The 525319-nt window shown below is 45.5% G+C and overlaps 1 protein-coding gene across 3 annotated transcripts; it reads left to right on the top strand.

Moving 5' to 3' along the window:
* Window positions 1–182689: 182689 nt before the first annotated feature.
* Window positions 182690–519457, top strand: CFAP92 (cilia and flagella associated protein 92 (putative)). Of its 3 annotated transcripts, none has more exons than XM_085624842.1 (18): window positions 182690–182818; window positions 214854–215342; window positions 244094–244281; window positions 265144–265351; window positions 331339–331470; window positions 336108–336267; window positions 351798–351979; window positions 352190–352321; window positions 371203–371387; window positions 375089–375981; window positions 390018–390212; window positions 420039–420333; window positions 421825–421989; window positions 422117–422329; window positions 459373–459526; window positions 461096–461319; window positions 477665–477828; window positions 518086–519457. In XM_085624842.1, exons 2-18 carry the CDS (start codon window positions 214901–214903, stop codon window positions 518276–518278), a joined length of 4125 nt encoding a protein of 1374 aa, XP_085480968.1. In that variant the 5' UTR covers window positions 182690–182818; window positions 214854–214900; the 3' UTR covers window positions 518279–519457. The 3 variants fall into 3 exon arrangements, with proteins under 3 accessions (XP_085480968.1, XP_085480967.1, XP_085480969.1); XM_085624841.1 differs by having other exon boundaries at window positions 336105–336267; XM_085624843.1 differs by lacking the exon at window positions 214854–215342 and having other exon boundaries at window positions 182711–182818; window positions 336105–336267.
* Window positions 519458–525319: the final 5862 nt, after the last annotated feature.

The raw sequence follows: 525319 nt of genomic DNA, 5'->3' as shown, positions 1-525319 counted from the left end.
AAAGCAGTACTGAAATGAGGAGAGCAGTATTGGTGCGGCACACAATATTATTAAAAGCGGGACAGGAATAGTGATGAAGGAGAGGTGTGCTGGCAAGGCAAGATAGTGTATCAAAAGTAGCGCTGAAATGATGAGAGCAGTGTTGGTGCGGCACACAATAGTGTCAAAAGCAGGATAGTAATGGTGATGGAGAGGTGTGCTGGCAAGGCACGATGGTGTATCAAAAGCAGTACTGAAATGAGGAGAGCAGTATTGGTGCGGCACACAATATTATTAAAAGCGGGACAGGAATAGTGATGAAGGAGAGGTGTGCTGGCAAGGCAAGATAGTGTATCAAAAGTAGCGCTGAAATGATGAGAGCAGTATTAGCGCGGCACACAATAGTGTCAAAAGCAGGACAGGAATGGTGATGAAGGAGAGTTGTGCTGACAAGGCACGATAGTGTATCAAAAGTAGGGCTGAAATGATGAGAGCAGTATTGGCGCAGCACACAATAGTGTCAAAAGCAGGATAGTAATGGTGATGGAGAGGTGTGCTGGCAAGGCACGATGGTGTATCAAAAGCAGTACTGAAATGAGGAGAGCAGTATTGGTGCGGCACACAATATTATTAAAAGCGGGACAGGAATAGTGATGAAGGAGAGGTGTGCTGGCAAGGCAAGATAGTGTATCAAAAGTAGCGCTGAAATGATGAGAGCAGTGTTGGTGCGGCACACAATAGTGTCAAAAGCAGGATAGTAATGGTGATGGAGAGGTGTGCTGGCAAGGCACGATGGTGTATCAAAAGCAGTACTGAAATGAGGAGAGCAGTATTGGTGCGGCACACAATATTATTAAAAGCGGGACAGGAATAGTGATGAAGGAGAGGTGTGCTGGCAAGGCAAGATAGTGTATCAAAAGTAGCGCTGAAATGATGAGAGCAGTGTTGGTGCGGCACACAATAGTGTCAAAAGCAGGATAGTAATGGTGATGGAGAGGTGTGCTGGCAAGGCACGATAGTGTATCAAAAGTAGCGCTGAAATGATGAGAGCAGTATTAACGCGGCACACAATAGTGTCAAAAGCAGGACAGGAATGGTGATGAAGGAGAGTTGTGCTGACAAGGCACGATAGTGTGTCAAAAGTAGCGCTGAAATGATGAGAGCAGTATTGGCGCAGCACACAATAGTGTCAAAAGCAGGATAGTAATGGTGATGGAGAGGTGTGCTGGCAAGGCACGATGGTGTATCAAAAGTAGCGCTGAAATGATGAGAGCAGTATTGGCGCAGCACACAATATTATTAAAAGCGGGACAGGAATGGTGATGAAGGAGAGGTGTGCTGGCAAGGCAAGATAGTGTATCAAAAGTAGCGCTGAAATGATGAGAGCAGTATTAGCGCGGCACACAATAGTGTCAAAAGCAGGACAGGAATGGTGATGAAGGAGAGTTGTGCTGACAAGGCACGATAGTGTATCAAAAGTAGGGCTGAAATGATGAGAGCAGTATTGGCGCAGCACACAATAGTGTCAAAAGCAGGATAGTAATGGTGATGGAGAGGTGTGCTGGCAAGGCACGATGGTGTATCAAAAGTAGCGCTGAAATGATGAGAGCAGTATTGGCGCAGCACACAATAGTGTCAAAAGCAGGACAGGAATGGTGATGAAGGATAGTGTGTCAAAAGTAGCGCTGAAATGATGAGAGCAGTGTTGGCGTGGCAACAGTAGTGTCAAAAGCAGGACAGGAATGGTGATGAAGGATAGTGTGCCAAAAGCAGTGCTGAAATGATGCTGATGAAGAAGGCGAAAGCAGTAATGGCATGATGCACCGCCGTTTCAGGAGCAGTTCTGGGATGAGGAAGATGTAGAGAGCAGTACTTACAAAGCACGATAATGATGAAAGTGGCTCTAGTCTTGAGCAGCACCTTGATGATGCTCAAAGTACCAATGACATGCCTGACATGACTTGCCACCTTCACTACTTGCAGAGATGCCTCATCAGAACAAGATCCTGTGAGCCATGATTTAACATAAGCAGGCCCTGACCACAGCAGAACAGCGTCATCCTTCGCCCATCCGCGAGCTTCGATCTCAGGGCACGCGAGCACTGCCTAAGTACTGTTAAACTCTCTAATAACAGAGTGACTATGTCTCCAAGTCTGTGGATCAGGTTATAATACCTGTTTGTTTATAAATCACATGCGACCACAGTGTTGCACTTTCAAAGCACTGTAAATAGTAGGGGTGGATCAAGTAACCAGTTTTGTGTCAGTGGTGTAGGAATTTGTCAGTAATATTGGTCACATATTTGTGTGGGTCCTGAAATTATCTGTAAAAGCTCCAGCAGCTTTTTAATTAGTTGGTGGTATCCTGTGCGTGCATACCACTGGCCCCATACACTACACTTTGCATTGTTGCTCGTTGTATTTTTAAAATATATTAATTTGCTACTCTAAATTCAATCTTTTACCAGTAGCAAATTCCAATAATGGCGACAAAATCTGTTCATGTACTGCTGCAGAGATCCAACCTACAGACATAACAGTAACTTGTTTTTTTAAGTCTTATGTCTAAGCTCTGTAATTTAGTTGTATTTAGTTTAACTGATGACCTTTAGATCACCACATTTCTCAGTAGAAAATGTTTAACCAACTAGGTGCTCATTACTAGTAGCCAGTATGGGTTGTAACTTGTGCCTTCGCACATTTTGGAATAGTGAGTTTTGCATTTTTACTAAAACACGGATTCCTGGTTACATTTCAGCAGGTCAAACCAGCCAATATTTATTGGTGGAAAAAAAGCCCAGTAAGTATCGGAACATGCAGATTTTGGCGCAGTAAGCGGCTTGTTGGGTCACATTTAAGACAGGGTCACTGGAATTATGTGATTCTGCATTTGTGGCATTTTCACAGAATGAGGGAATTGCTGCATTTACCACATAATCCACTATTTGTTATACAATTTGCAGGGTTCAACATAAAAATGTTTCTAGCTCAAACGGATCAAAAGTTGCTGTGTGTCCATGTCAGGCTGGTACAAATGAGGCGAAACGTTTGCCCAGATAGTGTTAACGTGTAAAAATAGCAAAATAATACTAGCACAAAATGTGTCATATTATGCAGCATAATTTGCCTTTTCTTGTTGCATAATTTAGTAAAACCCCCTATTACATACTTTGGTCCTACCCACCGCATAATTCTGGTGGCCCGCTTCGCTTTATGAAGTTTTCAATCCAGCTATAAAGAAGGGCAACATATATCAGCCTGGATTGTACCCACATGATCTACAACCTAGTACATAAGCATCATTCGGTCCTCCCGTGCTGCATCATTCTAGTGGCCCTAGTTATAGGGACAAAACTCGGGAAAGGCAATCATTGCAGCACACGATTAATTCCGTGCAAATCACTATCGTTTTTTAACCTGAGTAATAATAATCACACATAAAGCTGTGCCACTTGTAAAGAGTGCCTAATCCACCCCTTGTAGCTACATTCTGACCTCAGAAGGATGAAAGATTGAGCCAGTCCTGTCCAAACAAGATCCCCTGACTGCAGACTTAGTAAGGGGACACAGAATTCAGGAGCAAGCGTTTAAACCAATAAGCTATTTCACAACAGATCATGTACTAACAGCTGTTTTCCAAACCACTTCCCAGCTGGAATTCGTCAAGAACGAAGGGCAAACTTGAGCACTGTTTCATTGACCCCCAGCACGCCAGTGTTTCAGGACATGACAATTTAGACGTGTGAAACCACAAACCTCAAAGAGTGTCACATTCAAGGAAAGACACTACAGCCTTTTTTTCAAACATTAGCCCCCACAGATCTTAACTGGTCAACGTTTTAAGGATTTTCAACTATAAAACCTAGTGATATGGTAAAATAATGACAATGTTTTGTGTATCACAAAGCATGCACTCTACGTGAACAGCGTCAAATGAAGTAAGCGCCACCATTTATGTTTCTGGGCGCTGCATCATTCAAAACAACGAAATGACAGCCCATAAATCAACAGGCAGCAGGGTCGAGGAAGCCCTCCCATCTGTTTGTTAATTCCCAAATAAAAAAAAATAACAAAAGGCCCCTCTGGCCTGTCTGCTTCAATAACACCCCACTGGCAAAACTGGTGCAGCTGCCCCTATTGTGCTGGTGCATAAAGGTACCTTTTGCAGAGCGGCCTGGTCTCAAAGCTTCAAAGCGCCTGTCTTTCGTGAAGGCATTTCCCATGGCAAGCCTTGGTTTTGTGACGTTGATACTGAAGCATGGATTGTTCTTCCAGAGATATATGTTTTTTAGTCCCTTCACCGATGCTGCTTTGCAGGGAAGGGGGAGGGGCACATGCAAAATCTCAAATAGCAGTTTTCATGTTAGAGAAACTGTGTTAGTGCAGTGGCAGAGTTTATGTTCTCCATTATATTCTTTTAAGAAATATGGGTACATTTATATGGGTTGGTACATGTCAGCCACCACTACCATTGCTCCCACCCACCACTGTAACTGTTCCCCACCCGCCAGTTCCATTTCCACCACTCATCACTCCACTTTATTCCTCCCACCACTTCAAATGCCCCCACTCACCATTGTATTGTAATTTGAGGTCAGTGAGCCACCGAAAGCTCGAGTCAGGCTCGAACCAGGTGCCTGGCTCTGCCTCAGCTCGAGGATCTATTGGGACCTCGAACCCAAAATGAGGGCTCGAGGTTCCAACGAGGGCTTCTGTCTGGCACTGTGCTCTAACCTCATGCACCAATAATTAAAGACAAAGCATTAACATTTGATGTCAAAGGAGAGACAAAGAGAAATCCATTAAGTGGCTGAATTCTACAAAGTGAAACTAGAAAACCTAAGATCAATCCCAGCTTCCCTGCTTCACTAAACTGTGTGATCTTAGGAAAATATTTCATTTCACTGAGCCTCCTTTCATTATCAGATATGAAAGCAGAATGCAAGCTGTACACAAATGTCTTGTGGTTTATTTATTAGAACATAATGGTGTATGTTCACAATAAGACATCTAACTTTCTTCCCAGTTCACTAATGGCATTTTCCTCAGGGTGGTGGCAGAAAGGTTTCTAAGTTCATGTTTAAAATCTGTTCCTTTCAATGAGTACCTCTCATTGTTGTAATATCATGTGATGTACTAAGGTGAAATGCTTCTGCATGTTAATGAAATACACATTTTGAATTTCTAAGAGACTTTCTCATATTTTACATGTTGCTTTCTGCATGAGTTACAGGTCAAACATTTTCAGGGATGGGCTCATACTTGTGCTCTACACTCCCACCCGCCAGCTCCGCTCCGCCAGCCTCGCCCTCGCCACCGTCCCACGGATTCGCAGAACCACCGCCGGAGGAAGATCGTTCTCCTACCTGGCAGCCAAGACATGGAACTCCCTCCCCGCACACCTACGAATGACCCAGGACCATCTCACCTTCAGGAAACACTCCCCGCCCCCCACCCCCCTCAGCGCCTTGAGACCCGCACGGGTGAGTAGCGCGCTCTATAAATGCTTTGATTGATTGATTGATTGTGCTCATAGAGCCAAGCCAGACTCATGGCATCGCTCTGACTCTGGTCTCCCTGTTAATGTGTTGGCTCGCCCTCCTCGTATTGTAATTTCATTTATATGGTGCTCACTACTCTTGATGCCGTTGAAGTGCTTATGACGTCATTTGCATCTGTAACCATCAAGGGAACAAACTTTACCTATCAAGCTTGGTTCAATTACACATCAGTTTATGCCGAAAAACTTAAGACACTGGAATAAATCGGAAAACAAAATTACCAGTCACTCTTTATTTGAGGAATAAATCAAGATCCAAATATTATTTGATTAAAATATCCGCATTTAAAGTCCATAAGAATGTCTCAACAGGGTGACAGGAGGGGCTAACGCAGAAAAAAAGAATAGAAAAAAACACCCTAAAACAAAAACAGAACATTTTTCCTACTGTAAAATTTCGGGAAATTCTGAAACGTTAATAAAATTACACTTTTGTGGTTCACTGGTATTTTGCGTAACTTTCGTAAGCGCATGTGCTCCTCGCATAAAAAGTCTGGAGATACAGTCACGAGACTAGTAGGTGAAATTGTGTAATGCGCAATTTGTGAATTTCATAGGCGTAATTACACTTTATCAGGGCTCGAGTCGGGGTACCACGCGGGTGGACGGCGTCCCCCCACGTATTTTACCGGGAGCTCGATAGCTGGAGCCACACATTCACTCTTTGGCCTCTCTGGGGCGAGATGGGAGCTCATTCAGAACGCTGCTCACGCGCTGGCTTCTCTGATGCAATCGCATCTAAGGGGTGAGCGAGGGGAGGCAATGAGTGTGATGGTGCAAGCCACCTTTCGTGACGTCACTTCGTGACGTCAGCGTCCCCCCACTTCTTTTTTTAGGACTTGTGCCCTGCACTTTATAGAATGCAATCCAAGAAGTGATTCAGAAAAAAATCTAGTTTCGGCTCAAAAATAGAAGGCTGAATTTTCTTCAAGCAATGACATTGTAGTATTTGCATTTCTGTAAGAGGATTAAAGCTGCCCTCTTGCTGCATACTGTGTCTCGGCTGGAAAAAGACTTACAAATAGCTTTTGTTTCCTTGAAACAATAACGAGTCCTTAAATTTAAACCACACGAGTAACGTGCTTGATACAATATACTGAACCCCGCACTCGAGTTTGTAAACATACAAAATCAGGCACAATATGCTCAGAGAGTCTGAGAGCCTTTTTTCTCAAAATTATATAAAAAGCTGCTACGCCAAAGCTCGACAGAGACCGTTCGGGAGTGAAACTTCTAGAAAGTTCTTTAGAGGTGCGTGCCTGAGGAAAGAAAGGCTTGTAAACCGAGCGCGGCTTCGCCATTTTAATTGCAAGCAGCCCTCTGAGTGGGCATAATTGATTTAGGGACTGGCGGGGCCCTTACCAGACCATAAACATGTCAGCCGGCGCTTTACTGCAACACCTGCACTCTCCCGCTCGGCTGCTATTGATTGGCGGGCCCTGGGGCATAGCCACCCAGAGCAGGAGGTTAGAAGACGCTTGCTCCTTTGTGAAGCCGCCCAGAGCCCATCTGCCGTCCCTCCGTTTACAAAGAAAGGGGCGCGAATGCAGAAATAATATAACTCTTATACTGTTCAAAGTAAAGTGATGGAGTTGTTGATGTCACGCCAAGTTCACCGAGGCAGCATCTGTGAAAAGGACCGGCCTGAGTATCCGTATACAGATGCTGCACTGCCATTGGCTGGTTCATTATCTCCATTTCCCACAGGGCAGGGGGCAGGTCCCATGCCTCGACTGCATGATTTTTACAAGGACTTAGTAGCCAGATGATGGAGAAGCTGATGAGGTAATTGTGGTAGGTATATGTAGGCTTCCTCCCTCACACATCTCTCTGCCTCGTGTCACTGATACAAGTTCGAAGTGCAGTATTCACTTTAAGCGATGGTTGAAGGTGGAGAGCGACGGCACTTATTTTGGGAACCGGCACTTACTGTTATTCTTCATTGTCACACTTTGAGGCAGAGCAAGAGAGAGAAAGGGGAGACAAAGACGAAGCAGTTGGAGGAGAAAGTTAGGAAAACAGCTAGAAAGGGATGAAATCGGACCTGCAAGTCTGACATACAGGGAGAGGAAGTGCAGAGAAGTAGAAGGAGGGAGCATGAGGTGAAATCAAGACTAGGCAGAAAAAACACTGTAGGCCACTGCACACCATTTTAGAAAATGAAGCCCTGGCACCTAGACTCACGCATGTCACTGACATTCTGTCCAATGAAAACAACACTCCACCATCCATGCACAATTAATGGAGAAGTCTCTTGCTCTCCCGCCAAAAGCACGTTGGGGCCTCATCAGTGGTAGTAAAGTCACATACAAATGCTTTACTGCAATTAAAGATATTCAACTTACTGCAGAACAAGCTCCAGGCGAATGGAAACCTTTGCCTATCAATGTGCTTATTAGTGCGTTATGCTATTGTATTGGGTTGTGTTACCTTACCTTATACCCAGCTATATGATAGCACTCCACCAAGAGAAACAGATCTTCTTACAGTCAAAGAATCAATCTAGTGACACAATCACACATTTCCGTCTATCTTGGTACTTGTGCATCAATCGTTTTTGATGTTTTTGGTCACTCAACATTCCCCTTGTTTCTGGGGATCTCAGTCAATGCCCTAGCTTGGTTTATTTCTTGTCTTTTTGGTGTTTGTTTTCTGTTTCTTTCACGTCTTTTTTCTGTTCGAAGTCTCTAACATTTGGTAGCCCACAAGGACAAAGCAAAAATTTAATTCGATAAATATGGTAGATAGACCTCGGTAGTATCTGAAAGTCCCTTACTCTGGCCCGCAGACTCAAGCAGACCATGTCCTTTTCCAGCCTTGAACATCAGCACTGTCGGAATCCTCTTCAGCCGAAGCCTGGATGAGAGTCCTTAGTGATTGCAATTTTAAAGCCTGGTCCCTTTCACATGGGTCCCTTGTAAGCTATTACCACATGTTTCACACTCAAAGAGGTGAAGTGCAGTTATCTGCAGTTAACTGAATGTATTTGTATAAGCTACAGCTTTAAACGTCAACTTTAAATACTGCAGGACTCTGCAGCCAGTGTTCTACTACTAACGTATGATTCTGAGCGACAGGGGATACAGTCGCCTTGCTTTTCTCATTGCACTGCCTGCTAGTGACAGAGCAATTTTTATTTATTTTATTCATTTACTTGAGTTTTATTTAGCGGTGGCTAGACCCGGAGGTATCAGAGCGCTTTACATGAGGAGAGTTACATAGGTTACAAGTTACAACATAGTTACAGAAGGTACATCAATTACAAGTTACATCCGTTGGTTCATGGTGTGTAGAAGGGTAAGGGAGTAATGTAAAAGGACGACGGGGAGGGAGATTAAGCGGAGCATAGGCACAAGGATAAACAAAGCAGGCAGGGGGAGAGAGATTCAGGGGAGAGAGGAAAGGAATAGGGGAGGCAAGCAAAGAATGAAGGAGGGAAGAGGTGAGGGAGGGGGTAGGAGACACAGCGAGGAGAGGAGAAAGTAACTGTGTCTGATGTCCGGCTGGGTGGGAGATGGCTCCCCGCGGTAAAGGGATCTTTCCCAGTCTTCCATTTTGTGTGATTCCCTTGTTGCGGTGGACTCTCTCAGCGGGGATGCTGAGACTCCAGGGCATAGATGCTGGATCCCTCCCCAACAAGGGGATAGGAGTGCTTTGGTCACGGGTACACTTAGAAGAATGAAGGAGGGAAGAGGTGGGGGAGGGGGTAGGCGACACAGCGAGGAGACGAGGAAGAAACTGTGTCTGAAGTCCGGCTGGGTGGGAGATGGCTCCCCGCGGTAAAGGGATAATTCCCAGTCTTCCATTATGTGTGATTCCCTTGTCACGGTGGACTCTCTCAGTGGGGTCACTGAGACTCCAGAAAATTGACTTTAGCATCTTTTTGTATGATTCAGCATATTTTCTATGTTTAAGAACCACTATTCTTGAAATGCAAATTCATTCATTATACTCAAGAGTGTGATGTTCCTGAACTTCCCTCCATCTAAAAGTTAATGGCACCAGGAAAATCCACCCGGTGGCCAGTAATTTACTGCGCTAGCACCACAGCTGGGAAATGCATTTCCCCTCTCAATTGGAGCCATCAGTGCCGGCTTTATGACTGGTAGCGCTCGAGCGACAATCATTTTTGGTGCCCCTATGACCACCTCCTCGGATCCTCTCACTACCACCTGGCAAAGGTGCCCCTCATCTCTCCAATCATAAAATATATCTAATCACAGCAGCACCCCCCTCCCCCGAGGTCAGCAACCCCTCCACAGGTCAGCACCCAGTGGGGCTGCACCGATCGCACTGCCCTGAAGCTGACACTGGGGGCCATCACTCACAAAATGTCCTTCAAGAAGGCCTGAGTTGAGCCAGAGCTTCCATGAGGTGAGCTAATGCAGCAACTCTAGGGCGCTACCTAGTGGTGATTCAGAATTACGTTAAAACGCATATAAATAGCCTTTTTGAAAGTGGACTGGAAGGGTTACAGAAGGCATGTCTCTATTTTATTCCGGAGCACTGAAATCTTTGCACCTTTCCTAGTGTTGAAAACAAATGTGTTCAACATAACATCTGCCCTTCCAAAGCAACAGTATGATGTGAGTTGCCTCCTTGCTTCTAAGATCCTCTCTGCACCAAGAGGCTGATCTGCGTATGTGAGTTTCCAAATACCATTACAACACGATCAGTTCTTGGTCCACTTCTGCTCTCTCTCTGTATTATCCCCTTGTCATTGGCTATTTTTCTCTTTGGAGTTAATCCTCACTTTTATGCCAAATCTTTTATTTTCTCTGTTCCTTCCGCTTCTGTTCATACACAACTATCTGCTTCTGGCTGTGAAGGGGAACCATTATTGCTGTCTCAATTTCTCAGCAAATGAAGTATTTTTGTTCTTGCACCACATGAGATTAGTGCCTCCTCTTTCATCTTCTTCCCTCTGTCTTCTATAACTGTTATTTCCGCTAATTTTAACTTAAACAGTTCTACTCGTCGTGTATTTCTTATTTATTTAGGCAGATCCATATTTATGTACACCCAGGCTCTAACTGCAAGGGCGACACGGTGCTTTAGAGACCTTTGGAGCTTGACAGAGTTACAAAAAGCTAAACAGGATATTGAAGCGCCTTTAAACTATAATATAATAATAGTTTAAAGGATCAGAGGGCTTGCTCGCAAGTTAATCATGAACACAAATTGGTCTCAGGTGTTGAAGTTGGAGCGAACATGCTTATCAAAAGCAATTCCAATCTTTCACTGAGGTTTGCCTGGTGAAGCTGGATAGAAAGTCAAGAAAATGCCCACTTTCCAGTTTTTCAGCTAACTAGTTACTCCAAACTATTGTTGTATTCTCTGTAATAGGTTGATGTTCACTTCTCTTTGGTCTCCCTAGTTTAACACTACTTTCCTTCTAGTCTTTCTTCCACTGTTCATATTTCACTTTCCCTTAATTTCTAAGCACACTTTTCCCTGCATCTGTTTAGTCTTCATTGACTCCCTTATCTCATCCTTTCAGCTTTAGCTTTGGTCCATTGTGTTCAAGTGTTTGCTCTCCTCGCTCCTCTATCTCTCTGGCCTTCTGGTATGTTATCAAACTGTTCCTAATCTTAACACACAGCCTCTCTAGATCTTCTGGACACTCTACAGCATGGCGCTCTATAATTAGATTATATTATTTTTTTCCTCGTTTGGCTACCTCGTTATGAACCACTACTCTACTTTTAATCTTCACAAGATGTTCTTTGACCTTGTGTAAAAGTCATTAATCTATGTTATCCTGTTTTTGCTGTCCTCCTGTGCGGTTTTTATAACCAATTTCCAGGGTCGGGCTGGCCTACAGGGCAATCAGGCAGTGCCTGTGGGGCTGACCTGACAGATCAGTGTGTGGGCCAGTATTTCAGCATTTGTGGGCCAGTTCTATGGCCAGGTAGGCCTTTTGTTTTACTTTTGAGTTCCCTGATAGTTCCACTTTTTTTCAGCTATCTGGTTCCTTAACAGGGGCCACTTTTATTTAGGTGCCCAGGCCCATTTTTTGTTCCAGTCCGACCCTGGCAGTGTCCGTCTTACCTGTAACAAAATGTACATTTATCATTTTCGTGGTTGTTTGTAAAACTTATACCACACAGAAATTTAAATTTCTAATGTTCAGTCTAAAACATTGTATCATCAATGTCAACTTTGTAATTAACACAAACGTGAAACCCCAAAATAATAAAACTAAAAACAACACTGTATGTGCCATTACGCCCCTAAAGAAATAAGACTTTTAAATCCACTCCCGCTCCTTTTTTAAATGAACTCTAAAATAAATAATTATCATTTAGTTAAATCTGCAAAACAAATGAAGTAATTATAATACCCACAAGAAATGTAACCTTTTAGCATTAATAAAACAAAATTAGAGCGGGAGACCTCATACCTTCCTTCTCCCAAATACACCCCTATTTAAAAAACACTTTTGTAATATAAACCAATCTAAATGCCGTAATTGCTTATTGGTAATTCCATTACTTTGAGTCTGTTCTTCCTTGTTTCACTCATGACACTGTGAGGCGTGTCCGTCTTGAACAGTGAGGTCCTGTCAAGCTGACACACTCTGTTGCCACACATATTGCAATTATGAATTTGTGATAAATTTGTCAGGTTTAAGCTCACGATATATATGGGGGTGAGGGGGTCAAAATGCCTGTTATCATCACTAACATGCCGGTTTTGGTGCGGGAAACATCAAAATGAGCATGTTATCTCAAAAAACCTTTGTTTGGGTGGTGTTTAGTACACCTGATGAATTCTGACTTAGTAGTGTCGGATGTTATCAGATGTGTTTACTATCACACCAATTACCAAGACAGTTCTAATGACTTTCCTCGGGTACATAACAGGATCGCCTATCAGGTTACAAGCTGATATAATTCAGCTTCATTCATGTGTGCCCTAAACTCCAAGTAGAAATGGCTAACCAGACCACAAGGGAATGGGCAATAATGATTGAAATTAGGAAGCATGGACACAGAGTAAGTTAATTTACCAGTAAGTAATTAAAGCATTTCCTCTTTGTTCCCTTTCTTGTACTAGTCATGGCACGATGAGGAATAGCTTAGCTCAAAAGCCACGACAAACTGGAAAATAATTCAACAACTCCACACAAACATTGAACATGCAAATATTCTCAGTCATACTACTTCATAGGAGAGAGAGAACAATTGCACCAACATTTTCAGCAGGTTGTGTCTCACACTGAAAGGTAAAGGTTAAACGAGAGGCCCAGGCAGCTGCTCTGCAGACTGGATTTAAAGAGGTACACAGTGTACCTCTTTAACAACCCCCCACCCTGCTCCACCGCCCCACCGCACTCCCTCCACGGGCCGCTACTGGGTACACAGAAACTTTGCACAAGAAGCATCCAAATCCCTTGTTCATTGGCAGCTCCTCTGCTAAGGCGGAGGCGCATCGCCCCACTGCTATTTCAGCAGTGCATAAAATAAAAATAAAATTATAATAACAGGACATTATGCTGTGTGACTCCAGAGCGCGGGAGGAGTAGTTTGCACTCCTGTAAGGGCGCATGGCAAGCAGCATGTTCTCCACTTGGCCGTGTTGCACATCCCAGAGGAGAACATGCCCAGCCTCCCAGGCACTGACTGAGCAGCCAAACAGGCCGCTCAGACCAATCACGACACTGCCCATGCAGCGTCGTGATTGGCTGGGAGAGTCCGGAAGCCTGGACACTTATTGTGCTTGTAGTAGATCTGAAGAGGATGGAGGAGAGTCATGCGGCGCCGCGGCTCAGCTGAGAAGATAAGTTTACTATTTTATTTTAATCCATTCCCTCTGCCCCCCGCCACCCCCGTTCGAAGGCACCCGCCACTGCCCTTGGCAGCCTTCTCTGAATACCCAAAGGATAGAGGACTTTCTGAATCTGAAAAGAACAGAAAATCAAAAACGTAACTCAGCAACTCAAAGTCTAGGTGGAAGGCCAATGCCTCTTCTTAGCAGAACTTACATTAACAAAAAGTGTATCTTATGATCAAAAAGGACACATTCTTTGAATGTAAAATAAAAAGTCATCTTTTGACATAAAAGTATGGAAACCACCTCAGGAGTACGAGAAGTACAAAATACAGCCTTAATGATCTCCTGGTTCAAGCAAAAAAGAGACGAAACCTTAGGAAAAAAGAAGACCCCAACATTAGGACTGTCCTGTTTGGAAAAATCCCAAGAAATTGATGCTTGACTCTGGTAATTGTCACCAGAAAATAACTTATGTGTTACATGTTTTACACCAGAGAATTGCAAGGCTTCAAATGGAGATATATTAAAAAATGTGAACATTAATAATAAATCCCAGGTAGGCAGAACAGGTCTATAAGAAGGATGGTAACTGGAAAACGGTTTGCGTTGATGTAAAGCAAAGAGTTCACAATCTTTAACTCCACCCCAAAATTCCCTAAAAGCCTTAATCGAGGCCCCTCGAACCATAAGGGTAGATACTTTGAGTCCCACTTGAAAACCCTCCTGAAGAAAAGGCACAATATTCACACGTCGCCCCATAAATGTTCAATACCCCTAGCTTCACACCAAGCCTGAAATAATTCCAGGTGACGTGAATGCAATTTATGGGTTGTTTGCCTCCTAGAGGTTAACTCTCATGACACGCCAATCTCATATAAACCGCCCATTCAACCTTCAGGTGGGTGAGCGGAGTTAAACCAGAGTCACCTGGACAGGGCTAGAAACCCCAGGGGAGAGAGAGATGTAGGGGATATTCATTCTGGATAAGTTTACAGAAAGTCAGAAAAGGCAACCAGGAGAGGCGGGGCCAAGCTGGAGAAATCAGAATAACTGAGGCTCTCTCTCGTCTTATCCGTCTCACCACCTTCAAGATGGAAGGGGATGGGGAGATGCATACAGTAGAGCCTGTGACCCTGTGGCCATTGCCAAGAAAAGGCATCTATTCCCCAAGCCCCTTCCTACTGCTTCCTCAAGCAAAATCTAGCTAGAAGGGTACTTTCTTGAATTGCAACAAATCCAACTCCATAGGTATACCCAACAGTAGCGCACCATAGACCCAATAGGGTAGGGATATCAACTATTAACATACAGCATTGTCGCAATGAGTGTCATTCAACATTAACCTTAGAAGATTTGTACACTACTTAAGTAATGTATTGTGATACACCTAAAGTTGCTAAGTAAGGATACAACCACTAACCACAATCTGGATAAATATATCTATTCATACATGTATATTTAAATGAAGCAAAAACAGAGTCAGTAAAAATGTGTCATAAACATACGTGCTTAGTTTAGTTGGAGCACAATTGTGAGGGAGACGTGAAAAAACGCTCCCAATAAAAATGTATAAAAATTATGAAAGGAACTCAAGGTGTTATTGTACCTCATTGTCCAGGAGTTGGGCCTGCATTTCATGTGGTTCTAGAATGATCCCATGGTAATGTGCCCAGCACCCCCACACCTTCGCTTTTTTCCCTGAAGTGAAGGGGAATCTTTCAATTTCCCTTGTCTGGCGATATCTTGTTTTGCCAGCACCAATCCTATCCACAGAAGGGCCCTTTTGTATCTGTTACCGTTGAGACCGTCTGATATATGTAGCAGTGTGAATTTGGGGTCTGAGGTCAGCGACCATCCCAGGACCTTGCCCTGGCAGTCCAAATCTCTTCTTTAGATTTCTTAAAATCACTTTCAATTACTTTATTTCCAGGCTCGAATGGAGTGCAATCCTCTGAATTTACCAATGCTTGACCAATCAAGGTGACCAAAATTCTATCAGAACCTATGGCATGATGGAAGCTCTTTTCTGAATTCTCTGGGATGTACATCTTTTGCATGAAATCTTTTTTCTCATATGATCCAAATTTCTACATTATCTTAAAATCAAGACATTGATTGCATCATGTAAAGGTAAAGTCAATCACATTGTGGAAAAAGCCCTGGCAGTCTCCTTCTGTGGGTACTTCTGGAACACCCAGGTTCTCTCTGACATGATCCCAAATCTAGCTCACTTCCTCTCATCAAACGTGCTAATGAAATGGAAGTACTAAGTTTGGCTTCTGACATTTTGGATAAGGAATCATCCATGTCATGGCCCCCAGATGAACTATGATGTTTCTGTCTCAATTTTAATTTCTCCGAGACCAAAGCTTTGTCCACCACAGTTTCAATGATCCTCTTGACCTTCTGGATCTCTCTGGCTGACACTACTATGGAACTAAACCCTAGCATTACCCTTAAATCCCTTTACCTCCACCCACTCCTCAATACGTAAGTCATCCTTACTATGCTTTACCTCTCCCCCATCCAAACCCTGAAATCAACCTCACCTCTCTTTACCTATACCCTCTCTTGAAACCCTAAAATCACTCAACTCGTATGACCACTACCTGCACCATTACCCCCTTTTTAAAAATAACATTAAAAAATTATGCTATTTAGAAAAAGATACTTACCTGCTTGGTAAAGTACTGCATGATAAATGATTAGTAGTAAAAGTTAAAAGCTATACTAAGTTCTTACTTGCCTGGTACTTATCTGTGTGGTAAAGACTACTTGGTAACGGTCCTGCATGGTAAAGACTAGGGGGGATATGTACTAGGAAGTGGCAGAGCGTGTCGTTAGCCTCTTTGGCTTAACGACACTCTCCGCCACTTCCGAAACACAAGGCTGCACCATATTTACAAGACTGTGGTGCAGCCTTGCATTTCCCCCTGCGATAGTGCTAAGTTTAACAACTTAGCGCCATCGCAGGCATCCTTGCACCAGAGTGCAAGGGTGTCTGTGTGCAGGGGAGGATTGGTTATGTGTAGGAAGGTGTCCCTTCTTGCACATAAACAATCCTAAAATGCCATTTTGTAACTTTCATGTTTATGTACAGGAAGGGATATGTTCCTATACATAAACAAACCATGGCATTTTGCTTTTTCCATGTGTGCTGCACAAGGCAGCACACATGGAAAAAGCAACAAGCATTTACAATGCACTGGTCTTGGCATTGTTAAAGTTTGAGATATTGGCATTGCTCCTGACATTATTTTTGTTTATGTTTTTGTTTTTAAAGGTGGGGAGGAAATAGGGGGAGAAATAGGGGGAAAAGGAAGGATCTAAAAAGCACTTTTCTGGTGAGCGGGGAGGCTCGCAGGGTAGGTGGGTAACTCTTGCTCCCCTCTTCGCCTCGCCTCAGCATTACCTCCTCTCAGTTTTTCTCCCTAATCTTTTTTGTTGTTGTTGCATTTCTCTATAGCGCTTACTCGACCCGAAGGTATTGGAGCGCTTTACATGAGCACCGGTTACAGTATACAAGGACACAATCCTTCTGTTCGCGGTAGCTCCCGCCCACCCTCTCTTCCATGTTGTGTGCTGTGCGCTTTCTGAAGCTGTGTTTTCTCTCTCTCTGTTTTCCTCTCTGAACTCCCTCCAAAGTTCCACCTTCTCCCTCTCCCCTCCTCGACCCTTCCCTCCCAGCCCAGCCTCTCCACAGCACCTTGGGCTCGGCTGTGGTGTGATTCGCATCCCATGACGAGGAACCGACCAATCAGCGGCGAGGAGGGGGCAGGGTGACCTTGGCGCCGGTTCCATTCATGGTAAGTAACTTGTTACCGGGGTAACTGTCGGTCACAGACGGAGCACACAGGCATACCGTGCCCCAGCGCTCGCACAGTACCCCCAAAGCGCCCGAGCCCGGCTCACACCACAGACCCTTGTGTAAACACGCGCACAGACCAGATCGGACCACCTCCGAAACCCCCTGGGGAAAGTTGGGCGTTTGCAGAAAACATTCAACATTCTTAGTAAAACAATTGAATGTGTTTGAGCAGGAGACCTCGAATAACAAAACCGTGTTTATTTTAAAAAAAATGTGAGTCTCCTTAAAAATCCTGATCACGAAACAGTGGAACCTGCAAGATTCACTGGCTGAGATCTGCTCAGAAGGCGCAGGCACCCCAAATGCACCCCCCCACCCCTCTCCCCCACACACCAGGAAACTGACGATCAGTTCTAACAAAAATTGAAACTCACTTGAACTTTTACTTGAAAACTTAATTGGGGGAAATGTATGAACGGTCACAGCAGCGAAATGGCAATTGTACTGAAATGAATCATGGGCGCGTGTTCCAAATGAGAGTTGTGTGTAGCCCCAGTCATAAATACCACCAAGTGAATTTGTGTACAAACACAAACAGGTCGCCTAGAGTCGCAGATGTCTTGTCTCGGACCAAATCCGGGACACTCCCCTCACACATGGCTCCTCCCAGCTGAGCACTCGGAAGATGCGCTGTCTCATACATAATCACGACTTGTACACTTCCCTGACAGCCTCATACATGTATCCAATTCGGGCGTCCCCTCTCATAGACGCCCCCAAATGTCAACCATGTTTGTCTGAACTGGGTGGGTTTTAAAGCACTGAGGCATGTTTGACCACTCTGGGGGAAGAGGCTACCACTTTTGAGCTGAGAGCAGGGGGAGAGGACAAGCACACCACTGCCTTTCTCCGAGGTCAAGCAGAAATGCCTCGGAGAAAGGAAGCGACGTTTTCGGATTCAGGGGCGTGTTTTTCTTTCTCTCCTCTTGCCATTGGCTGGAATGTTTACATTCCAGAGGAGAGAAAGAATCGCAAAAAACACGTCCTCAAATCCGAAAAGGACAGGGCTTGTTTGGAGAGACAAACCTCTTCTCCAATGGCTGACCAGCATTTAAGAGGCCAGCCAATGGAGAAGAGGAGAGAAGAGAGGCGGGTTCAAGCCCCTCTTCTCCAAATCATTACATTTCGCGAGCGAGACTGCGCAAGCGCAGCCTTCGCTAGCCGAGACCTAAAAACGAGGAGAAATTATGAATTTCTCCTCGTTTCACCAACTTAAGACCAGGATTTTCATGGTCTTAGTTTAGGTGCTGCCTCCTATGTATGTCACCCTTATACGCAGGGGGCAGCGTCAAATACAATGGGTGTTGCGGTGGAACGCCCACCACAACACCCACTGCACGCCCCTTTCACGCTAACCATAGCGTGAAAGGGTGACTTAAGTACAAGGTAGCGTTAAGCCACGTTAAGGCGCAGTCCCTATTGCCACCACAACGTCACTATAGGTGACGTTATGGTGGTGATAGGGGCTTGTTCATATGCCCCTGAGTTGTAAAGGCTGATTCCCCATGATATGTGTGTCTGTCTCCTGAACGTGCCGGAGAAATATGCTCCCTCTTAGTAGCTCTTTTCCTTTCCATGATGTGACAAGGAATAACAATTTTTGCAAACGAAAGGCCTAAATAGATAGACTATAAAAACGGTTTGGCCATTGATCTCTATTAAGCACAATTTCAATCTTTTTTTTAACCAATGACAAAAAGTGCCATGCTAAGCCTTAGAATTACAATTAAAAGGTAAATTAGCCATATTCCTCTGATTGTGCACCAACGCTCTTCCATTCACCACAGAGTCAGTGATTGATTACTGATGGTCACATGTTCCTCCTCTCTTCCACACAACCGAGCATGTATCGAATGAACACCCCTAGAAGCAGACACCTCCATTACCTCTTCGTCTGTCCCAGCCGTCACAAAGTGAGCAGATCCTCGCTCCATAAAAATATATTACCTAGCAAGTATAAAAAGTTCCGCTAAGATGGCCGCAACATCTCGGAATGCAGAAAAGGAAGAACGTGAAATGATCACTTCCTGTTTTTTCCTATCTACAAAGCAAAGCTGTTACCTAGCAAGTCTTCAGATAAGTAACATTACTCTTTTTGCAATTGTTTTAACTTATTTTCTTTACTTTAGCGACTTGCTATAGCAGTTGTAGTGTCGTATGATCATGTGAAGTAGGACCCTTGTGGTCTTTGGCAGACTTCTTTCAAAATTAGGTAATCAGTTGGGAGGTAACCGGGTGTGGTCAATAAAGTTTATGACGTAGTGCGTTCAGGTAATGGTTGCATGCTGAAGAATAAATACTTGTGTTACAGAGCTCCGTAGGTGGTGTGGTTATTTGCATGCTCCAGAGCTGGGGAGGACGTGACGAGTAGGGGATTTGTGTCCGCAAACTGCTCATACTTGCCTCGTGCGCACCAAGAAGCAGTCTACAGTTGGCGTAAGTGGAGTCAAAGCTCGCTCTAGCTCTTAAAAAGCGCTCAAAGAAGATGAAAGCCCTACAGAGGAGCACAGTCAGAGAGCTCATCAGAAGCCTACTGGTAGGGCCGAAAGAAAAGATTCTGCGCTACAGTGTAACACAGAGTCTTCGTCCATTTAAAGCAGAAACGCTAAAGGCAGCAACAGCCAGGTACAAAGAAGCACCAAAAGCAGTGACAGCCAGGAGCAAGAAAGCACTGAAGGCAGAAAAAAACAGGTGCAAAGAAACATAAAAGTGAGTGACAACCAGGTACAGAGAGTACAAGTGCACTTACCAGCGCAAATGAAGGAAGTGTCATCTGACCTCGGATCAGGCCTGGTCGGAGGCTGGTGCATCCAAAGTTGCTGGTGGCATTCAATTTGACGACAACCCAGTTGGAATAGTGACATTTTTCACTGGCTGCAGAAAGGAGGGCCAAATACAGCACAGCTGCATTGTATAAACCACCACTTCCATTCGATACCACCAAAATGCAGAATATTGGTGCCAGTTAGACTGCATGGATCTAAACATCCAATGACTTCATAGATGCTGTAGAAGAAGTAGATGACAGAAAGATCATCAAATACTTAAAGAACCTTGCAGAGGATGGAGTGAAAGAAGTGATAAAGAAAATGTCACCAATTGGTGAAGTATCATATCGTTCAATCAAAGAAAACGTTGGAAGCCAAGTTCAATCCAATGCCGTATGTCGACTATGAAAGGTAAATTTTCAGACAGGGAAGACAGCAAGCCTGTGAAACAATGGATGAGTTTGTCAAAAAACTTGATACTCTCATCATGCACTGCAATTTCAGTGAATGCAATGCAAAGAAGAATTCACTGAGTCATTGTTAGACCTGGCACCATTGGCGTGGGTCACCCTTCCATTTTTGTCTGTGCCTCAATGTGTTTTTGTGTTGGTGTTAGCCGCTCAGGGCACTGTGCCACTGCCATCCAGTGCCACAGTGCAAGTGCTCCCTATGGTAAAATGTATTATGTGAATTGACTTCCACGTTTGGCATATTTGGTTTACTGTCAGTCCCTTGTAGAGTGCACCAGGGGTGCCAAGGGCTTGTATATCCAAATGCTGCTAGTGGGCTTGCAGCACTGATTGTGCCACCCACCGATGCAGCGGGGTAAAATGTGTCTAGGATCTGCCACTGCAGAACCTGCGCGCGGTCTGGTACCGTCGCGCTGACTGAGCAAGTGTCCCCACTTGCCAGTCCCTAAACCTTCCCTTAACTACATGTTAGTCACCCCTCTGGTAGGCCCAAGCGCAGGGTGCATTGTAGGCATAAGGTAGGACATGCCCTGATGTGTGTAGCATGTCTTAATAGTGAATTACAGCCATTGTCGTTTTTCACTATTGAAGGCTACCTGCTCTCCATAGGCCAGATTGGGCTGTTGGGATCGCTACACGCTGTGACCCCAGTGGACTCAGAGAGCATGGTAGAAAGTCATGTTTAGTATGCCTGAACTCGGGATAATAAAATACATCTTTTAGTAAAGGTTATTTTAAGATCCTGGGTTTGCAAATGCTACTTTTAGAAAGTTAGCCTTTGCGTGCCTGACCATCTCAGTCCGCCTCTGCTGTGGGTGTGGGTTCTGCCTAGCAACAGTACAGGAGCAGGGCTGGGGGATTCCAGGAGACAGGTTGGCTGCCAGGTGGTGGGTAGAGAGATCGCACCAGGATGGGTGGGAGGGGTACACCCTGACTCTTGAATAGACCTGTGCTCTGCCACCACAAAGCCGGCTCCGCCCCCTGTGGAGCGGCTGATGTCTCTGCCCTGCTGCTGAAAGGAAAGAGCAGAGTCACCAAAACAAAGTACTCCAGAACTGGACTGAGCCAGGCCCAGTCCCCCTGGCGCTAAAGAACAAAAGAATCACTGTATAAAAGTAGGAGCCTGGCTCCTAAGAAATCAGATCCAGATTGAACCACGAAGGAACTCTGCCCGACTAGAAGGACCTGGAAGAAGCTGAAGGAGGAGTAACTTTCCCTGACCTGAGGGATTGGCCTGCAGTAGGTGCCTTGCTGAGGAAGGAGAGGAAAAAGACTGAAAGAGACTTTTGCACTTTGTTCTTCAACTATCTCCAAGGGCTTGGAAGGAGAGCTTGCCCCCTGAACTGAACCCCAGGACCAGTGGGTTCACCGTGTCTCCGCTCGTCTGAGAACTCCAGCCGTGTGCTTTCACCCGCCGGAGTGCTCTGCGCACCTTGCCACCCCTCCTAGGGCCGTGACACCCAGAAGCCTGGCCGCTTCCCCTCGCCGAGAGCCCCGCTCTACCTGAGTCGCTCTGGACCCATCGAGGCTGGCCGCCCCGCTTCCCTGTCACCTGCCTGCCACTGGAGCGTGCCTGGTGCCCTCTCGCCCTCCCGCCGGATTTCTAATTGGGAAGTGAAATCAAGCCTCGGACGGCCGCCCGTACGTCGTAACGTATCCGGCCGCCCCGCTTCACCTCCCAGCCTGAGTCTGACCGTGCCGCCCCCCGCAGTGACCTCCCGCACAGTCCGTGTCGGAGGCCCTGGGCCGTACCTGTCTACCGAGAGCCGCCCGCTGAATTCTTGATCCGGAGACCCGCGAGGTGCAGAACCTGCATCTCCCCCGAAGACTCGTCCAAGCACATCGCACGTTCCCAGGTACAGTGAACTCTCTATCGGACTCGGGGTCCGCAACGTTCTGATTTCCCCGTATCACTGTACCCCGGGTGCCCTGCGCATCATCGTGACTGGACCGACTCAACCGAGCCCTGTGAGCGCTCGTGATCGAATAAGTTACCAAAGAAAAGAACAGTGCCTAATTATCATCTCGTGGCTTCCATTTCGCAACCGTTATTTATGGTCTTGTACATGCCTGCGTAACAAAGAATCTTTTATATAAAGCATCCGTATTTTTGATACAACTTACGCCTGGTGTCCGTTTGTGGGGGATCGTTGTGATTTACTGTGTGTTATTATAAAGGCTTAACCGACAGCGCCCTGAAGTTTAGCCCTGACTGCTCGCGCCACACTACCTATAGGGTGAGCAGGGGTTGTTCTGAAGGGGTAATTCTCTCGCCCTGAATAGAAGAAGGGACCGCTGCTTGTCACAAGTACCTACCTGTGCCAACCAGAGGTTCCCCATTCTAACAGTCATCAAAGGTTGCCTCTCCGAATCATTCAGATGGCGCATGCTAAGAGACACACTTAGTGTAGAAAAGGTACTCATGGCTGAGAGAGCTGAGGAACATCTAGATCAACAGGCTGCTGATATGGAAGCTGGATCAGTCCAAAACAAATCAGTGTTGATCATGAAAAGTAAGCAGAAACAAAAAGTGAAGGCCTATAAGACGATGTCCTTGAAGAAATAGAAATTGTGTTTCCGATGTGGATTCTTGTTTCCATACAAAATTAAATGTACCACCATTGGACAGATATGCAAAGGCTGTGAGAAAGAAAAGAATTTCATAACGGTCTGCAAGGTGAAAAAGCAACTAAGTGCATCACGACGAGCAGAGAAAATGGATGCCAGAAAGTTCCAGAAGCATTCTACCCATGCCTATAAGCCCAAACTGCATCATCAATTGAGGCAAGTACAGACTAAAAGAAGTTGATCATCATCAAATTCATCTTCCAAAGGCTCTTCAACATCACCATTGTGTGACAGTGAAAAAGATGGATGTGCAATGGTGATGTTGACCGCAGAACGACGTGCACATGAAGGTTTGGCTGCTTGCAAAGAACACAAGTCAAAGCGAGGTCACTACGCGAAGCTACCAAACTCATTTGGACAGTACCCCAAGATCACGCTAAAGGTGAATGGCTGCCCTACAGCTTTTATTATAGACAGTGGCGCATTGATCATCCCTTCAGAAAAATACAACAAACTGTCTCCGATACCACGTCTAACTCCATCTAAAACAAAGGTATACTCATGGGCTGCTTCTACGCCATTGCAAAGTCAAGGGTAATTTGCAGTGACCATGAGGCATAAGAGAATGACAGCACAAGCACCAATTCATGTCCTCAAAAAGTACTTTGTCGAGTGTATGTCTACTCAGTTTCAGCACTGCTGCTGACATGGGACTGATATCCATCAACTACAACCTCAATGTACATTCTGAAATAGTAAGGCAATTACCATAGTAGTTTCATCGACTGGGGAAACTCAAGTCAATGAAGGTAAAATTTCACATTAATGAGGACATTTGTCCAGTTGCTCAGTGACACAGTCGGATTGCTTTTCATTTACTGGAGGCCGTGGAGAAAAGAAATAGACACACTATTAAAGAATGACATAATTTAGCACTCTACTGGTACGATGCCATTGTTTTCACCCATAGTGGTAGTGCCAAAAAAAGGCAGTGGAGGTGCAGTGCGTATTTGTGCTGATATGTGCCAAGCTAACAAAGAAATCAAGAGCGAAAGACATCCATGTCCACACATATCGGACATGATTGCACAGTTGAATCGCATCAAAGTCTTCTCCCATCTTGATTTGAAGAAAGGATACAATCAATTCGAGCTGGAAGAGAAATGTAGGTACATTACGACTTTTTAAACTCATGTAAAAGACACACATGCCTGTAACTACAGTGATGATATACTAGTGTTTGGGGCCTCGCAAAAAGAGAATTACAAAGTTCTTGGTCAAGTTTGACGTCTGCTCGCTGATGCAGGTCTCACATTAAGTGCAGAAAAGTGTGTGTTTCACAAAACCAAAGTCAGATTCCTTGGCCATATTTTCTCTGATGGGGGAATGATTCCTGACCCTGAAAAAGTTCAAGCATTGTCATCCACTTGTCCCTGACACGATGTAACCATGCTGCGATCCTTCTTAGCCATGGCCAGCTATTGCTTCAGATACATTTGTGACTTTTCCACAGTGAGTGCCCCATTAAGAGATTTGACAAAGAAGAATATTCTCTTCCAGTGGTCCTCTGAATATGACCAAAGTTGCAAGAAAATCAAACACACAAGTGAAAATACAACTGAATGGCTTATTTTGATCCAAAGTTATACACTGAGATCATAGTGGACGTAATCCCGGTGGGGTTGGGCGCGATCCTTGCTCAACACAATGGACATCAAATGCTCAGAGACAAATTATGGCCTATGCTAGCAGAAGGCTATCTCAGACTGAACATGCCCAGTCTCTGCCAGAAAAAGAGAGCCTGGCTATAGCGTGGGCTTGTGAAAATATTCATTTGATTCTGTACCTAAAACATTTCACCCTTGTCATGGACCACCAGGCATTGCTCACCATTTTTGGAAATCTGAAAGATAAGATACCCCCTCATCGAGAGGTGGGGGTTGTGATTGCAAGAGTATGATTACACTATTGTGCATAAGCAGTGGAAGGATCAAAACCCCACAGATTACTTCTCACAGGTGCCTTTACAGCATCACAATGCAACTTCTAAAGCGGCTGAAGAGTATATCATTTTCATAGTAACGTCTAGCACCCCTGCAGGTCTATCCATTGAACAGATCATTGCTGCTACCAACAATCAATCAATCAATCAATCAATCAATCAATCAATCAGGGGAATTTTAGGTGCGCTACTCTCCCATGAGGGTCTCAAGGCGCTGGGAGATGCAGAGACATGCTCACACTCAAGGATATCATTGCAATGCAATCATGAAGAGAACCTTTCACAGATGACGTTGAATATCAAAATTTAACAAAGTGCAGGAAGAACTTTCTGTCACTCATGAAGGCATTGTACTAAGAGGTTCGAGAATTGTCATACCTGAGAGATTGAGGCAACAAGTCATTGAACTGGCACACAAAGTATATTGTGGCACTACAGTCAGCAAGAGAGCCCTCAGAGCCCGAGTGTGGTTTCCTCGCCTCGATGAAAGAGGCAAGAAGGAACTGAAGGCATTTCACCTGTGTAACTGCTTATCTCCCAAGACAACATAGCATCCACTGAACATGTCTGACCTTTCTAAAGAAGCATGTAAGAAAGTTGCAATTTATTTCTTTGGACCATTAAACAATGGACATCACCTCATGGTAATTATTGATGAGTACTCACGTTTTTCCTTAGTGGAAGGTTTATCATCAATCACCCATGACAAAGTCATCGAAGTGCTGGATGATATTTTCACAGCATGGAGTGTTCCCTACATTCTCAAATCTGACAATGGTCCACCCTTCAGTATCAGAGAGTTTTTGGACTTTCTTAGGGGCATATCGACAACAACCGGCGATAATTATCTCTAAGCGCACTTAGCGCTAGGATAATTATCGCCGGCTAGCGTGAATTTTTATCACTGAGATAGCGTGCTATTAGCAACGCTTATCTCAATAGCGATAAAAATCCTCACGCTAACAGGCTAACGTGAGATTATCGCTGGAAACCCAGCAATAATCTCACGTTACCTTGTTGATAGGGACAGGCAAACTTAGCCATGATATCCTCCTTCCATAGGATATCATGGCTAAGTCAGAAAAATACCAGACGTAAAAAAGCAGCGTTAACCGCGGTTAGCGCTGCTTTTTTTGTCTCTAACAGGGTTAGCGACATTCTTGACAATAGGAGAAATGTCGCTTAGCGACATTTCTCCTTTTATTGTACTCTGGAACGCCCCCTTTGCATCTCATTAGAGATGCAAGGGGAAGCGTAGAGTAAAAGGGTGCTAACATGCAAATTTGCATGTTAGTACCTGTTAGATCTGGGGGTCTCTAGTTGGCAGAGGTAAGCACCTTAGACCAAATAGGGACCCTTGCTTCTAGTCAGGGTGAAGGGACACACACGGTAGATAACCCCTGCTCACCCTCTAGGTAGCTTGGCTCGAGCACACAGGCTTATCCCCAAGGCAATGTGTAAAGTATTTGCACGTAACAACTACAATGACCCCCCTAGTACACCACAAACGTAGACCACACAGGTAAGTATATCAAAAATATAACTTTATCTAGTTTCAGCAGTGGCAATCAAGTATCAAAGGGTTTGCACATTACTCGCTTTCTTGCGTTGTCAAGATCGTAAGAAGATAGTCTCTAGTCTCTTGTGTGATTCAGTACTCAAGAAAAAGAATCAGGTTGTAGGCTCTTGGTGTTTAGATAGCCACGCTACCCTCTGGCGGTGCCTCTGCGCTTATTATTAAAGCGCTCCTCTCAGGCTGTTCGGTGCGGGGCTTCCCCAGCTCCCGAGCGATGGACCAATCCAGTCGCGGCTCCCTCGACGAGCCTCCAGTGACGACGGCGGACGTCACCGGGTGTCAGCCAATCGCAGTGCAGCTCCTCCGGCCAAGCCTCGACCGCCAACCAATCAGGTCGCGGCCTTCTCACTCCTTTCTCCGCGGCTTTGCGGAACGGGGAGACACAGCTTCGAAGCGATTTCGGGCCCCGGGCCGTGGCGGTGAATTGTGGGCAGGATGTCTCGAGGCACCCCGAGTCAGCGGGTCGATCGAGACACCGCCAAGCTTCGCAGCAGCTCAGGGGACGCCCACGATCTCTTGGCCACCGCAATCCACGTGCCGATAAGCACGTCGATCTTTTCCTCACGGCAGTCGATTTCAGGCAAGGATCAGCGCGGCGCTCTCAAGCAAAACAGAGAGCAGCTAGCGCACTCCCCGGGGCAGATGTTTAGAAACTTGGCAGAAACAGCCCACGGTCCTTGCAGCACACAGCAGCACAGAGGGGACACAGCAGAGTCTTAAAGTCTTGGCAACCTTTCTGTCCCTGGGTTGCAAAACAGGAGGCCAGCTCTTCTCAGGCCCTTGGAGATTCAGAGTTGAAGACACAGCACACAGCAAAGTCTTGTCAGGTCAAGTAGGCAGGGCCACAGCACATAGCAAGGCCCCTTCTCCTCCTCAGCTTCAGTTGCACAGCAGAACAGGTCAGCCCTTAGAGCACACAGCAAGGCAATCTTCCTTCAGTCCTTCAGCAGTCCGTCTTTCAGCAGAGGTTCCTCTTGATTGTAGAATCTAAAAATCTGTTGTCAGGGGTCTTGTACTTATACCCCCAAAAGTCTTTGAAGTCTTTGTGCAAGTGGATCCTGAGCCCGGTCTGATCCAGTTCTGGGTGTTGCTGGAGCACTTTGTTTTCCTGGCTTCTGCTTTCTTTTCAGAGTGAGGGGCAGAGTCGTCAGCCGCCCAGCAGGAGGTGGAGCCAGCAGTGTGGCAGGCAGGCACAGCCCTATTCACTCCCAGGTGCTATCTCCTCCCTCCACTCTACTTGCAAATGTCGCCGTTCAGCAAAGGGCTGACTCAGCCAACCTCCTGGGGGATCCCCAGCCCCTGTCACTCTCAAGCCAGACAGTCAATCCACAAGCATGCCCAGGCACACAGAAGGGTCAGACAAGAGAACAGCTACTCTCTAAAAAGTACTATTCTCCAACTCAGGATTTAAAAATAACCTCTCCTAAAAGATGTGTTATTAAATGCTGAGCTCAGGGATATCAAACACTCATGTCTTATCTTGTTCCTATGAGAAGATAGGCAGATAGCCATTGGCACCAGCCTCCCCCATGTTAGCCTATGGAGCAAGATAACCTTGCAGCAGTGAACACACAAAATGGCCGCTGTTCACTACCAGAGCATGATACCTGCACTAGTACATGCTCTACCTTTTACATACACTGCACCCTGCCCAGGGGGGTACCTTGGGCCTTCCATAGGGTTGACTGACGTGTATAAAAAGGGAAGGGTTAGGCCCGGTCAGTGTGGACACTGGCCAGGAGGACATGGCAGTCCGGGGACTGCAGGCAGGCCTGCGGTGGCAGGCCTGAGACACCATTTTAGGGCTACACAGGTGGGTGGCGCAATCAGCGCTGCAGACCCACTAGTAGCATCTGTCATCACCAGCCCTGGCACACACAGTGCACTTTACTAGGGACTTCATGGTGATACAGATATGCCAATCAGGTATATCCAATCAATATGATATTTTACACAGGGAGCACTTACACTCTGGCACTGATTAGCAGTGGCAGAGTGTCCAAAGCATCTAAACCAGCAAAAACGAAATCCAGCACAGCATCAAAAATCCAGGTAGCAGAGGCAAAAGATAGGGGAAAAACCCACGCCAAGGATGTCAGGTCTAACACGTGTCCCCTCCAGCTGAAAGTGGGGAGAACTACCCACCCTCTTGGGAGTTCTCATCACTAAGGCGGAAAAACCTGGACAGACCATCAGCATTGGCGTGTTCTGTACCGGGACGGTGTTCCATCGTGAAGTCCATTCCCTGTAGGGAGATGGACCACCTCAACAGTTTTGGATTCTCACCCCTCATCCGCATTAACCATCTGAGGGGCCTGTGGTCGGTCTGAACACGGAAGTGAGTCCCAAACAGGTAGGGCCTCAGCTTCTTCAGGGCCCAGACCACAGCAAAGGTTTCCCTTTCAATAGCACTCCACCTCTGTTCCCTGGGGAGTAGCCTCCTACTAATGAAAGCTACAGGTTGGTCCCCGCACTCGTCGTCCATCTGTGAGAGTACTGCTCCCACGCCTTAGTCTGAAGTGTCTGTTTGCACTATGAACTCACTGGAAAAGTCAGGTGCCTTAAGCACGGGTGCTGTGCACATTGCAGTTTTCAGGGCATCCAAAGCAGTTTGACAGGCCTCGGTCCAATTCACTTTCCTGGGCTGATTTCTAGAGGTTAGTTCTGTCAAGGGGGCAACAATGGTGCCGTATCCCTTAATGAACCGTCTGTAATACCCTGTGAGTCCTAGAAAGGCTCTCACCTCTGTCTGGGTCTTGGGGGGTTCCCAAGCCAGAATGATATCAATCTTCGCCTGTAGGGGCGCCACCTGGCCGCTCCCTACCTGGTGTCCCAAATACACCACTGATCCCTGCCCTATCTGGCACTTGCTGGCCTTGATAGTGAGGCCTGCCTTCTGCAGAGCCTTCAACACTTCACAGAGGTGTTGCAAGTGTTCCTCCCAAGTGGAGCTGAACACAGCAATGTCATCCAAGTATGCGGCGCTGAATTGCTCCAGCCCGGTCAGTACCCGGTTGACCAGTCTCTGGAAGGTGGCAGGGGCATTTTTCAATCCAAAGGGCATGACGCAAAACTGGAAATGCCCCTCTGGTGTTGAAAATGCCGACCTCTCCTTTGCCCCCTCAGTTAAGGCAATCTGCCAGTATCCCGAAGTCAAATCAAAGGTGCTGAGATACCTGGCAGCTCCCAACCGATCCACGAGCTCATCAGCTCTGGGGATGGGGTGCGCGTCAGTCTTGGTGACCGCATTGAGCCCACGGTAGTCCATGCAAAACCGAAGTTCTGGCGGGTCACCGGGTGTAGCAGCTTTCTTGGGAACTAGGACCACTGGGCTAGCCCAGGGACTGCTGGAGGGCTCAATTACCCCTAACGCCAACATCTTGGAAACTTCTTCCTTGATGCTGGCCCTGACCTTGTCTGCTACTCTGTAAAACTTCTGTATAACAGGTAGACTATCTCCAGTGTCCACATCATGGACGCACCAATTGGTGACACCTGGGGTCAGGGAGAACAGGGAGGCGAACTGACCCAACACCTGGCGACAGTCTCTCTGCTGTTCTGGGGTCAGGGTGGGCGAGAGGACCACATCATCCACTGACCTGTCTTGCTCCTTGGTTGCCAGGAGGTCAGGGAGAGGATCACTATCCTCTTCCCCACCATCATCTGTAGCCATGAGCATTGTCACTTCAGACCTCTCAAAGTGGGGCTTGAGGCGGTTCACATGCAAGACTCTCAGGGGCTGCCTAGGAGTTTTCATGTTGATCAGGTAGGTCACCTCACTCTTGCGCTCTACCACCTCGTATGGCCCGGTCCACTTGTCACGGAGCGCACAAGGCTCCACCGGGGCCATCACCCACACTTTCTGCCCAGGATGCAACTCTACCTGAGTGGTATTCTGGTCGTACCATTTTTTCATCTCCTCCTGGCTGGCTTCTAGGTTCTCTTGAGCGAGCTTCCTGAAGCGCTGTGTCTGGTTGCGGATGGCCAGCACATAGCTGAACACATCCTGGGGGGTTTTTCCACGGGATTTCTCCCACCCCTCCTTCACCAGTGTGAGAGGTCCTCTAACAGGGTGGCCATAGAGCAGCTCAAAGGGGCTGAACCCTAAGGACTTCTGCAGCACCTCCCTGTAGGCAAACAGCAGGCATGGTAACAAGACGTCCCACTTCCGTCTCATGGGCTCCGCTAGGCCCATAATCATACCTTTCAGGGTGCGGTTGAACCTTTCAACCAACCCATTTCCTTGAGGGTGGTAAGGAGTGGTGAACTTATAAGTTACCCCACACTCCTCCCACAGAGACTTCATGTACCTAGAGATGAAGTTGGTACCCTGGTCGGAGACCACCTCTCTGGGGAACCCCACGCGGGAAAAGATCCCCATCAACGCACGGCCCACCACGGGGGCTGTGATTGTCCTGAGAGGGACTGCTTCCAGGTACCGGGTGGCGTGGTCCACCAAGACCAGGATGAACCTGTTGCCTAAGGCAGTCTTGGGGTCCAGGGGCCCTACGATATCAATGCCCACCCGCTCAAAAGGGGTGCTCACCACAGGAAAAGGTTGGAGGGGTGCCACGCACTTTCCTCTGCTCTTACCACTAGCTTGGCATGTTTGGCAAGACTTACAAAAGGTACTGACGTGCTTCTTCATCTGGGGCCAGTAAAAGTGGGTGACAAGCCTGTGATAGGTCTTGTCTTGCCCCAGATGTCCTGCGAGAGGCACGTCATGAGCCAGACCCAGTAAGAAGTTCCTGAAGCGCTCGGGTACCACCAGCACACGGGCTGCACCGGGCTCAGCAAACTTAGGCTCACTATAAAGTAAGTCATCCTCCCAGTAAATCAAATGTTCCTTGGACCCTAGGCCCGCTGCCTGGTCTGCAGCCTGCTGCCGCACACCACTGAGAGAAGGGCACTCCTTCTGAGCCTGGCAGAATTCCTCCCGGGAGGGACCACCCTCTTGCTGCCAATGGGTCAGCTCAGGCAATTCCCCCAGTTCGGCCACCTGTTCCCCTGTAGGTTCCAGGGCATCCCCCTCAGGTTCTGCTTCCTCCTGGACCGTGGGAACAGTGGGGGCCGGTTTCCCGCGCCCTCTGCCTCTTCCTCTCCTGGCAGGTTCCTGGGCCATTGTTCCAGGCTCCAGTTCTACTAATCCACCCTTACTGGCTGTCATGGCACGTGTGGATACACAGATCCACGCTGGCAGTCCTAACATTTCCAAGTGAGTTCTGTGCTCTACGTCCTTCCATGGAGAACTCTCCAGGTCGTTACCCAACAGACAATCTACCGGCAAGGCATCACTGACACAGACTTCCAAGGTACCAGAGACTCCCCCCCATGTAAAGGGAACACGCGCCATCTTGCAGAGGCGCACTGAAGTGTCAGCTGCCACTACTGGGCGGAGCACATTGGGAATGACTTGCTCTTCAGACACCCACTGACACCCGACAGATGTCACACTAGCCCCGGTGTCTCTCAGAGCCTCTATCTCCCTCCCATTGATGGTCACCTTTTGCCCGTATTTTTTAGTGTTAGCGGGTATCAAGGTATCCTGGACCATCTCTTGGTCTCCTAAAGAGACAAGGGTCATCATAGCTAAACCCTCCTCCCCACTGGAAATCAAATCCCCTCCCAAAGCTACACTAGCTAACCCTGGGACTGGAGCAGCAGCTGGTGCTGGGGGTTTCTTGGGACATTTAGGGGCGATGTGCCCCACTTCCCTACAAGCATAGCAAGTAGGCGGTGGTCTCTTACCTTGTCTGCCCTTATGGGGCCAAGACTTATAAGGCTTGGGGGCTTGGGACTCCTTTTCCTGGGAACTGTTTTGGGGCCCTTTAGAGAACTCCTTATTGTTACCCTTGTCCTCTCCACCTTTCTGCTGGGGACCCTGTCCACCCTTGGCTGGGATACTTACCACCCCTTTGTTGACCCTGGTGCTAGTCCAGCGGTCTGCCTCCTTAGCAAGCTCACTGGGATCAGTTAACTTGCTGTCTAAAAGAAGCTGGCGCAGCTCTGGAACACATAGACTACTCAAGTGCTCCCAACTAATCAAGTGACACAACCCCACATAATCAGTTACTTTGCTGCCCTTTATCCAACCTTCCAGTGCACGTGTGTACATACTCACACACTCCACCCAAGTACTTGAATCAAGTTTCTTGAAGTTCCTAAACTTCTGGCGATACTGTTCCGGTGTAAGCCCATACCTGAGGCATAAGGCCTCCTTCATAGTGGGGTAGGTTAAGGTACCTGCTGCTTCTAAGGGTGCTAAGACATCCCTCCCAGAGGCCTCAAAATGCTTCCACAGAACTGCCCCCCAACTCTTTTCAGGCACTACATTCATCTTCAAGGCAAGCTCATAGGATGTAAACCATGCATAGATATCCTCACCCCTCTGATAATTCTGCACCAAATCTTTCGGTATGTATACTTTACCCGCCTGTACTGGTTGTGCGCTGCCACCATTCGGACTGGACTCCACCTGTTTAGCTTTAATGTCCAGCTCCCTCATACTCAACTCATGAGCCAACTGGAGTTTTCTCTCTTCCAAAGCGAGAGCATTCCTCCTCTCTTCCGCCTTCTTCTCACTGTCAAGGCGCAATTTTCTTTCCTCTGCTTGAGCTTTGAGCTTCAATCTCATGGGCCCTAATCCTCTGATTCTCCTCCAGCTCCTCTGGAGAGAGGCCCCGACTGGAAGGGGTGCTGCCAGCCCTAGATGCTGGCAAATCACTGGATCCAAATCCATGCTCCTGTGCACCGTCCTCTCCAGTCAAATCCTCTGGCGTAACATGTTTGGCCTCCCACCAGGCCCTTAGAGCTTTCTGTAGCTCTTCTTTGTTAGTGCTGCCCTTCACTGGGCATCCTAGCTGCTTGCAGAATTGCTTCAGCTGCTCCTTTTTGTATGTGAGCAACTCCTTTACTTCAAATTGCAATTCCATCTCCTCGCCTACTCCATTCAGAGACATGATGTTTCCTAGGTCTTCCAAAAATAGGTTTCAAAAACTTTGTGCAATGCAACTGCTAACTAGACTAGTGATGTACAAAGAATCACTGCAGGTCAAGTGCAAATACTGGTTCTAATCCGCACCGCTGACCACCAATGTTAGATCTGGGGGTCTCTAGTTGGCAGAGGTAAGCACCTTAGACCAAATAGGGACCCTTATTTCTAGTCAGGGTGCAGGGACACACACGGTAGATAACCCCTGCTCACCCTCTAGGTAGCTTGGCTCGAGCAGACAGGCTTATCCCCAAGGCAATGTGTAAAGTATTTGCACGTAACAACTACAATGACCCCCCTAGTACACCTCAACCGTAGACCACACAGGTAAGTATATCTAAAATATAACTTTATCTAGTTTCAGCAGTGGCAATCAAGTATCAAAGGGTTTGTACATTACTCGCTTTCTTGCGTTGTCAAGATCGTAAGAAGATAGTCTCTAGTCTCTTGTGTGATTCAGTACTCACGAAAAAGAATCAGGTTGTAGGCTCTTTAGATAGGTGTTTAGATAGCCACGCTACCCTCTCACGGTGCCTCTGCGCTCTGCGCTTATTATTAAAGCGCTCCTCTCAGGCTGTTCGGTGCGGGGCTTCCCCAGCTCCCGAGCGATGGACCAATCCGGTCGCGGCTCCCTCGACGAGCCTCCAGTGACGACGGCGGACATCACCGGGTGTCAGCCAATCGCAGTGCGGCTCCTCCGGCCAAGCCTCCACCGCCAACCAATCAGGTCGCGGCCTTCTCGCTCCTTTCTCCGCGGCTTTGCGGAACGGGGAGACACAGCTTCGAAGCGATTTCGGGCCCCGGACCGTGGCGGTGAATTGCAGGCAGGATGTCTCGAGGCACCCCGAGTCAGCGGGTCGATCGAGACACCGCCAAGCTTCGCAGCAGCTCAGGGGACGCCCACGATCTCTTGGCTACCGCAATCCACGTGCCGATAAGCACTTCGATCTTTTCCTCACGGCAGTCGATGTCAGGCAAGGATCAGCGCGGCGCTCTCAAGCAAAACAGAGAGCAGCTAGCGCACTCCCCGGGGCAGATGTTTAGAAACTTGGCAGAAACAGCCCACGGTCCTTGCAGCACACAGCAGCACAGAGGGGACACAGCAGAGTCTTAAAGTCTTGGCAACCTTTCTGTCCCTGGGTTGCAAAACAGGAGGCCAGCTCTTCTCAGGCCCTTGGAGATTCAGAGTTGAAGACACAGCACACAGCAAAGTCTTGTCAGGTCAAGTAGGCAGGGCCACAGCACACAGCAAGGCCCCTTCTCCTCCTCAGCTTCAGTTGCACAGCAGAACAGGTCAGCCCTTAGAGTACACAGCAAGGCAATCTTCCTTCAGTCCTTCAGCAGTCCGTCTTTCAGCAGAGGTTCCTCTTGATTGTAGAATCTAAAAATCTGTTGTCAGGGGTCTTGTACTTATACCCCTAAAAGTCTTTGAAGTCTTTGTGCAAGTGGGTCCTGAGCCCGGTCTGATCCAGTTCTGGGTGTTGCTGGAGCACTTTGTTTTCCCGGCTTCTGCTATCTTTTCAGAGTGAGGGGCAGAGTCGTCAGCCACCCAGCAGGAGGTGGAGCCAGCAGTGTGGCAGGCAGGCACAGCCCTATTCACTCCCAGGTGCTATCTCCTCCCTCCACTCTACTTGCAAATGTCGCCGTTCAGCAAAGGGCTGACTCAGCCAACCTCCTGGGGGATCCCCAGCCCCTGTCACTCTCAAGCCAGACAGTCAATCCACAAGCATGCCCAGGCACACAGAAGGGTCAGACAAGAGAACAGCTACTCTCTAAAAAGTACTATTCTCCAACTCAGGATTTAAAAACAACCTCTCCTAAAAGATGTGTTATTAAATGCTGAGCTCAGGGATATCAAACACTCATGTCTTATCTTGTTCCTATGAGAAGATAGGCGGATAGCCATTGGCACCAGCCTCCCCCATGTTAGCCTATGGAGCAAGATAACCTTGCAGCAGTGAACACACAAAATGGCCGCTGTTCACTACCAGAGCATGATACCTGCACTAGTACATGCTCTACCTTTTACATACACTGCACCCTGCCCAGGGGGGTACCTTGGGCCTTCCATAGGGATGACTGACGTGTATAAAAAGGGAAGGGTTAGGCCCGGTCAGTGTGGACACTGGCCAGGAGGACATGGCAGTCCGGGGACTGCAGGCAGGCCTGCGGTGGCAGGCCGGAGACACCATTTTAGGGCTACACAGGTGGGTGGCGCAATCAGCGCTGCAGACCCACTAGTAGCATCTGTCATCACCAGCCCTGGCACACACAGTGCACTTTACTAGGGACTTCATGGTGATACAGATATGCCAATCAGGTATATCAAATCAATATGATATTTTACACAGGGAGCACTTACACTCTGGCACTGATTAGCAGTGGCAGAGTGTCCAAAGCATCTAAACCAGCAAAAACGAAATCCAGCGCAGCATCAAAAATCCAGGTAGCAGAGGCAAAAGATAGGGGAAAAACCCACGCCAAGGATGTCAGGTCTAACAGTACCCTGTTGTTGATAGGGTGCTAGTTTTATCTCTGCTTTTTTGGCTTTTAAAGCCAAAAAAGCAGAGATAAAGCCCTTGTTGATATGCCCCGTAGTCGCTTGAACATCAAGCATCAGAAAAGCACACTTCTTTGGTCACAGGCAAATGGCATTGTTGAACTATTTATGGGCACCCTGAAGAAAGTAGTTTGGTGTGCTGCGCTTAAGGGAATCAATCTCAGGTCGGTCTTAAGTCCTGCCCTCCGTGCCTATTGGTCAACTACCCATTCTACAACAGGTAAAAGCCCTGCCACCTTCCTGTTTGGGAGTGCCATTAGGATCAACCTACCACAATGAACCACAAGCCAAGTAATAGACAAAATGAGATTTGTGTCAAAAACACTTCTCCTAAAAGCAAAATGAAGACTTCTGCAGATAGGCGCTGATGCACTTGGGACACGGTTTCCGGAATAAGAGACCTGATCCTAGTCAAACAAAAAACAGAAATGCAAGACTGATGCTCCATTTGATGCTGATCTATTGAAAGTTGTGCCCATTAAAGGATATATGGTGACTGCTCAACATCCTGGAATGTTCATTACAAGAGAGTGGTCACATTTCAAACATCTGCCTCGATGTTCATCCGCTCCAGACATGACGAGTGAGACAAGTCGACCTGAGTGCCCAAGTCAAGCATCTGAGTCTACATCTACGATGCCAGATGACAGTGCAACTCCTTTACCTTATATGACTTGATCTGTAAGATTGGGGTGAGCACCTTGACGACTCATTGAGGAACTCTAATGTATATATGTTGGCTGTACTTTTTATTTAACAAAGGGGAGATGTAGTGTTGTGTGATCATGTGCAGTAGGACCCTTGTGGTCCTCGCTGGACTCCTTACAAAGCTACATAAACAGTTGACAGGTATCGGGTGTGTCTGGGTATGGTCAATAAAGTTTATGACGCAGTGCGTTCAGTTAATGGTTGCATGCCGAAGAAAAAAGACATGTTACAGAGCTCCATGTGTGGTGTGATAATATGCATGCTCCAGAGCTGGGGAGGAAGTGGAAACAGTCTCTTTATTCAGTTTGGTCGTTCCACCCTAGTGAACAGGCATGGACCAAAAGCAACGTTTGTGGGGTTAAGTGCCATGCACTTCCCGTGTCTTTATTGTTGTATTCCCAGTAATTCAAATTGTTTGTTTGTTTTGCCAATGGTATCCCTGCGAAGAATGCTACTATTGGGATACTGCCTAAGTCTAAAATGGTGGCTCTCGCATAAATCCAGGAGCCGCTTGACTTAGTTTCCTTAGAACCAAGATTAATGAGGAATTACTGGTGTCTTTGATCAGCATGTTCTCACTTGCTGTGCCGTCATTATGGAGGAAAAACTGGGTACTCCTGCAGTCCCTTCAGTTTCAACCTTTCAGCAGATGATTGAAGCAGCTGTTGAAGCCACCAGAGAAGGAGCCAATCCTCCACCTCCAAAGGTTCAGAGGGTTCAAATGGAGGCTGTTCAGAATGATGACCCTGGCCCTGATGAAGAAAATAAGAGTGGTCCCTCAGTTAGACATCTCCCAATCAAAAAACCTCCACCTTAGGATAGTACCTCAACCGGCTTATTTTTTAAGGACTACTAATTGGGTGCAGATATAAATAAGAATAACAGCAAGTTGGTTAATCTGAAAACACTTAAGACAAATGTATTTTTGAATAGTACATTTATTCACTAAACCAAAGTAAAAGGAAATAAATCATTCATGTGGGGAACAATGCCAGAGGTACGTTTGTTGGATTGCTTTGGTGGTTTTATCCAATATGTTCTTCATGTTTTTTCAGTGACTGTGCTCAGATGGATCAAGCAGCGGTTGTCACAAAGCTCATATGTCTGCAGAAGCTTAATGTGGAGGGCGTGCTTTGAGAATCAAATATACCAAGCTGGCAATGCAGTTGCTCTGATGAAGTTTAAATAGTAACATATTCTAGTGGCATTTTTCACAACACAAAGGGTTGTGTAGGCTTTTGATCCGCAAAAAGAGCAGTAAAAAAGTTCATCTTAAGACATTTAATTTATGCGCCAAATTCCACTCTTCCTGAACCTGAAATGTGCCTACTAGATCCAGGGAAGCTGCTCCGTTGAGTGTGCCTCTGGTTCTGCAACTTCTTACTGTGGCACTCACCAACCGTTTCAGTAGGATCCACGGCTACTAGATACATCTTCAAAGCAGGACCTATGTCTTCAAGACTAGCAGAGTGTTCAAATAACCTATGGGACACAGACATACCAGCCCTGGTAAACACTCATAATATTAGTTAACAAGCAGGAAAGCAGGGCGGCAAGTTGAATGATACAGAGCTGGACACCACACAACAGAAACTGTCTGTGTGGCTGTTGTAATTTTCTAGCCTTTGACTGGCCAATCCTGGCAATTATGTCCATCCTGCTTCACCACAGAATAACAACTGAAACTTAGAAGGTTTGGTGATTGGACTTTAAATCTGATCAGTGATTTTCTGTGCAGCCAATATTGGCTTATAGATCTTGATGCGTAAGAGCCATCTCTGGGCTGTTGTTCAAAAGTAGCAGGATTAAAAGATTCTTGCTATAGGCTCACTAGACAGCATTTTGGAGGATGTCTCTTGTGTGACAACAGAGCTCCTTGGTTGTTGGATGAGTATTAAATATCCATCAGAGGAGAAGTATCTTTCACTCAGCAAAGACAAAAAGAATTGGCCAATCTCGATGTTCTCATGAGAACCTAAGTTAAGTTTAGTATAATTGAATACACAAATACCAAAAGACATTTACTTATCGAAACAATAGGTTGATTTATATAAAGTCCAACACAATTCACATAGGAAAATAAGTGTAAAAGCTACAACACATAGTTATAATCTCTTTAGTATAGCGAAGAAGAGAAAACACTTGCATGAAGTGTTGGCAGCTTAACAGCCTTGTTGAAAAAATAGGATTCATAATCTACAGAAAATAAAGACCACAGTTAGTCCAATAATGTGGTTAATGGAAGAAAATACAAATAAAACATTTGGAATTATTATTATCTAGGAAAATTTGTAAATGCTATATCAGCTAATGACTCCATTAGTTTAGCTCCACAAATATTGTATTACCTGGCTATTCCTTACAGGTTCTTTCATGTGGTGTAATGTTTTCTATATTTTTGGGGACTCCTTTAATGTTTTAGCTTGTATGCCATACAACAAACAAAATAATACAAAAACAAAATAAATGAAGTATCACATTGCAAGCAGTGAAAAAGTAGTATGTTAATGTAGCCCACAAATATTACACACAAATATTGTTTAAGGAAAGAATGCTGTGTTTAGTACAGAGGACCTGTTTACAAGTGAAGCTGCTATATCGCACCTAGTAAATAACAATAGCCTGGGGTTAATTATCTATTTAAATAAAACCAAACTTGTAATTCCATCCCGTGCATTAACAGGGGTTTAATCACTGGATGGATTTAACCTCCCATCTTGTAATCAGGGCCTAAGACTCTGTATCAACTTACCAACACCATATATGAGCACAGTGTCTCCTTCTTCCATTTTCTGTGAAATGGACACTCTTACATAAGTCAGTGGGAAGAATGCATCACTTACTTGAGGAGTGGTTTGGCTAAGTCCAAAGTCCTGAAGTTTGTTATATTTTATGCTTATATGGATGTACGACAATGCCTGCCATAATACATGCACCTTTACCACACGTTTTTTTACAATGCATGCCTTTACCACAAATGTGCCTTTACCATGCAGGTAAGTATAACTAAGGTACATACGTACATATAGCTAGGACCATGTTTCAATAGTAAAAGCACTTTTTGACATGCCTATAACTTTGACGCCGGTTGACAAATCTTCATGAAATTTTCCCAAAAAAGTGTGCCAGTTATGATTGTTGTGCATTGAAAGTTTACAGGTGATCGGTGAGGTGGGGGGCAACAAAAAGAGGGCTAAACAAGATATGCGTTTCCCATGTTGATTTCCATAGGATTCAACACGCCTACAGCCCGAGCAGCTGGACAGAATTACATAAAAGTTAGCAGAAAGGTAGATTTGGTTAAGCAGATTCTGCTTTTTCTTATTTGGTGTAAATCCATCCAGTAGTTGTTCAGAAATTTAAGAAAACAGAGTTACTGAAAACAGTGGCTGCGACGACTTAATGAAAAGTAACAAGCTTGTGCAGAGAAATGCAGAGCTCTGATTGGCTGCCAAGCCTTTAACCAGGAAGTGTTGGTAGACAACTTGGGACTCGGCTTCAGCCAGTCCCAAAAAGAAAAGAAACCTAGTTTCTATAGGAAAAGTGTTTTTTGACTTGCTTATAAATGTGGTACAGTTTGACAAATCTTCCCGGATTTTCCCCAAAAAGTGACCTCCTGTTTCTAGTTGTGCGTGGAAAGTTTTGGGATTCGTCAAGTGGGATTTAAGAGAAGGGGGAGTCAAAAAAGTGCCTTTCCCATGTTAATTCCCATAGAGATTTTAGAAACGACTACAGCCCGAACCGCTGAACAGAATACACCAAATTTGGCAGAAAGCTAGATATTGTTCCAGAAAGCTGCTTTTTATGATTTGGTGTAAATCCATTCAGTAGTTTTTGAGATATTAAAGGAAAACAAATTTGCATATCTGGGGCGAGGACCCCTTAAAATCCTTTGTGGGACTTCGCGAATCCATGTTCCACAAGCACTGATATGATTGGCTGGCCGCAACCTGAGCAGAAAGTTGTTACCGCCATTTTAGAAATCAGAGAACAGACGCCAGCTGCAAACAAGCATTGGCATAGCCAATAAGTCTAGCTTTTGGGACCTTCTAAGTATTTAGTTATGCAGCACAATATCCTTGGTGCAACCACATCAACTGTTGCGTGGCTAAACACTTATAAGGTCCCAAAGGCGAGACCTATTGGCTATGCCAATGTTTGGTGTGGTTGTGTGTGTGGTTGTATGTGGTTTTGTGTGGTTGTGTATGTGTGTGGTTGTGTGTGTGTGTGTGTGTGGTTGTGTGTGTGTGTGGTTGTGTGTGTGTGGTTGTGTGTGTGTGTGTGGTTGTGTGTGTGTGTGTGTGGTTGTGTGTGTGGTTGTGGGTGCAGTTGTGGGTACAGGTACGGTTGTGGGTGGGTGTGGATGTGTGGTTGTGTGTGGTTGTGTGGGTGGTTGTGTGTGTGTGGTTGTGTGTGTGTGGTTGTGCGTGGTTATGTGTGTGTGGTTATGTGTGTGGTTGTGTGTGGTTATGTGTGTGTGTGACTGTGTGGTTGTATGTGTGTGGTTGTGGGTGTGGTTGTGTGTGTGTGTGTGGTTGTGCATGGTTGTGTGTGTGTGGTTATGTGTGTGGTTGTGTGTGGTTATGTGTGTGTGTGGTTGTGGGTGTGGTTGTGTGTGGGTGTGGTTGTGTGTGTGTGGTTGTGGTGTGTGTGGTTGTGTGTGTGGTTGTGTGGTTGTGGTTGTGTGGTTGTGGTTGTGTGTGTGTGGTTGGGTGTGGTTGTGGCTGTGTGTGTGTGTGGTTGTAGGTGTGGTTGTGTGTGTGTTGTTGTGGTTGTGTATGGTTGTGTGTGTGGTTGTGTGGTTGGGTGTGGTTGTGTGTGTGTGGTTGTGTGTGTGTGTGTGGTTGTGTGTGTGTGTGTGGTTGTGCGTGTGGTTGTGGGTGTGGTTGTTTGTGTAGTTGTGTGTGTGGTTGTGTGTGTGGTTGTGTGTGTGTGTGTGGTTGTGTGTGTGGTTGTGTGTGTGGTTGTGTGTGTGTGGTTGTGTGTGTATGGTTGTTGTGGGTGTGGTTGTGTGTGTGGTTGTGTGTGTGGTTGTGTATGTGTGTGTGGTTGTGTGTGTGTGTGTGTGGTTGTGTGTGTGTGTGGTTGTATGTGTGGTTGTGTGTGTGTGGTTTTGTGTGTGGTTGTGTGTGTGGTTGTGGTTATGTGTGTGGTTGTGTGTGTGGTTGTGTGTGTGGTTGTGGTTGTGTGTGTGACAGTAATACTAAAAGCATCTCAAAATAAAGGAACACAAACATCAAGTTTGTGGAAAGAGAAAGCACATTGTAAGTCAAACGGGCGCTGCAAAGCATTAACACAACAACAAAACAAACAAGATCACTTAGCGAAGACTGAGTGCTGATAATGGATACACACAGCCCATCATCTTAAGAGTTCGATTGCAGCCAATGTGCACTCAAACCTGCCCCCTCCTTGTGAGTTGCACCCCATATTTCATGAGCTGTAACTGCTGCACCCACCATAGCGCTTTGAGATCTAAAGCGCTACATAGGTCTAATCGATTAACCAGTCGCCAACATGCTGTTCTTTTAAAGAGAATGTGCCAAAAGGTGCCAGCTTCCTCATCATGTACTCATGAAAGCACCAACAAAAGGACTCCCTGAATGGTGCAACGGACACGAAGCAGCAGCTGCGTTCAGAAATGAACACTGTGAACGTTGTCCAGTTTCACAGTAACATTTCCTTAATTTTCTTTAAGTCACAAAACAGTAATACTAAAAGCATCTCAAAATAAAGGAACACAAACATCAAGTTTGTGGAAAGAGAAAGCACATTGTAAGTCAAACAGGCACAGCAAAGCATTACCACAAACAACATGTTCTTTGATGTTTGATGTTCTTTGAACGAGAACATCAAAGGGGCGCCGCGAAAGTGATCGCGGGCGAAAGTGATCGCGGGCGAAAGTGAAAGTGATCGCGGGTGCATAATGAGCATGACGAGCTTTGCCATATGGTGCCTCTGCTCCTAAGCGCGCTCCCGCGCACATGCACTGTAGCTCTAGGCTGGCCATGGTAGCACTTTTTTGAGCCCTCACAAAAAGTCTCGCCAGACCAGTGCATGCGCTGGGTCAGGCGAGACCTAAAAATGACATGAAATGTAGTAGAAGGGGCAAGGGTAGAGGTAGTCTGGGTGCAATTTAGGGATCTATGAGAGACCCCTGATGGGTTAGAAAATACCCCGAATAATTTTTTCCCATGTGCGAGTATTCATGAATCCAACGAGATGCTCACTGAGATCCCCGTGTAACTTCGTGATGAATTCTTCAAATTCTGCAATGTAAAATATATACACTCACATGCTTACTCAGACACTAATGCACCCACTCACAAACCCACTCAGAAACTCACACACCTACTTGCAGACCCACTCAGACACTCATGCACCCACTCACAGACCCATAAAGCCACTCACACAGCCACTCACACACCCACTTACCCACCCATACAGCCACTTATACAACCATTCACAAACTCACTCACAGACACATACTGCCACTCACACACCCACTCACTGACCTAAACAGCCACTCACACACTAACTATCAAAAGTTACAGGTTACAGTTAGGAAATAATATTTTTTTTAAACCTTCGAAATTTACTAAAAAAACAAAAGTTACAGGGACGTTATAGTTAGGAAATAACATTAAAAAACATAGAAATTAATAAAAAAAAAACAAAGGTTATAGGGATGTTAGAGTTAGGAAATAGAATTTGAAAACCTTAGAAATTCACTGAAAAAAACCAATGGTTACATGGACGTCATAGTTAGGCTCAGATTATACACGCACAAAACCATAGAAATTAAGCAGTTATAGTTACCTGAGATAAATTAAACCCCAGCAACTCAATGCTTATGACCTCACATATTCCATCACTCATGACATGGTCAGTGACAAGTTCCTAAAAATACAGAATGTCTGTTCCAAAACAAATTCTCTACTATGGACAGCTTTTATCAGTATCAAAACCCTGACACTCTTCGAACCTACAATGAGAAATCAAGTTGATCTCAGTAGAGAAGTGAGTACTGTGAACAATGTTTATTCTATGGAAAGAGCTTACTCTATACCACACTGTTACCAAATAGTGAAACTCTCATGAGAAGTACAACCTAGAGTATTAAACAAGGGGCCTATTTATGAAGTTGTTCGCGTAGCTCTTGTATCACGCAATGTGATGCAAGAGCGATGCAAACCTTAAGACAGATTTTTAAAGCTACGCAAAGCCACTTTGCGTGGCTCTGAGTGGCTCCAAAAATCTGAAGCAACGCAATGCAACTCTGTGTTGCATTGCTCTAACCTGGGAAGGCATTCCATGGGCGTTGTGTGGGTGTTCCCACGCAACGCCCAAGGATTTTGACGCATCCCCCAGACTTAAAAGAACTGGTAAACCTGGGGATGTGACAAAATGGTACACCTTCCCAGGGGAGGCACAACGAGGAGAAATATCTATATTTCTCTGTGTTTCTTCCTCTTTCTATGCATGCTGTACTCTGCAGCACACAGAGAAAGGGGAATACACCTCCCAGGATTGTTTTCGGGCAGGAAGGAGTCCCACCAAGCACAAAAACATTCCTGCATGCAATGCAGGCATCCTTGTACCATTGTGCGAGGGTGCCTGCATTAGCACTAGGGAGCCCATTGTGTTCCTGCGCATGGAAAAGAACGGAAATGCATACTATTCCATTAATACAGTGCATTCCTGCCCTTTCCCTGTCACACAATGCAGCACAGCAAGGTGACTTTCTGCGCTGCACTGCGTCACAAAGCTATTAAATGAGCCCCAAAGCATCTACTAAGAACAATGTACACTCTATAAAACAGTTGTCAAAAAAGACACTATTTGCTAAACATAACCAAGATCTGAAGGTGCTAAAGATCATACTACCTGCAACCTTCATACTGTGGTGAAAACATTACAGATAGCCCACCTTCTGAAGCAAAATCGCACATGTAAATAGGTTAGTACTTGGTGCACCAAGGTTTCTATGTTATGTAGAAGTTGACATGCTGACATGATTCTTTTTTTTTTTTTTTTTTTTTTTTTTTTTTATTGTCCTCATTTTGCCCTTGGAAAATCGCATAGAAGCTCTAGGAGAGAAGAGAAAGGTAAGATACACTGTCACAGGTAAACTGGTAGTGCTATCACAGGCAGAGCCAGCACTCAGTGTTATTCAAACAACTCTCCAGAGGATGCACCGCGAGATATTGATCCATACAGGGGCAATGTTGCTGCTATTGAATACCCATGATCGGTTTATGAAAACCGTACTGTGAGTATATCCATATCTAGGAGGGAGAGCAGACCAAGCAGCGTTAATCATCGGACGATGGGGAAAAAAAAAAAAAAAAAAAAACCCCAACACACACCTAGGACCAATTCAGAAGGTGCCAAAAATGTCGTTTTTCGGGGTTACCGGGTCTTACTAAGTCCATTTTTGATGTTCGCAGTACTGATGAACGCCAGTCTATCAAGGTGGGTGGCAGTGGATCCTTCCATTTCCTGCAGATCTCTCTTCTTGCAAGTAGGATACAATAAAACAAGAGTTTTTTAACAGGACCATGAATTTCCAATGATGTTCCAAAAATTACAAGCAAGATGTTGATTGCAATTGGATGTCCCACTGATGTTGTCAACAAAGAGCTGATGGCGTCCCAATAAGGTAACACCAATGGGCAGTCAAAAAACATATGTAAATCAGAAGCTTCTAACAATCCACACTTAGGGCATGCCACAGTGGATTCAGTGGAAAATTTGGATAACCTTTGTGGGGAATAATAAGCCCTGTGTAGCGTAAAAAGATGATTCCTACGCAACCACGATGGCTTCACTATATCCCATAAGATTTTAAAGGAGGAATACCAAATGTTCTCAAGATCTATCCCAGGGAAAGAGGAAATCCACAACATCTCAGGTAAGACGAACTCCCCATCAACCTCATCTAGTAACAAGTTATACCAGAACGAAATCTCTTTAGATGCAGGAGGTCTGTCCATCATCAGGGTCACTATACTACTCTCACCACCTATTTGAAATCTACCCTTGGCAGAGCTCTGAGTACGGGCCCCACTTGCCATCTGTAAATATTTGAATTTAGAGAGACCCGACCCCACTCTAGCCAATAGGTGATCCCAAGATAGCAAAACTCCATCAAAAAAGAGATCTCCCCAAGTTTCCAGACCAGCCTCTCTCAAAGGTGTTGCCAGACTATCAAGAAGCCATGCCGGGGAACCGGGAGAGTTCCATAATGGTGACCTACCTGAAAAATAGCCCACCTTTATTGCACCTCTTAGTTTGACCCATGTTTTTATAAAACCCAACAAAATCTTCAACTTAATCTTTTTAAAAAACTTAGGATCCCCAAATTTAAACAGAAAACCCTGCTGGTCTACACCCCCTCCCCTCAATAATGCAGCAAGCATGCTTCCTATACCCACATTAATCGGCATCTTAAGCAGCATCCTAGCATGGGAAAGTTGGAAAGCCCAAGCATATAGTTGTAAGTCGGGTGCTGCTAGTCCCCCCTTTTCTCTACGGCGCCTAATCTTTTTCCATGCTATCCGAGGTATACGCTTGTTCCAAATAAAAGAACTAATAAGACCTTGCAACTTTTGTAGAATAGAAGGTTCAAAATACAACGGGATATTATTAAACAGAAAAGAAATCTTGGGCAAAATAAACATTTTCACCAAATTAGCTCTACCCAAGATGGAAAGGGAGAGCAGAGACCACGACCTCATAAGCTTTCTACAATCCCTCATGACTATATCTAGGTTCAGCGGTACGATTTTATCTATGTCCCTAACGATAGTAAGTCCGAGATACCGCATGGAACAACTTGGCTGGACCCCTGCCACTGGCTCAGCCTCATTCCATGTCATCATCTCTGTTTTAGATGCATTAATCTGGTATCCTGACACCCCCCCGTAGTCATTAGCCTGTGCAATGACCGCAGGTAGTGCTGTACACAGATCGGAGGAAAAGATGAGAATGTCATCTGCATACAGGGCTACCTTCCTCTCCCATCCCCTATAGATAAAAGGCTTGATATCCACATCATCCCTCAGTCGTTGGGCAAAGGGCTCGATGTATAGATCAAATAGGAGAGGGGAGAGTGGGCAGCCCTGTCTGGTACCCCGGGTTATATTAAAGGGGTCTGACAACTCCCCATTGACCAACAAGGAAGCTGTAGGGTTCCGATACAGCAAACTGACCGCTCCACGGAAAGCCTCCCCAATGTTAAACTTCACCAAGACCCCCGACAGGAATGTCCAATTCACCCTGTCGAAGGCCTTGGTGGCATCCAACGTGATGACAGCTAAAGGCAAGGAATCCGCAGTCGCCATGTCGATAGCACCCATCAGATCATAAGTCAGCTCAAAGAGCTGGCGACCCTTCACAAAACCTCGCTGATCCTGATGTAAAATACAAGGTGCCACCACCCCCAGTCTTTTGGCCAGGACAGATGTAAAAAGCTTATAATCTGAGTTTAAGATGGAAATTGGTCTATATGACCCACAACTATCAGCCTGTTTACCAGGCTTTAATAACAACGTAATAGAGGCATCATTCCAAGATGGGGGAGGGTGCACTCCCTCCAAGAAAATCTGATTAAACAGCTGGGTTAAGAAGGGAACTATTGCCGGTAATAAAACCTGATAAACCTCCGAAGGGAGGCCATCCGGACCTGATGCCTTACCCTTCTTACTACCTAGGATAGCTCCAGTTACCTCTTCTTTTGTGATAGGTCTATCCAAGGCATTTTTCTGAACAGAAGAAAGAGAAGGAAGAGATACTCCATTCAGCCAGTCCTCGACTTGTTGTGCATCAATGCTTTTATCCTCGTGATATATGTTCTCAAAATAATCACGAAAGGCATTTCTGATATCCTTATCCGCTGAATGGACCGTACCTTCTACCGAAATTTGATCTATATTATTTCTAATACGATCTGTTTTCGCTTTCCAAGCCAAAAGCTTCCCTGCACTTTCTCCATATTCAAAATGGGCCATCTTACCGGCCTCCCATCTCTGAAGAACTCGTAAATTCAAGATGGAGCTCAGTTCCCCCTTTAATACAGATAATTTATTTTGCCAGTCTTCCAATATCTCTGGTGGAGTGTCAGAATGTAGCAGAATATTCTCCTGCACCTTAGCCATATCAGCTTCCAACGAGGTGACCGTGTCTCTATAAATTTTTCTTTTATACGAGACCTTGTTAGTAATTAGCCCCCGCAAAAAAGCCTTAAACGCGTCCCATACAAAACCGGAGGAAACTGAGCCAGTATTGTTATCAAAAAAATACTGTGATTCGGTTCTTAAAAAAGAGATATCGTCTGGAGCATGGAGGAATGAGCGGTCAAATGACCAAGTTCTAACTGTGGTCTCTGACAACCCAGCAAATTCAAGGCATAGAGCAGCATGGTCAGAGAGATGAAAGGGAAGATAATAAACCTTTTGTACCAGTTTAACTAGTTCCTGACTGACCAATGCTAAGTCTATCCTTGACTGATGTTGATATTTATAATTACGAAATGAGACGCCCTGTCTTAGACCAGACTTAAGTCTCCATATATCCACATATCCGAACTCCTTCATTTTATCAAGTAAAAAAGACCTAGTTTTAGATGGAGATATAGGTCTGTTAGATGAAGATTTATCGAGAAGAGGGTCCAAGACCACATTAAAATCTCCAGCCAGGATAATCGGTTCTGGATAAAGAAGCAGATGGGAGAACACAGTACCCAGAACTGATGGGTCATCCTGGTTAGGCCCATAGTAACCTACTATGGTAACTCGGACCCCAGCTATAATTACCGAAACAATGAGCCACCTCCCACTAGAGTCAGTAAGTTTGTCAACTAGCCTTGCTTTTAATGATTTTTTAAAAATAATTACAACACCTCTAGTATTAGAGTTTTGTGTGGTAGATACGCAGAAATCAACCCATCTATTTTTCTTAACTAAAGAAAGAATCTCTTTTTCTGTAAGATGAGTTTCCTGTAATATAAGTATTTGAGCATCGAAATCTCGAAGATACTGCATAATCTTCCATTTTCTTGGACTGGAGCGCAAGCCATTAACGTTCCATGAAAGAACTCTAAACTTATCCATAACAGCAAATTCCACTCCCCAGCCAGGTGTTCACCTCATGGTCACAAAAAGAAAAACCTCTACCTCTACTAACAGTACTACCTTTCCCCTGCAAAACTATGATTCTCCATACCAGTGAAAGATAACACTGGGCAAGAAAAGAGGACTTTTTTAAAATTTTAACTTGCACCAACCCCTCGTGCCCCCCCAAACCTCCCCCCACCCCATGGAAAACCCTTGCTTTATCTATCTGGATAAACCAGTAGATAGCACTCTTACTAAGCTCCTGTCCTGTCCTGACCTATCTTTGCTGATATATTTACGCCCTCAAGATGTGAAGAAAAGAAGAAGAAAAAGATTAGAAAAAATAGGAAAAAATAGGAAAAGCCAATATATTATATTATATTATAAATCCTGCAGTGTACAAAAGAAATTCCTCTATTTTTTTTTTTTTTTTTTTTTTATAGCCTTCCCTATAGCAATGAATGGACCCATTTTTACAAAACCATACTCTACTCTGCTCTGCTCTTAACTTGAGGCCCCCTTATCTTTATTCTTATCTCTACTCTTCCCCAGAGAAATTAGGAGTTCATCAGCCGCCTGCACAGATCGAATATTGTGCATAGTGTTATTATGCATAACCTTCAGGGCGGCTGGGAATACTAGTTGGGCCACTGCGCCAAGGCTCCTAAATGCCTCCAACCTCCTCCCGAACTCCCACTGCTTATCCAGAGTGGCCCTTGATAGGTCTGATCTAACCTGAAAGTTGAACCCCTTCCCACTCAATGACTTCTGCTTTAGGGCCAAACTCAGGATAGATTCCTTCAGAGTGTAAGTGCGGAAGTTCACCAGTATTTTCCTTGGTTTTTCCCTTTGAGGGTTCCTCCTGAAGGGGTCTCTATGGATACGCTGGATGTCAAGAGATAGATCCTCAACCGACTGATCTAATCTCAGGGATTCTTTTAGCAGTTGGGTGATATATTGCTTAATATCTGACCCCTCACTACCTTCCGGAATGTTGAGAATACGGAGGTTATTACGGCGTGCATTATTCTCTAAAGACTCCATCCTCTCAGCCAACATCAGATCCTCCTTTTTAAGCTTACCAATATCTAATTTGGCGTCATCCAAATGCAAAGACATGACTGTCATATTATCCTCCAATCTTTCCGTTCTTGTAGCGAGGCTGACTAGTTTACTATCTAGAGACTCGCAAAAATTCCGAATTTCAGATTGGATAGTTGCCGAGGCCTCGAAGCCTTTTTTAATGTCTGCTGATAAAGATGAAAACATCGTCTGGAGGTATGAAGCCAAAGATGGATCAACCCCGCCAGCTGAGTACGTATCTGAAGCAGAGACAGAAGCTGTACCCCCTCGACCATCTGAAGCAGAGGCAGAAGCTGTACCCCCTCGACCATCTTCCTGTGGTAAATCGATACTATGTGATGACCCTAATAACGAAGACTCAGGGATATTCATCGTTGGTAAAAGCTCCATAGCCGAATGCTTTGAGGATGACAAGGAGGAAAAAGGCTCTGTGGAGCATGGAAGATCTATTTGGTTTTGTAGTAAGGTAGTCGATGGTATGACACTCGGTAAACCCATCGAATTTGACCCATCATTAGTACTTTGGAGCAAGACACCGGGCGAGATATTGGACGAGAGGGCTGACGGTTGTCCCAAAGCACTGAGACTCACAACAGGGGGTGTGGAACTTTGAGTAGGGAGGACTAAAAGAGTACCGGTATTATCCCCAGCCTCAACATCCTCCTCTAAATTCGTATCTGTCTTTCCAACCGGGAACAGTGAGACGCTTGTTTTAGCAGGCCCTGAAAGAATAATCGGGTCTGTAGTCAATACTGAAGATTCAAGATTGTTCTGCAACGCCATCATGGAAGAAGTATTTTCAAGTAGTTGCTGATCGGGAAGACGCAGGACTTGTGGAGTAGCCTTAAAGTAGGACCGCAAGGACGGCGTTATCCTAGATTCTATACTTTTAGGAGTATTCTTAGCTGTATTTTTAGCTACCTTGATATTTTTAACGATCTTAGGGTTTTTTACTGTTTTTACTGTTTTTTTAGAAAAAACACGTTTTGCCTTAACCTCACCTGAGAGATATGAGGAGACTCTTGTTTTAAAGAGGGCCCCTTGAGTCTTTTGAGTTGTCTGGTTCAAGTTCAAAGACACCTCTGAATTCAGACCCCCCTCGATCGATTCAACGGTCACACCAACAGTTTTAACCTTTATATTTAAAGCACCTTCCCCCGCTCTCGTTACCCCCTGCTCCAAGTTTACAGGGGAAATACTAGCTTTAACGACGTCCTGCGGGGGAGGCAGCAACCTGAAAACAGAGTTAATGTCAGGGGCCTCTAAACAAGCAGGCACAAATTCCACTGGTTCCTCTGGGCTCCTCGACCTGCCCGAACCCCCTTGCACCAACTCTATCTCCCCCCGAGATTCCACATACCTCGACACATCTCTTGCGCGCTTAGCCCTCTCTCTCTCCTCCACACCCCCCCCTTCCCTCCTACCAAGCTCAGAGGCGATATCCGTATGAAATTCCTCCCTGCGAGGTCCCTGAAGAAGGCTACGGGCCCTCCTGCTGACATGATTCTGTCTAATAACTTAAGAGGCTGCTTTCAAAAGTCAGTATCTACAAAGTAGAATCTTTCTCCTATTGCAATCTTTTTCTGCAGAACCAAAAACTTGTGTGGAACATAATTGTTAGACCTGGCATCCTTGGCGTGGTTTTCCCTGACCTTTTGCCTCTACCTCATGTATTTTTGATGCTGTGCTGGATTTTGTTTTTGCTGGCTTAGATGCTTTGGGCACTTTGCCCCTGCTGATCAGTGTCAAAGTGCAAGTGCTCCCTAGGTAAACTGTGAATATGATTGGTTCTTCCTGATTGACATATTTGGTTTACTAGTAGGTCCCTAGTAAAGTGCACTACGTGTGCCTGGGCTGGTAAATCAAATGCTACCAGTGGGCCTGCAGCGCTGATTGCGCCACCCACATGAGCCCGGAAAAGGTGTCTCAGGCCTGCCAACGCTGTGCCTGTGCGCAGTTTGTTAACTGCCATGTCGACTTGGCAATTGCAACCACTTGCCAGGCCCTAAACCTCCCTTTTCTTACACATAGGACCCCCTATGGTAGGCCCAAGGTACCCTCCTGGGCAGAATGCAGTGTATGTGAAATGTAGGACATGTACTAATATGTGTAACATGTCCTGATAGTTAATTACTGCCAATTTCGTTTTTCACTATTGAAAGGATATCTAGCCCAAAAGTCAGAATGGGGAATGCTTTGTGACATTTTACAAGCATATCTTCCCATAGGGATAAGATGGAAAAATGGAGTTTAGTATACCTGAACTCAGAATTTAATAACACATCTTTTAGTGAAGATGGTTTTTAAATTATGTGTTTGACAATACCACTTTTAGTGGCTATTTTCTTGTTCAACCTTACTGTGTGCCTCTGCCTGTTTGTGGATTGACTGTCTGGCTTTGGAATGATAGAGGCTGGGGTGGCTCCAGGAGTCTGAATGAGTCAGCACTAGGCTGAATAGGCCTGATCTGCATTTGGAGTGGTGGGAAAAGTAATACCTGCACCTGAATAGGGCTGTGCCTGCCTTCCACAATGCTGGCTCCTCCCCCTGCTGTGTGTCTGGAGCCAAGGCCCACACTAACAAAGGATGTTGTAGTGCACTGGCAGAGTGTCCCCAAAACTGGTTTGAACCGGGCTTAGAGCCCCTTGCTCAAAGAGAACAAAGACATTTTGGGGTATAAGTATTAGACCTAAAACCCCTGAACTTTAGATCATTCCTGGAATTCAAGAGGAACCTTTGCCACGGAGAAGAGCTGGAGAAACTGACGAGAAGAGAACCTTGCTGTGTATCTGCGTTTGGCCTGCAGTTGCTGTTTCTGCGAAGGAATGGTGAAGGACTTTGCTGTGTGCTGTGTCCAGGACTTTGCTGTGTGCTGTGTCCCCTGCTTGAAAAAGATCTCCAAGGGCCTGTGTGAACTGACCTTCTGTTCTGAAGTCTCAGGGACACAAAGACTTCACCCCCAGCTCCCCTGAACTCTGCTGTGTGAGTTCTGAACTGCCTAGAGGGGCCTGTGTCCGTTTTGGGGCCTCTCGAGGTTGTTGCTACTGTTTTTTGAGCTGGAAGAAAGAAGAAGCGTTAAGAAACCGACGCATCGCTCTTCTTGCGGCACGTTTCACCAATGCATCTCGACTAGGGCCTGGGCAGAGCTGGCGGAGCGGAACTACACGGAGGTCCATGGAGTTGGGGACCAACTCCGTTGAAACTCAGCTCCACTGAGTTGGTCCCCAACTCCACTGCCCGCCTCCACACCCCTAGGAAGAATTACATTAAATATACTTTAAAGGTTAAAATAATCAACACTTACTTAACTGCGGCATCCCCGGGCTGCCGTCCTCCTCTTCCTCGGTTTCACAATGATCTGCGCATGCGCGCACGCAGGCACATTTCTCGCAAGGAATGCGCATGCGCGAGTGCACGCGCCTGTGCAGATCATCGTGAAAACAAGGAAGAGGTAGACAGCAGCCTGGTGACGCCGCAGTTAAGGTAAGTGTTTCTTTTTTTAACCTATAGAGTATATTTGATGTAATTCTCCTGGGGGGGTGGAGGCGGGGGCTGGGCAACTCCACTCCGCCACGGAGTGTGCTGAGTTGTGCCTACTCCGTGTTCTCCACGGAACGCGGAGTAGGCACAACTCCGCACACTCCATGGGCGGAGCGGAGCTCTCCACCCACGGTTAATCTCGACGGCACAAGAAGATTTTCATCACATCGCCGTGCCACTGCGAAGACCGTCGCAGCGCCTGTCGCCGCTGCAAGAACCGATGCATCGAGGGATCGCGGCATAAGAGGACCAACGCCGCTGCATCGATCGCCGACGCATCCCGAAGATCCATGCATTGTACCTGTGTGAGACGTTTTCCCGACTCATCACCTGCGGACAGGGACCAGCACGAAGACTCGAAGCATCACTCCACCTACAGACTGGACTTGACGCAACCCGTCAGCTGTCGCATCTCCGCCTCCGGGTCTCAGGAGTGTCGCATCTCTTTGTTTTCCGATGCTGCAGTTGTTTGGCTTGGGAACTTTTGTCGCATCTACAGGTACTTTGGTGAAAAGTTCCACATCCATAGATTTCTATGGTACAAGTTCTTGAACCCTTTTTGAAAGTCATATTTTTAACTGTGTATGTTGGAGTTTTGTCGTTCTGGCCTTGCTAAGTTTAGATAAAGATACTTTATTTTTCTAAACTTGTGTGGTGTCCATTTGTGGTGTTTTCACTGTGTTGATGTGAGTGATGGTACAAATACTTTACACATTGCCTTTGGGATAAGCCTGTCTGATCGTGCCAAGCTACCAAGGGGGTGAGCAGGGGTAATCTAAAGTGTGTATCCCCCTTACCCTGACTAGAAGCAAGGGTCTCTATTTGGATAAAGGTACCTACCTCTGCCAACTAGAGACCCCCATTTCTAACAATAATGAACAGAAGTCAACTGTCACCTTGTTAGAAACAGGGGGGGGGGCATATTTACAAGCCCCTATCGCCACAGGAGCATTTCTTTTAACCACGCTCCTGTGGCAATGGGGGCTTCGCCTTATTTACGTGTCTTAATGCCACCTCATAAATAAGGCACCCTTTCACGCTATACTTAGGATGAAAGGGTTGGGCAAAGAGTGTTGTGGTGGGTGTTAGCCGCAACACCCATTGGTTTTGATGTTGCCCCCTATTTACAAGGGTGGTGTAAATGGGAGGCAGCGCCAATATTAAGACCAAGGAAAACCTGGTCTTAACATGATGAAACGAGGAGAAATGCTTTATTTCTCCTTGTTTTTGCTATTTCTATGTTGCATTGTGCATCACACATAGAAACAGCAAAATGCCATGAATGATTGTTTATGTGCAGGAAGGTGTCCCTTCCTGCACATAAACAATCATTAAAAAAAATTACAATTTGCAACTTCTATGTGTGCACACATAGACGTTTCAAATCAACGTTTATGTGCAGGAAGGGATACCTTTCCGCACATTAACGATCATTCCCTCAATGCAGGTACCCTTGCACTATGGTTCATGGGTGCCTTCATTGGCGCTAGGCAGCTTAATTTAGCGCCAATGCTAGGGAAAACACAGGGATGTGCTGTATCTTTGTAAATATGACTCATCCCTGCGTGGTGCTAGCATTTTGTGCTTAACGCCACGCTCCGCCATTCCCTTGTACATATGCCCCTGGGTTTCTGGTTGGCAAAGGTATACACCGGGTCCAAGCAGGAACTACAATTCTAGTCAGGGTAAGTCAGATACACACTCTAAATTAACCTGTCCTCACCCTCTGGTAGCTTGGTACAGAGCAGTCAAGCTTAACTTAAAAGGCAATGTGAAAAGTATTTGTGCAGCACTTCTTAGTGCTGAATTTAATGAACTAAAACATGAACAAAATTTAAAAAATGCAATAAGTACAACCGGAGATATGAATTTTTAAAGAATATTTCAAAATATAGTGCTTAAAAGCATAAAGTGCCATTCAGGGCTATCTGGTCACGCTTTACCAGAACAAAGTCAAACATTTAGGCCGACCACGATGGAGCGCGGACCGGCTATAGGGTCCAGGTTTGAACCGCAGCAAAGTACCTTAGTTGTGTCATCAACGGAGCTGAGATGCGAGAAGAAAATAAGCGATGCGTTGTCATCAAACCGCAGGATGTAGGCAATACGTCATCAGCGAGCCACACAAGTCGAGGATGCATGGGGAATGGAGGTGATGTACCATGCAGTCGGCGAAACAATGTACTCGATCCTTGCGGTGCGTCACTGTCGGAGCAGATGCGCCAGTTCTGAGCAGCACAGCTGTGTTGGTGCATGAATTTAGTATGGATCAGCACTTTATACCCTCTTCCAAGGGACCAGGACTGGATTGGCACCACATGGCAGGGCAAGACTCTCAGATGGCAGAGTCCAGGTGCTGTTGTGGAGTTGTTGAAAGTATTTTATGTCCCTGAGACTTCAAACAGGAGGCAAGCAGACAAGCCCTTGGAGTCACTCTGGGTTAAAGTGGTGCAGGGTCCAGTCCTCACCTAGGCAAGGAGGGCAGCAGGCAGGTCAGCACAGCAGAAAAACAGTTTTTACAGAGAAGCAGTCCAGCAGAGTGACCGTACTTTAGCAGCACAGCTGTCCTTTTTCCTGGCAGAGCATCCACAGGTCCAGAAGTGTATTGAAGTGGTAGAGTCAGAGGTCGAGTTCTTATATCCAATGGTGCTTTTGAAATGGGGGAGACTTTAAAGAAGGGCTTTGAAGTGCACAGAGATCCTCTTTTCCTGCCCTGGCTCCAGACTCACTACAGGGGATTAAGCAGGCCTTTGTGTTGGGACAGGTCACAGCCTATTCAGGTGTAAGTGTGAGGCTGTGCCCAGCCCCTTCCTTCCATGCTGCTCAGGATGGCCCTTCATGATGTGGATGGCCCATCAGTCACACCTAAGCTCCCTATGTGTGTGGCTGTCTAGAGGGAAGGCACAAGACCCAGCTGTCAACCATCCCAGATGTGTTTAAGAGACAGGCTGCAGGCAAAAAGGGCTAAGAGAAGAAAATGCCATCTTTCTAAAAGTATACGAACAGAGAAGACCCCTGCATTATAGATTCTTAAAGATTATCGGCTGGTTGTGTTGTGTTGGACTTGGAGAAGGCTTTAGACACAGTTGAGTGGCCCTTCTTGTTTGCGGTGCTTAATAAATTTGGATTTGGACTATGCATATTAAGCCTTATTACACTGCTGTACGGGGCTCTCATGGTCCGGGTACTGCTGGGGACTCTCTTTTCTGAACCTATACTTATCAAACGGGGGACTCTCCAGGGGTGCCTCCTTTTCCCATTGACTTTTGCCTGGGTGATAGAACCACTAGCAATGGCATTATGGAGATCAGCATCGGACTGGGGATAAACCTGGGGGATGGCATACATGCGATATCGCTGTATGCGGACGACATCTTGCTGTATGTTCAAGATATCCTGGCGATTCCTCAGGTCAATCCTGACACGTTGAGATCCTTTGCACCTCTGTCTGGGCTGGGGGGGCACTGGGGTAAGTCTTGCTTATACCCCTTTAATCCCACTACAAGGGATCAGGGTTGGGATGTGGACTGGACAGTAGTGCACTGGCAATCGCTGGCGTTCAGATATCTGGGCATACGCATTTATCACAACGATCGAGATCTTATGGACGGCAACATCACTAGGGCGGTTACAGCACTGAAGTCACAGATTCTGTTCTGGAAGACGCTTCACCTCTCGGTTATAGGTCGGGTGGAATTAATCAAAATGGTTATGCTGCCGCGTCTCATTTATTATTTTTCCAATTTACCGCTTTACCTACCGGTGTCCTTTTTTCGCTCCCTGGAGGGGATTGTTAGAGATTTCCTTTGGAGTAACTCGCGGTGCAGGGTGGCTTTGGCGAAGCTGTCCTTACCAAGGTCGAGGGGTGGACTGGATCTACCCAATTTGGAGCATTATTTCCTGGCTTCTCAAATACTGTGGGTGGCAAAATAGGTGGAGGAACTGCATTTGTCGGACTCGGCAGAGCGGTATCCTCTGTAGTCACTGGACAGGATTCCTTATTCCACCCTTACAATGGATCAAATGAGCCTCTTCCTTTACTGGTTCGGATTGCGCAGAAATGTTTCCGCAGGGCACAGCGCCTTACTAAACACGTTGCACCGTATGCACCCGTTATACCCTTATTGGGTATGCCGACGGCGAGGGGGCGGGTACTGTGTACTGATCTTACTGAGTGGGTGGGGGCAGGCATAGCTTCCTTAGGGGACATTGTGGTCATTCCTTACCATCACCGAGGAAGATGGAGCCCCCTGGGCCAATTCCTGAACCACACCTCCTGGATGGCTACAATGAGGCGCTGGTGGGGTGACATTGCGCAGGAGCCTCCAGCACATCTCCTCATGCAATACATGCACGTTATGGGTACGGGACGTCATCTGGTGAAGTGGTTTGTGGAGTTGAACAGAGAACATACTCTAGCGGGCTTAACACCGCTGTGAGTTAAATGTGAGGCAGATCGGGGGAGGCCTTATTCTGAGAAGGAGTGGCCCGCTGTCCTGGAAAGCCCTAAACAGATCTCCAGGAATGCCCGTTTTAGATTAATCCAATTCTACATTGTCCACAGGGTGTATCTTTCCCCAGACAAGATCAATAGATATTTTAACAGACTGTGTGCATCCTGCCCACGCGGCCGGTTGGTTGATGCAAAACTTATACAGATGCTCTGGTTGTGCCCCAATCTGCATTCATACTGAAGCAGGGTAATTAGAGTGTTGGCCACTAGCAATGACAGGGGAGTGCCGCGGACATGGGAGGCATGCATTACATGCGTTTTTCCTAGGAGCAAGACAAATAAGGCATCCTCTAGGTTTCTAGATCTGGGTCTTATTGTGGCCAGAAGATTGAATACACGCCAGTGGAAGTCGGAGGAGCCACCATTGCAGAAGGCCTGGTCTCTCTCAATGCTGAACTGGGCGAAGGCGGAGGCAGTTTCTTTAGTGCGTGAAGACGTGCTGGGTCTCCGTAAATTCCCTATTTCTGCTGCGTGGAATGCAATGCTGTGTACTTTTCATGGGCTGTTGGCATCAGATGACCCACCGGACATTCCTACCCTTAACTGAAGGTGTGCCATCAATGTGCTGACGTTTGACCGAACTATACCCTGAGTTGTAGAGAACGGCCCTTATACCCCATAATGTGATGTCTATTATCTCAGCAGTCCTGAAGTGCACTGGTGTGAACATTGATGGGATTTCGTCTCATAGCACCTGAGATTTATGTTTCCTCACCTATCCTTATAGGTCCCCTGCTTCCCCTCCTATCCCCCTGCCCGATGGTGTTTTTCATTTGATGTTATTAGTATTAAGACTGTTTGACTGAATAAATAAATTGTTGTGATATGGTGGAGTGACGCCATTCGAGTCGTATATATGTAACTGTTCATACACGCATAATAGGGTTATACTGTATTGCAACGGGATTAAAAGTTTATGTTGTAGGCGGGAAGAGGCTTAGTGCTCGGTGAGATATGTCAAAAATTGTTGCTGTTAGTGACTACTAATGATGATGTACTCATGTCATTGAGATACTGCCTTACAAGTTAGAATTGTTAATCTGCCTACTGGTTCCATATGAAAAGTTTTATGTACGCATCCTGTTTTTCTATTCAGATACAAAAAGCTTTAATAAACAGATCAAACAGAAAATTATAGATTCTTAGAGATTTGTATTCGCTACGTAATTACTCCGAACCTACGCTTATCAACAATGCAATTTATTACAAGATTATCACACACCTGTGAACGAGCCTAAACTGTACTGAAAACATTTATTTGAAAAACACAATTTAGCATAGTGGAAAGAAACATTATGCACAATTATAAATAAAGCACATACACACAAAATGCTTGTGGAGCATATACATGAAAGTGTAATATGTTTAAAAGAAAGGAGCACACTTTTAACATAAAATCACACAACTAACATTAATAAATCTACATATATTATTAAACAAGGATAAGTGTCCAACATGAATTTCCTAAACATAGGAGATGCACTTGCCCTGCTTATGTTTGTTTTATGTCCGAGAATAACCAGATGTGGTTGGGACACAATGATTCAACCTTGGTTGTTTTGCTTTAAGTGGCTTAAATTTTCATAATTTCAACCCACTTGCTTCTATTAGCCTTTTAAAGGCTAATAGAAGCCAGTGGATTGAAAAGCATTGTTTATAAGCGTAGGCTCAGACTAATTACATAGCCAATACAAATCTCTAAGAATCTATGGTGTAGAGGGTTGACTCTGTTTTTATAATGTGTGGATCCCTCCCTCTATATTCCCTTTACAGGATCACTCCCCATGTGTGCCATATGTTTCTAAAAGTGGCATTTTTAAAATTCTAATGATAAATTCGACTTAACCATTAACTACTTCCTGCCAATGGGGAATTACACTTATTAGTTGTAACAATGAATCCCTAATTATAACCTATAGGAGGGATAGGCTCACAGTGGTGAAAAACAAATTTGAGAGTTTTTCTCTACCAGGACATGTAAAACTTAAGAGTACATGTCCCACCTTTTAATTGCACAGCACCCTGCCCTGTGGGCTACCTAGGGCCTAGCTTAGGGGTGACGTATATGTAATAAAAGGAGAGTTAAGGATTGGCAATGGATTTTAAATGCCGAGTTGACATGGCAGTGTAAACTACACACATAGACACTGCAGTGGCAGTCCTGAGACATGTTGTAACGAGCTACTTAAGTGGGTGACACAATCAGTGCTACAGATTCACTAGTAGCATTTAATTTACTGTCCCTGGGCACATATCGTGCAGTTTACTAGGCACTTATAAGTAAATTTAATATGGCAATTGTGGATGAGTCAATCAAACCAGGTTTAGTGAGAAAGCATGTCCACGTTAGCACTGTTTAGCACTGGTAAAGTGCCCAGAGTCCTAAAACCAACAAAAACAGATCAGCACAATTGGAAGCAAACAGGCAAAAAGTTTGGGGGAACACCACCCTAAGGCTGACAGGTCTAACACACCTGCACACAGAGTTACTCTTAAATACAAAGATTTATAATGTATTTAATACCTCTACACACCTATGGTGCATTAGGAGCACATTTTCGGAAACAGTTACATCCATTAGCTGGAACCGGGCTGTACAAAATTAGGTAGAGAAGCAATATGGTAGTCACTCGCCACTATATAAACTATAAAACAAAGTAACACACTCAGATGATGATATCATCCATGATGTCATCAATGATGTCATTTGAGATGTTATCAGTGATGTCATAAATGATGTCATAGAGCATGTCATGAGTGATGTAATATGCGGATCATAAGCAGTGCATGGCAGGTGAGCAAGTTATAGTTAGCGTTGCTATCATCCATGTCTAGCTAGAGAGTGACAGACTTTTTCAATGTTTACAGCAAAGCCTTTAAGCACAGATTACCAAGTGCTATCCATGCCAAGCTAAAAAAAACAAAAGTCTTTTACCACTCCAGACACAGTATTACAACTTTGGGTTTGAAAAAAAACACCCAAGACAGCCTGGAATGAATAAAAGCAACAACCCCTGACATATGTTTCACTCTAGTTAGATCTCTATAGAGAGGTATAGTTTTGCCCAGACACAACAGCGCACCCAGTATAAGTCAAGACAATTCTTCACTGGCTCCCGATTATAAAGAGATTATCCTTAAAAGCTCTCTGCTTTTGTCACAAGACCCTGAAACAACAAAGGCCCTCACTAGCTTCATGCCTTAATCAAGCACTAAAAACCTAGCAGGTGCCTCAGATCTGCTGAAGCTGGGCTCTCTGTACTCCCAAGGGCAAATAAAGCATGGATAGGTGATCGCTCTTTCAAATTCTTGGCCCCCAAACTCTGGAATAACCTTCCGTTGGACCTAAGGCAGGAACGATCAGAACTGATCTTTCGAAAAAAAAATAAGACTTGGGGGGGGGGATATTACCAAGAAATTGCGATAATTATCGCAAAGCGCTCTTAGCGCTGTTTTTTTTATCACCGGCTATCGCTGGATTTCATTGCGGAGATAACATGTTTTTATCAACGCTTAACTCCAAGGCGATAGAAAATCCAGCGATAGCGGCGAAACCCAGCAATAGCGCGAGAAATCCAGTGATAAATCCAACGCACTAATGATAAGCTTGCTAATAGGCAGGTGAGGACTTAACCTTACAATCCATCTCCCATTGACTAGAATGGTTAAGCCAGGTTTTTAGCAGGTGTTAGATTCCAGCGATATTCGCGGTTAGCGCAAATGTTTTTATCGCTTCGCAGGCATTGCTAGGGGATAGCTGGGTTTGCGACTGTTTTCAGTCGCTTTAAGTTGGGAACGCCTACTTTGCATGTCGTTAGCGATATATATCGCTGACATGCAAAGCGGCACCAAAACGGTCACTTTCGCCATAAAGCTGTCGCTAACAGCTGTTAGCAACAGCTTGCTAATAGGGCGATAGAAATAACGCCGCTTTAGCGGCAAAAGTGCCGCTAAAGCCGCAATAAGGCCCTTGCTAATATCCCCCTTGGTTCTTTAAAGAAATCTAATTAGCCATTATCTCACAACAGGACCTGTCAAGGTGACCACTTTACAAATGTCCTTATTATTAGGGAGCACACAATATAAGTCAAGACAATACCCTTTCGGGATTAGCGTGCCGCATTAGTAAGGCAAAAAAGGAAGTAGCAAACTCTGAATCTGCTCACCTCAAATGTTTGTTTCTCTAGCAGAGTTTTTAAGCATAGGATTAGCAGGTGCCAACCATGCCAAGCTGTAAAAATGACAAAAGCCTTTTACTACTCCAGGCACAGGATTACAGCTTTGAAATTATAAAATACCATCCAAGCTAACCTGTAATTAATTAAGGCAATTACTGACACGTGTTTTGTTCTAGTTGGAGCTCTTCAGAGAAGTATAGCTTTGTCCAGACGCAAGGGAGCACCCAGCATAAATCAAGACAATGCCCTTTCAGGCTTAGAGTGCTGCATACATTATGCAAAAAAGGAAGCAGGGAACTCTGGGTATTGTCCATGGTTAGATGGAGAGCAGCTCTTTTATATGGACTATCCTGAAACACCACTGACACTCTGAATATTCTCCCCTCAAATGTCGGTTTCCCTAATAGAGTTTTTAGGATTAGCACAGTGCCATCCATGCCGAGACAGAGAGTGACAAAGACTTTTGCCATTTTTACAGCAAAGTCATTAGGCATAGGATTAGCAAGTGCAATCCCTGCCAAGCTTAAACATGACAAAAGCCTTTTACATATAGGCACAGTGTTTCAGCTTTGGATTGATAAAGTACCATCCAAGCCAAAATGGAAAGGAATAGAAGTGACCGCTGACATGTGTCTGCTAGAGAAACATCAAATACACAAAGAGGGTCCCTGAGTAGCTAAATATATTTGGAGAAGATTCAAGGGAAGGATACAAGTAGCAAAATTACACAAAAACCTCTCCAAAATCTGCATATAGAAACAATGCGCTTATGATATAAAGATACCATACATCAGACCAGTTGAGTTTATAATTTATTAGTCTTAGATACAAAACTTTCTTTTTTTGTTTTTAACATATAAAATAGTGTTTTTTAATCAACATATATACATAAGGTTTGTGAGCAACACATGCATTGAGAAACAAATAATTCATGTAAGTACAATGAAAACAGAGACAAAATTACTGACTACATAAAAGTTAGAGAGAAAAACAATCACACACAATAAAACTTACAGAAAAATATACGTATAAAAGACATCAGCAAAAGAAAACATCAAAAGGTTCTACAAATGATTAAACATTGTAATAACAGTTATAATACAATAATGAAAATACTGCAACAATATTTTATGAAAAAAGAAAAGATAGATGGACAGAACTGCACCGACGCGCATTTCGGAAGTTACGAATCGATGAAAACATGTAACACAACCTTCATCAGGGCGCTGTCTGTGTTTTTAAATCGGCAGCAACTGCCTTCCAGTCGTAACTTATTCAATTGAAAATTGCAAATAAAGAGGGGCTCACAACAATCTTTGATAATTTCATATTATTTCATATTTCAGAACAGTTTTTCGAAGATTGTTGTGAATCCCCCTTTATCTGCAATTTTCAATTGAATAAATCCTGACTGGATGGCAGTTGCCACCGATTTAAAAACACAGACAGCGCACTGATGAAGGTTGTGTTACATGTTTTCATCTATTTGTAACTTCCGAAACGCATGTCGGAGCACTTCTGTCCATCTATTTTTTTTCCATAAAATATTATTGCTATATTTTAATCATTATAACTGTTATTACAATGTGTAATAATTTTTAGAACTCTTTGATGTTTTCTTTTGTTGATGTTTTTTTAACTTATATTTTTCTGTAAGTTTTATTGTGTCTGATTGATTTTCTCTCTAACTTTTATGTAGTCAGTCATTTTTGTCTCTGTTTTTATTATACTTACATGAATTATTTGTTTGTCAGTGCATGTGGTGCTCACAAACCTTATTTATATATGTTGATTAAAAACCACTATTTTATATGTTAAAGAACAAAAAAAGAAAATGTTGTATCTAAGACTAATAAATTACAAACTCAACAGGTCTGATGTATTGTATCTTTATATCATAAACGCATTGTTTCTATATGCAGATTTTGGAGAGGTTTTTGTGTAATTTTGCTATCTGCTAGAGAAACAGACATTTGAGTTGAGCAGATTGAGAGTGTTGGTGGTGTTGTAGGGTGCTCTATATAAAAAAGCTGCTGTATTAATTACGCAGTGGCAGTCCCCACTGTGAAGTAATAGTTAGGCATTAGTTATCATAAGAAATTAATTCTTTGTTTTGCTAATTACATTGACACCGTTTGACTAATCATCCTGAAATTTTATAAAAACAAGTTTATGCTCCTCAGCTCCTTTTTGGAACATTGTGGTATGATACATCAAGCAGGGGACAAGACAAAGGGTGCCCCAAAGCTCAATTTTGCCTTGATATTTCCATAGGGATATTTTAACAGCTCTACAGTCGAAACAGCTGAACAGAATTACAAAACATTTGACAAAAAGCAAGATCTTTATCCAGAAATTATGTTTTTTCTATATGGTGTAAATCATTTCAGTAGTTTTTGAGAAATTCAGGTTAAAAATGTATAGATATCTGCACGGTTGGTTTCCTAGGACTACAGCCGGAGCCCTGTGGCCACGCAACTTAAAAAAATAGACTGATCCGATTGGCTGAGAGAGTTTTTTTCTTTTGTCGGCCACTTCACTGCCGCGGGAGCGAGAAGCTCCTGCAAGTCTCACAGGAGCTTGTGCTGTGTTTGGCTGTCCACAATCTGAACAGAAATATTGTGGCCGCCAGTACAGGACAATGAGACCTGGTCCCCGTGTCATAAAAAAATTAAAACAGGCATTATGGTGCGAAGTAGGGGTACCGTGATACCCTGGACATTGTAAGGTGGTCACAGAAGGACTCCATGTGGTAAAAAAAAATGTAAAAAATGTGGGTGCCACAATCCCATGGGAGTCTCGTGGCAGCCAGCGCAGCCCCCTGGCTTTTGCGAGAGTCCCGCTAGATTGTGAAAACATTTTTTTTTAAAAGGGTGGTTGGTGTCCATTGGTGTTGGGGTGGAGTTGACTACCCGTGGGGTGGTTGGATGCAGTTATAGTATTTTTCAAGGTAAAGTAAGATATTATTTCTATATCTAACTATAACGTCACATTAATCTTTGTTTTTTTCAACAACTATAAATGAGATTCCAATGTTCTCAGAGGAGATACTTTAGAAAGATCCAATGACCATAAAACGCAGTGCAGCCAGTATTTTGGCACAGGCTGAGAGGAGGTTGTAGGTGAGGCTAGCACCTGCTTCCAGTCAGAAACCATTTCCATTATCAAATCAGGCGAGAAGCAGTATCTGGCAATGTTAGCTTCCCTGAACATCCTAAAGATGTTGATCCTTTGCCTATAAACCCTCTCTCCTTCTCCTCAAATAATTACTCCTCAAAACAAGGGCCAAACCTACAAAGATGCTCAGCGATATAGTGAATGCAGCTAAATGTATTTGTTTTGTGAGTTAATTGCTGTTGTGTTCAGCCTGCTATGATTGACTGGTGAGGAAATGAGTCTCAGCTGGAGCTGGGAGCAATCAGTCATTTCATTAAGAGGTGTGTTGCAAGTCCTGTAATCTTTGCAATGTTTCAAGTTTATTATTATTGTACAGTTAATTATAAACCATTACAAAACAATAAAATGCCATTAAAAATGGCAATTGCAATTGAACATTAAAACGCATTAAATAATAACACAGTATAAGATACACCACAATCACAATTTGCCATTCATGCTATGCAAATGCTACAAGGCATTGTTCTTCAGAGACAAGCCTAGTGCACGTGTGCTTTTAGCACATTTTACAAATTGCGACACAGCTTGTAAATGAGTGTCTTGGTGTTCGTAATAACTTTACGCTAAAACTCTGCAATTTAAAATAGATGTGCAAAGTATTTCGGTCACGCTTTTGTGCAAGGAGTCCACAAGTAAATAGAGTTCATACCGGAACTAATCCCCCTAGCTTAGAGAGCAGGCTACGGCATCCCCAAATGCTGTGGGTTCGGAGGGGGGGAGTGGGGGGGGGGGTGTGGGTTGAGCAGGGTCTGCGCGTGTCTGCCTGAGTGCCAAGTTGTCAGGTTATTGGTTGCAGGTATCTGGGCAGTTTATTCAGTGGATGCCGGACCCTTGGCTGCGTGCAAATTCACAAGGTTTAGCAGGGAATGGTTAGTTGGATGTGCAGTTTGTTCCTGTTGAAGATAATATGCAAAAAAGTGAGGCAAAAGCAGGGCACAGGGTCTGTCTGCCCTGGTGCAAATTTAAGTTCTTTTTATGACATGAGACAGTCTGGGCAAGATGTTCAGTGGGTGACAGGCCCTGTGTCTATGTGCGTTTTTGGACACTGTGTGCAAATTCACAAAGATGGTAAGTAATGGAAAATTGGATGTGCAATTATTGGCTGGTAGGTGAAATGTGCAAAAGGGCCAGGATGTAAAACTAGCTCCACGGCAGGATCCTTTTTGTGCAATCTTAGATGCTGAGAGCAGCTGTTGTTTAAGTTAGTTAAGTGCTGGTCACCTGGAGTCATCTGTGGAGCAGAGGATACTAAGAGTGTCGGGATGCCCCGGTTGTGTTGGTAGTGCCACCATTTGCCTTTCCACAGTTCTGAGAAACTTTACTAAACTGCAATTCAGTTGCAGGTCAGCTGAGGAGAAACAGGTCAATGCAGCCTGCATTCGTGCGCAGATTCCTTTTTGATTAAAAGACACTTTTAAAAGTACTCTCCAGTCCTGTATTAGATCTTCACAGGTGCATATCAAGTGAGGCAGATCCTCTTCTCCTTTGTTGCATAATCAACACCTTACTCAGGCCTGTTTTTCTATGCGATGAGGGTAAGTTTGACTGTGATGGCAGCAGTTCAAAGTGTTTTTTTGAGAAATTTCTCTGTAGCTCTGTTACGATACCCTACGTGGAGATATGATTGAAACTAGGGCTTTATGTAAATCTCCTCCATTTGGTGTTAAGTGTACATTTCTAAAATGTGAAAACAAGCATTTCCTCAGGTCTAATCATTAAACAGCAAACAAAATTTGTAAAAGTTTTCATTTGAAATATTATTGTGAATTAAATGTACATTTTATTTTAAATGTTGAAGAAATGAAAACAAATGCTACAGAAAGATTACCTTAATTTTGAAATGCATATTCATTTCATTTTACTATATTAAATGATATTACTATATTTTTCTGAAGTGTAAATTAAAAAGGCACCTAAATTAAAAGTAATACATTTGTGTATTTATTAATAATTAATAGAAGTGATGTTTAGAATTCAAATAAATGTAACTATATTGTATTAAAATTCAATCTTACATTAACTTTTAAATAAAAAAAGGTTGTTAACATGTTTTAAACTAAAATAATTATATTTTGTTTTATTTTTTGTTAACATAAAATTATATTTATGTATATGTTTTACAATTTTAAATAATGTATTTTAATTTAACATTATTTGATATGAGGTTTTATTTTAAGTCCCTACCTCTATTATTTTCTATGGGAGGGTGTTGCAGTACCAGTAGTGGGCCATGTGTGGTGCTGGACTTACTTCAGCTCTGAGCTGGAGTAATTTACCACTATTTTGGGTCCCTTTCTGGCTGCAGTAATGTTAAAAAATACAGTTTGTGATTTGCAGTGTGCATATTCCTTTGTGGGTTGGTGCATGTCCTTCCCTAAACCCTCTCTAAACAACTCGTCACTCCTACCTTAAACTCCTCCTCTTTAGTAGTAATTTTCCCCATTTTTCAGTCATTGCTGCCTGTCCCTCCACATTTCGTACTAAAACCTATAGCTACGTGTGCAGAGATTCCGCAGTCGGAGCGAGATCTCAGCACAGAAAAAGATAGGAGAGGCAGTGGCAGAGGTGGAAACTCAGTGCATCATTTGTGAATAGTATTTTGTAGAACATTTGTAGTGCTGTTATAGTACTACAAACGTACTACAAAATGCAGTAGGTGAATAGGCACCTGAGATTGTGTCAGTGTACAATTAATCAGCATTTTAAAATAATTAGGAACACATTTTCAAATAATGTGAATAATTTGTAATGAATGAGGAAAGCTGCTGGTTACATACAAACAATATGGCACACTGCAGTTACAGTTAATAAATAGCAATGAACTTGGATTAATAAAGCCAGACAGGTTTTGTTTCATGTCACAGAATAAGCAATTGAAGTATACTACATAAACAATGCAAAGATCACTAATGAGAATGAAGGCTTAGGCCAAATAGATGTTACCTATTTTAGCTCTGGACTCATTGTCATGGACTGGGTTTCAATACTAGGTTTTAGTTTCAGCAATGCTTTCATAAAAATGGTGTACTGTGTGAGATCCATCCACTAGTATCAATGTTAATTGGTTAATGTTGACACCTATTGCTTTCGAGGGAGGCACTTACCATGGATGCCCACTCTCACCACACATTTTTGCCCTTGCACTAGACACTTTGGCTATTACTATAAGAAAATAAACTGCTTCTATTAGCATGTAAAGGGCAGGTAGGAAGGACTAGAACTCTCTATATGTAGGTAGTTGTTTTCTTTTTTTTAAAACATATCAATATCGCAATTCCATTGTTGTTAAATATATTACATACATTTGCCTAAGATTCTAGCTTGCATAGTAATGTTATTAAGATCTAGAATTTGCCATACACTTCAACATATATTGGAATATATTTTGAACTAAGCAAATATCTCACATTACATTCACAGTATCCACAGTATCTTGCTATTTTTATAAAGAAATACATGTCAGAATTGTCACTAATACATTTCCAAGTGTCGAAATATATATATTTGCTCAGATGTAACTGTTGGGTAATCTGATGCTCTCACTGTGAAAATTAATTAATTAATTAAAACATCCATATTTTTTCATCTCTAATTTCTGAATGTGTACAGAATCTGGCTATGATTCTAGCTTCATCACAATTATAGAATAAATTGATACATAAATTCCTCTAAGACAATCAACATTCACAAATTGGGAAAAATACCATATTACTATCAACAAAAGCTGGGTGCGATTACATTACTGGACATAACCATATTGGTTTATAGAACCATTGCCTTGAATTACGCAAATACAATCTTTGAGGTTTTATTATGGAAACACATTTGTGGTCCAAGAGTCTATATTTCAAAAATGGAAAAATCGCAGCTACTCCAGTTCACATTTGTGCGTGTATTTGCAAAGTATTGTTGAACCATATTGACATGTTTAACCACACAATTTTCTGAGATGACATCTTTAATACAGTATGATACCAAAAATGAATATTCCCGTTTATAAATAAAATTGCCTTAATTAGCCCAAAGTTAAGTTTGACATCTCATCATGTAAAAATAAATGTTATTTCGACACCTGGATATAGAAATCATTTTAGTGATTGAAATGAATTATACCTATGTACAATATTGAATTGTGAGAGTCTTAATTCACTTAAACTCAATTGGATATTCCCATCTTGATCATATTTATACTCTAGATGCCAACAGACCCTGATGACACAGCTCACCTTTTGGTGCTGCCTGACATTCAATCATTATTCAAGATACATGCATTGGTAATTAACGCATCTAAAACATCAGTTCCACTTTCTTTTGAATAATATACCTTCTGTTACACAGCAACAATTGTATTGGAATGACATGTGTTCATGATCCAACATTAGATCTAATGCTAAGTGCTTGGTTCCAAAGTACTTGGTTGATAAACATCGCCCAACACTTTATGAACTACTTGATAGACGTCTTTCTTTTGGGAACAATTTTGATTTGTTACATTGATTTGTTGCTGTATGCATGCTCTAGAATGTCATGTGGCTCCCTGACCCTGTACACAGAAGAGAATATGTGAATATTGTATTTTTACTTTCAAATGTGACATGGTAGGGGAAATAAATACTTTACTTTAAAGGTATGCAGTGAGATTTTAGAATTCCTAACTGCTTATTTGTATAATGATAGGAGCAATAATGTATTTGATCAATTAGCTATTGTAGCATTATTGACCATATTTCATTTAGGTAGGTTCTTTCAGTTTCACAATGAAGTGATCAGATAAATGTGTATCTGATTGAGAGCAATGACTGGATTGTGATGATAGCGTAATGTGGATGCATGATATTTATTGCTATTGCATTCTATTTACTGAGTACCTCAGTTTTATATTTTTATGGTTCATGAGTTAAAAAATAAGAAAGACATGTCCTGTGGTAAGCTGCGGTGTGTTAGGCATTTAACACAAAAGCATAATATAAGCAGTAAGGGAAGAGTTGTGGTAGTTAATTCAGGCAATGTGGGCGATGAGGTGAATGCTCTCAAAGTAACTGGGGAAAAGTCTGTAGAGGGGTGAAGAGACCACTGAACTGTTTGAATATGAATATGCTGCGTTACCCCACTTGTTTTTTTTCCAGCATGCCATTACAACATGATCAATACCACGACCACGTTGTAACAATGCATGCCATTACTCTGCAAGTCGGAACATTGACTTGCTCTAGGGGGGGCGCTGGATGTTGAAATAGTATAATTTACTATTCCAACTCCAGTCTGTGCAACAGTAGGGAAGGTGTTGGATTTTAAATCCAACACCTTCTGACCCCTAGAGCAAGTCGTTGTTCCGTCTTGCGGAGTAATGGCATGCGTTGTAACAACGCGGTCGTTGTAACAACCGCATTGTAATGGCATGTGGTCTCCCGGTTTCGTGGTAAATGATGTTTACCGTTTGAACATAGGTGGCTTTAGAGATGGGGAAGTTGGCAAATTCCTAATGAGAGACAAGCTTCATTCGAACCAGTGATCTTGCATGGTCCTGGTAGTGGAGACATAGGAGAATGCACCATGTAAATGATGCATCTGAGCATTACCCTTTAAGAACACTTAAAATTCAAAATGCTTAATTTTAACAATTTAACAAACGTATTTCCATTTCCAATTCCATTTAGTACAGTATATGATGTTATTACATTGAGTGGCATTTATTGAATGTAATAACCTCTAAATATAAACAGAGAAGAATTCAAGAAGAAAATCTCACTAGAATACCAACGGACAATTCAGTGCATGATGTGTGCTATATAAATGGCCACTCTATCCAATACATATGGAGCATCATTATAGTCTAGAAAACAATATATGAAGGAGTAAATTCTTCAAAGTGCATTACAATCTGAATTATTTCTAGGTAGTCTCAGGTAGTCTCAAACGTTGCACTAGAAACAATTGTGTTTTCAAACAAGTGTGTGTATAAAATCATACTGTTTGGGAGTGGTAGGAGGGAATTGAGGGGAACATGTACAAGGACTGGCGAAAACTATTGCTAACGTCAGTTAGTGGCGGTTTTCTTACCGCCGCGTACCGCTAAAATTTATCGCCATGTTAGCGACGTATGTACAAGCCGTCGCAACATGGCGATAGCTACAGGGATCGGCGTCGTAAACTGCAGCTAACATTAGCACGATGGTGATAGGAATTCCGGCCTTAGGGGGCGAAAACCAAATAAAGGCCCATTAGCGGCAAAAAAATGCACTTAAGTCAGCCCAACATGAGTTTTTTTTGCCTCTAATGGAAACAATAGCCTATCAGTTGACCTCCAATAGAAAAAAGGCAAAAAAACAATGAAATGCAGAATGGAGTAGCCAGGGCCAAGTGCAGCACACATCAACAACCCCCTTGTGCCACTCAACATCCACGATGACAAGGATGAGAGCCTGGATGCCTCGCTGGACCTGCGCCTGGAGCCTGGATGCCTCGCTCGACCTGCGTCTGGAGCCTGGATGGCTTGCTGGACCTGCGTCTGGAACCTGGATGCCTCGCTGGACCTGCGTCCGGAGTCTGGATGGCTTGCTGGACCTGCGTCTGGAGCCTGGATGCCTAACTGGACCTGTGCCTGGAGCCTGGATGCCTCACTGGACCTGCGTCTGGAGCCTGGATGCCTCGCTGGACCTGCGCCTGGATGCCTCGCTGGACCTGCGTCTGAAGCCTGGAGTGGGATGCGGAGGAGCTGTGGCGTCGATGAGCCATGGCAGTAGACATTGTGGCACGGCGGTCGCCGTACCTGGTGGTGATGTCTGGACGGTCGCATGGAGACACGTTGCTGACCTGTGTGAGAAGACCACCTTGCGCCCCTTGGAACTGTGAATGGTAGAGGCGCTCCTGTGCACCAACGTAGGGAGGTCTGCCTCACATACTACGATCCACCACTACACCGGGGTGCACAGAAGGGATTACCAACGGTGGGCGGCACCTCTCTGCATCACAGGCCAAATGAGGTTGCGCTGGCCGGACGTTGTGGAGGGTGAGGCCTCTGAGCTGCGCCAAACTTGTGTTGCAGGAGCGCTAAAAGTTCACGCCTAAGGGGGCCCTGCTGCATCAACTGCATCGGGAGGCTCACTAGAAGACTTGGCGGCGACTGCTGTATCCAGGCTTGTGCAATCCCAACTGGCTGAGGCTCCTGCTGGCTGAGTCCCAGATTTGGAGAGAGTTTAGCAGCTAGCGCCATGGTGTCAATGTCCAGGTAAGGAGAAGGTGGGACACGTAGTGGAGGAGTCCCGGGGGTTGAGTCACCCAGGCCTAGCACCTGTAGATGACGCACCCCCAGTGTTGGCTCATCGGCTATGGCAGAAGAGCATCACCCCACTGCTTTCAAGAAGTTCTAGAAGAGGAACACTCATCACATGATGATAACTTCCTGTTGTAAACGTGCCATGTTTCCTTTGCGAGCATGGAGGGTGGGTAGGGCTGCTCCACTTATGGAGCAGGGCAGGGGAGTAGTGGCATGCCCACTCAATTGCGCAGTGACTGTTTGGTCGGCCCTCTCAAGCCGCACAAAGCAGTCATGCGCATTGTCCTGTTCGCAATGCAGGCTGCATTACAGCCTGCATGGAGACCATGCCCACAACGCCAGCCCCTGGCTGAACACCTCGTCCCGGCGCCAATGACCAATCCCAACGCCGCATTGCAGCGTTGTGATTGGCTTAGGGTAGGGAGCCTGGCTGCCTACTTCCTGTTCCTGGAAGCAGACTCAGGAGAGCAGGAGCAACGAAGACACGGGACCCGGCCTCGAGGTAAGAATTCTCTCATTAAAATATTTACAACACCCGCTCGCACACCCACACCCCATCCAGTGTTCTTTCCGGCGTTTCCCACCTCCCAGCTGTCCAGTCCCCCCCGCAGCGCTTCTCAATGGCGGCCGCTGTGCAGCCACGCACAGCGGGCGTACCACTGGTGTGCCAAAGATATATATGGAGTTACGGTGCATACCATTATATCACATTCCATTACAATGCATACTAATACTAGGCATATTGCAACAGTAGGGAAGGTGATGGATTGCGGAGATGTAAATATTACAACTTTAGTGAGTGCAACCCTAAAACTAACCCTAGCACCCCAAAGCAAACCCTGAACCCTAAAATTCATCTTTGAACCCCCAAAACAAACCCTAAAAATCATATTTGACCCATCACTAATTGGAAAGGAGTGTTTCTCCGTATTTCAATGTCATCAATAAATTATTGAAATTTTCAAAAAGGTCCTGTCCACAGACCAATTTTCAATTCCAGAAAAGTATTCCAAATGTATTAATGAACACACATAGTAAAATTTCATTGATTCAATATCATCAAATCTTGTCAGCCTACGCGTTTCGTCCTTACCCAGACGTCATCAGGGGAGCGGTGGACCACAGGTAATTGAGGGTTTTCATTAAAATTGAAACAAAGGTCCAAGAACAGTGACTAGTGCGCACATGTGCCAAGCCCTCACCGCCTTCTGTTTAGTTACTTTTTGTCAATAAAGGGCAGTGTTGCACAGTTGAAACAAAGATTAAGTATTGAAACAAGTTATTGGAAGAAATCCCCGGATGGAGGATGACCGGGAGAAATTGGCAGCTGAATTGTTTGCACAAAGCAAAAGGACAACTACAGAAAGTAGAAAAGACCCTTCAAGTAGCAGTTTAAAGACTACATTTCTGAAACTTGAGAAAATGAAAAAAACGGAACTATCGAAATGGTGGGAAAGTATCACCCTAAGAAATTATATTGAACAGAAAAGAGTGCCTAGGTGATTAAGAATACTTATTTTCCCTACATTAAACGATTTGGGTGAGGACTTGCGTAAAGAGTGGGAGGAAAACTTGCATTCGTCATCTTTTTGCACGATGCACATATTAATAAAAAATGCTGAAAGAAAGGTAGAGAAACAGAAGCCCTACACGACCAAGGCCCGAGCTACCTCAACAGCCGAGTCAACTTCTACGCTCCCAAACGCCACCTCCGATCTGCCAGCCACGCCCTCGCCGCCGTCCACCGCATCCAAAGAGCGACCACAGGAGGAAGGTCCTTCTCCTACCTGGCCGCCAAGACCTGGAACTCCCTCCCGACCGACCTGCGCCTGACCCAAGACCACCTCTCCTTCAGGAAGAAGCTGAAGACCTGGCTGTTCGAGCAGTAGCGGCACCCCCCCCCCCAGCGCCTTGAGACCCTACGGGTATGTAGCGCGCTCTAGAAATGTCTTTGATTGATTGATTGATTGAGAAGAATCAGATAGCAGAGCTTGAAAAGGAGATCAGGGATATGAATTTAACAGAATTAACAGACAAAAATGATGTTATATTGAAGGAAGTCATTAACAAACACCTGTTAAAAATAAAGGAGAAAAAATTAAGTAAGATTAGGAGGAATGAGTGAGATTATAACCAAGGAAGAGTTTTTACCTTTGGTAGAGGCTTTGATGATTTACAGAAACCTAAGGTTACTGGGGTGGCTGAGGCACAAGGTGAGTTGAGTTCAGTGAACTATAGCAGCTCGGACATTTCGTCCAGTGAGGAATTGGGGGCAGCAAGTGCAGCAGAGCTCAGACCAGCTAAAAGCTTCTCTTTTTCCGAGGAAATCCGGAGAATAAGAAGGGGAAAGAAAAAGGTTGTACTAGAACAAGGCGGGGCAAGCGGAAGCACAGACAGTACAAGGATAGGAACCCGCAGCCAGGACAAATTCAGGAAGTAAGAGAGGGGGCAGGTGAGAATGAATTAATTGCGCAAGATCATGATTTAAAAGTTATCAATTTATCTAATAGAGTTTTGAACGTGCATGAACTATCAGTGTTACAAAGAAGCTTATTATTTTGCCCAAATAATTATTGTAATTTCACAGATATGGAAATTGATTTATATAAATTTGCAAGAAAATTAAAATTAAAAAGTTTCTTTTCAATCTATGGATTTTATTACTAGAAGTAGAGGTTCTAAATTGTCTATAGCACATTTAAGAGATGTACTAATGCTTGCTTCACTGACAGAGGGCGAGAGATATGGGGTGGAAGACGTGGCATCACTGTTAGATATCCCAGTGGATTATGACTGCACTAGTGACCTTAGACCAGCATCGATGTTTACACCCCAGGGTCCCCAGTATGCATCAATTGATTTATTTGTTAAAAGAACTATGGAATATCTACATAGACTGGAGGACCAGGGTAGATTGAGGATGAGAAATCATGGGCGCAATGAGAACTTGTCCAAAGAGGAACGCTTAGCAATTACTAGTCTTAAGAATGTCGAGAGTATAGTAATACGCGAAGCCGACAAAAGCGGAAATATTGTGCTTATGAGAAGGGCGGATTACAGTAACGAGGTGAGGAGACAACTTGGTGACACTGGGTGTTACAGGAGATTGAGTTCCAATTCAACCAAGGAAGCTGGTAGAAATATAACTGAAAGGTTATTTACATGGAAGGAGCAAGGCTTATTGGATGAGCAGGAATACAAATATCTAAATGTGACTAATCCCATCTTTCCATTTATATATATTTTGCCCAAAATGCACAAGTCTATGCAGAATCCACCAGGGAGACCAATTGCCTCCATTATAGGGAGTTTAACTGAGCATCTCTCAGAATTCGTGGATTTGTTTTTAAAACCCCTTGTTATAAATGTACCCTCTTATATAAGGGACACCATGGATGTGCTTAATAAATTTCAGGATGTTGTCTGGGAGGATGGTATGAGTTTTGTGACTCTTGATGTTGTAGGGTTATATACCTGCATAGAGAATGAGAAAGGTGAGCAAGCTTTGAATCATCTTTTGGGAAACAGGAGTGCAAGTCTGCTGGATCATTCAAAAATGATTGCAGAAATGAGTACTTTGGTGCTTAAGAATAACTTCTTATTTGAAGGGAAATGGTATCACCAAATAAGAGGTATGGTGATGGGTTCCAGGTTTGCTCCCTCTTATGCCAACCTTTTCATGGGTTGGTTTGAGAGGGAGCATGCCTGGAGCAGGAGGGCCGCAAAGTGGATGGACTCAATTTTGTTTTGGGGCCGTTCTAGTGATGATGTTTTGGGTATATGCAGAGGGACAGATTCTGAGTTAACTGAGTATTTTGAATTTCTGAATAGCAATGATTTTAATGTCACATTCAATATGTGCCGCCATAAAGAAAAGATTGAATATTTGGATGTGGAATTGTTTATAGTTGATAATAGAGTGCAAAGCAAGATATTCCATTAAAAAACAGCTACTAATTATATTCTAAGAGCAGACAGTGCCCCCCCACCTGCAGTTATAAAAGGCATCCCATACGGGAAGATGATACGCATTAGGCGAAATTTACAGTTTGGAGAAAGATTTTGAAACAAGATTGGAGGAATTACAGTATAGACTATCAAGAAGAGGATATTGGCGAGATTGTTTTGGTCAAAGCAAAAAGAAGGGTGCAATTGGTGAAGAGAGAGAAATCCTTGGTGCAGAAGGAAATAACACAAGTGAGGGATCGAGTAGCCTTCATTTCAACATACAGTATGAATCAAAATCAGATATACAAGATTTTGAACAAAAATTGGAATTTGTGTACCAGGACTATTAGATGTAATTTCTGACAAGCCTAAAGTTACCTACAGGAGATATCCTACCATCGGTAGTTTAATCACTAGGAATTATTTGGAACCTCCACGCTGACAGGGAGGAAACTGGCTCCCAGTTCCACTGAAAGGGTTTCACACATGTGGCGCATGCAATATTTGTGACATAGGTATTAATCGTATTAAGGAATTTAAGCTATAACACGATGAAAAAATACCGTATTAGTGAATTTATTAATTAAAACAGCTGCGGAGTAGTGTATGTAATCCAGTGCAAATGTCTGAAGATTTATATAGGGAGCACTAAGCGTACCTTGAAACTCAGGATTCAAGAACATATAGGAGAGCAATAGTCAATAAAGGTGTGAGATCCCCTATATACCAACACCTTTCCAATTAGTGATGTTTCATTGAGGACTGTGGCCTGGGAGCGGTGGACCACAAGGAGTTGAGCGTTGCATTTAAAAGTGAAAAAAAGGTCCAAGAACAGTGACTAGTGCGCACATGTGCCAAGCCCTCACCGCCTTGTGTTTAATCATATTTGATCCAAATGCACACACCAATTTTCATACTTGACCCAAATTCACACCCCAAATTTCAGATTGTACCGCATAATACACCCCACATTTCATCTCCAACACCCGAAACCCATACCCACCCTAAAAATTAAAAATACCCCATTACTCACCTCACAATGCGTTGTAATGGAATGCGATGTAAAGGCACCTGCGTTGTTGGATTTGCATTGTAAAGGGATTACGATGTAATGCCTGCATTTCAATGGACCTCTCCCGTGCCAAGGGCAAGCCATGGGCAAGCCTGTCTGCGCCCGTCTGCCCCTGGACCGCGCTCAGCACCAAGGACCCTTCCTCTTGGACACTTCACCCCTACGGCTCTAGCACCCTCCTCGCCATCAACCCTGGACGCCACATCGCCTGCCAGGACCAACATCTGCTCTGGACCGGACATCGCCATCGCCATCACTGACAGGTACTAAATCACCCGCAGGGACCACCACGACCATCCAGGAGGAGGCATTGCCATCACCTACAGAAGCACACTCTGACTGACCACGCACTCTAATGAACCAACAGTGACCATGGAACACCTCAACTTCCAGATCAACCCAAACACCATCCTCTGCGGCACCCTCATTTGCAGGCCCCCTGGGCATGGACACCCATTCTCCGATACCATTGTAGACCTCATTGCACACCAGGCTCCCATCCACCGATGACATCCTACTCAGCAACCTCAAGTTTCACCTGGACAACCCCAGTGACCAGAACACCACCCCCTCCTGGGGTAGCACCCCAACATCAGACTCAAGCAGCTAGTCACCGCAGCAAGCCACAAAGCATGACACACGATCAAGCACGTCTCCTCCGCCAGTGGGACCTTCAACTACAGTCACACCACCGGACTCTCCTGGATCGACCATCATTGTATACATCACTTCTTTACCATGCCCGCCGTACACAACCACCATCATCGCCCCCTCGCACCTGGATCAAGGCCCCCGAAGTACGTCTCGTCAACTCCCAAAGCACCACCACTCCACCAACGCTTACAGATGATGACACCGCAGCGAGTAACCGCCACCGATGGATCTCCAACTGCGCCGACACCCGGGCACCCCTCAAGAACGGCACTGCATCAGTACCTAATGCCTGCATTATGGCAGGCATAAGGGTGAAGCAATGCCAGAGGGATAGGCTGGCCCCATACATTGCTGGAGTTGCGTCATGGTTCTGACATGACTGCAGCAATGTGTGACTTTAGCGCAGACAGATACGTCAGGATTCCAGACATATCTATCATTACTTGCGTCATGGAGCGCTGTTCAGTGAATACAGCGCATCTGTGGTGTCACAAGAAGGGGGTAGTGAAAAGTGTTGCAACACTGTCTTGTCGCAGTGCAGTGCTGCAACACTTTTCATTAGTGAGGCCCAGGAATGTGTACTATCTTATTGATGGTGCGCAGTCCTGCCCTGTAGTTTTGTCGCAGGGCAGCGCAGCAACATTGTTTGCAGCGTGGTCCAGCACCAAATCCTGCTGAAATGAGATCCGAAGGGTTATACCCATTTTTAAGACCAGCTATTTTCTGGTCTTAAAAAGTTTTTTTGGTACTCCAAACTTAAAGAATCCCCTTGTAAATATCACGAAGTGGGGTTAGCGGCGTTTTTTGCACGGTAATGCCTCCCTTGCATGTCATTATCCCTAACAGAAGTGTCGATCTATAAAATGGACGTTTTCATCAGAAAACTGCAGCTAACAGAGGTTAGCGGCAGCTTGTACATAAGGCGATAAAAATCTCGCCGCAAAACCATCGGAAAAGTGCCGCTAATGCGGTGTTAACTCCTTGTTCATAGTGGTCTTTCAATAATCAAGCATACGATGTTCAGTGATGCTGACTTGCAACCTGCACGAATCACACAATATTGTCATCCTTGTTGGAGGAAGTTAGCCAAACCAAGGTACATTCTCAAAAGATGATGTAGCACAAAACATAATTAATTCTCCCTGTCAGACAAGGTTAGCTTGGTCAACATTATGAATTAAAACTGCACGGGCTTGAATCACAGACGACTGACCTTCACATGATCAATGTGGTTGCTTTGAGAATAGAAAGTCTAAATTTGCAATACTGAAATGTGCACTGTGGTTCACTATTATAGCAATCCCTTGCAAAACACAACGGAAAATGGACAGCAAGGTGGAGTTCCTACCACCTAGAGATTGGAAAGAGAATGCTACTTTGCAACAGTTTCTGGGTTTGCAATTTATAGAATGGATAGCACCTAAGCACTTCACAACTCTTGTGTCGAATTTCCTACTGCAGATTTCTCCAAACTAGGAATAGAAATATTTGCAGGAACATACCCATTTATAAATTTATGCCTGCCACAATTCCTTTTGTGAATTCCTGGCAGGCTTAAACTCAGGCATTTTCGCAATAAACATATATTTACGCCTGAAAATGCCTTTGTGATTTGGCCATAATGAGCTTCAAGATAATGACAATTCAAAAACATTTAGCCTGTAGTAATATAAAGGTGCTCCAGGTCCTGGTGAGGGGCTGATTGCGTTCCATTATTTTATTTCTTGCCATTCTAAAGTTTGTTTTGCTTTTCAGAGTTATAGGACTTTAAGTATCAGATGAAAATTAAAAAATAAAACTTGATGATCTAATTGCACTCAAGTTCTCCAGATATCCAAAGAGGTGTGTGTGTGCATTTCTGAATAGAATTGTATTACTCCTATTCATGAAAAACCAGTGTAAATCAGATTTTTCCCCAACGTAAAGGGAAGGTGGTTAAATGGGGATCAGAAATGCCGTTTATGCCATCAGACAGGTGAAATACTGCAGCATATCATCTTTATCTGCCCTTCTCTGGGCTAACACACAGCAAAGAAACATGTTGAAAAACGAATTTAATACATTTGGGATCAGGTCCTGTAGATCAGCTCTAATTGAGTCATTAGATCCAAGGAATAGAAGGTTGAAGATTCGATTGGTAAAGTTCTTGGACATCTTTAAATCCCTTGCCAAAGCAGATCCTCAGACTCAGACAGGGCTCAAGATGGACGGTGAAGAAGGCCCCTGATAAGAACCCTTGAAATTCACTTACTTTATGGTAGACTGCTAGGGACAAAGTAACCTTGCTGGTTCCCTATCTCTTCCAGGTTGGGATCAGTCTGACTTTCCCCAACTGTTCTTATGATCAAATGTTAGCATGGTTGCACGTTTCGCGCAATTTTGCACATTGCATAGGCTTTTGCCAGCCTCACATCTCATTAGCATTTCTACACGTTCTGCTTAATTTTGCACATTGACTAGGCCTCTGCCATTTTTGTATTAGCGCAGGTTGCTATGGGATGCTAGATTGAATTAGGGTTATTTGGCTTCACTATCTGGCTACTGACCAAATAAGAAGGAAGATCTGAACAGTTGCACTTTACGCACTATTTTGCACATGCTGGTAACATTGGAACTAGTCAAATTGCACTCGAGCATATTGCTTGCATGGGATGGATTATTTTTATCTCAATTTGTATATATTATTGTGCCTTCAACTGCGTATTTTAAATGTTTATGGTTTTGTTAGAAATGGGGGTGTCTAGTTTGCAGAGGTAGGTACCTTTGTCCAAATAGGGGCCCTTGCTTCTAGTCAGGGTAAGGGGGATACACTCCTAAAATAACCCCTGCTCACCCCCTTGGTAGCTTGGCATGAGCAGACAGGCTTATCTCAAAGGCAGTGTGTAAAGCATTTGTGAACACATACAGTAATACAGTGAAAACACTACAAATGGACACCACACCACCTTAGAAAAATGAGTAATCTTTATCTAAACCAAAACAAGACCAAACGACAAAAATCCACAAAACAGTATTAAAGATGAGGCTTTCAAATGGTAGAACTAGTCCAGTTCAATGCAAGTTGTAATTGTGACACTTTTCTCAAAAGTACCTTAGATGCGTCACGCAAAACAAACAAAATGGCCGCAGGGAAGGTGATGCGTCGGTTCCTTACACTCAGGGGAGGTGATGCGTCGGTTCCTTACTGCAGCACAGGGGAGGTGATGCGTCGATTCCTTAATGCGTGGGGACTTGATGAGTCTGTTTCTTACTGTGGCCCCCAACGATGCGACAGTCTTGGCGCCTCGATGCGATGTGTCGATCCAGTACGATGCATGGTTCCGTGCAGCCGCACAGCAGGCTTGCATCGGAATTGGTGCGGCGGTCTCGGACTTCGAAAATCATTACACACAGTACATAGTGCGGTGATTTCTCGAGCCGCGGCAGGCACTGCGATGGTTTCTTCGGCGATGCGTCGAAAAACAGGTGCGGATGCGACACGCTTCTTCGGTGTTACGTCGATTTTCCAGCTCCCAGCGACAGTCTCTAGAGGTCCGAAACAGCAGCAGGCACCTCTATGCAGGTTGGAATTCACAGCAAGGAAATTCAGGGGAGCTGGTGGTGAAGTCTTTGTGTCCCTGAGACTTCAGAACAGGAGGCAAGCTCAGTTTATTGTTTTATTTTTTATTTCAACGTATTTTCTTGATTTTTAATTAACAGATACATTAGCATTTCTGTCACGGGGTTAGCCAAACGTCGTATGTATTGCAGTGATTACAGGTACATTAGATATATGTTTAGCTGATCCCCTCTACATGGCTTGCAGAGAAATTAGGCACAGGGTGATAGAAAGAAAGAGACAGGAAAGAAAAGGGTGAAAAGAGAATACGAGAAAGGCTCGGTAGCAATGAGTCTAATTGGGGTTATAGTCATCTGACACCCCACTAGTTAACCTGTGGCGGAAATAGCAGACCATCAAGGTGGGAGCATTCCATACTCGCTCTTCCCCCTCCCCCCGAAGGGGATGGGACGAGGGAGCCGGTATGGATTCAAGGGGGTTCGTAAGAGTCTAGGTATGTGTTGAGTGACTCCCACATCCCTCTGGTTGATGGCTTCCAGGGTGAGTTCTGCAGGGCAATGTTATCCGTGCCTCTGAGGTACGTCACCCAGTTGCGCCAGGCTTTGAATGAGGTCTTAGCTGTGTCCTTCCAGTTAGTCAGGACCATTTTCACTGCAGCAGTGAGAAGCAGGTCAAGTAGGTCTTTGTCACGCTCTGATCTTAGTCCTGTGGTCATGAAAGCAGTGGCGAGGGAGGAGTATTCAGCTGTTAGAGTGCAGCCCAGTACATTATTTATGAACCCAAAGATTTTCTCCCAGAACGATTTGAGCAATGGGCAATAGTAGATAAGATGTGCTAGGTCCCCCTTTTCCTTGCTACAGTTCCAGCATAGCTCATCTTCCCTGAGGCCTAGTGTAAATAATCGCGTGGGTGTCCAGAAGGCCTTGTGGAGTAGCCAGAATTTTGTTTGTGATAGAACCGGGCTGATTTTATTACGTGAGGGAAAAGACCATAGTGTAGCAAGTTCTTGTTCATTAAGTGAGATCCTGCCTTGTTTTAACCAATAGTTAGTTGTCTTTTTTTATTTTTTTTATTTTTGTCCTCATTTGCCTTACCCCACATAGAGTGCCCGTTGAACCAGCTGTTTTGTCTGCAGCACTTCAGCCAAAGACATTCCAATTGCTCAAGGGAGGATCGTGGGTAGAAGTTTTTTTTGCTCCACCAAGGATTTTTCACATCCTGCCGGACCATTTTTTTTTTTTTTTTTTCCGGGTCCTATGATTATGCCTATATTTCTCCTCGGACTATCAACAAAAGGGCCTCCCAGCATTATGGTCCGGCAGGATGTGAAAAAAATTGTTAGTTGCCTTGTCATTAAGTTTGGTGGAGTTCGGACGTAGAAGTTTATAGAGATGTGATACCTGATGACCTAGCCTGTTGATCTTTGCCAAGTATTGTGGGATTGACGGTTGGGCAGGTGATAGTTTGGCTTTGGATAGGGCTGTTTTGATTTTCTGGAAGTTGTAGAATTCAATGTCTGTTAGGTTATGCCTAGATTTCAGTACGGCAAACGTGATGGAGTATCCCCCTTCCTCTAGTTGGGCTGGGTGGGAGATACCTTTCTCTATCCAGGTGTCGAGGGCTAGGGATTTCCCCCTGTATCTGATCTTACTATTGACCCAAAGCGACTCCCATTTCGAGTCTTTTATGCTGTTCTCCATTTTCTTGTCTATTTTTAGAAGGACAATTTTTGTGTTTTTAAAAATGGAGCTGGAGGAGTGAAGATGTTTATTAGCTGTTAACAGCACCATTGGGTTTAATTTGTTTAGTATGGCTCTCTCGACTTGTAGCCATACCAGTGTGTAACCGCGGGGAGGTGAAATCCAGTAGGCCCTTTGTTTTGCTAGGAATGCAGTTTGAAAGGTTCTAAAGTCTGCTAGATTTACCCTTCGCAGTTTTTTCGCCAGTCTTAGTTTTTTTATGCTTATACGTGCCTTCTTTCCACGCCATAAGAATTTAGTAATTAGGTTATCTGCTTTACGGTGGAAGTCATCTGTGAGCAGGAGTGGGAGCATACTGATCAAGTAGTTGATCATTGGATTGATCATCATTTTGATCGTTTTGACTCTTCCCCACCAAGTTATAAAGTTCGGGGACCAGGCCTCAAGGAGTTTCTTTATTTTTTCTAGCAGGATTTTCTCATTGTGGCCTACTGTGCTCATGCGGTCGTTGCCAAAGTGTATACCTAGATCTTTGATAAACCCTGATTGCCAGGCCAGGCCTGAACCCCCTAGGGTATCTCTAGTGCAGTGGATGTTCAGGGGTTTGCATTCGGATTTGTCCCTGTTGAGCTTATATCCTGGAGTGGCCTGAGTATATCTCTATAGTGTCTATCAGGGCCTCTTTGGTTGCTCCATTACAATTAGAATGTCGTCCGCGTATGTTGCCAATTTTATTTCAACGTCCTTAATATTGATCCCTTTTATTTTTACGTTTGCTTTGATATCGCTGATCAGGGGCTCTAATGCCAGCAGGAAGAGTGAGGGGGACAGTGGGCAGCCCTGTCTAGTGCCGCGTTGTAGCGTAAATGGTTCAGAGAGTGCCCCATTAACGAAAATGCGTGCTCTTGGGTCCCCGTACAGCGCCATCACCATCCATATATAACCTTCCCCTAAGTTGAAGGATTTCATGCACTGCTCCAGGTAGGTCCACGGTACTCTATCGAAGGCCTTCTCAGCATCAAGAGTGATAGCTACTGCTGCCTCTGTTTTCTTTGCAGTGTGCTCTAGTATGTGGCAAAGGAGTCTGGTATTGTCATTTGACATACAGGTTCTCAGGAAACCTACTTGGGAATTGCTTATTAAGTTGGGAAGGACGGGATTTAGTCTGGTTGCTAGGATTTTTGCATATATTTTGCAGTCAACAATACTTAGGGATATGGGCCTATAGTTCTTGGGTAGCAGCTGAGCCTTACCCTAATTTGGGATTACTATGTTGGCTTCGGACATGGATTATGATACCAACCCATTCTCCGAAAAATAATTGAACAACTTCTTCATGGTAGATTTTAGTTGCTCTAGAAAAGACTTGTAAAAGGTGGCTGTGTACCCATACGGGCCTGGTGCTTTGTTATCCTTCATAGACTTGACCGCCATATCAATCTCTGCGATGCTAATTTCTTGACCTAATCTCTGTGCTTCTGCACTGGTTAACTGTGGGAGGCCCAGTCTGTTAAGGTAATCTTTGCATGCCTCCAGATCCAAGATCTGGTCGTTTTTGTAGAGTTCCTGGTAAAACTCTTGAAAGGTCTTGAGGATGTCCTTGTGTCTTGCGTGGGTTTTGTTGTGTGGGTCTGTAATGGATGAGATGGTGAATTGGTTACTCTTATGTTTCAGGTAGGAGGCTAGTAGTTTCCCCGCTTTATTTGCTTTGCAGAGTTTAATGGCTTTGTATTTGTTAAACCACAGTCCAGCTCTCAGGATCTTATTGTATTCATACTTTTTTCTAGTTAGGTCCATTAAGAGTTTGTTATCATGAGTGGCCCTGCTATGTGCTGTTTCTAGGCTTTTGATGTCCTGCTCGAGCTGGGTTAGTTGTAAGTTTGCGTTTTTGTTTATTTTGCCTTTAATTTCGATTATTGTGCCCCTGATGGTAGCCTTCAGTGCGTCCCATAGGGTCGTGGTGCTAACCTCCGGTGAATCATTATGTCTAAGGTATTCCCTTATTGCCTCCTCAATTATTTTTTTTGTTCTCAGGGGCGGCTAGGATGTCGGTGTTAAACCGCCATCTCTGGGGGATGTCTTCGTTGTGGCATCCCCTCAGCTATAGGCTAATACAAGAGTGGTCTGACACTAACCTAGGGGCTATGTCAGAATGTTCTATTAGGTGTGTGTGAGGGCCTGTGATTAATATGTAATCTATCCTGCTGTACGAGTTGTGTGGGTTAGAGTAGAATGTGAGGTCTCTAGTGTCTGGGTGCTGGAGCCGCCATGGGTCCTTGAGGTTGAATTTGGAGCATATATTCTTTAGTGTAGTGTGTGCATTTGTGGGGTAATATTGGCATGGTGATTGTCTATCCAATATATGATCCAGAGGCATATTGAAGCCTCCCGCCACCACCGTGTGGTCGTTCTGCGGAAGGCTATCGAGCTTGTGCGACACCCCTTCCCAGAAGGTGGGGTCGTCTGTGTTTGGACCGTATATGTTTGCTACGTGTATTAGCTCCTCTCACCTTCTCAGGTGTCTTATCAAAAGTCTCCCTGCTTCGTCGGAGTACTGCGATTCTAGGATTAGGTTGGACCTTTTAGATACAAGTGTGATTACCCCCCACTTCTTCCCCTCTGCCGGTGAGCACTCTACCTGTGAGATCCAGTTACCTTTCACTAGTCCGACATCTCCCAGGGATAGTTTGGTTTCTTGTAGCAGGACCACGTCCCCTTTAGTTTTAGCAAGGTAATCTAGAATCTTCTTGCGTTTAATAAGATGGTTGAGCCCTTTGACGTTGAGGGATGCTATCTTTAGGTCAGCAGCCAAATTGAGATTGTTGGTGGGGGCCATTATCTATGGTGTGTCGTGTCTGGCAAGCCTAGTCTGTGTCCCCAGCTCTCGATTGTTGTAGAAACCCCCCCCCACACTCCACGGTCACGTGTTGAAGGGCGCTTGTCTGCTTTTTGTTAGCCACAGGGTTAGGACTCACTCTATCATTGTTTACAGGTGTCTGGCTGAACCTTCTCATTGAGAAACATGACAGTAAAGAGGTGAGAATAGAAAGGAAGACAGAGAAAAAAGAAAGCAACAGATTAAGTGACACCCCACTTCCCCCCCCCTCCCTCCCCCTTCACAGAAACATTGTATGTTGAGCATGCGACGACAGGGTCGCCGATCCGTCTCACTGGGAGATGTTGGTTCTTAGCTCAGTGTTTCTATGACCCCAAGAGAGTTTGCATTACGGCTTCTTAACCGTGTAAAGTCTGTTAGTGTCCCCCCCCCCCCCCTATTTTCCGTCGCCCTTGTGTCTTTATAGTAAAAAGGATATGGTGATTGTCTTGGTTACAGTGCTTGACATCAAGTATGTGGACTGTGCCAACTGCCCTCCTGCATTTTCAGTGCCTGTTGTAGGGTCCGCGGTGTGGTAGATTGCAGAGGTCTCCCCTGAGGTAGAGGATGTTGATATAGTAGGACATGGGTTTAGGCCCTTGCTCAGGGTTGAGTCAGGATCTCGGCAGGTATGAGACTTTGTTCCCCTTGCACAGACAGTGCTCTCCTCTTTGTTAACTCGAGGGCTGGGAGCCTCCATCAGCTGTCGGATGTTGGCTGTCGAGGCCGAGGTGGTGATCCGGTTGTACCCGGTTATGCGTAGTCTGCAAGGCCTTCATTGAGGTTTCATGAATATTTTGTTGTTATTTGTAATATCTTTAGGCATCTTTGAGGTAGTTAGAAAGTGTTTGTTGAAGCAGAGGTAGCTAGTGAGGTGGGTTGCATTGTTACAGTATTTCTTTACGAGTCTTTGTGAGTCTTATGCAGGCTTTGGTTCAGTAGAGAGTGATTGTTGAAGCTGAGATAACTATTGAGGTAGATCAAGTTGTTTACAATATTTCCTTATGAGTCTATGTGCAGGCTACACTTCATACCCCCCAGCTCTGGTGAGGCTCTCCTTTTACTGGTGCCTGCTTGAGAAGTCTCCATTTCTTGGGCTGATGGGCCGTCTAGGTATCTGGCAAGCTCTTTTGGGTCATCGAAGAGTTGGGAGCGTCCTCTGTCGTTTATACTGAATTTTGCAGGGCTGACAAATGAGAACTGAATGTTGTTCTTCCTCAATTTGTTCCCGTAAGGATAGGAAGCCCTTTCGAGTATCCACCGTTGGCTTAGAGTAGTCCTGCGTGAAGATAATCTTCTGCCCATTCCATGTGATCTGCTGGTTTTTCCGTGCAAAATTGAAGATGGCTTCCGTATGTTGCTTTCTCAGGGGTTTGCAGATTATAGGGCGAGGTGCGCTCCTTGTTTTTTTAATTATTTTTTTTAACACACTTTATTAGTGACTGCTGTACGTCATGTGCTTACAACATATAACCATGCAAATACAGTCTTTTTGGTTTTTTCCCCTCAGGTGTCATTCATCTCCCCAGACGTTTGTATCAATCCAATGTCTCCCATCTTGCATTAGAGGGGAGTCCTACATATTGCATTATTACCCAAAAATAGTGCGTTTATTAAATTCAACCCCCAACTTGTCCCCATCCCCCCCTCTTATCCCACCCTAGCCCTCTCCTGGTCAGTCGAACTGTTGCTGCGTCCGCAATAACAGGGAAGTCATTATGAGAGCTATTGCTTCGGGGGTATCGCGTACTGGTCCGAGTCACAACCATCCAACTCCTCAAGTCGTACCGGCCCAAATAAACTCACACTGATTGTTTTACGATGGCGTAATGTCCGGTGTGGGGGCCAGATTCATTGCTTCCAGTGCTATTAGCGTAGCCTCCCATTCTAGGGAGATATGTCGCTTCCTCAGCCCTCTCTCCTCCTCCCTCCTGATGGCCACCCCCTCCGCCCTGCCCCACTGCAGCATGTCAGCCTGCCATACCGTGACCGCTGGATCTGTGGGGGATTTCCATCTCATAGTGATCACCCTAATTGCTAAAATGAGGGCGAGATCCACATACCTGAGCTGCGCCTTCTGGACTTTAGAGCGTTTGCGAAGGCCCACCAGACAATTCAGGGCATCGTCTGGGACCGGTAGGTGTGTTGCTGTAGCTAGGGAATGCCGTACCTCTTCCCAGTATTCCCGCAGTCGAGGGCAGGACCATAGCATGTGGAGAAATCCCGCCTCATCCTCTCTGCATCTGGGGCAGCTATGGGGTGAGTCCGGGAACATACGATGGAGTCACTTCGGTGTGAGGTACGATCTGTGCAGCACCATCATCTGTATGAATTTAAGCCGCACATTGCGCGACACTTTTTTGGGATGCTCCAGAATGCATTTCCATGCATGGTCGGTGAGTTCCACCCCTGAGTCCGTCGTCCATTGCTCCCTAAGGGAGGTAAGAGCTGTTGCCGCGTGTGTAACCAACGCACTAAGTGTCTCCCAGGTCCCATATAATAGAGGAGGTGTATTAAGGCGTGCTGCGGGGGCTCTGTCCGCTGTGGGGCCCAGGTAGCTCTGATGTAGTGTGTGGTAGCTGCATGTAAGAGATACAGTCTTGGCGTCGCCCCCGTGACTTGTAGGAAGGTATCGTGGTCCATCAATGTGCCATCCCCAAAAAAGGTTCCCACCTCATCTATCCCACTGTCCGTCCATGCCTGGAGTCTAGTCTGTGTGAGTCTCCCCTGTGGTGTGGGCATGCCTAATAGGGGTATAATCCCGGCGTACGGGGTTGCTACCGACGTGTATGCCAGGGCCTTCCTCCACCATACCAGGGCAGTCCTCAATAGTGAGGTGCGCTCCTTGTTGTGGATCTGAAGGTGGGGACTCTGTAAGCTCTGTCAAGTTCGAACTGATGGTCAAATTTTAGGCTTGTAATTTTTGGTACCATATCTTCTAGAAAGGCCAAGCATGATCCCGCTTTATCATCCGCACCCTCCGGGACTCCTAGCATTCTTATGTTCCCCCGCCTGTTGCGGTCTTCCAATTCCGCAGTTTGTTTCTGGAGAGACTCTGTGATTTTAGTCAAGGTTTTCAGCTTTTTGTTTACTTCTAGGTCCGCATCTTCAATATCACTTATTCTTTGTTCCGCTGCAGTTAGCCTATTGTTAGCTGTGTGCATGTCTGCTCTGACCGCTGCCAGCTCCAGTTGTATCGCATCCGTGGTCTTGGCCAGATCATGAATGTCTGCCAATTTTTTTAGGATCAACTCCAGGGTGCCGTTGATGTCTGGTTTCTGCTTGATTGGTGAATCGGAAATTGCGGGCTCGCCCTTGTTTTTTTTTAGCTGCTGCTGGAGTCTTGCCTCACTCCCGGCCATTTTTGCTAGACCCCTCTTCTCCTGGTGTAGTTCAAATCTCCCCCTTCTTCTTGTGCCCACATCTGCACCTGGCCCCCTGTAGGATATTCTCTCGTAAGTCTGCTGTGGTTGTTTGGGCTCCACTGTTGGCTTACTGTCTGACTTCGTGCAGCCCTTACGGTGTTAGGCTTTCCTTGTGGCTTTCCTTGTGGCTACTTGTTGCATCCTGTGAGCGATTGTGTCCGTGCCTTTTGTACCTCCCAGGTATGTCTGTGTCTGTGTCTGTGGTGGGTGTGACTTTGTGGATGGCGTTTCCTTAACCCGGTCTCACTTTCCTCTGCGCTTCGGATTCTTTGTGTGTGGCTCTGTCAGTGCTCTTGAGGGAGCCTCCGGCTCAGATTATTACTCCAGCGGTCCACTGAGATGACAGTCTAGCAGGGAGCTCGACAGCTGTATCATGTGCGGGGTGTTATACAGCGCGTAGCACCTTCTGCGGGGGGGTTTGTTTGGCTGCGTTTTCCCACTGGTCTGCACTGGATTTTAAGTGTTGCCCAGATTGCTCCTTGTCCACATTTACGGCCCCGCTCTACTCCCTTGTTCCCCTCCGCTTTCTCTTGTGTGCCCTTTTGAAGACTATCGTGCTGTGGCTGAGCTTCCTAGTACGCCGCTTTCACTCTCGCCTCTAGGCCTCCTCCCACTGCGCACGTGCAACTTCCAGCATCCCGCCGGCTTCTGTCTCCTGTTTTCTTTCTCCGCTCTAGGTCGCCAATTTCGCTTGGCCGCCCCCGCCTCCTGGACAAGTTTGTCACTCTCACACTCTTCGGCACCCCTTTATGCTTCTTCTGTGGACACCTAGCCCCGCTTCTCTTACATCAGGGTTCTCACACAGCAGCTCCTTTCATGCCCCCGACAGTATGACCTCTCTATGTCCGCCCCTTATTTGTTAGGTCTGGCTGCTTACCGATTGTGCGTGTTTCCAGGGATGCCTTACTGTAGCCGCCGTTGCACACCCATTACGCCGAGGCAGAGCGTCCGACCGTGTGTCCTGCAGCATCTCCCAGCCACAGTCAGGCCCCTTCCAGCAGAGCACTAGATCGCCGCCTTCCCTCTCCGCTCACCCATCTGGTTCCTGGCAACTGTGCAACCGGTCACTGACCGGAATGATCAAAATGGCGGTGGCAGCGGCTGAATCTGTTGTTCTCGTGTGCGGTTTCAGTTTCGTTCTGTAAGCACCATCTTCTCTTAGTCCATGCAGAGTGGATGTGTGGTTGCGTCTTGTTGAGAGGTTCACCACCGCCCTTTTATCACCATATCTCAATTACAGTCTTCCTGTGATTTCGCTTGCATGCCGCTACCTGTCTGTTGTTCCGAGGCAGCGGTGGCTTCGCAGCTCTGACCTCCTGTGTCCGTTTGTACCCCCAGCACTTGCGGATAGCTGACCTCTCACCAATCTCTTCTAGCTAAATGCTGTCTCGCTGATGAACACTCTCTCATCATTCCAATCTTCTATTTGGCTCACGGCTATTTCACCCGCCCGGGTCTATCGCCTCCTGTACCGCCCAGGCTCACCGCTCACCGCCCGTTGCACACCACTCAACGTTCCACGTTCAGATGTGTCGCCACACTGTACCTCCCGTATGAGTTCTTTCCTGACTTCTGCCGCCTACTGATGTTTGGGAGATGATAGTTGTACCCCGGTAGTTGTATCAGTGAGGCGACGGGCTGGGCAGGCAGCTGGGCCAGTGAACGAGCGGCTGCAGGGCTCACATTATAGGTTTCAGTTTCGGTTTGGCCGTCATTGCTCCTTTCACCTCGCTCGGAGTCCCGGGCACCCGCTCGATTTCCTAGGTTTATCAGGGGCCACAAGAGCCAGCGTTGGTACCCTCGTCCGCAGCTAACATTCCGCTGCTCCTTGGTGCCTTTATTCCCCGTATCGGGTCGGTGAGTCTCTCGGGATCATTGATATCTCTCCCATTTTTGACGGAGCGGCAAACTTAGGCAAGCATCCTCCTTGCCGTCCAAGCCACACCCCCAGGCAAGCTCAGTTTCAAGCCCTTGGAGATCTTCCTCAAGATGACAAAGCAAACTGAAAAGTACCTTTCTCCTTTCCTTGGCAGCAAGCAGCCACTGTAGGACAACCCCAGACAGCAAACAGCACAGGGGCAGTATTCCTCCTCCGCTTATCCGGCTCTTCTCCTTGGCAAAGGTTCCTCTTGATTTCCCAGAAGTGATCTAAAAGTCGGGGGGCTGGGCCCCACTTGTTATACACACAAATCCTTTGTTCTCTAAAGGCAGAGACTGTCTGGACCCAGCCAAAACCTGTTCTGTCCTCACTGGTGCAGCTCCTGGCAGGAGGTGGAGACAACATTGTAGTCAGACCGGGCCCAATCAGGTGAAAAGGAAATCTCCTCCCTCTACTCTAAATTCAGCCAAGGTCTATTCATCCCAGCCCTGACTCATCAGATTTCTGGAGCCACAGCCCCTATCCAGCCCCTGTCATCCAAAAGTCAGACATGCAATACACAAACCTAGCAGGTACACACTGAATGGTTAGGCAAGAAAATACCTACTTTCTAAAAGTGGTATTTTCAAACATAGAATGAAAAAATCACCCTCACTAAAAGATGCATTTTAACATTCTGAGTTCAGGCATACTAAACTTTATTTTTCTACCTTGTTCCCAGGGCCAGTTATGTTTATAAGATGTTATAAACAAACTCCCAATTCTGTCCTATGGTAACAGGTAGCTTTGCAATCGTGAAAACAAAATTGGCAGTAATTCACTATCAGGACATGCCACACACATCAGGGCATGTCCTACCTTTAACATACAATGCAACTGCTCACAGGGGTACCTTGGGCCTACCTTAGGCACTATACTAGGGTCTGACACATAAATCAAATATGCCAATGATAGAATCACTAATCCATAACCACAATTTACAATGAGAGCACTTGCACGTTGGCCCCGAACAGCAGTGGTAAAGTGCCCAAAGCATCTAGACCAGCAAAACGGAGTCCAGCACACAGCAAAAACACAGGAGGCAACAGCAAAAAAATGGAAGGGAGACCCACGCCAATGGTGTCAGGTCTAACAGGTTTTTATTGACTTGTAAACTAATATTTACTACTGCCACAGTTTTCAGTTTATTGTATTATAGAGGCTCTTGCAAGATCCATCTATTAGTCTTCTTTTTGGTAAAATCATTGATCCTTTTGATCCTTCCTTGCAAATTAAACCTTTTCTTAGTTTTTAAGGTAATGGTTAATAAGCAATTTCTTAGTATCATAGCCAAAGTGTTAAATGCTTACACTCAGGTATTTAGTGTTTTTCAAGGGTTTTTCATAAGGAAATAGGGTGAGCATTTTGATTTGTACTCTACTTTTCAAAACAAAACATCTAATATTGCTGCATTAAACAAACCTTTGCAGGCAGTAGCCTCTTTTGTTTAATGTGAACAGTTGATGCTGCATGATTATTTTTTGCAGCTTGATCTTTGTGTCACTACCAATAAATATTGGCTGGTTGGTGAAACACTGAACCTTTCAATATGCACAGAAAACATTAGAGCCAGAATGGCAGCATTGGAACTTTTCTCAATAGAAACAAACTGGTACCTGTAAGATCCACTAGGTATTCTACTCATGATTAGTTGTGAATATAAAGGGTATGTGACCTGAAGTTTAACTGAAAAGGATATCAAACCAACAACCACTGGTAGTGGCTTGCTTATCACTGGATCCACTTCAGGGTGTGCGTCTGTGGGGTGTTGTCTCTGAGTGACCATTTAGGAGGATGGTGTCTTCAGTATGGAAAGCCGGAAAGCTGCCCTACTGCTGATTAGCTTGTGTACTTGAAGTGGTGTGGAAGAAAAACAACACTCTGAAAGGCCACTCAAGCATAATACAAGTTTATTGCAAAATCAAGCAAGCAGCAAAATAATATTCTAGATGCAAATTTGCAAATCAGTGGGCCAGCGCTTCACTGTCTGAGCTGATGGAACGTACAGTGCTAAATTCACTTCAATCATGACTTCCTTAAACACATTTTCTATAATAGGGCAATCACGGGATAGAACATGGAGTACAATATGAAACTCAAGAGAGCTGCTAACAAGCACGTGTCTAGCTCTTCGCCAGGGAAGAATGCAAACAGACATTGAAATGTTGATACATTGGGGCAGGTAGAAAGTTGACTTTACTAATTCAGCGTTTTTTTGCCTGTCCATGCTAACTTCAAAATGAGGTTACACATATTTAGGCAGTCAGGCTAAATGTGCAATATACAATACCAAAATAAAATATGTCAGTAAATTTAAAATGTGTGTCATTGTGTAATAATGCGAAGGCTTTGGTAGTATTTTAAGGAACTATAAAAATGATTTCAAAATCTGTTCTTTTTCTCCTTGATGTGAAAATTTACAACAAATCTATAGCATTTAATCTTGTCAATTCAGCTTGAAATTCAACGTCATTACATTCTTCCTCTTTTTCTACATAATCATTAGCATCACCAACAATATCACGTGGATAAACAGGGGCTATGTCTTTATTCCTTCCAATGCATTGAGTGGTGCACATGCAAAGATTGATCCAAACATGTAGATTTACCAGAATATGAATTACTGCTAGTATCATTTCATAAAATCATGGGGGCGTGGCCAAGCCGGCTACTATGGCGGTCGCAGTCTGCTAGGGCTCTCCAGTCGGGCCGGCCACATGACCGACTCCAGGCGTTGCTCCCCCTAGAAAATGCAACCCTGGGTGTCGGAACGGCTCTGGCGTCTGCTGCCCTGAGGAGGCACGACGTAGAGAAGGAGAAGTGCACCGGCGGCGTGGTGAGCCGCCGCACCGAGACCCAGCGACACAAGATGGCGGCGAGCGGTCCCGGAGCTTCGGGACGGTGACCCTGGGGGAGGACTGTACCGGAGCAGGCGCGTTTCCCTGAGGGTCCCAGTCGGGGTGATCCCGGTGAGGTGCCTGCGGCAAATCGAGGACTCGATCACCCCCCTACCAGCAGCGGTGCGAGAAGGCAGGGCGGCCATGACTCCAGCGGCGCGCGCTCTACGCGTTGGCCGGCCCCGCAGTTGAGCGGACGCGCCGGTGCAGACTAGAGCCGCTACATCCCCCTGGGGGCACCCGGGGGCAACGATACCTACGGTGGGAGCAGAGCAGCGGGGGAAGCCCTGGCATATGTCAACGCTGGGCCGGGACGCCTGACCTCAAAATGGCGCCCGGCGAGACATCGCTGTAGAGGAGCCTGAGACCAGCACCAGTGGCACTCGGAGTGCGAAGTGTACACCGAACCCGTGACTGCCAGCAGCGAGGGGAGAAGCGCGTGGGGACAGAGCCTGTCACTTGCTCTGACTACTGACCCCCGAGATTGACGGCCGGTGGCTCCTTGGTGGCGAAGGCAGGATAGCGAAGTGTCTCCTAGACCTATAGCAGCACTCGGAGGCTACGACCAAAGACGCGGATCGTTGGTGCGGGGTCGCTCCTGGGGAAGCCCCCCTGCCTCCCCGGGGAGAGAGGAAGCCCGCGTCTTCAGCTGACGGACGCGGCGCACGGAGGTGCTCCAGCCGCGACGATGGGGAAGCCCAGGGGGACACAACAGACGACGGTCCCCGAGACGGCCCCGGAGAGGATGCCCAGAGCCCGGACCTGGGTGGGCGCCGTGGAGACGCAGCCTGACTCCTCGGTCTCCGTCAAGCTCGACCAGGTCTTGGCTGCCATTGAGCATTCCAGAGTCGCAATGGAGGAGCGACTCGGAACGCTGGCGACGGACGTCAGCCTTATCCGTGATGACCATCGGAAACTGGTGGATAGAGTGAAGGACGGGGAGAAGAAAATGGAGGACGTACAGCCAACGCTCGACAAACACCAGCAAACTCTCCAGGAGGTGCTGCATCGCCTCACCATTATGGAGGAACGGGCGGACGATTTAGAAGGGCGCTCCCGGCGCTGCAACATTCGCGTTATAGGGCTGCCCGAAGGAATCGAAGGCACGAACCCCCTGCAATATCTGGAGACATGGGTGAAGTCCTTCACTCCGGAAAAGGATCGCTCTGCATTCTTCTCTGTGGAAAGAGCCCACAGGGTCCCGGCTCGCAGACCGCCTCCAGGGGCGCCCCCAAGGCCGCTGATAGCAAAGTTCCTCCACTTCCGGGATAGAGATGCGATACTACGCGCGGCGCGTGTGGCGGGCACCCTGCGGGTCGACAACCAACGAATAATGGTGTTCCCGGACTATGCTAGAGCAGTTCAACAACAAAGGGCCTCCTTTCTGAATGTAAAACGCAGGCTGCGTGAGAACAATATTCAATACTCTTTGCTTTTCCCAGCTCGCCTCAGGGTGGTCCACGCCGATTCTACTGTGTTTTTCGCCAACGCCGCGGAAGCCCAAGACTGGGCGGACCTGCATTGCACACGACAGTCTAGAGCGGAGATCGCAAGAGACCCATACCCTAAACCTTCACGATCCGGAAAGCGATCACAACGGCGCCCACGGGGTGGAATGAGTGGCAGAGATCGCGCACACACGCAGGACTCTCCTGACCTAGAGCAAATTGTGAAGGAACGAAGAGAGGCTCTACAAGCGGTGATCGACTTACAGGCATCCCCCCTGCCGGACGACATCGACCGGCCACCGCATATCTTTACGTCAGAGGGGGAGAATGACAGTGACGACACACTATCGGGGGAGACCTCCGTGACGCCCCCCATGGTCACTCCGCAGACAGCGGACCTCATTCTAGATGAACAATCCGACTCCCGAGCGAAATGAGAGGGGACTGCAGACACTAACATTGAGCTAAGTACACTTCCTTTCCCACAGGCCGAACTTCGACCCCAGTTTCGTTACTTGCTATAACAGGAGCAACGTCCATTTCCCCTGATCACGGCCCGATTCGCAGCCAGCCCGGCACGCATGCTCCGCCGCCCCCTTCTTATATTGTTGTACCTCCCTTAATTGGGTAAACCAGTTTGGACGCATCGTTCCTGACGATGGGCCCTAGGCATTGGGAATGTTCCCCGACCCTGTTTGTTCAGTTACATGTCCCAGTTCAACACTTTCCCACCCCTCACATGGAAGGATACAGACCCCGACATTCCCCGCTTATGCTTACACGGCGTCGGAGGACACAGACACCCGCAACCAGCTGGGGCGACCGCGCTTTGTACACTGCAATGGGCATAACTCCCGCGCATGGCGTACAGACGTGGAAACACAACACCTCATACGACACACACTGATGTTACCATCCTTACCCTGAATGTTAGGGGGCTTCATACTCCACGCAAACGGTATACGGTGTACTCCTATGCAAAACGGCACAGCGCCCCGATAGTCTTTCTACAAGAGACGCATCTCATTGCAAAAGAGGTGGGGAAACTGCAGTCGAAATGGAGGGGGCTCATCTGCGCCACAACATACTCTGCGTTTGCGCGGGGGGCGTTGATCTGGGTGCGACCGGGAACCCCCTTCCAGGAGCTTCGGAGGGTGGTCGACAAAGAAGGTAGATATGCGCTGCTGGAGGGGCTGTTGGACGGACAGGTAGTGCTTCTCGGCAGTATTTACGCCCCCAATGTGGACCAAGACAAGTTTTGGGACCATCTCACGGGGGTTCTTGCCCCATTCGCTTCCGTACCGTGGGTTCTGGGAGGAGACTATAATTGCACGCTTGACTGGAACCTTGACCGCTCCCACCTGCCCCCACTGCACTCCCCGGCATATAAGCAAACTGACCGATTCCGGGCTTGGATCGCCCACTGGGCACTCACCGATGCTTGGCGAATGCGCCACCCCCTGGTGCGATTGTACTCCTTCCACTCCATCCCCCACAATCTACGCGTCCGTCTTGACCGCTTCTTATGCTCGGCGACTATCTTGCCCACGATTACCCACACGGATTACTTGGGCAGGATCATATCCGACCACGATGCCCACATTCTCCAGTTACACTGGCGACCCCCACACCCGCCGGTCCCCACGTGGCGCTTACCACGGGACTGTCTGTCGGACCAGGTCTTCCGACACGATCAGGAGAATAGCATCCAAGACTATTTCGCACGCAACTCGGGTACGGCATCCTCCAAGTTAGTGGAATGGGATGCATTTAAGGTGGTGGCCCGGGGTGAGTGCTTGAAGCAAATAACGGGAGTTAAGCGCGTACTAGAACAGGCCCTAACCGTTGCGGAGCGCCGTCTGGCGACCCTCACGAAACAGGATGCCACATCCGCAGAGGAGGTGCGAAGTGTCACCGAGGCAAAAACTGCCTACCAAACTGCCTCCACGGACTTACGGAAGTACAACTTCCGATCTTACGCTACACGGATGCATAGGGAGAGGGATAAGACGGGCACTCTATTGGCGTGGTTAGCCAGACAGGACACGGATGTCAAACCCATCACTGAGATACTGGACCCTGGAGGGATGGTCATACGTTCTCAGGCGGGGATTCTGGGCGCCTTCCGCGATTACTATGCGGAAACTTACAGTGACCCAACTTCTACCCCGCAACCTGTAGTGGATCGATTCCTCGATCCCCTACCCCTTCCAACGATCACGAGGACAGAGAGGGAGGCTCTGGACACGGTGATAGCCTCGGCGGATGTGACACGGGCCCTGCGTGCCCTAGCCCGAAATAAGGCTCCGGGATTAGATGGGTTCCCCCTAGAATATTACACGACATTCTCCATCCACCTGGTCCCTCGATTAGTGGAGGTGTTTGCGGCAGCGCTGAAGAAGGGAGAGCTGCCGAGATCCATGCGAGAATCCGTAATTGTGACGTTCCTGAAACCGCACAGGGACCCACAACAAATGGCCTCCTATCGTCCCATATCGCTGTTGTCCGCCGATTGCAAACTCCTCGGGAAGACCCTTGCGGATAGATACGTACAAATCATACGCTCCCTGATCCACCCGGATCAATGCGGTTTTATACCAGGCAGATGCACCTCACAGAACATACGTCGGGTTTTCCACATCCAGGATCAAGTACAGGGGATATACCCTCGAGCGGCCTGTCTCATCCTAGACCTTGAAAAGGCCTTTGACTCCCTCACATGGCGGTTCTTGTTTTCGGTGCTGCAGCGAGCAGGCATTGGGCCCACCCTCCTGGCTTATACGCGCCTACTGTACACCGGGCTGACCTCGCGGGTGCGCCTGGGCCGGTACATCTCGACGGAGTTCGCGGTTCAGAGGGGCACGCGACAGGGCTGCCCATTATCCCCTCTGCTTTTTGCTCTGGCGGTGGAGCCTCTCGCCATCCGACTCCGACGGGAGGGGGAGAGCTGGGGTATCCCGATAGCGGGTACAGTGCATAGTGTATCTTTGTACGCTGATGACCTGCTGATCTATGTACGAGACATTACAGACGATCTGACCCCCCTCTGGGAAACCTTGACGGAATTTGCCGCGGCCTCGGGGCTACGGGTGAACTGGGATAAATCCACGATATATCCGCTGCATCCGGACCTACCCCCACAGGAAGTTCGCCTTGGAGCTCAGCAGGTGCCTTGGAGCGCGGAGGCCCCCCGATATCTCGGAATCCGTCTTTACCATTCCTCCACGGATATGTTCGAGGGCAACCACGGTAGGGCGTTGACGAGTCTTAGGGCCTCGGTCGGATTTTGGAAGAGCCTCCCACTGGCGCCTATTGGGAGAGTGGCATTGGCCAAGATGATCATGGTTCCAAGACTGCTGTATTTCTTTACCAATCTGCCAGTAATCCCGCCCAAGGCCTTCTTCCGGGACCTCGACTCCCTCCTCAGTGCGCTCATTTGGGGGTCTGCCAGGCACAGAATAGCCCTGACAAAACTGCAGCTGCCCACTACACAGGGTGGCTTGGGAGCCCCCTCATTTGAAGCCTACTTCCTGGCAGCACAGCTGCAATGGCTGTCCCATTGGACGGCAGACAGGTACACGGTGGAAACTTGTACTGCTGCAGGACGGATATCGATTCCGGAGATCCGTCGCCTGCTCCTCCCTGGCACTCAGCCAAAACGCACATACCCTCTACAGGTGTCAGTGGCACGTAAGTGCATGCTACGGATACACCGCATGTCCCCGGGGACCCCGTTGTATTCCCCCCTACTCACCCTGGTGGGGTGGCCCAAACAGGAACGCTACTACACAAATAATGCGCTCCGCATGTGGACGTCGTGCGGCTTAACGGAGGTGGAGTCCTTTTTCGAGGATGGGCGACTAAGACCATTCCATAGCCTGATGGAGGAGTACGATCTCCCCCCGGGACAATTTCTGCTGCACCGCCAACTCCTAGATAGCTACCGACCATATCAAGACCTAAGTAAAGGGGAACCACGCACGCACCCCGTTATCCACACGATCCTACACATGGGAGCTGGGCGCCATCTCACTACATGGCTTTATAAGGCCATACGGGAACTGGTTAGCAAGCCACTAGATTCCCTACGAGCCACCTGGGAGACTGAAATTGGGCGGGCACTCCATGACGGGGAATGGGGGAAAGCTCTGAAATACCCTAAGAAGGTCTCTAGGAACGCACGCTTTAAAAACATTCAATATCACATCCTACACAGGGCCTATCTAACCCCCGCACGCCTCCAGCGATTCTATCCTGACACTCAGTTCCTGTGCCCCAGATGTCAAGCGCGGAATGCAGACTTCCGACACATGTTCTGGAGCTGCCCCATCATAAAAATTTTCTGGCACCACATTCACACTGCTCTGGGTACTCTCACGGGGCTAACTTGTATGAACACTTGGGAGGCTAGCGCCATAGGCATCTTTCGCACAGGTAAACAGCACAGGGTGCAGACTCGTTTCCTCTCCCTAGCGGTACTCTTAGCTAAGCGCAGCATCGCTATGCATTGGCGTTCTCCCACTGGTCCACCGTTGGCGGCGTGGGTGGGAGCTACCCACAAGTGGGCGGCGGCTGAGGAGGAGACATTACGGGAGGAGGAGGTAAAGGGGACCCGCAAGCACCCTATATCGATGGAATGGGCCATGCTATTGTATCAATTTCGACAGCTTTCCCCGGGCGCTGACCCGAGTGGCAGCCCCCCTACGTCGTCAGCCCCACGCACACAGTCACAGGCCCTACCCAACTGATCTCTCGGAACCCCACCCACACAAGCCCATCGCAAGCCCTGGCGCCTGGAATGCGGTCGCAGCCCTCGGCCGCACCCACTAGGATAAGTACACACGAGTCGCAGAGGTGTCCTGCCCAAACAACGCTGTATACCATCGCTAATGTAACTGGATATATTCTTCCATACCCCTTCCTTAGTTTATGCCCGTGCTCCGCCCCAGTTTCTATGCCATATCTGGAACCCGGACAACAGGATATAAACATCATGCTCTCTCTATACCCTGTTTATGCTCCTTGTTTATGTACAAGCGATATACACAGCCATTCTGTCCCACTACTGGATGTATACTCTGCTATGTCTATCTGAGGGTTGTGTATGATGGTCAATGTCTGAAATATGTAAATGGCAATAAAAATAAGTTTAAAAAAAAAAAAAATCATTTCATAAAATCATTTGCAACGTCCCAAATAACTCAGACCCTCAAGATTAGACTTACTCTCTTTCTTTTCAAGGCCACTTTTACTTTCAACTTTAATTTCAATTAGTTCCCCAATGCTATTCTTGATGTGATCTATTTGTTCATGGATGTTAATTGAGGTATTGGGTATGTATGTACAACATTCAAACATGACTATTGCACAACCCCTACTCTGAAAGTGAGGGCAATATCAAGGATCATTCTATTTTGCTGACTCACGGTCCTCTGGGAATTTAGCAAGCACTTACAAGGACTGCAGAAATAGCTGTTGCATTAGCAGTTTCCTCTAGTACTTTTACCATTCGGTCTTGTTTCACAGATAGCCTACCCTCACCAGAATTAGGAAGCAAAATGGAGAAAATTCTGTTTGTCTCAAACACTAAAACATGTCTTTGTGGTCGTTGAAACAGATGCTGATCAGATTGTCTAAAAGCAGGGACCACATATCCAGGGTAACAAACCCTAGTCCAGTCTTGGGGTAACTTTGGATAAGCATACTTGCAGCAAATTGAAAGTAACCCTGGGCAGGTACCTCCGCTCTGCCAGCGAAGCTTGCGGAGATTTGCCTACTCCGCGCTCCATTGCGAACGGGGAGGTAGGCAAAACTCCACCTCCGGGAGTTAGCCGCTCCCTCCCTCCTCCCAAATTCTTTAAAAATTAAAAAAGAAGCCACTTACCTGTGTGTCTACCGCCTCCCCTACCTGCCCGCTTTACTTCCTGCTCCTCGCGTCCTTCTGTAATTAAAAAAAGACTACGTTGTACGTCTAAGATAAATTTAGCAAAAAATAAATATGGATAAATAGACGAAAATGCCCCAGAAATAAATACCCAAAAACCGGCAGCCCAAATAATAATGAAATTGAAAATAGCCCTCAAAAGAACTTTTTTTCATCTTCTCTGATTTGTACACTTTTTATTTCAAACTTCAGGTCAACCGGACCAACTATAAAACAAAAATACATGCACCCAACAGGGCACAAGAAAGCCTGTTGCAAAAAAAAAAAACCCTAAGGGTCTTGGGGAGGGCAATGGTGAACTATTACAAGTTCCCGGTGGATGTTCAGGTCACTCTCCTCTGCGACTATGATTGTTAATTATGGATAGTTTTTTTAACCTCCTTCTATCCATGTGTATGTGTTATCTAATGGAATTGACTATATGATTTTCCTAATGTGATACCTGTTTTTAGAATGCTTTTATGGTTGTACTTCTAAAACCGAATAAAGCTGAATTTGATTTGATTTAATTTGACTGTTAGACAATAAAAACAGTATGTCACTGTTCCTGCATAAGGCTCAACAATGTTGTGCTGCTGCATAAGGAGGTTCCAGCAACTGCCAAGCCAGGTGGTGGAATAGCAGGTGGGGCAGAAGTACTAGATGGTGGTAGTAATTGTGTGGTCACGGTCGAAGTGGACGGTCCAGCAGTTGGAATATCCCCAGTTCCTGCAGATGTTCCCTCCTCGAGTTGTGCCAAATCCAGCTCTCATCTCCTTTCTGCCCAAACCAAATGGGTGGAATGCATGGCACGAAGGTGTGTATGCATTCCTGTGGTCCCTAGTGAGTACTGCTGTCCTGTTCCACAGGATTTGACTTTGTGACATAATGAGCATGTCACATGCAGGAATAGAGAGGAACTGCCACACCACCAACTCTTTAAGTTGCTTTCGCCATTCCAGTTCTTGCTCCTTGATGGCAATGTCCTCCTTCATTGCAGCAAAAGCAACATCACTGGGTTTTCCTCCTTGAGCCATAATGCAAAATGGGACCCAAACACAGCAAAAGCAGCAGCGGAATTGTTAGACTTCAGAGCAGGTCAAAAGCGCAACAATAATGAGCTGGAATTTGATCTAGCTTTCTATAGGTTTAACTTCAAAGACCGTACCGTTGAAAAAAGAAAAAAGAAAAGAAACTACTATAGTGCAAACTACACGGCCCACCTCCTTACAAACACATTTTAAATTAAATTACAAACATAATAGTAATTAAAAATATTTTTGAACAAATATATACACATAATACATTAGGCTACACAAGTGTAGCCCAATTCTACCCACATAACACACATTCTTTAAAATATTAAACTGTAGATATATATTTCTCTGCAATTAATGAGATAGGAACAAATGTAAAATACATATCTACTTCTAAAAATGCATGAAAGTCACAAAAAAAACATATACAACGGCCCACAGCATAACATAAAATCTCAACTTCACTCATACACTCAAGCAACTATAACTTGACATATTTATATTAAATGTAAAACAAAATCGTTTCAACACTCTATCATATTGTATGCATAAATGACAAATGTATGAATATATTTCAAACGCATCATTTAATAAAAAATAATACACATGCAATGGGCGAGTTAGAGTTGCTTGAGTGTATGAGTGACGTTGAGATTTTATGTTTTACTATGGGCCATAGTATAAGTTGGACAAATAATGTTTCCATAAATACTCTAAAAAATCAGTATAACTATTCTATTTCTAATGTTTGTGTAGTTTAAATGGGCTGCGTAATAGGGTAGTATTATAATAACCCCTAACTATAACTTATTTCTAACCTTTGTTTTTTTGTGAAAATGCAGGCCCCTTAACACATTCTCCACATTCTTCTCCTGTCTGACACTTTCGCGTCAAAGAAATCAAAAGGACAGCCAGGGCTCCAATATATCAGCATGTATTTAATTTTCTTACAGGCAGCAAAAAATAACTTCCGACACGAAGGCTTCGAAACGCGTCGGGCATTATTTTTTGCTGGCTGTAAGAAAATTAAATGCATACTGAAATATTGGAGCCCTGGCTGTCCTTTCGACGAGAGCAAATCAGAAAGGAGTAGAATGTGGAGAATATATATATATATATATATTACCTACTGGCGGTCGCCAGTAGGTAGTTATAGTTAGGACTAGGCCTGGGCGGTAAATTCCGTTCCGTTCGCGGAATTTGTTAAATTTGGGTAATTTCGCGTTCCGCGGAGAACGCGAAATTGCAAAAAAAGCTACGTTCCGCAACTTCGCGAAATTTTTTGCTTGTTCGCGTTCTCAATATGCGTGTTCGCGAGATATTTCACCTCGAGCACGCAAACAGCGATCGCGAACAGGAAAAAAGTATCGCGAACAAGCAATTCCGCATGTTCGCGGAATTTCTGCATGTTCGCGGAGATTTTTTACCGTTTCGCGGAGATTTGCGTAACGCGATTACGCAAATTCCGCCCACCCCTAGTTAGGACCACGTTTCCATAGGAAAACCTCAACATTCTATTTTGAATAACTTTGGCGCCGGTCGACGAATCCTCGCGAATTTCTCAAAATAGGTGGGGCGCTACGCTCCGCTCCTACCCTGAAAGTCTCGGGGGGATTCGTCAAGCGGGGGCTGAGATAAAAGGGGGGTCCCAAAACGCGTTTTTCCCATGCATTTTTCCATAGGACCTTTAGAACGAGCTACAGCCCGAACGGCTGAACAGAATTACTAGAAATTTGGCAGAGAGGTAGTCCCTAGGTCAAGGAAGTGCCTTTTGTAGGTTTGGTGTAAATCTGTTCAGTAGATTCTGAGAAAATAGCCTTTAAATCAATATATATATCTGAGCCCGCTTACGGTACGCTTACCGTACGCTTACCGTACGCTTACCGTAAGCTTACGGTGGCGTGCGCGAGCGCGATTCTGATTGGCTCTTAGATCTTAGTAAACATTCGAATCGGCCGAAACCAGGAAGCGGCGTCCGCCATTTTGTCTCTCGCACTGAGTGTTGTTTATCAAACATGATGGCCAAAAACATGTTACGGGGCTGTTTTGACAACTCCCTCCCACATAGTCATGTTGAGGGAGTCCCCAAACATCCCCCAAGAGCAAAAACGGTTTTATTTTTTTTTCGGCAATTTCGCGGGGTACGCTTACCGTACGCTTACCGTACGCTTACCGTAAGCTTACCGTACGCTTACGGTAAAAAAATAAAAATAAAAAAAACACTATCCACACTTACCCCACCCCCTGTGCTTTTGGTGGCCGCAGGCCACCAAATGTGCAGGGCTTATTAATAGAGAAAAAAAACGTAATTTTGGCAACATGAAATTATAAAATCGAAATAAAAAAAACACTATCCACATTGACCTCACCCCCTGTGCTTTTGGTGGCCGAAGGCCACCAAATGTACAGGGCTTATTAAAGTTGATAAAAACCGTGCACGGAACGAACTGCGTTAAGTGGGCGCGCACGCCACAAATGGCGTAAAGTAACTTAGCATTTAAAAAACCGTACAAATTCACTGAAAAAACCATAGGTTTCACACACGTTATAGTTAGGAAATAGCATTTAAAAAACCTTGCTAATTCACTGAAAAAACCATAGGTTTCACACATGTTATAGTTAGCTGGACATTTTACTGATAAAAAACCAATGAAATTCCCCCGTTATAGTTACTGTAGGCAACTATAACTCACGCGACCGTAATCCTCTGCTGATGACATATGTGTCTTTATGAAAAAAAAATATTTGTAATATATGTATAGCTAAAATTTAATGGAAGAAGATATGGGCAAATAAGTGTCTAAATACAGTATTAGCATCAGCAGAGGATTGCGGTCGCGTGAGTTATAGTTGCCTACAGTAACTATAACGGGGGAATTTCATTGGTTTTTTATCAGTAAAATGTCCAGCTAACTATAACATGTGTGAAACCTATGGTTTTTTCAGTGAATATATATATATATATATATATATATATATATATATATATATATATACGGATGAAGAGTTAATAGTACACCTTTGATAGGTCCCTCGCTGCTTGTCCCGCCCCTTTTCCAGACCCTGTAAACGTTTAGGAAACACTTTTTTATTCTTGGCTAACATTTAGCCATTAGACCCTTTTTCACTCTTAAACTTAGCAACCCTTTCTTCATGACACCCTACTCTTACCGTTTACAACAGCGACCCTTCCCCGTTTTATTAATTTTAAGTTATTGCGCCTCACCCCACGCAGCATGAGTTTTATCAACATAATTAGTATTCGTTCGCCCACCATCAGCCCACTTGGGCAACTTTCTCCACTTGCATTATTTAATATAATTCTCTTTTTTATACTGATGGGAACTTAGTTTTTCCTATTAGTTTGGCAGACTCGCCTGTAGGTCGCCTCTACACGCGACCTACTTCTGCATTTGCCTCATTTGTGTAATCTAGGCCCCGGCGTTAGCCCACATTAGCAGCACGATACACACAGGCATTTGACCTGATACATATATTAGCATCACGCTTGCCAGTGTTCTAGGCTTGTCACTCACAGTACCAGCGACTCCGACGTACACAAACCTTTGTTTACGTTCGGGTGGGCTCTACACTTTAGTCTGCATCTGCGTAATACGGCAATACTCCACAACATTCCCTTCTTCAAACTCACACCAACAGGGGCGGTGGGTGAGATTTTAAAGTGGTGGGGCGCAAACGAATTAGCATACAGCACCGTAGCGAGCGAGCGCAGCGAGCAAGACCGAACCCCAAAAGGGGGGTTTGGGGGGGTTACCCCCCCCATGAAAATTTTGAAAAAAAAGAAGAAAAATCATGCATTTTCAAGCAAATTTGAGAAAGCAGAAAGGTTAATAAAGCAATTGTGAAAGTGCAGTTATTACATTAATAGATGGCATAACATAGGTAGCTGCTTATTCAGTATTACCACAGAGCTTCATACATTCTGTCCTATTATGCTCAGGTGCTGAATTCAAACTATAAGACTCATGGAAATCTCAGCTCTAAGAGTAGAAGAAGTTGCACAGCAGTGTAATGGTTGCCAGGCTCGTTCCGCAGGAGAGTCAGGAACTTGAAGAAAAGTCCACAGTCTTCCCCTACGGCCTTCCGACTCTATTAGACTCTAGAGTAACGAATGGCACGCAAGGGGAAAACAGGGAAACAAAACAAGGAAAGGCGGGGGAAGAAAAACAGTCTTACAACATACTGAATATTAGACTCTAGAGTAACAAATGGCAAGCAAGGGGAAAACAGGGAAACAAAACAAGGAAAGGCGGGGGAAGAAAAACAGTCTTACAATATACTGAATATAAAAGAGGCAGCGCAATGCGCTGTTACCGTGATTCTGGTTGAGCTGAACTTTGTACACACACTTCACATAGGTCCACGCAAGTACCCCAAATATAAATGGTATAAAGGTTTTGGCAATTTGCCAAGGGGAAAGGTTTGATAGGCAACACAAGCAACGAATCGTTCACCCTGCGGGAGACAGGTCCGGCCAGTGAACAAAGGTGAGCAAATCTGTGTAGTCTCCAAATAGAACAAACACTACAAAACTTTTAAAAACAGAGATAACAATGCATTTCTTACCTCAATCAGAATTTTTTGTATTCAAACAAGTAGCAGCATTCACTTTTTGTAAATGAAATCCGCACGTCTGTCTTTCAGTGTAGCAAATTTGTCAATTACTTTCATGTTGAAGTCCGGTATCTTTTGGACTAGCTTGCTCTCTACAGATAGCATCGCCAAAGCATTTAGTCTTTCCTCTAGCATGGTGTTCCTGAGGAATGTCTTTATGCGCTTTAAGGCTGAAAAACATCGTTCAGCTTCTACTGTTGTCATTGGAGTCGTAATCACAATTTTTAGTAAAGTCACTGTCTCTGTAAGTGAGTTTTCCATATGCAGTTTATGAATTAAACTCAGCAAAGTCAAGGCGCTTGTGGCCTTCCGGTACACAGGCATTCCGTAGAGTACAGTTAACTCAGTTCTCAGCTGCTCTTTTTTGAGCATAGGATATGCTTCCACAGCCTGATTCAGAGCACGCTCAGGGAAGGATTCATCATATTGTGCAAACTCTTTACTTTGTAATAAAGTCACACTCACCAAATGTTTTGTGAATGAAAACGTTCTTTCGCCTGCACAATTACAATGTCACATATCTCCTTTCCAATTCGAACCAGAGAGGTGATGTTTTGTCTGCGGTTTGCAAAAACAGAATGCTCCGGCAGTTTGCTCTCTAAATCTTCAACCCCATCTCTCACTTTCATAATCTGTTGTACAAATGCAGATGTATTGGCTTTCACAGAGACAGTATCTAGGTCTTTTCTTTGCAACTGATCGTATAACACATCAACAGGAATCATTATGTCATGAAATAAAAACAGTAAGAACTGAAACTCTTTGTCTTGTAGTGTTCTAATAAAGCCATGGGCTTCATTCTGACTTGTGTGATCAAAGTCTGCTCTGGATGCTATGGCGACAAAACATTTCTAGAGTAACAAATGGCAAGCAAGGGGAAAACAGGGAAACAAAACAAGGAAAGGCGGGGGAAGAAAAACAGTCTTACAATATACTGAATATAAAAGAGGCAGCGCAATGCGCTGTTACCGTGATTCTGGTTGAGCTGAACTTTGTACACACACTTCACATAGGTCCACGCAAGTACCCCAAATATAAATGGTATAAAGGTTTTGGCAATTTGCCAAGGGGAAAGGTTTGATAGGCAACACAAGCAACGAATCGTTCACCCTGCGGGAGACAGGTCCGGCCAGTGAACAAAGGTGAGCAAATCTGTGTAGTCTCCAAATAGAACAAACACTACAAAACTTTTAAAAACAGAGATAACAATGCATTTCTTACCTCAATCAGAATTTTTTGTATTCAAACAAGTAGCAGCATTCACTTTTTGTAAATGAAATCCGCACGTCTGTCTTTCAGTGTAGCAAATTTGTCAATTACTTTCATGTTGAAGTCCGGTATCTTTTGGACTAGCTTGCTCTCTACAGATAGCATCGCCAAAGCATTTAGTCTTTCCTCTAGCATGGTGTTCCTGAGGAATGTCTTTATGCGCTTTAAGGCTGAAAAACATCGTTCAGCTTCTACTGTTGTCATTGGAGTCGTAATCACAATTTTTAGTAAAGTCACTGTCTCTGTAAGTGAGTTTTCCATATGCAGTTTATGAATTAAACTCAGCAAAGTCAAGGCGCTTGTGGCCTTCCGGTACACAGGCATTCCGTAGAGTACAGTTAACTCAGTTCTCAGCTGCTCTTTTTTGAGCATAGGATATGCTTCCACAGCCTGATTCAGAGCACGCTCAGGGAAGGATTCATCATATTGTGCAAACTCTTTACTTTGTAATAAAGTCACACTCACCAAATGTTTTGTGAATGAAAACGTTCTTTCGCCTGCACAATTACAATGTCACATATCTCCTTTCCAATTCGAACCAGAGAGGTGATGTTTTGTCTGCGGTTTGCAAAAACAGAATGCTCCGGCAGTTTGCTCTCTAAATCTTCAACCCCATCTCTCACTTTCATAATCTGTTGTACAAATGCAGATGTATTGGCTTTCACAGAGACAGTATCTAGGTCTTTTCTTTGCAACTGATCGTATAACACATCAACAGGAATCATTATGTCATGAAATAAAAACAGTAAGAACTGAAACTCTTTGTCTTGTAGTGTTCTAATAAAGCCATGGGCTTCATTCTGACTTGTGTGATCAAAGTCTGCTCTGGATGCTATGGCGACAAAACATTTCTCAAGGCCCTCCCTCTGTTCAAAGATTAAGTTGACTGTACGAATGTGAAAGTTCCAACGAGTTGAGGATCCCCTTGGTACGCTTTTGTCCACAATCTCATGAAGGGCTTCTGTTCTTTTGGGGGAACGTGTGAAGAATGCTGCTATGCCTCCGATATCCTGAAAGAAAACTCGTGTCTCTCTGATCTTTGATACCGCCTGTTGCATAATAAGATTGAGTTGGTGGGCGTAACAGTGCACAAAATGAGCATTAGGGTACACATCTCGAATTCTCTTCTGAACTCCACTAAGGCTCCCACTCATTACGGATGCACCGTCATAGCTTTGTGCGATAAGTTTTTGTTTTTGAGGCAGGTCCGGGAAAATTAAGTCCAGTTGACACAGTATTGCTTCAGTGATGGTTGCTGCACTAGAGTCACTTAAATGCGTGAAGCCATAAAATCTTTTCACAATGTTTCTGTCACTGTCAAGGTACCGAAACACTAACACGGACTGTGTTTGAGTGGACACATCAGTGGTGTCATCAGCCCGAATAGCCACAAAGTCTGTGTTTCGCAACTCTTGCACAATATGGCTTCTTATAATTTCGAGCATACAGTCAAGGAGTTCATTTTGTATTGTATTAGAGGTGCCCTTAAAGACTGTAGCATGTGCTAAATGTCTTTCCAAATCCTGGTCTATGGTTGACATTAAATCCACTAGGCCTCGGAAGATCTCGGGTTTTGAGGAAGTTTCTGATTCGTCATGGCCTCGCAATGCCAGTTCGAAAGCACCACAGAAACGAATGCAATCAATGATCTTGGATAGATTTTGTCTGTTCTTATCAACAGCTTCATTGTGTTTTTGAATGGATTTGCGATACGCATCATTTATCTGCTGCACAATTGGTTCGTCTTCCCCCAACATTCCCAGTCTTGTCCGGTTTTCCAGATGATTTCTTGTGAGCGCATGCTTCTTCATTTTTTCAGCGATGTGCTTCAGGTCGACCATTCCTTGCCGTGTCCAAGAAAAGTCACCGCCAAACAGCAAGCAGGGGAAGCAGAACAGAGAATTTCTTATAGGGCACCCTGTAAGCCAATCAGCTTTTGTGTACCAGGCATTTGAGAATGTACGTTTCGACATTTTTCCTCTGTCCTGGTTGGTTTGCTGTAGGTTTATTTCAGGCTGATGAGGTCCCAATTCTTTTAACTGTAGTTTTTGTTCAAGTGGCCGTGACTGGAATGACTTTGTAATCAGCTCTTGTACTGTATTCATGATGGGGTGTTGCTGGCCTTACCAATATATATATATATATATTAAAGAAACCTGTCAATAATCAAAGTACAACGTATAAGGTGCAGTGCAATAATATGAAATTTCAGTATAAATACATTATACATATATCTTGTGCATTATCCTAATACATCTCAAATGACTGCTAAAAATAGAGCCGTACTGCCTCCTGCCTCTCTGTGCCATAGTGGTTGCTCGAGGCACTGAAAGACACTGCTTGAGGGCCTTGAGAGTGACCACATGACATACATAGCTCTAACTACGATGTAAAAAAATATATAGCATCAGTTTCCTTACCTTTAACACTGGTGTTTGCTGGGTTGTAGCCGGGGTCGGGTGAGAGAGCAGCAAAGGAGGTTGGGGTCCTCTTGTTGTTTGCTGGAAAATTGCCCCAAAATGCGGTAATGTTTCAGGTTGTCAGGTGCTGAAAATGAAAAGATAACAACAATTTATTTTTGAAACAGTAGGGTAATGAAACAAAGACTTTGGGGAAAAAACATAACGCTCCAATTTTTTCCTTGCAGTTTGCATCCAGCTCTTAGATGACAGTTAATAGCTGTCTGTTGTATGTTAGGATTTTAACTTAGAAACTGCAAGTAACAAAAGGATCTCTCTGCACAGGGCTCATTTAATACATTGATTAAACTTCTGCAGCGCCCAATTGTTTTTGTTTTAACTTCTCCCTCAGACATCACCTGGAGAAGAGTGCACTTGTTTCCAGAAGACTATGTTAGAGCAGACAGTTTAATCGAGGCCTCAACATTTGAGCACTGTCAGAATTCCCGCTCAAATGATAAATGATTCTATAATGCAACAGTCTACTGCCGGGGCTGAATTATATTAGCCATCGTTGCTCAAAGCCCATTTGAAACTTAATTGTGCTGTGATAGTGCTATCCCCCAGTCAGCAGAACAGCAGGTTTATAAAAATCATCTCCTGTGATTGTTAAATGCTTTCCTAATGAAGCTGACGATCACAACATTCCGCAATATAAACGAACGCTTCTGTCAAGATGTCACAAATGCCTGATAGCGGCCCACGCAGTGAGACCCCGCTCGAAGTGGCAGGCACTTTCAGCCCCAGAGTGTCCTCTCCAGTGTCATGGGCAAGAGCAGTGGGGAGTCCCCACTGTTATAAATTGCATTTGTGAGGCGGGGTTTCTTTAATATAATGCACGATAAATGACACGTTTCTGCTGCACACCTGTTCCAATCAAGCGGCCTTTTGCTCTTAACTGCCTTTCAGTTTGATTTCAAGTTTAGCTTTCAGTTTGGTTTATTCACTCACCTTGTCTCCTTATTCCGTCCCACACCTCTCACCGCCCCTTTCCCTTTTCAGAGCCTGCTCATACCCTGCAGCTTCGGCCTCTCCCTGCCCCGAGCTTCAGCCGCCAGCAGTGGTCCTCTCCGTCCAGTGTCCCCGAGTCGGGGACACTGGACGGAGAGGACCACTGCTGGCGGCTGAAGCTCGGGGCAGGGAGAGAGTGCAATGCTGCAGCTGCCTGGTTACCAGCCTCTTATACAAGGACACGTCACAATGTTGTTTTTTCGACGTGTCATCATACACATTCACAACTTTGTGGGTGATACCATGTGTTTTAAGATTAACGGGGGAGCAGGCAAGGCACTGGTATTGCGGTATTCGTTAAGTAAATCCAAATATTTCATGACAAAAATAACCTGCGATGAACCTGAAAAAAAATCCCCTCCTGCCCGAAACACTTCCTCAACACTGGTCTCTCCTTTCCTCTCTACTGCGGGGACGGCCTCCCCCTGCATTTGCCCTGCGCCTCGTGACATCACAGTGATGTTACATCATAAGCGTTCCATTCACAGGATTTTGCTTCTGATGCCGCTGGGAAGGCACGCGCCTTTCGAATCAATATAAAATGCAGGGTTTTTTAAGTCTTCATTTAAAATAAATGGAACTTTTTATCATAGTCCGCATTCTCATCGCTTGTTCAAACAGCGCTCCACCTTCATTGTACAAATTAAAATGATTTCTACTGGGCCACATCGCCGTATCCAAGATGGGAGAGGATGTGGTTTCACGGCTAGAGCGGCCGACCTTGAAGTTCCGGCACAAGGTTCCAGTCTGGCAGGAGGTTCAAAAGTCCTGTGATTTTGAACTCTCCCCGTGCCTTAATAATGAATGTGTTTCTCTGTCATGTAACTGGTGCTCAAGTAAAGCGCCCTGATACCTTTGGGTTGATTTAGCGCTATAAAAAACTGCAAAAACATCTCCCTGTCACTGTCAGCCCTGCTCCTCCCCTCGAGTACTGTCCAGTAATCCACTCCTTCCTGTGTTACGACAGCCGTTATACACTGCGGAGAAATTACCTATTTCAATTTTATGAACTGTTCGTAGAATACTTACATTTTACACTTTCTACTGTTTCAAATCCGTTGTCATTGTCTAGTCTATTCTATGTTGTCTCAATGTCATCCACGTTCAGCAAAGGGGGTGAAGACGATTTCAACAGGAAGTTTCCATGTGCTAATAAATTTGGCATCATTTACTGAATCCACACAAAATTAGTCACATGTTTAGAAAGGTTAGTTTTCTGTCGATTATATCAAGTCTTAAGCAAAACTCTCAGGAGCGCATGTAGTACGTCATAAAAACACATTAACTTCGCTGAAGAAATACCACAGTTAAGAATCAGTTTTGGTCCAGCGAACACAAAACTGAAAAAGCCATGAAATGTGCCAATTACAGTGTGCATGGCAGAATTTACAAAATAACTCATACCCACTGCCATGTTCAGTACTGTCCAGGAATATTTTCTTTAAAAAGCTGCCTACAAACAAAGAGCAAAATTTAGTGGAGGGATGAGTAATGGTGTGCATTGTATGTTGCACACCATAACTGGTGAATTTCAGGACGTTTTCAGTTTTGTGTTCACTGAACCGTAACTAGGCCTGGGAGAAATTTTAATAATGCTGGCAAAAGTGGTGTGATTGCCAAATGTTGATTTACGCTACATTTCTGACATTACTTGAAATTTCTCATTACACAACTTTATGTAATTTGTGCAAGAGACTTGATAAGTACATTATATTTTGCCAGACATTTTTACCAAAAATGCTTGTGAGGGAAATACCGGCAAATCCCATTCCACACACACACATATTTATATATTTATTCATTTATACATATATATGTGTGGGTGCATTATATATATGCAAATGCACAGACAGTATTATGTTATGTGTTGTCATTTTTCATAATTAACGGGTGTCTATGAAATATAGGATAAGGGTTTCATCACCATGAAGACAGCTCAAACCACTCTTCATAGCTTTACTTTTGTCCATTGTTTTATCCAAATTCTATTAATAAAAGCCAAGGTAAACAGAAACAGCTTCAACAATCTTCCCATTCTGCTAACATAATGCGCTTAACAAAGCAAAGGGCTTTTTTTAAAAACAATTCTGACATTTTCAATCACATAATGAAGTTTTTTTCTCTTATTTAAGGTACAGCAACGGATTAAAAATGCCATTCCACTCATTAACAATCAGAAGACGCATCCTACCTGTGTGTCCCCCCAGGCATGAAGAGATGGAGCAGCAGGCCCGATGCTGCAGCGTGTCCACACACCGTCCACGAGTCACGACCACGAGGCTCAGGCGACGCGCACGAGAGTGAAGTGAACCCGACCGTTACCAGATCCGAGTCATCCGACGCACGCTTACCTTACGTCACGCTCGGCTGCTGTGCTGCGCGGTGACCGGCCAATCCTGGCGCAGTGGCGCTGCATGCAGCGCCAGGATTGGCTTGGAGGGCACAGTGACTGCTCGCCCTGTCGCCCTTTTGCTGCCAGCGCTGCCGCCAGCAGGTCCTGCACCCCCTCCCCCCCTACTAGCTAATGGGGCCGGCCTGGGTGCGCATGCTCGGGCAAGTTGCTGCCCGAAGCATACATGCGGGGGAAAAAAAAACGTTTTTTTAAAGACCTGTCAATCATCATTCAAATCAATCACCACACCAGCCAGCCCGCCCCCCCCCCCTGCACACTCCCGATAAAGTCGGGTGCTGCCCGGCGCCGCCGGAATAATTTTGGTGCTGCGCTAAAGTAAATGGTAATTTGGTAAAACATTTATTTTAATTATTTAACTGTAGGGCAGCCGCGGGTCCAAGCAGCAGGGCTGGTGGGGCTACGCCCCTACGCCCCAATGGACGCACCGCGGCTGCACACCAATCTTCTTGTGATTCTATAAACATCAGGGTTTTCTGGGCACATACATGTTTTCTTTATGTCTATACATGTGATTTGAATGATGTCATACACGGGCATATGCCTGCCCCCAGTTTCATTTCTTATTTCGCTTTACCACATTACATTAAGGTGAATGTATGCCAGTAGTATATTTACATTTTGTTTGTTACTTTATATCATTTATCTTCGTTCTAGTATATACTTCACACTTTCACAACTGCTTTTCACATTGTCATGATGAAACAAACACAGTTATTCTTTATGTCTATGATCTTTCCAGTGAGGTTGCCGTGACAACCAAGTGAATAATGGTGTATATATGTGTCAACTCAGTGTAAACTAGACGTAGTGACCAAGGCAGGACTCCGCCAAAACGCGTCTAGCTTTTGTTGGATTAAAATACTTTTGTGCCACTATTTCACGGAGTCTGTGCCTGACTGTTATATATATATATAATTTTTTTTATATATACATACATATATACATACACACACACACAATGCACACATACATATATCTATTGTATATAAATATTTTAAACAATTTTTAGCAATGTTTTGGTTTGCAATATTCTCGTTTTGATTTCTTGATTTTGGTCACAGTTTTTTAATTGTCTTGATGATAGCTAGTATTTTTATATTTATGTTTTCGAGTTTTAGGTATTTTAGATTTTTTTATGACTATACTTTTGTAGTCGATATTTGTGTTTTTCAGTTTTACGTATAGCATGGCGATATTTGTGGTCTCAATATTTCTTGACATTATTTTTTATGTCAATATCATTTATCTCAATATTATGTCATAGACGCATACAGAATGCAGTGCAATTTATATAGACTATCAGAACACAACAGATTTGCAATGGAAGTGGGGCTTAAAAGAAAAGCATGATTGTCTGGTAGGGGTCCAAGAGTCATGGAAATGGGATTAAACATGTAATGTGGTACTCATTAATTTGAAAAACTGACTGCGTATGTGGACAAGCCCAAGAGAGGTAGTGAAGGAAATTCCTAGGAGAATCCACTGTTGGTTGCCCGCATCGCAGCACTTGTGTATGTTACCTCCTGGTGCGTCTTCTGTCAGACACCCCACTGGCTCTGCCTCGTTTCCAGGTGCATCCACTGGCGCGCTCTCAGCATCTTCGACTGGCATGGGAAAATGTAAAACATCCAGCAAATCCTCCCCTTGTTGTCCTCACTCTGTGGTTAAATGATCTGGAGAAATAGACAGGGAGGCGGCCTGCCAATGGTAGCACACGCCTGAACTCTGTCTCCAAGAAGGCTTACTTGGTATTCCACTCTCTCCTGAATCTGTTTCATACCACAGACTTGAGATTCAGGTTTGCATTTGTTTGCTTCTTCATATCAATTCAAAAGTGCAGCCCATTTTCCTGCATCTATTTTCTTTTCAGGATCCTTCAATTTCGTTTTCAGAATATTTAAATGATCTATGTCAAAGTACCACTATCAGGAGAGGATTTCTTCTCATCTTTGTTAGTAAAACCCAGGGAAGCTGAATCACAAAATACCAGCCCACGGAACACTCGTGGAGTGTAGGCCAGAAATCTTCAGTGGAAATACTGCTCGGGGTCTTGTCTACAAGTAGCCCAAACACAGCCTCAGGGGTCGCCAAAAAGCATATGCTGCTGCAAATGGACACGGTGCACAGGGGTACAGGTTGCACGGTCCCCGCAGGTCTCAGGATTGCTGAGAGCACTAGTCGACCTCGGGGACAATTGGGAACCCACCTCCTGTGTTGCAGAAATCTTCAGAGTCCTCAGGAGCTCGGGAGATGCAAACCGGTCAGATGCGTTTAAGGTGCCTGCCTTGCAGGGGAGTAACTCCTTTACTCCAAGGGAGATTCTTCAGTCATCCAGCATAGTGTAGATAGTCAAAGTACCTGTTTTCTGTAGCAGAAATTTGTCCAGGTAAATCTAAAGTCCTGTAGTCAGGGGTTCCTACTTTATACCCAAGGAAGGGGTGGGACAAACTCTGGGAACCCTTCTGTGGGAGGGTCAGGACAGAGGGGTGGCTACACCCATGTCCTTTGTGCAGTTTCACGCCAGAGCAGGAGCAAATGGCTCCTGCAACCGGTTTGAGCTGGACTATGCACAGGGACACCAAATGTGCCCCCAGTGCAGATATCAAGGCACTCTCAGAGTGCACCACCCAGCCCCAATACACTAAAGCCTGTCTGGGAGGTGGTCACACCTCCCTCTGACAGGAAACCTATTGTCCAGCCTTCCCCTGCTGGAGTTTTGTCCAGCAGCAGGAGGGCAGACTTGTGTCTTTTGCTGGCAGCATTCATTTTGTGATGCCAGGTTCTGTTAAGCTGGTACCGGGTGTACTGGTGTTGTCATATTTCTCCCTCTAGGAGGGTGGTATCATACCTCCCCCACCAGTTACTGGCAGAGAGGTATGATTCCAAGGTGTTTGACACCAAACACGGCATGTTTCCATGCAGCCTTTTTAAAGTTAGCATTTACCGCAAGGTTATAATGCATTAAGAGTATATGGTTGGTGGGGGCGTGGCCAAGCCGCGGGCTGAGATGGCCGCGTGGTGTTGAAGCTCCGTGGCCGACTCAGCGCCAAACCTGTCTTTCCTGACCTCCTGATGCGGGCGAAGACTGCCCGGACCCGGCGCTGACTCCCCTGCTCTCCTGCAGCGACCCGGAGTGGTGATCTGGCCCCGACTGCGCCCGGAGCGACCGAAGAACGCCAGGGCCGAGCGGACCCGATGCCCAAGATGGCGGCCTGACTCGGCGGCCGGGGAGGTGAGTGCGGCGGCGGCGGCCGATGGTGATGCGGGTGGCCGGGGGGAAACTGGGGGGGGGGATTTGAGCGCTGGGGCGCGGTCTGGTGTGGGTCCGCTTCGCCCCCTTCGCCGCCGTTGGCCTGGAGCGGACCGGGCGTTGGGCCGTTGCTCGGCCCCGCGGTCGCGTCCTCCCTCGCTGGCCCCTCTCGGGTTCCCCGCGCTGTTGCGGTCTGGGGACCTGGGGGGGCGACGGCACGGCTGACTGGCGGTGGGGGTGGGCTGGAGGGGATCTGCGCTGACCCCAGCGCCCGGGCCGCCTCTGCCCCCCTTCCCTGGGACCTTGCTCGGCTGCTCCTGAGTCGCCTGGCCGCGTCTGCTGCCGCCCCGCTGGCCGCCCGCCCGCGCTGCTTGGTCCGAGACTCGGACCCCCAGAGAGGCGCCCCCTGGTCTTTTAGCGCGAAGAGGACGCCTTGTAGCGGTGCGGCCGGTGCTGGTGCCCGGGTCTGGTGTGCCACGTGGCCGGAGCCTGCGAGGGACCGCTGCATCGCCCGCGCTGCGGGCCGAAGAAGTGGCGGAGCCGTTTCTCCTCCTGAGTCGTCGTCACAGTGCCTTGAAGCCGCCTTTTGGCCCCCTACCCGCGACTGGCAGTCTGTCCGGGTGGGGGCATGGGACGAAAGGACCCCAAGCAAAAGACTCTGCCCTTTGAAAGGCTCCACGATCAGCCGGCGGACAAGCGCCCGGACATGTCGGACCCTGCTGGGGGCCAGTCCTCTGGCCCGGCGGCTGCTGCTCCATCCCCAGAATGGCTTCAAGAGATGCGTGCTGGATTCAGGGCCCTCGATGGACGCTTTGATGCCCTGAACAAAATGTTAGAAACGATGGGGGCGAAGATCCAGGCCCACGATAAGCGTTTGGGGGAGGCTGAGGCTCGAATATCTGCGGTGGAAGATGGCGCAGTGCAGGACACCAAACGCTTAGACCGGCTGGAGCGCATACTAAAGGAAGTGGCCATCAAGAACGAGGACTTGGAATCGCGCAGTCGGCGCAATAACGTCCGAATCACTGGGGTTCCTGAATCCACGGCTACCGGCAGGCTGGATGTTTTTGTTGAGCAACTATTGTCGGACATTTTTGGGAGAGACTCCTTCACACCAGGCTTTGTGGTAGAGAGGGCGCACCGCTCACTTGGGCCGCGACCTAACCCGGGGCTCCCTCCTCGCCCCCTGATCGCCCGGATCATGAACTTCCGAGACCGGGACACGGCCCTGCGGCTGGCCAGGGAGAAGGGCGAGATCACCTGGCAGGGCTCGAGACTCTCGTTCTACCCTGATTTTACCGCCATGGTACAGGAGGCTAGGCGTAAATATGTTGGGGCGAAGCTGTGCTCCGCAACCTAGGCCTCAAGTATGGTATGCTGTATCCGGCCCGGCTGAGGGTTGACATCGATGGCCGACCGCGGATATTTGACAATCCTACTGCGGTGCAGGAGTTCTGCCGAACATATAAACCACGCAGGGGCCCTTCGGGGGGCGATGAGGATGGACACTCTCCTCCGCGCAGTGGTTCTGCGATTAGCCAAGACCTGTTCTCCGGCTCTGGGCCTGGCTGAGTCGGTGCCCGCAACGCAGCTTTAGACTTCTTTTTCTGTCTGTTTGCAATGGGGAAGTTCGAGACACTTTGCTATTTCCTTGCTTTTTCTGTGGTGCTGGGTCGGCGGCGGGTCGTTGCCATTCCCCTTTGGTTGACACCGCCGGGAGCACTTTTGGCTTACAATGCCTATTTTTTGTTCAATTGTATATCATTGGTATTGCTATTTGAAACTTCGCTTTTCTTCCACAGGTTGGGGTTTGCCTCACGTTTGCGTGATGTGGCTGGGTGGGGGGTGGGGGGACGGGATGGGGAGTTTTGATATTCTTGACATGGCTGGTCAGATTGTAACTTTGCGGATACACGGAGACGCTTCTGCTTTCCTGCTCTCATTGCTAGTGGTATGGCAGCAACGGTACACATAGGCTTACATGAAGCCCCCCTTGGCCTTTCTCTCATGTCTTGGAACGTCAGAGGCCTGAACAGTCAACGAAAATGCAAGCAGGTACTACACTATCTGAATCGACACAGGGTCGACATTGCCTTCCTGCAAGAAACGCATTTACACACCTCTGTTCCCGCTCGCTTTGCAGCTTCCTGGGGCGCCCATAGATACTTCTCCAATTTTAGCAATTACGCCCGAGGCACCGCGGTGCTGATTCACAAGAGAGTCCCGTTTCATTGCCAGCTGTTCCGGGGGGATCCGGAGGGTCGCTTCTGCATAGTACGAGGGGTGTTGATGGGTCATGCGGTCATCCTGGTATGTGTGTATGCCCCTAACACTGATTCCCCGGAATTTTTTCATGCGCTGGCTTCCCAGCTTGCGACGCTTGAACCAGCGGGCCTTATTCTTGGCGGCGACTTTAACTTATTGCTAGATGCTGATTTGGATAGCACGTCTGGGGCTGCTCCTTCCAAACCCAGGGTGCGGCGCGCTCTTTTGGACCTTTGTCACCAGTTCTCCCTAGTAGATATTTGGCGCAGGCGCAACCCAAACACCACTGACTACACACATTTCTCGGGGCAACACAACACTTGGACCAGAATTGACTATTGGCTGCTGTCCCCGGGCCTGCCCCCATGGTTTGGTGGGCTCCTTACTCTCCCTAGAACGTACTCAGACCACTCCCCTGTGTCGCTCCGCTTGGATGTCCCGCGCCCCGAGGGTTTTGAGCGACAGTGGCGATTCCCTGGGAGAGCACTGCTGGATGACTTATTTGTCCACGAGATTTCCAAGGCGATAGAGGACTACTTCACGATTAATGCAGGATCTGTAGACTCTCAGGCCGCGCTCTGGGAGGGGTTTAAGGCCTACATCAGGGGGATTTGCATAGCCAAGCACTCTGGGGTCCTGAAGGTGCTGCGCGCAACCATTAAGCAACTGGAGGCACAGCTAGAGTCGATTGATGCTGAGGCGCAGCGTGGGCAGGCTGGGGACGTGTCCGCTAGGCGGCTTCGCCTCCTGACTGACTTCCGGGAAGCTGCGGACAGGGAGATTCTGTATCTTGGGAAGTACCAGACAGCGCGTAGATACGGTGAGGGAGACAGGCCGGGACGCACACTGGCTCAGGCTTTGAGGCCTCCGTATGGTAAGTCCTTGATAGTTGAGGTGAGGGGCGTGGATGGCTCGCTCCGCACAACTCCCACAGAGATCAGAGACGAATTCCTGACCTACTTCTCCGAACTATACAAGACCAAGCTGGGGGAATCCCCAGCCTCTCGTGCTGCCTACTTGTCGGAAATCGCACTTGTGTTCCTCGATAAGGGCATGCAGGAGTTCATGGCGGAGCCTATAACTGTGGCGGAGGTGCGCGGGGCGATTAAGGTGCTTCGCGGGTCCACAGCCCCCGGCCTCGATGGCTTCTCCGGGGATTTTTATAAGGCTTTCTCTGATCAGCTGGCGCCACAACTGATAGAAGTGTATGCGGAGGCTCTGGAGCGCGGCTCCCTTCCGGCTACCCTCAGCGAGGCGGTAATAGTCCTACTTCCAAAACCAAACAAGGACCCGACGTTGTGTAGTTCCTATCGGCCCCTCTCCCTTTTAAACTTTGACTACAAGATCCTGGCAAAGATAGTGGCCAACAGGCTCTCTCAATTGATGGAATTTATCATTTCGCCCGTCCAATCGGGCTTCGTCCCGCGTCGCTCTACGTCTTTAAATCTGCGAACGCTTTTCACGGTCCTACATAGAATTAACCCTGCCACGCCTGCGGCGGCGGTCCTCCTGGATACCGAGAAGGCCTTCGACACTCTAGAATGGCCTTTCTTTCTCTCCGTCATGCAACGTATGGGCATGCCGGAGAACTTCCTTGCTACCACGCGGCTTTTGTATAGCCGCCCCACGGCCCGATTGCGTATCAATGGCACGCTGTCCTGTCCCTTCTCTTTAACGCGTGGTACGCGGCAGGGCTGTCCACTCTCACCGCTACTGTTCATTTTGGCCATGGACCCCTTGATCCGACATTTCCAGGAGCGCCATCTCCACAGGGGTCTCCAGTTCCGGACGGGTCCCTTGCTTGCGTCCCTCTACGCAGATGACACCATACTGTATGTAAGAGAACCGCAGGTCAACCTAGCCCCCCTGATACAGGAGATCCTTCGTTTCGGCGCACACTCCGGGCTGGGCATCAACTGGCATAAGTCCGTAATCTTCCCATTAACCAGCAGCACCTCCCCATGGCAGTGCGAGTACCCGTTGGAGTGGTGCTCTGACTCGGTTCGGTACCTGGGCATACAGATCCATCTTCACACGGACGAATTTATCCGCCTCAACTATGGCCGCGCTTTGGACAGGCTGGAGACACAGGTGGAGGGATGGTTGAGGCTCCCACTGTCCATGTCGGCCAGAATTGCAATCATAAAAATGATAGTTCTCCCTAGATTTTTATACCTCTTCAATAATATCCCTGTCCCTATCACCCGGGCCTTCTTCTCCACGCTGCGATCCCAGCTGATCAGGCTGGTATGGGGCGGGAGGCACCCCGGATCGGTTGGAAGACCCTCACGCTCCCTCCTGATAGGGGCGGCCTCGGGGTACCGGATCTGTATTTGTACTATCTGGTTGCGCAATGTGCGCACGCCTATGCCTGGTACCACCCTGACGCTCGTATTCCGTTCCTGCGTCCCGAGGCGGATTTCGTTCTCCCGGGCCGTTTGGCGGCTGTGTTGCCAAAGGGGGTTCCCCGGGACCCAGTTGATATTCAAACGGTGTCCACCACAAGCTGGGCGTGGCATCGTCTTACTCACTATCTAGCCCAGCCTCTCCTCTACTCCTCTTCTCTTCCACTTCCCAACCCCGGATTGCTGTCTGGCACGGGGGAGGCGCTGGTTCAGCGTACTTTGACCAAGTTTCACCTTACTAAGATCGGAGACCTCTACCCTGGGGGCCACATATTTTCGGTCTCGGAGGAGGAGCGCTTCAGTGAGGCCACGTTCATGGACAAATTTGTCCTGCGCCGGCTTTATTGTGCGGCTCATTCAGACATTGCTGGATTCCCTCTCGAGCCAGCATCCTTCGAGCCTCTAACTCTCCTCATTGACAAGGACTCGGGTGCCCATATGGTTTCTAAGCTTTATAAGGCATGCGCAGCGCTGGTTCCATGTGAGGATGGCCGATTGAGAGCGGCCTATGAGGCAGATTTGGGTAGGCCGATCACAGATGACCAATGGACCGCTTGTTGCAAAGTCACTAACGCGATATCGCTCAATAGTCGACATAAGCTCCTCCATTATAAATTTCTTCGCCGCTGCTACATGACCCCAGCTAGGCTCCACGCCATTGACCCTGCGCGCCCGCACACATGTTGGAAATGCGCTGCACCACACGCTGACTTTGCACACCTGTCCTGGACGTGCCCCAGACTGCAATCATACTGGACGCAGATACATGAGATCCTTGGCGTTATGTTGGAGCTCACGCTGGTTCCCACTCCGGAGGTTGCGTTATTGGGCTACACAGTGAACTTCCCCAAGAACGTCCGCAGGCTAGCCTCCCTGGGCCTGCTACTCGCCAAGCGTGAGGTGGCAAAACATTGGGGCGGTAGAACGGCCCCCACGGCCGGGACATGGCTCACGTCTATGGCTTATTGCAGCACAAATAGCGAGATCTACGCCAGTCTCCTCCCTGCAGTGGCGCGTCCCAAAGATATCTGGGGCCCCTACAAGACCTATATCGCTAACCTCCCGAGCTCTTCCCCACCGCGAGCCAGTTCCGGAATAGTGCCTACGGGAGTGGGGTAGCTCTGGTAGTCCTCCCTGTTGGGTATTGGGGGGATGTGCGCTCTCGGGGCGGGCTGCATTGGGGAAGCTGAGCCGAAGATGGGGGTGCCCGCTGCACATGGTTGGTGTGTCCTGACTGCGTCATTCCCCTTTGGTGGACACGGGCGGATGAGACGGGTGGGCTCTGGATGGGGGGTCTTTCTATGGTCTGCTGCCATGATGTTGAACTGCTGTTTGTATATGAGGGGGGAGTGTAATGCTGTATCTCCGCACTTGTTCCTAAATGTCTGCACAGCCGATATTCTCGCATTGTTATGTTTTTCAAAACTAAATAAAAAGATTAAAAAAAAAAAAAAGAGTATATGGTTGGCTGCATCACAAACAACCCCAGAATAGAGGTTACGAAGGCTGCAGAGGGACTCTGCTCATGCAGGTGCACCCTCTCACATAAAACCCAGCACCCTGCCTTCAGGATTGATAAGGCCTGCCATAGGGGTGACTGATAGGTTTATATGTGCAGTGATGTGAAGTAGATATAGTGAACCTATATCTAAGTAAGGGGTGCATGCACCACCTTACACAGGCTGCTGTAGCAGACCTGTTGTGTCATTTTGAATGGTCTCCCAGTGGTGGCATAATACATGCTGTAGCCCCTGAGGGGCCTCTGGGGTTCCTATGCCCTGGGTACATAGTATACCATATAGTAGGGGATTATAAGGGCACCCCAGAATCCAATCTGGAGTGTACCTAAAGTACATGCAATCAATTTAGAGGAGAAAGCAGCTAGGCTGGGGTCCTGGATAGCAGGATCCCAGCCAGTCTAAGTCAAAAACAGTGAAACATCAGCAAAAAGTGGGGGTAACTATAACAAGCAGATCCTACTCTCCTACACAACCCCCCCTCCAAACGTAAGGATATTAAACTAACCTTGATCAGTTGAGTCTTCATGTTCTTAGTGGAAATATCTGGAGAGTCCATCTGCATTTGCATGGTTACTCCCAGGTCTATGTTCCACTGTATAGTCCATCCCCTGTAGGGAAATGGACCACCTCAAAAGTTTGGGGTTTTCACCCTTCATCTGTTTTAGCCATAAGAGGGGCTTATGGTCTGTCTGAACAATGAAGTGAGTGCCAAACAAGTATGGCCTCAGCTTCTTCAGAGCCTAAGCTACAGCAAAGGCCTCCTTCTCAATAGCTGACCAACGTTTCTCTCTGGGGGTCAGCCCTCTGCTAATAAAAGCTACTGGCTGATCCTGACCCTCATCATTCAATTGTGATAACACAGCCCCTACCCTCAACTCAGATGCATCTGTATGGACAATGAATTGTTTGGAATAGTCAGGACTTTGCAGAATGGGAGCAGTGCACATTCCCTGCTTCAGGTCATCAAATGCCTTTTGACAGCTAACTGCCCACTGAACTTTCTTTGGCATTTTCTTGAAAGTTAAGTCATTCAAAGGGGTCACTATGGATCTATAACCTTTGACAAACCTCCTATAATACCCAGTCAGGCCCAAGAAGGATCTGACCTGAGTCTGGGTAGTTGGAGCAACCCAGTCCATGATGGTCTGGATTTTGCTCTGCAATGGTTGAACCTGGCCTCCACCCACAAGGTGGCCCAGGTATACAATCTGACTCTGCCCTATCTGGCACTTGGTGGCCTTGATAGTGAGGCCTGCTTTCTGCAGGGCCTCCAAAACATTTCTCAGGTGGACCAGGTGATCCTTTCAGGTGGAGCTAAAGACAACAATATCATCAAGATAAGCTGCACTATAGGCTTCCAGGCCTGTAAGGACTTTATTCACCAACCTTTGAAAAGTGGCAGGTGCATTCTTCAAACCAAAGGGCATCACCACAAATTGGTAGTGCCCACTAGGGGTAGAAAATGCTGTTTTTGGCTTTGCATCATCAGCTAGTCTGATCTGCCAGTAGGCAGATGTTAGGTCAAATGTGCTCAGAAACTTGGCTGAGGCCAAAGTATCCGTAAGCTCATCCGCCCTAGGGATTGGATGGGCATCAGTCCTAGTGACTGCATTGAGACCCCTGTAGTCAACACAAAACCTCATCTCCCTCTTACCATTCTGGGTATGAGGTTTAGATACTAAGACTACTGGACTAGCCCAAGGGCTATCTGAGGGTTCAATAACTTCCAAATCCAACATCTTTTGGATTTCAGTCCTGATGCAGTACCTCACATGGTCAGGTTGCCTGTAAATCTTATTTTTAACAGGCAGACTATCCCCAGTGTCCACTTTATGAGTGCACCAGGTAGTCTGACTTGGAGTAAGTGAAAACATATGTCTAAACTGATTAAGAACGTTTCTGCAATCAGTTTTCTACAGGACAGCAAGGCTGCCTGCCAAGGCTACACCATCAACTGGACCATCATCAGGGTTCTGTGAGAGCAGGTCAGGGAGTGGATCACTCTCTTCCTCCTGTCCCTCATCAGTAGCCATGAGCAAGCCCATGTCAGCCCTGTCACATATGGTTTGAGAATGTTAACATGGAGCCCCCTATGGGGGCTCCTGGGAGTTCCAAGGTCCACCAGGTAGGTAACCTCCTCCTTTTGCTCAATTATTGTATGAGGCCCACTCCACTTGTCTTGGAGGGCTGCTGGAGCCACAGGCTCCAACACCCATACTTTCTGCCCTGGCTGGTAAACAGTCAGCACAGCCTTTTGGTCATGCCAGGCCTTTTGCATTTCCTGGCTAGCCTCAATGTTTTTAGTTGCCTTCTTCATGTACTCAGCCATCCTGGAGCGGAGACCAATTACATAGTCCAAAATATCCTGTTTAGGGGGTTTAAAAGGTAACTCCCATCCCTCCTTCACTAGACACAATGGACCCCTAACTGGATCTCCAAACAGAAGTTCAAAAGGGCTGTAACCAAATCCCTTCTGAGGAACCTCTGTAGGCAAAGAGAAGGCAGGGCAAAAGTATGTCCCATGTGCGCCTAAGCTTTTCTGGGAGACCTTGAGGGTTTTGTTGAACCTTTCAACTAACCCATTGCATTGTGGGTGATAAGAGGTGGTAAGTTTGTAATTTACTCCACACTCCTTCCACATAGCTGTCAAATAACTAGGCACGAAGTTTTCACCTCTTTCTGATACTACCTCCTTAGGAAAACCCACCCTGGAAAAGATTCCCAGGAGGGCCCTTGCCACCACAGGTGCTGTGGCAGTTCTAAGGGGAATTGCCTTAGGATACCTAGTGGCATGGTTCACCACCACCAGTATCAATCTGTGCCCAGATGCAGTTTGAGGATCCATGGGACCAACTATATTAATCCCAACCCACTCAAAGGGAACCCCCACCACAGGTAGTGGTATCAGGGGGGCCTTTGTAGTACCACCTGCCTTACCACTGGCTTGACAGGTGACACAGTAGCGACAAAACTCCTTGGTGTCCTCAGACATGTGAGGCCAATGAAAGTGAGGGACAATTCTGTCCCAAGTCTTGTTTTGGCCCAGGTGACCTACTAAGGGGATGTCATGTGCTAGTGTCAATAGGAAGCCCCTAAACTTCAGAGGTATAACCAACCTCCTGGTGGCACCAGGCTTGGGGTCTCTACTCTCTGAGTAAAGGAGTCCTATCATCCCAGTAGATCCTATGGGACCCACTAGCCCTCCCAGCAGCCACAGCAGCAGCTTGTTATCTGAGGGGTTGAAGAGAGGGGCAGCTCAGCTGCTCCTGGCTCAGATCTGCCCTGGAAGGGCCCCCTGTCCCCAAGAACTCAACCTGATCAGGTTCAAGCTCCTCTGAGACAGTTCCTTCTTCCGGACTAAGATCATCTCCCTCAAGAGACTGATCTGAACTCTGAGTCGGGGGAAGACACTGCCGTACCCCGAATGCTCCTCCTCTTGGAAGGCGCCTAATCCAATTTTCCAGGATCCAGGGCCTGTTGAGTGGAAGACATTTTTGCCTGTGACCTAGTCATAGCAAACACATCTGCAGGGTTACCCAACATTTCTGCATGAGTCCTGAGTTCCACTTCAGCCCAAGCTGAAGTTTCTAAATCATTGCCCAACAAGCATTCAACAGGGAGGTCTGCACTTACCACAACCTTCTTAGGGTCAGTTACCCCTCCCCAGGTGCAATTAACAACTGCCAAAGAATGGTCTGTCCTGACATTGCTAGCATTGGTCACTTGGTACATCTCACCAATTATGATTTGCTCAGGAGCCACAAGATCTTTTGTCACCATGGTGACACTTGCTCCTGTGTCCCTGAATGCCAAGGCCTCTTTTCCATTTATCAAAGGCTGTTGTCCAGATTACTGGGACTGGCAAATAAGGAGGCAATATCCATGACCCCATCACAGATCAGTACAGCCTGAGTTGGAACTCTGACTAGGCCAGAGTCCACCTCAGATCCCAGGGTTAACCCTACTACACCCTTATTCTGAGTACCACTTGGAGCTGAACTGGGGGAACAGTTGCCTTAGGGGCAATGGTGGCTGGAGTTGAGTCCTTGGACTTGGTACAATCACTTGTCCAATGGGTCTTCTGTTTACAGATTTGACACCATGGCTTCTTCTTGCCTTTTCCCTTGTTGTATTGTGACTCCCCACCAGATGAAGATTTTTGGGGCCCTTGAGAAGACTTCTGGTCTTTACCCTTCTCCCCACCCTTATCAGAGTTTTTAGAATCTTGCTTCTTGGATTCACCACCTTGGTTCTGAATCATTCTGCCTCACCCTGGTTCTGACCCATTTGTCTGCCTTCTGGCCCAATTCTGAGGGAGAGGTCAGATCAGAGTCCACCATGTACTGATGCAACTGCTGCAACAACTGATTTTGACAATTATTAAGGATCTGCTCCCTCATAATTAAATTATACAATCCTTTAAAATCACACACTTTACTGCCAAGTAACCAGCCTTCCAGATCCTTAGTAGCACAATCTACAAAATCAACCCAGTCTTGAGTCTGTGTATTTTGGGTATCTCTGAACTTAATCCTGTATTGTTCAAAGGTTAAGCCAAACCCATCAATCAGAGCACTCTTCAAGACTTTGTAATTATCAGCATCCTCTTCTCTAACGGTGAGGAGCTTGTCTCTACCTTTGCCTGCAAAGGAGAGCCACAAGATTGCTGACCACTGCTCCTGAGGGACCCTCTGAACTTTACAGGCCCTCTCTAGTGCAGTTATCCATTTGTGGATGCCATCCCCACTCGGGTAGGGAGGGACAATCTTGTTCAGGTTCCTATGGTCATGAGTATGCTCTCTACCTCTAGGGACACTGTTGCTGCCACCATGGGGCTCTAGCCTTAACTTTTTGGAAGCTCTCTGAAGCTCCAGGGATTCCCTATCTAAGACCAATTGCTCTCTCTTGATTCTGACCTTAGCTCTCTCAAACTCAAGCACTTGGCACTTCTTCTCATAGGAGGACTCCATTTTATGAGAAGCAGGGGTCCTATGAGAAACAGAGGTCCTTACAGAAGCACCAGAATGATTAGACTCCTGAGAAGGAGATCTTGATCTTCTTGGTAAACTGTTAACCCTTCCAGGTGGGGTAAAGAGAGGGCCACTGAGGCCTTCTCCCTCGCCTTCAGGAAGGATTGGATTGTCCAGGTTAGGATCCTCTGGATCCTCCTGGCCAGCAACAGAGTCCAGGTCATAGAAGTTTTCACTTCCTGGCCTTTCCTTTTCTGATGTCTCACCCAACTTGCCTGCCTCATCAGACCCTGGGGTCTTTCTGAGGTCATCTAAAAGCAAAGCGTGAGGCGTTGAGTGTGGGTTTTTCCCTGTCTTCAGTTTCCTAGATGTAAACATGGTCCTCAATTCTTGGAATGGGATATGGTCATACTTAGTTGGCAGAGGCCCACTGGCCTCTGGCCTAGAAGACATACTAGTGTTATGTGGTGTGCCACCTACCTGACCTAGTGGGAGCTACTAAACTCTCTTGAGTTGGAGAAAGGATGTGCTAGACCCTTGACTTACCCAACTCTAAGTTCAGTAGAACTTACTTTATTCTAGTCTTGATTTATATGTACCTAGTACCTTTAGTGTTTTTCAGTTAGTCACTCAATGAGATTATCTGGCAAAACAATAGCAAGCTTGAATCCCAACCGCTGCACACCAATGTGAGAAGTTGTCCTGGTATATGCTGTCCACTAGTTAAAGTGGGCACCTTGCACCATTTCAAATGACCCTTATTGATGATTAGGTTAAAGACAACCTTTATTGAAAGCTAGCCTAGTGGTAGCTATGGAGAGCAGCCTTAAAGGCTAAGTCTCGAAGGAATGTAAAGCAGCTTGGATTACCAGATTGTAACCTCCTGAATGACCAAATGGAAGGATAACCACACAAGGAATATATAAAATATATGAATTTATTACTAAACACTCTCTTTATGTGATTAGACCTCTTTATGAGATTAGAGAACAAGGCACACAATATTAAAGCACTAGAACGACAGTAAATAGCACAATACACAGTGGGCTCCAGGGGGAGACCAAACGATATACTAAGAAAGTGGTATAACAACCACGACTTGACTAGACACAGTGCCTAGAGCACGTAGAATCGCTGGGACCCCAAAGAACCACCCAAAGTAGTGACACAGGGGACCCACGAAGGACGGGTGCAGTATGAGAATACAGACACGAGCGCCGTCCAACTCTATGTGAAAGTCGCGGTTGGAATTTTAAAGATTAAGGACACTTAGGAGAGGACTTCAAGCAGACCCTTTGGAACATAGAAGGTTCTAAGGCCAGCACCCTTGAGAGTACCGAGGTACCCATGTTACCTATCCCAGGAGAGCCGGGTGCATAGGGGTCAAGTGGTGTCGGAAACGCTAGTGGATTTTAATGGCGTGATGCGAAGAAATGCTGCTGCCGGGAAGATGAGAAGTGTCTGGTGTGATCCAAGCCTGGATCAGAGCTGAGAAGAACCTGAAAGCAGAGGGGACAGAGTCTGGGTCACTTCACAGTGACCAGGGGCACAGTAAACGAATGCCCCCCGATGTCGGGTGTTTCAGGTAAGAAGAGGTGAAGCTTGACTCTGCAGCCACGTGGACCAGGAGATGTCGACGATGACCAAAGTCCGGAGGTGAGCTGTCCCACAAAGGATGTCGAGTGCTGGGGGGTCAGTGTCCGGATTGAACACCAACAAGCCTTGCCAACTGCAACCCACTCGGTCAGAGGAAAGATGCTTCGGTGAGGACCAGCAAGGTCCTGGGGACTCTCCAAGCAATGGTGAGTCAGGGCACATCTGGGGAAACCAGGAAAGCCCACTTAAAGTTAAGGTTACCTTCACAGGGATCCACAGGTCGATGGACCAGGGATCAGCCTCAGGGGTCACCAAAAAGCATATGCTGCTGCAAATGGACATGGTGCACAGGGGTATGGGTTGCACGGTCCCCACGAGGGATGCGGGTCTCAGGATTGCTGAGAGCACTAGTCTACCTTGGACACTTGGGAACCCACCTCCTTTGTTCCAGAAATCTTCGGAGTCCTCAGGAGCTTGGGAGATGCAAATCGGTCAGATGAGTTTAAGGTGCCTGCTTTGCAGGGGAGTAACTCCATTACTCCAAGGTAGATTCTACAGTCATCCAGCGTAGTGTAGATAGTCAAAGTACTTGGTTTCTGTAGCAGAGTTTTGTCCAGGTAAATCTAAAGTCCTGTAGTCAGGGGTTCCTACTTTATACCCAAGGAAGGGGTGGGACAAACTCCGGGGACCAACCTATGGGAGAGTCAGGAGAGAGGGGTGGCTACACCCATGTCCTTTGTCCAGTTTTGTGCCAGAGCAGGAGCAAATGGCTCCTGCAACCGGTTTGAGCTGGACTATGCACAGGGACACCAAATGTGCCCCCAGTGCAGACATCAAAGCACTCTCAGAGTGCACCCACCCTTCCCCAATACACTAAAGCCTGTCTGGGAGGTGGTCACACCTCCCTGTGACAGGAAACCTATTATCTAGCCATCTCCTGCTGGAGTTTCGTCCAGCAGCAGGAGGGCAGACTCGTGTCTGTGGCTGGCAGCATCAATTTTGAGATGCCAGGTTCTGTTAAGCTGGTACCGGGTGTACCGGTGTTGTCATATTTCTCCCTCTAGGAGGGTGGAATCATACCTCCCCCGCCAGTAACTGGAGGGTAGGTATGACTTCAAGGTGTTTGACACCAAACACATGTTTCCATGCAGCCGTTTTAAAGTTAGCATTTACCGCAAGGTTATAATGCACTTAAGAGTACATGGTTGGCTGCATCACAAACAACCCCGGAATAGAGGTTCCAAAGGCTACAGAGGGGCTCTGCTCATGCAGGTGCACCGTCTCACATAAAACCCAGCACCCTGCCTTCAGGATTGATAAGGCCTGCCATAAAGGTGACTGATAGGTTTATATGTGCAGTGATATGGAGTAGATATAGTGAACCACCTTACACAGGCTGCAGTAGAAGACCTGTTGTGCCATTTTGAATGGTCTCCCAGGGGTGGCATAATACATGCTGCAGCCCCTGAGAGGCCTCTGGGGTACCTATGCCCTGGGTACATGGTATACCATATACTAGGGACTTATAAGGGCACCCCAGAATCCAATCTGGAGTGTACCTAAAGTACATGCAATCAATTTAGAGGAGAGAGCAGCTAGGCTGGGGTCCTGGATAGCAGGATCCCAGCCAGTCTAAATCGAAAACAGTGAAACATCAGCAAAAGGTGGGGGTAACTATAAAAAGCAGATCCTACTCTCCTACAGTCTACACTTACTTGAGCACTCGCAAAATGTGCAATGTACAATGCTGAAATTACAGTTGAATACATTTAAAAATGTGTGTTAATCTGCCATGATGCAAAGGCTTTGGTAGTACTTTAAGCAGGTTTAAAAAAGATTTCCTGTTGGCTTCTCAATCTGCCCAAATGTTTTCATCTTATAGAACCACTACAGTTCAAATTGGGTGAGGATGGGTAATAGGACTTTTATTAGAACTCCCACCACAAATCTATATCAAATGGATATGAGTTATGGGCCACAAATGTCAACAGGTGTTGACATGTTTCTAAATATGTAAGTGCCAATAAACGACAATCACATTAGGGGAGAGGAGTTGGCCCAACGGCTAGGGCGGTCGACCTCGAAACTGGGCTGCTGGGTTCGAGTCTCAGCAATGAAGCAGAACATCCTGTGATTCTGGGCAAATCACTTAATCTCCCCGTTCCTAACAAAAATGATGTGTGTCCTAATGTAACGTAACTGGTGCTATGTAAAGCACTCTGATACCCGTTAAGGGTCAGGTTCGCGCTATATAAAACTCTGCAAATAAATAAATAAATAAGGATATTGTATCTAGCATGTGTGCCATGTTTATTCTTTCTGGAACCCTGTGTTGTTCCATTTTTTTTAATCTAAGTCTTTATTCTGCTACAGTGAATTGTATCTGCCATTAAAAACCTTTATTAACAACCAAGTTTACATTTAAAATAATACATTTCAAAATGAAATTTCTTTAATAGGTAACCATACTTAATTATAGGCCTGCACGTAAATAAAGTGCTGAATTAAGTTAGCCTAACTGTCAATGCCATGTTAACCGGAATATAATGCATTAACACATTTACATTGAATAGTTGTTTGTGCAAAATGATTTTCCTCTCTTTGCTGCAGAACTTACAACTTCAGAAGCCTACTGTTAGATAGTGAATAGCCACTTGTTTTGTATTAGACAACTGATTGTGAGAGGTTCTCACCTAGGGGAGACAAAGACGACAGGAAGAATGATTCATGGGAAGAAGTATTCGGACCACAAGAAAACAACATTGTAGCTGTTCAAGGACTAATGTCTGAAAGTCTATTTTGCTCTGGTGAGAGGATGGGAAGTGAACTTGTTCCCAGGAGTCAGTTGATATTCTATTGGCTTTTGAAGAAGACGAAAACAAATACTGTTGCAACATATAATTTGTGTGTTTATATTAGTGCATGTTCCTAGAGCAGGTCAGATTGCTTTCCCGGACATTCTGCCTGGAGACTTGTCTCTGATATTCTTGACTTCTCTACATGAGAGGATACTTAGCCTGATTATAGATGTCTGCTGATTTACGACTGTAAATGATTTCCAGTATGATTTGCAAAGGCTTGTTCATTGATCTCTCACTCACCAGAACTCTTTATTGGGTTTCTGAACTGACACCTTTTTCTCTCATTAAGATTGTTTAGAATAGGGAGTTTCCTCTATGGAACATGCTTGCCGTATTATTACTATGTTGACTGTGATTCTAACTAGTATATTCTATTTTATAATCAAATATCGATCGATGGATTATATTAACTTTTAGTGCTGAATTCTAAAGATTATTGCCTAATGAATAAAAGATGAAAGACTAAAAAGATGTGGGAAATTAAAAAAACCTTTAACTTACACATACTGTTTTTATTGACTAAAACTGAAAGTCCTTTTATAATTTATTTCCATGTAGATGTTTGCTCCTCATTTCTCTTTGCCAACCATCAAATGTCCATCCAACCCGTGGCAGGGTTATTTAATGATCATACTCACAGACTGAGATATAGAAAACCCCGCTCCGTCAATTCTATTTGGAATTCCTTATTGTCAGTTAGGAAGCTGGCGGACCTAGTGAGAATTACCACTGTTTATTACTTTTGCAATAAAGTTATTCATCACTCCAACATTTCTGTGTACAATCAACATCACAACAGTTTGTCGATGGGTATACATGCCGCTGTCAGTGCATGGTAGGCAGAAACCTAGATGGTGAATTGGAGGTTCATAAAGCAGAGTCGCATGTTGATGAAAAATACTATCTAATTGTGAGGCAAAGTGGTTGGAGACTGACAGAATTTATGTGGTGCTTTGAGGGAGAGTTTCTTTCTGTAATTTTGGGGATGATTTTGTGATCTTTGAGACTTTCATGTGCAGTACTTTCAGAGTAAGCCACAGCTGTGGACATTTAAACACTGAAATATCCTTGCACGTGTTGTCCTAGCGCATGCCGCTTCCCTTATGCACACAGCACACTCCTCACTTCTGTGTCACTCACCCCTGTAGTAGATGCTAATCTACTGAGCACTGCTCCAGATAAGCATATCCATTTAGTTTCCCTTCTAGCTCCAGATCCACCCAGAGGAGGCTGGCAGGAAGCCTGGGGTGGGGGTGTAGTCTCCTTAAAGGCACAAGAGAGTGTAGTAAACTATTCGCTGTCATTCTCAAACTGATTAATATTGCAAGGCTTGAGCACCAACCAGTGGTCAAAAACTGACATTGTTCATATGTGGTTTTGACATACCACATAAAGATACAGATATTACAGTGTGTAGTGTCTTGTGAGTTAGAGATAACGGGACCCTGAGGGACTCATCGAACAGTGACGTAAGTGTATGGGTGATGTATGTGGAGTTGGAGTGCCACTCCAGCCAGTGCAAGGCCTGTAAAGAAAGGCTTTACAGAAAGTTTGTTTGTTGCTGGCTAGAAATTTGCTGGTAAAGTCGTAGCAAGAGATACTGCACCATAGCTTAACACAGAGTCATCACTCATACATTACAACAACGCTAAAGGTTGCGACAACCAGGTACAGAGAAGCACTTAAGGCAGTGATAGCCAAGTGCAAGAAAGAGCTAAAAGCAGAAAGATTTCTGACGCAAAGAAACGCTAAAGGCAGCAGAAAACAGGTATGATGCAAAGAGGTGAGAAGGGTGAAGAACCTGTGCAAGAAACAAAGCCGCTACTCACTGCCAAGGAAGTCTCACAGCCAGAGAACGGGCGCAACAACCCACGTGTCAGCACTCGGCTAGTGGTTGACAAAGGTGCTGGTACAAGTGGGCAGCAGATGCTGCTGGAGCTAGCTCTGCTACCAACGCAGAACGTTCCGCAGAAAGTTATGATCCTGCAGCATTCCTAAAACCACCGCCTCCATTCGATACCACCAAAAATCTAAATATTGGCGACAGATGGACTGCCTGGATCGAAACCTTTAATGATTTCATTGATGCGCTGGAAGAAGCAAATGACAAAAAGATCATTAAATATCTAAATAATTTAGCAGGTGAAGGAGTAAAAGAAGTGATAAAGAAAAGAAAACAGGGTGATCAAGTGACATACCGTCAAATCAAAGAGGCGTTAAACACCAAGTTCAATCCAATGTCGACTATGAAAGGTACATTTTCAGTCAGGAAAGGAAGAAAGCTGGTGAGATGATGGATGAGTTTGTAGAAAGACTTGATTCACTTATCAAGCGTTGCAAGTTCAATGAGTTCAATGATGTAGAGGCCATGCGTTTCAGAGTATTAGATGGTTGTCTCTCCGATTCCATTAGATGACGAATGCTGAAAGAGGCACTCAGCTTAGATCGAGTACTCATCACTGCTAGAGTGGAAGAAAGAGCTGACAGACAAGTGGCTAAAATGGAGGCTGGAACGGCTCAAAATGAATCAGCGCTGAGAGTGAAAAGAATTTGTGTTTTTTAAGTGGATTTTTCTTTCCACATGAAGGTAAATGTCCCTCCATTGGGCAGATATGCGAAGGCCACGGGAAAGTGAACTATTTTATAATGGTTTGCAAAGGGATAGAAAGATCAAGTGCGCCACATCGAGAAAACAAAATGAATGCCAGAATGTTCCAGACGCAACGCTCTGCGCATGCCCAGAAAGCCAAGTGACCACATCAGCTTAGGCAAGTAGAAATTGACAACTTCAATTGTTGTCAAATTCCTTGCCGTCACTGTCAAGCAACAGTGAGGAAGATGGGTGTGCAAAGTCAATGTTGACTGCTGGACGACATGCACATGTAGGATTAGATTTTTGCAAGGATGAATGCTGAAGTTAGGTCAACAAGTGAAAGTGCAAAATTCATTTGAATACTGTCCCAAGATCATACTAAAAGTGAATCAGTGCTCCATACCTTTTGTCATAGACAGTGGTGTGTCGATAAATATAATGCCAGTGGAAAGGTTCAGTGCCCCATTTAACCCTGTTGTAAACCAAAGTGTATACGTGGGCTGCTTCAACGCCACTGCAAAGTCAAGGTTCTTTCATACCAATTGTAAAACATAAAAAGACCAAAGTACAAGCACCAATTCATTTCTTGCTAGGCACCTCATCAAGTGCCTGTTTACCCAATTTCAGTACTGCGGCTGACATGGGGCTGATTTCTGTAAACTACAATGTCAATGCCTGAGATAGTGAACCAGTTTCATGGACTAGGAAGGCTTAAGACCATGAAAGTGCAACTTCACATAAATGAGAATATCTGTCCTGTTGCTCAATGACATAGTCAAATTGCATTCCATTTACAAGAGGCTGTTGAGAAAGAACTTGAGACACTCGTAAAGCACGACATCTTTGAGCGATCCACTTATCCAATGCCATGGGTATCACCTATAGTGATAGTGTCGAAAAAGGATAGTAGAGGAGCCGTACGCATCTGTGTTGATAAGCGTCAAGCGAACAAAGTGATTGAAAGAGAAGTACATCCAGGTTTGCACATTGCTGACATGATTACGCAACTGAATGGAACTAAAGTCTTTTTCCGCTTAGATTTGAACAAAGGATATCACCAGTTCACACTTGACAAGATTTACAGGTAAATTACTGCCTTTTCAACGCATGTTAGTTTATTCAGATATAAAAGGCAAAATCTCAGTGTCGTTAACTGCCAAACTTTTTCAGGATTTCATTTGTCGCATTATACAGCCAGTCACAAATGTTTTCAATTACAGTGATGACATACTAGTTTTTGGGGCCACACAAAAGGGAACTTGATAAACCTCATACACAAGTGTGTCGCATACTTGCTGATGCAGATCTCACTTTAAATGCGAAAAAGTGGGATTTTCTTAAAAACGAACTCAAGTTCTTTAGTCATATCTCTTCTGAAGGGGAAATGACTCCGGATCCATGTAAAGTACAAGCCTTGTCATCTGCTTCTCTTCCACAAGATGTAACTATGCTGCCATCCTTCCTTGGTATGACCAAATACTGTTCAAGGTATATATGTGATGTTGTCACTGTAAGTGCCCTATTCAGAGACTTAATGAAATGAAATCTCCCATTTCGATGGTCAAGTGAATGTGAACAAAGCTTAAAGAAAATTAAGCATGCATTTGAGAACACCACTGAAATGGCATACTTTGCTCTGAAATTACAGACATATGTTGTTGTTGATGCAAGCCCAGTGGGGTTGGGTGCTATCCTTGCCCAGCACACTGGACATCCCAATGCCCCAAGACACACTGAGGTTTATGCTAGCCGAAGTTTGTCATCGATGGAATGCACCTAATCACAACCTGAAAAAAGAAAGCCTCGCTGTAGTGTAGGATAGTGGGCATTTTCATGTGTTCTTGTATGGAAAGCATTTCACACTTGTCACTGACCACCAAGCATTGCTCAGCATTTTTAGCAATCCTAAAGCCAAGATGCCCCCTTGCATTGAGAGGTAAGGTTTTCAATGACAGGAGTATCATTATACAATTGTATATCATCCAGGAAAAGATCAAAAGCCTGCTGATTACTTCTCATGTGTGCCAATACAGTGTCAGGGTACTACTTTTAAAGTGGCTGATGCATATGTTAACTTCATTGTGAAATCCAGTACCCCTGCTGCCATATCGGTGGAACAGATCATTGCTGCCATGAGCACTGACAAAGATTTGCTGATACTCACAGACATTATTACACATCAATCATGACAAAAACATAGTTGACCTCTTCATGATGATCTTGAATACCAGAAATTCAAAAATGTGTAGGAAGAACTTTCAGTTACCCCAGAAGGCATCATCTTACAAGGCTCGAGAATTGTCATACCAGAGAGTCTGAGACAACAAGTTATTGAACTGACCCATGAAAGACACAGTGGAGTTGTTGCTAATAAACGAGCTCTACAGGACCGAGTGTGGTTCCCTCGTCTTGATGAAAGAGTTGAAAAAGAGTTAAGGGCCTGTCATTTGTGCAGATACTTGTCATCCAAGACAACCCGCATTCCTTAAACATGTCTGATCTTCCAAAGCATGCATGGGAAAAGACTGCAATTGATTTCTTTGGACCCCTTGACAACGGACATCATCTACTAGTAATTGCTGATGAATATTCCTGTTTTCCCGTTTGGAAGGTCTGTCGTCAACCACTTATGAGTCATTGAGAGACCAGAAAGTATTTTTGCAACATGGGGTGTTCCTTCAATATTGAAATCTGGCAATGGTCCGCCTTTCAATAGTTGAGAATTTAAAGATTTTCTCACTCATCTCAATGTGAAGCATCAGAAAAGCACACCTCGCTGGCTGTTGGCAAATCGTGTGGTCAAGAGATTTATGCGCTGGAAAAGCTAGAACTCTAATCAGTTCTTCAGTCTATGCTTCGTCCATCTAGATCAGCTCCCTATTCTATCAGGGTTGAAAGCCCTGCCACCTTAATGTTTGGCAGTGCCATAGGCACCAAATTGCCACAATGGACCACTGCAAGCTCTATTGACATTGATAAACTATGCACTACTGATACGTCTCACAAATGCAAAATGAAGATCTATGCGGATAGACGCCACTGTGCTAGGAGCACTGGGTTCAAAAGTAGAGAGAACAAGTTATTGTCAGGCAGCAATGGAAATGCAAGTGTGGTGCTCCTTTTGATGCTGACCCACTGAGAGATGTGACTAGTACAGCACACATGGTGACTGGTCACCGTTCTGGAAAGTCCATTCACATTTAAAGCACCCACCTCGACCTTTGCCAGGTCCAGATGTCAGAAGTGAGACGTATCCACCTGAGAATATTGAGAGCCCAATGACTGTACCAGTGTCTCTGTCATCAGTGGCAGTCGTGGACACTTCTCTGCAACCTCACATGACCAGATCTGGGTGATTGATTCGAGTACCGAAAGACTTATGGAAGTGTGGTGATGAATATATGTATTATTTGTACTTTTTATTTGACAAAGGAGGAGATGTAGAGTCTTGTGAGTTAGAGATGACGGGAGCCTTTTGGTTCCTGACAGACTCCGTAGAACAGTGATGTAAGTGCATGGATGTGGGTGATAGAATTCAAGATGTAGAATATTCAGTTAACCGTTACACGCTGAGGAATAAAGACATGTATTACCAAGCTCCATGTGGCATGACCATTTGCCTGTACCCGGGCTGAGGAGGAAAACCACACAATGTTTGACAAATCACTTAAGACAGATGGTTGCTAAAGGCATTGATTCTACAGAAACATGAAGACATCAGGGGCGATTACAGAACCTTCCTCTTTTCTACCAAACTCTGATCTACCACCCATTGTGTGAAAGGAGTGGATAGCGAATTTTGAAAAATGTATTAAAGTATTAGATGGTTTGGATTTTATAGCAAGTATAAATAGAGCATTATTAGGGAAAGCATTTGAATAAGAAGACAATATGTGTCCAAGTTATTAAATACTTACTTGTGGCTGTGGATGCCCAAGGAGAGGTTATACTGGATGTTTATAATGAAGCTGAAGTGAGACTAGAATTTAGATTTGCCACAACCTTAAACAGAGCAAAGACTCAGCATAAAGTTTACACACAACCTTTGTGCAACATGTTGTATCCATGCGGGAGGAGTGTGTGGCACTCTAGATTCATGAAATATGGAGTTTATGATTGCAGTTTCAGATAAGTTATGTTTTATTAGTAAAGGTTTGGCATCTAACATTGGTTTCCATGTTATACGTTGCATTCAAGTGAGGAGAGCTTGCAACACTCTAGACTCACAAAATGTGGAGTCATTATGACTGTAGTTTCAGATTAGTTTTGAGTTAATAGTAAAAGAACCCTTTAGGAATTCAATAATTGGATAACATGCACCAAAACTTAATTCATTTAAAGAGTAAGACTAATTCTGATTGTTACATTTATAAATTAAGAACCATTTTGTATTTAATAAGTAATGTAAGAAAAGAAATAGTAATTAAATGTCAGAACAAACTTCTCTGAACAAAAGTGATGATGGCGCTAAGGATTGAACCCTTACAGGGAATGGTCAGGTGAGATGTCCATTAGTAATTAGAACTATTTGTAGATAAAAACTTGTGCTTCTGTTTTGAAAGGAAAGGAGTTAACATGTGCCTGTTTTACGAAATAGAGTCTGATTAAGCACTCTAATATATTATCTACTGGCGGTCGCCAGTAGATAGTTATAGTTAGGACCGAGTTCCCATAGGAAATCTGAAAATTCTATTTTGAATAACTTTGGCACCGGTTGACTTATCTTTGTGAAATTTTCAAAACTAATGGGGCGCTCCACTCAGCTCCTACCCTGAAAGTCTCGGGGTGGTTCGTCAAGCGGGGGCTGAGAAAAAAGGGGGGTCCGAAAACGCGTTTTCCCCATGCATTTTCCCCATAGGACCTTTAGTCGAAGGTACAGCCCGAACGGCTGAACAGAATTACTTGAAATTTGGCAAAGAGGTAGTCCTCAGGTCAGGCATGTGCCTTTTGCTTAAATGGTGTAAATCAGTTCAGTAGTTCCTGAGAAAATCAAAAGTAAAATCACATATATTTCTGGGCGGAGCCTAACCACACATCTCATCGTGAGATCTGATTGGCTGTCAGCACTTCATCCAAGAAGTGTTGGCAGCCATCTTGGGACCAATATACATGATAGCACCTCATTAAAAAGCATTGCAGTTAATAGAAGGTTTTAAGACTTTAGTTACATTATAAATCATTTGTTGATGGTACCATACTCATTTTAGGAATTGTGGTGTGTTCTAAGGTGATTTTACCATGTGAAAAAGCCTTCTGATGTGATATCATGAATCATGTTTGAGAGAAAACTATTTTCTCATGCTTTTCCCACAGAGGTTTGGAAGGTGATCTATAAGCTAACTGAGAGCATATTTTCTGTAAATTCACATTATCTTTCTCAGTCATGTGAGAATGAAGTCTGACATTCTCAGTAAAACATGTACATCCAACAAGGGCAGAGACTGTCAGTTGATTCCTTTGTGTTTTACTGCAGCTTCCCAGAGTGTTCTAAAGAACAACTAGAGCGCTAACAGTCCTACTTATGACAAACGTATGGCACACCTGAAGCCATCTTGGTTGGAATAAAGTGGTAAATTTTAAAACATTTAATTTAAAAAGGAACAAAATGAGGGGGTTCATTTTGCCATAGAAAGTATGATTAGTGCTGCAGAAAGAAAAATTAGGGCACATTTTGAATAACTTCTCAAATCCTCTTCTATTTCATTAAAAAATTCTGACATGCAGACTGAAACACGCACTTTCAATACCAGCAGCAGACTTCCCTGGTGAGCAGTAGCTTTACTACAGTGATCTAATAAGCAACTAGAGTGCTAACATTCTGAATTTATGGCAAATTTGTGACACATCTGAATGCCTTCTTGATGGAATCAAAGTAAAAAACTGAAAGTATTTCCTACTGAGGAGACTGTAGTAAAAGAGGAAATTAGGAAACATCATAACAAATAAGTCTCCCAAAATGGCCACCAGAGACAAAAGAGCCCAAATGTAGCCCAAATATCACCCAGATGTAGCCCAAGTATAGCCCAATGACAGAATGTCCCAGAGTGTTCTAACGAACAACTAGAGCGCTAACAGTCTTACTTATGACAAAAGTATGGCACACCTGAAGCCATCTTGAATGGAATAAAGTGGTAACACTTAAAACATTTAATTTACAAAGGAACACAATGAGGGGATTCATTTTGCCATAGAAATTATGATTAGTGCTGCAGAAAGAAAAATTAGGGCACATTTTGACTTCTCAAATCCTCTTCTATGTCATAAAAAAATTCTGACATGCTGACTGAAACATGCACTTTGAATACCAGCAGCAGACTTCCCTGGTGAGCAGTAGATTTACTACAGTGATCTAATGAGCAACTAGAGTGCTAACATTCAGAATTTATGGCAAATGTGTGACACATCTGAATGCCTTCTTGATGGAACCAAGTAAAAAACTGAAAGTATTTCCTACTGAGGAGACTGCAATAAATGAGGAAATTAGGAAACTTCATAACAAATAAATCTCCCAAGATGGCCACCAGAGACAAAAGAGCCCAAATGTAGCCCAAATATCACCCAGATGTAGCCCAAGTATAGCCCAATGACAGAATGTCCCAGAGTGTTCTAACGAACAACTAGAGCGCTAACAGTCTTACTTATGACAAAAGTATGGCACACCTGAAGCCATCTTGATTGGAATAAAGTGGTAACACTTAAAACATTTAATTTACAAAGGAACAAAATGAGGGGGTTCATTTTGCCATAGAAATTATAATTAGTTCTGCAGAAAGAAAAATTAGGCCACATTTTGACTTCTCAAATCCTCTTCTATTTCATAAACAAATTCTGACATGCAGACTGAAACATGCACTTTGAATACCAGCAGCAGACTTCCCTGGTGAGCAGTAGTTTTACTACAGTGATCTAATGAGCAACTAGAGTGCTAACATTCAGAATTTATGGCAAATGTGTGACACATCTGAATGCCTTCTTGATGGAACCAAAATAAAAAACTGAAAGTATTCCCACTGAGGAGACTGCAGTAAATGAGGAAATTAGGAAACTTCATAACAAATACATCTCCCAAGATGGCCACCAGAGACAAAAGAGCCTAAATGCAGCACAAATATCACCCAGATGTAGCCCACATGTAGCCCAATGACAGAAGTGTGCAAAACACTTATTTTTTGTGTATTTGCAGTTTTATATAGTGCAGACTTGTCAGGCATTGGAATGCTTTACATGAGCATTGGTTACATCACACAAGATCAAATTCATTTTGGTTGTAGACATGGGGAGATTAAGTGATTTGACCACAATCACAGAATGTTGAGCTGAAGCAGAAACTCCAACCTGGTTCCCCAGTTGCAAAGTCTGCAGCTCTGGAAGTAACACCACATCCTCTCACCAAGGTGCAACATTTAATCAAGTGGTCAACTGGATAAAAAAACATAAAGATTACAAATAATTTAAAAGTTCTTTGTCGCTATTTGAAAACTCAGAAAATATGTCCTCATTTTAGTTTTTTAGAGCACTAACCATAATTTTGATGCAAATAAGACCCTCTCATATATGTAATTTCTAAAGGAAATACTCTAGGTATTACAGTTTTGATTACATCAAGATGACGTCAGGCGTTCCACACTTTTGTAATAAATATAGAATGTTAGCAATCTAGTTGTTCATTGGGATACTGTTGAGAGGCAGAGGCCAGGGGCACGGACTCTGAAAATTGAAGGCAGGTAGGAGAGTGCAGAGGCAACAATTTGACCACACTGGGCAGGCAGGAAGGGCAGTGGCAGCACAACAGACTATGGAGGGCAGTGGAAAGGGGGGCAGGGGCAACAAACCAACAATACAGGACTGGCAAGAGAGGCTGTGGCAATATAATAGACCATTGTGGGCAGAAGGAAGAGGCAGTGGTAGTACAACCATACATGCCAACAGACCCGTTTCAGCCAGGAAACGTCCAATGTTTTTAAGCTCAAATGGGCTTTATTTGATCTGGTTACTGTCTACAATCTCCTCTTTTTCAATGTAACTCAAAGGGGAAAATCAATAGCCCATTTTTTTTCCAAAATTTCCCTCTTACCAAGTTCAAAATGTTCGCAAGTATGGTACATTGAATCATGGTAGGCAGGAGGAATTGGGGTAGGGACATGGACTCGTATAACAGAGGACAGGAGGGACATGGAGAGGTGCACCAAACTGATCCTACAGGGCAGGCATCAGGGTTTGCAGCAGCACAATACACCACACAGCGCATGCGGGTCGGGAGTGCAGCACAACAATACATAGAAAGCAATAGGGAGGGGACAGGACCATGCACATGGACAACAGAGAACAGATGGGAAAGAGGCAATGGTAGCTAGCTGACCATAATGGACAGACAGGAGCGAAAGCTGCAGCATAACAGACCATAAAGGGCAGGAGGGACGGATCAGGGGCATTACAATGGAACAGACAAGCCAGGAGGGAGGGAATAGGGGGTCTGCACATGGAAACAGAGGGCTGGGGGCAAGGTGGCAGGGCAGGAGCAGCAAGATGACCATGGAGGTCAGGCAGGATGGGCACTAGAAACAAGACACACCATGGAGAGCAACAATGAGACTATGGTGGCAGACACACAGACCATGGAGGGAAGGTGGGAGGGGGTCAGGGGCAGCTAGCTGACCACACAGGGAAGGTGGGAGGGGCCATGGCAGCACAGAAGACCATGCATGGCAAGCGGGAGGGTTAGTGGCAGCACAATGGCTATGATGGGCAAGAAGGAGGGTGCAGGGGCATGCACAAAGGACCATGGAGGATAGAAGGGAGGGTCAGGACCTGGGCACAGACAAGAGAGTTCAGGGGAAGGGGCCTCACAACAGACTGCGCGGGGCAGGCAGGAGGAGTAGTTGCAGCACAACAGATCAGGGAGGGCGGAAGGGTGTGGCAGTAAAATGGACCATGGAGGACAGGAGGAAGGGCATAGGGGCATGGCATGTGGACAGGCAGGGTGGAGGTGGCAGGGACAGGTTACAGTCATCTGACAATGCTAGGCAGGTGGGAGGGGAGTGGCAGCTCAACAGAACACTCAGAGTAGATAGGAGTGGCAGGTCCATGGAACATAGTGGGCAAAAAGGATGGAGCAGGGGCATGCACAAAGACATCGGAGGGCAGGGGGAAGGAGAATAGGGGCAGCAAGCTAAGCACAGCAGGAGGTCAATGATGGGCCATAGAATTGGGCAATGGAGGGCAGGAGGAGTGGACTGGTACATCATGCTAAATAGAGGGCAGTGGCAGCACATCAGACCATGCATGGCAGGAGGGAGGAGGCTAGTCCATGGATTCAGACAACAGAGGATAGGGAGGAGGTGGATGGGGCAGCAAGCTAACTGTTCACAGAAGGTGGGTATTAAGAACTTTATTGTTTTTAAAATGTGTGTCTGTGCGAACTACTTAAAATATGAACAAGTATGCAGCATAATCTCACTTTTATTCAGGAAGAAGAGGACGTTTGTGACTGTGACTCCGGGCTCACTTGGCAGAAACACCCCCTGACCCTCCACCCCCATCGCAAAATGTAATGCCCGTGAAAAGGGTAGGTGGACGCAGTGTTATATAGAACATAGTCCTGAGAGCACGATTGAAAATGAAAACTAGATGTAGTATATGGTATAAACTATGCACCAAAAAGTGTGATATAAGATGAACCGGGGCGTGAAATATAATATGCAATACATTGTGCGCAATGACAGATTGATTGGAGAGCGCGAGATAGCACAGGCACTAGCGCGTGCTATGCGATATGCGCCTTGGAGTGTAATATGCACAGGGCAGTGTTGTGTAACCTAACTAGTCTCTAAAGTTGTAATATAAAATATGTGCTGGGGAGTGTAACGTTGCATATGCACTGTGACAAAGATATGGATCCCAGATTGTAATATGTATGGCATAGCGCTGTGCGTTATAACATACACATCGAGGAAGGCACGTTAGATGGGGCAATATAACCCGTGTGAAGGCAAGTGTGGCATGACATATTCACGGGGTGGTGTTACAGTGCACATGGGCTAGAGAGTGTCATAGCATACGCACTAGCTGGTGGAATACAACACAGAGGTGTGAGGCAATCGGCGGGCACTGGTGGGTGTAACACAGCATTGGGCTCAGCCAGGAGCACGCTGTGACTCTCAAGTGAGGTTCGTCTCCTTTCCAGAGAGTAAAATAAAAAGTATTACACATCCGGCGGTGGATGTGTTTTTTATTAACCGTGAGGGGGGTTTCTTGCATAGTTTAGTCAAATTTTTGTCGAATCCCCTTTGAATGGCTTGGTGTGCGTGTATATTAAATGTGCCCGTCAATAGCTACCCATGTTTGTATAAATAAACGACAAGGGTGTCTACTTGGAGAGTACCCACCGGCGGGGGCGCCGGGATTAGGCACGGTAGGGCGTCAGACACGTCAGAGCTTCACTAGTGGTGTAAATACATTCCATGTGGATTCATTCTATGCATAGTCGCCTTTTAATAATCGTCATGGTGATAGGTACATACGGTTTGTCCAGCATGTCCTAGGTGTTTCCATAAATATATATATTTTTAAAGTAATAAAAAACAAAGGCCGGCCCCGGGGGATGGGGTCCCCGGAGCCATAAGTGGCCTGAGGAGGGGGGCAACGCAGCCCCCTCCTAAAGAATTTAAATTAAAAAAAGGCCATGACCCGTGGGTTGGGGTCCCCGGGGCCGATTAAGGTCTTGGGAGGGCCAAATTAATTTTTTTCAACGAAAAAAATTAGGGTGCAGGCCCTTGGGGATGGGGTCCCCAGGGCCAGTAAATTAGAAAAAGAAGGGGGGCCACACAGCCCTCCTTCTTATAAAAATTAAATAAATAAAAGACCGGCATTGCGCTGGAGGCCACGCCCCCTCCTTGCAGCACTCTGCAAACGCGCCCCCTGGCCAGTTGTAAGTTGAGGAATTTATTCCCCTTCAATACTGAGGGTCCCTGAGGGCCAACTAGCCCAACAGGTATCTCCAGTGTGTGCCAGGGAGCTGCGTTGCAGACAGGTGTTCTGCGGCCACGCCCCTTTTTACACCTCTATGCAACGCAGCTCTGTGGCGCTTTCTGGAGGTACCTAGTGGGCTAGTTTGGCCCTAGGGACCCTTAGGATTCAAGGGGACTTAATCTCTCAACTTAGAACGGCCACAGGGCGCGTTTACACAGTGGTGAAGGGAGGGGACGGGGCCTGAGGTGACGTGTGCAAACACGCCCTGTGGCTCGTTTTAAGTAGTGGAAATAATTTCCTTTTCAATCCTGAGGGACCCTTTGGGGCCAACTAGCCCACCAGGTGCTTCCAGTAAGTGCCACTGCTCTGCAGAGAGGTGGTGCAGGCCGTGCCCCTTTTTACACCTCTCTGCAATGGCGCTTACTGGACGTACCTAGTGGGCTATTTTGACCCTAGGGATCCTCAGGATTCAAGGGGACTTGATCTCCCAACTTAAAAAACGGCCACAGGGCATGTTAACACAGTGGGGAAGGAAGGGGACGGGGCCTGAGGTGACGTGTGCAAACACACCCTATGGCGCTATTTAAGTTGGGGAAATAATTCCCCTTCAATCCTGAGGGCCCCTGGGGGCTAACTAGCCCACCAGGTGCTTCCAGTAAGCGCCACTGAGCTGCGTTGCAGAGAGGTGGTCCAGGCCGTGCCACTTTTTACACCTCTCTGCAACGCAGCTCTGTGGCGCATACTGGAGGTACCTAGTGGGCTAGTTGGACCCTAGGGACCCTCAGGATTCAAATTAACTTAAACTCCCAACTAAAAACGGCCACAGGGCGTGTTTACACAGTGGTGAAGGGAGGGGACGGGGCCTGAGTTAACGTGTGCAAACAAGCCCTGTGGTGCGTTTTAAGTTGGGGAAATAATTCCCCTTCAATCCTGAGGGCCCCTGGGGGCTAACTAGCCCACCAGGTGCTTCCAGTAAGCGCCACTGAGCTGCGTTGCAGAGAGGTGGTCCAGGCCGTGCCACTTTTTACACCTCTCTGCAACGCAGCTCTGTGGCGCATACTGGAGGTACCTAGTGGGCTAGTTTGACCCTAGGGACCCTCAGGATTCAAATGAACTTAATCTCCCAACTAAAAACGTCCACAGGGCGTGTTTACACAGTGGTGAAGGGAGGGGACGGGCCTGAGTTAACGTGTGCAAACAAGCCCTGTGGCGCGTTTTAAGTTGGGGAAATAATTCCCCTTCAATCCTGAGGGACCCTGGGGGCCAACTAGCCCACCAGGTGCTTCCAGTAAGCACCACTCCGCTGAGTTGCAGAGAGGTGGTCTAGGCTGTGCCCCTTTTTACCTCTCTCTGCAACGCAACTCTGTGGCGCTTACTGGAGGTACCTAGTGGTCTAGTTGGATCCTAGGGACCCTCAGGATTCAAGGGGACTTAATCTCCCAACTTAAAACGGCCACAGGGCGTGTTTTTCACAGTGGGGAAGTGAGGGGACGGGGCCTGAGGTGACGTGTGCAAACACGCCCTGTGGCGCGTTTTAAGAGTTAGTTTTAATCCCCTGCCCTCTTATATACTAGGGGCTTACAGAGGAGGTCATGCTGATCACAGGGGGACCCCAAGGCATAGTGTTCCCTAGTGTATGTAGGTGTTTTCACTGTATTCTGAGTGTCTTTTAACATAGCACTGGCTCTAGGACTGGTTAGTCAGACTCAGTTACCACCAGTATCCGTCTGAAAAAGTTGAGGGTACAGGATGATTTTGCAACAAGGTTTCTTTCTGCTCTTCTGTTTGTTCTTTCTGCCCGTTATCCTTCTTCCTGCACTTTTCTTCGTCTTTGAGGACTTCTGTTGCTTCTTTCTGCATTTCTTTTTTTTCTTTCTGTGCTTTTTTCTTCTTTCTTCACATGTCCTATCTCTGTAGGCATAATTAGAAATTAGCATTTAAAAAACCTTTGAAATTCACTGAAAAAACCACAGGTTTCAGGCACGTTATAGTTAGGAATTAGCATTTAAAAAACCTTAGAAATTCACTGAAAAAAACATAGGTTTCAGGGGCGTTATAGTTAGCTGGACTTTTCACTCGTACAAAACCATTGAAATTCCCCCGTTATAGTTAGTTCAGCTAACTATAACTCGCGCGCCCGCAATGCACTGCTGATGACGTCACATATTAAATCACTCATGACATGGTCAGTGACATCACTCATGACATCACTGATGACATCTCAAATGACATCACTAATGACATCATGGATGACATCATCCTTGTGATAGAGTGGCAGACCTCCTCTTCCCCTAATATAACCTTTGATACACACATTCAAAAATAGAAACTACAATGTTCAAAACAATGGACATACCAATACCAGTTACAACAAACTATTCAGTAATTCTAAGATCCACATACACATCCACTCATTCACCCACAGTCCTATACAGTCACTCATACATGTACTCACTCATCATATGTACTCACACACCTATACATCCTGTTACACAACGCCACTCATCCATAGAGTTACTCACACACATAGTCACTCATGCTAATAAAGAATCAAACATCCATTTACTTGCATATACAGTTATACACACACCACCACACTTACTTCTACAGAAACTTACACATACTTAGGGCCTCATGTAGGTAGCTAAATACCGGTCGGTAACGGCCGAAATTCGGTAAATATCCCGTTACCGACCGGTATTTAGGCATTTGAGATGTAGGAGGCATGATTTAAGGATTCTGTAATTTACCGAATCAGTAATGGATCGGTAAAATACCGAATCGGTAAAATACAGATTCGGTAAATTACTGAATCCTTAAATCATATGTAGGGACCACTCAAGTGAGTGAATTTCAGTAGTAAGGATTCGGTATTTAACACCAACTACAGGTTGATGTTAAATAACGAATACCTTTCAAAAATCTAAATTTGGCTGGTTTAAAAGTGCCATGTGGAAGACATACATGCCCTTAGGGCATGTATGAGCGCCACATGTGCACACATGCACGAATCAGGGGTGCAACAGGGTGTCAATGTGACACCCTGCCACCCATGATTATGCTTCCCCTATTACCGATTCGGTATTTACTGAATCGGTAATAGTAAATGCCTTCCCATTCATTCCTATGGGCCTCCAGGCCCATAGGAATGAATGGGAAGGGATGCATTATTACCGATTCGGTAAATACCGATTCATAAATACCCATATTTACCGAATCGGTAATAATTACCGATTGTTTACCTACATACTATTTACCGATTCATAAATACCGAATCGGTAAAAATCGGTATTTATGAATCGGTAAATAGTATGTTACCTACATGAGGCCCCAAGTCTTTTAAACAATCACTTATAGAAACACATACTTATTCATACAGGAACTCTTTCAATCTCTCACTCTCACATATACTCACTTATATACACCAATAGTCACATATACTAGTTTAAAACATATGTAGTTACTCATAAAGACACTATTGAGACAGTCTATCACTCAGTAACACACCCATGCACACACTCATCCACCCATACAGTCCTGCACACATGCTGTCTTCAACACATACAAACAGTGAGTCACTCATTCATGCACCTATGCACTACGTAATACCCCCACCGAACCATACAGACACTCAGACACTCATACTGATACTCAAAAAACCAACTAATAACCTATATAGACACTCATGTAGCTACTCACCAACCCATGCAGCCACTTATACACAAAGTGAGAGACTGATACAGATATTTACACATTTAAACATTACTCACTAAGCCATGTATTCACTAAGATACACTTAATCAGTCAGTTATACAATCAATTTTTCAAAAAAAAAATCATCCATTTAGACACTTATATACCCATTTATTCTTCCATCGACCTTGAGATATACATACATAAAACATATGTAATTTTCAGAAAAACACACATTCACTGGATGATGTCATCAGTGATGTCATTTGAGATGTCATCAGTGATGTCATGAGTGATGTCACTGACCATGTCATGAGTGATGTAATATGTGATGTCATCAGCAGTGCATTGCGGGCGCGCGAGTTATAGTTAGCTGAACTAACTATAACGGGGGAATTTCAATGGTTTTGTACGAGTAAAAGTCCAGCTAACTATAACGCCCCTGAAACCTATGGTTTTTTCAGTGAATATATATATATATATATATATATATATATATACAGTTCCACAGGCTCCCAAAAGCAAGGCTCACTCTCAATTCGGCGTTGTCGGGTCAGGGAAAGTTCCTCAAATGCCAGCGTCCGCAGTTTCCTGACGCGTTTCGGGCATTCGCCCTTAATCATAGGTGTACTGCTTGCTGCAAAGAGAAGAAAACCAACAAAGGACTGATCAGCGTTCTCCCTTTTAATAGGTTGATAACACTCAGGTGAGTAACATCATACGGCATTCTGGGGCTGGAAGTCCAAAATAACACCACCGTGGGCTGCTGGCTTCTTTGCTGCACAATGTCAAAAAATTATAATCAGGCAAGTCAAGACACTTTTCCCCTGTTCAGCCACTCGCCAGTTAGATCCGCTCACATAGTCTCAAATAGGACTGCAGCGGAACCGCTGAATGTGCGGCGGTGCGCCTCCCGGCCGGGACGGCCGGATATATACAGTTCCACAGGCTCCCAAAAGCAAGGCTATATATATATATATATAGAGAGAGAGAGAGAGAGAGAGAGAGATAGATATAGATTTATATCAGAGTTCAAGCTATGAAGAAAGATGAAAATAGAAGACTGAGCTAGTTAAGTGTTGATTGTAAAAATAAGAACAGAAAAACATTTATCGATTCATATTGAAGAACAACCTGAAACTATAACCCATCCACAGTTCTTACATGGTCCTATATAAGCAGTCCTTATTGGTCCCCCTTATCCATCTGTGACTATGGTGGTTTCTGACTTAACAATACAAGATTTGGTTGATGCTTAAATCATGATGTCCCTTAAAGAAAACTTGACAATTTTTCTAAATGACTCAGCTACTAACATAGACATTGCCATTGATCATGCCATTGTGAGTAGTTTAAAACTAAAATCTAGCTTTTTTCCCACAATTACCACAGGAGGACATTATTGATATTTTCGAAAGCTGTATCCTTAAAGATATTGATAATCTTACTTTTGATAAAAATCCACCAAACTTGACCAAGGATGGACCTTGGCATTAAAATCCTTGAAAAATGATATAAACATCGTCATAAGATCAGTTGATAAAGGAGGGAGCTAGTGATACTCAATTATGAAGACTAAAATAAATAATCCCTACATCAACTAAGTGATCTGACATGCTAGAAACAAGTATCACTCCATGAACTCAACCATTGCAATATAAAACTAAAAGAAATGTTTCATAGACGGAAAGACATAGGGGATGGGGATGTGTTTAGATATCTGGACATAAAACCCCCAAAATATCAGTGATGTATTTTCTATTTAAGATTAATAAAGACCTACAACAGTACCCAGGATGACCAATTGTTCCGGGAAATGATTCCTTAACAGAAAACGTTCCCAATACATAGACATTTAAATTGCACCTTTGGTGAGGGGTCTTCTTACATAAAGGACATCACAGATTTTCTCAAATCAATCCATGAAATATCCTGCAGAAGACAATATTCTATTGGATATAAAATCATTATATATTCATATTGGTCATGACATGGGTATAGAATGTATGCAACATGTTCTATATACTAAATCTGCAAATCTTGTATTACACAACAAATGCTAGTTTAATTGACTCATTTTGTACTTACAGACTGAGGGGCATATTCTCAAGAAGCTATTGCCGAGTTATCGGCACTTTATCTCAGCCAAAGTCACGATAAATTTATCGCCCCATTCACAAGCTGGTGCAAACAGCCAATATCACCTGTTTTCCGGCGATATCATTCTCAAAAAACATCGCCACAGATGAGCCCGGCAACTATCGCTAATGAGATGCAGAGTAGGCGTTCCCGAGGAAAAATTAGCGACAACACCACACCTCAACATTCTCAACGACCAGTCTGATCTGCGATGAGATCTCAAAACAGGCGATAAGGCGCGTTAGCAGCAGGAAATTAACACCTGCTCTGACCTGGTGCAAAGTCGGACAACAACCTGCACCAGAAAAGGGAGCACACCTGAAGAAAAACAGATGCCATGGATCCACTGATCATGCAGCTCGGAGCCCCAACAGGGCCATGACACCCTCTGCCACCACCCCAAGGACCCCCCCCGGACCCTCCCCATTCCCCTCCCGGAGCAACACTGAGGTAGTGCAGACAAAGACAGCTACCTCCTGAAAACGCACCAACCTCACAGACCCAACACCAGGGAATGTTATTGCCCACCACAGGCTCAAAAGGACAACCATCCCATGCATCCAGACCACCATTGCCCACAGGCTGACGGTCCCAACACAGCGGACAACCAACATCTCACCTCAGACAAAGCTGTTGGCTGTGCTGCATCTGTTGGCCTCTGGTACCTTCCAAACAACAACTGCCAGAGTCGGAGGAGTCTCACAGCCAGCCCAATCCAAGTTCCCCACAACTGTCTTTGTTTGCCATCATCAGCTTGGTACCACACTACCTATACTTCCCCCACACTGCGCAGGAACAGCTGGAGACCAAGCAATGCATCTACGCCATAGCTGGCTTCCCGCACGTGTCAGGGGGCAATTGACACACAATATCCGCTACCGAAAGCACACGTATTCCATCAAAGTGAGGGCGATAGTGGACCACCGGGAAATTTACACCAACGTCGACGCCAACCACCCAGGCAGAGTCAATCAATCAATCAGTCACTTGTAAAGCGCACTACTTACCCGTGAGGGTCTCAAGGAGCTGAGGGGAGGGGGGTGCTGCTACTGCTTAAAGAGCCAGGTCTTGAGGAGTCTTCTGAAGGTGAGCAGGTCTTGGGTCTGTCGCAGGTGGGTAGGAAGGGTGTTCCAGGTCTTGGCGGCGAGGAAGGAGAAGGATCTGCCGCCGGAGGTTGTTCGTTGGATGCGGGGGACGGCTGCGAGGGCGAGGCTGGCGGGTGGGGGTGTAGAAGCTGAGTCTGCTGTTCAGGTAGGCTGGTCCGGTGTTGTGGAGTGCTTTGTGTGCGTGGGTGAGGAGCTTGAAGGTGATCCTCTTGTTGATGGGGAGCCAGTGCAGGTCTCTCAGGTGGGGGATGATGTGGCTGCGACGAGGGATGTTGAGGATCAGTCGGGTGGAGGCGTTTTGGATGTGTTGTAGTCGTCGTAGGTGTTTGGGAGGGATTCCTGCGTAGAGTGCGTTGCCGTAGTCCAGCCTGCTGCTGACGAGGGCTTGCATCACCGTTCTTCTTGTTTTGGTCGGGATCCATTTGTAGATCCTGCGGAGCATGCAGAGGGTGTTGTAGCAGGAGGATGAGATGGCGTTGACCTGCTTCGACATGGAGAGGGAGGAGTCGAGGATGAATCCTAGGTTGCGTGCGTGGTCCGTGGGTGTCGGTGCAGTTCCCAGTTGGGTTGTTGCCGCCCCCTACCTGCCTACGCCTACGCTGACCTCACGCTACAAGCTACACGCCGCACGGGACGCAGAGGACGCCGACGGCACAGAACTCCGGACGCCCCTGGAAGCCGCGAGCTGACCTACGGGACGCGGACGTAAACACGAGGAGAATAGACGCGCTGAGGCACCCGAGTTTGATTTCGGCAGACCCAACGAGAAATATCGAGTCTTGCCCGAAACTGCAGATAAGGACATGGCGGGAGAAGAGGAGCCGCGGGTGTAGTAAAAAAAGGTCCCCATAAGGAAAGGAAAGGTGTGGTTATTGCACCTACGTGGGGCTAACCTTACACCAATCACGCCCAGACGGCCAGAGGAAGCCAACGCGTAGGAGTAGGCGGATAGATTGCCCAGAAAAAGATTTTCAGAAGTGCCCCCCACTGCGGTAGGAAAGAGGCATAGGGGGGCAATCAGTTCACCGTTTTGGGAAATAAGGAAGGAGAAGCACAAAACCTCAAAGAGCAAATTGGCAGGTATGGCGGGATAAAGGCACAACAGAGGTAAGTGTATGAATAACTGCACAAATGTTCGCTGTATCCCGATACCTGTTTTAGTATTTATTACCGGGCAGTTTCGGCTGATTAAGAGTCAAGGGAAGGGGAAAAGTAAAGAAAGTGCAAGGAAGATTTTTAAAGTTATAACGCATAGTAAAATTTGGAGTATACAAGAGCGCAATAAATACAGACTCGTTTCATCTAAGGGACAATGGCACCAAAAAGGAAGCAAAAAACCCGTAAGGAGCCTATGGAGGAAAGCCCCGGGAGGGGAGAACTCTCTGGGGAGGTAAGAACCCGAGAGGAGAGTCAGGAGAGCCCGGCCAGCCCCAGAGAAGGAACTAAGGGGGCGCTTCAAAAGAAGAAAAATAAAAAAGCCATTAAGAAGACACTGCAAGAAACTAATGGAAGTACGTCAGCAACTAAATCTATAAAGGACTTTTTAGGTAAACATTACAAAAGATTAGATTTATCTACAAAGTCGATAGATGTAGATGCGGAGCTACAGAATGGGAATGGCATGGTAGAATCCCCTGAAGAACCCTTGGCGGCATCATTCCTAATAAATCACTCCCTTCTGAGTCAAAACGATCTAGTATTAGCACCGCGTCTGTCATCATCCCCTAAACTTTTCTCGATGCAAGCACAAGAATCAGAGACCTCAGCCCAAATGGAGAACAACTGCCAAAGGTCAAGAACTGACTGGGGAGCCTCACTAAATATATCGATATCACAATCAAAAGATGTAAGAAATCAAATTCAGCAGGAAACATCGAGAACTGAAAGAATAGCTGATCCCGAGAGAACTAGCCTACAAGACCTAGACATTTCTACGACCCCTCCCTCTTCAATGATGGATTTATTATTGATGCTTCAAAAAACCCTGCAGGGGTTGTTGGAAGTTACAATGTTGAATAATGGGGTTCTGAAAACGCAAAAGCTTTATTTGAAAAAGATTGAGGAGGAGTTGCAAGTAATCAGAGGTCAAATGCCATATATGATGAGACCAGTAGTAGATACCCAGCCTATAGAACAGAAAGAAAGCACAGAAACAGTAGGAACATCACATAATGTATATATATCTAAGTGCCCGATGCTGATAAAAAGAAGATGGGAAAACCCAAGACATAGCCTCACGAACTTTAGGGGTCACCATAAAAGGAAGTTACGTAGAAAGAGAGAAACAAAGGTAGAAACAATGCGAAAAACAAAGGAAAAGGAGAAAGAGGTCAAATTAAATACTCCCACACTGGAAATGCTATCTGCCAAGACCCCAAACGCTGAGAGTAAGAGGAAGGGCCCCAAAAATCAGGTAAAGAAACAGAGTAGTAAAAGCCCTAGAAAGGATCAATTAAAAACTAACTCCACAAAAACAAAACCCATAGTAAACTCAAACTATGTGGGACACAATATAAATCATCAGAACCAAAATCAAGAGAAAGCTGTCCCACAACGAGGTAACTTAGAAGCAAAAGGTAAAATGGGGGAAAACACTGATCAGGTAGGTACAGAAGCCCCAAAGATAGGGGAAGAGGCGGGAAGCGACAAATGGCTGTACTTTGAACCTGAGCAAAACCAAAAAAAGGGAAAGAAAATAAGGAAGATTATACCTCTGAATAGGTCTCAAATCCTATTCTCATTCTCTAAATGCCCTAGCCTGAGGGGAATAGGAACAAAAGATTTGAGACAAGTGGGTTTCATAAAAAATACAAGTGGAAAGGAGATTACAAGAGTACTAGTCTACTCCGACCTAGTAAAAATGGCAATTTGGAAAGCGGCTAGCGAGATACTCCAGGAAGGTATACGGCTAATCCCAGAGAAAGAACTAAAGGGAAATAGACAATTAGGAAGTAGTTTTCTAAAATGTCATGCAGGACTAGGAAAGAGACAGGTGAGGTTACTAGAGGAAAATGAGACCGGAGGATGTACTCTGAACGTAGTAGTCAATAACTCAGTAATGGATAACTCCTGGGATAATTGGAGCCAAAGAAGCAGCCCTGCAGGACCCTCTCAGAGATATAAGGATGTAATGGATGAAGATGGAGGTTTAAGTGAGGTGGAATAGGATGAAGGGGGGTCGCATAGCCTTAAATTCTTATCATGGAATATAAATGGCCTTGGAGATGTAATAAAACAGGAATGTATAACTAAGCTAGCAAATGAAGTGGAAATTGTTTGCCTGCAAGAAACTTGGCTATGCGACGAAACCCCAACTTTCGATGGTTTCCTCCAACTCCACCGACCGGCCAAGAAAAAAAGATTCGGCCGCCCGGCAGGGGGGATCATGACTTTATTGTCTACAAAAGTAACAAACAACGTGATCCCGCTAAAAGTAAAATGTAAATGGCTCCTGGCATGTAGACTGTCTCTGTTGATTGTAGACACAAAATATGAAAATATAATCATTATAAATGTGTATATGCAATGGAAGAATGCTACTGAGTATGGAACTGAGCTGTTATATTTTAAAGATGATATAGATTCTTTATGTGAAAAGTATGACTCTGACATATTCTTTATTTTGGGGGATTTTAATCATAAACTGTACCCAAAGGAGGTAGACCTTTGGCATAGGGATATACTGGATGCATATGAAGTAAAACAAGCAATTTTTCCAGCATGTGAACTCTTAAAACAGGATAAAGATTTGGGAAATTATCTAGGGGCGAAGGGCCTTTTCTGCTTGAATGGCAGATTTGAAACAGATTGCCCAGCAGAAAAAACATTCAAAATAGGCTCACAAAATTGCCCAATAGATTATGCCTTTATGTCTGCCTGGAACTTCTCTCTTATAAGGGAATTTAAGATAGTTCAGAAAGAAGGCAGCGATCACTATCCCTTGCAGATGAAGATTCAAGGAGGTGCCCCGAAAGCCCGAGATAAAGTAATCTCACAACAAGTTGAATACCCCAAGAGAGTAACAACTAGATTAACGGAAGAGTACATAGAAAAACTAAGATCATTCCAACAAAAGGTAGCCTTGGGAGATATAGGGGGTCAAAATTTGGATTGGTATGAGGGAAAAATAGAGCAAGTGGTGCAATGCCTTCGAACTGAACTAGCAAAAGTTAAAACAAATCAGCAGTTAATCTCTGTTAGACAACCAAAATGGTTCACTGCAGATTGCCAAAAGAAAAAAAGAGAGATAAGGAAAGTAAAAAGAAGCATTAGGAAAAAGTATGATCTGAAGAGACAAAATCATCTTAACAAATTAAAAATTGAGTATAAAAAGCTAATTACAAATGCAAAAAGGGTGTATAAAGATAAATGCTGGGAAAATTTACTGGAATCTATCGAATCAAAAAATATAAGACAGTTTTGGAAGCTGGTGAAAGCAGCTGCCGATCACCCAGCGGGGAGAATGAACTGTGTGATAGTCGAGGCTGTATGGGAGAAGTACCTGAAGGAATTGTATAGCCCTCGTAGAGATCTAGAAGTGGAAGTGCCCCAGCCATGGCATAACTTAATGGAAGAATTAAAACCAGACTTCACAGAACAGAATGTAGAAAACACAATAATGAAGTTAAAATTAACAAGAGCAGCAGGTCCAGACAACCTTCCAGCGATAATAATAAAGTCTCAGATGAAGTGGTGGGCGAGATTTTTTTCTCATATGTTCCTGGAAATTTTAGCGGTAGGGAAAATACCAAAGAATTGGAAGGGAGCTATAATAAGGCCAGTTCATAAAAAAGGCAATATGAATGCACCACAAAACTATAGGCTGATCAATCTACTAGATATAGGAGAAAAAGTATTTTCAAAAATAATTCTGAATAGACTAAAGGACTGGGTAGAGGAGTTTTCAATTGTACCAGTTGAACAGGGTGGCTTTAAAGAAGGCCACTCTACGGTTGATCACTGCTTTGCCTTGTGGGCAGTAGCACGCAAGTCAATAGAACAAAATGGTAAGCTGTGCTGCTGTTTTGTTGATTTTCGAGCAGCATTTGACTCAGTTGATCGAGAATGCCTCTGGGAAACCCTTGTAAATAAAAATATCCCTAAAAGCTTACTTGCGATAATAAAAGAGCTACATTGCGGAAATTGGGCACAAGTAATTAGAGACACAGAAGGGGCATTGACGCCAAAAATAGCAATTGAGAATGGCCTTAGACAGGGCTGTGTGTTGGCCCCCATGCTATTTGCCATATTCCTAGCAGATCTACCAGCAACCCTAGAGGTTGAAAGAAGTGCTAGCCCGAGAATGGATGGAAATAAAGTGTCTTGTTTACTATACGCAGATGATCTGGTAATTTTGGACCAGACTGAATTAGGTCTCCAAAGAAAGCTAAATGCCTTTAGTGAATATTGTGAAAGGAAATTTCTAACGGTAAATATGGAAAAGACAAAAATTTTAAGCTTTGGGAAAAAGGATATTCGATTTAATTGGTTTTTAGGAGGCCTGAAACTAGAAACGGTGAACGAATACCGCTACCTCGGGATGTGGTTTGACAGGTCTCTAAAGTGGCACACTCATATAGAGGCCCAGAAGGCGAAGGCCTTTACATCGATCTGTGGCTTGAAAAAATTTAACCGAGATTATGGAAACATGTCGCACAGACCGCTGCTAAAGGCCTTCAGCGCAATGATACCCCCACAAGTACTCTATGGAGCGGAAGTTCTCCATCTGAGTGGTAAATGTGATTGGGATTTAGAGGAAGGGAAATGCCTAAAAACATTATTGTCATTACCACATTCGGCAATGATCCAAGCAATAAGAACCGAGTTAGGTACAACTGCTTGGAGGGTACAGGCACAAATGGCTTTAATTAGATTCTGGAAACGCCTGGATATAGAGATAGGCCAGAAAGTATCCCAATGGTGTAGAAAAGAAATTCAAAATAGTAATCTAAAATGGGCTAAAGAGAACAGGAAGAAAATACGATTGGCCTGTAAGAACTTAAAAGTGAAAATCTGTCAAGAATCCCTGTATGTAGAATTCATTAAAAGTGATCTTAGTAAGTATGGACAGGAAGTCTCTCGATGTGCAGATATGGAATATCTGGCAAAGAAAAAATCTGTGCAATTTATGAGAGATTCATGGTTAAATAAAAATTGGTTCCCTTACCTGGATATTCTACCAAACCTTTGGTACAGACAGGAAATCCTAAGACTGAGAATTGGTATAAATCCCTGGTTGATAAATGAAGAATTAAAAATAAAAATGTTAGGCCATGAAGGTTATTGTAAATGTACTTTGGGAACAAAAGGTGATATATTACATATTTTGTTAGATTGTGCAACATTACTAGAGCAGCGTAAATTATGTCTCCGCCCATTGTTTCTAAAATATGGCACAAAGTTACGGACACAGGCGGTGGAGCTAATCACAGAAATGCCTAACCTCGAGATCGCGATTGCATTAGGGAACTATATGAATGTAATTAAAAGTTATCTAAAAGAGATGTAGATGTAAATTCCAGAAATTTTAAACTGTTTTAAAATCTAAATAAGGCTAATATTAATCTTTTTAAAAATGGATGAATTGCATAATATTTTAAATTGAGTTTTAAATTATGTATAATTTTTATAAATGCTCCAGCTGATTTGTATAGATAAGTTACTATTGCACTCCACTCCGAAAATGTACTAAGTCTTAACGCTGAGAAGGTATACATCTGTATTGTTGAACTGTCACTTTTAACTGTCAATTTTAACTGGTTATTACTGTTTAAAGACCAAGGTCTAAATAAACATTGTATTTATCATCATCATCATCATCAGTGTGGTCGGCCACCAGGAGTCGTCCCAGGCAGAGGGGGTGGGGCCGAGGATGAGGACCTCTGTCTTGTCCGAGTTCAGTTTCAGACAGCTGCTCCTCATCCACTCGGCAACGGCCTTCATTCCCTTGTGGAGGTTGGTTTTGGCGGTGTGCGGGTCCTTGGTGAGGGAGAGGATGAGCTGAGTGTTGTTGGCGTAGGAGATGATGTTGAGGTCATGCTGGTGCGCCACTTGTGCGAGGGGGGCCATGTAGATGTTGAACAGGGTCGGGCTGAGGGATGAGCCCTGGGGTACGCCGCAGATGATGTCAGTGGCTTCAGATCGGAAGGGTGGGAGGCGGACTCTCTGGTTCTGCCGGAGAGGAAGGACGTGGTCCAGTCCAGGGCCTTCTCTTGGATTCCGGCTTCTTGGAGGCGTGTCTTTAGTGTGCGGTGGCAGACCGTGTCGAAGGCGGCTGACAGGTCCAGGAGGATGAGGGCTGATGTCTCGCCGTTGTCAAGTTGGCGCCTGATGTTGTCTGTGGCGGCGATGAGGGCTGTCTCGGTGCTGTGGTTTCGCCTGAATCCGGACTGGGACGGGTCTAAGATGTTGTTGTCCTCGAGGTGGCGGGTCTGTTGCATGTTGGCGATTTTCTCGATGACCTTCGCCGGAAGGGAAGCAGGGAGATGGGCCGGAAGTACTTGAGGTCCTTGGGGTCCGCCTTGGGCTTCTTGAGGAGGGCATTGATTTCGGCGTGCTTCCAGCTTTCCGGGAATGTCGCTGTTTCGAAGGAGATGTTGATGACCTTCCGTAGTTGGGGTGCAATGGTTGCGTCCGCTTTGTTGAATACGTGGTGTGGGCAGGGGTCCGATGGTGATCCTGAGTGGATGGAGTTCATGGCCGTGCGTGTCTCGTCGTCGTTGACCAGAAGGTCAGGTGGTTGGTGCTGGTGGTGTATGAGTTCTACATCTTCCGACAGTCCATCATCAACCGGCGCTTCCAGGCTGGCACCTACGGAAATGTGCTGCTCGTAGGCAAGTATCAAATGAACACACCATACACCTCAACTCCACAATCATGCAACTCACAACACTGGGAATGCACACATCACAAACTCACACACAACATGCCAAACAACATGCCCACTCACCAGACACAACAGCACAACTTACTGAGGCAACCTGGGCCAGCCATGCACATAAGCAATCAACGGCATGGCACCTCAGCCACGCGATAACAGATTGTGGGAAGAGGTGGTGACCAGGCATGTACGAAGGAGGCAATTGACCGATGAATGAGAATGTACACAATGCCAAGTGTGGCGTGGATGCGATGGCCAGATTGCAGTATGCAGACCACACACATATCCATGTCGACAGACACCGCTGGTGTTTGGAGTGTAGTGGACTGTGGATGCAACCATGTCACCGCAGCCGGTGGGGAAGATCCCGGGAATGTAGCTTGTCACGTCCCCCCCTGTAAGCATAAGCGTGAGAGGAGTGGGCTGGCCCGGCGTACGCCAGGCCAGCGTAGGGGTGTGAATAAAAAGCACGTAGCTCTGTGCGTGGTTCTCTTCCGGAATGCCCAACATTTCTGACAGGGCAGCACCCCACAACCCACCACGAGGCGACGCCGTCGTCGTGAGCGGTGTTGCCTGTGATCCTGTGCGCCTGCTGCACCCCGGGCCGCTGGTCCCCGTACAAGTCCTGCCAGGCCCTGCGCACCCAGGCCTCAATGCACACCTGCCGACACCGGCGTGTGTCGAAGAGGGCCCACCACATGCCGGTGCAAGCTCCAAGCCCAAGTGCCTCGAACCTGGCAACCTCCTCAGACCATCATGCCTCCGCAACACAGGCCCGCAGTACTCCCTTCTCGTCGACGTACTCCACCTGCATACACAGCGGACTAGTAGGTCACACATTTGGAACTGAGTCTTGATTACACTATGGCAGAGAACATTAATTATGGCTGCTTTTATCTCACTATACTCCCTTCGATGTGGTGCCACCAAGTCTGTATATAGCGTTCCAACCACACGTGTCTGTGTGCCCATGCGGACTACTGCCCTCAGGCCACACTGCGCTCAAGTAGGTCACACATTTCGAACTCAGTCTTGATTTGTTTATGGCAGTCACCGTCCCGTGGTGGTGTGCCTGTGCCTGCCGCAGTACATCCAGAGCCACTAACTCTGTGCTGCTCAAGACAGGGACCCTGACTCTTGAGATATTGGATGGCCTCTGAGACGATGGCCTTGGGGTCATCGATGCCATGTGTATGTGGCCCTGCCCTGTCCGCTGCCTCCGGCCTCAACTGTGTTACACCAGGGCTCACATATCAAATCGAGTCCTGACCGGCCCGGATGATGCATCACCGCAGGAGGCACACGCCACCACCGCCAGGACCACCTCCAACCGTCAACTGCAAGAGTAGAAACAGTCGTACTGGCAGACTAACGGAGTTGCTCACACCTGTGGTGGATGCCATCATCTGCCTGATACCCTGCTCGGCACTCCAGGTGCCCCACCCTCAGTGCACTGCAACTCACAGAAACTTCTGTTTGCATATTGGGTGACCTCTGTACTTGCTCCGGCTACCTCCATGATGCTCTGTTATGCTGGTGTTTGCAGTTTCCATTTTTATGGTGTTCACTGTTCAAGTTGTTGCCAGCACCAACCACTCCATGGGGGCTGGCTCACACTCACCCCACACACATCCAGCACAGGCGTCACTGTACATGTGGCCCTGCCAATAAAGGGGCCGGGCGCACTTGCCCGTGGCCAGTTCCACAAACTTTCTGCGTGTGTCCGTGTGGTCATAATGTATGCATGAGGGCCCCGGGCCCGACAACATTACACTGTGTTGTGTACAGCGGGCGCCAACATGTCACCGCAGGCAGCGTGTTAGACCTTTGACATGTAGCTTTATCGTCACCCACTCAATACGTAAGAGGAGTGGACTGGGCCATCGTACGCAGGTCCAGCGTGGGTTTGTGAACGATAATTGCGTGCCTCTGGGCGTGGTTCAGTACTCGAAACGTGCAAATGTATGTGTCTCCGTCACAGCGTGGGTCTCTTTGTGTGGTGTAGGTGGTCCCTGAGGGGAATTAGATACCCACACATGTGATCTAGTTCGTATTCCATGGGTTTGGAGCCCACCGCACCTGTTCGGTCACCTCAGTTTGGCATCCTGACACCTGGCATTGGAATGCCATGTGTGGCCTGGTGAGTTGTTGGGAGCCAGCCGTGCTGGCGGGTGCTTCCTGCTGTGTGGTCTGTGCAGGGGCTGGGTTCTCCTCTATGTAGCTTGGCTTCCCTGGTCCTTGTGGTGGGTTGCCTGGGATGTCCATGAGCTGTTGTGGGGCGTCGGTGTCGAAGGTGTGGTGGTCCTCTCCAGCATCGCTGATGAGTAGTCTGGTCTGCTCTGCTGGAGGTGTTGTTTGTCCCTCTGCAATGTGAAGGGGAGATGCATGTTGACATTGTGTTAACATGTATGTTGGCCCTTTGTTCTTGTTTACATGCAGACTGTATGACTATGTACATTGTGACTGTTTGGGAGGTGCTGGATTTTGATGCGGGACAGTGGACATTTGGACTACATGACGGATGTGAGGTTGTACACGTAAATTTCCTTCTCACAGTTTCCTGCTCTGTTAGATGTGGTTGGCCTGTTTCAGGGCATGAGCGCAGCCCGTTGTGTCCTCTGTTCTGTGGTGTCGGGTCTGCATATTGTACCACATTGTCGTCAATGTGGATGTGCTGTGATTGCTATGTGTATGTGCTGCAGTGTGCCACGGGGATCAGGGACATGATCCAGGGTCATTTTGGGTGTGTAGTGTGCTACACATCATTGTGCATGTGTGCCATTGTGCTCATCCCCCCCGTCCCCCCGAGTCCCTGGTCATTAATCACCCTGTTGATGTTGTGTCAGGTCCTCTTGAGCTGTGTACGGACTCCCACCTCCTTGCAGCGTCTCCACATTGATGACTGTGGCCCCCGTTTCCTCCTGCTCCTCCTGTGGCGCAGGACTCCCACCTCCTGTCGCCGTTGCTGCCTTCCTGTTGGCAGCGGGTTTGTGCTTGGTTTGGCTTTTCACATCATGCCAGTGCCTCGTGGCCTCCTCCATTGCCCTCCTCGACACTCTGACTGTATTCACGATGGTCTAATTGTGTGTCACTTGATGGTAGTGTTCTGTCACCTCCGTGACGCTGATCTGGTTTTCCTGCAAACTGCAACCCGTCTTCCTCTCACTCTTCTCCTTGGCATTCCCCCACCCCGTTGTTCCTTGCTGGTGGTCTCTGGGTCTTGTGGGGTTTGCGTTGGCCTCTGCACTCGGTCCGGGTGCATCCATGGTGCTACGCAGTTTCTTTTTTTCTCCCTTTTTTCCCGTTGCTTTTATAGTGCATTTTCCCACATGACGCCTGGGATTTGAAGGCCTGTGACTGGTTTTCGCTGGTTTTTGTACTGCGATTGGCCTCATCGCAACTTTTATTGAGTTCATGTTTTATATTTTTGCGGCGTTGCGTTGACTTTATCGCGGACATTTGATGCATTATTGTGGGCCTATCGCATGGTACCACCGGTTTGGGAATACCATGTTACCACGGTGTTATTTTCCCACTATAGACTGCGATGTGAAGAGTTGTGTTAAGCTACTTTTGCTGTAGTTATCACACGTTCTTGAGAATATCTCCCTATATTCTCTACTACGAGGACTGTTAACCTTGTCTGCCTTAGGGTGATCTTACCCCAAAACTTTTGCCTTTACCCTCTTATTTTTATGAATTGTTTTTGCTGGCATTAGGACTCTGTGCACTTATCACTTCTAATCAGTGCTAAAGTACTTGTGGTCACTCCATAACATGTGGCAAAATTGGCTTACAACTGATTGGCATATTTAATTTGCTTATGCGTCCCTTTGCAAAATAAACCCTTTGTCAAGCCTTACGTTTTATCACATATAAGTCCCCCCTAAGGTAGGTCGTAGGTAGCCGGTAGGGCAGGGTGCATTATAATTAAAAAGTTGGACATAACATTTTACGTTTTACAAGTCCAGGTAGTGAAAAGATCCTAAATTTGGATTTCTCTATTGTGAGACCTACCTCTCCTATAGGATAACTTTGGGCTGTCTTATTACGTTTAATAAGTGCTAACCTTTGATTGGGAACAGGTGACCATTTCATGTTTTGTGTCTGAGAAAGTGTAATTTAAAATCCTCTTTAATGGTAACATTGATTTTAAGTTACAATTTTGAAAATGGCACTTTTAGAAAATTGGCATTTTCCTGTCCTACCTATTTGGTGCCTGCAGTCTGTTCCTGGGTCTCATGAATGGGGTGTAGTTGGCAGTTGTACTTTGTTTATTTCTCCCAGACAGCCACACATTAGAGAGATAAGGTATGCCTGGATGGGCCACTACTTGCAGGATGAGGGTGCGGAGCTGGGCACAGCCCCACTTCAACTGAATAGGCAGTGCCCTTCTTTCACACGAAGGGCTTGTCAACACTGCATTGTTCATGCAGCCAGCTTGGAGCCGACGAGGGGAGGCAGGAAACTACAAGCACTTCAAAAGGAATTCTCAAGAAATGCCTTCCACTTCCTAGAAGACACCAGTTGTAAAAAAAGGACCCTCAGACCCACTCTTCAGTTCACTTTCTGCACCTGCAGAAGGACTCTCAGAGGACTGCCTGCTGCTTTTGCCTGCTGTGTACTTCAGAGAACTGCTTTTTGGCACCTGGAAAGACAGCTCTGCTGCCTGAAGCCTGCCTTCAACCCTCATATGCCTGCCCTGCTGCCTGAGCCTTGTACCACTACATGATCCCAGGACTACCAGAGTGCCTCCAAGGGCTAGTTTACTCACCTGCTGATCGGAGCCTCAGGGACAGAAAAGGCTTAAACCATCTTGAGCCTGTACCTGGACCCAGCCTGAGTGAGTCCTAATGGCCCAAGTGGTTCCCCCAGTCATGGACCCTTGGTGGTGTTGTTCAAGGTGCCCAGATCCAAAACCTGAGACTTAGAAAATGTTTGGCTAAAAACTGCTTTGGGAACCAAGAGGCAAGTGGGACCAACCTGCACTTCTATCCATCCAAGGTGGATCGCCGGTCAGCCTTACTTTGAGGCAGCTCTCGCTACGTTCTTCTCCCCAGCAGCAAATCCTGTTCAGCAGTCCTTTGCGAAAGGGGTATCCTGCTTGGTGAAACTCTAGTCGGCTACAGCCTTCAGCTTTGTTGCGCTGGAGATGTTCAACTTCCAAAGAAGAGACTAGGTTCAAACGTGGAACACTTCACCGCAACTTCGTCCAGCAGCTCCACGACGGCAACGCCTCCTCCTTAGGTGCTACCTGCTGCCTTGCCCCACTGACCTTCTGCCTTCTCAGAACATTTTCATTTAAATATCTTCTAAGTCAGAAGATAAGCGCCAACCGGGTCCAATTCAGTCTTTGTATTGGACGCACGATCCTTCGCGGTCAGACAAATCTTTTGACTTTGACCTGGTCTCGCACAACCAGATGTTTCTCGGTTGGCGCTTTGATCTTTTAGGCGCTACTTTTCACCTTAAACATTTAAAAATTCATAGCTCCGGGTCGACTGATCGGATTTTTTGCCATTTTGGTGTCAAATTATTTATTAAAATGTACTCAATTTTTCTAATTTGGATTGTGACTTTCTTGTGTTGTGTTTTCACTTTATTGTTGTTTGTGTGCTGAATAAATACTTTACATATTGCCTCTAGGTTAAGGCTTGCCGCTCTGTGGGAACCTACCAGAGGGTTAAGCAAAGGTTTATTTAATGACTTTTGTGGTACACCCTGAGAGGGGCTGTGAATATTGCTTGAGTTGGGTTAACACCCCACTAAACCAACAACCCAATTCCCCACAAGGACTCTTCATACCATCAAATGAGAGGGTCTGTGATGGGTTCACTTTTTGCACCATCTTATGTCTATCTTTTATGGGCCACTTTGAGAAAAAACAATCTATACTTCCTGACTTGCAAAAATCTGAACATCAACTTTTACTATGGTTGATGTTTATTGGTGATGTTTTATCATTTGAAATGGTGGCTATGTTTCTTTCACAGAATACCACAAAAACATAAATGAGAATGATATCAATATTGAACTGACTGTGGAGAATAGCACTGCCAATGTTACTGTTTTAGACACAGAAATGTACACATCAGGAAACAGAATTCAAAACAACTATACAGAACAGCAACATTGGTGAATAATGTTTTGCATGTAACCTCTTCACATCCAAAATACCAGATCATTGATATCCCTATGTGGAATTTGTTCAGACCTAAAGACTTTGGGGATTATTTACAAGCCCCTTGCACCTCCGGTATGTCACTTTTTCCCATATAAAAAGTGAAGCACCGGCAGAGCCAAATAAGCCCCTTTGTAGTTCTGATGAGAACCTCATTGAGGAAGCTTATAGAATTGCATAAGTTTTCATACAGAGAGGTCACGGCAAAAAGAAATACAAAAGTCAAAATTAGGGCCTCCGCAAGACATGATTTAATATACTCAAATAATAAAAACAAAACGTGCAGGGAGATTGACAAGATGTTCTGGGTCATTACCAACTTCACAGAAGCCAATCTGCAGATCCGTAAAATCTTCAGTAAACACTGTCATCTATTAAAACTTGACAACAATCTATCAAAACATATTACTGCCAAACCAGCCATTACTTTCAGGAGACGCATTACATTGAAAAAATCATTGTGTGCCAGTGACACACAAATATTGTAAACATCACAGTAAGATTAGCACTTTAGTTAATGTGAGAGGATTCTATAAATGGTGCCATTTTATATGTTGTGCCTGTCCTCTAGATTAAGAATAGTTCTTTTGGGATGCATTAAATGCACATAAATGTGAAATTGTTGACTTTTTGAACTGTAATATACCCTACTGTGTTTACACAATTTTTTCTCTTTGTTTCAAAATCTCTTTAGGCTCCAAAAAACAGTCTGTAAAAGAGTGCTGGAAAGAAACGTAAGAAATATCCAGAAATTGGACCCAAAGTATCCCATGTCAATCCACATACATAACTCGGATTGTAAATTAAAGATTGATAAGATTAGATTCTTAGTGATATGTGCTATTAAAACAAACAGAAGATGTCATAATAGAGAAGAATGGTTCAGAAAAACTGAAAGTTTTGGGATTTACAAGTTAAAATCTGTAACTTATGGCTATAATATTGATGAAGAACTTCACACATTTCTACAATAACTCAACGAGTAGTTTAATGCTGATGAAATGAAAACCTCTCATGAGTTAGACGTTGTGGTAGAATAGAATAATATCTCAACACCCACGACCATTATTCTTACTAATTATTTTTAAAATAGTTTTCCAGTTTGTAAACATTCGGCAGAGCACTCCCTGGTCTACTGGATGGACCACTTTCTTCTCCTCCTCTATCTGGCACCCCGATTTCTGAAGGGGAAGGGGCCCCTAAGCGACCGCTTCTCGTTTACGAATCAATTGCACCCTCCTTTGAGGAGTAAGTAACTGGTCAATTGTTTGAGATCAGAACTGCGATGGCAAACCAATAATACATTAAATAGTGACTCACAATTTTGAAGAAATGCCCCTTTCACACCTCTTCCAAATTGCCATTTTGTTATGGGTTGTAGAACACATTTTTACAAGTTAGACAAACTTTCCCGACTCATAAACCGAGTTTTGTACATTTGAAATGGCCCTTTTGCAGTTGAACTCCCTGTGATTTTGTGAACCACTGTGTGCAAAAGGGCATAGTGCTTCTGGTGCCATGTGTTTCTAAGGGCTTCTTGCATAGGATTGTGTTAAAAGAGGGTGGTGTTCCCTAAAGATATAAGGCTAGAAGAGTTCCTGTTGTGATCAGAGAAGAGTCTAAATGGATGCTGGAACAGATGGAGAAGTAAGGCGTAATCAAGTGTGTTGAGGCTGCAGAATGAGTGCCTTCAGTAGTTATCACTAAGAACATGGCTGAGAGTTTGCATATTTTTCCACCTTCGGAATAGGAACATAGAGGCCTATTCCCAAACTGCATTTTGTAGTCTGATTAGCAGTTGTACAATAATACTATGGAAGTACTACAAAATACTATGCAAAAACCTAGGAGGGTAAATCTCCACCTCCACCACGCCTATCTTTTCTATGGGGAGATCGTCATACATGTAAGTTTACTAATTAGGTCCGATTATGATGCGGTTAGGAAATCTTCCAGACCGAATCGGTTTGGAAATGGTTTCTGACCCACTCGGATCGGGCGAGTCCGACCGACCGAGTACGATGCATCTGGATGCTTCCAGACACAATTTGGTTGGACTCCCATTGACTTCAATGGGAGCCTATGTTCCTAACCGCATCGTAATGGGCCCTCGGTCGGGAAGACACATTCCCGATTGGATTCGGAAGAAGCAAATGCCATTAGGAGGCCTTCCTAACCACATTGTAATTGGGCCCTAGGTGGGAATGTTTTACTAACTGCATCATAATCGGGCCCTTAGTAGAAAATGTGGAAGTGACCAAGGGAGTGACTGGAAAAGTGGCATACTTAATACTAATTGGTATGGTTTAGGGAGGAGTAAGGAAGGATTTAGGCAGGATTAGGAAGTGGTTTAGGGAGAGAAATGCACCCACTGACAAAAGAGTAAGCCCATTACTAATCACAAACAGCACTCCTGAAGTTTCTACAGCCAAAAGGGACCCAAAACGCCTTCAGAACTCAGAGCTGGAGTAGGTCCAGCACCCCACATGATCACCCACTGGTAGTGCAACACCTTCCGTTGGAAAATAAAGGAGGTATGGACCTAAAGTAAAACCTCATAAGAATATTTTAAAATAGTCAAAAATATAAATGAACATAATTCAATGTAAAAAAAAAAAAATAGAACATATTTTTACTTATTTAATTCTATAATATTTTAACTGACGTTTTTGAATTTATAAACTAATGGTACATTTTGTTTTATTAAAATATAATTACATTACTTTTATTTAATTCTGCACATCACTTATTAATAATTATGAATGCCTGATAAAAGAATATTTCTTCAGGTTAGGCAGGAATTTAATTTTTAATTTAAACGTCAGAAAATATTTTAATTTAATTTATTATATTTAAATCAATTAAAGATTTATTTAAAAATGAAGTTAATAGTGCTATAGAACTTTTTATTTTATAATCTATTTGGAATAAATGTATAAAATTAAGTTAGATTAATATTTAACATAACAATATTTTAGTAATTTATGTTTATTTGAAGAAGTATTTCTACTTTTCTTCTACTTTAAGACAGGAAGAATACACAATTAGGGGAGCTGCTCGAAGTGGTGTTCATGAGAGAAATCTCTTTCTAGATTGACGATTGCAGTGCTGAGATCAGACTTTGGTTGACAGGATTTACCTGAAATTATAGCTTCAGATAATAGGAACAACTGACATCTGTGTAAATGAAAGACTTTTTGTAGGTGAATGGAGTGAAGCATGTCAGCACTGTCTTATATAACCCTCAGGCCACTGGTGTGGTGGAACATGTCAACAGGTTAATCAAAGGAATGTTGGAAATGGACATCAGGAGTGTGTGGAAAGGCCAATTTGGGCATAGTGAACTCAACCATGAGTCATATACTGTTTTCCTGAAGAGAGGAAGAGAACTGATCCAGTGTGAAACCTGATAATTCTTTGCGCAACATATAAACTTAACATGAGAATGAAATTTCACATACAGAATGCATGTGCACTTTGCACACTTTAAAGAAACATAATAAAGTGATGAGTTAATGTGTAAACCAAGCACGGCAAAAGTGTGCTTATATTTCAGAAGAGAAGAAAACTTTGCACTAAGCATCTAACATGCCTAACAGTTTAAATTCATATAAGTTCAAATCATGCTAAAAGCAAATAACTCATAAAATGTATTTTCTGCAATTACCCAATTAATCAAGAAGTTAATATAGGTTGGCATCTATTTGATCTTGGTTATAATCATGAGTACTTTCAAAAATGATTTTGAATGTATTTTGCTTCAGCAAACCATTTTCATTGCTCTCATTGTAATGCATCATTGACTTTGAAAAAGTGGTGCAACTTCTTTATGTGACCATTTATAAAGCTGAGCTTTTATGTGAGTAATCTTTATAGCATAAGTGGCTTAGATTGCCTAAAACAAACAAAATATTTTTAGTTATTAGTAAAAGTTGCATGTAGGTACTTTGAAAATGTGTCAATAGGCCATACCTACAAATGGATGATTTCATGAACGTTTTATGACCTTTAACTACTTTATTAATGTTTTATTCAACCTCTATTTAACTCATTTCTTGAGTGCACTTATACATGTGTATTGTAATTTCTGATGTAATGCTTAAAATTGGTTTACTTCTTGAAGCTTGCACGTTCTCATTACAGCGTGGGAATTTTCTTTCCTTTCTCACTCGTGTAACTTTCAATCCCTTCTCAAAGTCATGTAGCAACAAATGATACATGTTGCCATACAGAGAATTAACATAGTCACATAGGACGGACTTTGTTACTTGCATATGAAAAGTTTCTTCATGAATGATTCTTTGTGGACACACCTGTATGCACAGGATGAACAATGGATTCCCATGAATAGCATGGGAAAGAACATCAGCGTTTCTATTTTTTCATCTTGTGAGCGGATGATGGTCTAATGACCATCTGACGTTAATGGTGTGACAACCGATGTCATCTCCAGACTTGTGAAACTAAATGGACAACTCACTTAAAGGAGGTGTGGGCTTTTTACTGTGGGCTTTGCTGGCTCTTTGGGCATTTGCGAGCTTGCTGATTTTGTCCCCTTTGAGCGCAGTCGATGTTGGAGCTCACTGCCAGGGACCAACTGTTAATACTGCAGCTGGAGTATTGACTGCACCTTTCTCCTCCTTTCTACCCATGGACTCAAGTTGGCAGTCTTGCTAGCTAACCCCATACTTGTTCTCCTTGCCCATTAACTGAACACTATGCAGATGCTAACACAACTTTTTAGAACGTTCCTCTGCCCTTGCTGGTGGCAGGAACTCTTTGCTTGAATTGACTCTTCAAACTCTTTAACTGAACTAAATCATCCCAAATGTCCTTCTAGGGAATCTTCATAAACTGTTTGCTTTGAACTTGTAAAATGATTCTGATTGTATATTGATGTATATTTCTGAGACTTATGCTAAAGCTTATTGCACTATTTGCATAATGATCTAATACTGCTTAATAAAAAATTAATTTGAAACCTAATTGGCTGAGTCTTTTTAAAGTCACTAATGTCTTTCCACAGAGATTGTGCACACAAGATTTCAATTCTAATGTATAGCAGGGATAGTCATACATTATTTTCAGAGCAGCAAGTTTTACTATTGCTATTCTGTCAGCAGTAGCAGAATTACTTGCATGTATGATTTTGACCCGACTGAACTTCTTCAGGATGTTTGGACTTCCAGTTGCCAGCATAGTAATGTGAGTGGTATACTGAAACCTGATTACAAATCTGCAACTTGGTTACCTATATATGGTCCTCATTGGGTAGCCGACAGTGACACCTTAATTTCTTCACCCCTCAATGCAACACGCAAGGTACATCGTAGGACCAACCTTGAAGGGTGGTAAGAAATCCCAGTCTGAGTAAAATAGCAAATAATAAAGTAAAGGGCACAGAAATTTCCAGTAGATCAGAACCAGTTACCACAATAGTCCTCTTGTGTTTGAAAAAGATGTTGAAGCCTAACAAAGTGTTAAAGGCTAATGGAAAGCGTGATAAAAATGGGTTAACAAAAATTAAACCAGGCTGAGTCATTGCTGGACTTAAAGACCTTTGTAGAGTGAAGCGCGTGCAAAGAAATTCTGTGGAGATATATGATGGACATAAATTAAACCCAAGATGTGTGGATTTATACCAGAAGGGAGGTGAGTGTGAGAGAGTGACGCATGAAGAAGAATGTCGCAGTATCATAATGTTATTGGACAGTGAGATGATAGAAAATAACATGAACATTCAGGACGTTGGTGAGTCAAATGTTACGGCAGGAGCATAAGTCATCAAGGGAAAGGAGTGCTGGGGGTGTTACAAGGTGCAACCTGGTAGAGCAAAGAGAATTCCTGGATTGCTCTTGGACTGAGCGTAGTCTTTCAATCTCAGATGTGATTTAATCTCAGGTAGAGATTGTGATTCAATTTTAGGTAGAACCTAGATATTGTAGCCGTAAGGTTATAGGGAATACAGTCTAGGTTTATATCAAGTTTTAACTTTTCTCATTTCAATATTCCATATTTGTGTATTTTGCATGTCAGCCAAGTCCATGCCTTATTGAACACTGCGTGGTTCCATCATCCATATTATTGTTTTGTCATAATACGTATTATTGTGAAATTTCTATTTGTTCTAATATACAAAGGGAGAAGATGTTTTGAATCTATTATGATTGTCATGTTTATGTTTGTGAAACCATGGGTGGTTTAATTTTCTAAATTCTAAGTCTTAAACCTAGTGAGGATTCCATGGTGTCAGTTACAGAACTGGCTGGTTTATGGAGTACGGTTACTGGGTTACTCTTGCAATAACCTACTTTTATTCATGATCATGATTACTATGCCTTCAATCAACATCACAATGCAGGACCTCATTAAAACGTGGTTATTGATGACTATAACCCATGTAAAATGACATTATGACCACAACAATGTAGTATTGAGCAAAAGTTGAGTGCTTGTTTGACGATATCTTTGCCTGTGGTAAAATGCTAATGCTGCAGATGGTAGCAAAAATGCCACTTGTTCATAAATTCTTGATCTGGAGACATGTTAGTCATCCATCCCCGTGTGTGGCATTCCAGCCTCTCCAAGTTCCACTAAGACAGAGTCAGTAGGAAAAATGTGTTTGACTAAACCAATACTTTGTTGGGATAAATCCAATGTGAAGTTGTCCCTCATGTAATATGTGACTTTTGTGTGGTCTGACCCCCCCTTGCTACTGGTGTGGGTAGTAAAAGACGATCATAAATAGAGTCCTGTGGGCTCTTTGAAAATGGTTTCACAGCATCTGTTGCTTTACTGATGAGTACATGCATTTGTCCGTTCTTTTGGTGAGGTGCAATGCAAAGTCACACAGCAGCCATCACAAATAGATGTAACTAAATGAGTATTTAGTACAGAATGTTTGCAAGAATGTGGCTACCCCTTTTATATGCCAGTTCTCTTGCACAACCTCACAGGTCCATGCCACTTTGGAGCCAATTCACAAATTGCCTTTTGTAGCATGTCTAATAGTACTTTTCAGGTACCACTCCTTTATTACAGAATGGTATTCACATAGCTGCATGTAGAGGTCTCTGCTTTGCTTATCTTTTCTGTTCAGAGATATCCGTCTTGACTGTGGAGTGCTCTGCACAGTTATGTATATGTTTTAATACTAAATTGGGGAGACATGAGGGAACAGCTGGAAAATGAGAAACGCTTACTACTAAATCTGAGGGGTTTAGAGAGATGTAATAAGGGATTAAGGGAAGGGTCTAGGGAGGAACAGTCCTCCACCCACCAAAGAAAACGCCTGTTGTTGTTCACAAACTGAACTTCTATAGTTACTACAGACAAAAAGGACACAAAACAGAAGTCAATGTACTCAAGCTCAGACCTGGAGTAAGTCCAGCACCACACATGGCCAACCATTGGCCAACCACTGGAACTGCAACACCCTCCCATAGACAATATTGGAGACAGGGACTTAAAAAAACATACCATAGGAAATAGTGTTAAAAATTAATTAATAATTTAGACTTCTTAACATGTACATACATTTAATGTAATAATGTATATATAGTTTATTTTAAATATTCATATTTTTTAATCAACATGTTTAAGGGAAGGGTCTAGGGAGGGAAAGTCATCCACCCACCAAAGAGAAAGCCTGTTGTTGTTCACAAACTGAACTTCTATAGTTACTACAGACAAAAAGGACACAAAACAGAAGTCAATGTACTCAAGCTCAGACTTGGAGTAAGTCCAGCACCACACATGGCCAACCATTGGCCAACCACTGGAACTGCAACACCCTCCCATAGAAAATATTGGAGGCAGGGACTTAAAAAAACATACCATAGGAAAAGTGTTAAAAATTAATTAATAATTTAGACTTCTTAACATGTACATACATTTAATGTAATACTATATATATATAGTTTATTTTAAATGTTCATGTTTTTTAATCGACGAGGAACAACAGGAGAGGAAGGGAACAAAGACAGGGTACACTCCTATTCCCCTCAAATAAATCAAACAATCAACAGAGGAGTGTGTCAGTATAGTAACAAAATTAAAGAGCAAGCATGCTAGTATTTGCAGTAAGATTATTACTTTATTTTAAAAAACCATTCTTTTTTTATAAAAGCCCTCACTTACCAACCTAGTTGGTGACATGCTTCATCATTGGGCCCCACCAGGAGTGGCCGAATGCCACCCTAGTGTGCTTCGACGCCAGTTTACTGCGGAGCTGGTAAAAAAGGTATAAGGTGAAAGTGAATTTAGTGAGATTTAAAAATGCCCAATTGTGTCACAAAAAGACCTTTATTAATTTTGCCAATCAGACATGAATAAAATAATTATTGTGTGGGATAACGAACTGGGATTACAAGTTCATATATTATCCCAAAAGGTGCAGTCAACATGTTTCTGCCTCCATGAATATTTATCAGGCTTTCATCAGGACCAGGGATGTGTAGTGTGAAGAACCCGGCGGTATGGGCGCGCTAAGGCCCACCCTGACCATGGGTTCGTAAGTGTTAAAAATTTGGAATAGATTCCATCGGTTATAGAGAGGAACCGAGTTTATTCTAATCAAAAAAAGTAGTGACAAACAAAGACGTACAACATTAAGAAACATAAAAGACAAACAAGTTATGTGTCAGTATGCATCTCAAGAATGTCACAAATTCTTCTTGTTAATTCTCTGTTTCTTTTTCCTCTTGTTTAGGGTGTGCCATTTTGCCACCACCTCCCTCACGTGACCCAAGGTGCATTGAACCTTTGCACCTTTTGTAAGAAAATAATGTTTCCTCATGTAATCTCGTTTTGCCCATTAGCATTGGTGACGGTTGGCCACTTATATGACCTAGTTCACCGGCTAGTGCATAAAGTTATTTGGGCACCTGCATCCCCCCTAATTAGAGATGGATCGCTCCCTTGTTTCTTATAATAGGACCCCTTTGCTAGTCCTTTTTATCTTAGCACTAGTCCACAGATAGCAACACCAGCGTTCTTGTTACTGTTACTATAAGTGCACCCGGAATGAGCATGTATGCATGTCCACTATTTGTGACATTCTTTAGATGCATACTGACGCATAACTTGTTTGTCTTTTATGTTTCTTAATGTTGTACGTCTTTGTTTGTCACTACTTTTTTTGATTAGAATAAACTCGGTTCCTCTCTATAACCGACGGAATCTATTCCAAGTGTTTTTTGAAATTTTTAACACTTACGAACCCGTGTTCAGGGTGGGCCTTAGCGCGCCCATACCGCCGGGTTCTTCACATTACACATCCCTGGTCCTGATTACAGCCTGATAAATATTCATGGAGGCAGAAACATGTTGACCGCACCTTTTGGAATAATATATGAAATTGTAATCCCAGTTCGTTATCCCACACAATAATTATTTTATTCATGTCTGAGTGGCAAAATTAATAAAGGTCTTTTTTTGACACAATTGGGCATTTTTAAATCTCACTAAATTCACTTTCACCTTACACCTTTCTTACCAGCTCCGCAGTAAACTGGCGTCGAAGCACACTAGGGTGGCATTCGGCCACTCCTGGTGGGGCCCAGTGATGAAGCATGTCACCAACTAGGTTGGTGAGTGAGGGCTTTTATAAAAAAACGAATGGTTTTTTAAAATAAAGTAATAATCTTACTGCAATTACTAGCATGCTTGCTCTTTCATTTTGTTACTATACTGACACACTCCTCTGTTGATTGTTTCATGTTTTTTAATCAACATTTTTTATTTAAAAATAAATGTTAACTTGTATTTTTTAAAAGGTAATTAAATCATTGCAAAATATTTGTATACATAACTTTTAATCATTTTAATATATAACAAATGAATGAATATAAACATTTTACTTTAGATGGTTTTTAAAACAAATGTTAAAAACAATGCAATTTAATATATTTAAATTAAATATTTAATTTGAAATGTAGTCAATAGTGCTGCAACATTTTTTATTTTTGTCTACGTTTACAGAAAAGATAGAGAAATAATTTAAATTAATATTAAATATTAAAAATACTGTTACTATTTTTTTAAACTTTAATAAACGTTGCCATATTTCAACAATCGAGAGATCTCTGGTTTCAGGGGATGGAAATATGTAAGCCCAAACTTTGTAGTAAATTTACACTCGTAAATGGTGAATTGTCAAAAGTAGTATATTTACTACAAAGTGTAAGAGAAAATGTACATGTGCAAATGTAATCACGTGTAGGTTTACTTTTGTGAATACCCCCTTAGTGTGAGCATAAATCCCAAGCTCATGTACATTTGCATGCAAAAGATTGCTTGCGCTAAAAGCAAGACATTTCATGAAGATTTCCATAGCATTTGTTTTAGCTAATCTAAGAATAGTAGAACAGAACATTATGTTTAATGACAGAAGAAAACCTTTTCAAAGGTAGGTATTGCTCAATTTTGCTTCATGCATGCCGATAGTTTACCAAATATTCTAAAACCATCTGCCTACAAAGAAGCCTTTGAGCAGGTCACATTCGTGTTGAGATGAATCAATACTTATTAAGGATAATTAGGCTGAATTAAGCAATTTGCTTGTAGAAAAAGGCCTCTTTTGACGGAGTTAGCCCCCACTTTTTACCTGGTGCATGATGTGATTTCGAATTGAACGTGCACTGGGTCCCTGTCAACCAGGTTCCCAGTGCCAGATCTCTTTCTTAAAACTGTACCACGATTGGCACCACTTCAGCAACCCCTGTAAGTCACTAGTAAACGTCACCCCTGGTGCCTGGGGCCCAGCTCTCCCTTGCTACAGTGCAGCGCATCTAAAAGACCAGAACAGGAGGTCATTCCTTCTCCTTCCTCACGGTCAAGGCATGGAACACCCTCCCTCTCCATCTCCGACAGACACCAACACTTCCCAAGTTCATGAAGGACCGCAAGGCCTGGCTCTTCGACGAATTGCCGTGAACATCCGGGAGCTGCGCCACCCCACATCGCCTTGAGACCCTATCAGGTGAGTGTGCGCGTAACAAACCCTCATTGATTGATACTGAAGAGGGTCCTCTAGGGCTGCAGCACAAATTGTGCCATCCCAGAAACCCCTCACCAAGACCATACAAACTGCCATTGCAGGCTGCGTGTCTTGGTACACAGAAAATCGAAGAGTCTGCTTGTCACACGGCTCTGTGTCATGCCCACAGACACTGCATGAGGTATAGGTAAGTCACCTCTACTGCAGGCGTTACAGTCCTAAGGCAGGGTGCACTATATCCCATGTGAGGACATATCTGCATGAGCAGACATGCCTCTACAATATCTGAGTCCATTCTTTGATACTGCAAGTGCACAGGGAAGCTACAGAGAGTGCATGAGCTAGGTACTGGTCATTACGAGTTTCCTAGCCCCATGATGGCTTTGTATCCAAAGATGTTTGGTACCAAACATCTCGTCTAAATAAATCCTCACTGATGCCAGTGTTGGATTTATTAATAAATGCACACAGAAGACCCTTTAGCGGATCTCCTGAAAACCTACCAAGCACTGGTGTGGCCTCTGACTAGTCTTAGCCAGCCTGCCATCACCAGACATGTTTCTGACCTCATGGGGGGAGTTCCAGTGCTCTCAGAGGCCAGGAACAAAGCCTGCTCATGGCAGAGGTGCTTCACGCCTCCTCCAGGCCGGAATGGCCTTCCAGGTTGGGAATCTTCAAATGCGATACCTCCTTTGAAGTGCAAGCCAGGCATCTCCAGATGGTGGAAACTGCTCCACATTTGGCGGGAGGATAGGCGGGAAAATTTGTCAGATTAGAAGGTGTGCCCATATTCAGCCAGCACTGCCCCTAAGGTGGGGCAGGTGACGTGGACACTACTTTTGCAATTCCTCGATCTTGGGATGGCATGAATTAACCTATCAGGGCTAGGGGGGTGCCGTTCCTACAGAAAGTGGTCACTTAGAGGGTGAGGACACCTAAAGAAAGGTAGTCCATTGGCTACTACCAATCACTCCCTTTAACGCCCCTAAATTTAGTATTTAAGTGGTATCCCTGGACCTTGAACTTTAAATTAGATGGACCTAAGAAGAGAAACGGACACAGAACACTAGCTGACCCAAGACCCAAAAACCTGCTGCAGAGAATTGGCACAAACCCTGCCTACTGCTCCCAGGAATCAACAATAGTGGTGTGCTGCTCTGTCCTGCAACTGTGAGGCCTCCAAAACCATGGAGCACTCCAACCTTTGACAAATTGCCAAAGATCTGCATTGGAGTAGAGGTACTACTTCTCTGCAATCCACAGGCACAGAACATGCAGAATCCAGTTTCTCGACTTGCTGCTCCCCGGCGATGTGACGCAACACTCAAACCAAAAGTGGTACACCAGCTTCAGAGGACCAAATCTGTCTCCCCACCAAGGGCCTCATGTAGGTAGCCAAATACCGGTCGGTAACGGCCGATTTTCGGTAATTATACCGTTACCGACCGGTATTTTGGCTATTGGTATGTAGGGGGACGAATTTTGGTTTCGGAATTTACCGAATCGGTAAAATTACCGATTCGGTAATAATACCGAATCGGTAATGTTACCGAATCGGTAACTTTTCCGAATCGGTAATTTTACCGATTCGGTAAATTCCGAAACCAAAATCGAGATGTAGGGGGAGTGTGTGTGTGTGTTTAAGAGTCGGTATTTACCACCAACTTATAGTTGGTGGTAAATAATTAATGTATGTGTTAATGCATTTTTATGCGCGTAGCAGTGTGCAATGTGGCATACATACATGCCCTTAGGGCATGTATGTGTGCCACATGTGCACACATGGCCGAATCAGGGGTGCAACAGGGTGTCAATGTGACACCCTGCCACCCTTGTATGTGTTCCCCCCATTACCGAATCGGTATTTACCGATTCGGTAATGAGGCATACCTTCCCATCAATGGGAAGGTATGCCTCATTACCGAATCGGTAAATACCGATTCGGTAATTACCGAATGGTAACGAATCGGTAAAAAATACCGACTCATTACCTACATACGAGTTACCACTTCTAAAATACCGATTCGGTATCGTTCGGTATTTTAGAAGTGGTAACTGGTATGCTACCTACATGAGGCCCCAAGTGTGAAGACACCAGGATCTACTGGAGCCGAGCCGCAATAATACCAGGGTACCGGACCCTCTGCCGCATACACCGTGACAAAGAGTCCAATCCGGACTCGAACGGGCATATTATCAAGCCAGGCGATAAAATTATCGCTGCTTTAGCGGCAGAAAACTGCTGCTAAAACGGCGATAATGGGCTTGATAATATGCTCTATGGAATTCCAATTGAAGCCCATGTTAGACGTCCTTCACATTTAACATGGGCTTCAATTGGAATTCCATAGAGCATATTATCAAGCCCATTATCGCCGTTTTAGCGGCAGTTTTCTGCCGCTAAAGCGGCGATAATTTTATCGCCTGGCTTGATAATATGCCCCCAACTCTCCAGAAAACAAGCACGTGTCGAGGGACATCGAGACTCCTGTGACCCACTTCATGAGTGGCCCAGTTGTCTCGGAATCGCCTATACAACCTGCCTGCTTCTGACCGCGAGGACATCTTGATGCACGTTGCTTGGCTGACTTATCTACTCTGCACCCAGTCTGCTGGCCTGATTACCGATGAACCAGCCATGGACCTGAGGCCCTTGCGACCTACTCCCTCGAGTGGGACCCCTCTGACTTACCTTTAAGTTCTTCGTGCAGTATGTCTTCAAGTGGTCCTCTTCTTCGTAGTGCTCCACCTAACAACGACCTCAGCACCTTGTTCCTGGCTGAATCGGGAATGTCCCTGAGAATCTGCTGGCGGAACATTGGGCCAGGTCATGCTACTTACCTAAATCAAGAAGGTGAACCTTGAGATTCAACTGTACGATTTTATAGCCATTTTTTTATTTTCTCCCATTGACCAATAGTGCATATTTGCACACAAAAGTGATTTATTTTTCGAACTTTGAAAATTCATATCTTAAAAAGTAATTACTGGAGAAGCATTTCTTGGTCTGAAAAATTACATAAAAATCGATATTATTTTTGCAAATTGGTCTCAGATTTATTCTTGTGTGTGAGAATAATTTATTTCCTATGTGATTATAAAAGGCTTATCAGGACACTGCCCTCTGATAAGCCTAACTGCTATACACTATATAGAGAGCCAGCTTCCTACTCTGCTCCTCTCACCAGAGAGCGCAGGCTTAAGCCGCCCTAAAACATAACCCTTCCTACCGGGCGAGGTGGAACTGAGATTTGAAAGGAGCGCCCCGGCACTGCACCATCGGCTTGTTACCGTAACAACGAGTCGGACAACAGTGCTCTGTGGCCGCCGTCTCCCGGCTCCGGCACATACATGCACTCAACTCACTCAGCCTGCAGGCGGGCAGAATTTACTACCGGAGTTAAGTGTGATTTAAGAGAGAAATACTGAGAAACGCAGGAGGTAAGAGAAAGAAATGGTTGTCGGAATTCGAACTCTTAGCCAGTGCCGCCGCGGGACGCGAGTGTTCGATATTAGAACCCCAGAGACGTCACCGCTACGTAGTTGTTTAGTTTTGAGTTTTGGTCTTTGATACAGGGGGAGGCATCGAGAGAGGTTCGCGCCACCCCCCATACCCTTTCCTATCCTTCCGGTTTTGTTTTGTTTTCTTTATTTTTATTTATTTAATTCCTGCGTTGGTATCCCGCAAAACGTCACATTCTTTATACAGGTGGGTACTGTAGCGTCTAACTGAGAAACAAGCCAATGTTTGTGTGCCTTTCTCTTCCCTTTGATTTTGTTTTTAAACAAAAAGCTAGCTTATTTAGGGAACCAGGACATCATCCCCAATGCTTTGGTAAACGTGTACGATGTATTCTTATAATGTGAAACTGTTTTTAAGGAAAACTTTATCTTAGAGAAATGAACATTGTTTAGTTCGAATGGCAAAGAACTGTGCGTGCAAAAAAAGGGTGTTGTATGTTTTTTGTGGGACCATCTTTCATTTGGTTATTACCTAAAATGTACTTATTGCTCTATATTTTACTTTTTTTCTCAATTTTTAGAAAGGCATTCATTCTAGACAGACCAATCGATTTTACTTCCACCTAAAACTGCCCACATTTCAAATGTGCTTTTAGTTGGTTGATGTGCAATATTTGAACATCACTTGACATTAGTATGTATAAAATAAACAGAAAATTAAAATACCCCACACTGAAGTACTTCTAAGTCGGAGCGCATCAGAAGTAAATGAGTATGTTTGGGCTGTCAAGTGTATTGTACATTACTATATTGGAAATGATTTGTTGAAAAAGTACAAAATGTTGTTTGTGTATTTCAAAAGGAACACTCGTGAAAGAATTCTAAAAAAGTACCAGTGTGTTGAGGCGGACCTACAGCAAGAGTGTTAGGGGGCTTCCTTCAGTCCTTCTTCCATCTACTTGCTTCATCTCATCGTTTTTTTCCCCCTTTTTTTCTTTTTCAGCTCCATACTTTCTGTCTTTGCCTAGTGCACTCTTTCTCGCCATTGCTCTCTATCTTTCTATCATCCCTGTTGTGGCCTACTGCTAGGAAGTGCAGCTATGCACCGAAATAATGGACACACACAATGCAGCCTGGTTCATAACTGCTTCCCTGGAACAGATGTGGCCTCTGTATTATCTACCTGATGTCACTACAAAGCTAACCCATTAAACTTGTCCATGTAAATAACACCTTAACATCTTCCCCCTAACCCGTGGTACACGCACTTCACTCCAGAAGTGTATGGCATGTTACATTCCTCCCCAACCATAACTGTACCAACCATAAACAATATTTAGTCAGCGACAGCGCGGCCTCCACGTAACACCTTGAAGTGAGTCTAGGGAACGAGGTTTCTTCTCAGGTGGTATTGAGACTGCGGGCACCTGCCTCCAATCCAATGAAGACACCCGCCTTCCGCCAGTGTTTCTCGGCGTTGGGATTTCTCTTCTCCTATGTACCCAGTCCCCCTCGCCCCAATTAGACCCTCAGTTCGAGTTTCAGACCTATCTAGATCTAGAGCATTACCACTGTACCGTTTGAAGAGCAACACATTTTGGTTGACCTATCCTATCCAAGCAGTCACCATAGTACCATGTTGGCGCACTATTTGCCACGGCTCTGGTTTAAATGGCATCCTAAATTTGCTAGTTGGGTGGTGATCTTTCCCCAAGTACGATGTCTCCTTCCTTCAGTTTAGAGTGCTTAGCATACTGCTGAATGCCGACCTGGTGCTTCCTCCGCTGTTGATGCTGGAACTCCTGATGGTCATTGATGGTTCCAGGGACCTAGGTAGGGTGATGGAGAATGACACCCTGAACCACTCGGGTCATGCCCACCTACTCGGTGCCTGCCCAGAGGTAGTTTGAAAGGTCTGTCTATTACTGAAAGAAGGAATAAATGGCCACTTCACTGGTTGTGAGTTGTTGTATGCAATGCAGATTACTCTGTTCATGGTTCTTATGACACGTTCGGCTTCACTAGTCACCTGTGGCCTTTGTGGTGTCACCGTTTTATGTATGATGTTCAAAGATCTTAGGTACTCCAACATTTCTTGACTGCTGAATGGCGGCCTGTTGTCAGTTTGGAACTCTTGCAACAGCACATAAGTAGCCATGGTCCTCTTCTCTTACTTCAGCAACATAACAGTGACGGTGGTCACTATTTCTACCTCTGGATACTTGGAGTAATCATAGATCACAATCATCATTTGTTTGCCATCTAGAAGGCTGTCAAAGTCCCTACTGGCACATACCGTGGGTTAGTGTGCCTGCTCTTCCGTGATAATAGGGGTCAGGGATAAGGGCTTTTGTGGGCTAACACAGAATGCAGTTGCTTAAGGTGGTCTCCACTACTTTGTCTAAATGAGGAAACCGCATCTTGCTTCATTAATGGATTTTAGTCTTGATCTACGCTCTGATGTCCAGCATGTGCTATATGGACCATGCGAGTTATTAGGCTGTCTGGAACAACAAACGATGGCCTTGCAGGAAAAATCCATTGGCACCCACTACCAACTCATGTCGGACGGTGTACAGTGTGGTTAGCGTTCTTTCTGCCTCAGAGGTCCTCTGTGACCAATGTGATTTCAACACCTCCCACTAGCCTGTCGCCAAACCCTGAAATGCTAATTGCAGTCAATCGTCGATTTCTGAAGATTCTTTGGTGATGCTCAATGTTACCTGTAGTGGTCGGGACTTTTCTTTCATGTATCATCCATACTCCGTCTTCTCTACTTCCCACTGTTCGTCGCTGTCCGGGAATGACTGGACAGGTAATCTACGGGGTTCGCGGACCTTGATTTGTTCTCCATCCTAAATGATTAATCCTGTAGCTGCAGGACCACCTTCTCAATGCAGGTAGGGGATTGTGACTATGATCAGAGGCTTATGGTCCGTATGCACTATAAAGAGGTATATATATATTTATATTTTTCATAGAAAAAAACATAGGTTTCAGGGACGTTATAATTAGTTGGCCATTTCACTCGTACAAAACCAGAGAAATTCCGCCGTTATAGCTAGTTCAGCTAACTATAACTCACGTGTTTCTATAAAGTTTAATATGTTTTATATATATGCCAAGGTGTATTTAAGAATGAGTGGGTATATAAGTGTCTGGATGGAGGAATTAGTAGGTGCGTGACTGACTATAAGTGAGTGATTAAATGTGTCTTACTGAATGCATGGGTTAGTGACTAAACTGTGTGAATGTCTGTATCAGTCTGTCTGTTGTTGTGTAAGCTGCTGCATGGGTTGGTGAGTTACTACATGAGTGTCTATATGGGTTATTGATTGGTTGCCTGAGTATTTGTATGGGTGCCTGAGTGTGTGTGTGGGTGGGAGGTGTGTGACTCTGTGCATAGATGTGTGAGTGGTTGATTCACTGGGTTTATGGGTTCAAGAGTGCATGTGGAAACAGCTGTATGGGTGGGTGAGTGTGTGTATGGGTGTGTTGGTGAGTGAATGGATGTCTCAGTGGTACATGTCCAAGTAACTACATATGTAAAAGGCAGTTTATGTGAGAGTTGGAGTATATAAATGACTATACATGAGAGTCAGTGATTGTGAGAGTGGCTGTATGGATGAGTGTGTACTTGTATCAGTGATTGTATAAGAGATTAAGTATGCGTTAGTGTCAGTATGAATAAGTGAGGTGGTGTCTGTATAAGTGAGTAAATGGAAGTGTGATTGATTCGGGGGGGCATATGTCGATCACTGACCCCCATGAGGACTGCCTGTGGTGTCTATCATCTGAGCACGACTTCGAGGGCTGTCCTTGCTGTAGGAAAATGAACCCAAAGGCCTTGAAGGAACGAGAAGCCAAGCTGTACATGGCTAAAGTGAGAAAAGAAAAAAGGGGTCGAAAACGTTCGAAGTCGAGGTCGTCGACTTCTCATGATTCGAAGAGGAAGCACAAGAAGAAGAAGAGGCATGGATCTCAGGGGATGTGGCCACAGAGCTGATGGGGAAAGACGTGTGAGCCTGGAGCTCCACGGTGCCCCGTTGTTTATCCTGTATAGGACCAACATATCGATCTCCAGAGACCCGGCAACGGCAAAGCCAGGGATCGGGGCGCCAACGTTATTGCTGGCGAGGTTGTGTGCCCCCGCTTTCTATGGAACCGGAGAGGTGACGTGGTGCACCGAGGAGCAGCTGAAATGGCGCCGATGGGAAAGGCGAGACGCTAGAAGGCGGAGCAGAGAGGAGGAACCTGGCAAGAACGGAGGGCGAGCGGGGGTCAGCGAGCACGACCTGCCTGCGCTGCCTTTGTTAAACCTGTTGCCTTGCTGCCTTGGGAATCCCAGCAGGAGCCGGACGAAGCACCTAGGAGTAGGTTGCAGCAGGCATTTGGAGCACGATCCGCAGCTTTGAAGGGGGAGTTGCCTGCGCAGGACACGGGCGGCCGGTGACCGATAGCTCATTAACAAACTACTGTGAACTCTATGGAGGGCCCCCTGGAACGCAGATCTGAGACGGCGATCGCAGCCCACTGGCAGAGAGCGGGGCCCTGGAGGAGATGTGCCCTGACATTGTTTGTGCAAGCATGAACCACACAGCACGCACTTGTAGGTGAAGCTGCAGGCCCGCGAGACACGGACCGCCTGGGGGTGACGCGGAGCTGCTGCTGCTGGGAGATTCGGTACCATAGGCGAAATCCTGGCCTATTGACCGTGACCCCGGGTCGCTAAGGGGGTGCACGTCCTGGCGGCGACCATTTGGGTGTGCAGGCTGCTGAATTAGACACTTGGATCTGAGGGGGCACCTGTGCCATAGAACTTTGGGGCCACCGTTGGAAGCAGCCCTGAGAGAGGGTGTGGCTGACTACCCGTTACAGCCCGCAGCGGACGCCAAGGTAAGGCCTGACATGCTACCCTATTTGCACGCATTGGAAGAGCTCGGCCAGGGGGTGGAATCTTGACAGAGACCTGTGTGGTGACCCTTGACTGTCGGGGAGACCCTGCTAAGGGGGGATTTGGGTGTGCACGACGCTTGGACTGCCAGCTGTGCCCATCCACGCACCACTCCCAGCGAGAGAGCAGACGGATTGTGGCGAGGCGCTGTCTGGTGCCTGAGCTTGCCGGGGTGAGGAGACCTCTGGTCCTGGATTGTCTGACCGCACAGGGCGCATTTGGAAACAACCGGCGGCTGCACCTGGAGAGTGAGGGCCTCTGTGAATAGGGAGGTTAACCCAGGCAGCGGTAAGGAACGCGGTCGGCCGTTGCTCCCCCTCGATGTGGACCGAGCATAACGTTGGTAACCAGTGAGAAGGCCGCATTGGACCTTGAGGGTTGAGCTGCGACAGTTCATGGGGAAGCCACGGGGGAAATAGGGGGGGCGCCTCCCGAGGTGGAAGACGATACTGGGGCGCAGGACAAGCAGGGAGAGTTGACGCCACCTCTGGAGGGGATGATGCAGCAGTAGGTTGACCAAATCCTTCAGGCCATCACTGATACCAGAGCAGACCTGCAGCAGGACATTGCACAAGTGGCGCATGGGTTGGGCCTCCTTCGGGCGGACCACGCTAAACTAGTCGATAGGGTAAAGCAGACGGAGGTCACCCTTGAGGCCATAGAACCCGCCCATGAAGCACTGGAGGCTCAGAAGGCAGATGTCCAACACAGATTGCGCACACTGGGGCGGAGAGCTGAAGATGCCGAAGGGAGGAATCGCCGAAACAACGTCCGCGTGGTGGGGCTGCCGGAAGGAGTGGAGGGGTCCAGTATGGTGGACTACCTGGAGACTTGGTTGAGAATGGAAGTCGCCCCTGAGGGCCTATCCTCCTTTTACACCCTAGAAAGAGCACATAGAGTCCCGGCTCGGCCGCTGGCCTCCGGAAGACTACCCAGGCCAGTGGTGGCGAGACTGCTTCACTACAAAGACAGATATCTCTTGCTGCGTAACACCAGAACTCTGGGCCTCTACACAGTGGGCAACGGGAAGGTGACACTGTTCCCAGACTACACTGTGGATGTACAGTGCTGCCGAGCTTCGTACTTGGCAGTCAAGAAGGCACTCCGAGAGGAGGGCCTTCAATAACTGCACGACTACGGGTGGCTGTGGATGATAAGACCTTCTTCCACGACAGCCCGGAGGAAGCTTGGACTTGGCTTGAGTCATACAGGGCAGGCACGGGTGCGGCTGGGAGCAATGGCAACATGCAAGCAGAGAGGCCGCGCTTGCGCCGCTCACGGCGCACCCGGTGACACTGTCCCCCCCCCCAGCCCGGGGGCCCACAGAGACACAGACGGAGAGAGAGAGCGTACAGCTGCACTGAAGGCCGTTACGGCCATCTCACGAGAGGAGGGAGCGAGGTCGTTGGCAGCCACAGAATCGGATAAGGTCTCAGGGGGGTCGGACATGGATGTTTCAACGACAGGCAGTGGACACTTGCCGCACGTGACACCTGGGACAGCGGACAAGCTCGTGGATGCTTAAAGACTTGGAGGAAATCGTGAGGGGACTTGCATAGAAGGGGGCTTCGCTTTGCACTTTAATGTTTTCCACTATTCCTGAGGGTGCCCGCTGGATGGAGCTAGAGGGGTCTCTGGGAACAGATGAATGAGTGATAACTGTGGTTCCATTATAGTAGTTGCCTCAAGAGAGGCTGACTGCCTATCTTTGGGGGTATGGGGTGAGCCGATGGCAGGTTAGGGGGTTGATCCCTCACAGCTCTGGGCCGCCTCCCCATGTTTGAGTGGGTACATTCCCTTGGTTTTTACTGGGAGGACGTTTGTGATTTTAGTTTTGATGGGTACTGGTTTTGTAGCGCCTGTTCTGGGGTGGGGTGGTTGGGGATGTTTCGGGGGCGTGTTTGAGATTGTTAGAGCCACCGGTATATACGCCACTTGTGCACACCTATTACTAGGGCATATATTACAGCATGGGGTCATCACTTGATATACGATGCGTTACCTGGGATGTTCGGGGACTCCATACGATGGTACGACGTCAGAAAGTGCATGCTTACTTGGTTCGTAGGGGGGTTCACATAGCCTTTCTCCAGGAAACTCACATTAATCAGACTGAGAGCTTGCCGTTGAAGCGCAGATGGAGAGGACAATTATTTTGTACAACATACTCGCCCTTTGCTAGGGGGGCTTTGATATGGGTTAGAGCAGGAGTCCCATTCCAGGTGACGCAGCAGTTAGTGGATCCAGAAGGGAGATATGTGATGGTAGCGGGTCGCCTCAATGGAGTGGTTGTGACGCTATGTAGTATCTATGCCCCTAATGTTGATCACGTTTCCTTCTTTACTCACTTATCAGGGAGGTTAGCACAGCACCTGACTGGCTCTATATTGATGGGAGGGGGGGGGTACTATATCTCTATTGTGGCCCCACTTGCGAGACTAGTAAGATCCCAGGGGATGGAGGTGGTATCGTACGCAGACGACACACAGATCATGGTGTCTGTGTCACAGTCTATTAGCATCTCGGCTGCAGGTTTCAGGAGCTGCATGCAATCGATTGCCGACTGGATGACCCTTAATTCTCTGAGGTTGAATGGCGACAAGACGGAGGTCCTCATCTTTGGAAAGGATAGAGATGCCTGGTCGAATGAATGGTGGCCGCCTTCGTTGGGGGCTTGCCCAACCCCTTCTCAGTCTGCAAAAAACTTGGGGGTCATTTTTGACACTGAGCTGGCTATGAACTTGCAGATAAATAGAACTGTATCTACCTGTTGGGGAGTTTTAAAAATCCTCCGTAGAATAGTTCACTACTTATCACCACAAGCAAGAAAACAAACAGCTGTTGCACTGATCGGGTCTCGCCTAGATTATTGTAACGCATTATATACTCAGATCAACAAGGGATTGCTGCTGCGTCTACAAGCAACACAGAATGCAGCAGCAAGATTTGTCCTTGACCTTCCTATCTCAGCCTCTGTCACTCTGGCTAGGAAGAATCTTCATTGGTTGCCCATTGAACATCGTATCTCTTTTAAAATTGTTTGTCTAGTTCACAAGGCACTTATGGCAGGACCGACTGATGGATTGGGATCTCTGCTGTCTAGATATGTCCCTGGCAGATGTCTTAGATCTGCTCAACACAATCTTCTTGTTATCCCCGCTATCAAGAAGGCAAGATGGGGAGCAAGAGCCTTTGCATCGAGTGCTCCGCGTTTATGGAACGCACTCCCCTCTGAGCTCAAGGCTATCTCATCTTTGCCCCTTTTTAAGGGAGCCCTTAAGACCTGGTTCTTTAATAAAGCATATCACTAGCATCGCAGGACTATCCTTGCTATTATTTAGGCGCCTTGATGCCCTTTGGGCTAAGTTTCTGCGCATTATAAATCTTATTTCATTCATTCATTCATATTGTAAATACTGAGATGGAGAGGTCCCATCCTCCGCTGCCCGGCGCTCCCATACACAGAAATGGTAAGGCCAGGCGACTGTGGCAGGAAATTTGGGGGTTGGTAGATACCTGGTGCGCGCACCACTTAGAGGAGCAGGACTACTCTTATTATTCTGGCCTGCATGATTTGCATGTACGGATTGATGCGATATTATGCACACCTGACGTTCATGCTAAGGTAGAGCATAGTGAATATCTTGCCAGAATGATATCAGATCATAATCTGTTGTTAGCTAAGATACGATGGATCCAGGAGAGATCACTCTTACCGACCTGGCAGCTACGTCCGGAGACGCTGGAGGAACCAGTCTTCCACGACGAAATTAGGACAGGCATCACTCATTATTTTAGCGAGAACGAGGGTACAGCGACGACAGTAGCGTTGGAATGGGACGCGTTTAAGGTAGTGGTGTGGGGCCTATGTATCACTAAAACGGCGGGGGTGCGGAAGACATTATTGAATGAAATTGAGTCCGCTGAACAGCAGCTGCGAACCGCCGAGAGGGCCTGTCCGGAAAATCCGAGAGCCCAAGGGGAGGTTTTGGACGCTAGAGAGGTGGTCGCGACACAGGTGGAGAGGTTGTGCTGCTTTGCTCATCGAGCCTATACGGCGAGGATGCATGCAGAGGGGGATAGAGCGGGCACGTTGTTGGAATGGTTGGCTAACCCGAACCCCCGGTGATCGCCCATATTAGGGCTGACGGCTCCGACGGGAGAGTTGGTGTATACACAGCGGGAGATTAATGGGTTGTTTCTGGATTATTATACGGACCTCTACCGCAGCAAATTACGACCTGATGGGACGGCAACTGGGGAGTTTTTGTTGGATTTACCGTTACCCTAGTTGGAGAAAGAACAAGCTGATCTATTGGGGCAGGAAATCACACTGGGAGAAATAAGAGGGGCAATTAAACATATGGCGCGTAACAAAACACTGGGGGTAGATGGGCTTCCCATAGAATTTTACGCGGTCTATATTGACTGTTTAGCTCCACGTTTATTGGCGATGTTTCGGGAGGCGCGGAAGGTGGGGAGGTTGCCGACAACCACTCGGGAGGCCATTATTATCCCACTGCCAAAACCTGGGAGGGACCCAACTGATAAGGCGGCATACCGCCCACTTTTAATGTTAACCTCTGATTATAAGATCCTGAGTAGGATTCTTGCGACTCGACTCCTCCCGTACATGTCTCAGCTGGTTCACCAAGATCAGGCGGGATTTTTCCAGAAACGGAACACGTCAGCCAACGTACGACGTTAGTTTCGTGTATCCGAGGGGGACCACAGCTCTGTGCCATTAGCGACGGTCCTGTCGGTTGATATTGAGAAGGCTTTTGACAGCCTGGAATGGCCGTACCTGTTTCAAGTAATGCGAGTGATGGGACTAGGGGAGGGATTTGTAGGATGGACGGAGATGCTTTATAGGTCCAGTCGGGCGGGAAACGCGGCAGGGCTGCCCGCTCTCTCCCCTGCTGTTTGCCTTAGCGATTGAGCTGCTGGCCGCGCAAGCCAGGTTGGGGACGTATTATACAGGTCTGGAACTACGTGCCGACATGCAATATATATCACTTTACGCGGAGGACTTACTTATGTTCTTGGCTGATACGGGAGAGGCATTGAAGGGGGCAACATCCTTACTGCGTACGTTTGGCGCGGCTTCAGGGTTGCAGGTGAACTGGGCAAAGACTTGCCTATTCCCTGTGGACGTATCGAGGCCGGTCCCCGCTCAGGTGGAGGGTATAAGATGGGAGCCTCATTGCTTACCATACCTTGGTACTAATGTTTATCATACCCAAGAGGACCTATTAGATGGTAATGTAGGCAGGGCCCTGAGAGGGATTAAGGGCAGCTTACAGTTTTGGAGCACACTGCCGTTATCAGTGGCGGGTCGGGTGGCACTCCTGAAGATGGTGGCGCTGCAACGGTTGTTATACTTTTTTAGGATGCTGCCGATTTGGATACCGAGCTCCTTTTTCAAAGCGCTCCGATCACTGGTAGGGATCTTCCTGTGGGGGACTGGCAGGCGGCGATTGGCTTTGACCACAATGATGCGACCCCGGGCTGAGGGTGGTTGGGCGGTTCCCAATTTCAAGCTATATTATTTGGCGGCTCAGCTACAGTGGTTTACCCAGGCAGTGGCGAGAGAATTTAGAGGGCCGGATGGTCCGACGGGTCGGTAGATCCAGCGTCTTGTATTATCTTTTATTGTACTCCATCAAAGATTGCATCTTGGGTCATTAATGCATGAAGAGAGGGCGCTGCGGCTATGCTGGAATAGGACCCAAACTAGAGGTGGGATAACTCGACCGTACGCCCCGGAACTTCCTCTGGGTATGTGCACTGCCCTTCCACATGGGGGGGACTGGACAGCGTTGGCCGTGTGGGAGGAGTTGGGAGTACAAGTGCTGGGGGACCTGTACGAGGATGGCGTGCTATTGCCCTGCCAGGCACTGCAGGATAGGTATGAACTCCCCAGGGGCGACTTCCTAATGCACACTGCTTTGGTGTCTGCAATCCAACGTCACAGGGTGGAGGGTTATCGGAGCCACAGACAGCGCTGGCGTGCCAATATGTGGAGGTGGCGGCAGGAATTATTAAAGCTATAACATGCCTGTACAGACGGATGGTGAGCGAGGGGATACAACCATTGAGTAGATTACAACAGAAATGGGAGGCAGACCTAGGTAGGGAGATCCCTGAGGCGACTTGGGCGAAGGTGGTTAAGAGAGCATGGAAAAGCATTCGCAATGCTAGGTTCCAGCTGATTCATTTTTTTGTATTGCATAGACTGTATCTGACTCCGGCCAAGATTAATAGGTACTTTGGATTGAATACTGCCCAATGCCCATGTTGAAATTTGGTGGGGGCGGAGTTTCCTCACATGCTCTGGAGTTGCCCGCAATTAGGGACATATTGGGAGGAAGTGGTCGATGTGCTCTGTGAGGTTAAGGGTCGACAGGTTGAACCGGTGATGGGTACCTGCTTATTGCATTGGTTTCCCCATACATCGAAGACAAAGGTTACGAGTAAGTTCTTGGATCTAGGATTGTTGCTTGCTAAAAGAGAACTAACGACGCACTGGAAATCTAGGCAAGGACCCAGAATTGCGCGCTGGAGGGCAGAAGTACTTAAGTGGGCAACGAGCGAGAGCACTGTGCGTTTCCAGCATGCTAGGAGGTCAAATAATGATAGGGCGCTAGAACCAGCAAAGGCATAGGAGGCATTGGTAGTGACTCTACAGATCCCGGACTCAGAGTCCGATGGAGGTTCCGTGTTGGAGATGCAGGAGGATACACCCTGAGCAAGCGAATCATGGTGGGTTTCCAACAGTTCCAAGGGGTGCAGGCTTCGGACTTAGACCCTGATAGACTCGCGCAATCTGAACGGGGGGAGAGGAGCAGCATTTATAGTAATGGTTGTACTGTGTGGTTAGCTTTGTTAATATTCTACAGGAGGACACACCGGTGGCATGGGGTGGGGAGGATTTGGGGGGGAAACTGGCTTCTATATCTGTTGATACATTGATTGGTCGGATCCTGGACACAGGTGCCGAAGGAGTATAGGAAACACACCTTTCCCAAACTATGGGGCGATTAATGGAGAATGGTAAGAAAAGATAACTATGATTGGACGCCCTAGAGGGGTGATTGAACCTATACCTAAAATGGCTGGTTGAACACCTAATGTTGATATCATGTCTGGTACTGACCTGAAATGTTATAATGCGTATTGCCAGAGGTTTGATGTTGGGAGAAAATCAATAAAAATATATTTAAAAAAAAGAGGCATGGATCTCGACGCCGTTCGTCGAAGCCTGTGGCTTTGAGGTCGCCTTCTCCGGCTCCTCGACGTCGTGTTAAGGACTTCGTCTCCTTCTCCTTCAGCGTCTCCTCAGGTGACTCCGGCCCATACTCCTTCGTATAAGGGGACTCCAGAGCAGTCTCCGAAGCCGAGATTCTCTCAGGCTCCGGATGGTTCATCGAATCTGGCTGATGCTGAGACGTCTTCGGCTCCTTTGGCACCGCCTGTGGCCCTGGTGGTTCCGACTCCAGAGGCTCCTCGATCGGATCTCGAACCGACGCAGTATCCTTCATTCACGGCGCCGGGTTCGGATCCCACGCATATTTTAAATGCGATCTATGGTGTGTTTAACAGGGCCTCTTACCCTTCTGGTGCACCTTCGGGTCCCATGGGTCCTCTGGCATTTAATTTGGGTGTGCCTCACTATTATCCTCAGGCCCCCTTCATGCCATTCATGCCGATGACTCCGTCATGGCAAATTCTTGCTCAGAGGATGTCGACGCCATATGGGCAGTCCCCGGCTCCCTCCGGTGAACCTTCTTCACGGATTCGTTTGACGCAGGTTGCTGCTATGGATTCATCTTCGACGCCGCTCCCGGAGCCATCGACGCCGCGTGTGGCGCCACCGAGGCCGCAAGCGAAGATGCGCTTGAGGAGAGAAGCGCAGAGGTTGCTAGAGGAGGAACAGTACCAGGCTGAAGATATGGAGGAAGGTGAAATTTATGAGCCTGAGGATATGTTCATGGGTCTGTGTGAGGCATATGGACTTGACACCTCCCTGGAGTGGGACTTTGCTTCTCAGAAAGCTTCTCCTTCGAAGGAAGTTGCACCTTACCATACTGTAATAAGGAAGGCTGCAGAGCTCTTGGATCTGCAGCTCCCTATGGCTGAGTATAAGCCTAATTTGCTTACAGAGGTGCTTCATTCTCCGTCCTCTGTGGTTGAACCACTCTTGCCTTTCAACGATGCCCTGACGGAGCCGATCCTTGAAGTTTGGCGCAATCCTCTTTCTGCTCCTGCAGTTTCAAGATCTGTGTCCAGAAGGTACAGGCCTGCCCCAGGAGATCCTGTGTTCCTTTCTTCCCATTCTTCGCCTGAGAGTTTGTTGGTGCAGGCTTCATGTTCAAAGCAATCTACGGGTGCCTTTCCGCAAGCTCCTGCTGACAGGGATTCCAAGAAGCTTGAACAATCTGCAAAGAAGGTCTTCTCGTCAGCGAGTATGGCTTTGAAACCCACCAACGCTACCTGTTTGTTGGGTAGATACATTCATGCCCTTATGGACTCTGCCAAGAAGCTTCTTCCAAAATTATCTGAGGAAGACCAGGGTCATTTGAGTGAGGTTCTGGCAGACTCTCAGGCTGCTGCTCACCAAGTCATCAAGTCTGTCCTGGACACAGCAGATTCGGTGGCCAGGGTGATGGGCTCATCCATTGCACCTAGAAGACATGCATGGCTGATGTACAGGCTGCCCTTCTAGATCTTCCCTTTGACGGATCTAGACTTTTTGGGGAAAAAGCTGACTTTGCTTTGCAAAGGTTCAAGGACAGTAAGGTCACAGCGAAATCCTTGGGTCTACAGTCTCAGGAAAGGGGTTATGGCTATAGAAGATACCATGGCTTTGGGAAATCTTCCTTTTGTGGTTCCCGTCAGCTGCAGCAGCAACAACAGCAACAAAACCCATTGTACAAGTCCTACAGGAGTAAGGGCAGAGGTCGCCTTCATGGAGCGGGTTGTCAGCCTTCTTCCCCCTCCTCCTCCCCCACCTCCCCTACCCCTACCGGTAATGCAGAAAAGCAGCCCTAGATCCGCCATCCTGGATCATGCAGGTCCTGTGGGGGTTCGGCTTACCCATTTTCTACAGGATTGAAAATTAGTCACTTCGGACCTTTGGGTTCTAGATCTTGTGGAAAATGGGTACGCCCTTCCCTTCAGGGAATTTCCTCCTCCTTACCCTCCTTGCCAAGGGTTTTGCACAGAGGATCATTTGCTTCTTCTTCAGAAGGAGGTTCTTGTCCTGTTACAAAAAGGTGCGATAGAGGTGGTTCCGGAGCAGAAAAGGGGTCAGGGATGCTACTCCTGGTATATCCTGATTCCCAAAAAGGATGGCAGGTTACGACCCATCCTAGTTCTAAGAATTTTGAATCTGTTTCTCAAGCAGGAGAGGTTCAAGATGCTTACCCTAGCGCAAGTTCTTCAGGCGCTGCAACAAGAGGACTGGATTGTGTCCATCGACTTGTAGGATGCGTATTTTCACATCCCAATCCTGAAGTCGCACAGGAAGTATCTCCGGTTTATGGTTGGTTCTCAGCATTACCAGTTTGCGGTCTTTCCGTTTGGTCTTACTACTGCACCTCGAGGCTTCATCAAGGTGATGGCGGTGGTGGCTGCCCATCTCAGAAGGTCGGGGATCCCGGTTTTCCCCTACCTGGCAACTGGCTTCTGAAGGCAGGGTCGCCAGAGATGGTGCGTTGTCATCTGCAGGTAACAACTCAGTTGTTGTTCAGATTGGGTTTTTCGATAAATGTGCCCAAGTCTCACCTGGTGCCCTCTCGGCGCAACCTGTTCATAGGGGCAGTAGTGGATACCACTGTGTGTTAAGCTTTTCCTCCTCCGCAAAGGATTCTCAACATTCAGGAAATGATCCCTTTATTCCACAATGGAGCGGTTGTTCCAGTTGTGAAGGTCCTATGCCTGCTCGGTCTGTTCACCTCCTGCATTCTGTTGGTCAACCATGAACGCTGGCACATGAGGGTGCTCCAGTGGTGCCTCTGCAGGCAGTGGTATCAGCACAACGGAGATCTCAGGGAGTCTGGCAGGATCTCCAGAGAAGCTGCAGCGGATCTGTCCTGGTGTGGAGGGCAATCTGTCTCAAGGAAAGCCTTTTCATCTCCCTCCATCGGTGGCCACAGTGATAACGGATGCCTCTACCCTAGGGTGGGGTGCTCATCTGGGGGATCTTCAGATCAAGGGTCTTTGGTCTCCAGAGGAAAGGTTGTCTCATATCAATCTTCTGGAATTGCGGGCGATATGTTTGGCGCTCAAGGCCTTTCTCCCTTCCCTTCGCGGTCAGTCGGTTCAAGTCCTGAGGGACAACACTACCGCGTTGTGGTATGTCAACAAGCAGGGAGGAGTAGGGTCGTACCGTCTCTGCAGGGAGGCGTTGCGGCTTTGGTCCTGGGCTCAGGACCATCGGATTTGCTTGATGGCGAATCATCTGGCCGGGGTGCTAAATGTTCATGCGGAGAGTCTCAGTTGGCAGTTCTCCGCCGACCACGAGTGGAAGCTTCATCCGGAGGTAGTTTGACACATCTTCCGGATGTGGGGGACTCCTCGGGTGGACCTGTTTGCCACTCTCGAGAACACGCACTGCCTGTCATTCTGCAGTCACCAGTTTCCGAGGCAGGGGGCGTTGGGGGACGCTTTTCAGTTGAGTTGGAGCTCACAATTCCTTTATGTGTTTCCTCCCATACCCTTGATTCCTCGGGTTCTGAGGAAGATTCGCCAAGTCGGGCCCAAGTCATATTGATCGCCCCGGATTGGCCAGGAAGGGTGTGGTACACAGATCTACTTCACCTCTCATCGCACCCTCCGCTCCGTCTCCCTCTCAGGGCAGACCTCCTCTCGCAGTCAAAGGGGCAGGTTCTTCACCCCCACCTCCAGAGCCTGCACCTTCATACCCGGAGATTGAACGGGGCAACCTGAGTTCCTTCTCTCTCCCTCCTGACATGGTGGATGTTATCTTATTGGCCAGGCGACACTCCACTAAGTCCATTTACTCCTACAGGTGGTCAAGATTTGTTAAATGGTGTGGGGAGAGGTCTATTGATCCCTTAAAGGCTCATCTTTCTGATGTTCTTTGTTTTTCGCTACATTTGGCCCAGCAGGGTTGTGCTGTGGCTACTGTTAAAGTTTATTTGTCGGCTTTATCAGCATTTCTTTGTTTGCCTGATAAGCCGTCTCTTTTCAAATCTCCGGTTGTTTTAAGGTTTATTAAGGGCCTTACTAATATGTTTCCGCCTGCTCCCTACATTATGCCCCAGTGGGATTTGAATCTGGTTTTAACTTTCTTAATGGGTTCCCCATTCGAACCTATGCATACTTGTCCCTTGAGACTGCTGTCATTCAAAACGGTCTTCCTTTTGCCTATCACCTCAGCCAGGAGGGTTAGTGAGCTTCAGGCTTTGAGTTCTAAGCCTCCATTTCTGACTATTCATGCTGAAAGGATGGTTCACAGTACCAGTGCTGCTTTTCTGCCTAAGGTGGTAACTCCCTTCCATCTAGGGAAGTCCATTACCCTCCCTACTTTCTATCCTCCCCCTCACCCTTCCAAGGAGGAGGAGAGGCTGCACCACTTGGATCCTACGTTGGATGCATGAAGGGCAAGGCGGTGCACAAGCGCACTCTATCCAGGTTGATCATCTTGTGCATCAAGATCTGCTATGCTCTGGATGGTAAGGAGCCTCCTGAAGGCATTAGAGCTCATTCCACCAGGACTAAGTCATCAACTTCTGCCTTGTCCAGAGTTGTTCCTGTGCTGGATAAGTGTAAGGCCACAACTTGGGCTTCCCTCCACACTTTTGCAAAGCATTACTGCTTAGATTCCGAAGTGAGGAGAGACAGCCATTTTGCGTGCTCTGTTTTGCAGGACTTTTTGGTATAGAAGGGTGGACATCCTCCTCCGGGAGTGGGACTGCTGTGGGATTCTATTCATAAGGTGAGGAAACCAAAGGCAGATGTATCCATCAGAAGAACAAGTTACTTACCTTCGGTAACGCTTTTTCTGGTGGATACATTATCTGCCTGTGGATTCCTCACTGACCCACCCGCCTCCCCATTGTCTCCCCTTTTATACCTTAAAAGAGGTATTCGTTAATATGTTGTTTCATATTTTTATTCTGTATTGCCTCTGTTTGCCTTTCTGTAGGCTTATAGGAAATGCTTGCTTTCTTTTGCTTTCCATTTTCACTTTACACTGTGTGTTTTTGTGTGAATACTGTGTACTCTGTATGCATTGTCTATATGGTCGGTCTGCCCATTTCACCTCGGTGGCACGTAAAAAATGGGCGGAACTGACATCATCACGCCGATGTGGCCCTCTTATGGCTCCAGTGACATCACGTGGAGTCGCGTGCAGCTCCATGGCATTGTGACGACCTCGTCGGCGTGGAGAGCTAGGAAAAAAGTTTCCGCGGAATGCTGGCGCATGGGATATTCATAAGGTGAGGAATCCACAGGCAGATACTGTATCCACCAGAAAAAGCGTAAGTAACTTGTTCATCTGTATGAATAAATGAGTGTGTGTGTGTATAACTGTATAGGTGAGTAAATGGCTGTGTGATTGACTATAGGTGAGTGAGTAGGTGTGTGAATAGCTTGATGAGCGACTGACTGTGTGTGAGTGGCTACATGGGTATATGAGTGGATATATCAGTTATGTTATGTTATGTTAGGGAGACTTCTAAAGCGCATGACTCACCCTGGGGCATCTCGGCACTGCACCTAGTAGCAGACTGAGGAGGATAAGAGAAAACACGTGACAGAAGGGAGAGATGCCAAGTGATCAGTACAAAAAGGTTTTCAGTTTTTTCCTGAAAATACTAAGGGAAGGGCATCTACGAATGGAAATAGGTAGCATATTCCAATAGCGAGGAGCAAGATATGAAAAAGCCTTTCCCCTGGAGCAGGAGTGACGAATTCGGGGGATCTTCAGGAACCCAAGAGAGTTTGACCTAAGGTTGCAGGTCGAAGTCTGTTTCGTGAGCCTGCTTAACAGATATTGAGGACCTTTGCCGTTTAAGGCCTTATATGTGAGACAGCAGGTCTTGAAGTATTATCGTTTCTCGATCGAAAGCCAATGAAGGTCTAGCAACAAAGGGGCTGAAGGTGAGCCCGCCGGGCGGTTTAGAATCATACGCGCGGCGGTATTTTGAATGACCTGCAGTTTTTTTAGCAGCGTCGGGCCTAATTCTGCCAGTAGGGCATTGCCGTAGTCGAGGCGACTGATCACCATGGCCTGGACTAGGGCTCTGCGATGCTTGGTAGGAAGGTAGGGGAGGATCTTCCGTAAAAGCCGAAGGCTGAAATAGCAGGAACTGGAGATTGCTGCTATATGTTCCTTCATAGATAGGGCCTGGTCAAGTTTAAACCCCAAATTTTTCACTACTTGTTTAGGGGCGGGTGCGGGACCCAACTCTCGAGGCCACCAGTCATGGGACCAGAAAAGAGGAGCTTTCCCAATTAACATAATTTCAGTTTTGCTTGGATTTAATTGGAGATAATTTCCAGTCATTCAATTGGAAATGGCAAGCATACCAGCTGCGAAGCGTAGATGTTCTAGTTTTGCTTCAGGGTTAATTTTGAAGATAAGCTGGGTGTCGTCCGCGTATGAGACTATCTCAAATCCACATGACTCTGCTATTTTAGCTAAAGGGGACATGTACAAGTTAAACAGTGTGGGACTGAGGCACGAACCCTGGGGTACACCTTTGTCAAAACAGCACTTATCTGAGCGGAAAGACCCCAGCATGATTGTTTGGTTTCTGTCAGACAGAAAATTCTGCAGCCATTGTAGGGCTTGATCCTGGATGCCGCAAGAGAGCAGTCTCTGCGTCAGCTTGGAGTGTGCGATGGTGTCAAACACTGCGGAGAGATCCAGGAGGACCAGAATAGCTGATCTTCCGGCATCCATTTCTTGCCTCAGTGAGTCGGTCACCGCTAGGATTGTGGTTTCGGTGCTGAATCCCGGACGGAACCCTGATTGTGAAGGCTCCAAAAGATTGTTTGATTCTAGAAGTGACTCAGCTGTCTATTTATGGCCGATTCTAGCAGTTTGCCCAACAAGGGTAGCAGAGATATGGGGTGGTAGTTACTAAGTATGTGGGGTCCGCAGCCAGTTTTTTCAGGATAGGTCGGACATAGGCTTCCTTCCAAATGGAAGGAATTATGACCGAACTGATGGAGCAGTTGAAAATTCCTTGAATTTCCGGGGCGCAACATGAAGCTAAAAGGGCCATAATTCTGGGGGGGCACAGGTCACTGGGTGAGCTAGATTTAGCCGAATATTACAGATCAGTGACTTCCGTTATAGAAAGGGGTTCAAATTGTTTGAGATTGCGGAGAGTCCGCTGGTTGGTTTCTGAGGAACTTATGCCTGGGGTTAAGGTCTGGGCAAGTGGGGAGGAGAAGTTAGCATAGATCAAGGTAATTTTTTCCTGGAAGTGAGTCGCAAGAGAGTTACAGAGTTCCTGTGACTCCATTTGAGGCAATCTGCAGGCTTGGGGTGAAACAAAATCTTTAACTATGTTAAATAATGTTTTTGATGAGTTGGTGGCCTGATCAATTTGTTTTAAGATAAAAGATTTTCTTGCTATTTTTATGTTTTGATGATATTTTGATAGGGATAGTTTATAGGTCTGTCTGTCCAAAAGAGTTTTGCTGGTTCTCCAGTGTCTCTCCAGGACTTTACACCTGGATTTCTCAGCGCGAAGCTCCGCAGTAAACGAGGGAGCTGATAATCGCTGTTTGGAGGGATACATTTTTTTCTCGGGGATTATGGAGTCAAAGGCCGTCGTTAATCTGGTGTTAAAATTCTTCAGCAGCCCCGAGAGATTACGGTCGGTCAATATATCTGCCTGTGGCTGTGCGTGATAGACAGCCTCGAATGCCTCCAAAGATAGGTTGTTCCAAGGTCTGCGAGGTTGATTTGGACGTGCTACGGAGCCAAGTTGCACGTTAGTACACTGCCGTCGAGTGGAGAATGGGACCATGAAATGGTCAGACCATGTTAAGGGAAGGGGAGGAAGACAGAATAGGTGACCAATATTGGTAAAAATTAGGTCTAGGGCATGGCCTGCCCTATGCGTGGGGACCGTTGCAAGTAGGGAAAGCCCGATTTTGTTTAAACTAGTTAAGAGGTTGTTCACATCAGGGTTCAATAGATCTTCGCCGTGAAAATTAAAATCTCCAAGCAAAATAAAGTTGCTGGATGCTAGAGCTTGCATAGCGATCAGTTCGACTAATTCATTTGAAAAGTGGGTCCTGGGTCCAGGGGGCCGATAAATCAGAGCCCCATTCCAGCTGTCAGACGGTGATCTAGTAAGTTTGAAAAAGCCTAGTTCCAAACTGTCAGTACTATGCGTGGCAGTCCATTGGACGTTTAGACAATTTTGAAAAGCAATTGCGATCCCACCCCCATTTTTTTTCCTGTCTATCCAAGTGGATGAATTTGTAGCCATCAGGGATTGCTAGATTAATCTGAGGGTGGTTTGTGGGATTTAGCCAGGTTTCTGTAAAAAAGCATAGTTCAGGGGAATGGGTACTGATCATGTCCCAGATTTCGATAGGGTGTTTGGCTAGGGATCTGACGTTGCAGAGGATAAATTTAGGGCTGGGATAGCCTGGGTCAGACAGGTCTACCCTGGACGACAAGTCCGGGGTATTTAGCTTGCAGTGAAAAAGACAGGTCTTGCATGCTACTGGCCCTTCAAGATTTAAAGGAAAAGCGTTGAGGCAGCTAAACACAGGGGTGAGCTGGGCGACTTCCCTAGTTCTGATATCCAATAAGGCTTTAGAGTAGTGGCTATATTAGTGAATGAGTTGGTGTATGAGTGGCTGTATGGGTAACTGAGTGGATGTGTGTAGACATATGAATCAGTGAGTGGCTGTGTAAGCACTGGTATGGGTGTGTCAATGGTTTTGAGAATGTTAGTGTGTAAGTTGGAATGGGTGTATGAAAGGTTATTTTGGGGTGTGAGAGGGTGTGTCAGAGAGTGTGGATGATGTCATGAGTGATGTCATTTCAGAAGTCATCAGTGATGTCACTGACCATGTCATGAGTGATGTTATAAGCACTGAATTGCGGGCCGTGACTTATAGTCAGCTCAGCTAACTATAACTGCTGAATTTCCCTGGTTTTGTACAAGTGAAATGTCAGCAAAACTATAACGTCCTAGTAACCTTTTACTTTTTCAGTGTGCTTCTAAGGTTTTTTAAATTCTATTTACTAACTATAACGTCCCTGTAACCTTTAGTTTTTCCAGTGAATTTCTAAGGTTTTTTAAAAGCAAATTCCTAACTATAATGCCCTTGTAACCTTTGTTTTTTTCGGTGAATTTCAAGGTTTTTTACCTAGTAATTGCGTTTGCAGAGTGGTAAAGAAAGGAGGCTTGGCCTCCGACCAGCTTTCAGGATTACCGCTGTGTAGGACTTACAGGAGGTACTAGGAGGGTTTCTTTGCCGCCAAGGTCCCTCTGGAGTAAAGTAGGTCCCTCAACCAGTAATCAGTAGTGCACCACAAGCCGCGTTTCCAGAGTGGTGCAGAAAGGGAGCACACCCTGCAATTCAGCTGATTTGGTTATTACCTAAATTGTACTTTTTGCTCTATATTTGACATTTTCTCAATTCTTAGAAATGCATTCCAGACAGACCATTCGTTTTTATTTCCACCTAAAACTGCCCACATTTCAAATGTGCTTTTAGTAGGTTGATGTGCAATATTTGAACATCACTTGACATTCTTAGCAATCCCGCTGAGTGAGACTTACTGGAGGTAACAGATAGGGTAGTTGGTCCCCTAGTACAGCCTTGGGGGCCAACTCCCGCTCCTGTTACCTCCGGTAAGTCCCAAACAGCAGGATTGCTGAGAGGTTGTAGTAGGCCACGCCCCCTTTCTTCACAACTGTGCAAATGCACCTCCTGGCGCACTAGTAGTACCACTAAATTATCAGCCCTTTGAATGACTATGGGGAACTCTTAAATCACAGCTAGTGCCATGGTGTGGCCATGTGGGATTCACCCTGTCTGTTTCTCTTTTCTGAATCCAAACAGAATTAGTACTAAGGCCAAGACTTTGAAGACAATTTGATCAGAGAAGAGGATAGTGTTTCTTGGAATCCAGTTTAAGATGTTAGGGAGAGGCTTCTCAGGAGACAAACATCGGTCACAAAATACCACAGTTAGAGGAAATCACAAGCCTTCTTTAGCACCAGGAATTGCTCCAGAAAACTCAATGAAATGCACATATCACTCTTTCTCCACTGTTTGGTGCCCTTGTGGGAGGAACTATTTCAAACTATCCTCTAGCATGACAATTTATAACAAAATACAAGTACGGTTCTAGAAATTGTGCATAATCATTGCAAACTCAAGCTTAGAAGTCTTTGCCCAGTACCCCACTGAAAAAATATGAGATCTTACTTAATGGTCCATGCGGTGCAGGTTGTCCATTTTAAAACCCAGAAACAAGTATTGAGGTCAGTTTGTAGACGATGGAGGAAAAAAAGAAAATTAGGCTAAATAACCAGTAAAAGGTCTAAGGTAGCAGTTTTGTCCCACATTAGCTCTCACTGCAAACAAATGGGTCATGAAGGAGAGATACAGGATACTTGTGCTTCTTCAAACCTTCAAAAGAATATAACAGAGGGATTCTATTTTTGCTATAAACTTGCAGGGCTTGTTCTTCAACATTCTGATCATTGGGTAGCATAGGAGGGTTCTTCATTTCAAAATCAGTAGTTGGTACTCTTCCCTTCAGACTGAAGTTTGCCCCATGTGGCATCTCCATGTGCATAATAGCTTTTCTGAGCCATCAGGAAACATTTGCACTCTATTTGGCTGAAAGAGTGATTATTGTGAATTTTTTATACAAATGTAATATAAGGTGTGCAGTCAATTGCTTGTATAGTCTGGGGCTCTGATAAGCTACAAAAAATGACAACTATGCTATTTCAAGTTACAGTGTTGGTCCAGTTTTAAACACAAGGGTTGCAAAGTATATCTGTGCAAGAACTGACTAGCTGCACTAAAAATGTCTTTGTGTCATCCTTCAAAAAGCAGGGAGCCATGTGAGACCTCTTCACGAGTGCATAAAAAACAATGATTACATAGAAGAGGTTAGGAAAGTAGTCTCAAGCTATATCTCAGAACTCTTTAGGCATTGCCTTGATGGTGTCTGATGTGGAATATGTTGAAGGAAGTTAACTTTCAGGGATTTCCTTCCCTACATTCACTTGTGACGGTTGTATCAGCGTGATATTGGGGTGGTTGATGAAGGGGCCGTCATATGAAATAAATATATTGAAACAGAGAGAAGTTCTCCAGGTCCTGAAATTGTTCTTGGATTCAGCAACGCTATATTCCATTATGATTGATAATACCACGCAGATATGCTAACTGAACTAGTAGGGTCTTGTATGCTCAAGGATGTTGGTGCTCGCTTTTGACTCAAGACCTGCAGTTTGCCTACCAGAACGTGAGTTAGGGCTAAGCAAGCTTCTCTTGAAAACACACGAGTTAGTGCTTAATGAAGAATTGCTTGACTACATCTCCTCCAAAAAGGAAATACCAGAACTCGGTGTTGATCAAACTGAAACAACATAGAGCGATGTTTTCCCCATCATTCTGTACTGGCTGTGAAAGTGGTGATGGTATCATGGTTTTGTCTTCTCCAGGATATTTGACAAAATCCTACACCACACCATACCATCGCCTCACTTGACCACTAGGTGTAATTACCAGGAGCTCCTTTTCTACTGTATGGACATCTACAATCTTCCATGTGAACACTGTAGGGGAGGCACTCCATTTCGTGTTTAGAAAAGCACTATGGGCAAGATCTACGAATGCATTTTCTGGTTGTAAACTTTGCAACTCTTTAAATGAAAAGTTATGCAACAAAGGGGGGGGCGTGGCTAGCAGCCAATGAAGATGGCCGCTATCTAAGAACGCTGCGCTAGCCGACAGCGTCCAAGCCCACGAAACCCGGCATTATCCTAAGCCCTAAAGTCACTACTAAATGGGGAACTGAGCGGAAAACCAGTGGCTGCCCAGCGGTGCCTTCAAACCCTGAGATCGAGGAGTGCAGGGCGAGTGAGCGGCATATCGATTGAGCGGTCTGTGGAAGCAAGATGGCACCGCCCCAGAACTCCAGAGACTGAAGCGGCTTTGTAGTTCCAGTGGAGCCGCTGCGGCGCAAGATGGAAGCGCAGGAAGCAGCCGCCCGGGGCACTGCAATTGCCACCGGAGAGGAGCTGGGTCGTGGTGCAAGTGGACTGGAGCGTGAGGGGCGTTGGTCGCAGTCCAGTGGCGCGGACACCGGCAGGTTGGTGACATCGGGACCGGGGGTCCTGCCATGATCCCTGCCTTCGGCCGTGTCTCCTGTGAGCCCACGCTTCCTCATTTTGATTCCTGCCTCTCTTGTTAAGCGCAGCAGCTGGAAATCACACACTTCCCCTATCAAGACTTGTGCGACTTGGCATTCACGTATTGCAATGACCCACGACCCTGAGTGCATCCACATGGTGGGTGGCTGATGGGGAGGAGAGGTGAAGTGGCCGAATAGGAGTGCTCCGCCTCAGGGAGCGTTTGGGGCAAGTTGTGACTCTTGCCTGGGCCATGTGTAGAGGCAACATCTAAAGACTGTCAGGGATTTCAGGGGAGCACCCCCCTCCCCCACCAAACCGGCGTACTGGCGATACCCCCCAGAACTGGATAGTGGGGATGGCCGGGTATAAGGAGCAGTAGGCGCCAGACCTGTTACGCCAGTGGCGGGGGTTGTGGTCCAGAGTGTGCAGTGCCTGGATTTTGCCTGGAGAATCGACCCTTGAGTGGCACGTGCAAGTGGAAAGGGACCTGTGACCTTGCAGTGACGCCGAGGAAGGTGCTTTACACTCCTGCGAGGCGGGGTTCGGGGCCCAGGTGTGTCAGTTAACTCGGGAGCACCTCCTGTCACTTGTGACTACTGCTGGCTGCCCACAGATCGCGACCATGGGTAGGAACAGAGCCCTGGGGCCTTGACAGGCCAACCACATTGACAAATATACGGTGGCCATGCGTCGTGACGATGGTGCGACAGGAGGGGTACACAGGAGGACCCAGAGGATCAGTCCCCGGACCCATCATTGAAGGACATCATGAAGGCGATCAGGGAGGTGAAAGGGACCCTGGAGCCTAAGTTGGACTCCGTAACGGAGGGGGTGAACTTCTTGCGAGCCGACCTTCGGAAAATGTCTGAAAAGTTATCCACAGCAGAAACAGGAATTGGGGGCCTACAGTCCAAAAATAAACCTCTTGAAGACCAGGTTGCCACGCTTACTAAGAATCAATCAGACATATACGCCCGTCTCGAAGACCGGGAAGGGAGGGCCCGGCGCAATAATATTCGCATCGTGGGAGTGCCGGAGAGAATGGAGGGACCGTCCATGGACCTGTTTCTGGAAGATTTGATTGTGAACCACCTGAAGCCTAAACGCCTATCAACCTTTTTCTCAATAGAACATGCACATAGGGATCTGGGGGGGTCGGCCTTTCCCAGGAGCGCCCTCGTGTACGATTATAGCCCGCGTATTGAACTTCAGGGACAGGGATGCTATCCTACAAGTGACACGTACGCATGGTGACCTCCGTCATGAGAATGCCGTCATCCGTTTTTTGTTCGGTCTTTTCGCTCCAGGCCCAGCGTCAGAGGCGAATGTTTGACGCTGTTAAAAGAGCCCTTCGTGAACAGAATATGAAGTACATGATGCTCTTCCTGGCCAAACTCAAGATCATAGACGAAGGGAAGACATACTTCTTTGACTCACCAGCGGAGGCGAGTGACTGGATGGAGGGCTGGCGTACTGTTAATCGCAGGGAGGCAGAAATCGAACGATAGCAGAGGGTGGTCAAGTTGCTGAGGAGCAAGAAGCGGAGCGGACATCCAGTGGCCAAGCGCAACCACAACGGACAGATAAGTGATCTGCGGGACACTACCTCAGTTTTTAAACTGAACTTTTCGCTGATGTAAGTACTGCAGGGTGCAAGATGGGGCTGGGGGGTGGTGCCACGGGAGTGGGGCTCACCTGTATGTGGAAATGTGATGTGGAATGAACTTCCGTAATGTAAGGCCCTTCCTTCCCTTCCTCTTTTATCTATGAACAGACGGGCCACTCACGTGCTTCAATGAGAATGGAGGCTATGGCATGACATTGTATGGGCTTGACATTATTCATCAGCAGGCAAATTGTACTTCATGCTGGAGGCTGGCTCACAGCTTCCCACAAATGTTTTTCAGTATACAGTATGGGCGACAGGCTCTCTGCATGTTTGTGGGGTGGGAGGTTGGGGGCTCACACCGGCAGGGTTGCAGGGAGGGGGAGTTGGGTTTACTGTTTGATTTGTTTGGGGGGGGAAGCGGACCATGCTCAAGACCAGAATCATCAGCACGCACAGGAGGGAAACATGAAGGCTACCCGAGGGGTGAAGAACCACTCAACTACTATTCACCCGGCCCAAGGCCATGGGGGATCTAGCTAGTATGCAGGTATGGACCTGAAATGTGAATGGTCTGGGGAACCAGATTAAGTGCACATTAGCCCTGCAGCATGTCAAGAGGCATTCCCCGGATGTTGTACTTATCCAGGAATCACACTTAAGAGGGAGTAAATGTAAGGCATTTGAACGCTTTGGGTACAAACTGGTGGCTCACTCAGGCTACTCATCCGGGGCTCGTGGGTTGGTAATCCTGATACGCAACCCTCTGCCCCTAGCCATCACTGGCACCTGAACAGACGACGCAGGCTGGTTTGTGGCATCAGCGGGTGAATGGGAGGGGCGCATAACCGTACTGTGTTCATGCTATATACCCCCGGGCCTCCATGAAGTGTGTTCCTCCCGAGGTTCAGCTCGTTCCTGACGGGCCTGCCCTTGGGCACTCTCCTGATTGGTGGGGATACAAACGCAGTCATGAACCTGGAACTAGACCAGTCTGGCTCTCATATGGGCCGACAAGGAGAGCGTGGCCTTGCAGACTTTGCTACGGGTATGGGCATGGTGGACTTGTGGCGGGCACACCACCCACTGCTAAGGCAATATACTTACTACTTTGCATGATACGACTCCTTCTCTAGGATTGACCTTTTTTTACATGTAATGATAGGGTGGGTGGTTTCTTTAACCCTCAACATATGGCATGGGGCATTTCAGATCACTCCCCGGTATGTGTCACTATTAAAGGCCCACTTCTAGATAGAGCTGCATTCCTGAAAATTGACCCCTGGCGCCAGCGAGACCAAAAGCTTAGGGACCAAATCCGAGAGGGCTCGGAGCTCTTTTTTAATGAGAGTATGGGCTCCGTAGAGTCGCACATTACTCTGTGGGAGGCCTATAAGACAGTGCTGAGGGGACAGGCACAGTCGTTAATCAGGGCCCAGAAGAAGGAGGAATCCCTGCAAATTCGGCTACTTGAGCAAGAAATTCACCCATTGGAAGTAGATACTGCAGTAGTTACTAGTGCTGACCTGCGACATAAGCTGGCACTGAGGCAGAAGGACCTGAGGGCCCTGGCGGATAGCGAGGCATGGGCATATGCCCTGGCGACGCAACCCCGCTTGTATGATGTAGTAGACAAGGCATTGAAGCTCCTTGCGTTGCTGGAAAGACGCGACAGGGAGCGATCGTGGGTGACTGGGTCAGCAATGCTACTAGGTCACTGACGACAAAAAGTAACAAAATAACAGAAGTCTTCGCCACACATTTTGAGCGAGCTTATGCACCAGTGTGCACGAGGTTGGAAAACGACTGCGAAGAGCTATTGAGGGATTTTACCCTGCCCACGTTGTCCTCGGAAGCGTATGTAGCGCTAGAGGCTGAACTTACGGAGGAAGAGCTAGGTGGCGCCCTGGTTTCTTTAAAATCCAGGAAGGCGCCGGGCCCGAATGGGCTCCAAGGGGAGATTTATAAAGGACAGGCCTCGATCATAATAACACTGCTACGGAACATGTTGATTGAAGCGCAAGGAAATGGCCGGCTCCCTATAGACCAGAGGGTGGCTACGATAGTGGTAATCTACAAAGCTGGGAAGCCGCCAGATCAATGTAGCTCGTACTGTCCCATTTCTCTTATTAATGTGGAAGCCAAGGTACCGGCCAAGGCCCTAGCAGATAGGCTTGTGTCAGTTATCACGGAACTAGTCAACGTGGATCAATCAGGCTTTATGCCCTGTAGAAGCACCCGGCATAATATTCGGAGATTGTATGGTATACGCCACATGACGAGCGATCCTACAGCCCAACAGACGGCATTGATGGGGCTGGATGCGTCAATGGCATTTGATAGTCTCGAGTGGCCATACTTGTTTATGATACTCCAGCGGTTTGGCTTTGGTCTTACCTTTTGTGGCTGGGTCAGGTTATTGTACGAGGCACCCACAGCTCAAGTGCGAGTTAATGGGGCACTGACATGCTCCTTTCTGCTGCGGAGAGGAACTAGACAGGGGTGCCCCCTGTCTCCGCTACTGTTCGCCCTTGTGCTGGAGCCATTGGCGCACTGCATTAGGGGGGACCCGATGATCTGGGGTATAGCGGGGGTTGGGAGGAGCGAATTTCGCTCTATGATGATGACATAGTCCTATACCTTGCACAACCCTACCACTCGATGGCGTGAGCGCTCCACATTTCCGAGCTTTTTGGTAGCTACTCGGGCTACAATATCAATTGGTCCAAGTCAGTGATCTTTCCATTGTCTGGTTTCCCTCCCCCAGTGTTCCAGTGAGATGTCCAGCCCCAGTCGTGTCAGAGGGTTTCAAATATCTAGGTATTCACGTCACGCGGGATCACAAGGAGTTTTTGGAAAAGAACCTTGGGTTCCAGATAAGCCGCCTCAGTACCGATGTCTGTCATTGGCACACTCTTCCACTTTCACTTATGGGAAGGGCGGCCCTGTTAAAAATGATGGCATTGCTGCGTCTCCTCTACATTCTCCAAAACACCCCGTACCCTGTCCCTCCGACAGTTTTTAAATGAATAGCGCAGGAGCTCAGAACGTTGCTCTGGCAGGGTGGTTCTCCCTGAATTGTGCTTCACAAGTTACAGAAGGGAGTGTATGATGGGAGCCTGGTGATTCCTGAAGTCAGGCTACACTACTGGGCCTCGCAGCTCCAGGTCATAAATGACTGGGTGTATGCAGACATTGAGGAGCTGGCATACAGAGCTGATAGGGCCGTTATGCCGGGTGGAAACTGCGAGCCTCTTCTTTACTCCCGAAAACTACATTCTGAGTGGCCGGTACATACTAAAGTGGTGATACAGTGCCGAAGAGAGGCTAATGAACTGCTTGGCTGGACCGGGAAACTGACCAGCAGAACTCCGTTGTGGGTGGGCGATCCACTACGTGACGTGGCTGCCCTCACAGGCTTCAAGGGGTAGAAATTGATAGGCATTGAGTACTTAGGAGATGTCTGGAAGGGAGATACTCTCTTTACCTTTGAGGAACTTCAGTGGGAATATAATCTAAACCAGACCCAGAGATACCATTATTTGAGACTAATGCATGCACTCCACACCCACATTCACAGTGGCACTTCTGTCCCGGACTATTCCCCGTTAGAAGATAGGTTGCTATTAGACCCCATTCCCGAGAAGGCGACCTCCACGATTTATCGTAAATTGATAAACAATGTACCTGACTCCCTAACAACCCTTAGAGAGGCATGGGCTAAAGACCTGGGAAGTATAGATGACGAGGAATGGCAGGAGGCAATTCAGAGCCCAAGAGAGATCGCGATTTGATCTAGATTCAGGCTAGTACAACTCAAGATACTACACCGCACCTATTATCCTTGTACAGACCTGTGCACCTGGGGCAGGGCCTCTACAGCATTGTGCACCAGGGGATGTCATCGGGAGGGAACCTTCCTACATATTTTATGGGAATGTCCAGAAATTGCTAGGTACTGGCAGAGAGTCACCGATACTATGTCTGAGGTGGCAGGAGTGACGGTTCCAATGGACCCTAAATGGCTCTTAATAATGATTAAAGGGGATTCCAACTGGTCCAGATACTAAGCGAAACATTGCCAGGGGTTCGGGGGCATCTATTCCTCCGACACTGGAAGAGTGGGGGCGTGACCTTGACTGGTGCCAGCAGGCTGAAGAAACAGTGTACAAGAGTAGGGTGTGTGTTAAAAAATGGGAAACAATATGGGCACCCTGACAAAGGTACAGGGGGATGTGCATGAGAGAATGACATGGAACAGCCGGAATGGGGCAGAGGGGTGGTGGGCTGTGAGACCCGAGCAGTGTTACTAGCTATGCATATTTATCACGGGGTGCAGACTCACCCTGGAAAACGTGCTTAGGTTTTTCTTGTCTAATGTCTCTGCCGAGACAGTTGTCAACATGGATGTAAAGTAGCAACCCCACTGTCTGCGAATGTCAGCAATTCATGTAATGTATGGTCTATTGAGCAATGTCAATAGAAAGAGTTTAAAAAAAAAAAAGTTATGCAACAAGAAAATGTATTTTTCTAAGGTTCTAAATCCTTATTACCAAACCGCTAAAGCGGTTTAGGAAACCATTAGTTTGGACTGGCGGGTTTAGGGCGTCCCCTCCGAATAGTGATTCCTTATGGTATGTATTAATGTTTTGCAAATAATATCTGGTCACAAAGCATTAATATTTCACCAACTACTGAAAGGTAGCTGTAACTGGTTTGTAAATGGGAAGGGGTCCCAAAGTGACCCCTTTCCCTTTCTGAATGGTCAAAAAAACATTTTTGGGAGTGGGCAGTGGTCCATGGGATCAGTGCCTAATCTAAAAAAATAGTTTTAGATACTTTTCAAATGTGTCCTGTTTTCCAGTAAGAAAAATGAGCTGAATTAAAAAATATTTTATTTAAAAGCAATCACTGACATTGTGGTCTGCTGCCCTAGCAGGCTACAGTTCCTCTGATTGCAGTGAGTCATAGTTGGTTGTAATTTGTGACTACCTCATAAAAATTCCTGAGGTAGGTTTAATTTTGGCCCACTTTGATTTGATATTTTGTGAACCGACCCATTAGTACATAGGACACTTGCAAATATGTGGCGACTTTTTGCAAATCCTAGCTTAGTACATCTGGCCCACAGCTCTAAGAGCGTTATAAATGAGATGCCTTATCCTCTGCAAATATTAAATTTGGCCTTCACTTTTTCTCTGCACCTTGAGCACATGTCATTGAAGATAGCCACATTTATTAATTGTTGCACTAGCTGAAAGGGAGAGTGAGATAGACTCTGCATTTGTTCATATTCTCTGTACCTTGTTCAGTCATAAAAGTGTTCCAAAGTATGTCAGTATCTCACATTAACCACATTATTTCATTGTCATCTTTCCTCCAATTATGACCTCCCTGACAAAGAGGTTGCTTAATTCCTTAGTTTAAAAGAGCCGAAAGATATTACCTTGATATAACCAATGGCGCACACAAATGTAAACAGTGATGCCTGACATATTAGTCTGTCTATACTACTTTGGCATGTTCAGAACAATAAGTAGCTAAATAGATAGTGTCCTATTTCAGTACTCCTTGTCAAAGGGCTAATAAGACACTTCTTAGAAATGTGAGGGCCTAGACCACAAAAGGTAAAGAGGTAAATGTGCCCTCAGGCGAATTGTCCTTGTCATTGAGATTTGAAGGGTAACCACGTTGATATCAGTCCACAACTTTTCAAAGTATTATTGAATTAACGCTAGCAAGATCCAAAACCTACCTGAAATCCTAGTTCTCTCCTTCCTGGGTATTTTCTTGGAGCTTTTCAACTACCTACACTCCTCTTCTTCAAAATGGGAGTATACATGGAAACTGGTTGTTTTGCTCTTTACTCCTCCTTTTCCATCTGAATAAACTAACTTTGCTGACACAGTGGAGCTCTTGGCTCTCTTAAAGGAGCAATGTAAACATACTCATGTTTTGTGTCATTTTTTTTCCTTTTTGTAGTTGAGGTACAGTGGACTGTTCCGCCAAATGTTTTTTTTAGTGTTGAATTCTAACTATATTACACATAAATTATTGTTCTTTCAGTTTTGTCCTTTCATACAGGCTCTGTTGTTACCATCTGACTAGATGGGATGGAAAGACCTAGTACAATGGCCCAGGAGCTGCGAACACAAGTAACATCAATTCTTCCTGGGCCTTTACATGATAACCTAAAAAGAATTGACAGAGATGGCAGATCTATCACTGACGGTAGAAGTAGTGAACTACTAAAAGATCCATTACCACCACCACCACCAGCTGAATGCAAAACTCCTTCCCTGAAAAGGCTTCCCTCAGTAGAAAAAAGTCAAATAGATGAGCAGAATGATGCAAGTTATCCTTCGACAAGAGATATACCTGGCAGTCTTGGAGAAGGCAAAACAAGAGAGGCAGAGAAAAACAAGACCATGGATTATGATGGTTCTGTGACTGATCACTTGAGCACTACCTTGGATAATAAGCCACCAGACTCCTCTCACCTAGTCAACTTGACAGTGACTACATCATTTGCTATCCCAAAGCCTCCTAGTAAAGGTAAGCTTACCAACCTTACGCTGTTGCCTATAATCCACTGTCCTCTAAAATGTTAATTTATGAGAAACCTACTAGATTTACTTCATATAGTGCCTGTTCACATCACCTCTTTTCTAAGAATTTTCCAGCAAGAAAGTGCATTGGTAATACCGAAGGAGGATCTGATTTTTACCACATTCGAAGACAAACGATATTTGTTCATCAAATGTAGTGAGGAGAATATTGTTGTTGTTGCTAATGTCAAGATCCTTAATTGTATAAAGTAATCAACGGCTGTTATTTTACTGTGCTTTGGAGTGGATAACAAAACCCATTCTGAGTGTCAAAGGCTTTACTGACTTGCAAAATTGTTTTTGTACATAGAAAAAAAGCTACTTTGCTGTCGCAAATCCATCATTTTGCAAATCATAGAGTTTGCGAACAACTATTGGCTTTGCGTATTTGGCCTCAAGTAAGGGAAAGGCCTAATCCATTCCTGAACACTATTGTAACACATAATTGTTTTCTCATCCCATTGCTCCTAGAGATGCACAATATGCATCATTGAGGTTGCAAAAATGTGTGTGTGTGTATATGCTAATGGACATTTGTGTAGTGCAAACCTTGCTAGAAAACGAGAGGTTTCAAAGTTATGACAAATACGGTATGCTTAAAAATGAGAGTTCTGTTCTCTGTCTTCCATGCTGGGTAAGCATTTGAAGTGATTATTTCTGACAAAGTGCTCCTTAAAGGGAAAATTCTTCAGCTTCTTCCTGAGGTTGCGGAACAATGGTGTCCGTTGGACCTATGTTTGGATTGAATTCCAGCTCTTGTAGCATAGGAAGGGGTCTTCCGTCCAATCTTTCCTTCCTTCATTTATATTGTATCATACATAGCGATATCCTGGCTATGAATTATATGTGTGAAGCTATTTTACAAGTAACACTGTAAACCAGTTTGTTTTTCTTGAATCCTCCCACAAAGCCACAATCTGCCTCGATTTTCAAATTGAGGATGACTCATACAACTTATTGATTAGTTGTGCAGCTGCCTACAGAATGTTCTCGGTTTCCCTCAGTTCATTAACTCCAATACCAATTCACAGTCCTGTCATGTGAAATACTGCCCCCGTTTCATTAGTAGTTTCAAATCTCAGCTTAACTTTGCTGGTACCTCTTTCCATTAAGACAAATTGCCTATCTGGGCATGCTCCATAAACCTTTTAGGTGCTCTCTTTCAGAAACTGCTGGAATTCCTATGACTTGCCGGGTATCTTCCTTATAATTGGTATCAAATCTCTTCAACTTCAACAGCAGAAGCTGTACTGTGTTGGAAATGTGCATTCTAAACCAAATGATATATTCTGAAATACCTCTACTCCCAGTTGTAAACACTAAATAGAGACTATAATACATTCATTTTTGTAAGTTAATGTCTCACCACTGTTACTTGCATAATGAGAGACTTCTACCTTACCGCCATGGTGTTCCAACTGGTTTAAACAAGTGTGTGTGTGTTTTATTCCTCTAAGTCAAAATTCCTGGATAAGTCAGTGATGATGTGAGAGCTAATCTGTCCCCTTTCCGAGTTGAAAAATGCGCGCGCCTTTAAATACGCAATGAGCCTCTGAAAAGAGACTCTATGGATTTGGTTGCCATCAGTTGCACAAAAGAGAAATTGCTTACACATATATTGCAGGTTCTCCACCTACCATAAATGTGGAAGTGTTGCAGAGCTTTTTTGATCCTGAACACTGATTGCCACGTTTTGCCTTACTTCCTCTGCATAATTCACTACACACAGGGGCAAATTGCACATTATAGCCATCTATTAGCCATAGTTCTTCTCCTCCTGTGCCATGGAATTATTAATTACCTTTTCCTCCCTGCACTGATTAGCCTCCACAAGTTCATCCACACCGTGGCCATCAATCTTCACACATGAATTAGAATTCCACCCCTGCGATCTTGTAGAGCTCCAGCGATAGCAAGAGAGGAAAATAGACCTTCTTTGATCTGCTGTTTGTTTGTCCACCTTGGATTTAAACCAGAGGTTCTTTAAGTCTCTATCCCTGGCCATAAGCATCTATTGACTTCTGTACCCTCACGCTGGATCATCTGGGCTGTTACAGGCAGATGAGTGATACCACCAGCTAAGGTTCACAGCGGTATCACTTCTTGTAGATTGCATAGAATTTAGATTCTGGTCTCAGACCAACCCAACTTTTCATTTGGGGTCTCTGGCGAGCCAGTTAATGGCATTGTCTTGTTCGGTAATCCTGACAGTTGCTGACAGACTACAGCAGGCAGATTTTCCCCCAAGGAGGACATTGTACGTCCGTTTAGGGTGCCACAGCCTTACTAGCCTCTCTAAGTACAAAAGAGTCCCCTTTCTGAGTCAAAAGGGACAGGGTACGTAAATCAATCAACAAACAATTTCCCTTTTGTGCTACAACCTGTATATATATCCACTAGTAGTTTAATAAGGATGCGCTGAATACCTTACAGTATTTGACTCAATAAACTGTATTGCCAATAAACAACTCTATCCTTATATTATTAAAAAAATATTTATTCATATGAATGATTTAAAAGTTAATACAATATATGAATCAATAAATATACAATGAGAATGTAAAAATCCGGAAATATGTGGCTAGACTCTTGATGTACTAAACAGGTCGTCTAAAGATTAAGCCAGATTTGCAGAGTTTCATAAACAGATCCTCTGTTATTCATAATCACAATTTATTTTTCACAAATAAAAACACACACGCTATATAAAACAGTTTACAATTAAAAACAATAAATAACTAGTACTTTTTCTTAAAAACTCTGTTGACGCAGCATTTTGGCGGTTCTTGGAATCAATCAGAACAAATTCATATGTATGTAAACCCCATACACTATAGCAATTAAAGCTGAAGGAGACAAAAAATGTAACAAAACCTCATCAGTACACAATACAGAATATTAAAAAAAAAAAAAAAAAACTATCAATACAGTCCTTCTCTTTAATTGATTCAGTGCAAACCATTGGCTACAAAAGTGTATCACGTCTGGTATATTTATGGTGGTCATTCAAAATATACTTTACACCCACAACAATCGGGTAGTCTACATACTTTAAATTATTCACCCGAACATATTTAGTGATTTAACTGAATCCTGGTCTATTGTGCCAGTTCTATAATTTATAGATAATAACCCATCTGTTTTCTATTATTTAGAAAAAGGATAATTTTCCTGGCCCTCCTATTGTATACAGACAGTATGAAATTTGCTCTCCACACTAAGTTATGAGTAGGAAGACATATACCTTAATTATGTCTGCCTTTCACAAGAGAGGTATAATGGTGTGAGTTTCTCCCATTCCAGTCTCGTTTTATAACCTACAAGACATACATAAAAGTCACCTCATTTACTACTGCTCATGTGTCCCTTTTTTTGTATATTTACGTGTTAATTTAGACATTTTGTAACCTTCACTTACTGTAGCTCGAAGGCCAAAGTATTCTGGTCACTGATCCTTTACTTGATAGGGTTTCGTTTTCTGCTGCCCCATACCTAATAATATAAAGCATTACATATATATATATATATATATATATATATATATATATATATATATATATATATATATATATATATATATATATATATATTCACTGAAAAAACCATAGGTTTCACACATGTTATAGTTAGCTGTACATTTCACTCGTAAAAAAACAATGAAATTCCCCCGTTATAGTTAGTGCAGGCAACTATAACTCACGCGACCGCAATCCTCTGCTGATGCTAATACTGTATTTAGACACTTATTTGCCCATGTCTTCTTCCATTAAATTTTAGCTATACATATATTACAAATATTTTTTTTTCATAAAGACACATATGTCATCAGCAGAAGATTGCGGTCACGTGAGTTGTAGTTGCCTGCACTAACTATAACGGGGGAATTTCATTGGTATTTTACGAGTGAAATGTACAGCTAACTATAACATGTGTGAAACCTATGGTTTTTTCAGTGAATTTGCAAGGTTTTTTAAATGCTAATTCCTAACTATAACGTGTGTGAAACCTATGGTTTTTTCAGTGAATTTGTACGTTTTTTTAAATGCTAAGTTATTTTACGCCATTCGTGGCGTGCGCGCCCAGTTAACGCAGTTCGTTCCGTGCGCGCACGGTGCGCTTCGCGCACCGTGCGCGCACAGTGAGCACGCGGTGCGCTTCGCGCACCGCGCGCCCACTTTACGCAGTTAGTGCCGTGCATGCACGGTGGTCACGCGGTGCGCTGCGTGCCCCGAGTGCCCACGTTATGCGGGATCGGCCATGTACGCACGATGCGCTTCGCGCACCGTGCGCACATGGGGGACATATTATGCGCATCGTTGTGAAATGTATTCTTTATTATTTTCATATGTGTGATATGCCATGCACAAATGGTGCCCTTCAGGGAACCATTTGCACACGGGGTGGGGAGAGTGTGGATAATTTTTTTTTTTTTTTTAATTTTTACCGTACGCGTAATCGTCGATTTTTCGAAAAAAAAAAATTTTTTTTTTTGGCCTTGGGGGTTGTTTGGGGACCCGTATATCACTGCTGGGTGGTTATGATCTCAATATACTGCCCCTTTAGACATTTTTTGGCTTCATTTATGCTGCCCCACTCAGAGTGCGAGAGAGAAAATGGCGGCCGCCGCTTCCTGGTTTCGGCCGATTCGAATGTTTACTAAGATCTAAGAGCCAATCAGAATCGCGCTCGCGCACGTCACCGTACGCGTACGGTAAGCGCACCGTAAGCGCACCGTAAGCTGGCTCAGATATATATATTGATTTAAAGGCTATTTTCTCAGAATCTACTGAACAGATTTACACCAAACCTACAAAAGGCACTTCCTTGACCTGAGGACTACCTCTCTGCCAAATTTCATTTAATTCTGTTCAGCCGTTCGGGCTGTAGCTCTGTCTAAAGGTCCTATGGAAAAATGCATGGGAAAAACGCGTTTTGGGACCCCCCTTTTATCTCAGCCCCCGCTTGACGAATCCCCCCGAGACTTTCAGGGTAGGAGCGGAGCTCAACGCCCCACCTATTTTGAAAATTTCGCGAGGATTCGTCGACCGGCGCCAAAGTTATTCAAAATAGAATGTTGCGGATTTCCTATGGTAAGAGGATCCTAACTATAACTATCTACTGGCGAGCGCCAGTAGATAATATATATATATATATATATATATATATATTACCTACTGGCGGTCGCCAGTAGGTAGTTAAAGTTAGGATCTATTATCCATAGGAAATCTGCAACATTCTATTTGGAATAACTTTGGCGCCGGTTGACGAATCTTCGTGAAACTTTCAAAACTGGCGGGGCGCTCCGGTCCGCTCTTATCCTGAAAGTCTCGGGGTGATTCATCAAGCGGGGGCCCAGAAAAAAGGGGGGCCAAAAATGGGTTTTCCCCATGCAATTTTCAATAGGAACCGTTAACCGCAGCTGCAGCCCGAACTGCTGAACGGAATTACACGAAATAGGTAGCACTTGGTTCACACTCATGCCTTTTGGTTAAATGGTGAAAATCCGTTCAGTAGTTGCTGAGAAAATCAAAAGTAAAATCATAGATATATCTATGGCCTCGGAGGATCCGCGCACCCTATGCGCACCCAGCGCGCACCCTCCCGATCAGGAGCTGCATGCTAATTGGCTGTCAACTGGCTGTAAACACTCCAAACCAGGAAGTGTTGGCAGCCATTTTGTGCCTAGGTAGAAGCGAGGCTTAAGAAATCAGTGGATGAAGTGTGCAAAACGTATCAAGGGGGCAGGGTAGAAATACCCTGACCCTCTAGACCTGCTTAGGGGGTCCCACAAGGACCCTCAGGGCCCCCTAATTGTTTTTGTTGTTGGAAAAAACAGCAAAATGCGCGCTCGGTGCGCGGATCCTGCCGTAAAAAATAAATAAAACGAAGCGTGGGCTCCAGTGCTTCTTTTGTAATTAGCCCCGGGGGGCCAAATCCCGGGGCCAAAAAACATAAAATTTGATGGGGGGCCCAGAGTGGACCTCCCCAAGCCCCGGGGACCACCACCCTCTGGGCTTTTTTTATTGTGGGAGGGGGGCCGTGTGGCCCCCCTCCTGGAGCCGTTGATGGCCATGGGGACCGCCACCCCCCAGGGCCGGCTCCTGCAGTGTCTTGGGGTGCCCAACCCCGGGACACTGCTGTTTGCTATGGCAGGGCGTGAGCCGAGGCTCCCGCCCTGTCATAGCAAACTTGGTTTGCATTTTGAAAGAGAGAGCAGGAAACCTGCTCTCTCTTTCAAAATGCAAACCATATTGCTTTTCCACATGGGGTGCTGCATGTTAGCAGCTCCCCGTGTGGAAAAGCAATGCCAGCTCCCGAAGAACGCGGGGAGCCGGCTGGGACTGTGGGGGCATTGGGGCTCCCCCCACGGTCCCCAACGTTGTATATAGGCCCTGGTGGATGGGGTCCCCGGGGAGAATAGAAATTAGTGATAGGTGCAAATTTTTTTTTTACGGGCAAATTAGGAGTCGTGCACCCAGCACGGCGCTCAGAGCTGCCCCCTGGTGTGCACGCGCTGGGTGCACGACTCCTCTCGTGTTGGCTGCGTGACTCCAAAAAAATTTTTAAAAAAAACTCAATAAAAATGATAAATATATTTAAAAAAATATAAAATAAAATAAACAATATTAGTTTCAATATTTGTAAAAACATTTTTTTTTCAATTTGTATTAAAAATATGTAATGTAATTTAAAAAAGAAAATATGTAAAAATAAATAGTTAAAAAAATGTAGAAAAACAGTATCAAAAAACTAAATATAACAATTAATATATTTAAAAATTATCATTTAAAAAACCTTTGAAATTCACTGAAAAAACCATAGGTTTTTAGATATGTTATGGTTAGGAATTAGCATTTAAAAAACCTTTGAAATTCACTGAAAAAAACATAGGTTTCAGGGGTGTTATAGTTAGGAATTAGCATTAAAAAAACCTTTGAAATTCAATGAAAAAACCATAGGTTTTAGGGAAAGTTGTAGTTAGTTGGACATTTCACTCGTACAAAACCCGTGAAATTCCCCCATTATAGTTAGTTCGGCTAACTATAACTCGCGCCCCCGCAATGCACTGCGGATGACGTCACATATTACATCACTGATCACATGGTCAGTGACATCACTGATGACATCACTGATGACATCTCAAATGACATCACTGATGACGGACCAGCCAAACAGTCATGTGCACTTACGAGAGGGAAAACCACTCCTCACCTGCTCCTCTGTCGTCGGAGCAGCCACGCCCCAAACACAAAGCTGCAGCAGAAGGAAACATTAAAATGATGATAACGAAAGGTATTATAATTTTATGTTTCCTTTACTTCACTGCTGCGAGGCAGTGGGGTGACGCTCCTCTGCCTTAGCTTAGAAGCCACCATTGCCGGGGTTACCAGAAGTTATTACAATATCAACCCCTGCCAGTAACTCTATGAAACCAATAATTTAAGCGATAGAAAATTGATACTAAGCTGGCCGTACAAAGAAATATTATAGAAGATTGATCCGTAAAGAAGATCAATAGATGTTTGACACTGGCGAGGTACTGGTTATGTAAATAATATTGATGGGAAGGACAAGAACAGTTTAGGACATATATTGATAAATACAAAAAATGCACTAGACAAAAAAGTGATGTAAGGCTTTGATAGAAGCCAGTGAAAAGGATTATGATCCCCTGTATAGTAGGAATAGATATTAAAGCATAGCAGCTTTGCCATAATGGGATTTCGAAATCTATCAATCTATCAAATCTATTAATTTGACTTTTATCCTTAGCTTACCCTGGATTGTTAATGATCGGGAGATTTTAATAACTGCAAAAACAAGACCCATGAGGCCATTTTGTTTACTTTGAAGACCCCTTATCATTGTGAAGAAAGGGAGTTATTGTGAGGCAGATAGAAAGGTACACCATATGGAGTAATACGTTGTGAAAGAGAGACACGTATTCTACAATGACTCTATGTTTATTATATATATATATATATATATATATATATATATATATATATATATATATATATATATATATATATATATATTAAACCAATCCTGAATTCAGTGCGCATACAAATCCAGGCGCTGACTCCGTGGGATGATAAATCAAAGAAATACTTTATTTCGCAAGGATGCCAAGACGCGTTTCGACGGGAAAACCGTCTTCTTCACTACATCTGGTCCCTCTACAGTTTTAGTTTATATCTCCAAAACGAGGCACATTCCACCATGGTTGCCACAGCAACTGTATACATAGACATAAAAGAAATAACAGGTATGTCTCAACCATAAAACAAAAAATTCAATGCTGAATTAAAATACACATCGTATTTGTGACTTGTGAAACATTAAATGCATTGTTGTAAAAGGAACACTGTGGTTTAGTTTGACGTATAATTAAAAAGCATAAGTCATAATAATTCAATGATTTGTGAAATACAATTAGTCAAACACAGTATTTGCTCTTACTTTTACTTTTGATTCAAAGTCCCATGCAGCTCCATTCACCATGCTGTAACTCCAATCCGGGCTCACCCATTCCGACCGCGCCTCTATTAGACGCACCAGATCCGCTGTTGTTCGCGGCAGAGCGTTCTCGCGACCGGGGCCGGCCGCTAATATGAGCATGGTGAATGGAGCTGCATGGGACTTTGAATCAACCCACTGGGGTATGCCATGTTATGATGTTTCAAGCTACGGACTTTGCAGAACTGCTGATACCATCATGCACTCGCTCTGAAAGCCCACGTGGGGCGTGACTGTTTCAGATTAAAAGCAGGTGTGCTGCAAAGCTTCTGTTACTTGATTTTGCCTGTGAACAAGGATGGGGAGTCGGAAACCGGTCAGGCTTTGATGAATTTTGAAGCAAGGTCGAGTGCTGGTCCGTTTCTCTGACTTCAATAAAGAGAGGAATACTCACCGATGTGAGCGTTCTCATTGCAAGGGCAACCTTTTCTTCTCATATTAGCGGCCGGCCCCGGTCGCGAGAACGCTGTGCCGCGAGCAACAGCGGATCTGGTGCGTCTAATAGAGGCGCGGTCGGAATGGGTGAGCCCGGATTGGAGTTACAGCATGGTGAATGGAGCTGCATGGGACTTTGAATCAACCCACTGGGGTATGCCATGTTATGATGTTTCAAGCTACGGACTTTGCAGAACTGCTGATACCATCATGCACTTGCTATGAAAGCCCACGTGGGGCGTGACTGTTTCAGATTTAAAGCAGGTGTGCTGCAAAGCTTCTGTTACTTGATTTTGCCTGTGAACAAGGACGGGGAGTCCGAAACCGGTCAGGCTTTGATGAATTTTGAAGCAAGGTCGAGTGCTGGTCCGTTTCTCTGACTTCAATAAAGAGAGGAATACTCACCAATTTGAGCGTTCTCATTGCAAGGGCAACCTTTTCTTCTCATATTAGCGGCCGGCTCCGGTCGCGAGAACGCTCTGCCGCGAGCAACAGCGGATCTGGTGCGTCTAATAGAGGCGCGGTCGGAATGGGTGAGCCCGGATTGGAGTTACAGCATGGTGAATGGAGCTGCATGGGACTTTGAATCAACCCACTGGGGTATGCCATGTTATGATGTTTCAAGCTACGGACTTTGCAGAACTGCTGATACCATCATGCACTTGCTCTGAAAGCCCACGTGGGGCGTGACTGTTTCAGATTAAAAGCAGGTGTGCTGCAAAGCTTCTGTTACTTGATTTTGCCTGTGAACAAGGACGGGGAGTCCGAAACCGGTCAGGCTTTGATGAATTTTGGAGCAAGGTCGAGTGCTGGTCCGTTTCTCTGACTTCAATAAAGAGAGGAATACTCACCGATTTGAGCGTTCTCATTGCAAGGGCAACCTTTTCTTCTCATATTAGCGGCCGGCCCCGGTCGCGAGAACGCTCTGCCGCGAGCAACAGCGGGTCTGGTGCGTCTAATAGAGGCGCGGTCGGAATGGGTGAGCCCGGATTGGAGTTACAGCATGGTGAATGGAGCTGCATGGGACTTTGAATCAACCCACTGGGGTATGCCATGTTATGATGTTTCAAGCTACGGACTTTGCAGAACTGCTGATACCATCATGCACTTGCTCTGAAAGCCCACGTGGGGCGTGACTGTTTCAGATTAAAAGCAGGTGTGCTGCAAAGCTTCTGTTACTTGATTTTTCCTGTGAACAAGGACGGGGAGTCCGAAACCGGTCAGGCTTTGATGAATTTTGAAGCAAGGTCGAGTGCTGGTCCGTTTCTCTGACTTCAATAAAGAGAGGAATACTCACCGATTTGAGCGTTCTCATTGCAAGGGCAACCTTTTCTTCTCATATATATATATATATAGATAGATATAGATATAGATATATATAATGCTGTATATTATGTTGCAGCAGAAAACGAAACCTTATCATGTAAAGGATTAGTGACCAGAATACTTTGACCTTCGAGATACAGTAAGTGAAGGTTACAGAATGTGTCAACCAATAAATATAGAAAATAAAGGGACAGTCTGTAAGGTATTCAGTGCATCCTTATTGGAATACTAGTTGATATATAGGTTGTAGCATAAAAGGGAAATTGTTTGTTGATTGGTTTACACGCCTTTACTAGCCACAACTTCAGGATCCCCAAACCCTGTCTTCTCTTGGGATCCCTGATCCCTAGTCATCGAAGTGTGGCAGGGACATTACATACACAAACCACTTTAAATACTTGAGGGCAATATTAACCTATTTCCAGCTAGTGAGTTTGAGAACATTGAGTCTTGGGCATGGGGCAAACAGCCGGCAGGAAATCTAGCACAAGGAGCACAAGCCACAGCAGCCCACTTCTAATTCAGGAAAACACTGAACTGCATAACTCCCAGAGTAGCTTCACCCCAAGACAAAATAGCACCACTACTGTCATTTACTCATTAATGTGATACACACAGCATGCAAAATATATCTACACCTTTGCTCTGTGAAAAAGTCAGTCAATTTCAAGGGGCCTTCATACTCCTCCTGGGACAGGCAAACTGCTTGACAGTCACACAACACCCAACCAGTTAACACTGTCCAGCCTGATTAGGAACTGCACTCTGTAGTACGTTTTGTAGCATTACAAGAGAGCTGCAAAGGTACTACAACATGTTATTTGGAAACTATGTATGGAGGGCTGACCTATCTTTTTCTGTGCAGAGATCGCTGTCTGACTGCTATCTGGCAGTGCAGTGTTACCTCCATGGTCCGATGTAAAGCAGAGAGTACAGTTTCAGGTGAGGAGGGAAAGGGAAGGCACAGAGGGTGGTGGACTCAGCGACCATGGGCAGGGGAGTTATTATTCCTCTACATAGCAGTCAACAGCAGGAGCAGATGATCTTGGCATAAGTTTATTGGTGAGTAAAACTGAATAATGGGAATATTTCCACCTCAGGGTTCTGAGTGACATAACAATTGAGCTGTGCTCTCGCTTTATACTTGGTGTCACTTTGAACTACATGGTGAAAAACATCACCCTTATTTACTGTTACCCATCTATTATTCCATATTGAATCACAGCGAAGCTTGCCAATGGTTCCCCTGAATTCATTGGTGGAGACAAACCCAATTAAGAATGAGATAATTCAAATGTATACCCTAACATTTACAAATTCCTAGTAGTTGATACAATCCTTTCAAGGAATAAGAGCTGATTACTAGCTGAGTTCATGAGAAAATGGGAACAACCTCCACTAGCAACACATATGTAAACAGTCTTTTGCTGTGCAAGCTCTATCATTATTTTTACGTCTCAAGAGCCAAAATGCTAAGCGAGTAGTGTGTTGTATGTACATAAGGCTGAATTGTATTGGAATGTTGGGGGGTTGCATTCTATGTGTTAGGCATTCTCGTTCAGGGAATCAGTTCTTCCAGTTTGGCAGTTGAAGACCTTGTCCTGGTGTGAGAAGACGCTCGGCGGTGTGCTCCTTTGGAAGTTGCAAATAAAGAAAAAAGACTTAGCGTGGCCTGGCATTGCACTATACTAAGGGGACTTACACACAACAAACTGGTGACAAGGAAAAAAAAGCCACGGTTGCCATTTGGGGCTCTCCATCCAACTGCAGAGTTGAACCTCCTGCAGTGTGGAGTAATTGTGCGGTGTATAGAAGGAAACCTAGCATACGGAGAAAAAAACTTGCCGGATGTCAGTCTGGGATAAGGTGAACCACTTTGATTACCATGTAGCAGTTTACACTTCTCATCACTGGAAGGTACTTCATCACAAACGTATGCAAGGGTGTGACTGCATGCAGGCTTATTTGTGCAGTGCAAGTGATCTAGCTGGTGGAGGAAACAGTGTAGCATGTGACATCAGCGCGTATTCCGGTGGCCATCCTGCATCGCGTGACATCTGCATGTATCATGATGGTCATCTTGCATCGATTTTCTTGGTCTGGACGCTGTCTAATTGTCAGATACAAGGTAGTGTTGTGACATCATGCCAGGTGGGCAATTTTAATCCTTTACAGAAGTGCTTATCCAGAAGGATTTAACGCAGCCTAGTTGTTTTATAGATTTGTGAAAGAAGTCAACACATGACCGGCAGCGATTGTCAGATACTGTTTTTGCCGACCGATGTGCGTTGGCATCACGATCAAAGCTGGATGTACACGCTTCGACCATAGTAAAAGCTGAGAGGGCTGTGGGGAAAAGGAATGGCGACTGTTTCAGCCAGACTTTTAAGGATTTTAACAAAATTGCAGGAATATAATTTTGATGTACAATATATTCCTGAAAGTTCCAATCAAAGAGCAGATTGCTTACCCAGGTTGCCTTTGAAGGGGGAAACTGATGAGGTTGAGTGTTTTAAAGATGAATGTGTGGTGGCAGCTACTGATGTAGTTAAACAATGTCAGGACATTATTAATCAGAATGATTGGTGTTTGGCCTGTGATCAAGATAAAAATATGAAAAAAGTTTTAGACTTTCTGCAAAATAGGTGGCCATAGGTTTGAATCTAAAAGGAGAGTTGTTGAGTTTTGCCCATGTTGCCGATGAGTTGTCGGTCGAGTTAGGAGTGTTTTTAAGGACTGACAAGTTTGTTCAACCTGTAAGTTTAAGGCCAAGAATTGTATCATTAGCACCTACAGGTCATCTAGGATCCTCTTCTAGTAAGAAAGTGATTAGACATTCTTTTTGCTATTCTGTAATCTGTCCATGGAATTCTGCCATGGACAGGAATGTTAATGCTATGATGGAGATTGTGTCTATTAAGCATTGGAAGTTGAAGGACACACCTTTGAGGCCAGTACCGTTTCCACTGAAGGCATGGGAAAAATGTGCATTGTATTTTGTGAAACCTATTAATGCTTTCCGACATAAATTGCTCTACATGATCGTTGTGGTGGATTATTATTTCAAGTGGATATACTATGATTTTGTGGAGGAGATGGGCACTCAGAGAGCTATAGAATTTGTGGTCAAGAGTCTTTTCCATGGAAAGTTGCCTGCAGAGTTGCTCATAAATAATGAGGTGCAACTGATATCTGCTAAAATGGAGAGTTTCCTATGGGATAAGGCAGTGAAGCATTAAAAAAGTGGCTCTTTATAGTGCAGAAGCCAGTGGTACTGTTGAGAGAGTTAACAGGATACTTAAACCAGACCTTCAAATAGCTCTCACTTGTGGTCTTGATATAGTTGAATTTTCTTAGCCAAAAAGTATTGGCTTATCTTAATACTCCGCATTCAATTACAGAAGTGCCTCTTTTCATTTTGCTAAGAGGTATGAATGCTCGTTCGAACTTAATTCAGGACTGGTTATAGAATTTTAAAAAACTGGTGATGGTAGAATGAGGGATGATGAGGTGGTGGTTGTGGAAAGACTAAGAAGTAAAGTCAAATCTGCTCATGAGAAAATGGCAGGTCAGTACGATAAACCTCATAAACAATTCAACAAAAAACGGATGGGTAGGTTCTTGGATTATGCTGAAGAATATGAGGAACAAGTGGTTCAAGACAGATTTAAATTTCAATGATTCTTACAGGATTGCACAACTTTCATGCAAAGCTGTCAAGTTAAATGATGGACGTCGGTGGGCTAAAAGAAATCTTATACCTTTGAGTAAGTTTGAGAGGTTGGTATCAGCAGAAAATGTACTTTTGCATTCGGGATTTGTTGTAGGGTCACACTTCTACCAAACATGTTGAAAGCAAAACTGAAAGTGGCGCAATGGAAAGTAGTGTCAATGATGTGGTACTCGGGGAGATTGAGGGACAACATGTAGGAGAAAGTTGGGTGAACAATTTGTGCGATGACGTTACGACAAATCAATGTTCTATATTTACAAAGCATGGGCGGGTATCCATGAAACCTGTTTATCTTAGTGGTTTTTATTGTTAACAATTGAGTTCACAGAAAATAGTTGTATTCTGTATTAATTTAGTGTTTATTTGTTTTTTTAACTTTATTTGTTAGTTTGTTCATATATATTATTTTTGCTTTGTGGTTAAGGAGGGGAGATGTATGTGCATAAGGCTGAATTGTATTAGAATGTTGGGGATCACATGCTACACACTAGGCATTCTCGTTCTGGACTGAGGTCTTCCAGTTTGGCAGTTGAAAACCTGATCCTGGTGTGGGAAGATACTTGGGGGTGGGCTCTGTTGGAAGTTGCAATTAAATAGAAAATACTTACCTTGCTTCTAGCTTGGTGTTGTGCTATACTAAGGGGACTTACACTCAACACAGTGTTAGTCTGAGCAAAGACATAACTGGACTATATAATAACATGGAGAAGTGGCAATCTCTTTTTCCTGAATTATTTATTTGCGCAACTCAAGACACTTCAATATTTTTTAACCAAAATACATCTTAAACTGAATTAATTTTACAATATTCTAAACTGTCAAAATCACATTTCCAATCATTATAACCACTGCCATCACCGTACTTTGTCAATGGGTAAGATGGTTAAATACCCTTATCTTTGGTTGGTTTAGAATTGAGACAACAATGGCTCAGCCATGGATGTAAATCATTAAGATAAATGACCAACACAATTTTGAGAATTTTTATTCTGCATCCTCTAAACATGTTTAATTACGGTGGGTTAAATTCTCAAGGAGGGGAGATTTTTGTGCTTCATACACCAAGAACTGTAAACCATGTACACAAGAAAGAGTGTCTGAAAGAAGATTCATTTATTAAATGAAAGCCGGTGTAGCTGCACTCCAGCCTTGGTCACATGGTCAGATTTACATACTTCAGACACAGGCCAAACTGTAAATTTCTTGATCCTGAGAAGATGGATGAGGGAGGATTCTGGCAGGCTTACATAGAGGGTTTTGCAGTAATCAATCCTTGACAGAACCAAAGCCAAAACCTGAGAATGAAGAACCAAGTAAGGGAGATGTGTCCTTAAGAGCTGCAGAGTACGGAAGCAAGCCGAAGACACACCGTTAATGTGATATTTGAAGATAAGCCTAGTTCTAGCAAGACACCTGAGGTTTTGTCTTTCAAAACTGGAGATCATGGGTGGTAGGGTTCAGCTTAAGAAAGGTTTATGACATTAATCTTTGGACTTCAAGCTGGCAAGTAGACAACTAGGCAATGTAGTTAGGTGCCTGATGGTCAAGGTGCACAATTAACTGTGTATTATTGGTGTATGAAATTGCCAGACTTCCAAAAGATCTGATCAATTGGGCAAAGGCAGCACATAAATGTTAAACAGCATTGGGGTGGGAGAGGAGCCTTTTGGGAATCTGAAAGTGACAACGTGTGATAATTTGTGATACAGTGGAAGAACTAATAATTGAGTTCAGCCTTGGAGGAAGGATGAGAATCATGTTATGTTGGGTTAGACATGAGGCACTGTATTGAATGCTGTTGAAAGGTCAAGCAGGATTAAAGGGGCAGAAATTTCCTGATCTAGAATAGTCCCATGAAGATTCTTCTGCTTTAGATCTTACATGCTTATCCTTGGGAAGCTGAAGTAAAAAATACAGCAGGAGCAAAATCTGTTTAGTGGCAAGGGTACTGTTGATTTGGATATAGTAATCTGGAGGGTGTGGTTGTTGCATTCAGGAAAAATGTGCCAGAGCAGGGTCTAAGTCATTTGATAGTAGTTCCTTTCAGACAAAGGGAACTTGGATCATTGCCACAGTCCCACTTGGAGTCACTGGGTACATGGGAGCAAAGCTAGTGTCTTTGTAAATCAAGCTTTTGTTCTGCGAATTGGGGAGTAGGCTCCACATGATTGACATCTTTCAACCCATGCCCACCCCACCTGACACAGCCACACGGTCCTGTCTGTGAGATTCTGCCCGGGTGGACCTGAGGGCCTCAGCAGTTTGGGACACATGCAAAATAACATCAGATTCCGAAGGCAAAGCAACATTTTTAACAGCATAGTCAGCAAAACATTTTCTTTTGACACCTCATCCTGAGGAGATTGGTAAGCAGCACACTTAACAACAGCTACCTTCATGGGCAATTGGAGGGCATCACCAAATTTTAACATAGTACTAATTTTTCTTTGGAGTTCCTTGCTGCATCCGGGATGCCCAAATCCATGGGCTAACCAAATCTGTACTTTGCGCCATTTAAGACAGTTACAGATTTCTAAATGGCTAGAATACGAGCACATGTAGGAGTAATCATTTCAGCTACTTGAACAGAGTACACTTAGAGTAAGCAACAATTTGCAATATCATTGAGTATAGTGCAAACAGCACAACCAGCAACTAGTGCTTCTTGATTATTTCTGAAGCAAGAACCATAGATATAATATAGGAGATGACAATTTGGTAAAGGTGCATGAGTAAGATCGACTCAGGCTTTGCTCAGGTGATCGGTGGTGAGAGTGCAATAATGGAGTTCTCAAATAACGGAAGTAGGACACAGTGAAGCTGAGTTTAGCATTGGACACCGTGCCATAGTGACATAGTAGCAGAAAATAATAATAGTTTGTCTTTTGACAACCTAGACATATATAAATATGTTGTATGCCACTGTTGTATGAGGTACAACAATAGTGAAGAGTGACCCAAGTACAATATTTTCAGATGCTTCAACAAGAAGGGCTGCTGCTGCAAGACAGTGCAGACATGGAGGTTGCCATGCCGCCAGGGCATCAAGGGCAGAGTAATAATAGGCATTCGGTTTATATTTTGTCACCATGATCTTGTACCGTCACCCTTAGGACAAGCCTTCTTCTTATGACAGTATAGTGTAAAAGGCTCACCTTAATTGGGTAGACACCAAGCAGGTGTAGAGGATAACACATGCTCTAAGGACTCACAGGCTTGTTCTGCCTATTTGGAACAGGGCAGCTGTTCTGGAGTATCTCTATTGATAAAATCAAATTAAGGTCCAACATTTCAAGCATATCCTAATATCCACTGTCTAGATTAGCTAGCTATCCTCAAAACAGCCTGTACTTGGGGTATGAAAACAAGTTGAGGTAGACGGATTCTGTGCTGTTGGTGGGCAGATGCCTTTCTCCAGCAAAATGTTGTGAGATAGATATCGAATACAAGGAAAACAAAACTGCAATTTCGCTCTAGAAGCTTTATGCCATTGCTTAGCTAACCTACTCAGCAGGTACAGAGAATCACTTTTGAATTGGTTCAGTAAATGAAATGTAAACCTAATGAACCTTCGAAGGATTAGAGTGTCTGAATATTTCTTAAGTGCTTGTGAAAAGATGGAAGGCAACTGTATATGACTGTGTGGGCCAAGTCAACATTAGTTGGGTCTTAGTGAATGTGGAAAAGAACTGGATATCTGGATGTATAGGGATTGATAAAAAAGCAGAACAAAAATCAATACAGAGAATCATGAGGCTCTTATAGTAATGCATGACAAAGTAGTAGTTAGATTAGGTACAACAGAAAAACCTGTAATACAAAAGCATTTATAGCACACATCTTACAATCAGTATGTGTCTTTACCATGCTTTATGATAAGCAGGGTAGAAGTATTGCAGGTTCTTACAGTGGGTACCAAAACATTGTGCTTTAATAGAACAGCAATATCTGGGCTGATTCTAGCTTCCGCCTTGGGACATAATGGGGAATGAGGAATTCGAGCAGCTTCTTCATTGGGTTCAACCTGATTTTGACCAGTTCGACAGTTACATGCAGCTTGCATTACTAGCATGTTCAGACTGCACAGAGGATGGGACTTGTTCCAAATTATGTGACGTTGTTTGTGTATTTGAATTTACAGGATCAGGAGCATTAGAGAAAGAATCATATCCAAATAATACATCGTAGGCAGCATTTTTGCTCATAATAGGCAATTTCAAATCAGCATCATCACCAATATGTAGTACGGTACTGAGAGCAATTCAGATTAAACAACAGGTACCCACTCCAGCACGTTTGTGAAAGGTGGATCTCTGGGGAAAGATGTACTGGTCTGTGATTGGACCTAAACAAACAGATACATGACCAGCTGCAATTGATGCAGTTGGCATTTCTAACACGTGAAATATGAGGAACACATGCACTGGAAATGCCAATTACATCACTTGTTTTGCCTGAAAAAATAACAGTAGGAATTTCAGAGTTTTTTTGGGGCTGATTGACTACCACAAGTGTCATTAAGACATGAAGTGGGCTTTCCATTAATAACACATCACACATGCAGCCTTTTCTAAACTACAGGAATTAATGCATTTACAGAGTAGTCAGCTCCCCACGGGCTTTCGTAAAATACTGGCTATCAATTCTGTATGGGAGGGGAGAGGCAAGTCGTACTGTTCCGGTTGATGTATGAGCTCTAAGGTAGGTTCAGGAATTGTCTGCAATAAAAACATGAGGAACTACCAGGTGGAGCTCTTCACTGCCCTTCATTTCTTTCCACTTTCTCGTCTTCATTTCTACCCTGCTCTCTATGCTGACCCTGTCTTCCAATTCCTTCAATATTTCTTCCTCTCTCCTCTCTCTCACTGTTTGTTAAAAGGATTTCTTTTGTAAAGTCGTCACTGCTGAATCAGTGAATTCTCTCTTACACTCTTGTACTGTTACATGGTGATTCACTACAGAAACCAATTCAGACTTTTTAGGTTGAGCATTCGAGACCTCTCGTATGTACTTATATGTGTATGTACTTTGTGGGCTCTGAAGATCAGCCCTAGGACTTGTCTGCTTCCGCTTATGGACTTCTTTTTCTGTTCAATTGCCTCTATTTAACTGTCTTGATAGAAAACGACCAGTAGAGGTCACTAAACTACCAGAATTGCTTTCTGCTGGGGTACTTTTCTTTTTTTAATTTTTCTGGCAACTGCCTCTATTTAACTTTCTTGATAGAAAACGACCAGCAAAGGTCAGTAAAAAACCAGAATCACTTTAGCATTCTCTAGATTCCAGTCCATAGAAATTGTCTTCCACAAGCACCCATAGACATTAATGTTTTTTCAAATCTTGTATTTTCTGTGATAAGATCACCGAAGGCCCTGATTTTATAATAAAAACAGAGCTTTGGACTATATACCATTTCCCGCTTAAAGGCAATACTTCTCGCTATGTGTTCCCATACCTGGCGTGTCACGCAGTTTGGTGCTTACTTTCCCTCCATGTTAAAGAACAGTAGATGTTTCAGCACCCAGGGTAATGTGCTACATAGCTAAATACATATAAGGTCCCAAAGGCGAGACCGATTGCATTGCAAATGCTTGTTTTGTTATGCTAGATAATAACTCTTGAACAAAAGTGGCTCCTACTGTTTGTAAGCTGTTTTGGAAGAATTCATGATACCAGAAAAGTAATCAAATGCATCTTTCAAAAAAGCAAGAAAATCAGCAATGGCTTCCTCGTTTTGTTGACAATTATTCAGTTAGTTTGAGCGGGAAATTCACAAGTAACAGGATTCTACACAGCTTCTCTTGCAGATATTAGAGCATCACTGTTCGCAGGTGTTTGTTTTGACTTCTTGGTTTTGATGAACCCCTGGCCCTTTTCCTCCTCTGGCATGATAGTGTGAAGCAATTGATTAACATTAGCCCAGCTAGGAATATAACACTCAAAAACAGTTTGTAATTCCTTCTATTAATCTATTAATATTAATTAATATAGTAAATCTATACTTCCCTTTATGCATTTACTTTCAGTGTTTTGTCCCTCAATATTCTCATCACAATATTCTTGTAGGTTGATATTCTGGGGTTCTCAGTAGTACAACCAATCAACACAGCCTGCAATGGATACTAAAGAGTGTCATTCTGCGGTATCTGCTGATATGTTAGACGTGTTTGAGAACTCATATTAAAAAAAATAAAGAACATGCATGTGAAGCCCTTGGGTAATTCAACACAAAAAAAATATTAAATGCAGCCATGTTGGCGTGCTGTCAGGCCTAATTTTCATATAAAGCCTGTGCCACACACACCACCCTCTTAGATTGAGTGGTGCCCTATGAAAATGTGAATAAATAAATAATGGGTTTTGGAAAGTGTTAAACTGCGACCGTAAATAATTGAGTATTTTGTACGTTTTGACACTTACACGTGGTGGTATGTGTTTGGGAAGGTGATGGATTGAGAGAATTACCAGTGGAAGAATTATTTTGAGAAATTTCCATCCAAATGTCATTGTTTTTCAGCTTGCAGATATATATAGGCAAGAAAAAATCACATTAAATTCTGCAGGATATCAGCTTAGCGAACACGCATTTGTCTGGTTTTTGCTATGGCTTTGCCAAATGCATCTTCCTCTCTCCTACCCAGATGTAGAAACTAGGAGCACAACCCTTCGGAAAATTGTCCTCTGTCAGTTCTAAGAAAATCATGTAGATGTGTTTGTTATCTAGCTTTCACAGTTCTTGTGAAATATCTGAATAGTTTCCGGATTCTGTCCATACACATGTATTCTTATTATACGTATAGTATATACATATATACTATTATGCTACTGTCACCATATACATTAAGATATAGTTTTACAAGACTTCTTGGTTACCCTGACAATATCCTCTCTGCTGATCAGCTGATGCTCAGCATCCTTATCCTCAACAACCACACACCCTAATCTCCCTTTTGGTGCCCCATCATTGTCCCCATTCTGCTTCAGCACACTCACCACACCTTCCAGTTTGTTTTCTTTTTGCTTTAATACATTTTGTTTCCGAAATACTCTTTTCATGCTGTTTATGAGGATGTTATCAGATCATACTCTTAGCAGGTCTGTTTTCTGTATCTAGTAAGAGAGAATATTTGCCAAAATCCAAAAGAATTGATGGGAGAGTGGCTGTTTGTTATGTTCCATTTCACTACAGACAGAAGAACAGACAGAAGAAAACCAGGATTGCAGTGTAGATGAAATAGGAAGTATGTTTATTCCATAAGCTTCCCAATGCAGCCAGCCAGGCGTATACAGCCTCTAACTACATCATCCAACATAAGCAGATGACATAGTGACTTTCCAACATCCAGCAGATGACATGGTGACATTCCAATGTTGAGGTGTACAACAGTCTATGCAGTGAAATAGGTGCACTACACTGTTGTTAAAACCATAGGGAGAAGTATGAGAAAATGGACGATGGAAGTGAAAATGTTTCTTATCGCTCCTGTCTCTGAATTGCGGCAGTGCTTGATTTGTGAAATGAAGAGTGCAGGTGCCTGCAGTTCTGCTCAGAAACCGGTGCAATTAAACGGTGGAACTCCGAATACCAAGGCCAGTTTTCTTTAATCCACTACCAGACAATCCCTGTCCCCTTTTCCCACACTTGCATGATCCTGCTTTTTGTTAGTGATGGTTTCGCCATCTTTTTCTTCGTCTTGTCTTTCTGATCTATGTGCTTTTCCCACTCTTTCACCCGGTACACACCTGATACAGGAAGAATTAGAGCCAGTCCTCAAAAATAAGTTCTGTGCCTACCACCACAACTACCGGCTCAAATTAAGTACTAAACAGGGGATAGTTTATTCCCTGTACCAATACTGAGGTAGTTATCTAGGCCGAAACAGGGCTGTGGCCAGCTAGGGTTGTGCATGCTTTGTGAAGCATTAAAGACATGATAGGTGCCATAGGGCACAGATTAATTTTTTGTTTGGTGGAGGGGGGAGATGCCAGACACAGTAAGCCGCCACAAGCACACATGCACACAAACCTTTTATTTGAGCCAACACATCTCTTAACATTTGTTGGCATTTGTGGTGAATAAAAGCTGAGATCCACCAATGTTGCACAGATAAGCTTTTATTACTAAAGCAGAGTGCCCACAACCTCTAACACCAGTAGCGGCTGCTGCCGGACAGGGGTGGTGGGGTGGGGGTATGAACAAAAAAGAAAAACAAACACTTACCTGGGAACTGCCGGCTGCTGCCTCTCCCCCGTCCTTTTCATCTTCCTTCTTCCTGTCTCCAGTCCGGGCAGCAGGAAGCAACAGGAATCACCCGGGCTCCCAGGTTCCATTAAGCCAAACACAATGCTGCAGTGGTGTGATTGGTCTGAGCGCTGTGGTTCGGCACTCTGACGGGGACAGTGAGCCCGTGGATGTTCCTCACTAGGCTGTGTAATACAGCCTGGTGGGGAACATGCAAAGTGTGCATGACTGTTTGGCCGGGCCAAGACGGCCATCCAAACAGTCATGCACACTTAGAGAGTGCCACCACTCCCCCCCCCCACTCTGGCCAGCCCCGCCCGCATGAAACAGAGCCACTGACTGCAATAGAAAAAATAAAATTATAATAACGTGTAGGAAAAATAAAATTATAATAACGATACGTTATTATCATTTTATTTTTCCTTTTGAACAGTGGGGCACTACTCCTCCGCCACAGCGGAGGAGCCGCCACTGTCAAACACGACCTGTTCCACCAAGAGCCAGGCAACAACTATGTCACTTCTAGAACCTTAGCCAGTTCCTCTCAAGAGCTTGTGAGGTCACAATACACCCACACATGTTTAAATATACACTTCAATGCTACCTGCAAAACCTTCCCCCATATGCAAAACAAACAAAAGAAAAACAAAACAGAAAAAGACTGTTCTAATAACAATAATAATATTAATACATTACATATTCATTGTACCACTTGGCACTGTAACATTACATCAGTAACCTTCCTCAGTTCTACCTGTTATTCACCTACACATTCTTGTTGCATCACAGAATGTTGGCACCTGTCATCTTTACTCACATCTTCAGGCTGTTACCATACTGACCATTCCATACCATCACCCACAGACTTTCTTTTCTTTATTATGCCTGCTTGTTCAGGAAATAACTTAACCGGTTCCACAACCATTACCTTGAATTAAAAGAGCACTTTTGCTGACCTTCTCTACACTTATTGATAAAGAAAATTTAGATACACCTTTCCTGATTTTTCTTGTTTTTCTATCATGAACTAATCTCCAAATTTGAGCTCTTTATCATGAATACTATGTTTCTCATCAAAATACTTCATTTCCTCCTGCTTTAATGCTGCAGTGGCAGAAACATTTTATTAGTATATTGATCATTCCCATTGCGCCTTTCCCTTCTAGCTAATTTGAGCACAAGGTAGTTTGTGCTTTGTGCCCCCTTAACAATGTAAACAGAGCTTCTACTGTGGTGCTATGATTTTTTATATGAAATAACTCCATACTTTTTCCAGAAAAAAATAAAGAGACATTCTGACCTGAGGTAATGGCTGTCTGTATGCCCTCTTTCATAATTCTGATCACTCTTTCCACTAATCTATTAGAGGATGGTGAATACAAGGCAACTTTCACATGTCTTACATGTCATGTTGTTCAAAGAATGTACCTATTTGGTCAGAAACCTAATGAGTTCCATTGTCTGTGATGACTTATTTTGGGGCTCCTTCCAACTTGAATACTTTTTCCAAAAATGTAATAGTTGCATTTGTAGCGGGAGCATCAACAAATGAGAAATATTTCCATTTAGAGTGATAATTAACAGTAATACCTCATACTGCCAAGAAGTAGGGCATATAGACCAGAAAGGTCCAATCCCACTTTGTCCTAGGGAGCATCAGAGAAGCGAACTGGACACAAAGGTGTTTCTTTTGTCTACCGGTGCTGACATTTACATTTGTCAATAAATTGCTTCACATTAACTTCTAATGAAGGCCACCCAAAAAATTGTTTAAATCTCTTGGATGTTTTTGATATGCCTTGATGTCTTTGATGTGCACACCCCAACAATTCATGCCTTAAGCCCACTGGTGGTACAGATAATTAACCATGCATAGCTACATCACCTACCATTGACAACTCTTCTGTCACTTGAGCAAATGTCTTCAATTCCCCGGATAAACATCTACTTTCTGGCCACTCATTTGGTATGAAAGTCATGACTATTTGTAAATGTTCACCTTCTTAGCACTCCTCAACCCACCTGTTCTCTGAAATTCTGCTTTCACACTGACTGATGGCATCTATTACCGCAACTTCTCATTTTGTGTGGTGCCAAATCATCCATTTTATCATCCAAGGACATGGGAGATAGGCAATTTGTCTGAAAGTTCTTTACCTCAGGAAGAAGTTTAACCCAAAATGTATACTCCTGATCACTGCTCAATACCAATACCAAACTTCTGGCCAAAGTCTTGGTTAATAGGCTCCACACCATGGTGACAGATATGGTACATGCTGAACAAACAGGTTTAATGCCCTGCCGCTCAAACAGGCTTAACTTACAGCATCACCTTAATGTTATAGCACAAGCAGGCAGTGGGTATGCCCACTGGGCAGTGCTGTCCATGGATGCCAATAAGGCATTTGATTCGGTAGAATGACCAGATCTGTTTTTACTCCTCAAAAGAATGGGATTCGACCCCTGCTACATGAACTGGATTGAATTATGCCAGAGTAAAGATTAACAGGTGCGTATCTAAGAGCTTCCCTATTGGGAGGGGCACGAGGCAATGATGCCCTCTTTCCCCAATGCTCTTTGCCATCTCAGTGGAGCCATTGGTGAATCTCCTGAGGGTGGATGCCAGAATCTGGGGCTGGACAGGACCCTCGGACTGGGAAAAACGCATTTTTATTATATGCGGACAACATCCTGCTTTATCTGTTCCGCATGGATGAATCACTCACCATTATCAGTGACATATTCCAGATCTTCGGATAGATCTTAGGCTTCTCCATTAATTGGGAGAAGTCACTCCTGTTTCCTATGGGGGGATGGAAGCAGACAGGCCCGTTGCTTTTACCAACACGGGTGGAAAAGCATTGTTTTAGATACTTGGGAATGTGGATAACAAGAGATGCAGATTCCCAGTCCATTCTTATCTTGAACCATTGTTACAAGACTAGAGAGGGACATCAAACATTGGAGCACACTGTCCTTGTCGTTGGTAGACAAAGCACCCATGTTCAAAATGGTCGCTCTACCCCGCTTGCTGCATGTATTACAGAACTGTGCATATAAATTACCAAATACACTTTTCCCACGCATAGGCAACCTACTACTGACCCTACTCTGGGCAGGGGGACAACCCTGTATTGCCTTAAAAGACACAAGCTGAATATGATGGTGATATAGCATCACCAAACCCGCGGGAATATTATGAAGCAGCGCAAGTTGTGGTAGTAAACAACTGGGTATACTGGGAAAGAGATGACCCAGCTGTGCGGGTGGACAGATAGGGAATAGTAGATCATACCTATATGCATGTGCTTTATGGCGGTAGCCTACATGTCCGAGCTTGTCTGGCTATGATTATGGTGCGGGACATGTGGAACAGCCTCTTGAGAGAAACTAATTGGGATAAGAGATTTACACCAGCCACACCCCTCTGGGAAGGCACCAGATTAAAGTGGGTGTATACTCTTCGAGGCTTCTTGGGTGGGATAGAATTGGCTTTAGCACACTAGCTGAAGTATGGGACACCAATGGGGTTTTTGTATTTGAACATCTCCAGAGGGAGTGTAACACGCCCTTCACACAGTGATTAAAGTACAGACAACGTAGACTTGTCCTCACCTGCAGCATAGACTAAGATGAGGAAACCGAGGAAGATTCACCATTGGAGAAGAGGTTATTAGATGTGCGGATTCAATATAAATGAATATCATTGACGTACTACACGCTCATGTGAAATACTCAGGGACCGCTGACGTGCCTTAAAAACAGCTGGGAACGTGACCTGGGGGGAAATCAATGATGATGACTGGCAAGACAAGCTGAATTTCTTGGCAGAAGGGGTCATCAAAGCTAGCTTTAAATTAATTCAACACTACAGAACCCCTCCGACCATGTACATTTTACCCTCTTTAAGAGTGCAGCTCTTATCAATTTCCCTAACTGGGCATATCCCTGCATGAACCGTGCTTAATGTTTGCCCAAACCTAAAAAACATCTTACACTGTCTCTGTCTTTAGGTGCCTCGCTTCCCTAATGGCTTTAATAAAACAAATTGCGGTTTTAGTCCAGAAGCTGAGATATTATGACCGAGATACTACATCTCCTGTACACCAAAGTAAAACGTATTTCTCCTGATTGTCATCCCAACTTTTTCTAAAATTGTCAAAACCACTTCCAGAATTTTATATTGTATGTATTTATCCTTGGCAAAAATCAAAACATCATCATGGTAAGCAAGCACACCATGCATATCACCAAACAACCTGCTCATTATTTTCTGGAAAACACTGGCGACTGAGACCAGGCATAGGGAATTTTAAGGTATTTATAAGCTACGAAGGGTGTCACAAAGGTAGTGACATCTTGAGACTCAAATGTTAGGGGAATTTGGTGCTATGTTGAGCATAAATCAATGATAGAACACACTTTGACATCATCTAGATTGATCAATAATTCATGTATTCTAGGAATATGATGACAGTCAACCAATATACTCTTTTTCAACGTGCGTAAATCCTGACGTAATCTTATCTCATCTGTCTTTTTTTCTGGCCACCTCAATAGGTGACACCCACTGCGAAGAATCAGTATGTACAATTATCCAATCGGAATACGTATCCTTCAAAACTTTCTTCAAATCATCCTTCACACTAATTGATACATTACACACCTTGTGAACCACTGGTTGTGACCCTGGCATGAGTTTGATGTGATGTTCAAACCCCTTGACCACACCTACTAAACACGTTTGTGATATTTCAAAATATCCTCAATTTCCTGGGTTTTTTCGCCCACACTGGCTATCGGTATTGGAATCGAACAATCATCTTCTTTTGAACCTGTGGACAAATCCCCTACAACTACAGGGTTTTTGGTTCCAGGTACAAGATACCGGCCCATTCTGGCCAGATCTTGCAAACCGATTATATCTTTCCCTTTCACAGCAACATAGACTTTGTTTTTCTTCATTCTTCCCAAACATTCCACTTTAGAAATAAAATACCCCAGCATGTCAATCTCCTTCTACCCAAACCCCTTAGGATTTATATCTGTTGACATGAAATTAATACTTTCTCAAGCTCCATAGAAAGTGGAATCTCCTAAAATTGTTATAGGGGACCGAGAAGCCGCCATAACAGACAGTCTTGCCTCCCAAATTTCTTCCATCAGTGGTCCTTTGACTGATGCACCACCTAACAGAATTGAACTCAATTGCTAAAACAACATTTCTAAGTTTTTCGATACACAATTCCTCAGGTACGTCCACACTACTGAATTTTTTAGTGTTCTTCCTAAATCTACACACTGCCTGGAAATGTCAGATCTTGCAACCCATGCAGCGTTTATTAATAGCTGGACAGTTTGGACTATTAACTATGTGATTCTTCAAACCACATCTATAACATGTTAAATGTAAACTCTTTCCTCCTTTATGTTAACCAAACAAACTTTCTCTATATTTGTCTCTATGTCAGCCTGCTAGCAACCAACATTTTGATTGGCACATCAGTGTTTAGCGCTTTCGATTAAATCATAGAATGAAGAAGTTAAGGGGGATTCCTGTTACCACACTCTTTCCTTCTGAAAGTCAACCATTGCCCAATGTTTTAATAGTTGTGTTTCCTGAATGCATTTATGTCACATCCAGCAATTTCTTGGGTTTGGCATTCTGCCATTTCAAATTTTTGTGCTGGCCCTTATTTCCCAGCATATTGCTGCAGCAGAAATTCAATTTAGCATTTGACACAATATGAAACCCACGTTTTTACAACATAAATAATTTAGATAGCAGATCATGGATTCATATTATCAGTTTGCTATTTCAATGTCTCAATGTTTCTTTCCCCTGAATATAATTTAACAACATATGAGCAGAGGGGGGGACAGCTGGAGGAAAGAATGGCTGGAAGTAAGTAAACATGAATATGGAAAAGAGAGGGAGAAATCATGCAGTCAAATTAATGAGCTAATTGCATTATTGTCTTTGGAGTTAATCAATAACGCAGGGTACTTCTATACCTTATCAAAAAAAATGCACCACAACGATGAGGGTCCCGCACCCATGTGCACAGGGAGTCACTTCCTCAAAATATTTAAACTACCAGTGCTCACCTACCGAATAGTCACCGTTAAACCATCCCTACTTCTATACCTTACTTTTCTCCAAAGTGCTCCCCTCAAGATTCGGAACCATAAGTTGGTGATGTTCAACCATGTGTGGATGGACCTTATCCAATAGCAATATTAGTTTTGAAGTTGGTCAGTAATGCTAGTTATTCTACCTAGCCCTCACCTATATAGTTTGGACTCATAAATTGGTGATGGTCAACCACTTGCATTATTGACCTTCTCTGTATTCAATAATGCTACATTAGCCTATAAAATGATATTATTTGCCTACAAATATTGACACATGTAACAGCATTAATGTTTTCTTTTTCTGCAGAACCGAAGAAAGTCTCAGGAAAAGGAAGCGCTAAATCTAAAGAACCTAAAAAAGTTGTGTCAGCCCCGAAAGCCCAAGGTTACTACCACATGGAATACTTTCTATTTCCTGATGACACTGAACCCATAAAAGCTGATGTGGTGTTCTTTGGTGCTGTAGCCAAATTGTACATGGAAAATGAAACCAAGGTAAGGGCTAATTACTAATTGCTTATTGGGATGATGTATCATGTCAGCATCGCCACTTGTTGATCAAGAGGCAGATTAGCTAAACCAGTTAGCAAAATTATTGTACTAGGGAGCATATAGCACCATCCACAAGGCAGACGACTCTTGAAAAATTGCAGTATATGCCGTACAGCTCTAGATGCTTTCAGCATTTCTAGTAAGGAGGCAATATTTTTGCCATAATCGTCATGATTCCTTTTCTTGGATGCATACATTCTTTGTTTATTTTTGGAAAACAAATGTGTAGTTGGAATTTTATTTCCCTTCTTTTGGAATTGTTTGGGTTCTGCTGATTGTCTATGCATTCCCCAAATAGAATGGGAAAATGGATAACTAGATGGTTTATCAGTCTGTATTTATCATTACCGCTGCCGGAATGTAATCAATAAAAACACACTTATTTAAATTGACACTGCAAAAAATATCTCCACTGCATCCAGAGTTATTAAGGTGTAGCAGAAACAAACGTTCCATTTGGCATCCTTTGACCCCCATGACATCACAGGAAATGTCATCAAATGTCAGGGAATGAGGCAACAGGTCATTTGACTATAATGAGATCACTGGAAGCGACATCAATATTGGGGTCATCAACAAAGTGGGGGAAAGATGTCATTGTATTTATTATTTGCTGCTTGTATTAACTGGATTGATCAATAATGTGCCAGGGTTGCAGCCATCACTGGATAAAATGCAGCTATCCTAAGGATGCGACTAACACCATATAGCAAAGTACATATGTCGTACTTCCAGGTGCATTATATCCTGATCAGAGACTGCCATCATTTGTCCAACAGAGTCTTATGTAAAACGTACTAGGTCATATGCCCTGTTCCTACCTTTAAACACCCCAGCTGCCATCCCTTGTTCCTCCATAGGGCTCTCGGATGCCATTAGGATGTTGCCGAATGCACAAGTGACAGCAGCTGTGCTCTGTAAACATGATTGTTTGCAAAACTTGTCAGCTCTCTAACACGGTCACTGTAGTGTCTTGTAAATATGAATAGTGGGACCCTTCTGGTCCCAGATGGACTCCATATGAGAACGACATAATCATTTGGGTGTGGTTAATAAAGTTCATGACGCAGTGCTTACAGTTAATGGTTGAACTATGAAGAATAAAGACATGCACTACAGAGCTCCATGTGTGGCGTGGTCCTTTGTATGCTACTGGGCTGGGAAGGATGCTGTAGTCACTACCATGGCAAGCAGAAGTGATAAAAGCAATGACTGATGGCAAGGAGCACCATAAAGCTTGCACATACAACCTCTTTCAAACCATATCTGCTGCTAATGGCAACATAAGTCAAACGCACATTCCAGTCCAGAGAAATAGTTTTTATCAGCTTCAATTTTGTCTGCTTTGGATGTCCCTTGCAGTCATTTTTCTATTTCTTTTTAAGACCTGAAGTTGGTCTCTCTCTAGGCTCTGTGAATTCAAACTTGTTAAGTGAGCATAGGGCCAAATTCTATTTCCAAAATGTGTTCTTTTTTGAGTGCCAGCTATATCAAGTTAACTTTTGGACTCTAAAACATTGTTTCAGGTGTTAACGAGGGCTGCTTTTCCTAACAGTGTGCATAAGGCGAAGACAGTGAGCTACAAGAATGAATGCTGTAACGCTAAAAGGCCTGAGCCATACCCCCTCCACCACATTGATGGTATCAGATTCCGCCACCTAAAACTCCTGCTATCTAAAAATGTATTACAAGTTCTATGGGATTTAATGCACTTTTATTAAGGCAGATGAGATAGCCATCACATTTGTGATGGAGTAACCCTTTGGCCAAACTCTAAATGAGGCCCTATGTCCTCCCATCCTTTTACAGTAAATACACCTTTAGTCCACCAGTTTGATGTCTCCCATGTAGCTTCTCCAGACCTATCCACACCTTTAAACTTACTAATCTTATCAGTTTATATTTCCTGGTCATTTTTTACACTTTACCCCCATTAACAATGCTTTACCTGGATCTTTTTCTGTGTGTAAGTCTTTGGGTTTGCCAATTTGGGTGGCTCCATCTATGGATTAATTTGCATGCTTTACATTATATATCTGCTCATTTCTCTTCACAAATATTTTGTTTCCAATTTGCAACATCTATTAGACTAGAAATAAGGAGTATTTATTAGCCTTTGAAAATTCATTTAGTAGAAAAAGTTAATTCCTGTGGAAAAACCTCACTCCAAGTCGTGTCACAAGACATCACAGAAACTAATACATGTTTACATGTGTATGTTCTTGCTTTCCACAAAAATTCTTAAGCAATATAGTGATCCTAGTGAAGTCCTTCTTTAGATGCTTGGTTGATCAAACATCAAGCAACATATTTAAAAACAACATTGATATTTTGCTGGAAGGTTCTTATTTTGCAAACCATCTTCTTTAGGACAAAAACACTTCTTTCCAATGTTTCCAAAATCGTGGCACATTAGTATTTGGTTTCTGAAACGTAAGCAGAGCCATTATCAACGGTATTGTTTAACATTACTTGATTTTTTTAGGATAAGAATCCACCTCAATAGATGTCCATTTGTTCCTTTTAATCTCGTGGTCATCCAGAGGCTCCCCTACTGTTTTGGAGCATCCACTGCCTTTCAACAATGCCTTATCAGAGGCTGTCCTGACTGCTTGAGAAAAACCTATATTGGGCCTAACACAGTAAATAGCTAGAACAGCAGTTTTTAACCTGAGGTCCATGGACCCCTGGTGGTCTGTGATGTCTACTCAGGAGGTCTGTGATTGTTTATAAAATTAACAATATTAACAGGTTAAAAAAGTATGTGTATGAAAAAAGCAAAATTGAGCAATGACATATTTTAAATGTTCTATAAATATGTAGGAACTGGAAATTGTAGGCTAAAAATTAAGTTGATATCCATATCTTGGTTTCTGGGAACGAGGTAGGTACAGCAAACACAATCTCGTATGGATGATTGGTTGCCTCAATTCAAACTCTGATTTGCACTAACAAAAAGCAGCATATTTTAGAGGCAAAAATGCCAAAGCAATCTGCTAAAATCTAGTATGTTGAGTCATTATTTAGAAATAAATATACATTTTGAAATGCTTTGATTAAAATTTGAATTTCGGATTTTACATTTTTTCTGCTTGTGAATTAAGCAATATATTTTATAATTAGTTTATTTGTTTTATGTAAACTTGCTTCTGCATTTTTGGGTAGCGTTTTTAGACTCAACTCATAGAAATTGCTTGAACAGGGGTCCCAGTATTTCAGTAATGATTCAGTGGGGATCCACAGAAGTCAAAACGTTAAGCAATGCTGAACTAGACTTTATAGGCATGCCCTGTGTGATCCAAAGTTCTAGATGTCTTTTTCATCACCAGAAAATGTAACCCAAATTACTTTCCCAGGGACCCTTCAGACAGAGAGTGTACAGGACACTCTAATGGATGAAAAGTGACCACATGCTTTCCAGGCCTCATTCCACGCACTGTGGAAACTAGCAAACCTAACTTTTGTTAGTCTACCAGACCACATGAAAATCTCTTCTTTGATTTAGTAACCCATGGTTCTGATGCTTACTGATACATGCTGAAGTACAGCTTAGGTCCTGCAGATACGTGGCTTGATTCATGAGGACAGCTGTCACCCTGCACCATCACACTTGGATTCATACCACATGCTTCTCCAGATAAGTATAGTGTTTGGTGAACCTAACCTCCTGAGCCAAGCAGTTTCATTAAACTGCAAAATATGTTTGGAGCCTATTCATTAGCACAACAGTTCCAGAAGAGACAACCTTCTCAGCAAATCCAGAAGCCCAAACAAATGTACCACTCCTTTTGAACCAGGGACAGATCTAAGGGACGCCATCACCAAGAGCAGCCGATCCAGTTTTTACCATTTTCCTCAGACATTTGTACTTAAAAACCTGTTTGACTCCCCTTAAACTACTATCTTTGAGTGGGAGGAGGATCTCCTATTTTTCCACATAGATGATCATGAAAAATTACTGAGTTATCCATTTAATCCACAGGGCTACATCGTACCTTTGACCCTCTCCTAAACTTGGGCTTTATGATCAACTCCCAGAAAGTTAATCTTACCCCCATACAGAGGCTGACCTTCATATGCACAGTACTGGACATGACCTGGATGAATGCTTTTTCTTCACCACTTAGGATTGCAGACATTTGGGATATGATTCCAATGTTTCTGACTGAGACATGAATCCTGCTCTGCATCCTGTTGGTGTGTTGCACCAGATGTAGATTGTCCACCTAGCCATTACCATCTTCCTTCTCTCCATCTCAGAGAATGACATTCATATTCTTTTTGACAGACCTCTCCAAATCCTACACATCATGAAAGTGATCATTGTGGGATCCTGGACCCTCTGTTGCAAAGCAGTTCATCTGTGGCAGTGGGCTCACCAAAAAGGATTTTCCTGCTTGCAAGACATGCACTCTCCCTCAGCATACCAGACACTATGAAACGTCTGGCCTTAGAGGACCACACATTGGAACTTCATACTGAAGTGTCAGACATGATTGAGGTGTCTCTGCATGCACCTTTTTGCCATTACCCACAACAGGCAGTGTTCTCAGTTTTGTGTCATACATTTACCTCGTCATGGTCTGGAGGGATGCCTTCCAACTTAAGTAATGAATGTCCTCTTGCCTGCCAGGAAACCCACCACAAAATGAATTTATGCAGGTTGCTGGAGCAAGTTTGTTCAATGTAGCTAGCTTGAGGGTCTGAACTTCTTGCCTTTTCAGTGCTTTGAGTTTCAAGCTGTCACTTGCCCAGCAGGTTAACACTGTTACAGGGTATTTGTTTTTTGTATCAACCTTAATGTTCCTCTCTGACCAGTCTTCTATGTTTAAGTTGCCACTAGTGGCGGGTTTTGTGGAAGGTTTATTGTTTCCTCACACTGGGTTCTGCCAGGCAGACATGGTTTTCAAGTTATGGTGGGTGGTTCTCTGGTGACCTGCCAGGCTGTGGGCTGATCCCATCTTTAATTTAACTGAGAATCAGAGTTTGGATTTTCTTAACATCAGCCCATACAGTTAACTAGAAATGTGACATTATAATATTCTACCCAGTAAGTCGTTCATATGCAGATAACTAGATAGCTTTACAATCATCCATTAACCACTAGTGAATTAACAGTAGACTACACTTCTAAAAGTTTTTGCTGTGGGCAGTGAAACCTTTGTCTTGGACGTGTGTACACTGGTAAATATAATATTTTTAGATATAGTCACAAATAATTGTAGCCACTGTGTAGAGTTCACCATACCAAATAGCATATCTTTTTTGCGTGACTCCTTGCTTCTTTTTATCATCAGCATTTGTTTTTTATATCATTGATATACATGCATATTTTAATACATTATACATGTGTTAGTCAACAACACGTCTTAATCCTAGGTGTACTTCAGAAAGAATCTTAGGTCATATTTAGTTGGTAATTCGTCGCATCCCATTCTGCGTGATCCTAATAGGTACACATGTGTACATGTGGACTAAGCAACACATGTTAGATAAAGGGGTGATCACATATAATTGTAGTGCAATTGAGCAGATGTCATTGAAATTTCAACCATGTGGGATGCTATTTAACTTTTAGCTTGTATTTTATTTTGGAGAATGTTCACACCAGTGGGGCCATCTCTGTGCCTGTTTAATATTTTTTTAGATTCTTCATCGCTGTCAAACTATAATAAGTGAATAAAATGTCAGCTTGAATGTGATGCTCTTCTTATATTTTTAGAAATGGGGCCAATCCAGATGGACATCTGCACTGCATATTTTTCTTAGTGCAGCTATACATCCAGGTTATACAATGATTACATCCTCTTTCATTTCTACCCATCAAAAAAGGCTGCAATGGAATTTGGGGCCTCATGGGCTAAAATTGCATTTGGTGAAATTGGACACAATTTGTGTCCCGACTTTTACCGAATTCATTGGTATTTTGCGTAGCGCCCTATGCACTAATATGTTGTTTCGTAAAATACTGAACCGTAGTGGTTTGCAGGTCGACCTACCTCATGAATGAGGTAGGTTACAAATTGTGACCTACTACGATTTGCTGCGATCATAGGAATGGTGGCCTTCTTTGGTCAGGAGACCACCATCACTGTGTATGCTTTTAAATGAAGCATTGTTGTTTTTTTTTTTTTAACTCAGCCTGTTCTCCTTGAAGGAAAACGGGCCGCATTAAAAGAACAAATGAAAAGTTCTATCTACTTTTTTTTAGGAGTAGGCAGTGGTTCTAAAAAGTAATTTTGTCAACATTCATAAAGGGAAAATTGTCCCTTGCAGGCCCCACCAACCCTCCCCCCGTTTGCGAATATGTTACTGCCTCCTTTAAGCTGTCAGTAAAATTTTAATGTTTTGTGACCAGATTTTAGTTGCCAAACATTAATACACCATATCGAATTGACATTTAGAAAGGGCACCCTTAACATACTCGTTCCAAACATAAATTCGGTATGGTTTCCTTAACCAATTTATTGATTTGAAAAATCTTCTCTGAATACTTAAATGAGCTTCATACTTTTGAAAAAGGGTTTTGCCATTCGCACACCCACTGAATTACCGAATTACAGGGTTTGCGAATGCTAAAAACCACTGCACATCTGGTTTTAGGGGCCTCACGCACTAACAGATAATGAGATAGATTGGATTGTGACCCACTGCAAATGGTGATTTTGTGGATCATAATAATCCATAGAGTGGTTCGCAAAATCAGGATTTATTCGGTAAAAATGGATGTGCAATTTGCAATCACTTTTACCACATCAATTGTTAGTACATGAGGCCCATATGGCTCGATGCAAATTGCAACCAGTATTTTGCAACCAATGTGAACTAATAGGTTGTTTTCACAAATTCCCATTCGAAAAGAGTCACAATTCGACCTACCTCATGAATAATAATAAGCTAGTTCGCAAATCACTACTTACCCCGATTGAATGCCAATATAGGAATAGTGGCCTGCTGTGGTCTCCGGACTACCATGTCTGTGATTGCATTTAAATAAAATAAACTTTCATATAAATGTAAAATGTAGCTTGCTTTCCTTAGAGGAAACAGGGCTACTTAAAAAAAAAATACTTATTTTAAAATGTTTGTTTGACAGTCGATAGTGGTGCCCTGGACCAGTGCCAATTTCGTAAAAACTTTTTTTTTTCATTGATACGAGGAAAGGGGACACATGAGAACCCCTTCCCTTTTGCAGATGGCTTACCCCTCCAGCATGGGAGCTGGTAAATTTTCAATGTTCTGCAACCACATCTTGATTGCAAAATATTGAAGCAAATACTTAAGAATCACTTTGGCAGGGATGCTTACAGCCTGCCACGTCCAAATAATGATTCCTTATGGAGTTGCCATTTTAGGAGTCGATAATAATATACCAGCTTCTAAAATAGGGTTTGTACATTGTGAAAGAAAGCTTTTTATGATTGCAAACGTGCAAATCATTTTTTGTAAACAAAAAAAAAATGTTTTCTACAGCAGTTCCTAAAAGCTTAGTTCTGTATCCATGTCTTGCAATTCCTATACCTCTTTTTACTGCTAGGTTATTGTAGAGGGCCCTATCTTATTGTGAGAAGTGACTGACTGCCCACAAGACCCAAACCACCAAGTCAACATGTTTTCTGAACTAATCTTTGGCTCACCTTTGGTAGCATGGTTCAAACATCAAGGATCTTTTAGTATGGAAAAGTGTGGGTAGTGTGTGTGCAGCATGTTGCCAAACTACAATGTTTTCAAGACGTAAGGAAGTTAAAGTTTAATCAAAACAAATCAGCTACACACTCGGGAGAAAGGTTAAACAAGTTGAAATAGGATTGTTGTTAATAGTTTTAAAAGATATCTAAAAAATCAAAAATTGGCAAATATAATGCAATGTTTCTCTAAGTTCAAGATCAGATTGCATATATGTTATGATGATAGATTGATTGATTGATTGATTGATTGATTGATGCAGCTTAGTAGATCGAATCAAAAAATGGTTGAGGCTTGAAGAATTTGAATTGCCAGTTCAAAAGTGTTGAGTCATCTACCGGGAAACTGAAGAACAAAGGTGGTTTATGGTTTTCAAGAGTCTGACAAGAAGCGCCTCGAAAAGCTATAAAGCTCCATAATGTGGGTCATACGATGGGGTAGGTTATCCAGACAGGATTTAACCCAAATAACTTTCCCAGGGACCTTTCAGACAAAGAGTGTACAGGACACTCTAATGCATGAAAAGTGAACACCACATGCCTTCCAGGCCTCATTCCACGCACTGTGGAAACTAGCAAACCTAACTTTTATTAGTCTACAAGACCACATGAAAATCTCTTCTTTGATCTAGTAAACCATGGTTCTGATGCTTACTGATAAATGCTGAAGTACAGCTTAGGTCCTGCAGATACGTGGCTTGATTCATGAGGACAGTTGTCACCCTGCACCATCACACTTGGATTCATACCACATGCTTCTCCAGATAAGTATAGTGTTTGGTGAACTTAACCTCCTGAGCGAGGCAGTTTCATTAAACTGCAAAAGATGTTTGGAGCCTGTTCATTAGCACAACAGTTCCAGAAGAGACAACCTTCTCAGCAAATCCAGAAGCCCAAACAAATGTACCACTCCTTTTGAACCAGGGACAGATCTAAGTGACGCCATCACCAAGAGCAGCCGATCCAGTTTTCACCATTTTCCTCAGACCTTTTTGACTTAAACACCTGTTTGACTCCCCTTAAACTACTATCTTTGAGTGGGAGGAGGATCTCCTATTTTTCCACATAGCTGATCATGAAAAATTACTGAGTTATCCATCTAATCCACAGGGCTACATCATACCTTTCCTCCACTATGACCCTCTCCTAAACTTGGGCTTTATGATCAACTCCCAGAAAGATTATCTTACCCCCATACAAAGGCTGACCTTCATATGCGCAGTACTGGACATGGCCTGGATGAATGCTTTTCCTTCACCACTTAGGATTGCAGACATTTGGGATATGATTCCAATGTTTCTGACTGAGACATGAATAATCCTGCTCTGCATCCTGTTGGTGTGTTGCACCAGATGAAGATGGTCCACCTAGCCATGACAATCTTCCTTCTTTCCATCTCAGAGAATGACATTCATATTCTTTTCGACAGACCTCTCCAAATCCTGCACATCAAGAAAGTGGTCATTGTGGAATCCTGGACCCTGTGTTGCAAAGCAGTTCATCTGTGGCAGTGGGCTCACCAAAAAGGATTTTCCTGCTTGCAAGACATGCACTCTCCCTCAGCATACCAGACACTATGAAACGTCTGGCCTTAGAGGACCACAAATTGGATTGAGGTGTATCTGCATGCACCTTTTTGCCATTACCCACAACAGGCAGCGTTCTCAGTTTTGTGTCATACATTTACCTCGTCATGGTCTGGAGGGATGCCTTCCAACTTAAGTAATCAATGTCCTCTTGCCTGCCAGGAAACCCACCACAAAATGAATTTATGCAGGTTGCTGGAGCAAGTTTGTTTAATGTAGCTAGCTTGAGGGTCTGAACTTCTTGCCTCTTCAGTGCTTTGAGTTTCAAGCTGTCACTTGCCCAGCAGGTTAACACTGTTACAGGGTATTTGTATCAACCTTAATGTTCCTCTCTGATCAGTCTTCTCTGTTTAAGTTGCCACTAGTGGCGGGTTTTGTGGAAGGTTTATTGTTTCCTCACACTGTGTTCTGCCAGGCAGACATGGTTTTCAAGTTATGGTGGGTGGTTCTCTGGTGACCTGCCAGGCTGTGGGCTGATCCCATCTTAATTTAACTGAGAACCAGAGTTTGAACTTTCTTGACAGCAGCCCATACAGTTAACTAGAAATGTGACATAATAATATTTTACCCAGTAAGTCGTTCATATGCAGATAACTAGATAGCTTTACAATCATCCATTAACCACTAGTGAATTAACAGTAGACTACACTTCTTTTTATCATCAGCATTTGTTTTTTATATCATTGATATACATGCATATTTTAATACATTAAACATGTGTTAGTCAACAACACGTCTTAATCCTAGGTGTACTTCAGAAAGAATCTTAGGTCATATTTAGTTGGTAATTTGTTGCATCTCATTCTGCGTGATCCTAATAGGTAGACATGTGTACATGTGGACTAAGCAACACATGGTAGATAAAGGGGTGATCACATATAATTGTAGTGCAATTGAACAGATGTCATTGAAATTTCAACCATATGGGATGCTATTTAACTTTTAGCTTGTATTTTATTTTGGAGAATGTTCACACCAGTGAGGCCATCTCTGTGCCTGTTTAATATTTTTTTAGATTCTTCATCGCTTTCATACTATACTAAGTGAATAAAATGTCAGCTTGTATGTGATGATCTTCTTATATTTTAAGAAATGGGGCCAATCCAGATGGACATCTGCACTGCATATTTTTCTCAGTGCAGCTATACATCCAGGTTATACAATGATTACATCCTCTTTCATTTCTACCCATCAAAAAAGGCTGCAATGGAATTTGGGGCCTCATGTGCTAAAATTGCATTGGGTGAAATTGGACACAATTTGTGTTCCGACTTTTACCGAATTCATTGGTATTTTGCGTATCGCCCTATGCACTAATATGTTGTTTCATAAAATACTGAACCGTAGTGGTTTGCAGGTCGACCTACCTCATGAATGAGGTAGGTTACAAATTGTGACCTACTACGATTTGCTGCGATCATAGGAATGGTGGCCTGCTTTGGTCAGGAGACCACCATCACTGTGAATGCTTTTAAATGAAGCATTGTTTTTTTATTTCTTAAGTCAGCCTGTTCCCCTTGAAGGAAAACGGGCTGCATTAAAAGAACAAATTAAAATTTCTTTCTACTTTTTTTAGGAGTAGGCAGTGGTCCTAAAAAGTAATTTTGTCAACATTCATAAAGGGAAAATTGTCCCTTGCAGGCCCCACCAACCCTCCCCCCGTTTGCGAATATGTTACTGCCTCCTTTAAGCCCTCAGTAAAATATTAATGTTTTGTGACCAGATTTTAGTTGCCAAACATTAATACTACCATATCGAATTGACATTTAGAAAGGGCACCCTTAACATACTCCTTCCAAACATAAATTCGGTATGGTTTCCTCCACCAATTTATTGATTTGAAAAACCTTCTCTGAATACTTAAATGAGCTTTATACTTTTGAAAAAGGGTTTTGCCATTCGCACACCCACTGAATTACCGAATTACAGGGTTTGCGAATGCTAAAAACCACTGCACATCTGGTTTTAGGGGCCTCACGCACTAACAGATAATGAGATAGATTGGATTGTGACCAACCGCAAATAGTGATTTTGTGGATCATAATAATCCATAGAGTGGTTCGCAAAATCAGGATTTATTCGGTAAAAATGGATGTGCAATTTGCAATCACTTTTAGCACATCAATTGTTAGTACATGAGGCCCATATAGCTCGATGCAAATTGCAATCAGTATTTTGCAACCAATGTGAACTAATAGGTTGTTTTCACAAATTTCCATTCGAAAAGAGTCACAATTCGACCTACCTCATGAATAATAATAAGCTAGTTCGCAAATCACAACTTACCCCGATTGAATGCCAATATAGGAATAGTGGCCTGCTGTGGTCTCCGGACTACCATGTCTGTGATTGCATTTAAATAAAATAAACTTTTATATAAATGTAAAATGTAGCTTGCTTTCCTTAGAGGAAACAGGGCTACTTAAAAAAAAAAACTTATTTTAAAATGTTTGTTTGACAGTCGATAGTGGTGCCCTGGACCAGTGCCAATTTCGTAAAAACTTTTTTTTTCATTGATACGAGGAAAGGGGACACATGGGGACCCCTTCCCTTTTGCAGATGGCTTACCCCTCCAGCATGAGAGCTGGTAAATTTTCAATGTTCTGCAACCACATTTTGATCGCAAAACATTGAAGCAAATACTACACTTTGGCACGGATGCTTACCGCCTGCCACTTCCAAATAATGATTCCTTATAGTGTTGCCATTTTAGGAGTCGATAATAATATACCAACTTCTAACATAGGGTTTGTACATTGTGAAAGAAAGCTTTTTATGATTGCAAACAGTGCAAATCATTTTTTGTAACCAAAAAAAAAACGTTTTCTACAGCAGTTCCTAAAAGCTTAGTTCTGTATCCATGTCTTGCAATCCCTATACCTCTTTTTACTGCTAGGTTATTGTAGAGGGCCCTATCTTATTGTGAGATGTGACTGACTGCCCACAAGACCCAAACCACCAAGTCAACCTGGTTTCTGAACTAATCTTTGGCTCACCTTTGGTAGCATGGTTCAAACATCAAGGAGCTTTTAGTATGGAAAAGTGTGGGTAGTGTGGCTGCCAAACTACAATATTTTCAAGACGTAAGGAAGTTAAAGTTTAATCAAAACAAACCAGCTACACACTAGGGAGAAAGGTTAAACAAGTTGAAATAGGGATGTTGTTAATAGTTTTAAAAGATATCTAAAGAATCAAAAATTGGCAAATATAATGCAATGTTTCTCTAAGTTCAAGATCAGATTGCATATATGTTATGATGATTGATTGATTGATTGATGTAGCTTAGTAGATCGAATCAAAAAAATGGTTGAGGCTTGAAGAATTTGAATTGCCAGTTCAAAAGTGTTGAGTCATCTACCGGGAAACCGAAGAACAAAGGTGGTTTATGGTTGTCAAGAGTCTGACAGGAAGCACCTAGAAAAGCTATAAAGCTCCATAATGTGGGTCCTACGATGGGGTAGGTTGTCCAGACAGGATCTAACTATGGTGTGGGTGGTACAAAAGCTTTGGCTCCTGGTGATGTTGTGCTCAAATGTCCAACTGGGCACCTCTTATGCAACATGTTGATTTAAATTCCGGGATGTGCTGACAAATCAGAGTACAGTTGGATGTTGTTTCAGGAGTTGCACAAACACCAGCATCCTGTGGGCCCAGGCTCCCTACACCTCCAGGCTCCTATGGGTGAGTTCCTCCAAGACAGGGTCTTACTTAGCAGTATGCAGGCTCTTCTCAACTCTAAAAGGCCCACACTTTATGATGCAAGTTGCTGTTCTACCAGTACCAACTCCTGCTTTTGTGAGGCTGTGATGCATTTCATGTTGTAGGAATGTGTTGTTGCACACATACTATTTCACAGTTCCATGCAGCTAAACGAAGGTCAGACCATTGATTAATAATATAGAGCTCTCGTCCACCCGCCCCCCCCTCACAACACGTGATAATCTTCAAAGATAGTTTTCTTTCGAAATGGAAATTTATGGCAATTTTGCAATAAAGCTGCGTCTCCTGTGGCTGGATCTAGTGGGCAGTATGCAGCCTCAGTGAAGGTCATAGTAACAAATGTCCAAAATAAAAGAATAGGATAAATATACTAAAAAGATGGATTTCCTCCCAGGTTGAATTTCACATATATTGCTGTAACAAAAATCATTTGCATTTTTACTCTTGTTTAGCCATCAGAGTGAATGTTTTCAGGCCACTTCAGTTATACTGATGGTCAACAAGGCTGCATGATCGTCTCATACATGGTTTACCTTATTTTATTTTGAATCCACTGTTTACACTGTAATCAGTGAATTATTGCAGTTCAAAGCATTGCAATACTGTAAATAGAATATCAACCTCATTAAGTTGCTGTGATCTGTAGCCAATGAGGTGGCTGTGGTGTGAACTCCCCTACTGTTGGTGGCCATCAGACCTCACATTTTATACTGCTGCTCATGTGTGATGCAGTCCCAAGAGAGCTCTATCCTTTTATCACGTGTATTTTCAGAGAAAAGTAGAAGAGGACTTAAGCCTCAGGCAACATAGGCCCTATGGATGAGCTCATATATTTTACTTCCAAAACCATTGGCACTTTAGTTCTTGCATTTCTGCTCCTCCTAGACACTACAACTATGCTTTTCTGCGATTCTCTAGGTAGTGGTCATATATGCTCTTCTGTTAAAATCTATTAGGAACACAACCGAGCCCTCTGCAAAAAAACAAATCTCAGCCAGGGCCTTGTCATGCTAGTGGTTTTACCCTGGCAGACCCCTCAGCAATAGAAAACAAATCCATGTTGCGGCTTTGGAATGCTTGTGGTTCCTTTGACAATCCTTAAGAGGTGTGCATCCTCTTCCTCCCTGCCATAAACTAGAAGAATGTGAGAGCTGTAAGTGAACTTCTGCAAAACACAGAGGGTGGTGTGATTTTTTTTAACTGAAAGGCAGTAGCGGATACTATTAATAACACTTGGCGGGACGGGGGGTAATAATTAAAAAAATATGAAAGAACAAACCTGCCGCTGAAGCTGCCGGGTGCGGCCTCAATGCTTCTCTGCTCCTGTTCTCATCCAATCATGAGCAGAATCATGATTGGCCTGAGTGGGCTGAAATGCCGCTCAGCTAGGGCCTGGGAGCCTACGCTGGTTCTCCACCTAGCTGAGCAACACAGCCAGGTGGAGAAATGCTAAGTGCGCATGTCTGTTTGGCCAGCATAAGACTGGTAATATTGGTGCACAGGCATCAAAAATCGCTAAAGCGATTCCTTATTAGCGAAAAATAAGTAATCGCAATTAAAAAATCGCAAAATGAGATACATATACTGGATCGGTAAATTTTACAGATCCCTTAAAAATCGCTAAAAAAACACCAAAAACATGATTGGGAGTCGCTAACCCACAAACTAGCAATTTGCGATTTTCGTTATTAGCGAGTTTGCTTTTTACGATTTCGGTACTAGCGAGTTTGCTTTTTGCGATTTCGGTATTAGCGAATTTGCAAATAGCCGGTCACGTTAGAAGCAGGCTGATGACATCACAACCAGGAAGTCATTCAGCCCATGCTTCATTCACTGCCCTGAGGGGCTCAGCGGAGGAGGAGGCAGAGCACTGAAGCTGAGCAGAGACACATCACCTTCACAATCCAGCTACTGTTCACATAGCCAGGATGGACAAAAATGCTGCAGGGAACAGTGCCACACAAAGGAAGAGAAAGATGAAGTTCTCGGACAGGGAACTCGAACACCTGATAGAGGGGGTGAGCAGCAGCCACGGCAAACTGTTTGGCAAGTTGTCCCTGAATGTGCCAGAGGCGGAGAAGCGCAAAATATGGCTGTGCATCAAGGAGAGAGTGAATGCTGTTGGAGTCACCCAAAGCAGCATAGAAGACCTGAAGAAGAGGTGGTACGACCTCAAGAAGCGTGCCAAGGACCGCATTGCCGAAAGGGTGAAGGAAGCAGCTGGCACAGGAGGGGGACCATCGACAGCACCCGCCAACACAGCCCTGGATGACCTCGTTGAGGGGACGATCGAGCGCGAGGCAGTCGTGGGAGTCACCCAATTGGACACTTCCGGCGCAGGGAGTACACAACAAGGTAAGATGCATGCAAGCGCTAATACTATGCGTACTGTACATCCATGCACATACCCCCAGGCAAATCACAGTGTGCAGGGAGAAGTCCATTCCACATATTCCCTCATACACATGAAGCATCATGGGAGTTGTAGTCATGTGAGCCAAGTGGCCATGGATAGTCATCAATGCTCAATTAAACATAACAACACTTCACGTCAGACAGTTAGTTTAGATCAGTGATTTATTATGTACAAAGTAGGCCATGTGAGAAACATATTTTGGAACAAACAATACTAACACTGCACTGTTTCACACACAGATGCAGCTCAGGTGGACTCCGAGGCCAGTGACCGGCTCATCATCTCTGAGACACCTACAGAGACGGATGTAGAGACCCCTGTGGAGCCTGAATGTACACCACCCCCAGCACCAAAACGCAGGGCACATGTACCCGTACTGCCAGAAATGGAATCAGAGCCGACTCCAGCACCCACAACAGTCCCCAGCCAGCCACGGGTCCCTTCAACAGCTCCAACACCAGCACTGCTCCAACAAGGACAACGGCCCAGGCCCAGGACCCGCATTGCGGCCGATGTAGAACTGGCTCCAAATCTGTATGGAGGCGTTGAGTCGCAGATGCTTCGTGTGCAGCGCCTGCAGGGGGGACACATGGGCGCCATCAACATGCAGGTCTCCAAGCTGGCCAAAAACATTAGCACTATGTCGGACTGTGTGCGTGACCTCACTTCAGTTGTTGCAGAGGGAAACCAACAGACAAACCATAGCCTACAGGAGCTCACCCGTGCCGTTCTTGCAGGACAACGCTCTTGGCGTTGGTGGCATTGGCAGAGTTTGCTACGTACCTCATCTAATACCAGGGCCATAACCAAGCTGAGCAACACCACTGCAGTATTGGCACGGCGCTACGTGTCTTTACAGATTGATCTGGGCCATTTCTGTGGGAACGTTGCAAGGGCCTTAGCCCAAGTGACCACTGCCGTGGAACACCTCCAGTCTGGGACTGTGATTGCCAGCAACTTGGAAGGGGAGGAGGGTAGTGAGGAGGCATCGAGCCTGAGTAGTGTGTCTGTGCCAGTGAGCACTAGCAGGAGGCGCAGTTCGCGCAGCTCAACATCCACAAGCACACATCAGGCTGATGTTGCAGAGTCATGCGACAGGAGGCTGGGGGTACGTAGCAAGAGGCGCTAGCCCTGTATATCCACCAATCTGGCCATGGTGGCGTAACCATTGGCACTTTCAACATTGTGATTGCCCTCCAGTGCTGTTGAATACCTTTTTTTTTTACTTAATCATCCTATGCAATCACTGTCACAATTTTCAAAACATGAATCTTTTGTTTGACATGTGCTCATGTAAATAAAACATTCTCAATCCACGACATCTTGTGATGGCTCATTCTCACCTACCACAGAAATGATGTTGTGTGATGTGTGCACGTCTCCTCTGACCTTCGGCTGTGCTTGCCACATGTGCCTGTGGGTGTTGTGCGTGTGGTTGGTCGTCACCATCATTGTCATTCTTGTCCATCTCGATTGGTATGCCTCTACCACAATCCAGCAGCAGGTTTCGGGGTTGTACTGTAGAGCACCACCAGTCTTGTGAAGGATCCTGAAGCGACTTTTTAGTATTCCGAATGTACTTTCGACCACATTCCTTGTGCTAATGTGTGCCGCGTTGTAGCACTGTTCCTGTGGTGTTGCTGGGTTGAGGTAAGGGGTCAGGATGTATTCGCATAAGGCGTATATGCTGTCACCTACAGGGTGGGAGGCAAAGGGTTAGTCGCAGTAATGCAATCACTTTTGGTATAATGATGTCACAAATAGGTATATGTGTGTACCAAGTAGGTGTCCCTCTCCAAATTCACCGCCGAGCAGACGCCTGTGGATGCCACTGTGGAGGAATATATACGAATCATGTGTGCTTCCGGGAAATTGTGCTACGATGTCCGTTATTATATGCTTAGCATTGCACACGACCTGGACATTGATGGAGTGGTAAGACTTTCTGTTTCGGAAGATGTACTCGTTGGCTCAGGGGGGACAGATGGGGACATGCGTGCAGTCAATGCATCCAATGACATGTGGGAATTGAGCCACCTGGTAGTGCTCCATTTTGGTCTGATTCAACTCCTGTGGGGTTGTGGGGAAGGTAATGTGGGTATGGATCATTGTCAGCATGGCCTCAAGGAATTTCCGGAAGAAGCGTGAGAGTGCGCTTTGGGATACATCTCCGGCTACCGCTACGACCCCCTGGAAACTGTATGATGCCAGTAGGTACAGGCTACATAGGACCTGGACGTGTGCCGGAATGGGATTGGTCCTACGGGTCTGGTGCTGCAGTAGAGGATCCAAATCTGCTATGAGGCGCATTATCATTGCACGATTCAGACGATACTTATCATATATTTCTTCCTCATTTTGGCCCAGCAATGTAATGCGCACTCGGAATACCCTCTCCTGTATCCTCCTCCTGCGCTGAGCTGCTGCATTTATCCTCATCCTCCTTGTAAGCACATAGAGGGCTGCCATTGTGAATGGCTTACGGGGTCTCCTGATGCATTCTGAAAGGGAATCAGATTGGTTGCACCTGTGATGCAAAGTTTTTTTTTAATTTTCTTCTTTTCCGCTCAACTTTACCTCCTGGTTGAGATTCCCCTTATTCTGCTCTTGCTAAATTGCGATTTTGGTGAAAATCGCTATTAGCGAGTTTTGATGCATTGGTTTGCGATTCATTATTAGCTAATCACTATTAGCAGGAGCAGTTTTAGTTTTCGCTATTATATAATCGCAATTTTGCTAATCGCTAATTTTGCAGGAGCATTTTGTGCGATTTTCTGGGTTTTTCTCTATTGGGGTTGATGCATTGGAAAGTGTTGTTTTGCGGTCGGTTGCCAGCCATTTTACCGAATCGCAAGTTTTGCTAGGGGTATTTTGCTTTATGCACGTGCCAGATTGTCTGTTAACATAAAAAGTGATGCTATCTGGACGCTTTGAGTAAAAGATCAGCACAGTGCAACCATGACAGTTAAAGTTACAAATGGCATATCTCACATTTCTAAACCTAGTATTTGAGAAGTGTAAAGCTGATTCAAAGTGCTTTTCTGAGACCCCCCCCTACCCCCCCCCCCATAATAATGCGCGTTGGCAGCAGTACTAAATACAATGGATGTCTCGGCTTTCATTTTTTGTCAGCTTCAGATGCTGCTGTTAGCTACTGAAAAGGTTTGCTCACATGAATGTCTCTCTGCCTGGACGTTCATGCAGGGATTCTGGATATGTTGGATCAGGTATGCAATCTTTTTAGCTAAAAAATTGACTACACATTACAAAAGAGAATAGCTCGATCCATAACCAGTTGCAAACATGAAGATGTTATTACTTTTGAGGATCTAATAGAAACTATGCACAGCATTATATGGCAGGTACTATCACTACCAGCAATACACAGTCCATCAACACTCACACTATCAAGGGATTGTAGCCAGCACTATATGCGGAGTCAACAATATACCTGTCGAACCTCCAAAGGATGCAGGGCCTTTCTATCACATTTTCAAGGCTCTAGCAAGAGTTAAGGGTTCACTTAGCTTAGCAGCACTCTCATTTCCAAAAAATAATTCAGTTTGTGAGTGCTGGATATTTTACAGTATGGACACCTGCCTAAGTGTTCACAAACGCCCTGGCAGACCCCTGCAGCCCCAGCAACCAGGAATTGGAAGTGGAAATCCTTCAGCTGTTGATCAATGAAGCCATACAGAAAGTTTTGCCGGCCCAATGAGGAATTGGTTTCTATTCATTGGACTTTCTCTTGAAAAACAAAATGGAAATGGAAGCCCATTGTGGACATCAGGGAGATAAACAACTATTCAATGAAGTAGATGTTCAGGATAGGCCCTCTTCATGCCACATTCTCTCTACTGATCAAGGTAGACCTTCAAGATGTCAATTTTCTCATACTGATTGACTGCAAGCATGGAATGTGCACGAGATTTTACGGCAATGGCTATCACTTGAGGCTATCACCATTTGGCCTAAAGGCAGTATTCAGAATATTCAACAAATGCATCCCCTCAGTGCCATAGAGGCAAGAGTCCAACGTATTTATCTTTATTTTGATGTATAGGTTCTAAAAGCTTTAACATCTCTGGGAGATCGCTAAAATAGCCACCTAAAGCCGATCGCAGCAGCTCAGCTTTTATTAAGTTGGACAACTCTTCACTGATATCAAGTGCCAGCCTTCATACAAAAGAAGGGAAAGCGTATCCATCCAAAGAGCCAAGCAGCTCACTCAAAGCAAGGAAATCTGCTCACTGAGAATCTTAATCAGCATAATACTCCTAAACACCCTGCCCCCGTGCAATTCAATTCAATTCTGTTGTTTAAAAATTGCAGTCTATTCGACATCAACTGGCTATTCAGTAAAAATAGGTTGAAGGCCTTTGGAACAATCATGTATCAGAGCAATTTGCTTTTAAGGTTGCTCGGAATAGCTGAATGTGCATGCAGAGCATCTCAGTAGAGAAAACCTGTCAGGACCCAGAGACATGCTTGGTTCTGGCTGCACATGCCTGTCTGAAATGCTGAAAAGGAATCAGGTACATCTCGCTATGACAAGGGGTGTGATGAGGCTCCCCGTAAAACTCTTGAAAATAATAGAGAGAGTAGTGGCAACGCAGCCTATTTAACATACATAATCCATAATCCCTTTCTCTCTACCGTTTGCATCTAATCCTGGGTTCTTCTGACACTCATGTTTGATTCCAGTTCCCACTTCTCATTCTGTGGCTATAGTACTTCTTTCCTCTTCTCAATCATGTCAGTTTCTGCTGCATCACTCCTTCTTGTGCACATTTGCTGTTCCTTATTTTAATGTTTCAGTTTGTTTTACCTTTTCGTGTTGTGGCGTAGGCTTTGTACACTCATCCTGTTCATGGCCACACACCTATTGTGTAAAAACATATGTCTGCAGCAGTTGCAGACACTCAGGGGCTTATTTATGATGCCCTGCATTACATTCACGCCGCCATTGCGTCACTTTTTGTGACACCGCGGCGGCATACAAAATGCGCCTTGTTGCGCCATATTTACAAAGTGACGCATCTAGGCAGATGCGTCACTTCATAAACCCCTGCGCTACATTATACCTGCATCAGGTATAATGTATGCAGGGTGAGCGTTCCCCCGTATCAAAGCCTCGTAGAAGTGGCGCATTGAAATCTGTTATTTATGAGAAGTGTTGCTTTGCTGCTTTGTCGCAGCGGTGCAACACTTCTCATAAATAAGGCCCTCAGTTTAGAACAAGATCTGAAAATTAGCTAAAATTTGCTAATTTCTTTACCAACTCCATTTTTATGTACCTTTTGTGGGGTATGGACATGAAATCAAATCTTACTTAGAACATGCAGTGATTCTGTTTTATTTGTATACATTTTGATGAATCTTTGTTTATTTGTTCTAGGTCCTAAAACCATGGCAAGAAGATGACAAAATATGGCTAGCATGGACTCAAAATATTGAACTGAATGTCACAAAGGAATTTCTACACAAAATAACATCCTTTAATGCAATGTTTATGATGTGGAACACAAAGGACAAAGTGAGTTCTAGGGCTAGGTTTGACAGGCCAAAGGCTTTCAGGCTAACAAACCCAGATGAAGACACAGAAAGTAAGCTTCAAATATCTTATTTCTTGAAATTTTGATAATCAATAATTTGTTTAAAAAATGAATTCTTCTTAGCTAATTTTGTTCTTACATGTAAGATCATAAGTGCTCAGGAACTTTGGGCGTTGAATTGTAATTTGCAGAACGAATGACAGGTTACATCACTTGATGCTATGTTTATGTATTGCTTTGTTAAAAAATGTGTTCAAATCCCACTATGCTGTAAGATGGTTTTTATAGTGTAACCATATGACCTCTGTTGGAAGTCACAATTTCGCTGGAACACATCATTCTTGAGTTGCTTTCTAATGGCTGGAAGGTGGATTGATTCAAACTCTTCAGGTTGCTCATGCCAAGCAAATTTGAGAGAATGTAAAATATTTGAAAGAGAATTTGGATGTTGGCACTGTAGGAAAGTGGAGTATTATGTGGTGTAAGGGCTAGACCTCACCATGCAATATTACCATGATACCCCAAAGATGGTCCTTGAATTCACAATATTAAATCCATAGCTCAGTCCTGGTAGTGTGGCAAAGAGCAGTCAGGCTTTACTAGAGGAACATGTGTTAAGCATTTCAGAGTGCAAACATGGATGACAAGTAACTGACATGAATCAAGAGAAATCTGACACCAATTTATAAAAATAGAGTGTATTTTAATCTTAATTTAGACATCAAAATGAACATAATAGAATACATATAATCGAAGTTATAGATTTTTGAAGTAATATAAAAGCAGTGCAGAATAATACAGTGAAACCTTATACTTGCGATCAATGGGAAACACCACTAGTTACAATCAATCACCTGCAGGTCGGATTGCATGGTACCCTTGCAGGGTAAAGGTAATGCAGTCCCAGGATCCCTTTTACCTGGCCGGTGGAGCATGGGCGCAGAGTTGTCCTGGCTGTCCCTAGTGCTGAACGAAGCCACAGGAGAGCTGCTTTTACGCTGAAATGTTGCAGCGGGGAAAAAAGATGCACAACCACAACAACAGGGTGGTTGCTGGCATCGGTCCAAGATCAGGTGGAGTTTCCTCTAGATGCAGCATCGAGTAAAGGGATGGGTTGCCGGACTGGCGACCAACAAGCCTTGGCAGCGGTAAGTAGAGCAGAAAGTAACTTTGACATCTGGTGGTCCCGGGGAACGCGGCAACTGCCTGTACCTTCGTGGAAGGCAGGTCTACAGTTCCCACAGTGCACTAGACCATCTGGATTTAGGTGATCCCTCGAAGTGCCAATGGCCAGCGATTCTTCAGATCCAGAGCATTTATTTACTTGCAGTTTGCAGGGGACTAGTCACACTAGTTCTGCTTCCACACGTCCCTCTGTCTGGGGTAACTGAGAGATAGCCTAGTACATGTCTCAATAAGACAGTTCCATGAGCGTTGCCACAGGTGGAGCGTATTCCTCTTATCCAGTATTGGGGTATCTTTCATAGATTCACATGCCTGAATCATTCCCCGTCGCCGAGGCGGGAGTCCCACGGTAAATACAAAAGTAGTGCCAAGAGTAAATAATAGTAGTAGGCTAAAAGAAAAAGCCTAAGGCCTAAGGCCTAAGTCTTAGTAGCCTATCTACATCATTATGGAAAAAAGAACCAAAGATTGGTCCCAGCCAATCAGCTGCCAGCACCCTCCAGAACCTTCCCAGCAGAGGCAGTTCTCCTCAGATTTTCACCGCACGTCGTGTGTGAAGGGAGTCTCCCTGAGCTCTGCTCAGTTTCTTCAGCTATTACTACTTTTTGGATCATCCAAGATCATACTTCATTTCTCTGACCCTATTAAGGCAGTAATATGGCAGAGTGGCAGGAAACAAGGTAATAGACTACAAAATATGTCTAACCTTTCCTCAATAACTCTCACGTTCTGAGAGATGAGGCTATTATTGGGACTACAGAGACTTTCATCTGTCACTTCTGATGAGAACAACGAGGATTCCTTCATCTCATAGGAGAGGTCAAAGGGAGAAGTCGTGCCAGGAGCCTCCAGAGGGCGCGCAAAAAAGCCATAAAGACCTACCTTGAGGCTTGATAGGCACTTCTCACAGAGAGAGGCAAGTGGGAAAAACTTCCTCAGAGGCTGATCTTACAACTCCCTTTTCATCCCTACATCAGGGAAATCTGTTTAACCTGACATTCAGGAGTCTATTACAAAACTCCATGTCTAATATTACTGCCTCACCAATATTTACCTCATCTACGATGGCCTCGTCTATGATGGGCCTCCTATGATGGTCGTCTACGATGGTCATCTACGACTGCCTCATCTACTACGGTCGTCTAAGACGGCCTCATCTACGAGGGTCGTCTACGACGGCTTCATCTACGAGGGTCGTCGACGACGGCCTCATCTACGACGGTCGTCGACGACGGCCTCATCTATGACGGCCGTCGACGGCCTCATCTACGACAGTCATCGACGACGGCCTCATCTACGACAGTCGTCGATGACGGCCTCATCTACGACGGTCTTCGACGACGGCCCGTCTACGATGGTCGTCGACGACGGCCTCGTCTACGACGGTCGTCGACGACGGCCTCTTCTACGACGGTCGTCGACGACGGCCTCATCTACGACGGTCGTCGACGACTGCCTCATCTACGACGGTCGTCGACGACGGCCCCATCTACGGCGGCCGTCGACGACGGCCACATCTATGATGGTCTCACCCACGAATGGCCTCATCTACGATGGCCTCCTCTACAATGAGATTGCCCAGGACAGCCTCATCTCGAAGAAAAACTCAACATACGATTGCCTCATCTAGGACTGCCTCATTTACGGATGGCCTTACCTAGGATTACCTCATCTATGATGGTATTGTCTATGACCATCGTCTACGACAGCCTCGTCATGTATGGATGGCCTCATCTACGAATGGCCTCATCTACGAATGGCCTCATCTACGAATGGCCTCATCCACGAATGGCCATCATAGGACTGCCTCATCTATGATTGCCTCATCTACGGATGGCCTTATCTACGGATGGCCTCACCTATGATTGCCTCATCTATGATGGCATTGTCTATGACGGTCGTCTACGACAGCCTCATCTATGATGGTTGTTCAGGACGGTCATCTATGACGACGGCCTCGTCTGCAATAACCTCGCGTACATACCCATGTCTACGACAGCAAAGTCTACGATGAGATCGTCTACGATGGCCTCATTTATGACTGCATCCTGTACATAATTTAATACAGAGGGCAAGAACTAGACTTCTACTGCCAGTTAGTCGGACAGACAGAATGTTTCCTTTATGATTTCAAAAGAAGAGTCCAGGAAGATCTCGAGTGTGGTACCTATACTAGACTACATCTATTCCAGCAGTGTTTCCGCGCATAGAAAAGAAATACTGTGCACCTGCTAAAAGCCCATACTGTCTAATGGGTCACCCTCGGCCAGCTTCAATAATTTTACTGGCCGCCCAACAGTGATCCAAAATCCCGCAACGCCTGTCACCACACAAGGAAGGACGTCGTCTGGACCTTATAGGCAAAAAATTCTCTACCATGGCAGCGGCCTCTATTAGAGCTGCCAATCCTCTAGCCATAATCGGCTGTTATGACCGTCAAATGTGGTCAGACATGGCGAGTCTCATTGACCTCATTCCTGAGGACCGAAGGCAGAAAGCAAGAAAGATTCTGTTGGAAGGAGAACGTGCCGCATCGGAAACTATAGATGCGCCTTGGACATAGTGAACACCAACTTCCGTCAGCTAGCAGGGGCTGCAGTGTTTGGACACCAGGGATGGCATAAAGCCACTACTTTCAAACCTTAGGGGCAATCAAAGATTCTAGACATGGCCTATGATGAAGAGGTTTTTGGTTTGGTGAACATATTGATGAAACCCTCTTAGCTATAAAAATTAACACGGATACTGCAGGATCATTAGGCACCCTTTAATACGGGTGCAGATCTTTCGGAGGAGCGAGAGGACGTGATTTTTTCATCAAGAGGAGGATACCAAAACCAACAGAATAGGCAGTATCAATCCCAGTACAGCCTTACAGCCAGACATCATACCGTCAATAGTCTACGGCTAGTTTCTGCCATCAGGGTGGTCGAAAGAGATCGCAGTATCAAGGCCGAGACGCTAACAGGAAGCAGTGATCTCCATAGGGCACCAACCATTTTACCCTTCTTACCCGTGGGCCAGAAGATATCAGCTTTGTTCACAAGTGGCAGGAAATTACATCAGACCAATGGGTTCTAGACCTAGTAACCAATGGCCACACCCTGGAATTCATCAAACAGCCACCTATTACTCTGCCCAGGGGTCCCCCTCGTCGTCATGAGATTTTGAGTTGTTTAAACAAAGGAGATTTTATGGCTTCTCTGGATATGCAAAATGCGTATTTCCACATACCTATCCACCCCAAACATCACAAATATCTTCGCTTTCAAGTGCCTTGCGCCCATTATCAGTTCAAAGTGCTCCTGTTTGTGCTGAAATTGGCGCCAAGAACCGTCACGAAGTGCTTGGCACCAGTGGCAGCAGCATTGCGATCTCGAGGAATACAAGTGTTCCCTTATCTAGACGATTGGCTGCTCAAAGGTCCTTCAGAACATGAAACCAAGATTGCCACAGCAGAATGTATCCATCTCTTCTCTTCTCTGAGGCTGTTTCTCAACGACAGCAAATCAGTTACGTCCTCCCCAAGTCATGTTTTTCTCGGAGCAAGGTTACACACGGTCCAATGCAACGCATTCTTGTCACTTGGTCGCCAACTGCATCTTCAAAAATTGGCAAGGTTAATTTGAAAATTGGCAAGGTTTAATTTGAAAAAAAAAAAAGAGGCCAGTTTCAGTCCGAATGTTCGCTTCGCTCCTGAGGATGTGCTCTTCAACGATACATCTCATACCCTTGGTACGGCTCAAAATGCGACCTCTTCAGGAGGAACCGCAACTTCAATGGCAACAAGCCATGGATTCGTTTGACGATACCATCAAGGTCACGCCGCACATGATAAATTCTCTACATTGGTGGTCACAGACAGAGAATCTAACCCAGGGTCTCACGTTCCTACAGACCATTCCAGATTTCGTTTTAACGACTGATACCTCCATGGAAGGATGGGGAGGTCATCTGCAGGTTTTGATCTCAAAGATAAAAACAACAGCAGATCAACAGGCTGAGCGTCGCGCCGTTTTTCAGTTTTCTCCAAGCATTCCTCCCGAGGATTAAGGGTTCGTCGGTGCTAGTCCGGACTGGCAATACCATCAGCATGTATTATATCAACAAACAAGGAGGATAACAATCAGCTATGCTCTCGCAAGAAGCTTAGGAATCGTGGGAATAGGTCACTTTCCACAAGATGCCCTGAGAGCCAAACACGTCAGGGGTCTCCTCAATACCCTGACGGACACGCTGAGCACGTCTCAGTCGGACTGTTAGGAGTGGAAGCTGGAAAAGGAACAGGCGAACACAGTGTTCCAAGCTTAGGGTAAGCCAGCCCTGGACCTATTCACAACAAGAGAGAACAAAGAATGTCAATATTATGCCAGCAAGTTCCCTCAACAGGGTTCAGGGATTGGTGTGTACGCTTTTCCCCAATACCATTCATTCCGAAGGTGCCCCGCAAGATGAAGCTGGAAGGTTGCCGTCTAATTCTGATTGCACCCCGTTGGCCAAGACAATATTGCTTCCAGGAACTTCTACTATTGTCTCAAGGCAAACCCATTTGCCTACTGCTGACGCCTATGATGTTGTCAATGGTCGGAGGCCAAGTGGTTCATCCGGACCCACAGTCACTGCACTTGCATGCATGGCTCCTGATTTCTTAGAGTTCAAGGACCTCAACATTTCACAAGACTGTCGTGAAATATTGGCCAAATCTCGTGCCCAAAGCACAATCAAAACTTATCGCTTCAAATGGAACCGATTTTGCTGTTGGTGTGAGGCAAATAATATTCACTCAATTCAAGCTACTGCAGAACAAGTTCTCCATTATCTGCTTTCTCTAGCCAAGTCTGGGCTTACTTTTTCACCAGTCAAAGTACATCTTGCTGCACTTTCTAGATTCAGGAAATGCTCAAAATTCCCTTTTCTCTGCTCGCCTTTACTTATCAAACAATTTATGAAAGGAATCTTCCGAGACTTCTCTCCAGTGCGAGCACCCCTCCAGAGTGGAAACTCAACACTGTGCTAGTGCAGTTAATGAGGCGTCCATTTGAGCCTATCCATAAAGTTGATCTCAAATTCCTCACTTGGAAGGTTGCCCATTTACTGGCTCTTACCTCGTCAAGAAGGGTTAGTGAAATCCAAGCTTTCACTATAAATGAACCCCCTTTTACATTTTGCTCGGGACTATGTAACCCTTCAAACAAATCCCAGGTTCTTTCCTAAGGTACCATAAAATTTCACTTGAACAAGCCGGTAAGATTAAAAACATTCTTTCCGGATCCATCCACTCCAGCTGAAAGAACATTACACTCTCTGTATGTTACACAGTGTTTTAAACTCTACCTACAGAAAACTAAGGATATCAGACGATCCAACCAGCTGTTTGTGGCGAATGGTCAAGCAACTCTTGGAAATGCTGTAACAAGGCGGAACAATAGCCAGATGGCTGGCATCTGCTATTCATTTCTGCCATGACAAGGCTAACAGACCTTTGCAGAGGAAAGTCAAAGCTCATTCAACAAGAACAGTATCGACGTCGACAGTTTTGTTTGCTGGAGTAACTCCGGGAACTATGTCGTGCTGCGACATGTAAAAATGTCCACACGTCGACGAAGCATTACTGTCTTCAATTTTCGCATCAAGATGATGCAGCGGTTGGACAGGCTGTTCTATGCCATCTTTCATTAAGACCAGACTCAGATACTTTGCCCTTTTATGTATTATTCCATTCTTTAATATTCATGCAAATGTACAGATTTATATATCTGCAAGATTTTAAATATCTGTGTGTGTATATATATATTACCTACTGGTGGTCGCCAGTAGGTAGTTATAGTTAGGACCCTGTTTCCATAGGAAAACCGCAACATTCTATTTGGAATAACTTTGGCGCCGGTCGACGAATCCTCGCGAAATTTTCAAAACTAATGGGGCGCTACGCTCCGCTCCTACCCTGAAAGTCTCGGGGGGATTCGTCAAGCGGGGGCTGAGAAAAAAGGGGGGTCCCAAAACGCGTTTTTCCCATGCATTTTTCCATAGGACCTTTAGACACAGCTACAGCCCGAACGGCTGAACAGAGTTACTTGAAATTTGGCAGAGAGGTAGTCTACAGGTCAAGGAAGTGCCTTTTGTAGGTCTGGTGTAAATCTGTTCAGTAGTTCCTGAGAAAATAGCATTTAAATCAATATATATATCTGTGGCAGCTTACGGTGCGCTTACCGTGCGCTTACGGTAAGCTTACCGTACGCGTACGGTGCAGTGCGCGAGCGCGATTCTGATTGGCTGTTAGATCTTAGTAAACATTCAAATCGGTCGAAACCAGGAAGCGGCGGCCGCCATTTTCTCTCTCGCACTCTGAGGGGGAGAGGATAAACAAAGGTTGAACACATGTAAAGGGGCAGGTTAGACAGCTCCTCACCACCTCGCCTTGATTAAGGTGTCCCAAAAGAACCCCCAAGGCAAAAAATTCAATTTTATATTTTTTCGAAAAAACGGCGATTACGCTTACCGTACGCGTACGGTAAAAAATAATTTAAAAAAAAGAAATTATCCACATTTTCCCCCCCCCGGGTGCAAAAGGTGCCCGTAGGCACATTATTATAATGGAACATTTAATAGTTTACCTTTCTCAACGCGCATAATATGTCCTCCGTGTGCGGACGGTGCGCGAAGCGCATCGTGCGTACATGGCCCATCCAGCGTAACGTGGGCACGCAGTGCGCGTAGCGCACCGCGTGCCCACCGTGCGTGCACGGCACTAACTGCGTAAAGTGGGCGCGCGGTGCGCGAAGCGCACCGCGTGCTCACTGTGCGCGCACGGTGCGCGAAGCTCACTGTGCGCGCACGGTGAAATTCCTCCGTTATAGTTAGTGCAGGCAACTATAACTCACGCGACCGCAATCCTCTGCTGATGACATATGTGTCTTTATGAAAAAAAAATATTTGTAATATATGTATAGCTAAAATTTAATGGAAGAAGACATGGGCAAATAAGTGTCTAAATACAGTATTAGCATCAGCAGAGGATTGCGGTCGCGTGAGTTATAGTTGCCTGCACTAACTATAACGGGGAATTTCATTGGTTTTTTATGAGTAAAATGTCCAGCTAACTATAACATGTGTGAAACCTATGGTTTTTTCAGTGAATTTGCAAGGTTTTTTAAATGCTAATTCCTAACTATAACGTGTGTGAAACCTATGGTTTTTTCAGTGAATATATATATATATATATACACATATATATATATATATATATATATATATATATATATATATATATATATATATATATACATTTATATATATATATATATATATATATATATATATATATATATATATATAATAGCTAATACTTGGATATAGCTTTGCTTCCTTTAAGACTACTCTTTAAAAAAAAAAAAAGAAAGATGTGTTTTTTCAAGCACTGAGGATGCTATTTGGGAGTTTAGGAACCAGTGTCTCCCACCATCCGCACACGACAGTATATGGTTATACTGCTTACTACTCTGATTCAGGCATGTGAATCTATGAAAGATACCCCAATACTGGATAAGAAAACGAGTTACTTACCTGTAACTACAGTTATCCAGTATTGGTATCTTTCATAGATTCACATGCACCCACCCTCCTCCCCGGCTAGTCAGTTCTCTATATCTGGTATACTTACTTCTCACTTGTGCTAGGAAAATCTGAGGAGAACTGCCTCTGCTGGGAAGGTTCTGGAGGGTGCTGGCAGCTGATTGGCTGGGACCAATCTTTGGTTCTTTTTTCTATAATGATGTAGATAGGCTACTAAGACTTAGGCCTTAGGCTTTTTCTTTTAGCCTACTACTATTATTTACTCTTGGCACTACTTTTGTATTTACCGTGGGACTCCCGCCTCGGCGACGGGAAATGATTCAGGCATGTGAATCTATGAAAGATACCAATACTGGATAACTGTAGTTACAGGTAAGTAACTCGTTTTCTTTTGCTTTGTGCAAGTTCTGTTGTCACATGCACGGTTCTCTTCTGCCCTCTTTGATGCAGGTTGATCAGAACTGAGACTCTGGTATCAGGGTCATCCCTTAAATCCTAGATTTAGAGGAGTTAGGGGTTTGGGAGCAAGTATCCATTGGGCTGTTACTCCCTACAGCTAGTCCACCCCTGATGTGACCACATCCAAAGGTGTAGGTCACCTTTTCTACCCAGAACCTCTATTCTGCCACTCCTAGAGATGGCAGAAATCTTATTTTAGTGTACAGGCCAGGCAGCTCACCCTGAAGGTGTGGCTAGCTGAAATGATGTGAAGTCGCAGAGAAGAGTTTCATCCAATAGGTTTATTTAAGATCCAAGAAGAACACCTCAGCCTCAAAATTTGCCTCAGCTCACAGCCTCTTGAAACTTCTCTGCAATCCAAACCACAACATTCCAGCACCATGGAGATGAGGTCCATGAGAGCTATATTCTACTGCAATAACATTCCACCCTCAGAGACCAGTGCAGAGGTAAATGTGAAGTACACAATACACCATAGAGAGATGACCCCACACCTCTGTCTTCTTAACACAACACATAAAAACATTTTATAAAGAGAAAATCCATAACACAAAAAATAAGTACATGGAAAGCAGTCAGACATATCTCTTTTAGTATTCAGGTCTCTTCGAAACCCTCGAACTTTGCCTCACTACTTGCTCTCTAGGAATATTTCTTTGAACTATAGAATCATCAAAGTTTGTATTGTTATACCTGTTAACATCAGATTTTACAGATTCATCCCTAACTTTTACCACTCTTCCCAAGTTCCACATCTTGTGACCTTCTGTTCTAACGGCATTACCAAAGAATATGATTACTTTAAGAGGAGCTAAAAATCTTGGCTGTGATTTTGTGAATCCAAGCCGGGGATTCCAGATTTTAACTAAATCCCCAGCCTGAATCTCCACTTTTTTTTTATAGCTTTGCTACTGTCAAATAAACGTTTTCTTTTCAAATTCTCTCTTGAATTCTCTCAATTCCTTTTTTAACTCATTACCTTCAAAACTCACATACTGTCCCCCTTTATGATTTACCCAAGACAGAAAATTAATGTGATTACTTTCCTCCTCCTGAACAACTCAAACAGAGAGATACCTGTTGTTGAATGTGAAGTTAATCTGGCATTCTTAATCCTACACAGAACTGTTTTCTTCTAACACTCATTACTCGCTACACCCCTCCTTTATGATATGCTTTATCACCATGTTGAGTTTTTCCACCATTCCATTCATTTCAGGACGATAAAGGGTGGATTTCTTGTGTAAGATACTCCTGTCTCCAAGATATTTTTCCATCTCACGTGATACCAGTTGAACCCTGTTGTCAGTTCTCTTCCGAACACTTGTTCCAGAAAACATATGACATCACCTGTGATCCAGTGCAAAACCTGGAAATGGGGAATAACCTTTACCGATACCCTCCCTGCGTCGCAGACCCGATGTCACACGGATTCATTCACACACACATTCGCTGGTGGGGCCCATAACACCAACACTCATACGTCTTTCTCACGAGTCTGCACACACAGGAGGGATGAGTAATTCAAGCGCCGGAAATGTGGGGGAAGTACCTTATAACCTATAGGAAAGAAAAAGTCATTTACAAATATACATTAATGCCCTTTCACCTACAGATCCTCAATCCCAAAACAAGACACTCCTCCCACTTCAGTCAATGGACCAAATTAGTTGGATTGGTTGATGGTGATTTTAGAACCAGCTAAAACACATTTTAAGATTCAGAATCCTTTCCTCCTTAATGGAAAAACCACAAACTCATTAATTCTTGTTAATCAATAATAGTTTATCTAAATTATCATAGGAAATTTATATTTGCATTTGTCTAGTTAAAGTTCAGAATTTCTTGATTAATTCATATAAATCGCGGAACATCATATTTACCTAATCTGGCAAAGCTTAGAGTTCTTAGCTCAGCACGCTACAGTCCCAAAATATCAAAGGACCAGAAGCCGTTCAAGCATTTAGCATAGCACGTAGATTTTGGAAAGTTTGCAGTCTTCAAGAAAATCGGGCAGCATCTAGGTCATCAAGGAGGCAGGTGTCAGTTCGTCAGTCAGTCCATCAGAGAGATAGATAGAAAGAAGATTGGATTGGAATATTCTCTGTCCCACTAGCCATGTTTTATAAGAAAACTTGAACATAGAAGTAACAATTTTAAAGTAAAGGGTGGTCGTGATTGGTTGGTTGAGAACATCTGATCCGTTCCCAGGATTTTTCAGTACAGTTCAAAGGGTGAAGTCACCGGTAAAAGATGTATCGAGTTGTTCCGGTTCTCTACAAGAGTTATTGTTCCTCTTTCTTGGAAGACGTCCAATGTACCACCCTTGTTGGGGTACTGTGTTCAGAGGTCACTGCGAGGATCATGGAAGCTCTCGCGCAGGCGCTGATTACTCCGCACCACATGAGAAAATGGCCACTTCGTCGTGGTGTCTCGGCAGCTATCTTTGATTTAGGCCCAAAATGCTAATTTAAGCGAAACAAACACAAAAGAGTAATTAATATAAAGAAATAATAAATCTAATGTTTTCCTCTTACTAATTCCTTTATGTGCTTGTATTTATCTAGCGTATAGCAACATTCAAAGCATTTATATTCACCATTTCGATCATCCTTTCGGGCAACATTACAAGACATCACAAAAACAACATATATCATGCAATTTTCTAATTATCACATTTACCATTGTTAATATGCGTACATATATTAGTTATAAAAGTTATTTTAGCCATGCAATTGCAAATCCCACGTGTAATTTTATATTAATAAATGTTGATTAATAAACATGCAAACTCATTTAATAATATCATAATTAATAGATTATTTAATTAGTATTTTCATGCAGAAATGGGGGAGGTTTACAAAATTTTGTACAACCTGCTCCATCACCTGTCTCTACAGAACTGGTAGTATCCACCTCAGACCGCCTGGAGTATATGTCAATTAAGACTATAATATATTTATCCATGCTAGAGTGTCTTATCGGGCCAAGGATGTCCAAGGCTACCTCTTGCCAAAGTTCCCTTGTGTCTTTCTCTCACTACCATTTGCTGAACTCTACAAGTAAGATGTTCATCTACATTGGCACACTGTTCACACTCTCTCACACCTCTCTCAACTTGAATATCCATGCCCAGCCACCAGTACATAAGACGGAGTTGTTCCTTGATTTTTGAGATTCCAGGATGATTCTTATGTGCCAATAAGACCAATCCTTCCCTCAAAGATAACGGTGGAACCAATCTCGTCCTCCTCAACAATATGTCATCTAGCAACGACAGTTCATCCTTAACTTTCCAAAACCCACACAAAAGATCTTGATCTGTCTCCTGTCCACTTCATTTTTCTTTAATTTACAAATTACTTGTTGAATCACCTCATCCATGTTCAACTCCCTCACCTATTAATTTTCTTTAATAATGCCCTCTCTGATCACACAAACTTCAAAAATCGTCATCCTCAATTTCTATCTCCTTTTGTTCTACAGTATTATCGATCAGTCTAGAATAACAACCAGCAATACTATTTCTAGCTCCGGGTACATGCATCATTTTAAACTGAAATTCCTGTATGGCAATGACCCAACGTCTAATCCTTCCAGACACAGCATCAAAACCCTTCTCCTCAAACATTTCTCTAAGGGGCTTGAGGTCAGTCTTTATAAGAAACTTGCTGCCCAAAATAAACTTTCTCAATTTCTGTACTGCCAAAACATCACCAAGGCTTCCTTCTCTTTAACATAGTAATTCAACTCTGCTCTCTTTACCCCTCTAGAGATAAACAATATTGTCCTTGCCACACCATTGTGTCTCTGCAGAAGCATCACACCAAGCCCTTTAGTGCTGGAATCAGACATAATGATTGTCTCCAAACCCAGCTCAAAACTTTGTAAACACGACACCTTCTTAACCCCTTCAGCGCGGCGCGGATTACCGCGCTGTGCTGAAGGGTTCTTGCGCGGGCGGGGCCGTGACGGAGCGGTTCCGTCATGCGCACAGCGCGACCGACGCGCATGACGGAACCGCTCCGTCACAAGCATCGAAAGGGTTAAGTTCTTGTTTCATACCTGAGCATTCTTCTCTCCACTCAAAAGTGCTACCTTTTTTATAAGCATCCTCATGTTTCTGCAAAGTTAGACTTGATTTAATTGTAATACACTGTCATGCCAGAAACATGACTACCTCTTCCTTGGGCACAGGACTAGCTAGACAAACCAATCCAACCAATTGCTTCTTGGGTGCAATGCCCTCAGAAGTTAACTTGTGACCCAGATAGTTAATTTCATCAAGATTAAAATGACACTCTCTCAGCCTGCGCAGTATTTCAAACACTCACTCATTGTGTTGTTCCATATTTACTCCATATACCAAGATATCATCCTGATAAAGCTTTATTCCTCGCATACCTTTCAAAACGTTCTCCATCACAGTAGAAAAACCGCTGAGGTCAACCCAAACAGCATGCAGACAAATGTATATGTGACAAAAGGTGTGACAAATGCTGTGAAATCTTGAGAATCCCTTTGTAACTTGACCTATTGAGAGGCAGTGGTTAAGTCTACAGACGAAAAACACTTTGCCCCCTTCAGCATGGATAACATTTCATTAATGTTAGGCAAAGTGAAGTGATCAACTATGACACCTTTTTGAGTTCTCGTAAGTCTACACAAAGACGGATATTTCAATTTGCTTTCCTTGCTAATTTGCCACTCTCTCTCAACATTTCTAGTTCTGCTTTCATCCTGTCCTTCATCATTAATGGTACACCCCTTACTTTGCTAACAACTAGCATTATCCCTTTCTTCAACTTGATCTCGTGAACATAGTTTTTTAAGCACCCCAGTTTTTCCTGAAAAAGTCTGGAAATTCTTGCTCTTACTAGGGCCTGCCAGCACTCACTGCACCAACCTTCTCCATGTCATGGAGTCTTACAGAGGGAGTTTCATTGGGATCACGATATACTTTTAAATCCCTTTGGTGAAACCAACTAATGAGATAGTGACCTCTAAGGGATATGTACATTTTCCCAGCAGTAAACCTGCCCTTGAACTGTATGGACCCATTGAAGTAACCTAGTTATTTGATTGGTTCCCCACCGTACCCTTTCGGAAGTCAGGTTTGTGCAATTTAACTCTGCCCACTAAAGCTCTATCAAACATATCTCTTGCAATCAAAGTGATTTTTTTCTCCCAAGTCAAATAACATGGATATCTCCACCCCCTCAATCGGCACCAACTCCATAGGCCAACTAAAACAATCCTTCACTTGTAAGATAAACTCATCATACGAAGATTCACTTGTATCACACATTACATGTCCCTTTTTATCGCAACTCTTGCAAGTGGTCTTCCAACCAACATAGCCTTTATAGTTTCAAAGTGACCAACCTCCCCACACCTATAGCATTGACCCTGATTCTTTTTCACATCTTTCAAATCTTTCTCTGCTTCTTTATCCTTTTTGATCTCCATGTTTTTTTGTATTTATTAACAGTTTGTGCAGTGCTGTCCTTACTATTCATACTACCCTTCTTTATTTCCTCAACACATGCTAAACTGTGTTCATATGCAAAAACAACAGTTGATGGACAGAATGCAGAACAATGTCATACATTCACCCCAGTACAGAGATCTGGGCCTAAATCCATCACTTTTTTGCTTACCATGCCATTCCAGTTTGAACCTAGCCATATGCAAATCAGTCTTGACCCTGTGCCTCATGGGAACAGTCCAGCCCGAACTGCCAAGCCAGGTCCTCCCTGGACTAGAAACAAGCATCCTAGGACCGGTTTCGGGGTTTCACCCCTATTCAGCCAGGATAGCTTGATTCCAGTGGCATGGAGAGCATGGGACTCATGTCTGAGCATACCCGTCCCACTCGGGGTGACAAATGCAAAAACAACAGTTGATGGACAGAATGCAGAACAATGTCATACATTCACCCCAGTACAGAGATCTGGGCCTAAATCCATCGCTTTTTTGCTCACCATGCCATTCCTGTTTGAACCTAGCCATATGCAAATCAGTCTTGACCCTGTGCCTTGTGGGAACAGTCCAGCCCAAACTGCCAAGCCAGGTCCTCCCTGGACTGGAAACAAGCATCCTAGGACCGTCCATCATCTCCTTTGGTATCGCTTTGTTCGCCCTAAGTTGGCAGGGTATGCCCAGATGTGGGTCCCTTGCTCACTTTGCCACTGGATTCAAGATAGCCTAGCTGATGAGGCTTATGAACCCGAAACCGGTCCCAGGATGATTGTTTCCAGTCCAGGGAAGACATGGCTTGGCAGTTCCGGCTGGACTGTTCCCATGAGGCACAGGGTCAGACTGATTTGCATATGGCCATGTCTGAACTGGGGTGGTGGAGTGAGCTAAAGAATGATGATGGATTGAACCCACATCAGTTGACTGGGGTTGAGTGTTTGATTTGCTCAAACGCTCCGTCCGTCATCCCCTTTGGTATCACTTTGAAACTGTGTTCGTAAGTCTTAGCTCCTTGGTTAGTGAGGGATTATCCTTCTGCCAAAATGATTATTTTGCGTTTGCCAAACAGCACTCCAACATGAAGTGGTCCATCAAACGCTCTTCATTTGTCCCCACCAAAATTGCATGTAGATTTTAATTTCCACAGTCCAGTCACATACTCCTCCACTGATTCCCCAGAGCATTGCAACCTTTTGGCAAATTAGTACCTTTACAGAACTCTGGACATTTTAGTCAAATAATGTAAATCTAGTTTCTTAAGGCAGATTTCATAATCATTCAATTAACTACACTCAGTCGGCATCAGATTCAGTAAGCACTCAAAAACCTCTTGGCCCTCAGGACCCAAGCAATGCAGTAATTGTAAGTCCAGTATTTGTAAAGCACGAACAGTTACCATGGGGCATCCCGGCGCTGGGAGCCGTCGGGAAGATTAAGCAAGCTATTGCCCAGAGTCACATGGTGCTGGGCTGACCTGCCGCCGGTGATCGAACCGTGGGCCCCATATTCCAGCGTCAGTCACCCTGGCCACGGTGCCACACCTCTTCCCCTAAAAGAGACATCTTCCGCTCAGCACTTAAAGAAGTTCCACATACCCTAGCATAAAGTGCAAATACTGACTTCCTGCCACACAGAAAAAATGGGGGAGGCGTTACATCCTGCATTGTGATCAACAGTAACCACCAGTATTAGGTGCTCAAAGTAAAATACAGTGTTACCAAAACTACACCAAACGGATCACTGTAATACAAAAACCTATAAAAATAAGTCTGTGAAACTCACATCACAATTTATACATGTATTAATTACCAATGTGTGTGTGTCACTGAGCATGATAACTAAAAATGTGTAAAAATAGAGAAAACACCTAAAACTTCACACAGCTATATCTTGAAAAATTATTTATAAAACATTGTTGAACATTAAGAAAAATAAATAAAATGCAGTTTAAAGGCAAACGGAATGCAGTGCCAACAAACTAAATGCAAATTAATGGTGTGCGCGTCACCAAGCACAATGAGTTATACTGCAAGTATATGAGGTGAGCCCGTTTCCGAGCTCAACAAAACAGATGGTGGGTAATGGCAAATGCAGAGTTTCCCAAGAACTCAAAATGGCGTCTGTAGCGTGGTCACACAAACCTCCGGTTCTCTTTCTTAAGGGGGAAGGGCTTGTGATGATGCGGCGTCCAACCGGAAGAGAATGCGCCGAAAGGAAACACATCACACAGACTGAATGAAAAGACCCTCAAAACCTTGCCCGTAAGTTCCAAAGTTTGCTCGTGCCAAGTGTCTGCTTGTGCCACCTGATAGTGCACTGCTCACATGCACAATGTGATAATTCCCAAATTTCTCGATACCACCTGAGTCTGCATTGCCTGGTGAACTGCTTTGTAAAGCTTAGTGTTGCGCTACACTCACAAACCGATTTTACGAGTTGGGCTTGTGCTACCTGATAGTGCGCTGTTCACACACGCCTATGGACCACAGACTCCATTGCACTATCAGAGTCATAACCAACAGCATTGGAGCAAAAAGTGTGGGGTGACCATACAAAAAGGACACTTTCCTGCAGGCACATATGTTTATTTCTCCCAGTTGCAACCAGAAACTATTTCTTTATGCAACGCAGAACATGCCCATAAACGCTGTGATTGTGACAGATATTGAAAGGAGATTTGTACTCACACTGGGAGTAACTGTAGGTGTCTTCAGAGTGGGGTGATGCTGACTCTCCTGCTTGTTTGATGATGATCTTGGCTAAGATGCACAAATATATTTTATAGTCCAGTGATCCATTTATTCACCAGGCTTGCCTGCAGAATGCCACTGTAATCTAGTATTGCTGAAGTTACTTTGCGGACAATTGTGGCCAGGTGGGCAAAATTGATTGAATGTTTTTAGACAGCTTTTTATCAACATTGTTGTGGCAGATCTGTCAAAGTAGCAGCTTTACATCTGAAGTACTGGGTATTTTAGTCCCAGCGGTGCAGGGGCACACACCCTATGACTTCTGGGTTCACCCTGTTCCGGACCTACAGAAACACAGAGTCTTCTGGGTGAAGTCAAAGATTCGTTTATTGGCTGCAGACCAATGACAGGTATCCTAGAAGTACAACAGCGTGTATGTTCTCAGGAGACTGCTGAAAATCATGGAAACGGACTTCACTTTAAATAGGCCTTTTCTGGCCTCAAGCATACATCTCTAGGTTTTATGATACGGCCATATATGAGTGTACATTACAAAGAAAAGGCAGAGTCATGATGACCATCCCACATTCCAGTTCGGCCAGCCCACAATGATTTACACAGTAAGGTTCAGATCCCACATCGGATGTCAATAGACCCCCCAATAAACATGAGCATCTCCTGTTTTGGGAAACAAGTCATAAAGCAGGAACAAGCAGGTGTGGAAGAGATTAGCCGGAGGATTGTATAGAATGAAAGGGTTTTATGACGGGTCAAGCCCTGATGCTAATCACAGGTGGACGGAGGAAGGGGAGCTCGTGAGACCGGTTTGACCCGGGGCAGCAGAGCCAGCTGCCCAGGTCACAGAGAAGTCAGAGGGAAAGCCCATGTACTGTGAGGCCCGTATTTACTCCATTATAGCCTATGTGAGGGCAATGACAAGATGGTCACTGCTTCCAAAATGGAACCCGCGTAGTGAAGCTGAATAACGTGTACACAGTGCATTCATAGCTAGAACGATATATAAAGCACTCGTACATGCCGCATTTACCATTTGCGGTTCGCTAATACCAAGATAGAAAGGGATAGGGCCCCCGTCCCCTACGCGGTCCCGAATATTAAAGTACGACAGACCCTCCTTTTGCCCTTACATAGGCAATCACTATACTCATCTTAATCCGAGTCTAGGTCAAAGTTCACAAAGTCATGGAGATGTTGCTGTAGCATCATCCTATTACTTAGCTCGTCCCTCGATACAGGTTTCCTTACACATAAGGTAGCACAGAGGCCACATATCGCGGGAGCACACTGTATGCACAGACAGAACAGGAAAAGAATGGCTAAGATCATTCCAATGACCATCAGAACTTTCCAACCCCAGGCAGATATCAATTCCCAGAACCACCCCACCAGTGACCAATCTCCCTTATCCACGTGTATGGATTCAGATATTTTATGGAGTTTGGAGATGGCTTGATACACTGTTGGAGCATTATCTGGTATGAAAATGCAGCAACTGGATTGGATGACCTTGCATACCCCACCGCGGTCTGCAAGAATAACGTCTAGAACCATGCGGTTCTGCAGAGTCATAAGGCGATCCGCTTGGAGCTCAGCTGTCAGATTACTAAGGGCACCAGCCGTTACATTGACAGTGGATTCAACCACACGTGTCAGCTGTCTCAGGTTCTGGCTATTGACCATAGGTCCCCAAAACGGCAGGAAACCCAAGAAGAAGTCTCCCGCTTCCTGACCGGCAGTATCCTCCTTACTAATCACACCTCTCACAACTCTGGTCTTGTGATAGTCAGAGGCAGCAGTAAATGTCGGCGGTAGCAAGTTCGCAATATAACATGTGCCCGAGAAATCAGGGGGCAGCCATGTATATGCTCGGTCATGACAGATGAAATATGTGCCCTTGGCAGCCAAAAACGCGGGGGAAAACTGTGATGGGAAGGTGTACGTTTCAGTACAGTCACTTCTTCCCAGTTGAGCTCTAGGATTCTGACCATTACCCTGTAAGCAGAACCGACCCATGTGGGGTACGACCCAGATTGGAGATGAGATTTTTCGCTGTCTTTCACCCAGACTAATACTATACCCCGTCGCCTTCCATCCTACATAAGGTCTCAACTCTTCTTTGGGAATGGATGAGTATGCATCAATATCCCTACTCATATCGGCAACTCCTTTCATCAAAGCCTTATTATTGGTGATAGGTCTGATGGAACGCGGTTGGCGAGGGGAGTATGTATCTAGAGCATAGAGAAACATGGTTTGGAATGCCCATGACGATCCATTGTAACTATACGGCAGCACCAGGTAGGGAATACCCTTGTTAATGGTATGTGGCATTAACCCACACACCCAGCAATTGGTCGTATTCATTACCAGTTGGTGCTGGTGCAAGAGCTGGATAAACAAGTTATTTACAAACTCTGATCGTCTGGTCTGTTCGTGCTCAGGCAAAGGGTGAAAAGAGTGAGAGGAGGCAGTAGAAAGAGGTATAGGCTGTTCAGTGGGTTCAATGGGCTTTTGAGCGGAGAAAAACACAAATCCTACAATAAACATTATGATACTACACAGTGTAAAAAGGCACAAAAAGACAAAACATTTGCTTTTTACAATTCTACACATCCTTGCGTTAAAGTTCATTTCCTCAATCGGTCTCTCCATCTTAAAAAACTCCATCCTCTACTCGGGCCGCTCGCGGTGGATGAGTTTCTTCTGCTAAGGGGCACGCCTGTCAGTCCAGGGAAACGCCCTAGACCAACCAGAACCGTTGACCTAGCGTCTTCGGCCTGTACCCCAAAGTCTTGGCACCGCGACCCTGCGGCAGAACCCGGATGGTGGTTCGAAAAACAAAAAATCAAGAAAGTCCTTCAGATGGGAGAGCAAAAATTTTAAAAAGGAAATAGTGAGGAAATCTTTATTTGTCCATGGGCCTAGGTCTCAAATTATAGCGGAGACGGCCAGGTGCTGTTTGGTCTTGAAACAAAAGTTCAGGCTCAGTGGTGTCCAGTCGATTTGATGGTGGCACAGCTTCCTGCAGAATATTGTCACTCTCTTGGTCTGAAATTGTGCCTTTTATGCGTGCGTCACTGAATGGTACGGATCGAGGTACAGTGTCTGTCTCTGAGTCGGCGATACCCTCCTTGACCCACTGGTCATATGGCAGAGGCAAGGGGACTACTTTACAGTGGGTACCATGAATCCAGTGTTTCTTCCCTTTCACTCGCACTGCTGATCTTGTCGAAAGAAGAACAAGATGAGGGCCGATCCAGCGAGGCTCGTCGTTGCTCTTGCGCTGGAAATTTCGGACTAGCACCCACGTACCAGGGTTGATAGGGTGTCCAGGAGGTTCAGAGGCTTGGGGAAGAGTATCATGTACCTGTTGGTGCAAAACACGCAGTTTAACAGTCAAATCATACAGGTAATCGAGCAGTACTGGATGCTCTATTTCACTAAACTTCGTCGGTCTTGGCACGCCCCATACATTAGCCGGGCGGCCAAAGACGACCTCATAAGGGCTAAGCCCCACTCGTGAGTGTATGGTCATTCTGGTGGACAGGAGTGCTAGAGGCAGAGCGTCAGGCCATTTAAGACCGGTGCTCGTCTGGATTTTGGCCAACTTGAGCTTTAAGGCTCCATTGTAGCGTTCTACTAATCCAGCTGATTGGGGGTGATTTGCAGCATGGAACTTCTGCTTTATCCCTAGCCCTTCACACACATTCTTCATCACTTTACCCACAAACTCACTTCCGTTATCACACCACACCATTCTTGGCATCCCAAACCTAGGGAAGAACTCCTTCACAAGAGCTTTGGCTGTGGATAGGGCAGTGTTATCTTTCAGAGGATAAGCCTCTATCCATTTTGAGAAAGCACAAACAACCACCAGTACATATTTCAGGTTGTTGCATCTTTCCATGTGAATAAAGTCCAGCTGCAAAACTTCAAATGGACATGATGGGGGTGCAAAGTGACCAGCTGGAGTTGGGGTTCCCCTACCAGGGTTGTACTTCAAGCATACTATGCAATTCTTGACCACATTCTCTGCACACTTGGGAATCCCAGCATTCTGCCATACTGGAGCCAACAACTTGCATATACCTTTCGTACTGATATGTGCCATTCCATGTGCCATTGTAACCACTGGAAGCACATATGCATCAGGCAACAACCATCGCCTATGTTCTGTCAGATCAATCCAACAACCATTCTCATCCAACTTACCCATACTCTCTCTCCACTTGCTTAACTCTTCCTCTGTGGCTTCAGCTTGAAGCGACTTCACACTTTCTATTGTGTTCTCACACATTCCCACATCATTAACCCATCTTGCGGGGCCTGCAACATACATTCTAGTCTTCACATTCTGTGCTGTTTCTCTCGCGGTCTCATCAGCAAACGCATTTCCACGTCCAACATCATCTGTGACTTTCCTGTGCGCACTGCATTTCATGATCGCAACTTGCAACGGTAGGGTCAGTGACTCAAGGAGATCATTCACCAACTTGCCATTCTGAATTTTAGCTCCATGCGACGTCAGGAACCCACGCTCCTTCCACAGTCGCCCAAAATTATGAGCCACGCCAAAGGCGTACTGGCTATCTGTGTATATATTCACTCTCATTCCTTCGGACAACACACATGCTCTCGTGAGGGCGATTAATTCTGCTGCTTGGGCCGAATTATGTGGCACTCGTGCAGTTTCCACGACCGTGTGCAAAGTCGTGATAGCATATGCAGCAGTCGTGTCACCATTAGGGAGCTTAAAACATGACCCATCTACCCATAAAGTGCCATCACACTCAGTCAGGGGAGTATCTTTTAGATCTACTCTCCCTTTCGTCTCTTCTTCTGTTCTGAACAGACAGTCATGTTGCTCAATCTCATCTGAGTCTGCTGGAATTGGCAACAATGTAGCTGGATTCAGCGTATTGCATCTCTTTATGTGTATGTGATTAGCTAACAGTGTAAGTTCATAACCTGATAGCCGCGCACTAGTCAAGTGTTGTGTCTTGGTCCTATTTAATAATGTGTCTACAGCGTGTGGAACCATAACAATCAATGTGTTGTCCATTACCAAACCAGCAGATTGTCGGATAGACATCGCTGCAGCAGCTGTCGCTCTTAGACAGCTTGGCAATGCCCTCGCTACAGGGTCCAAGGTTGATGAAAAATATGCGCATGGGCGCGGTCTGTCACCAAAAGGCTGTGTTAACACTGATAACGCACATCCATCTTTCTTGTGAACATACAATGTAAAAGGCTTACTGTAGTCGGGGGTACCCAACACAGGTGCTGAACATAATGCATTACGCAATTCCACAAAACTTTTCTGGCACTCTTCAGACCATGGGATAGGATTCGGTGTGTCTTTGCATGTTAAGGCTAACAAAGGTTTTGCCAATAAAGAAAAACTAGGGATCCAATGCCTACAGTATGAAGTGATGCCCAAGAAAGCACGCACTTCTCTCTGTGTTTGTGGCACACTCAACTGTGCAATGGCTTGAATTCTTTCTGGGGTCAGTTTCCTTCCCTCCTTCGATAAGAGATGACCTAAGTAGGTCACCTCTTGTCGACAATATTGCAGCTTAGAGAGAGACACTTTGTGATGGAAAGCGGATAAATGGCGCAACAATGACAATGTGGCTTCTTTACAAATCTTCTCAGTATCCGCAGCGATCAGTAAATCGTCCACGTACTGAATCAGGATAGCGCCACTAGGTAAAACAAGTGCATCAAGCTGCGCTTTCAAAGCCTGACTGTATATGGATGGACTCTCACAGTAGCCCTGGGGAGTGCGTTTGAAGCGGAAACTTCGGCCTCCCAGACTAAAACCAAAAATGTCTCTGCTCTCTTCCGCAATTGGGATACTAAAGAAGGCATTCTTTAGATCGATCACTGAAAACCATGCAGCAGAGGCTGGAATCATCGTTAACAAGGCAGTTATATCGGGGACAACCGGAAACTGTGGCACAACAATCTTATTAACCTCTCTAAGATCGATCACAAATCTGTAAACAGGTGGCTGTGAAGGGTCCGTTCGTTTTAAGACAGGTAAAATCGGACTATTGCAAACGTTGCCTCTTGTCTCTTCAATCACACCCTTCTGAATCAAGTCGTTGACAATGTCTAACAATGCTTTCTGCCCTTCATTAGAGATCTTGTACTGGGGAATACGTGGCAGTCTGACATTAGCCTTTAGAGTCACCACATATGGCGGTATCTCCAAGAGGCCCACATCATTGGGACCAGTAGCCCAAAGGGCATCTGGAAGGGATGACAATTCAGGCGGCATTGTATTTTTGGACAAATACATTGGGGAAATCACTTTCTTGCCTAATGTAAGTTGCATTTCCGAAGGAGAACAATACAGTGTAGCATGCAATCTTTTCAACAAATCTAATCCCAGCAAATTCTCACCACAACCTGTTGTCAGAATCAGGGGTGCTTTCAGCTCGCAAGGTCCAACAGAAAGTGACATGGGACTAGAAATCGGGTTCCTAACAGGGGCGCCAGAAAAACCTACTGAAACATTTATATCGCCAGACAAAGGTGCGCCAGGGAGTTTGGAATGCATAATTGAACTCTTTGCAGCACCAGTGTCTAGCAGAAAAGGCTCCGTTACATTTGCTGTAGTCACCTCAACATACGGTCCGCTCTGATCCACTGGCACTGAAACAACTCCCTCTCTCTGTCTATGGCTGTCCTAGTAATCATTATTTTCTGCATCGCCATCCTCTGCATAATAATCATTATTATAATACTGGGCCGTATTACCAGTCGCGTTAGCTTGCTGATCAAAGCTATTAATGGTATTTTGAGGCGGCAGAGGACGCGCGTTCTGGGGAACACTTCCACGCCCTCTACCTCTAGGAGCTTGCTGACCACCTCTACCTCTTGCGCCATACATATTACCATTCCGCTGCATTAATTTAGGGCAACTATATTTAAAATGACCTTCCTCTTTGCAGTATGAACATTGGTTGGGACCTACAGGGACACGTGGTTGGTAATACCCGTTCATTTGCTGATTGTTCTGAAACTGTTGGGGTTGGTGATAGACACCTTGGGGTTGCCTATAATTATTCTGACCTCCACGTGGTGGATAGGCCTGCTGTAAAAGGACCTTTGTCTTCAATTCCTTCGTTTTCTTCTCTGTTCTATCTTTCTCGTCTTTATCTCTGTTTTCATAATACTGTGCAGTAGCCAGTATTTGTGCTGAAGAGGAAACAGCCCAAGAACTCTCTGAATCTTTTAACTTTTTACACAGGTCAGGAAGTAAATTCTGCACAAACTTATCCACAAACAGCCGTTGGCCACCCTCAGTACTCATATCCTGCCCACTGTGGTCAATAAATGTTTCTTCAAACCTAGTAAAGAAGTCTGACACTGTCTCATCTTTCTTCTGCTTGCATGCAGATAACTTGCCCCAATTTACGCGCATCGCAGGCATTATTGTCTTCATATACGTGATGATTCTACCAGGCAATTCAGCTACTAAAGGTTCTGGTTTCGCACCACCAGTTTGTCTAGCATCAGCAGCAACAATGTTAGCCCATGTATCCCCTAGTTCCGCATTGTGATCTACATTACGAATTGATCCCCATAGAGGCTGTGGAACAACATTACCAAACAACATGTCTATGTCGGCCAGATTCATAATACATGACCCTGCCGTCTGTGACAACTCTTTATAATAACCTGCTGGGTTTTTACGGGGATCAGGCAAGGACTGCTTAAGCGCTAACACCTCAGAGCGCTTCCATGGAACATGCACCCAAACACGCTGGAAATGCGCTGCCACAGCGGGGTTACCACCGGCAGCTGCAACCGCTTCCTTCCATACCGGGGGAACTTCTCTCATAGGGTATTGTCGCGCTTTCGCCCTTTTCCCCACAAGGACATCTTGTTCAAACAATGATTGTTGGCAATCATCATTCCTAAAGGACAATATAACCGCAACTGCTTTATCTACTTCGCGGTCCACAATTATACCAGTTCCAAAATCGAACCTCACTCTACACAACTCCTGCGGGTTCGGATTTTTACCACTATCTTCCAATTCTTCACAGAGAATTTCGCACATTTTCTCGAACACATATCTCTGTTTCGGGGCATCCCACTGATGGAAAACGTTGACAACTGATTCCACATTATACAGTGAAGGAAAAACGATCCATCTACGCGCCATGTTATCTATTACCTTTTTCTCATCGGGGTTAGGCAATTGGCTACGCAACTGCTTACGCTGTAAACCAGGAGTCGCACCAGATGACTCAAAGAGAGGAGACATTAATGTAGTAACCACATTAGCTAAGCGCTGTCGCGCTGAAGGAGAAGCTGAGGCGAGAACAGGGGGAAAAACAGAGGGAAGGAAAGAGGATGTAGAGACAGGTACTGGAGTGGTGGAAGGAAGAGTGTCAGGGGAGGCAGTTGCTGAATTAGGCAAAGTCGCAGGAAGTGCGGGGGCAGTTGGAAGCACAACTGGCGGTCCTTGAGAGGGCTGCGCTGCAGGGATAGGAACCGGCTGAAAAGCAACTGGCGGTTGCGGCAAGGCTTGCAGTATATGCACTGGAGGCGGCATATTTACAAGCTGGGGAGGTGCCGTGGCATTTTGAGCATACGGGGGTGGCGAACTCAACAAATGTGACATCAGGGGATCTTTCTCCTTTTCTTCTAACCCATCCTGCTTAGAATGTGGTAAAGCTGGGTAACATTTGTCAATCCCTAACTTATGCTGCCTGTGCAATTGCTCACTCATCTGCTCCTCTTCATTGTCTTTAAATTGTACAGCTGCTTGCATTACTGTCATACCTTTCTCTCTCTTATTCTTTTTCGCTAGCTTAATTTCCTTTTGTTTGGCTTCCTTTCGCCATAAGCGGAAAGAGTCAAACATCGCCGGCCGGGCTTTCTTCTTAAACAATTTAATTTCCAAATTATCTAAAATATCGGTATCAAAACTACCATTTTGGGGCCATTTTAAAACACCATCTTTCCTGGTGTAGTGGATCCACACTTCGTTATATGCAATGGGGCCTACGCCATGTTTTACATAGAGCTCATAAGTTGGAGTTCCAACCGGAGGAACCGGACATGATTCCTCTAGCTGGAAATCTTTTCCACAACCCAAACAGAATAATCTACCAAATAGTCCAGAACCAGGCATCTTTGCTCACTAGTCTAGATCCAAACGTCAAAGGATTATCGATTACGATATTCTCGTGAATACACGAGTCCTCTGGTTTTGGCGTTTGCAAACTCCAAAATACCAAATTACCAAATCAAACGATCCCGAAGGATACCAAAAACAAATGGGAGACGCTCCACTTATACTTAACTGAATATTGCTGATCGATGGCGTCACCAGAAGACTCTCTCGATTGTTTCGCTCTCTCAAATTCGTCAAGGGTCCAAAACAGGTCGATTAATCAGGGCAGCAGTCCTTCGTAGCCGTCGGGACGCGGAGAACCTCGCAGAAAAGACTTTCGGACCACGTCGACATGCAGGGGTCGATGAAGTGGCGGCCTTCCTCCGGAATTTCCACACGAAGCTCCTCACGAACCTCTGGCTTGGACTGGTACCGCTGAAATCGTCCCGAGTTGGGCGCCAAACTGAAGTACTGGGTATTTTAGTCCCAGCGGTGCAGGGGCACACACCCTATGACTTCTGGGTTCACCCTGTTCCGGACCTACAGAAACACAGAGTCTTCTGGGTGAAGTCAAAGATTCGTTTATTGGCTGCAGACCAATGACAGGTATCCTAGAAGTACAACAGCGTGTATGTTCTCAGGAGACTGCTGAAAATCATGGAAACGGACTTCACTTTAAATAGGCCTTTTCTGGCCTCAAGCATACATTTCTAGGTTTTATGATACGGCCATATATGAGTGTACATTACAAAGAAAAGGCAGAGTCATTATGACCATCCCACATTCCAGTTCGGCCAGCCCACAATGATTTACACAGTAAGGTTCAGATCCCACATCGGATGTCAATAGACCCCCCAATAAACATGAGCATCTCCTGTTTTGGGAAACAAGTCATAAAGCAGGAACAAGCAGGTGTGGAAGAGATTAGCCGGAGGATTGTATAGAATGAAAGGGTTTTATGACGGGTCAAGCCCTGATGCTAATCACAGGTGGACGGAGGAAGGGGAGCTCGTGAGACCGGTTTGACCCGGGGCAGCAGAGCCAGCTGCCCAGGTCACAGAGAAGTCAGAGGGAAAGCCCATGTACTGTGAGGCCCGTATTTACTCCATTATAGCCTATGTGAGGGCAATGACAAGATGGCCACTGCTTCCAAAATGGAACCCGCTTAGTGAAGCTGAATAACGTGTACACAGTGCATTCATAGCTAGAACGATATATAAAGCACTCGTACATGCCGCATTTACCATTTGCGGTTCGCTAATACCAAGATAGACAGGGGTAGGGCCCTGTCCCCTACGCGGTCCCGAATATTAAAGTACGACACATCGTTGGGTCATCCTCATTATTGGTAGAAGATAGATCTGGATCCTTCAAAAATGGGCTAACAAATGCAAGGTCAGAAGTAAAATAAGCAGAGCAGATAAGAGAATGCTTGAGAGGAGCCAAATTGGACTTTGTTTATAGCAGAAACTCTGCTTTGAAACAGCTGGACACTCTACTGCCAGAGGATTATACTATTCTGCACTCTTTCGGAGACTCAAGTTGACGGGAGGAGTTACAATCATATATAAACAAAACTGTAATTTTAAACTAACTGATACAGAGTATGGAGATGGAATATCTGAATTAAGTTCATTATAACCAACTTTATTGAGAGGTTTGCGGCAAGACACAGCGTAACACAGTTTAAGATTTGGTTGATGTACATGCATGGCATAACAGCAAGCTCAATCGTCAATAACATATAACAGTGCATTGTCAGATCGATAGACCATAGTAGCCACACCATTTCCCCCATATACGTTCATGCTTCTTAGGACAGCCACGGGCCTTAAAGATCTACTTTTTCTGATGAGTGCACCAGTCCACTCCTGCACGCCAGCTTCAAACAGTAGGCGGCTTTTGTTGTTTCCATTCATCGGCCACATCCTGCCTCGCAACCAAGAAAGCCATCCCCAAAAAAGCACTTTCAGCTCTAGGGCCCCCTACCTCCATTAACCCTAGTAATAAAGTACGAGACATTAACTCCAGGGAGCCGTTTAAGACAGCGGAAAGTATATGACCCACCTCCTCCCAAAAGGGCCTCAGCACCGGACACTCCCAGGCTACATGGAAAAAATCTGCTGTGGGAAGCGAGCATCACGCGCACACCACTTGTGCATCAGGGAGCAAATGTTGTAAGCGCCTCGGTGTGAGGTACGTCGCATGCAGGTAGTTAAATTGCATCATATGCAGTCACACCAAAAACGCCAGCTCCCTAAGCACCATGCAAACCTCCCTCCAATCGTCCTCATACAAGTCTCCCACTCAGGACACCCACCTTTGCCGGACATCCTCAAGACCGTATGTGGGCTGGCTCACTAGTGATGGATAAATCGCAGAAGGTGCCCCTTTACCTACCTGCCTAAGGAAAATCTTTGCCTCCAACAGACTGTATTCAGGCAATGAATCGTTTGGGAGTTCGTGGGCTAGCAAGGCGTGGCGCATTGGAGGTACCAAAAGAACTATGAGTTAGACAGAGAGTACCTAGCTTTTAACTCCTCAAATGACATAATACTACCCCCCTCATAAACATCTCCAAGGTACGAGATCCCAATGCGATCCCATGGCATAAAACCCTCCTGGGTCGAGAGCTGACCAAGCCATGTTCTCCACCACAGAGAGTTTATCCCGGTTAAGCAGTGATCCCAACCAGTGAGGTGAAGGGCAGCCCTCCAACAGATGAGGGACACCCAAGAGCAAGAAGGCAATGTACCCTATAGACGCACTCCATATAGGAGATCAAGCAGGCCATCTATACCCAGCGAATGTATTTCCAATCGATATGCTGAATCATCCCACCCCCTGTGAACCAGTCATTAACCAGCACCATGTGTGCTGCAAGATAGAATAAGTATATATCTGATAAACCCAGGCCTCCATCAAAAGGAGATTTGTGCAGTGTATGAAACTCCACCTTGGGCAAACCGCGAGCACACACAAAGTTAGTAATCTTAGCTGTCACAGAGTGAAACCATTTGCTGGGATGGGATAAGGATAGTTACCCAGCACCTACAAATAGTGTGGTAGGCACACCATTTTAAAAAAGGCCATGCGCCCTATGGGGTTCAATGACAGCATGGCCCAGCGGCCGAGATCGCTATCAGGCTGCAGATCCAGTGCCTGAAATTAAGGGCCCAGGCAGTGGTGCAACAAAATTTGAGGGGGGCCCCCCTGCAAGGTACATGGATGGGCCCCTGCTCCAGATTTAATCAGGAGCTCTTGGGCCGGAGTACTGTGCTGAGAGGGACCCCTGCAGCTAAGGGGCCCACCACACCGCGGGGGCTGAAGTGGCCTGTGTTACACCACTGGGCCTAGGCCAGATCCGACATAGGGGACACGTGCACCTTTAAATACTTAAAAGAATTATGCCAAGTAGGAATGTTTATATACCAAACCCTCCCTAGAGCATCACCCTTTACCTCCACTAAACAGGACTTGCCTTCATTAAACCTGAGCCCGGACGCCTCGCCGTACAGCCGAAGGAGTGTCAGACAACGGTGTCCAGAGCTCTGTGGATTTCTCAGGAACAGAAGCATATCATCTGCTTATAGAGCTATGTGGTCTTCAAGGTCAGTCCCCCACCCCCAGCCCCAAACCTGGCATCACAACGTATAAGCCATGCCAGAGGCTTTATCACCAATGCAAATAGCAGTAGGCACCCCTTGCTCGTGCCATGCTTGATGGGAAATGAAGGAGATAAGACACAATTCACCAGGACCTGAGACGTCGCAAGTGGTAGAGAAGCTGAACCAAACTACTGAATCCCTCCCCCAGGCCAACCCGATGAAGAACTCCCTCCATAAAGGCCCACAACACTGTATCCCATGCTTTAGTGAAATCAACTAGCAAGAAGGCCAGAGTCTGGCACCCGGGACAGCGCCACATGGACCCTCCTTATACAGTAGCACATGCTACAGCCCAACATAAATCCACACTGATCCGGGTGAATGAGGTGTGGAAGGGCCCAGACCAGCAGCGCGGCTAACACTTTTGCAGTGTTAATTAACAAAATCGGGCGATAGGTGGAACGCAGGTCCCTAGGGAGAACCTCCTTGGGCAGGACAACTATTGTAGCTTAGTCTAATTCTGATGGAAAGGACCCCTGTTGCAAACCAGCTGTATAAAAATTCAGAACATGGGGACGTAGGATCTCATTGAAGCTTTTGTAATATTCAATGGGATACCCTTGGAGCTGGCCGTTTTTCCAACTTCAACTCCGACACCACTGCACTCACTTTATCAAGCATCTGGGCTTGGTCCAGCTCCTGAGCCAGGACATTGGGTATAGTTGGCAGTGGTATACTGTCTAGCAGGGGGTTTGTGACTTTCGCTGGTGGTGGGAGACATCGCGAGTACAACTCCCAATAAAAGTCAGCAAAGTCTGAGCAAATGTGGGACGCTCCTCCTAGGGACGACCCAACGAGTCCCGACTCACCAGAACCACTCAGTTGGAGATGCCACGCATTGCCAGCTAATGCAATGATTTACCGGATTTATCAACCGAATCATATACCCTCCAACATTGTCTGGCTTCCTCCAAGGAAACCTGCAGCAGTACAATACGGGCTATGGCTAGTAGACGATGGGAATGCTCGGTGTCCCGGCGGCGAAGAACCGCTTCCACGTGTAGTGTCTGGGTTTCAAGCCGGTCAGGCACGCCGTTTGGAGTGCCTCAGCCTAACGAACATAGCTTTTAATACGGCCTCTCAAGGAAGGCTTACAAGCTGCCCATAGTGTCGCCGCCAAGGTTACTGAGCCCTCATTGAGCTAAAAAAAACTGACTTAATTCCTCCTCGACGAAGGCCTAACATTCAGAACTTTGCAAGTGCCATGCATTGAGCCTCCAGGCCGGGTGCAGGACAGTGGGTTGAGTTCCCCACAGCAACAACAGCGGGGCATAATCAGATATAACACGCAGGAGAATGCACACCGATTGAACCGAGAGAAGATCTGCTGCCGGCAGCCACATCAAGTCTATGAGGGATTCTGCTGCATGCATAGCAGATTGATGGGTGTAAGCCTGCTGGGTTGGATGCTATGGTGTCGCAGAGGCCCAGCAAATCTGCCCCAATGTCAAGCAGATCGACCAGGAATGGGGCAGAGGAGGCGTCCAGGACCAGATCTGTACGCCCTTTAAAATCTACTCCAATCACCGTAACGCCCTGAGGGAGAGTCAAGGCGAAGGATCTCAGCGATTGCAAGGAAGGCTGCAACAGGGGCTGCGGGGCATAACAGGATAAAAAATTATAATGCCTTGCTTCCAAACGGCCCTCAAAACCCACATAGCATCCCTGAGTGTCTGTGTGGTGTGCTGCAATGGCTAGGGGAAGAGATTTGTGCAGCAATAAAGCAACGCCTCTGCAGCCACATGTAAAACCTGAGTGATAAACCCTGTCATAGCTGCAAAACTGCTGGCCTGTGTCGCCTGATATTTCATAACACTGCCGAACGCTTAATGAGGACCAGGAGGCTGTTCACGGTCCAGGAGAGCACCATTATCTATGGGGAAGTCATGATGCAATAACAAAGATAGTATGCAGTTCCTAATATGCAAGCAGGCAATGTATATGCAGAGTGAGCTCTAGTGAATACTAGAGTGTAAGAGGGGAGAAGGAACTTCTCCTTGTTGGAAAAAGACCCTCACACACCCAGCCAGCTAGGTGTCATGCTTCATCATCGGGTCTGCTCCTTATCGGGGCGGCGCTGCAATCCCCGATCGGCACCCGATATGGAGCCTTCCTGGCGGAGATCTTTTTTCCAGAAGCCGATTGGTGAAGTGCAAGTGAGGGCCCTAAATTTGTGTAGGTGATAATGGTGTGTGAGTGGAAAATCTAAAATAGGGGAGGTGGTCCACTGAGAAAATTTTTAATGAACGTGGCCCCAACCCTAATAAAAAATAATAAGACAAACCAACGCTATAACCAACTACGAGGAAGCTGGTTAGTTGCGTCTGTCAAATGGTCAACATGTTTCTTGCCCTTGAGTCAATTAGACGGCAATTCATCAGGACCAGAATAAACTACCTACACTTAAGTGGTGGTGGTCTAAGGTAAAATATACAAATGACCACCCTTACAGCACCCAAAGAAAGTGTGGTACCTGTAACTCAAAAAACATAACCTGCAAGGTAAAAACAGATTGACAATATTATCAATACAAGTCAATATATTATTCAATAGTTCATGACAGGACATGCAACGTGAATTTGATGCAAAACTCATGCTTTTGAAGGTTCATGACATGCATGATGACGTGTCTGTCATACAGTGAATTGAAAACAATTAAAATGAATGCAGCAAGAGAAGCACACAAGGAAGTTCACTCACCCATTAGGGTCATGGCATTGGTGTTTCAGATCCGGCTAGTGGAGACACTAAGGTGTAGTGTCCTAATAATGTTGGGAAATGAAATGAAGAGAGACATGATTGATACATGTGGATTGTCAAAAGAGTCCGGCGCAAATCGCCCGGGGTCACAAAAGATACACAGCGACCCAGAGTGTCACATCAGAAAACTGAAGGTTCAAAGTAAACCATGATTGTGCCACGCCTCCAATGTAAGGCACACAGTGTAAGGTAACAATGTTCAGGAACACAGAGAGACGTCGCGTGGGGCCTCGGCAAGCATGAATTCCACCCACAGCCCCACCGCGGTGAGGTTAGGAGTGTAAACATAGCCCGCCATTGCCTCGCAAGAGGATGTCAAACCGCGTCTGCAACTTAAAAAACACCGTATGTTTACGATGAAAGGAACCAACGAATGTGAGCAGAGACTAGCGCAGTCACCAATGCAGTGGGGGTCATAATTTCTGGGCATTGCTGTTGTTAACCGTCGCAGAGTCAGTGCCGCAAAGTCGTGCAAACAGCGATCCTCTACAGTGTGGTAACAAGTATGTGGGAGGTCGCGGCACAACTAATCATCGAAAAAAGAAAAGTACTCACGGGTTCCAAAAACGGAGGTGGCGGTAGACCTACCCCACGTCGCCGGTCCGGGAATCACAAGTGTGTGCTATCATTGAGCGTGTAATATACCGGTGCAGGCGTACTATGGTAGAAGGACTTCCGGGTAACTCGCTGGAAAAAAGAGACTAGAATGCCATATTAGAGAAGGCGCCATATTGGAATGGGAAACCACTGTGTTTCCTCCACAACCGAACGAGCCCAAGCCCCGGACTCGCCGCACACCCCCAAGGATCCAGCCAAGTCGCTACAACATATACTCGGGTAGGTGGGGTTGAGTCAAAGAGGCGGATTTAAATGTTATGAATTTTGTAACATTAGACTCGTGATGCCTATGGTGTGCTGCTCGTAAGCACCCTGTAAAGTGAGTGAATTATCAACACCGTGGATGTTGCTAGAGTAGTGTGATAAAATTACAGAAAACCATGACAAGGTGTCAGAATGTATTATACCCCCCCTCTGTTATTATTGAGGGTAAATGCGTAGTAGGTTAAAAATCAACATAGAGCAGGGCGGCGCATGAAATAATTACAACGTCAGCCTCAACATGGACTAGAATCCCGGTGGTCATAGCAAGCAACTGTGGTGATACATAAGTAATTGTTCTTATGTACTATAGGTATCAAAAAGATGACAAAAGACACGGGTTAGGCCGTTTGGTAGTCTTCAATGTCAAATAGTCATTATTTGTTAGCATGAGAGGTTCATGTCAGATCAAAGCAACTTATGATAAGTTAACTAAATGATCACATCAAGAATGATTTAGGTCAGAAGGCTCCAAGGTATATTCTCATTTAACCCAGTTTTATCAGTGGCTAATCGTAGGACCCATCGTTGTTCAATGTGGAATAAAGTATGTTTTGTTATTCCAGGATGAGTTTCTAATACACCCATTCAAAAGAGTCTGGTGAATGTTGTGCGTCTTTGAAATGTGTGGTCATCTTGGTGTTACCCTTCAAGCATCTGAAATTACTCCTATGCTCCATTATGCGTGTTTTTACCTGTCTTGTGGTCATGCCGATGTAAAGTAAATCACATTTACATCGCAGCAAATAGATGCAATTGGAGGAATTACAGTTGGTATGTGCATTTATGGTCCATGAAACCCCATTGGGAAAATCCAGTTTTTTTGTCGCCTTGGTGAGGTGGCAGACGGAACATGAACCACAGGGATAGTGACCTGTGACCGGGGGAAGGCCCCATAAAGTGCTTTGGCGAATGGTAGTTTGTTTTTTTGGCCTAGTGTGGATGAGGATATCTTTGATGTTGTTTGTTCGCTTAAAAGCAAAACGAGGAATAGGTAAATTAAGTGTACCTATGTTCAAGATGTTCCAGTGTTTGCGAATAATTTTTCTTATTCGGTGTGAGTCAGGGGTAAATGTAGTGACACAAGTCATCGCTGGGTCTGGTACTTTGACCCTGTCTTCCAACAGGTTATCACGGTTGTTGAATAAAGCTCTTTTACGAGCAGTATCAACAATCTTCTTAGGATATTCACGCATTAAAAGGTCTTTCTTTAATGTGTGTGATTCATTCTTATAATCAGAAAGATTACTGCAGTTTCTTCGAATACGAAGGAACTGTCCGAAAGGTAAGTTCTGTCTCAGGGTCTTCGGATGGTGACTACTAAAAAGTAGGAGACTGTTCCTATCGGTTGGTTTGCGGTAGAGGGTTGTAGAGATGTTATCACCCTCTAATCTGATTGTGAGGTCAAGGAAGGGGATTGTTGAGGAGGAGATAGTATTGGTAAATCTCAGATAAGGGTTCAGGGTGTTGATCCATGAACAAAATTCAACGCATTTTGCTCTGTCCCCTTTCCAGAGAATGAAGATATCGTCAATGAATCTTTTCCACATGCCAATATTTTGCAGGTATGGGTTTCTAGTGTGAAAAATCTCCCTGTCTTCGAACGCCGACATGTACATACATGCCAGGCTCGGCGCAAATGTGCTGCCCATTGATGTACCTTGTGTTTGGTGGTAAAGTTGGGAATTGAACTCAAAGACGTTTTCTGCCAATGCTAGAGTAGCACACTCTAGTATAAAGGCTACTGGTGTCTGCGAACTCCATTCGCTGTTGGACAAGGCATCTTCAATCACATCAAGAGTGGCTCTCTGTGGGATATTAGTATATAATGCCTCAACATCCAGTGTGACCAGGAGGTCAATCGATTCTGGATGTTGGGTACCCTCCAGTAGACGGAGCATATCCGTGGTGTCCCTGATGAAGGATGGTGTTGCCCTGACCAGTGGTTGTATAAAGTGGTCTACAAACTTAGACAGTGGTTCCAACATTCCAAAAAGAATGGTCCCTAGTTGCATGGAAATGCACTAGGGACTGGCTGATTCTCATAATTAATACAGCTAAGAGAATCGCGGACGCCCTTTTGATTAGGATCCAAACAGCGGAAGGGGCGATTAAAGTCATTGTCCAGACGGCAGCATACAAGAGCAAGCTAGCCGAAATAAATGCGGAAATAGCAGACAATCGTGAATATTTAATGAAACAAAAAATTTCCAAACTCCAGAAGGATATTCAAAAATTTTCAACTGAGAAAGTCTATCCGTATTTGAAAGCAGATTACATCGCTACAGTCACTAGTTATTCCTCAGATGAAGGCTCAACCTCATCACGTAGGGGATCCTCTACCAACAGTGACTCCAGCACTGGGAGTTGGAGTAATAGACAACATAGACCCTTCCAAAATCAGGGATATGCACCCTATAATTTACCACCATATCAGGGACCTCCCTTCTGGCAATTTCCCTTATACCAACAAGGTCCCCCGCCCTTCTTCCAACCTGGGGTCGAACAACCACCTTTTTTAGGCAGAGGTTGGGGCAGAGGAAGAGGGCGCAGAAGAGGACAAAAAAGAGTCCAATGGCAAGACCAACCAACACGATCGGTGGAGACCAGGAGCCAGACAAGGGGGAAGAAAAACTGATAATCAACCTCTCAACAAGAACTTTAACCACAACAGAAGAAAGGGTCCTACAAAAAGGTCTAGGTTTTGTCCCGACCCCCAAGAGTGACAGATTTCGAGACCTATGTGAGATACAGGGCTTTTTCCGCAAAATTCGTTTACAAGCCTTTTTTCAAAACCAAATACCAGTATCTAACAATGACTCAGGTCTACATAGACCATCTACGTTCACACCCAATAACAGTATGGTTCCCAATGAAGTATTGACTTTTGAGAAAGCAGTACTCCAAGACCTCAACAACAGGACGCTCTCCATCCCGTTTCATAATCTAACTCGTGAAAGAGAAACAACCATCAAAATCTTGGCGAATGACACCAGTATCACCATTAAACAGGCTGACAAGGATGGGGCTACAGTCATCATGTCTACCTCTGACTACAATGTAGAATGTAATAGGCAATTAAGTGACAGGAAGTTCTACACTCCAATAGGAGAAGATCCCACTCCTAGGTTGAGCAGAATAATCTCCACAATGGTTTTCACTGCTGAAACACAAGGGTGGATTACCAAAAAAGAAGCTGAATTTCTTATAACCAAGGAACCTATTACTCCTTACTTTTATTGCCTACCAAAGATTCACAAAAACACGACCCCGGTCCCGGGACGCCCCATTGTCTCAGGGATCGGTTCCATTTTGGAACCACTGTCTAAGTTTGTAGACCACTTTATACAACCACTGGTCAGGGCAACACCATCCTTCATCAGGGACACCACGGATATGCTCCGTCTACTGGAGGGTACCCAACATCCAGAATCGATTGACATCCTGGTCACACTGGATGTTGAGGCATTATATACTAATATCCCACAGAGAGCCACTCTTGATGTGATTGAAGATGCCTTGTCCAACAGCGAATGGAGTTTGCAGACACCAGTAGCCTTTATACTAGAGTGTGCTACTCTAGCATTGACAGAAAACGTCTTTGAGTTCAATTCCCAACTTTACCACCAAACACAAGGTACATCAATGGGCAGCACATTTGCGCCGAGCCTGGCATGTATGTACATGTCGGCGTTCGAAGACAGGGAGATTTTTCACACTAGAAACCCATACCTGCAAAATATTGGCATGTGGAAAAGATTCATTGACGATATCTTCATTCTCTGGAAAGGGGACAGAGCAAAATGCGTTGAATTTTGTTCATGGATCAACACCCTGAACCCTTATCTGAGATTTACCAATACTATCTCCTCCTCAACAATCCCCTTCCTTGACCTCACAATCAGATTAGAGGGTGATAACATCTCTACAACCCTCTACCGCAAACCAACCGATAGGAACAGTCTCCTACTTTTTAGTAGTCACCATCCGAAGACCCTGAGACAGAACTTACCTTTCGGACAGTTCCTTCGTATTCGAAGAAACTGCAGTAATCTTTCTGATTATAAGAATGAATCACACACATTAAAGAAAGACCTTTTAATGCGTGAATATCCTAAGAAGATTGTTGATACTGCTCGTAAAAGAGCTTTATTCAACAACCGTGATAACCTGTTGGAAGACAGGGTCAAAGTACCAGACCCAGCGATGACTTGTGTCACTACATTTACCCCTGACTCACACCGAATAAGAAAAATTATTCGCAAACACTGGAACATTTTGAACATAGGTACACTTAATTTACCTATTCCTCGTTTTGCTTTTAAGCGAACAAACAACATCAAAGATATCCTCATCCACACTAGGCCAAAAAAACAAACTACCATTCGCCAAAGCACTTTATGGGGCCTTCCCCCGGTCACAGGTCACTATCCCTGTGGTTCATGTTCCGTCTGCCACCTCACCAAGGCGACAAAAAAACTGGATTTTCCCAATGGGGTTTCATGGACCATAAATGCACATACCAACTGTAATTCCTCCAATTGCATCTATTTGCTGCGATGTAAATGTGATTTACTCTACATCGGCATGACCACAAGACAGGTAAAAACACGCATAATGGAGCATAGGAGTAATTTCAGATGCTTGAAGAGTAACACCAAGATGACCACACATTTCAAAGACGCACAACATTCACCAGACTCTTTTGAATGGGGTGTATTAGAAACTCATCCTGGAATAACAAAACATGCTTTATTCCACATTGAACAACGATGGGTCCTACGATTAGCCACTGATAAAACTGGGTTAAATGAGAATATACCTTGGAGCCTTCTGACCTAAATCATTCTTGATGTGATCATTTAGTTAACTTATCATAAGTTGCTTTGATCTGACATGAACCTCTCATGCTAACAAATAATGACTATTTGACATTGAAGACTACCAGACGGCCTAACCCGTGTCTTTTGTCATCTTTTTGATACCTATAGTACATAAGAACAATTACTTATGTATCACCACAGTTGCTTGCTATGACCACCGGGATTCTAGTCCATGTTGAGGCTGACGTTGTAATTATTTCATGCGCCGCCCTGCTCTATGTTGATTTTTAACCTACTACGCATTTACCCTCAATAATAACAGAGGGGGGGTATAATACATTCTGACACCTTGTCATGGTTTTCTGTAATTTTATCACACTACTCTAGCAACATCCACGGTGTTGATAATTCACTCACTTTACATGGTGCTTACGAGCAGCACACCATAGGCATCACGAGTCTAATGTTACAAAATTCATAACATTTAAATCCGCCTCTTTGACTCAACCCCACCTACCCGAGTATATGTTGTAGCGACTTGGCTGGATCCTTGGGGGTGTGCGGCGAGTCCGGGGCTTGGGCTCGTTCGGTTGTGGAGGAAACACAGTGGTTTCCCATTCCAATATGGCGCCTTCTCTAATATGGCATTCTAGTCTCTTTTTTCCAGCGAGTTACCCGGAAGTCCTTCTACCATAGTACGCCTGCACCGGTATATTACACGCTCAATGATAGCACACACTTGTGATTCCCGGACCGGCGACGTGGGGTAGGTCTACCGCCACCTCCGTTTTTGGAACCCGTGAGTACTTTTCCTTTTTTCGATGTTTAGTTGTGCCGCGACCTCCCACATACTTGGTACCACACTGTAGAGGATCGCTGTTTGCACGACTTCGCGGCACTGACTCTGCGACGGTTAACAACAGCAATGCCCAGAAATTATGACCCCCACTGCATTGGTGACTGCGCTAGTCTCTGCTCACATTCGTTGGTTGCTTTCATCGTAAACATACGGTGTTTTTTAAGTTGCAGACGCGGTTTGACATCCTCGTGCGAGGCAATGGCGGGCTATGTTTACACTCCTAACCTCACCGCGGTGGGGCTGTGGGCGGAATTCATGCTTGCCGAGGCCCCACGCGACGTCTCTCTGTGTTCCTGAACATTGTTACCTTACACTGTGCGCCTTACATTGGAGGCGTGGCACAATCATGGTTTACTTTGAACCTTCAGTTTTCTGATGTGACACTCTGGGTCGCTGTGTATCTTTTGTGACCCCGGGCGATTTGCGCCGGACTCTTCGCACAATCCACATGTATCAATCATGTCTCTCTTCATTTCATTTCCCAACATTATTAGGACACTACACCTTAGTGTCTCCACTAGCCGGATCTGAAACACCAATGCCATGACCCTAATGGGTGAGTGAACTTCCTTGTGTGCTTCTCTTGCTGCATTCATTTTAATTGTTTTCAATTCACTGTATGACAGACACGTCATCATGCATGTCATGAACCTTCAGCAGCATGAGTTTTGCATCAAATTCACGTTGCATGTCCTGTCATGAACTATTGAATAATATATTGACTTGTATTGATAATATTGTCAATCTGTTTTTACCTTGCAGGTTATGTTTTTTGAGTTACAGGTACCACACTTTCTTTGGGTGCTGTAAGGGTGGTCATTTGTATATTGTACCTTAGACCACCACCACTTAAGTGTAGGTAGTTTATTCTGGTCCTGATGAATTGCCGTCTAATTGACTCAAGGGCAAGAAACATGTTGACCATTTGACAGACGCAACTAACCAGCATCCTCGTAGTTGGTTATAGCGTTGGTTTGTCTTATTATTTTTAATTAGGGTTGGGGCCACGTTCATTAAAAATTTTCTCAGTGGACCACCTCCCCTATTTTAGATTTTCCACTCACACACCATTATCACCTACACAAATTTAGGGCCCTCACTTGCACTTCACCAATCGGCTTCTGGAAAAAAGATCTCCGCCAGGAAGGCCCCATATCGGGTGCCGATCGGGGATTGCAGCGCCGCCCCGATAAGGAGCAGACCCGATGATGAAGCATGACACCTAGCTGGCTGGGTGTGTGAGGGTCTTTTTCCAACAAGGAGAAGTTCCTTCTCCCCTCTTACACTCTAGTATTCACTAGAGCTCACTCTGCATATACATTGCCTGCTTGCATATTAGGAACTGCATACTATCTTTGTTATAGGTCTATCCACGGACTTGTATGCTGGACCTGGTTAAACAATTGTCCGTTTGTCCCCTTTTTTGAAATAATGAAGTCATGATGCAGCCAGAAAAAACAGGAATAGTCCCCGACAGGATAAGACGTAAGACCCTGAGTGCCTGTAGTGCCATGCCATATCAAACTAACCGCTATTATCTGCATAGTTGCCGCTACCAACCTGGAAGGGAAAAACATTGTTAAAACAGAACAGTCAAAAAATAAACCAGGCTCGAAAGCCCAACTAGACTACCCTCCCCCCAACATTCCCCCACTCCACACTTCACCCCTGGAAGCATCTGTCACCCTAACTAATTCACCCAAAACCTCTAGCTAGGGGGAAATAAACCTCTGTGAACCATAGGTGCCAATGCAACAGGATCCAGCACCTGCCAATGAAGTACACCACATAATAATGAATTTGCCACTCGGTACCCAACAGAAGTAACAACCAGAATGAGAAGAAAGCAACGCGGGCTAGGGCCTTCATTGGAAGAGGGAGGGAGGGAGGCAAGCCTAACCATCTCCTTCGGCAGTCCTTCTTAACCCACCCCTTGCAACACAACTGTCATTGTAAGTGGAGAAGAGGCATCCAAGTCATGGCATTCCGGAAAGCTGAGACGAGGTACCCAAGTCCACCTGTGCAGAGCGAAAAACCAGTGGAGTATTTGAGATGTTCTCGACCTCCCTCCGTGAAGCCGGGTCCAAGGTAAGTTCCTCCCGGGCCGAGCCCGAGGTCTCCTCTTGCTGCGTCTAGAGCTCGGCTGCCCATTCCCACACCAGATCCAGTGTATCGAAGATGAGAGTGTGAGATTGGAAGAAGACCTTGAGGCTGGCGTGAAACAGAAGCATTTAGCGCAGGTCTAATTCACTGAACTTCAGCAAAGGAGCGCCGCCGCTGCTGCACCGCCTTTGTATGGTCAGGAAATAATTGAATCTTTGAGTTCTCAAACCGCAGACCAGGATGAGCGCAGGCCTCTTGTAATATCACGTCCTGGTCGTTACACTTTAGCAGCCTCAGGATCACAGGCCGTGGGGAGGTCCCAGGTAGAGACCTCGGCATCAAGGAGTGGCGCACCATTTTCGATGACAAAAAAGGGGGACAGTTTATTTTCAGAAACCCATGTTTTGAACCAGTCCTTCAGCACTCCAGCCAGGCCCTCTGCTCCAATGATATAGCTAGGCCGATATGTCTAAGGTTATTATGCTTAGACCTGTTTTCGACGTCCTCTGCTCTCTTCATCAAGGTGGACACCGAGGCACAGACGGCCTGGACATCTCGCTCTTAAGGGAGGAAATGTTGTCCTCGGCAGAGGAGACACGGTTCTCGACCTCTGTGGTCCTATCCACCACATTACACAGATCCTGACGCTGCAGGGAGAGATCCACTGGTAGGCCATCTACTTTAGACTCTACAGTGTGCCCCTGGAGTCCTGTATGGCCTTGAGGACCACCTCTAGATCCGCAGTCCCGTGCTGCACCGAGTCAGGCATCCAATCTGTTGAACCCTCTCCATCTTCGTTGGGGGCGGTCTTCGGGACTGTGTGTTGATCCATCTTCATTTGGGCCGGGGTTTGCAGCGGAACCTTCCCCGCCCCATCCTCCAATATCGGGAGCCCAATAATCGGGCAAGCAGAAAGCAAGAGCACTTCCAGGGCAGGGCACAGGGCGGCTCAGTGGGGGGCCACCAACCAACCGGGGCACCAGACAGCAAGTACCCAAAAAGCCAGGGAGGGGGGATAGAAATGTCTATGAGCAGTCTGTAGATGAGTGTGCTAGAAAGGAGAATTCCAGCTCAGGCCACCATACCCGGCCTTCACCCCCCAGAGCCCATCATTCCCCCCCCCCCCAATGCCCTGAAGTCAGCAGGTCCAGTGGCAGATCAAATCTTCTTCTGAGTGGCACACCCGGGGTCCCAATTCAGGTCGCAGGCAAAGGGCTATCCATCGCTGTCAGTAACTTCAGGCACCAGGTACCAGCAGGGAGCGCCACCATCACAGTGCTTGGGTAGAATCCAGTGGCACAGCGAGCAAGGGACCCACATCTGGGCATACCCATCCCACTTAAGACTAAAAGTGTTTTTTGCATTTGTCACCCCGGGGGGGACGGGTATGCCTAGACATGGGTCCCATGCCCTCCATGCCACTCGATTCAAGCTAGCGTAGATGATATGGGGTGAAACTCCAAAACCGGTCCCAGGATTCTTGTTCCTGGTCCAGGGAGGACCTGGCCTGGCAGTTCCGGCTCGACTGTTCCCAGGGAGAACAGGATCAAGACTGATTTGCATATGGCTGGGTTTAAACTATAATGGCATGGGGTGCAAAACAACAATGGATTTGGGCCCAGAGCTCTGTACTGGGGTGAATGTTTGACATTGTTCTGCATTCTTTCCATCAATTGTCCTTTTTGCATTTGTCATCCCGAGTGGGACGGGTATGCCCATATGTGGGTCTAATGCTCTCCATGCCACCGGAGTCAAGCTAGCTTGGTAGATGAGGGGTGAACCCCAGACACCGGTAGCAGGAGGCTTGTTTGCAGTCCAGGGAGGACCTTGCTTGGCAGTTCTGGTCAAGACTGATTTACATATGGCTCAGTCCAAACTGGAACGGCATGGGGAGCAAATAAAACAATGGATTTATCCCCAGATCTGTGTACTGGGGTGAATGTTTGACATTGTTCTGCATTCTGTCCATCAATGGTTCTTTTTGCATCAGTGAAAATAAAACATCAGATATTTATAGCTTCATCCTCTTGTAATTATATTAGTAAAGTATCCCAAATTAAAACAATTTCAGAGATGTCTTCCATATTCAATGTGGCCTAATAGTTTTGATCTCTACTTCCACTGACCTCTGCATTTCTGCCTTCAGAATCAAATATTTGGGGTAGGTTAGTAGTTTTTCAAGTCATTGTTATTTATCATTTAACCACCAACAGGGCACAACCTGTAAATGTGCACTCTGTTTTAGACTTTTTAGGTCTAGTCATACTATCACGTTTATAGGTTGGTGGACTGTATACAGTCGATCGTCTGTAACTCTGGGCAGTTTTTTTAAGTCTGCCCCCTCCATAGTGCATCTAGGGCATGTGACATGGTCGATTGAGAAGTTGTTACATATGTCTGATGCAAATATTTAAGCGGTATATACTTGAATCAGTAATTTCTGGATAATTGTACAGTTAATCCTGTAACCCTGCCCAGTCATCGTTCGTAATGATCCTTCCTATGTATGAATTCCAGAGCGTCCAATGCCCCTTCTCGCCAGTCACATGTTGGAGTGATGTGTAAATATGAATTACAGCCTTTTGTCCTCTGTCCAGTATGAAAGATTTGTGTTGCGTTTCATTAGTGAATGGTTCATCTATATTGCTCTGCTATGTTTTGCTATGTGCAAATGTTATTGTGTGACACAAATAAATATTATGTACCTATCTGAGGTTGTTAAATTTATTAAGCTTGCCAGCTTGAAATAAATTTACAATTTCTGATATTCACGCCCTTATCCCTATTTTCTGTCCCACTATTTCAAAACCAGAAAGTCATCTCAAAGGCAAATTTGATATATACATGGTTTTCAAATCTGAACTCTTCAAGTGGCACATCCAGCAATAGTGTGATGTGTCTACCAGATTTGATAGAATATGTTGTCTAGATATTGTCTAGTAGATGGCTTTTGCCACTGAAAACTGTGCCAGTTCCAAGGTTTGGGCCGTCTTAATAACACATCATGCAAAGTCATACAAGTATTGTCAATACTTGCCCCACAAAAAAGGCATTAAGCAAATGCATGGAAAATTGGGGTACATGGAAGAGTTGACATTAGTAGGGTGTAACTGGATAAAATGTTACTTAACGAAAGGCAAAGAAGGGCTCAAAGCACAGGCAGTCATAACACCATAATGCTCTTTCAGCAAGAAAAACATATTTCTGGCAAAATGAACCATTATAAAACTCGATAAAGTTGTGAAAATGCCTATTTAAGACATTAAAAGATCAGCAACAACCCATTACCACTGAGCACAGTCTCAAAATGTATACAACAATATTTCCTTTCATTCTGAACACAAAATTAAGAACAAAAGGAATCCCTGTGAATGCTGCACCTGACATTTCTTGTAATCTATTGTAAACAAGCCTGTTTCCCTTTTCCCCTGTAAAAAAAGATATCAGAACTACTTTGTGTACTCGGAAGAATATTGATGCCGTGTGCTGCTGTGCATCTGGATGTCTACTTTAAAACTTCAACAGGTTGTTTCACCCTGTTACTAAGTCCACAATAAACACATCTTTTGAATAAGGTAACTTCCACAAACAGTGTAAAAATGCAGTGGTCACACTCCTACTCCAAAAGCTAGACTTTGCAGATCCTAATAATTACTGTTGCATTGCTGGACTACTGAGTAATAATAAAATATGTAAAATACATGCTACTAGATATTTTCCGTCACATCTGGACATTCATAATTTATTAGATGCAATGGGGATGTGCTGGAATCACTTTTGCTGCATGTGACAGTTTACTACAAATTGTAGCTAAAAGAGGAATTAGAATCTTGCTACAGTTTGACCTCTCAGCGACCCTTGACATGGTGGACCAGTATTGAAAGGAATAGGTTAGACGTAGCTGCTAGATCAGTGCAACCCAATTTTTAGAAAGACAATCTTTACGACCCACCTATATATAATGGCCATAAGATGTGCAATTTTTTTTAAATGTAACTTAGGCATCTTGTGGTAGTGCACTGTCATTTACAAACATGACAATTTCCTTTGAAATGGCCACTAAATTTGCATTGACATACAGTTTTACTGATAAACTATATTTCACACAAATGATGATTTGTGGGAATCGTGCTTCATCAACTATTTACCATTTGTGCATCACCAAGTAAAGTATCTTGATTTATTTTGATCCTATTAAACTCTTTGTTTCTATCACATTTCAGAATGTAAGTTAGAGAATATAGCTCAGCTATTTCCATTATTCGTTGATTTACCCAGTACTTCAATATCTCGCTGCCTGTACTCTACCTCCCCCCATACAATATCAGAGCGCTCCGGACCAGGGCTATCTTGCACCATTCGCAGCTTCCTGTGTCAGGCCTCTCACAAGTATGGTCCCCTTGCCCGACTCTTGGAATGCTTTAAGTGTGTCCACCCGGGGTCATGACCTTCCAGTACCTGCTCACCAATCTGGACAGTTGGATGTAGGTTTCCTTCACCAGAACCCTCTCAACTGTGACTCGTCACCAGAGACACAGCGAAGGGCCTCTGTCTACCAGCCATCCCATTGATATATGTCTCCTGGCTAAAACCAATGTAAGGTGCAGGAATTTCCACTTTCCCGGCGTCTCGTAAATATGCCCAGCAGGCAGTGCCACGGGGAGTCCTCAAATGCAATCCCTGTTGCATCTCCCAGCTGCGCGGCCACTGAGGACCAGTATGCATATTCCCGTCGGCATGTCCATGCCAGATGTAGGAAGGAAGGACCTCCCACTCCACAGCACAGACATGTCACTGCTTTACCTGCGTACATTCTACTTAACTTAATCGGGGTCAGATAGGTGCAATGCACATAGTTGAAATTTGTCATCTTGAATCGGGCACTACATTATACCTATTTAACCACCTTGCCTGTTACGCTCCACTCTCTATCCGTCAATTGTTCCCCCAATTTGTCATTACATGCCTCTCTAGCTTCAGGGACCTTTCTAGTCCTATCTTCTTTTATTGCCTTATAGAATATCGATACAAGATGTCGGGCTACACTCAGTGTTACCAGCATGTGCAGGGTCTCCATTTGAGAGGGGTTTCTGGAAATACGGTCCATATTTCCCTGACTGTCCCTGCAAAGTTAGCGTACTATAACAACTGACCAGTCCCCACGAGAAGCATTGCAGGCCTCTGGGAATGGTATCAACCACTCCCAGGGATACAGATGTTCCACTGTTCTACATCCCCCCTCCCACCATCTGGTGACAGTCATGTCCATGCCAATATACTTGAACGGCTGCAGCATAGATAGGTCTAAGTCTCTCACAAAGGGGGGTCGCATAAAGACTCTAATAGCTGCCATCTCACACATGTCAGCCATCTGTCACATCAGATAAGGGAAATCCCTGATGACTCTCAAGCCCCTCATAAGTAATTCCATCAGGGGAGTACCCCAGTAAGTGCCACTGAGCAGTGTTTTTTCCCAATTGCCCCCACCGCCGCCCATTGCGCCACTTACTGTAGCTGCGCCTCATAATAGTACAGTTCTATGTCAGGTATGCCCCCACCCTCCTCCCGATCAAACTTAAGTGTTTCAAGTGCTGCTCTACTTCGCTTTCCTTACAAAACCTGAGAGGTCAATAGACTATTCAGGGTCTTGAAGGTGTCTCAAGTGATTGCGCTCAGCGAATTCTAGACTATATAACCATATCACAACTGTAATGATACTTATAATGGTTTTAGAAATAAAATATGTTTGCATGTCATTTAAATCATCATTTCACAATGCATTGTTGTTTTTTTGTTTTTGAAGTGGGAACAAGTTGCATGAGTAAACACTAATTATGTGGTGTGTAAAACAGGATTTTAATTTTCACAGTGCCACAAGAGGACAGGTGTACCATAGGCGCGGGCTACAGTGTTCAAGAGACGCTGATCATTTTCCCTCCCTCTGCCACTCCCACAACAAAATCAAATCTCTACCCACCAGCTGAGAACAAAGGAACACGAGTTGGCCACAATTACTCACTGGATATAACAACCAACTGGGGAAAGGCAGACCAACCCTCATATCCACCACTGCTCAAATCTTCTGCTTCCATGGGTTGTTGTCAGAGCTAAGTGGTGAGAGTAAACCCCTTCAACTCCACTTAGGATAGGCATCTTCAAGATATAAAGATTTGAAAACAAGGCCACATAGCACTTCAATGATCGCCCTTCTCACAAGGGAGATGTGTACTAAGGGCAGTAACACACACTCAATAGGCCAGTTGGGACAGGGTTCCTTCAGATATGCTGCTGGAACTGACAATGTCTCAGTCCTTTTCCTAGTTCCAATTTTCTCTATCTTGTTTTTCCCATGAACTTGACATCGCTCCCTCAGACATTTTGTTCCAGTGTTGCTCCGCTTCTGTTTCCACCACGCTCTGTGTCAGTCCCAATCTGAAGCCTAAAAAGGCCTGACTCGTCATCTTTGGGGGGAGAAGTGCCAACCCTTGTTTCTAAACTCAAGGTAATGAATAAAGGGAAGGTCTTTTCTGTTTTATGTTGTCTGCACTCAGCTTGCCGAATCATGCCGAAGGGAGGTCTTGAAAAATGGCACATTTAAAGCCTTGGAAGGGTAATGTAGTTTTGCTCTTGCCACCCTGAGAGCCTTCTCTTTCTTCTTGAATTTGAGGAGCTTTGTGACACAGCTCTCGTCCTCTGCTGTGAGCCTCCCACCATTGGTCCAACTGGATGGTACTCTTCAGTTGAATTTCTAGGGAGCCATATCCCAGCAGAGAGGACACACCAAAAACACTCCAATGTCTGAGCCCTCTGCACCCTCTGGTATGCCCCTCACTCTCAGGTTTTCTCCTCTAGAGCAGTTTTTAAAGCCTTTACTCTTGAGGATGGTAGCATGTGCTTGACATCGAAGGTCCTTCATTAAAGTGTCATGTGAGGTGCTTGTCTGTTCTAGACGGTCTGTTCTTCCTTCAGCTTCTAAAACTCTGGAGCCACGTCAGCAAGGTGAGTATTGATTTAGGACCCCATTTGCAATTTTAGATTCTGGATGCCATATGCTGTGCCAGATCTTATTTTGTCTTTGCACAGAAGCAGAAATCATTACTTAACATGATTTATGCAAAATATTTTATTCTGTTACAGACACACAAATCTGAAGAAAAATGCAAAACAAATACATAAAGTTTAATACTCCTGTCTCAAAAAAGATGTTCACAATTAAATTAAAAGCCTCAATATCATATGACCATGAATATTCTGTCCACCCTCCTTTACTGTTCAATATGACAAATTTTTCTCAGTTCGCAATAGCTGGTTCCAGTATATAATCACGGTTTGTTGTAAAAATATGCTGTTTCTGCATTGCACTGGCATTAAATCAGAAATCTTCCTGAGGAAGTATGACCATAAATATTAACCATAGTTATTCATGAAAACATTCTCAAATATTTCTTGGGGAGATAGTGATCATAATAGCATCAATAATAACAAAAACATACGGAACTTACTCCACAAATATGAATTAGTATTAGGAATCCCCTCTACAACTAAAACATAATTTACAGATATACCTTATTGATCAATAATTATGCAAATATACAGTTTATTCAGTACATATACTTAACATAATTATATAATTAATCAACACCTTAGAACTAGCTTATATGTTTTAATATGCTTACCACACCTAGGGGTATATTCACAAGAACATGTGATAAGTACCGCAAGAGTAGGGTAGCCCAACTTTCAATATCGTAGCCCAGCATGGTAAAATAACCTCGTGTCAACGTGGAATTCACAACAAGGCGGTACCATGCGATAGACACCAGGTAACGCGGACAATGTCCGCGATACAACTACCCCGACGGAGATAAAAACACAAACCACAACACCAGAAAACGTGCGATGAGCCCTTCCGCGATGAGGAAAGCAGGAATAAGCAGTGTGAGGACAGCAATACTCACGTTCAATGCGGGAACAAGCACAAGAACAACATCCGGAAAATGCCACTGAACACAATACAGCAACAGCGGAGTACCACGGATCCACCCTGGCCAACTGCAGAGGACAACATGCACACCACAGCATCCAAGCACCATGGAAGGACAGAACCCACAGGCACACCGCATGAAAGAGACCAGTGGCAGACAAATCGGAGCTGCTGGAGCGACACACCAGCGACACACCCACCGTACAGCATAAGCAGAAGTGCACCTCGCCATTGGCAACATCCCGGTACAAACAGCAACCCCTCCACAACTGAACACAGGACACAACTGGATCGGCAAATGTGCACAACCAGGCAAATGACATCTGTAACCCCAGGGACATGTAACATGACAATGCACAATTCCAACCTGTAACCTGCAAAAATGTTTAATTCACACATGCAGTGCAATTGGACATATACTACTGTCCCATGATTGCCACGGACCGACACAATGTGACGTGCTCATGAGAAGTAGGTGTCAATGATGTAGTTCCTACGGGCCATTCCTGCCGCAGCTGCAGTGGGATGTGGGCTACCAGCCCCATCACCATCATCATCGTCCGGTACCTCTGGAACTGGGATCCATGGGGCCCTGGTGCGAACACAGAGGTTGTGCAACACACAACATGCAACTATCATCTTGCACACGACGTCCGGGCTGTACAGGAGCTTCCCAACTGTGCCGTCCAGGCACCTGAAACGTGACTTCAACACGCCAAATGTGCATTCAACGATGCCCCTGGTGCGTATGTGGGCCTCATTGTACTGCCTCTGGGCGGGTGTGTTCGGGTCTCGGAGGGGTGTCATCATCCAAGGGCAGAGTGCATATCCTTGATCACCTGTGACAGGGAGAAAAGAGTCAATACTTGGTTCGGCAGGATGTGATGGCAGGCTCACTAATACAGTGACACCTGTGCTCAGGGAGTAGCCCTGGATGACTGGGCTAAAGAACGGTGATGGATCAAACCCAGATCTGTTGACTGGGTGTGAGTGTTTGATTGGTTCTAATGCTCCGTCCATCACCACCCCCTTTTGTACCGCTTTGTTCACCATAAGTTGGCAGGGTATGCTCAGACGTGAGTCCCTTGCTCACTTTGCCACTGGATTCAAGCAAGCCTGGCTGAAGACGGCTCAAATGCCAGAAACCGGTCCTAGGAAGCTTGTTTCCGGTCCAGGGAAGACATGGCTTGGCAGTTCGGGCTGGACTGTTCCTATGAGGCACAGGGTCAGACTGATTTGCATATGGCCATGTCTGACCTGGGGTGGCAGAGTGGGCAAAAGAAGGGTGATGGATCAAACCCAGATCTGTTGACTGGGTGTGAGTGTTTTATTGGTTCTAAGGCTCCGTCCATCACCACCCCCTTTTGTACCGCTTTGTTCGCCAAAAGTTGGCAGGGTATGCTCAGACGTGAGTCCCTTGCTCACTTTGCCACTGGATTCAAGCAAGCCTGGCTGAAGATGGCTGAAAGGCCAGAAACCAGTCCTAGCAAGCTTGTTTCCGGTCCAGGGAAGGCATGGCTTGGCAGTTCGGGCTGGACTGTTCCCATGAGGCACAGGGTCAGACTGATTTGCATATGGCCATGTCTGAACTGGGGTGGCAGAGTGGGCTAAAGAACGGTGATGGATCAAACCCAGATCTGTTGACTGGGTGTGAGTGTTTGATTGGTTCTAATGCTCCGTCCATCACCACCCCCTTTTGTACCGTCACAGAGGAACGGCACAGCTCCCGACTCCGCTGACGTCACCGGCTCCATAAGAAGACCTCGTCGGCGTGATGACGTCAGTTCCCTTTTTTCCGCGCCGTCAAAGCCAACGGATTTCGGGAATCGCTGTTGTTAGCGTCGTTGATACTTTGTGTATTCTCGTTATTTTTCCTGTTCTCTTTCGAGGATGTTGACAAAAGAGTCTGGATTTAAGCCTTGCCGGGAGTGTGGCAAGCACATGTCCATCACAGATCCTCATGAGGACTGTGTGTGGTGTTTATCGTCGGACCACGACGTGGATGGCTGTACCAGCTGCCGCAAGATGAGCACGAAGGCTCTTAAGGAACGGGAGGCAAAACTCTTCATTGCAAAAATGAAGAAGGAGAAGAGAGGGAGAAGAAGATCGAGAATGAGGTCGAGGTCTCGATCGAAGTCGAGGTCGGCGTCGAAGTCGACTTCGGGACATACTTCTCGAGCCAAGAAACATAAGAAAAAGAGAAGGCACTCGTCTCGACACCATTCGGATAAGAGCTCGGTGCCGAAGCCGAAGTCACCTACTCGTTGTCGGAAGGACTCTGTTTCTCCTTCTCCTGTGCCGGATTCGCCTGCTGGTCCTTCATCTCCAGTGGTCTCCTTGTCTCCGGCTTCACCGGTTCCAGCTCGGACTCCGACGCCGGTTCCATCTCCGGCGCCAGTTCCGTCTCCGGCCCCGGAAGATCTTCAAGCCCCGGGTGAGCCTGCGACGCCGCTGATTCCACCGTCGGCGCCGGTTGGCCCGAGTCCGGTGAGGCCTGACCAGTATCCTGCCTTCCCTGGACCAGGTCAGGACCCCTCGCATTACTTAAATGCGATGTATGGGGTGTTCGCTCGAGCCATGTACACCTCTGGTGCACCTGCGGGTCCGATGGGTCCAATGGCATTTAACTTGGGGGTGCCGCAAGTATATCCACAGGCCCCTTTCATACCGTTCTTTCCAACGACGCCGTCTTGGAATCCTCCGGCTCCGAGGACGTCGACGCCGCTTCCATCCTCGCCGGCTCCAGCTCGACCTCGTTCGACGCCGATGGCTCCGGCAGATCCACGCTCGACACCGGCGCCATCGGATTCGAATACGGCGCCGCCGATGATTCGGATTCGTTCCAGAAGGGAGACTCAGAGGATTATTGAAGAGCAGAGGTACCTTCAGAAGCAAGCGGAAGAGGGAGAATTGGTGGAGTCAGATGAAGTATTCGAAGAGCTTAAAGAAGCTAGTGGATTGGATCTGTCTCCTGAGTGGGAGATTACTCCACCGTCAGATGAGCCCTCTAAGGACGTTGCTCCCTACCATTCGGTTATCAGGAAGGCTGCGGAGCTGCTTGATCTCCAGTTACCAACTACGGAGTTTAAGTCGAACATTTTAACTGAGGTACTACATTCTCCCACGGCGGTTTCAGAGCCTTTGCTTCCCTTTAATGAGGCCATTGTGGAACCTGTGTTAGAGGTGTGGCGCAAGCCCTTTTCTGCTCCTGCGGTCTCTAAGACGATTGCTAGGAGATATGGAGCAGCCCCAGGGGACCCTGAATTTTTAACGTCACATCCTTCACCTGAGAGCCTGGTAATTCAGGCGGCTTGTTTGGGAAAGTCTAAGGGGGCTTTTCCTCAGGTTCCTGGGGACAGAGAGGCTAAAAGGCTAGACCAGTCAGCAAAGAAAGTATTTTCATCAGCCAGCATGGCCTTGAAATCAACAAACGCCACTTGTCTTTTGGGACGCTATGTGCACACGCTAATGGATTCGGCTAAGAAACTGGCACCAAAACTGCCTGAGGACGATAGGACTGGGTTTAATGACATCTTGGCTGATGCTCAGGCGGCAGCACGTCAGGTTATCCAAAGTGGGCTGGACACTGCATATTCTGTTGCAAGGATCATGGGGTCTTCTGTCGCAACCAGAAGGCGTGCTTGGTTAAGATCTTCAGAGTTCTCACAGGATGTGCAATCGACTCTATTGGATCTGCCGTTTGATGGGTCTGGCCTATTTGGTAAAAAGGCGGATGCTGCTCTAGAAAGATTCAAAGAGAGCAAGGCGACTGCTAAATCTCTGGGACTTCAATCTCAGTCGAGGGGGTCTTTTAAGAGGTACAGAGGATTTGGAAGGACCCTACAGACAGACCCAGCAGCAGCAAGGTTCCTCGTCCAGAGGTTTCAGGGGAAGAATCAGGGGTCGCACTCGTGGACGGCAACTCTCCTCCTCCTCTTCCTCTTCCTCAGCCCCTCCCACCACCGCAAAGCAGCCCTAGATTCGCCATTCCGGACCATGCTGATCCTGTGGGGGGTCGGCTTACCCATTTTCTACCAGATTGGGAATCTGTAACTACAGATCTCTGGGTTCTGGATCTTGTAGAAAATGGGTACGCCCTTCCCTTTCGGGAATTCCCTCCAAATTACCCTCCTTGTCAAGGGGCTTGCTCGGAGGACCACCGTCTTCTCCTGCAGGAGGAAGTCCTGAAGTTGTTTCAGAAAGGTGCGATAGAGGTGATTCCAGAACAGGAAAGGGGTCAGGGATGCTACTCCCGGTATTTCCTGATTCCGAAAAAGGATGGCAGATTGCGTCCGATATTGGACCTCAGAATCTTGAATCTTTTTCTAAAACAAGAAAAGTTCAAGATGCTCACCCTTGCTCAGGTTCTTCAAGCGCTGAATCAGGAGGACTGGATGGTGTCGATCGACTTGCAGGATGCGTATTTTCACATCCCAATCCTGAAGTCGCACAGAAAGTATCTCCGTTTCATGGTAGGGTCGCAACGGGGAACAACCTTTACAACGCAACTTTTACAACGCACTACACTTACAACGCATTTTTTACAACGCAAAATCCATTACAACGCATTCCATTACAACGCATGACACTACAACGCATTTTTAAAAACTACCTTTACAACGCATTCCATTACAACGCATACTACCTTTACAACGCATACCATTACAACGCATAATATTACACTACACTATCCAACACTTACCCTACTGTTGCACCCCCTGGAGTTAGAATAGTAATTTTGACCCCTATACTATCCAACACTTACCCTACTGTTGCACCCCCTGGAGTTAGAATAGTAATTTTTACCCCTATACTATCCAACACTTACCCTACTGTTGCACCCCCTGGAGTTAGAATAGTAATTTTTACCCCTATACTATCCAACACTTACCCTACTGTTGCACCCCCTGGAGTTAGAATAGTAATTTTTACCCCTATACTATCCAACACTTACCCTACTGTTGCACCCCCTGGAGTTAGAATAGTAATTTTTACCCCTATACTCTCCAACACTTACCCTACTGTTGCACCCCCTGGAGTTAGAATAGTAATTTTTACCCCTATACTATCCAACACTTACCCTACTGTTGCACCCCCTGGAGTTAGAATAGTAATTTTTACCCCTATACTATCCAACACTTACCCTACTGTTGCACCCCCTGGAGTTAGAATAGCAATTTTTACTCCTATACTATCCAACACTTACCCTACTGTTGCACCCCCTGGAGTTAGAATAGTAATTTTTACCCCTATACTATCCAACACTTACCCTACTGTTGCACCCCCTGGAGTTAGAATAGTAATTTTTACCCCTATACTATCCAACACTTTCCCTACTGTTGCACCCCCTGGAGTTAGAATAGTAATTTTTACCCCTATACCATCCAACACTCACCCTACTGTTGCACCCCCTGGAGTTAGAAAAGTAATTTTTACCCCTATACTATCTAATACTTACCTTAAATGCAATTTAATATTATGCGTTGTAATGGTATGCGTTGTAAAGGTAGTATGCGTTGTAATGAAATGCATTGTAAAGGTAGTTTTTAAAAATGCGTTGTAGTGTCATGCGTTGTAATGGAATGCGTTGTAATGGATTTTGCGTTGTAAAAAATGCGTTGTAAGTGCATGCGTTGTAAAAGTGTGCGTTGTAACGACATACATCCGGTCGCAACATTATCAGTGTGCGGGCCTACCGTTTGGTCTTACTTCTGCACCCCGAGTCTTCACAAAGGTGATGGCAGTGGTGGCAGCCCATCTCAGAAGGTCAGAGATATCAGTTTTTCCCTATCTGGACGACTGGCTGATAAAAGCAGAGTCGCCAGAGAAGGTGCTACATCATCTGCAGGATACAACTCAGCTGTTGTACAAATTGGGCTTTTCGATAAACGTGCCCAAATCTCACCTGGTGCCCTCTCAGCGCAACCTGTTCATAGGTGCGGTACTGGACACTACTGTGTGTCGAGCATTCCCTCCTCCACAAAGGATTCTCGACATACAGGAAATGATTCCTTTATTTTACAACGGAGCGGTCGTTCCCGTTCTGAAGGTCCTTCGCCTGCTCGGTCTGTTCGCTTCCTGCATCCTGTTGGTCAACCATGCACGCTGGCACATGAGGGCGCTCCAGTGGTGCCTCTGCAAGCAGTGGTATCAGCACAAAGGAGATCTCAGGGAGTCTGTGAGGATCTCCAGAGAAGCTGCAGCGGATCTGTCCTGGTGGAGCGTGGAGGGCAACCTGTCTCAAGGGAAGCTCTTTCATCTACCACCATCGGTGGCCACGGTGATAACGGATGCATCCACCTTAGGGTGGAGTGCTCATCTGGGGGATCTGGAGATCAAGGGTCTTTGGTCTCCAGAGGAAAGGTTGCTTCACATCAACCTTCTGGAGTTACGGGCAATTCGTTTGGCACTCAAGGCCTTCCTCCCTTCCCTTCGCGGTCAGTCTGTTCAAGTCCTGACGGACAACACGACCGCGATGTGGTATGTCAACAAGCAGGGAGGAGTAGGGTCTCTTTGTCTATGCAGAGAGGCCCTGCGTCTATGGTCCTGGGCTCAGGACCATCAGATTTGTCTGATGGCAAATCATCTGGCCGGGGTTCTGAACGTTCGTGCAGACAGTCTCAGTCGGCAGTTTCGCCAAGACCGGGCCCAAGTTATATTGATCGCCCCGGATTGGCCAAGAAGGGTGTGGTACAAAGTTCTTCTCCACCTCTCCTCGTGCCCTCCGCTCCGTCTCCCTCTGAGGGCAGACCTCCTCTCGCAGTCGGAGGGGCAGGTTCTACACCCCCACCTCCAGAGCTTACACCTTCATGCCTGGAGATTGAACGGGGCAACCTGAATTCTTTTTCTCTCCCGCCGGATGTGGTAGATGTCATTCTGTCTGCCAGACGTCACTCGACCAAATCCATATATTCCTATAGATGGTCTAAATTTGTACTCTGGTGTGGAGAGAGGTCAATTGATCCTTTGAAGGCTCGTCTGTCTAACATTCTGCAGTTTGCCCTTTCTCTTGCTCAGCAAGGCTTTGCTGTGGCTACAGTAAAAGGATATTTATCGGCTTTGTCGGCTTTCCTTTGTCTGCCAGATCAGCCGTCATTATTTAAATCACCTATTGTGCTTAGGTTTCTCAAGGGCCTCACCAACAAATATCCTCCTACTCCCTTTATTGTGCCTCAATGGGACTTAAACCTTGTATTGACTTATCTTATGGGTTCTCCCTTCGAGCCCTTACATAAGTGTCCCTTGAGACTGTTGTCTTTCAAGACGGTTTTCCTCATTGCGATCACCTCGGCAAGGAGGGTAAGTGAGCTTCAAGCTCTGAGTTCAAAACCCCCGTTCTTGACCATTCATGCTGAAAGAATGGTACTCAGGACCAGGGCTGCATTTTTGCCTAAGGTGGTAACTCCCTTCCATCTGGGGCAATCCATTACCCTCCCTACCTTTTATCCTCCCCCTCACCCTTCCAAGGAGGAGAGACTTCACCGCTTGGACCCTAAGAGGGCGGTGAGCTTTTACCTGGACAGAACAAAGGACATCAGAGTTGATGACCAGCTCTTCGTGGGCTTTGTTGGCTGCAGGAAAGGCAGAGCAATGCACAAGCGCACCCTTTCCAGGTGAATTGTCTTGTGCATCAAGATATGCTACTCCCTGGCTGGTAAGGAACCTCCAGAGGGTTTAAGGGCTGATTCCACTAGAGCAAAGTCTTCCACTTCTGTGGAGGACATTTTTAGGGCGTCAACTTGGGCCTCCCTCCACACCTTCGCAAAACATTATTGCTTGGACACCGAGGTGAGGAGGGACGGACACTTTGCTCGATCCGTCCTTCTGGTATAGAAGGGTGGACACCCTCCTCCGGGAGTGGGGACTGCTGTGGAATCTATTCACAAAGTGAGGAATCCACTGGCAGATGTATCCATTCGAAGAACAAGTTACTTACCTTCGGTAACGCTTTTTCTGGTGGATACAGTATCTGCCTGTGGATTCCTCACTGACCCACCCGCCTCCCCGTTGTCCATCCTTCTATACCTAAGGTTCTATTAATAATGTTTTAGTCTACTATTCTAATGATGGTATTTCAAAATGTATATGTTACTGTCAAAGGCATTGTGTCTTTCTTTTGCCTTTCTATTTATTCTCCACACTATGTGTGTTGATCTGCATATTGTGTACTGTGTATACTGTGTATATATTGCTGTCAGTCCGTCCGTGTGCCTCGAAGGCACGGTAAAAAGGGGCGGAACTGACGTCATCAGGCCGACGAGGTCTTCTTATGGAGCCGGTGACGTAAGCGGAGTCGAGAGCGGTGCTGTTCCTCTGTGACGTCGTCTTCGACCTCATCGGCGTGGACTGCTACAAAAGTTTCCGAATGTTGCTGGCGCAGGGATATTCACAAGGTGAGGAATCCACAGGCAGATACTGTATCCACCAGAAAAAGCGTTACCGAAGGTAAGTAACTTGTTCTTCTCGATTGCACACAAAAGTTCACCCCGAATTGACTACTTTCTTACGCATACAGCTAATATTGGCAATTTCCACAATCCCCATGCCCTCCCAAGGGGCATCTCTGATCACTCTCCAGTTAGTGTTGAATTTACACACTGGGAACAACAGCCATGGACCACGATCACCATAAATTCCTGGCTTTTAAAAATCCCTGATATTAAAAAAGAAATGTACACACAGACCATTAACTACTTTAAAGAAAATGTAGACTCTGTAGATTCGCCTGTGACCATATGGGAAGCATTCGAGGTGGTCCTGAAAGGGCAGGCCCGGTCACTCCAGGCAGGCTATATTAAGAATAAACACCAACAATTTGTCCAGAGTCATCACCGCTGGAAGATCGACTGCTTGATGGGCCTTTACATTCAAAAGCCATATCACTAACCTACAAAAAGCTCTGCAATAATTTACCTGACACATTCCACAAACTTAGAGAGCAATGGCAGGGAGACATGGGGCCCATTGACGATGAAGACTACCAAACGGCATTAATGTCCCCCAAAGAAGCAGCAATCACCCCTCGCTTCAGATTGATACAACTCCGAATTTTACATAGAACTTACATGACAGGAGTCACCTTGGTAAAGATAGGAGCCAGACTAGACACACTTTGCCTTAAGGGCTGCCAACAACCAGCTACCTTCTATCATATGATTTGGGAGTGCCCCGAGTTAAAGCCAATCTGGGAGGGGGCCACGACGCATATCCAGAGTGCCCTGGGGAAAGAAATACTTCTCACACCGCAATTAGGTCTCCTTAATATCTGGGCCCCGACTGACCTTACAGAGGTGGAACAACAAATGACCACACTAGGGTACACCCTACTTTATTTATTTTTTTGCAGAGTTTTATATAGCACGAACTTGACCCGAATCCAATCAGGTATCAGAGCGCTTTACATAGCACCCGTTACGTTACATGAGGACACACATTCATATTTTGTTAGGCACGGGGAGATTAAGTGATTTGCCCAGTGATTTGCCCAGAATCACGGGATGTTCAGCGTCATTACCGAGACTCAAACCCAGTTCCCCAGGTCCGAGGTCGAGCATCCTAGCCGTTAGGCCAACTCCTCCCACCCAACTACTTAAGCGAGAAATTGCAAGAGGTTGGGGGGATGATGGAAGCACCTTCTCCCTAAATGTAGATGAAAGAATTTGATAAGTGCATGATTGCAGACGGAAGTCTTCAAGTCATGAGGGTGTCACAAAAAATGGGATAGGAAATGGGGTAAATGGAATACGTACCGTGGTAATCTATTTATTTCTCCATTGGTGGAATTGGAAATGCGTCATGATAAAGAGAGAGATACTGAAATATTGTGATTGTGATTATACTCTCCAATGTAGCCGGGATGATGTATTAGACCAGTATTTGGAAGATTATATGGAACATGTATGCGATTTTATTATTAAAACTAATAAAAAGAATTTAAAAAAAATATATGTATTCGTGGTTAGCATCAGTACTAGACAGCATATTCAGTAGGCTTCTTATTTCTCACAGTGGTACATACAGTGGAAAAAGTTTAGCATTTACCAAAATTGGTAGACCATAAGCCTAATACTAACTAGAAATCTGACGCTTTGGCAGAATCTCACTTTTTTAGACAAGCTTAGAAGTGAGGCACTAACCTGGAACTTGAGCGGGGTGGTTGAGGTGGCTTGGACTTTTTTTAGGTCTTGCCTAGGCAGCGCGCATGCGCTGCATAGGAAAGAGACCTTAAGTCATCGGCACAGCTTTGCGGGCAAAAACGTGCACGCGTTGCATTGCTTCCAATGGCAACGAGTGCATATCTGACAATTCCCTCAAGGGAGCGAGTGGCGCCATATGGTAGCAATTATCGCGCTCGCTCCAGCAAGGGAAACGCAGCCTGCTCTCGGCCGCACTCCCCCACCCCCTATTTGTGCGAGGCGCGCACACTTATCTATGTTTGGTAGGAGTTTCTTTGCAGGAAAGTTTATGGTAATCTGCTACTTTGCACTCCAAATGTGCAATACTGGTAATGCGGCTCTTAGTTGGTTGCTGCAAGGTTTTGCCCATATAGCATACAGGACGAGAGTCACCAAATGCAAATAGAACAACTCAGACCAGGGAGGAGTTAGTCATGGCTTGGTTCATACAGTAGCTCTAGGGAACTCTTGAGCCTTGCCCCACGCACAGCGGAGCCAAGAGTTTGACTGTGTGCCATCCATCAGTGGTAGAGCTGTTTATCTCATGGGCAGAGCTTTGTCGCTTATTACTCAACTCTTTACTTTAACCCGCTCTGTGCCTTGTTCGGGTGTTTGTGAGCCCTCCTAGTGTCACAGGGTAAAACATATTGTACGGATTTTCTCACAAGAACCGCCCATCCCTCCCAGCAGCGTCTGGCCAAGAAACGGTGCCTGCTGCTGAGCCGGAGGCGCTCACAAAAGCAAACAAGGCAAGGGTTATATTCTAGACTGGGAGAACACTGCATTCCTCGGTGGGGTAAAGGGCGAGGTGGGCATGTTCTATTAGTTTTGGAATTCTAGCACAAGTGCGTCTGGAACTGCCAGGAGCGTGCCTAGGATCAGTTATAGCAAGCATGAACTGTTTGGGGACTTTAACACAGCCATATTTTGTCTACTCTGTGTGTTTCTAATACCCTTGCCCCAGGCCAGCAATCTCACAGTCGCTGTGCTGCAACTGTGCATTCCTGCCCATGGGTGGACGCGGCGGCATTGTCCGCTCCATTGACGGCTGCAGCCTTGAGAGCACGAATGGTGGCATGAGGACGGAGGGCGCCAAGAAACGAGAGAGATGGCAGTCACCGCACTACCCTTCCAGGTGTTGTAGTTTTCTAGTGGTAGTTTCTGCAACCTTCCAGTACTCTCCTCCCCAAAAGTTAGCTATTAGCTTTCACTTAATTCGCACTGGGAGCTCACTGTCTTGTACTAGGTATTCACAACCCTTACAGCCCTTTATCGATGGATTGCAACACAAAAGGAAGTTAGGCATGGCTGTGACCCTCCCTGTTGCTTTTAATGAATCAGGGAAAAGTCAGCATAATGTCAATATATATTACTTTGTCATACAAAAGATAACCATGTTTGGGGCAACGGGCGGCCTTCACTATACACACCCCTGCTAATCTATAAACGACAAAACGGGTCTCCACAAATGATAAGGCAAACTAGGAAACATATCAATGGCATACATACACACAGTGATAACCCCGGAACCTCGCGGCCAGTAGGTCAACAATTACACCGATAAACAAGCATTGACAAAGCCAATAGGTCTCTCCTTTGAGAGCTGTTTGATTTAGCAATGTTTTGTAGCTATGCTGTATAGCAGCGCGGATGCTTTGCAGTGTGGCTTAAAGTAATTTAAACAAGCATTGGCATAGCCAATAGGTCTCGCCTCTGGGACCTTATAAGTGTTTTGTTATCCAGCACAATATCCTTGGTGCAACAAATTCAACTGTTGCATAGCTAAAAACTTATAAGGTCCCAAAGGCGAGACCTATTGGCAATGCCAATGCTTGTTCTACCTGTTGTGATAATTTAGGGATTGAGCACTCTGAAAATTTCTCCAGCTGCAGAGCCTTCCAATTGCTAAATGTAAGGCCTTCGGGTGTCATAAATTATTTAACCTCCCTGAGTCACAACAACATTTTTACTTTTCTAAGGAGAATTGGATCCTTAATTGATTGATGAGAGTGCACTAATTTTCACAAATATAAGAAATGTGCAGGTTTTTTTGCAATGTACATATTATATTATTTACCAGAAATCCTATGAAAAATCACCAGTATATATTGCATCCATATGGGAGATGTCAGATTAATCAGAGTATATGGGCCCATATATTATAAAGCACTATATCACACTAGATGACTATTTGGCCTATTTGTTTTTGAGAAATTAGTAAATATCTGTGTAAGGAAATTGCTTCAGAAATTTCACTCACTTAATCGGGGGTATTTCCAAATATTCCTTGGGTACACAAGGACTATTTCGAATGTTGTGTTTTTGCATATTTTATCATTTTAAGGAACTGAAAATCTATTCAATTGCCCAACTAAATACCTCACATGACAAAACTGAAATGGACTATGGGTTGTGAAATCATTTATAATACACATCAAGAGGTGAGCTGGTGAGTTTACTAGTGTATTGAGATTGTTTAAAGGTTGAATAATAACTACAAATTGAGTTAAATAGCGGAGGAAGCTGCAAAGAAACTTGTATGATCCCACTGATGATATTTGCAAAATATATGGTTCCCATTGAATTGAGATTCCCAAGTGCTTCAGGTCAGCCAGAAGCTAAAACTGTTATCGGAAGGCAATGGCACAAATTAGATATTAAGAGGTCTTGTAATCTCACCCAGGATAGTATTCCTAAGCATGACTCGAATATCAAGTCAGCTGTACAGAAGATGAACTCCTGGTTAGTATCTGGCTTTCATTACCTTATTCCTGTGCATACTGGTGAGCAGAAACAGAGGTCTTCTGCTTCCTGGTTTGACACAAAATTGACTGAGGAAAAAAGTGCTGTAAGGTGCTCAAGCGCACCTGGAGCAAATCTTACAGTGCCACGGCAAAAAAATGTATATGAGGGCCATTAAAGTTTATCATAAAATGGCTATGCTATAGTACAAAGCTTGCTTAAGCCTACAGGAAACACACTTTCTGTTTAAGTGTCCGACAAGAAATGTGACAGGCTTGCGGATTACTTTATGAAAAAAAAAAGTCAACATTAATGCACATTTTCCTGGTAACATCCTCTGATCTGATGCTGGTTGCCCTTTTCCAAAGACTGTTCAGGGGATGGGCTGTTGGGGGTTGAATTGCTGGACGCTATCTCTTCTAAATCCCTTATGTGCAAAGTAAAGTCTGGCTCCCCTGATGACTCTATCAAACCAGAATTGATGCTCAAAGTTCAGGAGAACCTCGTTCCTACATTTGTCTAGCTAGTCTCTCTTTGACCACTGCTCTGGTGCCCATTGCGTGGAAACATGCCAAAGTTAATCATCTTTTTTTTTTAAAACCTTGCTAAATCCAGCCCTGCCTAAAAACCATCGGCTCATCTCTCTCCTACCTGTTTTGTCTGAAGTGGTGTAAAAACATGTGAATAATCTTCTGGTGGACTTCTTAGAGAAGCTTCAGCTGTTCCACCCCTTGCAGAATGGGTTAGAGCAGCCCACAGAACTGAATCTGCTCTTCCTAAAGTGACTAACGCCCTGCAACAAACCACTGATGATGGAGGTTCAGCAGCGCTTATTCTATCAGACTTAAAAGCCACTTTTGATACGGTGTCCCATGAGGTGCTTCTATAGCAATTACACGAGATTGGAGGAGTACGGGGCGATGCATGGGTCTGGTTCTTCTTTTTATATGCGATCGATCCTTTCATATCTCCACCTTTTTCATCTACTAAGAGAACTTTGGGTAAGAAGGTCCCTTAGGGCTCTGCCCTAAGTCCCACCCTTTTTAACATTTATGTAAAGCTGCTGGCTGGCGTGGTGAAATGTTTTGGGATATCTTATGCAGATGAAACCCGGCTTATTGTATCAACGTCAGTTGAGTCTGCAGACGGTGCTGTGAATTTTCAGAATTGTATAACCGCCCTTGCTAATTGGATGCATTCTTACTGCCTGAAGTTGAATGTCAATAAAACAGAGATTCACTTGTTAGGCAAACATTGGCATGAATGGGAAAATCACTGGTGGCCTAGTGTGCTCGGGCCCCCTCCCTAGCCCAAATCTTCTGTAAAACATCTGGGTGTCTGGTTTTATGAAATGCTATTGTTAGAACCACAAGTTAATGTGTTGTCTGCTGTCTGTTTTGACAGCCTTAGTATGCTCATCCAGTCTTTAATCACCTCTCACCTCAACTATTGCAACATCCTGTATTTGGGTGCCACCAGGTATGTGAAAAACAGGCTGCAAATTGTTCAGAACGCCGCGGCAAGATTACTTTCCACCTGCCAAAATTCGGCTCAGGCTACTTTGTAAACTGCACTGGCTTCCGATAGAGAAATGCATTGAGTTCAAGGCTCTGTGTACAGCTCACCGGATTCTGAACAAGCAGAGTGTGTGTAATTTGTCGTCCTAGCTTCAGCCATGTCACCCTATCAGGTCTCTATGATCAGCAGACTTAAATCTGGCGGTGGTAGCTCGATAGCTCGTATCAATTTGGCTACGAAGTGAGGGCGCTTCTTTCGAGCGATAGGTTCGGTACTATGGAACAACCTGCCTATATATCTACAGGAAACTTCCAATCACTTCTGCCTTAGAAAGCCGTCAAAGACCTGGTTTGCAGCATAGGTCTGTTTCTGTTAAGGGTTATCTGTGTTGTAGCAGGCCAGTGCTGTGAAGCCCTTTAGGGGGGCAGCTATGCACTTTATAAAGTATAAAATAACATATGTGCATTTATTTATGTTCCTTTCTGTGCATGGCTAAGGATCACGAGCAGCTGATTTGAGTGGCGCCGGGCTGGTATCAGAAACTGGGGACAGGGCCTGACTGTAGGCCAGTCCTGCTTCCAGAGGCAACTAGGCATTGCTCAAGGCCATGCACAGCTGGTTTAGGTGGAACTTAAACTGAACACAAGGCCTTGCTGTGTGCAGGCCCTCCAGCCAGAGAACCATGCCTGAGGGTTTCTTTCTCACTTTTTGTATTGGACTAGAGAGTTTGCTGGACACAGTTGATAGCTCTGCACAGCTGGACTGCATAAAACAGGGTACCGGTGCTTAATTTGTGAAGAATTAAGTGCCGAGTCCCCTCTCGGAAGGCCACTGCAGCCTACACCATGCGTTGCCCCAGCCAGACTTGCCAATGACAGTACCAACATAATAGCTCACCATCGCACTCCTACAAGTGTGACAATTCAGACTATTTCAGGCCACACAAAGCTATAATAATGGTGTGAGAGGCTGGCATTATTCATTTTCAATGTCATTTGACTTAATATACACAGGGGCATATTATCAAGGAGATGCGATAATTATCAGAAATCGCACTTAGCGCGATTTACTTTTTCGCTGGATTACATCTCCGTGTTAGCGACGTATTATCAACGTTTTGCTAACAGGCAATGAAATTCCAGCGATAGAGGCCGAATATCAGGAATAGCGCGTGAAATCCAGCGATGATTTCACAGCGCTAAGGAGAAGCTTGCTGATAGGGGAGTGTGGACCTAACCTGGCAATCCACCTCCCATTATCAGTATGCCTAAGTCAATTTAAAAGCAGGCGTTACATTCCTGCGATAACCACGGGTAGCGCGGTTATGTTTATCGCTTCGCGGGTCTGCTGCATGGCTTGTAAATATCGCGAAGCAGTGTTAGCGAGTGTTCCCATGTTGTGCTCAGGAACGCCTACTTTGCATGTCATTAGCGATATTGATCGCTGACATGCAAAGTCGCAAGGAAACAAGCGCTAACGCCTGTAAGCGTGTCCTTGTGAATAGGGTGTAAAAAAAATCGCTATGTGCCGAAAAAGCGGCGATGTTTCCCTTGATAATATGCCCCACAGTATTTGTGCACATCTCAGACAGCGCCGCAATGAGGTGGACTGTCACTAGAGCCATTGCTGACAATTATGTGCCAGTGCCGAGCACTGGAAACCACCGCCTCAAATTAAGCACAGCAGGCCGGGTTGCTGGATCTCACTAGTATGTGGTTTGAAAGCATGGGTGGCAGACAATCACAAGCTAGCATCTATTTGATCAGCCTTTTCTGTGCCGCCTCCCTAATACATCTAATCACATTGAGCATCTTTGTGTTAGCATACTTGCATGTTTGACATCTTGAATGGAATGTTTTCTTTAAAATATAGCTATAAAACCTATCACGACTGTAATGATGCTTATAATGGTTTTAGAAACAAAATATGTTCGCTCGTCAGTCAAATCATCATTTCACAATACATTGTTCTTTTTTCTTTTTGAAGTGGGAACAAGTTATTTGGTTTTAAAACAAAGAAAACTGTATGAAAATACCGAACCTCCGCACAGCTTTATTAGTCTCAAAGACTTGAATCCATTATCTTCACCAGAAGAAACTCCCTATGGCAGAGTAACAGGTAGGAAAGTTTTTAAGCCGTGAGAAACATTATTCCAATGAAAAACTCTGTTGCACAATTTCTTATGTGAGAGGTGTATGTTGTCAATGTTGCTCGCAAGATTATCTCTGTTCAAAATGATCTTACTGCTAGCTACTTTCAGGTTCTTTACAATGGTCAAAACATCCATGGATCATAGTAGCACCGACTCTGTCTGATCTGCACCATCTAACTTAGATTCTGATGGTGTGATGTGCAAATGTGCCCCCCTGCCCCCAAATAACATGATTTGAAGTCAGGCCCCCCCCCTCCAAAACTTTATGGCAAGAATTGGAGGAGGGGCAGGGCTTAGCGCAGGGGCCGGGGCTTATGAGATCATTTCAGGGAGATGTTTTCTATGCCGTACAAACCACTATAAATGTGGGACTTGTAAAAAACCCAGATCTGTGATTGGGGGTGAATGTTTTGCCAATGTGCAACATTCCGTCCATCATCTTGTGTGTTTTACTTGTAAAATAGCACATTCATCAAACAAAAACATAAGGTAACCAAGAAGCTCTGCTCCCCATCATTTGGGTGTGGTGAGCCCGTCACAATCCTCGGCCCCAATGCCATTGTACCTGCTGTACTAAGGATAACCGTGGCCCTGAGTAGCAAGAAATCTCCTCCAATTACATTACACTAGGGTACATTTTTTTCGGTGCTCAGATTAAGTGACTTTACAAGAATCACAGGATGTTGAGCGAATGCTGGGACTTGATCCTGGAATGAAGAAATGGTCCGTGACTGCTCAAGGAAGAAATGAATTACAATAGTTCCTGCTTGTGTCCACAATTTTAGCCAGACACAAGTAATCAATACCATATAAAGTTGAAACTACATACCTAGAAACAGTATTTAAGAAACTTTAGGGCGTACAATTAATGTTAAAAAAGGAAAAAGAGCGCCAAAAGGTTATTTAAGTTTCAGTATATTTATTCCATATACTTGAATTGTAATCAAAATGTATTTGCCATTTTGAAAAGATGCAGAAGGTTGCTCGAAAAGATAGGGGGGGTTTAGAGGGATGGTTGTGCTCATGATGAAAAGGGATAGGTGAAAGTCCCTAGTTTAAGAGTACACACATTTTAAATGGTTATAACAACAACCTGGTAATAAGACCAGTATCAAGTGGCCTGTCCTAGAAAAGATATTTACATCATGTTTATACAGTTTCTTTATAAGTGCATAAATGCAACATCGCAAGAAGGGGAGAAATACGATACAGGCCCTCTGTGGGTGGGGAGCGTCGACGTTTCGACTCGACTGGTGTGTAGAGGGTAAGTTAAACCTCCGCTGCGAGTCTTCTTCAGGACGAGGGGGGGGCAACCTAGTCCTGGTGCCGCACCGGCATCACAGGCTCAACAACCATGAATGATGGGATTGGCCAGGTCGGTATAATCCCCTGGGATGAGGCTAAATTCCACTGTCAGAGGACCAGCCTTGTGAAGTCCTCTACGATATTAGAGACTGTGATTATATTAGGTGTGCACTCCAAATCCGCAGGACGACTTTCTCGAGGTGTGCGGCGCCCGCTTCTATCCAAGGGCCTTCCCTTCTGAACGAATCTTCAATGGAACCACAATGGAATAACATAATCACGGTCTCTAATACCGTAGAGGACTTCACAAGGGTGGTCCTCTGACAGTGGAATTCAGCCAGAATTTGTGGAAACTTTGGAGATTGTTTGTTTCTCTGTGAAAGCATGTTAGGAAATTGAAGTTGAACTCAGAGAAGTATTCTAAGGATTTAGGTCATGTTTAGAAAAGAATTTGAAATCTCTGAATTTGAATTAACTTGGAGGAATATAGAACTATGGGCCAGATGTAGGTAGCTTTGAGTTTGCGATTTCCTGATAACAAATTTTTGCGATTCGCTATTAGAAAATCGCAAGTAGCTATGCACACAGTGTGTTTTACGCTGTTTGGATTCCCAGTGGGTTGCATTGACCTTGGGGACCCCTTCCCATTTGCCAATGGGGAACCATCAACTCGTAGTTGGTGGTGAAATGTGAATGTTTTGCAACTGTATTTCGGTCGCAAAACATTCATACATACCACTGCGAGTTGCTATTTGGAAGGGACGCCTAAACAAACCCCTTCCTAATTTTGAATTGCCTACCCATTGGGTGATTCGCTAATAGGATGCCGAATCGCAATTTAGTTTTTGGTGTATAGTAAAAAGCTTTTTTCTAGTCGCAAACGGGCGGTTTGGGAGCTGAAAAAGCTCCTGATCCTGCTTCCTGATGCAGCTCCAGCACTGGTGACATCTGAAGCCTACATATAGTTTTAGCTCCTAGAGCTGACCCTGTGCAATTCTCAGCCTTGCCCTAGGTGGTGCTGGCCTAATTCCTCCACATTCCTTCTGTGCGCCCTTGGGCCCCTTGGAGCCACTGGTCTCCTCATTGGGCTTCTATTTGCATTTATTCCCTCTGATCGCATCAGCCCTTCTCTCCATTCCCCTTGCACCGTTCCAGTGCAGGTCTATACTATTCCACTAAAGGCCTCTCTGATGGTGCCTCCACTGGCAGCTGCCATGTCTTGAAGCTGCCAGTACCACCATCAGAGCCACTGCACTTAGCTGCAGATTTTCCCAAGACCTACCTGATGCGATTAAGAAACTAGGTACACTGGCTGGTGGAGGTATCTCAATATAGACCCCCTATCAAGGAAAAAGTACTTCCAGAAGTTGCACAAACAATTTGGCTCAGGCTCGGTCAGATCCAGATGCCTGACTTTGTGGGGCATGCAATGATGAGAGCAGCGAGGTGGGTAAAATTCTCAAGCACTGATGCTGCAGAATATATAGCCCTACAAAGTGCACGTGGACTGGATTCCTATCCGGAAGTTGACTTAGAGTGTCCTTCAGGGACTCTTTTCGAGTGGGTAGCATTATTTACTTCTGTCCTGTGAAAGGCTTCTGAAGTCCTGGAACTGCCCTTTCCCATGGAGAGAAACAAAGCAAACATCCTCCCTGAAATTCTGCAGCCATAATCTTCAGCCTCTGAGTCCTTGCTCCCTTTAAATGAGGCTTTGATGGAGCCCATTATAGTCACATGGAGCAGGCCAACTTTGGCCACGGCGGTGCTCTATCAGGTCAGATTTCCCATTGCCATCGCTACAGGAGAACAGAGACCCCTTTGGTGAAGGATAGCTGAACAGGATTTGCTGCTCCGGAGAAGAACGTGGCCAGAGCAGCTGTGAAGTTTGGTCGACCCATGATGCACCTTGGACGGATAGGCAAGCAGGTTGGTCCCGGTATTCCCTTGGTTCTCAGAGCAGTTTTTATCCAAAGTTGAGATTTGGCTATCTGGGCACTTTGAGCACCACCACCAAGGGTCCAGGACTGGAGGGCACCACTTGGGGGCTGGGACTCACTCAGACTGGGTCCAGGTGCAGGTTCAGTATGGTGGCAGCCTGTTATATCACTATGGCTCTAAACAGGAGGACAGCAAACTAGCACTTGCAGTTACTTTGGCAGTCCTAGGTTTAAGTGATAAAGCAGGGCAGGACTCTGAGGGTTCAAGGCAAGCTCCAGGCCAGGCATCAAATCAGTCCTTCCAGGTGCAGCAAAGTAGTTATATGGAGTCCACAACATTCCACAGAAGCAGGCAGTCCTCTGAGAGTCCTCCCGCAGATCCAGAAAGTGAACTGAAGAGTGGATCTGAGGGCCATATTTTAATATACCTGGTGGTAAGGAACAGTAAAGCCATTATAACGCTCCCTATGGTGAGGGGAGTATTATTTCTTTCTTTCCAGAAATTCAGATTCAGGGGTTTTTTTTCCAGAAAGAAAATAAGAATACTATGTGCTTCAGGACTGGGTCCTTCCAGTGCAGCCCTGTAGCAAACAATAAAAATGCATTGTCAGGAACCGCCGTGCTGCAAGTCATTTCTAAATTAGGTGGGGGGGCCACTCCACCAAGGCGATGGAGTAATTTACTCCGTCCCCATGGCTTTCCCATGGATCATCCACCCTGATACAAATCTGGGCCTAAATTCATATTCTTAGCTTGATTTGAAGCAGAATGATATTTATCAAGCAGAATAATGTATGGGTGATAGGCTGCCTCAAATTAAAAAATGGTATGCGCTGATAAAAAGAGAGCATGTATTTAGAGTAAAAAAGACAGAGTGATGTGCTAGAGCCAATTATATCGCTTTGTTGTTTACAAATAAAATGAATATTGAAAAGCTCCAAGTTTCCCATTAAGATAATAAAAGTAAAAAACATTTTTTGTTTCTTTATGAAGGATGTACATACTTGTCTGTATTTGGGCATATTTTTCTAAATCATAGAAAGTGTGTAGGCATGGGTCCCCAACATATGTGACATATATTTCAGTTAGCAGGGATAAATTAAATTAAAATATGAAAGAGAAGCTGAAAGACTGGAATGAGACTTACCAGTTGATGTTAATTTGTTTGTTTGTAGCCTTCAACTGAACATTTGTAACTCAACATTGAACACAAAGAAAATGCATCAATGTTTGAGAACTGTGTTTATTGCAGTGTACTCCTTCTTGATATTTCCTCCTTGCATCAGACAGGGTATATTATTTTAGACAAATGTATTTGAGAGTATAAGAAGCAAATGTGAATTTGTTTTATCTTCCAGCAGACCTCAAGCCTTCCTCAGCTGGAGCTGAAGTGTCAGAGAAACTTCCACCCATCGCCAGTGCACCTCCTTCTTCAACTGGTCACTCGAGGGCTGGTGACCGTGTTAGTGCACCTCCACCTTCAAGTGGTCACTCAAGGGCTGGTGACCGTGTTTCATTGAGGTAGACATTTTCTGTATATAAAAACCGGGAAACCACTGAAGCATGAGAGAGCACATTCACATTTAGTGGAGTAAAAGACAGCAAGCTTTCTCATTTTTATGCTTACTTTTTTAGGGATATTAACCTTTAACCGTTATGGATGTTCCTTTTCAGTCAGGAAACCACAAATAAAATAGTGCTTGCTACAGCTACATAGCTCAAAGTAATTAAGCAACTTAGTGCAAAGCATAAAGCTCTGATTCCAAATTTGGAGATAAATCCCAAACCGCAAATCAGGCGCTAAGATAAAGAAGAAAGTCAGACGATGAGAATGACATCTATCATGTGGCTCCACCTCAAGAAGAATTTACAGCAGTGTTTTGGCAGAAGAAGAAGAGTCATAAGTGTAATACGTCAATCGTAAAGATGTTTCTTGCTTGATTCCACTAAGGTTCCTCCAACCCTTGGATTATTCTTAGATATCTATGTTGCTTATAATGTGGATTGCCTTTGTGAAATGAGTCAGTTTGAGAAGGGTCTTATTTGTTCTAGGGAATTAGCCAAAACAAAATCTGCCTACATGCTATTTGATTTCAGAAATGATATCTAAGGCGCCAGATAATGTTCTGCTTCATCTTAGATTGTTTTCTGGTCATCCTATCATTGACTACTTCAGCTGTTACTGAGAAGGATGGTGAAAAAATAGGAAGGAAAGTTTCATCAACATGCCTCTAGATGATATAAGCGATGTAAAATGTAGTATTGCTAACCTCATTTGAAGGGGAGCAATAGGAGAAGCTACCAAGTTTTTTGCCAAATGACAACCAACAAAATGTCAAAAATATCCTACAAGAAGTCATATCGTGCTCTACGTGTTGTGTGAAAGCAGATGATGGATTATGGCAGATGACATTTTGGATGTGGTGTAGACTTGTTTGGCAAAACACGAGGGGAACCTGTTAGGATTCCACCAAGCAGCACAGCCATATACTTCAATGAATCAAATGAATTAAATTCATCTCGTTTACTCCTATATTTTTCCACATTTTCACACTTGCGTTTAATCCTTTTTAGTTTCAATTTTTTCAATCCATTTTACTCATTTCAGTTTTGTTACGAAGTTGTTCAAACAGACACAGGAGCGCCGTGAAGTTCCAAATGTCACAATTTATTAAAAGTAACCCAATGCATTTCGGGATCACAATCCCTTCGTCAGGGTTATCTAAAATATAAAAATAATAAATTTTACGAGATGCTAACAGTATTACTGTATCAATATTAAACTTCTAATTCACCTGTTAGTTCATTTTCTATCATTTTACTCTGCAATCTTTAAACCAACGAACCATCAGAAAGCAAAAAATACAGCATTACAAAATCTATTCAAAGAAGCTTAATACAAAGTATTAAGGAGCAACCCTTCAACCAAAGCAACCTAAACTTTGACGAATGTTTAAGTCTGAATCAATGGGATAAATCGACTTAACCTTCACCTTAATTAATCATTATGCTTACCATGACATGTGCTGTAATACATTCTTCATTTAAAAAAATAAAAATAAAAAAAACCTTTCGGGATACCCATTTCCTTAATTCATATATTTCATTTTGTTACGTGCTGAAGCACGCTGAACCCTTCCGATGGAAAAACTGCATCAGCTCTTCAATGCCTGTTCGCGGTTTTAAACCCTCCCTCTAGTGGCTAGTCACGTGTCTCTATACTAAAGCTATAAGGAACACTAGACTGCTGAACACTTCAAACAGCGAATTCAGTCACCTTCCACCCCAAGTTCATTAAGACAAAACTACATGTCCCAGAGTACATTGCCCTCCATCCCTCCACCAGCGTTACTTGCTCCATACCCAAATAATCCATATAATCAACTGTTGTAATTTGTATTTTAAAAGCTGCTTAAACAAAATGGACAAAAACCACACATTTAGTTCTCCATTGTCCGTATAATATTTCAGTCAACATTGGTATCCATAATTAACAGTTACATATTCCTTCCGAGCCATTTCAACAAACAGCTGATAGCATCTTTTTTCAATCCAAAACACGGACTCCTGTGTGGGTAATCGTAATAAACGCTCTCGTAGACTTGTTTGGTACAGATTGGCATGAAATCCTTAACATGGATATGGATTGGGTGAAGGTGATGGGATAAGTATTGATTAAAGAGCACTCAGTGTTCATGCCTTTCGAGGAAGGCTTAACTGGGGCACAGATATTCTATTATACTTTTGCAATGTCCCTACCTGCAGCAGACATACACCTAGTATCATCTGATTCCACTACATCCCCTCAACTGACAAGATGCATGGTAACATACCCTACGAATGAGGGACCATAAGCTACGGAAAGGATTTGACCACAGCTCCGATGAACTAAACCACCTCTATTTTACCAATCTCCGCAAAACCGAACCTTTCAAGAAATCAAATGTCTGAAGCCTCTCTTCAAGGTCGCAGGTGAACCTTGTTAGATGTTTTTTCCTTATCCTTATGGGCTCTAATGAGGCACAGATTCTTTTTTTCTCTTTTGCTTGCTGTTAGTTCATTGTATAACTTTAGAGCCCGAATCGTATCACAAAATGACAACCAGTGCTTTGCAAAACATCAAATATATAACAAACTTTTGAACCTATTTAGAAATGCATGAAGCACAGGATTTCCACTGGTGGAGATTCAGCTGGTTCTATCAATGAAAGCCCTTAGCCTGGCAGCCATCTTCCACAGACTCACCAGAGTACAGAGAAGAAGTATCTGCTCTATTTGGGATGGGGGTGGTGAGGGGGTGTAGAACCTGCTATTAGAGTTCTATGCCCTGGCTGCCCCACAAGGCATATCGTTCCAGGCATGAAAATCAAACTATGATCCTGACAAGAAGAAAACTCAATGCGCATCATTGCCATTACTTTTCTTTTGTTTATGAAAAACAAAACAAATTACGAACCAGGGCCACAACAATATCTCACTCGGTCAGCAAAGTGTTCTGTCTTCATTGCATTGATGAGACCGTTATTCCTCTGAAAGCAGTGAGTCATCGAAAATTAGATCCCCACCTGGTTGGCGAGAATCTCATATCAGGGCGGGAGGAGCAGACACTACAGCCTTCACCGACGTGACAGGCTGACAAGCCCTCCACTTTACTCTAAATGACTCTGAGAGCATTTACCATCAGCAGTGGACTATAAGACATACCCTTAGTGCATTGTTAAAGCTCCTAGCTTTTCGGTGTGTTAAGCTGTTAAAATTGTTTTTTGGGATTCATGAACAAGTTCAAGGAGTATCTCCTGAGGGAAAAGAGAGATGACTTTATGGGCTAAAGACTGATAATCTGGGGAAGTACAATGGATAATGCGGATCTACCTACTGAGGATATTTGTCACAGAGTTTCTATGAGATGTTTTTTATAGCTCAGGTTGTAGTCATTGACCCTAAAACATGAACAAATGGGTGAAGAGAGAGAGAGATTCAGGGTGCTGGCTCTTCACCAAATGCTCTCATATCTCCAGCTGGGTGATTGATTGGCTGTGCATTTTAGACTTGCAGGACACCTATGTTCATGTACCTATATGCAAAATTGGCAGAAATTCATAACATGTAAAGTTGACATGAATCTTAATCAGTACAAGGTACTGCCATTTCCTCTGAAGGTAGCACCCAGAACATTTTCATAGGCTGTGGTAGGAGGTCAGGCTTTCCTCTGCAGAAAAGGAGTGTTTGTTTACTTGTACTTGGACAATTGGTTGCTCAAGACATCCTAGGCTTGATCTTCAAGCTGTGTCTTGAACCGAATGAAAAGAAGTCATTGTGCATGTGTTGTCACATGCTCTTCCGTCCTTAAGATGGTGGTGCAAAAGGAAGAGCCTATGTCTGAGGTACCCCTTCTTCCTCTTCTGCACCCACAGCCTGTGATAACAGATGGCTGTCAGGAGGGATGGGATGCACCAATGGTCAGTCCCTCAAGGGTTATGTTTTCCAATGGAGGAACAGTATCATATCAACATGCTGAAGTTGAGGGTGGTTTACCTGGCAAGGAAGTCTTTTCTACTGATAAGCAAAATGGGACCTCCTCTGCATCAGACAGATAATATACCAATTATCTACTATCTGAACAAGCAAGAAGATACAAAATCCAGAGGGGCATATTTACAAGCTCCTATCTCCACAGGAACGTTACATTTAGGTGTTGTGGTGGGTGTTCCACCGCAACACCCATTGATTTTGAAGCTGCCCCATATGTACAAGGGCAGCATAAATATGGGGCAGTGCCAAAATCAAGACCATTGAAAACCTGGTCTTAAACAGGTGCAACGAGGAGAAATGTTTCATTTCTCCTTGTTTTTGCTGTTCCTATGTGTACTGCATTGTGCAGCATACATAGAAACAGCAAAAGGCCATTGATTGTTTATGTGCAGGAAGGTGTCCCTTCCTACACATAAACAATCAATTTTAAAAAATGACGTTTTGCAACTCTATGTGTACTGCATTAAGTAGCACACATAGAAGTTACACAACATGTAAAGATTGTTTATGTGCAGGAAGGTGCAGGAACAATCTTCCCCTACAACACAGGCACCTTTGCACTATGGTGCAAGGGTGTCTGGGTTTGGGGCTAGGCAGCTAAAATTAAGACCAGCGCAGGGGGAAATGCAGGGCTGCACTGTATCCTTGTAAATAAGATGCAGCCCTGTGTTTTGGAAGTAGTGGAGCGCGGCATTGAGCCAAGGACGCTAACGCCAGGCTCTGCCACTTCCTAGTAAATATGCAGCAGAGTGTTCTCTTAAGGAGATAAATGAAGTTCATTTTCAAACAGTTTTGTTTGTTTCTCAAACACAACTTAATGTCCAAAATACTTCTCAAAATAGGCACCACCATTCCACATAGCTTGAGAGATCAAGATTCATGAGAAATATAGTCTTGTTGCCAGCATAGTAATGTACTGAGTTCTCCACACATGCACTCCATGACCACTGCCATCATTTCCTTTCTTAAAATGAGCTTAGTGCAAGTGGATTTAGAGTATTGAGCCACAACCCAGTCAAATAGGGAATCCTTCTTTTCACATTATCCTCAAATGCCACTCTTATTTAACCCCGATGCATTTCAAGCCTCTGAGCCCTTCCTCAGAGAAAATTCATGTAAAACCAAAAATGATATAATCAAAATAAACATGCATATTCATCTGAATAGAAGAGAGATCTGGGAGACCACCTGTTTAGTGACCGGAATTCACAAGACTTTTTACACGTGTCCTAATACACAAAACCATCACCAATGTTTCCAAAAATATCTCCACACTACAACCTTCCAGTTGGTCACACCTTTATGCTAACCTACTCCCTGAAGTGAAACCTCATATAATCAAACTGCAGCAAAAACATATGTCAAGCTGTAACTCAACATAGAGAACAATTTCCACATGTGCTCAGTGCCTTCACCCGGAAAATAAGCTGGTGTATCCCATTCATGACGAATCAGCATACTGAAACTATGCACACTATCCACAATCCACAACAACCCTATATGAATCAATTAACATGTTGCAACTTTACTCGTCACTACTAGAAATGAGAACATAAATTCCAACGTACTTACTTCTCTAGACCCCACCGACAGGGCCCTTTGAAACACTGTACTTGCCCAAACTGTGCACCTACGCTGACCCAACTCACCACAATTATAACTGTGGTAATGCGGCACGGTTTAAATTGTGGCTAGTTGGGTCCGCGTAGTTGCACAGATTGGGAAAGAACATAGGATTCCAGGCCCTTTTCCATCCACAGTTTCTTAGTCTTCCAGAAGGTGGAAAATATGAACAGAAAATATTTGTTCCCTGGCGTAATTTAACCCTGGTGTTCGTCAGATAGGTCATTTGGCTACTGAATCTGCTGTCATCTCTAGACAGGCTGTAATAGAGGGTCTAACCAGTAGTGAGAAGATCCTACATTGTAGGAAGTGCTGTCATTTCTGTGGTTTAGAAGGGAACCACCAGTGGCAGTAGTATTATATATAGAAACCTTGTGTTCTGAATCCGGTTGAGTTGACTAGTACGACACACTTCTGGTATCTTGGTGTATATTTTTGCTGTAATTGACATTCAGGATGGCTGAATCATGCCATGATCCAGGAATTGTTTTAAATATGCAGTTCAGTGTATGTTAGCATCACATTCAGCAGGATTTCCAGGCTGTTTTATACATTGAAGGACAGCCAGAGGTGCTTCTCAGTGCATTGTTTTGCAATCGATGGCCTCATCACAAAGTGGGAGCCATTGATGTATGAATTTCTCTGTGCTTGTCATATTGACCCCGATTTTATGGGATGGATAAGAGATGGATGGGTGAGATACCTTCGGAGTCTAGATGATACATAAGGATTTTGTAATTGTATCTGGGCAAGAGTCTGAGTTTTGAGTTCATTAGGATAAAATATCCCAATTAATGTAGATAGATCCGATGGTATTAGTCATATATTTGTGCTTTATTCGTCAGGTAAGAAAAAAAGGAAGGATGGCACAGCCAACACGTGTTTCGCCCTCTAACTGGCCATCAGGCCTAGGGCTTCCTCAGGGCTGCACATAGGCATTGTTGAGCAACAATTATTTACAAAGGGTTCGGTAAGTAATGTGTATAAATCACACAAGGTTGTGGGTGATAGAAAAAAGCGGGGGTTTAGGTCTAGAGAAGAGGAGAAGGAGGGGAGAAGATAAAAAAGGGGAACAGAGTTGAGGTGAAAAAGATTAACGAGATATTATTGCAGGAAGATAGTGTGATTAGTAAAGGAGAGTATATGGGTGGGGGGTTAGCGGAAGGTATAGTTGAGGTGAGAAGGCGTATGTTAGAACAGATGTGAAATCGAGTTAATTTACAGAACAAGGGACAGTGTGATTGATTCAAATATTAGTCGTAAAGATAATGATACCGGTTAAATTGCGTGGTATGTTAGTCAGAAGTATCAATAAATGGTGGGGAATAAATATGTAGAAGATAGTATAATAGAAAGGAGAAAAGAAGTTATATAAATTCAAGTAAAATTAATTAAAGAAGGTTGGCATTATAGAAAATCAAGTCATACGGTACAATGGTTGGAACAACACGACAAATTATGGGAGGGCATTTGTAAAACCAAGATAACATCAGCGAGGGAAAAAAGGCAATATGGTATAAGTTGTCAGAATGCCCCATTTGTGAGGAGACCGCGCGTTTGCAAGACAGGATGAATTAAAATTACTGGTGTGCAGGTACATATAACGAGTAACATGATCATAGACAGACATATTGGAGATATAAATTAAGCGGCAAGCAATTATTTAAGGAGAGAGAAACAATATATATACATGTCGTGTGAGAACAAAAACGTCAAGAGATCCAGCATAGTTGAGACAAGTTGATGCAGGTTCCCAAGTGGTTTCACGGTAAATGTGCAAACAATCAAACGTAAATTAACCCAGCCATATAAACATGAGTAAGGGCAGTTAGAAAAATTTCAATCCAGTGTAACGATTAAGCGATCAGTCAAGGACAGAAGTAGCGAATAAAAACAAAAGTAAGAAGCGAGCATATATTTACAGTGTAATTGTAATTTCAGCGTCAGGGGCAGCAGGGTCAGGTATGAGATGAAAGAAAGGATATCAGCATTAGTTACTTATTCCTATAGCTTTGGTAGAATTTGCGGATATAAAAGCGAGGGCGTGATGCCGAAATTCTAACGGTAGTGAAGCGGTGATTTCGGTGAACCGAAAGATGGGGCGTCAGCGAAACAATTAGAACCGTGATGTGGGAGTTGATTGAATGCAGTAACGTGCAATGGCTTGGATGAAGATAATAGTACAACAGATTACAATTTAGTAGGTGCGGTCTAGAACAAGGCAAAAGTGCATGAGGATTGAGGCGTGGAGCTAGCCCGGGATGTGAAGAGTGCTCATCGTGGCGTGACACACTCTAGTGCGTGAAGTATGACGTGAGCGCCAACCTTGGAGAGATGCGGACATTATCGGGAGGTGGATTTGTAGAGTAAAGTGAGGTAAACGTGCACTTAACTAAAAGATTTATGCAATGTCGTAGAGAGTGCAAAATACGATCAGAGTCCCTTACCGGGTAGTCACGTAAAAGGGTTTCTGTGAAAGGATTGGGTTTGTAAACCCTAGATTCTAAAATAAGGAGAAAACACAAAGAAAGAACGGTTTGTGATATTATATCATGTAGGCTACAGTCTGGCAGGGCACATGGGTGGTAGTGATGTGTCTCTTACCTCCGGTCTCGACTAATGCCAGATTTGATGGATTTCTACGGCTTCGGTCGTTAGGGTGAAGCCGAAGGGAGCTAGCATTTTTAAGGGAGTCGCGTGTGAGAACTTCCGGGTTGCAACCCGGAAGAGAGAAGGTTCAAACGTTGATTGTTCATATCCTCATTGTATGAGTCTTGATACAATTTCTTCTCCTTTTGTTTTGAAGACCTCGTCTTCACTGCAGTTTCTGCGTGTCCTTAAAAGTTTTCCTTTTGGAATGTTCTTTATATAATGTCGTGGGTGAAAGCTGTCAGCGCGTAGGATGGAGTTTGCTGCTGTTTCTTTCCGATATAGTTTACTTTGTAAGGTGTTGTCTTTAACATAGAGTGTTACGTCTAGGAAGTTGATCTCCTTTGGCGGCCAATAATTACGTTCCCGCCCACCCCCCGTCGTTCACTTTCCCTCGCTAATCACACCATCACAAAATGGCGCTGCGCGTTTGAACCTTCTCTCTTCCGGGTTGCAACCCGGAAGTTCTCACACGCGACTCCCTTAAAAATGCTAGCTCCCTTCGGCTTCACCCTAACGACCGAAGCCGTAGAAATCCATCAAATCTGGCATTAGCCGAGACCGGAGGTAAGAGACACATCACTACCACCCCTGTGCCCTGCCAGACTGTAGCCTACATGATATAATATCACAAACCGTTCTTTCTTTGTGTTTTCTCCTTATTTTAGAATCTAGGGTTTACAAACCCAATCCTTTCACAGAAACCCTTTTACGTGACTACCCGGTAAGGGACTCTGATCGTATTTTACACTCTCTACGACATTGCAGAAATCTTTTAGTTAAGTGCACGTTTACCTCACTTTACTCTACAAATCCACCCCCCGATAATGTCCGCATCTCTCCAAGGTTGGCGCTCACGGCATACTTCACGCACTAGAGTGTGTCACGCCACGATGAGCACTCTTCACATCCCGGGCTAGCTCCACACCTCAATCCTCATGCACTTTTGCCTTGTTCTAGACCGCACCTACTAAATTGTAATCTGTTGTACTATTATCTTCATCCAAGCCATTGCACGTTACTGCATTCAATCAACTCCCACATCACGGTTCTAATTGTTTCGCTGACGCCCCATCTTTCGGTTCACCGAAATCACCGCTTCACTACCGTTAGAATTTCGGCATCACGCCCTCGCTTTTATATCCGCAAATTCTACCAAAGCTATAGGAATAAGTAACTAATGCTGATATCCTTTCTTTCATCTCATACCTGACCCTGCTGCCCCTGACGCTGAAATTACAATTACACTGTAAATATATGCTCGCTTCTTACTTTTGTTTTTATTCGCTACTTCTGTCCTTGACTGATCGCTTAATCGTTACACTGGATTGAAATTTTTCTAACTGCCCTTACTCATGTTTATATGGCTGGGTTAATTTACGTTTGATTGTTTGCACATTTACCGTGAAACCACTTGGGAACCTGCATCAACTTGTCTCAACTATGCTGGATCTCTTGACGTTTTTGTTCTCACACGACATGTATATATATTGTTTCTCTCTCCTTAAATAATTGCTTGCCGCTTAATTTATATCTCCAATATGTCTGTCTATGATCATGTTACTCGTTATATGTACCTGCACACCAGTAATTTTAATTCATCCTGTCTTGTAAACGCGCGGTCTCCTCACAAATGGGGCATTCTGACAACTTATACCATATTGCCTTTTTTCCCTCGCTGATGTTATCTTGGTTTTACAAATGCCCTCCCATAATTTGTCGTGTTGTTCCAACCATTGTACCGTATGACTTGATTTTCTATAATGCCAACCTTCTTTAATTAATTTTACTTGAATTTATATAACTTCTTTTCTCCTTTCTATTATACTATCTTCTACATATTTATTCCCCACCATTTATTGATACTTCTGACTAACATACCACGCAATTTAACCGGTATCATTATCTTTACGACTAATATTTGAATCAATCACACTGTCCCTTGTTCTGTAAATTAACTCGATTTCACATCTGTTCTAACATACGCCTTCTCACCTCAACTATACCTTCCGCTAACCCCCCACCCATATAATCTCTTTTACTAATCACACTATCTTCCTGCAATAATATCTCGTTAATCTTTTTCACCTCAACTCTGTTCCCCTTTTTTATCTTCTCCCCTCCTTCTCCTCTTCTCTAACCTAAACCCCCGCTTTTTTCTATCGCCCACAACCGTGTGTGATTTATACACATTACTTACCGAACCCTTTGTAAATAATTGTTGCTCAACAATGCCTATGTGCAGCCCTGAGGAAGCCCTAGGCCTGACGTCCAGTTAGAGGGCGAAACACGTGTTGGCTGTGCCATCCTTCCTTTTTTTCTTACCTGACGAATAAAGCACAAATATATGACTAATACCATCGGATCTATCTACATTAATTGGGATATTTTATCCTAATGAACTCAAAACTCAGACTCTTGCCCAGATACAACTACAAAATCCTAATTCATACTAGGGGGATAGGGGCCTCTCCTCCTGTTTCTGGGCTAGAACCAGTACAAAAAGGATACATGCTTATTATATGACTAGTAAGGGATGAGGATCTTTTTCCCCTTATCTAGATGATACATAGTAGGAGAAGGCGATGTGGGTGCAGAAAGGACATGATATAGATGGGTTTCTGCCTGATCCAGCACAAACCGCTGCATAGAATATACTACATAGGAACACAACTGAAAGACTATGGATGCACTAGGTTCGACCAGTGCCTTGAGAGTGAGGACAAAGGTGACCTTCTACACATGAGATGAAACTGCCTGCAGATAAACGTACCTTGTGAAAAGAAATAAAGAACGCCTTGAGAGAGTATCTAATATAGAGAACAACATGGGTGCCATAATAATACTGTAGGTATAAGGCGAACGTCACCATACCCAAGAGTGAAAAGATTTTTGTTTAAAAAAAATATCTTTTATTGATTATACAATCAATCAATCAATCAATCAGGGGTTTGTTAAAGCACGACTATTCACCCTTAAGGGTCTCAAGGCGCTAGGGGTGGGTGCAGGTTCCATTCCATCAAGGAGGCGGTCTGTCGAACCGCCAGGTTTCGAGGTTTCTTGCAAAGATGGGGAGCGATGTTGTATGTCTGAGAAGTAGCGGCCTCCCGATCTGCTCTTTCTGGGGCAGGGGACCATGGCGTAGGAGAGCTGGGCTGATCGTAGGGTCCTTTGGGGTGTGGAATTGAGTCGGCTGTTCAGGTATTCTGGTCCGGTGCCGTGGAGGGCCTTGTGTGCATGGGTGAGTATCTTGAAGGTGATTCTCACCTCGACGGGGAGCCAGTGAAGTGTGCACAGGTGCTGGGAGATGTGGCAGTGTTTTGGCAGGTTGAGGACCAGTCTTGCAGCGGCGTTCTGGATGTTCTGGAGCTTGCGGGTGAGGTTTTTGTTTATTCTGGCGTAGAGTGCATTGCCGTAGTCGAGTCTGCTGGTGACCAGGGTGTGAGTGACGGTCTTTCGGTGTTTGAGGGGTTCCATTTGAAGGTCTTACGAAGGAGGCGGAGGGTGTGGAAGCAGGAATACGAGACAGAGTTGATCTGGCGTTCCATTTTGAGCTTGGAGTCCAGGATGATTGCCAGGGGGGTTCTGTGGTCTGTGGGGGTTGGCGGGATTCCGAGGGCAGGGGGCCACCAGGTGTTGCTCCAGGCATCGGGTTTGGGCCCATGATGAGTACTTCTGTTTTGTTGGTGTTTAGTTGTAGGCAGCTGTCTTTCATCCATTTGGTGACGGCTTCCATGCCTTCTCAAAAGTTGTCTCTGGCGGTGTTGGGCTCGTTGGATAGGGAGAGGATGAGTTGGGTGCTGTCTGCGTATGACACAATGTTGAGCCCGTAGGTTCTGCTGATGGGGGCGAGTGGAGCCATGTAGATGTTGAAGAGCGTCAGGCTGAGGGAGGAGCCCTGGGGGACTCTGCAGGTGGTAGGTGTGGGGTCCAAGAGGAAAGGGGGAGTCAGACCCGCTGCATCCTTCCAGAGAGGAAGGAACGGATCCAGTCGAGGGCCTTGTCCTAGATTCCTGCGTTGTAGAGTGTGCGTATTAGGGTGCAGTGGGAGACTGTGTCGAACGCCGCTGAGAGGTCGAGGAGGATGAGGGCTACTGTTTCTCCTTTGTTCAGTAGGGTGCGGATGTCGTCTGTTGCAGCGAGGCGGGAGGTTTCCATACAGTCGCCAGGGAGCGGTTGATGGTGTGGCAGAGAATGGGTGCGATGGTGTTGGTGGCTCTGTTGAAGATGTGGTGGGGCAGGAGTCCGTGGGGGCTCCTGAGTGGATTGACTTCATTGTCGTCAGTGTGTCTTAGGTGGTGAGGGCTGTCCAGTTGTCAATCGCTGGTTTCCGGGTGTCGGGGGTGGTTGGTGAGGGTTCAGTGTGTTGGTTGTCTTCGTCGAAGTTGCTGTAGATGCTCTTGACTTAATGGTGGAAAAAGGTGCTGAGTTTGTCGCAGAGGTCTTGTGAGGGAGGGATATCAGTAGACTGGTGGGTTGGGCGAAGTCCTTGATGATGCTGAAGAGTTCCTTGCTGTTGTGCGCGTGGGTGGAGATTCTGTCTTCAATCACTTTTTTCCTCATTTCTCTGATGAGTTGATGGTGGGAGTTGGTGGCGGCTCTGAAGTTGTTGTGAGCTTCTGTGGATTTGGTGTTCCTCCAGGCCTTTTCGAGGCGGCGGCAAGTGCGTCTGGACTCTCGAAGTTCGGTAGTAAGCCATCTGGCTTTCTTGGCCCGGGTATTGTTGTTTTTCTTGAGGGGGGCTATGGTGTTGGCGCTCTCTGAGATCCATCTATGCAGGTTTCGGGCTGCATTGTTGGGGCCGTCGTTTTCCGCAATGGTTGGGGTGGAATTGTTGAGTGAGGCGGTGAGCTGGTCGTCGGTGATTTTGGTCCAGTTCCTAGGTGGGAGCAGGTCTTGGTGTCTGTAGATAGTGGGTGTTCTGACGGTGAATTTGACTCAACGATGGTCGGTCCATGGAGGTTTGGTGGTGTGGCTGAAAGCGATGGAGTTTCCTGTAGTGAAGAGTAGGGGTGGGCGGAATTTGCGGAATTAACCTTCGCAAATTATCGCGAGAATGTTTAAAATTATCGCAAACAAGCAGAAATATCGCGAAGATGCGGAAGTTTTTTTCCGGCATGTTCGCGAGATTTTCTGCATGGTTGCGGGTCGCCAACTTACCCATGTGGTTGCTTGCGGGCGCGGCCATCTTGTTTTGAGTTGTTCTCGCGGTGCATGATCGCGAGAAGAAAGACGTGATCGCGCGACGCATGACGTCACTGCGGGCGCGAACTGTCGCGAGACAGCGCAAATGGCTAAAAACAATACAACATCTCATGGAGAACGCGACCGGATCAAGAAAACTTGTCGGCGAACGCAGGGATTCAGGTAAGGCGATCGCGCGCGCGCAAGAATGTATCATTTTACAGCGCGAGCAAGAAACAAATTATCGCCAAGCTGCGGAAACCGGAATTTTTGACATTTTCGCGCTCTCCGCGGAACGCAAAAATGTCAAATTATCGCAATTTCCGCGAACGGAACGAAATTTTTGCCCAGGCCTAGTGAAGAGGGGGTCGAGGGTGTGTCCTGCTGAGTGCGTGGGCTCGGTCACGAGTCCAATGTTGTGTAGGTTGTCCAGGAGGGATGTGGTGTTGGGGTCCAGTTGGTTGTCGAGGTGGAAGTTGAGGTCTCCCAGCAGGGTGTAGTTGGTGGATGCGATGGCCTTCGGGGAGATGATGTCCGTGATGGAGTTGGCGAAGGGTCCGTGCGGTCCAGGGGGTCGGTAGATGAGGATTCCTTGGAGGGTGGCGGTGGGGCTGGCCAGTATCTTGAAGTGAAGATGTTCCATAAGTTCTGTGGGCTCGTCGGAGAATGTGCTCAGGTGGAGGCTGGATTTGTGGACAATGGTGATTCCTCCTCCCGGGCGGGTGGGGTGGTCCTTCCTGGGGATCTTGTATCCTTGGGGGATACAGTGTTGTCAAGGATCTCTTTCAGCACAGCTTGAACATTAGGTTCACTGATAAATCATTAATAGTAGATACAAACTTGTTCCCTGTTTCTCCCACACCCCACGTGCAGCTTAGGCATGGTTACATACAGGATTTGTTGATTAACTACATATGCACATGTGAGAATTCAGCGTCCCACTATATATTGAACATTGTCCGCAGCATAATGGTCTAGGACCCGGGTATGAGATGATATATCCCACTATAAACCACATGGTCAATATATAGCTGTGTACATTCCCCTTTTTTTCCCATGAATCCCCATTTCCCACCTCTGATACAGTCTTATTCTCTAGCCGTTCATCTCCCCGGATAGTTTTCATTCGTACCTCTTCAGCCACTGCCTATTCAGACATGTCTCGCAGCCATTCTCTTTGCCTGGGTACATTCATCCTCTTGATGGCTATTAGTCTTTTAGCCAGTACCATCCCCAATGTTAGGAATCTGCGGCTGAGTTTTTTCTTTGCAGGGCGGGGAGTAGACCCAGTAGTATCTCCCGAGGCGCACCCTCTAATTCCCAACCAGTGGCCTGATTTAGATACTGTAGCACCTCCCTCCAGAAGGGTATAACCTCTGTACAGTTCCATACCATGTTTAAAAAGTCACGTCTGGTGTTCCACAACGCGGGCACCGGTCTGATCGTGCCCAAGAGTGCAAATGCGTGCAAATATCGAACTGGAGGTTGCTGAGTGGGGACAGGCACAGCAGGCAGGCTTCAAAGAATGATGCCACAGTGTGGGTTGGTGCACGGAAGATGACACTATGATACATCAAAGAAGAGGATGTCTGAAGAAATTCACAACCATTTTGGGGGCATTGGTGTGAGTTTCATAGACTATCATGAATCTACACATTGGGCAGGGAGGCCCTTCTAGGAATATGGTTTAGGAGGTTTCCAACCAAAATTGTAATGAGGCGGATGTGATGTAACTGTGCATGTCTGTTCTGCCACTTATGTCCTTTCTTTTTGTTTAAACTCACTCAAAAAGTGTTTAAAAGTACCCTCTGGTTATGTAATTATTTAAATTATGATGATGTTGTAAGCCGTGTATGGTGACACAAAAGTAAATCAGACACTCACAAAGTCACAAACATTTTGGGCATGAGAGTATCTTGATTTCAAATTTCTGGTTTGCTACATCCTACTTTTCATGTTTTTGCTTAGTATAGATGCAGTAGCATATCAATTGTTCTCACTACAAATATTGTTTTAAATGCAATATATTTGTAGACATACATCCTCTTTATATGTTTTAACAGATCTGCAGATCGCATTGGTAATTTACCAAGCTTGCCTTCTCCTTCAAGAGAGACAATGTTTTTTGATGACTGCGATTCGAAAAAAAAATCCGATAAAACACATTTGAAAGGATCTGCAAATAAGAAAAAGCCAATTATGACCAAAGCTGAAAATCGAAAAGTGCCTTCTCTGACACCACGTGGTACGTTTTTGAAACTAAGATTGTTAATGGTTTACAAATAAATACAGGCTCTTTTCCTCGTGTAAGTCGACAATCGTGTCTGATTACGCGAGGACCTTGTGCTGCTGATGAGCCATTTTTAGTGCATTATTTTATTATATTTGTATGACCATTAGGTAAAAGTAGCAGAAAATGGCAGTATTCTTTTAAGAAAATTATCTTTTGTTCTAGGAAGAGGAAAAAGCTCAGCTGTCAAGAGTAAAAGTCCTGCAAAAGTCGAGAAAAAGAATAAAAAGAGTGCACATGTACCTGAGCCTAAATACCACTTCACAATGCAACTGGATCTGGTCCATCTGCTTGCAGGTACTGATAGTCTTTAACATGGATCCGTGGAATAGTAATTGAAAGAATCATGAGCACCAAAAAATGAAAATTGTAATCGTTTATTACATCAGCTTAATAAGGGCATACTTTTTTGCATTCTCTTTCATTCAGAATTCCCACTTACGTGTTGCTCCAGAGTGGGCACAAAACATTCGTTCATAGCAATGAACTCCAGTGTTCACTGCGAATCTTCCTTTTTCACACTCATCTAGTTCTCTATACAAATATGTTCCTCTTTTACCCCCAGTTCCTTTTTTTCTGCTTTTGTAATTTAATCTGTGTTCTATTTTTGATGATATCTCAAGCGCAATACCCTAGGAGAATAACAATCTTTATTATTGTTCAGTTCTGCATATAAACAAACAAATACATGACAGTAATCCCCCACTTCCCATCCTTCCTGCTACGCATTCCATAAACATCAAAGCCAGATATGTTCCTTCCTTCACCACCTAACACATTACTCCTACAATCTCCCCCAGCACTCTATTAGAGTGCCTATTCTTTCAATTGTCTGTGGATGTACCAAGTCCCCCCATATACTGCCTTTCGTCTCACAGCAGCTGACTATCCCATTCCAGTACGAGTACCCTCAAGAACTAACCTTCAAGACCTGTGACTGCGTGCATGCCGGTTCCTCCCAAGACCCGCCCATTCAAATGCTCTCAATGTGTCCTCCCAAGCAGCTAAGTCCTTGGTTACCTTGCCATCTCTCCCGGACATCCTAATATGTGTCTCCTCTGCCAGCACTCATTTGGTCGTATTTCTAACCCAGAGGTCACCCCCGGGCCTCCCTTCCCCAACTACCCTATTGCTAAATGCCTTTTCCCTAAGACCAATGGCAAGTGGAGATATTTATATTGCATTTTCCTATTTTTTGGTTTTGCTGTTATGCTCAGCAGGCACAGTTGACTGGAGAGAGCCATGGCAATCCCTCTCGCTCCTCGCAGTCGAGTTGCCGCCTCCTGCCAATAGTCCAAAATCTTGGCACAGTACCACGCAAGGTGCACCAAAGTGGAACCTTCTAGCCCATATCGCTGGCAAGACGATGATCGACCTGAATACATTCTGCTCAATTAAATCAGGATGAGGTAAATATGATGCACTTAATTAAAATCTATTAGTTTAAATCTTGCGTTACGGGAGACCCTCTTATCAAGGCACGGGTCTTCTTCAAATAGCCACCGTGAGTTGTTCACCTATATCATCACCAAACTCTGACCGAGCAGTCAGCTCCTTCCTAACTCTATATGTCTTGAGGGCCTTATACAAGTAAGACACTAATTGCCTGCCTGCACCCACATTGAGAAACACCTGAGATGCTCCAATTAGGGAAGCGGCTCAAGAAACTCAGTCCAAATCTCCCCTGAGGCCTTTGCAATTTTGGCATACTGCAGGTATTGATTTTCCCCCACCAGAAAAGTCGCTTATACTTCCGGGGATGAAATAAACCGTTCCCTGGGCTATAAGTCACCTAGTAATTGATATCCACCGTTCTTTCACATTGCAATTGACATGCTTTTGAAAGGCAACAATATCCATAACTCCAGATCCCTTGAGAAAGGAGGGCACCTAATGACCCTGGTAACTGTTCTCTCCCAAATTCGAGTGGTATGTCTCATCAAATAGGGAAACTCTTCACCCACACTCAAAGCCCACATTAACAACTTCATCAGGGTTATATCAGCACATGTCCCTCTTGGCAGGCGCATCTCCCACTTATCAGTGTCCACAGCCCATTTAGCCGCATCCTGTATATGCGCTGCGTAGTACTACAGTTCTGCGTCCGATAACCCCGGGCACCCACCTCCTTGTCCACTTTAACCGTTTCAATGCTACACAGCTTCTTTTTCGAGTCCATACCAACAATACTAGAAGGCTGTTCATTGTTTGGAATGTTAACAGTGTTATAGGGCATGAAGAGTTCTGCACAGGGTCGAGGCATCTGGGGATGAAATCCATCATAACAATAACAACTCTACCCATTGTGGACAGTGACAACTTATTCCAAAACCAAATGGATGACTAAACCTCTCGAGCATCCTGCCCACAGTATATGTATCCTCTTCAAAGGTGATGCCACCACCATTATTCACAGATACCTACCCTTGTCTACCTCCCGTTTTAGTCCGAGAAGGGTCAGACAGTTCAGAGGACACCCTGCGAGAGTCCCATTGGATTCAACAAGGGTTTTATTTGATTAATTTTCAGCCCTGCTATGTTACCAAAGTCATCCAGATTGACCAACAGCCCTGGAGCAGAGTCCATCACCTGCATGAAGTAGAACAAAGCATTGGCTGCGTACATGGAGATCACATGCATGTTGTCTTCACTCCTACTCCCAGTTGCCAGAGATTAATCACTAATGATTTTAATGCCAAAGCGAAGAGCAGTGGTGAGAGTGGGCACCCCTGCCTGGTACCCCGCTCCATGCTCCAATCTCCAAATATGATCCCCGCTCTCCTGACCCTGGCCCTAAGATCTGTCCACAGCCATTTGAACCATTTGCAAAAGACCGCTCCAAAGCCCATCTGTTGGAAAACCACTCCCACACTAGAAGGGGTGGTGGTGGTCTTCCGGACACACTGTGGTAGCTTGGCTCGAGTGGTCAGGAATCAGGCTCCGTGCTAAGCATACAACATACCCAAACAATAACCATGCGTGCATCCGTTCCAAAAACGACTCTACACCGTAAAAATTATGAAAATAACTTTCTTTATCTGCTTTTTCTCTTAGTTGCTGATTGGAGAAAATAAATAACAATCACAATATACAAACTTTTTAGAAAGTGCAGGACAAATAAATACTGGCTTAATGATTCAATAAATAGGGGTGATCATAAATACTGAAGGCATAAATAAAAGTGCAATACAGACAGGCAATTAAATATTCTGAGGCAATAAATACTGTAACCAATAAATATTGTGCATCAATAAATACTGTGGACCAATAAATACAGTGGAACAATAAATAGGTTAAATACAATAAATACAGTGCCCCTAATAAATACTTAAAAGCTGACAGTTACACTCCTGGATTCAGATCACTTTTGAATTCCTAAGGGCTGATTTGGCCCAGGCACAGCTTGTGGGGATGTGGAAGGCTTGGGGGGGGTCTACTCCCTGGCTTGGTCAAGGCTGAGGCCTAAACTGAGGTAGATAAAGGGGGGAAATACCAGAGACCTGGCTCTCTCTCTCCACACAACTTCTCTAGATTAGTCCCAGTTCACCCCTGGCACAGTCAGGTTGGTTCCAGCACCTCCCTAGCCCCTTAGAGCAGTCTCTCAGGTCTCCACAGGGCCTTAGGCGCCCTCTACTCCACTTACTGCCCTTTTTCTGATGCTCCGACGCCGCTGGAGTCGGGTCGATGCCGTGAGGCGGTTCCAGCTCGATGTCGGCGGCCTCGGCACAATGTCAGTTCTTTGACGACGCCGGCGGCGGCTCCGGTCTCGACGTCAGCGGCCTCGGTTCGATCTCGGCCTCCGATTCGATGGTGTCGGGCAGTCTTACTCGATGTCGACTTCGGGCGGCTCCGGTCCGATGGCGACCTCGGCTTCGATGACGTCGGCCGGCCTTGCCTCGATGTCGACTTCCGGCGGCTCCGGAGTGCGATCCTCACTCCCGACCTCCGGTGCTCCTCACAGGGTTCCGGCGACTCCGGAGTGCGACCTCCACTCCCGACCTCCGGCACGATTCTCACAGGTTCCGGCGACTCCGGAGTGCGATCCTCACTCCCGACCTCCGTTACCCTTCACCTCGGTCTCCGACGACTCCGGAGGGCGGACTTCACTCCTCCGATGACGCCGCTCACTCGACCTCGGGTGACTTCCTCCTCGACCTCTGGTATTCCTCACGACCTCTGACGGCGCCCTCTCTCGACCTCTGGCGGCTCCGGGTACGACGTCTGCTTTTCCAGTCAGCGCCGCTTCTCCACCTCGGGCTCCAGGTCTTAGGCTACTCGACGTCGGACTTCAGGGAAACCAGCTTCCAGGTCAGGATCTTGCTGTTCTCTTGTTTCTAAGGCCTGTTCCTGCTGTCCAGGTCCTCAGGATGGTTTTTCTGACTTCTTCCCACACAGGGCTCTAGGCTGGGCTCCGTCAGTAGGGACTAGTATCAAGGGTGGGTTTATGGACCCCACTCCAGGCACAAGTTTCCACCCCTGCTGCTTCACTCCTTCCTCCTTCAAGTTGTTGCTGCTCACTCCTCACCAGTCAGGTGCCAACTGCCAGCTCCAACTGCCAACTCTCTCTCTTAGCTTCCCAACATTCTAAACCGCCTCCAACTGTCACAGGGTTCTGGAATGTTCTGGAAGGTGCTAGCAGGTTCCAGTGGATGCTGGTGATGTCACAGGTGGCCACCATTTTGTGCTCCAGGCCCTCAGACAGAAGTTTCAGGGGTAGATAAAATGGCTCCCTGAATCTGCAGCAACACTAAAAAGTCTGGTGGTTCCCAAAAAGGAAAAATTCAAACAGGGTTTGAGGCAAAAGTGGGACAAAATAAATAATGATGAGGAGGGACCACCCAAAGGGCTGACAGGTCTAACACGCGTCCCCCCCAGCTGAAAGTGGGGAGAGCTACCCAACCCCTTGGGAGTTCTCATCACTAAGGCGGAAATACCTTGAGAGACCGTCTGCATTGGCGTGGTCCACTCCAGGCCGATGTTCCACCTGAAAGTCCATCCCCTGTAGGGAAATAGACCACCTCAACAACTTGGGATTCTCCCCCTTCATTTGCATCAGCCAACGAAGGGGTCTGTGGTCGGTCTGAACTAGGAAGTGCGAGCCAAACAGGTATGGCCGCAACTTCTTCAGAGCCCATACCACTGCAAAGGCTTCACGCTCTATTGCACTCCACTTCTGTTCCCTGGGAAGTAGTCTCCGGGATAGGAAGACCACGGGTTGATCCAGACCCTCTTCGTTGAGTTGCGATAACACTGCCCCAATGCCATGTTCTGATGCATCTATCTGGACAATGAACTCCTTGGAAAAGTCTGGGGCCCTTAAGACCGGGGCCTCGCACATAGCTTTCTTCAATTTCTCAAAGGCTTGCTGACAAGCCTCCGTCCAGACTACCCATCGAGGTTGTTTCTTGGACGTGAGCTCCGTGAGGGGGGCTACGATGGTACCGTACCCCTTCACGAAGCGGCGGTAGTATCCCGTGAGGCCCAAAAATGCTCGGACCTCAGTCTGGGTCTTGGGGGGTTCCCAGGCCATGATGGCCTCGATCTTCGCCTGGAGGGGTTGCACCGCTCCCCTACCCACCAAGTGTCCAAGGTACACTACCGACCCCTGCCCGATCTGGCACTTGCTGGCCTTGATCGTCAATCCAGCTTGTCTCAGGGCCTGGAGAACAGCCTGCAGGTGACGCAAGTGATCCTCCCAGCTGTTACTGAAGACGGCTATGTCATCCAGATAAGCAGCAGAGAAACTCTCCATTCCGGTGAGGATCTGGTTTACCAGGCGCTGAAACGTGGCAGGTGCGTTCTTGAGCCCAAAGGGCATCACACAGAACTGGTAGTGGCCATTGGGCGTGGAGAAGGCTGACCTTTCCCTTGCTCCATCAGTCAAAGAGATCTGCCAGTACCCTGAAGTAAGGTCAAAGGTACTTAGATATTGGGCAGCTCCCAGCCGGTCAATCAATTCATCCGCCCTAGGGATCGGATGAGCATCAATTTTGGTCACTGAATTCAGTCCCCGATAGTCCATACAGAACCTCAGTTCTGGTTGGGCACCCGGTGGTGCAGCTTTTGGTACTAACACCACCGGACTGGACCAGGGGCTGCTAGAAGGTTCGATCACTCCTAGCTCCAGCATCTTAGTGACTTCACTATGAATGCTGGCCTTCACCTTGTCTGACATCCGGTAGATCTTGGACTTCACAGGTGGGCTGTCTCCTGTGTCCACGTCATGGACGCACAGGTGAGTCCTACCCGGGACAAGGGAGAACAACGAAGAGTACTGCCCCAGGACCTGGCGACAGTCCTCCTGCTGTTCAGGAGTTAGAGATGGGGAGAGAATCACTCCCTCCACCGACCCATCCTTCTCTTGAGACGCAAACAGATCAGGGAGAGGCTCGCTTTCCACGTCCTCTCCTCCGTCAGTCACCATCATCAAGATGACTTCGGGCCTCTCGTGGTGGGGTTTGAGGCGGTTGGCATGTAGCACCCGCAGGGGCTGACGAGGGGTCTTCAGGTCCACCAAGTAGGTAGCCTTACCCTTCTTCTCCAACACCTCAAAGGGTCCTGACCAGCGATCCTGGAGGGCACTAAGCTCTCCCGGTTCGATCACCCACACCTTCTGGCCAGGCTCCAACTCCACCGGGTGAGCATTGTGGTCATACCACGCCTTCATCACTGCTTGGCTGGCTTCCAAGTTGTCAGAAGCTTGCTTCCACAACTTAGCCATTTGGCTCCGGAAGGCCAGCATGTAGCTCACCACATCCTGGGGAAGCTTTCTGGGAGTTCTTTCCCATCCGTCTCTCACCAGGTTGAGAGGTCCACGTACAGGGTGCCCATACAGAAGCTCGAAGGGGCTGAAGCCCACTCCCTTCTGTGGCACTTCCCTGTAGGAAAAAAGTAAACAGGGTAGGAGGACGTCCCATTTACTCCGCAGGCTTTCAGGCAGACTTCTGATCATGCCCTTCAAGGTTTTGTTAAACCTCTCCACCAGACCATTGGTCTGGGGGTGGTAAGGAGTTGTGAACCGGTATGTCACTCCACACTCCTTCCACATTGCCCGCATATACGCTGACATGAAGTTGGTCCCCCTGTCGGACACAACTTCCTTGGGAAAACCCACTCGGGTAAAGATTCCCATCAGGGCCCTTGCCACAACAGGTGCTGTTATGGTCCTCAGAGGTATTGCCTCTGGGTACCGTGTGGCATGATCCACCAGAACCAGGATAAACCGGTGACCAGCTGTAGTTGGCGGATCTAATGGACCCACAATGTCGATGCCCACCCTTTCAAAGGGGGTGCTAACGACAGGAAGTGGTTCCAGGGGAGCTTTCAGCTTCACCCCTGTTTTCCCACTGGCTTGGCAAGACACACATGTCCGGCAGTAGGTATCGGACGACACTTTCATCTGAGGCCAATAAAAGTGTGGGACAAGACGGGCGAAGGTCTTGTCTTGCCCCAGGTGTCCTGCCAAGGGGATCTCGTGAGCCAACTCCAGAAGGAAGGCTCGATAACGTTGAGGAACTACCAAGGCTCGTGACGATCCGTGTAGGGGTGCCTTGGGTTCACTGTAGAGGAGGCCATCCTCCCAGTAAACACTGTAGTTCCCTTCAACGTTCCCTGCTGCCTGGGCTTCGGCCTGTCGCCTCAGCCCCTCAAGGGTAGGGCACTCCCTCTGGCCCTGGCAGAATTCCTCCCTGGACGGGCCTCCCTCCACGTGCCACTCGACCGGGATGGGTAGGTCCTCCAGGTTGGTAACGTCCCCCACCGCAGACTCCTGGTCCACCACCTCCGGTGGCCTATCCGTCCTACGGGGTGGGGACGCCGAGGCAGGCTCCTCCTGTCCTCGGTTCTTCCCTTGTCTGGCAGCTGGCTGGGCCTTTGTTCCAGGCTCCAGCCGAAATGAACTCCCTCTTCGGGTAGTCGTGGACCTTGTGCTAACACAGGCCCAGTCAGGTGTACCCAGCATCTCGGTGTGAGTCCGGTATTCCACCTCCTTCCAAGCGTTGTGCTCCATGTCATTCCCCAGCAGACAATCGACTGGCACGGCAGGGCTTACGGCAACTCGAAGTGAACCTGCAACCCCCCCCCATTCAAAGGGAACCTCGGCCACTGGATAGTGGCCGGTTCTGCCGTCAGCCATCGCGGCTGGGTGGAGTACATCGGGAATTACCTGCTCTGGAGACACCAGTTGGCTACGCACCATAGTCATACTGGCTCCTGTGTCTCTCAGAGCCTCCCCTCTTTGGCCGTTGATGGTGACCCACTGCCCATACTTTGCGGTATTTGCGGGCACCTGGATCTTGGGAACCATCTCCCGTTCTCCCAGGGACACTAAAGTGACACCCGCCCACTCCCTTCCCTTAGTTAAGGGCATCTCCTCCCCGAGCACTACACTAGCTACTCCGGGGGTCTTTCCTCCAATGGGAGGGGGTGGTCGTTTCAAGCACTTCGGATCTCCTTTATAGTGTCCAACGCCACCGCACTCATAGCAATGGACAACCCTTGGCTGCTGACTCTGGCCAGGATTAGGGTTTCTGGGTGGGTTAGCCCTAGGGGTGAATCCTGTTCCCTTCCCTTGGAAGTTATTTTGGGGGCCTTTGGAGAACTCCTTTTTCTTTTCCCCTCCCTCTTTCTTCTGGGGGGCGCCCTGTCCGGCCTTTTGAGTATCCCCTCCAGTCCCCCTTGTGGACACCCGGGTACTAGCCCAAATGTCCGCCTCCTCAGCAAGCTTCCGGGGACTGGTCAGCTTGCTATCCACCAGGTGTTGCCGCAGTTCAAGGAAACATTTCTCGAGCAGGTGTTCCTTCAGTACTAGGTCAAACAACCCCTCGTAGTTCCTCACTTCACTACCCTGAATCCAACCTTCCAGTGCCTTCTTTGCATAGTCCAGGAAGTCCACCCAATTCTGTGTGCCCAGTTTGTGACTACCCCTGAACTTCTGTCTGTACTTTTCAGGTGTTAGTCCAAACTTTCTGATGAGCGCCAGTTTCATGGTGGGGTAGTGGGTCTGCTCATCCTCCTCGAGGGCCAATAATGCATCCCTACCAGCTGGAGGCATGTACTTGTACAATCCCCCTCCCCAGTACTTCTCTGGAACCCCATGGGCCCTCAACGAGACCTCATAGGCCGCTAGCCACTTGGCGATATCGTCGCCCACTCCATAGCTAGCTACTATGTCCTTTGGCAGGTATGGTTTAGGTTCCCTGGTGATCTCTTGGGTTTGGCTGCCACCATTAGGAACAGGTTGTGCCCCGATTCTCAAGATCTGAAGATCTATTTCTTTCAGTCGTAATTCATGGGCCATCCTCTGCTCCTCCTTCTCCTTCTCCAGCCTTGCTAAGTCCCATGTGAGCTGTCTTTTCTCCCTCCGGTCTGTTAACTCCACCTCAGACAAGCCACCGCTAGAGGCACTGCTGCCCTTCCTAGAAATGGTTCTGGGCCCTGCTGACAGGTTCCCCACCTCAGGTTGGTACATCTCAGCCCCCTCGGTGTCAGGCTCTCCATCCCTGTCTTCCTCCTCAGCCTTGCTTTCTCGGCGTGCCTCCCCCCAAGCCCTTAAGCTGGTTTGGAGTGCACCCTTCTTTGCTCCTGGGGGACAGTACACCCCCTCCCGCTGGCAAAACTCCCTGAGTTGGGCCACAGTGTACGTTTCTAGATTTTCTAGTACAAACTCCATCTCGCCCACTCAGGTTAGAGGACAGGTTTTGTGCAGTAACTATGCAGGGGGGTACCTTTAATAATACCTCCTCCCACCACCAGAGTAAATTTGGAAAAAACAAAAACCCACAATTAGGAAGGCCGCTTTGAGAAAACTCCCGGTGTAGGCCTATGGACTACCCACAGTTATTGTTGAGTATGCGTAGGCACAGCTCTATCCCACCACTGAACACCAATTTATGTTGGAAAACCACTCCCACACTAGAAGGGGTGGTGGTGGTCTTCCGGACACACTGTGGTAGCTTGGCTCGAGTGGTCAGGAATCAGGCTCCGTGCTAAGCATACAACATACCCAAACAATAACCATGCGTGCATCCGTTCCAAAAACGACTCTACACCGTAAAAATTATGAAAATAACTTTCTTTATCTGCTTTTTCTCTTAGTTGCTGATTGGAGAAAATAAATAACAATCACAATATACAAACTTTTTAGAAAGTGCAGGACAAATAAATACTGGCTTAATGATTCAATAAATAGGGGTGATCATAAATACTGAAGGCATAAATAAAAGTGCAATACAGACAGGCAATTAAATATTCTGAGGCAATAAATACTGTAACCAATAAATATTGTGCATCAATAAATACTGTGGACCAATAAATACAGTGGAACAATAAATAGGTTAAATACAATAAATACAGTGCCCCTAATAAATACTTAAAAGCTGACAGTTACACTCCTGGATTCAGATCACTTTTGAATTCCTAAGGGCTGATTTGGCCCAGGCACAGCTTGTGGGGATGTGGAAGGCTTGGGGGGGGGTCTACTCCCTGGCTTGGTCAAGGCTGAGGCCTAAACTGAGGTAGATAAAGGGGGGAAATACCAGAGACCTGGCTCTCTCTCTCCACACAACTTCTCTAGATTAGTCCCAGTTCACCCCTGGCACAGTCAGGTTGGTTCCAACACCTCCCTAGCCCCTTAGAGCAGTCTCTCAGGTCTCCACTGGGCCTTAGGCGCCCTCTACTCCACTTACTGCCCTTTTTCTGATGCTCCGACGCCGCTGGAGTCGGGTCGATGCCGTGAGGCGGTTCCAGCTCGATGTCGGCGGCCTCGGCACAATGTCAGTTCTTTGACGACGCCGGCGGCGGCTCCGGTCTCGACGTCAGCGGCCTCGGTTCGATCTCGGCCTCCGATTCGATGGCGTCGGGCAGTCTTACTCGATGTCGACTTCGGGCGGCTCCGGTCCGATGGCGACCTCGGCTTCGATGACGTCGGCCGGCCTTGCCTCGATGTCGACTTCCGGCGGCTCCGGAATGCGATCCTCACTCCCGACCTCCGGTGACCTCACAGGGTTCCGGCGACTCCGGAGTGCGACCTCCACTCCCGACCTCCGGCACGATTCTCACAGGTTCCGGCGACTCCGGAGTGCGATCCTCACTCCCGACCTCCGTTACCCTTCACCTCGGTCTCCGACGACTCCGGAGGGCGGACTTCACTCCTCCGATGACGCCGCTCACTCGACCTCGGGTGACTTCCTCCTCGACCTCTGGTATTCCTCACGACCTCTGACGGCGCCCTCTCTCGACCTCTGGCGGCTCCGGGTACGACGTCTGCTTTTCCAGTCAGCGCCGCTTCTCCACCTCGGGCTCCAGGTCTTAGGCTACTCGACGTCGGACTTCAGGGAAACCAGCTTCCAGGTCAGGATCTTGCTGTTCTCTTGTTTCTAAGGCCTGTTCCTGCTGTCCAGGTCCTCAGGATGGTTTTTCTGACTTCTTCCCACACAGGGCTCTAGGCTGGGCTCCGTCAGTAGGGACTAGTATCAAGGGTGGGTTTATGGACCCCACTCCAGGCACAAGTTTCCACCCCTGCTGCTTCACTCCTTCCTCCTTCAAGTTGTTGCTGCTCACTCCTCACCAGTCAGGTGCCAACTGCCAGCTCCAACTGCCAACTCTCTCTCTTAGCTTCCCAACATTCTAAACCGCCTCCAACTGTCACAGGGTTCTGGAATGTTCTGGAAGGTGCTAGCAGGTTCCAGTGGATGCTGGTGATGTCACAGGTGGCCACCATTTTGTGCTCCAGGCCCTCAGACAGAAGTTTCAGGGGTAGATAAAATGGCTCCCTGAATCTGCAGCAACACTAAAAAGTCTGGTGGTTCCCAAAAAGGAAAAATTCAAACAGGGTTTGAGGCAAAAGTGGGACAAAATAAATAATGATGAGGAGGGACCACCCAAAGGGCTGACAGGTCTAACACCATCCATCTCAGAACCTCCAGCAGGTATGACCAACAAGATTGTTGACGGTCTTTGCGATGTCAACTGACACCAAGACAGTCTCTACACTCCAGTACTATACTGAGGGCAGCTCGTGGGACAATCCGCAGAAGTCCATGGCCCTACTACAGCCAGGTATAAAACCACATTAGTCCCTCTGCACCAATAACTTCACCTCTGATCTCAGTTGCATTGCTAGAATTTTACACAAAACCTTGGTGTCCGAATCGATCTTGGTCAACGGTTTATAGGAGAAGGAATCTGAGGGGTCCCTACACTGCTCTAGCATCATACGGATGATGCGCTCCTGCAATGTTTGGGAGCAGGGTGCTCTTTTGACATTCCTCCTCAAGACTTCTAGAAGTTTTTCAGACAGCTGAGGTGCGAATGTTTAGTAGAATTCCATCAGAAAACTATTGCTTCCGGGCATGGCGCATCTTATTCACCAACACCTCTCCTCTCTTAAGTCTTCCAGAGTTAAAATTGTGTCTAGTTCCTCACAGAACAACCCAGGCACCTGCTTGAGTTGTTTGTCTGCTGAAAAGATTACTATTATGCCGGTAATAGCATGACCTACGCTTCGATATAAGTCCCGTACATGCTCCTGAAATGTACTATTAATCATGACCCACGTCATTGGCAATGTACCACCAGGACACCACAAAAGCAACACGGTAGGCACATCCGTCTCTCTTTTTAAAATCGTAATTAATGAGTTATTGGGCTTAGCACCCTCCCTATGCAGTCACTGGCAGCATTCCCTCAGAATTAGTTTATCTACTCCTAAGGCCCTTCAAACTTGTACTAGCCCCTTCCCTATTCCCAGCTGTTCAGGCTCCCTTCTCAGTATAGCCTCTAACTTTTCCTCCTGCAGCAACAGATCCCTTTGCAATTCAGTCAGTCAGTCAAATAATCTTTAATTCGGTCATAGACCCCAAAAGATACATACTTACAGACAATATCATTACTAGTATTTACAACACTTAAAAATAGGAACACAGAACAGTTCCCTTTTGACCACATATGCCTTGCCCAGGCATATACCCCTCACCACCACCTTCAGAGCCTCCCACTCATTCCCTATGGAGGCCGTGGAACCCAAACTGGTCTCCATGTGGATGGACAACTTTTCACGTACATCCTTTCTGCACTCTGTGTTCAACAATATCACTGGGGATGATCACCAGGAGAAAGGCCCACCACTCTTCCTCCCCACCTCAAACTCCACCAGCAGCAGGGAAAAATCCAACAAAAACATAGCAAGATGCCTTGCCCCGTGGATCAGAGTGGGAAACACCCTAGGCCCTAATACTCAGTTTGCTCGACTAAAAGTATTGTGTGCCAGTGATTAGCATGTGTATTTCTTGCCTCCTGGGTGTAGTTCCATCCACACATTAATGCTCCCTGTATGGACCATATTGGGTTTAATGTGATGCTCTGGATGACCCTTGTCTAACTCTCCACATAGCATGCAACTAAAGTCTCCTGCTCACTCCACCGGGACCTCTATGCCCCCCAGCCAGCACAACCTGTATATTGAAGAAGAACTCCCTATCATCATTATGTGCGTAGAGGTTAAGAATTCAAATAGCCTTTCATACAGGAGGATGTACTGTCCCTCCAGATCTGCCTCAGAGTACGTGAGATGGAAAGGCACCCCGGAAGCCACCCATATGGACAAAACCATAAAATTAGCTGAGTAGATTGAAGAATATAACTGTCCCCAACACTTCTTTTCAGCTTCATCTCTTTGGACTCAGCCAGGTGGGTCTCCTGTGAGTAAGCAAAGCTCACCTTGTGGCACCTGAGGTTAGACAGGACCGTGCTCATTTTTGGCAAGGCCTCCCACAGACCATCCCCCAGGGTGGAGGCACCCATCCGGTATCTCATTAGGCTCCTCATCGGAGAGATGGGAAATCTGTGTGACACACCAACTCATAACATACACCAGAAAACTCCACCCTTAACCCCTCCCACCCCACACCAGGAAAAACACATCGTAAAGACAGTCTTGTCCACAACCTATGTTCAGAACTGTCCCCCCACAGTATAACTAACTATTTGCAATACTAATCTCACATTTGTGATACGCAGGTAGATGCCAAACCCAGCAGGCCTCTAAACCCAAACGGTCAGGGCACCACAGAGAAGCCTACTGCAGCAGCCCTAATGAACCCCATATTAAAAGTCCTACTTATGCAGTTCACCAATAAATATATTAAAACTGCACTGTCTGCACAGAGTTTGGAGCCAAAGAGACTCCTAATGTCCATTGTCGCCTGAGCGCATCAGCAGACCACCCCCGTTCCATTTAGGATACCAGACCATGCTCACCAGAATGGCCACCACATTCTCTCCCACACTCCACCCCCATCAGCAGCTGTGAACCAATCAACAGGCCACGGATAATGTGGAGGTCACCAAAGGTGCCCCTGTCAACTCCCACAGTTGTCTCTGACACCTCCTGTGGCCTAGAGCCAGGCTGATGGGTGATGCGCTGAGCGCATCACTGTGACATTGTGTATTGGGTGATTGTGTTGAACTGCAGGGCCTTGAGAACTTTGTCCTTTCCCATTGCTCAAATACCACTTACTGCACACAAAAGGAGTCACCTAGGGTGAACCACACCTTGCTTCCCTCTCACAAGCCCACACATGGGAGACCTTGCACAGACTTCCCAGAGTCACACAGTCTGCACCCACCACCTACCACTGATCTGCAACCTCTCACATACGCCCACTTCCGAGGGATGAGTCCATGCCAGTGATGTTGGATGCCAACCAGCAAGTATTCTGCCGTTATCTGGCAGCGACAAGAGGCAACTGGTAATCTCGGCTCAGCTCCTCTAGAACGACCTGGGGTCCAGATACCAGCCAGCTCCCCCAGTCCAGAGAAATCACTCAGATATTCCTCCAAAGAAGAAGCCAGTTCCCTACAAGGGCACACATGTGCATGCGCCCCACTCCACTGGAACTGGAAAGATCAGCACTATGACCGAGCCTGCCCACGATGGCCAGAAAGGAGACACTGCCTAAGTATAATGCTCATTCAAAGTAAACCAGGTGATGCGTATGATTGCAAATAATAATATTGACACAAATTTAACTACAGCTTATCAATCCATTATCTGAGGGTTAAGCATTTAACAGTGAGTTGGCTTGAGTCACACACCTTCGTATTGGGCCGTACATATAAAAGGTTTTTGCTGTCAAAAGTTTGGTATTCACAAAATCACAAGCTTTGAGATCGCAAAAGCATTATGCATCTCAAATGGACTATTTCACAGTGGCGGCTCCTCTGCAATGGCAAAGGAGGGTCACCCCACTGCCTTTCCAGGAAACGGAAAATAAAACGATGCTGTAGCATCATTTTATTTTTCGTGTGCCAGCTTGTGCATGGAGGGGCGGGGCATGGGAGGGTGGAGGAGGACTGCGTGTGCACTCCCTAAGTGCTCATGTGTGTTTGGCCTGCTGTCAAAGGGCGACCAAAACACACATGCGCACTTAGGTTTCTCCATCCTGGCTGCATTGAGCAATGAGACTCCCTGGTCTGAAGAGGACTTCTTTCCTGCCTGCTCAGACCAATCCCTGTGCTGCTCTGCAGCAAAGGGATTGGCTGGGAGTCTGTCCCAGGGGCTGCTGGGACCCAGGAAGAAGAGCCCAGCAGGAGTGACGCAGGAGGCGGCCGGCGGCATCAGGTACGTCTTTAAAATTGTTAATACCCGGTCGTCCCCCTTCCCCATCCTGTGCTCGCTCTCCCCGCCCCACTCCCGTGCTCCCACCAACTACCCCGGCATTGTTTGTTAGTGGCGGCCGCCACTGCTAGTACAACTTGCAGTAGTGGCAGAAACCAACGCGCACAAGCATGCTCCCAGTGTATAAACGTTTTTGAACGATATTTGTGGTCGGTGCCTGCACAGACAACACTCGTGCTGCAACAAAGTGTGAAAAATAGAAACTATGACAGTAATTACCAAATGTAATGTTTTATACTTGAATGGTGCATACCACTCAAAAAATCCGCCAAAAGTTGTTTGATTCCACACAATATGTCAAAATGTATTCAAATATCTTAGGACACAAAAAAATTGGAGAACATTAATAATGTTACATACATAAAACAAAACAAAAATCACAGATACATGTGCTGATCAAGAATACATGCCCATAGTCATGGCAATAATATGCCAAATTACACAATTTAGAGCAAGGATAGTTCAGTCCATGGAAGACGCAATAGGCTACAGTTGGTCGTTTCTAACATTATGTCTAATCAGAATATGCAGCCAACACGTGTTTTGTCTAAGAAGACTTCCTCAGGCTGTTAAGATACAAGAAAATGTATAATATATATGCGTACATATAAATAACCATGTAGTCACTGGAAACTTTCTAATATCCAGCAAAAAAAGTTGTGTGAGACAAGTGTCACCATCACAAAATCATCCAAAATAGAAGGAAAACAATACTTGCCAAAAAGAAAAACAAAAGGCAACCAGAGCACAATGTTGGAATGACAGAAACCACAACCAAAATAAAATAAAAAATAAACAAAAAACATTGATTATGTGCAATCACCAGTTCACTCACATGACACCAAAAAACCTTTAAAAAGAACAAGCTGATGTGACTGTTGGCATGTCACCTTAAAGTAGTAGTTTGTATGGAAATCGGCAGAAGCTGACAGAATAGCAACCAAAGTGCAACTAAATTACACACATCTGAAAAGGAAAATATATTTTGAGTTTCAGAATGGGAGGCATACCTGCCAAACATTGCTTGGATAGAAAGGAAGGCTATTTCGAAGTTTGTTAACTTACTAATATTAGTGTATATTTGATTCCTTATTTTGAAATAAAAATGTCCGAGAGAAGAACATCAAAAAACTCCATATTATGAATTGCATGTTTTGTCATAATATGGAGTTTTTTGTATGTTCTACTCTCTCTTGACATATCTTTGTACAGACATCTGTGAGACTGCACCTGTGGCTGGCGGTGCAGTAACCCCTAGATAGAAAGGATTTATGAATAATTCTCTTGGACATGCAGGAACAAACCCCTGAGCCATTTTCCTCTTTCTATGCGTGTGCTGGGAATGCGTCACAATCCATGACTTTACCATGGGAACGCCCACACACCACCGACGGAATGCCTCCCTGGGTCAGAGTAACGCAATGCAGTGATTTCTGCTGAATTGGATTGCACTGGATTTATCAAGTCACTCAAGGCCAAGTTGCGGGGTGCAAAAGCGACGCAACACCTTGATGTGGGCCAGTGCACGTTACTCACAGTTTTTGCACTTTTGATCTGAGAGGCACCCCCTTTTCCTATAATGGTCTGCCGACTTCCTGTCTGCTGACAATTTTACTAACTTCCTTAGTTTAACATACTCATTCTTTGAAACTCTTTTAATAGTTTTAAGTGAGTATATTATGAATTAATACACTACATGTTTTGCAGAGATCAGATTAAAGAATGGATGTAAAATGCTAAACGCGATTCAGTGGTCCTGTTGCTGATGAAGGCTGTTCGGCCAATGTCAGTCACTAAATTCCTCCACACAATTAGCTTGTGGGGAATGTAACCACAATTCAGGTCAGTACAGATAATTGCACTCGTGAATCACTGCAGTAAGAAAAGTAATTTATTAGTTTAATTTCTGCTTTACAAAGGACAAAGGCCCAGTAAAAAGAAAACCAGACCAATTCTTCAGTCCTGTTTGCTTGAACATGGTCAGCTTAGCCACAGTCAATCACCGCAGTCCTCATGCATTCACCTTGCAGGATGTAAAACCACAACATGGTTTGTGGTATACAGCTGCACTAAATAAATACTGGAGTAAGGAAAGCGCAGACTCAGCTTATCTACTGTTTTATAGAGGTCAAAGGGTAGATGAAAAATGCTGGATCTGATTTAAGGCTTTGGGTGGCTCTAATGAGATCAACTCACCTGAGGCATGGACCACAGCACAGGTCATTTTACTCCAACATCATGAACAAGAAATGGGTGGCTATCATTTCACTGAAACAATTCCCACCATAAGGCAATTCTCAATTTCAGATCATTGAAGCAATACATGAAAATTTCACTGGAGATAAAAATATACTCGACTACGTAGAGAGGGTTTATGAGTGAAAACCTAGATCTATTGCAACCATTTTTATTGAGACATTTAAACTCATGGAGGCCCAATGATTATTGTCTAGATCTGCAATAAACATAGAAGAACTGTATGAGACAGGAGTTTTCATGAAGGCATTATGTACTAAATAAACATGAAGATGCTGCTCTCTGTAGACCTGAAACCACAGTAGAGCACCAGTAGCAGCGAGGACTCATATTATTAAGTGCACATATATTTAAGGTTGTTTGTAGTGCCATTTAGTTATTGATTCAGGAGGCAATATTTTTCATTATGTATAATTTATTAGTTTATTTCAGCTTTTGATAATAACATAAAGGGTTATTGTGCTCACATACTTGAAGAAGAGGTTTGTAGTTGTCCGAAATGTATTGGTTTGATTCACTCTACTGGATTGGGAGATGATAAACTATACAGAACAGCATAATGGTGAGTCAATGAACATGAAGAATATTGAACATTGTCAACTTGAAAAATTATTCCAATTGAGACTTCAACTAGATTACTTCCGGAAAACATAACATTTATCATGTCAGTTAGCCCACATATAGCCAGGGCTCGTTGTGATACTTTGCGGACACTCACAGTGCAGTTTCAGTGATTATACTGAAGACACCGGTGGCATGTACCAGGTAGTGTACTTAATACTAAGAAAGCATTAACATCACCAAGACTTTTAATTTGGAGAGCTCATTGACAGGTGGAGAGTCATTACAGGTTCAGATTTACTCTATACACCTTCATAGGATGCGGTGGTCACCAGGAAAACTCATAATGGATTCTAAATTTGTATGTCGATGACCGAAATGTATCAGTCCAGCTTTGATTTCGCAGATACTGCATAATGTCCTTAGATCCATCGTGGAAGGTTATCCCAAGGTTCTTTACCTGGTGCTGTGCGGTCAGGCCTTCTCATATCTTGTAAATTTATGATAGAAGATCCAAAATAAAGGCTTGTTCAAACTCTTCCATAATCATTACAATTGTGAATCATTATTTATGTTTTTCCTGCTTTATATAATCTTGTTGATTAGTTTCTTATTTGTAAAAATAAGTGGATGCTGATGATGGTGATCAAGCTACCATAACAGCTTCATTTGTATCTCTGCACAGGAGATGAATCGGTGACCAGCTACTTAAAAGAACCATTCCAGAACATTCTATATGGCTATGTGACCATGGCGGTAGATACACCACTTTTTTCTAACGAACAAAAGCGGGAACTTAATCCTCTGGTTATAAGAATCAACTCTGCCACTTGCCTCCCAAACACTCCAATACCCATTGAGGTGCTAAAGGTAAGCCCTGTCAACAACCTCATTCCATGATACCATTAAGCGGGCTTCAATGCGTATGTTAAGGATGAGTCTATCACAGTCTATGGCTGCGATAAGGAGATGCGTCTGGGTAAACAGAACCTCTGAATAACAGTGGAAGGAAGAGAATGTATTTCACATCTAGCACTCCTGTGCTAGGACCCTCTTCAGTAAGATACATACATGATACATTTCAATTGTTCCCCCTTGATTAATCATCTTGATTTTCCCGTATAATGGAAAAGTTTGCAGGGGTGGTGGATAATGAGAAAACAAAGAATCGGGGTGTCATGCTGAATGAGCTCTACCTCTGTTGACATTATTTTAATTTAATTTCTCTTACGTGCCTACCTCAACCAAAGATATTAAACAACTGTGTGGTGGAATTGGTGGGACCAATGAATATATTATTAGAATAAATACTAAAATTGTCATTTTAAAACTTTAAGCCCTCATTACCACATGCCTATTCATTCTGTTCGAACCTATGTTTGCAAAGGTTTCAGACTAATGAGCAGTGCAGACCTTTTCAAAGTCCCCAAGATATGCACAGATACTTTCAGCACATACATGCACAGTTTTAGTGCCTGCAAAACCACACAAAAAATCAAATTCCATATTCACAAAAGATGCACTTGACGATTTTAGAGAGCCAGATATGAAGTTCTTGTGAGCATTGCTTGTCTCCAAAAAGGTGTGTGGCCCTGCTCCTGCATACATTTCTCCTATGCACCTTAAGGTGAAACAGTGAATGTCTCGCAGTGACAACAACCATGAAAACCTGTGAATGAGCCTTAAAGGGTATGAAACATTGCTCACCCTCAACCACACCAGAAATCTGTGCATCGCCCACCCATTTTATATTTATAACACAGGGCTATCTTTTTATGTGTATTGTTCTCCACCCCAACTGCAGAGTTTCTGCAGTTGTAAACTTGCTATTAACTCGTATTTTATGAAAACAAACAATAAGAAGAAACTTACACAAAAGTGTAGGATTACCTTTGAGAACCAGGCCCTACACCACCAAAAAATGTGTTTTTTACACTGGTGGAGCAGATGGGGAATTCAAACGCTGTTTCTGAAGAGAAATCCAACCAACATACAGTTTTTAGGTCCAAATAAAGTCCTTCATCATCTAGCAACCCACCAAACCCTGCTGTGCCCAGTCTTCAGCCTTGTGCAACAGGGATTTGCCGCACGGTGTCAAACTGTAGTTGGTTGCAAAGTGGGCAGCCAACCCCTACTACACACTTCCTGTAGCTGTACACAACAGGATTTTCCCTGTGTTTTTATGGGAACTCCCATATTTTGTGAAAAATGACAACTTTCACCACAAAATTGTGCCTTATTGATGCTAGTGGTAGCCGGAAGATCGAGATTGCCATTAAAATTACAATTTTATGCAGATAGCCCATTTTTTGTCTGTTTGTGTCCCCGGCTATTTCTCCATATGCCTAGTTCCCATCTGTTCTTCCCTGCTGTCAGGCAACTCTGAGGGTGCTCATCCATGGCTGTCAAATTTCTTTTCCACTGCATGCAAATCACGATTTTATTAAAAATGGCTATTTTGCAGATGCAAGAGTAGGATTCACGATTGGATGTGAATGTTAAATAGCAGATATACACAAGCTTCATGCCTACTTGGAAACCTTTTAATTGGCTATATCAGAAAAACTACTTAATCGATTTACAGTAACCTAATGAAAGTACACTTTCTGAGGAAGGTTCTACTTTCATGGCAAGTTTGGCACAAATCCATACAGCAGTGTTTGATATAGGCGCGAGCGAAATTCCCTTTGGGAGTAACAATGGGAACCAGTTTCCTTTGCATGGATCTCTTTGGCATGCTGGAACTTAGCTAACTACTCTGAGCACTTGTAACTTTTATCACAGATCCATCCATGGGGGCACAAGTTATAGACATATCAGAAAATGCCTTTTCTGTCGAAATTATGGATGATCCATAGCTGCACAGTAGCAGCTGACACTGTAATAGATATCTATATAATACATATTCACCTAAAAAACAGACAGTTAAAATTTGAGGTTTGGTTCTGGCTCAAACGTGTAAAACCACTGAAATACGACTGAAAAATGTATATACTTACCTCTGATATTATGCCCTAGGATATGTTTTGCTGGCACAATAGTTTTACCATGTTGTTCTTGTAAAATTATATTTAGGGCTCTGTGTTGTTTCCATGCCTGTATCATTTTGTATTGATGACACCACCTCATCCAGAGTAGTATTTGCCCCAGGCTTCTTGCCCTCCCTGCTGCTCATTGTCAAGCAGTGACCCTCATACACCTTCATCCCTACACTAAAACCTGGACCTATGCTTCACGGTGTAAAAAAGTGTAACAACACTTCTTTAAAATCCTCTGTTTTATGAAACAGTGCAGTGGAATTGCCAGGATCCTCAAGTCTGAAGAGTGTACTGCATTATCCAGTGTCTCCATTTCACCTTCCAGATGGGTTGATGCAGGAGTAGCACATGTTGAAAATGGGTTGCTGTTCAACGCCGAAACACAGTTTTTGCCTGGATTTCCAATTAAATCATTCACTTCTCCAGAACACACGGTTCCACCTCATGCTCTCCTACCTTTGCTTTCAGTTCTTCGTTCTCTGCAGTTTAGTCCTTTCTTGATGGATAAAATATGCAAGCATGGCCCTAACCATGTTGCAAAGGATTGATTTCCCCTTTGTTAGGTTGATTGTTTAAGGGTCCTCCAGTTAAAACCTATTCGGATAACTCCGGTGTAAAATTCTCATCTTTCGATGAAAAACTCCTTTTTGTCTGGGACCCCCTCAGTTTGACTTCCTTGGGTGGCATGGCATGAGTACTGCTGTCTTCCACACATCCACCAAGGACAACACAAGCAGGTATCTCACATTGCGAAAGAAGAGCTAGTGCCCTCAACCTGCAATTGATGTCAATGTGCAGAGAAGACTACTAGGGGTATCTAGGCCCGTCAAACCCCGCTCCATCTCAGCCTTTAACTTCCTAGTCACCTGCCAGTGCCAAACTGGTTGGAGAAGTTTGAGGCAAACACTCCCAAAGGTTGTTCCACTGGAATATCTGTACATTGATCATTAGATCTCTGCCCTCACAATCTGTATGTCTCTGCCCAACCTGCGAGCAGGTGGTCTAGTTTTTTTTCTTAAATGTGGTTGCTAACTTTAACTTTGATATTGCTTTTAATAATATCGTGAAAGTCTTTAGCCAACTGCTACAAAATCCCTCCCTGTTACTTGAGAGCATACCTTATCTTCCTGTTATTATTCCCTTGTATGAGACATGTAGATTCCCATCAACAGACAACTTATGTGAATTGAATTAGATTATTTGACTGATAAAAAAACTATATTCGTTTTTAAGGCGCTTTCCAAAAAATACATGTTCTGTTTATATTGGTGAGAGCTATGCTTTTTTTGAACTCTTATTATTTTTAAAAAGCTGCTAGATCCCATGTAAAATCTTAAACTGCATCCAGATCTGACCTATTTTTACTAAGCAATAAAGTAAGAGATGTCGGTTCCATTAGTTATAAGGCACTTGAGAAGGCAAGTGTATCAATTCTCAGCAGTTTAAACATAATGCTTTATATTGTATGATTTTACTTAATTGCCCTCTTTTGACCTTGCATTGTTGTTTTATTTTTCTTCTTGTTTTTTATAGGCAAAATGTCTTCCTGTATATTGTAGATACAGATTTCATGATCAGCCGTTACATCAGACACGTGGCCAGGAACATGGGACTCATGTATATTTTAAAGATGTCAATGTAATTCTAACAGAAACTATAAGTCCCGGCATGCTGCGTGAGTATCTTCAAGGACCTCCATTGGAAATTGAGGTTCATGATCGGGACAAAAAAATTGAAGATTTTGTGAAGATACCATCATTGTTTGGAAGTGAACCAGAAGATGAGAAATTGAGCAACGTGGGCCTTGTTGCTTCAAAACGAACTATTTACAATCCATTCATGGAAAAGGACCAAATGTGGAATCCTTATGGCATCGCAAAAGTCGATCTATCTGATTTACTCCTTGGTGAAAAGTACTTGAATATTACGGTGCCAATACATAGCTGCGTGGCTCCAGATCCTATTGGCTACCAGCGAGACAGCAAAAGTGGGAAAATAATGGGAGTACCAGGGTCTGTGGATGGTCCTCAGGGTTCCCCACTACGTATGGGCCATTATTTGGAGTCAAATTCAGTCCTTAAGTTAAGAGTAGGCATAGCTGTGCCACTGACTCCAACCTCAGAATACAATGATTGTCCATATGGTCGTTTAATCTACATTTTTGAAAACGATAACACAGCTTTGCTGCATGAGCTAATGAGATTGATTACGCAAATTAATGCAAAGGCTCTGAAGTTAGATGAGTACTGTTTAACTTTAATTCAAGAGTGCCTTCCCAAAATCAAACTCAAGCCTGAGGAAAAAGGAAATACTGCACTGGATGTCATTACTGGTTTCCATGTCCTGGATGGTCAGATTCACGTGTTTATTTTAGAAGGTCTAAAAGACAAAGCAATAAAAGAGCTATGGGAGCAAACACCAATCAGGTAAAGTATTGAAACATGTGATGTCTATGTGTGTGTCTTTATGTGCATGGGTCTTGAGTCATATTGAACTATGAACACAAAATTATATAGATGTTAAATTGCATTCATATTTTGGGTATGGTTTGAATGAAGAAAATACAGATTTTCACTGACATTCTTCCTTGAGAAGGAGAGTGTATAATTTAAGCTACTTTATGGGCCAATAGAACAGTCAATGACCTATGACCCTCACAACTGCAAGGCAGCAAGAGAAACCATGTTTATGAAATAGAGACTGAAGTAAACTCGGTTTGCTCCATTCCTTCTTACATAAGCAGCAAAAATACAGCAAAAGAACAGTTTCTGGATTTTTGCATTTTATTTCATCTTATTGCTTTAACAAATGCAAAGTAACTCTAAATTCACTTGCTTCATTAAGTGAGACGTGTTTTCCATTGCTGGTAGTAAACCACTGGGGTATATCTTTCTTTCTCATTCTAATCCTTCTGTTTCTGTGTCTCTGTGTTATTCACCCATTCCAGTCTTTATGCCATTTCAAAACTTTAAGGTAAAACAACTTCCTCAAACTTCTACAGACTACTCATTATCTTTATTCAATTACCATTTCACAAATTTCCCAAATTCCTGAATGAAGAGGGTATTGCTTTTTATATTCCCTTTTATATCTGCAAGAGAATCGTTCTAGCTGATCTTGCATTGAATCCTTCTGGAATACTGACTGTAGCCCTTTGCCTTGGACCTGGACCATCAATGTCGCGCTTAGGTTTCCTCACAGTAGGTTTTCCCAAGTAAAGGACTTGCATTCCAGAATTTTTTGATGACACATGTATTCCTTTTGCTAAGTCAATGCTTCACTCGATGTCATTTTCTTGTGGCTCTATAGCATGGTATTCTTTCTGATCTCCTCCTGCCTCGCTTCATTTGCACTTAGGAGCAGGCAGGGTCCTCTGAGATTCCAAGGGGCATATTCACAAGAAACTATCGCCGAACTAACGTCACTTTATCGCAGCTGAAGTTGTGATGAAAATACCTCCCCATTCACAAGCCTGTGTAAACAGCCCACAGCACCAGTTTACCCGCGATAGCAGCCGCAAAAAACATCGCCACAGAGGCCCATCGCAACTATCGCTAATGAGATGCAGAGTGGGCGTTCCCGTGCCAAAAGCCGCAACAACATCACACCTCAACATTCTCAACAACCAGACAGAACTGCGATAAAAACACAAAACAGGCGATAAGGTGCGTTAGCACCAGGAAATCTACACCTGCTCTGACCTGGTGTAAAGTCGGACGGCAGCCTGCACCACAAAAGGGAGACCAGCCCAGGGCCACATCGAAAGGGCAACAGATGCCATGGAGCCACCCATCATGCGGCCGGGACACCAAAGAGGGCCACAACACCCACCCACACCACCCCAGGACCACAACCCACACCTGGAACACCCCCCCCGGACCACCCCAGATGCAGCGCAGACAAAGACAGCAGACCCCCAGGAAGCGTACCAGCCTCACAGACCCAACCCCTGACAATGTCATCATCCACCACAGGCTGAAAGGGACAACCATTCCACGCATCCCGACCATCATCGCCCAACAGGCCTACAGCACCAACACAGCGGACAACCAACATCCCACCCCACACCAGGCTGCTGGCTTGGCTGCATGTGTTGGCCCCTTGCACCCCCCAACCAACACCGCCAGAGTTGGAGGAGTCTCACTGCCAGCCACATCCAAGTCTCTCACACCTGTCCTGGACATCTCCATCACCCTGGTACCCCAGTCCCCATACATCCAACACAATGCGCAGGTCACGCTGGAGACCAAGCAAGGATCATACGCCATAGCAGGATGCACGCACGTGTTGGGGGCAATCCACAGCACACATGTCCCACCTGTGCCCCCTGGTGACACAGCACACAATCACCGCAACAGAAAGCACACGTCCCACCCCATAGTGCAGGCAACAACAGAACACCATGGAATCTCCAACAATGTCGCCTTCAAATACACAGCCTGTGTGCATGATACCGTCATCCTCCGACCGTCCATCACCAACCAGCGTACCCAGGATGGCAACAAGGGAAATGCACAGCCCCTTGGCAAGTTCCAAATGAACACCCCACTCGCCTGAACTCCACAACCATGCAAATCACAACTCTGGCAATGCACACGTCACAAAATCACAACCAACATGCACAACAACATGCCCACCCACCAGACACAACAGAACAACTCACAATGGTTACCTGGCCAAGCCGTGAATATGAGCCGTCAACGGTATGGCACCTCAGCCACACAACAGCCTAATGTGGGGAGAGGTGGCAAACAGGCATGTGTGAAGGATGCAGTAGTACCATGATTGGAAAAGTACACAATGCCAAGAGTGGCGGAGATGTGCTGACAGACTGCAGTATGCAGCACACACCCATACCCATGGCGACGTACACCTCTGGTGTATGGAGTGTAGTAGACAGCGGACGCAACCATGTCACCACAGCCAGTGGGGACCTCGCAGAAATCTTGCCTGTTACGTCCTCCCCTAAGCGTGATCGGAGTGGGATGGCCCGGCGTACGCCACACCAGCGTAGTGGTGTGAAAAAGAAGCACGTAGCCCTGGGTGTGGTCCTCTTCCGGAAAGCCCAACATCTCTGCCAGGGCGGCACCTCTCACCCTGCCACGAGGCCGACGCCGTCCTCTAGAGCGGAGTTGCCTGCAATGCTGTGCGCCTGCCGGACCACGAACCCGTCAGGCCTGCCCCTGCGCAGCCAGGCCTCACTGATCACCTGCCGACACCGGCGTGTGTCAAGGAGGGCCCACCACGTTCCGGCGCAAGCTCCAGGCACGAGTCCCACGACCTTGGCGGCCTCCTCAGATCATTACGGCCTCCACAACACGGGCCCGCTTTAGTCCTTTTTCATTGACGTACTCTACTGCTGCCTCAGGCCTACTCCTTGGCCCAGTAGGTCCCATGTGTGAAATTGTGTCCTGAGTCATGCATGGCAGGACCCCAAATCCGGGCCACCGGCAACAGCACCAGACTCCCTTCGATCAGTGAGGCATACTTCCATATGGGCTTCTTGCGACACGTGGTGCCACTAACCCTGTTCAACGCCAGCCTGTGACACGTGGTGCCACTAACCCTGTTCAACGCCAGCCGGTGACATGTGGTGCCACTAACCCTGTTCAATGCCAGCCGGCGATATGTGGATGAGGGACCAGGACTACCCTGCAGACCAGTAGGTCCCACATCCAGCAGCTAGGCGCAAATCACGAATGGCAGAGTCCACACCAGTGGTCGCACGGAGAAGAGTAAGAGGAATATGCAGCTCAGTCAGGACGAAACTCAGGTCCCATACACGGAGGTGTCCGAACACGTGGTGCCACTGAACCTGAACTATGCAGGCCGGTGGGGCCATCCAACCTATGCCGGCGACACTCGGTGAATGGCCCGTGCTGACCCCTGCCTCAGGCCTACACCACGGTCAGGTAGGTCACACATTTGGAACTGAGTCTTGATTACACCATGGCAGTGAACACCATTTAAGGCATAGGACAAGTCACTATACCCCCTTCGATGTGGTGCCAACAAGTCTGTCCATGGCATCACAACCACACGTGTCTGTGGGCATATGCGGACTACTGCCCTCGTCCTACGCTGCGCACAAGTGGGTCACAGATTTGGAACTGAACATCGGTTATTCAGAAGGCAGAATACATGCCATCGCACGCATGGAGAGGCATAAGAGGATGACGCGTTGCAGTCCAGAGGGAACAAGATCATCGTTACGGAGGTGATCGAACACTACCGACAACTGCCCTTGTGTCACTAACTCTGTGCCTCGCCAGCCAACGACACGTGGCTGTGGGCCACTGCTGACCGCTGCCTCCTGCCTACACTGCGGTCCAGTAGTTCACAGACTCTTCATTTTGCAATGGCTGAGTTCATATCAGCGTACCGGCATCATCGCAGACAGCATCCCCTCTCAGCCCCGGTGCCACTAAGTCTGTTCCCCGACAATCATGGACACTCTCTTGTCAAACTTTAATGGCGTCTGAATCTATGGACTAGGGGGCAGTTTTCATCCTCGTAGCTGATACCTAATTGGTGGTGACAACGAGGCTGTCGCATTCCACTCCTCCATTTACTGCTTCTGGATAAAATCATAACTTTTGGTGTCATGCCCTGGGGGACACCTTCCACTGTCCCCCGATTCCCTCCGCAACATACACCTCGGACATTGATGGTGACCCGCTCAGGTCGCATGGCTCATCTGACTGCACCGCAAGTCACCGTACCTTGGCTGGGTGCCTGTGCCGGCCGCTGTGCATCCGAGGCCACTAACTCTGTGCTGGTCAGGTCCGGGACCCCTTCTTCTGAGATATTGGATGGCCCCTGAAGCGTTGGCCTTGGGGTCATCACTCAATGTGCCTGTTGCCCTGCGCTGTCCGCAGCCTCCGGCCTCAACTGCGGGCCACCAGGGCACACACATATATTCGGGTCCAGACCAGCCCAGACGTTGCATCACCGCAGGAGGCACACGCCACCACTGCAAGGACCACCTCCAAACGCCATCTGCCAGAGTTGATACGGTGGTCCTGACAGACCTACGGATTTGTTCAGACCTGTCGTGGATGCCATCATCGGCCTGATACCCTGCTCAGCACTCCAGGTGCCAGTGACTCAGTGCACCGCAAGCCATTGTCCGTTAGTGATTGAGTTTTGTGCTGTGTGGATGTTGCTCAGCTATGTCACCTCATGCAGTGTGGGAGGCCTGGGAATATGATGGGGAAGATGTGTCAAGTGTGCGTATGGGAGATGGCACAGACAATGGGAGGGCAGGAGGCAACACCCCCAAGGCAGGAATGCAGACTGGAGGTGGTAGTCGAACCACACACCCGGAACCATTACTGGGTATTGCGCTGTGGACTGCGGACGCAACAGTCACCTCAGGCAGTGTGGAAGACCTGGGACGTTGATGAGGAAGTTGATGCAGGTCTAACGCACCCCACTGCATCTGCAAAAGGACTAACCCGAAGGGACACAATCCTAGCAATTCCTTCACATTAGCGCGCTCATCTCTAGTGCCCCTACCTCAGTGCACTGCAACTCCCGGAACCTCCTGACTGAATATTGCGGGACCTCTATCCTTACTCCGGCTCCCACCATGTTGCTGTGCAGTTCACTCTGTTATGCATGTGTTTTCTGTTTCCGTTGCACTGGTGTCCAATGTTCAAGTTGTTGCCAGCACCAAGCATTCCGTGCAGACTGGCTCACCCCACAAATATCCGGCACAGGCGTCACTGTACATGTGGCCTTGCCAATAGATGGGCCGGGCGCACGTGCCCGAAGCCAGTTCGACATGATATCTACGTGTGTCCCTGTGGTCTTGTTGTATGCATGAGGCCCTGGGCCCTAGGACATTACGCTGTGCTATGTACATCGGATGCAGACATGTCACCGCAGGCAGCGGGTTGGAGCTTTGTTGTCACCCATTCAATTCCCCTAACTCTAATCCCAATTCCAATGTCGTTCCTAAACCTACACCAACTCTTACCTTATCTATGTTTCTGTTGCTTATCACTCAAACATTTCAAAACCCTCACACATTTTATAAGTTAGCAACAGTGAAAACATATTTGGCTTCCATTTTATGATTTTTTACTCAATATGGCATATTGGAACCTACAAATGAAATTTGGTGTAGAAAGGCACAATACATAATTTGTCTGTGTTTATATATGCATTTCTTTGAATGCAGAAAAGAGAGACTCTGCTCAGAGGACCCAAACAAAATGAGTCCAGTGATCCAACTGCTACTTCCCCAAAACATTGCCAGAAATAACCCCTCGGCTGTTTAGAAGGATAGTATTTCCCCACTACCAGGGGCCTCTAAAGAGGTAGCTCATTGGGGTAATGTGCTTACCGCAGAGATGTGTATGTGATCAGATGTTTCAACTTCTTGTGGGGCTGGCTCAGCCATCATCCTTCGATGTAGCATACTGGGGGGAAAAGAAATGAGTCGTACAAACTCGTAAAAAAATCTGATTAAACTGAAGTTGAAGATTATGGAAGAGGACATCCTGGTGAGTTTGTTGTTTCCTTAGGCATCATATGACTTAAAAACAGCACAGCTGAAGCAGAATTTCCAAATAATTAATAGCAGCCACCAGGAAAATTAAAACACCCACCACTGCTCTCCATGAGGCCAAGTAGTCATGGAGCCACTTCCCAACCCCGTACTGAGCAACATAGCCTTTCATAAATAAGCAGTGAATAAAAATAGAGTTGTGTGAACCAGCAAGTTAACATGTTGAGCCTAGACAAGAGTTGGCTCGGGCTCCAAGAGCCTGTGCACTAGCCAAGTCTTGAAAATATTTGGTATGTAAATCATGCAACAAATATCATGTTAAAATATGATACAGTGTCTTCAGAATTCAAAAAGTGCATTTCTTTACCATTCAGAAGCATGTCACCATAGTGCATCAGATTTGGGTAGTATTTTTAAAAGTGAGTTTTTAACCATGAACTGAAATACACTCCTGTCGTCGCCCTAATGTTAATGCTATCAGTGAATTAGGAGGCATTAGGAGGTCATGTGTACCCTACATCTGTCCTAGAATCTTATTATAGATGGAGCAACAAATAGGCTATCAAACAAAAGCGATGTTTTTGTACACCATACTTTCCGAACTCACGTATTTGAAGGTGCTTTCATATGTGGCAATGAACAAAAAGAAAGTTTGGTGAAATAAAGCATTTGCCTAGGATCGCACAATTCATTCACCCAAGGAATCTGGGATTGAGCCCAGATTTTCAAGATTCACACTGCAATTCCGCTACCAGATGGGTATCACTTTCTGACTTAAAAAGTTAATGCTTTGTTTTTAATGTTTTTAGACCAATAGGAGAGCAGGTGGGAGACAGAATTCACTCAAACTTTTTCACAGTGCGAACTTTGCCGTGGACCTAAGTGTACTTCACAACAAACACATACTACGTTTCACATTTTGATTTCTTTTTGCTCATGGAAATTTGCCACGATTCACAAGATGCTGTACCGGGAGGTCAGGATTCGAATCTGATTCTCCCATGTAACATGGTCAACAGCAGTAGCCAGTAGGCTACATAGACTCCGGGGAAAGCTCGACTTGTCTTGGGCTCAAGATGTCAAGAATACCAGTGGTGTATCAAAACTTGAGCCCCCTCCACCTGCAAAGTACATGGCGGGGGGTTCTCTCCCAGGCCCACCACCTACCACTTTTGCTGAGGGGGCCCCTTGAGCTGGTCCCCCCAACCCCCCAGCACCACGGGGCTGCGAGGGCTTATGCTAGGCCAGTGAAGAGTACCAAGAGGTGAGGTAGACATCACATTCGAGCCTCGCTCCTGTTTTCAGTGGCTCGCCCATCTCTAACTAAAATCGATTGTAGTGTCTAGAGCCCATGCATTTCACCCATCGCCTTGCTTGCACGACTGCCTTACCTTGTATTTTCTCAAAGGAGAAATTAATCACCTCTGACATTTTTTATTTCAGGTACCTGGGCTTTAGTGCTTGTCACCAGGCCCTTCTCTGCTCCTCAAAATGTCAATATAGTGTGCATGAGGTTTCCATAACTGTTCTGTGCATGGGCAGATTGCGTGCATGTCTTCTTTCTCGTCCCACTTTTTCGCCTGCCTACGATCCGAGGGCACTCAAAAAGAGCGGCTTTATCTCCACAACAAGACCTTCCAAAAGCTGCAGAATTAAAAACATGCACATGTGCTATTTTGTTAGTCTCTGTTCTGCCTCTCCCCTCGTGATGCCCTACAATGGTTCCCACCCACTCATACATTGTTTACACCGGCCTGTCCTGCCCCTGAGAATTTAAATTAATGGAGCTCCATTAACTTCACCCTGGGCCATAGAAAGAAACGCCCCAATTGAAACCCTGTCCCTGCCATTGTAATCTAACAAGTCCTCCGCTGTGATGTCACTGGAGTAGCTTGTGCCTTCTGGGCGAAGCAGCCCTTGCCTAGCTCAGCACATGCGCACTAAGCCCCAGTCAAAGTCCACCCCTTTTCCACCAGAAAAAAGCATGCATTCAGAGAAATGTATCACCCAGCTGCAAGTAGCTATTATTTCCCAGCTGCTTCTTGTTTCATCTCCTCTTTTTGCCTCTCTCCTTAGGATAGTAGGGCGACGCCTATCTCGCCAATTAATACCAGCCACCTCTGACCCTTCGTATATCCCTAGGGACAGATTTGACTCAGAAACCTCTTGCTAGGCTCTCTCACTCTGTGAAATTTAGTTTGGGGATTATAAATGTTTATAGGACAATATAAGAATCCTAATTCAGGTCTGGAAGTGCCCTACTTAGAGTAGGTCTCCACATCAACCCTTCGCAGACATCGGCCATAAATCTTCTAGTTGGTGTATATATAGTGTCCTTGTCCACTGATCTGGAAAGCGTGCCTGTGAACTCCACGCACCCCCTGTATTTCAGCACTCCTGCAGGATCAGACCCCCCAATCTGCTTCCATCATGGGATCTGAAATGCCTCCTGGACAACAAGTACCATTTTTTTCAAGTAGAGAAATAGAGGGGGAGTGCAGAGCAAGGCTGCCTAGTATAATGCGTGCCTCTCTATTTAACACCCACCCGCTGTCTGCATTTCAGCTCTCCTGGGGGAGTAGATTAGGTGTTACCACCACTTGCCCCTGTTGTAGGTCCTGAAAAGGTATCAAAATACCAAGGTAACTTTTTGTGGAAAAAAAATAGAAAGAGAATAAAAATCCAAGCCTCCTGTTACAAGTCCTGCATCTCTCTGATGTCTACTCCATCTGCATTTCAAATCACCCTGGGGAGCAGATCAAGGTTGTTACCCCCTAGTTTGCCACTTTAGGGGACCTGCAGTACCCCCGAAAACGTAGGATACTTTTTGTGAAGCAAATAAATAGAGTTGGGGGCTGGACTTCCTTGTACAAGGTGAAAAATTGAAATTGAGTTGGGAGCTACACTTCCTGGCCCCAGACGTGCCTCTTTCTGCCCTCTGCTCACTATCTGAATTTCAGCTCATCTGGGGAGGCCGATCGGAGACTTATTTCCCATCCTACACCATAGAAGAGCTGATACCCACTAACTACATTTAATTTATATAGCCGAGGGATGTGCACGAGAAGTACACTGAGGCTTACAACCTGCCTCTCGTTTGCCCACATAGATCACATTGTCAAAAATAGACCATAATTATATGGGTGGGCAGTGGAGATGAACAGACAAAAACTGAAACCATGTGTAGAGAATTTTAGATGCAGTTTGTCATTGATGTTTAAGCCATATGTCTGCTTGTGTACTTTAGCTAGGAACATATACTAACTCCACACACTTTTGAAAAGTAGGGCCTGTGTTGAAATTGCACAAACTTGCTTTGCTAATAGCTCTATCGAAATCTAAAATTGTTGAAACCTCTGTTTCCTCACCTTAAAGTAACTGTTGTCATTGGAATACAAAGACATCAGCACATTTGATATCAACCTGAATTCAGAAAGTCTCCCTAATAAAAACAGTATTTCACATGTTTGGGTCGGCCTGTCATTTGGGGAAGAAAAAGACCAGAAACGCAACCAGGCAAAGCCAGTGTAGAATTCACATGGAGATGGCTGCTGTATTCGGGTCCAGGGTCGATAGGCACGCAGAGAACCCTACTAACTGAACCCATTTAGGAAAGCTTGAGTCCTTGGACATCCAGGGTGCTGTGAGGTGCAATGATCCCACTTCATTTTTTACCTCAAATATTCTTCAACTGGATAGCTCCAGCATTCGATGAAATGGCAATAGGCAATTGGAAAACCCAACCTACCAAACACATTTCTGAAACCCAGAGACCCAAGGGAATGTGGCTTGCTTTGACCTTACCACCTTTTGTTACCCAGAATTATCTGGAAACATCAACCTATGGCTAAAATCGCAATGTCCTCCAATCTGTGCATTGGAAACAATATGGTTTACCATTTGTGATGTGAAAGGGACAAAATACCGCAACTAACTCTTATGAAATTTTTCTAGAACATATTCCCCTAAAAATTATTCTCGACTTCAAAAAAAGACAGTCAAGACGCCTGGTGGGTTTGCATTAAATGTATAGGACCCAGGGGTACTTCTGTTACTTGTTGCTTTACAGGGTGTTTGTTTAGTTCCTTCCTATTGGCAGTAAAGTCTGAAACAGTCATTGAGATAAAAAGAGGACCTTTCAGACTTTTGTTATGCATGTTGAAGGGTTGTCAGATCATATTTTGTTTGATAGATCATAGTTTCATGTGTAGAGCGGTCCAGACTGCCACCAGTGCCAACTATAATTTCAAGCGATTATGCAGAACAGCTGTGGTGTACTGTTTTGTAGGACAACATGACAGTCTTACAGGTAGTCGTCTCTTCCAGTGAGAGCCATCAAAGTTTTACAAGGATCTCAGTGTCGTTATTACCTGAGCATCACATGCAGTACTGGGGTAAGAGGATAGGTTTCGAATGGAGGAGCCCTGCTACTACTGGGTTCACATATTAGCTCAAGGACTTGGTCCACATTATAGAATTCTAATGCTAGGCTGTTATCCTTTTTCGAACCAGGTGCAGATCGAATTGGTCAAATTTGGCAGCCTTATTAGTGTGAGGCACAAGCATAATTTGGAGTCTAAAATGAATCTAAGTGGGACTGAGGGAACCAGAAGAGTTTTGATTCTATTTGCCCCCCTGAAATAATGTTATCATCCTGGGCAAGTCACTTTATTTCCCCATGCCTTCATTTTCTTGTCGAGGAAACTAGATCTTGTCTGAAAAAGAATAACCCCCAGTTATTTTACACCATGAGGCAGTTTGCGCATCTATGCCTATGAAAAAGTAGGTCATAGATGAATGTATGGTCCCATGATACACACTATCAGAAGGCAGAAACTACCTTAACTGACCAATGGGGCATTGTACCAGAGTTAAAGGGGAGAGGAGTTGGCCTAACGGTTAGGGCGCTCGACCTCGGACCTGGGTAGGGTGACCAGACGTCCCCGTTTTCCCAGGACGGTCCCCGTTTTTGGGGAAATGTCCCCGTGTCCCGACACTTTTCTCCAAGTGACTCAAATGTCCCTGTTTTCAAACAGTGTCCCCGTTAAACACAGAAATGTTCCTGTTTTTCATTGTTCCGGTTGAGCATGCGCGCGCGTGCTCTCTTTGCACTGTTTACGGCATGTGTCGTCGCTGAGGTGAGCGCTGTAGCAAGAAGGGAAATCCTTTGAAGAGAGACATTTTACACGCAGCGCCACCTATGTCATCGTGCCAGCCAAAGTTTCTTCTTTGGATAAAACAATATTTCTTCATCCTGTAGCTTGTATTCATAGTCATACAAACTTTTCAGTAGCCCTTATGCATACCGTGCAAGGATTAAGGCATTGCTCATTGCATGTTTCATTCATAACTAATTGATGCATGCTTTGTGTTCTCCATATCAAAGCTATGACTTGACCTTTTGACTGACCTTTCAGATCACGGCAAACTGTTTAGCTGGAAAGGACTTAAAGGAGCAGGGTTAACGCCTGTGGAAGAGGCGAGCAGCGCTGCTCGAGCTTTTTGCTCAGGTCTTCACACTATTGCACTATGAGATGATACCAAAGGCTAGAGTGCACTATACATACCCCAATAAGGTAACATTACATCCCAGCAGTGACCACGCAAATGTGGGAGGACAGTGTGGTCGGCCAACCTTTGCCACCCTTAAGACCCTAAGGCAGTAATACCTGGAGAGAAGTTTTTTTTTGTACATTGGTCCATGGCTGCCCTTTGGCAATTTAGCATTCCGCTGTTTACCTCCCATGCTTTTCTGTCATGAGCAACAAAGTAACATTGGTGAGTTGTACTTTACGTGGTGCTGACGCGCAGCTATAGAAACGAGCATTTATAAAGCTATTAAATCTGGCGTTTGCTAGCCTGTGATGTTTTATTGATTTTTGGCAAATATATGCTATAGTCCTTAAAAGTGTAAATGTAATAAAAAGTACTAATGCTGCTGTGTGAAGGAGAGGGTTGCCAATAAAAGACCGCGGATTTGTTGTCTGTAATGCTTCATCTCGGTCTGTGGAGGGAGCTGTAATTGTAGTCCTTTTTCTAGGTCTATGACAGCTGTCAAATAGTCCTACTTTTATGTCGATGGTTACTGCAAACCATAGTCCTACTTCTATGTCTATGACCTGTCCCCGTTTTTTGTTTTGAGAATCTGGTCACCCTAGACCTGGGGGAACTGGGTTCAAGTCTCCCTAACGATGCTAAACCTCCTGTGATTCTGGGCAAATCACTTAATCTCCCCGTGCCTAGCAAAAAAGAAAAAATGAATGTGTGTCCTCATGTAACATAACTGGGGCTATGTAAAGCGCTCTGATACCTGATTGGATTCGGGTCAAGTTCGCGCTGTATGAAACTCTGCTAAAAAAATAAAATAAAAAAAAGCCGCTACTGCGCCTTCATGAAAATGCCCTGCTTCCAGAAATGAGTAAGGGGCCACTTCCAAGTCGATTTATACATTTGCTAAACACTATTGTATTGATTCTGACTCCAAGACAGATTCCCTAGTAGGGCAGTTGCTCTCCATAAACTATTTGCTGGCCTTAATGTTTTTTCTTCCCATTTTATAATTTTGTGTCCTACCTCCTGGCGGGGATTTCTGTAGCTTAGTACTCCGTCCCACAGTTTTAAGCTATCAGAGAGATGCCATGTCATAGAAAGAAAAGTTGCTTACCTGTACTTCTATTTCCCTGCCATGTGTTCTCTGAATTCACAAGCAGTTTATCTGCCTCGCCGTGCTTCAAAACCATAGTTGAAAACATTACATTTGCCAAGAACCTTTCAGTTTTTCTACCTTTGGTAATAAATTGCCTGTCTCACCCTACAGACTATGGCTGCTTCAGGAATTCTTGAAGGTGCTATGTCAGTTTGATACTGAGGGCATATTTATCAACAAGTCGCGCAACAAGTCACCTTGCAGCGCTGCGTGACAGGGAAAGGGCAAGAATGCATCATATTTAACATTATATGGCGCATTCCTATCTTTTCCCAGCGCTGACGCACAATGTGCTGCCTAGCGCCAACGCAGGCACCCTTGCACCATGAATGCACCCACACACAGAACAGGACGTCGGTGGAGGGTTACTCATCGAGACTGATCTCTTGAACTCACTGTACCAAAGATCATCAAATGGGTGACAGTCGAAACTCAAAGCAGTGCGAGCCTCGGCTTGTGAACAGCCAACAGACCCTAGTATGAGTGAGGCTGTGTTTACTAAAAATGAATTTACATGAAAAAAATCAACAAAGATGCAGGGAATGGAAAACGGGCTCATGGCTAATAATCCAAGACTTATGGGAATCTCAAAATACTCTGGGAAAAGAACTGAAACATCAGATGCTTTTACTATAAAATTCACCAGTACATTTACACAGCTCTTCATACCTATATTTACTTATGAAGGACAGAGGCAAGCCTTGTGTTCCGGATAAAGCTTTGGCCAAAAGGCCCATTTCGTATATATGTCACAGCGCCGGAAATTAGTTTTTATGTAAACATTCTCTCCTAACAATTCTCATGAGAGCAATATTACAGGGCTCAATTTACCTTGTGTTTAAAGAGTTTATTGTGAATTAATTGTTTCACTCCATTTATTATATGCATATCCGACAGGGAAATGCGTCCCGAGATACATTACACTGTCTGGACCCCCCCCCCAAGTGATGAAAAGTGTTTTGCCACTTTAGACACAAATGGGTCAGCAAAAATATTGTTCAGTAATATTACAAATGGGAACTCTTTTCTGGCGTTACTTGTGACAATGTTTCAACGCAAAAGCATATATTAATGTAGTTTTAGCTTATTTATGTGTTTTTTACTCAAGCGAGTGTGCTATTATTTAAAAAAAAAAAAAAATGCTGTGTGATATCAAAGGCAGCTTTTGTATTGGCCCCTCTGGGCAGCTCTTGAACACTGAGATCTCCTAAAGTGCATGATCGCTTCATTCTCTCTTGCAGGAGTTTTCAGAACAAATGCGGAAAGTTGGAAATCCTATACAACTCAGACATGTCCTTCCATCAACGCCTGTATGAAGATCTGGATGCTATCCTGTATCACATTCAGCTCCATGAACCCCTTTCATCCATAGTGCAGCAGCCTCTCCTCTATGTCAGAGATATGGTTCCATCAGGCTGTTTCCAAGCCCTGTCCAGGTGAGACAGCCGCCTCATGTTTAATTCATACAGATAATTGACTAATCCATCAGTAATCCGTCACTTGGTGCATCTGGATCACAATGGAGCTGCAGTTCATCTTTCTCAGAAGTACACACTTGACTTGTGAGTTTTTCATAGAGCAAAATATTAGGTTATGTTTGTTCCATAGTCTAAATATACACAAACCTAAGCAATCTGAAATTAGACTTCACATTTACAACTTTATAGGTATTGTTTAAAGCCTTAGCTTGAAGTTAACATTTATGTATGAAGATTTCGTTCAAATTGGTAAAGGCGAAATGTGCTTCACGTTCAAATCCCCATTGGAATATATGATCAATTCTACAGCAAAAAGTACTATGGGTTTTTACCAGCCTTGGGCCAGAGGAGGGAAATTTCAATTTGCAACAGTGTGTATTATCACCGCATTCCCTATGTTCAAAACAGTTCTCAGTCTAGGGCGCACACACATCCAACTCCAGTCCCCAATCGACCGAATTGTCTGGAGCCACGCAGCAGCCCTATTCTGTAGACATAATCACAGTGGAAGGTGCAATTCAAGTCTCATAGTTGACAACTAAAATGACTCTATAGTCTCTTCACAGGATTATTTCATGTGAACTCATGTGATCCCACATAGTTTGTTTAATTAAAGCTACTTTATTTCTTTTTCTGTTCAAACAAATGATGACTTCTCAGCCAAGCCAATGCTTTTTTTTTCCATGAGGCAGATCGTCTTCAGTGCAAAATTTATGTTACAGTTTCGAAGTCCAAAACTGGAGTTGTCTTGGAATCATATCACCGTTATTGATTTAATGACAATGATGAACCCTGTATTCATTGTTTTAGTTCATTTCTTTAAATTGTTAATACTTTGTATCTAGAACTGCATAATCTATCATTCTGTGAACAATGCCATTGAAAACCTAAATAGTTTCTTATAGTTGCATCTGCCTTCAAGTCTAATTCACAACAGGACCCAGTAATCCCATATAGGGATAGTTATGCTTCAGATAAGATGGCGCATCATGGTTGTTGGCGATTCCCCAGAAGACAGCCCTTGATCCAGTTTAATGTCTTTTACAGTTTACACAAAAAACAAATAATAAACTTGATCAATGGCGCACCCTGTGTCCAGTGCTGGATGCAAATGGCCTCGGCCATTCCCATGGCTAGGGAGCGCAGGACCACTCTCCAGCCACTAGTTACAATGCAGATGGGTCTGGGTACAGAGTACCACTGAGGTTTGCACCCTGTGCTCAGAATCCTCTGGGCCTGCCACTCAACTATGTTATTGGTTATGGCCTATGTGATGCCAGCAGTGATGCAACTTCGTGTTTTAGGTCATGAGCAGTGTATTGAGGGGATCTGTTGTTGCCTAGTTAGCTGGGGAATTTCAGTTAGTTTTCAGCGGAGCCCATTGTGATTTTTTTTGCCCATTATTCTTTTGACTTTACACAGCTAAAGGAACAAATTGATGGACGGAATGCTGAACAATGCAAACATTCACCCCCAGTCACAAGGATTGGGGTTTAATCCATTGTTCTGTTACTCACCACGCCACCCCAGTTTGGACCCAGCCATATGCAAATCAGTCTTGCCCCTCCTCCTCATTGGAACAGTCCAGCCGAAGTGCTAAGCCAGGTCCTCCCTGGACCGGAAACAAGTATCCTGGGACCGGTTCATCAATAGTTCTTTTTGCATTAGCCACCCCAAGTGGGACGGATATGCGCAGACGTAGGTCCCGCCGTCTCCATGCCACTGGAGTCAAGCTAGCCTGACTGATGAGAGGAATACCCCAAAGCCAGTCCTAGGATGCTTTTCTCTGGTCCAGGGAGGACCTGGTCTGGCAGTTCGGGCTGGACTGTTCCCATTGGGAGCAGGGTCAAGACAGATTTGCATATGGCTGGGTTTAAATTGGAATGGCATAGGGAGCAAAAAACGATGGATTTAGGCCCAGAACTCTGTACATGGATGAATGTGTGACATCGTTAAACATTCTGTCCATCAATTGTCTTTTTTGCATTTATCACACCGAGTGGGACGGGTATGCCCAGACGTGGGTCCCGTGATCTCCATGCCACTGGAGTCAAGCTCGCCTGGCTGATGAGGGGTGATAGCACAAAACCGGTCCTTGTATGCTTGTTTCCGGTCCAGGGAGGACCTGGTCTGGCAGTTCAGGCTGGACTGTTTCCATGGGGAGCAGGGTCAAGACTGATTTTCATAAGACTGGGTTTAAACTGGAATAAAATGGGGAGCATAACAGTTATGGATTTAGGCCCAGATCTCTGTATTGGGGTGAATGTTTGACATTGTTCAACATTGTGCCCATCAATTGTTCTTCTTGCATTTACACAGCTGGCACTGGGTGGTGGAAGTGACATTCCTTGCACCCAGTTTCATAGCCCACTGTTAATTGTCTTCAGCTGAGGGTGTTTACTGTTTTTATCTTGTTTTAAAGTATGCTGGCTAGAATTTTACTTCTCCAGTATTGGGGTGTCTTTCATAGATTCACATGCTTGAATATTCCCCGTCGTCGAAGTGGGAGTCCCACGGTACATAATAAAGCAATGTAGTAATAACATAAGCCTATTAGGCATAAAAGAAAGTAAAAACCATAGAGTTTTCATGGATAGACAACTTGTCACCTCTATAACATATCACTGTCGTTATGTTCTAGGCCAAATCCAGCCAATCAGGTGCCCGCACCCTCTAGAACCCTCTCCCCAGAGACTCAGGCTCTCAGATTTTCTACCGCACGTCGTGTGAAGGGAGTCTCCCTGAGCTTGCTCAGTTTTTTCATCTCATATTTCACAGAAGATTGAGTCTATGATGTCTACAACCAAGAAATCCCTCTTCAGACCTTGTGGGAGTTGTGGTAAACTGAGACTTCATTCTGAAGATCCTCACAAAAAATGTATTTATTGTTTAAATCCTGAACATCAGGTAAAGGACTGTAAAATTTGTAGAACCTTCTCACAGAAAACTTTGAAGGATAGAGAAGGGCGTCTCCTTCTGTGGCTGCAGAAGTTGAAGACTTCAGAAAATCCTGTTTCAGATGTGGAGAGTGTGTCTTCCATCCAAACTGCTCCCTCTTTGAAAAGGTCCTGTGACTCTCAAAAAGTTTCTCCTAGAACTAACGTGGTGAAGAAACATAATGGAGACAAGATTACTACGCAACCTTCTATTTCAAGAGGGGTGATGTCCCCCCCCAGGAGTCTCTCTGTATCCTTGACGCCCCCGAGATCTGATTCTCAGGCGTCTAAGACTCCATCTGCGCAGTTTTTACCTCAGAAACTGCCTCTCTCGTCGACGAGCTCTTCAATGCTTCCTCCGTCGACGAGAGCTGCCGTCGTTGCATCTACATCGACGACCTCTTCATCTATGTCTATGAAGCCCACGATAATCATGTCGTCGGCGTCTTCACCGTCGACGCTGGTATCAGTTAAGGTGAGACCCATTTCATCAACGCTACCCTTAACTTCGTCGTCGACGGCTATCAAGCATAAGAAGAAGCGGACGTGCTGGATGATTATAATCGCCGTTTTCCACGGTCTGGGCATACCACTCCAACGCCGCAGACACCTCAACAACCTGTTTTTCCTAGGCGAAACGGTAGCCACACCTACATCAGTGACCAGAGAACAATCTCTTGGGGTTCTTCCAATCACACTTGACGATATTGTCGAGGAACAAGATGATGACGCTGACAAAGAGGAAGGTGAGCTGGATGATGCTTCCCTCCTTTCTGACTGGGACAACTATCAGATTCAAACACATTCTCCCGCTGATCCAGCTCCTTTGGATTCTCCCCCAGTTGGCATTGGTGATTTTCATTTGCTCATGGAAAGAGCAGCTAAAAGATTTCACCTCCCTATGACAACCAGAGAGGAGGATTGTTTCTTATATGACTTTAAGGACCAACCTCAAAAGCAGGTCCACTGCATTCCAATCATTGATTTTATATGGCAAGAGGGCCTTAAATTGATGCAAACTCCTAATTCGATTCCAGCCATCCTTCCAGGATAGACAAGAATTACAAGGCTCCTCCAAATTCTCCTGCCTGTTTAATTTCGCAAACAAAGCCGGATTCCATTATTACTCAGGCAGCCCAACGCAGATCTAGAAACCCTTCATCTCCTTTGTCAGCACCTCCTGATCGCGAAGGTCGACGGCTGGATGGTATAGGGAAAAAATGTTCCACTATTGCGGCAGCTGCGATACGAGCGGCCAATTCTTTGGCGATCTTAGGCCGCTAGGATCGCCAAATGTGGTCAGACATTTCATCTCTGATTAATCTTATTCCTGAATCATCCAGACCAGAGGCTTTGAAGATGCTCCAAGAGGGAGAAAGAATTTCTTCGGAGATTATAGATTGCGCCATTGATGTGTCTTCTTCTGGCTTCCGTCTTTTGGCTGGTGCTGCAGTCCTCCGGCGTGAGGGCGGGTTACGGGCTACATCCTTTCGTCAAGAGGTGCAAACAAAAATCCTGGACATGCCTTACGACACCGAGTCCCTTTTTGGCCAGCATATAGATGATGCCCTTCAGGCAATTAAGAAGGACACTGACACAGCTCGTGCTTTAGGGTCTTTACAATTCAAAAAACAACCTTTTCGAGGCGCAAGAGGCTGTGGTTCCTCTTCTTCCTTTCGAGGCAATTCAAACCAATACAGGCAAGGACAGAGACGCTATTCCTCTCAAAACCAGCAATCTTATCGGCAGCAAAATTCTTCCAATTACAGGCAATACAGCGGCAAATCTTCTTACAGAGGAAAGGATTCCTCAAAGAAACAATGACTCTCATTACCCTCAATCACGGACTCCTCCAAAACTTGGAGGTCGAATCTCCCGCTTCTACTCCAAATGGTCGGAAATAACCACCGATCAATGGGTTCTCGATATTGTGCGCAAGGGACACGCTTTGGAATTCATAAAGATTCCTCCAAATACTCCACCAAGAGGTCCCCCGCCTGCACACTTAAAAGAGCTTCTGAATCAGCTAAACATTCTATTGAAAAAGGGCGCGATCGAATGGTACCAAAACTACAGAATGGCAGGGGGTTCTATTCAAGGTTCTTCCTTATACAGAAAAAGTCGGGAGAATGGCGTCCCATTTTGGATCTACGAGCCCTGAACAAATATATAAAGACACAAACTTTTTGTATGTTGTCCCTACAAGAGGTATTTCCTTTTCTCTCTCAAGGAGAATTCATGACAACTCTAGATCTACAAGACGCCTATTTTCATCTTCCCATATTGTAAAGACACAGAAAATTCCTCAGATTCAGGGTGGCCGGACGAGATTTTCAATTCAAGGTCCTGCCATTCGGCCTTCATTCTGCTCCCAGAGTGCTCACAAAAGTCCTTGCACCGGTGGCAGCTTACCTTCGTCTTCAGGGAGTACAAATCTTTCCCTACTTAGACGACTGCCTTCTGAAGGCGAAATCTTTCGACCTAGCGTCCAAACAAACTCTGGTATGCAGATCCCTGTTCCAATATCTGGGCCTCACACTGAACTTAGAAAAATCTCAGTTGCGCCCGGCTCAAAACAGATTGTTCTTTGGAGCCATTCTGGATACCAGTCTAGGGAAAGCTTTTGTGTCGCACGAACGGCGACAACGTCTTCGCGATCTAGCGACCTCTATCCACCTAAAAGAGTTTGTTTCTGTCCGACAGTTGAAATCTTTCCTAGGGATGCTGTCGTCCTGCATTCTTTTAGTCCTTCACTGCCGCCTGAAGATGAGACCTGTCCAGGAAGAACTGGGCAAGCAATGGGCTCAGGTCTCAGGCACTTTCAACGACCTAGTCAGAGTCACCCTTTGCCCAAAAAGGGCTCTTTTATGGTGGACTCACAAAGAACATGTCTCCGCGGGGCGTCCTTTTCTGGCAGACACTCCACAATTCACCCTCACCACCGACGCATCTCTCGAGGGTTGGGGCGCCCACTTGCAGGGACTAACTGTGAAAGGCAAGTGGTCGGTGCATCAAAAGACAAGACACATCAACCTGTTGGAATTACTGGCCATTTTTCTGGCTCTCAAAGCTTTCCAAACCATCATTCATGGAAGCACGGTGTTGATCCGGACGGACAACACAACGTGCATGCACTATATCAACAAGCAAGGAGGCACGAGGTCCGTTCTGTTGTCCCTTCAGGCTTAAAAAATCTGGGATTGGGTGATTCAACATCACATCGCCCTCACAGCAGTGCATGTTCCGGGAGCGTCCAACATTCTTGCGGATTCCCTAAGCAGATCCTCCACGACCAATCACGAATGGGAATTGCACCAACCCATTCTGGATCATATATTCCAACTATGGGATTCCCCAAATCTGGATCTTTTCGCAACTTATCTGAACCGGAAATGCCAGTTCTACACAAGTTGGCTTCCCCAACCAAAGTCGTGCGGGAATGCCTTTTTGATGAACTGGTCCAAAATGTATGCTTACGCCTTTCCACCGATACCTCTAGTCCCCAAGGTTCTACGGAAAATGAGGAAAGAACCCTGTCGGCTCATCCTTATAGCCCCCCGATGGCCTCGACAAATATGGTTCACGGAACTGCTGCTCCTGTCTCAGTGCGAACCGATCATGCTTCGTCCTCTTCCGAATCTTTTGACCATAGAACACGGTCAAATTTGTCATCCCGATCCTGCATCTCTACACTTAGCGGCTTGGAACCTGAGTACTTTGAATTTGTGAATTTGGACATCCCTTTGGACTGCAGAGAAATCTTAGCAAAGGCTAGAGCTCCTTCTACTGTGAAAACATATAAACTCAAATGGAAACAATTTTGTTCATGGTGCAGTGATGCCAATATTCATCCTATGCATTCCAAGCCGGAACAACTTTTACCTTTCTTTTTGCACCTCGCAAAATCAGGTCTTTCATACGCTACCCTTAAAGTCTTTTTAGCAGCAATCTCACGATTCCGACAAGATGGCTCTAACTCCCTTTACTCATCAAGAGTAATACAACAATTCTTCAAAGGGCTTTTCCGAATGTTTCCTTCGATACGTCGGCCTCCTCCTCCTTGGCATCTCAACGTTGTATTGGCGCAGCTCATGAAATCGCCATTCGAGCCAATCCATAAGGTCAGCCTCAAATATGTCACGTGGAAGACTTCTCTCCTCCTGGCTCTTACATCCTCACGCCGGGTCAGTGACTTGCAAGCATTTACCATTAACCCACCTTTTCTTCAATTTACTAAAGATTCTGTCCTGCTTCGCACCAATCCGGCCTTTATACCTAAGGTACCATCTGATTTCCACCTCAATGAGCCGGTTGTTTTAAAAAAAAAAATTCCAAATCCTCAAACTTTTGCAGAAAAGTCACTTCATTCTTTGGATGTCAAACGATGCCTCAAATTTTATCTTCAGAGAACTGCTGCTATTCGTAAAAGTGACCAACTCTTTGTCGCCTACGGACGGATGCGACAAGGTCATCCTGTCACCAAACAATCTATAGCACGTTGGATATCTTCTACTATTGCCTTTTGTCATCGACAAGCAGGGAAACCTCTCGCTGCTACCGTTAAAGCGCACTCCACCAGGAATGTTTCTTCTTCTACTGCGTTTTTTGCTGGAGTTCCACTTCAATCCATCTGTAGAGCGGTGACATGGTCCAGCAGACACACCTTTACGAGACACTACTGTTTGGATGCTGCAGATAACACGGATACAGCCGTGGGACAAGCAGTCCTTTGTAATCTTTTTAAATAAGGTGAGCCTCTGATGCTTCCCTCCTCCTGAATACAAGGTACTTTAATTTATTTATTTATGTATAAGATGTATTTATATATCTATGTATATTTATATGCATATAGTCTTTCGCACTGTATATGCTATTGTTTTGATTCTTATGTACCTTGTATTATTCTGCTATCACTGCTCACTACTCTTATTCAAGCATGTGAATCTATGAAAGACACCCCAATACTGGAGAACCACAGTTTACAGGTAAGTAACTTTTGTTCATTTTCATATTACCACTATCTTGAATTATTAATCATTTGTTCCAAATGGCAACAGTTTGCAAATAGTTTGTGAACCACTACCATTTTTTATCATAATTAGTGTAGGCTTCACAACTGTTTTAGGGTCTTTACCGACTGTATTCATTGAAAGTGCATCTTGATATTTCTTAATGTTAGCCATTGCTCCATGGGTCTCAATTCAATGTCTGCCGGCCCTACAGAATAATTTTTTATATGTTTTTCCATATTTTTAGGGTGTTTTCTGATCACCATATGTGTAGGGTTGTCCACTCTTTGCCCCAAATTGGCAATATGGGATCCAAAGATGAAAACTGATGGTGAGAAATAAATCCTTTCCAAACATTTATTGATTGGAAACAGTTCTTTTATCAATCATACGTGGTATTTTTATATTATGTACATCATCACACCCACCTAGATTTGTCATCAATTTTTGCAGTCCACTAACCTGATGCAGATTTTCTATTTTGTAATCCACTAATCCGATTTGGATTTACTTATTTGCCCATTTTGTGTGAAATTTTTTGCATTTCTGTGATTTCTGCAAAACCGCCATGAACATTTGTTTTTTTCCAGTGACTTTCTGTTTTTATAGGTTGCAGGCCCTGCACCCAACCTCCCCATGGGCCTCCACATACCCCCGGTACTGCGACATTTACTCATAAAAAAAAAGAATTCAGGGTACTGCGGTACTCCTGCAGCACCAGCTTCACCTACATGGTACCACAGAACCATGTAAGCTTCACTTATTGAAGCTTGTGGCAACCTACAGTATACCTTGGTGGTGCCACTTGAGTCACACTGTGCCTTATGGGAAAGCCACATTGGGTTCAGCAGGAGCATTGCAGTACCCACAGTACAAAACTTTTTTTATTTTTAGCCCCTGGAGGTTCTATCTGGATTCCCCTTCCCACCCCAAGTGCCAGGCAGTCAGGTAATCCCTACCCTGCTCCCTTGTATCTAGTCCTTCACGGATGCAACATTTCTTTTCAAGTTTTCGCCAGTCAATTGCTTTCGTTGATGGGAGAAAAAACGCTTCCTAGGCCAGTCAGATCGCTCTGTGTGTTTAATTTGCTACAACGTGCGATTCCTGTGGTACCAACCATCCAGATATACCTATTCTTTTAATCCTTTCAAGCCCACCCGAGCACCTCTTTAAACATGAATTTCTCAAAAACGGCTGAAGATATTTACACCAAGACAGGAAAGGCACACACTGAGTAAAGTTCTAACTTTCTTCCAAATTTGGTGGAATTCCTTTCAGCTGTTTTTTCTGCATTACTTCCCAAAAGATTCAAGTTTTTCAGTCCCCGCTTGATGGATCACCCCAAAAGGGGATACCAGCAACTCACGGAACCCAATTTGCTTTCAATGGAGTTTAAAGAATTTAAAGTTGCAACATCATTTCTTTAACGTTGCTGAGTGCCACTGAGCCCAGTGACAGAAGTAGAGGTAGTTGACTCACCTTCTCTGCTGTCTTTAGCTTCTTCAGGAAAAGATGGGATATTCTCTGAGGTGGCGGGGTTGCCAAATAGCCCCCTGCAATCAGAGTGTGCTGTACACACCATTTGCTAGTTTCATTTTCTATGCTCTTTATACCACAAGATAGCGCAACCCTAGTCACTCACAAGTCAGAACAGAAATTGCTCCAAAGCAAACAATGTTTAACAAAAGGACTCAATCGAAATCACATGACAAGAAAGACTAACTTCAGCAGAAGAGTTCACTATAGTATAAAGAAACAGAGTTGTATTATTTTACTTTATATATCCACATTTTTCAACAGTAATAAGAAAGAAACCAAAGTGTATCAAATCTTAATGCAAGCAAAGTAAAAGGGATTCAAATATTACAGGCCTTCACATCTACAAAAGATCATGTCACATTGGACATCCGATCACACAATCCAGTTACATATAGTTTAAAATGAGACAGTCTAAGAAGAGTTGACTTTTTGGTCCACTTCTAACAGAGAAAAAAAGTAAGCGGTAACGACAAAGAAGATGAAGGATGATGGAAAGGTAAGAAATACAAGAGTAAGAAGAAAGAAAGGGGCAGAGAAATGGAAATACATCAATATAAAGAGACAATGTATGTAAATAAAAAGGATAAGTGAGAAATAAAAAGGATAGAAAGGAGAAAGAGAAAGATTAAAGAATAGGACCAAGAGAGACAGTGAGAGGGAAACAAAAAGGGAGAGAGCTGGCTATCCTGTGCAGGCAGGGTGGACAGGGACAAGGGTTGTCTTCTGGTGAATCACCAACAACCATAATGGGCCAGTTTAGAGGAGGTATGGGATGAGAAAGAGAGGTGCTAGAAGGAATGGGATAGTGAAAAACATGGAACTAAAAAGAGAGAGAAGTGGAACATTAAGAGGAACCCAAGTGATGCAGAAATGGAAGCTGGGAAAGATAAAAACCAGCGGAAAACAATAGAATATTAAAGTGGCAGCCTTAGAGAGGACATATAGAGAAAGAGAGAGTTAGAGAAGAGGTTAACCAAAGTGGCAATAGTCACAAAATAAGAGGTTAGGGCGGAGATAGGAAATTCAGAGGTTACATAAGTGAGATGACTACAAAGGTAGAGATTAGGTGAAAGTGGCATTGATTGATGATGCTGAGGAGATGAGAGGGAAAAAGCTTGAAGTAGGAGGAAAACTAAATCCATACTTGTGGTCAACATTAAGGATGACGGCAAAAGGGAAGGCTGATAGAGATTGGAGGATTAGAGATGTGCAGGTGAGAAGCATATGGGAAAGTGGAGATAGTTGATAGGGATTAGAGGATGTAACATGCAGGTGAGAGGCAAGTGGTAGAGATGAGAATGAGAGGTGGAGGTAGAAGGGAAACTGGGAGAGAAAGGTGAACGTGGTACATGTAGAGAAATGTGATTGAAGGAGAGTGTTAGGACTGGAAGTAAGAGGCAAGCAGGGAGAGATAGATTAAACTGTTGTTAACTACAAAGGTTCAAAGAAAGCAAGAAGGAAAATATGAAAGAGTATGACTGTCTGATACACAGATGATAGGACGATAGTCAGCTGTTTAGGGGGAAGTGAACAAGGTAGAATAAAAAAGTAAACAGAGAGCTGGAAAGTAGGAAACAGCAATATACAGATGAGAATGAGAGGAGACTCAAGGAAAGAGAGAAAGAGATAAGATAACAGAGCACTTTGCAGATTTGTAAACTAATACCAAATGCCAAAATGTAGATACATGGTGAACACACACACACACACACACACACACACAACCACACACACACACAACCACACCACACACACACACAACCACACACACACACACAACACATACACACATAACCACACACACAACACCACACACACACAACACCACACACAACCACACACACACAACCACACACACACACACACACACACCAATAGCCTTAAGCTTTGGGATTCCAGTGAAACATTTTTGGGATTTCTAGGTGAAGTCTAACACGTTCTGATGGCAATCCACCCGACTCTCCAGAATGTAGGACTGCCCAACCTAAGAGGAAGTTCCAGGCAGAACTAAATACAGAAGAGAAAGCGAACTGGGATGCAGAGACACAGAGAGAAACATAGAATAATACGCATAGGTTTTCTGCTGCACCATTATCTCTCTCTTCTCATGTGTGGTATCATATTAATGATAACAATTTCTGTACGAAAGGAAAGAGCATATAAGACTGCATTAGAACATTGGAATGTGGAGCACTCAATTGATTTCAATGAAGTGCTCCGTGCTTCTACGGGCCGGTAAAGGCCCGCAGAGCAACATTCCAATGTTGCTTTTGTTCACAGCTATTGCTGTGAACAAAGGCCTCTCGGAGCTCGAGGGGATTTAAACCCCCTCGGGCTCCGCGAGGCCTTTGTTTTATTTGTTAGAACATTCTGCCCTCTAGTTGCAGAATGTTCTAATACCCTTATAGCCCTTCGTAGCTGGGCTATACCAGCCATTAAAGTCCCGCTCCCTTGTTAAAACGCTGGAGCGGGCCTTTAATGGCCGGTATAGCCCGCTATGGTGGGCTATAAGGCTATAGTAACAATAGGTGATACATGGAACATGCTAAGATGTTAGACTACCTCAACCATTTTCCGGTTTTAAGATGGTAGACCATGGTGTACCTAAGCTGATCTGGAAGCAGCCATTAAGACAGCAGGTGAGCAAGCCAAGGAACCTGTGAAATGGTAAGGAAACAGATCAATTACCTCCTCGTCAGCCCTCCCCGTCCCAGTCCTAACTACACGAGCATAGCTCCTCCCACCAGAAACTCCCAAGCAACTTAAAACCCATCCCTTTCCTCCAGGCCACACCCATACCCTGAGGCAAATAACCCTGTGACCCGACAATCGACCTCCTGTTTGTTTTTTCTGCGGTATCACTTTCGGGGATGACTTCGTCGTGGGGGGTGCTGGAACTGGCCTCCTGTTGGGTAAGTGTGAGACGGGATGTTAAGCGCCCGTTTAAACCCCTTATGTGCCTGTTTGTAATTATGTGCATATGCTTTGAGTTCCTGCTTTAGCGGGACCATGGGGTTGAGGGGTCTGGACTACCTGGTGTGGGGTGGTGACTCCCTGCTGCCGCCTCCCCTCTTCCGGGTTCGTTCCCTGCTCTAGCGGGAACACCCGGGGAGGGAGGGGAGGAGTGTTGGGCGCGGCATGCCTCGCCGAGGGCGTGGCGGTTTGGCTTCTCCACGGATTACCTGTCACGGTGCTCGTGTTGAGCCCGTGTTTTCCCGTTTGGGGTAATTCCTGCTTTCCTTAGTGGAATCTTGGGTTTGGTTTCTTCAGTGAGGGCCCGATGTTTGTGGATTTCAATCCTGCTTCTACTGTTCTTATCTCCTGAATAATTCAAGCTGCTACGTTTATTTTGAGAAGAGCTCCCTCTACTGCCAGATCGGTATACAAATTGCCATTTTGAGTGGCTGGTGGAGAGTTGCTGGGGCTTGCTATCATGGTTAGGTGTTCTACTCCTGATGATTGAATGAAGCTGCTTTGAGGGCGGCCTGGGAGGGAGTTTTCCCTGTCCTCGAGTCTGTCTCTGCTGTCTGTGGGGGTCGTGTGGGGTTTTTGTGGCTCTAATCACCTGCAGATCTGCTGGGGCATTGGGGAGTTTCTTACCTCTGTGTTCGCTGGTTCCTGGGGTGGGGGCTTCTGGGTTCCTTCGTATCCTTACATTTGGGCCCTGTTCAGTCTTTTCCTTTTATAGGTTTGTAGTTGTCTCTGATTGGCCGGTTTAAGGGCCGGCCTTCGGTCCTGTTTGGGGATTGGCTGGGGGTCCGAGGGGCATTCCCTGGTTGGCCCTTGGGGATGTTTTTCTTTGTTGGTCTGGGTATTTCTTGGGGTCTGGTTCTCTGTTCTCCTGTTCACAACATGGAGGGTAGAGGTGCAGACGTACGTGAGCTCGGCTGTGTGGATGAGGTGATGGTCGCTGGGTCTTCCACTGCTCCTTCCTTGGTGGATATTCAAAAGATGATTGAGGCTGCTGTGGCGGCGGCCTTTGTGGCTCGTGATCCATAGGGGCCTAAGAAACGGAAATTGGATGCCTCGGCGGAGGTCGATCCAGACATTGACTCTGATGAGGAGGTGAAGGGTCGTTTTGTCCAGGGGTCAGACCTTCGCTGTGTTCTGCAGCATGTTCGAGACATTTATGGGTTCCCTGGTCCCTTGGAGGGTGGAGAGTCTGAAGACTTCTTCGCTAATTACCTGAAGAAAGAACCTGAAAGCCTCCCCATTCATTCATCTGTGTGGAGGGTGCTGGAGGGGGAGTGGAAGGATGTTGACAAACATGCCTTTCCCCGGTTTCTGGCTAGGAGGTATCCCTTACAGGGATTCACGGAGGAATTTCCTGCCGTGGTGAAGGTGGATTCCCTGCTTGCTGGTATGGCGTCTCAGAGCCTGGTGGTGTCTGAGGATGCGGTTCTTTCTGATCCTGGGGACAAGCGAGTTGAGGGGGCATTGAAGCGGTCCTTTGCTGCCTCTAATCTTGCAGTTAGGTCTGCAGCTTACACCAGCTATCTTGTTCAGTCGCTTCTTAAGGACTGTCAGGGTATTTCTGAGCAGCTCATGCAGGATGAGGATCCATCAGAGTCTTTGTCCATGTTGGAACAACAGTTGCGTTTCATGGCAGATTTGTCCTTCGACTCCCTTAGCGCTGCAGCGGCGGCTGCTGGTGCCTCTGTTGCTGCTAGGAGGCAGTTGTGGCTTAAGTCTTGGGAGGCGGAGGCTTCTCAGAAGGCGGCCGTGATGAAGATTCCCTTCACGGGCTCTAAGCTGTTTGGGGAGCCGTTGGAGGCTTTGATAAAGAAGACAGCTGAGGACAAGAAATTGTTGGCTCCGGTCCACTCTTCTCAGAAGGGGAAGTTTGCGGGTTATAAGCGGGCTTTTGAGCAGGCATTTCAGTCTAAGATGGCAGCCCAGCCCTCTCGTGGTAGGGGACGTGGCCGGGGTGTCCCTTCCTTCCACAAGTCCCGGGGTCAACAGGGTGCTTCTTCTTCTGCAGGTCCCTCCAAGTCATGACTATGTGGTGAGTTCCTTGAGGGTACCTGTTGGGGGTCGCCTCACTTCTTTTTTTCCAGTCTGGGAGGAGTTTGTTCGGGATCAGTGGGTCCTGCAGGTGGTCCGGCTGGGCTACAGGATAGAATTTGGAACTCCTCCGGTGGATGTGTTCCAGACTACCCCTGTTCCCAGGTCTCAGGCGAGATGTTGTGCTCTGTTGGACGGAGTTCGGGACTTGGTGTCCAAGGGGGCTGTGGTGAAGATGCCTGTGAGTCAACAGGGTCGAGGGGCTTACTCAATCCTATTTTATTTTTATTTTTTCTTAGTCCTCATCTCACCTTAAGCATCTGCAATAACAACAAAGAGCCCGTTTTGACCTAAAACACCTTTGGGCTTCTGTTTACTGCTTTAGCTTAGACCAGACCAGGCCAGCTACTTGATACATGGCTTGGTAAAATGGTGTAATCATTGGACCGGAGGGGAGCTTTAAACCAACCTCATTTCGGTACCCCAAGATAAAAGATATGACCAGATGTTTTGATCATGGTCATTCAGGCCACTCTGGCCCAAACAGGCCATACTAAATGCGGTTGCCAACCAATTCTCGTACAACGGGGGCATTGGGTCTTTCCAACATTTGCAGATCTCCCTCCGGGCAATTATGATGAGGCAGAGAAGTAGACCCTTTTATGTATTAGAGAGCACGCTTATTACACCAGTGTCTACCCCAAAGAATACTATTGCTAAATTTAGTTTAAACTCACATCTGAAAATGGCCACAAGAGTATTTTCAACATTATGCCAAAAACCGGATTGGGGGGGCACTCAAAGAACATGTGTAAATCATCTGCCTCAGCATACCCACATCTAGGACACTTCGGGGATGAACATAGGGCAAATCTCGCTATCTTCTTGGGGGTATAATAGAGCCTATTAATAACAAAGAAATGATTTTTTTTGAGGGAGGCTGGCCTGACATACCTATATAGAGTTTGAAGAGATGAGGGATAGAAGTTAATAGCTGTTTCAACCAGTATGGAATAATTCCAGATAGAGTATGATGGAGGGGTATCAACATCATCGGCATCCAATAGGCTCTTATACCACATTCCGACTTCTTTTTTTATTAACTTTGTGTTTTGTAGGCGGAGTTCAATTTTCCAATTACCTCTTATCATTTCTTTCTCAGCTGTATACCAAGAGCATAATTGTATGTATTTGAATTTAGAGAAAGAACTGCCTATTTTAGATCTAATGATCTCCCAGGGGAGAATACCATCTGATGATAGAAGGTTGGACCAGATCATTATTCCTGCCTTTTTAATTGATAATGCAAGACTGTCTTGCAGGCATAGTGGTAGGCCCGGGGAGTCCCAGATAGGGGCAAGATCCGAATAATATCCAATCCCCCATCTCTCTCTAACTCTATAGCATAGATTTAATGCCGTTTTTAAGCAACTCAATCCTATTTTTGATCCAGAAGCCAAATGGAGATTTCCGTCCTGTCCTGGATCTGAAGGCGGTGAACTTGTGTATCCCTCATCGGTCCTTCAAAATGGTGACTCTACAGTTGATTCTTCCCTTCCTGTCGGTGGGGGATTTCCTGGCTTCTCTCGATCTCTGGGGCGCCTATTTTCATGTGCCAGTGCATGTGGAATCGCAGAGGTTCCTGCGTTTCTGTGTAGGGGTGGATCATTACCAGTTCCAGGTATTATCATTTGTCCTGTCTGCCTCTCCGAGGGTGTTTACTAAAGTGTTGGCACCCTTGGTGGGTTTGTTGCATGCTTGGGGTATACAGGTGTTCCCTTACTTGGACGATTGGTTTATTTCTTCCTCTTCTTTCCTTCAGGCTCAGGCACATTCCCTGGAGGTTTGCAGTCTCCTTCAACAGTTCGGGTGGATTCTGAACTTGGAGAAGTCCCATCTTCACCCCACTCAGGAACTGCTGTTCATTGGGGGGGGTGTTCAACACCAGGTTGGGAAAGGTCTTCCTGTCGGAACCACTCAGACTGACTGAGGAAAGTGTTGGGGGCTCAGTCTTCCACGGCTCGCCAGTGGTTGCGTGTTCAGGGGCTAATGTCAGCTACTGTAATGATTGTTCCTTGGGCCCGTTTACAATGGTACCCCCTGGTGAATCATCTTCTGGGGCATTGGGATCCGGCCTCTCTGAATTACGAGCTGTTGATACCGGGAGGGGAGTGTCCATCGCCCAAGAGTTGTCCTGGTGGCTGGTGGATCGGAACCTCTTACAGGGCTCGCCCTTTGTGTCCCAGGAGAGGTTGGTCCTGACGACCGATGCCAGCGAACTGGGTTGGGGTGCGGTCTTGGGTCAGGAGACGGTGCAGGGTCTCTGGTCTGTGCCGGAGGCGGAAATGTCCTCGAATTGGAGGGAGTTGTAGGCGGTTCAGTTGGCGTTGACTCATTTTCTGCCTTGGGTCCTCCAAAGGGATGTGATGGTACGGTCAGACAACACGGTGGTGGTGTGTTATATCAACCGCCAGGGGAGCGCGAAGGTGGCTTCCCTCAATTTGTTGGCACAACGTATCGGCCTGTGGGCGGAGTCTCACTTGTTGTCTCTGAAGGCTTTACATCCACCGGGGATTTTGAACACGGAGGCGGATCGCCTGAGCAGGGTGTTTCCCTCCCTGTCAGACATGTGCCTGTCGCAGGATGTGTTTGGTTGCCTGATGGCCCGGTTCGGGGTCCCGGTGGTGGACCTGTTTGCAGCCCCAGGGAACGCATTGAGGGAGAGCTTTTGTTCTCTGGTTCGGTCTGCCGCGGTTTGGAGGGTGGATGCCCTGTCCTTCCGGAGGGAGGGGGGCCTGATGTATGCCTTTCCCCCTATTGCTCTGCTTCCGCGTGTTCTGCTGAAGGTCAAGCTAGATACGGCTTCGGTGATCCTGGTGGCTCCGGATTGGTCCAGGAGGCCTTGGTTCCCTCTGTTATTGAAGTTGGCAGTGGGGCCTTGCTGGAGGTTGCCGGTGGTCCCTTGTCCCTTGTCGTTTCCCCCTCTGTCTCAGGAGTGTCTGGTCCGCCTGCAACTAGCGGGTTGGCTGTTGAGAGGATGAACCTTGTGGCTTTAGGGTGTTCTCCTTCAGTGGTGGAATTTATTCAGCGGTCCAGGCGCCCTTCGACTCTCAAGTCCTATGCCAGGCATTGGGTTTCTTTTCAGTCTTGGTGTACGGCGCGTGGGTGGTCTGCGCTGGAGATGGATCCGGTGCATGTCTTGGAGTTTTTGAAGGACGGGTTTGACTTGGGTCTAGCTGTGTCCTCCCTGAGGGCTCAGTGGGCTGCTGTCCGGGCCTTTCGGGGTTCGGTCTGTGACCCGGTGGTTCCCCTGGTGTCCCGCTTGTTGCGGGGTTGTTTCCTTCAGAAGCCTGTCATTCGGTCCTATGCTCCTAGTTGGGATCTGCCTCTGGGTTTGGGGGCTTTGCAGGGGGCTCCCTTTGAGCCTCTGCATGAGGTGTCTTTGAGGTTTCTGACGATCAAGGTGCTGTTACTTGTGGCTATTACCTCGGCTCGGCGGATTGGGGAGTTGGGCTCCTTGCTTTGTTCGGTCCCTTTTTTACGTTTTTTTCCTGATTGGGTGGTTCTGCGACCTGATCCTTCCTTTGTTACCAATATCCCTTCCTCTTTTCACTGCTCTGCGGATCTGGTTTTGCCTGTTTTCTGTCCTGGTCCTCTTTCGGAGGTTGAGGTGCGGCTGCACTGTTTGGACGTTCGGAGGGCTCTGGAGATCTATTTGATGTGTACTGAGCCATTTCTTAAGGTGGAATCCCTTTTTGTGACCTTTTGGCTGGCTGGTCAAGGTCTGAAACCTTCTGGGGCTACCCTCAGTCATTGGCTGCGGTGCGCTGTGGGTGCTGCGTATGAGGCCTGTGGTGTGTTGGCTCCTGGATCGGTTCAGGGGAGATCGACTCGGGGGTGGCGGCTTCCTGGGTTTGTTTTCAAGGGGCTTCCATGGCCAAGATCTGCAGGGCTGCTACCTGGAGTTCTCCTCACACCTTTATGTCCCATTATCGTTTGGTGGTAGGGGGGACTGATTCTGCTGGATTTGGGGACACTGTGTTGCGTTCTGCTCCGGTGGTGTGACTTTTTCTGTGCTTTAATAAAGTCTGTTTTTGCTACTGAGTGAAGCCGATTCTTGCTTTGGTATCTGCTCATGTAGTTAGGACTGGGACGGGGAGGGCTGACGAGGAGGTAATGACCGGTTACTCACCGGTAATATTCATTACTCCGAGTCGTAGCCCAGTCCAGGTTCCCATCCCTCCCTCCCTGTTCGGCTTCTTGTGCTTGGTTGGTACAGGAGGTGGATTGGCGGGTCACAGGGTTATATGCCTCAGGGTATGGGTGTGGCCTGGAGGGAAGGGATGGGTTTTAAGTTGCTTGGGAGTTTCTGGCGGGAGGAGCTATGCTCATGTAGTTAGGACTGGGACGGGGAGGGCTACGACTCGGAGTAATGAACATTACCGGTGAGTAACCGGTCAATAGAACACATCAGTGCACAAAAGCCAAATCGAGTTGAAGAGCCAAAGTTGAGTAAACAGACATAGGTCAGAAAATAAAGAGTGAACCAAACAGGATCAAAATACCAAAGGTGAGAAATAAAGCAGTGAACAAACTCTGGCAAGCAGAGAGTCAGTGCAACACAGAACGCTGCCAGAAGCATCCATTTGCCTACCTATTGTTTAAATAATTCCATTGCCAGTCTCTATTTGGAAATCCTGCCCCTTAACTGTAGAGTCCTTGTAAATAACGGATCCCAGCCTCCAAAGGTGAATGCCTGCATGAGCTTCCTATCACAGGTCTCAAACTACCCATCCCCTGTTGATTCCCTGTGTATTCTGGGCAATGTGGTCCATTTTTGCAGTGCTATAGTTTTTGAAAAGGTTGAAAACTGTTAATATCGTCTAGTGTTTCATTTTCCTAGCCTCAGACACATGTATTTTGCTCCTCATGAGTTCTTCAGTGGACCGCAGTAGGTACTGAGTGCCACACCTGTTTACAGGACATTTAAAGATTAGTGCCTTCTTTACTGTTCATCAAACAACATATTATGCTGAGTCATCCCTCTGTAGTGTATAGCCCTAAAACCATTTAATGCAAATCATCTCTTCATGGTTATAGACTTACACCTAGCTTTATGCCTCGTGAGCACAACAAGTAATCTTTTCACATTACAGGCATACTGTTCTCTTGTTCTCCCACAAGATGACATAATGTACCTCAGTGAACCCATTTCTGTTTTTGTCTTTATACTCTGCTATAATAAAAATATGAAACAAAGTTTGAAATAAAAAAGTCTTTTTTAAGGCAGCTTAAAGGTAGACTCAGGAAGATGAAAGTAAGAAACTGATGACGTGGAAAGGACCTGACCCCAGGTGCTGGCGCATTGCAATGGCACTTTCAGCAGCACAAAGGAAGCACTGTTCTTTACGGCTACCTTTGATATGCTTATAGTCATGTATGTATGTATGTATATAAGGGTAATTGTAGAGTTCAAAACTACCTGCAAAGCAACAGAGCAATGACCAGGGGCATATGTCCTTGATATAATTCTTGTTCATTTACAAGGTGCCAGAATATTCTAGGTGGTGAATTCAATTCTCCTGGAGAGGTACGGTAAATCTTAAATTCCTTCATGAATCGTTGGAGAGAGTGGCAGTTCTCATGTAATGGCGATGTTGTGACAGATCATGGGTGCCTAGATGGAGATGGCCTGTCTCCAGATTTCTATTTGATGCAGTTCTTAGATTTCAGATTTTATTTTGGCTATGATCTGGCTACATGTGTGGGGACAGAGATAGTTCATTTCTCAGCCCGATATGAAGGAACATCGCTTCGTATAGCCTTCCAGCTAACGCCGCTGGTCTTGAAACCGGGTCTGGTGGCTTGGTGGACTTATGCGTCCACTGTAGGGGCCTGTGTTTGTACTCTTGGTCACACATTCAAATCCCGGTAGGTCCATTTAACCTTTCATCCTTCTGAGGTCAATAAAATGAGTACCATTGAGCTGGGTAACAACAAGCATCTGTTATTCAGCACCAAGATACCCTTCTGGGTGAACTTGTGCTTCATAAATACACATGATATGTTTGAAGATGTTGTGGGCTTGGAAAGCGTTGAAGTGATTTGGTTGAGCTTCTCAGGCCTTTGAAGAGACATGCAGAAGTGTGTAGAGTGAGTGAGTGACCTCAGTGCAGCTTTCGACACTGTAGCGCACTTCACCTTGCTACAGTGTCTTAATAAAGGAGGAATCACGGGCTCAGCGCTCAGGTGGATCCAATCCTTCCTCACTGACCGGGGCTTTCAGGTTAGACAGAGAAAACACTACTCTCGCATGGTCACGCTTGATCAAGGGGTTCCCCAGGGCTCTGCCCTGAGCCCCACCCTGTTCAACCTTTATGTTTCCCCTGTTGCTACTATTGTGGAAAGTTACGATCTTCAACTAGTATCATACGCCGATGATACACAGTTGGTCATCTCACTGTCACGAGCGCCTCATGTTGCGGCATCCAGCTTCAGTGCATGCATGCAGGAGCTTGCTTCCTGGATGTCTAACAACTGCCTGAAGCTGAATGGGTCCAAAACTGAGGTGCTCGTGGTGGGAGGTGGACCAAATGTGTGGTCATCGGCTTGGTGGCCAGCATGCCTGGGATCAACTCCAGTGCCTTGTCAGCAAGCAAAAAATCTGGGAGTGCTGTTTGATATCGATCTTTCTTTTACTCCTCAGATCAATCGGGTGGTTGGAATATGCTTTGGCATGCTTAAGAGCTTAAGGAAGATTCTCGACCTACTTCCAGTTAGTGCCAGGCAGACCCTTGTTCATACCTTGGTCACATCCAGACTTGACTATTCTAATCTCCTGTACCTGGGCGTTACAGCGAGAAGCCTTAATCGTCTCCAGGTTCTTCAAAATTCCACTGCCCGGTTGGTCTTGAGGCTTCCTAGAAGATCGCCCTCTAAAGCTGCCTTGAAGTCCCTTCACTGGCTGCCGGTCAGGGAGAGGATTATCTTCAAAGCACTATGCATGTGCCATCGCCTCATAACGAGCAGGGCACCGTCACCCCTTCACAATCTCATTACCCCCTATAGACCGGGGCGGATGCTTAGATCCTCGGGCACTGGACTAGTAGCCGTTCCCAAAATTCGAAAAGCTCGAATGGGGGGGGAGATCTTTTAGATTTCTTGCGGCTAAGAACTGGAACTTGCTCCCGACGGAGCTGCGCCTCGAACCTTCAGAGACTAAATTCCGCAAAGCATTAAAAACTCATCTCTTCCGCTCTGCTTTGATGTGACCTCCTTGCTCTTGCCGCCTCTCTTCTTCCTTTCAGCGTGGGGACACGCCGGGGTGCGTAACCATGCGCTTTACAAATTTCCATAATAATAATAAAGGAGGCAAGTGTGCTTTTGGATATGCTGTTAAGAAGTGTGTTGCTTCCATTGCAGTGAGGGAGGACTAAGGCAGAGACTGTTGTGCGGAAGCTGGTTTCAGGTAGAAAACATCTCCCATTTTTCAGGAGGGAGAAGTAGAGGCATGCTGCCTTTGTTTTCATGGACATCAGCAGCGGCTGGTGCAGGTAAGCATGGTGGGGCGGGCGCTGTGGGGGGATGTCGACAGATGACGGAATAGGAGTTATTTATGTATTTAATTTGCCCTAGTCTGTCGCCTGTCGACATCCCCTTGCCCACCTTACCGCACCTACCTGCACTGGCCGCTGCTGATGGTCATGTGTTCCTTGAATCCAAGTGACCCAGAGATTTGGCAGAGGGTGGAGGGGTATGGGTGGGCCCAGTGGGTGGTAGCTGTCCAGGTTAATTTTGGATGTCCAGTGTGGTTCTTTGGTTCTATTGGTAAATGGGAGGAAATATGTCCTCTGTGGGCTAAGATTTATGTAGATCCAGGTTTTAAATCTATAAACATGAGTCGTGGAGATTTTTATGCAGAGTTGTGAGTTGTCTGTATATTGGTGGATCTTGATGCTGCTGTCTTTGAGCAGGGCTTCAAGTGGACATAGGTGTTGAAGATGATGGGGGGCCACTGGCGGCCCAAGCCGGACAGCACCTGCAACTTGTTCAACACGGACCGCTGCAATTTCTAGGTCCTGGATGTGCTAGGAAAGAGGAGAGATAGGACGATAATTTTCCTTTTTTCCCGTCGTCATACAAGTTCAACTGCTGCTTTTCACAATGTTTGGGTAAACAATTTCTTTGGCCAGTTTGCCAAGGAGTGCTAGTTTTAATCTATTGGCAGTGAAGTGCTCCCCTTTTGCTTACAAATCAAAAAAAGGCAGAAGGAGGAATTACATTTTATTGTGCATTTGACAACTCTGAGCTTCGGCACTACAACATAGGACACCATTAACTATGTTTGTCTTTTCCCAGCCAAAGTGTGTTGCATTGTGGGAGTTGTAGTTCACCTTTTGACAGTTTGATTATGGGCTGAAAACCCCAAGCTGCAAAGTGCTGTTGGCTTAAATGGCAGAACTTGCTTTAAGTATTATCATGAAATAGAGTCACTTGTCAGCTATGTTTTAAAATCTTACAACCTCGCCAACTCCATTTAAAAACAGCTTGTTTCATGCCTACAGCCAAAAATAAATGGTGCTTACATATTTGGGGGCATATTTACAAGTCCCTTGCGAAGCTGATGCATCACTTTTTTGACGCACTGCAGCACAGTGTGGTGCTCCATATTTACAAGGCCACGTAAAGCCAACCTGCGTGACTTTTCATGGCCCCTTTTCACGCAGCACTTCGCGTGAAAGGGGCGTGCCATGGGTGTTGCTGTGGGTGTTCCCAAGCAATACCAATGGATTCTGCTGCATTCACAGATTTACAACATTTTATAAACCTGGGTATGTGTCAGAATCCTACACCATCCCAGGGGAGGCGTAAGGAGGTGCAACGAGAAGAAATACTTTTATTTCTCCTTGTTGTTTCCTCTTTCTATGCATGCTGCATACATTCTGCAACATACATAGAAAGAGGACAACACCTCTCATGATTGTTTTTGTGCAGGAATGTGTCACTTCCTGCACAAAAACAATCATCCCTGCAATGCAGGCACCCTTGCACCAACGGTTCAAGGGTGCCTGCGTTGACGCATGGCAGACAATTTTACCCCAGCTCAGGGGAGAGCACAGGGATCTGTCATTTTGTTGTAAATGTGATGCATCCTTGTGCTTTGAAAGTAATACAGTACAGCGCAGCCAAATGGATTGCGGCACCGCCCTGCATTACTTTCTTGTAAATAAAGTCCTGGGTGTTCACTCTTTCACACATGCACATCATTCATTAATAGAGACATTGGCAGCGTGGATAGATTTGTATTTTTGCAGTGGAAAGATTACACAATAAAGGTACAACATGGACAGCAAAGCAACCTTCCCTAACACAAAGAATAAGTAAAGGACAGGTGGCAGTTGCAGGAGGGACATCACATGATTCCCTCACATATGCAGGACAAGTAAAACTCAGGTTTCTAACATACTAAAGAGGGAGTGAGAGGAGGTAAAGGACAATTGCAAGCTGTCCATAAACAGATATAAGTATTCAAGAAGAACAAAACTGAAACCTCCTATGGAACTTCCATATATTTATGTACCCCCAAAGGATGATGAACCCACACCTTCCCAGTGTGGTATGCTTCATCAGTGTGTTCAACAACGAACACCCGGAAGCATCCGAGAGTACTATTCCTCACTGGTTGTACAGTCTCCTAGTTATGGGTTCCCTGATTTTCATGAGATTATGTCATTTATGTCAACATTTATGTTCTCCCTTTGTTATACTTAGACCTATATTAAAGTTGTATGTGGGTGAGCTTACTAGTCTCTTTCTGATGTGCTATTGGCAAGGCTGATGGCATGTTTCATATGGCAAGTCACTGCAATCATAGCCTGTGCTATGAAACAGGACATGCTCATCCTGCTAAGCCGCACTCTTGGCTAATTGGTGTGGCCAGTGGGAGTGCATATACCTTAAAACCACAAACCACATGACCAACACCAAAGCATCTGCTGGCTAGCTACCAGTGCCTAGGGCAGTGGTAGTAAGGCGGTGACGGCTGGGTCCCATTAGTCTCCATGGCCACGTCTGTGCTGCATTCCGTCTGGAAAAACAGAGCAGTGTAGGCTCAGGTGAATGGCTGTTAGCTCAGTCTGGACCTCCTGCACTATTGCAAATTATCTTGGCTTCCACTTTATTTATAGCTGAGATACATTTTACATAAAAAAGTGTATTTTAGATTGGTTCACATCAGGACCCTAGATTATTTCATTGTACTGAGTGACTTTTAAAAGAAGTAGTGAACTACACCCTTCTGTTGTGATAACTGTATTACTGACTCAAGTCACTTGTCTTGTTTCTTTTATGTAAACCTTTTTTTTTTTTATAGCTGAGGCAACATCAAGACCTATTAAACTACACACAAAAGAGAATGCTGTAAGGTGCACACCCTAATTGATCACAGGAAAGGAGGCAGAGTGAAGAAAATGAAATGACCTGGGTCACACAGTTTGGTCAAGCTGGAAAGCCGTGATTGAAACCCAAGACTCTGGGTCTGGCCCCAGCAACTAATTTTTGCCCTGAGTCTGCTGACTTGCCAGGCATGTTATGCAATTAAATTTATATTATGGGACAACAGCAGTTGAAACACCCCTCTTCATAAAACAGCTATCATTTATGTATTTCTGTTAGAGTTTTATGTAGTGCAAACTAGACCCGAGGCATCAGGTAGCTTTACATGAGCACCAGTTCTGTTACAGATGAACACATACATTTTTGTTAGGCTCGGGGAGATTAAGTGATTTGCTCAGAATCACAGGATGTGTGGCGTCGTTGCCGAGACTCGAACCTGGTTCCCCAGGTCTGAGGTCGACCCCTCTAGCCGTAAGGCTACACTCTCTCCCCACAGCTACATCTTGGGCAGAAACGGTCACATCTCCCTCCCTCAGAGGACCTGTATAGCAAAAGGTACCATCAGGACAAGCTTTTCCCATCACAGGACAAGATCAATTTTAGCAGCAACAGTGCAAGCTTTACTTTATCACAGAATCAAGACAGCATAGCATGACAATAGCAAAGTAAGCATTCCTCTCTCATAGAAGGCAACAGATGCACTCTTCCATTTCCAACTGAAAAAATCCAACAGGGCACACCAGTAGAAGTTTTTATCACTCACAGAACATACACAACATAGGCATGTAGAGTACAGACAGATCTCATGGAGCTTCACTTAATGATAAGAATATTTTGGAGTATGAATGAGTGAATATGCATGTTCTGACATCATTCTCACTTAGTTGATATTCCAAGTGAGCCTCTTGAAAGTACTACTGCTGTCACTAGGAATCTTGCCATTTGTTTTGCGTCTTTGGTATTTCATGTATTGTGAAGTAGCTGTTACCTAATAAGTCACAGCCTAAGTAACTGTGCTCTAGACAGGCGCACAGATGCCAACCTCTTTGAAAAGGTTGTGAATGTGCGTGCACCAGATGCTGTGCAATTCCAGCCTTGGTGCTGCACCTGTTCAAAATATTGAGGGCCACCAATGTGGGGTATATTATGAAGCCTTGGGATACCTCTCAGCCGACTGGGAAGAGAAATATGAAAGTGTTAACACTTTAAAGAGGGTTCAGCTTATTTTTCGAACACCAATATCTCAAAAACTACTGAACAAATGCACACTAAGGCAATAGACGTACACTTTCAAAATAAAGCTCTACTTTCATGCTAAGTCTGGTGCAAATCCATTCTGCCATTCAGTCTGCAAATGAGAGCAAAAGTTACTGCAGGAGCTAAAATGAGAAATTACTTAAACCCTAATTAAACGTTTTTCACCTGGATGGGTCTTCCCGAAACATAGCAGGTTAAGCTCTATTAGGCTGGGTTAGTAGGTTACCAAGTTTTGTATTAATGTGTCCCTGGGGTCAAATGTTATAGGCAAATCAGAAAATGCATTTTCAACTGAAAATGTGACTCAAACATTAATAATATTATACATAGTGTATGTGATTACACTTTGCAGTAAAAGGGTGCCCCGAGGAAGTCGTTTTGTTTTGATTGTAAAAAAAGTAACACCTGTGGATATCTGGTGTGCTACTGCAGGAGCAAAACTAGAGCCAAATTTCGGGGGGGGCTAAAACTTCCAGCAATGGTGAGCCAAATTTTTTTTGGGGGGGGGGGCTATTGCTTCCAGTAATGTAGAGACAAATTTCGGGGGGCTAATACTTCCAGCAATGTGTCCTTTTATAATGTAACATGCCCCTGCAAAGTGCCTCAATACCTTCTGGTGGAGTTTGAGCTGTTCAAAACTGCAAAAAAACAAAGCCTAAGGTTGCCTTTTCGGAAATGCATTCTCACACCGTGGCAGCAAAAGTAAGTTTCAACTTTAAAGAATAGGCAGAGTGGAGATGCAGGGGCTCTAGAACGGGTGAAAAAACAACAAAGCCTTGTTATCAAGTAAATGGTCTTTTAAAGACATGTGAAGTACTCGGGTGCTGCTGCGTAAGACACCAGACCAGCCAGCCCACAGCAGCTCAAGAACTGTCTGTGTGTGTGTGTGGGGAAGCTGTCTCAGACTGGGCTGACACCTGACATACACGATGGGGGGGCTGAAACCCCCTTGAACCCCATGGGCATTGTGCACCTGTGCTACTGGCGCATTATAAACGCTGGGCTGCAAACCTAACTATCCTATGCATTGTCTATAAAAGGCAAGATGCTTTTACATACTTCAGAGTGGCTGTTTTGCTCTACCGCAGATTAGTACAATGGAGTGCTGCTGTTATAGCATACATAATGATAGTTGCTGCACAGTGATTGGTAGATTTCAGTTTCCATTGAAAATCCACTATTGATTTGGATAAAACTGTCGCGATGTTTGATGAATTTTCTCAAAATTTGTCAGACAATAGTCTGCAAGGACTAAGTTTCAAAATGTCAAGTTTCACACAGCTCTGCGGCAAGCATAACTACGTCAACAATGAACTACTCAGTGTCAGGTTACACTATAAACTGGACAACATCACATATTTTCATACTTTCGGGTGATCCCCCAAGACTCCCGCGCAATTGTGACATACAAATAGCTCACGAAGGGTTTAAATACCTCGGTATTTATATAACATATCAAGACGCCCACTTTACTGCAGAAAATCTCATGAAACCTCTAGCACGTTTTCGCCAAGATGTAATCCACTGGCGATCCCTGCCACTCACATTATTGGGCAGATCAGCTCTATTTAAAATGATGGGACTCCCTAGATTTTTATACCTCCTACAAAATACGCCATTCCCGGTCCCCTCGACATACTTCAAGGCAATTAACAATGAAGTGAATAAACTATTATGGGATGGTAAAGCAACCCGTATTACTCTGCATAAGCTGATCAAAAGCTAGTACGATGGGGGCATAGCACTGCCCCTTATCAAAACATACTACTGGGCATCTCAACTAGCTGTAATAAATCAATGGCTTCACGCCGCTCAGGAGGAACCAGCTTACCGCATGGACAGACATCTACTGGGTATAGACGTATGATGGGAGAACTATACAATATGAAAAGAACGAAAACTCTAACGGGGCAGACAGCACACACAATTAAGATATGGCATGAGGCGCAAAGGGAGCTGGGTTGGGAGGATGTTGTGACGCGGACTACGCCGTTGTGGGACACAAAAAAATTAGGCACGTTACGCAATATTAAAGGTTTTAGACAATAGGACCTAATTGGCATCTCAAAAGTGGGAGACCTGTGGCAGAAAGGTGAAACCATCCCATTTACACAACTGCAACAGACTTAGGGCCTAACAGACTCGGAGGCTAATAGATATATACAAATTAGACATGCACTTGCGGCATTTCTCCCACAAGGCACGCAACTACCGGAGTCGTCAACGCTAGAAGACAGACTACTCACCGACCATATGACAAAAAAGGCCATCTCATTGACCTATAAGAAAATAATTAACAACCAACCGGACCCAACAGTAATCCAAAGAACTAGATGGGAGGCTGACCTGGGTGAACTAGACGAGGCAGACTGGCAGGAAGCACTAGCATCTCCCAGAGAGGTAGCAATCCCCTCCAGATTCAAATTAATACAACTGAAAGTCCTACATCGCACATATTATACAAGAACACTGCTGTATAAGGTACACAAAACAGACACACCACTTTGCCTTCGGCAATGTGGACAACAAGGCACATTCTGGCATACAATCTGGAAATGCGCAGAAATTACCATATACTGGAAAGCAATCATGCACACAGTTTCACAGGTAACAGGAATAGCGGTGAAACCAGAACCGAAAAGGTGCTTACTCAACATCTGGGAACCGACAGATCTCAACCACGCGGCACAAACCTGGGTGGCGCTAGGTACAGTTTTAGCGAAAAGGAACATAGCACAATTATGGGGAGCCAAACAGACCCCCACGCTGAGTAGATGGTGTCGAGATATGGTTGAATTAATGGTGTCTGAAAAACCAGTGTATATACATAGGAGATGCCCTAAAAAATGGGCCTGAATATGGGGTAAATGGAATTCATATCGGGGAAACATTTGCGATCCGCCACAGGAAGACTCTCTATCAGACGATACTGACTAACTATGATATCAGTAACAGATGTTTATACAATATATACAAAAGTAGGCATAGAAGAAGGTACAAAAGAAAAAGCCGAAATGTATGTGACCAAGCACTTGCAGTTCCTGGCTCCGATATTGTTCGTTGAAGTGATGTATGCAACAATGACACCGTGTTATATTTCAGCACTGTCAATAATTGAAAATGTTAATAAAAATATATATTTTTTAAAAACAATGAACTACTCTTGTCCTCAAACTTGATATCAAATATTACCTCTCAGATGACATCACTGCTGACATTTCATGTGAAATAATATACCACATCACTATTGACATCATTCCTAGTCCCGGTTGGGTGTTCCATCACCTCTCCCAGGGCAGGTGTGTGCATCCCAATCCACCACATGCTCCCTCCTTGTAATTCCTTTGCTCCTCTGGTTCACCAAATGAGATCTGCCATTCACTGTTCCCTCGCATTGTGTGATGGTGGCCAGAAAATAATTTTCAGGCTTAACCAGGCAATCACAATACTGATGTTTGTGAATTGATTCTGTGGTTCACAAATAGTAGATCAGCTAAGCCAATGAGATTTGAGTGTTTGGAGCTCAAAATGGCTAGGAAGCAAAATTGCATTTTCCACATTTTATTAAATGTTCTTGATTGGCTTGCTACTTTTATTTTTCACTTCATACCAAAACTAAACAACTAAAAACCTTTTTAATGTAGGTTGGATCACATGTGTCATGCGACAAAGCTTAGAGAGGTCATTCAAGGGGATCTGCTGCCATCAGTCGAGATGGTCAAGCTTTTGAGCCGGGAGTTTGGTATTCCTTTAACCAAAGAAACATTTGTTCAGAAAGATCCTTTGCTGTCGGATGACTTACCAGTCTCTGCAGGTGCTGAGAAAAAGTATTTTAAACCATCAACATTCCATATTCCACTGGATAACTACAACACCATGTATATGCAATGGAAAAAAGACCAACAAAGTTCATTGCAGGATTGCAAAGATCACATTCAGGTAATGTTAAACTGTATTTCACTTTTCAAATGACTTGCGAGGATCTGAATAAACATATGTATCACAATTTTAGGCCCCATTGTTCTGCAAACTTCCTTACTTAATCAATGAAAGGGGTATTAACAGGCAGAGGGCAACGCTTATCTGACTTGTATTAGAACACCAAGAGGGAGATTTACCAAATCTCCATGCAACGCAACGCAGCCTCCCGCGAGGCTGCGCTACATTGCTCGACAGGGAAGGAGCAGGAGAGCGCCATATTTTTAAAGATATGGCTCTCTCCTCCCCTTTCCCATGCTCTGGTGCTGATTACAGCTGCTGTGCGCCACGCAACACCTTAGCGCCATAGCGCTAGGGAGTGTGTGTGTGTGTGTGTGTGTGTGTGTGTGTGTGAGTCTAGCATAGGTTTTCTACAGGAAGGCTACCCTTCCTGTACAAAAAACTATGCCTAGACACGAGGGAAAGCTTTTCCCACTTTGTATGCATGCTGCACAGTGCAACACGCATGCAAAGTCGGAAAAGGAAGGAGAAATGTAAGCATTTCTCCTTCCTTCCGCCTAGTTTAAAAAGGCACAGTTTTCTCACGCTAAACCCATTCCACTGTATTTAGTCAATTGGGTTTAGCGTGACAAACCTTGGGTGGTTGCATGGGAACACCCATGCACGACCCTTGGCAGGCCCCCATGGCGCAAAGTAATGCGAAGCAGTGCTATGCGCTGCTTCACTTTACTTTTACGCTATTTCCAGCGCTAAACAAGTTTAGCGCTGGAAAGCAAATTAGGAAAAAATATTTTGTGCCACTTTTGTGACGCCAACACGGCACAAAATCTTAGTAAATCTCCCCCACAATGCTATACACTTGTCTCGTAATAGAGATGTTGACATTCTGATAAATTCCAGCTCAAAGGCCTGAGGTAGAGCAGTTCTAGACGTTCGATTAACAAATTGGTCAGACAATGGATTTGTTGTTTGAAAATTGAAACAACGCAGAGAAGGTTTGCTTTCTTTTATGTCTCACCTATTGTTCAGCTGCTTTTGTCAGCTCTCACCTGAGGTTCCTGCTGCTGTCATGTCCGACAGATTATCCAGGCTGCACAAAATCTATCCTGCCTGTAATGCAGGCACCCTTGCAGCATGGAGGAAGTGTGCTGACACTGGCACTAGACAGCCTCAAGTGCGTCAGGGCAGGGAGAGAGCTCAAGACCGCTATAGCTTTAAAATATGGTTCTGTTCAGCTCTCTCCCATTCACACAACGTAGTGATGCAGCTTGTCTTGCTGTAATGCTTTGTGTGAATTCTTAGTACATCTGCCCCTAAGGAGGGCAAATATGGTCATTTCCCTCCCCACCATTATTCTAATTTCAAGCATGTTTTAATGTTTAGAAATTGTATGGTAAACGAAAACAAATATATTATTTTCGATTTTATTTGTTTTCTAGTAACTCAAGAATGTAGGTTTCAGTAAAATGAATATACAATTATGCTTTACAGAACAACATTGATGCAGTATATCAAATGCAGAGGAAGTTTGGAAAACCCCAGGAAAAAACTATGTCGTTTGTTCCCACTGATGGCAAATTAGTCCACAACTACAGTTGCCAGAGTCTAAACTCCACTGAACTCGCTATAAAAAGATTAAGACAAGAGCTGGCTAAGGTAAGTGTAATTTAGAGGTGAACCTTTCAATAGTGTCATTTTTCCATCCAACGTTACTGTATTCTGCTTTTGACCATGACATTTATCATATTACCCTATCTTACTCACACCTTGGTTTCTCTCATAGGAATCCAATCAAATCTTCACCTATTCTCAGATCTACTCATCAGCTTCATTAGATCCTGTGGACAGAGAGGATGAGATAAAAGCTCTGAACACAAAGTCAAAAGATGCATGGCTTACGCCACATGGATTTATATTTTCAGGCTCTAAATCGAGTTTAGAGTGTAATCAGCACCCCAAGAAACCTGATGAAGCACGTCTGGCAGACTTGAGTAAGGTAAGCCCAGTGCCAAATTCACAGAAAAATGTGTACACAAACCCGAGTTTAAAATACAGTAGGGAGTAAATTTATGATTCAAAAGTTGGTCGCACTCTGCTCGTCACACCAGCAAGTTGCCCCAAGGAACTGTGGTAGATGTAGTGGCGACGGCGAGTACGCCTATGCCACGATGTATGTAGAAAAGTATGTGTATGCATTAGCCATCCCTGGACACGTGTTTCGAGGTAGTTGCCTCTCGTCAGCAGGGAGCAGGTCAGTGTAAAGGGGTGCCGCGTGGACTGCCAAAATGTAATTAAAACAGGTGAAGTACCTCTCATGGCGCGCAGGTGCAGGTCCAAGGCTCGTCAGCCCGTTGGCTCAAGGGAGCCGTAATATATGATTAAAAACAGGTACTTGACCTGTTTTTAATTACATTTTGGCAGTCCACACGGCACCCCCTTACACTGACCTGCTCCCTGCTGACGAGAGGCAACTACCTCGAAACACGTGTCCAGGGATGGCTAACGCAACACATACTGTTCTTTTTACACATCGTGGCATAGGCGTACCCGCCGTTGCCACTACATTTCCCACAGTCCTTTGGGGCAACTTGCTGGTGTGACGAGCAGTGTGCGACCTACTTTTGCACAATTTATTACGGCTCCCTTGAGCCAACGGGCTGACGAGCCTTGGATCTGCACCTGCGCGCCATGAGAGGTACTTGACCTGTTTTTAATTACATTTTGGCAGTCCACACGGCACCCCCTTACACTGACCTGCTCCCTGCTGACGAGAGGCAACTACCTCGAAACACGTGTCCAGGGATGGCTAACGCAACACATACTGTTCTTTTTACACATCGTGGCATAGGCGTACCCGCCGTCGCCACTACATTTCCCACAGTCCTTTGGGGCAACTTGCTGGTGTGACGAGCAGTGTGCGACCTACTTTTGCACAGGGAGTAAATTTATGTAAAACTTGTTTATCACTTCACACAGACACACATAATCACATATTATCCAGTATTGGGGTATCTTTCATAGATTCACATGCCTGAATCATTCCCCGTCGCCGAGGTGGGAATCCAATGGTAAATACAAAAGTAGTGCCAAGAGTAGTAGACTAAAAGAAAAAGCCTAAGGCCTAAGTCTTAGTAGCCTATCTACATCATTATAGTAAAAAGAACCAAAGATTGGTCCCAGCCAATCAACTGCTAGCACCCTCTAGAACCTTCCCAGCAGATGCAGTTCTCCTCAGATTTTCACCGCACGTCGTGTGTGAAGGGAGTCTCCCTGAGCTCCGCTCAGTTTCTTCAGCTATTACTTCTTTTTGGATCATCCAAGATCATACTTCATTTCTCTGACCCTATTAAGGCAGTAATATGGCAGAGTGGCAGAAAACAAGGTAAAGACTATGAAATATGTCTAACCTTTTCCTCAATAACTCTCACGTTCTGAGAGATGAGGCTATTATTGGGACTACAGAGACTTTAATCTGTCACACCTGATGAGGACAACGAGGATTCCTTCACCTCATAGGAGAGGTCAAAGGGAGAGGTCGCGCCAGGAGCCTCCAGAGGGCGCGCAAAAAAGCCATAAAGACTTACCTTGAGGCTTGATAAGGCACTTCTCACAGAGAGAGGCAATTGGAAAAAACTTCCCCAGAGGCTGATCCTACAATTCCCTTTTCAGCCCTGACACTACATCAGGGAAATCCTCTTAACCTGACATTAAGGAGTCTATAACAAAACACCATGTCTACTATTACTGCCTCACCAATATTGACCTCATCTACGATGGCCTCGTCTATGATGGCCTCCTATGACGGTCATCTACGATGGTAGTCTACGAAAGCCTCATCTATGACGGTCGTCGACGACTGCCTCATCTACGACGGTCGTCGACAGCGACCTCATCTACGACGGTCGTCGACAGCGACCTCATCTACGACGATCGTTGACGGCGGCCTCATCTACGATGGTCGTCGACGACGGCCTCATCTACGACAGTCGTCTGCGACAGCCTCATCTACGATGGTCGTCGACGACGGCCTCATCTACGACGGTCGTTGACGACGGCTTCATCTGCGACGGTCGTCGACGATGGCCTCATCTACGACGGTCGTCGACGATGGCCTCATCTACGACGGTCGTCGACGATGGCCTCATCTACGACGGTCGTCGACGACGGTCTCATCTACGACGGTCATCGACGATGGCCTCATCTACAATGTCCGTCTACGACTGCCTCGTCTATGATGGTCTCACCCACGAATGGCCTCATCTACAATGGCCTCATCTACAATGGCATTGCCTAGGACAGCCTCATCTCGAAGACAACCTCATCTACAATGGTCATCTACGACGGTCGTCTATGACGGCCTTATAAATAAGGCCTCATCTACATACGGCCTCATCTATGTTTGGCCTCATGTACGAATGGCCTCAACTACGAATGGCCTCATCCACAAATGGCCCCATCTACAAATGGCCTCATCCACTGATGGCCATCATACGATTGCCTCATCTATGATTGCCTCATCTACGGATGGCCTCACCTATGATTGCCTCATCTATGATGGTATTGTCTATGACGGTCGTCTACGACAGCCTCATCATGTACGAATGGCCTCATTTACGAATGGCCTCATCTACGAATGGCCTCATCTACGAATGGCCTCATCCACGAATGGCCCCATCCACGGATGGCCATCATAGGACTGCCTCATCTATGATTGCCTCATCTACGGATGGCCTCACCTATGATTGCCTCATCTATGATGGCATTGTCTATGACGGTTATCTACGACAGCCTCATCTATGATGGTTGTTCATGAGGGTCATCTATGACGACGGCCTCATCTGCAATTACCTCGCCTACATAACCATGTCTACGACAGCAAAGTCTACGATGAGATCGTCTACGATGGCCTCATCTATTACTGCATCCTGTACATAATTTAATGCAGCGGGCAGCAGCTAGATTTCAACTGCCAGTTAGTCGAACAGAAAGAATGTTTCTTTCATGATTTCAAAGAAGAGTACAGGAAGATCACAAGAGTGGTACCTATAATAGACTACATCTATTCCAGCAGTGCTTCCGCGCATAGAAAAGAAATACTGTGCACCTGCTAACAGCCCATCCTGTCTGATAGGTCACCCTCGGCCAGATTCAGTCATTTCACAGGCCGCCCAACGGCGATCTTAAAATCCCGCAAGGCCTATCACCACACCGCCTGACAAGGAAGGACGTCATCTGGACCTTATAGGCAAAAAACCATGGCAGCGGCCTCTATTAGAGCTGCCAATCCTCTAGCTATAATCGGCTGTTATGACCGTCAAATGTGGTCAGACATGGCGAGTCTCATTGACCTCATTCCTGAGGACAGAAGGCAGGAAGCAAGAAAGATTCTGTTGGGAGGGGAACGTGCCGCGTTGGAAACTATAGATTGTGCCTTGGACATCGTGAACACCAACTTCCGTCAGCTAGTAGGGGCTGCAGTGCTTAGATGCCAGGGATGGCTTAAAGACACTACTTTCAGACATGAGGGGCAAACAAAGATACTAGACATGGCCTATGATGGAGAGTTTTTGGTTTGGTAAACATATTGATGAGGCCCTCTTAGCTATAAAAACTAACACGGATACTGCACGATCATTAGGCACCCTTCAATACGGGCGCGGATCTTTCAGAGGAGCGAGAGGACGTGGTTTTTCATCAAGAGGAGGATACCAAAACCAACAGAATAGGCAGTATCAATCCCAGTACAGCCTTACAGCCAGACATCATACCGTCAATAGTCTACGACTAGTTTCTCCCATCAGGGTGGTCGAAAGAGATCACGGTATCAAGGCCGAGACACTAACAGGAAGCAGTGATCGACACAGGGTGCCAACCATTTTACCCTCCTTACCCGTGGGCCAGAAGATTTCAGCTTTTGTTCACACGTGGCAGGAAATTACATCAGACCAATGGGTTCTAGACCTAGTAACCAATGGCCACACCCTGGAATTCATCAAACAGCCACCTACTACTCCGCCCAGGGGTCCCCCTCCCCCTCGTCTTCACAAGATTTTGAGTTGTTTAAAAGTAGGAGATTTTATGGCTTCTCTGGATATAAAAGATGCGTATTTCCACATACCTATCCACACCAAACATCGCAAATATCTTGGCTTTCAAGTGGCTGGCGCCCATTATCAGTTCAAAGTGCTCCCGTTTGGGCTGAAATCGGCACCAAGAACCTTCACAAAGTGCTTGGTACCAGTGACAGCACCATTGAGATCTCGAGGAATACAAGTATTCCCTTATCTAGACGATCGGCTGCTCAAAGGTCCTTCAGAACACGAAACCAAGATTGCCACAGCAGAATGTATCCATCTCTTCTTTTCTCTGGGGCTGATTCTCAACGACAGCAAATCAGTTACATCCTGTCCAAGTCATGTTTTTTCCAGTGCAACGCATACTTGTCACACGGCCGCCAGTTGTGTCTTCAAAAATTGGCAAGGTTAATTTAAAAAAGAAGGCCAGTTTCAGTCCGAATGTTTGCTCCGCTCCTGAGGATGTGCTCTTCAATGATAGATCTCATTCCCTAGGCATGGCTCAAAATGAGACCTCTTCAGGAGGAACTGCAACTTCAATGGCAACAAGCCATGGGTTTGTTTGACGATACCATCAAGGTCACGCCACGCATGATAAATTCTCTACATTGGTAGTCGCAGACAGAGAATCTAACCCAGGGTCTCACGTTCCTACGGACATTCCAGATTTCGTTTTAACGACCGATGCCTCCATGGAAGGATGGGGAGGTCATCTGCAGGATTTGCAGATTCAAGGAAGATGGTCTCAAAGACAAAAACAACAGCAGATCAACAGGCTGGTGCTCCGCGACGTTTTTCTGTCTCTCCAAGCATTTCTCCCGAGGATTGCAGGTTCCTCTGTGCTAGTCCGGACCGACAATACCATCAGCATGTATTATATCAACAAACAAGGAGGAACAAAATCAGTTACACTCTCGCAAGAGGCTCAGGAATTTTGGGAATAGGTCACTTTCCACAAGATGCCCTGAGAGCCGAACACGTTAGGGGTCTCCTCAATACCCTAGCGGACACGCTGAGCACGTCTCAGTCAGACTGTCATGAGTGAAAGCTGGAAAACGAACAGGCGAACACAGTGTTCCAAGCTTGGGGCAAACCAGCACTGGATCTATTTGCAACGAGAGAGAACAAGGAATGCCAATATTATGCCAGCAGGTTCCCTCAACAGGGATCAAGAGGGAATGCCCTGTCCATGCGATGGTGAGGGATTTGTGCATACGCTTTTCCCCCAATACCATTGATTCCGAAGGTACTCCGCAAGATGAGCTGGAAGGTTGCTGTCTAATTCTGATTGCACCCCGTTGGCCAAGACAATATTGGTTCCAGGAACTTCTACTATTGTCTCAAGACAAGCCCATTTGCCTACTGCCGACGCCTATGATGTTGTCAAGGGACGGAGGCCAAGTGGTTCATCAGGACCCCCAGTCACTGCACTTGCACGCATGGCTCCTGATTTCTTAGAGTTCAAGGACCTCAACATTTCACAAGACTGTCGTGAAATATTGGCCAAATCTCATGCCCAAAGCCCAATCAAGACTTATCTCCTCAAATGGAAGCGATTTTCCTGTTGGTGTGAGGCGAATAATATTCACTCAATTCAAGCTCCTGCAGAACAAGTTCTCCATTATCTGCTTTCTCTAGCCAAGTCTGGGCTTACTTTTTCATCAGTCAAAGTACATCTTGCTGCTCTTTCTAGATTCAGGAAATGCTCAAAATTCCCTTTTCTCTGCTCTTCTTCACTTATCAAACAATTTATCAAAGGACTTTTCCAAACATTCCCTCCAGAGCGAGCACCCCTCCAGAGTGGGAACTCAACACCGTGCTAGCGCAGTTAATGAAGCATCCATTTGAACCTATCCATAAAGCTGATCTCAAATTCCTCACTTGAAAGGTTGCCCATTTACTGGCTCTTACCTCGGCAAGAATTGTTAGTGAGATCCAAGCTTTCACTATAAAGGAACCCTTTTTACATTTTGCTCGGGACTACGTAACCCTTCGAACATTCTTTCCGGATCCATCCACTCCAGCTGAAAGAGCATTACACTCGCTGGATGTTAAACGCTGTTTAAAATTCTACCTACAGCAAACTAAGGATATCAGACGATCCAACCAGCTGTTCGTGGCTTATGGTCAAGCAACTCTTGGAAATGCTGTAACAAAGGCAACAATAGCCAAATGGCTGGCATCTGCTATTCATTTCTGCCATGACAAGGCTAACAAACCTTTGCAGAGGAAAGTCAAAGCTCATTCGACAAGAACAGTATCGACGTCGACAGCTTTCTTTGCTGGAGTAACTCCGGAAAATATATGTTGTGCTGTGGCATGTAAAAATGTTCACACGTTCACGAAGCATTACTGTATTCAATCTTCGCATCAAGAAGATGCAGTGGTTGGACAAGCTGTTCTACGCCATCTCTTTCATTAAGATCAGACTCAGGTACTTTTGCACTTTTATGTATTATTACATTCTTTAATATTCATGCAAATGGACAGATTTATATGTCTGCAAGATAATAAATATTTATTTATATTTTTATATATATATATATATATATATATATATATATATATATATATATATTCACTCCAAACAATCTCACGTATCTTTGAGAAATACTCGAACTCCCAAGTTGAATGCAAAGGATTTATTTACAAGTGCAGAACGACGCGTTTCGCCATTACGGCTTGTTCACGCTCGAACTCGCAGTAAAACACATCAAATTTAAATTACATAAATTAGAAGATGGACAAGTCACAACAACGTGAAAATTTCATGTTACTCTCGCGGCCATCTTTGAACGGTGTATCGATCTCAACAACGATTGAGGTATTGACTCAAAAATAAGTCGTCATATATTACACACTGTAATACCATATAGAATGTATACATATATTGTTGTAATAAAGCAGAATATGCAATATACATTGTCATATATGTAAAAACTGCAAAACCTCATGTCGAATTGTGTTTGTGTGAAATTCAATAAAGTTACCGTCGGTAACTTTATTGAATTTCACACAAACACAATTCGACATGAGGTTTTGCAGTTTTTACATATATGACAATGTATATTGCATATTCTGCTTTATTACAACAATATATGTATACATTCTATATGGTATTACAGTGTGTAATATATGACGACTTATTTTTGAGTCAATACCTCATTCGTTGTTGAGATCGATACACCGTTCAAAGATGGCCGCGAGAGTAACATGAAATTTTCACGTTGTTGTGACTTGTCCATCTTCTAATTTATGTAATTTAAATTTGATGTGTTTTACTGCGAGTTCGAGCGTGAACAAGCCGTAATGGCGAAACGCGTCGTTCTGCACTTGTAAATAAATCCTTTGCATTCAACTTGGGAGTCCGAGTATTTCTCAAAGATACGTGAGATTGTTTGGAGTGAATAACTTTGGAAATCCGGTTTCCAAACTCGGACCGCCGGCGACAGACCGCTATCTTTTTACCGGAATTGGTGGATATTATATATATATATATATATATATATATATATATATATATATACATATATATATATATATATATACATACATACATATATATATTACCTACTGGCGGTCGCCAGTAGGTACATATAGTTAGGACCTATTTTCCATAGGAAATCCGCAACATTCTATTTGGAATAACGTTGGCGCCGATTGACGAATCTTCGCAAACTTTCCAAACTTTTGGCCAGCTCCGGTCCGCACCTATCCTGAAAATTTCACGGTGATTCGTCAAGCGGGAGCCGAGAAAAAAGGGGGGTCCCAAAACGCATTTTCCCCATGCATTTTCCCATAGGACCTGTTGACGCAGCTACAGCCCGAGCTGCTGAACGGAATTACACCAAATTTGACAAAGAGTTAGTCCTCAGTTCAGACTCGTGCCTTTTGCTTAAATGGTGTAAATCCGTTCAGTAGTTCCTGAGAAAATTAGAGTTAAAAAGATAGATAAATCTATGGCCTCGGAGGATCCGTGCACCCTCCCGGCACCCTCCCCGCCCCTCCCGAGCATGAGCTGAATGCTAATTGGCTGCCAACACTCTGAATCAGGAAGTGTTGGCAGCCATCTTGTGCCTTGGTACAACCGAGGTACAGGAAAAACCAAAAAAAAGGCGCAAAACGCGACAAGGGGGCAGAGTAGAAACACCCTGACCCCCTAGACCTGCTTAGACCTGCGGGATGCGCTTAGGCTCCGCACATCCCGCTGCCGAAAAAAAAAACAAGCCCGCACTTCGTTTTTTTATTATGGGGGGCCCAGAGGGGCCCCCCAGCCCCGGGGACCGCCACCCCCAGGGCTTTATTATACATGAGTGGGCGGGCTCAAAGGCCCCCTCAAGCCCCGGGGACCGTGACCCCCCAGGGCTTGTTTTTTTTTTTTAAACAAAAAAACCTGTGTGGGGGGCTCGAGCCCCCCCCACGCCCCGGGGACCGCCACCTCCTCAGGGCACCAATTATTTAACATAGGGGGTCCGTTAGGGCTTTAAATTAAGTGGGAGGGGGCCGCGCGCCCCCCCCCCTGGAGCCAATGATGGCCCTGGGGATCGCCACCCCCCAGGGCCGGCTCCAGCAGTGTCCCGGGGTGCCCTCCCCCAGCACACTGCTGTTTGCAATGGCAGGGCGGGAACCTGGCGGCTCCCACCCTGCCATTGCAAACTGCTTTGCTTCATTGAAGCGAGAACAGGGAACCCTGCTCTCTCTTCAATGAAGCAAAGCAGATTGCTTTTCCACGTGGGGAGCAGCATGTTAGCTGCTCCCCATGTGGAAAAGCAATGCCGGCTCCCGCAGGAGGTGGGGAGCTGGCCGGGCCGTGGGGGGAGGTGGCCAGGCCCTGGGGGATGGGTTCTCCGGGGCCAGTAGTGGCCTGAAAGGGGGGCCACTCGGCCCCCCTCCTAAAAATTACAAAAATAATATTTAAAAAACGGCCCCCGGGGGATGGGATCCCCGGGGCCAAAAGGGGCCACAGGAGGGGGGCAAGGCAGCCCCCCGCCAAAATATATTTTTTGTTTTAAAAAGGGCCATGCCCCGGGGGATGGGGTCCCCTGGGCAAATTATGGCCTGGGGAGTGGGGGCCACGCGGCCCCCTTCCCGATTTTTGTTTTTTTTATTTAAAAAAAATTGGGGGGCAGGCCCTGGGGGATGGGGTCCCCAGGGCCAAAAAATTAGAAAAAAAAGGGGGGCTACACAGCCCCCCTTCTTAAAAAAAAAAAAAAAAAAAAAGACCAGATCGGGCCGGAGGCCACGCCCCCTCCTTACACCACTCTGCAAACGCGCCCCCTGGCGCTTTTGCAGAGGGGGAATTAATTCCCCTTTAATACTGGGGGTCCCTGGGGGCCAACTAGCCTGCCAGGAACCTCCAGTATGCACCAGGGGGCTGTGTTGCAGAGAGGTGTAATGAGGTCATGTCCCTTTTTTACACCTCTCTGCAACGCAGCTCCGTGGCGCTTACTGGAGGTACCTGGTGGCCTAGTTGGCCGCTAGGGGACCTCAGGATTCAAAGGGACTTAATCCCCCAACTTAAAACGCGCCACGGGGCGCGTTTGCACAGTGGTGAAGGTAGGGGGCGGGGCCTGAGGTGATACTGTGCAAACACGCCCTGTGGCCCGTTTTAAGTTGGGGAATTCATTCCTCTTCAATCGAGAGGTCCCCTAGGGGCCAACTAGCCCACCAGGTACCTCCAGTAAGCGCCACGGAGCTGCATTGCACAGTGTTGTAAAAAGGGGTGTGGCCTCTGAACACCTCTCTGCAACGCAGCTCCCTGGCGCATACTGGAGGTACCTGGTGGGCAAGTTGGCCGCCAGGGGACCTCAGGATTCAAGGGGACGGGGCGTGTTTGCACAGTGGTGAAGGTAGGGGGCGGGGCCTGAGGTGATATGTGTGCAAACACGCCCTGTGGCGCGTTTTAAGTTGGGGAATTAATTCCTCTTCAATCCAAAGGTGCCCTAGGGGCCAACTAGCCCACCAGGTACCTCCAGGAAGCGCCACGGAGCTGCGTTGCAGAGTGTTGTAAAAAGGGGCGTGGCCTCTGAACAACGCTCTTCAACGCAGCTCCCTGACGCATACTGGAGGTACCTGGTGGGCTAGTTGGCCCCCTGGGGACTGCAGGATTGAAGAGGAATTAATTCCCCAACTTAAAACGCGCTACAGGGCGTGTTTGCAGACGTCACCTCAGGCCCCGCCCCCTTCCTTTACCATTGTACAAATATTCCTCTAAAATCAGCCGAACTACGAATTCCGATTTACTCACCTGTTATCAGGAGAGAACCCAGTGCTGCATCTTTTAGACCAGCACTGACCCTAAAAAGTAATTCTAAGTGTACTTACCAGTAACTTGTATTTCTTTCCATAGGAATCCATTGTGTGGTTTTCAGCAGAAAAGTTTCTAAGTGTCCATTTTTGAAACGTACAAATATTCCTCTAAAATCAGCCGAACTACGAATTCCGATTTACTCACCTGTTATCAGGAGAGAACCCAGTGCTGCATCTTTTAGACCAGCACTGACCCTGAAAAGTAATTCTAAGCATACTTACCAGTAACTTGTATTTCATTCCATAGGAATCCATTGTGTGGTTTTCCCCAGAAAAGTTTCTAAGTGTCCATTTTTGGAACGTGCAAATATTCCACTAAAATTAGCCGAACTACGAATTACGAATTACTCACCTGTTATCAGGAGAGAACCCAGGGCTGCATCTTTTAGCCCAGCAGTGACCCTGAAAAATAATTCTAAGCGTACTTACCTGTAACTTGTATTTCCTTCCATAAGAATCCATTGTGTGGTTTTCACCAGAAAAGTTTCTAAGTGTCCATTTTTGAAACGTACAAATATTCCTCTAAAATCAGCCAAACTACGAATTCCGATTTACTCCCCTGTTCTCAGGAGAGAACCCAGTGCTGCATCTTTTAGACCAGCACTGACCCTGAAAAGTAATTCTAAGCGTACTTTCCAGTAACTTGTATTTCTTTCCATAGGAATCCATTGTGTGGTTTTCAGCAGAAAAGTTTCTGTGTCCATTTTTGAAACGTACAAATATTCCTCTAAAATCAGCCGAACTACGAATTCCGATTTACTCACCTGTTATCAGGAGAGAACCCAGGGCTGCATCTTTTAGCCCAGCACTGACCCTGAAAAGTAATTGTAAGCATCCTTAACAGTAACTTGTATTTCCTTCCATAGGAATCCATTGTGTGCTTTTAAGTAGAAAGTTTCTAAGTGTCTATTTTCACAAACTAAAAATATTCCTAAAAAATCGTCTGTATGACTTAAACACATTCTTTCAACTGTTTACACTGTTCCTTTCATTGCTGGATCAGAAGCAAGAATATTAGTGCACGATGAATCATGTGGTTCGCCCGAAGAAAGAGGAAGTGCTGTTCCTGGACTCTGTTTATATGGGACTGCCTCCATGGTCATTTGTTTATGGAAAGACTCATGGGATTTGTAGTCTTTTCCTTGTTTACTGTTAAGGCTGCTGAGCAATAAAATTGCAGAGATAAGCATAATCCTCGCCTCCGCGTCATTAATAGAATTGAAACTTTCCTTTACAGTAGTTAGGAAATTTTTCATTCTGCTGTATTTCCCACATTTAAATACTAATGTATGTGAAGTTTCCTGGTTTAGTGCTTACATTCTATAAAATGCTTTGGCAGTAGTATTCCACCTTGTAAATTAAGTAATTTTCAGTGTTTAGACATTATTATGCAAAGAAACTGTGAAGTGCAGAAGTTTTCCAGTGGTTTTGGAATATTTTGTCGTGCACAACTGCTTTCTTCTGCATTGTTAAAGACTTAGGGCCTCATTTATGAGACCCCTAGCAGCACGTTTGCGCCACCAGAGCGTCACTTTTTTAATGTTTGGGTGGCGCAATGTGGCGCAGCATATTCACAAGGCCATGCAAATCCACTTTGCTTGGCTTTTCATGACCTTGTAAATATGTGCCCCTTTCACGCAGAATGTTGCTGTGGGTGTTCCCACACAAAACCCATGGAATCTGAAGCATTCCCAGATTTACGAGGAATCGTAAACCTGGGAATGTGTCAGATTCTAACGGGGGGGGCATTAGGGAGGCTCAACAAGGAGAAATATCCTTATTTCTCCTCGTTTTTTGCTCTTTCCATGTGTACTGCATTCTGCAGCACACATAGAAAGAAGTAAACACCTCTTGTGAAAACAAATCGCCCCTACAACGCAGACACCATTGCACCATGTCGCACTCACACATCCCATTCCTTACGTGACTGAGTAATGTGGCAATATTACAGCCACCTTCAAGCCTTTGCTAAAACTTTCTTTGCTTTGTATAACACCCAAAGGAGTTTACCAATAAAGCTCTTCTCCCACTTCCTGTTTTTTTATTGTGCACTCCCTATTTGGGCTTTCTGTAAATGCTGCTTGGGCGCTTTCCTTTAATAGGTGGGTGCATGTGCCTCCCTTTCAAAATCGACTTCTGAGGTAAGGAGTTGTCCTTCTCTTTTGTTTTTCATCGTTCAGAGAGTTGTTATACTTCATTAGCTGCAGTGAAGGTGGGCCTGCATGATTCCTGACAATGCATTGACCCATTTTTTACTTGTTAGGTCTCGCCTAGCTATTGCGATAGCAATCGCTATGCGAGACTATAGTAAGGGGCTCCAAAAAGTGCTCCCAAAAGCGGATTGCATGGCGAGCATGCGCACAATCACGTGCATCGTGCCGCCATGCAATCCACTTTTGGGGAAGCGCTTCAGCCCACTGGCGTGTGCACTGGCGACGGGCGTGCGGTTACGCGCACAATGACGAGCAGAGGCGCCATATGGCTTTCCTCTCTCGTCATGGTGCGCACACATCGCACACCACTCGCCAGCCAGCCTGCTTTCACCTTTGCGCCTGTCTTGTTTTTTTTCGCTCCCCCACCTCTCCTCTCTGACCATGCCTCCCTCCTCTCCTTCCGCCCCCGCAGCCTCTCGTCCTTTTCTCCTCACTCCTCCACTCTGTTTTCCTAAACCCTCCCTGTTCAGCTTTCTTCTCTCTTTCTTCCCGTCTCCCCTTCCTCTGCGCTGCCTCTCTCCGCACCCCCGTACTTTATTTTTGACCCTCCTTCTTCGTTCCTTCCTCTTTTTGGCTCTCCGTTCTCTATCTCGTACTTGCTCTCTTTATGACTTGCATTTCTTTCTTTTTGTCTCACCCTTTTTCTGCTTGACTTGCTTTAATACATACAGTACCCTCCTTCTCTTCCATATTCTTTTTCCTTCACTTCTTTTCTTTTCGAACAATGGGAGAGATGTGGGTGGTGGAGGGAATCGTCCAAGAACAGGGAGAAACGTGCTTGAGATTGAGTGAAGTTTTTTTGTTTTTTTTTGAGTTTGTGCTTGTTGTGGTTCTTTCAGAGCTTGAGTCGAGCACGACGAAGCACTTTCAGGTGGGTTGCGACGTGCGAAGAGAGGTAAACAATTTTGCACGGAAAGCAACATGTTGCCATTAGGGTTAGCCGTTTTTTCGGTGGAGTTATCGTAGAAGAGAGCGGGTACATGTAGAGTTAGAGCTCCATAAAAAATGCCTAAAAACACACTGCCATCTGTACTTAACTTTACTTGAATCAGGAGTTAAAGTATATTTTGAGATCTCATCCGCCTCTCCCTCAACAACTCGCCCTTTCAGTCAATCTACCACTCCACCCTCAACACGTCACTTTCGTTTTATTTTGTATATCTTTCACTTTTATTCTGAGCACTTAGTGCGTCTGTGATTCTGAACAGCCCTACAATGCACCCGTGCCCCTGGCATTACTTGGAATCCATTCCTCCAGTCCTGCGCCCTTCTCTCGGCTCTAGTGCTGCTGTCCTGTCTCTCATTTCATTCTGTTCACCCTTCCCTATGCCATGCTGTACCCACCCCTGATGTTCCCTTCCCTCTAATCTCGTGCTGTGCACCCCCCGTCACCCTCCTCTCATTTGGTACGTGCCCACCTTCCTAATCTGTGCCCCCTTCGCTAGGTCTGTTCACCTCTCCATCCTGTACACTCATCTCCTTTTCATACACAGAAACATATACAGACTGCATAGGTCATGATTTTTTTATTTTTATTTATTATTGTACAGTGTAATTTATTAAGAAGACTGCTGTTTATATATTTTGTGAATGATCTCCATTTTGATTGAAAAAAGAACTACTACTACAGTCTGCATCCATATACATCTGTATCTCACCCAGCCCTACGCCACCCCCTCCTTTGCGAACACATCCTTCTCGTTTTGTACTTCAACCATCACCGCTCCTGCACTTTCCCTTTCTGCCGCACTCTGCACTTCCCCTTCACGCTGTCTTGTTCCCAACAGCACCTACCCTCACTCCAACACCCCCATCCATTCTCTCAACTCCCTCCTTCCTCGACAGTCCCCCTCCCATATGCCAGCTCGGGACTCCCACGCTTGCTAACCCCTCAGGCTCACTGCGGCCCCCACCCAGCACCAGTGCTTAGGGACCCCCGGTTTCCCGGTCCTCCACAGCCTGCTCGCCACACTCACCTCTTGGCGCCGCCTCGGTTGTATACAGGTCACCTCTCTGTGCCCCCAGAGACGCGGCTGTAGCGGAAACATTCTAGACACATGGTTGAGCAGTGATATCACGCTGGAGACCAGGACTTACTAGAAAACATACTTGGTGTTAGACCTGTCAGCCCTTTGGGTGGTCCCTCCTCATCATTATTTATTTTGTCCCACTTTTGCCTCAAACCCTGTTTGAATTTTTCCTTTTTGGGAACCACCAGACTTTTTAGTGTTGCTGCAGATTCAGGGAGCCATTTTACCTACCCCTGAAACTTCTGTCTGAGGGCCTGGAGCACAAAATGGTGGCCACCTGTGACATCACCAGCATCCACTGGAACCTGCTAGCACCTTCCAGAACATTCCAGAACCCTGTGACAGTTGGAGGCGGTTTAGAATGTTGGGAAGCTAAGAGAGAGAGTTGGCAGTTGGAGCTGGCAGTTGGCACCTGACTGGTGAAGAGTGAGCAGCACAAACGTGAAGGAGGAAGGAGTGAAGCAGCAGGGGTGGAAACTTGTGCCTGGAGTGGGGTCCATAAACCCACCCTTGATACTAGTCCCTACTGACGGAGCCCAGCCTAGAGCCCTGTGTGGGAAGAAGTCAGAAAAACCATTCTGAGGACCTGGACAGCAGGAACAGGCCTTAGAAACAAGATAACAGCAAGATCCTGACCTGGAAGCTGGTTTCCCTGAAGTCCGACGTCGAGTAGCCTAAGACCTGGAGCCCGAGGTGGAGAAGCGGCGCTGACTGGAAAAGCAGACGTCGTACCCGGAGCCGCCAGAGGTCGAGAGAGGGCGCCGTCAGAGGTCGTGAGGAATACCAGAGGTCGAGGAGGAAGTCACCCGAGGTCGAGTGAGCGGCGTCATCGGAGGAGTGAAGTCCGCCCTCCGGAGTCGTCGGAGACCGAGGTGAAGGGTAACGGAGGTCGGGAGTGAGGATCGCACTCCGGAGTCGCCGGAACCTGTGAGAATCGTGCCGGAGGTCGGGAGTGGAGGTCGCACTCCGGAGTCGCCGGAAACCTGTGAGGAGCATCGGAGGTCGGGAGTGAGGATCGCACTCCGGAGCCGCCGGAAGTCGACATCGAGGCAAGGCCGGCCGACGTCATCGAATCCGAGGTCGCCATCGGACCGGAGCCGCCCGAAGTCGACATCGAGTAAAGACTGCCCGACGCCATCGAATCGGAGGTCGAGATCGAACCGAGGCCGCCGACATCGAGACCGGAGCCGCCTGCCGGCGTCGTCAAAGAACTGACATTGTGCCGAGGCCGCCGACATCGAGCTGGAACCGCCTCACGGCATCGACACGACTCCAGCGGCGTCGGAGCATCAGAAAAAGGGCAGTAAGTGGAGTAGAGGGCGCCTAAGGCCCTGTGGAGACCTGAGAGACTGCTCTAAGGGGCTAGGGAGGTGCTGGAACCAACCTGACTGTGCCAGGGGTGAACTGGGACTAATCTAGAGAAGTTGTGTGGAGAGAGAGAGCCAGGTCTCTGGTATTTTTCCCCTTTATCTACCTCAGTTTAGGCACCCCCAAGCCTTCCACATCCCCACAAGCTGTGCCTGGGCCAAATCAGCCCTTAGGAATCAAAAGTGATCTGATTCCATGAGTGTCACTGTCAGCTTTTAAGTATTTATTAGGGGCACTGTATTTATTGTATTTAACCTATTTATTGTTCCACTGTAATTATTGGTCCACAGTATTTATTGATGCACAATATTTATTGGTTACAGTATTTATTGCCTCAGAATATTTAATTGCCTGTCTGTATTGCACTTTTATTTATGCCTTCAGTATTTATGATCACCCCTATTTATTGAATCATTAAGCCAGTATTTATTTGTCCTGCACTTTCAAAAAGTTTGTATATTGTGATTGTTATTTATTTTCTCCAATCAGCAACTAAGAGAAAAGGCAGATAAAGATAGTTATTTTCATAATTTTTACGGTGTAGAGTCGTTTTTGGAACGGATGCACGCATGGTTATTGTTTGGGTATGTTGTATGCTTAGCACAGAGCCTGATTCCTGACCACTCGAGCCAAGCTACCACAGTGTGTCCGGAAGACCATCACCACCCTTTCAGAGTGGGAGTGTGGTTGTCCAACATAAATTGGTGTTCAGTGGTGGGATAGAGCTGTGCCTACGCATACTCAACAATAACTGTGGGTAGTCCATAGGCCTACACCGGGAGTTTTCTCAAGAGCGGCCTTCCTAATTGTGGGTTTTTGTTTTTTCCAAATTTACTCTGGTGGTGGGAGGAGGTATTATTAAAGGTACCCCCCTGCATAGTTACTGCACAAAAACCTGTCCTCTAACCTGAGTGGGCAAGATGGAGTTTGTACTAGAAAATCTAGAAACGTACACTGTGGCCCAACTCAGGGAGTTTTGCCAGCAGGAGGGGGTGTACTGTCCCCCAGGAGCAAAGAAGGGTGCACTCCAAACCAGCTTAAGGGCTTGGGGGGAGGCACGCCGAGAAAGCAAGGCTGAGGAGGAAGACAGGGATGGAGAGCCTGACCCCGAGGGGGCTGAGATGTACCAACCTGAGGTGGGGAACCTGTCAGCAGGGCCCAGAACCATTTCTAGGAAGGGCAGCAGTGCCTCTAGCGGTGGCTTGTCTGAGGTGGAGTTAACAGACCGGAGGGAGAAAAGACAGCTCACATGGGACTTAGCAAGGCTGGAAAAGGAGAAGGAGGAGCAGAGGATGGCCCATGAATTACGACTGAAAGAAATAGATCTTCAGATCTTGAGAATCGGGGCACAACCTGTTCCTAATGGTGGCAGCCAAACCCAAGAGATCACCAGGGAACCTAAACCATACCTGCCAAAGGACATAGTAGCTAGCTATGGAGTGGGCGACGATATCGCCAAGTGGCTAGCGGCCTATGAGGTCTCGTTGAGGGCCCATGGGGTTCCAGAGAAGTACTAGGGAGGGGGATTGTACAAGTACATGCCTCCAGCTGGTAGGGATGCTTTATTGGCCCTCGAGGAGGATGAGCAGACCCACTACCCCACCATGAAACTGGCGCTCATCAGAAAGTTTGGACTAACACCTGAAAAGTACAGACAGAAGTTCAGGGGTAGTCACAAACTGGGCACACAGAATTGGGTGGACTTCCTGGACTATGCAAAGAAGGCACTGGAAGGTTGGATTCAGGGCAGTGAAGTGAGGAACTACGAGGGGTTGTTTGACCTAGTACTGAAGGAACACCTACTCGAGAAATGTTTCCCTGAACTGCGGCAACACCTGGTGGATAGCAAGCTGACCAGTCCCCGGAAGCTTGCTGAGGAGGCGGACATTTGGGCTAGTACCCGGGTGTCCACAAGGGGGACTGGAGGGGATACTCAAAAGGCCGGACAGGGCGCCCCCCAGAAGAAAGAGGGAGGGGAAAAGAAAAAGGAGTTCTCCAAAGGCCCCCAAAATAACTTCCAAGGGAAGGGAACAGGATTCACCCCTAAGGCTAACCCGCCCAGAAACCCTAATCCTGGCCAGAGTCAGCAGCCAAGGGTTGTCCATTGCTATGAGTGCGGTGGCGTTGGACACTATAAAGGAGATCCGAAGTGCTTGAAACGACCACCCTCTCCCACTGGAGGAAAGACCCCCGGAGTAGCTAGTGTAGTGCTCGGGGAGGAGATGCCCTTAACTAAGGGAAGGGAGTGGGCGGGTGTCACTTTAGTGTCCCTGGGAGAACGGGAGATGGTTCCTAAGATCCAGGTGCCCGCAAATACCGCAAAGTATGGGCAATGGGTCACCATCAACGGCCAAAGAGGGGAGGCTCTGAGAGACACAGGAGCCAGTATGACTATGGTGCGTAGCCAACTGGTGTCTCCAGAGCAGGTAATTCCCGATGTACTCCACCCAGCCGCGATGGCTGACGGCAGAACAGGCCACTATCCAGTGGCCGAGGTTCCCTTTGAATGGGGGGGGGTTGCAGGTTCACTTCGAGTTGCCGTAAGCCCTGCCGTGCCAGTCGATTGTCTGCTGGGGAATGACATGGAGCACAACGCTTGGAAGGAGGTGGAATACCGGACTCACACCGAGATGCTGGGTACACCTGACTGGGCCTGTGTTAGCACAAGGTCCGCGACTACCCGAAGAGGGAGTTCATTTCGGCTGGAGCCTGGAACAAAGGCCCAGTCAGCTGCCAGTCAAGGGAAGAACCGAGGACAGGAGGAGCCTGCCTCGGCGTCCCCACCCCGTAGGACGGATAGGCCACCGGAGGTGGTGGACCAGGAGTCTGCGGTGGGGGACGTTACCAACCTGGAGGACCTACCCATCCCGGCCGAGTGGCACGTGGAGGGAGGCCCGTCCAGGGAGGAATTCTGCCAGGGCCAGTGGGAGTGCCCTACCCTTGAGGGGCTGAGGCGACAGGCCGAAGCCCAGGCAGCAGGGAACGTTGAAGGGAACTACAGTGTTTACTGGGAGGATGGCCTCCTCTACAGTGAACCCAAGGCACCCCTACACAGATCGTCACGAGCCTTGGTTGTCCCTCAACGTTATCGAGCCTTCCTTCTGGAGTTGGCTCACGAGATACCATTGGCAGGACACCTGGGGCAAGACAAGACCTTCGCCCGTCTTGTCCCACACTTTTATTGGCCTCAGATGAAAGTGTCGTCCGATACCTACTGCCGGACATGTGTGTCTTGCCAAGCCAGTGGGAAAACAGGGGTGAAGCTGAAAGCTCCCCTGGAACCACTTCCTGTCGTTAGCACCCCCTTTGAAAGGGTGGGCATCGACATTGTGGGTCCGTTAGATCCACCGACTACAGCTGGTCACAGGTTTATCCTGGTTCTGGTGGATCATGCCACACGGTACCCAGAGGCAATACCTCTGAGGACCATAACAGCACCTGTTGTGGCTAGGGCCCTGATGGGAATCTTTACCCGAGTGGGTTTTCCCAAGGAAGTTGTGTCCGACAGGGGGACCAACTTCATGTCAGCGTATATGCGGGCAATGTGGAAGGAGTGTGGAGTGACATACCGGTTCACCACTCCTTACCACCCCCAGACAAATGGTCTGGTGGAGAGGTTTAATAAAACCTTGAAGGGCATGATCAGAAGTCTGCCTGAAAGCCTGCGGAGGAAATGGGACGTCCTCCTACCCTGCTTACTTTTTCCTACAGGGAAGTGCCACAGAAGGGAGTGGGCTTCAGCCCCTTCGAGCTTCTGTATGGGCACCCTGTACGTGGACCTCTCAACCTGGTGAGAGACGGATGGGAAAGAACTCCCAGAAAGCTTCCCCAGGATGTGGTGAGCTACATGCTGGCCTTCCGGAGCCAAATGGCTAAGTTGTGGAAGCAAGCTTCTGACAACTTGGAAGCCAGCCAAGCAGTGATGAAGGCGTGGTATGACCACAATGCTCACCCGGTGGAGTTGGAGCCTGGCCAGAAGGTGTGGGTGATCGAACCCGGAGAGCTTAGTGCCCTCCAGGATCGCTGGTCAGGACCCTTTGAGGTGTTGGAGAAGAAGGGTAAGGCTACCTACTTGGTGGACCTGAAGACCCCTCGTCAGCCCCTGCGGGTGCTGCATGCCAACCGCCTCAAACCCCACCACGAGAGGCCCGAAGTCATCTTGATGATGGTGACTGACGGAGGAGAGGACGTGGAAAGCGAGCCTCTCCCTGATCTGTTTGCGTCTCAAGAGAAGGATGGGTCGGTGGAGGGAGTGATTCTCTCCCCATCTCTAACTCCTGAACAGCAGGGGGACTGTCACCAGGTCCTGGGGCAGTACTCCTCGTTGTTCTCCCTTGTCCCGGGTAGGACTCACCTGTGCGTCCATGACGTGGACACAGGAGACAGCCCACCTGTGAAGTCCAAGATCTACCGGATGTCAGACAAGGTGAAGGCCAGCATTCATAGTGAAGTCACTAAGATGCTGGAGCTAGGAGTGATCGAACCTTCTAGCAGCCCCTGGTCCAGTCCGGTGGTGTTAGTACCAAAAGCTGCACCACCGGGTGCCCAACCAGAACTGAGGTTCTGTGTGGACTATCGGGGACTGAATTCAGTGACCAAAACTGATGCTCATCCGATCCCTAGGGCGGATGAATTGATTGACCGGCTGGGAGCTGCCCAATATCTAAGTACCTTTGACCTTACTTCTGGGTACTGGCAGATCTCTTTGACTGATGGAGCAAGGGAAAGGTCAGCCTTCTCCACGCCCAATGGCCACTACCAGTTCTGTGTGATGCCCTTTGGGCTCAAGAACGCACCTGCCACGTTTCAGCGCCTGGTAAACCAGATCCTCACCGGAATGGAGAGTTTCTCTGCTGCTTATCTGGATGACATAGCCGTCTTCAGTAACAGCTGGGAGGATCACTTGCGTCACCTGCAAGCTGTTCTCCAGGCCCTGAGACAAGCTGGATTGACGATCAAGGCCAGCAAGTGCCAGATCGGGCAGGGGTCGGTAGTGTACCTTGGACACTTGGTGGGTAGGGGAGCGGTGCAACCCCTCCAGGCGAAGATCGAGGCCATCATGGCCTGGGAACCCCCCAAGACACAGACTGAGGTCCGAGCATTTTTGGGCCTCACGGGATACTACCGCCGCTTCGTGAAGGGGTACGGTACCATCGTAGCCCCCCTCACGGAGCTCACGTCCAAGAAACAACCTCGACGGGTAGTCTGGACGGAGGCTTGTCAGCAAGCCTTTGAGAGATTGAAGAAAGCCATGTGCGAGGCCCCGGTCTTAAGGGCCCCAGACTTTTCCAAGGAGTTCATTGTCCAGACAGATGCATCAGAACATGGCATTGGGGCAGTGTTATCGCAACTCAACGAAGAGGGTCTGGATCAACCCGTGGTCTTCCTATCCCGGAGACTACTTCCCAGGGAACAGAAGTGGAGTGCAATAGAGCGTGAAGCCTTTGCAGTGGTATGGGCTCTGAAGAAGTTGCGGCCATACCTGTTTGGCTCGCACTTCCTAGTTCAGACCGACCACAGACCCCTTCGTTGGCTGATGCAAATGAAGGGGGAGAATCCCAAGTTGTTGAGGTGGTCTATTTCCCTACAGGGGATGGACTTTCAGGTGGAACATCGGCCTGGAGTGGACCACGCCAATGCAGACGGTCTCTCAAGGTATTTCCGCCTTAGTGATGAGAACTCCCAAGGGGTTGGGTAGCTCTCCCCACTTTCAGCTGGGGGGGACGCGTGTTAGACCTGTCAGCCCTTTGGGTGGTCCCTCCTCATCATTATTTATTTTGTCCCACTTTTGCCTCAAACCCTGTTTGAATTTTTCCTTTTTGGGAACCACCAGACTTTTTAGTGTTGCTGCAGATTCAGGGAGCCATTTTACCTACCCCTGAAACTTCTGTCTGAGGGCCTGGAGCACAAAATGGTGGCCACCTGTGACATCACCAGCATCCACTGGAACCTGCTAGCACCTTCCAGAACATTCCAGAACCCTGTGACAGTTGGAGGCGGTTTAGAATGTTGGGAAGCTAAGAGAGAGAGTTGGCAGTTGGAGCTGGCAGTTGGCACCTGACTGGTGAAGAGTGAGCAGCACAAACGTGAAGGAGGAAGGAGTGAAGCAGCAGGGGTGGAAACTTGTGCCTGGAGTGGGGTCCATAAACCCACCCTTGATACTAGTCCCTACTGACGGAGCCCAGCCTAGAGCCCTGTGTGGGAAGAAGTCAGAAAAACCATTCTGAGGACCTGGACAGCAGGAACAGGCCTTAGAAACAAGATAACAGCAAGATCCTGACCTGGAAGCTGGTTTCCCTGAAGTCCGACGTCGAGTAGCCTAAGACCTGGAGCCCGAGGTGGAGAAGCGGCGCTGACTGGAAAAGCAGACGTCGTACCCGGAGCCGCCAGAGGTCGAGAGAGGGCGCCGTCAGAGGTCGTGAGGAATACCAGAGGTCGAGGAGGAAGTCACCCGAGGTCGAGTGAGCGGCGTCATCGGAGGAGTGAAGTCCGCCCTCCGGAGTCGTCGGAGACCGAGGTGAAGGGTAACGGAGGTCGGGAGTGAGGATCGCACTCCGGAGTCGCCGGAACCTGTGAGAATCGTGCCGGAGGTCGGGAGTGGAGGTCGCACTCCGGAGTCGCCGGAAACCTGTGAGGAGAATCGGAGGTCGGGAGTGAGGATCGCACTCCGGAGCCGCCGGAAGTCGACATCGAGGCAAGGCCGGCCGACGTCATCGAATCCGAGGTCGCCATCGGACCGGAGCCGCCCGAAGTCGACATCGAGTAAAGACTGCCCGACGCCATCGAATCGGAGGTCGAGATCGAACCGAGGCCGCCGACATCGAGACCGGAGCCGCCTGCCGGCGTCGTCAAAGAACTGACATTGTGCCGAGGCCGCCGACATCGAGCTGGAACCGCCTCACGGCATCGACACGACTCCAGCGGCGTCGGAGCATCAGAAAAAGGGCAGTAAGTGGAGTAGAGGGCGCCTAAGGCCCTGTGGAGACCTGAGAGACTGCTCTAAGGGGCTAGGGAGGTGCTGGAACCAACCTGACTGTGCCAGGGGTGAACTGGGACTAATCTAGAGAAGTTGTGTGGAGAGAGAGAGCCAGGTCTCTGGTATTTTTCCCCTTTATCTACCTCAGTTTAGGCCTCAGCCTTGACCAAGCCAGGGAGTAGACACCCCCAAGCCTTCCACATCCCCACAAGCTGTGCCTGGGCCAAATCAGCCCTTAGGAATCAAAAGTGATCTGATTCCATGAGTGTCACTGTCAGCTTTTAAGTATTTATTAGGGGCACTGTATTTATTGTATTTAACCTATTTATTGTTCCACTGTAATTATTGGTCCACAGTATTTATTGATGCACAATATTTATTGGTTACAGTATTTATTGCCTCAGAATATTTAATTGCCTGTCTGTATTGCACTTTTATTTATGCCTTCAGTATTTATGATCACCCCTATTTATTGAATCATTAAGCCAGTATTTATTTGTCCTGCACTTTCAAAAAGTTTGTATATTGTGATTGTTATTTATTTTCTCCAATCAGCAACTAAGAGAAAAAGCAGATAAAGATAGTTATTTTCATAATTTTTACGGTGTAGAGTCGTTTTTGGAACGGATGCACGCATGGTTATTGTTTGGGTATGTTGTATGCTTAGCACGGAGCCTGATTCCTGACCACTCGAGCCAAGCTACCACAGTGTGTCCGGAAGACCATCACCACCCTTTCAGAGTGGGAGTGTGGTTGTCCAACATTTGGATATCAGGTGATGAAATTAAAGTCCATCTCCAAATTTTTATCTCCTCCGTCTTTTATCTACAACTCTGTGAACTACGACACAACAGAAAAAGAGATATATAAAACTGTCCTAGCCCATTATAACAAGCATTGGTATAGCCAATAGGTCTCGCCTTTGGGGCCTTATAAGTATTTAATTATGCAGCACAATATCCTTGGTGCAACAACAACTGTTGCATGGCTAAACACTTATAAGGTCCCAAAGGCGAGACCTATTGGCTATGCCAATGCTTGTTTATGTGGTGCGGTGTGGTGTGGTACTTGCTGTGCCCGCATTTTCGATTGCCCCTCCTCTGCAACGGTGTTGAGTGGGGAGCAATAGGATCGGTGCTACAGATGGCAGTGCCGTGGACCACCTTCTGCCAGTGTTGCTAATTGGGACCGCATAGGGTGGCCCATTTGTTCCTGGGACGGTCTGGAGGCCATCCCCCCCCCTTACCTGTGACCTGACATGCTCTTCTGTATCTGACCCCTGATACTTTCAGGAGGTTGCATGGCTTTGGATCTCGCTGTTTTCATATGCTTTCTTGGATTGATTGCTTGCCTGAAAAAAAAAAAAGGTTAAGGAACCAGTAGTGGGGATAAACAGTGACTCTAAAGGCAATAAGTATTGGTTAAAGTTCAACCACAATGTGTTTTTAATTTATCCAATTCACAAAGTTATTCTTCTTTTTTTTATTGCTTTTAAATAAAAAAAAATGCCAGGCATTTTTCCTGGATGCCCTCTGTAAGGCCCCTTGCACTACGTAAGGTGGGGTCTAGGGGTCCAGGTTTGTGCTTATTGCTCACAAGTCTTTACAACCATGAGGAAACATTTGCATAAGGCTCATCACGTTTCTCCACCATCTCTCGGTGATATGTACCTACACAGAAAGGTTTCAAGAAGAACCAGAACAAAGTCTCCGGCGCTTTCATATATGGACCTACAAAGAATAGTGGAGTCCTTGTCTGATGCTTAAAACTGTCAGACGGTGGTGGCTTCTCCTGTTTAAAGTTCTTCCTTTGTATCTGGGAAGACCAGGTTTTCAATCTCCTCTCCTTCATCTGTCTCATCCTGAGAGTCACTGGATTATGAAGAAGACAAAGCAGTTTGTTTCTGCAGGTTCCTCTACACCAAGTGGATAACATATTCAAAGGGAGGGTATAAAGCCAATTATGACTTATTTATCCTCTAACCCATAGAGGAAGAACAACTTAGTACTATCAGTGGACAGTTTAGGCAACTTCACAGACCGTTCCTACCCAGGGTCCATATCATTCAAGCAGTCTTGAACCTTTTAAAAAGAGTGGAGAATATCTGATAGAGTATCAATACCTAGTTTCATGGGTAGAAGCTATCCTCAGAGGGAACACTGACCTCCCACAGGCCCTAGCCATTTACCCTCTTCTAACAAGTCTTACAGAGAAGCCCTCCCTGCTTTCGGAGGATGTGAGTTTGCCTGATCCAGTTGATAAGAAGGTAGATGGTGCTCTGAAGCAGTCTCAAGCAGGCCTTAGTCTTGCCTGGGGTCAAAGATATATACGGGCTACACCTCTCTGTCAGTAGTTAAAGTCTTTTAAGCACCTTCCTCTAATATACAGCAAAGCAAAGATTTATTGCAGTTGTTGGGAAAGATAGAAGTGCAGACGAGGTATTTGTCAGATCTGATGTAGGATAATTTAAGGGTATCTGCGTTGGCTTCTGCCAGAACGATAGCTGCTAGTCTTCATTTATATCTGAGCAGTTGGAAGGCTGATGCTGTCTAGAAGGGTTGTTTGCTAGGGATTCCCTATAGTGGAAATTTTTGTTTGAGAAGAGTTAGAAGAGATGCCTAGAAATGTATTTAAATTCTAGAAGCACACACAACCTTTTCGGTCAAAGCTAAAATCTTCTGATAATAAGAAACAAAGATTTGAGTGTTACAGAAAGAAGAGAACCAATTTTAGTCAAAACAGATCAAGATTTCAACCAAGTGCTGACCACTCTAATGCCCCTTCATCAAAACCAGGTGGTAGAGGAGGACAGAAGCAGGATCCCTAACTGGTCCGAAAATTTGGAGATGCTGGTTGGTGGCTGACTTTTTCATTTTCAGCAAATCTGGAGAAACTTTAGACAGTTTGGTCCTTTGTAACATTTCACAGGGTTAATCCATCAAGGTGTCGCCCCGGTTTCCAGATCCCCATTTTATGAACACACCATTGCCAGTGGATTCAGAGGTGAGACATTCTCTTTGGGAGAGCATTATCACCTTTATCGAGAAAAGGGACATTCTTTCTGTTCTCCCGCAGCGGAACGGAACAGGATGTTACTCTCATGTTTTCCTGGTAAGGAAACCCTCAGGACATTATCGAATAATTATCGATCTTCGCTTTCCCAATTGTTACATTCCCATAGTGCACTTCCAGATGATTTCCCTACAGAGGGTAATTCCATTTCTAAGAGTTCGAGATTTTCTAACCAAGATCTATCTCCAAGATACATACCTCCATGTTCCGATCACCCCATTCCACCAGAAGTATCCCTGACTTTCCATCAACAGTCAGTCTGGGTAGAGTGAGGAAGAATCAGAGTAATAAAGATTAACAGTAAGTAATCCAGCCCATTGCTTCACCCCATTGGGTCCTCCATTGAGCATTATGCCGATGAATGCCACTCATTCTGCCCAGATACGTTGATTTCATGTCAGCGTTGGATGGATTTATGCTTCTTGCACTGACTTCCTCTGGAAAACTCAAACTGCAGCCTTTGTGCTCACACTGGTTTTAGTCAGGGGCACGTGGTAACAATGTCCTGGGCCCATATTATTTGTAAGTCGCACTGTTCAGGTTTGCGTCTGTATAAAGGTGCGCCAGGCACAAAAATAAACAGTGTGCCAGATTACAAGGAACGCTTTGCCGTGGTGGGGCAGCGCATTCAGTGAAAAACAGTGCGGCTGCTTTAACCAGCTTCCCCTGGTGCGTTGCTGAAACCGCCTCAAGCTGAGTGGATTACCCCGCTAGAACATTGATGTCACGAGATGGCAGCTTGCTTGCCTGGGCTGTGACAGTTGAGCTCTCGTTTTGGTATTCGTGGGATGACAGTACAGGAAAATCATCCATTGTGTTATGTACAGCGTGTGCAGCAAAGTTGCAAAAGTTTAACGCCTTTTGACTGATTAGTTCCAGTTGACAATTCTTACCTTCCGTTGCGGTAGTTTTATTGGAACAGGGTGTACGATGTGTACAACATTAAATTGATTGTCCATATATCTCCTTAGCTCAGTATACATCAAAGTCTGTGCCGGGGTCGTAAAAGATCCCTCGTCACCAAATTGAATGAAAGCCACAAGTAAAAGAGTACTTTTCCAAGCTTTAATCATAATAACAATCTCGGCCCGTTGGCAACCTTTTCTCAACCAAGCTACCATCCAACAGTTCCTACATAACCCTTCAAAATAAACATTTTATGCAGATTACGGGTTTGCACTATTATATTAACATGGGAGTATGGTAATGACTGAATGAGGAATGCATACTGCACATAAAATACCTTTTTGTTTTAATAAAAATTTCTTGGCGCTTTGGACAGTATCAAGGCAGCAACGGATTATGCATGAGCCTGCTCAAACATCCATGTCATGAGCATTTTTCTAAACCCAGGGAGGTTGTTGCAAGATCGGATCACTAATGTTAGGGAGTTCCAGAATTTGGGGGCCAGATAGGAAAACATACGCCCTCCCTGGCGTTTGAGCTTGACGGTGGGGGTAGTTAACAGCTGGAGATGTGCTGACCGCACGTTACGGGGCGAAACATGCCTCGATGTCATGCAGCTGATAAATTTAGGGCTCCTACAATGAAGGGCCTTAAAGATTAGGCACCCGTCTTGAAAGCTGCACGTTGTGCAATTGGGAGCCAGTGAAGTTTTACTAGTAGAGGTCTGGCAGATTGCCATTTTGGTTGTTGTGGATTAGTCTTGCAGCTTGGTTTGCACCAGCTGGAGACGTTTAAGTAAGAACGTGATTGCTCTTGGTCCGGCGTGTCCCCCCGGCTTCCCTCCGCAGAGCTGTGTACACTGCCTGGCACCTTCAATCCTTCCTGCGGCCTCCTCCTATGGCCTTCCATAACATTGCTACAACGCCCCGGCCCCCTGGTGACTGCATTGGCCCTCGCTCCTCGGGTGCATCTTGCCCTGGGCCCGGGTCGACATTCATACCAGCCTGAGTACTGCTATCTCACGGCGCGATCTGAGCCTACCCGGTGCCGGCTGGTGTGCTGTCCGGCGTGGGTCCTTCGGCCTCTGGTCTGCTGGCCTAGTTCTTGGCGTCCTTCTGCTTACCACTCAACCAAGGCGATTTCCGACACCTCCGGGCCTATAGCTTTGTCCTCCCACAGCGACCATTGTCACTGTAGCGGCTTCTGCGGCGAGGCCCGAGGTGCATGCAGTGCACGGCGAGGCCCTCTGCGCCCTCCTCCTGCTCTAACGTCTCCTAAACCTCTACACCCGGTGGAGCTGAGGCACTGGTCCCACGCTGGGAGGCCGACGGTCCCTTTGGACGATCTGAGGCACCGTCACTGCAGCTGTGTCACCTGGCCGCGCGGGCGGCACCCTGAGGACTTTCCTTGTGGCCTCTCTGCGGTCAACTCGTAGTTACGAGACTTTCCTGAAGCTCTACTGTGGCTGCGTAGATCGCCCTGGGGAATCCACTGTTCTGTCAGCCTGATGTTTATACCTGGTGCCATGTCCTGCCATCACCTTGCTGTTCCCACGACCCTCAGTGATTGACTGCTCCTACTTACCTGTTTCGGAGGCCTTGCCATCATCCTCGAAGTTGTCTCGGCTGCTGTCAGTCTGTGGCTCACCTGTTGTGGTTTCTGGCTGCACCTTTTACCTGCTTCTGGCAGCCATGGGGATCGACGCGTCAGGACGGCGTGAGCTCGGATGGTGGTGACCCCGCTGCCATCATGGAGTCCCCTCCAGCATGTGAAGATGATCTGAAGGCAATTATGCTCGATGTCAAGTCCATGGTCACAGGTATTGCAGCCCAGCTTGATCAACTATCCGCCCGTCTGAACTCAGTCAAAGTTCGAGTTGATTCCCACGATACTCGCATTTCGCATGTCGAGTTCAGGGTCTCGGACGCCGAGGATGCCGCCACCCAGGATCGCCCAAAACTTTTACAGATGGACAAAATTCTCAACCTCATTCAGAACAAAAATGAAGATTTGGAGGCGCGCTCCCGGAGGAGCAATCTCCGCATCACGGGAGTGCCAGAATCAACCAACATCTCCCGAATGGAGGATTACGTGGAACAGCTCATCAGGTAACTCTTTGGCGATATCCTCTCCTCCATCTTCATTGTTGAGCGAGTGCACCGCTCCCTCGGCCCCCGTCCAGGTCCTGGCTTACCGGCTCGTCCCATCATCGCTAAAATCCTTAACTTCAGAGACCGCGACGCCATTCTCCGTGCAGCAAGAGAGCAGAGCGACATCCGTCATCAAGGCAACTCACTCTCGTTCTACCCTGACTATACCATCGCTGTTCAGGCGGCTCGCCGCAAATTCCTCCCAGCAAAGCAGATCCTCCAAAAACACAAAGTTTCTTACTCATTGGCTTACCCTGCAAAGCTGCGGGTCCGACAGGGCTCAAAAATGCTTGTCTTCCCAGATCCTAAAGATGCCCTCGCTTACGCCAAGAAACTCGACAAGTCACTCTGCTCTTCACCTGCTGACTCCCAGGTCCCCGCGGCCGATCATCTTAGTGACAATGATTCACTGGTTGCGTGCTAATAGTTGGTATCTCTTTGCAATTTCTGTGGCTCTTTTGTCTGCTTAATGCTGACTCTCCTAATTGATGCAGCCCCCTGGGTCCAGATGCCTCCGGCCCATGCTCTGGGGCTTTTGTTGCTCTTTCAATTGTTACTTTTTGACTGTTGTCTGACATGCTCGTAGCTTGGCCACCCAGCTTTTTCAGCAGGGTAGTACGCCAAGCAATGCCATGCCCCCACAGGATAATTCCCTTGCTCGACATTGTCTTTCCATTTCCTAGTTGTGGGTCCCTGGGGTGGTAATGGGTGGTATCTCAGCCTGATTGGGGGGTTGGAGTGGGTGCGGGGGTGGTGGGTTTACTTGAGCTGTTTCTGGGGGTGGGGGGGCTGAATGGTTGGGTTTGGGATTTTAGGGGATTGTTGCCTCTTATGGGGGCCTGGTTGTTCATTTTTGTGCTGCCTCATGCTATTAGCTCCTTTCCGACACACCATTTCCGTTGTGTATTTTTGCTTTCTGCACCTAATGGACTCATTGTTATGCTTTTCCCCTGCACTGTGTTTGTTCACTTCCTAGACGAGGGCACCGTGCAGCGATTACTGTTGCCCACCTGCAGGGCTCTCGTTGCAGTATGGGTCATGGCACCACCTCACGCCTTCACGCCTTCCACATTGACCTCACCATTACACCATTTGGGACTGCCATCCCTATCTTGCCACACACTGTTTTTCTCTCCTACTGACTCGCTTAACATTCTCCCCCTGATACAGCAGCATGACTGACACTGTCCTTTGGACTTGGAATGTCCGCGGGCTTAACGACCACAGTAAGGCACGTCTGGTCCACGCCCACCTCATCCGTCACAAAGTGGACGTCTGCTTCCTGCAGGAAACTCATCTCATGCCCGCCACATCCTCTCGGCTACTTTCCGGACACTGGGGGAAATCAACTCCTCTTATTATTCTAACTACTCTCGGGGGGTGTCCATCTTGTTACGTAAGGGGCTTCCCTGGCAAACCTCTCAAGTGATTGTCAACCCTGGGGGTCAATTCGTAATTCTCCACGCCACTCTGCACGCCCAGCCCCTGACACTTGCTGCCATGTACGGACCTAACTGTGATGACCCTGATTTCTTCTCACAAGTCTGGCACCACATTTCTGCTATCAGCCCTGCGGTGTTCCTCTGGTGTGGAGATTTCAATTTAACGCTCTCCTCTTCCCTTGATCGATCCGGCCCTCGCACCCTTCACCCGCGTGCCACCGCCCTTCTTAACTCCATTCTCGCCGACAACTCTCTGTATGACGCTTGATGACACACTCGCCCGAAGCGCGCGAGGGTACCCGTGTCACTGGCTCCCATGGATGCTGGTCCTGCTTGGACCTTTGGATTACTACTCCGGACGCCTTGGCTTGGCTCACCTCTGTAGATCACATGGCACGCACCCTCTCGGACCATGCTCCTGTTTGTTTAAGCCTCTGCCTTCCACATTCTCCCTGTCGGGCTTTCTCTTGGCGGCTCCCTCCTAATGCCCTCTGCGGCTCGGTATTTTGCGATGAAATTCAGACCGCAATCACAAATTTATCGAGCTAAATGAGGGTTCGATTGATTCACCGTCCACGCTATGGGAGAGTTTTACAGTCGTGATTCGTGGTGAGTGTATTTCTAAGCAGTCCGGTGTCCTATGTTCCATACGCAGCTCCCTTGACAAATTAGAAAGGGACATCAAGGATTTTGATTCTTCCCATGCTCGGGACCCCAACCCTGAGAAGCTTGCTCAGACCTGGGGGAAGCTGACAGAGAACTTGCCTTTCTCAGCAGGTAGGCTCGGGCACTCCGCTTTGGCAAGGGAGACCGCCCTGGTGAAACCCTGGCCAACCTTCTTCGCCCGCCTCGGCGGCTTCTTATATTAACGCCCTCCGTGACGGCTGTCCTGATCGAACAACCTCGCCTGAGGAAATTAAAGCGCACTTTATTTTATTCTATACACAACTTTACACGGCCGGCTCCGTCCCTTCGCACGAGGTCCTTGATAAATATTTCGACACCCTCCAACTGTAATGGCTAGGTAATCCCCACGCGAGTTCCTTGATGAGCCGTTCTCCAAAGAGGAGGTACTAGCCGCAATAAATGGCATGCCCGGAGATAAGGCCCCTGGCCTTGACGGCCTGCCGGCCTCCTTCTACAAGGTCTATGCCCCTTTTTTGGTTCCTCACCTTGCTGCCATGTATAACGAGTCCTTTGAAACTGGGCAATTCCCCCATCACTACGTGAGCCCCTACTTTATCTGCTCTTAAAGCCAGATAAACCACCTGAATCGCGGGACTATTATCACCCCCTGTCCCTCATAAACACAAATAACAAAAATGTTGCCAAACTGCTTGCTACGCGCCTTCTACCCCTCATGCCGCTCATTGCCTGCCCAGATCAGTCTGACTTCATCCCTGGCCGTGCCACCTCCCACTATCTTCAAACCATTTTGTCCGTCCTCCATCAAATAAACCCGACGCTCCCGGCAGTGGCGGCTTTGTTGGACGCTACTGAAGCTTTCGACACCTTAGAGTGGCCCTTCCTCTTCTATCTTTTTCCCCGCTTGGGCTTCAGTCCGATTTTTATATGTAAAGTATTACTTCTTTATACTCTTACCACCGCTCGACTCCGGCTCAACGACCAGATCTCTGATCCCATCCCCATCGAGCGTGGTACACGGCAGGGCTGTCCGCTGTCCTCAATGCTTTTCGCCATCGCAATGGAGCCTCTTGCGGCTCGGTTGCGTCAGCATCACTCCCAGAGAGGCATCCGCTTTGCGGCTCGTGCTTTACTTGTTTCAGTGTATGCAGACGATATCACCCTATACGTCCACCACCCCAGGGAGAACCTCAGCCCTCTGGTCCGTGAGGTGATTCGCTTTGGCGGCTACTCCGGCATCCAGGTTAACTGGAACAAGTCTGTGCTATTCCCTCTTACCGATGCCACTATGCCCTTTGATCCGAACTATCCCTTTGTGTGGGCGACTGAGCCCACTATGTATCTTGGGATCTGGCTGAGAAAGGACGTCGACGAGCTCTGCCAACTTCGGTTGTGTGGTGGACTGGCTGGAGTCCAAGATTCCTCTCTGGAGTCGTTTGCCACTTTCTCTAGCCTGGCGCATAGCCATTGCCAAGATAGTGGTGCTTCCGAAGTTTTTATATTTATTTGGTAATATTCCCATCCCCCTCACCGCTCATTTTTCCGTAGACTCCGCTCCTTGGTGATTGTTCTGATCTGGGCCAGCCAGCAACCCAGGATTGCATATCATATTTTAACTCTCCCTATGTCGCACGGTGGTCTTGGTGCCCCCGATCTCAAAATCTATGCCCTCAGCGCCCAGGCCAGCTTTCTCCACTGCTGGCTCCATCCTACTCCGTTCCAGCCCCATGTCGCGGTCGAGGCTGACCTCGGGGCCCCTTGGCCGCTTTCTACCGCTTTATTTGCCCTGGCGCGGCCCCCACGTGCTGAGATTGACACTGTCGAGACCCTGCGCTGGGCCTGGGAGGGGGTCCCGAAAAACTCTGGCCTGGACACGCTCTCTGTGGCTGCAATGCCCATTGCTCAACACCCGGTTTTTCCTCCTCTACAGTCTTCGGGAAAAGCGAAGCACGCCACTCATCTTGGGGTCTCCACTTTGTCCGATCTCTATCCTGAGAACACATTCTATACACTTGCTGCTGACTCTGGTCCTATGGACACCCTGCTTTATTATCAGCTTCGGGCGATCTGCAAGAAGCTCCATCCCTCCTTCCCCCAGCCTCCCCCTTCGATGGCCATTCTCAATCTCCTCTATACATCCCCCTCTCCACAGAAATTGGTGACCAAAATGTATGCTTCCGCGCTGGCGGCTTCTTCCATTTCTACTGACAGGGTGCGTGTGGCGTGGGAGACGGACCTAGGCATCGTAATCTTCCAGTCCGACTGGGTGTATTGCTGTACCCAGATTAAACGCCTCTACCCTAACTATCATCTGCGCCTTATCCATTTAAAATATCTCCACAGGCTCTACTGGACCCCCGCACAATTGCACAAAATGGGACTCATTACCAGTGATAGATGCCTGCGCTGCTCTGCACCTGCAGCCGACTTCTCCCATCTTTCCTGACTATGCCCCAAGGTCTACGCTTATTGGCGGGAGGTATGCGCTGTTATTTCTGGGAACACTTCTTTTTCGCTTCAACCCGATCACCTGCTTTGCCTCCTAGGCTTTGTCAAATCTTGCCCAGATGCTTCCCGCACACTGATTGCTATGCTGCTCGTTCTTGTGCGGGGCAGGGTTTCCATGTGCTGGGGTCGCCGAACCGCACCTAAGGTGGCCCTTTGGTTGGAGGATGCTTCCCGATGTCAGACTCTCCTGTCCGAATTCTGGGACCTTATGCTGGCCAGATCCCGCCCACTTGATATCTGGGGCCCACTCGTTTCCTATCTCCTCAGTCACACTTCCCAGCACCCAGCGACCTCTCCCGCGCTCCCTGCCGGCGCCGGTGAAGGTCAATGAGTCTCCTCCTCTCTGCTCCCCCCCAACCCCGAGTTTTCCCCCTTCCATGTGTGGTGCCGTTCCTGATTATTTCTTCGCATTGCTGTTGGTGTCCTTCCGACCTATTTCATTGTCATTATTGATTGTGGTGCATGTAAGTGGCAGCCTTCATTCGTGTATGCCATATCGCAAAGCATATTATTTTGTCGTGGTGCAATTCTGTAATCTTGCTGTGTCTAAATCCTCAATAAAGGTTTTTGTAAACAAAAAAAAAATACCTTCTACAGTAGAGTCCTTCCAAACCATCTGCCCCTGCTAATAAGAGCCATTCAGGGGTAGAAGAGTCATGGAAGCCATAAACCACATGGCCTGGCAGTCCCTTCTGGTCCTTGTTACACATAGCATCCTGCCACTTTACAACACCCTCAGGTATATCTTCCCCACAAATGCAAAAACATGTATCCACCCTCTCTCGCTGTCCTCAGTCCACCCTACAAAATATATAAAAGTAATTATACCTGAACTCCTCCCAACCAATGCTCACCGCACTCCGTGCCTACCCCCTCCTGAAGTTGTGCTCTCTACACTCCATTGAAAGGCATTCTGAGACCCTGGTTAGATTAGCCTGGAATACCTTTATGACGTAACAACAGTGGAAAGCTATTTCTATTTCCGACAGTTGCATTTTTTGCAGTGACTAACTAGATTTAGATCTGGTATTAATGCTAGATGCTCCGATTGAGAGTCATACATAGTAAGTTTATTTAGGGTTGATGATATCACAGTCATTGCTTATGAGAGTAATAATTTAGGTAGGCCTGTATGCAGGCAAACCATTTCTGGGTCCATTTTTCTAGCAGTTAAACTATTACAAGCTTGCAGTCAAGGTTTCTCCTGCATGTTTCAGGATTCACTGAACTAGAGAAGTTGTTACTACCTCTCAATTGCTGAGCCGGACCCATGTGCACAAAATGTGTGAAGCAGCTACTTGCAGGAGTGGCTCCTCCACTAGGGCGGAGGAACTTTTTCCCACTGCTTTTTCGCAATGCGAGAAAGCCAAAACATAAAATGGTAGTAACTTTTGGTTATTACCATTTTATGTTTCTTTCTGCATTGTGGGTGGACAGGTGGGCAGAGCTGCCTGGACAGGAGCGTTTTGCCCACTCCTGAGTACGCATAACTGGTTTGGTCGGCCCTCTCTGGCCGCCCAAACCGGTCATGCGCACTCTGAACTTCTCCTTGCAGGCAGCATTGCAGCCTACATGGAGAACATGCAATCGCCTACAGCCCCTTGCTGGGCGGCATTCCGACCAATCACAACGCTCCACTGGAGCATTATGATTGGCATAGGGTAGGGGAGGGAGGCTGCCTGCTACCTGTTCCTGCCGGAGGCAGGAAGGCAGGAGCAGACCGGGCAATGAAGACGCGGGACCTGGGCTGGCAGAAAGGTAGTTTTTTTATTTTTATCATTGAACGTCCTCCCTCCCATCGCAACACCCCACTCCCCTCGCGACCCTTCGTGACCTATCCCTACCCTCATGACACCTCGTCCCCGCACGACCACCCTCTCCCCCCACCCGTGAGCCATGCCGGCTGCGACTGGCTACTTGGTCATGTGAGCATTCCTTGTAAATCATCATTGCTTGGACATGGAAAGAAGGGGTGCATCCCTTTTTGGAAGGTCTGTTCTGCAGTGGTTCTTGTGTGCCTTGGTGCCTGTACTTGACCCCGCTTCTGGAGGTATGCTTTGGTAATTGTTTATTTAAGGTATCTGTAAGAGCCTTGATCCATTAGATGGACAAGTTACTTTCCTTTGGTAAAGTTATTTTGATGGAGGATACAGCTGCCACAGATTCTTTACAGCCTTCGACCTCCATTCTGTCAGAAAGGCTGTGAATCTGTTAAATTCTTTTTATACTTTTCTCTGTTGTGTCCTTGCTGCAATTGGTGCAGAAATCAGATTGTATGTGGCCACTGGCACCAGTGCACTTAAAATCGTTTAGCCTGACGTCATAATAGAAGTCAACACAGCTTGGATGAGGACAGTGTCACGTAGTGTCTCCTAAAGTTACTTGGATGCAACGGGTTGAAAAACTTCCAGACTGAGGGCCTCATTTATGAGACCCTTTTGACACCTACGGCCCCATTGCACCATTGTTGTTAACGCTGCGGCAGCAGAAAAATGCACCACAATGCGCCTTATTTACAAAGTGATGCATCTAGGCAGATGCGTCGCTGTGTAAACCCCTGCGCTATATTATACCTGCGACAGGGATCATGTATGCAGGGTGGGTGTTACAACACATAAAAGCCTCGTAGAAGTGGCAGAGCGAAATCTATGGGATTTCACGGTTTCCACTTCTATGGCGTCACTGCATCAAATCCTTACCCCTGATTGAAGCAGGCGTAAGGGTGACGCAGGCTGGAGTTGCGACTGTTTCAAGACACACTCCAGCTATGCACCATTTTTGCGCAGACAGATATGTCGGGATTTCTGACGTATCTGTAAATCCTTGCAACATGGAGGGCGGTACAGAAATATGTTGCATCCATGGCGTCCCAAGGATGGTGTACTGAAAAGTGTTGCATCGCTGTTTCACCCCAGCGATGCAACACTTTTCATAAATAAGGCCCTCAGAGTGAGCATGAAAGGAAGATTGACGTAAAAAATCTACAGAAGATAGAGCGCTCACCGAACAAATGTTACAGAAGGTAAGTAACTTCTTCTTATGTATCAACCATTCTCTGGAGACAAAATAAACCAAAGAACAAATCATAAGCAACTTTATAAGACAAGGAAAGGCTTTATGCCCTATGTTTAATGCCCAGGGTCGGAGCTTCTGCAATGGGTTCCTGTATCCAGTACATGTCTGAGGGTTAGTTTCTATTACACCGAAGTGGGGACTTCAGCTCATTTGCCAAAGGTAACTGTATCCAGTGCCTTCCTGGGTACAGTCTGCAGTTTGGTTGTTACCTTACTTTACTGCATGTAACATTTATGACTGACACACTGTTTTCCAATTATTTTCTTTTTAGAAATGGAAGGAGAATGTTTTGCATGCAAATATCTTGAAACCTACCTTAAAGCGTGATAGATGGAATTGGATGCACCGCCACCTCGATTTTGACCTTTACAAGAAGGCGTCAGGTTTCTTTGATATAATACCTCCAATAGCAACTCATCTGCCTGGTAAGAAATCTTTCATGTGTAGGTGAAGATCACCAAGGTTTTTCGTCTCTCTGTTTAGCTCATAAAGTATTTATTCAAAATGTAAAAATACGGTTCTTACACACAAAAAGAATAAATATATCCCCAATGAAACACAATGAAAATATTTAATTGAAGAGTTGATTAAAATTGAGGGAGCATCAGCAACAATTGAAACAAGTGAATTTTAGTTCCCCAAATACAATTACGTCATAACTGCACTAGCAGCTGGAACCTTTTTTTTAATAACCACTAATTCTACAACTTAAAATAAACTCCCTGGGCTATAGAAACAAAGCACCTTGGGGATGGTGTATATTGTGATAGATATGACATTGACTAGATTTAAGGTTTGGCAGTTGGCTAGGGTGCAGAGGACAATAGTTCTCCCACTCTAAAGGATAATCGGCCACCAGATTTAGCAGGAGCGGCCCGTGCAGGTAAGTGCGGTGAGGCCGGTTTGGGGGGGGGGGGGGGTGGGGGGGGATTCTACAGACGACCAGAAGGGAGAATTAAAAAAATAATTAATTTTCCCTCATGGTTGTCTGCCGAAATCCCCCCACCCGGCCCCACCGCCCACTGCTCTTACCTGCACGGGCCGTGGCTGAAATGTAGTGATCACGTCAGTCCTGCAGGTATCGTTCTACCTTGATAGGAACTAACTTTATAGAAGTTTTGTCAGCCTTCCACCAGACTTGTAATTTTTTTTGTCTCTGCATTTTGTTACTGAAAAACAGAAAACTAATGGCCCTAACTCCCTGGGACTTTTACTCCTAGGTTGTGGGGGGGGGGATCATTATTTTTTTTATGCCCCAGATTTTTGCTGGCGGTGATGGACAGGAAACTGACAACCACTCTAAATAGAAAGGCAGCATGATGGGCTTTTTAAGACAGCCACTACCCCGTTGGACCATAGGAGGTAGCGTTCCATTGGTGGCCCAACTATCTGTTAATGAGAAGGCTGACCATCAGTTAGGCAGACTGGGAACTCCTTCGCATTTGTGACAGGGCACTCTGACTGCCAAGCTCTAAATCCACACCTTAATCTTTTTGTAAAGAGGGCACAGTTTGACAAGATGTATTGGCAAGTGCCTTAAAAACTACTTTTTAAATCCAGCATTTTTCCAAATGTATCACTTGTCTTCCCTCAAACGAGAGGGAAAACATCATATTGGCCTGTAATAAATTCCCATTGTGAATGAACAACCAGCATCTGAACCATATCCTCGTGTATAGAGGAAGAGAAGCACAAAAAAAACTCTTGATTGCTGATGTTATCCTGGTCCTCCCAAACGACAGGCATTCCTGGATGTCAGTCTGGATGTTTACAAATCAATATTGGTAAAAAACGTGAATGCAGAAACATCATTCTTGGGATTTTATTGTTGGTATAGCTGTACTCCGTGGAATCTTGCAGAGTTTTTATGCAACTCCGCGAACTCTGCCCACTCCTGGTTTTCTTAATCTTCGAAAAAGCACAACAACTGGTTCTTAGAATGCTATATTTTTCTTCTAATCTTTAATTTCCATTTGTTGTTTTAATTCCTTTAGGGGAAGCTTTTGAAGATGAAAAAATACAAGAACAACTGGAGCTCTCAAAATGTAAAGACAATGCTGGAGTCGATGACACCAAGATGAAAACGTACCGGTGCTCCACTGAAGCTGAACTAGTTGCAAAGGGACTTAAGGCCAGTGACCAGTTGAGTAAATTATCTGGACTTCTAAAAGACAAACCAGAAAAACTCTCTCTACGTCTACCTGACATGATCCTAAAGGTACAACAGAAACAAAAACTGTTTTAAATATTTTTAACCCAAGTACTACTATTTGGAAGCAGCAGTGAGTGAGATTTAGATAGAAGCAAGTACTTAGTACAGCCTCAGTGCAGAACAACAGAGACAAAGAAAAGGCAGAAAAAGCTATAAAGAGAGGACATAGGGGAGTTTAAGCAGTTACTGTAAAAGCTTAAAATAAGGGAAGGCTTTGAAAATGCGTTGGATGCGATGCTGTGGATTTATAAATGACACTGAGATGAGTGAGCCAAAGGGATGCAGAAGCAGAGAGAACAAGAGCAGTGTGACTTCTAAAATAGTAGATCATTCGAGATTATATTGGAGCAAGATGCAGTTTTAGGAATGAATTAGAAGGTATTGAAGAGAATTATAATTTAGAGTAGAAAGAGAAATTGGGAATAGAAAAAAGAGAACAACAGTGAACAAAGCAAGATGAAAACAGGAATAAAACAGAAGGAGAGTGCATAATGAGTGAAAATGAGACATTATGAATATGGATTTTATGGTCCATTGTACGTGGCTGAAAGATTGAGGATGACTTACTTGCCTTCATCCAGGACACCGAGAAGGTCCTTTCTCCGGTGTGCCAGAGTAGTTTCTGTCCACCTCATCAATCCGAAAATCTTCACTGCTTATCACGAAGAATGTGATTTTGCTCTAAATGTTCTTGTTATTGCCTATCTTTATAATATTTTCCTGGGATTTGCTAAGTTTTATATTGGCTAATGGAGTCAATGTCGTGTTTTATATATAAGTGGGTCACATCTTCATGGTTTCAAGGGCTTGGGACAAGTCTGTACGAGGGATGCCTTGATGAGATTTGTGACGTCAGCTGCTAGATTTGGTTAAAAATGACCTAATACAAGACAACATGCAATGTGGGCTCTATTTAAGGCATGATAGATTCGCAGGTTTGTATTATTTGATTAGAATAATATCAAACGATCATCAAGTATTTGCACACAGTGAATTCATAGAATCCTGTGATGTTTGTGGCAAGATGTACGAAATGGCATGTTTGCAATTTCCTAATAATGAATTTTAGGCATTTGCTATTAGGAAATCGCAAACTGCAATTTACAACAGTGTGTTAGACACTGTTAGCAATTTGCAGTGGATCGCAAATGGACCTGCCTCATCAATATTCATGAGGCAGGTTGCAATTTGCGACCTATTGTGCTTGGCTACAATCACAGGGATGGTGGGCTGTTTGGGTCAGCAGACCACCATATCTGTGATTGCTTTTTATTTAAAACAATATTTGTTTTTATATTGCAGCCCTTCGGGATACATTTCAAAAATAAAAATCAAAAGCTACCTTTTCATTTTTTAAGAGTAGGCAATAGTCCATGGGACCACTACCTGCTATTAAAAAATGTTGGCACCCACATTCACAAAGGGGAAGGGGTCCCTTGTGGACCTCTTCCCGTTTGCGAATGGGTTACCATCAGCTAGAAGTTGATGGTAACTGCAAATGTTTTCGACCGCATTCCCGGTCGCAAAACATTCTTGCATACCAGTGTGTTATAACCTGTTGTGTTGTGTGCATCTTCCTTATTACTATTCTGTCCCTTGCTGCTCAGCCATGATTGATGTCACTTAGAATGTTGGGTGTGAGGGACTGGTGGAGTTGGCAGTTGGAAGAGATGGGCTGAGCAGCAGGGAGGCTGCTCCTGGTGGGGTTTTCACAGAGGGCTTCACAGAGGGTTTTACCTGGGCTCTACTGATGATTTACTTGAGGCTTTACTTGAGATCTACCATCATATTTGATCCTGTAACCTGCCTAATAAATATACAACCTGTTCTACGTTACCTGGCTACCTGATTGATGCTTCATTATTACACAGTGCTATTCGGTGTTAGGAAGGGACGCACAAATTAGAGTCGCCTTTTGCCTTTTGTACATGGCAAAATGCATTTTTCCTTTCGAAAAAAGCCAGATGGGCCGTTTGCAACCAGTAAAGTGCTTCGTACCTTTGGCCCTCCATGCGAAAAAAAATAGAGATTATCACAGTGCTGTTGGCTTTTTTATGGTATTGTTTTAATTTCACTATGTGGTCTGGAGAGTACTTTGAAAATGTTAAACATGTTTAAGATTTCTGGGATATTTTTGCAACATTTTTGTACGTGTGTTTGCATGGTGCAATGTGAAGCAAATCATTATGTCCATTTACTTACCACTAAAAGCAGCATGGGTGCAGCAGAACATTGCACAGCATCACATGAATGCCTGTACAAACCTGAGTAAATCTAGGCCTTTCTTTATTTCATTTGTTTGTGTGTTTTGTTCAATTTGTTGGGTTTAGCACCGAAGGGTCACATTTATGTAGGTTTTACTTTGCGAGTTCCTAATAGCGAATTTTTGCGATTCGCAATTTGGAAATCGCAAGCCCTTATGCACGAATGTGTCCTTTACACATTTAGAGATTCCTAATGGGGTCACAATTGAACTTCATTGTTAATATTCATGAGGTAGGTCACAATTCACCACCCATTGGCAATCGCTAAAAACCCAGGGATGGTGGCCAGCTGGGGACAGCAAACTACCATGGCTGTTTTTGCTTTTAAATAAAGCAACTTTTTTTTTGTAATTGCTACCTGTTTTCCTTATAGGAAAACAGGATGCGTTTCAAAAACAAAATTAAACGTCTCAGTTTAATTTTTTTAAGAGCAGGCAGTGGTCTCAGTCATCCACCTTGTTTGTGGCACTTTTTTCTGTTCTACCAATACTGTATTATTCTTTCACCTGTTTTTTAAGTCTTAGAGAGCCCAATATAACCAATGAAGATGCTCTCTCAGTTCCATTGTTATGCACCTCCATTTCATCATAGACGCAGGGGCATATTCTCAAGGACTTATTGCCGAGTTATCGGCACTTTATCGCAGCCAAAGTCACGATAAATGTATCGCCCCATTCACAAGCTGGTGCAAACAGCAGATATCACCAGTTTGCCTGCGATAGCAGCTGCCAAAAACATCACCACTGATGAGCCCTGCAACTATCGCTAATGAGGTGCAAAGTAGACGTTCCCGAGCAAAAAGCCGCGACAACACCACTCCGCAACATTCTCAACGGCCAGCCTGATCAGCGATAAGATCTCAAAACATGCGATAAGGCGCATTAGCAGCAGGAATCTAACACCTGCTCTGACCTGGTGCAAAGTCGGACGACAACCTGCACCATCAAATGGAGCCCAGCCCAGAGCCACACCGGAAGAACAACAGATGCCATGGAGCCACTGACTATGCATCCCGGAACCCCAAGAGGGCAACAACACCCACCGCCACCAACCCCATAACCCCCCCCCCCCCTTGGGCCTCACTCCGGGCACCCCCCACCGACCCCCGGGCAAATATATGTCACATCAATGTTACGAAATCATGAACAAAACAATGTGCATGATGTCGCACAATTACCAACACCTAACATACATGTGTGGTCAGAAAAGTGAGAATCATACATTCATCTTAAATTTCCAAATATTTCGTCTCATTCAGAAGAAACACGAAACAACCACTTTGAAGAGTCATGGCGGGTCCTCCCAGGACAATCTGTAAGTCACAGCCTGCAAAACAAAATCCTAGATAAGAAGGTGTGTCATGCGCTCATTAAAGGACAGAGAGAGCGAGCGAAAGTGAGAGAAATAGAGATAGAGAGAGTAAGAGAAAGAGAGGGAAAGGGAGAGAGAAAGAGAGAGAGAAAGAGAGAAAAAGAGAGATAAAGAGAGTGAAAGAGAGAGATTGTACAAGGAGCGCAAGGCCAATCGGGTTCTTGGCTCATACATGCCAACTGTTGTGTGTGTATCCCTGGTGGTGCACACTAAGTCAAAGGCCTGGCATCAATTGCAACTCGAAGGCCACATCACATTTAAAAAATGTAAGCAGTAGTCAGACTAACATTAGGTATGAAAGGTCCTTTGTCTCAATACAAAAGGCGGAAGGACATCTGAGCCCCTGATCTTGGTCTTGAATGCGGCTGTGAGAGATACCATACCAGATCTTGACGACTCCCACACCACAAACTGCGCAAATGAAAGACTAATGTGTCCACACCCCACACACACTTGTCCCTGCTTGAGATACATCTGCATGGCATGCCCTTGACACATAAGTAAAAAACAACCCATACATCCAAATGTTGCACACAAATACAACGCATTGCTCCGAGAAGTGGCATATCATCCACATAACTGCCGCCTGTCAGAAGAGTGCCGGTGCTACGCGATCAACAAAGGCAGTGGCTGGCAATCCCAGGCACATGCACAACCGCTGTCACGTGGAACTGTACCGTGCACAAATGCTGCATCTGTTGGGATCACTGCCACTGGCAGTGTTGCGCATCAGTTACCGTGTGACTTTCCGTCTTGCGTACGTCACCTGAGTCCAGCCCTGGTTCCACTGTCGATCATGCACATTCGAGTGGCCCATGGATGTCTGCCTATCCAACACAACGGTAGCTGAACTGGATTATGAATTGTGTGTGCGCCCCCTGTTGGCCCACGAACAGGAGTGCAACTGTGATACTCGTGCATGGGATGCCCTGATCTTTGGCGTATGTGCAGGCAGTTGGGCATGGAAGATTGCACACCTCCTTGTGTGCAGTGACCCACAGCACAGGTCCCCACACCTTGTAGCATCTTGGAGGAATGGCCACAAATCCCACCACAACAGTGGACATGTCTGCCTTCGCCTGGACTCAGAATGCATGTGCGTGGACCTACGCGTGTGTACACACACCTGTTCAAGCTGATGCAGTCCCATGGACGGGGCTGCAGAGCATCGTTTGGCAATGTTCCAAAATCGGAGAAACTGCTGGGGGGAGAGTACACACATGGCAATGTAGTACGGCATGTGACCTTGTAGTACCCTTTCACCTGCTCACTGTCAGCAGAAAACACAGTCGGCGCAGTCCGGTGGTACAGCACTATGCAGACCCCATGGGCTGTGAGTCGTGTCCCCTGACACAGGGCAATGAACAGACGCCAAACATCACATGACTCGTCCAGCAAGGCAAGGTGGGCTGAGACCGTTGACATCCGTAATGATTTGTGTTAATTTTTGCCACCCCATTTCTTGCACCTCGACATGTCCCTAAGCTGCCTGTAAGTGTCTTAAGCATTGGTCTGCATGTTGTGGCCCTTGCTTTGCCACTCACATGATAACAAAGTCTACGCAACTTCACTAGTGTACAACTGTGATGAGTGTTGATTATGATAACGAATCGTGTGCCTCCATGAGCATTGTCCGTACACAGGGAGGGATTAACTGACGCTTGTAATTTGGGGGTGAGTCCCTATTGACAGCTCCACCTCTGTGAGCCAGACTTTGAGGTTGGGATAGTTGCTGGCAGACCTGTGCTCTTACGTGTCTCCAGCAATGGTGTCCAACTTCTTGCCATGTATATCAAGGTTATCCATCAAAACAGACAACACAGGTGTGTGTGAGTAGGTATGCAAAGAGACGTACTGTTGTCATGTGATGGGGAACACCACTTCAGGACTGCTACCGATTTAGACATTTCTACACACAGCCCTATTTAATACATGGACGTGGGGCTACGTTGGGGAGTAACAAGATTGTTGTTCATGTGTAATGAGGCCACAGCTAGTTCACACCTTCACAGTCATCTAATTGGCCATATGGGTCAAGGTCAAACATGCGCATTAATGACATTTAGCAGGGTGTACCTTTTTGTGCAATCAATGTCTCTACATTCATCCACACTTTTATACGTGAGTGAACATAGACATGACACATCTGTGTGATTTGGAATGTTTTATTCACATTCTGAGGAGTGTCGGAGCTAGAGCACTACATTGCCATTTCAAGCCCACATAACATGGATGTCCAGTGGTGGGCCAACCAAAGTCCTTGGGGGAATGCAAAGTTAATCTGAAGAGGAAGAGTTCAGTCCGCAGCTGGATTGCTGTGTCATTAGTACCAGAGCAGATATGGCAGGCCATTTCGGGGTCCAGGTGAATGTCGCAGAGTGTTTCGGGGGACAGTGGGAGGTGTTGTTCCAGGGCATGATGCATAGGGCTGAACCAGGCAGGGACAGGCCATGTGGCGGGGACGGATGCCACTACCTCCTTCCTCACACAGTCCTTACTCTACACATCATACTCCTCTGAGGCGTCTTCTGTGTCCGGTGTGTCAGGTATGTGTGGTGGTGTGATGGCTGCATCACTGTGTGCCACTGACACATCAGGGTGTGAAGGTGATAGGGCTGCATAACTGTGTGCCAATGACATGTCAAGGGGCAGAGATGTGTGTGTCGAGGTTCCTGCAGCACTCCTCTGGTACAGGCACAGTGGCAGCAATGGCAAGATGAGGATCTGCAAGGCATGTAAGATCCCAGCTACATCTCGCTGGTGTTCAGCCGTGGCAGCCATACTTCCAGGCTGCATCAGCTCCACGGTCTCCATTGTCCTCTCACATCTGTGCCAACTCTGTGCTGTCATCGCTGGAGCCTGTCTGACTAGACAGTTCTTGAATCCGAGTAATGGCCCCAGTGAGGTCAGCCAAGGATTGTTGGTGAGCATGGTGTAGACAGTGGGTGTCCGATAGGGACTGTAAGTGGTCCCTGACTCAGACACCCATGTATGGCATCGAGTTTGGCTGCCATGAGGTCGAACCCCACCCGCAGCTGATCAGCCATCTTCTTCTGGCACCCTAGCACACGGCGTTGGAATTCCATGTGTTGGTCGTGGGTGTCCTGGGAACCAGGCGTGGTGGTGTATGCTTCCTTCTGTGTGATCTGTGTAGGGTGTGGGGTCACCGCGATGCAGCTGGGCTGCCCTGCTCCTGGGGGTGGGGTGCGGAGGCTGTCCATTAGCCGTTGGAGGGTGTCTGAGCAAATGTGCAGGGCGTCCTCTTCATCATCACTGTAGAGATCTGTGGTCTGTTCTGCAGGAGGTGTTGATTGTCCCTCTGCAATGTAAAGGGGAGATGCAGGGTGTGTTCCATGTATGTTGACACATTGTAGATGTTCCCATTCAGACTGCATGATAATATACATTGTGTCATACAAAGCAGGTTTTTTTGGCCAGATTTTTCAACGCATGAGCGGCACCAGTTGTGTCCTCTGTCATGTGGTGTAAGGGTTGCACTTTGTCCCACATTGTCGTCAATGTTGATGTACTGTGATTGCTATGTGTGTGTGCTGCATTGTTGGCGAGTCGCCCCTGCAGCTCCGATTTGGCGGCCCCTTATCCATTTGAGTCGGTGTGTCTTTGATTTGTGTGCTTTTCGGGTGCTGGGATGTTTGCGATTTGGGTCTTTTGTGCTCTTGGACAAATTGTGTACTCTTGTGCATTGTTTGTCTGCAGAGGTGTTTTTGACGTCATGGGTTGTAGGTGCACGTGGATGTGTCAGAGTGTGACCTGCTCCTTTACGGATGTGGTCCACACTCAGCCACCTCAATGTCGTCTCGTGCACCATGTCATGTATTGTGACTGCAGCCATGCTATCTGTCATGCAGTGTCACTTGCATTGACAGTGTGGCTCACAGAGCCGCTGCTTTTCTGGATTCAGCACATTTGCATGGGTAGGTTGTGGCATTGGTGATATGGACGGGGGCCTACTTGTTGTTTCTATGTGTGCTGCAGTCTACCAAGGGTATCAGGGACAATTTCCACACTCATTGTGAGTGTGCTGCACATGATTGTGCATGTGTGACATTGTGCCCATCTCCCTCCGTCCCCCCAGTCCCTGGTCGTTACTCACCCTTTTGTTGTTGGGTCAGGTTATATCAAGCTGTGTCCAGACCACCAACTCCTTGCACCGTCTCCACAGTGATGACTGTGGCCACCATTTCCTCCAGCTCATCCAGCTCCTGTGGTGCAGGACTCCCACCTCCAGTCGCCTTTGCTGCCTTCCTGTTGGCAGCGAGTTTCTCCTTGGTTTAGCTGTGCACTTCATGCCAGCGCCTCTTGACCTCCTCCATTGACCTCCTCGACACTCCAACTGCATTCACGTTGGTGACGATGGACTGCCATTTTTCAGTTTGTGTTGCCAATGACGCAGTGGAGGTGACGAACAGTTGTTGGTAGTGTTCTATCACCTCCATGACGATTATCCGGTCTTCCTGCGGACTGAACCCCGTCTTCCAATTCTCCTTGCCCTTCCCCGAGCACGGGGTTCCTGTCTGGTCCTCCGTTGGGCTTGTGGGGTTCGGGTTGTCCTCTGCACTCGGTCCGGGTGCATCCATGGTGCTACTCAGTTTGATTTGGTTTCGGTGTTTTTTTTTTTGTGCTTTTATAGTGCATTTTCCCACATGACGCGTGGAAATTGCAGGCCTGTCGCCGGTTGTCGCTGATTTTTGTATCACGATTTAGGGCATCGCAGGTTTTTACGCGTTTGTGTTTCGCATTTTTTCTGCGTTGCGTTAATTTTTAGGCGGTCATTTGGCGCGTTATCCTGCTACTATCGCATGGTGCCGCCGGGTTGGGAATACTACGTTAACACGGTGTTATTTTGTCGCAATAGACTGCGACGTGTGGAGTTGCGTTAAGCTAATTTAGCGATGGTTATCACACGTTCTTGAGAATATGCCCCGCAGTTTCCAGTGTTGGACGTTTAAACAAAAAATTATTGCTTTCAGGGTGTGTTAGTGTAATTGTCTCAGTAGAAGCAAACTGAGACTATAGCACACAGAAGGCATTTAACAAGAATGCCCGGCACTGGTAATGGTGTCTGTAATGTCTTTGAGTATAGGGTCCACACTTTCAAGTACTGACATGGAAGAAAACTCATAAACTACAGGTACCAGAATGCATCTTTCCTTCTGAGGAAATTGTGGAAAAAGCTTTTAAGTATGCCCCCCCACCCCGTAGTGATGTGGCCAAATTATAGGGATCAAGTGTGACCTGCAACCTACATTTGTGTTAGACTGCTGTGCATCAGCCTGACCCCTCCATCGATCTGCTTTTACTCATGTAGTGCTTGATGGCCTCTGGGCCATTCTATGGACTCTGAATACAATCCTAGGCTTTTTCTGCTATGCCGCTCAGAGGACCCTTCTCTGCCCTCTGGCATGGTTCACCTTGATCAGTCTGGTTATGTGCTTTGAGGAGACAGTACACTCCTCTACTCATTCCCCTTAAAGCTTAGAGGAAACAAGAAGCAGCTTTTGATTCCCTCACCCAGAGGTGACTACACAAAATACTAGAACCTATGGGCTGTGGTCCCTGCATGAGATCTTGGATCAATGTCCTATATTACCACCCTGTTGGTTATGTTGATGCTGCCCTATTTCATCACCATGTCCAGAGGCATGAGTCGAAGTTGCCTCCTTTCTTCCACATTCTTCTCAATGGGAATGGAGACTGCTTTGGTTTTGTGTTGCCAGAGACATAACCAATGGGGCATTAGGAATCGCAATGTAGACTATCACTAAATAGCACTAAATGCGTATGACATGGGCAAGCAACTTTGTTTATCTGGCTGGAAGGCTACCTGGCAACTGCCCTTCATGCCTGAATGAGGAGGGCTCATTCTTTTCATTTAGTAATGAGTGGAGCTTGCGAGGTTCTAGGCAGATGTGTATCGAAAACAAAGGACGCTACCAAAAGGCAATTGAACTGCCCGTTACTGAATTTTGTTTTGATCTGGTGCATAAGGCTAGTACGAAGAATAGTGCATGGTAGTTCTTACAATTGGCTTTCTTATTGGCCAAACCGAAATAGTCCTATAAAGGATGTGTACTCTCTCCCCATCTGTGGCAACACCATCAATCAATCAGATGTAATTGTTGGTGGTCATATGACACACTTAGTGCCTGGAACAGATATCTTAAATCTTCCAAATGCCAAGATCTGGCGGTCCCAAGAAAGTTTAAATAAACTTAGTGGTGAAATTGTTTTGCATTTTTATAGTGAATCACTCTGGATGAGTGTTGTTGTTAAACCAATACAAAGAGTTGAAACAGAACCTGCAGAAGTTCGGTATGAAGTGCCGTATAACAAAAAAGTATTAGTATTATTATCATTCACCAGCTGGATAAGTGATGACATTCCTATCAAAAAGTCTGTTGACATTAGATTATAATGCAGTAGTATGGTATTTAGAGTGTGTTTCAACCAGGCTTCAAAAGTTTTGATTTGTTAGACTTTCAAATGATACTAAAGCATGGCATTGGAGTTTGCACAGATTTATAGATTTTGTGATATGACCAGATGTGAAAATCAGCCTCAGATTCCTGCACAATATACAAGCCTGAGAGAATGCAATTTGATTTTTTTTGTCATGCACAGGATGCAAGGCTACTTTCTTCACAAGCAGTGTTGGAAGCACTTCTGGAATACATGCAATAGAGGATATATCAATGCACAGAGACAACATGGGGCATATTCAACATAACTCTCAATTCTGAAGAAAGGCATCGATTTTTAAACCAATATTCATCTTGAGATCAATGAATATGTGGGTTAGAAATTCTGAGGGATACCCTTGCAGGACACCTAACACTTGCTTTAAGGCAGCGACTTCATTACAAATAATTTAAATCTCAGGGTCATGAAGTTTCACATACCAATGCATTGAATGCTTCTCAACACTGTTCAGAGAAGACATGACTATTATCTGTGTTAGCAGCACATCTCATGAGAGTTTTCTTGCATTCAATACATGGACCGCTGTTTGGTATGAGAGGTTATATTACAGAACATCAGCTAGCAGGTTTGAACGCAGTTAGGCACTAAACAGTCTGGGATTTATATGGACTATGATGTTATGCATACAAACACTTACAGGAAATAAAATTCTTAGTAATGGTCGGCCCATTTGTCTGTGCCTTTCCACCAGAACCTACAAAGCTGCAGGTGGTCCATAAGATAAAGAACGGAATGCATGCACATTTTTAACAAACAAAAATGAGCGACCATACCCTGTTCAACCACACTTTCCAAAAAATATTCCTCTTTTTCTTTAATTATTGCCCACCTGCTTGAGTCGGTTGCAAATAACCCAAAAATGCAATGAAAGGTGATCGGGAGAGGCAGCAATAGTCAATGTAAACACTGCCGTAAAGTTCATTTAAAGAGTCCAAAGGTTCTGCAAAGAAAAATCCAAATCTATGAAAGTTTTTTCTTTATTTCGCATCAAAATTCTTCTCAGTACAATATGTTAATAGCCAATGCATTTTGCTATTCTGGGCAAAAAATAATGGAACTTCTTGTAGACTCTTGTTGCTGGTACAGCAAACCCACCCATTACACTTATGGCATAACACACGTAATGTTTGTGTGACTGGCTGATATGTTACAGCTACATGTACGATGGTGACCAGAACCTGGACCATCACTGTATAGGCCCGTGTGGCTACACTTTGCCATACAATGATTTTTAACACTGAAGAAGCTCTTTTTGTTGTGGGAGCAAAATATGTTGGCTCTTATCATATTGTACTGTTAAGAATTTTGATATGAAGTAAAGAACAGTCCTTCATGGACTCATGCATTTGGATATTCTTTACAGGGCCTTTGTACTTTTTGAATGAATTTTACAATAGAGTGTTTATTTTGTTATGCCAATTGCATTTAGCTTCCATTTTAGTTTTCATGTTAACATAGCCTAATTCTCTGATGGTGCTTTGTAAATATTTCTCTATATAGTTTACGCCCGGTAGTCTGCACAGTTAGTTCCAGGGTTGCACAAATTCAGAACATGAGGCATGTTTTATAGTTTCTGGGCTCGCAAAGAAACGACTCTTCAGATTCAGTCTAATTAAAACACTGTCCTACACCTTTAACTCACTTTGATTAACCTGCTGTTTATTATTTAAACAGCAACCATTCAGAACTCTTTGAGATGTTCACTTATGCCCAAAGTCATCATGGAACTCTGCTGAGATGCAGGCCTACTGCCCCTGACCTTCATCCTGAAGAAAAAGATAGCTGTACCCTCGTAGGTGCATCTATGGATGCAGTAATCTTGGTTTCCTTACATACACTATCAAGGTATGGGGTTAGGTCATTCCAACAGACCGTGCAGATTGGACTCCCTTTTTGTTTATTTTTTTAAATCCATATAACAAAAAATTGTTTATCCATAAATACATCCATAAAATCTCATTAAATATGTAAAAAATGACACAGAATTGTAGAATAACACCGATTTGCTGGAAGGGAATAAATCCTAAAATCCATAAAGATAGACAATATAAACATTTAACCAGTATTAAAAAATAAAGTAAAAAATAAAAAATTAAGAAGCGTAATATCTCATTGATACAAGCTAAACAATTGATTAAACCTTAGATACTTTAAGCATAGACATAAAAATCAGCGAGTATGTGCAAAATACTAATTCATCCTATATTCAATGGTATAGCTAGGTTACAAGAAAATATCAAATGTCATAGAATAGAATAAAATATTGGTATTACAATGCATAGAAATAAAACATACTGGGAATACCTCTAAAAAGATAAGCTGAATTTTTAGATCTTAATCAAAATAGTCTGCCCAAACCCTCTCAAACTTCTTAAGTCCACCAATTCTCAATGCATAGGCCCGTTCACTTTATTTACTTGCTTCATTTTTCGGACCCATTCATATATAGATGGTATTAGATCTGATCACCATCTCTGAAGCAGAAGTGATCTGGCGACAGCCATTGCAATATATAATAATTTGATCAGTTTGTCTGAAAGAAGAAGGTCTGGGTCATAGCCAAGTACTATTAGCCAAGTATTCAAACCTATTGAAATACCACATTCGAGTTCCAGATAGTGAAAAATGTCATTCCAGAACCTCTGAATCAAAGGGCATTGTAATATGATATGTACCCAATTGGCTGAAGGATGGTTAAGGCAACGAAAGCACTGCGCTGATTGGTTAGAATAAATCTTAGATAGAAAAAGTGGAGTTCAATAAAGTAGCCATTTACAAAAAAACAACATCCTTCGCCAATTAGCTCCCCTTAATGTGCTAAAATTGATAATATTAACTGCCGACCACATACTCGCTGTAATTTCCACCTCCTCATATATAGCACATTTCGTTATGGCCTTCCCCTCCAGTTCGATACCCTTAATTGAGTCTAAACACTTTTTCCATTCCCCAGGTTTCTTAAATGCCATATCTTCTAATCGATCATATACTAAACGTTTCCGTTCGATGATCTGAACCAAATCAAGTTTACTCAAGAACTTACTAAAAATATTATATGACCCAAGGAGAAGGAAGTCATTTGGAATTAAATAAGACATTTCAACTATGTTCAGCCATTTATCATTCCTTAAAAAATCTGAAATTTTCCCAAATCCAGCCTTGGCCCATTTTTATGTAATTACTGATGATTCTCTAATCCCAGATACTAAAATAGGGCCAGATAACGGAGTTGAGGAGTTAATTGCAGGGATAGAATATATTTTATAAAAAGCCAGGCGTTTATGGAAAAAACACTGTATGCACTTATACCGTACCAATTTAGGAGATTTAACAATTGTTAATGGGCAGTGGATCTGTTTTTTCTTTACAAATTAAGTTAATAAACTAATTAATAAAAAGACCCGATTGCAATTCCGCCTTTAATCTAGACATATACTGTGCAAAATATGCAAAATAGTAATCCCTCAAATTTGGGAGAGCTAATCCGCCATTATTCAGCTCCTCATATAAAGTGCTAAGTGCAATTCGGGATACCTTCTTTCCCCACAGAAAAAATGGAAACATAGACTCTATTTTGGTAAAAAAAGAGGTCATTAAGACGCAGGGAATCGTAGAGAAAAGAAAATTAAATAGCAGAAGAACAGACATTTTAATCAATGTGGCCCTACCCAATATTGTTAATGGAAGAGAATTCCATCGAAGGAATAAATCCTGGACTTTTCGTAAAAATGGGGCGAAATTCAAATCATATAAATCAGTAATTTGTGCCGAAAAATGAACACCAAGGTATCTTTTCGATTTTGTATTTATACAAGAGATGACTCCCGATATGCTCTCTATAGCATAGAGGTCCGCAATAGATAGGAGTTACATCAGTACTACTAGTAACGCTGGTAATGTTATGAACAATTATCATTATTGAATAGTTTGTATTCTTCACTATTCTAATAATGCTTATTGCAATAATATGTCTCATATTTCTTACAATCGCAGTTCATGTTTTATTTGCAAAGATTAGAGCTTAGTGACAAACATAAGGGTTACATTTGTTTCCATGATTTCCTTGGGAATCTGAGAGTCATGTTCTAGGTTACTGACAACATCCATAACTCTGGAGGTTTAACAGTTTGGATGCGGTACTGTGAGCTAGACAGATAGACCAACATTTACTGATTATATTAGAAGACTCGGTCTATGTACTATGAAGTTGTGTTGTGTTGCTTTGAATACACAGTCCTACTAGATTAGTAGGAACCAAAAAACAATATGCACATTTTTAAGAAGGCCTAATGAAAGCAATTAGAATTTGTTTTGCAAGCAAGTGAAAATGATTTACTATATGGTCTTTACTAAAAGGGATATCACAACACCATGTGACATAAAAGAAAATTGTAATACAAACATTTTGCAGGCTAGCTATTATTAAATCCTTCCATTAAAATACAGAATTAACAGAAATATTTTAAAATCCCTGTAAATCACACAATAAAAAAATTATACCTAGATAGTGGCTAAGGTGGTGCTCATCAGGCAAATGAGCAATCTTCAAGTCTCTGTCTGAACAGGGAACTGAAAGATGAAAGTGGAAAATTGCCTTTTTTGGTTGAAATCATGTCTCTAAAGAGGCTCAATGAATTACAGGTGTTATCCATAGAAGAATTATTCTTGAAGTCGAGCGAGAATAATATTGTCATAAGAACCTTGGAAACAAAGCCTAAACGTTTGCTAGATTTCACTTCTTTCCAAGGGTCAATCTATGCTGTTGCCTATTTTTATCAATAACCCTCAATATCCTGCAGAAATGATTCTGCACACCGTAAATATGAGAGTTATGAGTCTTGCATTTAAATAAAATGCTGGAAATGTCATTTTGGGTGGTTTTACATAGATTGTTTTGGAATTCTCAAATAATTCTAGTAGTAGTCTGTGACTTTTAACATCCATAGATTTCTTTGAGTACTGATGCATAAATATTTGTGCAGACAGAATTTTAGCAGGTGTGCAGCTCAACATGTTTAAAATGTAGGCAACATTTCATTTGAGTGTATAACTTATTTTTCTTTACCACTGGGAAAACATTTTTTACCAAGAAGAAATCCCTTGCTGTACCCCCCAGTTCACACCAGAGGAAAGCACTCACCTTGTTCTTGCCAATAGTAAATTTGCATGCATTTTTAAACTAGAATCTATCTGCAAATTGTTGGTGAATGCCCGCAATTGAGGTGTAATGTCCGTATTGGTGTATCCCATTTGCAAGGGTAAAACACTTACATTCATGTTTATGTAACTCAGGTATATGAGTTTACCATGATAATTTGTTTAGAACTCCAAGTCGAAAGTTAGTGCACATATTCCTTTAAGAACCTGGCCCAAAAAGAGCATTGGTGTAATTTGTTGAAAAGACAGAAAATCAAAAGTGATCTTGTTGTGCTTGAACAGTCTCTGAAGAGCAAATCTATTTTAAGAGCAACAGTAGCTAAGAGGATTGTAAAACGTCTGAGCCTATGCAATCAGGTAGGAGTATAGTCTGACTTTAGTAGTTGTGAAACTTAGCACTCTATGCATAGCATACAGACCTGTCACACATTAACACTGGGAACAAAGAAAGCTACTCACATGTAACAATAGCTTTGCAGCTTTATATCCACTGTATAGTGGCATACAATATCTGCCCAACCTCCCCATTCTGGTTAAAAGGTTAATGTAACAGGTATTATTCTGCCGGCTCCGATTATTAAAAAATCTTACTGTAAAATATCAAGGTTTTATTTGCTGTGTCATAACATGCAGAAACATATTTTCAAACCTCACACTTTATATAACAGTTCTTGGTTTCTGCCCACCTCAATCTACACACATAGGGCCCGATTCACAAAGGTAAACTGAGACGAAAGCCTAACTTTCCAACTTTTGGTATTCACAAAGGGCATTTACAAGTAGTAAAGTTAGACTTTTGTCTCAGTTAAACTTAAGTTTTGGCCTTAAGTTTAACTAAGACCAAAACATAGACAAAAGTCTAACTTTACTACTCGTAAATGCCCTTTGTGAATAACAAAAGTCATTAAGTTAGACTCTCGCCTGTGTTTACCTTTGTGAATCGGGCCCATAGTGTTTATTTTATAGAGTACGTATGTCAAAACAAGAAAAAACTGAATCAAAGCGTTACTACTTATTTTTATTTATGCAATTTTTTTAACTTTACTTTTCTTTTTCAGCCCATTCCAGCTCTTGCAGTTTTGGGGGATACAGAAGAGCCCACTAATTGTGGATTTATTCCAGGCGCTCTGACCCACCACAGCTTGAAATGGAAAACAAATATGATCCCTCTGCATGACATGGAACATACTAAGTTTGATGAACTCAGAGGAAAAACCTTCAAGTAAGTTTCTACTTCTACAAGTGAAATCAATATTTTAATAAATACTGTTTCCTAGGTGGATTTTTTATCTATTGAAATGTTGCTATATGGGGAATGTCGTACTTTAATATTCGGGACCACGTAGGGAACAGGGCCCTACCCCTGTCTATCTTGGTATTAGCGAACCGCAAATGGTAAATGCGGCATGTACGAGTGCTTTACTTATCGTTCTAGCTATGAATGCACTGTGTACACGTTATTCTGCTGCACTACGCGGGTTCCATTTTGGAAGCAGTGGCCATCTTGTCATTGCCCTCACATAGGCTATAATGGAGCAAATACGGGCCTCACAGTACATGGGCTTCTTCTCTGACTTCTCTGTGACCTGGGCAGCTGGCTCTGCTGCCCCGGGTCAAACTGGTCTCACGAGCTCCCCTTCCTCTCTCCACCTGTGATTAGCATCAGGGCTTGACCCGTCATAAAACCCTTTCATTCTACACAAGCCCCTGGCTAATCTCTTTCGCACCTGGCTGTTCCTGCTTTATGACTTGGTTCCCAAAACAGGAGATGCTCATGTTTATTGGGGGGATCTGTTTACATGTAATGTGGGATCTGAACCTTGTTGTGTAAATCATTGTGGGCTGGCCGAACTGGAATGTGGGATGGTCATCATGACTCTGCCTTTTCTTTGTAATGTACACTTGCATATTGCCGTATCATAAAACCTAGGAATGTATGCTTGAGGCAGGAAAAAGGGTATTTAAGATGAAGTCCATTCCTATGATTTTCAGCAGTCTCCTGAGAACATACACGCTGTTGTACTTCTAGGATACCTGTCATTGGTCTGCAGCCAATAAACGATTCTTTGACTTCACCCAGAAGACTCTGTGTTTCTGTAGGTCCGGAACAGGGTGAACCCAGAAGTCATAGGGTGTGTGTCCCTGCACCGCTGGGTCTAAATTACCCAGTACTTCAGTTTGGCGCCCAACTCGGGACGATTTCAGCGGTACCAGTCCAAGCCAGAGGTTCGTGAGGAGCTTCGTGTGGAAATTCTGGAGGAAGGCCGCCACTTCATCGACCCCTGCATGTCGACGTGGTCCGAAAGTCTTTTCTGCGAGGTTCTCCGCGTCCCGACGGCTACGAAGGACTGCTGCCCTGATTAATCGACCTGTTTTGGACCCTTGACGAGTTTGAGAGAGCGAAACAATCGAGAGAGTCTTCTGGTGACGCCATCGATTAGCAATATTCAGTTAAGTATACGTGGAGCGTCTCCCATTTGTTTTGGTATCCTTCGGGATCGTTTGGTTTGATTTGGTAATAGGTGATTTGGTGTTTGCAAACCCCAAAGCCAGAGGACTCGTGTATTCACGAGAATATCGTAATCGATAATCCTTTGACGTTTGGATCTAGACTAGTGAGCGAAGATGCCTGGTTCTAGAATATTTGGTAGAATATTTTGTTTGGGTTGTGGAAGAGATTTCCAGCTGGAAGAATCATGCCCGGTTCCTCCGGTTGGAACTCCAACTTATGAGCTCTATGTAAAACATGGCGTAGGCCCCATTGCATATAACGAAGTATGGATCCACTACACCAGAAAAGACGGTGTTTTAAAATGGCCCCAAAATGGTAGTTTTGATACCGATATTTTAGATAATTTGGAAATTAAATTGTTTAAGAAGAAAGCCCGGCCGGCGATGTTTGACTCTTTCCGCTTATGGCGAAAGGAAGCCAAACAAAAGGAAATTAAGCTAGCGAAAAAGAATAAGAGAGAAAAAGGTATGACAGTAATGCAAGCAGCTGTACAATTTAAAGACAATGAGGAGGAGCAGATGAGCGAGCAATTACACAGGCAGCGCAAGTTAGGGATTGACAAATGTTACCCAGCTTTACCACATTCTAAGCAGAATGAGTTAGAAGAAAAGGAGAAAGATCCCTTGATGTCGCATTTGTTGAGTTCGCCACCCCCGTATGCGCAAAATGCCACGGCGCCTCCCCAGCTTGTGAATATGCCTCCTCCAGTCAATATGCCGCAAGCTTTGCCGCAACCGCCAGCTGCTTTGCAGCCGGCTCTTATCCCTGTAGCGCAACCCTCTCAAGGGTTGCCAGTTGTGTTTCCAACTGCCCCCGCACTTCCTGCGACTTTGCCTAATTCAGCAGCTGCCTCCCCTAACACTCTTCCTTGCACCACTCCAGTACCCGTTTCTACATCCTCTTTTCTTCCCTCTGTTTTTCCCCCTGTTTCCGCTTCAACTTCTCCTTCAGCGCGACAGCGTTTAGCTAATGTGGTTACTACATTAATGTCGCCTCTCTTTGAGTCGTCTGGTGCGACTCCTGGTTTACGGCGTAAGCAATTGCGTAGTCAATTGCCTAACCCTGATGAGAAAAAGGTAATAGACAGCATGGCGCGTAGATGGATTGTTTTCCCTTCATTGTATGATGTGGAATCAGTTGTCAGCGTTTTCCATCAATGGGATGCCCCAAAACAGAGATATGTGTTTGAGAAAATGTGCGAATTTCTCTCTGAAGAATTGGAGGATAGTGGTAAAAATCCGAGCCCGCAGGAATTGTGTAGAGTGAGGTTTGATTTTGGAACTGGTATAATCGTGGACCGCGATATAGATAAAGCAGTTGCAGTTGTATTGTCCTTCAGGAATGATGATTGTCAACAGTCATTGTTTGAACAAGATGTCCTTGTGGGGAAAAAGGTAAAAGCGCGACAATACCCCATGAGAGAAGTTCCCCCGGTATGGAAGGAAGCAGTCGCAGCTGCCGGTGGTAACCCCGCTGTGCCAGCGCATTTCCAACGTGTTTGGGTGCATGTTCCATGGAAGCGCTCTGAGGTGTTAGCGCTTAAGCAGACATTACCCGATCCCCGTAAAAACCCAGCAGGTTATTATAAAGAGTTGTCACAAACAGCAGGATCATGCGTTATGAATTTGGCAGACATAGACATGTTGTTTGGTAATGTTGTTCCACAGCCTCTATGGGGGTCAATACGTAATGCAGATCACGATGCAGAACTAGGGGATACATGGGCTAACATTATTGCTGCTGATACTAGACAAACTGGTGGCGCGAAACCTGAGCCTTTAGTAGCTGAACTGCCTGGTAGAATCATCACATATATGAAGACATTAATGCCTGCAATGCGCGTAAATTGGGACAAGTTATCTGCGTGTAAACAGAAGAAGGATGAGACAGTGTCAGACTTCTTTACTAGGTTTGAGGAAACGTTTATTGACCACAGTGGGCAGGATATGAGTACTGAGGGTGGCCAACGGTTATTTGTGGATAAGTTTGTGCAGAATTTACTTCCTGACCTGTGTAAAAAGTTGAAAGATTCAGAGAGTTCTTGGGCTGTTTCTTCCTCAGCGCAAATACTGGCTACTGCACAGTATTATGAAAATAGAGATAAAGACGAGAAAGATAGGACAGAGAAGAAAACAAAGGAATTAAAGACAAAGGTCCTTTTACAGCAGGCCTATCCACCACGTGGAGGTCAGAATAATTATAGGCAACCCCAAGGTGTTTATCACCAACCCCAACAATTTCAGAACAATCAGCAAATGAATGGGTATTATCAACCACGTGTCCCTGTGGGTCCCAACCAATGTTCATACTGCAAAGAGGAAGGTCATTATAAATATAGTTGCCCTAAATTAATGCAACGGAACGGTAATGTGTATGGCGCTAGAGGTAGGGGTGGTCAGCAAGCTCCTAGAGGCAGAGGGCGTGGAAGTGTTCCCCAGAACGCGCGTCCTCTTCCGCCCCAAAGCGCCATTAATAGCTTTGATCAGCAAGCTAACGCGACTAGTAATACGGCCCAGTATTACAATAATGATTATTATGTGGAGGACGGTGATGCAGAAAGTAGTGATTACTAGGACAGCCATAGACAGAGAGAGGGAGTTGTTTCAGTGCCAGTGGATCAGAGTGGACCGTATGTTGATGTGACTACAGCAAATGTAACGGAGCCTTTTCTGCTAGACACTGGTGCTGCAAAGAGTTCAATCATGCATTCAAAACTCCCTGGCGCACCTTTGTCTGGCGATATAAATGTTTCAGTAGGTTTTTCTGGCGCCCCGGTTAGGAACCCGATTTCTAGTCCCATGTCACTTTCTGTTGGGCCTTGCGAGCTGAAAGCACCCCTGATTCTGACAACAGGTTGTGGTGAGAATTTGCTGGGATTAGATTTGTTGAAAAGATTGCATGCTACACTGTACTGTTCTCCTTCAGGAGTACAACTTACATTAGGCAAGAAAGTGATTTCCCCAATGTACTTGTCTAAAAACACAATGCCACCTGAATTGTCATCCCTTCCGGATGCCCTTTGGGCTACTGGTCCCAATGACGTGGGCCTCTTGGAGATACCGCCATACGTGGTGACTTTAAAGACTAATGTCAGACTGCCACGTATTCCCCAGTACAAAATCTCTAATGAAGGCCAGAAAGCATTGTTAGACATTGTCGGCGACTTGATTAATAAGGGTGTGATTGAAGAGACAAGAGGCAACGTTTGCAATAGTCCGATTTTACCTGTCTTAAAACGAACGGACCCTTCACAGCCACCTGTTTACAGATTTGTGATTGATCTTAGAGAGGTTAATAAGATTGTTGTGCCACAGTTTCCGGTTGTCCCTGATATAACTGCCTTGTTAACGATGATTCCAGCCTCTGCTGCATGGTTTTCAGTGATTGATTTAAAAAATGCTTTCTTTAGTATCCCAATTGCAGAAGAGAGCAGAGACATTTTTGGTTTTAGTCTGGGAGGCCGAAGCTTCCGCTTCAAACGCGCTCCCCAGGGCTACTGCGAGAGTCCATCCATATACAGTCAAGCTTTGAAAGCGCAGCTTGATGCACTTGTCTTACCTAGTGGCGCTATCCTGATTCAGTACGTGGACGATCTACTAATCGCCGCGGATACTGAGAAGATCTGTAAAGAAGCCACATTGTCATTGTTGCGCCATTTATCCGCTTTTCATCACAAAGTGTCTCTCTCTAAGCTGCAATAGTGTCGACAAGAAGTGACCTACTTAGATCATCTCTTATCGAAGGAGGGAAGGAAACTGACCCCAGAAAGAATTCAAGCCATTGCACAGTTGAGTGTGCCAAAAACACAGAGAGAAGTGCGTGCTTTCTTGGGCATTACTTCATACTGTAGGCATTGGATTCCTAGTTTTTCTTTGTTGGCAAAACCTTTATTAGCATTAACATGCAAAGACACACCGAATCCTATCCCATGGTCTGAAGAGTGCCAGAAAAGTTTTGTGGAATTGCGCAATGCATTGTGTTCAGCACCTGTGTTGGGCACTCCTGACTATAGCAAGCCTTTTACATTGTATGTTCACGAGAAAGATGGATGTGCGTTGTCAGTGTTAACACAGCCTTTTGGCGACAGACCGCGCCCATGCGCGTATTTTTCATCCACCTTGGACCCTGTAGCGAGGGCATTGCCAAGCTGTCTGAGAGCGACAGCTGCTGCAGCAATGTCTATCCGACAATCTGCTGGTCTGGTAATGGACAACACATTGATCGTTATGGTCCCACACGCTGTAGACACATTATTAAATAGGACCAAGACACAACACTTGACTAGTGCGCGATTATCAGGGTATGAACTCACACTGTTAGCGAATCATATACACATAAAAAGATGTAATACGCTGAATCCAGCTACGTTATTGCCAATTCCAGCAGATTCAGATGAGATTGAGCAACATGATTGTCTGTTCAGAACAGAAGAAGAGACGAAAGGGAGAGTAGATTTAAAAGATACTCCCCTGACTGAGTGTGATGGTACTTTATGGGTGGATGGTTCATGCTTCAAACTCCCTAATGGTGACACGACTGCTGCATATGCTATCACGACTTTACACACGGTCGTGGAAACTGCACGAGTGCCACATAATTCGGCCCAAGCAGCAGAATTAATTGCCCTCACGAGAGCATGCGTGTTGTCTGAAGGAATGAGAGTTAATATATACACAGATAGCCAGTACGCATTTGGCGTGGCTCATAATTTTGGACGACTGTGGAAAGAGCGTGGGTTCCTGACGTCACATGGAGCTAAAATTCAGAATGGCAAGTTGGTGAATGATCTCCTTGAGTCACTGACCCTACCGTTGCAAGTTGCGATCATGAAATGCAGTGCGCACAGGAAAGTTACAGATGATGTTGGACGTGGGAATGCGTTTGCTGATGAGACCGCGAAAGAAACAGCACAGAATGTGAAGACTAGAATGTATGTTGCAGGCCCCGCAAGATGGGTTAATGATGTTGGAATGTGTGAGAACACAATAGAGAGTGTGAAGTCGCTTCAGGTTGAAGCCACAGAGGAAGAGTTAAGCAAGTGGAGAGAGAGTATGGGTAAGTTGGATGAGAATGGTTGTTGGATTGATCTGACAGAACATAAGCGATGGTTGTTGCCTGATGCATATGTGCTTCCAGTGGTTACTATGGCACATGGAATGGCACATATCAGTACGAAAGGTATCTGTAAGTTGTTGGCTCCAGTATGGCAGAATGCTGGGATTCCCAAGTGTGCAGAGAATGTGGTCAAGAATTGCATGGTATGCTTGAAATACAACCCTGGTAGGGGAACCCCAACTCCAGCCGGTCACTTTGCACCCCCATCATGTCCATTCGAAGTTTTGCAGCTGGACTTTATTCACATGGAAAGATGCAACAACCTGAAATATGTACTGGTGGTTGTTTGTGCTTTCTCAAAATGGATAGAGGCTTATCCTCTGAAAGATAACACTGCCCTATCCACAGCCAAAGCCCTTGTGAAAGAGTTTTTCCCTAGGTTTGGAATGCCAAGAATGGTGTGGTGTGATAATGGAAGTGAGTTTGTGGGTAAAGTGATGAAGAACGTATGTGAAGGTTTAGGCATAAGGCAGAAATTCCACGCTGCAAATCACCCCCAATCAGCTGGACTAGTAGAGCGCTACAATGGAGCCTTAAAGCTCAAGCTGGCCAAAATCCAGGCGAGCACCGGTCTTAAATGGCCTGACGCCCTGCCTTTAGCACTCCTGTCCACCAGAATGACCATACACTCACGAGTGGGACTTAGTCCCTATGAAGTAGTCTTTGGCCGCCCGGCCAACGTATGGGGTGTGCCAAGGCCTACGAAGTTCAGTGAGATTGAGCATCCAGTACTGCTCGATTACCTGTATGATTTGACTGTTAAACTGCGTGTTTTGCACCAACAGGTACATGATACTCTTCCCCAAGCTTCTGAACCTCCTGGACACCCTATCAACCCTGGTTCGTGGGTCCTGGTCCGGAATTTCCAGCGTAAGGGCAACGACGAGCCTCGCTGGATCGGCCCTCATCTTGTGCTCCTGTCGACGAGATCAGCGGTGCGAGTAAAAGGAAGGAAGCATTGGATACATGGTACCCACTGCAAAATAGTCCCCTTGCCTCTGCCATATGACCAGTGGGTCAAGGAGGGTATCGCTGACACTGAGACAGACACTGTACCTCGTTTTGTACCATTCAGTGACGCACGCCTAAAAGACACAGCTTCAGTCCAAGAGAGTGACAATATTCTGCAGGAAGCTGTGCCACCATCAAATCGACTGGACACCACTGAGCCTGAACTTTTGTTCCAAGACCAAACGGCACCTGGCCGTCTCCGCTATAATTTGAGACCCAGGCCCATGGACAAATAAAGATTTCCTTACTATTTCCTTTTTGGACACTTTTTGCTCTCCCATCTGAAGGACTTTCTTGATTTTTGTTTTTCGAACCACCATCCGGGTTCTGCCGCAGGGTCGCGGTGCCAAGACTTTGGGGTACAGGCCGAAGACGTTAGGTCAACGGTTCTGGTTGGTCTAGGGCGTTTCCCTGGACTGACAGGCGTACTCCTTAGCAGAAGAAACTCATCCGCCGCGAGCGGCCCGAGTAGAGGATGGAGTTTTTTAAGATGGAGAGACCGATTGAGGAAATGAACTTTAAAACCAGAATGTGTAGAATTGTAAAAAGTAAATGTTTTGTCTTTTTGTGCCTTTTTACACTGTGTAGTATTATGATGTTTATTGTAGGATTTGTGTTTTTCTCCACTCAAAAGCCCATCGCACCCACTGAACAGCCTATACCTCTTTCTACTGCCTCCTCTCACTCTTTTCACCCTTTGCCTGAACACGAACAGACCAGACGATCGGAGTTTGTAAATAACTCGTTTATCCAGCTCTTGCACCAGCACCAACTAGTAGTGAATACGACCAATTGCTGGGTGTGTGGGTTAATGCCACATACCATTAACAAGGGTATTCCTTATTTGGTGCTGCCATATAGTTATAATGGATCGTCATGGGCATTCCAGACCATGTTTCTCTACGCCCTAGAGACATACTCCCCTCGCCAACCGCGTTCCATCAGACCTGGTACAAATAATAAAGCCTTAGTGAGAGGAATTGCCGATATGAGTAGGGATATTGATGCATACTCATCCATTCCCAAAGAAGAGTTGAGACCTTATGTAGGATGGAACGCGACGGGGTATAGTATTAGTCTGGGTGAAAGACAGCGAAAAATCTCATCTCCAATCTGGGTCGTACCCCACATGGGTCGGTTCTGCTTACAGGGTAATGGTCAGAACCCTAGAGCTCAACTGGGAAGAAGTGACTGCACTGAAACGTACACGTTCCCGTCACAGTTTTCCCCTGCGTTTTTAACTGCCAAGGGTACATATTTCATCTGTAATGACCGAGCATATACATGGTTGCCCCCTGATTTCTCGGGCACATGTTATATTGCGAATCTGCTACCGCCTACATTTACTGCCGCCTCCGACTATCACAAGACCAGAGTTGTGAGAGGTGTGATTAGTAAGGAGGACACTGCCGGTCAGGAAGCGGGAGACTTCTTCTTGGGTTTCCTGCCGTTTTGGGGACCTATGGTCAATAGTAGGAACCTGAGACAGCTGACTCGTGTGGTTGAATCCACCGTTAATGTAACGGCTGGTGCCCTTGGTAATTTGACAGCTGAGCTCCAAGCGGATCGCCTTATGACTTTGCAGAACCGCATGGTTCTAGACGTTATTCTTGCAGACCGCGGTGGGGTATGCAGGGTTATCCAATCCAGTTGCTGCATTTTCATACCAGATAATGCTCCAACAGTGTATCAAGCCATCTCCAAACTCCATAAAATATCTGAATCCATACACGTGGATAAGGGAGATTGGTCACTGGTGGGGTGGTTCTGGGAACTGATATCTGCCTGGGGTTGGAAAGTTCTGATGGTCATTGGAATGATCTTAGCCATTCTTTTCCTGTTCTGTCTGTGTATACAGTGTGCTCCTGCGATATGTGGCCTCTGTGCTACCTTATGTGTAAGGAAACCTGTATCGAGGGACAAGCTAAGTAATAGGATGATGCTACAGCAACATCTCCATGACTTCGTGAACATTGACCTAGACTCGGATTAAGATGAGTATAGTGATTGCCTATGTAAGGGCAAAAGGAGGGTCTGACGTACTTTAATATTCGGGACCACGTAGGGAACAGGGCCCTACCCCTGTCTATCTTGGTATTAGCGAACCGCAAATGGTAAATGCGGCATGTACGAGTGCTTTACTTATCGTTCTAGCTATGAATGCACTGTGTACACGTTATTCTGCTGCACTACGCGGGTTCCATTTTGGAAGCAGTGGCCATCTTGTCATTGCCCTCACATAGGCTATAATGGAGCAAATACGGGCCTCACAGTACATGGGCTTCTTCTCTGACTTCTCTGTGACCTGGGCAGCTGGCTCTGCTGCCCCGGGTCAAACTGGTCTCACGAGCTCCCCTTCCTCTCTCCACCTGTGATTAGCATCAGGGCTTGACCCGTCATAAAACCCTTTCATTCTACACAAGCCCCTGGCTAATCTCTTTCGCACCTGGCTGTTCCTGCTTTATGACTTGGTTCCCAAAACAGGAGATGCTCATGTTTATTGGGGGGATCTGTTTACATGTAATGTGGGATCTGAACCTTGTTGTGTAAATCATTGTGGGCTGGCCGAACTGGAATGTGGGATGGTCATCATGACTCTGCCTTTTCTTTGTAATGTACACTTGCATATTGCCGTATCATAAAACCTAGGAATGTATGCTTGAGGCAGGAAAAAGGGTATTTAAGATGAAGTCCATTCCTATGATTTTCAGCAGTCTCCTGAGAACATACACGCTGTTGTACTTCTAGGATACCTGTCATTGGTCTGCAGCCAATAAACGATTCTTTGACTTCACCCAGAAGACTCTGTGTTTCTGTAGGTCCGGAACAGGGTGAACCCAGAAGTCATAGGGTGTGTGTCCCTGCACCGCTGGGTCTAAATTACCCAGTACTTCAGGAATCTGCATACAGTTTCCACACCCATATGTAGCTCTCTAGCGACTCAGAGAGGGGTGGCTGTCAATATAGGTATTTAAATGTGATAACATTCAATGCATGTTTAGCTTTAAATGCTTCACTGGTGAAGATCCGATGTGAAGTTTGTGTGTTATTTGTTTATTAATAGTCTAATATAACATTCGGACACTAAGAGGTATACATGTGCATTACATAGTAAGAATAACAGTGACACAATTGAGCCCGATTCACAAAGGTAAAGTGAGACGAAAGTCTAACTTTACGACTTTTGGTATTCACAAAGGGCATTTATATGTAGTAAAGTTATACTTTTCTCTCAATTTAACTTAAGTTTTGGTCTTAAGTTTAACTGAGACTAAAACTTAAGTACGCAGGGTTCTTCATTCCTCTTCTTTGAGAGCAGACTCTTCTTCCAGCACCCAGCTTTCAACCTCCCCCTTCCACCTACAATGAGGGGCATCCGTAGGGAATCTCCAGTGCATTGCTATCACTCTCCTAGCTAGGACCAAGGGCAGGTTTAGGAACTTTGGGCCGGATGTTTGAAATCGCGTGTTTTATCGATTTCCTAATAGCGAATTTTAGCAATTCACTATTAGGAAATTTGCAAAATGCGATGCACAACACCGTGTTTGACACTGTTAGCGATTCACAGTGGGTCGCAAATGGACCTGCCTCATCAATATTCATGAGACAGGTCGCAATTTGTGACTCATTGTGAATGGCTACAAACACAGGGATGGTGACCTGCTAGGGGCAGCAGCCCATCATGTCTGTGATTGCTTTTTAAATAAAGCAATATTTGTATTGTAATGCAGCCTGCTTTTCTTAAAGGAAAACGGGATGCATTTCAAAAAAAAAAATTAAAAACTATTTTTTCATTTTTTTAAGAGTAGGCAGTGGTCCCTGGGAACACTGCCAGCCAGTTGTGGCTGGCAATCTTTGAAAAGGGTAAGGCGTAATACCTGACCCGAATTTTATCAACATACTCCAGAGTGGTGTGGCAGCAGTTATCCCTCAGTAATTTTTCCTCTTTAAAAAAATGAGGCAAAATTATGCATTTACAAGTACAGTTATCATAGAAAAAGCTAAAAGGCCCAATAGGTTCTACAACAGCACATGAACTAGGGGCCAGCACATATTAATGCTAAACCAGAACGAGGGATATTGTCTTTAGTAGAAGTCCTTAGTGCAATAATAGTGATTTTAACTTTAAGCCTGCAAATGTATGTGACAGTCCTATCACTGTTCAGGCCATACTGCATGCATACTGATTGGCTGTGCCAGCCCATATACTCTTTAGTGCCAGCTCCTAAAAGATTTTGGTGCCCACATTCACAAAGGGGAAGGGGTCCTTTGTGGACCCCTTCCTGTTTGGGAATGGGTTACCACCAATTTGAAATTGGTAGTGACTGCAAATATTTTGTGACTGCAGTCCCGGTCGCAAAACATTCATACATACCAGTCCTATTTGTTATTAGGAAGGGACGCCCTAAACACGCCCCTTCCTAATACCGAATCTTAAAAGCAAAATTTGATTCGGTAACAAGTTACTGATTCACATTTGCCTTTTGTACATGGCAATACGCATTTTACCGGTTGCAAATGGCCCAATGGGCCGTTTGTGACCGGTAAAATGCTTCATACATCTGCCCCTTTATTGCCACTTTCGCCGATCGTGGGTTCGGGTATAAAGCTAATAAGCATATTTCCATCCTCAGGAGGTTAGTTTGGCTAAAGTGTAGTGAATGTAGCGAAATCTAGACCATCATTTATGGGGATTTGATGTAGGGAAGCGCAGCTAGTCACCTTGCTGTGCTGCCCTACGCCAAAGTGAAAGGTCAGGAAACTTCCACCTTTTCAGCAGCCTAGTGCCAATGAAGGCTCCCTTGCACCATGGTGCAAGGGTGCCTTTGTTGTTGGCTGGATTGGTTTTGTGCAGGAAGGGGTACCTTCCTACAGAAAACCAATCCTGAGAGGTGGTTTCCTCTTTCTATGTGTACTGCAGAATGCTGCACACATGGAAAGAGTAAAAAACGAGGAGAAATAAAGGTTTTTTTCCATGTTACGCCTCACCTCAGGAGGCGTAAGGTTTTGGCGCATCCCCAGGTTATATGGTTTTGTAAATCTGGTGAAGCATCAAATTCCCAAGGTGTTGCTTGGGAACATCCACCGCAACAGCCCATGGAACGCCTCCTGAGCGCAGAGTAAGGCAACACAGTGATTTGCGCTGCCTTGCTTTTCTTCATATCTAGGAGGCAATTCAAAGCCACACAAAGTGGCTTTGCGTGGCCTCATAGATTTGGTTTTGAGTTTGCCCTGCCGGAGCGTCAGAAAAAGTGATGCTCCGGCAGTGCAAGGAGGTCATAAATATGCCCCCTAGTGTTTCGAGAGGCTTTGTGTGTGTTCAAGAATTCTTGCCCAATCCTCGGCCCCCATCTCTGGGCCCATCCCATCCTCCATCTCTGCCTGAGTTGTGTTAAGTCTGCGTTGGTCATATGCTAGGCTGATATGTAAATCCAGGAAGCCTAATTGCCACTGTCTCTAAATGTAAGGAGGGCCTGAACTACTTCATGTGTAGGTGGTTCCTTAATGCCTGTATTCCGCAGTACTTGAATTGGGCATATCACTGCTGCATACACCAGGAATTGTCTGGAAGGCCCACCTTCATAGTCAGTGCCTCATGGATTCTCAGCTACCGCTCATCAAAATAATCAGGTCTGAGTTCGTCCATGCCAACAGACTGAATCATTAAGAAACTGCCTCTTGGGGTAGGGAGGTCAACCAGCAGTATCACCGGTGCATATAAGGGGAAAAGGTGCTTTCTCTTGATGAGTTGCCACCAGAAGCGCAAAGTCATGCCCAGCAATTTAAGCGAGGCTTCGAGAGAAAGATGAGTGCCCATCATGAGAGCCAATAGGGACGCTTATTGCCACCTCAGGCCATTGCTTCCCATTTCTTCTGTTTGGTGACCTGATATCTAATAAGCCAACCATTGTGGCTGGGATACTATATGATATTACTCAAAGTCTGTGACTCACTGAACAACCATCTCTGGTCGTGCATTGTATAATTCGTAAAGAAGCCCAGCGTCTACATCCATCTCATAATAGATCACACACTAGCGTGTACAAAGACTGACTCTGGCGATCACAATGGTAACACAATTATCTTTGTTAGCACTATTCTCACCATCATAGGGAGCTTCAGTGTACCCCAGAATGCAACATTGCAACTCCCCAGTAAAATGACCCTTTGTGGTTTCTCTGTTACCTTGGTAGGTTTTGACTGCCAAGGTATACCCTGTGCTCTGACTACTGGTTCGATTGTTTGCAGGGTGCCAGAGAAAGGTAAGACACATGTCTTCTCCCAGTTCGTGCACAAACCAGTCACTTCACCTAGCAGTTACATTTAAATTCTCCAAGTCACCCCCGTGCCTGTATCTCTCAGGAATAGGAGCATGTCATCCGCATAAAGGGAGATAGTATGTTCCCTGTCATGCAGCAGGATAATCCTCACTCTGCCTTCACTTCTGATAACATTTGCAAAAGGTTTGAATGCCAACCCAAACTTTAAGAGATGTATCTCAAAGGCATCCAATATGTTTTGTCCTACCTTCATTATAGAGCACGCTCCGGTGTACAGGAGCACTATCCATTTGTCCCACCCTGGTCCTAGGTTCATACAGTGCATTACTGCATGCATATATTGCATATAATGCAACTGAATCGTTTTGACAGCCATACAGACATCTACAAAGAGCACCACAGCTTACGGGAATCCTTCCCTCGGGGTCTCATCCAATATACAAACGAGACCTCTAATATTTAAGGATATGTTACGCTGCGGGATAGATTCATTTCGATCTGCATGGATCAGCTGTTGCAGATGAGGTTGTAGACCACTGGCTATTATCTTACTAAAGGGTCTATTATGATGTAGGGCGGATCGCCACCGCCCGCATGACGGTGGTGATCCGCCCTACATCATACCCCGCCTGCCTCCCATTTCCCCCGCCATATTATGATGGCGGGGGGACCCCAGCAGACGGAAAGACTGTCCGCCGCTTTTCCGCCCGGTCGACGGGTCGAGCGGGCTGAAAAGTGTTGCATATGGAGGCGCTGTCTGCTAGACACCGCCAGACATATTAGGATGCCAGCGGGAAGCAGCCTTATGCGGATTCCTGAGTTGGGGGCCCGTTGCGGGCCCCCTGGATGTTGGGAGATGGGGGGGGGCACATGGCATTTGCATGGACGATGTGGCAGGCACCGCGCGGTTCCTCCCACGTTGTGCATGCAAATGCACACAGTGCAGCCACAGCATTGTGGCGGGCGGTGCTGTGAGCACTGCCCGCCACAATGCTGGGAATTGAGGATACCACCGCCACAGTGGCGGTGGCATCCTAATTACCGGTGCGGGACCGCTGCACCACTGGCGGCCGGTCCCAGCACCGCTAGGGTGGCGGGCAGACATCCTAATTGGCTCCTAAGTATTTTATAGTCGAGGTTTAACGTCGACAGCAGGCGGTAAGAAGTTGTGCCTTCAGGGTGATTATGAGGCTTGGGGAGGGAAATCATTAAAGCCTCCCTACAAAATGGAGGCAGATTACCGTCTTCCCAGGCCACCTTTTACATTTCCGCCAACTGAGGGATTATAAGAGGAGTGTATGTTTGGTAGAACTCTGCAGGGAGGCTGTCTGGACCAGGCGTCTTCCCAGTCACGAGTTCCTTGATGACCCCCCCTTATTCCTTGCTATGTGATCGGTTGTCCCAGCATCTGTCAGACATCATTGGTGACTGTGGGCAGTGTCGCCCCTATCTAGGAACTTCTTTATACAATCCTTTGTGGTTTGGCAACTTTCTCTTATTGTTCTCTAGAATGATGCACAAATATTTCATGGCTGTCTATCTGCGAATGTTACAATACCCCTCTAGAAGCACCCGTACCTCACCTGTGTGCCATTCTGGTTTTGACCAACCAGGCCGAAAGCCTACCTGCTCTGCGTCCCTCAGTATGTGACCTAGCTATGTATTCCTTGTAAGAGAACAGTCCCAATCTTTCCACTACATCTGCATGTCGGATTTGTGCCTCCAATAAATGTGTGCGCTACACCAGCATGCGGCTCTCCAGATCTCTAAGTGTGCTGTAAAGTTGGGTGAGCTCCACCTCCAAGGTTTTACAGACTCCTGCTTGTTTACCCATGCTATGCCTCTGATCACTACCTTGAATGCCTCCCCCACCATGTGTGCGTGTGCAGTATGCTCATTGTGTTAGAAGTATTCCCTGATTGAGTGTCTAAACACTGGGAAACATATATATGAGCCGCTTTGCGTTGCTTTTGCACCATGCAACGTGGTGCAGGAGCGATGCAACTTAATGAGCTTTAGGAAGCCATGCACAGCCACCTTGCGTGGCCCTTAGTGGCTTCATAAATTTTGAGTAATGCAACAATACGCAAATCGCTGCATTGCATTACTTTGTGCCAGGGAGGCATTTCCATGTGTGTTGCTTGGGTGTTCCCATGCGAAATCCATGGATTTTCATGAATTTCAAGATCTAGCAGAAATGGTAGACCTGGGAATGCACCAAAAACCTACACCCTGGTGAGGCGTAACAGGGAGAAATACCTATATTTCTCCTAGTTTTTGCCTCTTTCTCTGTGTGCTGCATTCTGCAGCATGTATTGCAAGAGGAAAAAGCCTCAGGGCATCATTTTTGTGAGGAAGGTGCCCCTTCCTGCACAAAAACAATCCTCCTTATAACGCAGGTACCCTTGCAACATGGTGCAAGGGTTCTTGCGTTAATGCTAGGCAGCCAAAAGGACGCCAGCACAGGGGAAAAGGTAGGAATGCACAGTATCGACTTAAATACAGCACATTCCTGACCTTTCCCTGTCACACAGTGCAGCAAGGTGACTTGCTGCGCTACACTGCATTACTTGGCCTTAAATATGGCCCTGGGTCTTGGTACAAGTCAGAGCTTAGTTTCCAAGTAGGAATTGGGGGCAGTCTCTTTTCCTAAACAAGTGTCAGTAATAGTGGGTTATGGTCTGAAAATGTGTGGGTTAAGTATTCGTATGAGTGACCATTCCCTCCACCTGGGGAGATAGTGACAGCTTATCCAGGTGGGCATGAAAGTCTTGTACCAGGGAGTAGTATGTTAGTATTACCTCCCCAAACCATTTCTGTTTCTCCAGGAAGATCCCAGTTCTGTGCTCACTCCCAGAAACATGCTACCCTGTGGACGGGGTAATCCTTCAATGAAGGTGGGAGGGTGGATCGATCCAGCACAGTGTGTATCACATAGTTGAAGTCCCCTCGCCATATATGGGCCATCATGTCGGAGTCTCTCAACTGTGGTGCCAGGCATTCTAGGAAGTGCCTCTGATTCAAATTGGGTACATATAAGCTATCCAGTGCAAATGGGGCCCCATCAAGCACCCCGTGGATGATGGTGTATCTACCCTCTTTGTCCCTCACCTGAGAGGTGTACTCAAAATGGACCACTGCTCAGATCGATATCGATGTTCCCCATGCGTACTTGAAGTAGGACTTGCCCCCCATCATATCTGCAGTTTAGGGACCTTGTTTCCTACCAAGTGTGTCTCCTGTAGGAGGGCAAAGTCGGCACCTCTGCGCTTCACATACAAGTATACTTGGTGCCTTTTGGTGGTGGAATGCATACCCCAGACGTTCTATGTGACAATGGTATAACTAGCGGTCAAAGGAACCATTTATTAGCAAATTAAAACTCCAGGATTCTGTGCATCAATTTGTACTTACAATTTTAAATATGGGATGTCGATATTTTTGACATCAATATTTTTGACATTGATATTTGTGTATGGGGATATTTTGGGCATCGATATTCCATCAGTGATCTGACGAGTTGTATATCCTGAAGGGAATGAAATGGTGAGGTGATAATGTGTCCAAGATTATTTTGTAGCTCTTTAACTCAAAAAGTGTATATGTATTACCTACTGGTGGTCCACAGTAGGTAGTTATAGTTAGGACCTAGTTTCCAAAGCGTCTTTTGTTTTGCTTATAACTTTCGCGCTGTTTGACGAATCTTCACAAACTTTCAAAACTAGTTTGCCACCCACTTCAGCTGCTGTCCAGGAAGTTTCAAGGCGATTCGTCAAGTGGAGGCGGAGAAATAGGGGGATCCCAAAATGCTTTTTGCCCATGCAATTTCTTTTTTTTATAATACATTTTTATTGATTTCAATGCAAACAGTACAATACAGTCACATATGAACACCTTAGTATTTCAACCCACTGTATGGTTTGTTTGTGTCATTCATATCCTCTCCATCACAACATGACATAGCATTAGCAGTCTAAAGTCACCCTTCTTGAGTAACCGGACCCCACCTTTTACCCAGCACCCGGCCATACGTCTGCTCCGTGCTATAAATACCTGTTTCTCTTGGAGCGCACACCAGTCCAGGTCTCTGCGACATCGTGGGGGGAGTGGGCTGTTTCCATTTGGTATGGTGTCCCTTTTCACCACCGTGAGGGCTGTGCCTAAAAAAGCCTTATCTGCTTGTGATCCTCCTATGCCTTCCAACACCCCAGGAGACAGACCACAGGTGTGGGGGGAACCTCCCATCCCAGCACCTTAGTAAGTTCCGAACTATAGTGGTCCAGTACTTATCTATTACTGGGCATGCCCACACCATGTGGTAAAAGTCTGCAGGAGTCTGTGCACAATGAGGACAGTCCGGGTTCGATAAAAGGCCCACTTTGTACCTCCTGGCTGGAGTGGGATAAGCACAGTATAAGCAGTTTGTTTGGACCAGTCTCAGTCGGGAAGAAATGGTATTGACCCTGGAGTCCATGAGGGCATCCCTCCAGCCGTCATCCTCTAGTGGGCCCAACCAATGTTCCAATCGTGCCCTGAGGTAGTCAAACGGAGGTGAGGCATTGATAATGAGTGTGTGGTAAATTTGGGAAACACCCCTTTTCACCAATACCCCCCTTAGAATCTTGGCCTCCAGCGGACTAAATTCCGGAAGAGGAGTGTCCAAAGGAAGATGGGTGTTAAGCACGTGCCTGAGTTGCAAGTGTTTGTAAAATTGTATTACATTGATCCCATAAGTATCTTGCAACCCCTGAGCGCACATATATGGGCTCCTGACCATATATCACCCAGTTGTGAAATACCTATAAGGTCCCACTTCCAAAGTGGCCACTTCCCTTGGCCAGGTGCCATGCCAAAAAGGGGTCTGTACTGTCAGTTTTGCATCCCAGTGTGTCAATCGAATTGTGTATCTCCACGCGAGGAAAACCGCTCGGGTCACCGCTGGGATGGAGTGGGGGAGCAGGGATTGAGTGGGGGGAAGTGGGGGCCCGTACAATATTGCCTGGAGCTTGGAAACCCCCATGAGGACGAGCTCCAGCTGACACGCTGGGTCGGACCATCCTCCGGAGAGCCAATCATTAAGCACTAATAGTTGGGTGGCTAGGTAATGAAAATAAAGGTTGGACATCCCCAGGCCTCCATCATAGGGCCCTGACAATGAGAGAGAACCAGCCGGTGTCTAGAACCCCCCCCTCCACACACACACAGGAACAAGGTTTTCCAATTTATCCAGAGTTACGAACCAATGACGCAGTAGGCAGAGCGGGAGATTCGGCAAGACATAAAGGAAGCAATGGAGATTCATCATTTTATATAGGGCTATCCTGCCCATGGGATTTAACTGGGGCATCTTCCATGCCCTCGTAGTCACCGGTGTAAGGTTTAGTGCCCAGGTGAGTTCCGGGAGGAGCGCTACCCAGATCCCCAGGTATCGAAAGTTTAAGCAGCAAATTGGGACAGTGGACTGCCATGCGACACAGTCACGATAGTTAGCAAGGGGTACCAGCGTGGATTTAACAGGGTTAACCCACAATCCATACGCCTGCGAAAAAGATAGAGTAAATGAAGATAGCGCAGGCCTGTCGTCTCCGGGTCCATTATTGAGAGAAGAACGTCATCTGTGTATAGTGCAATTCGGTTCTCGCGGGCCACCCCCCAAGGCCAGTCACGGATTTCAGCATCACAGCGCATCATACGGGCCAAGGACTCAATTGACGATGAGGAGCAGGAACAGGGGGCAGCCCTGGCGAGTTCCCCTACGAATGAGAGGACTCCATTCACCTACCCTCGGGCTGTAGGGTTTGAATAAAGCACACGGACAAGTCCTCAGCACCAAGGACCCACACCCGCTCTCAAAAGCACCTCCTCCAAATATCCCCAATCCACAGTAGCAAATGCCTTTTCAAAGTCAACAAGGAGAAGGGCTAAGTTCGACGAGAGGAAGTGGCGATAGGCCAGGGCAACATAAAGGCAGCGGAAGCAATGTGTCGTATTTCTTTTAGGAATAAAGCCACACTGGTTGGGGTGAATGAGGGTACTTAGCATTGGTCTAAGTCGGGCTGCCAGTATGGTGGCATAGATTTTCATGTCGGTATTTATCAGAGAAATGGGATGAATATCCGAACAGTAGGTCGACGGTGGTTGTGTTTTGGGGATTACCACAACCATGGCCATTTCAATGTCTGTGTCAAAATGGCCCCTCTGCGCCGCCTTCTTATACAAGGCGTGGAGATGAGGCATCAAGACCTCATGAATAGCGGAATAATACTCTGCAGGGAACCCGTCCAGGTCAGGGGTCTTCCCATGGCTGCACTCACCTCCTCCATGGAAATAGGCTGATCCAGTAGCTGAGCAACAACGGAGGAATGTTGTGGAAGAGGTACCTCATGCAGGAGGTGTGGCCGACACTCAGGCACGGTCGGTGAGACTGCTGCATAAAGGGTGCGATAATACTCCATAAAATCATGCGAATTACCATGAAGGGAGCGCTGGGTGCATCCCTGATTGTCAGTGATCTCTGGTATGATCCGGTTGGTGAGGGGGCGGGATGCAAGCCAATGGAGAAGCTTATCATTCTTGTTCCCCCAACCGCAGACACTAGCTGTGGAGGCACTCTACATGTGCTTTGCTGTCTCTAGGGAGAGGTGTTGGATTTCTTCCCTTACTAGGTCAAGCTGACTGGGCACTTGTCCCCCAGCGTTTTTATTGGTCAATTCTCCCTCCAGGCGCAGTGGATGGATCTCTAATTTGGGAAGATGTTGGTCCTCGGCCTGACAATTCTTACAAAGGTATCCCTTGACATACTTCCTGATGGTGGCCTTCCCTGCCGCCCAAAGCATGACCAACATTTGAACCGTGCCGTTGTTAAGTTGAAAGTATGTCTGGATCTCCGCCCCCACTGCCTTTTTATACTTCTCGTTCTGGAGGAACCAGGCACTGTAGCCACAAGGGTCGCAGCACCCAGATGAAGAAGGAGAGGGGCATGTCCAAGATGCCGCAAGAAAGGATTTTAATGTTGTTGACTGCTTCACAGATCCTGGGTCGGAATACATATATAATCTATGTGGGCTTGACTATGATGGGCTGCCGACGAATGGGTGTATTGGCGCGGATGAGAGTGCCATATCCTACACACAACACACACGCCCAATGCAGTGGCCCAGTCCAAAAGTCATCGAGCACCCAGACAGCGCCCCATCAAAGGGGTCCCATTGACATCGTAGTGGAGTACCCTTTACTGCATTGAAGTCGCCCCAATATCCATCAGTCCCTCTGGAAGTCTAGAGATCGTATCAGAGAGGTTGCAGAGGAATGTATCTATGGTCGCTGGTCGTGCATAGGCTGAAACAAAATTCAGTATCCGTCCTCTCACAGTCCCGGTCAGAGCTAGGAAACGTCCCTGGGGCTCAGCTAGCGCCTTTGTAACCGTCAGTGGAAAAGAGCAGGGCAGCAGTAGTGCCACACCACGAGAAACCCGTGAGAAACCAGCGTGGAAGACCCTGTCATATCCTTGCCTCGCTAGAAAGGGACAATGGTTCCCCATCAGATGCATCTCCAGCAGCACCAGGACTGCCGGAAGTAACTGATGAGAGTATTTCAGAACTGCAGTATGCTTAGTACTGTCCAGTAGTCCATTGGCATTCCAGGAGAGCACCGTGTGGGGTTCCAGAGTACAAGGTCTTGAGGTCATAGGGCTAGGGTGCGAGGAGTGGGTAAGCCTGGGCGGGCTGCTCGGGGGCAGCAGCAGGTCATATAGAGAGCAGTATTGTGCTTTCAGAGTTGTGCTAAACTTGAGAGAAGAAAGCATCAGTAAGGATCTTGTCATGTGACAAGAACAAAAAGGAGGGAACAACTGTGATAGCACACATTCCCTAACTCCCTGCCCAACCAACCCCACCCCATACTTCGACGCTAGAAGCATCTGTCGACCTACAAATGAAGACAAAACTAGAACTCAGTCTAAACTCGGGAACGCAGTGGTGGACCCCTCCATTTTGCAGGATCACATTTGGCGTAACAGGACTCAGGATCTCCAAGCAGCTGTTGAAAGTCTCAGTTGACAGTACCGGCAATAACCCAGTTCATTAACCGATTACAGGGCTCCTGGACAGATCAGTGTCATCCGTCTGTATGGCCAGAGAGGTAGGAAAATGCTCTGATAGGCAATGCCGGTCCGAGTCAGCATCAAGCAGACCCAAGGACGAACGAGCCGGGGCCAGAGATGCAGTTCGATTGGTCCCTGCTGAAGAAGGCGACAATGAAAACCCTCTTTTGCCGTTACGCCCTCTCCATGAGTGCATTTAGCGCCTTCTTGGCTTAGGTAATGTGCTCAGTCCGGTCAATTGCGGAGCACCATGCGGGAATTTATGCAAGGCTCACAGTGGCCGCTCCTCAGTAAGCCAAGTCCAGGCTGCTTTAGGGGTGTCGAAGAAAAAGGATTTGTTGTCAAAGACCACTCTGCTGCGAGCCAGGAAGAGTAGTTGGTATGACAAATTCAAGGCTTGGTGCTTCTGCTTGACTGCCACATATGATTGACATCAAGATTGCACCTCCTTAGTGTAATTTGGAAACACCAGGACCTTGTGCCCTTGGTAGGAGAGGTTCCCTAAAGTTGAGAATTCAGGCTATCATGGGCCTGTGGGGGGCCCCAGCGGTGGCTTTGACGTCAAGGCATGATGTGCCAGCTCTATCACAAACCACAGGGACAGGCGCTCTGAGGGCATCTATGATCTGATCCAGCCTTCCAGAAAGGCTGTTGCCTGAAGCGGTTCCACTCCGTCCGAGATGGCAATAAAGCGCAGGTTATTACAACAAGATCGATTTTTGGCATCCCCCAGCCGGCGATGGAGTTCAGCTGTGTGTGAGAGCAGGCCGGATACCTGCACCTTCAGGGTGGTGACTCATCCTCCACCGTGGATATGCGGGACTCTGCCTCACTAATCCGTGCTATCCCATTCTGGAGGTCCTGCCATATAAGTGCCATGTCTACCTGCACCGCCCCAATTCTGGTTTCAACTGAGGCCTGAGAGGCATGTATGGCCTGAAGAATGGTGGCGAGATCGCCCTCAGGTGGCATGGGCTTGCTCGACAAGGTGCTGGCGTTCACATTTAGAAGATGGTCCACAACTCCAGACGGTCAAGCAGTTCAACAGTCCTGGGGCAAAGTGGCACGCATTCAAAGTCCGCCAAGATTGGCCCCAGGTGCGCCAGGTACACAACTCTGGGGATGCAACTCAGGTTCCAGTTCAAGTGGCTCATATAATACAGCTGGCCGTTCCCAAAGGAAGAACAAAGGAGTAAGCTTGGTCCCTGATTCCCTCTCTCTAGGCACTCTTCTAGGTCCCAAGGACCGGGGGACCAGAGGTATGGTGGACGACTGCAAACACAAGGAGAGGGAGGTGCTGCAATGCTGCTACTGCCCACAGGAGGGGCCAGACACGGATATCTGCCAGGCCCAGGGGAAGTTACCAGACCACAGGCTAACAGGTTGGTTGTTGCCCACTGCACGTAGGCTGTCCACTCTTTTCTGCACTGCACCTTGTCCAGGACCCCAGCAGTTACAGTCCTGAAGAAGCAGGGCCGGGGGGGCAGTCATGCTCAGTGTGCTGCCCTTTGGCCACAGCAGTAGAGGGTCCCCCCCACCACCTCCACCCATGTTGATCTCTCAACAGACTTTCCAAGAGCCCCCCTTGCCCAGCAGTATTGCCTCAAAGCAGCGGCTCCCAACTACTGCACTGCTAGGACCAGAAGAGGCAGGCTCACCTTGTCCACCACGATCAGGAAGGAGTCAGCAGGGCCCGGCTATCAGAGTCACCTGAAACAGGGCTGCCGACGACTCCAGGACTCCTGCCGCAAGGCTGCATCAAGGGCCTCTCATCACCACCACGGCTCCGGCATCTCGGCCGCAGCCGGTTCACTAAGAAAGATCAGGAGCATGGAGCCAATCCACCTCTGCTCCCGACCGTGCTGCAGCCAGACACTCCTCATGGTCCAGGATAGCAGAGACGTAATTTGCAGCTCCTTTACCCCACCAAGCTGTCCCAGGCCATCACGAAGTCTGCACAAGCTCACCTCCCTTAGTGGGGTTGGAGGGGGGGGCACCAAGCCTGCCTCCAGTCCCCATTGTTGCCCCAGGCACCGCCACCGTAGCTCTCTGTGTCTTCTCCAGTTTGGGAGACGTGCGGAGGACAATCAACAGCACCCCATGCACAGCCTCAATCACTCATCCACCTGTTCACACCGTCTCGCCACCCGAGCCCTCTGGGAGAGGCGAAGCTTGATCAGGACACCACCATCATGTCTGCGGCAGCACATTGGGTCTCTCTGCTGCTTCATGCGTACACCACCAACTCGAGACCTCTCCGTTACAGCCCCCTGATCAGGAGCATTATGGAAGCTCTGGGGAAGCTGCTTGTCAACTTCTCGAAGCCCCATCACCAGTCCAGCAGATGACGGAGGGGTCCGGAGCACTCCTAGAGTGCGACCGCCATCTTGGCACGTTTGGCCACACCCTCGCCCATGCAATTTCTTATAGGGATTTTAGACATGACTACAGCCCGAACTGCTGAACAGAAATAAATCAAGGCTCACAGTGGCCGCTCCTCAGTAAGCCAAGTCCAGGCTGCTTTAGGGGTGTCGAAGAAAAAGGATTTGTTGTCAAAGACCACTCTGCTGTGAGCCGGGAAGAGTAGTTGGTATGACAAAATCAAGGCTTGGTGCTTCTGCTTGACTGCCACATATGATTGACATCAAGATTGCACCTCCTTAGTGTAATTTGGAAATACCAGGACCATGTGCCCTTGGTAGGAGAGGTTCCCTAAAGTTGAGAATTCAGGCTATCATGGGCCTGTGGGGGGCCCCAGCGGTGGCTTTGACGTCAAGGCATGATGTGCCAGCTCTATCACAAACCACAGGGACAGGCGCTCTGAGGGCATCTATGATCTGATCCAGCCTTCCAGAAAGGCTGTTGCCTGAAGCGGTTCCACTCCGTCCGAGATGGCAATAAAGCGCAGGTTATTACAACAAGATCGATTTTTGGCATCCCCCAGCCGGCGATGGAGTTCAGCTGTGTGTGAGAGCAGGCCGGATACCTGCACCTTCAGGGTGGTGACTCATCCTCCACCGTGGATATGCGGGACTCTGCCTCACTAATCCGTGCTATCCCATTCTGGAGGTCCTGCCATATAAGTGCCATGTCTACCTGCACCTCCCCAATTCTGGTTTCAACTGAGGCCTGAGAGGCATGTATGGCCTGAAGAATGGTGGCGAGATCGCCCTCAGGTGGCATGGGCTTGCTCGACAAGGTGCTGGCGTTCACATTTAGAAGATGGTCCACAACTCCAGACGGTCAAGCAGTTCAACAGTCCTGGGGCAAAGTGGCACGCATTCACAGTCCGCCAAGATTGGCCCCAGGTGCGCCAGGTACACAACTCTGGGGATGCAACTCAGGTTCCAGTTCAAGTGGCTCATATAATACAGCTGGCCGTTCCCAAAGGAAGAACAAAGGAGTAAGCTTGGTCCCTGATTCCCTCTCTCTAGGCACTCTTCTAGGTCCCAAGGACCGGGGGACCAGAGGTATGGTGGACGACTACAAACACAAGGAGAGGGAGGTGCTGCAATGCTGCTACTGCCCACAGGAGGGGCCAGACACGGATATCTGCCAGGCCCAGGGGAAGTTACCAGACCACAGGCTAACAGGTTGGTTGTTGCCCACTGCACGTAGGCTGTCCACTCTTTTCTGCACTCCACCTTGTCCAGGACCCCAGCAGTTACAGTCCTGAAGAAGCAGGGCCGGGGGGGCAGTCATGCTCAGTGTGCTGCCCTTTGGCCACAGCAGTAGAGGGTCCCCCCCACCACCTCCACCCATGTTGATCTCTCAACAGACTTTCCAAGAGCCCCCCTTGCCCAGCAGTATTGCCTCAAAGCAGCGGCTCCCAACTACTGCACTGCTAGGACCAGAAGAGGCAGGCTCACCTTGTCCACCACGATCAGGAAGGAGTCAGCAGGGCCCGGCTATCAGAGTCACCTGAAACAGGGCTGCCGACGACTCCAGGACTCCTGCCGCAAGGCTGCATCAAGGGCCTCTCATCACCACCACGGCTCCGGCATCTCGGCCGCAGCCGGTTCACTAAGAAAGATCAGGAGCATGGAGCCAATCCACCTTTGCTCCCGACCGTGCTGCAGCCAGACACTCCTCATGGTCCAGGATAGCATAGACGTCATTTGCAGCTCCTTTACCCCACCAAGCTGTCCCAGGCCATCACGAAGTCTGCACAAGCTCACCTCCCTTAGTGGGGTTGGAGGGGGGGGCACCAAGCCTGCCTCCAGTCCCCATTGTTGCCGCAGGCACCGCCACCGTAGCTCTCTGTGTCTTCTCCAGTTTGGGAGACGTGCGGAGGACAATCAACAGCACCCCATGCACAGCCTCAATCACTCATCCACCTGTTCACACCGTCTCGCCACCCGAGCCCTCTGGGAGAGGCGAAGCTTGATCAGGACACCACCATCATGTCTGCGGCAGCACATTGGGTCTCTCTGCTGCTTCATGCGTACACCACCAACTCGAGACCTCTCCGTTACAGCCCCCTGATCAGGAGCATTATGGAAGCTCTGGGGAAGCTGCTTGTCAACTTCTCGAAGCCCCATCACCAGTCCAGCAGATGACGGAGGGGTCCGGAGCACTCCTAGAGTGCGACCGCCATCTTGGCACGTTTGGCCACACCCTCGCCCATGCAATTTCTTATAGGGATATTAGACATGACTACAGCCCGAACTGCTGAACAGAAATAAATCAAGGCTCACAGTGGCCGCTCCTCAGTAAGCCAAGTCCAGGCTGCTTTAGGGGTGTCGAAGAAAAAGGATTTGTTGTCAAAGACCACTCTGCTGTGAGCCGGGAAGAGTAGTTGGTATGACAAATTCAAGGCTTGGTGCTTCTGCTTGACTGCCACATATGATTGACATCAAGATTGCACCTCCTTAGTGTAATTTGGAAACACCAGGACCATGTGCCCTTGGTAGGAGAGGTTCCCTAAAGTTGAGAATTCAGGCTATCATGGGCCTGTGGGGGGCCCCAGCGGTGGCTTTGACGTCAAGGCATGATGTGCCAGCTCTATCACAAACCACAGGGACAGGCGCTCTGAGGGCATCTATGATCTGATCCAGCCTTCCAGAAAGGCTGTTGCCTGAAGCGGTTCCACTCCGTCCGAGATGGCAATAAAGCGCAGGTTATTACAACAAGATCGATTTTTGGCATCCCCCAGCCGGCGATGGAGTTCAGCTGTGTGTGAGAGCAGGCCGGATACCTGCACCTTCAGGGTGGTGACTCATCCTCCACCGTGGATATGCGGGACTCTGTCTCACTAATCCGTGCTATCCCATTCTGGAGGTCCTGCCATATAAGTGCCATGTCTACCTGCACCTCCCCAATTCTGGTTTCAACTGAGGCCTGAGAGGCATGTATGGCCTGAAGAATGGTGGCGAGATCGCCCTCAGGTGGCATGGGCTTGCTCGACAAGGTGCTGGCGTTCACATTTAGAAGATGGTCCACAACTCCAGACGGTCAAGCAGTTCAACAGTCCTGGGGCAAAGTGGCACGCATTCACAGTCCGCCAAGATTGGCCCCAGGTGCGCCAGGTACACAACTCTGGGGATGCAACTCAGGTTCCAGTTCAAGTGGCTCATATAATACAGCTGGCCGTTCCCAAAGGAAGAACAAAGGAGTAAGCTTGGTCCCTGATTCCCTCTCTCTAGGCACTCTTCTAGGTCCCAAGGACCGGGGGACCAGAGGTATGGTGGACGACTGCAAACACAAGGAGAGGGAGGTGCTGCAATGCTGCTACTGCCCACAGGAGGGGCCAGACACGGATATCTGCCAGGCCCAGGGGAAGTTACCAGACCACAGGCTAACAGGTTGGTTGTTGCCCACTGCACGTAGGCTGTCCACTCTTTTCTGCACTGCACCTTGTCCAGGACCCCAGCAGTTACAGTCCTGAAGAAGCAGGGCCGGGGGGGGGGGGGGGGCAGTCATGCTCAGTGTGCTGCCCTTTGGCCACAGCAGTAGAGGGTCCCCCCCACCACCTCCACCCATGTTGATCTCTCAACAGACTTTCCAAGAGCCCCCCTTGCCCAGCAGTATTGCCTCAAAGCAGCGGCTCCCAACTACTGCACTGCTAGGACCAGAAGAGGCAGGCTCACCTTGTCCACCACGATCAGGAAGGAGTCAGCAGGGCCCGGCTATCAGAGTCACCTGAAACAGGGCTGCCGACGACTCCAGGACTCCTGCCGCAAGGCTGCATCAAGGGCCTCTCATCACCACCACGGCGCCGGCATCTCGGCCGCAGCCGGTTCACTAAGAAAGATCAGGAGCATGGAGCCAATCCACCTCTGCTCCCGACCGTGCTGCAGCCAGACACTCCTCATGGTCCAGGATAGCACAGACATCACTTGCAGCTCCTTTACCCCACCAAGCTGTCCCAGGCCATCACGAAGTCTGCACAAGCTCACCTCCCTTAGTGGGGTTGGGGGGGGGGGCACCAAGCCTGCCTCCAGTCCCCATTGTTGCCGCAGGCACCGCCACCATAGCTCTCTGTGTCTTCTCCAGTTTGGGAGACGTGCGGAGGACAATCAACAGCACCCCATGCACAGCCTCAATCACTCATCCACCTGTTCACACCGTCTCGCCACCCGAGCCCTCTGGGAGAGGCGAAGCTTGATCAGGACACCACCATCATGTCTGCGGCAGCACATTGGGTCTCTCTGCTGCTTCATGCGTACACCACCAACTCGAGCCCTCTCCGTTACAGCCCACTGATCAGGAGCATTATGGAAGCTCTGGGGAAGCTGCTTGTCAACTTCTCGAAGCCCCATCACCAGTCCAGCAGATGACGGAGGGGTCCGGAGCACTCCTAGAGTGCGACCGCCATCTTGGCACTTTTGGCCACACCCTCGCCCATGCAATTTCTTATAGGGATTTTAGACATGACTACAGTCCGAACTGCTGAACAGAAATAAATCAAATTTGGCAGAAAACTAGATCTTGGTCGAGAAAGATCTCTTTTTGTAATTTGGTGTAAATATGATCAGCCGTTTTTGAGATATTAAAGAAAAAAGATGTATGTATACCTAGGGACGTAGAGGGTCCGCGGATCCAACAGATCTCATGGTGAGATCTTATTGGCTGCCACCACTTCAACCTGTAGGTTGTGGCAGCCATCTTGGGACTCAGGACCCAACCCAAGTCCCAAAAAAAGCACAAAAAAACCCAAGGGGATACGCAGCGGCGTCACGAAATTTGAGGGGCCCTCCTTGCAAAGTACACAGAGGGCCCCCCTCCGGACGTACTTAGGATCTCTCAGGCCAGGGCACAGTGCTGAGGGGCCCCCTGTAACATGGGGCCCCCACACCGCAGGGGCTACCGGGGCCTTTGTTACGCCACTGTGGACAGGGTAGGAATACCCTCAACCCCTAGGCCTGGTGGTGGGGTCCCTCGGGGACCTCGCCTGAGGCCAAAAATGTTTTTTTCTTTTACATTTTTCCACGAATTCGCAGTGAATCCATGGATCCACTGCAACATTTCGTTTTTCAAAACCTGTGCTGTCCCCTGCTCTTGGTTTTTTTATGCCCCCCGGGTGGGCCAAGTCAAGGGGGGATTATTACATATATTTCGGGGAAGGGGTGCACGTGGCCCCCATCCTAGGCCGATTTCAGCATAAACTAGTGAAAAAATATTACCTTTTTGGTAAGTTTTGTGGATATTCGTCAAACGGGCCAAAGTTATTAGCAACACAAAAAACACTTTTCCTTGCAGTAACAGACCTAACTTAAAAGTGGATATGCCATATCAAGGACACATTATTCCAACTAGGGGGCCGATTATGATGTCGTCCTGAAACTCTTCCCACTGAATCGGTTTTGGAATAGTTTCCGACAGAATCGGTTTCTGTGAGTCCGACCGACCGATTACAATGCTTCCGTATATCGTTTAGTGGGACTCCCATTGACTTCAACGGGAGCCTGTGTTCCGAACGAGAACACAGGCTCCCATAGAGAAAAGGGGTTGTTGGGGAAAATACCCACAGCCCCAACCGTAGGCCTCCGGGTGAAGGGGGGCCTTCTACAGTCCCCCAAAGTCAGATTCCGACAGCCGTTTCGTGTCGGGCAGACCAATTGGGAATGGCTGTCCGAATCGGTCATCGTAATCGCTAGTTCGGAAACCGTGTCCATAGAGCTGTACGATTCGGCTCCGAAAAACTCGGGTTGTCCGAATCCCATTCGGAACCGATTCAGACAGCCTGAACGGTTTCCTTGCATCGTAATCGGTTGTTCGGAAATCTGTCCGATTCGGTTGGAAACATGGGTTACGAATCGGATTCTCAGATTACGAATCCCATTTGAGCCTTTCTGGATGGCATCGTAATTGGACCCTAGGCCTTGAGGACCACTGGAGATATAAGAGGTGCTCATTATGGGCCTCATGTAGGTAGCTAAATACCGGTCGGTAACGGCCGAAATTCGGTAAATTTCCCGTTACCGACCGGTATTTAGGCATTTGCGATGTAGGAGGCATGATTTCAGGATTCGGTAATTTACCGATTCGGTAATGGATCGGTAAAATACTGATTCGGTAAAATACAGATTCGGTAAATTACCGAATCCTGAAATCATATGTAGGGAGCACTCAAAAGAGTGAATATTAGTATTAAGAATTCGGTATTTACCACCAAATACAGGTTGGTGATAAATAACGAATACCTTGCAAACAGCTATAGTTTGCTGATTTAAAAGTGCCATGTGGCAGACATACATGCTCTTAGGGCATGTATGTGCGCCACATGTGCACACATGCACGAATCAGGGGTGCAACAGGGTGTCAATGTGACACCCTGCCACCTATGATAATGCCTCCCCTATTACCGATTCGGTATTTACCGAATCGGTAATGGTAACTGGCTTCCCATTCATTCCTATGGGCCTCCAGGCCCATAGGAATGAATGGGAAGGGATGCATTATTACCGATTCATAAATACCGATATTTACCGAATCGGTAATAATTACCGATTAATTACCTACATACTATTTACCGATTCATAAATACCGAATCGGTAAAATTTGGTATTTATGAATCGGTAAATAGTATGTTACCTACATATGGCCCTATATCTTTCTCTCATGAAATTCAAAGTGGGTGTTCCTGCCCTGACATGACTGGAGAAATGTCGCTAAGCGACATTTCTCCTATCATCAAGCCCCACGCTAAGAAGCATAGCGGCAAGAAAAGTAGCGATAACCCCTGTTAACGCTACTTTCCTTACGCCTGCTTCAAGACTGACATAGCCATGATATCCTATGGAAGGTGGATATCATGGCTAAGTTTTGCCTTGCCCTATCATCAAGCCAATGCCAAACTTTGTGAGATTATCGCTGGATTTCCAGCGATAATCTCACGTTTGGCAGTTAGCGCTAGGATTTTTATCGCTTTTGAGATAAGCATTGCTAATAGCACGCTATCTCAGCGATAAAAATCCACATTAACCGGCGATAATTATCCTAGCGCTAAGTGCGCTTAGTGATAATTATCGCCGGTCCTTGATGATATGCCCCTTAGATCTTAAATCCTAAAGTGGATTTGAATGTTTCCTTGATTCTATTTTAACACCTGCTGCCAGACTTCTGTAGGTCAAGTTTCGGCATGGCACTTTACCACTCCAGTCCTTTTGTTTTAAATTGAAATGTAAAGTAGATGCAAGCACTGTCTGTCCAGTGTGCTTACATGTGGAAGAAACTCTATCACACTTCTTTTTCTTTTGCCCTAGCTATGAACACCTGAGGAAATGTTGGATTCCTCCGAGTTGTAGACCGCTTGGAGCTAGACAGTTATTTTGTGGTACTTAGGCTGCTACATTCCAAGACTAAATAATCTATTGTATGTGCTGTTGCTCAATATCTATACCGGAGCTGGAGTATTAGAGCTAAAGTGTTGGGGTAATTTGAGCTATACTGGGCAGTGTTTCTTATTTTACTCTCCTCGTCTGTGGCATTCCAGCAGTAGGCATTGTCTAATGATGCTCTACATTTAGGATTATTCTCCAAAAGTCCTGTGCACTTTAATTACATTGAGCCAAATTCTTCCGTTTGAACAAAAAGTTGCTCTTGCTCTGGTATGTGAGTTTTAGTTTATTAGAATAAATGAACATTCTGTATTTTTTGGACCAACCCATGTATTAAGATTTTAAATGTAAACTCTATTTAATTCATTCATGATATATTGTGAGTTATGGGCATATTGATTTTATAAATGCTGCTATGGTCCCATCTGTCCCCCCAAGATCTGCAAACATTTTTAACTTTACCCTATTTTGCTGCTAACTCGCTAGGATTTTATATCTTGATTTTATTTAGATGTGCAGTGGAAGTTTATGAAACTGTGAAATTTTTTCATAATGTTTTTTAACCTGATTGAACATTTTTTCTCATTGTAAATATATGTTTGTGTTTGTCTTGTGTACGTTTATGAACTTTGCAGCCAAGTTAAATATTTAACTGACTGACCTACCTAAGTATGACTACCTACATATACCGTGGTGGCAGTCTCCAGTAGTTAGTTATAGTTAGAACCTACTTCCATAGGAAAAGCGTTTTTTGTTTTGCCACTAACTTTGGCACCATTTGATGAATCTTCACAAAGTTTTAAAAATTAGTACACCCCTCACTTAAGCTGCTGTCTTGAAAGTTTCAGGGTAATTCATCAAGTGGGGCCGAGAAAAAGGGGGGAGGTGGGACAAAAAACATTTTCCCCATGCAACTTCCTATAGGGATTTTGAACTTGACTACAGCCCGAACTGCTTGACGGAACTACACCAAATTTAGCAGAAAGATAGCTCTTGGTCCAGAAAGTGTGCTTTTTGTAATTTGGTTTAAATCTGTTCAGTAGTTTTGAGTAATTAACCCATTGTGTGCTCATGACGAGCCCAGCCTGTGCGGGAGAATCAATCAGTGGGCAGAGTCGTGACGCGCTCAGCTTGTCACGAGCACAGCTCCACTGTGCCTCATGATGAGCTGGGCTCGTCACGTGCACAGCGCCGCCGCCCCCCCCCCGCGCCACGGGGGAATTACCCCCGCAGCAAAGGGGTTAAAGGAAAACTACATTTGGATTTCTATATATTCTGATAGCATCACAAAGTGTCAGATAAGTGGAGTGGGTAAACACAAGGCTTTAGAAGGAGATTGATATCACCCTCAAAAGGAACGCTGGGTGGCACGTGGTCCTAATCTTTCTTCGGATCTGGGGGAAGTGGAAACCTCCCCTTCATTGAACAGAATTTTTTGGGTGCTGGTCCAACGGCAGATAAAAGGGACAATGTGACAAAGCAGGTATATCAGGCACTCCTGTGGTGGCATGCTGCATATGTGGAATGGACAACAGTGTGTTGACTTCGTCATTAAGTACAAAAGGGGTCACTTGAGAAAGGTATTGGGTCCCTATTATGAACAGTCTAATTACCAGGTTATTTAGATCGTTACATTTGCTAATGGGCAAGGACAGTGCTAGTTAAGCAACATAATAACTAGGCAATTTGGTAAAGTAGACTATTGCTTGCGCATTGTTGTTAATGTGCTTCAACCTGGCAACTAGAGTGGTTTTCCTGTCCCAGACATGTAGGACAAGACGTCTTCTAAGACAAACCTGTTTATTTTGTAACACCTCCATTGACAAAGTGTTAACAGTGTCCTTAGACAACATCCTACCCCGTGACCCCGCTCGTTGCATCCTTAATGCAAGGGACAATAACAACAACAAAAAGAAAAAAACAATTGATGACCTTTAAGGGTCTGGCACTGGTTCTTGTAAAGCGTTGTTGTTATAACTTGCCACTTGGTAGGTTCCTTGTTGTCCCCCCCCTCCTCTTATCAGCATTTGGTACAGCCTAGAATGTTGGAGTGAAGGCAGCCTTGGAATGTTGACAGACTGCCTTCACAGATGTCATGACAGCCAGCTGCTTGGAGTGCCTGTTAATTTTGACTTAATAAAGTACTTTCTGAACTCATCTACCGGGTACTTACTTCATCTTGGCGACGAGGAGAACTGCGGCTGTGGCAGGGACAGCGTGGCACTCTTCCCTGCGAGAATTTCGGCATGCTGGCAATTTTGAAGAAGACATTCGTTTGAAGGCTGTGTAGCGGTGCGCTCACGGCGTCGGACGTACTGCGGACATCTCCGGAGGTGAGGCGATCGTTACTGGAGAATTTGAGCAGCCCGGATTAATGAGGAGATATGACATGTGAAAGGGCGTGAGACGCAGTCCGAAGCAGAAGGACAGCGGTAATATTGACCTGGATGTGGTGTCCGCCTGACGGTTGGGGTGTCTTATGCCCTGCGTGACCCGGTTGAGGCTGTCTGTCAGGTGCTGCCGGTGTGGTAGCGGTTGTGGAGGCGAGGTGAGAACCAGCTGGAGAGTGGCGTGACCTGCAGTGGCCGTTGCCGTGAAGGGGAGGTTCCAGCCTCGCGCGACGCTGGAGGTGCCCAGGAGATCAGCCGTGAGTCGCAGTGGTACACCGGCGTGAGGGGCGTCTCTGCAGTTTCTTCCACGGGCTGCGGCGTTTGATATCACGGCGAGGGAAGAAGTCTGTGAAGGAGAGGCACCTCAGGGGAGGTATTCCGCGCTGTTATCTTCTCCTCAGAGGCACACTCTGCTCTCGTCAAACGAAAGGCAGGAAGAGAAACGGGAGACTCACGAAGGGACTGCTGGGAGCCTACTGCTGAAATAGAAAGGGGACTGAACATTAGTTAGGTATTGATGGTCTAGCGAACTTACTGTGGGGTTTTGGAGGTGTGTCACCTTTGAGGAGGGTAGTAGGAGCCCACTGTCAAGTAGCCATACAAAACCCCTTAAATTTACCTGCCACTTACCTGTACATCAAAGAAAAATACTACATCCACCCCTGTTTAGTTTCTGAAATATCTTAGAGTTTTCACTGTGTAAGATAGTACCTGACAATGGCAGGGGCAGGAATGAGTCAACCCCCACCGTTCTTAAATGAATTAGGAGAACCTGACATCCCCTGGAAAAGGTGGGAAGGTATTTTTAAATCATACCTGATAGCCATAGGTGGAGGGAACTTCTCTAACATTAGGAAACAGCACATACTGTTACATAATTTAGGTATACAGGGAAGGAAAGTTTATGAGGACATAACAGGAAGATTGGTAGAGGACGAGGTTCAGGATGAGGATGAAGGGGTTGATGTTTATGAATACACATTGCGTAAGTTAGAAGCACATTTTAAAGTGAAAATAAATGTAGTTTTAGAAAGACACAAATTTTTCAAAAGGGTGCAAAGGAAAGAGGAGAAAGTGTCTTCTTACATAGCTGTGTTGAGGGGAATGGCAGCTACATGTGAGTTTGGGGCGCTTACTGATTCATTAATCCGAGACCAATTAGTAAGGTGCACCAATGAAGAGAAGGTGCAGGAGGAGTTACTCACAAGGAATCCGGATCTGGAGGAAGCCATAAGCATAGCGAAAGGTCTGGAACATACAGCAATATGTATGAGAGAGATGAAAGTATCAGAAGAAAGGAAAGAAAAGTCTATGTCTAAAGAGGCATCGGAGGGGGAAACTGTGTGCAAATTGGAGAACAAGTTCAGAGAAGGGGTGAGCAACAAGACGGAAGGTCTTAAATGTTTCAGGTGCGGGAACCACAATCACTTGGCCAACAATTGGCGATGCCCGGCAAGGAACGTCACTTGCAGAAGATGTAACAGGAAGGGTCATTTTGCCAAAGCGTGCAATGTAGGCAGCTCAAAGGTACACATGGTAGATCACTCAGAAGAAGTAGTGGGGGAGGAGAAAAATTTTATATGTCAGATAGAAGACGAAAGTAAGGAGGAAAGTACACAGTACCCTACTTGTGAGATAAAACTGGATGGAGAGAAATTTAAGGTGTTTGCAGACTCATGCTCTCCGTTTACTTTAATAGACAAGCAAGTGTTCAGCGAAAAATTTGCAAAACATAACATCACTTTTGAGTCAGCGGACATAGCCCCCTCAGGGTACAACAGGGTACCTATCCAGTTGGAAGGGATGGTGAGAATGAGAATATCCTTCAAAGACAGGCATACTGTGGGGAAGGTATATGTTACCAGAGAAGGATCAAGTCTATTAGGGTGGAAACATCAGAAAGAATTAGGAATTAGGCTTGATCCGAACAACCAGGAGCAGGTACTTCTCATAGAATCCCCGGGGGTGGGGTCAAATCTAGTGAAAGAATTTCCAGAGGTGTTTAATGAAAAATTGGGGGTACTGAAAAACTACATGCATAGGATTGAGCTCAAGGAAGGAGCAACACCTACAGTACACAAAACACGCTCCATTCCCCTGCTTATGAGAGAGCCTTTAAGAATGGAATTGGAGAAGTTGATTAAACAAGGGGTCATACAAGAGATAGAATGCTCTGCATGGTTGGCGCCCATTGTTATTACAAGCAAGGAAGGTGGGAAAAGCATTAGGTTATGCGTGGACTTGAGGGCGTTGAACGCTAACATTGTAGTGGACAGGCATCCCCTCCCAAGGATACATGAAATGTTGAGTACTTTACAGGGAGCCAAGTTCTTTAGTGTGCTCGACCTCTCATCGGCCTACCACCAAATCCGGTTGCACCCCGAATCTCAACCATTGACCGCTTTCACCACACCATTTGGCAATTTTAAATTTTTGAGAATGCCTTTTGGGTTGGCGTCGGCGGCAGCGGCGTTTCAAAGAGCTATGCAGCACGTGTTGAGGGATTGTCCTAAGTCCATGTGTTTTCAGGACGATATATTGATTTATGGGGCGAGTGACACGGAACATGATGAAAATGTGAAAAGGGTACTCAGATGTTTAAGAGAAGTAGGATTCACCACCAAGGAGAGCAAATGCAAAATGGGAGTAACCACAGTGGATTACTTAGGGCACACCATCTCGGAGGAGGGGATAAAGCCCAAAATAGACTTGGTGGAGGCAGTAAGAAAAGCACCCATGCCATCTTGCAAGGAAGAAGTACTTTCTTTTCTGGGGTTAGCCGAGTACATGGCTAGGTTCATAAAAAATTTTGCCATGATAGCCCATCCCCTCAGAGAAATTTTTAAAAAAAACACACCATTCAAGTGGGAGAAGGAACAGGAGCTGGCCTTTGAGAACATTAAAGAGGCTATAGTGTCAGCACCTTACATTGGAAACTTTGATGTAAACAGGGACACCGTAATCACTACTGATGCAAGTGGAAAAGGCGTGGGAGCCATGCTTTCACAGAGAGTGGATGATGCAGTGAAAGTAGTGGCATTTGCATCAAGGTCCCTGTCTGGGGCGGAATCCAACTATTCTACCATCGAGAAGGAGGCTCTGGCAGTGTACTGGGCAATTAAACATTTCAGTTTTTATGTCTGGGGCTTACCATTCGTAGTATGCACCGACCATAAGCCTTTGGTCAACCTGTTCGGCAACAAAGTGTTGGAGAATATCACTCCCCGCATTGCAAAGTGGGTGTTGGGGTTACAAGGCTACAATTTCAAAACTACGTATGTTCCTGGCCAACAGAATAAAGTGGCAGACTTTTTATCCAGAGCTCCAGTGGAAGGACAGGAAGAGGAAATCGTTGACAGTGAGAAGGTCCTGGAAATAAAAATCCCGGCCATGACCAGAGAGCAGTGGGATGGTCACATGGAACAGGACAATATCCTTCGAGAAGTGAAAACATGGGTAGTCAGAGGATGGCCTAACAAATGTGGAGGCTTGCCGGAGAACATACGACCCTATTGGAATGTACGCAACGAACTGTCAATTGAAGGAGAGTACCTTCTCAAAGCAGGCAGACTAGTTCCCCCGGAGGGGTTAAGGAAGCAAATTATTGACCTAACCCATGAAGGTCACCTGGGAAGGAGTCTGTGCAAGGCAAGATTAAGATCAGATTATTGGTTCCCAGGCATGGATTCAAGCATGGAAGAGAGAGTGAAAGAATGTTACGCGTGCGAAGTTAGCGACAAGTCAAAAAACACCAGGAGATCTCCACTTAGTCCGGTGGAGGTTCCAAAGTCCCCGTGGGACAAGTTGGGATTTGACATCACGGGCCCCATCAGGGCAAAGGGTCCGCAGCAATGGTACATTTTAGTGATCGTTGACTATTATTCTAACTGGGTCTCCCACAAATTTGTGACCAACATCAACACCAAGGCAATAGTTGAATTTCTGAGTGACACATTCTCAAAGGAAGGCATACCCTCAACATTGATCACAGACAACGGAGTTCAACTGGTGTCGGAGGAGATGAGAGAGTTCCTCAGGGACTTGTCCATAAAGCATATACGTACACCATTGTACTGCCCGAGAGCTAACGGCAAAGTAGAGAGAGCCAACCGTATGCTGAAGGAAAGTATCCAACTAGCAGTCAAGTCTGGGGGGAACATAGAAGCAGCATTGAGAGACATGCTCTGGTCATACCACACGACGCCTAGTCTATCCACGGGACACACACCCTTCGAACTGTTGAGAGGAAGGAGAGCGGGATCCAAACTGTCACCTAATTGGTTGAAGACCAAAGATCCGGTGGTGGTCGATCCAGAAGAGTTTAGTAGGAAGGTGGAAGCTAGGCAAAAGATGTACAAAGATTCCTATGACAACAAATGGGGCGCCAAAGAAAGAACATTTAGCAGAGGACAGAGAGTGTATATTCGCAAACCTGTGGCAACGGGAAGTAAGGAGGACAAGTTCTATGCTCCAGAAAAAATAAGGGAGGTCAAGAGAAACATTGTCATCATGGATGATGGGCGGAAGTGGAGCATGGATCGGGTGGCCACAGGACAGAGGGAGTCTGTCCAAGAGGGGCGCAGTGGGAATCTGGGAACGGGACCCAGAGCAAGGGGAACCCAAGAGGGAAGGGGGTGCAGACAACGTAATCCCCCCAGTTGGCACAAGGATTTCAGAAGGGTGTGATCTTTGTAGCAACTCAGCCCCATATTCCCACAGGGTCTGGTTTTTGGTTATCTTTTTGCTATTCATTTGTAACTGTCTATATTAAAGGGGGAAGATGTGTTATAACTTGCCACTTGGTAGGTTCCTTGTTGTCCCCCCCCTCCTCTTATCAGCATTTGGTACAGCCTAGAATGTTGGAGTGAAGGCAGCCTTGGAATGTTGACAGACTGCCTTCACAGATGTCATGACAGCCAGCTGCTTGGAGTGCCTGTTAATTTTGACTTAATAAAGTACTTTCTGAACTCATCTACCGGGTACTTACCTCAGTTGTATTGTCATTTCCTGGAAAGCAGTGACTGCCCTCTCAATTACAGCATGGCAGATCGATGTGGTTTGTCGGGCCTCAGCGGAACTCTGGATACGGGCTGACGCACGAGCCAGGAACAGGAGGTGTACCTCATTGCGCAGTGGGATGACTATCTGACTAAGTTGAAGTACCTGCTGGTCCTAGCTAAGTGACACCCAGAAAGTGATTGAGTCCCTGTTGAATACCACATTATGGCCCTCATTTATGGGGCCCCTTGCGCCGCCAGATCGTCACTTTTTGTGAGGTTCCCTTGTGCAGAAGACTGCGTGATATTTATCAGGCAGCACTAAGCTACGTTTTTTTGGCTTATTGCTGCCTGATAAATATCGTTCCCTTTAACACAGTTTTCTGTTTTAAAGGGGCGTGCAATGGGTGTTGCTGGGTGCGTTCCCAGCAACGTCCATGGCTTTTTGACACTGCCCCAGATTAACGAGAAATCGTAAATCTGAGGCAGCGCCAAAATCTTACACCTCCCCAGGGGAGGCTAAGGGAGGCACAACGAGGAGAAATATCTTTATTTCTCCTCGTTTTTCCTTTCTGCATTCTGCTTTCTGCAGCACACATAGAAAGAGGGAAAAGCCCTGTGTGATTATTTTTGTACAGGAAGGTTTCCCTTCCTGTACAAAAATAATCATCCCCGCAACGCAGGCACCCTTGCACCATCATACAAAGGTGCTTGCATTGGTGCACAGCATCCCATTGTGTGCCAGCGCAAGGGAAAGGGACAGGAATGCGCAGTATCTGATAGATACGACGCATTCCTGCCCTTTTCTTTTGCCGCAAGGCAGCCCAGCAGGAAGGCCTGCGGTGCTGCCCTACGGCATAACCTCATAAACGAGGCCCTATATATCCATATAAGGGCGGGGAGGAGGGATGACGTGCAGTGGGATGTAATGTTGGGCCTGGTTCTTTTGAATAGGTTGATTTACTGCCTGGCTACACTTGTTCCCCATTCATTTTATTCCCCTAGGCATGGGAGGAATCACTGTTACATAATATTGTACATGTTTGTTTCTTTGTATTCAGATTCTTGATCTTGCCGCTTGGCACTGATATATTAAATACTAAATTCAACTCTGCCTGCTGATTGTTGGAGCTGTATCTCGCTGTGCAGTCTTTTTCAATACAAATACTTTAAAAAAAAAGAATTGTCCTTAGACAAAATGCATCAATGAAAATAAGATTTATGTACCCACAAATATACTGTTCTAGCAGTTTTCTGTCGCTAGACCTAACATATTTTGTTTTCTTACAGTGCATATTGTTCCAGTCATCAATTTCTTTACAAGCGAAAAATTAATGAACTTTGTGATGAGGAGAAAAAATCACTCATTTGGCAACAAAGTTTTAAAGAACAACCCATCAGAAGTTGCAACGTGAAAATTAAGAAATCGGGAAACATGGTAGAAACTAATGCAATCAACAAAGTACTTCTCCATGTTGAATAAGTCTTGTGATGTCAAAGTCTCAGTTATAACTGATCAGGAAATGTTATTGGGGGCACAATCCCATCCCTGTTTTTTGTTCTGACTGAAAACCTCTGTACAGACATTGCAATAATGTTCATAGACGTTGCAAAATATTTGATGACTACAGTGGAAAACAAAGAAGTGCTCTGTTTTTGGGACACTCAGGTGCTTGAAATGTCAGACTCCAGGATGAACATATTGGTGCTTTTGTGATCTTTAGATCAATGCTACTATTCCAGTTATGCCTGGAAAGCCAGGGGATTTACTGTAATCATGGGTTGGTTACTTATCTGCTAAACTGAAAAGGCATTGCTTCATCCATTGGTGATTGTATTTAAGGGGATGTTTAGGTATGGCTTTTGGGCAATGCATACATTATTATCAGAGTACCATAAAAAATCTTCATTTGATAGGTTTACCGATCATTTAAAGTATGTTTAAAAGGGGTGTAGCCCACACCCTTTATAATCTCCTGCAAGGGATTGCCCCCACCATCAGCTCAGTAAAGAACAACATGTCTTCTGCATCACCAGCCCTGACACCCACTATAAGACTCCCAGGTTGAAATGGTGCCATAACTTTATAGGTGTGGTGCAAAAATTTACTTTTTGAAACTCACACAACAAAATCTATAAAGGGAAATGCTTAATCCTTCGAGGTTTAAGTGGTGAAAGTGATACAGTTATCACTTAGATGATCACTTGTGTGATGGTCAACACAGTTCCAGGGTGTCAGAGCGCATTGGCCAGTGGGAAATATGCGTAATAGAATCCAGCCACCTGCCATGACCAATTCTAAAATCGATTAAATGTGTATTTAAAAGTTGAATTTCAGTCAACCCAAAATAAAATATTTGCATTGTAAACAACAAAATGCGAATATATATTTCAACTCTTCTGAATAAAATGTGGGTTAAATTGGTAGGTATTCAATGAATTGCCCATGCCCTTGTAGGTTGGTATCTTTCTAAGTGTGAAATGTGCTATAATTAGTTTCTCTAAATGTTATCCTCCACTTTATTTGCATTGGCATACTATGCATCAGTATTCCTTGAGAAGGAAGGGCTAGCCAATGTTTGCCAAGGAAGGGGTCATGCTGTGCCATTAGGAAGGGTCTGTTCATCCACAACAGATAATAAACTGTGAATTTAAAATGTGATTTTGAAAACTGTCATTAATGAAGTCACAGTGTATGTGTTAATGTCTTCATAAAATGTACAGCAGCGAGCCTTAAATATGCTCATTTATATGTTACTGTTATTTTAAATAGGGGTCCTCTAGGCATTATGTGATCCCATTTAAAATGTATAGATTATTTCTAGTGTGTGATTTGCCAAAGGAGATCAAAATGGGAAGAGTGTACGAGATAATCTTGTGGTTTCACATTGAAGAGTTTCCAGCATTTGGTTATGTTTGTATTAACAAACATTTAACCACCCACAAATAGTGTGCTGTTCTCCATGAAAGAGGAAAAGCGAGAGAGAAGAGGAAGCTGTCAGTGGAAAGGGGTCTGATCAATAGGATCGGGGGATCCGATTGATAAGAAGCAATGGCCCTCTGACACCCGGAGGGTGTCATGGTGAGCGGCTATTTGAGGGGAAGGCCAACTCCTCCCTGGGGTGCTTCAACAACAGAAGAACTACGACTGACTCCCTGACCTTAGACTATAAAGTGATTCAGTTCCACTAAAAATATAGGACATTTCAAGGCTATTCCTGGGCCCAACAATCCAGGTAACACCAACATTTGCAGCTGATCCAGGTATCCCCAAAAGAGGAACTGTTCTCTCAGAGCAGGGAGGGATCTTGAGGTTGCCATCATCACCAACAGCAGCAGAGATCCAGACCCTTCCATCTTTTTCTGCCGCTGTTCCCGTATAAACACTACTCTAGCCTACCCCTTAAGACACTACCTTCCTAGCACTGTCATTTCCTCTGGCACAGGCCTGCATTTTGGAGGTGAAGGTACTGCTGAACAAAGGGGTCATAGAGGATGTGCACAAGATTTTATTCTTGGCACCAAAGAATGACCCATCCTCAGCTTCTGCCATTTGAACCTCTTCGTTTGGCAGGACAAGTTCAAGATCTTGTCATTGAGCCAAGCACTCAATGCAGGGTTTGACTGGTGTCTCAGGACTTCCCGGGCGCCTTCTTTCATATTCCAATCCTTCCAACCCAGAGACATTACCTGAGGTTTACAATGGGATCCCACCACTATCAATTGACTCGTGTTTGTTCAGTTTACTGCCCCATCGTGTTTTCATGAAAGTTATGGAGGCCTCACTACAGATGTCCGCTGGGAACATCTTCAGTGCACAGTGACCCTCCCAACATGACTTGGGTTTTATATTAACACACAGCAATCTCCTCTTACTCCCACACATAGGCTTATCTTCACAAAGGTTATGCCTAACATAACCTGGAGGAAGCCCTTTCCTCCTCCTTCCCAGAGACAGTGGATATTCAAGAAATAATTTCAACATTTCTGATTCAAATACGGATCTTGGTTCTCCATGTACTTTGCCTGCTAGTTCTAACAACCTCATGCATCCTGTTAGTGCGACACGCTGATGATGGATGAGAGCCCTTCATTGGTGCCTGAGGAAGTAGTGTCTCCAATAACGGAGCCTCTCAGTTTGGGTGCAGTCAGTCCATCTGGATCTGCCCTGATAATTGTGTTCCTTCTACATTCTGGTGGGTTGTTCCTTCAGCCCTCTGTAGGACCAGGCAGCTGTGGTCACGGATGCCTCTTCGCCGGGCTGGGGTATCCATCAGGGCAACACAGCGGCATGGGTCATTTGATACATTTCGGAGCAGTGTCTGCGCATAAACACGTTGGCGCTTCAGCTGGTTTACCTTTCTCCCTTCCATTACAGGGAGCACAATTCACAATCTGTATGACAACACAGATACAACCCAATATATCAACGAACATGTATGCATATGGTATTTCTATAACTCAAACCTAGCCAAAAGGCAGCAGAGCGCTGTACATGGTTTAAGCCAATCATAAAGTCAACAACGGCAGAGCAAGCTGGGTTGTGAATGGTTAATGCATTGCAAAGCAGTGTTCTTTGGGTGAGTCTTCAGCTTCAATCCTGTGGTCTAGCATTTGAAGTCAAAGTCAAAGACCTAATCATAGAGGCCAGAAAACCCACAACAAAATCCATTTGTAGGGGGAACCGGAACACATTTGTTCAAAGGTGAGAGTCTGAACTCTTTTTTTATTACTGTCATACCTTTTTGCATACACAAATAACTGGAACATCAAAGCAAGGCATAGGTCTATCACATACCGCTTTAGAATTACCCATGCCAGGATTCCCAGAGTCGGTTCACAATACAGCTCTTTCATTCCCATGCTTTTCTAAACCCAACCTTATCTGGACCATTATATATTGTGAAAGCATACAGGAGGCAAGCCCACGAGGCTGTACGTTGTAACTCCTGCCTCCCAGTTTCTCCCTTCCTATGTTTTCAGGGACTGCTCTCCATCAGTGACTCAGAGTGACCCAGTATTTCCTGTGTCTTATTGTTTTTCACTTCACTCCAGCTCTAATTATTTAATCACAGTCCCAAGAATATTTTTTAATGTAAGTGAACAGCCTCTATTTTTTTAGACTAATCTTTTGGCCCTCGTGTATAGGTCCATTCCCATTTACCATGTATCATTAGTTGGGCAATCAGGATTGCCCCATTCACGTGCCTTCCCCCTCTTGGCCAACATCAAGCGAAGGACGCAAAGGATCAGCTTCTCTTTGGGTATGCCAGCATCCTTTCAGCTACCACGGGCTTATTTACAAGGTACAGAGGGATTGTAAATAAGCCCCCTAGTTTAGATTAGTGTGGCGCCATTAGCATTTCCATTTCCATTTCTCCTGGACCATTGAGAGTTTTACCAATGTCTCCCCGCTATGCCTGCATTGTGTTGCATCTCCATTTAGTGTGTATGATGATGATATCAATCTTTCTTCTACATTTCACAGTGAGATTGCATGGTGCTAATCCCATTTTGTAGCGCCTACTCATTATATATAGCAGGTTAGTTGTAGGAAGCTTTTATCACCACTTATCTTGGGTGCACCAAGGCCACCTTCCAGTCACTATCTTCCGCCTGGCCCAGGTTTGCTTCCCACCTGTGCCACAGGTCACTTAGCTTGCCAGTGGTAGTAGGTAGTAATGTTTTGTGGATGCACAATATGGCCTGCTTACAAAGCTGCCCTGTCAAATGTCTCCTTTAACGGGGGGCGGCCTCAGGCAGGGTCACCCTGTCGATGATATTTGAGGTAAGGACATGTTTAAGCGGGATGTATTTGTATGCCTGTGTTTTGACATTTTGTGTTCTTCCTGCATATGTGCAAATGTGTTCATGTCCTCAACACCCACCACGTCACTCCATTTAGAGATAGCAATAGGTCCCACTGCTGTGAACCACTTAATTGCACTATTTCTTTTAACAGTGTCCCTTTCTATGTGTTAAAATATTTGGACACCCAATGATATCTGTGGCTCTCCTCCATGTCTTTGACGCCCTCTAGTGGACGGTGACAGAGCTGCCTTGTCCCTCTCTATAAACAACGTGCAAGTCATTTTTTTCTCCTATTTTGCTCTTCTCTAATTTGATGGAAGTACAGCTATTAGTTAATATCCTCAATTATTTAAGGCCTGACGTTGGGTGCTCTAGTAACAGTGTTGGATGTTAGGGAGCCCCAACACCCCTTTCCTCCCAACAACAGCTGTAGTTACTAGATGTTTTTCTTAGGTGTGATTGAATTGCTTGAAGTCTTCAAAAAATGCTGCAGTACCTCAAGTCATTACTAAATGTTCCCCATGAGTCAAATAGAACAGCCTGAAAAGTATTTTACAAAGCTGCAGTATTTCAGGTGTTTACTTGATGTCCCTCGTGAGTCAGATCCAACCGCATAAACATTCTTCACAGAGCTGCAGTACCTTATGTTGTTACTAGAGGTCCCTCTCGAGTCAGATGCAGTTGCTCGAAATATCCTTCTCAGCACTGATGGGGTATTGCTTCAACACATAAATCTGCATATACACTTTTGCTACTTTAATGATTTGTGCCTGTTTCACGAAGGATAATAAATATGCCAAAACCAGTTTAGGATGATTAGTTAATTCGACAGAGTTTGCCATGAATGTTATTGACAGCTGTGATGGCATCCTAATTTACATAGGTATTATCAGTCGGTGGTAAATTTAAGTTCCTTCAAAGTTCTAACCATGGGGATCTAGTTTTTAGGTGAATCTCTACATGTATAGCATCATAATGCAGTCACTCAAACTGAAGGCAGCTAGTTCAGAAGTGGGCTGACCCTCTGTCCCATGCTGTGGTGGGAGAGAGTATATTTTGAGTGCCATTTGTAAAGACTAACAGACAAAGGGTTTAAATAAAAGCTCTGCGGTAGGCATGCATTTTTGCAATTATTGCAAAACGGGAGGCTGGTAAAACAGCAACAGCTGTCTTTAGACCAGACCTAAAAATGTTGCTCGATTCAAATGGCTTTGGATTCCATAGCACCCCTGAAAGAATATATTCACCTCGGTTTTCTCTGATACTTTGAATGAACCCAGTGGACTAAAGTTGGAAAAGAAACAAGACAATAGGACTTTCTAAAAGAAACCGACAGATTAATTGAAAGGACCTGCGTAGGCTACACATTTTCTTTTCTTTATCTTTTAAACAGGGGAGGCTCGGCTCCTCCATGTGGGTGGAGGAGCGTGGCCCCACTGCTTTCGCACACTGCGAGAAGCAGAAACATAAAATGGTATAAATACCATTTTATGTTTCTGCTTCTCGCACTGCGAGTAGGCAGAAGTCTTTGGTTGGGGGTGGGCGGCCCTGCTCCAGGGCAGGAGGAGTGGCTTGTCCACTGTTGGGGGAGCTAACTGTTTGGTCAGCCCCAGGGCCGACCAAACCAGTCATACACACTCTCCGTTTTCTCCATGTATGTAGGCTGCATGCAGCCTACATGGATAAAATGGCCTCCCCATAGACATCTGTGTGGTCGTCGTCCCAGGGAATCACAACGCTGCAGTGGCAGCGTTTTGATTGGCTTAGGGGAAGGGAGGGAGACTGCTTGCTTCCTGGAACTCAGAGCAGAGACAACGTGACAAGGGACCTTGCGCAGATAAGTTTTTAATTTTACCCCCCCCAGTGTGACCCTGTGAGAACCCCCCCATCCCACCCGCCTGCCAGTCATGCCGGCAGCGTCTGCTTTTAAACAGCTTGCTACACACATTTTGCGTTGTTTTGAAAAATTGAATGACTACTTAGTGAATAACATTGACTTCTCCTGTAAATTAGGATACAGACTCATGAAGAATGAAACATTCTATTCAAAACATTCAACGTCGACACATCAGAGACCTTGTTAAAAAGCAATACAAACAAATGAACAAACTAGCATTGTAGATGCAAAACATTAGCTATCAAGTCACTCATTGAAAGGTCCAAATATGAGATCCACATCTCACATCTAGCTACACTTACCTTTAGATACTGGGGTTTGCTAGTATTTATGGATATTGTATGAAAATCTACAACCTAAGAGGTGTTGCCACAATCCCAGGAGAAATCAATAGTGGTTTCAGATCTGTAACTATTGGTTCGAAAATCAAGCCCTTGAATGATATTCGCAAAAACGAGTAAATATTCCAGCCATTTCCTGCTGCAAAGCCAGTGTCCCCTATGCAAATACTGTTAATATAACATACTGGCCGCACAATGTATGTCCAGGTGCCATGCAGCCAGGGATCACTTTCATCCAAGACCACAAGAACTGCCTATAGGATCCTGCAGAAAATTGGCAAAGAAGTGAAGAGGAATTGAAAAACCCTTCGAAAACTTTGAAAGAGCTGGAATGAAGCTTCTGACAGTCAATGTTTTGTCACTACAACCAGAAATCACTTATTTCGGTGAATGTGAGTGAGCGATTGCTGAGCTCTGACAAGGTGAAGAATTGGCGTAAATTATTTCCTGGTGCCAGTCCCGTATTAATGCATAT

Source organism: Triturus cristatus, chromosome 9 (genome assembly GCF_964204655.1).
Source record: "Triturus cristatus chromosome 9, aTriCri1.1, whole genome shotgun sequence".
In the NCBI taxonomy this organism is placed as follows: Eukaryota; Metazoa; Chordata; class Amphibia; order Caudata; family Salamandridae; genus Triturus; species Triturus cristatus.
This window is presented reverse-complemented; position numbering and strand designations above follow the sequence as displayed.

Coding starts and splice junctions, on each gene's coding strand:
- CFAP92 (XM_085624841.1), top strand. CDS start 214,901: ATGGAAAGACCTAGTACAATGGCCCAGGAGCTGCGAACACAAGTAACA. Junction 371,388..375,088: donor TACCCATTGAGGTGCTAAAG/GTAAGCCCTGTC, acceptor TGTTTTTTATAG/GCAAAATGTCTTCCTGTATA. Junction 422,330..459,372: donor GTCTGGCAGACTTGAGTAAG/GTAAGCCCAGTG, acceptor TTTTCTTTTTAG/AAATGGAAGGAGAATGTTTT.